The 492,886-nt window shown below is 39.5% G+C and overlaps 2 protein-coding genes and 1 long non-coding RNA gene across 8 annotated transcripts in view; 1 reads left to right on the top strand and 2 right to left on the bottom strand.

Moving 5' to 3' along the window:
- Positions 1–18,072: 18,072 nt before the first annotated feature.
- PTPRK (protein tyrosine phosphatase receptor type K) lies at positions 18,073–432,311 on the bottom strand. 6 transcript variants are annotated; one of them, XM_064447319.1, is made up of 31 exons: positions 431,945–432,294; positions 345,886–346,008; positions 294,438–294,709; positions 244,475–244,556; positions 242,516–242,631; positions 228,260–228,434; positions 191,226–191,519; positions 116,012–116,314; positions 105,380–105,489; positions 103,941–104,142; positions 101,094–101,199; positions 93,841–94,114; positions 90,864–90,900; positions 55,917–56,055; positions 48,747–48,907; positions 46,589–46,624; positions 42,214–42,398; positions 40,372–40,459; positions 39,310–39,386; positions 36,655–36,691; positions 34,817–34,914; positions 33,982–34,098; positions 33,094–33,248; positions 31,841–31,976; positions 29,805–29,954; positions 29,067–29,240; positions 25,944–26,075; positions 25,582–25,707; positions 23,504–23,667; positions 22,079–22,214; positions 18,073–19,540 (listed from the first exon to the last, which is right to left on the bottom strand). In XM_064447319.1, the coding sequence occupies exons 1-31, from the start codon at positions 432,054–432,056 to the stop codon at positions 19,487–19,489; spliced, it is 4,371 nt and encodes a 1,456-aa protein (XP_064303389.1). In that variant the 5' UTR covers positions 432,057–432,294; the 3' UTR covers positions 18,073–19,486. The 6 variants fall into 6 exon arrangements, with proteins under 6 accessions (XP_064303389.1, XP_064303390.1, XP_064303394.1 ...); XM_064447320.1 differs by having other exon boundaries at positions 55,917–56,052; XM_064447324.1 differs by lacking the exon at positions 431,945–432,294 and adding an exon at positions 400,794–400,854.
- Positions 400,949–403,920, top strand: LOC135312599 (uncharacterized). The gene is made up of 2 exons (XR_010372209.1): positions 400,949–401,046; positions 402,768–403,920. It is a non-coding gene; the product is annotated as an uncharacterized LOC135312599 (long non-coding RNA).
- Positions 432,312–483,697: 51,386 nt separating the features above from the next.
- The window catches only part of LOC104043634 (vesicular inhibitory amino acid transporter), a 23,661-nt gene continuing 14,472 nt past the window's right edge, over positions 483,698–492,886 (bottom strand). Inside the window, exon 2 of the mRNA XM_009503296.1 lies at positions 483,698–484,849. Within this exon, the coding sequence (XP_009501591.1) occupies positions 483,698–484,849 (1,152 nt within the window). The remainder of the gene's footprint in view (positions 484,850–492,886) is intronic.

Raw genomic sequence — 492,886 nt, 5'->3', positions numbered from 1 at the left:
GCCACATTGGTCCCAGCTCTGCTGTTCTGAGTCTGATCAAGCACTGTTATTGCAGCAGCACTATTCTGAAGAGTAAGACCACGTAGCAAATAAGCAGCAGACTCAGATCACCAGGAAAACTGAAGTGACTGTGATTTCGTGTTCTCCTATACTGTTCTCCTGTCTCCCTGAGGTGTCAGGGAAAGTAGAAAGCATGACATTGTGACAAAATGGTGAGAAAACCAGTTGTTTATTTTCAAAAAGCTCGGTAGCTGTATGTCATATATATATCATAATTTACTCACGTATTAAAAACCTCACATGTTAAAACACAAAATGCTTATAGTGGGTGCCCAGACCTTTGAGGTACCAGCCTAGCTATGGGTTTTGAAGATTTTGTTACCTTGCTCTTAACAAATATTGCTCCGGAGAGTGTGAAATAGGTTTTATAAGATGGGGAGCCTGCAGGTGCAGAGCTCGCTATTGCCAGTTGCTAACGCTGCAGGTGCTCAGGCAAGACGAATAACGACTTTGGGTCTAGAAGTCACAGGCATTAGTAAAAACCAAACTACAGAACATGCACAGCCAACCACTCACCAACTGTTTTAACACAAAAGATCCTTCATTTTCCTCTCCCAACAACACACGTTTGAAATTAAGCAAATATAATTGGTCTGGGAGAGAGCTGGGGAAATCACACATATTCAACAGTAATTAGAAAGGCCATATTGTAAAAAGCTGGTTCTTACAGGGTCCAGAGCACTGAAATATGTGAGCAGTTTCAGCAGGACATCTTTATGCATTTAAAAATCATGTGTGCAACTCTAGCAAATCAAAGCCAATTTTCTTGATGTACCAGGTCCCAAGGTTATCAGGTATCGTGTCAATGCCAGCAGATGGGCTTTACCTGTCCACATTGTTGTGGTCTATGGATAAAGAGTCCCTAAGGCCATTTCTACTGTTCCTGAATTCACTTATATTTGGCTCTTCACTTTGATAAGATTGCCAGGAACAACACCACAAAAAACATTTAACATGGACTGCAAACACACATGAAAATTAACAACTGGTTTCAAAATCACTTGAATCCAACGAAGCAAATGTACAAACAGGCATGAACTTCATACAAGAAAAATCAGAACAAAAGCTGGTTTATGTTGCTGAATCCAGCAGCCCAATAGCACGAAGGACGAAGCTGCAGCTCTGTGCTCCCAGGGCCAAACAGCAGCAAGTGCTCCCAATCGGCTCACACACACAGACACAGACACACACACAGACACACACACACAACACCTATACATACCAATCCACTGCCAGCCACACAGATCAACCTAGACAGAAACCACAGCACTCACGCAAGGACCAATGGCCTCATCCTGTTCACCTCTCTGACTGATCCAGACGAAGATCTGTTAGTGAGAAATACATATGTATATATGCAGTGCGTATCCCTCTGGTAGCTGGTCTTAGGCACAGTCTGCCCAATAACTGGCATCTGATCCTGGGGGCATATGGGCATGCGAGCAGCCCTCGAGGTGCAGAGCCCCATGCCAGTGGCTGGTACGGACACCTCTAACACACATAAGCATACAGACACGCATTCCTCCCTCAGGCTCCAAAGCCTCTTGACCTGCTGGCACCCACACAGTCCTGGCCTGCTCCAGCTGTTGGTGCTTAGACCCCAATATACACACACACAGAGGAGAATAATCAGCAATGGCGCTGAATGAGAAGCCAGGATGGGCTATGTAGATGCAACACAGGGCATGGCCAGACTAGTGTACTGACTAGCAACCTGCTTGTGTACAAGTAGCCCTTTTATCCCCTTAAGCCCTGTATTTTCACCCTTGTTCCTCCCAAAGCCACACTGATCCTACGCTTTTCCCACCTTTGGTGTCCCTCCCCAAACATCCCATAGTAAGTCTTGTACTTGGCTATTGCCCTGCATCCCGTAGTGAGTCCCATGCCTCTAAGTATAGCCCCCTCAGTCTGTAAGGTACTCCGGAGAGCCTCTCTCCTTCCACTCATGTGGTGGGTGTCATGCTCAGCTCACGGGGCTGATCAGTCTCCTGCGATGCCCTGGGGGGCTCTTGACAGGACCCCATTGCTCTGATGGGTTACTGGGGTGCCCTGCTGGTGCTGTGCCTCTGTGCTTCTTCAGTGGGGAGGTGAGCTGTTAATGGGCTGATGGCTCTCCTGTAATGTGCCTGGAAATACCCTGGGCAGGGTACCTCTGGGGTTCCTCTACCTGCTGTTGTTCTTCTGTGCTCCTATGTGTATGCAGAGACCAGCTTTTTATCACAAAACCAACCATCTTAGGTGTGATCAAGAAACTATGTTTACACTTCTCTGAAACTGCAGTCCAAATCAGGATTCCTATCAACTTCTCGCATGTTATCAGAGGAGTCCTCATCTCTGCTAGCACCTATACTGGTGAAAGAGAACAGCTGATCTGTTCTCCCAAATGCTCTGCAAGAGCTTTTTCCAGTTTGGTACAGAGAAAAATAATTTGCCATCTCCAAACCATCCTTGATCCCAGAGTGAAAGATTATCACACTATCACCATGGTCTGCTGTTAATAAGGGACCGTTTTGGGAGGTTATCCTATTGGAAATTAAATCCTGAGGGGGATCTTGACTTGGAAAAATTCCTTTTGTTTGGTCCAAGTTTCAGTATTGAAGATTAAGTCAAGCTACTGAAAAATGCATATATACTGTACTGAGAGGAGGCAAAATCTGAGCCTGTCCTTCCCATACTGAAAGAACAGAGGGCACACACCTCTCCTTACCACATGTCCATTTCTGGCTTATTATGTTATTCACGAAGAGTTTATTGGGACCTCCATGTTACCTATGTCCTGCAGGTAGCATTTGGTTTGGCCACTCCACCCCCTCCCACCAACAACTGGGTGAAGGTCAAGCCAGGCATGGGAATCTGTAAGTTCCAAAGCAGCCACAAGTCCTTGTGCAGCCACAGCGTCAGCAGCTCCGGCTGCTCTGAAAGGGACGCGCAGACAGGGATCCACCTCTCCCCATGTAGAAAAGCCCCTGCTCATTCCCCAAGAGGAGTAGCCAGGAATCAGCTGTAAGGGAATATACGTGAAAAGTAGTGGTTAGCTAATTCAGATGAATGGACAAATGGGCAAAACACAGAATTTTGAAAACTATTTTCAATAACATTTTTCTACTACACTGATGAACATTCATTTGTTTTCCTTATTGGTTTCCAGAAAGCCAATAAAGTGTTTCAAGTTTCAAAATAAAATCAGTTCCAAGCCTGTGAAGGTTTGTGATTTTTTTTTTTAAGCTCAGACTATTCTCCAGATAAAGGTGGCCATTAGTTGAGCTGGTTGAATGGAATCTTTAAAACAATCCTGTAAATATGAAACCAGGCATTACATCTATGGGAAGATATGCCCCATTTATTAAGCTTATAAACACAAGGGAAATGTATTTGATACTTGAGCTGACAGAACTATAATTCCAAAGCGGAGGATGCTTTAGGGAAACAGGGAACAGCTAAGATCTGTGAGGCAGGTGTGAGTGAGGTTTATATTGAACAGTTACGCTATCTTTTGAATCAAACTCAAGGTACAGCAGGAAGTTCAATACACTTATGTATTTTTTCCAGTGCAAGGTGAAAACTTCACCTCTCAATAAAAATAAAGTCAGACCAAACTGTAGGGAGTCCTCCCTGACATGGGTGCATTGGGCTGTGAAATAACCTCCCAAGGGAACAACCTGGGATGTGTAGGCCTCAGATAAATATAGGACTACAGGACAACATCAAGAACACTTCTGATAAAGGGAGATAGGTCATCTATTCCTATAGGTGAGCAGCTATAGTGCTGCCCTTCATTTATAGGAGTCTACTAGCTTGATCAAGTCAGGTGGACAGTGTAATACTGAGACTGCTCCAGAGGTGAACCCAGCATGAAAATAGGTCACAGAGACTTCAGGAGCTAGGATCTTCCTCTCCCAGTCAGCACTGGTTCTGGCAGGATCACTCAGGTTTTGTACTACCCATCCAAGAAGCACGTGACACTCAACTGAGAACTATGCCTTTTTAATGGGCCCTGAGACGTACACTGATGGTCTCAGCAGCTGGAACAAGCCATCCTCACCTTAAGCAAAGAATCCAACCCCTGCAATGGTACCCCTGGATTTGTCCCAGAGAGACATGGGCTCAACTGGCTAAAGACCTAATTTAAACAATAACATGAGTTGTTGTAACCTGAGTTACAACATGATGGATATATCTTTGTGTACAAGCTTTTTCTACTGCTTCTGTATGTATAGGTGCGTGGGATCAATTGCCCAGCAAAGCCAAAATGATCACCTCTTAAACACTGAAATAATAAATAAACTCCCAAAGTAACCTAGCTTTGTTAGCCTAACGTTTACGTAACTGTCCCTGCAACAATTGCTTCTAATTTCACCTTAAAATATAAAGCACTCATTGCACAGCATATTTCAGTGACCCCAAAAAGATATGGTTTTTTTAACATTCCTACTTCCACAGGCAGCCTCTGTTCATACCCTCCCTAGGATGAGTCAGTTTAGGTAGAGGACTTTTAAATCTTGCAGACAAAGGATTCAGCAAGATCCTGCTGAAATTTAAAATAAGAAGCCATGTCAAAAAGGAAGATGATTACCCACAGAAATTTATACTATTTCACTAGCAGCTGAAGCCCATAGATAAAGACAAAATCTACCCTTCTAAAGATATTATCTTGCTCTCCTCCAAGTTTTTGGACTTGGTACAAAAATGATTGGGTTGAAAAGCCTAACACCTTCACAAAGCAGGCGGTCACCCCAATGAATTGTGATGGCTCCTGGCTTTAAAATCTCTGAACATTTTAATGCCCTGTGATTGTATTGTGAACTTTCCTTTATGTTTTCAGGAACTACATTTTGGGTTCTTTGACATTTCCTTACAGCTCAGCAGAGAGATCTTAGACGTGATCTTCATATGAAATTTAAATGGCTTAGCAGGTGTGAACAAAAGGCTGTTAGTAAAAGCTCCCGAGCCCAGAGGGTTGTTTGCCAATATTTGACTCCAGTGAACGGTCTATTGAAGTACCAGGGTTCCCCAGTGCTTTTAAAGGAACTGAAGCACATGTACACACATTACATTTTGAAAAATAGTAAGGTTTTGGTTGACTGTTTTTATGGACTGAACAATAATAACCTGTGGGTATTTTCTACATTTTATTGAGTGATTCTGTACCTACTGGAGTCAGAAAGGTCTTTCCATTGATTTTAATAGGGGTTGGAGCTGATTCGTAATAAGGAAGAGTTATGGCTTTCAGTTGGTTGTGGCTTCCCAAAGAAACACCTTGCTGATAATGGCATTTTAAGTTCCAGTCTTGCAAAGAATAATGACATGCATTTTTCCAAAGTTTCTTCAACAAAGAGTAATTGCTTTGCATACATCACTAAACTATAGGAGATATATCTCCAGAACTCTCTCTCCAAATGTTGATAAGTGTGATTAGCATCATGGTCTTAAGAAACACATATAAGGTTTAGCACTGTATATGAATTGGACAGTCAAACCCCTGAAGGGTTCAAATGCTGTATGGGCAGGGCTGGCAGTTCCGCTAATGTTTTTTTCAACCACAGAGAGAAGGGCATGGTCTGACATTTCTAAGCTCTGCGCTAGGATGGACTCAAAATCTCAAGCTAAAAGTTCCCCCATCTATTGACAGGTATTAATTAATGCTACCTGTCTTTATAAATGTAATAAGATGATTGATTCTTAAGTGTTTATAAAGTATTTTGAAGATAAAGTAGAATCACATGTTTAATACATTTTTGGAGTTTTGGGCCTTTCCAATAAAAAAGGAATCTCTCAAAATAGGTGTTTTACAAAATGGGCCACACAGGTGACCCCAGCTTGTTACCACTTTTTATTTAACTGCATAGAATGTGAGCTCAGTATTCCCGTGAGACTATTAATATCTCTATATGTGGCATCACACCCTAAAAAATCTATCCGGGCACTTGACTGACACTCACTGTTCCAATAGCTAGGCATTTTTGGTCTCTATCTTCCATACTCAATTTGAGGCATTGTTTTGCGAAGTAGACTCAAAGCAGAGAACTTACAACTTATCCAGGGCTACATGGCAAGCCCAAAATCTATGGCAGAATCATGGCTTGTGTCCAGATGTCCAAAGACCAACCTGAGCGCTGTCACCACAGAAGTAGTTTTCTACTCTCTCTAAAAAAAAAAAAAAAAGAAACCCAAGTTAAATTTCAGAGCCAACCACCTCTGCAGATTTCATTAAATGTCTGGTTCTGTGGGTGGTTGCTTTCGGGGGGGAAAGAGAAAGGGAGGGAGGGACCTAAAAAAAAAGACATCTCACAGTTTTAGGGAGATGTACAGGCCCATTAAAGATTTACTTTGGGAGGAAAAATTACTTAAGACACCTTCAAATTACAAAAAGTGTTTTGAAATATGTTTGGCATATCTTCAATGCATTTTTGACAGCTGGAGACATGTTGGAGAAATTTTTTGAATTAATTTTAAATATCACTCTCTCCCTTTGTGATTTCTTGAGTGGGGTGTGCTGTAATTTATTTTTAAAGAGGCAACGTAGGTTTCCACATGCTGTTAAAGGAATCCAAAATAATTTTTTTGCACCCTGCCACTGTTCAAAGAAAAGGACACTGAATTCATTTAAATACATTTGTGAAAGATTAATTCCCCCAGCGGAATTTAGACATCTACTTTCGCTAATTATTCCTGAAGTTTCACCTATCAGCTGACAATTTTCTACAGAAGGGAAGCAAACCAGTTTGACTTTCCCTGACAGCAAAGAGTTTTAACAGAACTAGAATGAAAGCTGGCATCTTGCACTCCTTACCTCTCTAATGTCTATGTTACCAGAAGAAAGAGCACTAATTATCCCTTTTTATGTGAACATTAGAACCCAGAGTTTAATTTAAGCAGCTGGGAAACATAATCAACAAAACATTTATTTTAATAATGGATACCTTGATGTTTTGTCCTACTGTCCTGGTTTTGGCTGGGATAGAGTTAATTTTCTTCCTAGTAGCTGGTATAGTGCTCTGTTTTGCATATAGTATGAGAATAATGTCAATAACAAATTGATGTTTTAGTTGTTGCTGAGCAGGGCTTACACTAAGTCAAGGCCTTTTCTGCCTCTCAGCCCACCCCACCAGCGAGCAGGCTGGGGAGGCACAAGGAGCGGGGAGGGGGCACAGCCGGGACAGCTGACCCCAACTGACCAAAGGGACATCCCACACCATGTGACGTCATGCTCAGCATATACAGCTAGGGGAGGAAGGAGGAAGCAGAGGGACGTTTAGAGTGATGGCGTTTGTCTTCTCAAGTAACCATTACGTGTGATGGAGCCCAGCTTTCCTGGAGACGGCTGAACTCCTGCCTGCCCATGGGAAGGAGTGAATGAATTCCTTGTTTTGATTATGTGCATGGCTTTTGCTTTACCTATTAAACTGTCTTTATCTCAACTCACGTGTTTTCTCACTTTTTCCATTCCTATTCTCTCCGACATCCCACCAGGGGAGAGTGAGCGAGTGGCTGTGTGGCACTTGCTTGCCAGCTGGGATTAAACCACAACACATCCTTAATATTTATCTTAAATGACACAGTTGTCTGACTTTCAAATTAATGATAAAATAGTGGCACTGAATATGTTTGCCTGGTTTTTTATTGGAACTGAAATATCAGCTGTCATTTTATACGACATAAAAAATCAAGCATCTATCTTTTTCTTTTTTTTTTTTTTAACCATTAACGATTAAAAAAAAGGTACACAGAACGATATAGTCTGTCAAGCACAGAATTTTATTGGCCTGATTTTGGAAACAGCGTCAGAAAGTTGGAGAACAAACTTAATTGCAGTTACTTCCACTCTGTGCATGAAGTTGAATCTAAAAGCAAATTTTTTTTCTGCAGCAAAATTGGGTGTTCATCAAGAAATAAAGGCTCCATATAAAACCCAGTTAATACTTATCAACATATCAGTTAAATTGATTCTAATTTCCTACCTTTCTCGAGACATTGGTATTACCGTGCTGCAAGGCATTTTGGCTAGCGTTATTGTTTTACTGTATGAAAGCTTAGATGCATTTGCTGCTTATGTAATCTGCATCTATGGCCTTGTTCCAGGTATTCCTTGCTCTTTCTTAAGGAGAAGAAGTATAAAGATTTCAGTAATTGGTGGACCTCTTTCTTGGAGGATTTTTTTGTTTTTGGAAATACACAGGAGAATTCAACACAGATGAAGGGATTTGAAAAAGCCTAAGCAAGCTGTGGGAAAACTAAAATCTGAAATAAAGGAAGGTTAAAGGGTAATTTTATTGGAAGAGGCAGCCAGACTCTTGGGCTGGCACCTGCCAGAGTGTCAGCCCATGGGAGAAGAAGATGCCCAGGGAGGTCTCAGTCTGCCCTCACAACTCCCTAGGGATGGTGGGGTTGGAGGCCAGGACCCATCTGCATGTTGTCACAGACACAGAGACAGCTAGAGCTCTGATATGCTGTTTGTGTCATATGGGGTTTTTTACTTAGCAGCCACAAAGTTTTTAGTTTCAGGAAAGGGTCCCAGAGCAATTAAATAGAAAATGGTTTTTAAATTAATGCAGAATCAGGTACAATCGGCCATCAAAAAATTTGGGAGCAGCATAAGCTATGTAGATTTGCTTCATATCAAGCATAGATGAGCACCCCACTCTCTTCCTCTTGCAGCCCTATTTCTCCCTTTCTGTTGCCTTTCCTGCTGTGCTTGGCATCATTAACCTGATGAGGGCGGTCACCAAAACCCCTCTAATCTCCTCAATGGAGGCACACATCCTATCCTCTACCTCACACAAGAAAGAAACACAGTACTTGCAATGTCTGCTGGCCAACACCTTTCTCCACTCCTACACAGCCTTCACCATCTTTGTGATAGACTACAGCAAACAGGGAGATCACTAACAGGACACAGCACACTTCCCACTGTGAGAAGCCAAGCCTTTACAGACTCATTTGGGAAGAGTGCTGGAAAACAAATGTATTTCCTCATCGACTTGGTCAATAAGCCTGTCTTCCCAGCTGTGGAGGAGGAAAGAGAACAGGGGCTTTTCTCCAGAACAGCTTATAAAAAGAGTGCAACCCCCCCATTTTTTCTTGGAGAACACATAGATAGCATTTATCCTAACTTTTCTAGTGTGTATTTTAGCCTTTGCCTATTAAAATACTCAAGCCAGAAGCTTCACCGTGTGTTTTCTTAACTATTTTGTCTGCTTTTCCAAAGCTAAATAAATCTCATTACTTCTCATGTAGAGTGATAACTTACTGAGCGGCATACACTGCATCCATTTCCTCTCGTAGGCAGCCTTGCAATATGGAACATATGTTATGATCCAGCCAAGGCTCTTTCACCTTGCCCTTCTCCACAAACTTCATTTAAATTATCTAAGATTTCAGTCTGTAAGGAAACATCCTGGGGCTCTCACTTTGGAGTTTAAGTCTTTCTGCCAGCCTTTCATCTTGTTTTCAGTTTGTTGCATATACATTTATTTGACATCCAAGAGCATTTGTGACCCTTGGGCATCTCCTTCAATGTGTTCCTAGCACATGTTCTTCTGGGTGAAGCATACAGTGCAGCAGTTGGACCCTTCCCCTTCCTTTTGCTCACCATACTGCTAGAGACCCCAAGCCAGGGGTTGCTGAGAGCCTGTGGGGCACTACAGCATCCTGGACCTTCTGGTGCTGACCATGTTGTGAGACCTAACAAACAGACGGCATGAATAGATCCATACATTTTGAAAAATGAGAGCCTACAGTTCCCTTCACATCTCTCTGAGGAATGTATTTATAAGTGTTCTTGCAGAATTATGTCAACAAATTAATTCAAACAGACTTCCCATGGCTGGAGGATGAAATCTGAAATCTGCAAAGCCGTCAGTTACACCAAAGTCCATTTTACAAACAAGATATTTTGCTCATTTCTTTTACTGCATTCTGCTCTCTGCTCACCTACAAAACCCACCAACACAGTATGGCTGAAGACAAGCTTGCAAAGGAAGATTTAATACATCATATAAGAGGGGAAGAGCATCCAGTCCAAACACTCAAGCTCCTCATAGAAGAGAGAATAAAATTAAATCAAAAGCAAGCAGAGTTACAGCAAAAGCAGCCCAAAGGTTGAACAAAAATGCTGAAAAAAATTTGCCCATTCCTGTTTTGACATGCAGCTGAGGATGACGTATGATGTACAGCTTCCTAAAACTAGCAGGTAACCAGAGCCCCTTGCTCATCCAAGCCTGTCTTATGAGACACACTCATCATTATGCTACTTCCTGGAGTTGTCCTCTCTCCTTGGCCAGTAGTGAGACGAGGAATTGACTCAAGAGTCATTTGTAACGCGGGGTGCCTCACCTCATTTTGGGCAGTTATGGTCTTCCCAGAGCATTGTATCTCTGAATTCTGTCCCTGGGCCCTGCGTTTTAACCCAGCACCGGGGCAAAGAGACAAGAGCATGCCTCCCCACTCCCACGTGAACACCAGCTACCATAACATCATTGGAAGCCAGGTGTGGGAAAATTGATTTTTGGCACATTCCCTTTACTAGTTAATGTTTAAGTCTCATTTCAAAATCGCTTCATTGTCGCACATTTTGGGAGCTGCAGGGACAGAAAGTCAGTTAGACCATACACACCAGAGTACATACGCCCAGATATTCCTATTCCCCTTCCTTAACACCCAGGATATTCTACTGAGTTAACCAACCCGTCCCGTACATTGTTGGGTTAATCTTTTTTAAATCAAACACACCTAAACACATCACTAACCAAACCCCTTCCTGTGCTGTCTCACATTGCTTTTAAAGCCCACAGACCTTCAAAGAATTGGAAAGGAGACACTTTTAAAGAATTGGAAGGGAGTAGGCTTTGCCACCTCCTCCCCACCCCAGAGAAGCACGGGAAGGGAAAAAAGAGCAGTTGTTTCACTTTGTAATTAAGTCATTGTCATCCTGCTTAACACACTCACCAGACTTTGAATGACAAGCAGCAAGAAGCTTGCTTCCAGAGATGCCAGCTGATCCTGGCTCCAAAGCAGAGGGTGGGATGTGTTGGTCCAGCCATTTAGTCAAAATTTAAAACTACTTGAAAACTTTTCTGCTGAAAAGCTGAAATGTGTTATGGAGATAACACTATGTCCCATCCCTGCCTGCATAGCTTCAGCCAGTGCTAAGATGTAGAAGATAGAGTAGAGCAGGAAAAAAACATCAATAAAAACAAGAATTAAAAAAACCCCAACAAAACACAAACAACATAATCGAGAAACCTAAATTATATTTTGGAAAGGGCAGTATACAATGTCCATTTATTGGAACCCAGTCATGTACAAAGACCACTGGAAGAAGACAAACAATCAGGTAAGAAGAGTATAGAGTGTAGTCTGAAAAACACGGAGTCTTGAAAAGAGATGAGTATCTGTCCTCCTTAAATGTTTTTGTGGCCTTTGGTAAGTCCAGAATAGACACCTCACTGGCAAATTCAAAGTAATGAGCAAGATCAGGACAGCATGATACTGTGATGAGTCTTTGCATGACCAAGTAGGTGTGCTACTTAAAGTCTTAAAAGTGGTGATGTGGAAAATGCAGGCTTGTATGTGTGTATCATCAAAGTAATTGCCAGGTTTTATTCTCTTCTTTTCCCAGGACCACCTGCTTATGCAATTTCTACCTTGGCATGCTGGACTGTAAACACAGATAACAACTTGCAGGGCATGTTGCCCCTCCCCCACCCAAATGTTGCGATTTTCACCAAAGGCATAGGACTCCGAAGCTATTTCAATCTTCCTTTACAGTGGGCCCCCAGAGGCCACAGTCAAGCAGCTACCTCTGACTGCTCCCCCAAAACGCTTCCCCTCTCACCCTCCAGTCTCTAACTTTGCTTTTCTCAGTATAAATTTTCTTCTTCTAAGAAAGGAAAAACAAAACCAAACCATAATTCTGTTAAAAAACAAGCATTGGAAACAAGCCTGCAAAGTAGTGTTTGGCTCCTGACTAACGGTGGAGTAGGGGCTGAGGTCGTGCCTGTGAAATCATGCCTGAGCCATAACTTACTATCACATTTATTTTACTTCTCATTTGTTGCTTGTCCTCAAGACCTTAAGATAAGGACTATCCAAATGATCGTGTTCAGCACTGCACCAATGTTGTTGTTCTCCTTTTCTTGATCAGCGATGACAAATACGGTATCACAAAAATTGCACCTTGTGGCCTTCAAGGCAACTATCTGCCTGAGACTAAAAACCAAGTGGAGATCATAAGTCATAAAATTAAGTATGTGAACTGATCCTCACGCCTCTTGCCTGTGCTAAGCCTTGTTTTGGGGGATTACTTTTTTTATCTTTCATGATACCTACTCAGATCTCTCCTTTACTGAAGACAAACTGCTCATATAAACTGCCCATTTCTTTCCCTTGCTCAGCATCTTTCATCCTCAGTGCCCTAAACCATCTGTTCAACCTTGCGTGACCACCACGTACACTCAATATTTCAAACTTTTTCACTGGCTGGGGCGTTCAGGATTTCTTTTTTTTCTCCCATATATTTCATAACTGTGTGCTTTTTGGGAAGTCCCCATCAGGTCTAGATTTTTTTTATACTCTCTATCCTGCCTATGCTTACATCCAAAGCCAGCGCTTTCTATGTTGTTGCCCAAAAAAAACCCCTGAGAAGATGATTCCTACCTTCATGCTGGTCCCAAGCACTTCACTAGCTATTTTATTCTCTTTCTTTTGCACAAAGTTTACAAATCCCCCTGCGAAAAAAAGCAAAAAAGGCCTCTACCCGTTGCAGTTCCCCCCAGATTAATCCATCATACCTGTACCTGCTACCTTTATTCCACATGCCAACAGTTTACTTGTATTTGAGGACAGAGACTGCTACGGGCTGTGACTCTGAATACTTAAAGGACTATCATCTTAGAAAGGGTCTGTGTTAAGCAAGGCTATCATTTGAAGTAAACAAGTGCCTGAAAGGAAGGCACAGTGAAGCAGAAACAAAGCCTGCACTTCTTCCCTGTTTTTTTTAAAGACATCTTTAAAAGCCTTTGCCACAGACAAAACCACACAGCTATTTTCTCACAGCTGTAATTACAGCTTAGTCTCACACTAGCTGAACCAGCTCATCTTGCTGGAGGAGAAATATTAGAAGAATCTATACTATGCCTAGTGCTTTTAAGCTCCATTTTTATCCTTATCCCTGAAGTTGTCCAACCTGTGAGAACTACTGCTCAAACACTGCTGTATCTCTTAATGCAAGGTAAGCTGGAAACCATGATCACTTCGGAAGAGGAAACTAAGCAGCAACCTATTTATGCAGTTTAAACTGCATCAGCCAAAGCTTCAATGATATGATTTTGTGCAACAGAAAAGGTTGCAGCAGTGCCACAGCTTCCTAAGTCTATGATTTCTACCTAACCCAAAATGAATGCACACACCCCTTCTTCAGCAGGTGGTTTCAAGCATTTTCAGTAAATAGAGGCAATTTTGTGTTGCTAATCTGTATCATCAGCAAGTTTCATAACAACTTCATCCTGAAACTGGCAAAAAAGGCTACAGAACCAGGTTTGGTGCTGAAGATAGTTCAGACTGTGGGTCCAAATAGGCTAATTATCGCACCTGCTCCTGGATACGGCCAGTGGATCAGAAAGACGAGTAAAACATGAGTAAAGAGATTTAATGTCCTTGATCACAAACTGGGATTTCACCTGCTGGGACTTAAGTCGTCCTCCGCCCCTTCCGCCCCTCACCCCCCCCCGATTTGTAGCAGAACAAATGTCTTTCAAAACTTTTCTGAAACTTACCGTAGTTTTGCTTTATGGCCTCTACAAAAACCAACTCACTCTGGTTACCTCGAGAGAGAAACTCTAAAGATACTATAATCTCTGGTTTCACATTTGCTATCAGAGTGCAAAAAGACAGTAGCTTTCTTCAAAATTTCAGGACTCGGCAAAATACTGTGTTGTTTCAGTTACTGTTCTACAAAAGATTAGATACACAAAAGACAGACAAAAGTTTTCCACCATGAAACGGAAAGAGCTCACACTGGTTTGCACCTGGCTGGAAAATACACACATATTATCACAATCTGGAGGTACTGTGTTTTGCCAGATGCCACTTTGTGCTCATTACCAAAAAGCTCCAGGGTATTCCAAGGCTTGCAGAAAGATCATGTTTTGGTTCCAAGTCCAGAAGAGGCATTTTTGTTGCTGGTTTTTTTTTAACACAGTCTTCATTTGTTCTGCCTGCTTAGTGAGGATGTGAAAAATCTCTGAGCATATGGGGATTTCAACTTTATCTTGATATAATTTGTGAAGTCAGGACTATTTTTTGATCCAGATGGAAGCTAGATGGGTTACAAAAGACTATTGAAATAAAGCTTTTGTATCTCAACAAGGCACAAAAACATCTGTTCATTGTTGGCCAAGACGCAGTTAATAAACATTATTATTAGGTAAGCATCCTATTGTGCCTGTCATCACACATGTCAATCTCTGCATAAATTAGGAGTCTAAACCCAACAGCAGGGAAAGAATTAATTTCTGAGAAGTGTGGGCCAAAATAACACTTATGCCTGTCAACCACCAACACCATCTCACATCATTCTTTTACTCAAGCTTAAAGCAAAAGCATCCAGCAAGCTTAAAATAATTTAGAAACATTTCCTCCATATTGTCAGCATCTCAAATTTTGTTCAAACAGAGCTCCTAGTTAAAAAAATAACAAAGACAAGTTTTTGCTGCATAAAGGCGAAGGGAAATTTATAAGACTAAACCTCTGCATATTCTGAAAGTCTCATCCTTAGTATACACAACCTGTTACTAGCAGATTATTCAACCTCAGAATGTAAAGACGTAAGTGAATATTCACTGATAGCCTTGACTATCCTGGATCTGCAGAGGTTACAAGACCTTTGACTGTTTAACAAAGGAAAAGCACTAGCAACAAACCACCACAAAGGTTCTTTTGTGAGATTAGGATCACTTAACTCAATTCAAACTCTACACGACACAGGAAAGTACAGCAGAAAATGAGTTACTTTTCAGTACAGAGCAGGGCACTATAAAAGCAGCTTTTACATTTATTTCAAGATCTCAGGGTTTCTTCTGACACAGCAGCAGAATGAAGCTTAAAAGAGGCCCTTTATACAGTCATTTGTCAGACCAGGTGGCCTGGCCACGCAAGGATCCCGCAACATTTTTTCTCAGGCTGCCCCTTCCTTGCCCTTTAACATTTCAATTCACGTTGGAGGCTCAGTGACATAGCACCTACCAAACACTGCTTCCCCAGTTTGCTTTTTGAGACCTTCGATTTTGGAAATTGTTAACCCATTTGAAATAGCACACTCCTGCAGTAGCATTTGCTTTCATGTTTCCCTAAAGAATATTGCGTTTCTTAACGTAGTACCTTGGGCAAGGAAAGGACCTACCATGAACTGTGTAATTCAACTATGTGAGTGACTTCCTGAACGAAATAAATCCCAGTAACTGCTCGCACATACTGAGGATACTAAGCTTCAAGCTTCGATCTTATGCCTGTGACCATTTTCCAGGAAGGCAAAGCCTATTTCAAAGCTTTTTTTTCCTGATGGCGGCATTTACCCAGGAAGCAGGGAATGTAAATGCTAGGATCTCATCAACCAGCTGGGGTCTGATCTCTCAGGACCCGGACAAAAGTTCAAAAACTGGGTCTTTTCACACCCACTTGCTGGAGCCAAGTCACTATGAACAGGGAAAGCAGAGTCAGAGGGCTAAAAAAAACAACAAAAAAAGCAGCTTCTCTCCATACAGGTTCTGAAGTCTGAAGTTTAGTAGCTCTTGTTTTAGCAAACTTCGATCTCTATGACACTGCTTGAGACATTTCCAAGGATTTAAGGTGCTCAAGGTCTGATATGGTCCTTCAGTGTTGGATCCTAAGAACTGATTATTTAGGGAAAATTCAGATAGTTTGAACACATCCCTAAGTTAACTCTTTGGTTACTGTTCTACAGAAAATGAACCAAAGCCATCAAGGCGACACTCAGAACTCCTTCCACTGGCAACTACAGATGCTAGGACGCTGGAGTCATCACTTCTCAGTTTTAGAGCAAAGGATACCTTCTCACACAGAGCAATCGTGTTTTGGGGACCTTGTACGCTCCTTTGGTTCCTTTTGTTATGGGACATTGAATCAGTTTCAATTACATTCACTTCAAATTTGAATAATCTCACACTCCTCCACAGATGAAGCCTTTCACACCTCTTTGTACTGACTCGATGCCCATTCACCCTCTCTGTATTTACTGTGTGTTGGTCCTGCCTTTAGGAAAGCAAAGCCTGGGTTCCTTGCAGGCTGTAGCCACTTGACCAAGTCTGTACTAGTATTTCAGGAAGGGCAGCAGCCAGCAGAAAGATTTTGAGCAGGAGTCTCGAAACCTAAGGAGCTCCTCCAGGGCAGGAGCTGCCAACATACTGTGATACTGGTGCTGGTTCCTCTTTGCTGCCTCGGGGAGTAAAATATTTTCCTCTTCAAGTGCCCAAGGTCAGGAATACTTCTCTCCCTCCACAGCACACCCCCTTTATGAGCAATAGCTGTTCTGCTCTGGGAAGGTTTTCATAATCCCCCCCATCTTTCTTCTGTCTTGCACAGGTGTAGGGAAAGGATACTGGAGCAGCACCCATCCGGGGGAACAGAGCTGCCACAATGAAAGCAAACTGTCTCTCCCGATTTTATAATAAAAATCTGATTCTAATATTGTCTTTTGCCTAAGAGACCCCAAAAATATACGATTACTGGAGAATTACATTTCTGAGCTGCTTCTTGCACACCATATTCCCTCTGCATACTTTCCCCTGGCCTTGCAAGGAAGAACTTCCCACAAGTTTTTCAATCATGAGCTACTGCAAAAGCTTATTAGGTCACCGCAGTCAGCTACAGTTATAGAAATCATACGACTCTCAGAGTACCTGAACAACACAGGCAGAGCTCCCATTTGCGGAATAACCACTGGCAGCTGTAATACCTTCTGGTTGAGGGGGGCACTCTCACGGAGGACTGCTCCGCAGGCACAGTGTGCTGTGATGCCAGGATTCATACTGGCATTTGCACCAGCCACATTTAACGTACAGGGGAAACTGGACACAAAGATCTTACCAAGGATTATGAAGTACTGGTGGGGATGGACCCCACTGTCCCCAACAGAACAGCTCTTCCTGAAAATAACTATTCATGGTAATGCTATATTTTTGGTCAGGAAAGAAAAAATCCCCAAAATAACTCTGGTCAATACAGACCCCGGCTTTTGCATTCCACAACCTTAAGAGCTACTCATCTCATCTGTCAAAAAATTAATCTAGACTTCTAGACTAACCTAATCTTCCCAGCACCTCTTAAGGACAACAGAGGAAGGTTCTACCAGAGTCCAATTCATTTAATCCCAGACACATGCCTATCAGGCAGGATGAATCAGTCTGTGGAGACGCTGCATTGCCTCCACAAAACATGGTGGCCAGACAGCCAGCTTTAGGTAATACGTTCCACGCTTCGACTGCCAAAGTTAGCTGAACGCCACGGCCTCACAGAGAAAGCTGGGCATGCTGCAATTCTATCGCATGCAGTTTATAATCCCCTTTCCAATGTGGCAAAACTAAAAAAGACGAATTTTGAGTATTAAGAACCCAGACCCAGTGAACGTTTTCAAACCTGATTTGTTTACCTTGCTGTTCATAAGTAGGAACTAACAATGGGTGACAAAAGAAAAGGCTTTATTTTAGATCTGGAAGAGGTGGAGCTGCGCAATACAGATGGGGGCACTGAAAAAAATCTGAGAAGTAGAATTTCTCTAAACATTTCTCTGCCATTTATAGTGTTGGATGGGTAATTTCATGTGTCTGAAGTAAACGAAAAAACTTGGGGCATACAGACGACATGGAGTCTTCTCAAATACTCCCTGAAACACTGAGGTGAAAAATTTTCCTTATCCAGATATGTCGGTCTTCTGGACAAGAATGACTCCCTAACAAGGACGGTAAGTGTGAGGGTATCAAAATAGGAAATAATATAAAATAATCTTTAAATAAAAGTTTAATTCACTCTTACTTTACAGAATATTTGAAAGCACCATATCATTTTACTGTCAGTTCTAAAAAAGACCAACAAGAGACTGGAATGATTTTAGCCGGTAAAATACAGGAAACCTTGTGAACAAATGGATGCCAGCTAAGTGAAAGCACAGTAATATTTTGTACACCACAACTATAATCAGAATCTGGCATTGGTTTATTCAAATTTTGCTTTCTTGGAAGCAAAGCTTACATATTTGTAAACATCAAAATAAACATTGCTTAGTTTTACAGTTTGCTAAACAAATACTTTTTTACCCTCAAGGGCATACGCAGAGCCATCTATTTGTCTGGCAGTTCTCCTGTTGACCTGTGCTTCAGTAATTTTTTTAAACAATTGGTTCCCTTACAATTTTAATGGTGCTTAGAATTTCTTCCAATGTTGTGCAAGTCATAGGCAAGGCCGTTTTTATGTGTGCCCTTCCTTACATGGTTTTTTGATCAGTACATAACTACAGCAACTGTGAAAAACTATACATTTTCAGGAAAATGCTTTGATTTTGGTCCTGTAGTTAAAGACCTTCTATAACTGAGTTGTTTACATGGATTTGAATCACAAGCATGTACACAACAAAACCACTATACCAATGTTTCTTGGTCTATGCATAAAAAGTATGTCTTCTACTTACACTAAAACATACAAAAAATAAACTACAAAAATTGTTTACACTTGATTTCAGCAAAAAAAGCTTTCTTCAAGAAAAATGATTCTTCTTTTTTCAGCCATCAAAAAAGGAATGCAAGTAAACAATAAATACATGTGCTTTCTCCATATAGACATATTTACACTTGAGTCTTTGGCTTATGTTTAAGTTTCCTTATAAAGATCTTTATGTGATCCAGCCAACATTGCACATTAAACCAAAATAAGCCAGTTTTTTTTTTTTACTATATATAATATATATATGCAACACTTGAAACCTATAAAGAATGAACCTTACTATCAATCTGCACTGTTATTGTACTTTAACAATGTATCAAAAGAAAAAAAAAAGCAAAAATTAATACCATATAGGAAATATTGATACATGCAACAGATGGTCGCTCTACTGTAATTGAGAGACGGCTGCATATACAAACACTGAAAGTCCTAATTTGCGCAAATCTCTTCTGACTCTGGGTTTCATTAAATAGTATTTATGTGGCACTAAATGTTGATACTGTATACAAGCATAGAAACAGATTGAGTTCTTTTATTAAGATACACAACTTCATAAGAAAAATACTTTGCATTTAAAATTTAAAATCCCTCCCACCCCCCTCTTCCCCTAAAATCTTTCTTCACAGGATCAAGAACTGTTGTCAAAACAGCTTATTGAGATTCATGTATTTGGTGAACTTTGCCTCATCCATTCCGACTAAGAGGATTCCAAGTACTCCAGGGCAACATCGTAGCAGAAGCGATATTGCTCCTTTAATGGGAAAGAGGAAAAGAAAAAAAGAGAAGTTAGACTGAGATTCTGAAGTAATTAGCAGCAACATCTACGAACAAGAATAGTCTTTGCTAGCTACTATGCAATTCTAACTTCAAGCCTGACATGCTTGGGTTTTCTTCCCCCCGCCCCCCGCCCCCCCCCCCCGCCCCCGCAGTACACAAGTATATTACCAGCTCTGATTTAAAAACTCACCCTAACCAATGAACTGGAAAAAACCCTGTGACCATGAAATGCAATGATTTGCTTCTCTGGTTCTTTCAGCTTCTGAACTGGTTTATCAAACATGAAAAGTTCTCCTATCAGTCAGAGCGTTCTTGCAGTGAAAGCACCTTGACTCTGATACACCATTTATATTTACGTTAGCTGATACTGAGCAGTTAACCAGTGCCTGCTGCTTGGACAGCCAGGGAATGGCTAGGGAATGCTGGGCTGCGCCACAAAGCTGCTCTGGGCACCGAGCCCATTTGTACAGTCGTGTCGATGTAACATCCAAGAGATCAGATGCACATTTAAAAGAGAAGTTAGAGCTCAGAATTTCATTGTGGTTAGTACTTTTCCTTAACAAGGCTGCTCTGCTGTTCAGAGATGATACTGGGGGAGAGGGAGGAGGAAGGAGAGAGGAGAGGGCAAGAAGAAGAAAACCCAAGGAAATGAATCCAATCTCTATGTCCTTGCGACCTAAGAAAATGAATCTGCTTTTGTGATTTATTTTTGTTTGCAAAGGAAGCCAGCGTGATCCATTACCAGGAAGTGGTGGGGATATCTTAAAGGCTTTATTGTGCTGCTCATTTTTGTTATCTGATTATGTTGCTGAACGTAGGGCACATGACAGTGTTATATATTGTTTTTCCTGGTTTGTTTTCTAACAACTCAACAGCTGCTGCTGTTCAAGAGTTCTGAATAAAAACCCACACAACAGAAACACGTAACTACAGAAATTCAGAAACTGCAGATTAAAGCTAAAATGGAAGTCAGGACTATTTTGAAACAAAATGTAAGTTTACAGACTATTTATCAGAAACACGCACAATCTACCTCTGCCTCCCTTTACAGTGACACAAGTAATATTCCATGTGATCTGACCTGTTTTCTTCATACCAGTGAACTGAAATCCAGGGAGCAATTCAATATGTTGTGCCTCAGACGTCTATGGCACAGCAGACTGCAAAATATTTGCGGCAAAACCAGCAATCCCTAGCCCAATGTCACTGCTGCCACAGGATGCTCTACCTGTTAACATTTTAACCACCTTCTTAACTTATGTGTTGGCAAGGGATGGAAGGGATGCACAGTAGTTAAGCAAATCACGTCACAGAAGCTACTTGATACCAAGCAAACAGTGACACCTGGAAAAAAGGGCAATATGGGAAGAGGCAGCTACAGCCGTTTTGCTCAATATGCAAGTTCACAAGGTCAGAAGCAATTTTCACTATGCATAAACTGCAAAACATTTTTAATTTAAATTGGCATCCCTGATTTTTATGCTGTAGGCAGCCATCTGGCTGAAAAGTGACACTGGCTGCTGGCAGCGTGAGAGTCAAATGGCAGAAACTCCCAAACACTGCCTAACCTGGTTTCACATTCACCTACAGGAAGGAAAAAAATCTACTCGGGAGAATTTTTTTAAGGACTTTCCACAATGTTCAGTTTTCGCGATCACACGGATGGATTATGCACTCATCCTATATACATAAGGACTGACCAGAAGCGTGAAGGTTATTCTGAGTTCTGGCAATGTGAATACAAATATTTAGTCGTGCGGTTTTGCTAATTCAGGCTCATATTGTTTGTATTAGTTTATTGTTTATATTGTTTATTATTTAACTGTTGGACTCGATGTTAAGGATCTTTTCCAACCTAAATGATTCTATGAGTCTATACATTCATTTCAAATATACTACATCCAAGTCTTTGATTTTAAAGTTCTGAGATATCATTTTGACTACTACAAATCTGAGTAACAAACATTATCATTATTCAGTACAGCTTCCAAAGCAGCAGTTGTTATCAAGAAGCAAAATATTCACATCTCCAGCTACTAATCCGGACTTTACAGCTTATTCCTACCAAGAAGAAATGCCTTGCTCTGTAAAATTTCAAGACAGTTTGTGTGAACACAACCTGCTGCAACTTCTCTTCAAAAAGACCAGGTTATTTTGGGAGATTAAAGTGCAGAAACTCAATGTTTTCTGTTAAAGCACAGTACCACTATGAGAAAAGTAGCATAAAATGCTTAGCCTGGCCTCTCATGATGCCGACTTTTGTGTACACTCAAGAAATTTCCACCACAGGATGTAACATTTCCCAACCTTACACTCATGCCAAGAACCAAACCAGCCTCTGCTCGGGCTGTACAACAAGGGGAGCCCAAGACCCCAAAAACATGTTCCTTTCTTCTTGTGGCCCAACATAGATTTGTTCTATTTTGTGGGCACAGGACTGAGAATGCAGCTAAGACAAGAGAGACTCTGGCTCCCCGGCTGTTTGCAATAACCCCGATGGGCTGCTGCTTACCGGAGTTTCCACCATGTTGGGCTTACTGTTCCGCAAAGTCTTCACAGCGTGGAAAACGTCCACCACGTTCTGCCTTTTTACCATCTCAACCACAATGCCGATGGCGCAGAACATCCCACTCCGGCCACCGCCGTTTCTGTATGCAAGGAAAAGAGATGGTTAAATGTCACCTCAGCCTAAGAGAGCATCTAAAACGCATTTCTGTTCTTTCACTCTGCAAGCATGAGTGACTCGTGAGTCCCACAGGGGAACCAGACTCCAGCAATCTCTTTGCAGGTCCAGTGGGTTTGGTCTGAGACACTTGTTGTTTCTGACCTTCCTCTCAGCTACTTCTGTGAATTCTGCCCTTACAGCCCACCATGCCACCCACCTATGCTATAGCCTAATTTACATAAGCATTAGAAATAAAAAACTAAGTTCAGTGGGCAGTACAACATCAGAAATTAAAAACCAAATTCAATGGCAGGTACAACATTTTCCATTTAGTTCTGGAAAGAGACTCACTTAAATTATCCTATGGTATGAGGATTATCTAGCCAGAGTAATGCTAAGGCATCACTGATTTGATATCTTCTTGACCTTTGGGGACACTTCCGAACCATTTGAATCTTCATTTCAATGAAACTAGGGTAGATATTCCTTCTTATTAAGTTTAAATTAGCCAGAAGGTTCCACGGATAACGCGGAGTGGTGGGCAGAATGGAGCCACAAGTTAATTCTGAACACTTAAACAGAAGCCTGTTTTTAAAAGTAAGGAGAAAGGCATAATTCAATTTCTAAGTTTTAAACTTTATATTTAAATAAGGTAGGAGAGAATGGTCATTCTCTGCTTAGGGAGAGAAAGATGCTGCCTTTTCAAAACTCCCAAACCAGCTCCCATTTAAATATCAGGATCAGATAAGCAGCCCATGGTCATTTTCCAATGACAGTTTCAGGATCACATACTCTATCAAAGAACTTTTCTCTAATTTCATATATCCATAGGTTTCAATCTAAAACACATAAAATAGAGCAGGTCTTTGGGAAACAATGCACCACATGATAAGGCAGAGATATACAAAAAATAACCATTTAGCACACAGCATAAAAGACTTCCTTATTGAAACTGTATAGAAAAAATTGATCTGTACACATCTTGTACCTGAAAAACATGCTATTATGTACACGAGGAGACAATACACAGTATCACTGTAGTATCATGTCCAAAATACTCATTCCCACAGTACCTTGACCTGACACAGACAAATCCGAAAGGTGACCAAAAGCAAACCTACAGTACCAGGGTATTTTTTTTTTTTTTAATAAAAGTAGCAAGGGCATGTGCAAAAGATTGTAGCCATAAGAATACTGCTTGAACTTAAAACAAGAACTAATTATAAGCATTTATTTGAAGAGCAGCATTTTGACTTTCTCCCCATTACTCACAGGCAATGGATGATGGTTCGGCCCTCCCCTTCTTCACATTCCTCTTGCCATTTTTCAACCTGGAGAATTAACTTCAAGAAGGATCTCTTGGAAGCTGGTACATCTCTGTGAGAAGCCCATCCCAAATACTGAAATTGCTGCACCATCAGATAGCCCTCTTGTGGCTGAGGGAAACCAAAGAGCTTTAGGTCAATATGGCACCTTTACATCTTGGTCTAGAAAACCAAAGCCTAAATGTTTATATTATGGACAGATTCAAACCTGTATTTACATTGCATGGTGGGGTCTCCATTAATTCACATCACTTGAGCTCAAAGAAGATGTCAAAAAAGGAAAAAAAAGGGAACTACATTGAAGACAACGTCACAGTTCACCAATCACTAGTGTAGCCTATCCTGACTTCTAAATGGACAAATTCCCTAGATTCTACATGTCAAGGGATTTATCCTTAACATCAATAATCAATTAAAAACATCGCTGTTAAATTCTTAGACCTACAGAACTGAAGAGACATTCCTTTGGCTCCCATGCATGAACTGACCCCATTTATAAATAAATAACAAGTTATATTGTTGCACAAATATGACTGTTTTCCTTGAAGTCGTCTCTTTTTGCCAGACTACGATAATCATGAGAGCCTTGCTACCAGTGTCTGAGCCTTCCATGTGCTAGATGCTACACAGGGGGAGCTTTGAATAGGGTTAGACTGTCACGAGAAAGATCTCAATAACTGGAAAGATAAATAGTCTCTTCAGTTTCTTGGTGCTGAAGAAGAAAAAAAGGAGTAGGAATGTTGATTTTAGAAAAGGAAGAATGGAGCAGAGAGATATTTAGGAGCAAGACATAAAGGCAATAAGGGAGGGGAGACAAAGAGAAGCGGAGGAGTAGAAAATCAAAACATCGTAAAAAAGAAGAAATGGAAAAAGTGAAAAGAAAAGCGGAAGTCTCAAAATACAACAAAAAAAGCGTTATGGCGTAATATTTGCCAGTGTGCCTACACCTTAGCTTCCTGTAGTTTCCAAACAAGGTATGAAGAGCTGAAAATGTTTTTCTTAGCTCTGAATATAAGCAAAATAAAGATTTGAATAAAGTACTGGCCACAGGCAAACTGATCTCTGCACTTCAAAAAATGAAAATGTGACCCAAAAAATAAATAAATTGTACACACAGTAATCAGTTTTCCCCACAGCTATCCTTCAACATTAATGAAACTTAAACATACACTCCAAGTAGCAACTGGTGGCATGTAAGTTCGGTATTGGATAAAAGATACGAAGTAGTAATGGTAAATAAAATAGGGACTACTGGTTAACTGTACAGATAACAGTGGCACAAGCATCTGTAATTCTTTACCTGTAGGCAACAAGAATAAGTGATTTATAGCCTTGAACAAAAGGAGGAGACGCTGCATGGCAAACAGGGTTTGAGAAGATGCTGCGATAGTGTGAAACGCTATGGGACAGCAAAAAGACAAGATGGTTTAAGGTGTGAAAGAGCCAACAAGAACGCAAGACTGGCACTGCTACTGAAGTTGAGAAAAAGATGATAAACGTAGGTTGAGGCACAGAGGCGCAGAACCCCTTCAGTGGCAAAGGAGCTTTCAGTTTTTTCACACCCAGCTTTGCAGGGTGCCACAATCCTCCTTTTACGTTGTGGTTCTCACATCTTAGGCTGAGGAGGTGCTGGTTGCACAACCAGCCTCAGCGCTCCTGTTCCTGATTCACCACGGAAGATGTCTTACAGAAGCTGCGAATTAAACACCTGTCACTACATGTTCATTACAGGGATATTTCTTTCATTGCACACCGAACAAACAGAATACCCCTCATACGTCTTCTACTTATGAGGGAGAACACATCAGAACAGCAGTCATTCACCTTACTGCTCTCTCTTCTTCGTGTACAGCTACAGCAAAGTACTAGATATTAGTATTAGACATTGATGCTTGACTGACTCTTTTCTGGGTAATGTCTTAAGAACATTAGTATTTTACTATTTTCCAAATAGAAACCACAAGAGCCTAGAGAGTGTTAAAAATCACATATCTTAACGTTACATATTGTTACAATAATGCTTACTCTTGTTAGATTGCATATCCTGAAAATTCGGTTTATGACGTCGCAGTCCATTGAACACGACATGCATTCTACTTGGATGGGACCGTACCGCAGTATCCCCTCCTCGGGCCAGTATTGCGGGCAGCCCTGTGCCAGAGCAGAACGGGCATAATTAAATGGTAAGTTACAACTTGAGCATATTGCCTTATTCATACACTGCAGACATCTCACCTAACCTTTACTGAACAACTAGTGTTAATTAGTTGCTGTGAAGCAGAGAGTAACTGTAAAATCACTGCACTGCTCTACATTTTGATCATGTAGTGGATCCAGAGTTATTAAAGCATGCGATGGTACATGGAAAACTCAAGCCCCAGACTAACCTGTGCTAAGTCGACTTCATTTAACATCACAAGAGAAGTACAGCCATAGTCATACACTAATCTCCAGAAATCTTTCACAGTGTTTGGTAAAGGATGTTGTGTGACAATAAAAGCTGCTGGCTGCCTGTAGCTCTGTGAAGGCAAACAATTTTATTAGCACCGGTAGAGGAAGTACTTCATAACTCCCATTCAAACACTGCAACAGAAAAAACACATAAATAGAACAAAGCTGCAACATCAATTACACCAGATTTCGGCACAGCTGATGTTAAAAATACATTGTCGTCTCCACTGAGAACAAAGAGGTTCCTCTGCTCAGGTCTGCCTTCTGCTTTGTTACAGGCCAAGCTCTGTTTCAGTTCGGATATACACGGGGTGCTGAAGATGCTCTTCAGGGCTCTGCTGAGCTGAGGCTCGGGCAATTCCACCCCAGGCACTGTGTCCAGGAGATCAAGCAGGAAACCTTCTCCCCACGTTGCAGAGGTGTGCAGAGGTCTCAGCAGGTCACCCCATCCACAGCAGCTTACACATAAGCTCTGTGACTGAACCAGGGACTAAGCTCAATTCCAAATTCTGTTTTAGTGTCACAGCCACAGGGTTGCCCACAGAACTGACCTTTAGGATTAATGGGGCCCATTTCCAGCAGAAAGCAGACATTAAACAGCAAAATACTATTTCCTGTCATGACAGCAGATTCCATTTTCTGTATGCTGCGTTATACACACTGCAAATGGGAATTTCCAGCCTTGCCTAAGTTAGCTGAGATGCAAGTAATTGCAGAGGGGCTATGTCCCAGCAACACATGTATTAGGAGCAGCAAGCAGAAGAAGAGAGATCAGTTTTTTGCAGGCATTTTGCAACTATGCACGGATGAGTTCTGCAGTGAAGGAATACAGATATGAACTGGCAAGGAAGCACTGCCAGGTTAATCAGAGAGTAAGATGGTGAATAGTCCTGTAGGTGGCTGGGACTGAAAATCACCAGCTTGAAGATGAAGTGCTGGGACTGCTGTATGCAACACAGAGATGCCCATGTTTAGCAGCCATGCTGGTACCAAAAGCAGTCTGTCTGGTGTTTTACTGAATTAAGTAGAGTAAATTAATCTAGGAGAAAGACCTGGTGGGGTAGATAGTTTGACTGAAGATTGATATGAGGGATATATCCTTCTTCATGTGCAATATATTGACATGCCCTCAAAGAGCATAGCGTGAGGCCCAGAAGGAAAAAAATACAATTCTTTTCACCCTTCTGCTTGATGTAAATTGTGAAGATAACAAATTAATGTCTTCAGCATCAGTACTTATTTGACAACAGAATAAGGAGACTGACATGTTTTTATCTATTTTGGCCATTCTTTTCTAATGCAGAAAGCATATTCAGGTAGTAGCAGCTTGTGTCCTACTTCCTAGATCTGCCCAGGGACCAAAGAGGAACAACCAATAGCGACTCTTCCCTTGTGTTTTTAAGAAATAAAACATATACTAGCTGATGTTTTCCAAGCACTCTTCCCCATCATTTCTGGTCTTTGCCGAGATGAGAGCATGTACTGAGCCTGAGATGATCAGATTTTCAAAAAGAACAGGCAGGAGATCTGTTGTCACGCTGGGAAGCAGACATCATCTTGTGGGAACACAGGGACAAGTACATTGTGGAAAGGGGAAAGTTTCCATTTCTCTTTTGTTACCAAAAATCCCCTTTCCTTGCCCAGCAGTGGGGTCCCCCTCTCTGAATAAATTAGTCTTAAAAAAAGCAGAAGAGAGAGGGCTAGAAAAAACTTTTATTACCCAAAGTTTTAATCCCATACTTATAGCCTTGTTGTATGCCTTCATTGTAATATACTACTCTTTTTTTTTTCTGCTGCTCTTTTCCCTTCATTACCAACATTTCTCTCTTTCCTTACTTGACTCTGGTTGCTCATCCATTAATACATTGCTTGGTTCCCGTTCCTGCCTGCCACCCACTGTTACACACTCTGAGTCCTCCTGCCACCCAGCTGCTCAGCCTGCGTTGTCTTCCTTTCTCCCCAAAGCACACTCCTCTATGCAGCTGTGTTGGTTGGTCTATAGCACATCAATTTTATCCAGGTGCTTAATGTAATTTTAACTGTAATCTTAAACAATTTTGGTTGCTACCAAAAATCTGCTCACTGCTCTACTTCATCCATTCAGCCCCAGTGACTCCCTAATAGACTGGTCTCACACATGTTACTCCTCTATTTCTCTGGCACAACAGCTAATTGTGAGATTAGGGACTGCATTTTGCTAGCAGTTCAAACATTTCCAGCACTAGCTTAGGCAGAACTCCGGGATGAATACCATTCAGTCCTGATGATTTCTGCTGCTATTTGCCATTTTATTCCAGCATCTCTTCTTGACATCGCAGTTTCTGACAGCACTTCATTTTTGAGGAAAGGGACATGCTCCTGGAAATCAGGCCGCTTATTTAAGTATTTACTGTAAAGGCGACTTGAGAGGCCTAACTTCAGTAATGCTAATAGCAGGCACAGGCAGGTATCTGACAGCACACGTGATGAACTGCTTTATCGATCAGACACCTAAAGCAGGCTCACCTCCATTCTTCCAATAATTCACCTTTCCCCGACAATACTTCTGTCGCTCAAACTTCAATAGCCTTTAAAGAGCTGCAACTCAAAACATGAACAACAAAACCAATCCTACCCCCAGACATGCTAAAGAAACATTTTTCTTCTTCTCCCTCCATCTCTCCTGCCTCAATATACATAGCCTTTCTGCCAAAAATGAGCATAGTAACCTCATGCTCAGGTAGGTGATATTCACCTCCTGACAAACAGCAGATTTCTGAGACCCTGCTGAGATTTGGGATTTGGAGGGCTGGAGACTGGAGCTTTATATAATGCTGTTAAAAAGGGGAGATTTCCAGTGGTCCCACAAGGATGCATAAGACTAAAGGTAAAAACCTTATGAACAAGCAACACAAGCTGGTGGAGTTTCTTATCCATTCCCCACACCTTCCTTTGTTAGGACCATTTCACTGGGTACTAGAGTAAGAAAGAATTACCCCTTCTTAAGCCAGAAAGTGCTCTCTCTCATATTACACAGCTTTTCACAACACACTATGCAGACAAAGAAGATAGTCTCTTACGTCCATAAGAGCAGCATTGATGTAGTTGCTGCTCTCCCCATCAATAGTAATTAAGAAAGGCAGACATCTGTCAGGTGGCAGCATATCCATGAAGCGGTTCTTGTCGTGGTTCCTTGGCAAGCAGGCTATGCTGCAGTCCTCTGCTTGCAGGCGAGGGGTCACAGAATTCAGGGTCTAAGGGGGAGAAGTTGCTCCTTTAGCACGTTGAACTAACAGACAATGGACTTGAGATTCCCCGAGTTTTAATTTAAAATATGCAATATGGAAAACATGAAGCATTAGCAAGAAGACATTAGCAAATAAGAGCTCATATCTGTTTGACGGACGTGCTGGGGCTTTCCAAGGGAGGGTTAAACTGCAGGTGTAGAAGGTGCTCTGAGTACCACTGAACAGATTCCTCATGACACTATCCCATCCGAAAGGAATAAAACAAAAAGGATCCTTTAGAGCCCTAAAAAGCTATGCCTTAGCTGTGCAAATGGAAGCCAAAACTCTCTGAGGTTCCTAGTCAGTGCTCTTTATTCCAGACAGATATTCACTGCAATTTTGTTCAAAGGAGAGTATTCCATAATTAAAACAACTTTGCAAAGCACATAAACATGGGGGCTTTATTTTGTGGACTAAAAGTAAGAGACCAAATGCTATAAATGGGATATGAAAACCCCTTTGCTGAAAATAAATGTATCTAGAGGCAAAAAAATTGTTGTCACATGCAGAGTTAGTAGGAACTGTGAATACCTGAAACTCATCTTTGAGATGCGAAGAGTTTGTCTGAGAGTCTATTCTAATCATATCAAAATAAGCAGCTTTGAATTCGCAGACAGGAATGGCCGTTTCTCCACACAGGCAAGCTTCTAGAATGGCATCATGAATAAAGATGTACTGCTCCTACCAAATTAGGCAAAGAAACAAAAATTATAGCCATTTAAAAACAACAGGTCTTTCCTTTTAGGATAAACAGATCTCCTGCACACTGAAAAACTCATTCAAGCTAGCGTCCATCAATCCATTAAATAACGCTTTAGTACAAACACAATCTTGTCCTAATTGGGATGCAGTTAACAAGGATGTTTTCTTCAGACCTATTTAAATTCAGTAAAACTTAACAGAACAGGCATAGCAATTTATTTAATGGGAGGTTTTCAGTTTTCTTGTGATGCTTGTGGGTTTCTGCATATATGCCAGGGAAATGTTGGCTTTACTCCTTCTGTTTTTTTAAAAATAGCTTTCAGTCTTATAATACTAGCCGAAAGTGTAAATTGCTTCAGGCACTACTAGTGTGATTAGCAATTATTTGGCATGCTGCTTTCTCCTTATGCATGTGCAACCTAGTACACCAATTGTCTGATAGCGGGCTCTAGGCCAGTAATAAACTCAAGCGTGTCCCGACAGAAAAGGCATTTCTTGCCTTTTTTTTTTTCTGACTTGCCTTGAGATATCCTGAGTACTAGACAGCTGCATTACTATTTCAGTCAGGCCTCCTGTCAATTTTTACGCAACGCCCATCATATTTACTTACCCCGAGAGAAACAGATGTAAATCACGTCTATACAGTGAAGTGTGCGAGCTGTGCCAGTCTCATCTAAGTATTATGGATACCGATGAGGTTATTAACAGCACAAACTTTAACGTGGACCTGTAACAAGAGCTCATGACCAAGGACCATGGTCATATTCTGGCTCTACAGCCTGGCCTGGCTTATCCACATAGCTATGAAGCTATTGCCATCACTGCTGTCTAGAGGACCATCACAAGAACTTGCTGCAATTACAGCTTTATTTTGCTGCGTAAGTATGAACCTCTGAGAGAAGAAGAGAGGTAAGAGGCAAAAGGAGGAGAAAGGAACAGCAGTAGAGGTGTTAATTTACATGCAAGAGCAGATTAAACTGGGATGGTTGAAGAAGTCACACTGATATGGTCCACACACTTCCCAAAGGTTAATGGCCCTGTAGCAGGGGTAGTTGATCGGGAACATTTATTTGTTCAACTCCCACAGGTTGCAGCATGGAATAAAAACTGCACCAGATTACATTGATATGCCTGGCTGCCAACTGCAGAGATCTGCACATGGTCACATTCATACTGGTGAAATAACTTCTCAGGTAGGTCCACATGGAGGACAGGAGAGAGAGGTGGCAAACCACTCCACGTAGCCTGGCTTAATACAAAGCACTAACCTATGTTTCTGTGGAAGCTCAGTGATAATCAGGTGGCAGAATGGGAACTGTTACAGCTTCTTCACTAAGGCAATGGTTTTACTGTGGAATTGCTGAAGGTATGACAAAAGACAAAAAGGGTAGAAAAGGAAAAAAAAAGCTTGGCAATGAGGTTAATAAAGCAAATAAAAACAGAGTTGAAATGGGAGAGTGAAATGGACATAAAGTTCCACAGTAAGTGAAATCACGGGTAAAGTGATTGGAGATAACCTAAAACAGTGTCAACCTGCTGGAATTCCAGCTTTGGGTTCCTGGAATTGCTGATACCAGAGCTGGCGAGAGATGTGCCAGACAGGCCTACTGTAGGTTATTCCCTAAAAAATCCTTCTTGCGTTCCTTTTGTTACAAAGTTAGCCAGGCACTTGTTGTGCGAAGCCTGAAAGAGCTGGCAGGTTTGTTGCACCCTCCTGGTTCTGGACGCTGTTTGCATTGAGCAATGCTCCCCAAAGGAGAGAACCCCGTAACAGGGCCACTGGCTGCTCTTCTCAGAGTGACAGTGAAATTCTGCCCTAGCACGTTTCAGAAAGCACCAGGTGCTTTGAAGGCAAACCGCCGTACCTCTGTCTGTACCATGTTGATGCGACGGGACCGTAAGGCTTTGACACAGTTGTAGATATCCACGACACCTTCTCTTTCCGCCATATCTAACATGATATCGATCACAATATAACAACCTGTTCGTCCAGCACCAGCACTAGAAAGAATCAGTAAATACTGTTAGGAATAACCTCATCAAAACACCTACAAACTCTGTAAACCCATTACTGAGAGCATTTTACTATTTTTTTTAAAGCAAGTCATTCAGTTCTTTCATTACAACCACTATCTAATTTCTGTCTTCTCTCCTTCTCTTCATAATGTCCTTTAAATCTTTTGATGTGTCCAAAACAATGATTTTCCGTAACATTTGCTCCACTAAGTAACAGCAAGAAAAAAATTTGTTTTCCTCCTTTTATCACCCAGATCAATACTTAAAAGCAAAAAAAGAAAAGTTAGTTAAACTGAAATCTGGAGGATGATTAAGCTCTTACACTTCAAAATATGACAGATCTTGTTTTTATTTAATAAGACTAAGGATGATTTTTTAGTGATATATTACAGTAAGAATTTCAAGTGTATGTTTTTACACCCAGGCTCTAAGCTGGTTCAGGCAGCACATTTAACAATATCTAGAAGAGTCTCTCCTGATTTATTTTGGTTTTATATAAAGCTATGGACAGTTTTTGCACAGTGAAGTCTTAAAATCTGTAAAGGCTGAGTAACTCTACAGAATGTAATTAAACATTTTGACGGTGCTGAAAGAAAATTCTGTTTGTCATGACTGTGTCCTAATAACACAAACTTTGTAAAATTTGCACAGGAAAAACAACATTCTGCATTTGTTGCCATTAACCTCATTTCATCTTCCTTCATCTACTTGTTTTACTTTGATTTAAATTAATAATATGCTCAGACATTATATGCAACACCAAGCTATCGAAACAGCTGTATCTACACTTATTCTCGAATGCTGTCACAAAATTGTTGTAGGCTACCTAAAACGATAGCCTGAAGTATCACATAATTTAGCTGGTGCAGCTCTTGCAGGAAAAAGAAAACCTCTGGCTACTCTATTTAGGAAAAGCATTCTAGAATCCCGTTATTTCCAAATGTTGCTATAGACAGCCAAATCCTACTGCTGCGTGAATTAGGCAATTCAAAGAGGGAACGACAAAACCAAAACACTTCAAAATGAGGGATGCTTCACAAGACACTACTGTAAATGCTCACATACGTAGTTGTGGAAAAAATCGTTCTACTTCTGTACACACCTGCAATGGACAACAATAGGCCCTGCACTAGGAGGGTTAGATAATTTGACTCTCCGTATAAAGGAAAGCAGGCCTGTGGCATTGTAAGGAACTCCATGATCTGGCCAGCCGGTGAAATGAAACTGCTTAACTTCACGGATTTCACTGTAGCCCCTCTGTAAAAGGGGGGAAAAAAAAAAAAAAAGGTTATGAAATTCAAAGCATTCTCTGACTCAAATAATGATAACACACACTGATAGAATCTACATGCTGTTTTCATCATTTCACCAATTATTTAATGCAAACACCATAGGAAGCTTAAAGACGTTGATTTTTTTTTTCATTTTGAAGTCTGTAAGTTTTACTTTTGCCATTAAATACACTAGTTTTGCCTCAGTTTTTTTTTAAATAGACTTAGATGTAATTCAAATCGATTTTCAGAAGTTTTGCTAATTAAGACAATGGCCTGATACATTTACAGGCAAGTATAATGATTTACCCGAAGACCACAACTGTATCACACATCTTGCATTCACAGAGTTTGTTCTCCGATTAAGTGAGATTGATTCAGTGGCATTCAGGGCAGAGCGAATGGAGGTGAATGACATGCATGACTCATAACCCCGTAGTTGTGCTCAGCTCAGAAGTGTACTGTCAGACAGGTACTGTCAGAGAGGGGAGGGTAGCAGCCAACACTCTGGGGAAATTTGGAATCCCACAGTGAGAAGCGTGTTTGCACAGCCTGACGCAAGGCATTACTCGCACGGTGAGGTAAGGCTGCCTACACTGTGGACCTATTAACCGGAGAGAGGGATTTCATATTGTACAGCAAGATGCATAAGCATAGCCTCCTTCACTCCTTGCTACTAGGGAACGGTATTTTGCCAAGCCCCTACAGAAAGTGCTCACCCTTCCCAGAGTGAAGGTCCTGACGACGTACTCTGCAAGGGGCTCCATCTCTACACAAGTCACTTTGAAGTCACCATAAACTTCTGTGTCATCAGGCCAGTACTTGTAGCACTTTACCTAAATAGAAAGTGGGAATGCATTTTACACCAAAGGAAAATAAAAGCTTGAGGGTACGTCACTGCCTGCACTGCATTGCACCACATTTATTTCCAAAATGACCATGCACTCATGTGGCTTGTCACGGCTAATGGCTGTTTTGTCAAGTTAAGCACTAGCTACAAGGAGTTTCCACTGCTTCACACAGCTGTACTTAGATGCCAAATTCATTTCTAAATGAGCATTTATATTTTTTCTAGTGCTGAGCTATGGAATGCGTTTCCACTTACATTAAACTGGGATGCATTTCATATCAGTAATCAAACTATTGCAAGTAACCCCAGATATTTTATATTACTCCCTGAGGGATGTGTTACTGCTAAACTGTAAATAATTTTCTGATTTCTAGCCACTGATATAGAAGCACATTTGCTCACTAGTCCACCTACTCTGCTCATTTGAGTGTCAATATACAAATCTATTTTGCTGAAGTATCAATTTTGGATTCTGACAATTTTTCACTACTCATGAAAGCAACTCAGCATCAGCCTTCTGAACTTAGCCTTGATTTTACACAATGCCGTAACCACAACCGTGTCTGGACTGTCCCCCTTCCCCTCCTCTCAAGGTGCAGCGTTGTCCTTCACAAGACTCTTCTACGTTCCGCTGATAGTGTGTCCTATCAGCAGGTTTTGCTTTAGGCTTGTAGCATTGAAAGAAAAACAAAATAAAAACTTACTCTCCCAACTTCCACTAAATTTGTGACCATCACGACGCAAGCTGATTGCTCCTGCCATATCATTCTCCAGAAGTCATACACAGTCTCATGAACTGGACCTGTAAGAAAAATTTCCAGGTAATACTCTGGAAAAAAATAACAACGCTAAAAATAAAATCCAGTGCTTTTCAGAGCTGATACACATGGAGACACTTGCTCAGAGATGAAAGCTTTGTGAAACCATATCATCATACCATCGTGCCGGTTTCCAGACTATATTGTTATTTCTAACCAGTGCTGAATCTTCATAGTTTAACTGAATTACCACTTGAAAGAAATTAATAGCAGGTGTCTCATGTGGTGAAATGCCAGAAGTTGCTTGAAAACTACAAGGGCACAGCATTGTGTGACTACATCTACAGTTACATTTCTAGGTTTGTTTTACATTGGTTAAATATAATGTGTTGAGCGTGAGTTTCTTCAGATGTTCACCGAGGAGATGCCCGCACCGGAGTGAAGTATCGGTCAGGAGGGCTGGTGGTATAGATCCTGCGCACTTACCATCTAGCTCCTGGCAAAGCACGCGAGCACAAGTAGGCGCTGAGGCATAAACTTTCCACTGAAGGGTGTTTAAACTAATTTAACTACTTTCTGAGAAGCAAACGAGGAACACTTGTTTAAGCTTTGCCTCCTGCTCTGCTGCAGAGAGAAGACATGTTCAGCTGAGACAGAGTTTTTTACCCTGTGACAGTCATCTCAGAAACAGCTCCCTGGCCACAGTCCAGCAGTAGTATAAATATTACTGTATTTACTGTACACACCTGTACCCTGTACTGTATTACTGTACACATCTGAAGACTCAGCCATATTCCTTCATATGTGAGATTGAAGGCTGAATACCAAAGCAGCCATAAATATTTGTGTCCTTTACACACTATAATATGCAATGTTTTACACAGTAAAACAGAAATAAAATACAAATACAGACTTAAGTGCCAGAGATACCTGTTTAAACAGCACTTACACAAAAATAAAGAAATGTGGACAGTAATTTGAGCATCCTGCTTTAAAACAAGCCTTTAATTTGTCTTTTCTCTGTGCAGCCACAATCAACCAAGGGCACAAATAACAGCATATTTCCAGCCACCTATCTGATTATACTCACAGATCAAATAATTACACATCCAAATCTAATTATTTTTTACTTTAATTCATAGCCTCTGATATTTCAGTGCAGTCTTAGACTAATCTATTTGTTTTTCCTCATTGCGAGAAGTTTTATCAGAAATACAAAATTAATAATTTCCATAGAAATCCAGTTTTTCCTTCTAACTCCCCTTTTTATTAGCAGGGTGTTATATAATAAAGATTTTCTTCACTTCTTCCGACAAAGACGCTTTTTCCTTCTCTGGCCTTACCTCACCCAGATTTTCTGAGATAGCATTTAATTTATCATTACTATCTGCACCATCTCCATCCCGGACTAAATTCTAGACAGTAAAATAATACATTGTAATATGGAAAGAAAAATGCCTCAAGGCAGGTTGAAACTGTTCTCTTCCCTGTCCACATGACTCTCTTCTCTATTCATCTTCATAATTGGAAATCATGGTAGAAGCTTCTGACTTTATCAGCTGAATTTATCACTGAAAGAGTTGCTCCATATCTAATTAACATGATAAATTAGTGCAGTTTTTGCACATTCCACCTGAACATGCTATGTTACTTTACCATAACTGAAGACAACAACTCACGATATTGGATATCCTTTATTTTCATCTACTTCCATTTTACCAGCACACTGCTGGACACTACAGAGAACATCTGCTTGGTTTCGATTAATGATGGCAGATTCTTACCTTGGGTTGCAATGTAGTGACTTGGTCTCTGATATCCCTAAAACAGCAATATAAGTTGGTTTGAGTACCATATTACTAACAGAGAAGGGAAAATAAAAGCATAAGGGTACTACAGAATTCTTATCTCTAGACAACGTTTTCTGAACAAACCAATATTTAAAAGCAGCATGAAGCTCAAAACCTAAAAAAACAGTTAATACTGAAAAGGTTCGAATGACAACAGATAAAATGGAAATAAGAACATCTGACTTGAACAGACATTGTAGTATACAGGAAGGAGTATTCTAGACAGGTCCCTTGGGCCTAAAAATTAGTCCTCTGTTGACATTATCTCCACAGCTGAATACACTGGGGCACATATTTAAATTTTAGTAAAAACTGCCTTTGCCCCCAAATTATCCCAACTCATCCAGTATGAAAAAATACACACCTTTTGTCTTCCAAATAGACAATTATTTTAAGGCACAAAGAGGTATGCACCTGAGCCAGAAATAATGGGGACGGAGAAGGACACTGGTGTGTGCACAGAATCAAGGTCCTACTGCCATGGAACCTTCTGTAAATTATTTTGCGCTACTGCACGAAGTATGCATCGGTTATATTGGACTTGATACGCACAAGTATATACACACACATATACATATATAGATAGGTAACCCTATGTGACTAAGACTTTCCAGTTAGCTGGGTCTATGCCAATGGTAGTGGTACTGTACAGCATTAATCGTCTGCATAAAAACTACAAAACAAAGAGATTTTGCTCTTGAGGACATAATTCAGAATATATTTTGACCAGTGCCAGCAACATTAGCTACAAAGAGGAAGGAAACTTTAGTGTTGCTGGACAAGACAATACAGAATTCCACAATGTGTAAATGTTGAAGAAATAACTCCAATTATTTTCTAGGATACAGTTTTGTTAGGCCACTTGAATCAAGTCTTGCATGACAGGGGAGCACAAGTCCTTGGATTCCTGCTATTCACAAGATGCTACTAAAGCAAAGGATTTCAGTGTACCCAAGGAGTTTATACCCTTTTCCACAGACTGCTTCATTACCCTGTCTACAGTGAGGGCACGTTCTCTGGGGTTTATGAAAAAACTTCTGAGTTTTTCACAAAACTTATTCTTGGCTTTACAAGAGACCAAGATTGCATCAAATGACAAAAAAAATTCTCCTGGCGTCCTTAATATCAAGCCCCAGCTTCAAATTACGAAAGTGGAACCTACGCTACGCTGTTTTACAGTCAGTAATGCTTTCCAGAAGAAGGTAAAAGTGTCACTTTAAAATTTCAAAGTGTCAGTTTTAACTTGTAGCTTTCCTGTTTGGTTATAATGAGATTCAATTTACTCCTAAATAAGAGAAACAATGTCCTTGGGGAACTGGAATCATTACAAATCTGGGAGACTTTTCTTGTTTAAGGCCCCAGGCAAAATATCATAGGCTAACACTTCACAGAGACTGCTGTGTAAAAATACCAAAATAAAAAGACAGCGATATACCTGGAGGTAAACCTTTATATAGTGGGAAGTTGAGAGGGTCTTAAATAATTTATCAACTAACTGTGGACAGGTAAAATTAGTAAGGTGCAATAATAAAGGAAAGTAACCAAAGCCATGTATTTTAAAAACACTTGTCCTAGCTATTCCAGTATCTTTCAAATTACTTTGGAATTACTTTGAATACAGCAAAATTTTTATTCCTAAGCTGTTAATTGGATAAAAGCTGTATTTTGTTAATCAAAACACCTGGCAGAATTTGTTCCAATTTCCTGTTTGTATTTGGTTTCTTTTTAAATTTATAATTTAATTTGTATCTTAATCAAACCATGGATTTTCAAACGTTAGAAGTTTTCTGCAGAAGCAAGGAAATTTCTACTGTGCTAAAATAATTTTTTACATATAGATATATATATGTTTGTGTATATACTTTGTAATACCTAAATTAGCACCTTAAGGCAAATGTCAGCTAAATATTGTTTGTCTAAATTGCTGTTAAAAACCGTGCCCCTCCCCAGACCATTATCCCTCCCTTTCTGCCAAACATATTACAACTACTTCACAGGTACGTTTTCAGACGACTACAGTACAGAATACTATCCAGCTTCTCACATATAAATGGGAAAGGGAAAAAAAAAGCTAGTGGCCAAATTCATCACCATAAAAAAAAAAGTGAACAGCAAATTCTCTTTAACAGACAGGATCAGCTGAGTTATCTAATAATATCCAACTATATTCAGAGCTATGTTAAAAGGCTAAATTATCTTCTCAAAACAGGTACAAAAAAATATTCACACAAAAGGAAATTTTTTAAAGGAACAGATGACACAGATGAGGCATGCATAGTTATCAAGTGATAAAAATAGAATAGGAAAGTAATTAATAACAATATCTATATTAAATATTTACAATAGGATGCTGTTATTCACATATAGTGGTACTTACATCCCTGTACAGCCAAATCTACAGCCCAAACCAAAGTCAGATGTGAAAGAAAGCACAACAATGTCAGTGAGTACTAGGACGTAGAACAAGGAAAGTGTACATTTTGTTCTTAATAAAAGAAAGCTTTCAATATATTTGTAGGCATAACATGCAATAGTTTCACATAGAGAAGCTGGCAAATTGAGAGGGAGAAAGCTGCGCAATCCACTCACATCTATGTAGTTGGCATTAATGTAATCTGAAGATGGATCATCTTCAACAGGTTGCAAAATCACCCTGGAGTGGTCATCTGTAAAAACCAAGTGGTTATGGTGCCTTTGTGAAATGTGATTTTTAAGTAAGATATTATGGTAAGTCATCTAGAAAACCCAAATCAGGTGGCATAAGTGCCTCAGAATTTGCAGTCCTTAAGCCGTAAGTGTTTACACAGATTTACAAAGAACCATTTAGTCTGAGGTCTCCAATTACTTCAAATGCTTTCACTAAACTTCATTAAGTGTAGCTGAAAAGTATCACACCGTTACATGCGGTTAAAAAGACACAAAGAAACCAGGTTACTTTCTCAAAGTCCCTTTCAAAATCAGCTCCACTGATGGTAATCTAGAAAACCGAAAATCCTGATTACTGTTTCCTTACTTCTGACCCCAGCCTGCTTAGGTTCATATTGAGACTTTAAAAATGTAAGTTAGCGATGGTTAGCAATGCACTTCGGACTGATGAAGAGGTAACTCTACCCGTTCAGGGGCTTCTCCGATAGCTTCATTCCCGCATGTTCGATCGCATTTGTAAAGCAGTAACAAATTGCGTTATCCCAGGGGATGAATCTAAACTATTGAAACTTTATGCCTAAAGACAAGAGACAGAACCCTCCGATTTTAGTCACGTCTCAGTTTCACACAACTGCTATTCGGGTGTATCAGCTATAAATCACATAAAGCAGAAAAGTTTTGAAGCTGTCAGATTTACCTGAAAAAAATTATAACTGTAGAAATCTGCCACAAAATTAACATCCAAATGAGCGCTAGCTTGTCGCTGTTATACGCTTACCACTGCTTGCACAACAGAGACGCAAAGGCGAAATTCACCCTGAGTTATAAGAGGAAGAAAGTTGAACTGTGACGAACAAAAAAAAAGTGCTGGAAAAGGCACTGTCCTCCTTCTCCGCTTGGGGTGTCAAGCAGCTATGCCACCGGAGACTTGTAAAGAAAGAGAGAACATGGCACGAGTAACACACGACGATGGCTACTGCTCAAGTCAAGCACACTGATACTCACATGCTATAATGTTTCCATAGCGGTTCTTTGTTCTGTTTTGATCCTTCTTAGCGACATCCCAAGAAGCTGACTGCCCCTCAAAGAAACTCTATAAATAAAAATGTTCCGAAAGAAAACATTCTGACCATTAATTTATCTCCAAAAGTAACAGTTTAAAAGAACTGCCCTACTATTAAGTAAGCTCAGCTTTGCTTGTCCGCTCTGGTCACCCAGATGGCATCATGGTATAGAAATATATCTACAGACGAAGATAGGCTCTCTACAGGTCTGTGACTGCTATGGGTCAATGGGTGGCTCACTGAGGGACTCCAGAGGGATTTCAAATCCTCGAATTGTTGGAAGGCTAAACTTCCTCGTACATCCCTGCTATGGAGGAACAACAGTAAGCTGAGAAAACACAGGGAGGCCGATCACCCTTCTTACAAGACACCAAAATACGTAGCCTGTTTACTACAGCCTTACATTGCTTTCCTCATAGTGCTTAGTAAAATGGCTTTTTTTCCTACAGAGCCATTAGGAAGCCTCCTCTGCATATGTTTATTGTTCATGTTGTTTTTCCTCATATCCCTCCCTCTAGCCACTAGAAAAATTATTTGACATTTTGGAACTTTTCTTAAGGATCTGCTCTTTCAATAGTGATAGAAGCAGCTTTTTTTTTTTTTTCCTCCTTGGCTTTTTCTTCATTGCCCGAAGATATTTTACAGCTGTTGCAGGACTATGCTATTCTCTTACCCTGACCTGGGTAAGTTACCTCCAGAAAGTACACAGTAGCCGTGGAAACAAAAATTTAATGCACACTCAGAAGCCCAAGCCAGGGCAAAGATGTCATGTATGGTAATAGAAGTACCAACAAGTAGGAAAACACCTGATGTGGCATCAGGGACCACCCTCCTCCCCAGCAGTGGTTGAGACTTGGGTTTAGCCCTGAAGTTAGGCAGAGCATAACGAAACGTATTTAAGTAAAAGAGAGGAAGAGAGAATAATATTCTTTTAAAAACCACATATTTATTTATTCCAGTTCTTATGTTACAGTAGAGACAGCTGCAGAAAGGAGAGAAGGTTGAAAACTGAGTCAGAAGAGATTACTTACTTAGAGAAAACTCATTTGAAACCTAGCTGTATTGCACGCGACCTTGTCAGTACCATTCCCATCTTTACTGTGTGTCCTGCCTGATATTCTAATCCCAAAGAATCACAACAGATTCAGAGATCAGAGGCAAAATGAATCTGTACTCATCATCTACCTCCAGTGCTGAGAATTTTTTGCTTCCATTTTAACGTTAAAGTTGTAAGTAGACATGCTCAGGCAGGTCTAATTAGAACTTCAAGAAGTTACTACCCTCTGCACATCTTTACTGCTTCTCAGCTGGAGTTTAGTCCCAGTACTGCCCTACTGAAATGCTATAACAAATCATGAGAGTGCTTCCAGTTGGTGCTTCTCGCAAAACCAGCCAGGTTAAATCTTCACTTTAACCTAATCCAGGAGATCTGCACTGGCTCGGAAAACTCACATAACTAATTACAGCATTTCAACTAAGAAGCAGCGACAAAAGGGTGGCAACTTCTTACAACATGCCAAAAAGATTCTGCAGGGCATGTCTTCTTATGTCCTAGAGGATACAGATAGTGTTTTTTCCAGGCACTTCTAATGGCTCAAACCACTGGATTCCACTCACTATTTCACTTTTGCGTTACATATACAGGAATCTTATGCCTGCTTATCTTTATCTTTCACTGAAACCCATGACATTTAGCTGCATCCTTCTGCAATGCAATGCAAACAAAAGGCTGACCCTTTCAAATGGACTTTTCCTAGCAAAAACCCACCACTGAAGATCTCACCTCATACTCCTCTTTAAATCCATAGCTGTCAGAGGTCTTCATTAGGTTAATATGCTGCAGCAGATCAGCCACCCTGATAGCGGGGTGCAGCTGCCCAGTCTGGTATGGGGATTCTGTGCCTTCACAGAGGTAACGAGGGACATCCAGGAGCCGACTGGACTCTGCTGTCGCGCTGTGATTTTCATCTGTATTTACAAGAAATCAATGCATTAGGTACCTGTGGGGCAATAACACCTGCTGCTATACATATCAGCACCTACTTTCAACCTCTTCCTTCAAAAACATGTCTAATTTCTGAGAACGCAAAGCACACACTCTCCAGCACATAAATACTCTGAAGTACATAAGGGAATTTTGACTCCAAACACATACAAAAGTTTGCAATCTTTCACCCCGCAATAAAGATGTCTGAAGGGCATTTTATTTGAAGCTACAAAACTTTATGACATTAATGTACTTGGAAACTCCAGCCTCTATCAACCAAAGTAACTTTTTTAATGGGTAACATGTATCAGCAAAGCTACACCTTAAACAATAAATTAGAATAACTCTCTAGTGGCATCAGCACATCATTTGTCTAAAGCCAAACAACAGTAAATTGAGACCCCAGTAAAAAAAGAGAAGCAATTACGCTACCAGTTCACAACACTACCTCCATTTGGGAAGATGAATCAGCACTTCAGAGTGGACATTCTAACTCAGGTCTTTTAGTAGAGAAATGAAACTGTTGAGTGTGCTGATTTCACTGCAGGTTTTGTGCTGTACAAACAAAGAAATCTCCTCTAATGCCCTACGTTACACCAATTCTCTTATCAAAACCAAAAGTCAAAGCTGTGCAAAGTGATCACATTTAGTCAATCCCGTCTGTGAAATATCTTTTTTTTTAAATTAGCAATCAGCAGTTCAAATGAATTTAGAGAGGAAGAAGAATTCTAACCGAAACCTTTTGGAAAGTAGCTACCGAAATGAGAGGTGGGTAGCCAACCCCTCCTACAATTCTTTGAAATCAGTTTACCATTTTCCTTGCAAAGGATCTAGATTAGGAAGTGAAACACACTAGGGAAAAAATGAACTCACCAAGGGCTGGGTTTTCTACAATTCCACGAAAACGCAAACCCTGTTAATGCCTTCTGAAATGAGATCTCCTAGTAAGAAACATGATTCTTTGAACTGTCACACAAGTTGCTAATTTCAGTACATTTATGGCTCACTAAACTGCCTAATAATGTGAGTGACATGCAGCAGTCACTTTTCATTGTAGTGTTCCCCATGTTAAATCATACACATTTCAAACCACCTCAGGATTTGCAGTTCTCCCCATTCCTTGCAGTATACTTACCAGTAATAGGCACTTTAACCCATTGAAGCAGCAAAAAAACAATGAGTGAACAGAACATAAGAAATTTATTTCAGGATTATATTAGAAAATGACTAAAAGAAAATGACATTAAAAGTTGTTAAAGCTTCACAATAGGTAACAATGAAAGCTGTTTTAAAAATATAAGGGCCACATTATTATGCCATCAATGTAATGATAGGGACTTGAGAAAAGCAAAATTGTCATACTAACTTAGTGCTAATGTACACAGAATGGAGGGTAGCATTAATAACCTATCCATGAAGAAAAAGAAACCTAGTACTGCTACAAAGTAAGAAGAGTTTCATATAAAATAACATGTTCTATAATTTAGAGCCCATAAAATTTTGCTCATCTCTAAATGAAACAGAGGAAAACTGTTTTGTGATGCTGGGCCAAGCAAGGGCTACATGGAGATGGAGCAGGCCAAATGATCTCGTTCCAAAGGAGCAAGCTGACGGGTACCCAACCGCTTCTACATGGCGTGTGCAAAAGCTTGCCTACTTCTCTCCACTATTTCAGTCCATGCAAAGAAAAATATTACCTCTGCCAACTAGCATTGCTTTGCTTATACCAGGAGAGCATCATGCCCAAAATACCATTAACAGTAGATGAAAATGCAGGCAGGAACTATTAAACCGTTCTTCAATTAATCCCGTGTCCTCACTGTTCACAGCTGCCCGCGCTGGTGTCTGCCGCCACTATGTAGTGGCAACACATTGACCCTTGAAATATGCTTATAGCCCAAATGAGCTATTAGGAATAGCTTGACAAGCATTACCAGATAGTACCTATGTAGCTTGTAAGTGCCTGAAATAAAGCTAAAAGATACAAGATCTTAGAAGAATTTCAGGAAAAGACTTATTTTCCGTAAGTCCATTCATCTAATTTTGCGAAGTAGTTAGAACTACTGAGTCTGCCCCTTTGTTCCTTCACTACCCCTCATAAACTTCTTAAACCACCTGGTTAGGTTTCCTTGAGCCCAAAGTGTAGCATCTAACCGCTCTGATAGTTATAAACTTTCTAAGACACTACTGTAGTCAAGAGAATGGCATTTGCAACATTATCAGAAGGAAACAGGCAGAATATGACTTGATAAATCTCCCACATGGTGAGCATACACCAGCTTGACAAAGACCAAAGACTACTCACAAATAGTGATTTGCCGCCAGTCTCAGAAGACACTTTACATGAAGATCTGCAAAGGTTCCTCCTGGGTATACTCTCTATCAATATTTTTAGCCACAACTTGCATAATGGAATAGAAGATACCCTGACAGTATGAGCAGAGGGCACTGAGCAGTAAGGCACCAGCAAGCACTTCACAAGTACAGGATCAGATTTCAAAGTTAACTTGGATTATTTGGGAGACAATCAACGAAGTGAATTAAACAGTGAATGCGGCATACTGTGTGTAGGAAAGGGAAGTCAAATAGATAACTACGAAATGGATTAATGGACTGGGTAATAACAACTGGGATTTTAGCAGGTAACTCCATACAAGTCAGCAGCATGAATGCAATAAAAAGGACAAAATACAGTTCAGGTAGCAGGAACACTACAAGTAGGGCATAGGGGTACCTATTCCACTCAGCTTAGCATTGAGACTTTGAAGAACTGTACCTGATTTGGGGCACCACAATTTAAAAATCTGACCTATGAGTTGGGAAGTGTTCAGAGGAAAAGAATGATAACAAGTTTAGAAGACATCAGCTACAAGACAATGAGTGAAAGAATGGGGTTTAGCTCAACTAGAAGAGAGAGAATTGAGGACACATGAGCCTTTCAATGGGTAAAAGACTATTTTAAAAGAACAGGATTGTGTCAGTTCTCCATATTTTCTGAGTCTCTCATAAGGAAATGGCTCAATTCACAGCAAGGAGGATGTAGTCTAGATGAGTCTAGTTAGGAAAAACTAGGAATGAGCAGTAATAATACTCAGTAGAATCAACCAGCAGGTAGTAACTAATACTCAGTTAGAAAATTGAGCTTTGGGTTCCAAATAATACTATATGGAGCTGAACTTCATTTTCACTTGGGAGGAGCGAGGCACTGGAACATGCCACTACAAAAGTAAAATTCCCTTCACTACAGATTTTAAAAACACAATAGACAATCAATTGTCAGAAACAGTCTATACTGTAGGTATAATGTCCTATGTCAAAACACAGGAGGGATTAAACTGTCCCCAGGTCCCTTTAAGCTTTACCTCTAGAAATCTAATCTTCCACCTCAGTTTATGTTCATGTCTACTTCCTGATATTTGTATTTTATCCTAAAATAACCTCAGCAACTGACTGAAACTCAGTACTGCACACTGTGTTTATCAAACCAAGAACTTGGATACAAATTATACTTTTATCTCTGTATTTTTTTAAAAAAACACACTAAAACGTACATTCAGTGTTAGATACGACATAGAAGTAAGCAGCCTGGCCACTCCCAACATCTGTTCTTCTTTTTAAAGTAAATACAAAGTTGAAAAACTTACTAGTTAAGGTCAATTGAAAAATATAATTAATACAGGCATACAAGAATATTTGTACAGAACCTATAGACAAAGTTGTCCTTGGATATTTTGGAAGTTCTTCCCTCTTCTACTTTTCATTCTTATTACTTACTTAGAAAATCAAGCTTTGGGTACCAAATAATACTAATATGAATCTGAATTTTATTTTTATGTATCTCTTAAGAGATACATAGTTCTAGTTTCACATGTCAGTTCATTGGAACTCAGTTTGAATGCTCCGGGGAGAAGAGTTTTAGATTTTGCATGTACCTATTTCCTCATTTACTCTTCAGTTGGCACTGACTAGGAATAACTTCTTAATGAGAACATAAAGTAATTTTTTTTCTAAAAGCAGTGGCAGTTTAATTCTGAATTGATAAACCGAGTGTAGAGTTATTTTCTGACCACAGCATAGCTATCTTTTACATGAAACGAGCTGTTCCAATGTTCAGCCATGCAAGGAGACAAAACTCATGCAGGAATGGATAATGAAGGACTAGGGTCCTCACCTAGCACAGCTGTCGGCACAAGTGGATCATTGGGCACTGTAGAAAAACAAAGCTCATGAAGAAACACATTACCCTCAATTTATCTATTTTTAAGAATAAAAAAATATACTTCAGAGTATAACCGAGTGATAACTCAACCACATTAATTTTGTTACAACAGAAGAAAAGAATGAATAGAGAGTTCCAGAAAGCATCCTGAATAAAAGAGGAATGAAAGGCATAGATTTTGGACTTCAGAAATGTAATGATAAAGGCAAAGAGATTCTTACTGAAATGAAATAAAGATGACATTACATGCAATTTAGTTTTTGAAAAGGCTCCTCCTTGACTATTGTTCTTTTGCTTCACAATAAAGGCTCACTTTCACAGAACCAACTCCTTTCCTTTTAAACCCATCCTTTCATGTAATACTTGAATAACTCACCTCAAAATAAAATGTTATTTCTTTAAAGTCTTCCAGGTAATTTAAAAAATTATATACATATTCACAGTTAATAGCTATTTTTTAACGTGCAATGCCAGAGTTCTTGCTCCTAATGAGCACAGGAAAATCACAGCTACACAGATGCAGATGTATGAATAAAATTCATAGAATTTTATCATTCTATCGCAACTAGAACCATGCAAAAACAAATGCGCTGTTTTGGACAGAAATGGCGGATCCAGAATTTGGTTTTGTTCCAATCTGGAACAAAAATTTAAAATATCAACTGCTCTGTGACAGAATTGAACTCCAGTTCTCAAGCAATCTGCCTAAAAGTTTGTCACATAGCAAAAAAACCTGGAAGCTTTGAAGGTTCTTTGCCTCAGCACAGACAATGGTCAGGAGAACTGAATCCTCCAACACCCAAAAAATCGCATAGCTAGGACGCTAGAAAACAGCAATGCCAAACTTCTTTGCCAACCAGCCAGGACAGCTGTGGTGGCTGGGGTTCATGGGCTCTTGGCGTCATGTCAATGCACCTGGAAGTCTGCCCAAGTGCCTGGCAGCCCCGGCTCACTGTAGGTTCCTGATGGATACTTTGCCTCGGATCCACCATAAATTAGTCCAAATCAAACCTGCCTCCAGCAATTTCAATGCCAGTAAGATATCAAACTTTGGAGAATTTTCAAACAGTTCCAGCCAAAACTGTGTAGAAGAACTCACAGGCTGATACTGAACTCCCATTTATAATTGGTTATGAGACACTTAAAATGTTAGCACTCTCCACTTTGATAAAATTCAATAAACTGAGCAATAAACCCTCCTCCAAAATCCATTTCCCTTACAACAATCAGGAAAAAGCTTAAGAGCCTTAAGGGTTGTATGTTGCTCAAGCATGGTAAGCAGCATGGGAGGCATGAGAAGGGAGACGGAGCGCCATTCCCAAAAGATGGCAATTCAGAATTGGCTCACACTGCTCAGATATGCTTAAAGCCAAGCCACAGGTCCATGTGGCCTTGAGAAGGTCAGGCTCCTGCCAGCTCCATGGCAGAACGGTGTCCCTTTAGTAATTTACACACTAGTTTTGAGATATTCAGAGTCTGTGCAGTATTTTGCTTCTGTGCAAGGCATAGTGCAGATGCTGGGAGGCAGGCATGGACAGTGGTAGCTGTAACCCAGACACTTAACGATCAGAAACCCAGACGCCAAACTTTGTCAAAACCAGGCAGTTTGGCAAGTCTACAAAAAGGGAATACAAATATAGTGCAACTCTGCAGATATATTAACAAGCGTGTTCCTAAACTTCACAAACAGCAGTGAAAATTGTCGATGTTTCCTTCTGTTATAACGTCCTTACTGCCAAAAGAAATAAATTAACTTGGACTTCACGTTATTATTCATTACAGACATGGTGTTATGCAGTAATATTTAACATGTTGGTATTAAATATCCTCATGACAGAAAACTCAATTTCAGATTTTAAATGAGACATTCGAGAAGCGTAATATTTTCCCTAGAACAAATATCAACGCATACTGACAGTACATGTAAATATTTAAATAACTGGTCACATACCAGTGAGGATAACATACGAACATCCCTATTTAACCTTTGAGTTTAGCAGTGTTCCTAGAAAACCCTGGCACTTAAAAAAATTTTCCTTAAAAAGCAGAATTGTGTTCCATGTTCCTGTATTCACCTACACTCCAGAGTATCTGTCACTGTTGTACTTACATCTGGGGCTGAAGTTATGAGAGTCCATAAATGTGATTGAAAGGGGATCCTCTGCATGCAGGGTGCTCTGGTCAGCGTAACTCCTATCCATCGCGTTCACCATGTGTGTCATCTCCTGGCGGGTGGTCCCCATGGCATCCTTGCGCTTCTTTGCAAGTTTGCTGCCCAGCCAAAAAAAAAAACCCAAACCACCTTAATATTGGATGAACACTGATGTCTACAGCAATCATTATCTATGATCCTGAGTGACTGGAAAGTTTGGCTGATTTTCCTGTGTACAACTTTTGCAGCGTGAAATTGATAAAACTACGCACCCTGCCATGAAAGAGTCGTGACCGTGCACTTTTTGTACACACACAAATGCTGTAATAGAAGTGCTAACTTCTGTACCCTGGCAAGATATTTTTTTCCTGCAGAGTAATTACACTAATATAAACAAATTAGAGAATATAATTACATTTTAACTGAAATGATAAATAAGAAGCATCTGTGCATGCAGTTTTATCAACCATCTTCATTTAAATCTGTGTTTTGATTTTATAAATGGATAATTCATTTCCCTTGCTTGCCTTGTTAGGAAGAAATCATTTAACCTTCTAAATTACTTTGTTAGTCAAAAACCCTATGAAATAACAAAAGAAACATAATTATTCGATATGGATTCATATTACCTTTTCTATTAAAAGTTGTTCTTTGCATTCAGTACACAAGATACAACATGATACCACACTTCGCTCCTGACACTGAACTCTGGTTCTTTAAGAAACAAGCAAAACCCCCCTCACCACTCTACCTTTTCACGCAGTTTGAGAACATCTTAAATTTTGACATTAATAGTCTTACACTCTGAACGTATCAGAATTAAACAGCAACCTAATCTGTAAAACTAAACCCCACAAATTAACAGTCAATGCCCTTAAAGTGCACGCTTCGGAAGTATCTCTCAATTCTTTCCTTTTAATGAAGAACTGGAGGTGATTTTCACTGTCTCCAGAAGTCAGACGGAAGCAGACAATATATCTTAATTATCACTTAAAGCCTACTACTCTTAAAGCATATATCTCAAGTAGTAGGAAATAGGCAGAGCAGCGTGAAGTGCACCTTGGTTCTGCAGGAACCTGTGACATACATTAGACTGTTTGAAATCTCCCTGTTTTCATCTGAAGCTGTAACTGCAGTATAACAGATAGCCAACCTGCTTATTTGGATAAATCTGACACCACATGGGAGAGACACAATCATCACTGAAAATACTGGGTTCTTGAAAACGTATGTTTAAAACACAGCTTAGCTTTACAAACTTTTTCTGCATAAAATATCATCAAATATCCTGGTAACGGTTTAGACAGTGTTTATCTTATATTTCTCTGAATAAAACGACTGCTTGCTCTTCCTCTACTCTCCGATAACTTTTAATATTCTGTGCCTCACAGTTAACAGTAGACAAAAAGAATATGAACGTAAATTACCCATAAATTCACTTACGTCCTAAGAACATCCACTGGAAAGGACCTACACCACTCTCTAGGGCAGGGAGCATTTAATGTTTTTGCATATTTAAGAAAACGTTAGAGGATTGTTTCTTAAGGTAATAGTCTTTGTTCACAGTGAGAGGCCACCAAGTAGGGTGTAGGTGGACAAAGCACTGCTGAGAATAATAAAGATTCTTTTACTTATCAGACTCATCTCCGTATTTTTGTGTGTGTGTGCGTCCCTTCCTTTTCCCCATTCACAGATACGTTAGTTGCAAAATTGCTACTCAATAACCCCCTCACTAATAGAAATCCCAAAGGTGGTCTCTAAACCTATAATTTTTTCATCAAACCCTTGTGGTGTACATGAGGGTTCTGTGTTTATCAGTTGTTCAGTGAAAACTAAAAAAACAGTGACAGTTGGATGTCCTCCCTAAAATGCTTTATTTTACACATTTATAAATTCCAGAGAGGTGGTAGCCACCCCACCCCTGGAAACATCCAAGGTCAGGTAGGACGGGGCTCTGAGCAACCTGATCTTGTTAAAGATGTCCCTGTTCACTGCAGGGGGTTTGGACTAGATGATCTCTAAAGGTCGCTTCCAACCTAATCATTCTATGATTCTATATTCATATCGACTTAAGAAAAGTTGGTTTAAATGATACTCTGGTGGAACAAATGAAGACCACTATAACTTCCAGAAGTAAAACTGCCTGGGCTTTATAACTGGTTCCCGATACTATCAAAGCTTACACAAAAGTGTGTAAGCATTTCTAGTTCCGACTAGTTTTTTAAGTTTCAAAGCCTTTCAGATAGTCACTATACACTGAAGATTGCCTTTTTCAAACACCACCTCAGAAATGGAACAAAAAGACTATTATATCTCATCTCTAGACTATATTAAGTCCTTCTTTGAAGCATCACTTTGTAATAAAACTTGCTAGCTATGCTAAATAAATCAACAGCTATTAAGGCTTTCAAGTTATTAGCTTATTACAGTAGCTACTTTCTAATTCTTATGCTCTGCTTCAACTCCTAAAAAGGCCCATTGTGTTGTAGCACTGCAACCCAAAGCTGCTGGGAAATGGGAGGACAGCTTTATTGTTCAACGGCTCCTGGCTCCCGCAGGGTTTGACTTCTTTTTCCTTTCTTTTTTTTCCTTCCCTGACTAGGCTAAAGGCACATGCAATCTATGCTTCAGGAGAGCTAAGCAAATCATTAGGTTAAAGTACTCGAGGCTGACAGAAAGTGTAAATGATTCTCATTATCTGCTAAAGGATCCAGTTGGGTGAACCTGCACAGGTGGGTGTTTCAGTGGGAGCTGGAGGGGAAAAGTGCTCCATCATAGGATGAAACTGTGCAGTTAATTATCTCGAGCTGAAGCAATTGTTATTTAACAAGGAAATTATAATTTGTCACAATAAACCGGAGAATGGCAGTTAGCTAAGCCAGCTTAGCTTTTTATTTTTAAGTTTCTTTAAAGAAGTCAACTAATCTGCTTAAAAATGCGGAAGAGCATCATTATCAGACACCAACGGTTCATCAAAGCGCTTGAGTGCATTCTTAGATCCCCTCTGAAGTCAAGGGCTTTATGCACTTATTTAACATTAAGAATGTGCGTAACGGCTTTGCTCCATCACAGGCAAAGCTGCTGCAGCCCTCACAAAAACTCATTTGGTCAACACATATAAAAAAAAAAAGTCAATTTTGCTTCAATGAAGTAAAATTTTATGCAAACCAATGTCATAAAGTAAGATCCACACTTTGAAATGTGTACGCAAAGTACCTTCCAAGCAACAGATGCAGACCACTTCACAAAAAATATTTCTGTAAAAAAAAGAAGGTTGGTACCACAGAGGCAGACGTGTTGTTCTGCCATTGGTAGTGCGCAGGCCTGTTTTCGAAGGTCTGGCATCTGCCTACAATCTGCATAGGAAAAGCGGTGCAGAGGATCACTCCTGAACTGATACACTAAGAAGAACAATTTGTGGTTTACAAGCACAGTTGCCTAGTTAGGAAATGGGAAAAGAGTTTTTTTCCTTAGTGTGATGTGCTGCTGTGAATCATAATGCAAATTAAATTATGATTACAATAAACGTAAATGATAGTTATGGGAAAAACTGTAGCAAAAAGCAAAAGTCTCAATATACATTTAGAAATACAATATCCCTTTAAAAAAAAACAAGGTAAGAATAACACGAACAATGATACAAGTGACTTTTCAAGCCTGAGAATAAAGAAAGGTAATGATCAATAAAGCTTTAGGAAAATTATAGAGACTGTTTTTCTTTTTTAAAAAGGGATACTGCATCTTTGAAACATGTAAAATAGTAAGTCACCCGTATTCTACTTACAGATAGTAGGAGTAAGAATAGTAGCTCCTCCTGGCAAGCAAATCACAGACAGTGGAAAAAGAGAAGCAATGGTGAATGAAAAGCGTGACTCTGTCACATTCAATAAAGCAGAGAAATGTGCGTTTAAAAAAAAAAAAACTGAAAAATTCATGTTTCTTTGGTTAGCATTTCAACTTGCTCATGCACAAACTAGCCTTACTTTGCCATGCAATTAAAAAAAATACACTAGCATATAAAAATGATTTGTTTTTTCAAAAGATCACTTGAGAAAATTACATGCTGAGATTTCATTTCTTGCCAAAAAATTTGAAAATTAAATGGATTGTGTATTTTCAACATGCAGTTCAGCATAATATAATGATTACCACCTAGATGTCATGACAAATGAACAGCTGTGTACAAATCTTGTGCAGTAAATATGCTTTTTACTTTTCAGTTACAAAATCTAAAGATTGCATTAATAAATAACATTTAATCAGAAAACAAATTTCATGTCATTCATTTTAACATCTTTATCGGTACACAGGTGTATACATATATGTTTGTATGCGTACTCTATGTAGCTATATGAGTACACACGTTTTAGAGAATACACGTTTACAACAGATATGTGTGTACTGACATATACACCACACATTTCCTGAATGCAAACATATGTTTTCTATTTTAGAATCTTACAATTGGAAATGTTGATGTAGTCATGCTAAGCATTAGAAATATGGAAGGTAAACAAATGGAAGGAAATGAAGGACATTTGGAAATATTCCAACAACGACTTACAAAATAAAAATGGCATTGCTTGTTAAAGATGCAGTATCCCTTTTCTTAGTCGGTTTGATTACTCCAGTAAAACTCTCTACGAGCCGTTAAGAGCTTCATTCGGGAAAACTTCAAACTAATTTGCACAAAATGATCAGGCAAAGCCTAAAACATCTCAAGCTCATGAACAAAACTGCTTAGTACTCTGTCTTTCAATAAACTGCAATGCTGCGTTTAATCAGATTGAGATAGCGATGGCTGTGCGTACGACTTAATAAACCAATGAAAATGCAGAAACCATTTTTTTAATTGACTTTTCCCATGTAATAAGCTATGGTCGATTCAGGTACCAAAAGGGATACTACATAATGGATCACTGAATACGTACACTACAGAAGATGATTCAAATGGATTGGTTTTCACTCCCACCACAAGTAAGTGAAGTGTGTTTATGTACGTGTGAATGTGTCAGGGTTTTTACAGCTGTTCCTGGCTTCATTACATGAATTGCCCTGATTCACTAGATGGACTGAATTAACTCAGGTATACAGAGGTTTTCTATGCTTTTTGTAAGAGACCTTGACTAAAGCTGGTATTAAAAGAACCCTGCCCATTTTCCCTAAGGGGGCGGGGGGGAATGGCACACCTATAACATATGCGATAGACAACCAATTAAACTATCATGATGAAAAATTGCCAAACATTAAAGATTCATTAAACAGGTTTATTTCTCACCTATTTTGAATACAAAATAGTGCAGGAGTTTAGAAATGTTATGTGCTTTAGAATGATGATCAAGTATCATTCCTAAGAGGGTACTGCCTTCACAGGTTCAGAGGAAGGAAAGGGGGGAAAAAGGGGAAATTTTAAAATATCATTTCACGGACATAATTAACTTACTTCCATCAAACAATTCAACAGTGAAAATACGAGTCTAAAAGGACTCTGAATGCAAGGGGTAAAAAGAATAGGAAAAATGAACACATGGAATATTAAGCTTTTTTATTATTATTTTTATTACCTGCAAAACTAGTCAATCCCATCTGGAAGTGGCTGACGTTAGATAGTGGTAGACAGTCTCTCTCACACGCACACACGTGCACACACACAGAGTCTTCTATTAAATATAAGGGGACCACTGCCACACGCACTGAGAAGATGGTACTCCCCAGCACATACCTTGCAATAGAGCTATAAAAAGAGATTTCTTCCTGAAAGCTGATTTTTTTTTTCAAAAGTTGTGTAACTAAAGAAAATTGGCTGACTGTATGTCTTTTTTTGCATATGATGAGTAGGACCTTTTGCATATGTGTTAATTCTCAACCACAGAGGTAAACAACAGAGAAAAGTAAAAGCACTTTTGGGGAAAATCACATATGTAGCTAACTAACACAGAACACTATAAGCATACCTAATGTTTCTAATGCAGACGTTTCTTCTCCAAGTTATATATCTCCAGGGATAATAGTGAAGAGGCAATAAATTAAAAAAATCTAATGCAAACCAGTAATTACAACATATAGAATGATCTTAGGTACAATTTAAACTTTTTTCTTAATCTTTAAAAATAATAGCAAGCTGTATTTCAGAGGAACATTCGCAACATTTACAAATACACTTTTCATTAAGACTTCTGCAAAAGGCAAGGGAACGCAATGCACAAACCACCTGAAGACAAAAGTCTTGTTCTACCCAAGAGAAATCAGCTTGTGCCCTGTGAAGGGGACCCGCCAGGGAGGGGGTGCACAGAAAGAGAGGAATGAGTTTTGATGCTATAACTACAACTTTATAGAGCCATATTATGAACTTTTATGCCAGGTTACAAGAGCTGCATCTGCTGGGAAGTCGAGACTTTTATAAACTGACCGAGCAACAGGGGTGGCACGATTTACTACAGGTAGGAGCGTTTGGATGCGGAGTTAGCGTTGTACAACGCCAGAAGATGGCGATATTGCTTACTGTCTAAGAAAGCACTAACAAAATTAAAATTCATTCAAATTAATACACTTTTGAACAATTTCATGCACTAAGGACTCACTAGATAATTTTACAGTGATGTGGTGTGACTTTAAGAAAAAACTCCAGGTTTACAAGAGCATAAATAAAGGTATAAAATTACATTATTTTGCAAGTTGGATAATGTACAGATACAAATAACTCATTAGAGCTTCGTATAGGAAATCAAATTCATTAGGTGATTACAACCTGAAAAGTGCAGTAAGTTATTTCTTTTTTCTTAATAAATAAAAAAAAAGACACCATGAATTTCAATTCTATCCATTTTAATATTCTGTACCTTACTCTAACTGCAACTTAAAACTACTTGGAAATAAGTAAGTATAAGAAAATGTATAGCTATTGGATCCCGAATATAAAGTAATCGTCTCTTTAAATCCATCATAAGAATCACAGCAAAACCAACAGAAAACAGAAAACTCATCCAAAAGCTGATGTGAGCTACTGGTCCTTAAACTTTTTTTTTTAAATGACCTGTAAAAAATACCCCTTAAAAAAGTTATTGTTGTTTGAAACGTAGAGAAAAAAAAAAAAAAAAGAAGAGGGATCAGCACAGATCATTTTCTTACCTCTTTTTGACGATCAATACGACGACAAGGAGAAGCAGGATGAATACCAGAATTCCAGCACTTATTCCTGCTATCTTCACCACTCGGTCTGTTTGTTTAGCTGGATCTGGAATCACCTCAGGTTCTTCTGTTGCTGCTGCTAACGAATCAAAAAAGAAACTGCTTAAACGTGTAAGCACTAGAGACATGAAAATCATCACTGGAGATCATTTCCAAATGTGTGTGTGTGTTAATACAGTAGCCAAAAATATAGATACATGCCTTGTAAGTTTATACACCCCCACATATGTATATAGATACACTACTACACTACAAGTTTCAATCTATACGCCATAAAATTTGCAACACCGAGTATATGACTATATATGTGTATATACAGGTAATATGTAATTTCATGTGTACAGGAGAGTGCAGATTTATCTGGATTTTCAAACAAGTTACTGCATTACAAAGCAGAAGTATGTTTTTAAAGAGACAATCTATCAACTAAATCACCATTACTTCTTTTGCTGTTATTTTTTCAGGTACTAAATACGGAATATTTAACATGAACGAGGGAGATTACAGAATTCACACACAGTAAATTAAACTCTCTTTTCCAAGCTGCAGCCAGTACCCTAAAATCTAGTCCTCCTCTCCTTCACCCAATTTCAGTCCACCTTTGTATATTAATTCACCTTACAGCATCTGGCCTGGGATCTGCATTGTACCGGGAATTTTGATTCTCTAAGTAAGGCCATTCACATAGCCAAGCCTAAAGTCAGCAGTAGTTTTATTTCTGTTTATAGGCCCTGAAAAAAAAATCGCTGTTCTATACAGAGATGAAACGACTCTGTAACACAGCTGAGTGGGCTGAGGCCACGGGTTACAGCAGAGAGGAAAACAGAATATATATGAAGGCGCGCAGCCATTCGGTCTGCACCTCTTTGCATCACGGCCAGGCGAACAAAAGATCAGGAACATGGGGTTTTTCAGCCTGGCAAAAATATAAAAAAATATAAATAGGTTTCAGCCAAGGGTAAAATCCCATGAGGTATCTACCGACAAAAATAGGAAATGGCTCTTTAGCTCTCTAATTCTTACTTTCTAAGTATCTGGCTTTGCACTTTGCCTGTCCTCTGCTCACAGACATGGATGGGCACACGTGCTTGCTTTCTCTCTTTGACCCTTCTTCTGTCACTCTCCAGCCAGCATGCAGCATATGCCTCTTAACCTCTCCCCCCTCACCACAGCTGCGCATGGAGTAGTTACAAGCTGTTGGTATCATCACGCCTATATCATTACACAGAAAATGTATTTTCCTCTGGAACTAGGATGCTTCTCAACAGACCACCAAAACAAGCAGAACAAAAAATGAGGCAAAGCCACACCAGAGAAGACTAACATTCCCCTGAAAATCTGCTCCATAAGCCTTTCAGCAGGCCAGTGTAGTCAGTACCAGTGATCATTGGTATCTAATAGCTTCTGGCTTTAACCATGTTACTCGGAGCATTTCTATTCGGGTACCATGTCCAGGAACCCAAATTATCTTTTGAGGGAAGGATCATGCTGTTGTTTAAAATCACTCTTTATTACTTGTTTCTGTACCCTCCATCTCAGCAGTATCTGGATCACTTACTAACAACTTACTGTCAGAACAACCTTCTGAGTTAGCAACATGCTCTCTTCTGGACACCCATGTGAGAGCTAGGCAGACAGTGCGAGATCTGGCAGTGCTTTAATCATAAAACTTAATCATCATCATAAGACTTCATCATCATAATCATCTCTCTCCCCTACAGCTTGAATTCTATCTGCTGAGAAATACTAAATGCTTCCCCCTTTGTGTAAATACATGCCTGCATGCACACTTGCATAAATAACCTGCGTGGACTCAATACTGTATGTTCTGTTTGTACTATGTGTGCTGTTGAGGTGTCTAGGGGTAAAAGTCAGAATCAGGTAAGTGGCGTGTGTATGTGTAGCTGCGTACACACAACACATACACAAACTAGAATTAATGCCAGATACACATATGATGCTGCCTAAGAGAAGAAACAAGGGGGATGATGACTTTTGAGGTGGAACGGGACGAAAAAGGTGTTTGAGATTCTCATTGCTTAAAATGAATCAACTCCCAGTCTACTGTTAGCCGGGCTGGATATGACAAACACGAATGAACAGCTGATAAGCAGTAAAGCCAAAAGGCCAATCAGTAGAGCCAAAAGGCCAATCAAAGCTAAAAGATAAATGGCTTTATAGGCCAACGGGAAAAAAACCTCACATTTGCTGTGTGGGATACTGAGAAACAGCAAGGATGTGGAAAGGGTAGAGAGGGGAGCACGTAGGAGTGGGATAGTCACTGTGCCTGGAACCACCATGAGTACAATGTGGGCACAGCTGGGTAGCTCTGACCTAGCAAAGGTAAGAACTATTCAAGCTGCAAAAAAAAACTAAGGCTTGAGCAAGAGATTTAGTTGTTTGGCTAGAGATTTAAGGCCAGGTCTTTGAGAGATTTCAAAATATGAATCACAAGGATTGGATGTGACCTGAAGACGCACTTCAAAAGTTGAAGGCTCAAAAATACATCCAAAAGTACAGGCTTTGAGCCTTGATCAGGACGGTGGTATTTTCATAGGAGTATTAGTGAGAGATGTGAGAGTAAAGAAAAAGAGACCTGTCTCACACTTCCCTGGAGAAAGATAGGACCTTTATTGCTTCACAGAGCAAGCTGCAATACAGGTGCTTCTCAGAGTCATGTTTAAAATTATTGCTTGGCCACTCACAATGTTAATTCATTCAGAAAAGTTATGTTAGAGAAACAGCTATACACTTCTCAGAAAATCTGAAGGAAAGGTTACTGAGAGGATTTACATATTCACCTAATTTAGGTGCTGGTGTTTTATTATATATTCTGTAAGAAATGATTGAGTTTGGATCATCAGCAACTGTTCAAAATGCAGCTCTCTGTCCAAGTTTCTAGAACAGTGGAAAGCCAGGAGGATATCAACTGCTTGTCCATTTATTCTGGTTTCCTGACACTAAGGGGTTTGAAGTAAGAGACAGTAACTCATTCCATGAACTTTAATACTGCTTACAAGATAAAGCTGGTGCCCACTAAAAATGTACCCCAGAGTCCTAAATTAGTGGAGAAAAATTATTTTGAATAGTCATAGACTAATCAAGCATATAACCAGTGGTTGAGCCTCCTATATCCAAAATGCTAAAATCTATGGGCAAAACACTACCTCTCTCCCCAGTATCAAAACAGGGAAATTACTTCCAACTTAAATGAAGCCAGGATTATTATATGTACTTTTCCAGCAACAGATAATATATGCATTCTCTAGACTAAATGTTACATTTGGGGACTATGTGAAAGCAATTATATATATAAATCACACTGTAATCTATTATTTAAGTGTACGTACATTGCATGCAATAAAGTATATTATTTTGAGGAAGCCATTCAATGTAGCATAGAATCATTTAATGAAACTTATGAATTTGAAAGTATTTCATATTACTTATGTTTTAATTTTGATATTTCAAAGTGTATTGTAATAAGCACATGAGCTTACACATACATAATCAAAGGACAAAAACAGAAACCATGTGCCGTATGAGTATGTGTTAAGCTTGCGTGTGTACAAGTCAGTGTCTCCTGGTTGCTGATTGCACAAGGACTACAGCAACAAGAACATTCTGCTTACTCTGAGAATTGCCCTCTCTACCCTCTAGACTACAAGACTGTCAGAATTTTTCTTTCTCTGAAGTGGCTCTTCTATAGGCTGAACTGCTGGTTTTGCCAAACAAAACAACTCACCAAAGCTTCACCAAGGGCAAATCTTGCCTAACCAACCTAATGGCCTTCTATGATGGAGTGATTACGTCAATGGACACAGGAAGAGCTACTGAAGAACCTATCTGGACTTCTGTAAGCCTTTGACAATCATCCCCCCCCCAAATCCAATCTAATTTGGAGAGATACGCTAGTTAAAAATTGAATTATTTTGACAATTGGAGTTAACAACAAGGTAAAAATATTCTAAAATTATTTAAGTTACAACACCACCTGCTTTACTAATTCCTAACATTCCTTTCTAGTGATCTAGTCCTGCAATCCTTTCTTACATCTTGAATAGCAGGCTCTGTTAAAAGGTAATTTATCCATTTCTAAAAGAACCTTGTGTGGTAACAGCATGATGATCATACAAAAATGGACTCTCTATTGGTTATTAATTTCTTTGGCCAGCCTTACTCTAACAGACCTTCAATTGAGGGTTAATTTTTACAATATCCTTACATATTACTATATTTTTCACAATTTGACCTTGTAAGTCTAAGAAGAGATAATCCTACAGTTTTCAACCAGTGCAAACTCACCTTGCATAAAATTCGCAAGAAGAGTTTCTGATCTGAAACAGAGAGTTAGCTACAATTCTTCCCCCCTGTAAGAATAGCTGCCTATACAGAAGATTTATGAGCTAGACTGAGAGGATGACACTGGATTTAGCAACTTATCCACTCACCTTTCTTCTGAACTAACGAAGAGTAACGGCAATCATATTCCACAGTCCCATTCACAAAGTTCATAAAGTAACTCGATCCAGTGATTCTGGCTCTGCACATTGCCAGTGATAGTCACCATATAAGAAGTAGTTTTCCTTGTTTTCACAGACACTTAAGGACAATATTCAATTGGTTGACTTCCATGATCAATAGCATGAAGTTCAACCGTGAACAGCACTAAATTAGACTAGGATTACTAACACTTTCAGGAACAGTAAAATTCTAAACAGTTGGTGAGGTAGAGCCCACCTTATTCTCACAATTTCCTGATGTACTTAATTCCTCTATATTTTTTATCTTGTTTTTAATCAAATACACCTAAAAATCCAACACCCCCTTCTAAAATTGAATGTATGCATAATATTCATACTTAATTCTTGAACTATACCGTGGCATAAGGAATCCAGTCACGGCACATATTGCTTTCCTGTCTTCTCCTTCCTTCTGTGGCTCAAAATTTACACACAGCCTTGCAAAATTGTCAGAGAATTTATGAGACTCAGCACAAAATCTATTCACCTATACCTTCCTAAGGAGATGGTGTTGGAATCAAGATAATGATATTCTACTCGCTCATCCAAACAAAATTATTCAAGCAGAAAATTCTGGTAGGATTTTGCACGGCTGCTTGTATGGCACCACTCAGAGAACAGCCAGCCTTCTTAAAGACAGCTTTTAAATCAGAGGTTTCGAACAAGATTTTATACGTAACCTTCTCACCGTACTATTTGACTCTCTTAACATTCACAGCATTTTATGCTGGGTTTCCTTTGTGTGAGCAAGGGAAGAACTCTGTTTTATGCATGATTAAAGCCGCTATTTTATTACACTGCATTTTCTTTGAATGTTAATTTCTGTTTGTGGCAGATCTTTGGATTCTGACAAACTGGTGTTATGGCTGCAGAGCTTGATATTCAAAACAGCTCTGCTCGAGATAATCTGTTCTGTACCTTTGTTATGTGGCATTCAAAAACTTTTAATTAAAACCAGGAATGACGTCTGAATGAGTTCAACAAGGTAATATCAGGATAACATCAAATGAAACTGGAGTTCCAGCCAGCTCTGGCGGTATGTCAGTCTACCACCTGAGAAAAGGGCTCTCTGAGAAACTAAGTGAGATTCTCTGATGAGTATTTTGTTTCAGACTGCTCTGCCCTGCGTTTTAATCATCTACCCAGAAAGACCGTTCTGTCTCCATCAGTTTTGTTTTGTTACTGCTTTGCTAGAATCATAATCATTGTGCAATTAAGGAAATTTTCAGAAGTCTGAAAGTTAATTAATAAATTCAAGCTCAGAGAGAGAAGATCCGTAACCCCTTTTAGCTTAATTATGTTAAAAAAAAGTCTCAGATGATTCTGTTTGATGAAAACACTTGAATGTGCTTTTGCAGGGATGGGGGAAATGGGATGTGCAACTTGTTCCAGCAAACTATACACGATTCACGAGGTCCTACAGATTCCTTCATGGAAGTCAGATTGGTACACCGTTGGCATCTTGTTACAATTTTTCTTTTTCAGGCTGAAAGGTGGGGATACATTTACTGGGAAAGGAGCTTCTCTTTTGGAGTACAGCTTCCAGGAGATGAAGGCATGCCAGAAATTCATTAGAGTTTGGGTACATCTAAGCTGTTGCTTCCAGGACTCTAAATTACAGCTCTGTAGGGTAGCATTATTAAAAATAAAAATTGTATTTGATTATGAACCGAAAACGTGATTCCCCAAGCTGTACTTTGAAGTGTCAGGTTCATCCCTATCACCATGGTAACCACGGTCCACAGCTGCCCCAAGGAGAAGCACTTAACAGGCTCTGCCGGTGAAAATGGGGATGCCCAGCACCACCAGCCTCTTCTCCACACCCATCCTGAAAGATGAGGGTAGTGAAGCGACACTTAGATATAATCTGCTGCCTCACTTTGCGTTGCAACATACTGCGCCCATCTTTGTCCTTACATGTGTCCTTTGCCAGGGGAAAGGGGGAGGTGTTACAGAAGGTCCCAGCTATGCCTAACAGAGGGGGTCCTGAAGGCTCCAAAGCTTTGTGATATTATAAATTAAGCCCTTGTACAAAAAAATTTAGATACCACTGTTCTCCACATGAAAGGTCACTGCTGCAGAAACGGATAGAGACAGTTTCCAGGCCCCTACGGTTCCTTCTGAAAGAGCTTTTTGATCCCTCTCAAAGGATGGCTTACATGCAAAAATGAAATAAATACAGCTTTAGGCTAACCTCTAGTCAGATTTGGGATTGTATAAGATCACAGAATCATAGAATGTCCTGAGTTGGAAGGGACCCACAAGGATCATCAAGTCCATCTCCCGTCCCTGCACAGGACAACCCCAAATTCATACCATGTGTCTGAGGGCGTTGTCCAAGCACTTCCTGAATATCATCAGGCTCTATGCCGTGACTGCCTCCCCGGGGAGCCTGTTCCAGCGCTCCACCACCCTCTACGGGAAGAACCTTTTCCTAACACCCAACATAACCCTCCCCTGGCACATCTTCCTGCCATTCCCTTGGGTCCTGTCGTTGATCACCAGAGAGAAGAGATCAGCATCTGCCCCTCCTCCTCCCTTGTGAGGAAGCTGCAGACCACAATGAGGTCTGCCCTCAGTCTCTTCTTCTCTAGGCTGAACAAACCAAGTGATATAGCTGCTCCTCATACAGCTTCCCCTCTAAACCCTTCACCAATTTCGTGGCCCTCTGGACACTCGCTAGTAGCTTTATATCCTTAATGTACTGTGGTGCCCAAAACTGCACACAGCACTCGAGGTGAGGCCGCACCAGCGCAGAGCAGAGCAGGACAATACCCTCCCTCGACCGGCTGCAATGCAGGACTTGATGCACCCCAGGTAACGGTTGGTCCTCTTGGCTGCCAGGGCACACTGTCGGCTCATGTTCAACTTGCCATCGCCCAGAGCCCCCAGGTCCCTCCCTGCGGAGCTGCTCTCCAGCCCCTCATTCCCCAGTCTGTATGCGCATCCAGGGCTGCCGTGCCCCAGGTGCAAAATCCAGCACTTGGCCTTGTTAAGCTTCATACGGTTGGTGATTGCCCAGTTCTCTAATTTGTCTAGATCTCTCTGCAGGGCCTCTCTGCCCTCAAGAGTGTCAACAGCTCCTCCCAATTTTGTGTTACCAGCAAACTTAATCAGTATTCCTTCCAGCCCTGCATCCAAGTCATTTATGAAGACATTAAAGGGTAATGGCCCTACCATGGATCTCTGCGGAACCCCACTAGTGACTGGACACCAGCCTGATGTGACGCCATCTACTACGACCCTTTAAGCCTGACCCATCAGCCGATTGCTCACCCACGGCATTACGTGTTTATCCAGCTGCATGCTGGGCATTTTGTCCAGGAGGATGCTGCGAGAGACAGTATCAAAAGATTTACTGAAATCCAAAAAGATTACATTGACTGGCTTCCCTTGGTCAGCTAGCTGGGTAACCTTGCCACAGAAAGAAACTTTCACCTCATGAACCCGTGCTGGGTGGGACCGATGACTGCATTGTGTTTCAGGTGTTTTTCAATAACCGCCAGAATACTCTTTGCCATAATTTTGCCAGGCACAGAATTTTGACAGGCCTTTAGTTACTGGTGTCACCACTGTTGTCCTTCTTGAAGATTGGGACGTCTGCCATCTTTCAGTCGACTGGGACCTCTCCAGATTTCCAAGAGCATTGAAAAATCGAGAGAGGTCTTGCTAGGACAACAGCCAGCTCTTTAACTAGTCTCAGATGAATCTAATCAGGCCCCATGCACCTGGAGCAGCAAGTCCTGCACAAGTTCAGGGTTGACTGGGAGCCCATCATTCCCACAGTCATGGCTCTCTAGCCCAGGGCTCTGGGACCCCCAGAGCCCATCACCGGTGTTGAAGACTGAAGTGAAGAAAGCATTAAACATCTCTGCTTTGTCTATGTCCCTGTTTGTGAGGCAACCATGCCCATCAAGTAATGGGCCAGTGTTATTTCTGGCCTGCCTTTTGACATTAACATATTTTAAAACCCCCTTTTTATTGTCCCCCACATTGCTGGCCAGCTTCAACGCCAATTGAGCTTTGGCCGCACATATTTCCTCCCTAGAGTGGTGAACAGCATCTCTGTAGTCCTCCCAAGGTCACCTGACCTCACTTCCACTGGCCATATACTTAATTTTTTGCCTTATTTCTAGACCATCCCTGCACAGCCAAGCCGGCTCTCTGCCTCGCCTGCTTAACTTCCTCCATTTTGGAATTGCCTGCTCCTGTGCTTTTACGAGATAGTACTTAAAAAGTGACCAGCACTGATGAACCCCAGCGCCTCAAAAGCTTTTCTCCCAGGCGCTATAGAAGTTAAGCACAAAAATTCCCACAAACAGCTCTGCATACAAATATGGTGCCAGGTAAACAGGTGAAGACCTGCTTACACATCCTGCTTCCAGATAACACAGGAAAATATCCTGAGCTTACGTTACTGGATGTTCTTTAAATGACGAACATACAGCTTATAAATATTTATATGCACTTCAATTAAACAAACTAGCACAGCATATCTTGCCATACAATAATGAGACTGCTACCTAGAAATTCCAATATATTATATACATTTGTATACAAAAGGCCAGTTCCTGACTGTTATTGTTAAGCCCTCACAAGTGTAGATATATATTGTTTTGATAAGTCGTATATAATAAAAAAATCATTCCCATCTTTATTGCTCTCCAGAACTTTCAGATCAGTCCACTGAGTGCTACTACATTGGTAGGACACTGCAAGGAAAACAGAGTCAGGTGAACCAAGTGTCTGCTGCTACTAGGGACTGACACTAAAATGAATGAGGACTTACTCTCGCAATGTTCCACTGAGAAGCAATTTAAATTCACAATGACTACTCTGAAAATAGTAATGTCCATGAGTTTATAACCAATTATGAAAGAGTTGACCTTAAAAGATTCAGAAGTATCAAGTGAAGAAAGTGCTGAATCCGTTTGCCTCGCTAACTGAAGCCTTGGACACGTGCAGATGAACAGAGCTAAAGCGGGAACAATGCTGAGGAGACAATGTTCCAGCAACACTCTGCTCTGCTGTTCCACAGGTCACCTTGAAAGAGCAGACAGCACCTTCAATGCATTTCTACTACATCTGCCGCTAAGAGGTACTACTTGCATATGTACTTTGTAGGCACTTTACTATCTCTCAAAATACTGCAATGATAGGATTCGGTTACAGGGAAAGATGATGTTCAGTGATTCTTATAATCTACAGGTTGTACAGCTTTTGATTTGCAAGTTATTATCCTCATGCAGGAGACAGCTGTTTATGTAGAGATAACTAAGCCAGCTTTAAGCAAGCTGGCTCAGTGGCACCACCATGTCTCCAGGACACAAAAAGCTCTGAGTGAATGCAGATGGCAATTGTGACAAGGTATTTCACACAGGGGAGTAAGCTGAAGTTACATTGTCGGCTTCTAGTTCAGTCGTTTTAACCGCAACAGGACACAAGATAAAAATGCGGGCTAAGGTTTTTGAGATGGCACCTCTCAAAGCAAAGCGCTGACTCCAAGGGCAGAGGAACAGGGCCCTTCCCTGTGTCGCAGCAGCACTGCCCAAGAGAGGGGAGACTCCTCCTGGTTGTAGCACATCACTAAGTCCAGGCAGAGCTGTGCTTGCCTCTGGAACCATCAACTCCAAAACGTAGAGAACAAATGATGCTGTTGGGTTTACACAATGGAAATATATCCCATGGATAAATTAGAACCTATTCATTAGTCTGTTGGATACCTGAAAATCCGTAAGGCCACGTTTTTTTCTCCCCTCCCCTTCTGACCTGCTTTACCGTCAAACCAAATAAGAATAAATCTTTACAAAGCAGTCAGAATACCATATTTTGGGGTTTTGGTGCTGGTTTTTTCCCTGATCTTTGAAGTTCCCTCTCAGGTCATAATTTCAAAATTGCCATCAACCATGCAAGGGCTAGAGCCTTACTGTGAAAAAATCCTAATCTGTGCCAGAACTCGGGTTTTACAAAGCTACAGGATCTCCTAATTGTGGACAATACTACGTGCTTGTTTCAAAATACCAGGTCTCATCCCATAACAGCTGCATGTTTGAAATGTTAGGGAAATTAAGAGAAATACATAACACAATTTTATTTTATTTTGAAATCTGGTTAATTTTCTGTGTCTTGGAAAAAAAGTTTTTAGAATGAGACTTTCCTGAGCCACTTGATGCAGTTCCTTCAGTAGCCATTAGGGAAGCAGAGGTCTAAAGATTCTACACATTTTTTCATTGCATAAGTATTAGCAGACCTTGAAAAGGACACGTAAAAAAAAGTTGTAGAAATACATAACATGGATGCTGTAAAGTATCAGACTAACACAATGAAATCTAAACCACTATTTCTCCTTGATTTTCTGGAAAGGGGTATTGTTTGAGAGTGGCCCCCTAACACTCTGATCCACCTGACCACAACCATTGAGCAACGACTTGTTGGATGGACTGTTACCATTTCTTAAGGTCACTGTGATTACTTTCTCTCTACAATGGGTCTGTTGTTAGACTGTTGTAGCATTTTTTTTCCTGAGAACATAAAAAGGCAGCCTGCCTTTTGGTAATGAGGTCATTTATTAACTTTTTTGGGGGGGGGGGTGGGGGGGTGGGGTGGGGTGGGGTGGGGGGGAATTGTTAGTGTTGGGACACATTACAAATTAAAAAACTTTCAAGTTTTAGTCTGAACAACCAGCCTGCTTTCAAACCCATGTTTTTTTAAAAAATAAAATTTCACTTGATGTTATAGTTATAAAATTTAAACTAAGCAAAACACTGCATTAAGAAATTACCTGGTTTTGACAATGACTCCTATATGGCTTGTTAGCTCAGAATTAAACTGAAAAGAAAACTACTATAAAAGCAATGTTTGGTAACAAATATACAAAACACCTCATCTTTATGTGCCTTTCCACCAGGTAACATTTAAGAAGTTTAGCAGAGAAAGTACATTATAATGATCGTTACCATTTATATACGCACACAACATGGTTTATGGGGAAAAATATTACTCTCAAATGTCTGAAGTTCCATTTTCCTATATTTATTGAAAATAACATTCTGTGAATAACTTCTGCTAATTTAAGCAACTATAAAATTGTAAGTGAGAATTTATTGGCAGTGTAGGAGTTGCAGAGTTATTGCAGATCTGTGCAATTACGCTGAAGGAAGCAAGGACAGCTTAACTCTCCTCCACCACAAAACTGCAAACTCTCAAACCAAACTGTACTCACTGTAGCTCAAAATACGGAAATTCCCAAGATGAAAAATTATCTTAGAACAAATGCAGTGCTAATAACATAGAGGATGGAATCAAAAGAAAAAAGCAACGAGGAGGAACAGAAATAGTGTTTCCTTCAACCTTTCAAAATCCAAACCCACAGAGAATAAAGTTTATACAGTCCTAAAACTAGTCTTTAGTACACTCACTGGTTATTACTTGCCATTCAGAATGGTAAAAAGTGAGAAAATACACAAAACCCCCTCCAAGAAAACAAACGGCTAACTCTTCCTTTGGAGTTAGGTCACAGTTTTTCCAAACACACAGAGGTTAAAGTTTATACAGTGCTAAAACTAGCCTTTAATGGCACCCATTGATTACTGGCATCCCAGATTCTTACTGATGTGACTGCCAGCCTTCAGTATTTTGTTTCCGGTAAAAATTGGAACTTTTTCAAATAAAATGAAAGAGTAAATATAAGTACCCCAAAAGAATCAAAGACGCTTGCTTTCACGTGAATTCTGTTCTTCCATCTAGAGAAATTTTTTGCAACTTCTTCAGTTATACAACACTTTCCTGGCATTGTTCAGCGTCTATAGGAGTCCACTGGGCTAGCTGGGAGACAACACAGGATGCACTGGTGTGCAACACCCCCGGTAGAGAACTTTCCTTCTCTTTCAAGTCTTCCCATTTGAAGAGCATCCACTCTCAGAAAGCTACATGGATCAAAACTCTTGAGGTTCTCCTGAACTCCTTAGCACTAATAGGTCTCCAATCAGCTGGAGGTCTGGGAGCATGAGGGAAAGGCAAATATCCTCTTCCAAACCAACTGGGTATCACCCAGCTGCACATCGCAGCGGCCTGCAAGTACTGTCTCAGCCATTACCCTAATTATGCAGTTGCTTCCAAATCTGCTTATCCAAGTATATCTGAAAGGTCTTACGGCAGCACCTCAAGCTAGGACACCTGATTTTGCACTGAAACATCAAAGCGGTGGTGCTTACCCACGGTAGTCTGTCAGCTGCAACGCGAGGGCAACAGCCTTTAGCTGACTGAAAGCTTTGACATCTTCCTCTACAGCAACCATTTGGAAAACAAACACATTACCTAAGCCTTAAACCCTGTGTAAGAAGTCACAAGCCTGTTTAAATGCTTGTTTATCGCATTTGACATCTAGAAACGCAGCCGTAATGGCACTGCAACAACATGCAGCTAATGCAATGACAACTATATGAAAAAAAAGCACATTGACGTTCACAGCTCTGGGTTGATTGCCATTGACTAGCGAGTTCAGATCAGGACCTGTAATGACATTAAAAACCTTTTGTATTCTGTCATTGCCTCTCTTTCCACATATCCCTATATTACTAATATTACAAAGAAACTTTCAAGCAGAAGGAAGAGGCGGCAGTCCTGCAGACTACAGGACCAAACATGCCTGCAAGAAAGATGACTGCTAATGTGTTTTGCCACTTTCTGAACCTTTGGCTTTACTTTTTCACATTTTTTTCTTTTCATACAGAAGTCTTGATGCCTTCAGACCTTAAACACTAAACAATTTTTCTCTTCTGAAAGAAATAAAAGACCTTTTGTTATTTCTGTTTTTCAAGTAAATACTCACACGAAACTGCGATGGAGAAACCAGATGTAATAAAGAGCCTCCATGATTAAAGTTAGATGAACTTTTCATACCTGACATTACACTGGTTCATAAAAAGTAAAGATGAATCAGTTTTTACTTGCACAAAGCTTACTCTGACAGAAGGCAGCCAGGCTGTATGAAAAGTAGTACTGGGTTGTGTGGTGTGCAGAACTAAAAGCTATCAGTCTGAAGGTGGATTTGTGGCCCCCTCAGCTGCATGTTTTCTGGGTAGTGGAGCATTTAGTTGTGTTTATCCAGAGGATGAAATTAGCTGCTCTGTATTGGATATGCCTTGGGCTGTTGCTTTCCCAGCTAGATCCTCCGGGAAAATACAACTGTATCAAAGGAACAAAAGAATGTATCTAACAAAAGCTTCAAATCCGCATGGAAGTCAAAATAAATGAAGACAACTACAACATGCAAATATTGTATTATGATTTATGTAATGGATTGCTAACAAAGAAGATTACTGTACTGGTATTTATGTTTTAAATCTGGTTTTAGGGTTTTCACTCAGTTGTGATCTGATTAAAATGTGACTGATTTGGAGGAGAAAATCACCTTAAACTGAAGGAGTGCCAAGAACTCTTGCAGATGAGTGGCAAAAATATCTATACTGAGGCAATGAGCTTTGCCTAACAATGAGAAAAACCAAATTTACATTTTTAAAATAGGAGCAAAAAATTGAATTAAACAAGAACTGACATGAAAGCAATGTGCTCTAGTTTTCAGAGACACAGGCTAAGACACACCTCTGTGTACCTCGTTTAAATTGTCCCTTTGGCAAAATGTGACTTGTGATCTGAAACACGCAGGCCACTCCACCATGTGAGCTCCCATTACAAGTGGGTATTCCTGACCATCCACAGTGAAAATAGCCTTTCTCCTCTTCAAGGAAGTGAATGGCGGCTTTATTCAGTGACTGACTTGATAAGAGTGATGAATGACTCACTTCAGCTTCTTATTCCTTAAAAAATAGGGAATGTTTATCTATCTATCTATCTATCTATCTATCTATCTATCTATCTATCTATCTATCTATCTATCTATCTATCTATCTATCTATCTATCTATCTATCTGCCTTCTTAGAGACAGCTGAACAGAACTTTCAAACCTGGGTAGAAGTCACCCTGACATATTCAGATGGCACCAACACAGGCAATGACTTTCAGATGGCCTGAGCACCTCTCATAAATCAGATCTACTTTCATATTTTAAGTACCCATGTTTGAAAAGAAACGTCCGCCTGAGGATACATATTAGCCAACCAATGCAATGACAATATCTCTAGATAAGACCTCCTCTTGCCTGACTGGTGTAATAATAAGACTGTATTACATGAAAACATAGCGCAGTCCTATACAATCATGTCTGTTACTTCCAGAATATCCCAAAAATAAAATTAAATACAAAACTGTTTGCATACTTCAAGCATTCAAGAAATGGAAAGTGAAGAATAATAATGTATTCCATAATCAAATGTTAAACAACTTGGTACTACATTAAACTTCATAAGAAAAGTATAAAAGCATTTTTTGATTACTAGAACACTTCAGAAGGTAACTTTATCTAAGAGGTTTTCAGCAGGACAAAATGCTGAAAAGGAAAAGCAAGAAATAAAAATGTAATTTGATCTAAGATCACATATAGCACTAACTTATTTTCCCCATGCTATAAATACAAACCTTAGGAAAATCTATAGTATTAAAGGCCATTTGTCTTTGTTATCTCACTGATCATTTAGGTGTAAATACACCTACCATTACCCCACTAAGAAAGGAGAAGGGACTTAATAACCTTTCTGTTTTGTAGACCCAGGTAGATTTTACTCACTGTAACTGGTAAAAAATAAATGTTCAGTTCTGTGCTCCCAAACTTGCACCAGGGCCGACATATTTCCACTCAGCTACACGTGATATTCTCCATGGAAAATAATTCTACCTTCTTTCACTTACAAGGACAAGAGCAAAGCCCTGCACTTGGGATGGTAACACCACACCATGGTACAGCCTGAAGTTAGAAAGCAGCTTTGCAGAAAACAAAGGAGGAGAGAATTGATCTTGTTGCTGCCTTCAGCTGCCTACGGGTGGATGGATGTAGAGAAGACACAGCCAGACTCTGCTCTGAGAGACACACAGCAAAAGGACTAGGGGCAACAGACATGACTTGCAATGTGGGAAATCCCAAAGTAGATAGCACAGGAAAAAATAATAATAAAAAAATCACAATGAGGGTGGTAAAACACCGGGGAAAGTACCAAAAGAGGAATCTCCATCCTTGGAGACATTAAAAACTCAGCTTGACAAGCCCCTGAGCAACCTAATTTAACTTCTAATTTAGATCCAATTAAGCTGACCCTGCTCTGAGCAAGGGTTTGACCGGACGACCTCCAGAGGTCCCTTCCAACCTGAATTATTCCAAGATTCCTACTTTATACGTGAAGACACCAACTGACACTCTGTTCATCTCATTGCTCTAAGTGATCATTATTGCCTTGTTTTAATAAATAAATAAATGTGTGAAGCTGTATTCTCTGAAATGCAGGGAATGCAGTTTTAACTTTGTATTTCTTCCAGTTTCAGTATTTCACTTAGATTCATGTTTGAGGCTTTTTTTCTAAGGCTGTCACAATTTCAAAAACAATCCTCTAAGATTCAATCAGAGATGGCTCCTGGGCACTTTTAAAAGATGACTGTAGCTTTACGCATCTTGCCTTGAATATTTAAGAAAAAACCTCATGCTCTGGTTTGCTAAAAGATTCTCAGTGGACACTGATTCCCTATAAAGATGAAGACTGTTGTTCAGGTCCTGCCTCTCAACGCAAAGAAGTGCAGAAAGCCAGCTGAGAAGAGACATTAGATGAGTTAGTCCTTGCTTATCAGAAAGCATCTTGTTCAGCTGAAGTTTCATTAAGTGGGAAAGGGGATAGAAAGCACCCTTTCAAGCTGCTATTAATACAGCTACATACCGGGTAAAAGAACTTAGTGACTATAGCATGCGATTGCTTTCCTCCCTGAAATGCTCTCCTCATTTGCTCGTGGACCTCTCCCTGGTTGCTCCCCAGGACTGGAGAAACCCTGCTGTAAGGAGGAGTGGGGAGATAAAGGAGGGGCGATTCAGGATTTAGTGGCAGGAAGACAGCTTGTGGTTAAAGAGGCTGCTCTAGGTCTGACAGGAGAATGAAAATAGAGAGAGATGGCAAGGGTAATCAGAAATGGAAAAAAAAAAAAATTCTGGAAAACAGGTATGCAGAACAAGGAGAACACGATGAAGAAAGAATTGGACTATTAGGAAAACAAAAAAGAAAAAACAGCAAAAAGGAAAACAGTAAAAGAAAGCAAGCATAAAATAGGGTAGCAGGAAAATAGGTAAGCATAAAATAGGTAGGAAGAAAGGGTAACGATACAGAAAATGTTTAAAGTTCTTCAGTTATGAAAATAAATTATTTTTGAGGAAATAAATGATTTTTGGTTGTAAATGTCAATTTAAATTGGACTTGAACTTTATTCCCTTGCTACATGAATCTGAGCGATTCATGCCAATGAAAACAGGAGCAAACTCAAACATGAATCTCTGTGAGCAAAGGAAGTGGCTTCTTTCTTTCCTTCTTTCAGAAGGCACAGTCCCAGACCTGTAGCAAACATTACCTTGCACGCTCTAGAAAGGCCATACCCTGTGCTAGTTAGCAAGAGGAACTCCAGACGCTACTACATGTGCTGCCACAACACAAAACTAGCATGTAGCTCCCCATAAATTGTGTGCCTTTTTGCGAGACAGGCAGAACAAGAATGTAAATAGCATTACAAGTCATGTCTGAAATAAACTGCGATTTACAGATCTGTAAATCTGCAATTTACAGATCACCTCCCTGTGATAATATATTACCCTCAGGTCACTGATACTAAGTCTTCAACTTTAGTTGTACCAAGTACACTCCTTTCTCTTTCTTACCAGGCAGTTAAAAACAAACCAACCAACCAAAGTCACTGAAATGAGGGAAGTGGTGTTGCCTTCTACTTAACAGAAAAATATCAGTGCAGACCTTGTCATCTAACCTTCCTCCCCCCCCCAATCAAACAACTACTCCTGCCTCAAACTATTGCACTCAAAATGCTCCAGTTTGATTCAATTATTTTCTACGTTCAGCTACTCTCCTGAGACCTGGGAAATCAAACAACTCCATATGCATCTGAGAGCGGACCTTCAGCTGAAATCAGTGGGGCTATGCCAGTACGGACAAACAGGGGAGTGAGGGGTTCAACCACTCTTAAAACAAGCTAGTAAAGGAAAAGCCTTATTTCAGGTGTCTTCATCTTCTGCTTCATCAAATGTAGTGAATAAAGATGACAATTTAAGGACTTTCAGGACTTTACATAAAAGCAATACCTACTGCAGAATTTTTCAACAATTTGTTAAGACGCATTGGCTCTAAGCTCCCAGCAGAAACTTATTTTCATTCATTTACAGCAAAATGTATTTATGCCCACTAAAAAAAAAATGCTTTATTAAGCATTCATAGATATTGCAGGTATTTATTAAATCAGTTTCATCACCAGAAGATATTTTTGACATAATATCAATTTTCTATCTGTTTACTGAGTGCTTGTAAAGCCCTTTTCAAGAAACAGTAAAATACCTGAAATGTTTTACTGCACAGCAATACACCAACTAAACTTCATTCTCACTCAGCTCATTGACTTAACAATGTTTACATAGTGAACCTGAATTCAAAACATGTTTCATTGCGCTGAACCATCTTACGCTGATCTTGACATTTGGTAAGGGTAAAAAGTACCATTAATATTTAAGAAACTTTAATTCCAACTGCTGATTGAAAACTCAGTCACAACAGCCAAATTAAAACAATTTTTGTTTTGAAGAAGCCAAATACTCCTCATCCTGTAGTCCTAGAAGTATTAGATTTTTATACTGGCAAGTACTCCCTCATATATCTTTTTATTACATTCATAATATCCTTCTCCCATGGCATTGCCACCATGCCTGTACTACTGCAGGTGGGTAACAAATGCAAGAGACTCCTGCTTTGTGTTTTGCAAAGACCTTTCTCACATGTTTGGCCCATCAAATACTCCAGTAACACAAAATTTCAGCTTGGATTTCATTCTGGTCTTTAACCTTGGGTGAGGGAAGATTAGAGCTGAGATAAGGGTGAGTTAGGTTCAGAGCTGGGTTATCCCTTCTTTTTCAGACTGGGGTCCTTGTGCACAAGGGTCTGTTCCAGCCACAATGAAATACACAGGAAGACCACTTCTAATGTTAAAACACGTCTTTTCACCTTAGCTAATATTTTAAAAATTTCAAGAGGGGTGTGGGCAAAACAGTAAGAGTAGTAAACAGAGGCTTTCCAGGGGGGTTGAAATCAAGGAATTTGGAAGAAATGCAAGTGTTAAGTAGTAGCTCTGGAAATATTTTTTCTCCTTTTCCTTCAAAAGCTCTGTTCTTAAACTCCAGTTAGTTTCAGATACCTTACAGGGAAAAGTAAACAGCTCATCCCCCTGTGCCTGTTGGTATTTTTTTCCAAATTTAGAGCTAATGAAGGATTTCATTAATACGAAACTTTCAGAACACTGAATTTGAATCATCTCTGTAGGCAGACATAGGTGAAGGAATTTTGCCCAAACTTGCCCCAATCTTCTCCTCAGAAAAGACAGTATGCTGAAAAACATGACCATAACATGTAAGCATTCTTAGAGAATATACTAAGTCTGGCTGGGGTGGAGTTAACTTTCCTCATCACAGTCTGTGTGGGGCTGTGTTTTGGTTACAAATCCAAAACAGTGTTGATAACACAGGGATGTTTTAGCTATTGCTGAGCAGTGCTCGCACAGCATCAAGGCTTTCTCTTTTTCCTACTCTGCCTGCCCCCACCAACCTGGGAATAGTTTGGGAGGGGGCACAGCCAGGACCGCTGACCCCATCTGACCAAAGGGATATTCCCTACCATATGAAACCATGCTCAGCAATAAAATCTGGAAGTTTTGAATTTCCAAAGCAACCGTAGCTCGGACGCTGGCTGGGCATTGGGCTGTCTGTGGGAGGTGGTGAGGGACTGCTTTGCATCACTTTTTAAAAAATAAGTAAATCTTTCCTTCACTTATTAAACCATCTTTATCTCAGCCCACAGGTTTTCTTATTTTTGCTCTTCTGATTCTCTTCCCCATTCTGCTGGTGGGCAGAGCGAGTGAGCAGCTGGGTGGGTGCTGCTCCCCACCCCTCTCCCCTGAAAAGTATACAGAGAGAAGGAAAAAGAGCAACAATGAAAATTGTTTGATATCTTTGAGAACAAAACAGAAAAAAACACCAAACCCAAAAAACTTATACCATTGGCCATTTACGTTCAGGCTGGTCGTCTAAAACAAAAAGTTATTTCTTCCTCTCCATTTAACAAAACCTATTTATGCTGCTCTAGTCAGTTAATCACTACATTGTAATTCACATGCCACCTCTCCTTCTAGCTGAACCTTTAAAAGTCTTTTCATGTATTAACTTGAGACAGAGTACTCCTATTTAACAGCTGAAAAAGCTGAAACAGAAAATAAACAAGCCTGGGGGTAACAAGGATCTCACAACTGGGGCTGTAAGTGTTTGCAGATAAAGGCAATGTTTGGCATAACTCATATTTTCCTCAGTGTTTTTTTCCCCCCTCCTCACTCTGTTCTTTTTACACCAAGGTAAGAGAAGGTCATACCAGCTTTAGTAACCTAAAAAAGCCAACGTACTCTTACTGGCACTACTTCACACATTTCTTTTTGCTATACCTATCCTTCCTCCGTATGGGTTTTGTTTTTTCTCCTCAATATTTCAGGCAGCTTAAGATTAAATTATTTGAATGACTGCCTTGAAAGGTAAAGCACTCCAGTTTACCACTACTTTTTTTTTTCTCTATAGCAACAGAGGATGAATGAAAAGGGAATAAATGACACAGTAGTCCTTTCATACCCCCTTCTTTTTTTAAGAGCATTCTTTTTTATTCCCCGCGCTTTCAATTCAACCCATTCACAAAGGATTAGCATAACACATCTTTTTATACTTGTAAGGGTTACAGCTGTAATCGCTTCACCTCATCACTTTACTTAGAAATCCTGTCTCCAGAGGAATAATTCGATTACTCATGACAATCCAACTTTTGCCTAACCAAATAGAAATTCATTAAAATGCTGTGCTGGTGCATCAGTTTACTATGAGTGGAAGGGAAAATAAAATCCAGCAACATGAATAGTGGGTGTGAAAGGAAGAGAGCAATTGTTGCCTAACAAAAGGCTACCAACAAAAGACAGGATGACTAGCAGAAATTCTTAGTCCCATGGGCAGGGTAGCCTCCAAACTAATAATGATCCGTAGGTGTTAGAAGTCCTGGGTTTCAAATGGGCACGGAGAGTCTACAAATTGATGACAGCATCTGATTGCACCTATCTGACTAGTCTTCAGGTGGTACGGGGCAAGTGTACGTAAAAACCTGAGACAGAGCTTTTACACGGGCAGAGGAATCAATGCCATCTTCTGTTGGTGGAAAATACCTGTGTATGCACACATGCCAGTCCTTATAATGGCTTCTCTTGCTCTCTCCTTCTGAAATTCAGAAACGTACATGAAGCAATCTGACTGCATGCTGCTTCCGAGCAAAGCCAGAACCATCCTTAGCAACTGACAGTGGATAAGGATAAAAGGAAAAAAATGTGGACAACTGACATCTCCAAATGACTCCCACTTGCCCATATGCCCACAAGCATAAATCTAAGAAAAGCTCATGCTGATTGTGGCACAGAAGGAGAGCACTTGGGGCAGAAGCACAGATGCCAGGATCATGTCTTCTATTTAGAAGTAGAGCATTCTATGTTATTTTATATTATTTCTGTAGAGTGATTTAAGATGCCCAGATATAATGGGATAAGTTCTCAAAGGCAACATTTGTTATGCCAAAGGTTTAGGAGCATTAGGATCCAGCTGACAAATCTTTAGCTGTTAGATAGGCTTAGGTCTGTTTTCAGTTTTCAGAGCCTATAACTATCTTCTTGACTTTTATTTTTACAGATTCCTATGGATTTCAGCACAACATATGGGCGGCATTAAGGGCATTAAGGATTTATAAATTTGTATCATCATTATAAAAACACACAAAGTCTGAAATATATTTGGGGTTAAATGCAATACATATACTACTCATGGTCAAATTAAATATTGATGTGTTCATGTCTGCATTAAGAAAAAGAGAAAACATCCTGTTTACAGTAGCCATATGAAGAAAACATTCCAGACTGACTCAGAAAAAAAGTAGTTCACTGCGTTTATTTTAGTCTGATTTCTTTTTAATCTGGACTTCCTTTTTACTTAAAGTCGCTGCTCTTTTAGATTCTTCTAGGCACTTAACCTTTATTGTGATGTGTGTGTACTTTGCAGTGACTGAAAATCAATAATAATTCTGATACCAAGTCCTTTTTGTCTTGAAAAACTTAAAATATCCCTAAGACAGCATCTTTCTTCAATACTGCTCATGGGAATTTACTAATAATCACATTGTTAGATGTGAGTGGAGAAATTGAGTATGTGGAATAAAAGCCAGACTTTAAAATGAAAGAAAGTCCTCAGAGTGTAGAAAAAACAGTTGGTTATTGTTATTTTGCAAGTTACTGTTCAACATATACACAGCTGCAATAACTATGCTCACTCTACATAGGCAAAGTACCTGTATTTTTTCCCTTTACTCCTTAGTTAAAAACCAGTGGAGAGCAATTCTCCAGCCAAAATCTCATGCTCTGATCCTAATGAGATGTCCAGTTCCAAGACAGAAATCTACAGCTATGCAGAGAAATGGGGCAAGATCCAGTATCGAGCCTTGAATCTGTAATATAAATGCAGCAAATAGTTCATGGACAAGAACATACATACTCCTTTGCCTCCTCACACTTGTTGATTTGCCATTGCTTGTTTGCTGAGTTACAATATTAGTTTCAATGTGAGTGTGCTGTTAAAGAAACAAGCTGTTCTGTTTGCAGAAAAGCAGCTCTGATACACTGTGCAGCGAGCACAGGCACGGCTAGGAAAGGCAATGCTGTAGGTCACAATGGAAACAAGACCGTGCCACCTCTACAGGCTGGCTGGCGGCAGATGAGGCAGTACACACTTGTGGCAGGCTCAGGCAGCAACTGTACCCAGGTGGCTGTTCCCCTTCTCCTCCATGCCATAGCCTTTCATATAGTTCATACAAAAGCCTATCAGGTTCAGATCCAACAGCTGGGTCAGCAGTCAACCATTAAATCTAGAAGTCCCACATCCTCAGGCTATACTTGAACACAACGCAGCTATAGTCTCTCTGAAGAACAAGGGCTCTGCTGAGCTTTTTCTAATCACAAACACAAGACGACACAGGAGGCCTGCCATGAACAACTGGACAGGCCTTCCTGCAGCTGGGCTTCTGCAAGTCAACCCACTGTCCTCCAAACACTGCAGTGCTGTGTGCCTATGACCTATCAGGTTATATTATGATCTATCCAAGCACCAGAGACCACCTCCTCTAGCAAATCATTTTACCTAAGTAATTGTTCACATTCATCCAAAACAGTTCCTTGAATGGGTTACTAATAAAAAACGTATAAAAGATTTGTACTTCCCAAAACTATCTGGAAAAATACTTTCAGCTGATTCCATTCTATGGGTATAAAATGTCACTGTCTAAATTTCACCAATATTACTCAAAAAAGGACATCCAGGAAGTTATGATTTCTGCTGATCGATTCTCTGCATGCACAAATGGATTTTACTTTCTGAGTCTGAGAAAACTCTTCAGTTCAGTTTGAATTCAATCTATATTAGTAAAGCTATTTGATTTGGCTAAGTAACATCATGCTTCAGAGCTTGTGTCGAGTAAGCAGTATCTTTTTATACAAAGGCAACCAGATTACCAGCTTTCATATTTGGACAAGCATGTCATGAGATTCAGTTCACCACCTCTCAGTCCCTAAACTGCTAGCTACTCAGGTAGAATGAGGGTTTCTAAATTATGTTCAAAAGCAAAAATAAGAACTTGGTAGATGTACAAATAGGTAGTGACTGCTGCATTCCTGTGTCCCTGCTCAAGCAGGGGGGTTGGGCAAGATGATCTCCAGAGGGCCCTTCCAACCCCTATCACTCTGTGATTCTGTAAATAGCCACCATCCTTTCCCATCTTAGTGTGCTGCATGATCTAGGCTGAAACATGGAAGTGGTTGGCAACCGCAATGGCACACTCCACAGCTCAAGTTACTGATTAAAAATCCAATCTAACCCTGGTTAATGTCTGATGGCTATTCATGGGGACTTGTGATATACATTCCTCAATAGACAGAGTAATCTGAAAAATCAACTGTCTTGTCTGATACCTATAACATAATTTTCTGTAAATGTGTGAGTAGAAATGAGATGTATTATTACATATAGCAATTGTCATCTTTGGTCACATTTGAGATACAGAGGACAGAGGCTCCTTCTAGATGTTTCACAGATGCAGCACCCAGTGCCCAGGTTTCAGAGTCCCGTATCTTAAAAACCTTTACACCAAGGCAAGGAATGGTAACCCTTTCCATTAGGTGTACAAAAGGAAGTGCTATCAAAGATGAACACATGGATGTAAATACCTGTATAAACATTATGGCTCAGTGGTTTCAAGCAGAATGGGAACTAGCTGACAACCTTTCTAAATTTTGGAATAACATCAGATACTAAGCCCTTCAGGATTAAATCTTTATGAACTACCAGAAGTGAGAAATGCTAAAGAACTATGAGAAAATCTGTTTACATCTGCAGAAAATAATGACAGCATGTTGAATTACCAGTCCTTATAAAATTTGTTACAAATTTCTAGGGAATGCAACACCATCATTTCAAAACAGGAATGATAATCTCAATTCAGCAAAATCTAAGAAATTAGAAAGAGATCAAGGATTAATTTGAGAATTGTTCGACTACGTATTTTCTGTTGTAATGGGTCAAAAAACCAAGCAGACAATTCAGATAATCTGAATCGTAGTGTACATAAAAATTAAGGTTCACATTAAAAAAATGTCTGCACTTGTGCAAATCAACTGCCTTCCATATGTTGAGGCAATCTGAATGCCAGTTACAGTAACTGTAGAACCCTATCCTCTCCTCTCATCCTTTCACTATTGAAAAAAATCATCCTTTCACTATTGTTAAAAACATGTAAAAATGTTTACACTGCCAAACACTGCTACATGTTAATGTTCATGTTATGTTAACATGTTATCCATGTCAAAACATGGATAAAATCCACTCCAACAGTGTGAGCAAACAGTCAACAATTCAGTTTTCCTGTCACTATCTAACGGTCCCCAACAATAAGATGTACAATCAGAAAATGTTTTTAAAATGTATCTTCATATCACAGAATTATAGAATAGTCTGGGTTGGAAGGGACCTTTAGAGGTCATCTAGTCCAACCTCCCTGCAGTGAGCAGGGACATCTTCAGCTAGATCAGGTTGCTCAGAGCCCTGTCCTACCTGACCTTGGATGTTTCCAGGGTTAGGGCATCTACCACCTCTCTGGGCAACCTGTGCCAGGGTTTACAAAAAATATTATTTATATCTTCCATAAGTAGCCCTTTGAAATGGCAAACTCAGAAATACAGTAGCACCAGGGATGGAAAGAGAGTGATTATGATGCCTGTTTTCCATCAGTACATTGGGACTTGGTATTATTGTCCCAGAACGAGGGCCATTCTCATGATACTGTGAAGTCTACAGATATAATCTGTTTCACTGCAATATTCACTTAGACCATATAGCGCCATTCTGATTTTATTTGATTGTTATGACGGCATGAGTACCTATTCTTTGCCAGAGCAGAAAATTTCAGATATGATTTCCCACACTGTGAAACTGATGACACATAACTGAGGATTTGCCTTAAACTTGTCATTAATCACCTCATTACGCAACCTCTGAGCTTTTCTCTGCATCTCACCTGCCCATGCCCATGCTTTGGGCAATCTGTTGTCCAACATGAGAACTAGGTCTGGCATAACTGGATGTCCTGTAACCTTGCTGCAGTGCTGATAATGTGACAGCAATTTAGGAGTGCAACATACAAGGTAACATCCCACCGCTTTATGGCAGCAGGGCATGAAAGCAGTGCATTGGAAATGGTTTGGATGCTCAATGTGGAGACCATAAATGGTCCAAGCTTTGTAGCTATACAAAGAGTGGCAACAACTAATGCACAATAGATGTCTCCTTTTGTGGGAAGCCAGATGTCTCTCATTTCAGACATGCTGCTTTAATGTCCTAAATACTATATTGGCTTTTGCTATTCCCTGCATGACTTTGCTACTAACTGTGGTGTTTTGAAAGAAGTGTGCTGCTGAAGTAGCACTGCTGTTCTCACTTATTTTACTAGCATATTGTCAGCACAGACTACTGCCTCAGGATATTTTCCACCACAGCAAGGTTAGAGCAGGATCTCTTTTTCTTCTATGCTAATGGCCTGGCCAAACCACTTGGCAGAGGGGCTGAGACAATCAATAATATGTAGTCTGCTTACATATGTGTGAATAACCAATACTTAGTCATCAGCAAAGAGCAAGTAACACAAGTCAGCAGATATGGGACCTCTGATTTAATGTTCAGGTTAAATATTCTGGCATCTGTACGGTACTGAATGTGGTTACCTTTCCTGTTGACTCAACAAAGCAAATGTTAATCAGAAGTGGCAAAGGATGCAATCTGTTTCGTGACCTCTTTGACAGTAAAGGGTTCTGGAAGTCCGTCCTGATCAAGCACCTTTATCACCACATCACCGTGAAGCACAGAGAATAATCACGGTCCTTTCCAGGCTGCTGAATTTGCACAAAAGCCTCCACACGCTTCCAAAGTCGACAGCACTGAAAACCACAGAGTGTCGTAATTCTGTTCCCTATGCTTTGAATTTACCTGGATATAAAAATCGCTTTAACAGTGTGTGTAACTGTCTCCTGCTCCAACAGACAGATGTGCGATAACCACACGATTTCTAAAAAGATTGTCCCTCCTGCAAGGTCCATCTGTGCACCCTTCCGGTCAGGATCCTTCTAGAAGTAAAGTGGTTAGCGCACAACCTCCCGTCACAGCAGAAAGCAGTTTGCGCCCTGAACTTCAGAGCCATTGTCTCCTTACACAGCTGACAAAGCATCAATCTCTGTATTTGAGTAATTTGGCAGCAGTGCCAATCAACCATACTGACTTGCTCTGCAACACACTCGACAGTGTTTAGGAAGTGCTACTACACTTGGCAATGCTGCTTCTTGTTTCTAGATGACTAGCTGTAGAACTTCACTTAGCACTCTGTCAGAGATGACAAGCAAATAGTTTAATAAATCCTTGTAATGTTCATGACAACGAGGTGGAACTTCCTTTCATTTAGTTAGAAGTGTTCAATTAGAAACAGCGAAACACAGTGATGCTGTTTTTAGTGCCATAAACAGTTTTCATAAGAATCAATAACCACATTTCTGATTTAGATGTTGCTGAAGAACTTCTGCGTTCTTTGAGTGTCATTCTTTTCTGAGTCAAAGTTCTGCTTCCTCTTCCTGTCCAGGTGCACAGTAAGCAGCTTTATTGCTTAAAGGTATTTTGTCTTCTATTCAAAATAGCTCTATGCTAGGTAGCTGTTAAAAGAAGGATGGATAATTGCAGAGATTATCACCTCTGCGCTAAGATGTCACATATTAATATAACATTTTATGTTTGGTTTTTGTAGCTGGACCGAAGCAGTTTTGACCTTGAGGTTCCATTTTTTCCAGCAGTTTCCCTGAGACCTTCTGGCTGCACCTGAAGACGGTGAAGACTACCTCCCCTTGCCTTTCACCACTACTTCTCTGTAGCACATACTGTCATTTCTACCCTGCTTTCAGAACTGCTCATGCAGTTGTTCTAATCTAGGAAACATTTAAAATTATTTTGACTATGTTAACATTGTTACTGTTGGCTAATCTCAGTGCGATAGGTCATTTGTAACAGGGATAGCCATGAGCTGCTGGCAGGCACTTTTTCCACCAGATCTGTGACCACCAGCCATGCATACTCTCTTAAGAATTTGATTTTCTCTCTGTGTTGGCTTATGTGTGATCTACTGAAATCAACTCCTCATTATTATTAATCATATCATCAATCTGCCACATACATGGTTTTTACTTCACCAGTGCTAAGTTGTAGCACAGTAAGGAAGCTGCTGCTATTTCATCATTGAATGCAACTATGATGTCTTCTGTAATGAGAGCACATCAGAGCTATGGGGCAGTGATGATCAGCTAGGGCTCAGAGCATACTATCTCTGCTGGAGCGCCATTCAAGTTTTTGTTACCCCTTCCAAACAATCTAGGGATTTTCTATAAACTTCCAAATCCAATAAATGTGTGTATATGAAAAACTTCCAAACTAACGCACCATTTCCTGGAAACCGTTTTAAACACGACTGATTTTGACCTCATCCAGTTGGAACTGTAGTTTCTGTACTGGCACTAACAATGGTGTTAAGATACCTGTATGTAGGGGTATTTCTAGCATCAGCAATTGTTTGCTTTTTTGGGTACAGAATTCCAGAATTCGACTTATACGTCAATGATGTGTGTATAGCAAAACCTACTCTGGACTGTCAGTGTTGACACGCCCACCCTTTGGAGAAAGATTCCTTCTGGCTGAAGGCTACTACCTGGATGTAAACACAAGTAATAATTCCTAAAGAGCCCTTTCTCCTCCTTTTTTTGAAAAGATGAAACAGCGCTGTCTCTCAGTGGGGCTGCTCTAAAGCTCTGCTGCTGCACAGATAAACCAAACTCCTGTCGCTCCTGGGCCACACATGCACATGAGATGCCTGTGAGCCATGAGATGTATGTTAGAGGCATCAATCTTTGCCTGTTCCACCTCACACGCTCTTCAATCCCAGGCATTGCAAGGGGCTATTTTATCCAATGGTATAGTTAACCACAGCATGTGGGGACACGCTGTCTGGGTGAAATGGGGCTAAATATGACAGAGAGGAGGTAAAGACATAAGAAAAAGTAAGAAATGATAAAAGGTGAGAAAAAAAGAGGGGCTGAAATAAAAAAACTGCAGTATTAGCAAATGGCCATTTTAAATGGTAATGTTAATTGCATGTCTATTATCAAGGGAATCAAGGATCTTCTACTGCATTTAGAAGTCTAATGGGTTTTGTAAAAACAGTAAATTTCTACCTTTATGTCTCCATATTCTTTAACAATGGATGCAAAACTGTCAATGTCCACAATCTGATTAATGAAATAATAATAATTTTAATGGCTGAAGAGACCTAAGAAACCAGACACCTACTAGAAGAACATATATGCTAAGATGCTGATCCTTCACCTAGAGCAGGTAATGTACCAACATTAATTCTCCAATATTTAAATAGAAACTAGAATCCTCTACCTGAATTCAAAATTTTTATTCTTTAGGAAACCTTTATGGTTCCCAAGATTTCAATATGTGTATAGCATCTGCACAAAGTAATTCATTAAGTATCTAGGCCAAAAGAAATACTGAAACAATAATAATCAAGGAAAACTAATATTTATTATATCTTTGGACTAAAAATTTCTTAATTCTAATGGTTGGGTTTTCTAATACACTGAAATCTATCACTAGTTTTTCCTCTTAAAAAATTACTGATTTAAAAAAAGCTAACTTTCAGAACCAAACTAAATCTAATAAAAGAACGTTTGCATATAATACACTTATCCATTATGTAATGTATTTACAAATAAAGCTCTCCAGTAAAGCAATTAAATTTATTAACTGTATTTACTAGATTTACTCACCCATGACACTTTTCTGACCAAAAATAGTCAACTACTCTTTCAAAAATATAGTAATGAACCCGCATTCCTGAAGACTTAGGAAAGGGGACAGAAACTGGAAAATACTTCTGATCATAATTATTCTCAAATACAGTTAAAATAAATGGTTCAGCTCAGGCAATGTTATCTGCATAAAAACAATTAAGCAATCCAGAGTTTTTTGCTGTTACCTTCAGAATGAACCCTTATTTCTTAGAGATGTCAAGAAAGAAGCAGGAAAGGGTACTTTTCTTTGGTGCCATATAGTAAAGATTGGGAAACACATTCTCTGAAAATTGTCGTCCTATGCATATCAATCAGGTAGCTTCACCTAATAAATGCTGTTGTAACATTAAATTCCTTTTTACTCTAATCAGATTTTGGTAATTGGATTCCATGATTTTGTTACTCCCAGCACATACATGAAAATACCCACATTACAGGTTCTGTGTCTGGAAATCTGGAGGTATCTCACAGCTAACTGCTTTTTTACAACCAGCATCAAATACAACCAAAGGTATCACTTATCAGAACTGGCAGATGTGGTTGCTTGGTGAGCTACTGCAATTTCACATAAAAAGGAGTAAAATATGCCATGCTAATATTCTGTTTGCGTCTTCGGAAACCTCAGCCAAGTCACTTAAAGCCTCCTCTTCGTGAGATAAAAGACATTATATAAAAAAAGACCACTGAAGTTTAAACATATCAATAGCTTTTTCCTATGAATGAGTGAAAAGGAAGATGTGACTTAGGTAACATCTGCATTCTTCTCAAAATATATTGCCACTTAGGTCTCCAGTGCCTATTAGGACGGTACAGCTAAAGTCATTGTAGGAGCATTGATCCAAACCTAAAAACAACAGTGAGAGAAGCTGTGTTTCATATACATTTAGCATCTGACATCTTCCCTCATTTGTGCATTAATCAGTAACAGACATATCTGAGCATCCTGCTACAGGAGGTGACTTGACTTTTGCAAATTTCCCTAAGAGCAGAATCATCATCAGGAACAATTTCAAGGAAATAATTATGGTCTAGACAGATTTATGACTTCTAAAGACCTAATCCAAAGAACATTAATGTCAGTGGAAGGACTCCCATTGACATCAAAAGCCTTTGGATCAATCCCCAACTGCTGTGGGAATGAATTCAGACCAATAATGACAGTGGACTAAATGCACACTTGCAGTTGAAATGTTACCACCCAGACCTTTTTATTCCTTAAATCAGATTAAAAAGTCATTTTCTGCTATTTCACAATTACTTCCAGATGCGCATCATCTCAAACGGCATTTTCATCCATCTGTATGAACCAAACGTGCACAGAGATAGAGAAGTTCTACACTGCCTGAACTAATAATACAAATGAAAACCACAAGGGAAAATAATTTCCAAGGTGATGAAGTTCATGTCTTAAACACAGAGTGAGAAACCTTGGACTCGCATTTATTCCTTCTAATTACTTCACGATAGAGCTGCCAGGCCCACCACTTCTTTATTTATTGCCACAGTAGATTTCTTCTAATTAAATTTTCAGTATTTTTCTCTCGTCCCCTAAACAAAAGCATACACATAAATCAGTGTTAGCCTCAAACTTGGCAGCCTAGAAACTGTCAGAAATGTCAACTTCATATACTCTCTGCTTAATAACAGCTCTGCTGTCCCTTCTGTCCTCTTAAATGTCTATTTACATGCTAAATAATTTGAAGCATCACTCTTCTCTGACCATGTTAATCTAGTTCCATTCCCTGAGAAGTCGGTAACATTTTAGATTGTAAAATGAAATGCCAACGTCGTGTGCTACTGGAAACTCATTCAAGTTTTTACACAAACACAACTCCAAGATGTGACTGATCAGTCATCAACATCGTGTGTTCCTCTGAAGTGCATGCTATGGGAACTGTGCATCTTTTATTCACTCCTCTAGCAATATTTTGGTTAGGCAGGTTCAGTTGTCACAGATTCATTGTGGTATGAGCACTTGAGGGTCTTTTCCAACCTTAATGATTCTATGATTCTACGGAACGGCTGAACTCTGCCTTATGAAATTAGTTTTAGTAAGTTCGAGAACTTTCTACAGGAAATTACGCGCTACTTTTTTTGGTCAAATAATGCACTTTTCCTAGCATAACTCCATCCTTCAGTTCCTAATGAATATCTGACCTATTACCTAAGTGTCTGTACCCTCCTCTGCACTTCAGAAAACAAGGTATTTTTTTCTCCCTTCTTCAGTTACTGTATGTGTGGGAAACCAGATTATTAGTGACTGGGTAATGCCACTACCTAGATTTAAAAAATAATGAGGCAGAGAACAATTAACTGTTTTTTGTTGCTTGTTTTTTAAACAAATTGATGATTACTGGTTACTAAGAGCATCTGAATGGGAAGGGAATCCAGGTTTACAGACAAAGCTAGTATTGGCTAAAAGTATCCAAAGAATTAAAATGGTTCCGTTCCTCCATTTTCTGGGCTATACTTGTAGTGGAAATGGTGCTTTAGGTATGTCCTACCCACCACCTGTGTCACAGGGAGTTATTTTTAACCTGGTTTCCTCAAGAATCAAAGCTTATGTGAACGGACTGTGTACGTGCACAACTCATACCCTCTTGCCACATCTAATAACTTGGGACTCTCTTGACCAATTCAGTGCAATCTGCAGAAGGGCAAAAGTCACCAAGTCATTAAATTCTCACAAGCTTTGTGGAAATAGGTGTCCAGATAAAGGGGAATCTTGTTATTACCCTAAATCAGGGCCATCACAGAATCACTCTGGCATTCATCCTTCAGCTGTAAGTACACAGGAACTGCTCAGGCTGCTGTTCCAACATTTTCTTCCACGAAAAATTTAACTCCAGATCCTAGTAAGCCTCGCAGTTTACTCTAGAAACATTTTTTTCAAGACACACCAGGGGCAGCAACATATTTAGTCATGATTTGGCACCATCTTTTAGATGAGTTCACACTTCAGTGCATTTTGTTATCAGAAGCGCATGAGAACACCGCACGTGGAATATAGGGACTGAAAAAGTATGAGTGCTTCAATTTAAACGTGCTGACTTTCATTAGTTTGACACCAATAAACTATTCCATCAATTCTCAAAGGTAGAAGGAAACCCATGGGAATGATACATGAAAAACCCATTATGCATTAAAATACATGTAAATTATGTTAATAGGGAACTGCCCAAGCAAAAAAAAAAAAGAAAAGAAAAGAAAAGAAAAAAGAAAAGAAAAGAAATAATGCATTTAAGGAAGTCAAATTATCAAGATTATAATTTCAGGGGTATGAACTTCTCCAGCACCAAACTATGACATTATTACCATATTTTTTTCCACCTTTATATCTATCTATCTATCGTGTGACTATACACAGTAGATAACATCAGACCCTTGAACGAGGTGAAAATGAGAAAGTGCCTTTGCTGGCAATACTTAACTTCACTACCAAGGAAAATTTGTCTTGCCTTTACATGCACCTTTAATGCCCACCCTTTCCACCCCAGCTCTCTGTGATTTTTAATGCTGTTTCGACATGTTCAAGGCAAAATTCAGTTTGGCCAGCTGTAGGCTGCTTCAAGTCACAGGAGATGACACAGAACTACACACTACTTTTATAACTGAATACATAGATTAGACAATTTGCTGGACTTTAAAGGGGTACATTAGCTTTCAGGGGTGCATTAGGTAAGGTGAGACAGTCCTCTTTTCCCTAGGAATATATTACAAACGTAACCAGATGACTCCTAGGTCAATGATTCAAAGTAAACTTACACACTACGAAAAAATCAGCCTAACCAGATGAACACATACATAAATCAATATATTAAGTATGCTTTGCTTCAAGGACAACAAATCGTGGTATTATTTTTATGATGAAAACACGAGAAAAATTTCAGTGTCAGCTCTTTAAAAATTATTTAGAACACCAGTATAACTCGTTTGAGAGGTATGAATGTACTTGACTTTGAAGCCATGATTCCCTACTAAATACATTCCTTTAGAGCAAGAGAAAGCATGTGCTCCTATTGCTGCCCCCCCACATTTCACATCTATCAAATAAAATAACAGAAAAAGTCAGAGAAAACATTTTGGCTTTAGTTCCAAATCTGAGGAGTATAGTACTGACATACTGACAGGCAATGCAGTTAGTTCACGAAAACATGTCTTTAGCCAGAGCAGCGAAGCCAAGATTTATAGCACAACGGTAAGAAACGTGCTACTCATTTCCCCTTTCCTTCAGACTACAGCCATCGGGGTGCAGGTGACTGTTATGGCAGAGGAAGGCATACAAGCAACCGCCAGGACTATTGCTCCTGTCAACATTGCCTTGACATCAGTTGACTGAATACAGTTAAGTAAAAAGTTATTTCCTCATAAGCCAGGTGAACTCCTTCCCTATTTTGTTACTACTATCCAGAAAATCTATGATGACAAAGACCAGTGCTCTCCTCTTCCTCATTCCGTATTTCTGCAGTACTTTAGGATATTTCTGAGCCTTTCAAGATTCTCCCCTTCACTCAAATTCTAGCAATACATGCTTATGGTACATAAATATTTGTTTATGCAAATATATTTTAATTCAAACATTAAATCTTGCCAGGTAAACATAAGAAAGATAATGCTGATGTACTTTTCACAGAAGACTTAGCTCACGGTTTTAATTTCCTGTTTTTATTAGCTTACCTCAGTTGACAAAAATATTAGCACATCTTGAGAAGTACATTTTATTTTCTGGTTTCTCAGGAAAACACTTTGTTGGTACCACCTCATTTGAGGCATCAGCTTTTAATTGGAACAAGTTTTAAATTGAAAAAAGTGATTGAAAAAATGGTGCTGATGTGCCACCACAGTACTTTAAATGCCCCCTTGCTCATATCTAAAGTTATTTTTACGCTGAATATCAATAAGCAATTAGAAAGAGACAATGTAAGTAGTGCTGCGCCTCTGCAAGTACTCTTTCAGCATTTGTAAGCTCCTTTCTTGTTTATGCTGCCGAAGTCTATCAAACACTCTCATGTTGACACAATCAAGCAACCAAAATGAATAGCTATAAATACAGCCAAAGCAAAAGATAACAATAAGCAGAACAACTAAGCCCTCATTTGAAGATGAAACAGCATTTCTGAACGAGCAGTATGTGATTAACCCAGTGTATGTGGGGTCAATACGATTTATTCTCACAGCTAAGCAACCAGTCTTAGCCCTGGGCCTCACTTGCTGTCAAAGACACAAGCCTTCCTCAAATCAACCCTCCCCTATGTCTAGCTAACACTGAGCTCTTACTTAGGAAAATTAACTATCTTGTCCTTCATTTAAATTATTTCCACCCCTGCTTGGAAGTAACTGTTAGCATAACAGACAGTTTATCAAGTGTGCTTTCTGGTCTCCAGTTAATCTATCTGCTGCAATGCTCCAGCAGCTGAAGAGCAGATCTTGAAAACCACAGACAGGGAAAACAAAGGAGTACTTATTTTGTCTAAATTCTGAGTATTGCTACCACAGTACTTTCTTGGCCCAATACCAAAGAATAAAAAGCAGTAGCCCACTACATTTTCAGACAATCACGTGGCTCAAAATAGAGGGATAGTACTGGCTTTTGTTCAAACATTTAACAGAAATTCCACATTTCATTAAAAAGACCTACTTTGCTTGGAGGGACAAACCTCTTACCTTTTGTAGCTATTCGGACACACTGAGTTTTGGTTTCCTGTTGAAGAGGGAAAAGTAAAGAAAACAGTCAGATCAGTTTGTTTTTTCTTGCTGCCCCTCCCTGTTCCATAAATTCATCTGAGATGTGCTGATCAGCTGGGGCAACCCAACAAGGTGGCTCAGGGCTTGGGATTCAGCAGGAGAGAGGAGGCCGAGTGATTCTGCCTCTTTAAAAGCTGCATGAAATCTAGGCATTGATCTCTACTGTAGAGGATAACAATGGGAAGAAAAGGTGCGGGACAGCCCAGATGTAGCCAAATTTCAGATTATTCAAATCAAATGGAAATCATGCCATAAGAATAGAGAGGGTGCAGTGGAAGAAAAGGGGAGGACTCGTGCTCCTGTTTATTTCATGGCACAGAAATCCCAAGCCAGCATTGACCTCCAGCAGCACCATGCAGCAGAGAAGGTACATTTGTTCAGCACTGTGTCCAAACTAATTTGTTGCTGCATCCTGATGGTCTTGAACAGGGCCACCTGAAGCATGGCAGCACCATGCTCCCTCATGTTTCTAAGTGTGGAATTAGCATAGAAGCAGCCCAGGTATTCCTTCACATATGACACAGTTAATCTACAACCTATATATTCTGTCCAGGAAAGACAGCAATTTGACAGTGATGTGCTTCAGAAGTCGCACATGCAAAGACAATTTTTATGTTTTTAATCCATCCATCATCCCCCCCCCCCCCCCCCCAAGTTTGGTCAGCAATTGAAACAAATGAACAGAGAAATGACCTGGTTATGCACAGTGTGGACAACTTGAACAGACAAGGGTCAGTCATAAATGGGTTTTCTGGCCTTTTTGTACAATGTGCAGTCATTTTAAATGCAAACATATTGAAATAGCATAAGGTTACATGAGAGGATGCAGCTGCTGCTGTATTAGATCACTCCAAACAATATTAGCAATTAATTAGAAAATATAATAATGACAGTTTCATTCTATAAAATATGCTCCCTTTAGTCCTGCACCCCCCAGCACTCCGTCCCAAACACATCCTCTGGCATCTCTCTCCTCTTGAAGATTCCCAAGCAACAGGTAAAATATGTTGGTGCTGTTTTGTGAACACAGCTTGTAAAGAGTGAGTAAAACTGTGAGTTGAGGCTTCCCTTAAGTGTTCGATAATGAAAGTCCCGCAAAGTTTATTTATCTAATCTTACCTAATTAGCATTCTCCCCAGTTATTGGATTTACTTCTTCACTTTTGTTCAAAATGTCTGTGAGAATCACAGAGTAACCCTCATCCTGACCCTACAGTGTACTTCCGAGCATACTTTACTTCCCCTTGACTATTCTGGTGAGCCCACTGCTTTATAGTAAAGTACCTGTTTAAATATTCTGCAGCTCAGAGGTTACCTTACAACCACTAGATCTCTGTCCTGGCAGAATACAGTGCAGTCCACCCAACCCCCGCCAAATCCCTCTAGGAACAGAAATCTGATCCAAAGTTTTAAATCATACCAGAGAAAACCATTTTAGGATTAAACTCTCTCACAAGCTGAAATCAAGTCAAAGTGAAAAATAATGTATTCTTCCCTCATCTTCTACTCATCTGTCAAAATGTAAAAAACCAAAATAAAGATCTATTTTTGTGTTTAACATTTTTGTTTTACTTTTCCCTCCCATTTATTTCTTGGGGAATGAAACAAATTTCCTTACAATTTATTGAGCTGGAAGCCAACAAAAGCAAAGGGAATGTATGTAGCAGGTGAGGGAGATATGAATGAGTGACTAGCAGTTACCTTTTATTCGGCTTTGTTTGCTTCATGCAGGTTTATAGATAAGAACTAGAGAGAGGGAACAGTCTCTGCATTGAGAAGAAGCCTCCAGTTCTAAGCAGCTCCAATACAGTTTCATTAGGTCCTGCTTTTTCCCCATTAGGACTTGATGCATATGCAGTTTTCATAACCATAGGTAGAAGGTGAGATATTCTTCAAAAGGCTCCAAGGCCAGGCTACCTGTTAGCTAGGATTTGCTTAGTCACTGCAGAGACCCAAACATAAGGAAGGGTAAACATGGCTTCTGCTCCTTCCTGATGGCTCTGGTGAGTCTCAGTGGCTATCGATCTGGTTGTTCTCTCTAGCTCCTTTCTGACCTGCCTGGATACTTCCTGATTTCCTTCAGATTTCTAAACTATAAATAAAAAATTTAAATTTTTAAATATCTGAAAGTTCTGTGCCTACCGTCTTTTCCCTCCTTACCAACAATTTCCCTCTCCTCCATTCTTCATTTATGAGAGGAAAAACCATTCAAAAGCAACATCATGGGGCTTGCAGAGCCATGGTTGTTCTTCCTACCTGGAACCTTCCTCCCTGGCACTTTTCCTCCTTCCATATGCACAGACAGCCAGCAGCAGTACTCAGCGACAGAGTTAAAAATTAAACACCAAGGCGGTAAGGTAATGAAGGTGAGCAACAGCCACAATCTTACTACTGCACAGCAGTGGAGCAAGCCTCAAGTACACTTTTTCAGAAAGGCTCTAGAAAACGTGCCATGGGCCAGGGGCTACTTTTGCTCAAGCAAATTTTTACTTTTTATCTGACATTCAGTGTGGGAGTCTGAAAAAGTTTGTAGCGTTTTATTAGCTTGCTGAGCAGCCCACGTTCTGTTTATCCTGCAGTAATTTAATCTTCTGAAGTGCGCAAGTACTGAGAATTGGGGAAAGAGCTGTGGATGTTATTTACTGAGGAGGCAGTCACAGCACTGAAATTACTTCGCTGAGGCGATTACTACGAGATGTATTAAACTCTCATCTAGTAGCAGTTACTATGATACAAGGGTGGTGTGAAATGTGAATGGCACTCTGCCGTGCTGTCACAGCACGGAAGGGATTACAGCCACTGCCAACACCTAACTACGTCCAACTTCAACAGTCCTAACTGTCACCACGGGCATGTCTTTTGACTCCTTCCAGGAGAACGGCAGGGTTGGCGCTTACCTTCTCAACGCTGCTCATGGCCTGGAAATAGATGTTGTAGCCTTTCCGAGGAGCCAGCGGCGGGTTCCAGAAACCCTGGTAAGTCCTGTTGTCACCCACGGTAAAGGGGGCTGGCTCTGGCAGGTTTCCTGGGGGCAGCTCAGCAGCAAAGTAATACGGCGAACCTCCACTAAGAGCGGTCTGATAGGTGACGGGGATTTGGTAGCACTCCATGGCACCCGTTTCTCGCTTTGTTCGGTGCGGGTGCAGCTCCTCAACAACAATCTGGTAGGCACTAGTGAAACAGAGGAAGGCCAGCATACATTTAAGGTCACCTGCTACAGTCAACTCTCTAGTCTCATAAAAATATTAACCCAATTGCTTCATGTAAGTTTAAAAAGAAAAAAAAAAAAAAAGAAAAGAAAAAAGGTGAAGACTGTAGATGCATGGATGCAGAGAAGAAACAAAGGCTAGAAATATTGCAAAGCTATCTAATTCAGCCATTGGAAAAAAGCAGCATCCATTTTTTTCAGGAAAAACAATACAAATCTATACACAACTTCCTAACAACATTTAGATTTTTTTTTTCAGGCTTTTTTTTTTTTTTCTTTTGAAGAAACGCAGGAATGAATCTGACTACAATAGATTAAAATCTTGGCTAATTGGAACCATCTGAAATTAGCGTTTCCCTTTGAAATGATATTAGAGAAAGCTGAGCTTCAAGGCCTAACATAATGACTGCCTCCAGGCTGTGCTTGAAGCACCAATTTGCAGTTGTCATATCATTTGAGACAGAATGTGCTGACAGTCTTCTGCACCTCTTGACCTTGCTGTGGCTTCTATCTTGGCTCAGAGCTATGCAGATCTAAAGTACAAGTGACATGCTGTAGTACAAGCACAGATGGACAGAAATCTGTCCATTCCACCAAAATAGACTGCCTCATTCCTCTACAGTTGTCAATGATAAAACATTACAAATTGCTGAAGCGGATGGCATTTGGCCTATTAAAACACCATCCCAACCTCCCAATACCTCTCTTGAAATGATCCGTGGCTTGGTCACTTTTCAAAATCACCTGCCCAAAATAGAACAGGTAATTATAATTCTTCTTTCTCCTTTAGGGGAACTACCTAACTGCAGGATGTTACCAACTCATTAGCAGCTTCCTCTGCTCTGCAGAAGTACAGAACTTACGTACTGAGAGCAGGAGGCAATTCTTCAGTTTATAAGGGGAAAAAAAAAAGGAGAAAAAGGAGTTTTTTGGATGTTAAGAACTATATGTACGCATATGCACATACACACACATGTGCATAGGTGCAAACAATTTCTCATTTACATGCAGATACATTTGAGAACCTTAGGAGAGATTAGCAAGAAAATATGCCTAAGCATGTAGACAAGACCTGAAGCTATTCAATTAAACTGGCAGAATTGCCTGTCTTAGTTTTGTTTTACAGTTTTCTAAACAGAAAATGTAAAATTGAAGAGAGTTCTGGAAGTGTCACTGCCTTGCTGCAGGGACTCCAAAACGCAAAGGCAAAGTCCTCCTCACGTCAGAGCTTCTAGGGCAGCATTAAATTATTTTGTCGATTTTCTCTGCTGCTACTGCCCAGAAACCCCCCATAACTATAGTGGCAGAGATGAAGTATGATACTGGGGAATGGAAGAAAGGAGAGAACTAAAAATAAGAAATTAGTTTCATATCTCTCCAGAGCTGAAAAAGTTGTTCGCACCTTCTTTTCCTAGCACCTAAAAAATTGAGGAAAGCCTGTTCCTTTTCAAAGTGACCAAGAGGAACATAAAAAGTCACCTCATTTTTGAAACTCCAGGTAAAAAGAAGAATGTAAACAAAAACCGATGAGTTAGTTCCAGGGAACTCTTTCTCATAAACTGTCTGTGAACTGAGCTTGGCTATAAATCATCTTCTGTGGTAACCTCTATCTATGCATTAACCATGCCCAGTTAATGCAGCCTGCACCAACAAATCACTTCCACAGGACCTCCGCACACCCAGAATCTTACACTTCAAATTCAATGTACTGTCAATAAAACCTAAAAGCATTGATAAATTACAGACTTGACAGGATGTAAAAATATTAAAAATAATTTTTTATTATAATGTCCCAAGAGAAGAAATGACTACTGGTGTTCACCTCCTCCCTGGCCTGGCCCTGGACCCAGGCAGGGTTAAAACCACCGCTCCCCAACTGGGCAGCCAACCAACTGCAGAGTAGTGGGAACAGAGACACCATGCCTCTGCTCCCCCTCTTCGGCAGCCTTCTCAGCTGCCAGAGGACTGGACTGACACAAATTCTGCTCTCCGAAGTACCAGGAGAGCAGGAAACTTGTCATCTGTGACACCCTGCCAACTTAAGGAGGAGAAAGACAGCAGAGAGAGCGGAAGGGCAGCACGATGCCTGAACGTGACAGAGGCAACCATCCCCTGGAACAGCCTGGGTTGTCATGCAGCTCAGAAGATTAGATCTACCACAGTTCCCAAATTAAATCCTTTTCACCCCTCATTTTAAAGGCTAAGCAGTAAATGAGGCACCTTTTTTTAAGGCATATATCCTTATTAAGGGAAAAGTGTCTTCAGAGACTGAAGTAAACCAAAAATCAAAGGTGAAGGGCATGAGAGTTAGGTATTAGGTAAGTCCCTTTTAACAGCATTCTTTAAAAATATGCAGTAATTTTTGAATCTGATATAAAAGGTATGGCAAAATCTTAAGCATAAGATCACAATAAAATGTCAATGTTCTGAAAAAATTTTCAAATAATTTAGATAAAATATGCTCTCATTTAAATAAAATATGCTTCCAGAAATAACACCTTTTGGGCCCCTACATCTGAAAAGCTACAAAATGTAGAAAATAAGAGATATACGCATTGTAGCCATCTGCACTTACAGAGTTACTTTCAGTTAAAGGAAGAATAGCAAATGACAAAGTCTTTAAAGTCTCCAACGAAGCTTTTTTTTTTGATATAATTTTTAAAATGTATCTTTTAAATAAAAGATGTGCTTATCCTCTTTGGAAAGGGGATCTAGCAGTATTTTTCATGCAACATTATAGGTTAACAAGACACGGAGGAATACAGTCATTTACCTCTGGGCCCTTTGTGATACCATCTGTTTAAACCCATTTACTAACAGTACAGTGTCTCCAAAGCAGCACTGTTACTCTATGTACACGTAATAGTGTTCAGAAAGGACACCCTGCTGTAGGATGTGTTAAATTTGCAATTTGAAAAGCAGGGTGTTCACTGGCTGTAAATGTGGTCTGATATCAGGCTGTAAGTAGAAGTTTAAAGGCCATGTGCTCTGTTAATCCTTGCATTTTTACATATTTACCAATCCTAGCTTCAATTGTCTTATGTTTTCTGCACATTTTTTGTGTAACGGTGAGAATTCAATTATTGAGAGAGCTGTCTTGTGACTGGAGCTGAGGGAATTCCTACAATAACCATTTTTTTTCCAGTCTTCCCATACAGCAAACGAAGAATAAAAGAAAGAGGGAGGGGTGGAAAACCTAGATGACAATATTAGTTCTCCCTGATGAGTAAAATAAATTCTGAGCTATTCTGCATAGTACAAATTTCAGAAGCTTCTACATAAGCTGCTAAGATTATAAAGGCCAAACAGTTGTCTGAGATAGCCAGGTAAGTGGAGAAAGTGTTGAAGATCTAACAGGTGACGAGCTCCTCTGTTGAGATTTTGTATGAGGAAACTATTTTTTATGTCAAAAAACTTTTACTTAAGAAAACGTGCACACAACCTCCCTATTGACCAAGATGATACAAACAGCCTACGGAGGTCCCTCTGTAAAATTCAGGCTCTCAACAGGTACAGATTAACATGTTCTTCATACTTCAGCCCTATTCTGACCAGGCTTTAATACCATCTAGAGATTTCCTTTCACAGGTCTGGTGGAGACACAGCATCCTCTCCTTTGATAGATGCCAGAGTGACTGACAGCCCAAGTTACAACCTGAGCTCTTGGAATCCTGACCGACAACTAAGTTTAAGCTGCTCCCTACCACGGTCCACTTAATTAGCCTTTTTGTAAAATGAAAACAACCTGATTTTGCATATGGAGGTATGAGAAAAACACTTTACCAATCAAATAAAATAAATTTTATCATTAAAAAGTAATCTATGCTGATTCTGATATATGTGCTTTGTAATCCTCATCTGCAGTAGGATTTGAAAACAGAAGATTGTTTTGCTGGTGCTCAGTTAGGACCCTTTCGAAAAACTACAGTGACAAATCACATCTTCAAATGAATCACTGAAGCATCATTGATGCTACTGACTGGGATGTCATCCACGAGATTGACGGTGAAATGGTACGCACTTAAGTCAGCCCGAGCCATTCAGCCCTGTCTCCCTTTGCATTTCCAGTTTGTAATTTGGTTTAGAACTCCAGGAGGCCATAAAGAATGCTAGAGATTACACGATAACACTTGACAGGGAAGTTATGATTAGAGTCATGTTGAAACTGATGACTATGGCATGTAGTGTCTTAAAGAAATGATTGACAGCCGCACATAGATTACACTTGAGTTAAGGAACATCTGTTTCCTGGGGGGCTGTGCTGATGGAGAGGCTGAGGTACAACAAAGTCTCATCATAGTATAATTCTGTTTGTAAAAGCAAAGAGTATCAGACTAAGCTTTTTTCCTTCTGTTCTTTTTTTTTTTAAACATGGACCTACTGCTATTAAATAAAATTATATTTTGACCACCTACAGCTCCAGGGATTAAAGGACTAGGTGCAACCAAACCTTTTCAAAAAGCTACTGTACTTGTCAGCGTCAGGGTAAAAAGCAGCATTTGAGTTCCTTCTACGCAATCACAGCTGCAAGCACAGTGATGCATTTTTCCCCCCTTACCTTGTAACGCTCATTAAGGCAGCAAGCCAGCTTGTAGTGGAAACACTGCAGTGTGGATGGAGCGAAGCTTCACTAAAATGCATCATGAAGTTTAGCAAAATGCATTGAATTGATTCAGAATTTCAGTGTGTTACATTTATCACCTCTATTAAGAAGCTGCTCAAAATACCTGACTGCAATATGCATAACTTCAGGAAAGGGAATGGGACCATGTCTTCTGCATTCCCCTGGAGAATGCTCCACATTCGGGGTAAGGAAAAACCACCTCTTTTGTTTTAAAAATAAAGCCCAGCTCTCCAGTTATGGTGGAGGACTTATTTCCTTGGCCTCCTGATGTTAGAAATTTAATGCATTGTCTCTGATTTTTGAAACTAATTAAAGTGGAGCAGGAAGATGTGAGACAGGAAGTAAGACATACTTCTTTGAAAACATATTCAAACAACAGTTGTTAATAATCTATCAAACTATCACTATCAAACTATTCACGTTTAGTACATAAATCCTTTTTGCCACCTTCAAAGGCCACAGTGACAAGCTCATGCCATCGGATTGAGGATGCTGTAGGGAAAACTGAGAGACCTAAAAGTGAGGTGGTGTGCTGCAGTTTTACTCTGCAGTGAGTTACTTGCCTGCCAGTAGAGAGCAGAGAAACCAGAGCTCCCTGAGCCAGGTACGGGTCAGATCCCATCAAGCTACCAGTTTGCAAAAGAAAACCCCTGGGAGAGAAACCCAGCAAGCAAGACTGACCCGCCTTGAGGTTAGCGGCGGGACTGAAGGCGGGAGCCCGCTGCCTGCCCAAGTGACCACAGACCAGTTGGTGTAGAGAAGATGAGCACCACCTTCAGCAGATCCCAGTGGTGTCTGGCAGGCATGCTCTGGACGAGCCTACACACCAGCCCCCTTGGGGGACTACACACAAAACCGAAAGGATTTGGCATGGATTAGATGAGAGAGAGAGACCGCATTTCTTCAACAGGGACAGCTTTGGATATGGCCAGCAGCAGGACACCTGGGAGGCTTTTAAAAGGACCTACAAAGGCGTATAGTGAGTTTAAGCACCTGCGTAAGTTGGGAGCATTTTCAGATCACAGCTCTGGTTTCTTCTGTATCAATTCAACAAAACCCCTGTTTCAGGAATCCAAGTCCTGTACCGAATGTAGTCCTGTACATTTTATCATTCTTCACACCCAAAAATATCCTAGGTTTGCTCCAGGGCAATCTTTCAGAAACTAATGAAGTATGGGGTTACAATTTTATTTATGAATATAACACATCAATATCCCGTATAAAAGGGATGAATCTGGATTGTCTTCTATGACAGAATATAAATAACTTGATCACATCAATCATAAGGGTGACTTATGGCATATGAAAACGCTTATAGGTACGTGACTCATCCCCACAATATCCAGGTAAAACATACATTCCTCTTAATGGAAACAGATGTAAGAAACAGTTAATTTCCCTCTATTTTTAGGGCTCTGGCACATTAGTCAACATCAGCTGAGCCACGGTGATGTGCTTAATGTAACACAGAATGAAATGCATTAGCCTGTATTTTCTCTAAAATGTCACAAGGGTAAGAGTGTGAAAAGGTTCTGATGCTCAGTAGCTAATTAACCCCCAATTAGTCAACCCTGTCCCTGAATATTGCTGATGCAGCCACATCAGTAAAACACAAATGGAATCAAATAATATCACAAAATTTTTGCACTAACAAGTAGAAGTAAAGAGCAGGATGTGGACTAATCTTTGCAAACAGAATTAAATTATCTCTCAACAGAGAGCAGAAAGGGAAAGACGCCTCAAAGTTAACATAAATGAAACATTTTAATATGATTATGGGACACGCCAAATAAAATTTAATAGCTTGCTACATGATTTCTAGTAAGAAGCACTCTGAGAGGAAAAAGGTCAAATAGTTTGTATTCATCACTATTATTCTCCCATTTCCTCTGAGCTTCCAATTTTCCAATCATACATAGATACTATAGAATAGCTGATTTGAAGCACTGGAGAGGAAGTGTTATTTTCAAATCCGCTTTCTGACAAACACCTTTCAACCTCATATTTCAGAGAGACTGTGAGAAAATAAAATGAAATTATAATGGATAGAAGGTGGTCCTGGGGACCCTAAATCAAACAGGACAGACAGCTGGATGATTCAGGTCATGACTATCTTTAAAAGAAAAAAAAAAAAGAATTTTTTCTTATTAACTGGAGATCTATTGGTACGCTCAGTCTGGCTGAGAAAAACAATAGTAATGTCAAATGAATATCACTTGGAAATGAACAGTTTTATGAGCTGCAAGACAGCATATAATAAACTCAAACTTATATATTTTTTTAAAAATTTTAATTTTACTTTTAGATTTTTTTTTTACCTGATAGGTGCACCTTTGGCCTGTGCCGGTCTCAAGAGTACAGTTATTGTAGTAGCAGTTTCATTGAGAGATGCATCGACTCCTTCATAGTCCGGTAAAGTGGGAGCTGATTAATGTTGAGCGGGAAGGAAAAGAATGGGAAACAAATCAGTGAAAACATTTTGACTTTTCATGAGATTGTGGCTGCTCAGAATATAGTAAGACAGAAACAGAGGGAGGAGGTGACTACCAAGAAACACGAAGACTACAAAATTCCAATTTGGCCTCGCTCTTTCTACCTTAAAAACAACTATATTCATCATCTTGAAGACCCAACTCTACCACCTTTTTACTCCTCCAACAATTTCAGAGCCTTTCACATTTCCTCTTAAATGTCATGGCCAATAGCAACCAGGCTGCAGGAAAATTTGGCTTCGACAGACATGCATATGTGGACTAGAAGTGGGTGGAGGAATCCATTCCCGTGCCCATTTCTCCTTCCATTTCTAACAGTGGACGGCCAAGCTGTTCATGGGTCAGTTTCTGAATAACTGCAGTTTTCAGCCCAGGGTATTAAGAAAAAACAAAGTCAAAACTAGAAGCAGTTCAGGAACTAATTCACCAATGGACTGGCTGCTAGGCATTTGTGGCAGTAATACTTGTTGTGGGTTGGATGGTCGGTGTTGGTGATCACTTCAACCATCCACCTTTAATCTTCTGCACAACCCGTCGCAGCCCTCACTGGTAATACTGTTGCTGACTTCAGCTCTAGTGCAAGGAAAGAAACAGGATTTTCTGTGATTCAGAAAAGTAATAGATTTCTATTAATCACCAATTTTTAACAAACTTGAAAACTATTTGCATTTTTTAAAAATATGTGTCTGTACCTCTATAAAATGATGCCTGAATGATGAACTTTCACAAAAGAGATGTTTCCTAGCAGGATGTCAATCATTTAAGTCATAATAATTTCACGGTAAATATATCAATAGATAGAAGAGTACTGAAAGATTAAAAGCCTTGCTTCATTAGTCCCAGATTCTAGATGAACACAAAAATTTATTTCACGAAATATTATTTTCTAGAAATAATATTCATTTAGTGCTCATTTATAAATGACTATTTACATCATGTTCACTAGGATCCAGGCAACCACTGGTAAGCTTGGTTAAAAGGAATAATTTAACTCCTAATTAAAATAAAGCTAGCATTTCCTGAAACATATGTGCTGCTTCATAAAAAGTATCAGTTACGCAGAGTGAAACCAGGAAACAGTTCAGCAGAACACAAGATAAAAAAACGTGCTGAAATTCAGATACAAAGGGTGTCACAGCCTGCCTTTGAGCTTTTCTAATATTAACCATATTCTGCCAAATAACAGACCCATACTCTGTCTAGAAAGTATGGTAGACTGGATTCTGGACAAAATTCCCCAAATTTTTGTGTGGAAAAGAGTGCACATCTGAAAAAGCCTGAACATATTGTAGTCCTAAATAATCCAAACATGTTGAGGTGCTTAATTCTCAAAATACTGAAACATTTGGGGGACAGACATGCTAGCAAGATTACATAGTTACACCATTTTTTTTTCTCTCCTATGAAGAGAAGACAAGCATGCAAGTTCTGTACCACCATTATCCCTGAAAAATTAGGAACTAGAATTTGTTGTGAAGGAACACAAGGACCTTAAAAGAATCTGAGTAAAATATTAGACTTCAGAACAGCCTGATAGCTAGATAAACAGAACAGAACATGCCACTTAGGTTTTTTTGGTGGTTTGGTTGGTTGGGTTTTTTTTGAAGGGGCTGGGTTATGAGGAGTGCTGATACTTATGTGCTGGGATGCAATTGAGCAAATGTTGCAGTTAACCATGACTATAGCATTTCACTTGCTACATAATACACGCAGTTCTGCTTTGAATTTTCTCACATTTTGATTTATGTGCGTGTTTTTGAGAACTGGGTGAGGAGACTACATGAGTAGTTTCCCCACAGAAATGGCAGGTGCATTCCAATACATTACTAACCTCTCTTTACAGGGCAATATAAGTTTAATTATGGCAGGTAATAAGGAAAATATCCAGCTTTGTGCTGTTTACATTTCTAAATGACTGACTTCTTTGATCTCTGCTAAGCTCTGAAGTCGCCATGTCATAAAATCAACAGTCTCTCTAGATATAGCACTGACTTATCTTCTGCTGTCATCTGCATAAGCTACTACCTTATTCCTTGAGAATAATATTGAAATTTAAGAAAATAAAAATACGAAGCATTCCACTTGATGTTACTTTCTTCTAGAGTTTGCAGTGTGTTATTACGATGAATGGTGTCAATCTTGGTCATTGCAGTAAGTGAATAAAGGCACGAGGAAGCAGACCTATATGGACGTGGCAAAAGAAATTCATGCTTCCTCCCAATTGCCCCAACTCTGTAATAGCTGTGTGCTGCTAAGTGGTGTCACCTTGAGTAAGTCAGTTAATTTTCTGCGTCTGACTTTACTAATCTGCAAAACAAATATAGTACTTAGTGACCTATGGAGTGCTGAAAGGCTTAATTAGTTAAGGTTTATACAGCACTTCAAAATCTTTAGATGAATGTACAAGATTATACAAAATCAAACAGTTGACAACCACAGGTGTGCAATTTCCGCCTCATGCAATGATTTATCCCTGAACTTAGGCTACTCTTCGGTAAATACACTCAAAAACATTTTCAGTAATAGTGTTTCACAATACGATAGGATTTTTTGGGGGTTTTGTTTCACATTTCCTGATTTTTCAAGTCTTACAAAAAATGACCCCCAAACCCTTTGAAAACCAGTGAACATTCATACATGTACACCTTTTTTTTGTTTTATTTTCATTTTCACCTGATATGTTGGTTGTTACATTGATTGTAGTTGCTGGTCCAAACCCTTTGACGGTGCTTGCACGTATAAAGAACTGGTAAGTAGTACCAGGATGCAAGTGTGAGAAGATGTGGTGCGTGCTGTTCCACAGCTTTGACACGGTTTGTGGAGGTCCTGCCACTGGAACTGCAGGATCAAATGACCGTATGCTGCTATAGCTGACCTGTGAAAACAATTATTTTTGTAACAATTACTACAGTTTTTGGCACAAGGGGATTAGGTTAGCTTGGCTGAAAAGGAAATAAAAGACACATGCTCATTTATCTACCCAGCTATCTTGGGGATACCATGAGGACTTGATGTATGTTATTGTAGAGCCTGCTTCTCTTGAAAGGCCATGCAGGTGCCCTTCACCTCTCTCTGTGATTTTAGTTCATGTACGGAAAGTTGCACTGTTACATTTAAGCTAGGAACTGCCCACTATCCTCCCCATCTCCACCAGAAACCTTTATTTTTCACTTCCTGTAATATATTTCCCTCTTCTCTTCTAATAATCATGTTTAAATGCTATGCAAACCAAGCTGATATATTTAAGGCCAGGAATGATATCTTACTGTACTGTTTTTGGCTGGGATGGAGTTAATTTTCTTCATAGTAGTTTGTATGGTGCTGTGTTTTGGATTTGTGATTAAAACAGAAAAGCTCACACTTTTGCTCGTCCGATTCTCCCCCCATCCCACTGTGGGGGAGTGAGCAGCTGAGTGGGGCTGAGCTGCCCACCAGGCTTAACCCACACTATTTAATGAACTTTGCTAGTGTTAAATAGACAAACAAACAGATTTAAGGGGCTTTGTTCGGTTAGTTGGTTTGTCTTCCCCCTACAATTCACTAGTACACAAAATTACATCCTCTATCCCTTTAAAAAAAGGAGTGCTGGAGAGGATGGTGTTTGTTCCTCAAATCACCTTGTGTTTCCTTCCAAGCTCCTGCGGAGGTCCTCAGAAAGCTCATATACTAAATACGCTTTAGAATATATATGGAGGTTGCCTTGAAGGATGATATCTAAAGATCTGACAAAGCTAAAAAACAGTGCTCCAAATCTAATAACTTTCTTACTTTTCATGTAACCTTGCCTTCCAACAAAGAAGATTTCACAGATCATGGCTGTCAATGCTTTGGAAGGATGCACAGTAATGATTCAAGAGTTTTAAAACTAGCACCTCCCACGTAGATTTTAGTATTTTATACTTGCATGCCAAAGCCACTTGACAGGGCTGGCCAGCCAACAACATATGCACCACAATTATGATTTTTAAACATCTAATTACTACACAAAATCCAGTCTTCTGTAAATGAAAGCAGCATATAATTGAATAGCTGCCTACAGAGCACTAACACCCACCGTCAGCCACCCCTCTTGCCGTACTTTCCTAGCCCTATCCTAGCTGTTTAATGATTACCTCATACTGAGTAATGATGCCATTTGGATCCACAGGTTCCTTCCAGTTGAGGAAGATCTTATCTTCAAAAGGAGTTCCTTTCACCGACTTGGCAGGTATAGGGCCTGGCACTACAAAAAAATAATTAAAAAAAAAAAACAAAACAAAACAAAAAAAACAAACCAACTTTTAAAAATAGGAAATTCAAGAGACAGACAAATTCAAGAGATTACAGAACATCCTATTAAAAGCAAAAGTGAGCGCGGGTCTATTTTTATTAATATTCATTCGTATGCAAACAGCAGCGGTAGGGAGTATGAAAAAGCACTTCAAAGTGTATTTTGTCATTCACAGTGCAGAGAGAGCATGAAGTTGAAACGTTATCCCCACATATAGTTTTTCGAACTTCATGCAAAGTCAAATTGTCTCATAGTATAGCCAGGAGAAACAGTTCAAGCTAGATTACGACTTCAGGGAACATCACTGAACTCTGTAATAAGCATATCTTAGGACAAGGACTACATGCTTTTAAAATCCTTTTAAAAAGAAAGATCAAAGGCAAGGAAAAGCCTATGTTACACCCCATCTTCCAAACGAGAGAAATGCTTACAACATAGTTTTCTGTCCCCCCTTCTTATGATTTGTTGTTTTAAAAGAAATCCTCGTTTAAAGAGGGGGCTGGGCACAGGGCAAGCACACAGCTCAGCTGCCACTTCTTTCAGCCACTGAGGCGCTCGTGCTGCAGAAGGATCAAAGCTGCTTACTTCAAATCTTTCCAATAAGAGACATTTTCAAAGCTTTGAACTGAACCACACTAAGATGACCCTACTTTCTTATTTTAAACGGAACCAATATCCCTAGTGTAATAACAAGTCTCAAGTGTTACCTCAGGCCTCTTTGCCTGACTGATTCACAGTACCTGGTAATCCCATCAACACCAGGCAGAAGCGCTTAGTTATCTCCCATTTCAGCTTACAAGATATTTTTGCCTACATATACGGTTCCTTTTTAACTACAGCAGCTCACCTCGATTTGAACACATACATGCTGAAAGAAGGGGATGAGGATAAGAGAGCACCTGAAGAAACACTGAACCCAAAGAAACACCCTCCCTCTTCCAAAAGTCAAAGTTGCCCAAATCCACATTTGTTCAAGCTAGAATGTTACTTCTATTTAATATATTGACGTATGTATTTCTTGCACCTTCTTAATCAGCCTATTTTCTTCAATGCAACTTTCAGTGAGCCTCACGCATGACATTTCTCGGGTATTAATTATCAAAGCAGACTGAAGTTTTACGAAGAGTAAAAATAAATTAAAAACCACTGGATCAAAGGAAGCACCAAGCACTATGCTAGCAGCACCAAGGAGTGAGTGGCCTGTCTCAATAGCAGGATTAATTTCAGTCTACATGGAAGCTATAAAGGATGATCTGACCCTTAGTATAAGCAACATAATTTGGCACATTAATAATAAATTCATGGAGTCAAAAAAGCCCACAAATAAACAGATGAGAGGTTCACAGAAACTGTTTATCCATCTGTCAGGCAAAGACTTAGAAGTTCGCTAAAATCATGCATTCCTGCTTTGCTTCAGTGTCCTGATACAGACTGGGCAGCGGATGAAGGCTGACATGCCATGACAGCCCCTGTGTGCTTTTAATGGCTTTCAGAGACTTGCTGTAGGCACTGGCCTGCTTTTCATGGGAATGCTCTATTGCTTTTGTTCTCTACATCTCAAATGAGGTATGGATATACCTTGATGCACACGACATTATCCCTGGAAGATGTGTGCACGTGCATGTGTGTGTGTGTGTGTGTGCACATTCTTGTACATCTGTGTTTGGGAGAGAACATAGGAATGTACCAGGGCGTGCACACAGAATATGAAATTTCACATTAAGGCACGTTAAATCATGCGAGGTAAAAAGAAAATAGACACAATTGCTCAAAAACCTGCAGAATACTTTTTGCGTGATGCTTTTAAAAAGCATGTTTCATATTCAATTGAAACTGGGGGCAGGACTCTAAGTTTTAGGGTTGCATAAAGACTCCTACATTTTCTGTTTAAACACCAAAGTGGGAGAAGCCTCCAGGTTCATCACATTGCATGACTGTGTTTTCTTCTCCTGAAATATAAAATTTGTTGCTTGTGGCAGCAGCGGCAATGTCAAACTGACTGGAACTACATGATCCCAGTCAGTTTTGTGCTTCTCTTCCCACTGGCGTAAGCAGGGCAAAAGACCAGAAGCTAGCAGGGTGATGAGCAGCTTGCTGGGAATCCCAGTAAAGATAAGGTCAGAACGTAAAAGAGAGCAAAAGTGTCTAGAACAAGAGAACAGTAATTCCCACAAACCTCACCCAGCCCTGCAAATTCACCAAAAATGAAACTTGGGATCAGCTTAAATTATTTGAGAGCTCAACTGGAATTAAACACCAAAGAATCAAATAAAAGTTCAAAAGCCTAGAAAAAGGACTACAAACTAATTTTAGACTGAAGGACACATTTTGGTGGGTCTGAAGTTATTTCTTCCCTTCCATTTTTTTCAGCTCAACCACAATGAAGATATCTTTAATTTGCACAGTTTTACTAAAGGGACAAAGAGAAGTGTGGAAAGAAAAAAGCAAGAGCAGGAATCTGCTTAAAGAACAGAGTATCTGTGAGCAGGCCCACAGATTCATCAGGCAAGTTAGTCAAAATAATGCCTAGACTTCCACAGTTGTGTTTTTACGTCATTGTTCTCAGGTCAGTTATTAGTTACAAACAGAAATTTTAAAAAGACTGAAAAGAGTAAAAAAAGAAACACGAAAGAAAGAAACAAAAGAACACCAACAAAAGAACAACAGCAAGGTAACCTGTTGGTAACACTATTCTGAAGACTCAAAAGGCTCAAAAGACTCAAAACTTTCCATATAGGCAACCATTGCTGTCTACTCCCTACGACACCCAGCAGGACTCTCGGGACTTAAGAAATACCTTAAACTTCACCTTTCCAAAGCAGTGTTCCCTTCTATGCAATATTTAGCAAGGACTCTTGTGAGAAACAGCCAGGTAAACATCACCCTTGTGCTGGTAATAGCTTTTGGAAGCCTCCTCACAAACAGCTCAAAAGACTTTCTTCAGGCTTGCATGTGCATCTCCAGAAGCCCCATCACTCACCACAGCACCTCTTTGCTGCCTTCTCAACTCCCATTCTTCTTCCTGCGTGAGCTCTCGCCCTTCCCCTTGGACTTATGGATAGTCTATACTAAATCAAAACACTCAAGACTATTACAAGTGTATATTAAGGTGAAGTATGTTACTTAACATTCCCTTTCAATGGCCAGGTATCTGAATAATTCAAAAAGTATACATAGCTGCTAGAGGAGTTGGAGTCAGACCCTTTGGCCTCCGCACCCTCTCTTTAAAAAGATTCTGGTCTCATTGATTTTCTTTCCATCTGCTGACCTTGTTAAGTGTGACCCCACTATCTCCCAGTGACAACAACAGTAAACGCTCTTTCTTTCACACGCATTATTCTATGTTAAACTTCCAACAAGTCAAGATTTACGCTTATCTGAAGAAGTGAAATCATTAGGGGATTTTAACTGTATGGTTTTCAGAAGAGATTTTGAACTTAAAAAAAAATACCTTCTTTCCTATAAAAGAAGTATACAAACATAAACCGTGCATGTATACAAAAGTGACGTAAAACAAATTCAAAGGGAATTACAGCAAGGTTTTATAGTGGAAACATCACAAGCTCTTCTTTCACGATTTACAGGCATCTCCAGAGCCCGTCTAATGAAGCTATCTATTCTTATAGCGAATAGCTGATAATCTTTTCTTCTATTTACATGTGGGATGGTGGAATTTTATAAATACTATGCATAATAAAAGTACAAACCATCAATCTGACATCAGACCAATTCATTTTAGAGCACTATATTTGCATTAAATTATGTCACAGTCACAAGTAAATTGTTATTCACAAATAGCATCACTTAAAACTTGTTCTACACTAGCTTAACGGGAAATTTATATTACAATACATTACTTCTGGAAGAACAACACATTAACTGACACCAACCACTATAAAAAATGAATTTATATTCCTTCAGTTTGCCTGCTACAAAATGATGAAAGTGCATGTAAACAGAGTATTTTTATTATTATTATACTCCGTGAAAGCCGTGCAAAGTATTATTATGCTATATGGTAAAGGCTACGTGCAGATACATGCATGGTTATAGTGGGAAAAATTCTTTTGTGGTACTCAAAATGTAAGGTGTATGAGCAATGAACATACAGCCCTTCTCTGAAGGTAGATGCTCCGTTTCAGGAGATTGTGACAGTCAATCTATTCTACTGTTTCAATGTTGCAAGCGATTAAAATGGCCCACCTTTCCATTTGCTTTTTCTGAGGGATTTACCATTTTAACTTTATGCTTCGTTATAACTCGAGACTAAAGCTTAAATAGAAGCAAATTTCATATAATACAAAGGAAAAAAAAATCAGAATTGCTATCACTACTCTTTACCATAGGAGTATTTACACCAAAGGCGATGACAAAAATGACTTATCTGGAAATTGCTCAAGCTGCACCATTTGCAGTGAAAAAGGAAAACATTACTGAGTGCTATTGAGAAGAAAACTGATTGCATATTAATAGTCTCCTTTGGTGCACGTGCTCTTTGGTTAATGATTTCTCCTCCTGGGGGAGCAGGGCTGGTGCTCTGGGAGGTGGCAAGGGCGCTGCCATCCCCAGGCAGCGGGAGGCACTGGGGACGTGCTCCCCAGGGCTTGGCAAAAGCTCACAGCCCTGCACAGGCTGCGTCACCCTCCTGGGGCCACTTCTGGACTGCGTGGGTGCTGACACGCTCGCGCCAGCGACAACTCCCTGTACCTTCCAGCCTATATAAAATAACTAATACAACAGATATAAAGGCTTATAATCAAGCTACTGACCAAGCTTGCAGAGGTTAATCAGTCTCGGTGGCGGTGGCACTCGCCGTAGATACTGGTGCAAAGATCAAATGGAGTTAAATCCACAAGGTGTGGATTTGCTGAATGCAGGGGCTCAGGCACCTAACACAGTATTTTGTTTAAAGCCTTTTTACACAAAATGCTGACTTCAGTACTCCTCATGTCTGGGATTTGGAAACGTTTCTCCATGTCAGGGGGAAATAACCTCACGTACTCGCATACTTTACAACTTTCTTAAAATATGCAAATCAATATTCAGAGAGTGCTTTCCGCTAGCACATGGCTTGGGAATAATGGGAACCTGTGGGCCCAGGTGGAAGCTCTCATTCCACAGCAAACTGCTGAACTAGCCACTAATTCTGGCCTATTTGCAGGCATCATTATGTCAAACACACCATTTCAACAAAGAATCTCATATGCAATATCACTTTTTCTGCTATAAAGCTTCTAATATAGGTATCTAAAGGAAATGAAAGTAGGAAGTTGTTTCAGCCAGAGTAAATAATTCTGCATTTCAGGGCCAATTTTTCCTGAGCTATTAATATAAAACCTAGCTTGTATTTCTAGTCTGTGCAATACCTTAAAACAGCTTACTTCATTTGTCTTCTGTTCAGTGTAAGCTTAAAATAAATCTCTGCCAATAATTTCAATATATTTCTTACTTTCTCACAAATCAACTTTTCTGATGTCTTTAATAAAAAGTGCTCACACGTCTTTCTGCAGCCACTTTTTCTCTCTCTCGATGATATGCCAATAGCATCTTACCTACCCTCTGAAAAAAAATTGGGGTTATTTTCATGAACTGAAGGACAAATAGGTTATCCCAGGCTCCTTTTATCAATGGCAGTAAGTCGGTTATAATCAGTTTCAGTTCACTGATGCGAAAGACGTAAAACTTCCTCCCTTATTTGACTATATTGACACTAAATTTTGCTGCTGCTCATGACACATACGTCACTAGTCTCCCTTTTTGGTCAAGGACTGAGGTCAGTACCTTTACCAGTGACATTTATGGACAACTTCACATTTAAACTTTTCTCTCTTAGTCATAGGTTTCTTTTTATTAATGGCAATCATTTGCCAATTTTTTCCCAATAGGATTAGTATAGCGGGTTCACTTGACACTCATGCATTTGTCACTCAGCTAGACAAGTTACACGTTTTTTGAGACAGTTTGCCATTGCAAGCAATTTTTGCAGCCCTCCTTTGCAACATTGGACATACTGACTGCTTATTTTGCTGCATTAACTTTTCTCCCAGGTGGGCTATTTTTGTTACTTTTACAGTACTACTGGTAGAGTTTTATATCTATGTTTTTCCAAATCTCCTTGAAGCATTGTTTGTTTGTTTCCCTTGATCGAAGCATTTCCCCACCCCAGCTAAAACCATGACACCTGGGGTGCCACAACAACTTCAAGAAGCACAAAGGAAAAGTGCTTCTCATATCAAATAGTGAATGGAGAAAAAAATCTTTTTTTTTTTTTTTTTGTAAAGGCAACTTACAGCCCTACTATCAAACACAGAAAAATACTAAAGGTCAACTGTTTCCATAATATCCTCCCTCAGAGTTGGTGGAAGGTATTTCCTCTTCACACATTTGGAAAGTACACTAAATATTTAACTCTTTTAATTTTTCTGTCCTTTAATTACGACGTTCCTCCCTTTCTCTGCTGTTTCCCAGAGTGGCAAACATGCTGGAGTTTTCCCAGGAGCATGAGTAATGGTTGGACAGTTGGTGTCTTAACCCTGCATCACAGCTCTAGAGATCTCTGCATGGGGCTGAATGAGCCATGCTTGCTGAAAGATCAGGGAGCCTCATTTATGTCCAACGAGCGAGTCCTTTGGCTCAGACCAAAGCTTTGGTATACTTTAAGCCCCAAAATGGGTATTTATCCTATTCCAAGTGATCTTTTTCAATTAGTTGTTTTCCTGCCGTTAGCTGACATACTCCCTTACTAGTTATAAAATTACCATCGAACTCTCTGAGCTTCACAATTTGCTTTCCCCATAGCTGCTCTCCAAAAGCTAATGTCACTATTCCTGTTAATCCACTGCCTTTCGCATCTGTTTCCAATTAAAAATTAAGGAAGCATTTATCTGCTTTAATCCCATTCACCATCCGCTGCTCTTAAAAGGGTCCCCTCCGAGTTCCCGGTGCCCTTGTGAACAGGCAGCTCCGAGAACACGTGCATGCTGCTGACTCATGCTAAGTGATAAATTCACTGCTGATTCTTGTACTTTGTTCGAAATGTCAGACACCATCTCTGCCCAGCATGTATACATCCCCAGATTGTGCAAGCCTTCCTCTTTCTCCTTTATTAACTCCTTCAAACACTGTCCATCTCCTATACAAGCCAGGTGAAGCAGCAAGTCCCTGTCATGGCACAAATAACGCCGAGTGCAAGCGTGCTCATAAAAGCTTTCTCCCAAGTCTTAGGGTGGTGTGGTCTCTCTCCAGAGCGAAAGATGGTGTTTCACCCATAAAACACTGACAAATTTCCTTGTTTTCAGGGCTTAATTTTTACGTGGAATGCAGGTCTTTGCAAACTGGTGTAATATACTTTAAAGATCAATTCCATCTATCCAAGTTAAATAGAAATACTTAAAACCACCAAGTAGTCAGATCTAGGTCTGGTCAGAAAAAAGGCTCTTTTCAAACTAATATTCCTGGATTTGCTTTCTTGCAGATACTGAATTACAAGCTATTAAAACCTTCATTTGTCAGTCATTGCTCCAAAGGTCTGAAGCATATCTTCTGAATCATACTCTGTTCTTCTACTAATTGTTTCTTGAGTTAATTCTGCTGCTGGTGCCATACACCGCTCATTTATCACCCGCCACTCTGGGATATCTGGCCCAGCTACGCAGCCTTACATAGATGTGAACCTTCATGAATGACAACCAGAGAGACTCACTGTCTCACACCAGAGCCCTGCAAAAGTCTGAGATCCTCTGCATTTAGGGAATCACAGAAGTTCAAATATGTGTAAAGCTCCTGGCAGAAGGGAGAAGGTGAAATGATAGAAGAGAGAGAAACAAAAGGACTGAAACAAAACACCACCACCACCACAAAGAAAGATGAAAGGGACAGAGTGCTGGAAGCATGGGGAAAATGGACAAAGCAACGGAAAACGAGGGCAGAATGGTAAAGGCGAAGAGAGACAAGAAAATGTGGGGTAGACGCCTTTAACTCCAACAGTCTACAAAATTTTTCCTTGATTAGCAGATCCCTGTAAGAAAGAATGGCATCGGAAAGAATACTGCACTACAGAAAAGCTAACAAAAAGTTAGTTATCAGTTGTTGTCATCCGGAGCTCTCAAAGTTTCCATTTATGAGAAGTACACAATGGAAGTGCACAGGTTCAGATAACCATGTATGCAGTAGCTATTTCTAGTTAATGTTATTTGCAGAAATGTAGGAAAATACTGTGATCCCTCTATTTTCCTTCTCATAAATGAATCACTGATAACGCCCCCACTACATAATTAACATCATGCTCATTCTACAAAACCTGCAAAAATCATCGTGACAGCGAGGCTACTTCTGACCACACGTGACGTATGTGGGGCACAGACTCATGCATCTTCCTGTAGCTCTCATCATCTCAGTCTGAGTCGTGCTTTAGGTTGCAAACCGTTTTAAAACAGCTTCAGACAGATACTTGATCACTTGGATGTGGGACCTAACTAGCATCGTACACACAGGCAGTCAACGACAGAACTCAGTTCACTATTGCTACGAGAGCTCAAGGAGAGATGCAGGAGTGAATACACCTGTGATCCTCTGAGATGGCTGAAAGCCCTCCGTCTTGCACATTGCCTGCATGCTCTGTATTTTAAAGTGACAAAATAGACATAGACTCTCAAGTCCATCGGTAACGCACAATTAAAAATCTGCATTTCATTTCCAGTAACATCACTGAGCAAACCTCACAAGAGGCAATTTTCAGGTCACAAGCATTATTACTACCAGTGTGTCTAAATATAGGTGCCTTTTAAAATGTATTAATCCCTCCCTGAAAACAACATCTGCTCGAAATAGTTTACTGTAGCAACTTCTGTTCACTGTGTGAGGCTTCTTCTACATGATGGTACTCCGACACCAAAGCTGAGTCTAAACAAGTTCACCGATACCACACTGGCGTGCTAGCTTGAGACCAAAACCTGCCTTGTGTGCCTAATTTTCCAAGAATAATCCGTAACAAAACCAGAAGACAAAACACATCCACTTGACTCCGCTCTTAACAAGCACTGCTACAGCAGACCAGCCACCATCTCTGCACATCTAACTAGGTAAAGGCTATCAGAAACCATAACCTTTCTTGGAAAACTCAGGTTAAAAAAAAAAATCAATTTTCCATGGATGTAACAATATTACTACTACTATTTTTTTTTCACCTCAAGGAAAACAGCAACCACAAATATCTACAAAGAAAACACAGATATAGAAATAATTAATCAAGGATTATTTTATAATTAACTTTTTTAAAAAGTAATGCTAGAATTTGAATTGTGTGAAATATTCTAATTCTGTACTTGTCAATAAATCTTCATGTGATGCATCTATGTCTCTCCAGTTCTCTACAGCTTCTCGTATCCTACCTATTTAATATGCTGTTCTCTCTCCTTTATTGCAGCAGTAAACATATTCCTCTTCTATTTCTTGTAAAATTGAAAATATATGGCAAAAAAGTGCTACCAGATTCTAACCTTGATTGCTATATAAAGCTATACTCTCTCCTCCATTTTACAGGCAAGCACACTACCTTTTTCAGATTTATCTTCTTATGTATCTACACTCTTATATTAGTCCAAGTATTTTTTTTTGGTTACCGATGGCAGTATCTATTTTCATTTTGTTGTTGTCAATATTTTAATGAAATCTAAATATAAGAAAAGGAAACTGAAATTGCTCTTTATTACCATGTTTTAAAAATTATTAGGGAAAAATAACTGCTTTTATTTTAATATCTTTCCTTCCAAGATTCATAGCTTAACTACTGAATGTCACCATTAACATCTACATCTATTCTTTATTTCTTCCCAGCTAAGGTAAGTTCAACTGTCTTGTCAATGAAACTTCACCGAGAGCATTTTAAAGAGGAATTACAGAATATCTTGAGTCAGAAGGGACCCATAAGGATCATCGAATCCACCCCAAGTTGTCAAAATAATACTTCAATCTGATGGGAGGCTTTCAAACAGTTAACAGATACTATATACTGTAACCAGCACATAAATTACTGCTCAAATGTATTTGCTGAAGAGACTTTAAATCTTGAATAAATCTTGAATCTTTAAGCACTGAACTTAATATTTAAATATAAATTTACAGAATTAAATTAATATTCAAATACTACACCTAATACTGTGAAGAAGCCTTCACCTAACACCACAACGTGTTTCCTGTCACCTGTGTTAGTGCATTTTTGGAATGACTGGGAAGCTACCCTCCTTCTTCTTTTGAGAGAGAGACTGAGTTTGACTTGCGCTACATGGACAGTTTGGGCTATATATGCAGGGTGACAGCTATAATAATTTTAAAGCCAGTGTTTTAGGGCTAATTAATATACTAATAGAAGAGAACTTCCATCCTTTGAGACACATATGGTAACACACAAAGTAATTCCCTTCCACCTGTCTAGACTGGACTTAGATGTAATTTCCGTAAGAGCTTTTACGCATACCGTCTTCGTCTGTCTGGATAATGGTCTCCTCACTCTCCTTCCTCCCTTCAGGGTTGGTTAAGATCATTTTGAGGCTGACATTCGTGTAGGGAGGCAGGTGATCCACAACGTGCTGGGGTGCTTTGGGGTCCATATCCAAGCAGTCCGCCTTGCTTTCGTTGTGTCCGCAGAAGTAGTGGTAGCATATAGTGACATTGAAAGTGTGGCAACGAGTGATGTTGTAACCCAGAGATTCCCAATCCACAGCGATGTGTCTGGCCTGGATCTCAGCAATCTTTAACGTTTTCGGTGTTCTCATAGGTTCTAGAAAACAGAATGCAGTGAAGAAAAACATCATTAATGTTCTTCATCCTTGCACCAAACTGTAACTGGCAGATGATGCCTCCAGGAATGTGAAAGCAAAGGAGATACCAACACACACAGACTTATTACTGGAAGAAGTACCACCCTTCATACAAGTACCCCGAAGGGAAAAAACACCTGCCAGTCTCTAGTTTTTTACTTCACTCTTCTGCAGCCTCTCTTTGCAGGTTTCAATCAGTGATTAAGACTTAGCAACGCTGAAAAAAAGAATTGTTAATTAGCAGTGCAGCAGTTCAAAGCAATTGAGAATACTGGCAGCAGATGCAAGATGAGTGACCAAAAGGCCACCCACCTGTCACCGCTGGCTTCCCTTCTTGATTTCCCCTTACCTTTTTTTTTCTTTTTTTAACCTGCATAAATTAGGTAATACATCATAGTGGTAAAGAGTCAACATTCACTACACTATGATTTATCATGCCATCGAGCAATGCTGTATACTAATTACACTAATTGCCTTACTAAGCTAGCAGTTACAAAAATGATGCAGATATTAATTAATGTTTACTATTTTAGTAATGAAGCTATTCATTCAAGCAAAAACCCTCAGAAATATTACCAAAAATGCTTTTGGATCTTCCCATTGTATCCCACTTCTTTCAGATTCCCAAAACTTTGCCTGGACATTGGTCTGAGCCCGTAATCTCTGACCTGCTACCCAAGCTCAGCTGCTTTCCACAAATCCATTCCCACCAGCAGAGCACACAATACTCCCCAAGCCATCATCAATCTTTCATTGTCTCTCTAGTGCATTCATTCCTCATGCAAGACTAACTTTTATCACTGAACTTAATTAAAATGATTACACAATGAAAATCATGACCATGACTATATATACACTAGAGTTTCACTGGAAATATACCAAAGGGATCTTTATACCCTGGCAATACATCCTTCTTCACCAGAGAAAAATAAAACCTGCTGTAGGTACAGCTTCAGCCTTGTGTCCTTGCTGCTATAAGGTCAAAACAGTTGAGATTATTCAAGGAAGTGAAATATAGGATTTCTCTTTCTGGGCATAACAGTTCTTTGTAACTTGCATTTATGAAACGAGAGTCCCAACCAGGCTAACAACCAGCCAAAAGCACAGATGGTATACTGAAATAAGGAAATGTGAATCAGTGTAATCTATTCAGCATGCAGTTTGCCAGACAAACTGCAAACATTTAGTTTCAAACACCAAAACAACCCAGTTCTAAATATAACATAAAGGTATTCCTAGTATCATGATGAGTGTTAAGGATTAAGCATTGTGCCTGTTCATTTCCATGACCTATCCTTCCCTTTCTGAGTTTTGAACAAGCATGTTCCCTTTGCACTTAAGTACCGATTTATCATACATACGGCAAAAATTACAAATGAGTAGGTAGAATTCCTCGGTAGTGGCTTTCTGAACATATTGTATACCATGACAATAGAAATCTGAAGCTGAAAGATAGCATTGAAAAGGTCCTTGAGAGATAAGAGACTTGAAGAGAAGGAGGGAAAAAAGGGGTTTTATAGAGTAAACAACGGCTGGTGCTTCAGCAAGTACAGACAGGTGCAAGGCAGTCCTCAAAAAAAAAGTAGCAACACAGTAGATCTACTGAAGGAGCTGGTAAGAGTCTTCAAAGAATCGGTATTTGGTGGGCTACTGCAAGCAATTAGAAAAAACCTGAACAAACTCAGGTGTCACAGAGGAAGAAAACTGCTAGGAGAGAAAAACAAAAATTATCAGCCCTTTTTCTCATATGAATGACAGTAAAAAATCCCTAGTCATACATCCTCTGATTTAGAGTTTGAGGTTTAAAAGAGTAAATATACCCTTCATCAAGGAAGTTTTGTATCAGAGGCTTATTTTTCCTTGTAAAATGGATTGATTTTTCTCATTTAATAATTTCCTCTTAATTCTACTAATCCAGGTTGTGCCTTCAACCACCCACACCAGAGATGGAATTCAAGACCAAATTTAAAATTTGTCAGAACCTCTAAAACAAACACAACATAACACATGTTGTCTGGCCATGAACGTTGAAACTATTAATGTTTGAAGGCAACTAATCAGTAACAGAAAATGCACTCCATTTTCATCTTGCTCCTTTCATGACAAGACTTAAACTGCATTCACACTATGCTGTAGAGCAGTTTCAAGAGAGAAGAAAAAAAAAAATCAAAGCTTTGTTAATCTTAAAGAAAAATTACTTTACAATTCTATGCAAATTTTACAAATGTGTCACAGTTATCACAGGAGATACTGAAAAGCATCCTTTATTCACCTGTCAAAAGGGAAAGAATGAAAGACAGAGTGTGATCTCGCTTTCTCACAACTATTCCCTTCTTTGGCAAAAATTAAACAACTTCTGCAAAATTGAGATGGTAATTAAAGTCTGCATAGTCTCTCAACAGCTTTGGTAAACTCTGCCAACTGTCCCACTGCTCCTAAAAATGATGTTTTAAAAACACAATTTTACTCTCACTTCTGGGCAAGATTCATCTCAGTGATCCCTAGAGGTAAAGACCAATTGTTTTAAACTACCATACCACAAAGCCTCCATCTGTAACACCTCAGATAGAAAGCAATCTTTGAATAATTATTTTTCTCAGATAAAACACCATTGAATTTTAGAGTAGGCTTCCCAAAAATCTCAGCATCTCATTAAGAATAACTTTGTTCTTGGTGGGGGCAAAAATAAGTGCTCATCTGCCGTTTTTCCCTTTCGCCATCACACTTTAGGGTTTGCGTTTTACTGAAAATTTTTAATCCTACTGGGATTTAATTTCATTTTATGCATTCTCTTCCAATCTCTGGATACATTTTCAGTACTACTAATCCCAGCGAATCAATTTACATCTTGTCTTCCCAGTTGTTTTCTCACCTTTCCTCTTTCAGTCACATCCAGGACTTTTATCCAAAATATACGGACGTTCAAGAGCACATGACTTCTCACTTCTTGTTGAATTACTCATGTCAAATTGGCACCCTGTGCCAAAGAGGGAAGAAATAAGACACTCCCAAAATCTCTCTTAATTTCTTAGCCTATCAGCTGGAGTTTCAATAATAATAGCAGAAAGCACTTAATATTTTTCAAACATTAATCTACCAATTACCCCTGTGAGACAGGTAAGTGGTGTTAATCCTTTTCTGTGAGGAGAAAGAGACACAAAAAGGTTAATAGCTTGTTCAGAGCTACAAGGCGATTTATTGCCAGGGCCGTAAGAAAACTGAATGGTACCCAGCTCCCAGGTCACTGGTGCTCTGCCCATCAGACAGCACCAGCTAGCAGCAGCACTTTGAAGAGCTCATTTACACTTTATTTGCCAGTGCTTCCACAGAAATGCTAACACCACTTCCCAACTCTAGTGCTTCTTAAAAAAATTTTTTTGCAGATTTTCTGAGAACAAGTTTGAAAAAGCATAACAGTGCCAGGGACTAAGTGAATATCTGAGCATAAGGACAAGTTATTTGAAAAACAATAGTTTGGCTTATTCATTTTGAAAGATTTCTTGATTGAGAGCTTGGATTTGAGTGAAATAGCATACTTTTTGCATTAAATCTTGTATTTAAAATTAAAATTTTGGGGAGGGGGCATTCATAATTTATTTTTTCAAGCCTTTTTCTCCAGCAGAAAATATATTTAACACTGAAGTCAGTTCCTTGTGGTGATAGCTGAAAGTACTTAGGGCTTCATCTGTTGCAGAAAATTAAATATCCTGTGACTGCATCAAGCTCTTAAACGTAAACATCCTGACCGCAGAGTCACATCTTCCAACAGAAATATGGCAAAGAGACATATGGATGATTCGGTGGTGGTGGTGGCAGGGTTGTCCTTTACTTCCTCCCGAGTCCCTCTGCTGAGGGCAGGCTCGCTTCTGGCAGCCACTTCCTGCGCACGGGCTGCTGCCGCGGCCTCCACCCTGTTCCCACCTCTGCTTATGGCCCGCTTCTGTCTCTGCCCTTTACTCTCAACACCTGGCCATACCCAACTCTGTTATCTTCCACCTCTCGTCAGTCTCCCTTTAATTCTTGTACAAAGGAATACTACCAAGCTGACTCAGATCCATCATCTGATCTGACTGTTTTTACTCTCACTGAGCCAATTAAAACCAGAGGCATTGGGAGAATATCAAAAGAAAAGAAAAAAAAACAGAATAAGAGGCGTCTACACTTATACAGATCACTAAGTCCTCATTCCTTATCCAGAAACTGCCTTAAGTAAAAGAACTAGATGAACGTGGCACTCACTCACAACAATTTATGGATCAAGAAGATTTAACCCAACTTTATGCGATGAAATAAAGAACAGCTTTAGTAATTCTCCGAATGTTAATAATTCAGGGACAGGTGGCAAAAGAGACTGAACCTGTTGACCCCATACCATCTCTCAACTGCAGGATGATTTAATAAGACGCTCCAGATAACAGATAAAATGAAATTCAATTTCTTCAGTGTTTGATAAGCAACACGTGATATGACAGGTCAATATCAGAGCCTCTTTGTAGAGATTATCTTCACAGAGATGGCAATGGAAACAAAAGCCTGCACAGCTGCAGAAAATGCAAGGTGAGAGCATGCATTTCCTCAGAACCTATTTTTAATGATAGTATGTATTACCCTGCTGTCAATCAGAGAAAAACAGATGTCCCGAAGTTGTGACAAAAATCCAATAAAATGAGGCTAGTAAAGCATGACAAGTCCTTTGCTTTTCCAGCCTTTCCTCAGAAATCCTAAATGGTGATTGCCAGGCACAGTTTCATTTCCTTTTACCTGGGGGAATTAGATCGTCTGACCAGCAGACAGAACACACATTTGTTTGCGTGAAATGGAAAACAATCAGACAAATTTTAAAGCACAAATATTTCAGATAAAGATGGTGCTTCTTGAACACCACCACGTACTGTCTATATACTCTGCGTGTATTCAATTCTTTAATTGGGGTTGGCTTTCAGATTCCTCCCCCCACCACCCCTTGAACTCTTTCTGGCCTGGCATTATGCTGAGGAACTGAATTCAAATTTCTGCTTTAAGCACGCTGACTGAAATTCATATCAAGTTTAAGAGTGACCCAGGTCGCCTTCACTGGTGACACAGGAGGCAAAAACTAACTAGACTTGGAGGGTGAGACAATGCATAAATTTGCATAAGGTTTGAGGGAACTAAGGACACATGCGGGGTTTATATTAAATAAAAACTCTGACATAGAAAAGCAAATGTATGAGAATTATTAGAGGAGTAGAGTACATTTGACTTAAGATAGCAACCCTGCAATTTAAAACACCGTGTTTCTGACAGAGGCTCCTTTAATTATCTTACCCTCACATTTTAAAACAAAAATGACATAGGAAAAAAAAATTGTCCTCATTTTTGTTCTAATATTCTCCATCTGAATGGCTACTGGAATTCCCCAGACTTTTCTTTATGAAAACGTGAGCCTCTCTGTCCTGTGGCTTCTCCTGACCTTTCCAGGATAGGTCTCTCCTTGACATGTGGGAAATAAAAGAGGATTATTCTAAGATGTCACTCTGGCTCCTGCTGCTTCCTCGGTTCATGCAAGGTCCTACAAAAACAAAATGTTCCCAAAACTCAAACGAAATATGTTATAGTCCTGCTGGTGTAAAGCATTCTTCTTAAAAAAAAAAAACCCTGATAAGAGCGTGGAAGAACGGTATGAGTGAAAACCACTGGAGGAAGTATAATCTCAACCAGAATAGCTGTCAGATGTGTAGTAAGAAAACAATAAACAAAGGTCACTGACTTGCTCGTTTCAGTTGCATTACTCTCAATTATTACTTTTGTTATTAGTGAGTGACGAATCATGTAGAAAGGTTTCATACAGATACTACGTAACCTCACATCATAAACTTGGTTAAGATTACTGCATATAAAAGTTATCACTCTCTGAAAAGGACTGGACTAGAGTTACACATTTCAAGAGACAACCAAACTCTGAGCAGGAAAGCACATCAACTATGATCGCTTCTGCATTTCTGTGGGTGATCTGCTGCCTGTCAAAGGAGCGTCCTATAATTCAGTTATGAACAAAGCTAACAAAAGTCCCTAGGTAAGGCAAGCTGTCCTAGAATATCCATGATGATGTTTCAAATATTACTAATCTACAAGTCCGAAAGAATTTAGTTCAGACTAACTCCCAGTAACTCCATTATTTAACAATCTGATGGTAATACAGGAAGACACAGTTTATTCAGACATGCCAAGAATGCCATGCACTCAGCCTGATTTCCTTGAACCAGTATCTCTTTAATGACAGAAAAATTCTTGTAAATGCTGTTCAGGTAACACTGTAATTTGGACCATTTATAAGCAGAGTTAAAGGCCAACTTAGAGTTAAAGACAAAAATCAATGAACAGCGCTGGCCTCAATCCTTTAAGAACTATTTAATGATACCTTATGAACTACTTATCTTCAGCCAGAAACTCTTTCTCTACCTACTTATGTGTATTCAAAGCCAAACCCACACAACATCATATTACTGATTGGATCAATAAAGACCTCTCATAAGTTAATGAAATATATTACTTTTCCAGATATTCCAGTGTTGGAATATCATTTTTTGTATGTTAGAACATACAAAAAACAGGACACCTGCCATGTATGTAAATACAGGTTGGAAAGTCTAACTGCGGTACTGATTTTATTTTTTTTTTCCAACCTTGTTCCTTGTCAGCTGTTTCGAGGCCTTACTAGGCAATCAGATTTGAAAACTCAGGCCTCCAATCTTTTTAAACTTAAGCATTAAGAAATAGGGAACATCAAAGAAAGAGAATTCAAATGTAGTTGAAAAGTCATACAATTTGACGTAATTTCAGCTCAGACAGAAAACGACAGATAAACAGGTATTTATGCCCACAATAAATATCAAAAGGATTACTGGGTTACACATTTCTCAGGTGTAACATGTATGGGATACAAAACAAATAGGGACGCAAACACAAAAAGAAACCATTCTGTGTACATTAGTATGTCCACCTATTCAGCATGTGAAATACAAACCCAGAATAAACGAAACAATGGCATTTATACTGTACTAGGCACTTCGGATTTATTTTGTTGCAAACAAAGTTTATAATGTGATTGCATGAAAATCTATGAGCTTTTTCTCTTTTCACTTCATCTAGCGATTGATTTATTAAGCCAGCTTACAAATTTCTTATTGACCACATACCTCAGGGAACTGAAGAAAACATCTGAATTATTACATAGATAATCAGCTGTACTACACTAGTTTCAGTAGCAATGAGGGGATATTCAATATATTTTAGGATGTATCTTTTTGGATGCAAAATACAGCTGTCCCTGCATCAGAGGTATAGTAAAGTGATGAAATATAACTGCACTACTGGCAATTATTTGCCCATTCCCTCTTGATAGTATATTTATTCTGTGGCCTCCGTGCATGATTAACAGTTTGTGCATCGTTAGCATGTAATCAATAGCTGTGAAGTCTTGTATTAGCTTTAGAGATTAGACATCCCTTGATAATAAATTCCATTGATTCCTCCACTTTAGCTTAGCTACAGATGCCCAATTTTTTATTTTTTTTTTCCCCTGAATCCCTGAATTTAAATTGAAAGCAGATATATAGAGTAGGAGGAGAGAAGAAAAGCTGGCATGACCTCTTTAAGCTCATTCCTCCAGATGAACAAAACCTACCTGGTGGTGTAAAACATGAATCAGAATGTCAACAAGCATCAGACTGCAAGAGTAAATATAGGGAATGCCCAGCGTTACAAAATTCCTAGGAAACCTGTCCAGAACTGTGATGGTGAAGATTAATTGTGTAAAGTCAATTACAAAATTACGAGTGGTAGAGGAAAAAAAAAGAACCTTTGACTTATTAGTGGCATGGATATATTAAGTCAGAATGGAAGACTTATTATCTAAACCAATAACAATTATAATATAAAGAATATCAATATTTACACACACACACACTTTTTACCCACCTTAACAGTGAACCTAACCATTCAACACTATGAAGAAAGCTTTTACAAACGTTTATTCAAATATAAATCACCAGTTTCCTCAGATGATACATTTTTCATTTCTCTCCAAAGCACATTCATACAGATCTTTTTATGGTTTTGTTTACAAACAATATATTTGGGAGCTTAGGATGTTATGAATATTATGCAAAATGCCTAAGTTGGTGTAGTGTGAATAAGCAGAAACCAGTGTTTTCTATGGATATCATTAAAGCTTCAGTTCCTTTCTCTTGTATATAAAAATTTCAGTCCTCCAAGTCGGGAAGCATAAATATCACCTTATGAAATAAAGTGACCAAATGTGAACACAGTCTATAAAACATAAATAGTAAGCACAGAAGACAGGCTCAAAGTGTGAATAAAGTTAGGGCCACATTCACCTCTGATGACTAAGAACTAAAAACTGCAAGCCGTAATTACGATACCCACTTAAAACTTTTGTTTGTGTGTGTGTGTGCGCGTATGTACACACAGAGATGTTTGTGCATATATGTGCATTTCCCCACATGATGATGAAACGCCCATCAAAATGCACCCTCTCTGCGTGCACACCTACTGAAATGTCCTAAGCCAGGTTTGCCCCCATTCCCATTTTGCCCCATCTGGTTCCTGTAGCCCATGGGCCCTGGTAGAAAACACCCACCCTCCAACCCCGCTCCCTGCAACCAACAGAGCCTTGAATTTCAGTCTGGGTCACAAGCCCACAGACTTGCCCTTCCAAAGGTGTGTTTGTATGGAAAAATCAAATAACTGTATGTTGCACCTTGCTCTGGCTCTGCCCCTTTCACAAAATCAATATGTAACACACAATCTTGCATAGTGATATGTATCTGTCATGTAAATGTATGTGATAAACCTCAGCTGAAACAGAAAGTCATTAAACGGCTTAAAACCAGAAACTACCCTGATCATATAAGGAATCTGCCGTATGTCTCCTGTCCTACCAGTGGAACAATGTTGTGGGGTTTTTTTTGTTTTTTAACTCTAAATGACCAAACCTGTAGCTTCTACTGTACAGAAAAGTTTTCCTTAAGGACTTGGAAATTTATTTAGTAAATTGGCCTAATTTTATTCACTGGTTCATACAAATGTAAGAATGCACGTTGGAAATATAAGCAAGCTTGTTTTCTTCAGAAACGCAGACAAAAATAACGCAGGTGGTCAAAGAAGAATTCCTCTGACATTAAAATCTTGAAGAAAACAAGAAACCATTTTCAAAGGTACTTAGAACTCTACAAATGCTGGTAAGGTGCCAACAGGCAAATTCTTCTTTAAGTTAGATACCCGATTACCATGAATTTTTACCACCTTTGAATTGTGATGAAGTTTTGTTGCTTTAGTCACTCAGCCATCTGTGAAAACCTGACTAAATATGATTAAAAAACTTCTCAATCTATTGGTCAATGACCAATGCCAAGTAACTATCAAACTGTAATACTTGTCCCAGTAGAAAGAATCCTTTTCCCTTATGCTTCCAGCACACCCTAAAAGCTGGTATTTCTTACAGGTATTTTATTTAACAAAAAACTTTCTGTCCATTTTAAGCAACCCAATTTAAGTTCAGCTGTCCCTTGATGTACTATGAGAAAGAAATGTATTCTGGAGTAAACAGGCAAAGCACTGTTTAAAATTTGCTAATGGAACAGTCATGAAATTTGCATTAGAAAATACAGTCCAAAGTTGTTAATTTCCAGAAAGGAGTTTTTTGGGGTGTGGTGGGTTGTGGTTTGTTTTTTTTTTTTTTAAAGTTCTTTAAAATGTTTGTTTTCAGAAAGGAAAAGGGTGACAAGGAATATTTGGTTTTTATGTCAACTTGCTCTGTCTGTGCAGAATTCACGTAACATCAATTCTCTTTCCTACCACAATCGGCTACGGAGGTTTGCAAAGGCTATTTTGGGAACTGGGACCTAATCCTACCTACCTTTTGTTCCTGGAGCTGCCTTTGCTCAGAAGGAGCAGGGCTCTGTAGAAGCGAGCTCACGAGCATCTCTTGTTTACTGTGAAACAAGGTCTTTGCGACAAAGAACGCAAAAGCAACAAAAAAGCCTTGCTTGCAAACGGAGGCAATGGCAAGCTGGGAAAGTGCTTTCTAAAATATGCCATGAAATCTAAATAATATATTTCAATTTAACATTTAGCTGCATTAAAATACTCTAAAGAAGTTGCCCTGCTGCTTTATTTTCAGATAGCTAAGTGTTTCTCAAAGCTATTGTTTCCTGTCTAAGCAGAGACTTGGAAAAACAGAGAATAACTCACCCTACAGTAAACCAAGGTAATTTATTTTTAAAATAGTTTTCTCTTTGCAAACTTCCTCTGAAAAATTCTGGTTTATTCCATGATCCCAAGACACAAAAATGCTCCTGAAAAATGATCCCAGAATATTTTCAGTCAACAGTAAAGCCGGATGAGTGATAACAGAAGAAGGTGGCAATCCCTGCAGTTTACTGCAAGCAGCAAAAGAAAAATAATTCTTGATGCTGCTGATAGTAATCCACCCTCCTTTTAAAATTAGGTGTTTTTTCTAAAACATGATTAATTAATGAGCGATTGATCGTGCTTTATACAGAACAGATGGTGCAAAACCAGCAAACCTAGTTTTCATTCACATGGAAATGTAAAGGATTAGTTCTTTGCTTGCAGGGAGGAGACACCAAGTTTTACTATGTGTTTTCTTATTCTAGATACCCATCTAGAGATCTATCTAGTTCAAGCTGTCAATCACATGCAATAATTTTACCACATTTTGACTTTCAAAAAGATATTGTACTAGCACAGTTGTCTTGGCTTCGCTGTTACTGCAAGGCAACTGCCAACATGCTACTCTGACCAGTGCTGCTGTAACAGTCACCCAAGAGAGTGTCAATCATGCCTGCTGAGTAAGTGGAGCATTAAATTATTTTTTTATGCCTATGCAGTACATGCTGAATCACTGTCATCATACAATCACAACAGAATACAAAAAGGAAAGGCAGCCAATTAGTCAAGTCAAGGCCACACAGGCGAAAGCAGTGTTAATGTGGAAGCACAGGCTAATTGCTGGACACCAGCATTATGTCACTTAAATGAGATTTATTGCTGAGTGTAATAAATGCTTAAGAATAAAAAGAATAACAATTCCTTCCTCCCAACTTACTACTGAAAGGCTTCACAATTCTCCTGAGTGTCTGTAGGGAATTTCAGAGCTAGCTTCTCTCTTCTGTATTGTTTTTTTAAACATCTCATCTAACTATTAACCTTTTCGAGACCAGCATAATGAGCACATGTGCAATCTACTACCATCCCCTCTTGTCACCACAATCAAACACTAGCTCATAACCTTTATTGACAACCATGATAATTTGAAGGAATAAGAATCTGCTGTAGAATGTCTAGAAATATGAAATTCCTCAGAGTTGGGTTGAAGACTCTTACGACTGGTAATGAAATTATTTTTTTACTTACATTCCAAATATACCCGATTCTTGACATCTTTTGCTTTCCCTTTTGTGGTCATTCTATTCATATACATACCCGTTCATACCAGCTAGTGACACCAGCCTTAATCTCCCGCTGGCTATGCTCTCCATAACCATCTTCTCCCTCTCTCCTTGATTTGAACCTTAAAGTTATGGCAGCTCTTGCCTTCCCACATTCACCTGCTACTTTAATATTTAGGCAAAATTATAATATTATTATTAATTTGAGCTGTAACAGAGACATGTGCTAACAAGAAAAAAACATCAGCCAAAAAAAAAAACCAAGCACAGGTTTGCATTTCCCAGCTGCCCTTCGCTTGTTGCTTTTGACTTGGATATCTAGAAGACAGATTGCATCACGGCATCATACGACAATTCAGCTTGGAAGAGACCTCTGGACATCATATAACCCAACCTCCTGCTCAAAGCAAATATATCAGGTTGCTCAGGAACTTGTCCAGGCTATTTCTGAATATCTCCAAGGCGATCCTCTCAGGACTGCAGGCATGAAAGATACATAGGAGATATAAATGCGACTTCAGGGCTTGAGCATATTTCTAACTACGTGGTGTTTGAAAGATGGAAGAGCAAAGAATTCCACAATTCCCTATAAATGCTCAGATTTTTTCAAATCTTGATTCACAGCATCTGGCACTGACCTCTGCTAGATGGCAAGTGTGCAAGCACTTCACTTAAAATTCGCCTTGCTTGACCCTGTTTCACATACAACTTTGCAGTTCGCAGAATATCAGACACATTGATTCCTATACAAAAATATTATCATTAACTGCAGAATTTAAGGTAATGTGCAAAAAAAAGGTGAAAGAAGAATTCAGCTCTCCTTTTTCCAAACCACCTGATGGTACAGAACAGAACCAATCAATCTGCTGTACTCTGCATAATTTCTAGCATTATTTCGCGGCGTTTGGCAAGGGGCAGCTGTCTAAACAAAATGGGTGGGGTTTGTCCTGTTTAATGACCCCTTAGGTTACTCTATGTATCTACTAGAAATTTGCTGCTGGGTGTTTTGTTTTGTTCTGCTTAGAAGGATTGGGTTGGATTTTACTTCTGCTGGACATTATAATAGAACCCAAGAACAGAACTCAATCATCACAAGCACACAGTGATGCATCTAGGTACGCTGCCTCTGTTTCTTAAGGAAATTACAAGAAAGATGGAAAGGCCAACAGTTTGAATCTGAATGTACTGGGCACCGAAGCCTATGTTCTGACATCTAGACAAAATCATGCATATCCGAGTCTTGTAAGAAACTGGCTAATACCCTTACACTTTTCTGATCTGTACCGCCATTGTAATCTTCAGTGTGATTAATGAAATTCATGCTTTCCGCCTCTATTCTAACTACTATAGTACCATGGTAGCGCAGGGCTCTTTTCAGCATTACAACAAAATGAGTAATCTGTATTAACTGGTTCTGAGCGCAGGCTTTATACAGCAATTGAAGAGGCTGACAGAATATATGATTTTCACAGCTAAGCATTTAAATCAAGCCAGTTACTGAGGGGGTGAACTAGTTTATTTAATAGTAAGGTCTATCATTAGATATTTCTGCCAGGGTTGCAGGACTGGCTTATCTAAATGACACAGAGTCGGCAGGAAAGGGGGCACATACTCTGAAAAGAGAGAGCACAAGTTGTATTTCAAGCATAGCTCCTGAATGGTTTCAGAGAAAAAGTCACCACAGCTATAGAAATTTCTAAGCAAAGAATGTAATCCGTGCTCTACTTGCAGTTTGGCTCCAGAGGAATGTGTCCCTCAAGAAACACGTCCAGTAGGCATTCATCCCAAAGGGACAACAGGCTGCTTGTCTTCTTTTGGACACAAATGCCGCTGCCTAATTAAAGCAGTGTGTACAAAATGAAGTTTCCTTCATTTGCTGAGCAGTTTGATGGTTTTTTTTAAGCTACTCTCCATTTAAATTCAGATTTCTTTTTCTAGACACAAAAATCCTCAAGGAAATTTATTTGAAATGTCTGACTGGTTTCTTTGTTGTTGCTGGCTCTGAATTCTCATTCCCACTTAGCTATCTTGATCAGGCCATGACTGAGTAGCATGCGAGGAAAACTGCTATCTATCTTAGAAAAGATCCAAAACACTCTGAGTTGGTTTTAATTATTTTTATCATGATTAATAGATCCAATATAAACTCAAATTTACCTAAATATAAAACATCGATACAGGCAGTTATCCACAGACTTCTAAGAAATTAATTTAAATTAAATAGCCCACAAATGAAACAGCTTTGTCTTTAACAGAACTGGATGGAAACAGTTTTATACAGCCTGCTGTTTACACAGTGGTTTAAAAGCCCTATTTTAACAATCAACATTTGGCATTTGAGAAGGACATGTAATAAAGCCAAAAGATACTGAATCAACTGACAACAAAATGATAATGACTCCGTGCAAAGGTAAGTGAAGTTGTAAAATCTGTGTTACCCTCATCTCCAATTGAGTATGAAAACCCAACAGCTTTCACTTCCCTAACATTCCTTGAAAAAAGACAAGAGGATGAGAAATCATTTTGATGATACTGTTATGAAGTAAAAACAAATGACAGAGCTGTAGCTAGGATTACAATTATACTATGCTTTGGTACCGCACAGCTGATAATATCCTAGTGTTACGCAGCTTATGCTACTGCTTGAGTCCAATTTCCTTCAGATAATGTATTTGGATTCCATAATATGCCTCTTTGGTGAAACCAGTAACTGAATCCAGTGGTAATTCCTCAGGGAGTTATAATTTATGGCAATGCCTGTTCCCACCATTTTTCTCAGTAATTTGTTCCAATGATTAATAGCCTCACTGTTAAAGATAAATAAGTGTGCCTTGCTTCTAATTTGAATGAGCCTGACCTCAGCATGCAGCCATGAGAGGTTCTTATATTTTTCCTCCTCTAGAGGAAAGAGGCCTTTTGTACCTGGTATTATTTTTCCCCTATATACATACTGTACATTCACCTCCCACCTTCTACTCTGATAGACTTAAAGGATTGAGCTCTTTAAGTCACCTACTGTAAGACTGCATCTTTAGCTATGACTCTTTTTGTAGCACTTTTCTCCACTCCTCCCAAATCTCCATCAGTGTGTTGAAAGCACGGACACCAGATGTTCACAGAGTATATCAATATTGGTCATACCCACAAAATCACATCTTTCCTCCTAGCTATGACCCTGTTTTTTGTCACAGCACTACACAAAGACGTATTGCTGACTGCTGACTTACGTACCCCGCAATTCTTTTAATGTTTCTGTACTACTTCTTCCAAATACATGCATTTATTCACATTTGTGTGTAGACAGCAAGCCATATTATCTATACTGTCTCTACTTTAAACTACCAGAGGGAAAAAACCAAAAATCAACACCCAAATTTAAATTTCACAGAAAATACAAAATTCTAACAAGTGTAACATCATAAACTTATATAGTGAGTTATCTCACCTTTGCAGATTCTCACTTCACAGCTAAAAATGCAATTTTGATTGCATTTTGCAATCAAAAGACGCAAAAGATTAAAGGCAAACACAACAGGCTAAAGTGAAGGGCACTAGACCTTATCTGCAAACATCTTTACTAATTTACTTTGCTCATTGCCCAAAACGAAGACTATGTATACACACATTTGTCTGAATTAAAATATGACAATTATGTCATATTATCAACTGCAAGAAAAATAGAACAAAACCAGAAAAGAATGCCAAATGCAGCAGGAGAGGGGGTTACACCATCTCCCTATAAAAAAAAAAACCACAAAAAAAAGAAGTCATGCTTGACTGCAAAAAACAATCATACAATTTTTTCTCAAAGACTAGTGTCTCACTGAAAGTCACTGAAGCTGTCCAAGGACAACGCGAATTAGAGTCAGAGGCCAAACATAAAGACACCTCTCTGAAACCTAATCCTCTTGCCCATTTAAAATGTTCCTGCAGCTTCTGGTCAGGAAAACACACCACTGGGATTGCACTGGTAGTTTTGCTTGTTTTTCTTGAATGTTTTCAGAACCAAATAACTCAAATATCTGAACAAGTATCAACATAACTAAAATAAAAGCAGATGGGTTCAGCTAATCTCCTTTTGCCACTCTATATCAGATTTTTTCCCTTCCAAAATACTATCTTCTGGCATTATCAACCTAACAATGTTTAAAAGACAAAAATGTATTAGAAATTTAAGTGTTACTTTTGTGGGTTCATACGAAAGGGGATTCCTAGTTGCTTGCTTTTCTACCATCCTTCCGAGAAACTTCTGTTCAGGCATGTCTTTAGGTATAAGAATGAACCCTTTTTCAGCCTTAGGCTGAAAGCATAGCACATTTGTTGACACCAGTACTGCATAAGAACCAGCGAAATTTGTTCATAAATTAGCTCCACAGAAATATTTAAGCAGCAATTAATTACAGCAAGGCAAGCATTTATACATCATCTGGATAAAAACAAAGAAGTCTTCATTCAGAAAACCATTTTAGAATCGTAGAATGGTTTGGGTAGGAAAGGACTTTTAGAGGCCATCTAGTCCAACCCCCCTGCAGTGAGCAGGGGCATCTTCTACTAGAGCAGGTTTCTCAGAGCCCCGTCCAACCTGACCTTGAATGTTTCCAGGGATGGGGCAGCTACCACCTCTCTGGGCAACCTGTGCCAGGGTTTCACTACCCTCATTGCAAAAAATTCTTTCCTTATATCTAGTCTACATCTACTCTGCTTTAGTTCAAAACCACTACCCCCTGTTCTGTCACAACAGGCCCTGCTAAAAAATTTGTCCCCAACTTTCTTATAAGGCCCTTTTAAGTACTGAAAGGCTGCAATAACATCTCTGCAGAGCCTTCTCCAGGCTGAACAAACTCAGCTCTCTCAGCTTTTCTTCATAGGAGAGGTGCTCCATCCCTCTGATCATTTTTGTGACCTCCTCTGGACCCAGTCCAACAGGTCCAAGTCCTTCCTGTGCCGAGGGCTCCAGAGCTGGACGCAGCACTCCAGGTGGGGTCTCAGCAGAGCAGAGCAGAGGGGCAGAATCACCTCCCTTGACCTGCTGGCCATGCTTCTTTTGATGCAGCCCAGGATACAGTTGGCTCTCCAGGATGTGAGTGCACCTTGTTGGCTCACGTATAGCTTTTCATCCACCTGTAGCCACAAGTCCTCTCTGCAGGGCTGCTCTCAGTCCCTTCATCACCCAGTCTGTATTTATACTGAGGGTAGCCCTGACCACGGTGCAGGACCTTGCACTTGGCTTTGTTGAACCTCATGAGATTCATATGGGCCCACTTCTTGAGCTTCTCCAGGTCACTCTGGATGGGTATCCTGTCCCTCAGGCACGTCAACCACACCCCTCAGCTTAGTGTCATCCATAGACTTGCTGAGGGTGCACTCAATCCCACTGTCTGTGCCATTGATGAAGATATTAGACAGCACTGGTCCCAATATGGACCCCTGAGGGACATAACTTGTTACCAATCTCCATCTAGACATTGAGTGGTTGAACACTACCCTCTGGATGTGACCATCCAAGCAATTCCTCATCCTCCAAACCGTCCACCCATCAAATCCATATCTCTCTAATTTAGAGAGAAGGATGTTGTGGGGGACTATGTCAAAGGCCCCACAGAAGTTCAGATAGACAACACCCATAGTTCTTCCCTTATCCACTGACGTAGTCACTCCGTCATAGAAGGCCACTAGGTTGGTCAGGCAGGACTTGCCCTTGGTGAAGCCATGCTGGCTGTCCTGAATCACCTCCCTGTCCTCCATGTACCTTAGCATAGCCTCTAGGGGGATCTGTTCCGTGATCTTCCCAGGTACAGAGGTGAGGCTGACAGGTCGGTAGTTCCCAGGGTCTTCCTTTCTACCGTTTTAAAAAATGGGTGCAATGTTTTCCTTTTTCCAGTCCCCAGGGACTTCACCTGACTGCTGTGACTTTTCAAATACCATGGAGAGTGGCTTGGCAGCTACATCAGCCAGTTCCCTCAGGACTCCTGGATACATCTTGTCAGGTCCCATAGACTTACGTATTTTACCAGAGTCTTTGTCTATCACACAACAAGAACTGCTCAGGGTCTTTCTGGATGTGTCTGACAGCTTGCTGGGGTCTCCAGCAGACTCCATGCATCCACTGTCTCTTCGCTTTCTTCTTAAACTCCTCTTCCTCCTGCCTCACCTGGCTCCCTTAATTTCTATACTCCAGAAATGATCCATCTTTGTAGGGGAATAGACAGGGATCGGCGACCGGAAGATCACGGGATGTGATGGAAAGATAGACTCCTCCCCATAGGAGTGGCAGGAACAGGAACCGCAAGAGCTATATAAGCGTGTGACGCAGCCAAATAGACGGACATTTTGCATCCATCATACTGATGTCTGTGCATCACTGTCCCCAGGGTGGGTAGAGCCCTGTGTCCCGGAGATATGCGGCCCAAGATAAGTTCTCCCGTAGAAGCGTACAGCTACACATCTTAAAGGCTCAGGTGTGCTGGATTCTCCTATCACAGCTGAAGAAATACTTCCCTGCTCTTTATTTGAGCTAACAATGTTGTCAAGAACTCCAAATATAGATACAGCAATTCCACATACTTGTGTCTCACACCAAGCCAAAAATCTAAGGTATTTTGCATTTTATTACATGCAAACAAGATATAAAACTGAGACGCTCATTGTGAACATAAAAATGTCACAAAATGTGTTTCTAGTCTTCACCTCATTTTAAAAATCAGGATTAACATACGTCAGACTCTCTACCTTCTCTCTACCAGTGCCAGGACCTCTCCTACCTTCTCTGAGTTTCCTGGGCTTCAATCTGAATGGAGCATCTCTGAAGAGCTCATGTCTTGTATGGACAAAAACAGATGGGATGCATCATCACCCAAAATTACAACTGGGATGCCAGTCTCTCATTCCCCTCTGCCCACCTCCCTTCCACATCAAAATGAGACACCTTAGCAGACAGGAAACATCTCAGGTCCAGACAGTTTTAGGCCTATGCTGCATGAAGGAGTGGATTGCCTCCTCAGCCATTTTGCTGTAGTCTTGCAATTGAATACTATACATCAATAAACAAGCTGTTAAATTGATTTTTGGTGGAGTTTTTTTTTTGGTCAAGATATTAGATGCTGAATTAACATCAGACCCTGAATTAACTAAGCCTTAAAAAAACCCAGAATTCCAGCAGAGGAAATTTCACAGTCTGAATTGAATTAACAGTCAAAAATTTTCCCAAATTTTTCACCCTCTTCTACTCTATACAAAGAGCTGAAGTCTGGGTAAATCAAGAGAAGATCTCTAATAATGGCACACTACAAATTCTCCAAACACCTCAAGGAAAGTCCTGTGTGTTATGGCTATGGCTAATTCGTAACACAGTATACAAGTACTTTAAATTATTCTTTGTACTTTGTTTCTCCCCCGTCTTTGAACTTCATTTGTCGATATACAGATAAACAACTAACCGTTGAAAAGCAGCTTTTACAATTCCTCTGTAGATAATCAGTAAACAATCAGTATATTGAACACTTATTATCACATTTCAGAATCAACTTCTTGCTATGTGAAGGTGATGTATGTATTTCCATCTGTATCTTTCAGCTGTTTAAACAGACGTGTCTCACATCACTGTTATCAAATGTCCTGGACAGACTTCTCCGAGACACTTTTTCATTTGCCACTGGCAATATCAACCCCCAGATTTGTGCACAAATATTGCACAGTTAGCTTCCTTCTCAGGTGTGCTGCACACAGAGTAACACAGTAAATACAGAATACAGCAGAATTACTTCTCACCCCCCACCCCCCCCATAATACTTTGTCAAAAGAATGTTTTAAGTTCAAAACACTCAAAAAGAATGTTTAGAAAAAAATCTAGATTTTTTTCCACAAACACAAGTAGGTTAGAAGTTTCGTAATAGCAACAATGCGCAGCATAGACATAGCAATCCATATTAAATAGTCATTATAGAAAAGTCATTAATTCCCTGTAATAGTGCCAGAATTAATAAATCACTGTAAAAGCCCTGATACTGTATTACTAAAACTGTTTTTGGTTTGCTAACCAATTCTGTCTTTGAATACTAGCTCAGTAAAGCCAAATAACTAAAAGACTGAATGCTATTTTCTACAGCAAGGAATCTCTACCTAAACTATTTTTCTTTTTTTTTTTTTTTTTTTTTTTTTTTTTAATAATTAGTGGAATTACAAAAGAAGTAAAACTACAAACCATGTAAGACAAGTACTGCAGTTCAGGATACACAGTGCTCAAAATTACTGAAGTGCTTCTTAACCCTGAAAGTGGGTTCAGCAGACCGACTCAGTGCTAAAACAGTAGGAAACAATTCACTTAGGGCTGAATTACACAGCAATCCAAATCACTTAAACCAAGCTTTAATGGTTAGTTCTATGTACCCACTGCATAACAAACCAGCTGCACTCCGCAGTTTATTATCACTTATGATAATAAATTAATAAATTAAAAAAGCAATCCAAATATTTAATTTGATACTCTCTTAACAGAAAACAGAAAATAGAGGGAAAAGTTGTATATATTTTTCTTTTTTTTCTGGACTTTGGAATGCACCTAGCATATTTTGTCTTAATGTCTTCGTTTTTTTCCTTTATTTCATGTTACCCTATGCTTGCAGGCTTCATAGTACAATATACACAATTCTTTCCCTTCCCTCAACCATATGGGATCAAGTCCACAGCATTATTTTATTTTTGCATATATGACACTTCGGTAAGAAAATAGCAAACTATCAACAATCCTGTTTGCCTCTTGCCTCTTAAGTCAAGCAGCATTTGTCAAAACTGTTCCAAGAAGATCTAATTCTGTATGCTCAGGACAGCCTTTCAGTTTGGAAGTATGTCACGTTATAAAACCATGTCAGTATAGACTGGCTTTTTGCTGAAATGGTACACTTCTATGTTCTTTAGTCAGAATAAAAATTGAAAAAAGGGTTTTGTTTTTTTTTAAGGTTATAAAAGAAAGAAATTAAGATACAATCAGCTCACATGTTCAGAGATTTTGAAACTGTTAGAAATACATAATTGGAGATGGAAGAAATGAAACATCTGCTGTGGCGATAGAGGGACTCAAAATGATTGAGTGAGCAACAGCAACAAACCCACAAAATGAGAAAAATAAACCTCTTGCATTCCTTTCGCATAGCATTTGTTTTGCATTTGATATTTACTTCCCAGCTACTCCACGTGAACTATTATTAAATAAAAGCCTTCACATCTGATATGCCATGAAGCTGCTACAATTACTCTCTGATAATCTTGACAGCTACTGTTGACCTTTTGTCATTTGCTGCGATGTTGCATAACAAGAATAATGTATGTGACATTTTTACTACAGGAAAACTTATGGAAGAGATAAACATTTTAATGATTAGGAAGGTTTCTTTACGCTCCAGGTCTTGAGATTCGAGCACTCATCGAGATGGACGTGGTACGGCTGTCCAGCCATGCCCAGCGCAGACAGCAAGCCCACAGCGAGTGCTGCACACCACCCAGGCCCTCCCAGTTCTTACAAGCATCGTAGCAGGCTTTTATACTGCACAGATACCTGAAGCCTGTGCTACAGTAGTCAGCCGGTAGTGCCTACTAACACTAAGATTATCCAGACTATCAGTTTGTTCCCAGTTTATACCAGAGATACAAGTTCCCAGACTTGTTTCCTTCCCCCCTTCAACACCATTTCTGCTCGCTCTCCCTTAACAGGCGTCTTCTGGCACCTTGAAGAGAACCACTGCTGTGTCCCCTGACAAGCACAGCTGAAAACCATGATCAGCGTCAATACAAGAAGAAACACTGTGTATAAATATATTACTTTCAATGTGGACATATTAAGTGGGATCTTGTAAGCTAGTGTTTAAGCTGCCTAAATTGCTTAATAAATAGCAATCTTTGATGTCAAACAAAAATAAATTGGGCTACAAGCCTAATTGTCTGAATCAAAATTGTGCTATGCTCAAATCATAATACTGAAATAGATCTTAGTTTTTGACAGTTCTAGGTACCAAATATCAAGAAAGGTGAAAATTAAGGGTCAACCCTTGCTCTTGATTGTATACCTTACCTCCTCCATCTTGGGAATGGTAAAATTCTATTAACCTCCTATTTATGTATCAATGAAAAGTATTTCATTTCTCATGGATTCTTTCAGTTCTTTTTGTCTGATGCAAATGTTAAATGTAAGGCACAAAACAAAAAACCTTCAAAAAAAAATTTATTGCTTCTGCAAGTGCTCTGTAGATGCAACTTATCATGTCTGGCAACTTTTATTATGTAAAGCTCCCAGTGAATGAATACTTTTTAGTTCTATTAAAAAAATAAATCAGTTACAAAATGAGCATAAACTTACAGCCTACTTACTCATTTTTGCTCTTCTGGCCACAAGTCACCACAATCTGTACTAGAATCCAATCCAAATTACATGCAATTTACTCTTCTACATACGGGGGGGGAAAAGTAATTTTGAAAAAAATCAAAGGAGTTCTTCCTACCAGCTGTCTCTTCCTCCCTGAATGCCTGCCTATTTGGACTTTGCATCTCTGAAACGTCAAAGCGAATTTTAAACCCATTGTAACATTCAGTGGCTTTTTCCAGAAATCAGATTACATAACACCTGCTCATCTTTTTCACTCCACTTTCTTAGATTTGGTATCGGACTGAGGAGCTGAATTTAGCTTTCCAACATCACACGTAAAAGGAGAGCTGTTAACCTCCTTGTAAGTTTATAACCACAAGTCACTTTGCAGAGTACCTCTAGTGTTTAGAGACACCTCGTTTCACGATAAAGGGCAGTTAACACCTGTAAAGTAATTATATCTACCAAATGTTGTTGGCCTGAAATATGAATATATAATTGTTCCTGCCATCTGTTAATTATACTAGTTGAATCACTTATTTAATCATATACATTTACTTGACATCTACAAACTTTTTAATAGCTTTCACAAATGCTATCCTGGCGCTCAAGCAGAACTAAGTCACCATTTATGTGTCCCACAAGGAAACGACGTGGTATACAAGAGGCCAGATTTTGCAGCAGCTTGACAAGATGGGAAGGTAGTTAGTGCTAGGCATCTCCCCAGCCTGTCCGTGCCGGCTAACAGCCACAGGGACCAATGGGGAGTTACCAATAGAGGCAGGAGCATCAGCAGAACGGGCTTTGTCAGCAAGAAGACTGGCTGGAGCGAAGACCCAGGCAAAAAGGGAGGAAGCTGGCAGGGTTGGGTTGTGGAGGGAGTGAACAGGACAACCTGATTTACTACGAAAGCCACCCAAGTGTTCCTCAGGTCAATGATTGCTGATTCTAACATCTAAAGATAAGAAACCAATGCAAAACATGGAGCAGTATGTCCACAATTTACAAACCACATCACGGCTTTGGCACTGAGCTCTTTGTCCTCTCTATTCCATCTACAGCACCCACTAGCGTTGTCCAGCTGAGGCTGCTTTAAAACATTGCAGAACTGCAGGCAAAATTGAATTTTGGTGTTCTCCAAGGATAAGGTAAGATAAAACTTGCGCTGCCCTTGCTGTAGTGGTGGAGGGAGGCTTTGGAGGGGATCTCTGATGAGAACACACACCTCAGAGCTAGTTAGTTCCCTTAGCCCTCCCTCCTAGGGCTTACTGACTTGACACATGCATCCCAGCCCAAACAAGCTCCATTCTGCCTCGCTCTCACTCTCAGTGGTGCTAAAAGCATGAGCAAGGAAAGAGAAAGAAAGGAAAAGCAGACCATGTCTTGTCTCTCTCTGCTCTCAAGTCTAGAAGGAAGAAAGGACAAGACCTGGAGGTAAGTCAAGATTCCCTTCATTGACTCAACTCATGCACTCAGCCTTGGATTGCAGCTGCAGCAGAGGTGGGAATGAAGACCACAGACCTACAACTACACCAGGTTTTCAGACATTTTATGCAGCTTTCTACTCTGCCTGCATCCGCAGCCGCCTTGTTGCTAGCAAACTGTGTCCAGCTTCAGTGACTCTAGGAAAAGTGAAAGGAGGACAACTTACTGGAACACGTAGCATAATTTCCCTGGTACCACTTAATATCAGGGACAGGAGAAAATGGTACTGTGATGCATATTTTGGAGATCAGCAAACTAAAATACTCTGAAATTTTTGATGCAAATTTTAGTGTCTCTAAGATTACCTCTCTGAGTTCCTGTTGTAAATACACAGGCATTACAATGCGAACCAAAGCTGTGCTGCTAACACAGCACTGCAGGAAAAGGTGTCCCCAGGTTAAAATAAATAAATAAATAATTTAAGGCAGGTTCTTATCATTTGTACATTTAAATAATTATATTAACAGGAAGTATTTGCACACAAATAGACATATCCTCACTTCTTTCTAACCTGGAGAAAAAAAAAAACCCAGAGCTTTAATTAAGGGAAATTTAACTTTAAAACAAAACAAAACAAAACACCTTTTGTATTGGTATGTCATTAAAACTAGTAGGTAAGAAGCATGCATAAAAATTCACACAGGTGTGAGGATAGCAGTCATCTCCCAGAAATCAATTTATAACCCAGTAACATAAAGTGAGCCCCACCTTATCTCTCCATTTTCACAGCTGGTTATATTCCATACTGCTCAAAACTGCTGACCTTTCCTACAGCTGCCTAAAAATTTCCTCTGCTGCTTGAACGTTAATCCAGACCTCACAGTTGAACTCTGCTGGTGATCAAGTTCAGTTAGGTAGGACAATGTTTTCAGTCCAGTGTGGTGGTAGTGGGATGGCAGCTGCACAGGCACCAGGGCCCCAGAAGCCTGGAAAACACTGGGGCAAGTACAGCTTGTGGTCATCTCTACCCTACAAGACAGCAGCTCTGCCCAACAGGCAAATATTAACATTTTTGATTTGACAAATGCAAATACAGCTTGCAGAAAATCAGCAGCACCCTTATGCTGGACACAAGTTGAGATGTTCTTGTAATATGGAAGCAGTTTTTTCTAACAATTCAATTCAAAACTCAAAGAAACTAACTTAAAGAAATCTACTTTAATTTGCAGCTGCTTTGCATATCCCCTAGTTGATGAATAATATCTATTGAATCCTCTAGACAGAAACTGCAGTGAGTTATTTTATTGTCCATAATACCCAGAAATGGGCCACAAAAACCAGAGCCTTGCTTAGATCAGGACTAGAAGTGCATTTTTTCCTTGGAAAGGCAAAAGGCATGTGGCGTCTCCTTCATTTCTAGTGGAGATTCTGTATTTCTCAAGCTTCCCCACTTCTCCTGGGAAGCAGCTGCACTACACCATTGCACCTTCCAAGCAGAGAGGCAACACATGGGGCTAGAGCCAAGAGTCAGTTGAAAAACACATCCATCCTCTTTCTTCCAGGAGGAGGAAAGGGAGGAAAAAAGCAGGATGGGGGATGTTGCCTTTTCAAAAAGTCAGCTAAAAGCTACCAGTGGTCACATCACGGTGTTAAAGGGTCTGGGGGTTCCCTGGGGGTTGGGAGCAGTGTGGAACCCCCTGGGAGGGCTGGGTAGGGCCTTGCAGCTCGGGCCCCTAAGTATACCCATGCTGTCTTTCTCTGCACACCATAGTGACCTCAGATACCTTCAAAAACTTTAGATATGCAAATGATGACTCCATAGAAATTAGGGTAAAATTAAGTACACTTTATTTGAATCAATTATGATTAACTCAAATGTTGCAATTAATAAAAAGGTGAGCAAGTAACTTAAAATGTGTTAAAGGGATGCCTGGGTATACCAACAAAGCCCTAGACCATAATTGTCTTTCCCCATTGCTTGGAGGTTTCCTATGTAAAAATAACTTGCTAAAACATCAAACTTTCTCTAGAAGAAGGAGAAATAACTTGAAGTCACACACTGTGACTTTTTCAGCCAGGTTTTAAAAAATTAAGAGGATATCATTGGGTATCACAAGTGTATCACCACAAGCTACGGGCTCAAGATCTAACACTCTAGCTATGCCTATATTGATCTTATAGTTTCTTTTGATACTAGTTTTTACTTCTTCTCAAGCTGGTGTCACTTTAAAAGCATGCAAACAGTATTTGGTGAGGACAGCACTGCAAGGCACTCTGCCAAGGACTATGAATGCTCAGAGGCAGCTGAGAAAGAAAAAGGCAATGGTCTGAACACCGCTTCAAAAGGAGAAAAAAAAAAAAAGAAAACTAGCCTGAAACTAGAGATTCAGGGAAGACATTGATAAAAATCAGTTTGGCAGGGGTAAAGCCAAAGAACCCATTTAAATACACTCACACGACTAGCTCAAGTTTCCATTACGAATCACTGCAAGAATTTTTCGTATTGTTGAAGACAATATAAGTGTAAATGAATTCAGGAAAAGTTATCAAGCTTAGAATTGAACTACATTCTCTGCTTAGACATCTTGGTAATTAATAGCTGAATTTGATGCTGAACTGCTTATTTCCTATTATTTCCTTCCTTATGCCAAAGCAGATAACTATGCATTATTTTCTCATTTGCAAGTCACGCAGGTACATCAATTAACCACATCAAGAGTGTATTAAACATGCTAGAGTAAAATTATTCATTTTCTATGTTGAGAACTCCTTTTTCCCTGGCAGACACTTCCCTCACCCCTTGTGCAGGCTGAGCCATGCCTCTTGCCTGGCCTAGCGAACTGCACACAGTCCAAGGGCTGTTATGCAGACAGAGCCATCCATTCTCAGCACAGGTTTGTATGCCCTGAAGTTTGCTTGCTTTTTTTTCTCCAGGTCTAATAAATTATATCATTTTTCCCCCATAAAGCTACCTCCCTATATCATTGGCTGTCACAAACACAACAGTGCTACTATTCCTAAATACTTTGCAGGGTAAAGTTCCCATTGACTGCAGTGGTAGCTGAGAAAAATGAGCAGTTCTGTAGGTTGCTCCCCAGGACCCCAGCACAGGGCCCAGATTAAATTCCATAAATGGCCACTTGTGAAATATCTGGTTTAATAAGACCTACCTAGAATCACTCCAAAATTTCCAGAGAATCCAGGTTTTTGAGAGCAGAGATCAATTTCTTTCATCAAAAAGGGGATTCTTTCTCTTTCCAATGTCTTTTGGCTCGTTTGCCAATGAGTTTCAACTTTCTACAAATCCAGTAAGGGTCTTACTGCCAGGAGACCCCTTTATTAAATATCGGCTTCTTTATGAGACACCCCAGAGCACAATCATCCTCTTCACTGAACGAGCTAAAGATTACTGCTAATGAGACAATTGCACATTATCCTGGCGTGTACCCTGAAGAGCAGCAAATAAGAGATTGCACTGGCAATCAAAATCTGGCATTTCCTAACTAACGAAGGCTTGACTTTGACACCTGTGTACAACTTCTTTGCCTTCACAGAACAATTTGCGCTATTATGCAGACATCCACCAGAATCATCAATAGCTTTTGAGCTTTTCAAGTCCCCAGCAGAGACAACTGCAGCTTTGAGGTAATTGGGCAACAGGGAGGGATTGACAACCTGGTGCAGACACATGGAACATTACTTCAGAGGGATGACGCACTTTGTTGTCAGTTTTGTAGTTTCACGCTAGCATTTAAAAAATAGTGACACGCAGTGATCCTGGACTACATTTCAGGCTCACTTCTCGGCTTTCTCTAAATTTGATCCTTTCTTATCTATCCTCTAGGCTGTCGTTGACCCACATCAATTTTTCCCCTGACTTCACTTCCCTTGCCAGTATTACTTCTCCTACATAGACTCTTTTATTTTGACTCCAGGCTTCTCATCACATTGCTTGCTTTCCAGTCTGCCCTACTTGCAGAATCACACAATGGCTGAGGTCAGAAGGCACCTCTGGAGATTGTCTAGACCAACCCTTCTGGCTGAAGCGGGGTCAACTAGAACAGGCTGCGTAGGGCACTGTCCAGGCAGGTGTTGAATATCTCCATGGATGGAGACTCCTGAGCCCCTCTGGGCAACCTTATTCAGTGTTCAACCATCCTCACAGTAAAAAAAAAGTTTCTTCTTATGCGTTTCCTTTATTGCAGTTTGTGCGCACTGCCTCTTGCACTTTCAGTGCATACCACTGAAAAGAGCCTGGCTCCATCTTCTTTATTCCCCCTATCAGGTATTCGTACACATGGGTAAGATCCCCCTGAACCTTCTTTTCTCCAGTCCAGTGACAGCTCTCTCAGCCTCTTCTCTTATGGCAGAAACTGCAGTCTTCATGGCCCTAGTCATCCCACCAGCTTCCTCTTTCTAGTCCTGTATTTGCTGTCTGCCCCAGGTCTCTAACCTTTTTTCTCTCCTAGCAGACCCTGCTCCCCTTGGCTCTTACCCAGCTATTTCCAGCCCCTGCCCTTAGCTCCTCTGTCCAGATCCTATTCAACCTACGCTCTGTTGAACTGATCTTCAATCTCCATCCTCTCTCTCGTACAGACTTTCTGCCAAGTTTTTTTTTTCCCATTTTGCAGGTTCATCTCTTTTTCCTTTGTTCACTCCCTTCCCATGATGCCAGGAAACTACCAGAGTATGAAGAGCACAGGGGGACACATGTGTGTCCTACTCTGTTCCAGTGTCTAGATGGAAACTGCTTTTAACAGTCCAGAATGACAGCAATAAAGATCTGCTCAGCCTCTTACAGTACTGGTCAGCAACATACTAATGTAGACAGAACCTACAGGGAATTAGACTTAACTCAAGAGTTCTTAACAAGCCTCTGCTGAGATGTGATATTTCAAAGGCTTACAACTCCAATGGTATTCTCACAGGAGTGGAAAAAGCCACTCCCTTGCCACAAATTCCTTGTGAAGAGTCAAGTCCTTGCTTGAAAGCTTAGGGACATCATACTGTTTCAGTATTTCTCATGCAGACAAAACATGTATCCCTTAGTTGTCGCTTTCAAAAATCTCTAAAATCTTTTGGCTGTTTTTTTCCCCCATGCAAAAGACAATTAAAACTCTAAACAACTGACATGGAAAATTTCAATGCAATGTTATAAACTACTGAGAAGAGGGCGAGCAATAAACATTTCTGTAACTACTGGGAAGTCGCAGCCATCTTGGTAAACACAGCCAATCCCACAGAATAGTTCCTGCACACTTTTACTCTCAAGTCTTGTTAAAGAAACAGTTTCCATTTATAAAATTGAGTTTTATCAAGTTCAGTCAAGACCTAGGCTTCTCAAGAACAGACAAAACCAAATATAATCCTAAATTAAATTTCATGTTCTTTAGTAAAACCCAGGAGTGCTAGTAGAAGTCTCTATTTTTTTAGGATCTCTTACACCTCTTTTGCCCACACCTAACTTCCCTTTAGTCTTTACGTTTTCTGATGTAAGACAAGAGAGCCGAGTACATTACTCATGTTCACAATCTTGAGAGAAGATGAAAAATCCCACAATCCAAGGGAACCAATGAAGCACTTCTCTATATCTTTTTATGTGTAAAGGTTTACTGAGCGTCATCAGATAATGCCACATCCAGACACTTGTCTTGCCAATCCTGAATACACAGCTTGACACCAACTGCACTGAAAGAGATTGTAACAATTCAGTAATTCTTTTTCAACACAATGTGATTTTTAACTTAACTTTACGTAACAAGTTGCTGGAGTATATTTAGGAGGATAGGAGCTTTCTTCATCTGGTTTTCATCACCACTGAGGACCCATTTCTAACTAACTCACGTCACAGCCCAGAACACTACTTTTTGTGAGTATAATTTGATCAGTGGAAGGATACATTCCGATATCACCACTAAAAAGAGGTGCAGAATGGATTATCCCAGAAGTTATTTTCTTAATTTAGTGTCAGAATAAACTGAAAGAAGCAAGGGAAAGGAAGAAACTTAGAAGTGTGAGAATATACACATAAGAAATAACAAGATGTTTATTAATATTTCCCCTCATATAATCTTACAGATTCATGAATCGGTGTTATGCATGGGGCTGCAGGTGGAAGCAGTATTTAAGAACAGATGTTGCACTAACTTTCAGCTTTCAGCTTCCTTCAAAGTTGCATAAATAAATCCACTTATACTTTTCACTAAAATGGACCTCAGCAGAATCTTACTCACACAAGTTACATTTTGGATGATTCAGTCCTAAATTAATGAAACAGCAGGGGTAATGCATCATAAAATATACTGCTCTCAATGGACAAATATAGCATAGCTTTATATTCCTAACAAAGTTTGTAGCATATTTTGAAAGAGCCAGGAAATCTTGCAATAATGGGAACTTTCATTTCAGTCAACCACCTTTAAATCTTTGCTAAGAGGTAAGGACAGATTGCTACTCTGCATGGATAAATTAGGAAACACAGTGATAAGAAAGACCTCCTCCTCTTTGGAGAAAGTCCATGCTACTTTAAAGCTGAAACCTACAATGGATATATGCTATGCAAAAGATCAAGTAATCACAGCAGCCTTTGTAGAATTAAAAGCAGTTCTAATTCTGGCATTCTTTCAAGCACTAGAAGACAAGCGAGTGCCTGTAATTATGGCAGTTTTCCAAATCTGAGATGTGCCTGACAGGAATAGCTCCTTGCCTTCGAAGCTAAACATGAACTACTAATGGTGGGGGGTTGAAAGGAAACCTGACCTAATGGGGATCAATAGGAAGCTTTGGCAGGTTAGGTCTGCATTGTGCTCTGTCTGTGTACAGAATGGAGAGTCATTTAGACACACATAATCAATTAATTAGGCATCACTGTTGAAATTCACTGGTTTTCGCCTGAAACCTTCTCTCAACACTGACCTCTGTAATAGATAACAGCACTCCTAACTCATTGAAGCTATAGTTGAAGAGCTTCTAGTTACTGAGGGGTAACAAAATAGAAAAGAAAAAAAATGGAATTTGCCAGGAAGCACAATGTTATCCTTTAGGTGCCACAGCACAATTTTCTGATAAAAACTCCTATATAGTCTATACATAAGCAATATGCATGCAAGTAACTGAGTTTTGTAAGGAGACAATTTCCTTCCTCTTCTCTTACAAAGTATAGTTAACCATTTAAACACGAAGAATATATCTCTACCACTTCTTAGTTATGTCAAATTAGTTGTAACTAATGCTGCAATGCTTCACAACAGGATTCAAAAGTTGTAAGAGGTGTTATTAGCTTTTTCACTCTGATCTTTTCCCCAAAGTAGGCAATTACCCTGTGTAGTTCATACACAAATCATGTAAATAAATTAAACATCTATGCATATGCATCCTTTCTTTAAAGATTAAAAATAGGGCTTTTCTTCATTCAAAAATGACAAAGCACTTCAGTTGTTATAATTTAACACGGTAATTTAAGACAATGCAAAAAAACCCAGCAAAACCCCACAACAGAAATTGTGTGACGTTAAAGGACAATGTTACAGATGTTTAAAGTCCTACCATCTTAAGGTGTATTTCTCAAATTTATATTTCCCCACAGAACCTGGAAAACTAAGAAAAAATAAATCACGACTGCATGATTTTGGTTAGGGGTAAGGAAGGACAAAGGAGAATGCTGGCTAAAATTTAAGTTCATGACTAAACTCCATACATGTGTTTTTCCTGGAAGTTAATGTTTGACACTACACAGCTTTAAGTTTTAACATGGATTTATTTTCAGTGTCATTGCATGACTAATGAAGAAGAAACAGATGCAGAGTCAACACGACAAGAGTACACAGAGAAATAACTGAAAAACTCTTTGCTCATATTTACAGTGCAAGTATAATGAGTCTAGGGTGGATAGATATGTACAAATAATATTTGTAAATATTCTGACCAGAGCAGACTTTCCACTTCATTCCCTCAAACTTATTGAGAAAAAAAGGTAGGTTTTTTTTTAAAAGGGGCCATTTAATTTTTCACCTTGGAGTCCCACCAATCAGCCAACAAACTGCCTTATTGCTAAAATAACAAAGAGCTAGGAAACTGTGATATTAAACAAAGGTCCATAAGAAGATAATGATAAGATTTGACCCCCTCCCTTGCCCTGCTGTTTAAGAGGCAAGTGTAGCATGTGATATTTGAAGTGCCTGTGGAGCTTTCCCTGCTGACACAAAACATCAATAAACTACATAGCTCTACTACATTTTGAACAAGTGAAATGCTGCCTTCAAAGGTCTTGCTACAAAATGATACAAATACAGTTCTTTTTAATGAAAATGTGACCTACACAAAAAGAGAAGCAGTGTTTCTTTTATTAACTTTCTTCTCACTTTCTACTCACAAGGCAGGAAGAACTCTTTCAATATAAAACTGACTTATCACAAGGCCAACTACAAAATCTAGAAAAGTGCTAGGCTTCTAAAAAAGGAACTAATGCCATATAGTCCAGCAGATTTCCATAGTTGTTTATATCAGCACCTCCATCACAGCAGGCCCTGGTAGCTACCAAGAGAGACTGAGTGCCTTTTATTTTACTATTCTCCATGTAAGGACATTTGTGCTCCTCGTGAAAAATGTGTGTGGTCTCTTCAGGGGGTAAACAGGAGTGCATTGGTAGGAGCAGAAATCAGACTCATCCTTCACCTTCAAAGGATATGCACAGTGTTGTACACGTGCTTGTACAGCAGGCAGCAGGGTAGGCAACCTATGATCAGGACTCTCAAATGTTGTGGCTGTGCAAATGATACATATCTGTTCATAGCTGCTAGCTAGCATTGGCTAATTCAACTTAGTTTTACTGATTTAAAGTTCGCTCTCTCAAAAGCTTTCTGTTCCCAAAAAGGCTGCTCACGATTTCACTTGAAGGCCACCAGTATTTTAGATTCCTTTTCAGTATAGAAGAAAAACTCTGACACACTTTACTAGCAGCCTGTGTCATACCCAATTTGTTTTACCAACAGCTGTGTTCTTCAAGTTCTACAGATCTGCTATGAGAAGGTGCAAGTCACAGGGCTCAGAAACTAAGGGCTTAGAAAGGGGAGCAACATTGGAAATGATCAAGAACTGAATACATCTTCTTCCTAGTAATGAATGGCATGGAAAGCAACGGGTAGCCAGCAGCTAAAAGGAAAGTAGAAGGCAAAGAAGACTATGACTGTGGACAGCTGGAAAGGTCACAGTGTTGGCCACTTGATGTATTTACACTTTGGAGACTATCTCCTTTTAAAACCTTGTGTCAATGAGGAGTGCATAGCTATAAGCATGTTCCTATAACCTCTCTGCTTTTCTTTCAGGCACCCTATGGTTCTGTCTAATCAGGATAAACAATTCACTCTAATGAAACTTAAATGTATTAGTGACAGTTGAACATGTTTTGCATTATATAGCTAGGAAAATTACATATCTCTCCCATATAGGAATTAACTTCAGTAACCCCATGAACAATAATTACAATCAACTAACACAAAAACACAACATGACAAAACGCACCCTGCAATTTATCTCCTCAACCAAATTATGCTGTACAGAAGGGAAAGTATTCCATCACTTATCTCAGTACCGGTGCACCGACTGGCTAATAAAGTTCCTTCACTTACTGCAGATTCCTTCAAATCATTAGCCACTTAAGATGAAACAGATGCCATACATAGCCTCTTTTAGGGATTAACATTAATGTAATCCAACTGATCTCTATGATATTGCATCTGAGAAACTAAGAACAAGATAGCTATTACTTACAGCTCAAATAGAATGGTATGCAAGTATCTCTTTCAATACTGAAAGGGTGGTGAGACACTAGAACAGGTTGCCTAGAGTAGTTGTGGATGCCTGATCCCTTGAAGTGTTCAAGGTCAGGTTGGATGGGGCTTTGAGCAACCTGATGTAGTAAAAGATGTCCCTGCTCACTGCAGGGGGGGTTGGACTAAATGATCTTTAAAGGTCCCTTCCAACCTAAACCATTCTGTGACTCTATATTCACACAAGAAGGTGACCCAAGCAAGCGGCACTATTTGACTGACAATCACTCAAGGAGGATCAGTGTTACAGCAAACCATGCACTGAAGATACTGCATGGAGCTCGGTTATTAGATTGTATGTGTTGAAGAATAGCAAAAAATGTTTTCTAGTAGACTTCTCTCTCCCTTGCTTCGTACACATTGACTGGAGCAGGAAATCCCTTCACATGTACTCGGAAACCCATCACAGTAGAAAAGGAAGTACCAGTATTACAGTTCATCAAGGACACAAATCCCAGTTCTGGGCAACTATCTGCCCAGAAGAAGATAGAAGAAGGCAGACACCCTTGGAAAACAGACAAACAAAAAAAAGCCGCCCCAAAACCAAACCCCAAAAGACACTGTCAAGACCGCAAGAACAAGCACCTGCCTTATACTGCTGTCTTCGTAGCCTTAACTTATGGAGTGAAAGATCAGGATAAATAGTAGCATTTTCCTGGAAAATATATATATTAAAAACCCAACCCAACTCCTTATTAAGGACACTGTAACATAGATATTATTGTCAGGGCAAAGAAAAAATGTCTTATGAGTCCAATTAAGTCATACACTTTACATACAAATAGGTTAGGCAGACAAAATCATCATACTATGGAATTGTATGTAGTGAATTGATTAATTATTCCTTTCTTGAAACAGCTGATTTATCAGGAGAGGTACTTCCCTGGTATATGCTGTAGAATGCTAGAATATATACAATCCCTAAGATGTTTTAGTGGCAATTAGCTTGAATGGATTATGGTACATTGATAAGTTAAAAAAAAAAAAATTATTCAATAAACTGAATTCGACTTGATTTTAAATCTGGTATTATCAAGACTTTAGGTTTGCCTCATAAAGAAGATGCAGGAACAGGCTACCAATAAGAAACTCCAATGATGTTCAGCAACTTCTTAAACACGTACCTGACTTGGAAGCCAAGCATGAGTTAACATTTGTCTTACAGGACCATGAAGTGAATGATACACACTAACATTATTTGTACACTTGGGCCTGGACTTTGCTTCTGTTTAAAATTAGAAGTACCAATTTGCTCTTGTTCTTCCTGATGTCTTTATCCTAGCCAACAAATCTCAGACTTTCTCATAAGGGGAAGGAGGTGGGAGAGTGCAGAAAAAATAATAGTAGAAGTAGCTGCTGATCAGAATGAAATCATAAACCCTTCAGCCAAAATCAACAACCTGCAAGCTCGATATCCTCCAGTTATCACACCAATAGGAGGGTGCAAGAGCAGCTCTGTGCAGAAGTTCAAGAAGCGGCACAAATTCATTCATTTTCAGTTTTAAAATTCAAATTGAGCTGCCTGCAGAGAAGCTGATAAGCTCTCTAGTAGAGTATAAAGTGTACACAGACCTTAAGATCTAGCACAGGTGGATTATGTGTAATGAAGTAAAAGGAATAAATATCATCTAGGGTGAACGAATCCATCACAACTCTTACCCATGCAAGCAAAACAAAGCACAAAATGCAGCCAGAGTTATGAATATAAATATCTCAAAGAGTATATAAATATTACATTTACAAGAATGTGCCTTGGAGTTCTGAGTAAAATGGAGTTCTACGGTACACATTATATTTTTAGGAGAACATAAAGCAGAAAGTAAGGATTTGTCTTCTTCAACTGTTGGGTTAACAAAGAGTGACCAGAAGCAGGAAGGAAATTTTTAAAAGGAGGTAAGTTGAGGAGCATGAAGAGTTGCAATTCTCAATATTATTTTTTAAGGAGAAAAACCCGAAAACCCAAACATGAGAAAGAGGTGGTCATCCTGCCTTTTTCTATGAAAGGTCTGTTAGCCAATCAGCCATAACACTAAGCACTCATATAACTTCTGCACAACATTTATATTTAGACCCGTCACCAAGATAAATCACTCTTTTTCTTCAAAAGAGTGGATTTCTTCCAAATCAGTGTTTACATTCACACTCTATACATGACTTAGTTGAAAAATGAAATAAAATGTGTTTGGGTTTTTTTGTGGGTTGGGTTTCTTTGGGATTTCTTGTTTGTTTGTTTTGGGGTGTGTTTTGTTTTGTTTTGTTTTGTTTTTAATTACAGTTGATGGGCTAGCCCACAGCAGTCAACGAAGAAACATCAATATTCAGCCTACACAGTTGCCAGGTTGCACGTGTGGTAACTTGACAATGTCCTAAACTTCTTTGTGCCATGAAACTATGAATGTTGAACCAGAGCTAACATCTGAAAAAGACCCAGCATCCCAGGCACGTATCCTACTGCATATATATGAAAATCTTTTAATCTGGACAAAGAGCTGCTTCAGTATTTGCGTTTCCATGTATTTATTTTCATCAATAGATTACAGTTTGACAATAGGAAAATATGTAATGGCCATGGTAAAAACTGCAAAATTTCTGGGGGAATTACAATTCATCAAGTAAAGTCAAGAACATATTACAGGTTGTTACCAGCACTGTCAAAGCCAAACACAAATGTCTCGACATGACATTTTTCAAGATTAAAATAGTAGTTTTAATGATGGTTTCTCACTTTAAATCAACAAATATAATAATAAACACCATTTTTGTTCATTTGTTGTATTGAAACAATGCTGTATTTTGCAATATTTTTTGCTATTGTCTTTCACCCTATCAACACTGGAGTGCAATGTACTACAGCAAGCTGCTAACATACTGAAGTGTAATGGAATCAAGGAATGAACACTCATAGCCACATCCTCTTCCATAAAACTGGTAGGAATTCATAAAAAGACCTCCAAAATTACGCCATGTAGCAGTGCTGCTTTGTCTGCTGAGCACTGATTATACTGCAAGAGCTTTGGGAGCTGGCAATAAAACCAGAGTAACTGTAACTCTAAGAAGATGGTCCAGTCTAATTTGTCAGTGTGTCATGGCAGGTGTATTTCCCTTCGCATCTCTCTTCCTCATCTCATCCTGCCCCTCTCCCAGTGGCAGCTTGTCCTCTCCAATCCTTTCACCAGCACCAGCCTACCCTCACCGCACACACATCGACCACAGCTGCCCGCCTCTAACCCAGCACCACTGTGCTTACCAAGGCCCAGGGGGTATAAAACAGGAGAGGAAGAGGCAGCTGAGGCTTATCCCAAACAGCGAAGTTGCTGCTGCTGCTGCTAGAAGTGGAAGGGAACCAGGAAGGTTGCTGGGGCTAGAGGAGGCTGCCCTGACAGCCCCACTTTGGTTGCAGAAGCCCCATCCTGGTGCTTGTTGGTCTGTACCTCTTCTCCTAGGAAAACCCCTCCAGACTAACAAATGACTCCATCCCACTCTGGCCTCCTTCAGTAAATGCTTATTTACTGCAACTCATGTCCACATTCAAGGTTGTCCCACACTATCTTTCATGTAGCACCTCTGTCTCTGCCTGGACCACGGCTGTGAAGCAGGCAACTGTGTTATCCAAGTTCCTGGGTGCTTTCTCCCGGTGGCTTTCATCCAGTCCTCCTGAAGAAATATAAGGCTCCTTTATTCCTTATCTAAAACCCTTCCTGACCACAATGCCTCCTAAAAAATTGACAACTATTAAGCTAAGGTGGCTAAGCCAACAATTCCCCATGTTTCCTTGTACTTTGACCTCTATCTCTGTCAGTCCCATGTTTTAAACTTCGCTTCTAAATTGTTTACAGCAAGGACTGGCTTTTTTTCCCTCTCACACTTGGACTGGGTAGAGCAGAGAGGAGCCCTATGCTATTTTTAAAATCTCCTAACATTGGAAGCGAATGAGTTAAAAAGGAAGAAAAAAGTATATCTATTTAGTCGTGATAAGCATTACTGGGTGTCGTTCACCATGATAATTAACAGCATATTAGCAAATATTCAGAAGTATTTTGATACTTTTAAACCATTTCAAAAAATAGGAATACATTTCAGGAAAGAATTCTATGGTAAGTGAGCTGGAGTGTAAATTAGCATTGGCTGTAATTCTGTTCCATTAAATTTGTTATTTTGGGCTCACTACATATGGACAAATTCTCAGAAAACTAGTGCTGCTTTACTGCTGCATTTGCAAATGTGTATTGGGGCAATGACAAGTTGTAGAACTAATACGTCAATATTCTTTCTTGAGCAGTGAAACTAGTTTCATATCTTGTTTGCAAAATCTACATGCAATGTGCAATTGCTTCAAACATGAACATTTTTCAATACAAATGAACAGCCTAAAAAACATCGACCTGAGGGGCAAAACGAAAGCATTCTCTGTGTTTTGCTGTAATTAGCAAATCATTTACTTTAGCTCAGTACCATTGTTATCTTTTGAGATATAGCTTCTACATTCCTTCAATCAAAGGTGAATTTTAACGCTTGCATACAAATGAGCAAACACGGCAGAAGTTCACCAAAAGAGCAGATTTGGCTTTCAGATTCGGCTTTCAGATTCTCAGCTCTGAAGTAATTCTGTTTTAGCATATATTCACAATTTTCATTCCCCTCATCAATTGCCCTTTTCCCTCTCCGAATTAGACATAATTTAGTGGAAAGGTATTGGTGATATTTAAAAATACCTGTTCTAACATTAAAGTCACTACATTAAGAACAGCTAATTTTAAAATCCAGAATGGCCAAATAGTAAATAGATTTAAAAAAAAAAAAGAGAAAAAGATAAAAACCAAGGTAGTTCTTGTATTGGAAAGCAAAATGTTGGTAAGCGTGTAGAAAAGACACTTTCAGGATTTGAAGTTGTGGATGGAAGATTAAGCTTGTGAAATTTCTTTTAGGGCCTCAAGTTATCTTATTAGTTTCCATATCAAAGATTAATAACAGCTCATTTTTATTTGAAATTTCAGATGATATCCATGCTGCAGTAAAACATGTGGTGCTGCTTGGCTACATCCTATTCTGATGTTAGCAGCACAGGTACTTATGTAGGACCAGAGGTGAGGCAGCACCGAGCTCAGCGCAATCAGGGACCCTCTGAGCTTGCCCAGGGACCCCAGTAAGTTTTTCAGCTTTTGCAGAACTCTTTGCTCCTTTAGCAATACTCCTACCAGGTGGCTAGTTTAAAACCTGCCTAGGTTTACACAAGTTTCAACAAGATTATGCATGTCTGCCAGGCAGATACAACCTGAATAGGAAGTTGGAGAGAAATCCCTGAAGGGATGGCAATCATACTTAAGTACGTATATTACTGAATCATACTTAAGTAAAACATTCATTTTAGCATGCTATAGTTTCTTTTAATATGACGATTAAGAACAACTCTTTACTTAACACTCAATATTTCTAAGCATTCCCAAACATTCATGCTTTCTTAAGTTACCCTGAAATATGGTTTGGTTGATTGGCATATACCTTCTTTATGCCTTGGATCTAGTCTTAGCCTTTCTCCTCTCTCCCAGTGAGTTCCGTGCTCTAATACAGGGTGCTTTTTTGGCAGGATTTTGGCTTAACTAACCGTTCTAGTCATGGTGAATACAGCTCTGTAGCTCAATCGGCAAGTGCATCCATCCCCTTTGTCAAAGCAAATTACTTGCAGGTGCCTGTATTCAGAAGAGGGGCACAGGGGTCGTGGCGATAAGCTGGCACAATTTCTCCCTGATTTCCTGATTTTTGAGAACAGTCATGCCCTTTCCTTGCAGGACAGCCCTGGATTCCTACCCCCATGGGGCCTGGATATCCAAAATACTCCTCAAAGGCATAAGCTCCACTTGGCACCAGTTGCCTGTATATGCTCTATGGTATGAGAAAGCTCATTCTCCCTGGAATGGCCTCAGACTTTGCTTCTGCTGTCCCTTGAGAATCCAGGTCAGAAGATATTGCTAAGTTAACCTAAAATGTAAACTCGAGAACTAGGTGACACAAAACTAGGGTAGTCACCATCCATGGCTGTGGTGGTGAGGCAAGACATAGGTATTTCAGAGACTAACGAGATCAGAAATCTGTGTTGGCCAACAGCAACAGACCATGGGAGGTCTGGCCAAAGTTGGGCTGATCTGCCATGCATAATAACTAGCTGAGGTTAGTTATACACAGCCATACGGAAAACTGTTACTTACAATATATGAAGGAAAAAGAGAGAATGCTAGACATCATGAAGCAATTTAGTGGCTCCCAAAATGTTATAAACTTAACAAAATAGAAGGACAAAGGCTGTGGTGGGAAGGGTGTATTTTGCAAAGGAAAAAGGAGAGCCTGCCCTGTCTCAGATCCTTCTGTAAGTTTTACTTTAGTTTTACTACAAAAGTTTTAGAAGTTATCACGAAAGCCGTCAACATTTCTGAAAAAAGACTATGCCTGATTCCTCCCTGTCGTCCTGTTTGCAACAATACAGTCCAAAGCATGACCAGAATATTCCAAAATAACAAAAAGTGAAGGAGGAAAGATGGACTCAAACTACAAATCTCTGAGTAAGAGAATTTTCTCAGCAGTCAACCAACAAAATAGGTTAAGTAGCCTAAATATTCATTAAGTTCCATATTTCTTTCCCTATTTTAATTATTTCTGCTGTTTAAGCAGACAAATCGGGACACTCAATGTAAAACATGTTAAAATCCTTTGTATAATGTCTTTTTCTGTGCCCAGTGGTACTTGAATTTACCCAAATGCCATACTCAGTGACAACTGTATATATTTAAAAGGTTGTTTAGGTTTTATGTAACTCTCTCCTTTATAGATCATCCAACCTCCGTAACACAAAATTTCATTCTGTTTTCAAACACTACTGGACCAGAAACTACCAAGCCTGCTGAACCTTAAGCCTGATCTACAGGACTGTTAAACTAAAACATGTAATCCAAGGCAGGCATGACTCCAGTGCAGGAAGCTTAGCTTTCCCTTGGGTCTCATTTCCTCCTCTCTTGCCACAGCAGAAGCAGCTTGCTCATTCTCCTGACTCTCACATCACACACTCATTAGCCTATTAGCCAGCTGGATCTGATAAGCAGGCTCCGAAACCACAAAAAAGCCAAGGGCACTCTGAAGTGGTAAGGCATGTTTCACCATGTCCCTGGCAGTAACCCGGCAGCACAGCTTTTCCCAATATCCACTGCAAATCACGAGGGGTGCCGTGTAATGGATACTGGGCATGCAGGGCAGACCAGAGAAGAGTTTCCCTCCCAACCCCACACTCTGTACAGCTCCCGCAAAGTCTGACACTGACACTTCAAGTTTACCTGGGCTACTTCAACCAGTTTAGGAATAACAGTTCAAAAGACATTTTAAAGCAACTATGAGCTGTGGAAATTGGGGCGGAGGGGAAAGAAGTAGTAAGTATGCTCTAGGTGTTCATTTCTGATAAGCTAGACATAATGTCATTTTATTTCTCATCTTTTACACTTTTACATTTTACCCCTTTGAGGGTTGAAAGAAAAATATTGAAATACCATGAAAATAAAATGAAACAAATGCCATGAAAATATTGGCAAATCCAGAGAAGACCACCCATCTCCTCCTTTTCCCATGAAAACCTCAGTACAGATGTTCTGTCTGCTGGCAGTAGCAGCACAGGAGAAAAAGCAAGGGAAAAATCCCACGGGCTTCACCTGGTCCCCATGGGAAGGCTGAGCGTGATCTTTCCTGTCTCTCAAATACTGCCCACTGTCTTCAAATGACTGTTTGGATATTTTAAGAAAGTAGTGTTACAAAATATAGATCTCATGGAAGATGCTACCGATTAGTCATCATTTTAGGTAACTTCAGTCACCATTTCATGTGCAAAGTAAAAACTAACTGTGATAATAAAACTTGTCAGATTGGCATGTTATGATGGCCACAGACCAGAACAATGTCAGTGCTGCAGCATGAAAACCAGATTCAGAACTAACAGACAGTATTAGTATCTACCTTTTCTTCTTTTGTTTTAAGAGTGCTTTGTTTTGCTAACCATGTTTTCTTCTTTATCCATGTTACCATTTGGACAACGCTGCCAGGATCCTAAATGAAGGTTTACCCTTTCAGAATCCATTTCTCGGTCCGTAAAGTACTCCCTTCAACATGGCTATCATCATCTTCGGTCTCTTTAGTCTTAACCTTGCATACAAACACAGCACAGCTGAATTGCTGTAATTCTGCTGGGACTACTCAAATGAATAGTTACAGACATTTTTGTTTGCGAGGCTGGGATATAATGATAATGCCACCTGAATTTTTAGAATGATCAGAGCCAATGCTAGAGAAATTCTAACAAATGTGTGAAAAAATATTTCAAAAGCAGTTCAGACACTGGGGCTTTAGAGTCACTAAGGTGCTTTTTCAGCTACCCTGCAGCTTTTGAATTAAATTCTATACTTTTGTTTTATATGACAAAGACCACATCAAAGTTGCTTGTGCTATGAAAAACAGGATCAGTTAGTGAAGGCTGAGATATTCAATAACAAACAACACAAAAGAGATGTCACATCCCTGTAGTCTGCACCACATTCAAACTGCAGCTTTGGAATGACTTTTTTTGCAATATTCTTCTGAAGGTTGTGAAAACCAGAGCCCACTCAAGCTAACCATTCATAATTAAGAAACATGAAGGAAAATAGCCTGTGGAATGTATGGGGTAGCCAAGTTGTGTTTCTCTAATGTTAGTAAATACTCAAACCACACTGTTGGTAGCCTTAGAAGTAGCCTTCAAGAGCCAAATAAATGACTAAGCAGCTACTAAATCCTATTCAAAATCCTGCTAAGGGCATTATGAGTATTGACACTCAAGTAAAAGTGGTTTGGGTTTTTGTTTTGGTTTTTTTTTTTGGGGGGGGGGGGGGGGGATTTTTTGGGGGATTTTGTGTGGGTTGTTGGGGTTTTGTTTTTTATTTGTTGGGTTGGTTTTTTTCAACAGAAACTGTTTATGTATTCTGCCTTAATGTCATAGTTTTTCAAAGTGTCCTCAAAAGATTCAGCCAAGAAAGGGTTACACATTTTTGCACCTTAGAGTCTCACTGCTCAGCCAAAGGGGGAGCAAGAAACAAGGAATTATAGGGCAATCACCCTTAATAAAGTTACAGATGGAAAGATAACAGAAGCATGTTGGAAATGTACAGTCACAGAAAGATTTGTAATTAAATTTGTTCAGGGATTTTAAGAGTTTGAAATAGCTGACAACCTGACAGATCTACTATTAGAACTGGACTTAAAAAAAAAAAAAAACAAACCCCAAAAAAAACAGAAACCAATTTTAATTTTTACAAGGGCAAACTGAAGAGAGTGAAATCAGCCCACTCTCACATTCCAACAAAATCCAAAGATTTAACAAGGATGAAGAGCACATTATAATTTTGAAAGACCACTGCTTTCCTGGATCAGGTTGCATGTATTGTAAATCACCCAACAGGACATAATTAAGCAATAACACATGCCAGGCATTAGTTTCTAAGCAGTCAGAAAACACTACAGATTTCAGTAATAAAAAAACCCAAAACAAAACAAAAAACCCCATGGTTTACTTGTTACTTATCACAGTTTGTACAGCTTTCCTACCGCTACTCTTGGCATGAACAATATATATTCACTCTGTTGTAGAGTTATATAAAACTATGTCCAATCATATCCTATAAGATCTTTTGCATAAATCAAGGCCAGTTCTGAAGACAATCCAAAAGGCAGAATCTTCTCTGTTGAGATGCCTGTAATCCTTAGATGAGGTGTTATGGGTGATAAAAGTGAACCCTAGCATTCACGAAACATGTACTGACACATTTTTATGGTTGAGAAGCCCTTTGTCCCATCCTGTAATCATTTGGTGATTCTCCTAACAGCAGACGGCCAGCCGACCACACCACACACAGGAAAAAACACCACAATGTTTTCTCCATGGACCCAACAACGAATGAAAACAACAATAAGACATTTTCTTTTTAAATTATGCTTGGTGCTATGCCTTGGAGTTTCATTTGTTACAAGTGAGCAGCAATTGTTCATTATAACTCAACCAATTTATATTCTACTGCAAAGCTATTACTCTGTATATTGCAATTTAGATTTAAGCTTCCATGGCTCTAGCACGTTCCTGAAGAAAAGTAACTTCTAAGCAGATCAAGATCAAGCAGCAGCACTACTGCAATAACAACAGTTGGATATGTGTTCTTAAATTAGATCACATTCCTCTCTGAATAAGGGACCTCTGCACAAAACAACACAACCAAAAATACAGATTTGTATACTACAGAATACCATTTCACTAGCCACTTTGGTGAATAATCACTCTGCAGGGACCTACGAATCATTAACTTTTCAACTCAACTCTTCACTCAAATCTTCACTCACCTGAAAAAGGCACCAAGAGAGACCCAGCTTTGTAATAAGCACTGCTTCTGGAACACTATATAAGTAGGGTTTTTAAAAAATTACTTGTGCTACGTGGAACAACTTGTAAAATCTAGGTGTGAAAACTGCAAGTAAACACCTATAACCATTTTCCCAAACTCCTTCCTTCAGCTCCTCCCTGCCCACCAGCAAGGCTGTTTTACTTCCAGGAAGGGTTTTGTAGCAGTAGCTGAGATTCTGTAACTCAGGTTGTTCCTAAAACAGAAAACTAATTGGAAAGTTAAACACCTCCCACTTCTCTTTCCCATGGGAATTTGTAAAGGTGTGTTCTTGTTCCATCCCTCAACACTCGGGTTGAAAAGCTATGTGGGCCTCCAACCTAACAACAGTCTACAGAGATCTTGACTGCACACGTGGCCACCCACCACGGCCCCTGCATTTCAGAAATCATCCCCGCAGAGGTGCTGATACAACTGTGTTTATGTTGTGCTGCAAACACAGTCAAGGAACTCACCTGCCTTTCAAAAACCTGTAAGCAAAGACCTCCACTCCTATTCCTTTAATAGTATTGATACCAAACTCTCTGCTGTGAAACTCCACTACCAGGCTGCCTTCTGCATATTTGTCCTTCAATTAACTTTTGCTCAGATGTGTGTGATTACTGAACACAGGGATAATTTTTATGCTTTCCAATTTATGAGTTTCCAAGATACGATTTTTGAAGCCAGCACATGCACAGGACATTCAAATCCCTCAACAATCCAGCACAGTTATCTACACCACCTGGGAGATCTTCACTTTTATCTCTCTCTCCAAAAGCAGCAACGTGCAGAGGTTGGATTTCATCACAGTTCAGACAAGAGCATCAAAGTATTCTTTGCTCTATTGCTCCTGGAGTAGGCGATGGGCTCCTTAAAATACACCAGCCACCACAACCAGAACAACAAGCTGTAGCTGAAAAACCGATTCTTTATTTGCTCACTAGAAGGACCTATCTATTAACTTAGAGCTCCCCACCGACTTTACCAATTGTATCGTAGAAATACAGGGTGTCATTTTGGTCTCAGGGCAGAGAATACAGCTATGATAATAGAAAAAGGGCTTCAGTGCTCTCGGGCAGAAATGTGCACAAATACCACAAGGATCTGAAGGCAACGCTACTTTTACCTCCTGCCTGACTGGCCTAGTCCTACCGCTTCAGCCTTCACTCCCTCACCATCCCCCCAACAGAATTTACTTATATTTGTAGACTGGTTTCCAGGCTTCCAAAATGCTTCACAACCATCACCTAAGGAGAACAATGGCTTACAAATATAAAAGATTTCTCAAAAAAAATTCATACACGAATTACTGCGGCACTCAATTATGCCACAGCCAGCATAATGGATACTGCACAATATGGACTGAAAAGTCTTTAGAAATAAACAATACTTTTATAATGTTGCCAGCCAAGATGGTATTTAAATCACCGGCTGGCCCCTAAATTCTGATCCTGAGAAATGTTTCTTCCTGAAAACCACAATGCCATCAAAATGTTGCAGACTTATCAATAAAAGCTTGGATCACTGTGTCAGAGAATAATAATTTAAGTTGCAACTGCAATGTATGGTAAAGAAAGTAATTTTCTTCTGCTGATTTCTTCAGCATTTTACACCAGCATACAGTGTGTATTGATTGGTTTGACGTCCGACCTCCTTTGGCAGGGGCAGAATTCCGATAAAAGATAGTGACAAACGCCAAAAAATAGACTGTGTTGACAACTTTAAAATATTAATTCTTTAGCCATGCTATAATTGGTCCTGGTACAGGCTACGAAACACAATGCAGTTTCATAAAACTTCATCCGTATGCCAAGAAACCCACCGAATAAGTGGTCCCCCCACTCTCCCTCAGAGGAGGGACGAGCCCTGGCAGACCTCAAGAGTGAGGCAGTTCAACTTGGATGAGCGTGCGTGGCCCTGAGCAACTGACCTGCCTTTGGTTCCGGCTTATGCACAGGCCAAGTTGCTCCTTTCCTCCTCCCTGCTGAAAGTCAGAGATTCCTGGAGCAACTAGCGAGGGAGGGACACCCTAACAGACCATTCAGATAAAACCTCCATCTAAGGAATCTGTTGGAAACAGATAAGCTAAAAACTTCAGAAAGATCAGTTAAGGGAACAGCTTGTGCCTATTTAGAAATTACAAAGCTACTTAAATAAAAATCATGGCTGTGAACCAGGAACTCACCACAAGTTTTTCTTTACTCAGTTCAACATCAGCACCCTTCCAAATAAAAAGACACGCATCCAGTACACTGTGCTATTTATTATAAAAACTTCTCAGTTCCACAAGGGAACCTCAGAACCAAAACCATAAAGCTAGACAGAAGCCCCCCCCCCAAAGGTGTGTTACAGTAACTGCTGTTTTGCAAACAATATAGGGTGCCTGTTAGCTATAAAGCAGCTTTAGTAGTGGCATTCTGGTCTTGACTGATGTAAAAACGGCAGCTTCCTGCTGCTATATCAAATATATTGTTCATACGTATATAAAACATACAGCGTGCCTAATGTTCATGGCAGGACTAGGAGAAGAAAGTGGATTTTATGTCTGACAGATGCACATGTTTTGCAGCAAGTGAAACTAGTTTCCTTCCTTTCCCCCCCCCCCCCCCCCCCCCAAATGCAAGTAATGTAGTCACTAACCTTTGAGTGTCCTTTTTACCCCCAAAAAAGTAAAAGTTTTCACACACGTATCCTTTGGTCAGAAGCAATCAAACTGATAAAGACTTTCTTTAAAAAGAGGAAAGGCAGAGGAGAACTCCAAATACCCCTGGTCCAGCCAGGCGCAGCTGCAATCCCCAAAGTACACATTGTAGATTGTGATCTCTGGATGAAAGATAACATCCACTTGCCAAGTTCTATTATAAATCTATGTTTTTATGTTTGAAACTTGCTCTAAGCTCAATTTCTGCTACATTTAGCCTTTACGTATCTCCACAGAATAAGGAAAGAGGCAGGAAATATATACTTGAGATTATGAAACAAAAGCAGCAGATTTCTATGCTGTACTGTCCCTGACCTCGCCAGTTCGCCACTTATTTCTTACTCCTCTGGGTAGACATACAGGGTAGGGCTCTGAAACACAATACGTTCAATTTTAGAAAGAAGCAGCACCAGAATAATCAAAGCAGCACTTTTCCAGGGCTTAATAACAACAGTTTACAAAAGGGTTATGTTCCAGTCCTCCTCACTTTTAGAACTAAACAAGAAAAAAAAAAATCTGAGGGCGCCTCAGTATTCTATATGGCATCCCTGCCTTCCTACACAAGGAAAAAAGATTAGCGGCTGTCACAAAACTCTCTTTCAAATACTGGTTGTGCCTCCACCCGTGAGTCATTCACATGAACTTTTCAGGACAGAAGGTAGTTTTCCATTATCTCTCTTTATTTACACAGAGCATCTCTTGTGGGCAAAGCAAATTAGGTTCTCTTCTCTTATGACCCTTTATTCACAGCAATTCCCTGGCTGGATAGCAAGAGAGAGATACAATGACAAAAAGAACAGGGAGGGAAAGAGACCTCACAAACAGCACAAGACAGGCACTGCCTAGGAATGAAGCTGCTTACTGAACAAAGTCTGCATGGGAATCCTACAGATCTCTTCCACACACTAATATCCCAGTGAAGGCAGCTGTGCAGATTTTATATCTCTCTCTCAAAGTTAGTTCCACCATGCACCTTGTAAGGCCCTCACACCGTGGGCAGCTTCCCACAACCTATAGAGTACCCCAGAAATTCCTAACAGTGGACACGGCATGAGGGGATAATCAGCAACTATTTGAGGGAAATCGCAGTGGCCGCCTCCTTCCAGATTTATTCAGCTAGCTGTGCATCTTCGTGTTGTTTAGCTCCAGGCTTACGCAAAGCAAGCTTACCCATATAACCTATGTATATACGGTCTTGTTTCACTCTTCTATGATGCTGTTTATGTTTGGAGTGCTCTTGGCAGTATGCCACAGCCCACCAGTGCTCCAAAGATACATGGGACAGATGTTTCAGAATGGCTTTACAACCACAGTTCTAGTCTACTACTACATTTACAGGTAACACCTCGTGTGCACCTGTCCTTCCTATTTCTGGGGATTGGACTGAAGACCCTATTTGCCTCTCTTTCTCAACAATATAACCACTGTGAATTTCCTCTAGCGCTCACCATCAGAGCTTTATTCTCCACAAGTTTTGGTATGCTCACAGTATTGTATTTTATTCGACACATTTGCTGCTTTATCTGGGGTTAATTGCAAGTGTCCTAATAATTTACCTGTGTAAACTGGCCATGGTCTACAGTTTCTAATCAAAGCTGTTTTCTACCCTGTGACATCCCCCTCCACCCCAGTGTGGTATTGTCCCCCATTCCTCCCCCCCCCCAAAAAAAGTAAACAGCCAAGTACAGCCAAATTCTCTATGCTTTTATCTTCCTCCTGAGCTCTCTTCTGGAGATGCAGCATGTCTTATGTGACTGCTGTGTAGTTCATATCTGAAATGCATTTTTTCTTCTCCACAATTCCCAGCTTCTTTATGGCTCTTTTCTACTGTTTGCAACTCTTTACTGCAGTTAAAGAACAAAGTGCCTGAAAACTCTGTTAGCTGTCCCCATTTCTGTTAGCTTTCACCTGGGCTGGACTATTAAGATCTGAATTCTTCTATTCCCGACGCTGACTTAGTTCATTCGTGATTTCCCGTTCTGTTCGGAAATCGCTTGGAAACAAGGAATTTGGGTGAAATAGGCATAATTTAATGGTGAAGTTTAACTGAAGGCCCGCCTAACATAAGACATCATATAACATGACTAGTTCTAGCTAACTATCTTAAAAGCCAAACATCATTACAAATCATTAATATTTTTGCTGACTCAAATGCTGACTAGCACTCAAATGTACAAGCAAAGCATTTAATCGTGTATTAAAAGTCACAAATGAATGTACAATTAATGCTGATATTCCACCATCAACTCATGTTAAAAATATAATTTAAAATAATTAGAATCAGTATTATATATAGCACTAAAAGTCACATGTGGAATTTAAATGCAATGAAGTTTTTAAGAATGCAAAATAGTCACCCTAATACAACACTTCCAACAATCTCTTTTTCTCCTTTCTTCATCAAAGATTTTTTACATTTTTCACCTTTTCTCCCTTCTGAATCAGTCGACAAATGCAGAAAGCAAGAATTTCTGAAATACCCTTCATTTCCATGGCAATAGATTGAGAGATCAAATACAAGATATTCAATTCCTGGCTAAATTTATACAATATAAGAGACCAGGGCACTCAAAAAACCCCAAAGCCAACCCAACCCCACCCCCCAAATAATGATTAAAAAAATAAAAAAATCCACAAGCACCCGTATTCAGATCCGGCATTTTGGAATAACAGGATAAAAAACAAAGGCTATGATAATCTAATCAACTTGTGATTTTCCTTTTCTGTGTGCGTGAGCAGTAGGTCTTATGATAAAAGCCTTCTTTTGACAGCTGACAATTGGTATGATAGATCTTAGGAATTCCCAGTTTGTACACAAATGCAAGCAAAAAATAATTTTCCCAGTTCTCACTCTGCTTCTCCACGTATGCCTATTAGATAATTATGCGTTTTATGGTTATAGCAGGAAGCAATTTAAAACATTGGTATATTTTAATTTTTATTTAAAATTATACAGCGCCCTCACTGCTTACTGGGGTCTGTTATAATTATTTAGCTTAGTACCAGCCATTAAAAAAGTGGATCCATTACTTACCGAATGACATGAGACAAATGGTTTGTTTGTTAAATATTGTTTCCTCTTTTAACTTCTTCCTTTTTTGTGTGTGTGTTCACTGTCATCTTGTTCTTAGTATTTGGCTAAGCATGAAACAATACAGGCTCACGAGCCCGGCATTACAATTTGCATTAATGTCTGTCTTCCCATATAATAAGCAGACTTTCCCAAACTTTCGTAACATCACATAACAAATCATTTTAAAAGTAACACACTAGAAAGAACTTTAAAAAGGCCTTTAGAACCTCTCAAGAAATGGTCAATAAAGAGGTGCATACCGTTTAAAAATATTGCTTTCTTTTCAATATGATACAGTGACAATTCTTTAAGAAATCAATGACTAGGCAAAAGTAGATTTGAGATCTCTGACATAAATTTCCGTTCTGATGACTACTATTTTGAAAATGGGCTTTCACTGTTCTTGGTTCACATAACTTTTTTTTTTTAACCAGCTGTTAAAATACTTGCACTTAAAAATATGGCTCCTTTCTAGCAAGCAGCAGTCCTTCACAACAATTTCAGGTTCTAAGACTTCAAATAAAATGATTCAACAAAAAGGGCTATAAATCATAATCATTGCCCAGATCATCTTAAGATGTCTGCAGAGAAAGGCTGCAGATGTTAAGACCAAATTTCCTTCTGGTCAGAGTCCCTTATCTCACTTGCCAGGCTATCCATAGTGGAGTAATAAAACATCCTCAGAGGTATATTAGATGAAGCTACCAATTAATTACCAGTCAATAAAGCGATACTAGATCTACACGGAAGCACCAACTTTATATGACCAGTTAAACACTGGTTTGGTGGTCAGAGACTGATGGAGCGTCTCCACTGAGCTAGCCTGCATACAGTCACTGCAGCTGCAATAAGGTTTATAAACCCAGAGCTACGGAGGAAAGCGAGCTAGTTGGCTAACATAATAAGCGCCTAGGCTGAATGCTTCAGTCCATATGCACCTTTCCCCCGGGTACATGACCGCTGGTGCTGAAAAACCTTTTAAGCTCTAGAATCCCCCAAATTCCCCCTCCTGCTGCCCCAGGGTCTTCTTTTTCCCACCACAAGCCTCAAAATCTAGAATCATGAAGTTACAAGCAGTCCCCTGAAGCACATGGCAACAGTAGAAGCAAATACACTGTGATTCTGCAGGCAACCTCATGAGTTCAATGCCAAATCGCAACTTCCCAGCCACAAACCTGAGGTGTTGGAGAGGGACTGACTAGCTGGGAGAGCTATTCTGCACTGGCATGGTTCCCTGGGGAGAATAAACCTTGTAGGGCTCATGGCAAAATCACCCAGGCACAAGGGAAACGCTGAAATGGGGCGGGCAGGGGGGAGCCAGCAAACTTCTGAATGATGTCTTTGGTAATTTTGCAAAACATGGTACATGATTTCCCTTTTCCTTTCAGAAGGAAAGCATTTCTTCACATAAATAACCTCTTTGTATATATGTAGGGCTTTTGATATCAAGCAGCGGGTGAAATCTTCAGTCAGAAACATGGAGAGGCTTCATCCTAAATGGTTATTCTCCTCTGTGTTTTCTGGTCCCCTGAAAATTACCAGTGGCAGTGAACTACTCCCTGGCTGTGAAACACAGAGGAAGGAAACAAGGTACTGAGATGTAAAATGAAAGAGTTCTCTGTATGACCCCAAGGAACGCTCACATACGGAGCTGTGAGGTATTTTCAGTTCAAAAGCCAAAAAAACCAAACCAAAACAAAAGAATATATAATAAAAGAGAAAGAAAAAAGGGGGAAGGAAAAACAAAAAAAGGAATAATTGGTTTCAGTAAAACTGAAGTGAAACTTTTTCTCTGGATGTCTCATAATATAATTGTTGCCAGGTAGTTTTTATCCTTTTAAAAATTTAGCTTAGCTCAATTTCAAAACAAAACATTGTTTCAAAATCAAAGAAGCGGAGCCATTTCATTTTGAAACCACTGAAATGAAATATTTAGGCTCCCAATCTCTCTCCTCAGCTGAAACTACTGGATGAATTGCATCAAAACAAGAAAACAGCTTTGATCAATACAGCACTGTGTCTTTCAGTTAATACACTATTTGCATAAACAATTTCATCAAGCATTACTATGAGTGCAATGGAGACCACAGAAATAAGTCAATCTGCCTACTGGGTAATTTGCTGTGGAATGCAAACTACGCCGTTGCTTAAATTCAAGGACAAGAGATATAGCAGCCAAAGAGAAAATGACATTTCCACTGGTACCCCGCTTGCCTCCCCACTAGCCGGTGATGTGGCACTGTTACCGGTATCTGCTTTAACTGGCTGAAACAACAGAACAAAGAGCATTTATGTGGAAAATATTTGGGACGTATCTGCTTTTCCTTCCCAGAGAAGGATGGAGCCAGAGCCACTGCATATGATTGGAAGGTCCTGCTACTGAAGACTGACCAGACTAGCCTGAGGATCAAGGCTAGGAGGGGATCACCAGGATCTCTGGCTAGGAAGGGTTGAAAAGGCACAAAGTCACCAAGGGTGCAATCCCCAGGAATGGCAACCCAATCTAAAACTGCATTGCCACATTCCTGCCCCATGGGAAGTTTCGCATTCCTTCCCTCGGGTCAAGCATTAACCCCAAACGACCAGGTGGCTCCAGCTGAAACCCAGCGAGGCTGCACGGTGAGCCTTCAGCTGCACGGCCTGGGATGAGTTTCCACAGGCAGCCAGCCACACCTTAACGGAAACAAATGCCGGGAATGAACAACTTGACCGCCTGCCAGGAGGAGCCGTTGCCTGTTTTGGGTGGAGGGGAACTTCACTCGGAAGCAACAAAACGAGCTCTTGCTCCCTGCAGACAAATAAGCCGAGCCTGCGCACCCACACCAGCACCATGGAGCGAGCAGCATGGCGCTCGGGCACCCAAGTCCTGGAAACAAAACGAAGGCATTTTGAAGCAGTTGGTTTCTGGCATGAAATTTCCGCAGAATAACAAACGGCGGTTGGCTTCATAATTAACAGTTTCAGGGGCCTTCTAGAATATGAATCGGAAGGAAACAAAATTTGAATAATGCATTAGTGAGAGTTCATGTTCTAGTAGCCCTATGTGGATTGTCAGTGTGCATTCCAGTAGCTCGTTATGATTTATCTTCATCAGCCATGGGCTGAAATTACCAGACTCCAATTACTTTGCTTCCCGTGTTCAAGAGGAAAAAAAAAAAAAATGTCAGGCCTACCACAGGAGATGGTTTAAAATGCCTGAGGTAAAGAAAGTAATCTACTGTTCTCTGACATTCGCTGCCTGAAAGTCATTCACATTAACAACCATTCAAACTTGTTTAGTGCAAACCAATTGCTTCTATTTTCCTCTTGTCAGTAACATTAGCTTCAATTCAAATTTAACTCTTCGAAAATTTCAAAATGTAAAACAAAATTCCATGAGGCTTGACAGGGACACGTAAGGGTCTTGGCAGAACATACTGCTACTGAATTTATCTTCCTTAATCTCTTAATTTTGAAATTTCTATTTTCAAGGGAAAAAAACTTGATGATCTGCACTTCTTTCACTATCTCAGGGAAGGTAAGAGATTTATGCTGATGTTTACCAGACTTGCATTTTAATACTACTCCTAACACAAAAAAGACTACGGAGGCAGAAAAATAGATGCTTTCAAATTAAACTAACAAATTAAGCGATTATTTATGAGCACAACTTGAGGTTTAGTTACACAGCAAAATACATTTAATAACTTAATATGCCATTCACCAGGAACGCTTAGACTTGTATAACAGGCCATTAACTTCTAAATACTTCGGGCTTATAAGGTTAATGTCTACAGTGGGAAGGGGAAGCAGGTTGGATGGTTAAACAACAGTAGCTGTCAGAGTGCTCAAATAGAGACCAAGGAGACTGGCTTTCATCAATATGCCTTCTTCATATGACACCCACTAGTAAAATGCTTTTAGAGTTTCTCTTATAGTTAAACAAAATAAACAAAAAAAAACCCACAAGACACCCCCTTATCCTCGCTTTTTTGGTGTAACGTATTTAAGAATAAAATACACAGTAAGTTATATTACTAATGTGAATTCAGAACATGCTCTGAAATACAACTTTTCATATGGGTTAGGGAAGGGGGGAACTGCAAGAACAGAGCAGGGAAAAGTAGTTTTTATTTGCTTTATATTTGTGAAATCAGGCAGGAAAGAAAACACATACAAGCCTGTGCTGTCTGTGATAAATTTACCACATTTCAAGCAAATTAGTAATGTTATAGTGCTTTATGGCACGGCATAATTCAGCCCAAGAAAAAGCCAAATCATCTCCTAGATGCTACAGAAATGAAAGTAACAAAGCTCCATACTACACAGTTAATTGTTTCTAAGCACTGTACATTCATTGTTTTTAAACTGGCAGTAAAAAAATTACGGGCAACAATTAACTTTGAATGGTTTGGGGGGCAACAGTTGGTTTACAGGCTAAATCAGATGGGTTGCTATGAGCCTCATGCCTACAGCTTAGACATCAGATCCGGTTACACAAACATGACATTTCTTTACCCAGCCAAATAATTTCCTGGTTTTGGCAGCGCATGTCAAGACGCACGCTCCCTTGGGAAGACTCCACTGTTGCTTTAAGACAGAAGGCTTGGCATTACCATAACACATCAAAAACCCAACACAGTAGTTAATGGTTATGAAAGAATTTGACCTACTGCCTTATATTAACATTAATATCACTTTTTTCACTGGTGGATTCAGCATGAAGCTGGGAACTAGAAACTTGACTTGTAAGTCCAGTTTTAGTGTTTGTGCCAATTGGCCTGCACCACTCTCTCTAGGCAGTTTCACCGCAAGTAATTTTAAAATCTTCACATTTCATGATCTAGGCAGCATATACTCTTGCAGATATATGTCCAAGGAAAGAAGAGACAGATAATCAAAACCTGCGTACTGCCCCGAAAGCATTAGCACTCCAGCAGTTATTTAATTAATGCCTGTGAGCCAGCAATTCTCTCCCTCAAAATCTCTGCCAGTACAATGAGCAGATCTCATTTTCTTCAGTGAAAAAGTCAAGCAGCTCCGATTAAATTGCCAACAAGGGGGATTCAAGTTAATGTGCACGGCTGGCTTTCCATGGCAGTAGGCAAAGAGGCCTTGCGTGACCGCTTCCCCTCTCCCTGCTGAAGGGAAGGCAAGGGGGTACCATCCAAGAGAAATGCAATGGTAAGAAGATGAACAACAACAACGCCTCAAGGCATCTATATGTAAAGCAAAGTTTGCAGTCAAAATAGAGCAAGAAAATAAGGTTAAATTATTAGAAGCAAGTAAAGTAATGTAACACCTTGTTTGGTTTTACGGGAAGAACTCACAAGTTCTTGAAAAAATATTCTGAGGTAAAAACACGTACAGGAAGACAATGGGATTTTTCAGAAGCCTAAAGACACGTAATTCTAATTACGTCCATACAACTGATGTACCTCCACACTTTTGAAAAATCACACTCTGGAGGCCTCTGGACTGATTTTATTTACTTGCTCTTCTGAGTTAGGCTGTCTCAAGCACTCACGTGGCAAATCCCACATTACTTCTTGCATTACAGAACTCAGGGACCATTTTATGTGGCATAGATCACGCTGCTGTCATAAAGCTTTGCAAGCACTCTAGCTCTTTCGGGATTGGAAATGGAGAAAATGAAAATAAAATCTTTTTGATTAAAAAGCTCAAAATATTAGAGCATTTAAATTCTCAGACATCAGATACATTGGTACAATATTATCTTATTGCTGGTTTTCCACTCTTTCTAAGTATCAAATATTACTATTACTTGTTATTTGGTACCGGTAATAACTTGCAAGTTGATTATTCTGACTAATTAATTTTTATGATACTTGATAATTTTTACTTTTTTTTCATTTTTGGCAAAAGGGAATATGTCTCAAAGGTGTTATTTAATTTTTGCTATTTCACTTTTCAGTAGAATGAGCAAACTTTCTCTTTCAAAAGGTAGGCTTCTTACGCAGGAAATGACTGCACTCATTTATTACCTAAATCACATTTGCAGTAACTCAATCTGTTCTCTTTCGATCAGTCTGTGTTGTTAGGTTCTTAAGATAACTGAACTTTAATGTTATTCTATACCCTTGTTTCAGCTCTAATTTTCTGTGGAAATTACACTGCAGCAATAGGAACTTCAGCAAAAACAAACTAGTTATCTGTATGATTTTCTTTCAACTGCCTGAACTGAGTTATTTAGAAAGGCAACAAATGGCTTTTTGGAACTTATCAACTTGACACAAAGATTTTACAATTATAAGCAGCAGAGCCAATGGTTTTTCAGAAGCTTACCGAAGCAAAGGTCTCCACTGCGTATATATAGAAACAACACAGAAATAAAATCCACACTATTATATAGTATCTCCATTCTAACAGGAAACATAGAATAATACCTCTCAAGAATAATGCTGGACATTCAGTCTCTACATTTTGAGAAGGTATGCAATTTCCTAAGCATTTCCTGACCCAAGTTTGCGTGCTGAAGGCTGAACTGCCAAACATTTTTGAATATTAATAGTAAATCTTAAGCATCATCTGAACATTCTACCCAAGGAATGCAATATTCTCCGAATACTGAATTTTCTAGTAAGTCCAATTAGAATGATTATTACCAAATAAAATTTCAAAACAAAGGGGTCATACGTGATGGCACTGTTATGCACCGAGGCCATCCGATTTAGCTAAAGCTTTGGTTTCACCAAGAATTCTGTGGCCACTGCAGACCATAAAGTGTCTGACAGGTTTACGTCAGATTTTAAGCCAAGCATACAGTTTCATTCTATTCGTGCTTAAAGCAAAGTATAAAAATCATAAAAACCATGTTACTGAAAGCTCAGGAAGTTGTGCCTTGGGAAGCTCTTTATTTTCAAGAAGTGCTGAACACATCCTTTAAAAATCAGGCACAACTTAAGATTCTCCAACTGAATAATAAACTGAAACAGTCAATCACTGTCCATTATTTTATTTTGAAGATGGTCATGTCCTTGTTTCTTTTGCATCCAAAATACATTAATAAGAAAGGAAAGGATTGGCCTCCCATCTTCTTCCAATAATTTGTTTCTTCTGCCTTATCAACTGATAACAGAAAACATATAAAATCAAGAAAAACACAACCGTTAAATTATATGTATTGCTAAGGCATTTTGGGGCAAGTGTTACAGAGAAGAGTGAATACAAGGAGAATAAAAGCAGACGCTAATGCTGGTAGGACAGAACTACAGCCTTCCTTTAATTCACAGTACTCCACATCCATAGATTTATTTCAATTTCCAGGTTCAGTATCAGATACTTAACTGGAAATTGAAATCCTGATACAACAGAAAGGTGGAAAGTGAATACCCGGGGGTCAGACAATTGATGAGAAAAATATGTGAAGTGGTAAAGCACATCCAATTCATTGCTATCAGCACTAGGGAAAAATGGCCGAAAGGCAGAAAACTAAGTACAACAGCCTTGCAATCCCCTGCCTTGTTTTATATTTTCAAAAGAAAACCAAACAAACCCACAACCTTCCTAAAAAACCCACCAACCCACCCATCACAAAACACCTTAACTTTTATCTTCCAGATAAAAAGGGACAAAGAACTGGGAGTTTAGGATAAGACCTTCCCAAAGACATACTTCCATAACTCACTTCTAAAACCGGAAGCTAAATTTATGAAGTGAATAAATCTACTCTTAAAAGAAAAAGGAAAGTGCATGAAAGCAAGCAATGTTGCATAAGAGGAAAAGGCTGTGTGGTACCATAAATGACCGAGTAGAATATAGGATGAAACAAAGTGCAGATGGTTTTATCTTACATCCCTTCACTTTGGAGCAGATAACGTTGAGCAACGTTTCAAATGTGGGATATTTTCAATATTGTAATTAAGATTACAGCAACAAGGAAACAAAATCTATACAGAATTACTTCTACTTAATAATAAAATATATAAAGCTAAATTACTTTAATGCCAATTATATTTGCATACTTGGTAGCAAACATTTTTAAATTAAATGTGATTTTCAACTTAAACACTAACTGCAAGCATGCAAAAAATACAGCCTTATGGGCTGTCATAAGAAATAGCTCGAAGTTAGCACTTTACTTAATTATACAAAAATGTAATATGAAATCGATTTCTCATGTGTGTATTAGTGCCTTGCTTATTACAAAATACTTTTGTATTGCCTTTGTCAACATAAATTAGACTTGCACAATTTTTCCTAAGAACACTGTTAAATTAAATGTAAAGTAATGCAAAAATGGTATTCCATTTATGTGCTTTGCAAGTATAATACTAAGCTGATGAAGTAAGCTTCTAAATGCCATTAAACCATTGTATTTCCTTTTTATTTTATAATGAAACTTTAAAAATCAAAGTAGTTCTTAAAAGATGGCTTCAATAATCTGCACTAAGAGCAACTGAGCTATCAATATGAAATAAAAAAATTAAAAAGAGCAAATTTGCATCCTGCCTGTAAAAACTTTAAAACTCGCAGCAACTCTTTATTTATTAAAAATCAAACAGCAGCGAGTATGCTACCAGCAATTAATTTTTGGCACGGCTTGCATTATCATTTCAAGGTCAGGTTTCACCTGCCATGCCTCAGTGGGAGCTTGGTTTCGAGAAGATCACTAAACACCACTCGCAAGGGAAACATCATTAAACATGCTCTTGGAAAACTGAAAGGACTCGCAATAGCAACAACTGAAAGCATTCACAAGCTACCAGATATGCCACTGGCGGAATATTTGAGCCTACCCATAATGTAGGTTTGACCTTCTGACCACAGAACCAAACACTGGTTCAGTCCCCACGATGCCAGATGGGAGGGCAAAACCAGTGACCAATACCTCCGGGAAAGATTAAAAGCAGAACACCTGGAAGGCAAGTTATGCACCAAGGGGACTAGGGGGAGGAGAAAGGGCACACACTCCTGGCCCAGAAGAGACCAGCCGCAGTCCTGACACACGGGATTACTACAACACTTGTATAACACGAGTAAGTCTGACCTCTTCGATATCAGTAACTGGGATACCCAAACACTCATGCCACGTGCTTCATTTTCCATCTCTAGCAGCTCTTTTAGGGTTTCTCCAAAATCCTTTCCATAAACTTTCAAAAGTTCTTTTAAAAAAATAGTAGATTCCTTCCCTCCACATCTTTCCTTGGAAAAACAAATCTTAAATTCTACTTCTTGGATTATAATTTTTTTCTAACTTCCAAACTACATTTACTTATAATCTCTATGACATTTTTTTTTATTTTTACTCCTAACGTAATTCTCTGACACAATTGTTAACGAAGGAGTTCTTTTTCTCACCACAACCTATCCTTATGATGCAGGGGTTTCTAAACCGTAAGGTGAATTCAGGTTGCTACAGGCATTCAGGTAGCTGGTGTAATCCATGTACCCCACTCCCACGACTGACTAAGACCAACACACAACCATGATGCAGAGGCAACAATTTGGAAAAAATGCACGGAAAATAAGTGGGCACTTCTATGCAAACGATACCTGGCAGGAACATACAGTTTGGTCTATTTTTTCAAATTCATAAAATACTGCAGGTATGGATTTTTTTCCTTCATATCTATCGTAATACACTGGGGAGAGAAAATAGTTCTAAATGCCTGACTAGTTATTAAAGATATTATATCACTGTAAAGAAAAATGTTCCAGTAAGCTGAAACCAATTTTTTTTTTTTTTACAAAGCTATCAGAATATTTGTCTTGAAATTGAGATATATTTCAACACATCTATGTGTTTGTGTGCATATACACGGTTTTAAATCTCAAAACAAAGTTTTCTCTATTTCTTTCATATCTTTTTGTGGAAAACATTGCCAGCAACACCTATGAGTGGTGACGGACATTCACAAGCAATTGCTGGAAGCCATCAGGGGCTGCAAGATTTCAGTTCAATACTGAAGTCCAAACAAAGCTAGATCTTTTCCTGTCCTTGAACACAGCAGAGAATACTGGTCTCCCTTCTTGTATTTTATTTTATTTTTTTAAAGCAGCTAAGCAAGATTGACTGATTTTGAAACATGTATTTCACTATGACTCCTTCAGGAACTCTTCATGTTGGTTCTTCCCTCTATACCTTGGACAACTTCCATACAAAAGGCAGATGAAAAGACATCCTACCTCCCACTGCCCATGTGCCATTTCCTGACCCCAACCTTAAAGTATGAGCTGCCCCTTGTCTACTCCTGCTGCTCCATTACGGCATCGCATTCCAGACCTTCAATGGCACAAGAACAGCACAGATTTGCAAGGGACAGGTTGGTTCTCTTGTCCCGCAGTGCCTCAATCTCTTCCCCAGCTTTCCAATACAGTGGATCTTAGCTGCTAAATCTGTGTCTTGCCACCTTCATCTCCTCTAGTCCCTTAGCCCACATGAGTCTCTACCCCGCGCATCTTCCCCGAAGGACCTGGGAAGCCAGGAACTGCCTCCTCACATTAGTGGCCTCATGAAGGAAGAGCCAGAGTCCACCGCCTTAACAGACAACAGGAGCTGAACTACATGGCCTAGAAGCAGCTGGGAGAGGGGATCTTCAGGAACTACATGATGGTAAAGTCTATCAACTAGTTCATTCCTAAGATAGCAGTGAGCATGTCAAGACTTCTCTTGCTCTCCCCCTCCTTTTTATTTTTAAATAGGAAATGCTGTCCTCTTATATACAGACTTCATTTGATGCTGACACAGTAGAGGACGGGGAGGAAAGGTTTTGGTAAGCAAATGCTGGCCTCACCACTTCTGAGATTTCCTCTGTCAGTGTGTAACTGTCAAGGGAGCAGAAAGATCCTTCAGACAAAGCAAAAGGCCTGAGGGCCAGCAGCTACCGAGGATGCAGTCTGTTGACTCTTAGCCCGCACACAGCAGTACAACCAATACAAATCCAGATGTTACCGATGGCTATAAAGAAAGTGATTTAAAGATGCTCCAAGAACACCACAAAAACAGCAACAAAAGAATGTAGGGATTGAGGTGGACACTGATTATATGAGTCCAAAAGATAAAAAGTCACAGGGAAACAGACTTGGATCATGTCTGGTTTTATATCCAAGATCTAAATAGGAAGGGGAAAGATGTGTCGATGACAAAATATTTCTGTAGCCTTCTCAGAGTTGGAAGGCTGCTGCTTCTAATGTGATTTAGCTTACAAAACAAGTAAAGGTGAAGCTTGCTACACAGAAACCTGCTACACATGCCTTAACTTAGCTAATAAATGTCATTCAGAGAGTAATGCTCTAAAATGTGCAACCTCAAGCAGTATACGTTTTTGCATGTTTTATGCATTTTAAGGCAAATAATTCTCTTTTAAATGTCAAAATGCATTTTTTATTCATTTTCTTTTTCTCCAACTGCCAGCAGAAACTTTCAAGTGAAAGAATTTGAAGGATTTTCTTGTCTGTTGTTGTTTATAGCAAATTATATGCACAAACCTATATTACAGCAAGAGAGCAAACCCAAATATTCAGAAGTTAAGAAATGCCACCTTTGAGATATCAGTAACCAGTTTATTTCAATTTCCTTATGTATATGCATTATGACATTATGTTTAGATACATGATTTTCCTTAAGGCAGCATGGAAAAATCTATACATAAAAATACAATGTCAACTAATGTAGGTGGCACAAGCTGAAAAAAAGCAATAAATACAACTGTGTGTGTATTTTTCCTGTGCCCCTTGTATACAGCTTTTAAATAATCAAACTAGATCGCAAAAGGTGTATCAGAGAACAGACATAACTGACAGCTCTAGGAAAAGGTAAGTGCAGCAGCAGGTAGGACACACGGTGTGTGTCTTACGACACAAGTCCTCACATGTATTTTGTACGTAGAAGTACAGAGTCCACTAGGCATTCACCAGAGAACATCCTGAAAGGTTTGCCTGGCACGTAAGTTACTGATGTTTGTCATAGTGTTAACTTCACAACCTGCCATTTCGTTCAGCACTTGCTAGGGTAGTTTATCTATCAGCTTTCTGTAGTGATGCAGTCACACTACAGAAAAAGTGTCCTCGATTTGCTCTGTAAATGTAAGAGCAAGCCATTTATCCTTTAACAAATTTATCTTGTAATTGCGGCTAGGAAAAAGCTTACACTACTGCTTTAAAATGAAAAGAACTGAAACACAGGCATACTAAATAGATACTAGGTTATTAAAAATGTTATTCTGGTTATGCATAAGATAGCAATTTTTTTATTATTTTAAATTTTCTTGTATCTGATTCAGATCAAGTATTTTGAATATTCAAATCCTTCAAATATGGGAATAGTTGGTTTTTCCACCACACCACAGGTGTGCTTTTTTCATAAAAAACCAGTATGTTCCAGGATGGAACTGAATATTACTGAAGGGTTTTTTTTCTTTTATTTTGTTTTTTATAGTGCACAGAAGAGCAATTCCTCATTTTTATTGACGATAATTTAATTTCTCCTTACATACACAGAAATCTAACAGTTGGAACAGTAGTATCTATTACTTCAGAATTAAAGAAAAGTTTACTATAAAACCTATTTCATCAATATGCAGCATATCATAACGGCAATGAATACTGTCATTGAAAGGCAGGATTTGACGGATACAGAAGGTGTAGAGCCTCCCTATCAGCTATTGCAAAAATAGGTTCCCGTTGAGAAGTTTAAAAAAAAGCATGAAATGCTGCCATAAAACCCAGCGCACACACGCACTGCTGGGAAGGCAGCGGAAAGAGAATGATTGCTTCTCTCCAAGGTATTATGGGAATTAGTACACCGCTAATAGGCAACTCAGCTCAGACTGGAAAACTGAGTCCAAAAGAGGAGCCAGTTTGAAGAAGGGCTTGAGGTTTCAGTTTTCCTAACCGACAATAACTTATAGGCTACCAAAACCAAAGCCTCTCTCTTCTAGCATATTCTAGGCACCTCTGCGGCCAGCTTCAAAGGAAACTGGATAACTATTTCCCCATTTCAGTCAGTATACAAAGCCCATTCACTATATATTAGCTGAGCTCCAGGAGAGAAACAACTTGACAAGTCAGAAGCTGAAGCAATATGTGTCAAAGAGATTGAATTCCACTTTCATATTAGTACAGAAGACGACAGCGCATGATTATTGCTTGGAGCACACGGTTGTTTTGGGGATAATGCTAGCACCTTAACGCTGAGAAGTAATGGAAATTGTCTGTCTTGTTCTCATTCTTTCTGAGACAGTCACTTGTGATATGTCTTGTTACACTGCCAGGTCATTTCTCTCTTCAGGCTCCTTAAATATCACCTGTCCAAGTTGGCAATACATCTCTCAAATGATGACATTATGCTTTGTCCCTTGCTAAATAGCTAGACACTCACTTTACCAAGTAAAGTTACACTTTACTTGCAGAAATTAAAACATTACAAGCCAGCCACTATCTTAGAGCTCTGCTTCTGTCGTGGTTTAACCCCAGCCAGGAACTAAGCACCACGCAGACGCTCACTCATTCCCCCCTGGTGGGATGGGGGAATGTAATGGAAGAGTAAAACAGAAAACGCTGCCTATCTGCAAGGATGCTCAGCCCCCTGCCAGCATCAAAGAATCTTACTCTGCAGCAGCCCAGGCTCGTGTCCTCCTTTATGCTCTTCTTCCTCATAAAGGAGACTATTCCTGACATGGCTAAATTCAAAGAGGTGAATTCAGTTATTAAATTTTCAAACAAACAAACAACAAAAAAAAGGCATATATGATGACTTCCATGTTCTTTTAAATGCCATCACATCCACTGAGAGGAACTTCTATTACAGAGTTGCACTGCTTTGAGTACCCTATTTTCTCTCACCAGCAATTATTCTGTGCAGAAAACAACTCATCAAATCACTGCTCCAAAAAATAGACCTTCCGCACTGGAGACAAAAGAATTTCTTCATGAGCTCTCAGTGCTATGCGATGCTTAACCATCTCTACAAGCCCACACCAGCCAGAGTAAGGCATGGGATGAAACACAGAAGGATGGTGAGAGTAACAGTAGGATATTTGCAAATAGATTTTTGCCATCCTGCTACAGGATTTTTGTAGTTGTTGTTCTTTATTGTGATTGTTACATATTTGTTTCCAATCAGGAGTAACTGTTTACCCAGGTGGAAGGAAGGATGCCCACAACACCCGAGAGCCTTGCACAGAGCTACCAGTGCAGGATGGCTGCTCTTCAGAGGCTGAGAAAAAACCACACATGGGCCATATGTGACCACTGAGAGTAAAGCCTTTAACAGATTAATTTTAGGAGAATAAAGTGTATAATGGAAGCATCTGACATTTTCTTATTTAAGTCCATCCACAAGGCAGATTCTCAGAGTGTGTTGAAAGGAGAGCATGGCTTCCACAGAACCCGCTCCCCGTGGGGCGCAGCAGCCCAGCTGAAGTCTCACACCTTGGAACCCACAGCATATCCATTTCCAAGAGATCTTTACATCACCTGGAGTCACCACAGAAACCACTGTACAGACTCAGAGTTCCCACCTCAACCTTGCAAATCCTTTCTTAAACACAGAGACACTAAGCTGATTTGTGAAGGCAATATTGAAGAGTGGTAGTACTTTTGTCTCCAGTGTGGGAATCAGATCAAATTAACACAGGGGAAAAAACCTAAGTTTGTGAACTGACTTTATTTAGAGCACATAGCAACTAGTAAATTCAGGACTAAATAATTCACAGTAAGACATAAATATCATGGTTATATATGTTTATTGATTTCCATACAATATTACTGTTGTATATATTTTTTCCTCATTGTATAAACTATGGGTACATGCTCTGAATATGCCCATCAGTAAAGTGACAATGAAAAATGTGACAATGAAAAATGCCTACCATCTTAATTTGTCTTTCAGATATGCATTCAACACCTTTTCCAATTACTGCTAGGCAAGATAAGTCATATCCACGGAACGTTTTACTTGTTTCTTTCCGTATAGGTTCTAATACTATATTCATCACGGTTTGACCTGCAAACCTTCTACAAGCACATTACGCAATGTGAATAATTTCTAAAACATATTGTTCGTACCCTCATCCATTGTTTATACAGAAGCATCTGTATTTTTGCTTCTAACTTTTAAATTGTGTTTCATGGCTGAAAGGAATGAATAACTGGGGTGGAGGGGAGGTAGGGTTGTCTTCCCCCTCCAAAAAAAACAAAAAGCAAAAAAACCTAAAAAAAACCCTAGAAAAAACCCCAAAGAGCAACAGAAAAAACCTTGGTAGCCTAAGAGGTAAAGTGGCGCGCACGCGCGCACACACAAGGAACATGCGCGACTACCATGATCCTTAATTATGGCCATTCAGACAATAAGAGACAAGTGATAAGGCAGCAAAAAAAAAAAAAAAAGTTCAGGAATAAATTGACCGGCCCTGATTTCTATACAGTACGATTGCTGCATTCTTCCCACACTCCCCACCCCATCCCTTACTGTATCAAGTGAACAACAAGAGTAGACTCTGCATGGACAGAGACAAAGAAATGTTGGTCACACTAAGAACTGATTTCAGAGCAGTTTTATATTTCCAAGGGAGGTGCCTCCACATGACCATAAGAATTGCATGGGTAACAAATTTGTCACCGAATGAATAAAAATTTATTCTCTATTGTATGATCTTCAATGTGCTAAATTCTAATTACAAACTATGTATCTGCAGAAAGCGTTCAGACAGATAAAACCAAGATCTCATTGCAACCAGCACAATAAACGTAAAGAAGCGTTTGCTCTGAATAAATTACATGAGGTAAATGAAAATGAGAGAAATTGCTGGAGAAACATGCATATGAACCCAGCTTTCCAAACAGCATCGAGATGCAAAGTGAACCGATTTGTCAAAGGTGACAAAACAGCCACAAACAGAAAGCAAGTTTCTCGAACTGCCATTCAGCGCTATCTTGGAAGGTCGTTAGCTTAGGGAAATACGGTGCAACTGGACTAGTTTACTTATTTGTAATAATCTAAGCTGCTACCTCTTGTAAACTGTGAATGCTGCACATCGTATTCCCAGCGGGTGCCCATACTGTGACACCTCAGCCTAGTAGAGTTCATTTTGCAGAGAAAAGAAGGTACTTTGTTGAATATATTTTCACCAGTCCCTCACGCTGAGCATAATTCTATAAAATAAAGGTAATAAACTGCAAAATGTGTGCTTATGGAACTGTTAGTATCTGAAATGTTTAATTATCTGAATGATAGTTAAGTATGTTGCCATTTCCAAGAGTAATGAAATAGCTTTCAGCAATTAATAATGACCTGGAAAACAAACTGCATAAAATGAAATAGTTTTAAAAGGTAATATGAAATAAAAATACTACTATACAAATGAAATTGTATGCTGTTTATGCAGTGGGGTTAGAGATGTGAAGCAAGGGAAATAAATTTCAAGCACATGAGAAATCATTGCCTAAAATTACGTCTGCATCTTTAAAACCAGTATTAATTCTGGTCACGTCCCACCTCCTTAACAACAAGATTTTGTTTCCAGATTTTAAGATTCTGCCAGAATTTTGCTCTCTTCATCCTCCTGACAGTAACTTCTTGTGCAATGCCATACCTTTAATTCTGTAGAACAGGATGCTGTATAGATTTGGGGACAGGCTGGGGAGATGGGCATAAAGGGCTTGGGTCAGAAGGAAAGGAATTTGTCAAGCAATTTCAAATACGCACCTTCAAAAACTTTAAAACATTCTCCAATACTAAGGAAAGGGTGAGAAATTTTGCTCTGGATTATACAGGAGCTCTTTTAGTTACAGTGTCCCCGTGACAGCCCTAATGGCCCATGTTGTGCCAGGCCATGCCTGGTGCCTGAGCCCCCCCTTTCCCCACACTGTACATATGGACCACACTAGTTTTATTATACTGCAGCTGGCCTGCCTGAAACACAGATTAGCAGCTCTCAGCTCAAACCACTGTAAATTAGTAACCCAGTTCTTTTTTGGAGTGGTTTTTTTTTCCTACCACTTCAATAATCTTTTGGAAATTGCTATCTTTATCATACATTTTCTTTATATATAACATGGAACTGCTCCTGATAGGACCCAAATAGAAATGTTTATTCAATTAATCCATAAAAATGGGTTTAGATATATCAGCCAGTTCTTCTCCATTTGAGTTTATTTTATTCTGGTCTCTTAATCAAAATGTTTAATATCAAATTAAATGCATTAGAGAAGAACAATATCGCCTTTATTAACCAAATCTGTAATCATATTTTAAAAATCAAGTTATTCTGACAAGATCAGTATTCTATAAACCTGTTGACTGTCTCTAATTATATTCCTTTCTTAATTCTTCATTAATCAACTCTTGTATTGGCTGTTTCACAATTCTGTTTAGAATTAAAGTCAAGATGACAAGCTTTTAATTAATTGGGTAAGCCTGATCTTTCATGCCAGTATTTTTAATGTTTGCTATCAGGTCATCTGGAACTTTCCAGGACTGCTCCAGATTTTTATTTTCACTAAAACAGCAATCAAGACCAGGTAACATTAAGAGTCTTGACAAGCCATTTTTGCAACTACTGATCACCTGAGGTGTAACTTGACATCAGCAGCTGCTTAATATGCTCCTCAATTTATTGTTATAATGGAAGCTATTTCTTTATCGTACCATATAAAAGCATCACCCGGTCCATTCCCCCTCTCAGCACCAGCAGGAGGATTTACTGAGAAATAAAATTAAGAAAGTGAAATTCACTCTGTTCTGCCTTACAGTTTAGGTTCAAATTAGGAGGAAAGAATTATGCTGCCCACTTTTAAAATGAAACGAAGTTGAAAAAATAAAGGCAAGCAAGAATTAAATTAAAAACAAAGATTCATCTAGCAGAATAAAGCCCAAAGAATCAATGTCGATAATAACCGGGGCTTTTGGGAAGCCTGTCCTAACCTTGGGAGGATGTTAATCTGAACTTTATCCAGATCTCACACTAGCATGAATGATATGAAATTTCTCTGTAATGGCTTTGGAGGAGAAAGGCATATGGGGGAGAGAGAAAGAATAACGAATGCATCTGGGAAATCTCATCAACATCTCCTCCCTCCAGCACACGCTGCTGGCACTGCTTTCCTCTTTTACCCTTCCACATCACCACTCCTGCTACTCACGGCCCTCCCTCCCTGCTCCACACTACTCCACCAAGAGTTCCAAAATAACAGTGAAAAATCAGTGTGCTTCCAAAAGTGTGCATTTAAGAAACGCAATGACCAGAGCAACTTTAAAAACCTTTTTAAAATTTTCCCTGCTTAATTTTTACGAGAGATAAATGAAAGTACAATAAAAGCTAGTCCTAAAAAAAGTTAGGTTTATTTAGGTACTTACCAACTCTCTAACACTATAAAAGGACTATTGCACTCCTAAACACCTTAATTATGAAAGCAAACTAAATTAAAGTATCAAGCACACTAATGAGTCATACCAAAAATTATTAAGGAGTTGAAATTAAAATAGAAGTCGCAGTTCAAAAAAGAGCTCCAGTCTTCTGAAAGGGTAAGATTATCTCAACCTGCAGTCAACGTTCTTTGGAAGCGAACACAGACCAAAAATCTGTGAATATCAGTCCCCAGACTCTGGAGAAGCTATAATCAGGCTCTGAGTTATCTGGCCTGGGTGCACCCATAGCACTTTCAAGTGCTGTAATATGAATTATTGCCCACATCCATTCTTTTACAACTGGAATGGGTGCTGTGGATTAATGTACTGCAATACATTTTCTTGCCACAGACAGTGCTCCTCTCGGAAGTGTGATCTATTGACTAGTTACACACACTTTGGATAAATCACGATGGTCTCAGTGCTGTGGCATGCTCTGCTGAAAAAGCTGAGGAGAGACAGGAGATGGAGGAATCGCAAGGCAAGGGGGCTCTGCTACTTTTCCTCCCCCAGTCACTGTCACCCAGCTGAAGTGGTATCCCGACCTAGCGTCCTTCGCCAGAGAGCAAGCCACTAACTTCAGCTGAAGGACTTCCCTCAACTTCGTGGACTTTGCACTGAAGCCCAGACTGGCCAGCATGTTAAGTGCCAGTGACCATTATTATGTCTTGCCATAGGTAATTCGTCCTGCCCAACCCACTAGTAGGGACTTCAGAAAGAAGGCAAAGGAAGAGATCACTGCACACCACAGAGGCTTGGAAAAGTGGGTGGCCACGCTAGAGGAACCCACCTACGTAGGTCTGTTACCCGAACCCCAGGTGAAGACCATCAGTATGACTGAATAGCCACAGTATGACTTACTGCTGAGTATGACCCTATACAATAAAGAACTAGCTGTGAACAAAGCTTATCCCAAAAACGAAGCACAGGGGAATTCAGGAAACCCACGACTCACTGGATAATATGGCACTTGCAATGTCACAGGAAGAAAGTTTCCAGTTAGTGCAGAGGGAGCTTGCAGCTGCAAATACCAAAAAAAAATGATACTAAGCAAGGCTGAATATAGCGAACAAAAAAAGTTGAAAACTAATTTAGGGGAGGTCAGTGACTGAACTTGCAGTTTACTGCCAATTCAACTGAGTCATCAGCATTGCACTCCTTTGAAAAAGAGGATACCATGCTTAATTTACACAAACTGACAAGAACTTGGCTAGGCAGTCTGCCTGGTCTCCTGCTAGGTAACTCAGCTGCGCTACAGTCCTTTCTTATGGATATAAGCATCATTAGGATTCTATATGTGGTATGGGTATCTGAACAGTGGCAAGCAGCACAATAAGAATATGGTTGCTTGTGCCAGCTGCTGGTCCAAATCAGATAGCTCTTCTACAGGATGCTCTCTCAGTAACCATTCTGGTATTCAGTCCTGAAGGGAATATGAATAAGTTCCTTAGTCCAGACTTTCTCCATTGTTTAAATACCCTTTTTTTAATTTCTTCATACCATAGCGAAGTGATAAACCTATATGGAACAAGAGACTGGTGCATTTGGTATCTGCTAGTGGGATCTTAAATGTTTCCAATTACTACCTGGCTGAAATCCCAGAAACAGTCATGAGTGCCAAACACATTTGTAAAAACAACAGCAACTTATAAATATTGGTGTAATGTGGGCCTTTCTGCAATGACAAAATGTAAAATAATTTTTAAAAAGTATCACATTCATTTAGTTTCAAGTTGTTAATCTTTAGTTTATTCCAACAAATTGTTCAACGTGTAAACATCAAAAAAATGAGTAATAAAAAGATGTCATTTAAGAGCTCAAAATGTATTTATCCTCCTCTTTAAGGTATATTTTAAGTCTCTAATGATATCTGCTCTGAGGGGAAAAAAGTAAAGATTCCATTTGAAACATTAAGATAAATGCTTTGCTGTAAAGGTAAATATTTTCTTTCTGTCCACTTTTTTAAATATGTAGATGATTGAAAATTACACATTTATCTGTACTTTTATTAGCTTTCAAAGACTTTAATAATGACTTAAGATGCACTACTGCAAGAGACATAAACTAAGCAGCACAGCTTACCTCCATTCAGTGCCTTATTTTTCAGAACCCTCCTGTGATATTGACTATACCCAATCCTAAAAGCCCACTGCCTCACATACAAACATCCTAAATTCTCATGTACAGCACACAGCGAAATCTATAAATCAAGCTCCCCACCTTGAACCCTCTACCTCCACTCTGCAAACAACACTGGCCGAAGCAGCACTGTATGCACTGCACATTGGCGCAAGCAGATTCCATACTGCACCGTCCCTTTCACTCCACTCATTTTAAAAACAAGGTACAAATTTTATGTAACCAGAATAACATTTTGGTTCTCCATATGGCCATGCAAGGTCGTTTTCTCAATGGCAACATTGCTGCGGTCCCTCTTTTAAAAATCTTAAGAAAATTAATAAAAACTTCAAGCTTGCTATTATATATTTTTTTTAAAATCTTTCCCCATGTTTTGCCCTTTTTTTTTTTTTTACTAGAGGGGAATTCACCAGTATCCTGTATTCTGTGTACACTGTTTTCAAAATTCAAAAATGTGCAAATTGTAAACAAACATTCTGTGCTTGAAAAATACGAGCAGAAAGCAGCCCAGCTCCTAAGCCTTCAACTGCAGGCAATCATACACCAGAGCTGCACCACTGAACCAGCATCTCCGCTATTGTGCCTTGAGGCTGATTGTTACTGATAGCTAGGTCTCTGTGACGGATAACGATTTTGAACAAAATTAATAATAATATAATAATAATATCACCACATACTGTTCCGTTCTCAGTTCTGATAAAGCCATAAAGCTTCCCCCCACCTTTCTCATTTTATTATCAAAACCAAGTAATACAGGCAACAGTTTATTAATATCAAGCCATTTGGAAAAAACAAAACAAAACAAAACAAAAACAAAACCACCCAGGACTTTTTTGCCAACTGCTCTATAATTCTTCATGCTTTACTGAAAATCACACCCTTGCACTGAACTTCAGTAAAGTAGGAGCGAGCAATTCCACTGTGTACATATATTAAGCTCTGGACAGGCTGAACTGTTGACCTCCTTTGCCACTAAAATATCAGTTAATCATAAAACCGAACTGTGAGCTGCTACTCGGAAGCAGCAGCCAATGGAAGAGAGTAACTTCTAACTTACAGTTGATAAAGCAGGCTAAGTGGACAATTTTAGACTACCAAATATTTTCTACACCCCCAAATGGAAGGCGATCACAACTCAGAGGATACACTCAGAAAGACAACACACCCCAACGCTGCAGAAAATAGCCATAAGGATTACTTCTGGTTTAAGTGCTACCCTCTGCCTTTGGTTTTAAAATGCTTGAGAAGGGAATAACTTGAGCAATGACACTAGGCAAGAGGTGTAGTCATAATGAAATAAAGCCCAGGTGCCCCACAGGATCGATGGGGAGGAAGGAGTCTTCAGCATCAGCAGCTTGAAATTATTTGTGTCTCTAACCACACACAGCTGGGAACACAATACTGCACCTGGCACTGACTTCACCTGTGCTTACAAATGGAAATACGAAGCATACACCTGGCTATTAAGGAAGATAGTGTTGGAAAATAATGTTTTGCTTCACATGTTTTATAGGATCATAGAATCTTTTAGGTTAGAAAAGACCTTTAAGATCATCAGGTCCAACTGTTAACCTAACACCGCCATGTCTACCACTAAACCGTGTCCCTACGCACCACATCTATGTCTCTTAAATACCTCCAGGGATGGTGACTCCACCACTTCCTGGGGCAGCCTGTTCCAATGCCTGACCACTTCTTCAGTAAAGAATTTTTCCCTAACATCCAGTCTAAACCTCCCCTGATGCAGCCTGAAGCCATTTCCTCCTGTCCTACCACTTGTTACTTGGGAGAAGAGACTGACACTGACCTCCCTACAACCTCCTTTCAGGGAGCTGTAGAGAGCAATAAGGTCTCCCCTCTGCCTCCTTTTCTCCAGGCTGAACAACCCCAGTTCCCTCAGCTGCTCCTCCTAAGACTGGTGCTCTAGACCCTTCACCCGATTCCTTGCCCTTTTAGTCTTACTTCAGCCATTTAAAAACATCCAGTGGTTTCACGTATTTGACTGCTCAGCGCTATCTTTAATTGCAGACTGATAAAAACAACACGTAAGTTTTCTAGCAAAATACCATCACTCAGCTTCAGCGCAGGACAGATTACTTGGGAAATGCCGAGTGGACAAACAGGCTGGTGGAGGACTTTTAACTAGCAGAAGAATTATCACTTAATTAGAAAACGCTTTTGTTTAGCATTAGCAGAAACATTTACTAAACGAGTCACCAGACAATGGTTTTGCTATGAAGAGAACGGAAAATGATCTAAATACCTAATAATAAACGTGCATGTCTGATACCAAGGTAAGTATAACCATCGCTCAAATTGCTCAGAAGAAAGATATATCTCCAGCAAAGCACAGGCCAACTGATCAATAATATGTTATTAAGAACTGTCATGAAATTATAAATACTGCATGAATTATGGAAAAATCGTTTGCAATCTTCGTATTAAAACAATGGTAATATTCGCTTAGATATTACATAAATAGAAAGCAGAATACTAACCTATTCTTATTGATATGTCGGTGAGTTTGCTATTGCTGCTACTTGGAATGTAAACATTAAAACCTCATCAGATCAACGTTTGCTAATGTATGCTTTTCAATCCATATAAAGAGCAAACTGCATGCTGAAAATTCATTTATTTCCCGCCACTCCATTTGATGCTGAGCAGATAATCAATTATAACTTGTTTTAGAATTTGAACTAATACGTGCAAAACTTATGGAAAGACAAAATTGACAAAGAACATCAACAGAAAAGAGAGTATCTGTCTGAAAAATAAATGATCTTGTCAGAAACAAGAATTAGGAATAATTGAAGAATCTCCAGAAAGAAGATATTGCTGCAGAGATGTCATCTAATATAGCACAGTAAATCACCTGCCAGTCACTCATACAATACCAGCAGCAGCAGAGACTGCAGGGTGAGCTATTCCATTATTAGCTTTACCTTTCCTTATAAATCTTCTCTTCGGAAGAGACTAATTTTTCTGTTTATAGTTTGCCTTTTTATGAGCAGAATATTTAAAAAAAAAAAAAATATCACATTGACTTGGGCTTGCAGTTGTATTACAGAAGCCTTGGGAGAACACTGCGGAAAAGGAAAGTCTGTCTTCACTTTCCAGACAGGTGAGAAGGCAGGAAGGCAACCTGCCACGCAACTCCGTGCCGTCCCTGATGCTGGGCACAATCCTTCAGTCTCCAGAAACCATTGCTGGCTTACCTTTTTCTAACTGAAACTGGTTAATAGTTATATTTATTCACCTTCACTTTCATGGAATAAGAAGAATCAGTCTTACTGCCAGGTAAACAACTTGAAATTTTATTATTATTTAAATAATATTGTCACAGAAGTTCAGGGATGTTTTTTTTAAGTATTTTTTTGATCTGCTTCATTTCATAGTGGATTAAATTGAATTGAGAATTTGTCTCAAGCCAGACTAGATTTTGGTGCCTTATATGCGAGTGTTAAGTTAAAAACAAATTAAAAATAAAATTACACTCACAATAACATTGTTTCCCCTAACTGGCTTCTAAAAATATATCACATAAATTGTGACTTCCTTTCCCTTCCTTGCCCATTAAAAAGCTTTAGTCTGTCACACACTGTGTAAATGAAAGTATATTGTTTCAAGGGCTAGGAAAAAGAACCAAACATTTAGGATTTGTTAGTCTCAGCTTTTTAAAACAGCAGCTGTTTTCAAATTTCTACTTTTTCAGAACAAAGCCTAAACTGATTCAGTGTGATAAACGAATGCTTTAACCTTACTTAGATCTCAATGACTGTCATCTTAACCAAGACGCACACGCGTATATTTTTAGTTCACAGGAAAGACAGACTAAATTATAAATAAGATCACAAATTCCAAAAAATGCCTTCAGTTTAGGCTTGCTCCAGCTGTGTGCCCCAGCTTCCGACAGTACTGTACCTGATTTCAAAAAAGACTGTCTGATTTTCTGGGATTCATACCTATTGACCTAGTCTGTCTGAAGTTCTGGCTTGTGATCCAGACACTGACCCTCTTCCTTACGCAAACAAAATGAGTGGTCAACCATGCTTAGATGAGAACCCGAATAGCTATGCCACTGAGGTCTGTCACCAACTAGTGAAAAAACCATTTCATTTATACTTCCATTTTATATGCACATACGTATACATGAAACATGGAAATCTGCAACTGCAGGTCTCCTTTCTTACTATTTTAGTGCAGCTTTGAATAGACGGTTATCAGCAGTCTTTGCTAAATCTAATATAGCGCAAATTTAAAAATACTGTAAGTCAGGCCCTAAAAATCCTAAGATTAGGAAAAAACCCCACAATTTTATTTCCACTTATTAGCCTCCCAGTCTGACGTTCAAATCTGTAATTTTTCTCCTCTGCAACTATGAGACATAGGCATTGTCTTTCTTCTTATGGAAGCTGAGATTAAAATAGCTTTAAGTAGCTTTAGAAGGAACAGCATATAACACAAGTTGGCAGCACTTAATCTTCTTGGCGCCGGCCACGCAGGGGCGCTCAAAAAAAATGGAAGCAGACTGCAAGAATCTTGCACATGATTTTGGTGGTGGTAGGTCAAAAATGGAGAAAACACTATTAATATTTGCTATTGCATTTTAGGAGTTGTCAGAGACTCTGGCAGGCCATGCACGTCTGCTTGGAAAAAGAAAAAATACACTACATTTGTTTGTAAAAATCTATTTGTTAAACAGATTCTTTTTCCAAGCAAGTACCTTTATGTGCAGGTTTACTCGAAGTATAAGCAAAAACATGAAGGCAAAAAAACAGGTGGCTTTCCCTGTCTAGAAATGATAATGTCTCCTTCCTTACATGGGGAGAAGTAAAATGTTTTCTTAGCTTCCTAACATCCCGCCTCCTAACGTACCCACCAGGGTTAGCAAACAGCAACCTAGACAGTGACCAGGCAGAGCAGGGGACCCAGCAAATCCATATTGGCCTGGATGCCTGGAGAACCTGTGGGTGCCAAGAGAACCCTTAAGTTCTGCTACAAGTTAATTAGAACCAACAAGCCTGCCAACCAATTAGATCATTAAATAAATAGTTATGTTTGATTATTCATTCTTCCAAAGCAGCACTCACCTGCACATTTGGTCCTGGTGATGAGCGGTGGTCCTGGCTGTCCAGTCCCACCTTCGCCCGGTCTGGTGAGAAGGACCCGAATCTCATATTCAGTGTCGGGGTCCAAGTGCCAGAGCTTGTAAGTTGGTGCGTTGACGGCATGGGTTTCGGTCCAGGTCCCAGACGTCATTCGGTACTCCACTTCTTTCAGGATAATGGGTCCATCCCCAATGATTGAGTTGGCATTCAGCTGAATGAGCAAGTATGTGGGCCCCACGCCCAGCAGCTGCGGGGGTGCTATCGGCCGAGGCGGCTCTGTAGGGGGGTCAAAAAAAAAAAGGCGGCGATAAAACAAAAGCTGGAAAACCCAATAACAGAAGGACTAATTCCACAGAAAGTTGTCAGGTCTTGGTCAGCAAATATTTCAAAACTCAACAGCAAAACAAAACTGACATAAATGAAGAAGAGCTGAGGAGAATTTCAACTGATGGAAGCAGTGGCGCACCACTGTACATCTGGCTAGTACTATTTTTCTCCATTTAGAAATCTCAGCTAGGAACCATAAAATCCTATCTGATTTATATATGGTTGTTACTTAACATATTTTTTTTTTTCTGGAAAAAAACTGGGTTCATGCTCATTTATGTAATTTACTATGGCAATAACTTGAGGTTTTCAGAAACATAACTGATTTTCTTTTATTGACAGAAGCCACATACATACTTTCCTTAAAGAAATTGTTGCAATAGTTGATACACTAGCCCTGCACATAATATTCTTAAAAATGAGTATCACTGCAGTTCATTCGAAACCCACCACATGCAGTTAGGGTAAAAGACACAGAAGCCTCTTACAGGGATTCACTCTGAACTGAGCAAAACTGCCAGGAGAATAACAAAATAAAGACGTATAGCACAGACATAGAACATCACTTTATTCTTCAATGACTTGCTGCTAATTTAGAAACTGAAACAGTAAGATGTATGTTGCCTTTTGTCTTCCTCTGTTCTCATCAGCTTCCACCTAAATATTTCAACACAGCTGCAAAGTGAAAAGGTAATGACAGACCAAATGGGAAGGTGAGGTCCCCCTTACCCTGAGAAATGTTTACCTAGAGAAGTAGCACGTTGCCTCAGTGTGATTTGTGAAACAAATCACAAGCAACGTGTACTTTTGTAACAAAATGTATTCGCTGATAAACACGGAAGGTTCATTTTCATTCCAGATGGCTCATATTTCAACTAATTTGTTGCACTTAATTAGGCAACAATGCTAAATTCAATGCACACAGGGGTTTCACACAGTGGCGATGCAGAACTAACAACGCAGCAACTATGAGCAGGTAGAGGGATCTCGTGGCCAGTGCATTAAAAATAACATTTAACCCCAGACCATAAGATTTCCCTAGAGGGGACCCTTCTCATCCCCGCTCCCCCCCACCCCTCTCCAGAAAAGAAGTTAAGACGCAGAAGCATTGTACATATTCTGCTGCCCGACAACAACCCCGCCAGTGTCACTGACGGAGCCGTGGGGGGGACTGGTGATGGAGGGGCTCCCAGTGGGCCTCCAGACCTCTGACATCCTACCCATCCTGCATGGTGAAGTTCGGCCAAGAGCTCCCTGGTTCTCTATATCCAGCAGTTCAGCTTCCCCTCCAGATACCAGAGCTGGCTCCCAACAGTGTATTTACCAGCTCTGTAAGCAACTAAATTTCCCACGTTTTGGTGCAAAAGGATTTCCTGCAGACTTTTCTCTAAATTAGCTGTGTCTTGAGCCGCTCGGTTTGTAGGCCAGGGAATCTGTGAGCGTGCAGTAGTGGCTGCAAGCGGAGTTCGTTTTCTTCTCCTGGAGTGAAAAGGTGAATGCTCCAAGGTGTTCCCGTTTCTGCTTTGGGATATACAAAACTCCAGAAAGTATCTCAATTAATTATTAACATATGTTACCCTGTTTTGGCAAGAAATGTGCATATGAACTAATTTAGATCCCTACCTGCATCACCGCTCAGAAATGCAGTGGGACTTAATGAGGGCAGTTTATTTGCTGCGGAACTAACATATTAAATGTCAAACTAATGAATTCTAAGGTCAGTGTATATTACAGCAGAAAACATAAACGTTGATGAGCATGATACACTACCAAGTCCAAGTTATAAACCTCTAAAACGTAAAGCTATGTTTAGAAGTATACACTTTGATTAAGAGCACGATTATCACAACTAAAACCTCACATTAATGAGACTAATATACCATTGCATATTAAATTTTTATGTTAAGAGGTAAAGTGTATTCTTATATTAGCATATGCATTTTGTTTTTAAGCTCTTGAGGACAAGGAGACTTATTTATGAAGTCTCTCCCAGTTCCAATAAATTATGCATGAATTTTAATCAGTTAGCAAATGAACTAGTAATTGTTCTGTAGCATTATTAATATTCTTCATAATACAATATACTGTCAGAACCAGAGGTGAGGTGCAACCAGAAATCCCCAAAGTACACTAAGTATCAACTGAAGCATGCAATCCCAATATACCAGGATAAACTTTTCTGATGGTACCCAATTAACTTTCTATTAATTATTTTCATTTGTTATTCTATAACCAGATCCATCAAATACTCCCCAATTATAATTTCAAATCACGTAACTTCCTTTTATATATAGAGCAACCTAAAACTTTTACCATTTAAAAATTGCCATTGATAACTAAAATACAGAGCAAAACAATTAATAATGTTTTGATTGCCATTCCCACTGCAAATATTGCAATTATCAACAACACTGCTCTTCTGCTGTTTTTTTAAACACAATTCGCATTCCTTCAAGGTAGTGATGTTGCTGGCTTTTCACTCTAGCAATCTGGGTCTGCCTAGTAGTAAGGAACACTGTTTTGCAGTGTCCTGGGAAGTCAGTCTGTCAAAAATGAAAACCTCTTACATGGGGGCGGGGTGGGGGGAAAGAGACATGCATGAGAGGGTACCCCAAAGAAAACCACCCTCTCAGAAGTTTGGTATGGTTTACAAACAATAAAAAAACCTCAGCTTAAGCCAAGCGACAGCTTTAGAGTTCAGAACTTGGATCAGAGGCAGTGGTGCAGGAGGCTGAGCCTCACCAGGTACCCATCACAGCAGCCTCCATCCTGCCGAGGCACTCTGCAAATGGCCACTACGGCACATGCATATTGTGGCTTCCAGTCACCCACAGCCGCAGGCAGGTCAGGCAGCACAGTGACCTCCCTCTACCTCCCCGCTGCCCCGGTCACTACAACCAAACTGGGTAACTGTTTCTTTTATTTCTGTCAAAAAAACCCACAAACAAACAACACACCCCCCTCAATCATTCTGAGTAGATGTGGGTAAGGCACACAGTATTCCCAGCAAGCAATTTTTACTGAGCATGGTTCCCCTCTTCTTGGCCATGAAGCGCCTGTGAACAGCCATAAAGGTTCTAAACAATGTTTTATGAAAAAAATATTTCAACCCATGGATGGTTTATTAACTCATCGGTAGAATCATGGTTCCAATAGGTATTCAAAACACACGTGCTAAACAGTTTGAACGAAGACCCTGCGTGGTGAGTTTCACTTCTTCCTTTGCTAAGCACAAACTTTATAATTCCTTTTCCAGCATGACTAGTTTAATTACTGACTCATCTTCTGACTCTATTTTCTAGCCACTGCTTAAAGGTGTTAAATCTGATGAAAACCCTTCCAGTATGCATGGCCCCTAACATCTCTGAAAGACTATATAAAAAGAACACTTGCACATCTGCAAGACTTTAAAGAAACTAAAGTATCTTCATGCATAGGATTTTGCAGTATTTTGCCAGTTCTGGCTTTGACATAAAATGCCCACAGCTAAATTAATCAAAAATTAAGACTGACATCTCATCAGTACAAAGTTCCCATTCTGCTGAGCTACTAGCAGTACATTATGCTCACATCAGTATGTATATGACATTATGTATTAAACACACTGTGATATTTAGGCACCAAATGACTGGAGTAAGCATGCAGCATCAACCCCATCTAGAAGTCTTCCTACAGTTAAGCAGTTGTGTCATATTCTTAATATTAAATACTGTATGCAAATAATTAGGTATTCATAGACAGAAAAAAACAACTGGAGAAGGCTGTTATTACTACAGTAACTAGTATGCATGAAACTTCCTATATGCCCAAGTAACATATGCATATCCTATGTTGCTTAATACTATTTACCTAGCCTGGGTGACATTAGCCGTACTACATTGCCCTCCAAGACTAAACATCTCCTAAATTTAAAATAAGGGAATGGAGTTTCATCAGTATCTTAGTGGTAGTCTGGTAATGATAAGTTCAAAGCGCGAGAGGGGAATCAGACCAAACCAGAATCCTACATGTTCCACTATGGAGGAAAAGCTGAAACTGGATGCATGTTTGATAAAATCTTATTTATTTACATGAAGTCATGTTTTGCTGAGTGTAACAGGTATCAGTCACAGGAGATTGTTGCCTTGCTCACAGCAGAAGGGTCTGGGGACGTGGGGAGATGAGGGCTCGTCACCACACAGCCCATGGAGGATGGGTGCCTGCCTTCATTCTTGCCACTCTCCGTCTCATCCCTTCCTCATACAAAGCCTCCAGACATACAAGCTCCCTCTGCTCGCACATGCAGCGTGCCTTCCTTCTGGTGACGGCACATTCAGCCTTCTCTGTCAAATACCTTACAAGAAGCCATACAGCTGGTATGCTAACGAGTATCAACAGTTCAACCATGGAAAGCTCAACTTTTACAAGTATAACTAAGCATTCATTTATTAGAAGCCGCCCAACATCAGCCTCACCCTCCAGAAATTTAAACTGGTATGTCTTAACTATGTCATAAACTGTCAAGAAAGCAGGTAAATCAAAATACAGATTGCCTTTAAAAATTTTCCTAATTCAGAGAAACAAACAAACCAACCCACATAAATACAGCTAATACTGGATGTTCCAAGGACTACAGTGGAGATGCTTCCCCAAATGACTCAAGACTTACTCAGCTCCCACCTAGATCAAACTCATTTCCTCTTCTAGGGAAATTTCTTGCAAAGCTGTTTAAGAAATTTCTGCACGTTCCTTGCAAGCACTCTGGGTTTCTAGTTGAGGTTCAGTGCCTGACCTGTACTGGCTATGTATAGAGCACAATCTTTGCCTACAAAGCCCCCTGGGACAAGGGGCCCTAGGAAATGCAGCCTGAAACACCCAAGGTTTCTTGAAGGAGCCAGGGCACACATGCCTGCGTGCCAGGAGCTGGCCCTGTGCAGAAATGTTGGTGCCTCTGTGCTAGGCTCCAGATTGCACACGGAGATGTTGCGGCAAAGCTGCGTCAGAAGACCCACGGCACGGAGCCAGAAGAGTGTGGGGAAGCAGGCTGCCGATCCCATGCAACAGCTATGCTGTTTCAGTACTCTTCCTGTGCTGGAAGATTACATATGGCTTTAGGGATTCACAAGTTTTAAAAAATATTGAAACACCAAAGAACCAGGAACATTTGTTTAAAACTTGGAGAAAATATATGAGATTTAGCAGAAAGAATGATGGCAGTCAAGTACTTGCAGAGAAACAAAATTCTCAGTCTCAAAAGCTGGTTAATCCAATGGAAAAAAAGAATTAAGACGAAGCAGTGACTGAAAGCTTAAATTCAAATATGGTATTAAGCCACAAATTTAACAGTGAGAATAGTAACTGAAGAACAATAACTGGTAATACGGTAGGAAATTCTGCATTCTCTGAGTGTTTTCAGTCAAGGCGGGATGTCTTCTTATAAATTATACGTTAAGGGGAAAAAAAATAGAAGATTATAACAATACGTAAGGCTCCAAAGTACAACTGAAAGAAATTACGTGGTTGTGAAGGTGGTCACAAAATGAGCTATGAAAAGTTTGAGGATGAAAACAAACCATGGAGGCTTTCAGCACAAATACTGGGTTCCTTTTATTTGTAGAAAAATCATTCCACATGTGGCATATCTTTAATATGAACTAGAAATATTTTCATTCGGCTCTCCAAAATGGGTAGGAAATACTGCTCTGCTAGGAAAAAAAAATATACAGAATTTATGGCAAAACGGTTTATTTTGGACATGTGCCTACCTGAAAGGACACCTTGCTGTCTTCCACACTGACAGCAGCCTGACAAGACCTGTTGCCCTCAGAGCCAACAAAAGCTATATTAATACAAACAGGGGCTTTGCCAAGTAAGGGGAGAAGCATTACAGAATATCTACCTAATAAGAAATTCTTCTACTCAGTTAAAAAAGCAGGTTAATGCAGGGGATTGAGGGATCCCAAGCTGAAAGTACAGATCTGATTAACAGCGGAGGTATCCTGAACTTTAGTCACAGAAAGCCTCTGCAGTTTATGTTTAGATTTCCAACAATATCTCAAGTTTTCACTTTCTCTGCATGACAGACTACACTCACAGCTCAGTCTGTCACCCTGTACATGCCATCTCTAGAGAGTAGTTAGGTTCTTAATGGTTTTGTTGTTTAACACACGGAAGACAAATAAAAAACCCAACAGCCTATGAATCAAAGAGATTGCCCAGCACACTGAAGACAGTTCATTAATGGGAGCTGAGTATTCCACTGGGCTTCTGAAAAGAAAGAAGAAGAAGAAAAAAAAAGCTGTCACTCTTCTAACTTACATTTTATTTTTCTGCGTTATTAAGAACACAACTCTAGATACACATTGCTCTGAGACCTTCTAACCACTAGCTAAGACTTTATGTGGGAAGTCCAATATACAAAATTACATTAGGACAATCTTAACTAACCAATTCAAAGTTGCAGACAAACACGCATCCTTAAGTAGAGAAATGCTGTTGTTAACAGGCTTAGCTCGCTGGATTCTTGCTTCCACACTATATAGTGGAGTGAGAGGCAACAGCCACAACAGCCTTTCCTGTCCCGGCCAACTCCCAACCCCTTTTTTGCCCAAGGGTTACACTTTTGTCTACTACCTTCCCACACCCTCAGTTGTGTAGATTGTACCAGTTCCACACCACCAGCTGAGCATGAGCCACCACTGCCCAGCCCATGATGGTCCTCTGTCTCACCTTGAGAGATACCCAGGCACAGGGCAGTGAAAAACAGCCTTCAGCAGGATGAGCTTGACTGCAGGCAGTGCATATTGCCTAGGCTGCGGGAGGGCACACTTGCTTAAAACAGCTGCAACACTCAAAATAACACACAGAGACCTCAAGAGGAGTTTTAGAATCATGTCCTCTACTCCAGGACCAAAAAACGCTGGTTATAGATTCTTACAATAAAAATCCCATCAGCTGCAAGCCCTTTGGAGTTCTCACAAGCCTTGGCCATTCTTTAGGTTTAATTACTATTTCCCTAAGCCATTGCTTGGCTTCTCTACTTGTTCATAAACTCATTTACCATTTTGTAACAAATTTGTTTGTTTTCCCCAATGGTCAAAAACTTCTCTCTGCTCATCAAGTTTAACTAATTTTAGCAGCTGCTTTATTTTTCTACTTTTTCTTTTGTTCCTAATAGAAAAGTTTCTATTGCTCCCACCTTTGCCTTCTGCAGACAAACCGGAAGAAGCACTTATTGTGGGTTCTTGCTGCTCATGCAAGTTAACAACATCTCTCCCCAAAAGTATACTGAAGAGAAGGCAGCAAAAGCCTTGTCAGCAAATAACTGACTTCCACATATTACACCAGATAATGATTTAATGTAGAAAATCATGTAGAAATTGGTTGGTTTTTACAGTTAAGTGTTCCAAATAGTCACAAGCCTCCCACTACATTTTTTAAAAAAAACAATCAAAAACTAATTCAGACTTATCTCAGCTGCTGTCCTGCAACTGTAAGTGATAGCGGCTGCATGGAGAAACTTGAGCAGCTTGTGATCTAGTATACTGCCACAAAGCTTTTTCTCCAGACCTTTTTCTTTATCTTTAATGATGTTTATGCAGACTTAATTCCTGAGACTCCAGAAACATTCTCTCTGTGACTTTAAAATACAACTTCTGACAACTGTTCAGAATCTGGCACTAGCTTCTAGTCCTGAGGTTGAGACATAATACCTACAAAACGTTACATTTTAATTAAGATAGTTAGTTGTCTGGAACAAAAGAACTCATTCTAAGCAATAGCTTAGTGACCAGGTCATATCAAGTGATTTATCGAACTCACTTCAGAGAGTCTGCAACACCATTTTCATTGTCTTTTATTACTTGGAATGGAAAACCTGAAAGAATCTATGTTAAACAAATGTTCAAAATAAATACCTATAACAAGGTGAGATTCAGGTTATTACCTAGAGAATCAGTTACTGGAGAAAAAACAGCAACATACACAAATGGCAAATTGAACAGCGAGCTTATGGCACTGGCTTAGGAAGGATACTGACGTATTTCACCGTAATATCACCTCTAACTTTGGGTCTGCAAATGGTGATACTATGTCACAAGCTCAGCTCAAACTACCGATTTGTCTTTGAGCACCTGCCTAATAGATCAAGTTTGTGTGGTAACTACAAGTCTGCAAGCTCATGCAGCTAAAATGTATTTAATTTAAGTGGTGTGGCAGTTACTGACCACCTGAAGTGCTGAAATATGAATTATTTCAGTGGTGAAAACTGCTAACTTCTGCATAATGATTTTATATCCTATGCATCACTGTGGCATTTTATTCACCTTGATTTGAAACACCACTGCATTCATTTTATTATCTTTCTTTAAATAAAAGGAACAGTGTGCAGCTTTAGCTTTGTCAGCAGAAACCGTAAACAAGGTTAAGCTCATGCCCAGCTTACATTTAAAAAAAAAAGTTTTTCTAAAAATTGGAGCATGTCATCCCTCTACACAATTTATGAACAGAACTCATGCCTATTTATGGAATGACAGTAGGCCATGCTACTCTGGGAATCAATTAGAAGAGTATGACACATCGTCAAAAAAATTGCATTGTGTTAAAGATGTTTATGTAGTACACTCCTACAGGAAAAACGAATGCACGTAAGTAAAAGAGATGCCTGTAATAAGACAACATTAAAATCTTTTTAAAAAGAGTTTTTTTAAAAAATCGCTCAGTTTAAATGAGTCACCTATAGAAATGTCTTGGGCAAAGCCTGGACTCGGCGCTTGTCGGGCCACAGGTGGAACACTGTGTACATTTCTGGTCCCTGCTATACAAAAAGGATGTGGACAGGCTAGAAGGGGTCCAGAGAAGAGCCACCAAGATGACCAAAGGACTGGGAAGCTGCCATATGAGGATAGGCTGGGAGAGCTGGGTTTGTTCGGCCTTGAGGAAAGGAGGCTTGCAGGCTTACATCACCATGTACCAGTACTTAACGGGTAGTTACAAAGAAGATGGAGACCCCCTTTTACACAGAGTCACATGGAGAGGACAAGGGGGAATGGACACAAGTTGCTCTTGGGGAGATTCCAATGGGACATGAGAGGGAAATTTTTCACACTGAGGACAGTCACCCATTGGGATAATCTCCCCAGGGAAGTGGTTGTTGTGGTCGGCCACGTTGGACACTTTTAAGAGTCGTCTGGACAGGGTGCTGGGCCATCTTGTCTAGACTGTGCTCTTCCCAGAAAGGTTGGACTAGATGATCCCTGAGGTCCCTTACAACCTGTGATTCTGTGACTTCATTATCCATGTGTCAGTAATTAATACCCTTGAGATCTTAGCATTGAGATTATTGTTGGAAATAAATATTTTATCTACTTCATTGTCAGGAACCAGCAGGTTAAGAACAAAACTGAATGCCTTCTTCAAAAACTGGTACTTCCCAAGGAAGAATTACTCTCAACTCTACAAGGCTTTGCAATGGGATATTCGACAATACTGAACTCCTTATGCACATCCACATGCTGTCAATGATGAGAAGGAATAAAACTCGAGATTAGGGGAAGAGTGGCTGAAGAAGGACGAAAGGTTATTTCAGAGACTCCAGGATTTTCTTTTACATAGTTATATATTGAGAATACAATTTTCTTTTTCTTTCTGCTCCTCAGGTACTTGGATTTATTATTTTTTTTTAATACCAGGCTTAAACTGGCCTGATACACTGATGTTGCAAAGATTTTTTCACTGTTGCTGTATCTGTTGATGCTATAGTCACACTCACATCCAGTTTACTGCCTAAACAAACTAAGTGCACAAACTTTCTGTTGGATGAATATTACAGTGACATACTTGTAACCAAACTTAAATACTTCAAACGCCCCTCAACAAAACTAGAGCATTTCAGTAGAATTCAGTTACAAAAAACCAAAACAAACAAAACCCAAACACAACAACAACAAAACCACCAAAAACCCGTCACAGATTTACGCCTTACTAGCTCTACAACTCTATAAAACTTGAACATTAAAAAAACTCACCCAGCCAGCACTACAGTTCAGTGAAAGCCATGTACCCTACCTGCATGAGGCCATTGATAACAATGTGGAATTACCTACACACAGGCCAGCTGTATTTCTTAGGTAAGGTGAAGCTTTCTTTGAGTGATGGCATGACCGTGCTACCTGCGAGACCTGCACTTTCTTGTAGACCGACTGACCCTCCTGCCGGAGGTGTTTGCCTGTCCTAGAAGACTCTAGTATATCTCACTTTGGAAGACACATTATGTCCAGCCAGTGCTTATCCAAATTTCTATCATCAGCTTTCCTGCATGCCTTCTGAATGACAGATAAAAATGTTTCACATGCTGTTGGGACAGTATCACGGCCAGGCAGAATTCAAAACTGATGCTCTTTAAGTGCAATGGACTTCAGGCATCGCTGCACCAGAAAGGAACTGAAATATAAAGTACCTGCAGCTGAGAGGAATAGGTGGCACAGCTTTGATTATCAAGCATTTGCCTTTTTATTTAATAGTAATTACAGAAACTTCAAGCATGTAAGAGGGGTGTCATGGACATCTCACCTTCCCAGCCCTCCCCATACTCTGTAATATACCTGCTCACCTGGCATCTGAGATATCCATTAGCATTCCCAGCACTGTTCACTGCCATGTAGTACCTGCACTGGTTAAGTATGACAGCCAGCCTCCTGCAAGCTGTTTGCACGCCTACAGGGTTATGTGCCAATCACTTGCTTGAGGCTTCTCCTACCCACCCCACCCCCCACCTTGCACTGTTCCTCCTCAATTTCATCTGCCCGCCAGCACCCTGGGCCCGTCTAGGCAGCCCCAATTCATCCTCCTGTGTCTCTGTGTCTTTCTATTTCTGATTATTTGATCCATCAAATGAAGAAAGCTACATACTTTAAACACTGATTTTACCCAAACCATGGACCTTGACATGCAGAGGTAGGAGAAGGGAGGGACCTCACACACTGTATTATTGAGGGAAGACCCTTACAAATGTGCAGGAGACAGAGATGAACTTAAAACCTTCCCTTTCAGACAGGCAGGGCACCCAGGAATGCCTGCAGAACAGGATAAATAATATCTTCCTTCTCCGAAGTTCTTCCTCAGGTATCCCATTTTGCTGAAGTTAAAAGCTTTCTATCAGCACTTCAATACTACCATCAAAGGAAAAATTGATACAATTTACTATATGGGTTATACATTAATGATTATCTAGAGATTTTGTGTGTGCTCAGACTATTCAAGTCTATGGTGAAAAAAATGTCAGAATCCATCACTTTTGAGCAAGCCTATTTTTAAGGGACTGTTTCCTTGCTCAAATTCTTCAATTTCTATTCCTAACCTTTTCCAAGAAACATTTAGATGCTCCCACCAGCAACGTCTTTACATTTCTTATTACAGCATGCCCAAATATTTCTTGCCAAAAATGCCAGAAGGCAGCCCACTAGAATGACAGAGAAGGGGACTAATTTTAGGAGGCACTGAGACACTTCCCTCAATCTATGCAATGAACCAACACAAACCAAAATGGACTCCCACTTGGTTAATTTTTACACCACAGTTTTACATCACAGATGTGAATTACACATCATCTAATGCCCACCTGAAAGGGCAACCCTACTGCTCCACTTCCCACCACCAGTGTCCATTGCAATGCCACTCATCTACTCTACGTCCATGGCAGTTTAGGTTTAAAATTGACCTTGGGGGTGGGTGTACATGGAGGTTTCCTGCTTTCCTGGGCCACTGAAGCAGCTCCCAGTGGCTTTTGAAAAGAGCCAGTGTTGTCACAGAAAGAGGAGCACAAGTCCAGGTGCTTGAGAAAGAAGAAAGGGGAGGGAAAGACTGAGACTGCCTTTTCAGTAGGTGCTGGCCATTAGTCTGCTTGGCTTTACCATGAAAGCCAGCTTCAGAAAGGGGCAGGGGGAATAGGCATAGCCAAAAGGAACCAACATCCTTGCCACAGCACCTAGGCAGATGGTAAGAAATACCTATGAAATGAAGTGAATATGTAACAAAGCAGCTGCCCACTTTCTTGTCGCTAAATGGATTTTGACTGTGATGAAAAGCCTGGAAGAGCTTTCTAGAAAAACAAACCAGAATAAAAATCCTCACCATTTCCTCTGCATGCAAATAAAACACATTATATCTTTTTTTTTTTTTTTTTTAAAAAAAGGAATGAACAGAATATAATGATTTATTAAGAGTTTAGATAATGCAGTGTTGTGAAGTATGAATGGAAGAGTGAAGCTGGTCATGAAATTCTTATGTAGTTGATGGAGAGGGGTGACCATTTCATTTATATCATGAGAACAGCTTCACTCCTGAGAGGCCAAGTTGGTATAAGGGCTTTTTTTTGAGCAGGTGCAACAAAAATGGGGAATAAGAATATTTGCCTTTGAAAGAGAAGGCAGCACACTAGATTAGTGTGAACATAGAAATACAGAAAAGAGGGTAGCTTTTTGACCTAACAAGTATTTGGACAGTTTTTATTGGGATATTTTCATAATCTACTTTTCAGTTGGGGCTATTCTGTTAGACTTTGAAAATGTGTATATTGTCAACTACGACAGTGTTGCTATGAGGAGGGTGTTCTTGTAATTAAACTGACACCCAGTGTACTGAATCCCAAATTCACTACAGGATGTAAATGCATAGATAGCCTAAAAATTAGTATGTACGTTAGATGATTTGGGCTGTAAAAATAGGTTCTGAGGAATAGTTCATAGAAGCTTTTTATGAGTTGATAATATCCTACCATCTTTGTTTTGTTGTAACAAAGATTCAAAGTATAAATATGACAAAAAACTTGTTTTTCAGTAGTAATATTTATGTGATTAGTGTGACCGCTTACACTGGGAAAAATCTGGCTAGAAAGTCACTGATTGTCTTTCTGGTCTCAGGAGAAATAGACCCATTCAGTCGTTACTTAACTGGAGAATCAATTAAAGCCAGCTCAAGTGTCTGTAGATCTACAGCACAACTAATCCACAGTGCTCGATATTCACTCATTAGCAATTTGGTTAACCGTACTTTAAGATATGGACTGCATATCGTATCTATACTAGTCATTTGGGAGGCAGAAGCTCTTGCACTTGAGTTTGTAGAAATGTTCCCTCAGAACAAATGGACAACATGATGGTGGTGCGCTGGGGAAGCTTGACTTTGAAATCCAGTCTGCACTTCCACTGGGTGGAAGGATAGGGCAGCACTGTTAAATGCTGTGCTCATCACCTAAATAGTACCATCCCGAACAACCCTCCAGATCTGCCTGTTTATGTCGAGGCATCTGCCTATTTATGACTAGGTTTCAGTAAAGGGCAACATTGGTGCCTAAAATCACAGAAAACCCCCAATATGAGAAACAGCTGAGTAGGGTAGCATCTTCACATTGGAAAAGAGATGATCATGGGGTAATACTGTGACAAAGCTCTACAAAAACCACACACGAGAGATGTCAGGATTCAATTAATCTTAGCCTCTTATAACACATCAAATATAGGTCCATCAAGTGAAGCTACCAGAAAGCAGGCTCAAAAATTAAGAAGAAATGAAGGGGTCTTCAAGCCAAAAAAGGTGGTAGTCTGATTGCCAAATGGTGCTGAGCGCAAATGAAGGTTACTCCTTACTAATCAGACAACCACCAGGCTCAGCACCATTGTTGAAAGGAATCAGATGCTGAGAGGGTATCGGGAAAAGTCGTGAACGCTTATTAAGCTCTTTCAGTGAAGTCCTCCTCTGGCACTGAATTCTGATTTAGTTGGATCCTTGGTTGGAACAGCTGTGATTGTCCCTTGTTGCGCTCCTGTATTCTGGTAATCCCTCTCCACTTAAATTCAGGAATTTTGATATTGAATGGCTAAACCGAAGACAGGGTTATTAAATATGGTGCAAGGTAAATGACAATTTTTATACACTGCCCTAATTCAAGCAACTGAGCTGATTCCCACTTCTTCACAGCTTTAATAGCTGAAATAAAATACGCTTCTATAATAGCCAAAATAAAAGAAAAATTTCATTCTTTTTTGCTACCTTATTTTAACCAAGTTATCACATTAATTTTTGATGAGCAAACCTCAGAACATACAGCTTCTTATTCTACTACTGTATGTTTTAATTCTTGAACATGGTGCGAATCAACATTTCTTCAGGCTGAGCTAGCACATTGAAAGTTCAGTAACTAGCCTTGTGTATTCACGTAAGAAGGCAAACAAAATCAACAATGCTACAGAAATAATGAGGAAAGAAGAAATTACTAGGGCAGAAATTGGACAGTACAGCTTTCCTTTCCAAGTGTAAGATCCACTGCTAATAATATAGTTTATAATAATATACACCATTATGGAGATTGTTACCTTCAAAAATTACACAAGCAAATGATGTTATTTATTAACTTCAGACTGCATTTTGTCTAAGACTGTGTTTGCTGGTTCTGTGTGTTGAACCAAGCTGATAAGAGCACATAATAATATTTGGAGACAAAAACAAATCAGATGTCACCATATTACCAGCTAAAAAATTAGGAACAGTGCCTCAAAGAAGCCCTTCCATTTTACATAAGTATTGGTAACAAAAGCACGTAACCATGGGGAAAAATGTTGCATAACTTTGTCAGCAAGCTGTTGGCCCCAGTACACAAAGCTAGTAGTATTTTTTCAGGAATTTTAAATACTCTTTTTCATGGAGGCAAAGAAAGTCATGGCTCTTCCTGCCAGCTCCCAAAGTCCTGCCTCAAACTTTTGATGTGTGAGTGAGTGTTCTTTGAAGGATTTTTTTGTTTGTTTGTTTGCTTTTAAATAACTGCAAGCACCAGGAAACCTCTCTCATGGGACTTGCTACATTTCTGATAAATGTGGTTTCATGGAAAAAAAAAAGCAGTTCTGTTAACTCAGAGGACTGGTGAAGTTGCTCCACTGAACTCTATTTAGGCTTCTACCTCTGGATCCATATAATTATCTTGCCTGTTTTCAAGAGAGACTGCCTGTTATTCACCCTCCTCCCCACCCTGTAATGGGAAAGGCAAGCTGGGTTTGCAGAAACATTGAGAATAGGTGCACTTGACTGTTTTCCAAGCATAATGAGCCACAACACAGCATTTGGACATTTAAAAAAATCCCCTAAATCTTCCCCTTTTTATTTAAAATAGCTTTTCCTTCAAAAATTCACTTGAGTTTTACTTTAAGAAGTTAAATGGTTTGGCCACTGAACTGAGACGTCAGTGATCAGCTAGATGCGTATCTGTAAGCTCTTCCCACCGGCACTCTGTCACAGCCTCTTTTCCCAACTTCTGAGGCATGTTCGCAGGGTGCAAACCCTTCTGTTTAGTACCCACATCCTGCCAGTGAAAATTCAAGGGCTGGGTGATCCTGAGCACAAAGCCAATTCCAACTTTTTCTCCAGTCCTCAAATAATTCCTTTCTCAGGGCCACACAAGTGCAGGAAACCTATTTTATAGTTAAGTTTGGTTACAGCCAAGAATATAGTGGTCCCACAAACCAATCCCACACACACATATTTCATACCTTCCTAAAGTGCTGAGGCTTAGAAATTGAAAACAGAGTAACTCCACATACAAAAACCTTCCTCCTTCTTGGGAATGAAATGGGCTAGATAGGCTGAGGTTGGGGTTGAGTTTTTTGTGGGGGAAGAGGGGGACGGGTGTGTGGAGCAAAACACTCAATGAAAGTTGAGAGGGTTAAGATTAAAGTTTTAAAAATTCATCCAAATTCAGCAAATAGCTGCAATAAAAAACATCTACGTTAGCATTTCCAAAATGACATGTTTTGACTTTTCAGCCTGGTTGCATGTGGGGCCAATAACGTGGGGCATTCAGAGGGTAGTTCTGTGTCTATAGAGAAGTGGCTTATTCAATCTCTCAGCATAAGGACGTTCCACATCCATTCCTTTTGTCTGACTGAACTGGGCCAACGATTTGAGCAGAGACTTCCCATTTCCCAGGACAGTTCCTTAACCTACAAGCTCGGGGTTCTCAGAGGAGTCTCTACAGTCTCTACATCCACCGTTTTGAAGCTGAATCATCTTCTGCAACACATTCATTAAGTCATAGGTCTATTTACAAGGGTCAGGAAGAACATGGGTTTTTTTGTGGCTCCAATTAGCGCAGCAGTATTTCTGTCTGCGGTGGTAGTATAGAACAGATTCATCCAGCTTATCTCATTTTCCTTAAGAAACTAAAGAATTAAGAAATAAAGTGGCAAATGAAGTCAAAGCTGATAAATACAATGCAGTGTATGGGGCAGGAGGGGAATCCCTCATGGACTCTAAATCAGTATAACCAGACAGAAATATCTCTGTAGGGAATTTCATGACCATCACCTCACTCGGACAAAAAGCCAGATAAGGTATCAGTGATTATTACAAACAGACCACAAAAGAAAGCACAATATCTTGTGCTACTGTGTAAACTCATAATATTCTCACATCTAAAAGAAAAGATTTAGATCTGGTCTTCCTACCTCCTGCTGGATGGGCTAGAAGAGAAGACATAGGAAAGGTCAAAGAGACCTTATCAAAGACACAGGATAACTGCCGTACGTGGAAATGTTAAATAAGTCTGGATTATTCAACATGAAAGAATAGTGATTGAAGGAATACATGCTAGAGGTTTATGAAATGACAAGTGGCATGAAAAGGATTATTATGGAATGACTTCTGCTATTTCTTGCAGTGAAAAAATGACAGTGCATAACAGTTTTATAAAAAGAGAATCCTGCAGCTTCAGAAGGAAGTACTTTCTTCTCTAACTCAAGTTAACAGTGGGAACTCATTACTGCAGGATGATGGGCAAAACTACAAGTTCAAAAACAATTTGACAAATTCATAGAAGGTCCAAAGATGTTGCACACAGACATGTTGAGATAGTCTCTGGCTTGATAAATCTTAAGCTGCAGAGTGCTAGGTGCTACGACGACTCATGAAGGAAGCGTATCACTGTGTGCCTCTCCCATTCTTGCACCTTCCCCTAAGCTTATATACTAAACTAGGCAGATGTTTTGCCTAGTAGCAGTATTTTCTTAAGTTACTATCATGTTCTCCTAAGGAGAAAAAAATCAGCAGAGGTCAAGTTACTGATTGAATGCTGGACGAAGAGACATGAACATGGGTTTCCATTCATTCTAGGTGAGTGCCCTCTGCATAAAACTATAAATGCTCCAACTCACCACTTCTTTTAGGGTGTGAATGGTGCATGGCTGCATTTTCTTTCCATTTTATTATATATGATCAAGTTTCTTTTTTTTCTGATGCATGAATGGAAAGCTCTTTGTTTTAAAAGAAAAGCTACTTTGCAGAGCCAAAGTAGTATAAGCTAACCAAGTGAAAAAAAGATATTTTCTGTTGATTTACATCCCTGAATGGTTACTATAATACAGATGTAGTAAGAAGAGCATAATTATGTTGTACCTGCACTAAGTCATCCCACGTACATAATACCTTATTAAAAACTTTCTCCTATCCCATCATCCCTTTAATGTGTGAGGAAAAATAAACAGCAAATTAAACAAAGTCAGCAAGTAAAATAGCTTGTTTGAAGTCCTTCAACTCCTCCTCTCTGTGCAGACCAATCCATGAGTGTTACTGGGCTCACAATTGTTAAATACCTTAAAAGAAGATAAAATTACCACTTATCTACACGGCCTCTCCTGCCAAGGCAAAATGTTTTGCCCTGCTGTCTGCCTTTGTTTCACAGTCAGTATAAACAGTTCCCCCACTGGTAAGTATTCTAACCCTGTGGTGTTTATACTTTCCTTGGCCTGAATTATTTATCATTTCTTTCTCTACAATACATAAAAGACAAAATATGTAATGGAAGGGGGCAGTAACATTGCTGAATCTCAAAGTACCCTTTGAAAACACTAAAACAACCCAGATATTTTCCTCTTTGATATGTATGTTGTCTAATACTTCTCAAGTTATTTAATAAAGCGTTTCTGTTCATGCCCTATGCCGTTTACACCATGTATTAACTGGCTATTAAAAAGAAACACCTGTAATTCCACCTAAAGGTCTTTAGCCTGGCCCTTTCCTCATCCAGGTTCATGATCCTTTGCTCTTCAATAAAATATTTTTGCCTTTGTATTGCCTTCTCCCATCTTGCCTGAATTATGAACACCTTAAGAGTGCTCGCTCGTTGTCTCTCTCCTTTTAAATGTCTTTTGGAGTGACTAGAATTACTTCTAATATTGCAACCTGTCACTTTCTTCAGAAGAGGAATTTCTTTTTTAAAATTTAGACTCAAAACAATCATTTGAGAAGAATCCATTTCCCCCCTCTTTTTTTCTTTTTAAGGGTTTAGTGTGGATGCAAATTTCAAATATACCGTATAGCAGTGCAGTGATGTGTGCACAGCTGTCTATCTTGTCATTCATAGATTAATACAGGTATAAAAGCTACACATATATGTTTGCTTTCCCACACTTTAATTGTACCTATACAAATCACACTAGCTTAATTCATTGGTTATTATGGAAAAGTCACTCCCAAGTGTTACTGTATTTATATATTTAAATTCTCTGATTAGCATTCTGATCTTGAATGGAATCAAACATTCAGTTTAAGAGAGATATTTTACTTTCCTTTCTCAACCATTCTTCCATTCTTTTCATCTCTCCTCCTGCCCACTCCCCGCCCCGCCTCCCCCCAGCACAGTAGATTCCCTCCTGTTCTATACTGTTATTTTTCTTAACAATCCAAAGATGAGGTTTACTGGAGGTTTTTCTACTCAGGGCTATTACATTAAGGCCCATCATTCTGGTATCTGGTTATCTCCTCTACTATAACAAGATAACGTGGGCTTGAGGGAACATACTAGTATCTCCTGTCAGCCTCCTTCTGTTGTATCAACTCCTCTAAGGCATGTTCATACAAGGAAGCTACTACAGGAAAAAAAGAAAACAAGACAACGGTGTTTATCTCGGGAACTGTTCCACACTACATTTCCCTGTAGGCACAAAGATTTCTGCCATGTGGTGTAATCCACTTGCAAAGCAGATTGGGGATGCAGTTTCACATTATAGCTAGGCCAACCTAAAATTACCACATCGTCATGGGGAGTGAACTACCACCTCTTCCCTGGTCTTTCCATCTTTGACAGACCAGTGGTTCTACTGTTAGCAAACTATCCTGACATGAAAATACCCACTTCTTTCTACAGTGTCTAGTTTTTGTTAGTTTAGCTCCCCAGTCAGCTGACTGCACAAGGATATAAGTATGGCTCTGGTGGAAAAAAAGCAGGAATAGCATGTTGCTGGGAGTGGGAGTGGGAAGTAGGACCGTGCCTTTTGGTACATCTGCTGTAACACCAGACACTGATGCACATACCCGGCCCTTGCCATGCTTTTAAATATATATATTTCAGGGAAGGTCCAACAAATAAATAAATAATCTGTGTATGAACCTGCTCATGAGGCACAGAATCAGTCAAAACCAGAATGTGTAGAAAATTCCTTCACAGATTAGGAAGCTTCATTAATTATGGCAGTATGGAGACGCATCTTTCAGAAACCAGGTTGAAACCAGACCAAACAGTGACTGACAGGCTAAAGCTCTTTCCTGAGTACAAATCCCTCTTGAGGGCCTCCTCTCTACCCCAAAACTGTAAGTCAAAACAAGATTCTTGCCATTAGAAGATCGCTTCAATGATTCCCTCTTAATTGCTTCAAATTCCAGAATCCTGTGAAATTTTTAATTCCCCACAGGAATCCCATGAGCTCTGCTAAGCAGGTGATAAATCCCAGAAAATTTCAATAAGGAAACCTCAGGAGCCAAAGCCCTGAAAGTTTGCAAAGATGGAAGTGCAGGAAGCGCAAGGACACTGAACTGACACCCACAGGAAACAGACTGTAGGTACCTGGTCCATTAATTTCTGTTAATTGCCTGAGAGCTCAACTTAGTTTCATTTGCTTCCACTTGGCATCTGCTTAGTCAGTTGGCCAGAAGGCTGTCTTCTTGCTGAAATATAGTTCATCTTAATTATCAGAAGTCCTAATGGTGCAAATGTCTTAGGGGACAGAGTCTCCTTATAAAAGGGACAGCTTGCACATACCATGTACTGTTTGGCAGACACTTCCTACTCCCCCCCCCCCCCTTTTATTATAATATATAGCATATATATATATAAATATAAATAAATATATATATATATATATTTATTATAATAAATAGCAGCTGTACAAAATGTTCAGCTTCAAAGCAAAAAGATCTTCCTCCTTTCATTACATATTTTTAACAAAATCTTTGTTCCATCCCCAAAGCACTGACATACCGTTAAAGTCCTATTTTGGGGTTTGTTTTATTTTTACATAAAGGGCAACAAAATTTGGTCAAAAAAACCCATGAATTAAACCACTCTTATCTGTCTGCAACTCCAGAAAGTTGCTTGGTGAACTCCCTGAAACAGCCACTTGGTTTGGCCTGAATAAAAAGCCAACCTGTGCTCTCTCAATCAATTCTTTAACCTTTTGTATTATTCAAAGAATAGGCTAAAGTTGCTCCTGAAACAACTGGAAGTAAAGCAGGAGGATCACTTTGTTTCTAATTGTGAAAATGTCACTGATAACAAGAGTAATTTGGAGGGAGAAGAAGTGCCACTGGGGCACAATTCTTTCTGTAGCAAAGTCCACATACTTAGAGGCCAAGTATTGGAGGTGTTCCCAGGAAAAATAAAACTCATGAAATATTTCTTCAGGCAGCTGTGTTGAATGAAAAATGCAAGAGGAAGGTCAAACAGATTCCTGAAATGGCATTAAGAAATAGATGAAGTTAAAGAACTGAAGCAATAAAAAGAAAAATTTAAAAGGTGGAGCAGGTTCTTACAAAAACCAAAGACAAATCTCAGGAAAGAAGAGTCTGTAAGCCTACACTCAAAGTGTGTCTTAAACACGTCTGCAGCCAGCCAGTTGGCATAGTCCAATCTTCTTCCTAAAGTGTCCAACTGTATTGCCTTTACAAAACCTATTGGAAAAGGAGTTAGTCTTTCTAGTAAAATAGACTTTTTAACCACCTTTCAATTACTATTGTCATTTATTGGCACATTTAACCTGACAGCATTTTCTCTGCTCCACTCATAAAAGGAGCAACCAGCAGGCAGGGCACAAAAGATGGCCAAGTTAAATCATACTGCAGGAAGTCCAGAGGGTCTACTGGTGCAAAGCTGAAAAAATATAAGAGAGAAAGCGGTGGCAAAAGTGGGGACTGCAGCATGCCATGCTTGTGAGAACTAGCAGAGAAGGGTATTAATGGCAGCCTGTATGCATGCGTCACATCGCTTTGTTAACTTTCTGGACAGCCAACGTAAGGAGTCAAGAGGCATGAGACTGGTGAGACAAGTCCCTCCCTTGCAGAACCTGAGAGGAGACGCACATACTCGTTATGCTGCATTAATATGATGCCAACTAAAAATTAGTAGCAAAGCTGATTCAGTTGTGCTTTCTTGGGTGGGAGCATAGGCCAAATGGCCTGGTTTGAGAGGGTGACAGTGGGACTTTGCGGGCAGCAGCCAATGAGCTGACAGAGTCATCACAGGAGTAAGGTCCCTTGCTTCAAATAACAGGCTAGAGCTGCTCCTGGAACAACTGGAAGAGAAGTACCTTTGCAAAATACTGAGAGCAAGTTTGCAACAATGATTTTTCCCCACAGTTGTCTACTCTATCTGCTTCTTGGAACATATGCCATGTTTCACCTAAGTAAAAGCAAAAAGGAGAAAAACGTCACAGACAAGGACTCTAGCTTATCCACTATCAAAATGCTGAGCTCCACTGATTTCATCCAAGCTTCTTTAACTTTTTCAAGAGCTGAGCAGGAGCTGTTGCCTCAGTCATTATTATACTTAGAAAATTGTGCTTTTGTCTTCAAACATTGCAGAGATAAGAAGAAGTTGGTTTGAGGGCATGGGAGGGTGATCTGCAGAGACGCTGCTTTTCTTCTCCCTATATTCTGAACTCATCCCTTTCCCCTTGCCCTGGGGCAGGGGCGGACTAGACTAGAAAGGGGCAAAAAGACACAGAAATACTAGAGGATGCTTCTGGCTGGCTTTCAAAGGGAAAACTCTATTCTGTAAGCTGACCAAAGCCTTCAATTACAGGAACATGAGATCTCTCTTCTCCTCCCCACATATTAAAAACAAAAAAACCCAAAAACCCCCAAAACACCTTATAGCTGTACCCTGGAAGTATCTGGCTGCCAGCATGAAGCAGCGCTTCATACACTTGCCAGAAAGCTGCTCCTTTCTACCCCCAATAAAGGGAAGGGGAAAGTATTCCCATGGCTGGTGATGTAACCCACAGATCACAAGCTTGATCACACTGACTGTATCTTGTTTTCTCTAGAACATGCAAGTCATCCAGCCCAAGACAAGTGGAAAGACAAAGAATAAATTATTTGTCAAGACACTTCCAACTGCTGGCAACACATTTCAACGTCAGAGTGAAGTTCAAAGCAGACATTAAAAATTATGAGACTACAATCTCAATTTTCAAGCCAAAGAAAAGCGCTTGGTTTAGTCATATCTCCCTTCAAAAGCAGTAGCCTTTACATCTCCAGTTACTAAAAAACACAAGTTATGTTACTGTGATAATATCAATGTAAGAATAAAACTAAGCTTTTCACATAAACAGTGAACTGCAACTTCAGGTTTAAAAAAATTTTTAGAATTTTTTATTTAATCCTTATTAGATGTTAAATAGGTCAGATAATCAATATAATACACTGATCGTGATTTTCTCAGGAAATGAGTAAGCTGGTCTACAGACAGCTTTACAAAAAACATGTGTGGCATTAATACTTTTAGTATTCTTCTTTGTATCCACAAGCAGATACAGTTCCATATAGATCATGGGATTTACCACAAAACAGACACAAGGAACAAAAAGCCAATATAAATACTTAAAAATTTGAATAAACATTCCACTAGGTTACAGAAATTATCTTATAAGATGTTCTGCAATTCCAAATAAAGCTTAAATTCCATTATTATCCATTTATTTGGGGAAAAATCTAAACAAAAACTCTAAATTGAGCAAAGTATTTTTACTTTTATTTATTTATTCAAATTAAGTAATTCACACAAAGTCAGGACTATCATTCTTAGTAACACTAGAACTCCTCATTGGATGTTGACCCTACTTTTTAAGCTTTGAACCAACACTGCAATGTGTAAGCCTTTCAGATATGTTAAGAACATATTTTGTACTTAAATCCTCCTTTCTTGGAGGATAAAAGTAATGCATGTAAGTTGACTCTTGAGAGGTTTTTCTCTACCATCCCTCCTAATCGTTTTTGTTAGGCTCTAAGGTTTCCTAGTATAAGTAAATTCTAGGCAATTTTTGATTCCTAATAAGGTACTCTCCATTTTTTCTAACACTGTTCACTGAGGTTTTTCTCTGTTTAGTCCACAGCTCATTACTGGATATTTCGTCTTTCATTTACTAGTAAAGAATCCAGGAAGTGAAAAATTGCACTTATTACCACATACAGACATCAACTGGGATGGTAAACTCAAAATGTCTGGCAGTACAAGATACGCTGCAAGTTTTAAAAGTTAATTGGCTAGGAAAAAGGGACACAGAACAACTATATGAAGTGTAGTTATTCCAGGATGAAGTCCTGGAAACAAAGCAGTTTAGAAAATAAATAAATAGATAGATAGAAATCACACAAAGTTTAGGAAAGAGCTGAAAATTCAAACTTCAGTCCCAACGTAACAATATCTTCCTTCCTCTTTGAGGAGGTAGGTCACAAACTCTGCCATTAGCAACATGCACATACCTGGGGAACAGGAGAGAGGAACACAATCCTTACAACACCCCTTAAATCTTCTCCAAGACATGCCTGTTTGCAGTTCCATATCAGTCTCAATGACAAGCTTTCCAGCAAACCAGCACATACAAATTCAACACTGCATCTCAGCAGGAAGAAATCTTCCTTTCTGCACGTAGTTAAGCTTCTCACTTCTTTAGGAGAGACCAACATGTTTCTCACCATTTTCTATATAATTCTGCAAATATACTATCTTCCAGCAGTTAACACTGCAGGATAATCCCGCAATATGAATTATTAAACAAATATTTTAAAGTCTTTAGGAAAGAAAAAAACTTCTATCCAAACTATTCTGAGTAAACTTTTTTTAATCTCTTTAAAATTATCCTCAAATAACTCCCAACCAAGATGATTAAAGGTCACTAGTACATTGCAAAGCATATTTTTATGAGATAAGTTCCATTATAATTGCAACAACTATTCCAGCCACAATTTAGACATAGAATCCAATTATCCATTTCATTTTCATTTACACCTCATGGGCTAGATCATTTATCATGTTTCATGATAATGATCAGAAGGCACATGGAAAGTGATTTCTGGAGGTAACAAATTACCTACCATATTAGCATAGCTTACAAGATCCTGTCAACAAGTACTGTGCATAAATATGAGGTAATTAAATTTACAATGTGCAGGAGCATTTGATATGCTACTTGCTTTTCTAGCAGCTGCCAAAAAATCTGGGTTACTAAATTCAACATACCAGTTTAGTTGCTTAAGTACAGTAATTTAGCTCTTCATAACACATCAGGAATCATTATGCCACTAGAACACCAACAGGTAGACAGCATGCAGCGGGCTCAAGATCTGAAGATGAATCTCTCATCATCTGGTATTACTGCTTCTTGCCACCGAACCATCCATCATGTCTCCAAGACAGCTTGGAATGATAATGCCAGACCCTCACATTACTGCTCCTTGAACTTGGTCTCATTCGTCTTTTGCATCATTCCCCATTTGCAGCTAAGTACCATCTCCCTGCTGCAAAACTGAGCGTGAACCTGTAATGCCTTTAACCTGCAGTGCCACTCTAATAGTAATTGATTTCTTTTTATTGCAGAGACGGTGCTCAGTACGACTACGTATTGCTGCTGAAGCCAGGAGACGGTCAGAACAGTACTACAATGCAAGCGTCTTATGCCTTTAGGAATATGACCTGCTTCCAAGGAAATATTGCTATATTTCCATAGCTAGCTATTTTATAACACATGTATATTTATCAATACACACAATTGGTATAGGAATATCTACGCAGTTTGTGTTCCTGCAGTTCATCTACTATTTAATAGCAAGATTCACTCAAATGCAGCTGAAAATTAATGTCAGGGGTGGCTTTACTTTGTATTTTTAAGTGATTCAGTATTAGAACACCACTAGGTTTTTAAACACATACTAAATCACACAGGTGCACCTGCATTCAAAAAGGAACTTAGATTAACTCTACATTGATCATGGCAAGACTTCACTAGCATGATGACTTGTGTACCGTAAACCACCCAAGACTAAGCGTTTTAATTGAGCTTCATCTGAATGCTGTTACAAAACTTTAATAAATCAAAATGATCAAAATGCTTCCAGTGGCAGGCTGGGATTCAGTTTCCAATTCAAATTCCCTTTAATATATGGCTTCGCTGACATCCTGCATTTTCTGCCATCTATGTTGAATTCCAAATGCACTCCTTTCATCATTATCATACATCTACTCATCGGCACACTTTTTAACAACCCTGCACAATACACAGATGTCAAACCTAGAGGGATTTTCCCCTCCCCAAACTGGAAAATTATGCAGGTAAGGGAACTTTGTCTGCCTCTCCTGGTTTCAGCTGGGACAGAGTGAATTTTCTTCCTAGTAGCTGGCATAACACTGTGTTTTGGATTTAGAATGAGAATAATGTTGATAACACACTGATGTTTTAGCTGTTGCTAAGTAGTGCTTTACACTAAATCAAGGACTTTTGAGTTTCCCATGCTCTGCAAACCGAGCAGGCTGGAGATGCACAAGAAGCTGGCAGGGGTCACAGCCAGGACACCTGACCCAAACTGGCCAAAGGGGTGTTACATTCCACACCATACAATCTCATGCTCAGCATATAAACTAGGGGAAAACTGGCCAAGGACCCAGTGCTCAGGGACTGGCTGGGCATCAGTCAGTGGGTGGTGAGCAACTGCATCGTGCATCACTTGCTTTATATATTATATTATTATCATTATTATTATTAATACTATTTTATTTTATTTCAATTATAAAACTGTTCTTGTCTCAACCCATGAGTTTTTCTCACTTTTACTCTTCCAATTCTCTCCCTCATCCCACCATGGACGGGGAGTGAGCGAGTGGCTGTGTGGTGGCTCGGTTGCCAGCAGGGGTTAAACCACAACACTACTCTTAAGCAAACATTTTCTTAACCTCCCTGCTAACATCAGTGGCATTTAAACTGAGACAGACCATCCTGAGATGCAGTATTCAAATGAAACATTTGATTTAAATAAGTGTAGAGACAGACCAGATACTGGAAGAGAAATTATCCAAGTGAAATACAGCACTGATGTGGTGGGGCAGTCTGGAGACATTTCTAATCAATAAGAGAAAAATCATATTACTGCAAGTGATCTTCATGTCACTGTACTTGGATAAAATACAGATATAAGAAATAAAGGAATCCCCTTATTTTCTCCCTGAACTGACACCTGACAAGAGCTTTTTCCTCACCTCTTTCTTTCCTTTGCACTGCCTCCCATCAAGTCTAAAGGCAAACAGGGATCCCACTATTCAGAGTAATTACATTTTAATTTCCCAAATGCTTTACTTGCTGCTTGAATTCACTTATGTACTTACTCAATCAGGAGGCACGAGAGAAAATGACAGAAGTATAGGACAACACCTCAACAGCGAGACCACGCTAATTAAATCAATCATTAACGACACATCTGTGGTATCGCCAGCAACAGAATTTTGAACCAGGCTGAGTGACACCACATCATCTTGGCTTTGCTGGATTGGGCAGAGCAGGTGATACCCAGCTTACACTGCCTGTAAGGGGGCTGATAATACATGCCATAGAGGCAGAAGACCCCAGAGGAACATTACCTAAAGCTGGCACTAAGCCTGCTGGCATAGAGCTAAGTCCTCTGCAACTGTGAGCTGTCTGGCCAAGTTCATCCCAGGTCAACACTTCCCATTACAAGCTTCCACTGATTTTGACTGACCCTACAGCTGTATTTATTTTACTGCCAAAATCACAGCAAGGTTTCCACAAGCCCCAACAAGAACAAGTAGCAGTCCATTGCCTGGCAAGGAGATGGCCCTTTTCCTGCCCTCCTCCCCACTCCAAGCTCCTGGGCCTTAGGCTAGCTCTGGAGAGCTGACTGCACCCCCCAGTAAGGCAGAGGTATCCCAGACAGGCTGAGAGCGAGCAGCTCAATGCCCATTATGTTTGTTGAACCAGCCCACGGAAGTGACACAGACCTAGAGCCAAGAGAAGAGGGACTGTGCGTGCCTAGGGGCATGGAAGAAGAGCAAGGAGAGGAGCAAAACTTTTCTCCCTGCCAACAGCTGCCCTTTCACTGACACGTTACCTGAAGACTTAAACTCAATAATCTTTTAAAAGGCCCAGCCCTCCCTGTCCCTGCACTGCTCCCCCTTGGGCCAGCACAGGCATTTCTCTTCCATATGGTAAGAGGGATGAGGATTACAAACCTAGCTTCAAAAGTTCTTTTCCTGGGTTAATCTTGGTGGCGGGAAAGAAAAAATAAAATTATCTTTTATCGACCAATGGGATTTCCCTAACACCTTGCTAGCAAGTGGTGTGGGACAGCAGGAGCAGACCTGCAGAGTGAAGCTGTTGCTGCTGAGGACCCAACGACCCCACTATGTATTTCAGATAGTTTTGCTTGGCATGAGCTTTAGTCATAACTGAATGTCTACTGGCAACTGGGAAAACATTACGTGTCTACCTTTTGGTTTACTTCCCTCTGAAAGAAGGGTAATTCCCTTGTTCTAATGGGAACCAAGGGCCAGGAAGCAGGGATAATCTGGAGATTTGCTCTGAAAGCACATTCCTGTGTGAACATTTATGTACATGGTTGAAGGTGACCTTCACAAAACCAGTCAGGCCCACTACATGTTCATTCCCGGACATAAAATACTATTGCACCTAATGGCACACAAAACAGTGTCACACTTAATAATTAATAAAGATACAGGAAAAACTATTTGTAGTTCTAAAAGTGATCAGATGTCTAGAAATGTGTCAGTTTGAAATATAAAAAAGCAATGCTCAAAAAGAAGAAAAACCACCCACAGCCGGCAAACATCAATCTGGCTAATTACCAGCATCCCTGGCCTTCCTCCTCCTCTTTTCTTCCTTTGTCCTGCTGGTTTCCACTCAGAGCCTGTGCAAAGTGAGTTCCCATCACGGTTTCCACTGAGAAGTGCATGGAGAAGAGAGGACTTCCACAGGGTTTGCCATCTCATGTGCTCTCCATACAGGCTGGATGAAGACTTGCAGGAAACACAACACAACCACTGGCTGCTTGGACTCACAAACCAAAGCACCACACAGCATCAGCAGCCACCACAGATGGCGGGAAGAAGTATACACCAGGCAATGGAAACCATAAATAGACAGTGTCCCTTGCACAAAATTAGTTAACTGTGAATCTGTTTTGGTTCCTGCATGGTTAATTTTTCATAGGTGATTTTTAAGTTAACTATGATTCTTACATAACAATATTTAGCAGTTACGCAAAACTGTACAGAGGTTATAAATCTATGCCTTGGCACAAGAGGTTAGACACCATTCGTTCTTACCTGTGAGTGATAACAGGATTGAGGTTGATTGTGTAAGAGATGATCTAACAACAATAAAGATTAAAAAAACCCACCTCATATCAGGTCAATCACCTTCCATGGTCACTTGTCTTCTCTGATGTCACTGTTAATTTTGTGTTTTGTTAGTATTTGATAAACTCTTTCGACAGGCTCTGTGACTTCACATGTAGAGCAAACTTTCAAGAAGAAACAAGATGAGCAGATGAGCAGTACTCTCTCTCTGCCTCTGTACTTTGCCCCTCGGCTCTACACTCACACATCACCTCTGTGAATGAGACATGAAGTCATGACACTGATGTCCAAGCTGAGAGGGTACTGCCTCTTACTTAAAAGATGCCTGAACCACGGGCCCCTAGAAAGGTAAAATCCTATGGTAGCTATCCTTAAAGTTCAGGGAATGCAGTAGGACGATGCACAGAAGAGGCTAGCTTTTGCCTAATGCGAATATTAATCTAGACTATAACAAGCAGTACAAAACTCGTGTCTTTTGAGATAAAAGCAAAACGTGTGCTTTATCTTACATGTTTCAGATCGTCCTGAAGAACAAATCACAGAACTACAAAAAAGCAACAGCTCACATTAAAAAGAATTCAAGACGATTTTAAGTAGATAGAAACACTCTTCATCCAAACTAAGACCACACTGGGATGAAGCAATTGGATAGGCAGGATCAATCGTACCAAACAGCCAACTAATCTTTGTCAAGAATACAAGGGTTTTAAAGTGTGTGTGGAAGAAGTAAAATAATGCATACATGAAAAGACTTTGAAATAAGAGCACCTTGCTCCCTCCTTGAAAAAAAGTAAGTAAACCGCCAAAAGACATTGTGGCATTTCATGTTTAATGATTTGGATGATGCAGAGTATACCCTCAGCAAGTTTGCAGACAACACTGTACTGGGAGGAGTGGCTGATATGCCACGGGGTTGTGCTGCCACCCAGAGAGACCTCAGCAGGCTGGAGAAATAGGCTGACAGGAACTTCATGAAGTTCAACAAGGAGAAACGCAGAGTCCTGTGCCTGAGGAGGAAGAACCTCAGGCGTCAACATATGCTTGGAGCTACCCAGCTGGAGAGCAGTTTGGCAGAAAGGGAACTGAGGGTCCCGGTGGACACCATGTACAATATGAGATAGAAATGTGTCCTGGGAGGGGGGAAAGAAAAGGTAATGGTGTCCTGGGCAGCATTAGACAAAGCGTTGCCAGCAGGTCAAGAGAGGTGATCCTTCCCCTCTATTCCGCACTAGTGAGGCCACAGCTGGATTTCCTGCTGGGCTCCTCAGTGCAAGAGAGACATAGGCACACTGGACAGTCCAATGAAGGGCCACAAAGATGATGATGGGACTATGAGGAAAGGCTGAGAGAACTGGGACTGCTCAGTCTGGAGAAGAGAAGGCTGAAGAGGAATCTCATCGATGCGTATAAATACCTGAGGGGAGGGTGCAAAGAGGACAGAGCCAGGCTCTTTTCAGTGGTGCCCAGTGACAGGTCAAGAGGCAATGGGCACAAACTGAAACACTGGAGGGTCCATCTGAACCTCAGGAAACAGTTTTTTTACTGTGAGGGTGACCAAGCACTGGCACAGGTTGCCCAGAAGGTTCTGAGGTCTCCATCCTTGGAGATATTCAGAAGCCATCTGAACATGGTCCTGAGCAACTGGCTCTATGTGGTTCTGCTTGAGCAGGGGCATTAAGACCAGATGACCTCCAGAAGTCCACTCCAACATCAACCATTCTGTGATTCTGTGATTTCAAATGCAGCCCTGCACAGCCAAGATTGCTCAACACAGACCGACGGAATAGAGCACATTCCAAACCCTCTGCATTTCTGCTATCACCTGTGAATTCTCAAGTCTCTTTGGCTTCTTTTAAGAATGCAGTCAAAACTTTCTTCTGCTTCTCCCAGAAAACCAATTTTCTTGTGCTTTCTAACAGAAGTTGCCTGATGGGAAAATGAGGCTGCTACTCCTTCCAGTATAGTAGAGGCACAAAGAGCTTGGAACTCCTATCTATCTCAATTTATTAATTACAAATACATAGACTTATTGAGATATTTTCCTATATTCTTGTTTCATTCTTCTTATGTAAAGGGGGCAGGATTTGACTTCAGGGTGACAGCCCCTCTTTACCTGCTGCAGGAAACAGAGGATTGAAAACAGGAACATTTCTGTATTAAACCTGCTTAGAGAAGATAAGATCTTAATATGATAGAGAAATTAGAACCAGAGGATGTCCCAAAAAGATCAAGTTAATTGGATCCTGGACTCTTTGAAAAATGCTTACACCTAAATATATACCCAAAATATATCTTATGTTTTATTAGTGAGGTTTAGAAAAACTTCAAAGAATCATGCATTATTTTTCTGACTGCTGCAAAGTCATTAAAACATTTTCATCTCCTCTTCCTACAAGGATACAACGATGAGAGAATTATGCTTTGGCTATCAAGAAAACTTCGGCTATGAAGTGGTTCTGAGGGTGGGCTGAAGGCCCAAAAGAGTAACGGTATTAATATCTGTACTCTAGGAATGCACCTCGTGACCCTGGCATAGGAGCCACATGGCTCTTCCAACTCACAACAACTAACATGTTTGCATACTCCTACAGAGGTCTTGGCGATGGTTCAAAGGGGCTCTTAGCCAAGATCACAATGTAAAGCCCACAAATATCAACAACTTAGGCTGTGGAATCTCTCTCCCCAGTTTCCCCTCTGCTCTGAAATTCAGCGAGTTCAGAGAAAGACACACCTAAAGACCTTGCTCAAGACTCTTCAAAGACATAATCCAAAGCCCTATTACATATCACTGTCTCCTGGAGATTGAATTTCTGAATATATTACAAAGTATTACTAATAAGCTGATTTGTCTAGCATTATGGAACTGATGGTGGGTGATATGACTGGGGCAGGTGGAAGTGGGGTGGGTGAGAATCCACCATTCATCAGACAGACAACTTACTGGAGGACGGAGATAAGGGTCATTTGGCAAAATCGGTACATATACAGTTAGCTTGTTTGCAAGCAGGGAGTATATATTCAGACTACCTGACCCATTTTCTTCTATCTGCCATGTAGTACTCTCCATGTCATTAGACAGGCATATTTTTAAGTCCACTACTATACTGAACAAATAAACCGGGTAGAAAAATTGAGGACACACATCAGTAGCAAGCCCAGAGATTTCACTTTTTTCCAGTGATTAGTGAAACAAGTACAAGTGAAATTTGGAAACTGAATTTCAAAGTACAACTTTCTCAAAAGGAAAGACTTTGGTTTTCTTTTAAGAGAAAAAACGTAATGCTCCTAGAAGAAGCATTTGTCGGGGCAAACTCCATCATCACAGTGTTCTGGCATCACCAGGAACCAGTCAAATTGCTGGTTTTCATACATAAAATCCTTAAAGAGATTTCAGACAAGAAAGGCAGAAATATCAGTGCCAGACTTATTTCCATAATAGAAACTGCTCCAGATGGCAAACTAAGTTCAGTAAGGGAAACAAGGAATAATACCACCACACACCTGACCAAAACTTGAATCAAATGAGACTTAGAGAAGAGACTGTTTGCCAAGTCAAAGCAAATACATAAAACAATTTCTTTCATATTAGTAAACCCATACAAACAGGTCAGTTTACCAGAACTTGTGATTTCTGCGTCAGAAGACAGTAGAGGAAAACATGTGAAAGAAAACTGCCTTTCTTTCATTTCCTGTTGCTAACTTGGATTTACCAGTACATTTCTATATTGGAACTATAAACCAAGCTGTAGACCTCCCCTTGCTTTGACCCCACCATAGAAGAGCTGTTTGGGTTGGATAAAGAAATGTTAAAAACTATATTCACCTAGTGAAAACATCAAAATTTGTTACAATTTATGACTCTGATAAAATTTAGGAATTATCAGTAGAACCAGACATATGCTAGAGCTATTCACAGATTATTAACAAACGTTACAGTTGATTAATAGAGCCTTCTTCCTTATTTTTCTTCCGTCTTTAACACTAACCTACATCTTCTTCCAAATAATCTATGCAAGATCCACTACATAAAATAAAATAAAACACACCATATTTCCTGCTGATTTTGCAGTATTTTATAGCGTAATAGTAAGTTTTGTACAATTAGTCTGTTAACACCACATAGCTACTTTAAAGGAAATAAAACTTGGGAAAGTGTAGAAACATTTTATGTAAAGTGTAATTCCTTATCATATCATTTGAGAGAGCGATTTCCTCAGGAATTGTTTACAATCAGAGCAACAAACTGCTGTTTCATTAAAATAAAAGAAAGGCTTAGCAGTCAAGTAGATCTTCCAGATCCACTGCAGCCAAAGAAACTGGTGGTTTCATTCATTGTACCTGCAGGACTGCCCGAGTGCATGACATTCCAAACAGGAACAAACTAAATTAGGATTATTCTACAAAGTTCTGCTAACGAACCACATAAGAATGCAACATCAGTTTCATCTCCTCCTGACAGACACTTTCAACATGCCAAGTCAACCAAGAAGTTGATCACAATTGATGTGATGAAAACTAGCTTGTTCCTTGATGCACAAAGTCACTTTTTCTGATAAATATTGCCAACTTCAGACAAATATTCCAGTAGCTTTTAAGAGCTCTGAACAATGTACACAGTACAAGACTGGTTAAAGGGCGAAGATCTCTACTGACTGAAGAGAGCAACGCTATTTGGTACTATAATTTGGAAAACCTACACAATTGTATGTATCAAGTATATGCATGAGACAGAGCATGGATGATGTCTTGGAGCACTTAATTTCTGTATTTCTATGTTAAGTAGTAGAAGGAGGAGGAAGACTTTGAGAGAACAATATACTTGTTTTCAAAAGCAAGTAAGAAACAAGTAAAAAGAAACTGTCAGCATCTTCTTGTTTGCTCTCACTTACATAAGACAGCTACTGTTCTTCCCAGCATCTCCCTCAAGTTCTAGTGCAGACAACCCTGGAGACTTCAAGAAATTACCTTCCCAGAAATTGCCAATTTACCGGCCACCAAGGGAAAATATAAATAGACAATTAATCAGATGGACCTATTCAGGAGGATAAGTTAACTAATAGTAATGACAGCACCAAGCTTCCTGTAAAAGGAAGGAGAAAGGGAGAGTTCCTTCTACATGTATCCAAGAATGACAGCAATGCCATAGAAACCATGTAAGAAAATCAATACTATGCAGCCACTGAGCTGGGAGCTAAAGACCAGCTCTAAGGAAAGGTGAGACATTAAATCATTGACTGGAACTACTTTTGGTAAAATGTCATAATTGAATTACAAATCCTACCTTAGTCTGGTTTTTCTTCAAAAAATTAATCGGAGTAATTGGGTTATCCCTTTCAGTGTCTTTAAATGGATACCATCCCTCCCAAAGAACTACATCTGCAATAAAGTTTAGAACTCCACTGAAAGTCATTCTTCCGTTAAAGCTCAAAATGAAATAATGATGTTTCAACGTGATGCACATTATGTAACTGGAAATTTTCATTACCAAGACTAACTTATGGACAGCCCATCAGAAAAGTATCAGATGTCTCTACACCTATATTATGGTACCACACCTCTGTACAGATGTAGCATACATAAGGATCTTGGCCATGTACCTAAACACCCAGATTTTGAGTTACTGGGCAACAACTACTGATCCTCATCCCTCACTCTCTAATAACCAGTGTTGTCAATAAAGTTTGGCTTATACAAACCGAAGACCTTATCATTACTCAAAAAGATCTGGGAGCAATACTAAAGCCATGACAAAGTAAATTGTGTTTCATCCTTTTTTTCCCCTCCTCTGGCTGTGAGAACACACAGATCAATACTCTTCAGCATGAGAATTCTGCAGCGAAATTTTCATTTGTTACAAACAGCAACAAAAAGGCCCCAAGCATGCCCTGTCACTTCCAGTTTAGAAGGAAACGCACTAATAAACTCTTCCCCCTGGGTCATCTTTGACAATGGGCAATACTATGCCAGCTCTTATTAAAGGCAATTCGTATCAGTGGCCCAAAAATTTCCTTTAAAATTATCATCTTTTGTATCCATGTAGCAGGATGTCAGCTTTAAAGTGCCACTGAGATATAGGACCTGTCATTATGGTTAATTTTCAGTACAGTTTTAACACCAGGGTAGCTGATCCCTAAGGGTATGCTTTTTTGGCTAACAAGATTTATTTAGTGGTTATCCAGACAAACAAGAAAATATATTACTGTATACTGCTTTTCAAATACAACAGCAAGCAATAAATTCTACTATAAAAACAAATCTTTGTTCTCTACCATGATGTCAAATGGATTAAAATATTTTTAGAAGATTAATCTTATATTTCTCTTTTTTTCCTTTTTTTTTTTCCTTTATTTTTTATTAATTGTAGGTGTGTGTGTGTATATATAAAACATCCCTTAAAATTCTTTGGCTTCCAACGCAAGAAGCACACAAAAATTAAAATTAACCTGAAAATATGAAACCTATTCAGCTGTCATATATATAGCTAGATATCAAGTTTATGTTTCAAGCCATAAAGATGGTATTCTCTATCAAATGACCCAAGCTTCTCAGCAGAACAATATGCTGTATTGAAAAAGAGAGTACTATGAAGTTTGATATTGTCATCTTGTTATTTTTTTGAGACAGAAATAGTGGTTTAAACACCATTTTGTTGCTCTATTATAATAGAAAAAATAGAAAACTTAATTTATTGGATAAATACATCCATTTGCCCTGCTTTTCTAACAACAAAACAGAAAGTCTGTTTTCATGCTCTAACAGCAGGACTGAATTCATTGTATTAGCATGAAGACCAACTTGCACTTTACTAGACAAAAGGTATATCTAGAGAATAGAAAAGCTGTTAACTTATTGTTTAAATCCTCATATGGTCAGCAAAGCCCATTTTTATTAATGTTACATAGAAGGCATAAAACCTAGTTGACCTCAATCAACTGGTCTTGCAGGGAAAAGTCCTCTGCCAGTAAACACCAGATACCAAATACCTTAGAGCATTTCCTGTGCTACTTTTATTTCTACAAGCTAAGGATGAACTTGCTTTTCTCCGTTACCCCAGGTGTGAGTGACCAAACAGCCAATTGCTGGACCAACGAGTCAAACGAGAGCCCGTCATGTGCCCGATCCCCACACTTACCTGGCCAAAACAGACCCTGCACCAGGCAGCGGCATCACAGGCAAATTTTGTACACCACTTCTTTCTCCCACTTCAAAAACATTAAGCCTCATCACAACTAAGAGTAAAATGGGAAATTTTGCAGGTGACACAATTAGGCAATGATAGACTTCATAGCTTATCCCAGGCCAAACAGCAAGCAACTTCTGGAAGCAAAAACTGAACCCCTATATTCAACCATATCCTTTGCCAGTCAGATGACGTGCTTCCAGAACACAAAATGCATAAATAAATCGCCAACCTGACATCGCCAGACACAAGCTATGGTTGTACCCCAGCAGGCTTCTCAATGATTTGCAACAAAAAGGTATTTCAAGTAGAAAAAAGCAAGTTTTTCATTTTCTTCCTCTCACTTCATCACAGAAATCTTCATAACACTCCCAGCCCTTGGGTAGGTGAAAGTTTACATCTATTTTTATATACCTGTCTTCCAGGTAACAGAAGAATGTATTATTACTTGCTGTATTACCAGTTTGCTCAAGGCAACAGGTTTTAAAAAGGAATGTTAACTAACTACAGTGGATTCTCTCACCTGTAAAAATATTTATGAAAAGTTAAGCAGCTTTCACCTTAAGTTCAACAAACAGCATCCACAGAAAAGCATACAGGCATGTTACACACATTGCAAGATCAGGGTTTTTACACAGATTTATTCTATGGAAGCAATTGTAGGAAGTTTTGCAAACCAGTCTTTTGTTTTATAACAATTTCAGAAGCCTCATAGGGCTACTTTGTGTGATCATTTCAGATCAAGGCATCTGCAGGCTAAATAAAAGGTATAAGTAGAAAGCAGTGGTATTAAGAGCTATTGAATGGATAAAATGAAAGCAATTAAAACTTTACCTCGAACAATGAGTTGAGCAAAATTTGACACTCCCGAACCTCTCTCTGACTGAGTCACACAGCGGTATAAATCCTGGTCGGTTTTTGTCACCTCTTGCAACTTAAAGGTAGCAGCAAATCTTCTGTGATTGATATTTTTAGTCTGAGCAACTGGAATATCTTCCCCATTTCTTCTCTGAAAATAAGAGAAACCAAGGCATGTTATCTCATAATAATACAAAATACATTTATCATGATCATCACACAAAGAGTACATAGAAATACTAAATGCATTTGCCCTGTGCTGCATTTCCATGGTAGAAGAGCTCAGTGCTGAGGTCCCAACAAGAGACAAGCAGTACTTAAAAGCATTTCAGAATCACATTTGGGGGTGAAAAGCACCGTCAGGCTTTCGCACTGCCACAAAATGCGACCATGACTGCTGTTGCTCCATAGCTGGAACCTCAGGAGAGCCTCGCAGTAGCTATTGTACTCCTAAGAAAATTCATTCAACTTTAAATAAAATTATAACAGATACACTGGGTATATCGTAAGAAATATTTAAACAAACCTGGCATTGATGTATTTCAAAGGTTTTCAACAGCTCTTTTTCAGAAACCAGCCAATGTTTCCTTTTCAGTGTTCCCTTTTATCTGCCCAAATTCAATACCTTCTAACATTGTACCTTTATTATACTAAGCACCACCTATCCACCTGAGCTAGCTGAAATAAAAAGGGGAGGGAAGGAAACTGCTGAAAGAGGAATGATGTAGATCTCATTTAAAGGAAGGAACTTAGAGAGTTCTAAAAAAATCATAGCTACCACAAATCACTGAAAAATTTCATGTGTCCATAGCTGTGGGGCAGAGTGAGAGGTCAGTAAGGTAGAAAGAGTTTAAGCTCTTGTGTGACCCCTTTTCCTTACTCTCATTCATATTAAATGCTCAATTTTGATTTTAAGCAAAGAACAGACCCTCCACCACAAGTTAGCATTAAAAAAAAAAACAAACAAACAAACCACAAAACAAAGTAAAAAAGTCCACCAAAAAACTCCAAAACCGAAACACTCAACAAAACCAGAAACATGCATCAAGTGAACAAATGATGTTCCTGCTTTCTCCCATGGATCAACTGAATGTTATTCCCTGACCAGGATACAGCTTCTGAGCACTCAGCTTTACTCAGTCATCAGAAAGATATCATTTCCTTGTAACTGCATTGCCTGCTCTGCTCAATACATAGCGAAATGTGACCTCCATGGACATTTTTAGCTCTAATCAACCCCTGGAATGAGAAACTTCATTGAGGTCTTAAACTCCAAGCTTTCTGTCTAACACATGAAGTGGCACTGCTAAGCCACAAATTTAATAATCTGAAAACCTGTGGCAAAAAAGAAAAGGGGAGAAAAAGGAAATGAGTTAATGCTGCATGTGTATATTAGCCGGCCTCCTGTCACAGCCAGGAGTACTTCAGAATACTCAAACACTATTTCACTTCTACCCTTCATGGTCTTAGCATGGGTTAGTCACTCTCTAAACAGTTCTGTGGTAGATCAGCCAGGGGTTCAGCACTGGTTCAAACTCACCGAAACAAGTATTCATTTTAACTATAAATATGTTTAAACAACAGATTAATTTTAGCTTCTGCCATCTTTCTTCAGCAGTTAAAGCACCCATCCCATGTTTCACTGCAAGCCTTGAGTGAAAACCTTCATTTCTACCAACCTGGCAGATTTTGGTCACTGGTATCCCACTAGAAAGACCATACCATCACCTTTATCAAAGGCAGGTTTACTGGTGTGTGTCTTCCTCATTTCATGAAGATACCACCCAGTTTTTTCAACCCCAGCCACCACCACCATTACACCAAAAACAGCTGGGAGCTGCTACCCAGGGGTAAGCTCAGCCTGCAGGACCAAGCCAGAAAGTACAGTGAGATAGAGAGTGAAGCCAGATGTCCAAAAGAAGATGGCACATGAGACACTTCCAAAAGGTACTCTCACTGCTTCTCCCTAGAACAGTCACCATCCCATAGCATCCATGGGATAAGCAGGCTTTTGGCGGTTATCCGACAGGGTGTTCACAGGGCCAAAGCAATGGAGGTTGAGCGCATGGAAACCTGGATCTACCACTGTGCAGCCAAGTCACCCTGCAGCAGACACCTGCTCCCTCCTCAGCTCTGCAAATATCTGCCTCCTATTAAGAATAATTGAGGAAGTTCGCTGAGGCCTGCAAAGACTCCTACAAATGAAAGGCCATATTGAACATCAGGGATCAAGGAAATTATTAAATTCCAATATCACACAAATGAGGGGTGATGTTAAAGACTTTATTTCAGTATTGCTCAAGCTACAGTAAAATTATTTTGTGGGAGGTGCACCTCCCCCTCCAGTTAGCTGGCTTCTCCTGATAGCAAAAACTAAATCCGAAAGCAGAATTTTCAAGCTACTTTCCCCCTCCCTCAGTTTCAACTCTCTGGAATCATAACTTAATACAAAATTTTGATCTAGTGCCTTGAAGTAACCAAAATAAGTTCATGGTACTTTCTTCCTCTCATGCTTGCCTGTGCCCTCCCCCATGATCTCATCGCCACACCACAATCAGCCAGCAAAAGGAAGTCAAGCTCCCCCACTAAACACAAACTTGCCATATAATTGTTAAAATGACCAAGCAGCATATAATAAAGAGAAGGCAAATTTTTTAAAATTATATGAATGCAGACTTGACAAGTAACCCATGTAATGCAGTCTTTCTTGCTCTCCTATAAAGGGAAAAATAAGTATCAGAGTTTTCTATAATTAAGGACACATTTCAGTATGTCCAGTGCGTTAAATCTGAATGCCAAGCACTCAGTCTGCTGCAGAGACACACATCCAAACTTGCTGTGTAGAATAATTTACCCTCCAAAGCTCAGAACTTGCTTACTTAAGCTGGTCTGTAAGTTTCATGTTAGAGAAACAAAGTGAATTGGGCTCCTACTTAAAATGAAATATTAATGCACTTTCAGAGCAATTAATCAAAATGAAATTTAACAAGCTTTACAGTTCTACTCCAACAACAAAACCTAGGATTTTATTTTCTATTTACATCAGTAATTTCCTACTGCTTCATCTTACAAGGCTTAGAGTAGTTCCTCAAATTTCTCTGTATTAGGATTTGTTTCTTGGGAATCCAAATGCACAATTACATCTTCAAAGACTATCTTCATGTACAGCTTATCCATTAAAATATTTTTCCATCATTAAAATCATAAAAAGTTCAAACAGAAAAGAGTTCTCACTTAAAAATGAATGTTAAAGAAAATACCCTGCATTCATTTCAGTGCGTATCCCTTACACCGGTAAGCCATTAGCCAGTCAGAGTTCAGATGCACTGCCACAATCTCTTAATTAAATTCTTCTTTTTAATGTCAGGGCATTACTACTGATTTTAAAGCAGAGGAAAGAAAGGCAGCAGTGCTCTCTGCTTATTAGAGGGTTCCTGGTACATACTGTTTCAATTTATGTCCTGCTCACACTGAACAGAGCTTGAAAATGCTGCTCAATTAGGTTTTAAAAATTCAATTTAAAATTAATGTGGAGTTATACTAATAGGTAATGGCTGTACCCTGTGCGATCCTTGGTTCCTCCAGTCCCTTGCTGTCTGATTTGATAACCCTGAATTGCTCATTTAGGAGAGGTCACCACCAGGCAGTCCTCCTCCTTTTGTGAAAATAACTCGGGGCTTCACAAACAGCTATGCTCTATAAACACTTGATAAAAAGAAATATAAGCACATGGAAAAACCTCCTTTAATTCTGGCATTTCAGGCATTTAAACTTACAACCATAAGTAAGTCTGTATGACTCAACGTTATTTTTAATTTGACAGGAACCTGATTTTATTAATATTTTTTTCAGGCAATGAAATGAGATCATCTATATTTTAATCAAAGTCAACAGTAAAGTGTACACAGCTTAAAAAACAATCATAGGCAAATTAACAATTAGCCTTAAATTTATCTTTTCTGTTTCATGAAAGAAACCAATCATTTAATAAACATGAAGTGAAATTTTAGTGGATCTTCCAGAGCCTGAATGAAACCAGAAGCATCTAAACCCCAACAACTTATTTAATTGGTAGCATTTAGGTGCATTTTTAATTTTCTAATACAAATTTGTTTCTCTCTCAACTTCTCAGGTTGAAAAGTAGCAGGTTTTACTTTTTTGTTTAAATGATGTTCCTTCTAAATTTTCCTGAACTCTTTTTTTTTTTTTTAAATACCAGTGATTTTTATCAGCCTGGGCAGCTCAACCTTACACATCTCCATCCCTTCCTTAGTGTAAACACCTTAAAATAAGTCCGCTCCATCGCTAACAAATACAGTCAACTCTGGTTGCCTTCTCGAGCTCTCGGCTGGAGGCCGGGATGCCTACAGAGATCAGATGTCATCAACACTTCAGCTGCAGTGACACACGTTACTCACGCAGCAGCACCCACTTCAGCTGGCATTCAATTGCTCCCTCCCCACTTTCATTCCTGTGCTAATACAGAAAACTGACCTGGAATAAGGAAAATACCTTTCTGGAAAACGTATTCCCTCCCCATATATTATCATCACCAAAAGGATTAGCTCATGATCCGATTTACTGTACAGCCACAGGAAGCGGAGGAGAGGGCGGGAACTGTGCAGGGAGCAGGGCACAAGCTGAGAGTCTGTCTAAGCAACTTGGTCCCCGAAGGTGCAATCAGAACTTCACCAGACAGCAGAGAGGCTACAAGGATGCCCCCAGAAGCGCTGGGAATTACACCTCTGCTGCCCTGAGGAAAAGGGAATTTGTGAATTACGTGCTCCAAAACGGTCTTGGTTTTACTCATTGTGTAAAGGCAGAAATGTCATTTTTTGCAAGAGGGAAAACAGTTGAATGGGGATAGTTTAAATGCCAGCGATAACATACGATCTCTGCCAAAAGATGTTTTAAAAAATAAAACAACGTGAGGGGAATAAACAACACAACTACACGTTTTAAGTTTTACTAACATGTAGCTGACTGGCACTTTTCGGCACAAACCGTATATGCTTTTACAGCATTTAGGACACAATTTCCAAATGGAGAACAATCTATTTTTCTAAAATACTTATTATTGTTTTTATTTTATTCTTTTACACAAATGTCTCAATATATTCTTGGGACTTTAAAACTTATTAAACATACTAGAAGCATAATAAAGCATAACATCTATTTATTGCAAGAAATTATAAATAAAATTTTAATATTTTCCCCACCCACAAGAAAGCAAATGACTGAACAAGTAGGATTTTTTCCCAATTTAATTTACAAATACATGATTCAGGTCTAAGAAATAATTTTTTTCAAGCAGAACATGATCTGAAACTATAGCTTAAATAATATACCTACATAATCCTATCATCTTCTTAGAATACAAGAAGGTGGAGTAGCAATTTCTTTTGTTTGATTTTTAAGAGAAAGCATGCAGTTGGGAGTTAAACTTTTTTTAGTAGGAAGTTAATACAACTTGCTTTAACTTGCTGGTCTCTCTGCATGCATGGCAAACTAAACTAAGATTCTACTTTCCAATGAACTACACCTTCATTTATTAGCAGGAAAGGCCACACAGCTTTTCCCATGCAAACATATACTAAAGATCTTGAATAAATGTGACAAGCCAAGTTTTATCCCACATGCTGCACTGCAATACAGAATAATGCATGATTATTTTAAACGTCTTGGTTACATGCACTGCTGTTACTCAAAAACTTGTGCGCTTTGAAGTAGCTCAATTTCTCTCACGTTGAACTGAACCTCCTACCAAAAATAGCAAGGATTCTCATTAAATAATCTAATTGAGAGCCATCTGGCCCTTCAGAGGTGGCAATCCTGATTTATTTTATTATAGTAAAATCCACCGGAGGCACAATAGCAAAATTCATGCTACAGTGTCCCTGGACGTTCCACTAGACAAATTAAAAAGACACTCTCTTACTCTTATTTTGAACATAATCTAACACATGCCACAAAAAAAAACACACAAATTATATTAAAAAACAAAAAAAGAAGCTTTTCAGAAAGCTATAGTTCTTGAATGCAGTGTTGTTGACTTAAAAAAAAAAAAACAAACAAAACCAAAACCACCATAATTCACAGAAAAACAAATTCTCGACACAGTGATTAAAGTCCTATATCACCTTGAGCAGAGCATGCTGACCTAGAGTATTTATCCTGCAGCTTTAAACAAAAAAAATCTGATTAGTTATAAGACAACAAAGGAAAAAAATCTGCAAAAAAACCCACTACTGAAGACCATCATGACACAAGACTGTTCCTCAAACACTTCTCAGCAGACAATTTTACCCTTCTCTAAAAGCAGCCAAGTATACCAGCTGCTCTTATTCTTCCACAATTCATTAAATGCTGCAGCTATCTGAGGTACCTAGGGCCTGGGGTGTTAGGCTACCTACCGCACACCACACCGCTGAGGAAGAGATGAACCTGAATGCACGTGTTAACAGACAAGACTCACGGGACTCAACGGTCCAGGAATTTCTAACAACATATGTTTTTATAAACACTATCTTAATTTCAGGTGTCTGATTTATATGGGTTGAAGCCACTGGCTGGCTGAGGAAATACCACCAGGACTACACAAAAGTGACCAAACTTCCACCACAGCTGGTCTAGGTATAAACTACAGAACGGCAGGAGGAGAAGGTGGCGCCGGTGTTACAGGTGGTCACTGAGCTGCCCCCAGCACCACCGTGGGCATGGGGCATGGCAGCAGCACGGCCCCCCAAGCACCTGATGCTCCAGCCGCCGCGGGAGCAGCAGCATCCCTAGGGAAGACCTACAGGGATGACAATCCCAAAGGCTGCCCTGTAAAGTGAATGACTGGTAGCTACACGGGCTGGAGGACTTAGTTAACTGGGGCAGAATTAAATTAAAACCAGGAGGATTACAGTATCTCATGTTGCTGAAACCTAATGTGACTGGGCATCTAGGGAGAACTGCCGTATTTATCCAAGAAGCCAATAAATTGGGGAGGGAAAAAGCGATAATGGTTCATTCAGAATTAAATGACATAGCATCAAAGGCGAATACAGAGTGAAGAGGCAGGCGGGTGGAGAAAAAAACGTTTGTAAAACAAACAAATTAGAAGAATATCATATATGAAGTTATGAATACTGTATTTTTCATTGGTGAATATTCTTTATAACTGTGTCAGCAGTGTGTGATACAGAATAAACTACAATTCAAGTTATTTACAAGTAGCTTGATATATCACTTCATGGCAGCTTTTCACACATCTTTGAAAAAAAAAATGTTTGGAAAACCAGAACATCTATCACAGAACATAAATATGATGAGGTGAAAGTGCAGGTAAAATAGACAAGTGACTGCAAAAGATTATTCCTGTCCTCTATGCTTCCCTATTCTGTTGCTTGCTTTCAAGAACATCTTTTCTATAAGTACAAGCAACCGACGATGAGAAAAATGAGGGAAGTGAAGTTTCTATGCAAGCCTTAAGTGCAACAAAAAAGGACCTTATACGCTGCTTGGCCACTGTCAGTAATCACGATAGAGGTAAGATGATGTAAGACTTGAGTGGCATTTTACTGGCTGAGAAAAAAAAGCTTTAGTATCAACAGACAGTAATATTTACTGTTAACAAATCAGCGCTTGTTTTGGGCAGATGACAGTGATGATCCAAAACTCTGCTGTCTCCCCAGAGGCTCTTCAGAGGTTCACCCACCTCTCCTGCCACCTGAGGAGGGGAGCAAACCCAGAGGGATCAGTCCTCTCTCCTCCCACAGCCTCCACAACATCCTGGCTTTGACTCCTTCTCAGGGCGAGCGGGCCTGACTGACTTATTTCAGTTTAACAGCAGAAAGCACCAAATTTGACAGTTAACTAGTAGCAAAAAGGGCACCAAAAATCTCTATCACAGTAACACAGCTGAAGCCCTGCGGGTGCTGACAAGGCACCTCCTCTGAACTTCCTTTAGGCCCCAGAAAGAAAAAGCAAAGCAACAAGGCTCTCTAACAATCAGAGTGTACTCACTTCCCCTTAACTTTCAGGGGTCATAAAATCTGTGCAAACCAGCAAAAGACATTATTCAGATGTTATGAAAATAGCAAACAGGCAGGTGTACTGTAGCAGCAGATGTTTCATCATCAAACTAAAGAAACAGTACCTTAAGTTAATTAAGTGTATGAAAATACAATGGGATCTCAAAATGCAAAGTTACATTAGAAAAATTCAAAGAAGTAAATGCATGCAAACTACATGAAAAAAATTAAATTGGACATGACGCTCCTATCACAGGTGAGCAAGCCTCTGAACACTTGACTATGGCTAAACAGTTTACCCCAAAGGCCCACAGCCTGTTTTCAAACCCTCCTGTCAAATACTAATCTTTGCCTTCACCTTCTGGATAGAGTGGGTAGAGAGGAATTACACGGCACAACCACTTTTCTCTGAGAGAAAATACTGTCCTTTCAAAAAACAAAACAAAACAGTCAATGTTGTGTCCCTCAATCCCCTACTAGAGGCATGGGTTCTTGTACAAATTCTCCAGTCTAAGTTCCTGAAGTACTATATTGGTCCTGCACAATGATGTGCCCAAATGCATCATCACAGGATACCGTCTGTATATGCCCACTCCAAAGACTTGTTAAATAGCACGCATACACAGTATCTAGCAAGAAAAACAAATGCTAAATACCAAATCACATTCTGTGGCAACTAGCACCAAAACCCAAGGTGCTGGCGAACAGGGCGTTAAGGATTATGGCAGTTTCCTCAAGAAAGGGAGTGGGTTATGGCCAGTTGTTTGAGCCCAAACAGACAACCATGCAGACACTCATTCATCCTCAAGCAACGGTACCACTGCGAGGTCAGCCCAACTCCATTGTTTCTACAGCAATTTGCATTTTATTTTCCATAATGCTTTTTAATTTCACTTTTTCAATTATTACTCTGAGGCAATTGCTTTAATTATCTGTTATTCCACAAGGAATGGCATTTTCCTCTGGCGGAGAGAGGGGCTGCATCAGACCGCATTAACGCTGATGAGCCTCTCCACGGGCGAGAGCGGGGCTGCCGTGCCAGCCTTGGCAGCCCAAGTGGAGCGGCGGTTAGCCAGCACCCACAGCTTTTGCCGACAGATTGGCCCGCTCACCGCCGCTCTGATGGCAATCTGCACAGGATTACCAGGCACGTATTAAACTTTTAAACGCATGCAGTACCCCCTTTGAATTTCAGATTCACCAAAGCAAATGGTATCACCGCAGACCGTAGCAAAACACATCCGACTGCAAAGCAGCCAGAACAAGCCGCTTTCCCTAATCCAATGCTATGTTAATGCAAAGCTCAGCAATGATGGATGGACTCATTAGTGCCGCAGTTATCGCCATCTGAACCAGGTGCCAAGACATATGGTTTAACAGATGTTCTAGCAAAAAGCTCTATTCTCCGCACTGTGCGAGTGTCCAGTTAAACTGGACATCGATAAGACACTGAAAATCATATTGGGCTTCTGGGAACCACAATTGTTCCCAGCCGTTAAACACAGCCCGTTTATGCAAAAAACCCTATTGCTCTGATATCCCAATTAGATCCACAGAACAAATGCTGGACAACACGTACGCTGCTTTCCGGAGTCTTTGTGTACCCAAATGTTATTTATTCTATTCAGCCGATTCTATTTCTGCACTGTCTCAGTAAAGAAACAAAGCTTAAAACCCCAGAAGCTTTCTCCATGCAGAAATCTCCCAACCCAATGGGCAAACAGCCCCATATTACATCCCACCCCACCCCTGCATTTTCATGTTTAGAATGCCCTGTACACGCTATTTTTTCAAATATTTAATACTTAACACTTATCCACCCTGAGCATAGGATTAATGTGCAGAAGTGACTCTTGTTTGCAAGGTTATTTATTGACATAACTCCACTGGAATGCATGGCATTTCTCAGGGAGGGGGGAAATAGAATAAAAAGGTGGCCCTATAAATACTAATTCAGCAAATCAATGTGAACAAAGCAGCAAGATGCAAACTTTGATAAATGAAAGAACCCTTATTCTTTAAATGTCTTTTCAAAGAAAGAAAATTCATAGGCTTCAGGAAAAAAAAATCAGCAGCAGTAGGCAACTGGTAAGTTATGATGTCTATACATGCTATATTCAATCTTTTAAGATTACACACACACGCACACTTATGTTCACCTCCTACAGGAAAGAATTTTTCCACAAGAACTTCTGCTATCTCCTGACGCTTATAAGACAGAGCATACCAAAGCATAACAGGTGGAAAGGCTAGGTTACCCCTTGGGTTTGGAACTCCTATCACACGACCCAACTGCCTCAGCATGTACAGTGGCACCAAACTACAGCTATTGGTGGGTGACATGTTACAGTCGAAATTTTAGTCTTACAGATTCTAAACTCGGGAATACTGAATGTATTTCAGAAACAACATCAATGCTCACTTTAAACAAAAACTATGGCCTTTGAAACTCTTTCAGAATTTGCTACTAATTGGAGCTAATTCAGCTCACAACTGTAACAGATTTGATACTACAGTAGGTTGAAAAGTTGAAGAGCAAAAAAATATCTGAGAGCTGCATTTTGTCCCGCACCCACACCTACTATTCACACTGTCACTGAAGGTGAGTTTCAGATCTCGTTCAACCAGTTAAATCTCTTTATCTGTGCAAATATTTGTTTCATATTAATGTAGCTGTGACTTTTAAAGACATCTGTTATCTTTGCTGCTTATCTTTCAATCCCAGAGCTCTGACCGTCCCAGATCTTTGTCCAGTGGGGCTGCAATGTGCAGGGTGGGAGGGAAGGGGTACGAAAGGGGACAAGAGACCAGATACAATCTAAAAACAAAAAAACAAGACGCCATGAGTCAGGAGAAGTTCAGTTCAATGTTAATTCCTATTTGCCTGAAATGTTTACAAGATGCCCATTTATAGAAAATGGAGTTGATGAAAAGACTGTCACTACAGCAGTAACACACAGGAAACAGTGCCTTGAAATGCTGTGCCTATTTTTATCCATTTTTATTTTCAGACACACAAAGCTATGTGCACTTAATTATATATAAACTGAGAAAAACATAAGCACAGAAATGTGCATATTCACAGATTATCTAGTATATGATCCAGATACTTTTTCCCCAATAACTAAAAAAAAATTAAAAAAAACCCAAAATTTTACACAGGACACTAAAATGAGGTACACTACTGAGATCCACTTTTACTTCAGTTCATGTTGTTATAATGCTTCCTCCTTCCTTGCTTCTAACCAGCATCCCCATCTTTTTCCACCTGCTGGCACTATTTCGATAGGTAATTCAGACATGAATGATGCTAAAAAATTTTTAAAATAATTAAAAAAACAAAATAAATAGTCTTCCCCACCCCCAAGAACAACAAAAACCCAATTTGGCCCAAAATATTTTTCAGTCGAATCACTTCCCTGAACTGACTTACTGGCAAGCTCCAAAAGCTCCAGCATCAGTGCAGAGAGGCATGAGGAGGGCAAAGCCGAGACTGCGGCAGCTCGGACTGAGCCTGGCTGAAGCAGCTGTGGGACTGCACCCAGGGACAACAGAACTCTGAACACAGAGCAGAGCGGTTGCTATTTTTTCTTTCTCCTGCTGCCAAATTTACTATAGCCTCTCTCTGAAACAGGGGGCTGGGAGAGCCAGAGAGCACTGGTAGAGTCTGTAACAAGATCTGTGCTTGCACATCTCTATTCAATGCAAGCAAACTAGATCTTAGGTCATTTCAGATACAAAAAGCCTTAGCTTCCCAGATTGCACCTGGGATCTTTACTTATCAAAGAACGTGTTTTAATAGCAAGTCGTTTCCTGCATTTTCTTCCCCTCCCCCCCCCCCCCCCAAAGAAATACCTTTTGTTTTTCAATAAGGACATAACCAAAAGCTATTTTTCTCTAACACAGTGTACTTGGAAAGTGTCTTCTCCCCCACCACTCCCTCCCCTTCATTTTTCATTTTTGCACTTTTTTTTTTTCCAGTGGCCTTTCTTGTTATGAGAAAAACACATTCCTGGAATGTTTCAGCTTAGGGCTCTCAAAAACAATTACTTAGGCATTTGATTTGATCTGCCAGTTCTTCCTTGCTGGATATTCAGGCTTTATGAATCTCTGGTTTGGTCAAAGGTTAAAGTGAACCTTTTCCAAGTCACATTCCAGATCCCCACAAGGCCCATACATATCCACCCCAGGGTTTAAGGAAAAGGAGTGAATTCCCTATTAGCTGAAGGAAGAGAATTCAGAGAGGGAACATTGCTGATCCAACGCTTATGTTGGGCAAGTAGGATGGAGAGGTGTAATGATGAGGGAGGAAGAAAAATAATGGGTCACCTTTAAATTTGTGAAAAATTGGTACTGTTTAAGAGAAAACAAGAAGGGGAACAGAAGTTCAAGTATATCATTTTAGTAGCAAGGTATCAAAGCACTTCATAAGCACAGGCAAGCAGAGTTATAACTACAAAGGCACCTTATCTTTCGAACTGGGAGAAATTACCACATCTACGCAGACACACACACACACAGAGGCACACACCACCAAAACCAAAACAGCAGTCAAAAAAAACCCAACCCAAAACAACAAACCAAAACAAACCACCCTTTAAGTATATGGAGGGACAAAAGGGACAAAACATACGTTTTCTGCATTGCTTTGGCTGCTAACCAGGCTTCTCAGGGGAGTGAAAGTTAGAAAGGATAATCTGTCACAGTTATCTGACTCCAAAGACTGAGCGATAGGGAAGAGATTTCCAGCTGGCTGTCTCCATCAAGCCTTTCTGACCCCTGATCAACCGAAGGTGGTGCTTCCCAGGTTTGCTGGTATGCTCCTATTGCTATAGTCCTACCTTTTATATAGCAAAACCCAGCTCAAATTAATTTTGTGTCCTTTGTGTGCTCTGTTTGGCAAGTCTCTGAAATCAAACTCCTCTTCCTCAATGAGTGCATTATACGTTTGCTCAATTTAAACAAGTTACTAGTCAAAGACATAGAGTACAAATCATTCCTACTGCTATGATACCTTTTTACTGAATGCAATGCAGTTACTGCTAGACTTGTGTTCCTTTTTTAATGTTGTGTATTTGCCCAGTAATAGATTTTGCATATCTGATTTTTTCTAATCTCATTCTATTTAATAAAAACTAAAAAATTCTCTTTAGAATTTTATCACGTGCCTATACGTAACTGTTACTCAAGGTTTGTCAGCTCCGCTCTCTATTCAAAAGAAATCAAACAGATTGAAGTAACTGATTATAGTTCATTTCAAAGTACAATGTTTCCCCAAAGGTATATACAGTTCTGAACATATACAGAAATACACATTTTAAAGTTTTAAAGGGCGTATTTAGAAACCATTCTAAAGAAGCGTTGGTGCTTAAGCTTTAAACTAAAGCATAAGCATAAAGGTACACATACAACTAAATAAGGATTAAAAAAAAAATCACTTAAGTGGCAAAATTTAATTTTTTAACAAGCAGCTGTGAAACTTTGCCATACTTCTTCTAAACTGGTGGTCTTAACTGTAAGTAACCCCAGCCCCACGCCACAAAGCAAAGCAGTTTTGTTTTGGGGAGATGGTGTTTGTTTCTTCTTTTTCACGTTTTTTTAGAGAGAAGAGTTATCTTCTGGTTTTAGTCATCTCTCATATTTTAACATACATACTACTCACAGTTACACACAGGTAGAAGCTGAAGTCCCTCCTATTATGGAGACAGAAAAAAAGGGCATGCAACAGTCCTTTTATGTCGTCCCATTAAATACGCTGCTGAGTAAATCTGACATGCGCACAGAAGTACAGCCACATCCCTCCAGCCACCACTTGGACAAAAATTTATTGTAAATTATATCATAAAATAATCCTCAAAATTTATGACAGCTCTGTTACTCCTGTGTTTTACTAGATCCCAAATGCCAATTATCTGCATTTAATGATAATAAATTTTGATACAGAAGAATTGATTTACAACAAGAGAAGGTCCACAATGCCTTAAAGGCCAACTGTCCACAGACCTCCACTGTCCACACCAGTAGTTCTAATTTTTAATCCAAGCTTTTTAACATTACAAAACTGATTACAAGTTTCTCCATTTAACAGAGATAAAATTGTATTTAAACTAAATATTTTACAAGCAGAAGAAAAAAAGGCTTAGGAAGTTAAATATTTCACCTCCAGAAAGCAGCTTGTCCTCTAGCCAAATAGACTTGCATTAGATGGCCTTACCTGGAGCCATAACTTGTTATTCACTGCATCCCTCCCCGTAGCAATGCATTGAAATGTAGCATTCTGCCCTGCATTGACCTCTACGTCCCCCAGCCTCAAGAAATGTGGAGATTTATCTGCAGAGGGGAAAACAAAAGTTACAAATCACACTTAGTGTTAAAAAAGGTGCCAGCAACATTACTGTCTCCCTGAAGATGCATATTGTAACAACCTTTGGCTGAAAAACAGAAACAGAAGAGAGAAAATTATTTGTTTCATCTCTGTTCAAGAAGAAAGAGTGCTTCAGTCCTTTCTGCTCTCCCCTGGTGATTCTACTAACTTTACGTATACATGAGTTATATTAAAGTCTCTTAAAAATCAAAGCCAAGAGATGGAGATCAAATGCCAAACTGTCAGCAGCACTTTACAAAAATTATCCCAGACTTCCGATTGTATGAAACCCATCATACTGAGAAAACCCAATTAGCAGGATACTGCTTAGGCAAAGAGAGAGATACTATTCAGATTATTTGCAATGTAACTCAGAGCTCTGTTGTTCTACTAAATGAAATCATTTGTGCCACTGAATATAGTATTTCAGGAGCTGACAGATCTATTTCCCACCCTGACAAAGCCCCTAGGAAAGCTCACTGGCACAACCACCTGAAGGATTTATTAGATGTAAGAAAGCCGACAGACACATTTGAGGAATGGGTATGCTACACAGCTCTCACGCATCCCTTTCTCAAGGACTTGTAACAAAAACGGTAGCTGAACTGTTATTCCTTTGTGCTTACTTAAAAAAAAAACCCACAGGAAAAAACCAGCAAATTGGAACAAACAGGGCTTAAACATCAATAACAAAAAAGAGCTTATCTGAATACTGTATCATGCTGATAATCTGCCATCATGGCTGTAACCAAGCACCTTTTATTTTGGCACTTAAAAAAAAACACAAATGAAAAAAAGAGCCAGAAGAAAAAAATGAAAGCCGGGTTCTGAACCTGAGTAGAGCTTTGCTGACTACAAACATTAGATAGCTGGGCTGGCTGAAATATAAAGAGGTAACTCACTCAAATACCCTGCAAGCTTGGTAGGCCAAGAGCTATGGTCATAACAGGTTTGGAGTAGAAGAATGCAAAATGTGAGGGTGCCATTGCAATTTTCTTATTTGGCATCATTTTGCAAATTTGGGTGAGGGAGTTGTTGCATCTTGACCATTTCAGAAAGCAATTAAATTATTAGCCATGAGGTACATTACAATGCAATCACATTTTAGAAAGGGGATGTCTAGGGGAAGAGCAGAAGAGTTGAACAGAACCAAATTACCAAAAAATGTGATCACAAGTGACAGAAATGCACAGTAGTAATTTCTTCCTCACAACTTTTTATTTGTAGAATATTTCCCTTATTGCAGCTCGTGTTTGCACATGTGTAATCTTTCCCCAGGATTAAGCAGGGAAAGGCAAACAGAAGTGCCCAAAGTCTGTCCACAAAAACAAAACAACAAAACCCAATCCTTCAGTAGCTCAGCAGCCAGAAGGGTTGTTTGGCTGGTTTGGTGTGTTTTTTTTTTTAAATCTGTTGTAGGGGGGGGGAGGGGGGGAGGGGGGCGGCGATGACACAAATTCTGACTATAAACCTCCTACATGTATCTGCCAATTCAGTTTTCTTTAATCAGTGAGTATACACATTAAAATTAAAACCCATTTTGATTCTACACACCAACTATGGTATGGCTAAAAAGACACTGAAGAATTTCTGCTTTTGTATCCCGGCACACTTTACTTCTGGCAGACAAAGTTCTTGCCCAGGTAAATCACTATTGCAACACTACATTTTCACCTGGAAGCTGAACAAAAATACTATTGAAAGTATGAAGAACTTCAGTGATCAAATGATGAAAACTCAGCAGTCTACAGCAATATCAAATACGTCCTGAAAAGACAGAGAAAAATGCACCTTTTAATCATTACTTACCACAAGGGTAACTCAGAACCTGGATGTCATCAATGGCAATGTAGCCATTTCTCCCATCTGAGACTTCAGCTTCAAATATTACCTGTCAAAATGAAAGAAAAAATGTTTACAACAGCCATTTCTACAGAATTCCCACAGTGGCAAACGTGTAGATATAAGACACATTGCCTTTTTCATTTAGTTGAAGTTCCTACAAGGTTTGACGACTGAATGGAATATTTATTACTCAAGGTATTACAGTTCCATACCATTCATATACATGACTTGCTTTGGATTTGCTGCTTATGGCACACCAGAAAAGCAAGTTTATTCCCTCAATTAACGGCATACTGCTTTCACTCGCTAAATGTATAAACATGATTCAGTTCTGAAAAAAATGCCTTTACTTTCAGACAGGTTCGACATCACAGCACACAACTGATCGACCAATTTTAACAAAATTTATATTCTTGTCGGGGGTCACAGTATAGTCCACAGTCTCCTGTAACCTTCTGCAGCGTAATTGCACAGGAAAATATGCAGCAGCACAGAAATAGTGCAGCACTCCCCAGTGGCAATGAAAAGAACAGCTGTAGCATGAGATTTATGTAGTAGTCGTTAACTTCATTCTTCATTCTTGCAAGGCAATGGGGAAATTGCTGTGCATGAAGGAAAAGATGAGATTGTCTTCACATCTAACTACTTGTCCCACCGCAAACAGGCAGTAACAACAAAGAATTGCTCTTGGACTGCTCCAGAGCACAGAGCTGTCTTTTGCTACAAATGTAGCAGAACAAGACCAACTGACCAGAACGAATTTATTGTCAAGATTCATGCTTCCTTTTATGGACAAAAAAAAAAAGTAGAATATGGTGAAAGTCAAATAATTAGGAGGAAAAATATAAAGGATGAAGCACGAATGTCTAAACTAAAAGGAAGATATGAAAGAGGAAAGCACACCAATAAAGACTGATATGGTAGAAACTTGCTGTCATGATTCCCCAAAATAAGTATCTGTTGGGGTCTTCTGTGCAAGGCAGGCTTATAGCAAGTCAGCTGCTCTATATCAGCGGTTCATGACGTGGTTCACAGGGTCCCACAACTTTGGGACTTTTGCTTTGACTGCCCAAAAAGGAAGCCTGTGGGGCACATATACTTTGACAGCACCAGGCTATAATCCCTCTTCCAACTTCTCCGAAAGTTCTTGCTGAGGTTCTGGCTACACTTCTCTCCACTTACTTTTTTTTTTCTTTTGATTGTATTTGCACCCCAATGCAATGAAGTTGCATAAACCACTTAATTCTCTGCCCCTTCCTCCTGCCTTGGCCAACAGCAGCTTGACGGAAAGGAATTTAGTGACTGGATCCTACTCTCACTCCCTTGTCCAATGACCTCTCTGATCAGAGCACTATTTGATACTGTCCACAAGCTCCTCTGGCATCTTCAGAGAGCTGGCACTTGTTCCTTGTAAGGAACATCAACATGAATATCTTCAATACTTTAATAATTTGGATTAGTCTTTTTTTTTTTTAATGGTTATATAGTGTAGAAGACAACTCAGTAAGAAATACATATAATATTTAAAGCCCTTCTGACAGACCAATTTCTTTACAACACAATACAATTGTAATACAGCATACACAAACTCTGAAAGCACTTTGTCTCTCAAAGTCTAGTTAAGAATTTTGATCCTCAGTGTTAAAAATTGGACTAAATTTACTCCTTGCTCTAAACTGGCTTGTTATTAATTCATTTGGAAGTAATTTAGATCCAGTTTCTAGGGAAGCTTGGCCTCATGTAAGTGTGTCCTTCCCCTGTCTGTTGATGCCTTCCTACATTGTGGGCAGAGGAGAGAAAGTTACCTTTTCTGGGACCGAGCTGGGAACTATTTACTTGGCTTTTTCTACATCTTTGAGATTAATTTAATGAATCCCCACCCTCCAAGATTAGGAAGCTATCAAAAAAGAGAAGTTCACAGGAAAGAGTGAGATTAAGACATGGAGATACATGAGAAGGAAAAAAAAACCCGACACAACAAAACAAAAAGCAGAAACAGAAATACAAGCAGCCTACAAAACGTTATAGGGAGTAATGTTTATGAGGTAAGTAAGAGCTTACCTCTTAAACAGCTGAGTTAAAAAATTCTTATCAGGCTTTATTTTCATAATATCTGTTCACATTTAAAACAGGAAATGGAAAAAGGCACTTGCGTATATTGGTGAAAACAGCAATTTAAGATGCTGACAAGTCAGACCAGAACCTGAGGTAGTTCTTTTCCCGACATACACACACACTACTTGAGGAAAACCAGACTGTTGAGATATTCCTTTCACCTGAGAAGGTTTATCCTAATAAGGCACCAGTGCTTTAGGAGTGAATCCTGCAGTTAGTCTGCACTGCTGTTGAGTTTACGGTCCTAGAAAGAACGGCTTAAATAAACACTTCCATTTTAGCTGAAAAATAATTCAGATTATCACTCTAGCCAGAAAACGTTAGTTGCCTGTGCAACAATGAATGTCCTTCCATTTATTACAATTTAATTGCATGCTCACCTAGTGCACTTCTGAGAGATGCTCACTTTCTTTAATGGAGAGGAGACATTGTTTTGGGGGGATGAATCGGGCTTGCACAGAGCAGGGCTGTGGAGACAACTATCCTGTCTCCTTTGTACCAGCATCACCACAATGAATGAAAATGGGAAATGCTGAATAGCTCAGGTAATTCAAATGCTACTCAAGGGAATTAGATTTGATCCCTGAATTTTCTACACAGTTCCAAGGTGATACTCAAACAGTTACTTACTTCTCCAAATAAAATGGCATGTTCTTGTTTATAAAGTGCCTGCATTCAGATGCAAATGAAGATACAGTGTCAGAACTCCCTGAACGGAACATGCTCCTACATATTTAGCCATCCCTAATGCATCTCTTGTCCATATATTTGTCCATTTACCCCCCTAAAACCATGCAAGCTTTTAGTGAACACAGTATCATTTGGGAAAATCCATGGTTTTACTACTGACAATATTAGGAGCCATTTCCATGTGTCTGTTTTGTAACTGGCTTCCTTTAATGACCCAAATCAGTGACAAATTGCTCCTAATCATCCTGCTATATTATTCACAACTTTATAGATCTCTATTTTATGTCCCTAAGTAATTCTGTCTCAAATTTGAAGAGTCCCAGATTATTCTGTCAATCTCATATAGAAACCATTCCCTTCTCTTTGATTATCCTTCTCATCCGCTAAAGCTCTAACTGTTACATTCTTTGAAGATAACAAGGGCAGAGCTGGCACACAGTAATCAAGATGTGGGTGAGTCATAATTTATGCAACAGCATTATATCATTATCTAATTTCTACTGAACTTCTTTAACCATTCTTAACACTTCATTTGCTTTTTTTGCCTTTTTTTTTCTTTTTTTGACCATCACAACACTCTAAACTGACATTTTTATGAACTCCACGATCTTGCTGCAGAATGACAAGGGCAAGCTCTGAATCCATCGCTGTGTGTGTGAAATTAATATTTTATGCAGTATGCATTTTTTTTATATCTCTTTATCTACACTAAAACATGCCTGCCATCTTACTGCCCAGTCACTCACAGTTGGTGCTATGTGATGGTCCTTCTACAGGTCCGCACAATCACATATTGTCTTTTCTATTCCAAAGTAGCTTTTACCTATAACCTTCTGTCTTTGCACTGTTCTCTGGCCCTGTATGAACGTGCTGAAAGGCACAAATCTCTATATGATGCCTTGGTGACTACTTCTGGGCATACTGACAATTTATTCGTACCTTCTCCTTTTCGTCTTAAACAATTAGCTATCTGTGGAAGCATCTTTCTCATAGAATGGCAGCTTATGTTCACTACAAGCTTTTGTAGAGGGATACGCTCAAAAGCCTTTCGGAAACCTAACTAACCTGTATCGATCAGATCACCCTTACCTGTATGCTTGCTGACACCTCTAAAGGACTCAAAGGTTGAAAATTAAATGTATGATGTGCAACATACAGCGGAAAAAAAAAAAAAGGGGGGGGGGGGGGAATCTAGTTGTTTTGTCAGGCACTGCACAGTAGCATACACTTTGTTTTTGTATCCCAGCTCTAAAATGCAAACGATGCCGGTCACCCTTCACCTAATATTATTCCAGAAATAAATATTTGTGAACAACTTAAATAGTTCAACATTATTTGAATGCAATGGAAAAAGTAGTAATTATTATAGTAGAGACCCCTAAAGGGATTTAATTGCTGAAGTTTAATGCTTAAGAAATACTCAAACCTTCACATTCCTACACAGCCCTAACATTGGATCACCATGAAGACTAAGCCTGCACTTGCAGGGATATACAAAATATGTGTCTTAAGGACTGGCCTCACTGAGTTTTTAACTCTTTTCAATATCCAAAAATTTAGGTATGCTCATTATTAGCTCATTTGAGGCACTGATCAGAATAAGCATTCCCAAAGCATACCTAGTCAATTAAATACAAAATACCACCAGGAAAGAGGTAGGACAACCCTGTAGCCCAAAGCCTACCCTTGAACATAATTCTCCCTACGTTTTGTAAAAACTGTTTTCCTGTAAATTATACACCACGTTCACCAAGCAGGGTATTTGCAGTACACTTTGAGACCTTCCTTGCCCTTCCTCTGCTTGACTAGTTCTGGCTACTCGCAGTACTGAAGGCGGCGAGAATCTCCTACAGTTTTGACAGCAGTCCTTCTCAGACCATCATATACATGAGGCAAACATCCATACATCAGTTAAATAAAAGTGAGTATTAACAGGTTTAGTTACAACAGAAATGTAGTGTTTTACTGACTATTTTTTCCTGCTAGGCTCAAATACACGTCATTAGAGGGCTGAAAAGGAATTTGACATGGAAATAGGAAAAAAAAAAAAAAAAGATCTTGTAATTTCCACAGAGCATTCAACTTGCAGCACATTTCTGTTCAGCTACAGGAGGGCTTCCACTAGTTTAATTATCTGAAATCAAACTTATAAATAGATCAATTCCAGTGCTTGGTGGAAAGGTGTATTAGAGAGCTGTAAGCAAACAGAAGGTATCACGTGTGTGATAAATTGCAAAACGAAAACAACAACAACAACAAAACCAACACTACCACCACCAAAACCTGTTACAAACAAACAAAAAAACTTCAAGTAGAGCCCAGAATTACGGGAAACTTTCTGCTCTTTCCTCACTATTCCAATACGCATAATAATTTTATTTTATTTTTGGCACCTCCCACAATTTCTACTCAACTTGTGAATAAAACAAATTAATAATTACTTAGAACCAAAAGAAGCAGCACAGTTATAATTTTCACCAGATATAAACCCTTAAAGTCTTCCATAAGAATATAAAAAGAAAACATTTTATTTTTTCTACTTCATGCACATCTCCTTCACTGATTCAGTTTAATTTTTGTAAAAGCATACTCGGGTGAACCCAAATACACTGGAACGTAATATTTATACTAGAATTGGTTAAGATTAAACAGCACTTAGAAACAAGTGTGTTTTGTAGTAAAATAACTTTCTGCAGACAAAAAGCCATAAACAAGACCAGTTATACATAAGATAAAACACTGAAGAATCCTATTCACTGACAAGCTTCTAGTTCTATCCAATATTTTTGCAGTTTTAAAGGCATTTTAAAATATTAAAGCAACATTTTTCATTACCAAGAAACTAAAAATTAATATAAACATGAAAATAATATCCTGTTACAAAAGAAATACTTAATGGAAGCTAGCTGAAGGCAAGGGACAGCTACACAAATTTTTACCTAACATATAAAAATTTTGTTGACATAAAAAGCATTTCCCTTGTGAAAGTTATAGATAATTTTGCTGAACTAATTTAGAAATCATGAAAACATAATTACTTCCATTTGAATGCTTAAGTAATGCTGTGAGGCAGCCTTTGCTGCTGACAGGGCCCAGGAGAATTTCCAGCACAGCAAATCAAACACTTGAGTGAGAACTTTGGGATCTCAATTCTGCCAAGTCAGCTAACACCCTATTTATTACTTCTTTTTTCCTCAATAACACACCTCCTGAGATTGAAACCCTAAGGAGTTAAGGCTACCTTCTCGCTAGTATCCTTACCAGCAGAGCTGGTCAGGTCACAGATTCTTCAACCGTCCCAGAGTCACCCACAGACACATACACATACACACCTCTTCTCACCCCCAAATTCGTATTTAAGGTCCAGTCAACATGGCAAAGTCTATACTCCCAAGATTCATCTCAGTTCATACTCTCTGGTGAGAAACCAGACAGAAAACATGCCTATGAAGGGTCCCAAAGGGTAATCCTTCAGAGAATTTATTAGTTGTAAATGAGCTAGCTCCACTCCTCAAACAAAATAAAACCAAACCTAAAATTGTCTCTTTACTTGTAAGCAAGAACTGTAGATGAGCTTTCGGTGAGCTACAAAATTGGAACACGAGGAGAGTTAGTAACAATATTTTACCTCCACAAGCAACATACATGCTGCATGAAAACACATAATTAAGATGAAGCATAATAAACCCTAGAAAGGGCCTGTACAGTTATCTGATGCAGGGGAAGCTAGAGACCAGACTCAGAGATCCTGGAGACCCTTGTGTTAGGAACACCAGGAAAAAACTCACATCCTTCCACTTATCTGTGCTTACTTCTCTTAAGCTGCTTATGCCAAGTGTTTCTAGGCTCATGCCTAGAAAATGTTTGGATGAAGCACCACACACAGAAGAGTTACAGCTGCTCTGGCTTCGGAGCAGTAGTAGTTTATCATCTGGGAATATTTACAGTCTTGCAAAAACCCACCCTGCTCTTGACTGACTGAAGAAGTTGAAGAAAAAACATCCTTACATAGTCTGTAAACACAAGATCTTCAACAAACCAAAACATTTGTTTAAGGGTAAAAATTCTTAAATGATTGAGATTTAAAAATAATAACACTGCACGCAAAGGCATGACAATGGGAAACAAAAAACCTTGACAGCATTGTAAATCATGACATTTAAAGGCTAAAACTGGGACGGCAGCAGTAAGAGAACAAGCTAAGAATCAATAAGAAATACTTAATGCTTTGCTTATTTTTATGATAGACCAGAACTTTAAAAAAATACTTTCCAGTAGGACAGCAGTCCTTTTGAACATGGGTAGAAAATGCAGCAGTACAAGTTTGGCATGATGCCACTGTTCTTTTCTAAACCTAGAGCAAAGGTCAGTCCTTTCTGACTTCCAGTAAACCCTTGGGAATTCCCTACCATGTGGGGATTATTATTTTTTAAAATATGCTCCATCTCAAACCATACAAATTACTGATACATTTGAACACACTCAGTAATCATAACCATTATCCCTTGAAGTAATATCTGCATGAATACTACACAGATAAATACAATTCTTAGTTTCCCAACCACAGGATCTTTTCCATATTCAATTAAAATAAAAGGCGACTTCATGGAATTAGCCTATGAAGAACTGCAAAAAACCAAGCCAAACAGTCTGAAAGCAGCAGACAAAATTCAGAGATTCATGTTGCATCCTACATATTGATTTCTAGAACAACTCTTTCCAGTCCATATCAGAGAAAAATTATCTAAAATTGCTTATTTTCAGAACAGCAACCGAAAGAATTTGAAACACCTATGCATAAAGTCAAATACATATCCACACACTTTCTTGCGCCAAAGATGCTGTTCAAAACCACTTTTTAATCCCAGCAATCACCAGTCAAGGTGTTGACAGGTACTTGCTTCCTTTCCTCTCCCTTACCTTTTCCACTCCTCCATAATAAAACTCACATAACTGTAGCCATCACCCTCTGCCACTTCCTTCAGAAGTGTTCCTGCTAAGCCTGCTTGAAGAACAGCAGAATTCAGTGGCAAAAGACATCCAGTTGTCATAAATTACAGCAGTTGGTAGTGTCAGGAAGGAAGCAAACACCAAAAAGGCAAAATTGCACAGTATCTCCCACTCTGTGTCACCAGAGCGTGGAATAACACCAACACGTCTTAACTCAGGAAAGTATTAGAACATATTTTGCCCTAACAAGTGGAGGGCAGTTTAATAGTTTAACAGATATTTAATGAATACAGATCAAATACTGTCAAGGGAAAAAAAATTAATAAAAAAGAAAAAGCAACTCAAAGCAATGGACGGGTTATGTCAAACAGTACTGTGGAGATATTCGCTGCATCAGCACCTGCCTACATTAATACTGAGACTAGCACTGTTTGTGCAGGAAATTACTCTGACATGTTCTCTCTAAAATGTATTTCAAGATGCAATAGCAATAGTTCTATCTGCAAATTCTCTATATCATCTTACTGTATCCTCTGTATTTTTTCATTAATCACAACACATTGGTGCTAGACAAACACAGAAAATGACAGCCATCTGTACAAACATCTTATGTCTAAAGACACAGGAGGTATGACGTCTAAACATTTCCTTGCTCTCAGTCTTGTCTTGTACAACTTCCACTAAACTGAACTGAATCTGGCAAGGAATGCCAAGGGCAACAAGGAGGACTTCTGAAAGTATGTAAGGAGCAAAATGAACCTAGTGAAAACATAATAATAATGTATCAACCAAGAAAATTTTTGAGCTATGAAAGATTCTCCAGCAACCATTTTTAGCCAGGACAAGTGTTACCCATAACCACTCAAATTTAACAGCTGAAGTCCATGGAAAATGAGAGACTCTCTAATGGGACAATGCAACATACCTCAAACAATCTTACCCTACCCTCTGTGCTTGTAGGGTGAGCCAAATGGTGACATTATAAGGAAGGTTTTTTAAACCCAAAACCTCGTGTTAATTCCCATTTGTTTCCATGTGAGAATCCAGGCCTAAAGGTTCATGCTGCCCTGGATTATGGAGGAGCTACCTGATACGGTAGCTCCTAACCTATCTTGTATAGTCTTTTTGATACTTCCCTGGCTTGTTTTTTGCACCTCAAAGTTTTTCTTCATTTTTGTTTAATGAACCAGAAGTTTAAGAGAGCAGTTGTTACTGCCATTTTGTTTATCAGTAACGACTACAGAGCCAAGAAACCGATATTTATGTATGAGAAAGATAATCCTAGGACCATAATTTACAGGTGGAACAATTGCATGGAGAAGGCAGCACATGCAACTTCTCTAGAAGCACATTACAACAAAGAAATAAAGTATAAAATGGCTTCTTGTCTCAGTAAAGCAACAGAATGCAAGCTAAATTGTTAACCATGCCCACGTTAATCCATTGCTCCATAGCAGTTTTGCAAAGATCAGTTTAACAGGCAACACCTTTATTTTAGCGTAAGTAGCATAATACCCACATATGGCTAGGACAGAAGATCAACCCCCAAGAAATACCTAATAACTGTCTCAACTCTGTTCCTACCACAACTGAAAGGAATAAATTGCTCATGGTTGCCAAAGTGACAGTGAAGCCTATCAAATTCACATTTATGAATTGAAAAAACAAAAGAACAAGGTGGTTTCTCAAAAGTATGATGCATTGAAAACACGAGAACCTGAAGAAGAGATTAAACCAACTTGTGCTTCTGCCTGCATAAACTAATATCCCCTTTTAAAAAATCAGAATATATCTCCACAGATACACAACGGCATTCACAGCTTCCTCTTAACTTTACACGAACATCTTAAATTTAAAAATAAAAAAAAAAAAAAAACAAAACAAAAAAAAACCCACACCACCAAACAACAACAACAATTTAAAAAAAAAAACACCAAACAAATAGAAGGCAGAATCACTAACCAAATATTTCAAAGTACACTGACATCCTCGTACATGTCATGCCTACGGTGTACACTTGGGACCAAGTTTTGGCACTTTTGCCTCCCACAAGACTACAAAGAGAAACCTTGAAAAGGTTTCTAGATACGCCAGATATGCCAGACCTCCAGACACTCAGATCCTATTTCAGCAAGTCTCTCTGAGAATTATCTTCCTGCTTCTGAAAACATTTAGATCAGTAACGTCAAAGCCATTTAAACTGTCACTATTACTTGGTTATGTGTAACATCACATGCCTTGCTTAATGAAACCAGCCAAGTCAGGTTAATTTCCTGATTTCCCAGTTAAAGCAGCAACTTGTATTTGAGAAATTTTGAAAAATTCGAATTAGAAATATTTCTTTTTCGAAGTACTTCTACATCAGAAATGGGTAGTAAAGATGATGAAGCACCAAAAGTAATGGCTGTGGAATCTGAAATCAGTAAGACAAACACCAGTCAGGAATGATACAGATCTAGCGTACCCCACCACTGGCCAAGGCTAATATGTTCTATTAACTCAGAAGAGATTTTTCTGATATATTTTTCTGGGACATTTTTAGAGCTTCCAGGCATTATATCATTAACAATAAAATAATTAAATACAGAATCTTTGTAGTTTCTTCCATTTATTTGGAGTAGAAAGCTACAGCTATTCACCTTATATTCTCAGTTTGCAGGGAGAAGTATGAAAGAGCTAGGTGCTATTAAGAAGCTGAACAAATGAAACTGCATCAGAGTGGAGAAGACAAGTTACTGACAAGTCAAGTCAGGCACATCACAGGAAGACAAAAATCAACAAGACAGAGACTTGGAGGCAAAGAACCTCCTCTGTACCCCTTAAAAGCCTTACCTTGCATACACCTACTAAAATCTTATTAGTCCTTTTTCCTTCTACCTTCCCTTTATTGACCAATCTGCAAAGACGTCTGCTACATCGACTGCCTTTAAGCAAACGAATTAAAATGAGAAGTCAAACAAAGGAATAATGGATCCTAAGTTCAAGAGAGAAGAATCTCTCCATTCTGAAACAAATCCATTTTCATTTTTTAAGTGTTGAAGATGAATACTGAGCAGACATTGTTTCTTCTATAGGTGTACCTTGTAAGCTATTTCAGCAGTTTTGGCTACCAAAATGAGCAATGCTACGATCTCTGGTACTGCACATAAACTTATTTTTCTCCATAGAAAGAGGAAGGCAAAAAGACTCACTACCATAAAGAATATTGTCTCTTGAAAGACAGAAATAACCAAGAGCCATTCATACTGGAATCCTTTAAACCTCTATCAGGATGAAGCACCTACTTTTTTTTTAATTTTTCAGAAATATAGCTATGAAACACCAAGCAATTACTATTCTTGAAAGAGCTTAGGTTTTATAACTGGCAAAACAAACCTTCTACCATAGCTTCTTTTAATTTGAGACATATATTTTTAAACATTCCTATAAAATAATTTTCTAACAGATGGATTATTAAATGGCAGAAAAATATTGCATAGATGAATACTAACCTTTCACCTCATAAAATTACAATTTTTATCTACAATAAGCAGATAAGAGAGAAGGACGTCCTTACTAGTAACCTTCTGAAGATAAACTTCAATCCCAAAACAAACACATTTTACAATCTCTGCTCTCAAGGTTCATCATTCATTACTGTAAGCCATTGTAACATATTAAAGAATGTGCCACTGACAATTGCAGGAAAGTCGAAACCTGTATTTAAGCCGCCCTTCTTTCCAACAGGGGGGCGGGGGCACTGTCCCAGCAGTGGATCCAGTTATATCTGTATCACAGCATGCTGCATTATGCTCAGCATGGGGCTTTTCACTTATATGGTATTTTATAAAAGATGACAAAGGCAATTCTTAAGTGGGAGTAAATTAGGGATTGCAATTGAACTGGTGATTCCCTCCTCACCAGATCCAGGCTTCTGCAGTCACAGGCAATCATCATCACATTCAGTTCACAAAGGTTCGCAGATCATCTGTACATTCTCCACAGGCCACAAGAAATTCCCAACATTAAAACTCAACTTTAACAACCACAGACAAATCCCAAGCAAAAGCCAAGAGCACAATGCTTCACCACAATAGATACTGCAGGCAGCATCAGTGTCTGCAAGAAATTCTGTTTCCTACTGCAAAATCCATGTAAATTTGAATTAGCAAAGATCGCCACAGAATATACATTTATTTTATGCTCACACCTAAATACATAGGCAAAAACATTTATTTTCACAATTTTAAAGAGCAGCTAGAAAAATTACCCCACATTAATCTCTGTGTGAAAAACTAGAGGCCTTCCTCTGCTTAGTCTTATTCTTATGCTTATTCTTATGCTTATTCTTATTCTTCTGAATACCAAGTCTCACAAAACTTTTAAATAAAGTCACAAGACTGAACTGCAAAGCAAAGTACAATATATATATACACAGCATCTGTATACTAGAAGAGAACAAGGCAGCTGATTGTAGCCCAGTAAAACATTTTTGCATTTAGTAATTGTTATACAGACATATGCACGCATGTGCTTACATGAGCCTATATGTTCAATGAATTTGGCAAAGGTATTGATCATGCACAATGACCTGGGCACGGTGCCCTAGCAAACTTTATGTTTATCCAAAGAATGCTGATAAACTGTCAGAATGCCATTTTTAGGTAGAAACATTCTCAGGCATTCTCTTGTATATTCAGCCACATGGCATTTGGAGCAAGTAATCTGGATTGCATAAAAGTCTTTTGTGAAGAGGTATCAAAATCAAGCTTTCTTTAACTGCTCAGTTGATCCACGTGGAAGTGTCAGATTCTTCCCTCTTCTCCCTTGGTTGCAGCAGACCCAGATCTCTCCCACTTAACTCCAGGCTCTCCTCCCCATGCTTCCTGGCGGCTTTGGATTAATGGTTATTGATTTTATGTTTTTATACCTGCACCTGACCTATAGCACTGAGCAGGTGCTTTCACTCCACTAAAAGAAACACCCACTTAACGTAAAGGTACATTGCATGATATTCTACCAAAATAAACACTGGCATCCTAAAATAACTTTCAATGCATGCTTTATGTTAATACAACCTTTAATAGCTCCTCAATATTTTTTTTCATGTCAGACTTCCCGACAGCCTCCCTAGGAAATAAAATATAAGAGAATTACAGGGAAAAAATTAATGTGGAGCTTTCTTCTTATGCAAACTTCATTTCTCCTCATTTTTCCTTTCCTCATCAAAACATTCCCTTCTACCAGACACTTCTTAACAGCTTCTTTTAACATGCCTTCCATCTCCTACCTCTGATGGGCCATACTGATACGGCAATGAATCCCAGAAATAAGTGCAAGAAGTATTAGCTCTTTGTCAGTACACACTGACTGAAAAGCCATTTGCTACCTTCTCTGAAGAAAAAGTGGCAAACTAGTCAAAGTGCAGAGCTCCATCAGAGTGATGTGCTCCATCACTTGGACCACGCTGCTGAGAACAGCCAATGAAACAAGCACAGCAACTGTTAAGAGTACTGACACCCTCAGGCACTAAGATAGTTATAAACTGAAACATATTTCTACGACTTTTGAAATAGAAAGCTAAAATGGTGGGTAAACTTCTGGTGCAGTATGCAGGCTTTTTCCATCTCAGGCAGCTGAGTGAAAGGCCAGTGCATGAATAAAATAAATGGCACAATGAGACTAGAAACACAAGCATCGAGGTATCACAAGGCAACAAAGACACCAAAGTAAGATGCAGTTAGCACTAATCCCAAGCTCCAACTGATGAATCTTTCACATCAGCTGTGACGGGCGTCACCATCACATCCGGTAATGCCCATTACTGTCATGAAAATGGGCATCACCAAATCGGGAGGAAAAAAATACACACAGTGCTTCCAGATCACAGTACAGGTAGCCCTCACTTCTACTTTGCTTCCAAAACATCCATTAATATGACAGCCAGTACCTAAAGAATTTCGGGAAGAAAACAGCCACAGATTTCACCAGTTATTTGTATTGTTCACATCCTTCAGATCTTCTTCTAATAATCTGTCTCTAATCAGTTCGGAAATCAGAGTGCTGTACTTCTTTTTGCTGCTGCTGCTTCTCTGACATTTTCTCAACTGATACTACTTTTCTAAATTATTCTGCCCATTCCCATTTCACCTGCAGATGTAAATTGAACTTGCCCCACCCACATACACACTTTACACTTTAAGAAGGCAAATTCTGCTCTCACCTGATATGAGCAGACTGTGAGGATAAAACTTAACATAGCAAAGTAATCTTTTTAAAAAAAAAAAAAAGCAACACAAAAAACCACAACTTATGCACAGTATTTCCCTTTGCTTCCAAGTGCTTCAGCCACACATTTCAGACTGTCTCTCCTTGTAGCTGCAGACCAGATATGCCAACCCAAATCTCAGCCTGAGGTTTCAAGGCTTTCCCCCAACACTTCGGATTCCAGAGCTTCCAAACAGATGTTATCTCCCCAAGGTGTTTATACAGAACCAACAATCATATTCCCTTGGCAGAGCATGTCAGCCCTGTTCTTGCAATCACCATCCTGTTGCAAACCAGGGCTTGAGCTGTGCCAACTGCAGAAGGCTAATAAAACGTCTCCATTATTAGAAACCAGGTACCAAACCACACACACTTGCATGCAAAACATGCCGTCTCTTGCACTGCACTTTTTCCTCAACTGTCCTGACCTGAAATGACAACCATAGATTTTTTACTTAATTCCTCAGTCAGGTAAGTTATATTTTGGCTAAGAATACATAAAAAATAATATTCAGTAACCAAATACTTATAAAATATTAAATAAGAAGCACTTGGGAGATTTAAGACAACTGGTGTGATTAGGTCTTCTGTCTCATGGTGGTATAATGCTCCAGAGAGGTTTAGTCAGTCATGTGTCAGCTAAAGCAGCAAGACTTTATTACTTCTGAAAAGCAATCTGGAACTGTAAACCTGAACAGTAGATTTAGCTCGTTCCCCAGGTTTACTTTAGACCTCAACTCCTGACATTTCAGCACAGAAGCTCTACCCAGATTTAATTCTTTTAAAACAAACACCACACAAAACCTATCCTTTTTAATTTATTTCGTATTTGCTAAGATTACTTTCGCACACCTTGCTTAGAGAACCATAAATATGATTCAATAACTTTTATGGCCAGCTCCTTTACAGGCAGTAAAGGGAAAATGTTTCATTAAGAAGACTAACACCCCAAAATATTACGAAATATTCAAAGACCACCTCTAGATTATCAGCATTTGCTGATAGGTATAACCCAGTGATATTCCAGAGGATAGCTTCTCCTCTATAATTTGAATGGGAAATAACTGACGTACCTTGGCAAAAGCTGACTTTCATTTCAATCATGGCAAACAGTGATAGGACAGGGCTATTCAAAGCATTTCTGTTCCCCTCCCTTACAGCGATTACTGTTTAATAATGGCAAACACGACATATTGAATAATAGTCATTTTGTCCTTTGGCACATCCAGCTATCCTTGGCTTAAGTTTAGTCAATCCTGTGCACAAAAACAAAGTCAAACATCACAGTCCTGACAAAAGTAAGTGATGAATAAGGACAATACAAACTAAAAGCAGAAAAAACTGTGTGATCCATCTCTGTGCTGTAAACAGGTCTTTGGGTGTGAAAAAATTCAAGGTATTTGTAGACCAATAAATTCAGTGAATGTCAGAATATCTAGGCAACTCAGGTGCCATTCATCTTCTGCCTGAAAGGTATGTAGAACAAGCCCTTCCTAACAGTCATGACTTCTTTTCCTCCTTCCTCTTCATCTTTTACTACCTTACTGTAAGTTGTTGGACACCTCAATTTTTAAATCCGGGTGCGCTCTGATTAAAATGCTTTCATTGTAAGCTCAGCAATTTATTATTTATGTGGCTGCGTCTTAACACAAATATGCATGCATGTACACACAGATTCTGTCCCCCACTCCCCCCTTACCGTCTTATTGCCGCTATCTCTGCCAACATATAACATTTCAAAACACTGTAAGAGAGTTTCATGAAAGAATTCCATGTTTGTCCTAAAAACTTCATCCACACACTATACCAAGGTCTACAGGAGAAAAGAAAGTATACAGTTCTCACCACAATTTACTTCCTGAATATAAGGAAATATTAACAGGTGGTTTATAAAATTCAAGTAGAATTTATTCATAGTGGGACATTTTAAAATGTCTTGGCCGAATCCACAAAACACTTCCTGTCTTGTATCCAAACAAAACGTTTGATTAGCACCAGAAGGTAAGCCTGAGGTACACATTTAATAGCAAAAATTCATTAAGAAGTTCCAGGGCTTTAAAGCACACTTTTACAAACTGCAAAACCCAGAGATTTACCAGCACCTCTCACTATGCCTCAAATACTACCCTGCTGCTATTATGAGTTAAAGAAATGTAAAAATAGATAAGCTGGACATATGCTGAAAGGCTATTTTTAATCTTATGAAACAAACTAACTAAGCGTATACTTAGCAGGTACCAAAACCAAACAACTGGTGATGCAGCATAGCACTTAACTGTAATGGACATATATAAGACGTACAAAAACACCTGCTTTGTAATTACCAAACATTTTATTTTAAAAGGGGAAAACCCCAGAAGTATCATTAAAGGGAATGCTCCTGACGCAGACACAGGGTGCTTATTTCGATGAAGCTTTTCTTCAGCAGACCTTTGTGTCTCTGTGCGATTAAGTTATTACAGCATCTCATCCTTTCACCAGTTTACAGAGCTCTAACATAAACCATTCCATTAACTAGCATGCAAAAACCAGCTCGTTCATTCTGAAGATACTCTGAGTTGCTTCCTCTAGTATATCCTCAGACATATGCTCTTAAATATCCATTCATCAAAAACTATCAATATTTACTACGTAGTCTCATTTGTTCAATTTTTATTTAGTTCCAAACCCTTCTTCTCAGTGAACAGAGGAGCTAATCAAAAGAGAAACCAGAAAATAAGACAAGGTTTGGGGTTTTGGGAGGTTTGGGTGTTTTTTCCCATCTTCTAGCAGTATTTTTACTGGAAAAAGATAATGATTGGATTAGATAAAAATTGTTACTGCAGCAAGAGCTCTTAAAAGTGATGCAATGTGAAATCAAGCTCACAGCAGTTAGATGAAATTAAGTTTCTTAGTACACATGTCCTGAGGAAAGTGAAAATAAAGAAAAAATGGAGTATTACACCTATAGAGATTTTCATGTCATCTCTATTCCAATACTTACGTCAGTAAGACGACTACTCGTATGTCAGGAAAGAGTAGCTAGACAAGCACATGCTACGCTTCATACAACGTGTAAAAGTTGACAAAAACACAATTATAATAGCCCTGTTTATAACATGGGCTACCACCACAGATCGATACAAATAATTTTACCTCTAAACTACATGAAAGTAATGACTACAATACTAATGGACAGACTTATAATGTTCTTTTAAATTTAAACAGTATCTAACACACTGAAAAATGAATACTTCTTATATGAATTTGCACAGTCCTTGATTTTTTCTCGTGTTTTTTTTTTTACTTAGCTGCCTTTTACACCTGTAAGACAAAAGAAAAAAAAAAAAGAAAAACCACACACACAAAAAAAAACACCTCCTAGGCCATTAGTGAATACTTTTGGCAATAAAATGAGGTCAGGTCACTTAACAATTTCTAATCACTGACAAACCAAAGGGTAGCATCCTTTTTCATAGGTTAGTCGCCAAACCAGTTGTAGTAAGCCACTTCATCAGAAAGACGTTCCATAAAAAAACAGAAAAGCAACCATTACATGCAAGATGACATCTACATATATAAGTTTGCTCAGTTCAAATCAACTCGAAGTACAGATAAAGATGTAGAATCATAGAATTACAAAGGTTGGAAAAGACCTTTAAGATCATCAAGTCCAACCATTAATGTAGCACTGCCAAATGTACCACTAAACCATATCCCTAAGCACCACATCCACACGTCTTTTAAATACCTCCAGGGATGGAGACTCAACCACTTCTCTGGGCAGCCTGTTCCAATGTTTAACAACCTTTTTGGTAAAGAAACTTTTTCCCAATATCCAATCTAAACCTGCCCTGGTGCAGCTTGAAGCCATTTCCTCTTGATCTATCACTGCTGACGTGGGAGAAGAGACCAATGCCCACCTCACTACAACCTCCTTTCAGGTAGTTGTAGAGAGCGATAAGGTCTCCCCTCAGCCTCCCCTTCTCCAGGCTAAACAACCCCAGTTCCCTCAACCTCTCCTCATAAGACTTGTTCTCCAGACCCTTCACCAGCTTCCTTGCCCTTCTCTGGACACGCTCCAGCACCTCAATGTCCTTCTTGTACTGAGGGGCCCAAAACTGAACACAGTATTCAAGGTGCGGCCTCACCAGTGCCCCGTACAGGGACATGATCACTTCCCTACTCCTGCTGGCCACACTCTTCCTGATACAAGCCAGGATGCTGTTGGCTGCCTTGGCCACCTGGGCACACTGCTGGCTCATGTTCAGCCAGCTGTCAACCAGCACCCCCAGGTCCTCCTCCACCAACCAGGCAGCTCTCCAGCCACTCTTCCCCAAGCCTGTAGCACTGCATGGGGTTGTTGTGACCCAAGCGCAGGACTCCCCATCTAGCCTTGTTAAACCTCATACAGTTATCCTTGGCCCATTGATCCAGCCTGTCCAGGTCCCTCTGCAGAGCCTTCCTACCCTCGAGCAGATCGACGCTCCCACCCAACTCGGTGCCATCTGCAAACTTACTGAGGGTGCACTCAATGCCCTTGTCTAGATCATTGATACAGATATTAAACAAGACTGGCCCCAAAACTGAGCCCTGGGGGACACTGCTCATGACCTGCCATCAACTGGATTTCACTCCATTCACCACAACTCTCTGGGCTTGGCCATCCAGCCAGTTTTTTACCCATCGAAGAGTACACCTGTCCAAGCCATGAGCCACCAGCTTCTCTAGGAGGATGCTGTGGGAGACAGTATCAAAGGCTTTAGTAAAGTCTAGGTAGACAAATCTACAATTATTTTTTTTCCCTGAAGAAGATTACTTCACAAACCCATCTTTTTAATTTTTTCCCCCTCCAAAGTTTCACTGACCATCTCCTCTCTCTCTCTCTCTTTGCTCCCCTTTTTGCAAAGGATAAAGTACCTTTTGCTATCCTCTGAAAAGACCTTCAAGGACAGTAATTTGATTCCTTCCATATAAAGTGTTCCACTTCATTCATGAAAAGCCATGAGACTTCTGTCAAAGGCTACTGATACATGTTTTTAAACAGATACATGAAAACTTCTTACACAGACAATATCTTCATTTGTAGGACAGTACAGTAAAAATAAAAGCCAGTAGCTGAAAGTGTCCCATGGCTGGCACCAAAAGTCTGGAATAGAAACTTTAATTACTTAAAGCTAAGATAAATCAATATTCTTAAGTCACATGCTTATCTGAAAATGCCTGTATAATGTCCCTTTAATTCACTGTGGCTGAAGCCTGTGTAGAACAGTTAAGCATCTTTGCTGAAAAAGAGCATGAAATCCTACTTCTGAACTACTACACCATATTTTCTCCCAGGGAGGTGGGAAAGTCTTGTAATTCATCATTTGTGGTTGTCCTTGCCAGCAAAGCATATGCTTTGTCTGGTCTAACCAGTAAGACCAATTTACCTTAAAGTCACTTTTCAAAGACACATGTTGCTAAATACTCAACTGAAATAAAGAGTCTTCAGTGTTTACTCGGCAAATTTCTAAATGACTGAGCGACCAATTCACTAAATGACTTCAGCAAATCCAGCAATTACATAGATCTCCAAGAACAAAGCCCTTAATCCACTTCTAAAAGACAAAATAAAACATATGCAAAACAAAAATCCATGTGCACACAGTATGTCTGAACAGCAGGCAAGCATTTCTTGGCAATCTCGCTGTTAATAAAAGCATCTTGCTAAGCATAACTTGTACAACCACAGCAAACTCTCAAAGGATTTGAAGCAATTTTTTTCCTTCTCCTACACTCCCTGCTGTGTATCACCTGTTGACATGGCACAAGAATGACCACGTTCTCCACACCTTTCTCTGTGTTACACAGTAACTTATTCAAAACCTCCATTTACAGTCAAACCATATGACGCTTTGGCCCTTGTTCTGGATATATTTGCAGCCATCACTGGTTCGTTTTCTAGTCCTACCTTCCTGAACTACACATCTCTGCATATACAGGACCTTTCACTTATCTTTTCTACTTGTTTTTATTTTGCATTTATTTTCCATGCTCGCATTCTCCAAACATTATAATCCATCTTAATTCAGGTCTGAACTCTGACTTTGTCCGCTGGATAGGGAGCAGTTTCCCAGACCAAGGACTGGAAATGCAGCCTGGTACATTGCTGCCAACAGATGGGGCAGGACTTCCTAAAGGAGCAGGTTTGCGGCTTTGCCCACAGACATGGAGAACCTACATGATTTGTATTTGGAAGCATGAGATTTGTTGTCTGGACAATGAAGCCTTCTTTGCTCCTTTACTAATCCTAATTCACTCTAGATCTGAATTACAAGTTACATAAACACTGTCTTATCTCCTCCACTATGCCACCTGCAAGTCAGAAAAAAAAGTTATATTATTCAACACACTTATTAAAGAAACCTATTATCTCACATATAACTGTGAGGAATTGTTAGGAATGCACTTATGTCTTGTTATAACAAATGAGCAGTTAACAAAGGTTTCAGTATGTGTTTCAAAAATAAGCATTACACTACAGGCAAGGAAATACACTTTCTTAGCCTAAATCTAGCACATTTTGCCAGCTTAAGACAAAAAGACAAATGTACTGAACTTAGCTGTGACACTAACTTAATACTGACCTTTTTAAAAACTCTCTTGTACACAGGTTATAAAAAAAAGGAAAAACAGGGATGAAGAGGAAGTGGTCAGATGGTATCACTATAGCAGCAAAGACTTCAAGTAGTGCCAAATTTCTCCCATTTAAAAGGAAAAACAAACTGCCAGAGTTATTGGGTTAGGGACTACTATGAGCAAAATTGTACAGTCTGAAAAGATTTACAGAAATTCACAATAATCACTGCAAAGGTATTTTTAAAAAAACAGCTAGAAAAGATGAAAAATTGAAAGCAATCATGTTGATGTAAAGACTTTCAGAAGTAGAGCCCAAGTAAAAACCGTTAACAAAATTCATGCTTGATGCACCAAATCACCTATGTTACCAGAAGTACATAATTATTCTTGAAAATAAAGAGTATTTTTACTGTAAAAGAATTCACAAGGCCTGTATCTAAGAAAGCAATTATTTTATCTGGTAACTTTTACCTATAAGTGATATAGTTCTTACAGTGCTATAAATATATATATATGCATGCATATTAACAACCACATTATCAGTTAAATGACCAAAGTCTGTTCAGTTGTTGGTTTTGCACTTCTTAAATCTCAGAATCACATTCTTCAAAGAATAGTTCATAATCTGTCTGGAGTACCAGCTACTCAGAATTATTCCTCCTTATCTAAGAAGGTCCAGTGTGTACACTTCAGAACATACTGCAAGCAAACAGTGTTTATTTTACTGACATAATTTTGTTTGTTTCAGTCTTTACTTCGCAATATCAGGCTGCTCATATTTCTGTAATGCTTCTTTTGATTTACTGTCATTTACGTTATGTATATTCACTTTGTAAATAAGCTGCTTGCTGCTATAACAACATGCCAGCTACGAATCAATAAAATATAAATCTATTTTATACAAATCAAAGAGCCATCACATGTCAATGACTGCAAACAGCATTGCCTAGCATTTCCATTTTCAGCCCACCCACGAATATCACACGCAGCTTAGACTCTGCAACCTTATAGCAATATATTTGCTGTAAACTACTACTTTTTAGGAGGCAGCTAGTGCTTTACACCTCTTTCAATTTTTTACATTCTATCTAAAGAAAATTTTTGGCCTTCTTTATGCTCCTTATGCCTGTCTATTTTCAAATCCATCACTCATTTATTCCTTCTTCCTTGAAAGCTGCCTCAAAAGCTCTGAGTCCGTCCCCTGCAGGTAAGAGCACCTGGTTTTATCCAGGTGTTGTGAGTTGGCTCTTGCTTTTACAGGACTAGCTGTGCTTGTGAAATATGTCCCGGAGTGATGTATTGCATCTGTACAATCAGGATGGTGTGCAAGGTGCAGACTGGGAAACTAATAAAGTTAAACATACAAATGTTGGCATGAATGTAAGACAAGTCTAGAGCTGAATCATTCTGATGCTAACACAGTCCCATAGAGAAATGAACAGGATTATCTCTGTATGTAATCATTTCATAAAGATTTGCTCCACTGCTTCCAACTTAAAAACCCTGTATGAGCCTCCCCTTTCCAGTTCACCCAAAACTGAACAGCCAAAATCTTCTGCAGCAAATAGTTCTCCTTGGGTGACTCCAGTAGTGGTGCATAAGGCTCCATACATGAAATGCTGGGACAATATAAAGACTTATCATTCCACCTACAAACCCCATCCATGAAAAGGCACGAGTGAAAACATATCCTTCTAAAAGCTTCCAAATCCAAGTCATAGTTGCTTTGGAACATCCAATACCTTCCTTAATCAAGAATGTTCTACAAGAACACAGTACTTGCAAGGATTACCATTTCATGTGTTACTGCCTCCTCCCATTAAAAAAAACTTGGGTAGATAAAGGTGCTGTAAGTAGACTTGTTCCTATAGTTTCATATAATGATTTAGGTTGGAAGGGAACTCCGGAGACCCATCTAGTGCAACTACCTGCTCAGTGCAAGCCAACCTTAGGGCAATGAGCACCCTGAGTATGCAAACAAGTTTTGGGAGATACTCCATGGCTGCTCCAGGCTACTCACTCCGGTGCTTAACTACTCATTTTTCCTTACACCCCATTATAAACTCCTAACTTCTGCCTCTTATCCTTTTACTGTACATGTCTCCTTTAAGCAGTAGATTCAAGGTCAACACTAGGAACTTTAGATACTTCTATCTATTTGGCTTGCGGCTTACTTTTCCGCATATTTTTGGAAAGTATGCTATATAACTATATACTTATCCACATACACATATACTTCATGAAAGCCAGTCACAGAAAGATGAGGAGGTCAGAATCCAATTCTACCCACAAGAAAAAGGAAGCTGGTCATCCAGAGGTTTCTGATTATTAGGAGGAGAGATCCCAAGCTCTATTAATTTTCAAATAACATTTGCCCTTTTAAGCCGAAGTTCAGTAGTTTCCACCTTCTAGCTAATGAGATGTATGTCTCCTTAGCCAGAAAATGCTGTCAACAAGATGACAGTGAGAAAAGATGATATCTATACAATTTTTTCTCCTTCTCAGTACGATTACTTATGGGACACTAGATGATGGGACCCACCCTTCCCTTTCAGGGTCAAAGATGCTTAAAACAGAAGACCAAAAACTATTGTCCTCAAGAAGACATCTTCTCTAATGTACTAAAGAAAGACGTTAGGAAGAGAGGATTACACTTGGCAACATGGATAGCATTTGATATCTGAACACCCCTTCAGATTAGAACTTATTCTGAAGTATTTGAAAGTTGAATAGGTTGAGAGTAGACAACTTTGCCTTTCCAATACATGGCTTAAAACCACAAAGGTCCACTAAATTATTCTTATTTTTACCACTTGAATACCTATGGCATTGGTGTCTCTTGCCTCTGTAAGGATTTATAAAAGATAGTATCCTATTACATACTTTCCAAAGCAGAAGCTCCAAAATACTTGTATTTTGATCCAAAATAGCATTTTCATTGTCAAAACATGAGCTCCAAAATGAAATACAATTCTAACATTACTCTTCACACTTTGATGAACATTACATTTATTCATAAACCTATGAGTCAATCAACTGTTGTTAAAGTTATCAAATATAAAACAGGCAAAAAAAAAGTGAATAAAATTATCCTACATTTTATACTACTGCACCCAAAAGTATTTGTAGGAGAGTTTACCCGATGTACCATACACAGTAAGAAAATACTCTTTTCTCTAGTCATTATGATATGAACACTTCATGAAAACACATATTCACCATATTTCCTGCTCTTTAGGGATCTTTTCCTATCCTGAAGATTTGGGGAGTTCTTTTTCTTTGTTCATCGCCTTTTGTTTTTTTAAACCAGTCTACACAGACGTATGGCAGGCACCATTTCAGAATAGTCAAAAACTGAGGCTATTAGAACTATTCCCATAATGCTTTCTGCTTCATTCTTTATGTATTATTCCTCTCTCAGCAATTCCTAATGTTCTATTTTTCTTTATGATTACATTTTTAAGCAATGAGATTTCATGGAACTATCCACAATGACTCCAATATCTCTTTCCTCCTGGCAACACTTTCTTTGCCATCATCTGTGATCATCATGAGATACAAATTATTAGTTGGAATTTCCCCTCAAACCCATCATTTATTCTGTAGCATTGTTATTATTAAGTTTACCTAGCTCACTCTTGTCCTGGAAGAGATTCTTTTGCATATCTTTGTAGGCAATTTTAGTTTTGACTCTCCAAAATAATTTTGAATGATCTGAAAAAGATTACCACTTCCGTAACCATCCATTTTCTAGTTCATTTGTGAAGATACTGAACTGCATGGCTTCCAGAAGTAATCTTTCCAAAGCCTCAGTATCACCTTTTCTCTCACCTTCCCAACCTATGACCACAAATTTTACTCCTACCTATAATTTCCTATTTTATAGGTAACTGACCTGTAAGTTATCTTTTTGACATATTTCACAAGCAAATTTAAGCCTTGGCAAAGAACCTTTAGTGAAAACTTTTCATGTCACATCTCAAAAAATATCAACTGAATCATCCTTACACATTTCCTCACACGATTCTTTTCTAGGAACTCAAGGATCTTATGAGGAGTAACTTATTTCCATAAAGTTGATGAAGAGTTCGGTATACTCCATTTTTGTACACTTAATTCATGTCTTAATAATTGTACTGGCTTTGGGGAGGATGGAGTTCATTTTCTTCACAGCAGCTCATACAGCACTGCATTTTGGATTTGTAACCAAAACAGTATTGATAACAGAGAGATGTTTTAGCTATTTGCGGAGCAGTGCTTGCGCAGCATCAAGGCTTTCTGTTTCTCACACTTCCCCACCAGTGAGTTGCCGGGGAGTGGGGGGTGCAAGAGGTTTCGAGGAGGCATGACCAGGACAACCAACTGACCAAAGGGATATCCCATGTTGTATGACATCATGCTCACCAACAAAAGCAGGGGAAAGAAGGGGTGGGGGGGAAGGTGTTGGGTGGGAGAGAACAGTGGGTTTATTTTTCAGTTATTAATGTTTTGGGCCTGGGATGTTACCATTTTACATTCTCACCCCTTTTTTATTACTCTCATTAGGACGTGACTTGCACTGTTTAAAAGACCCTCCCTTCCTTTTAATAGTCACCTTTACTCTGGTCTTAAAATCACAACAGCTTTTGGGTTTAGTGGTGTTGGGATATTCTTGGTGCTCCTACATTTATTCTTCCTGACCCTCTTAGAAAGGAGGACTGTTCCATGTTACCTGCAATTGCTTTAACCTTTCAGCTGCTCCTTTCAATGTATTTTTTTGTTTTGCTGTAGAAAGGCCTCACTTCTGTGAGACCGCTCCTAAGGATTGCAACAGGGTCACTCCTATGGAATAGCTACAGAGATAATAATTATCTGAATTTTCCTCTGCTAGACAGAGGTTTCTCTTTGATAGGTTTCCCAACTAGTTACCTCAAGGAATAACCATTCCTAGAAATGAAACCTTACACTCCACACTACATCTCAATATTTACCCCACCAGCCAGTACTACTGGCTTAGATATTATATCCCATTATTGGTAAACATGCTGGCTAGGTCAGAGGTACAGTCCTAGGATAATATTCCTCCTAATGAGGTTCACAATGCCATTCAAATTTTGAGGGAGCTTCTTGGTGGGGGGGGTGGGAACACCACACACACACAAAAAAAAAAAAACCCACAACAACAACAAAACCAAACGCTACTCCAAGTTTTAATACTTTTATGGAGCTGACTCAATTTTTTAAGAGCCTGATGCTGCCCTCTGAACAGGAACCCCTGTACTCAGTTACATTCCTTCCATGAGTTATGGGACAGCAAGCTGACCCTGAGCCATCACTGTGCCCTTGTGGCCAAGAAGGCCAATGGTATCCTGGGCTGTATTAAAAGGAGTGTGTGGCCAGCAGATCGAGAGAGGTTATCCTCCCCCTCTACTCTGCCCTAGTGAAACCACATCCGGAGTACTGTGTCCAGTTTTGGGGCCCCCAGTTTAAGAAGGACAGGGAAGTGCTTGAGCAAGTCTAGCAGAGAGCTACCAAGATGATCAGGGGACTGGAGCATCTCCCTTATTAAGAAAGGCTGAGAGACCTGGGTTTGTTCAGCCTGGAGAAGAGAAGACTGAAGGGGGATTTCACCAATAGTTATAAATATCTGAAGGGCAGGTGTCAAGAGGATGGGACCGGACTCTTTTCAGTGGTGCCCAACGACAGGACAAGGGGCAATGGGCACAAGCTGGAACACAGGAAGTTCCACCCAAATATGAGGAAAAACCTCTTTCCTGTGAGGGTGCCAGAGCAGTGGCACAGGCTGCCCAGGGAGGCTGTGGAGTCTCCTTCCCTGGAGGCATTCAACACCCGCCTGGACGTGGTCCTGTGCCCCCTGCTCTAGGTGTGCCTGCTCAAGCAGGGGGGTTGGATGAGATGATCTCCAAAAGTTTATTCCAACCTCTACCATTCTGTGACTCTCTGATTTGCTTAGGAGCAAAAGATTCTTCCAATATCTCCAAAAGGACAGACAGACTATTACTGGAATATTTCTTACAAGGTTTAATATTTTTCTTCATCTGCATATCTTACCCTTTATTAAAACTTTGCTAAAGAAAATAAAAAGTAGACATGAACCTACAGATTCAGCAGAATAGAAGATTCTGAGCTTGTCTGAAGACTCGGGGAAAAAAAAACCACTCTCATGTAAAGTCACACTAATTTTAAAAAAAATCCCCAATTAAGTGTACTTTGCCTTCAGTTCAACAACAACAAAAAAACATACTCCCCAGTGTACTTTATCTTCATTTTAACAAAAACCTTAGCAACCAAACATCGTAAGATTTGGTTGCTATGACAAAGATTATTATAATTAATATGGTTGGAAGCAAAATAAAAACTGCTGTGCACTGGAGAAGGTATCATAACAGGCCACAATGATAAAAGGTCATTAGATACTGTAGCTAATAATAATTAACTTCTCTGAAAGGTCCCAAGAGAAGCTGCTTTTCAGTTGTTTTATTCTCTAACATTCCTTGAATCACAAGTGAATCTTACACTAAACTATGGACTTGACATCTTACCTACCTGAAGCAAGACAAAGCAGCTGTCTACTGCAAAACTCTGGTTTTCAATCCTTCAAGTATTCTTCAAAGAAAGAGAAATGCAATTTCCCCATATTTAACAAATTGGCTCCATCACTGGAGTTGTTTCTCTTTACATTCTAATATGAAAAACATAAAGCTGTCTTTTGAAAACTTACAAAAGCAGCTGTTAATTACAGCTTATTCCATAAGATCCTTCCCATCTTTTACTACATGATAAGTGCTACTGACAAATGCTTTTCGAGGTTTTCAGGTTTTAAAAATAATTTAAATATTTTTTTTAAATAACCATTCATAGGTAGTAGTACTATTAGGGTAGTTACTGGAGGGTAAGAGTAACTCTGAACAATAACAACTTGAGCATCAAAGTGGAAAGTGAAGACTATATTTAGAAACTATGATATCATATACAGCAAAAAATTATTTTTCCAGACCAATATATACAATTTGTTATCAATTTAATGGAGCAGATTTAAATGAATTTTTTTTTTGAGAGTAACCAGTCAAACTGCATTGGAAAGCCAATTAAATTAAAGAGTGAGCAAGGTTTTGAAAGTGAGTACTCTAATGTAAACAGTGACTGAAACTGATTAAAGGGATCTCTGTGACACAGTACACATAACAAGTGACTTTAAGTTAACACAGAATGCCTAGCTTTTAATATATAAACCCATGAAACAGCATTTCATTTTCTTTCTGAACCATAAGAACACATCCCTACTTGTTCCAAAAACACTGTAAAGAAGTACTACACAATACAGATGCTATTCATTGGGCTATTTTCAGATCCTTCATATATTTGGTGTTTAACAAGTGTCTGTATTGCAGCCATCTGTAATTTTCAGCTTTTGATCATGTTAGGAAACACTCAGGATTCCCAGATAACCCATTTCAAACATTACTTTTACCTAATAAGTTATAATGCACAAATTTCAAAGATGACAAAAAAAATTACTTTCCTGAAATTTGGATAGCTTTGGCAACATTTTAACAAGCAGCTGACCCTATTAGCACTTTGCTATCAGCAAGGGCAGGTTTCCCTCTTAATCTCAATGCTCCTGCCTGCACAGTCCACATCCCACTTTCTGCCAACATCAAATTTCATCAAATCCTTCCAGAAGCCAAAGCAACTCTGCTTTAATGGCTTTTATTGCAGCGTTAGGTTTTTTTGCCAGGCTAACAAGAGTCCCAAAGCATGCAGAGCACAAGCAGTGGTCTTAACCACAAAGGGGAGAAACCCTCCTGGGGCTCCGGGGCTGGCAAAAGCACCCTCACCTCTCCTCTAGCCCTGCCTTCTTCCAACGCTCATGCAATAGAGGTCTACAGAACAAGGAACCAACTACATTAAATAAATTACAACTGTAATAAGTTCACCTTTTCAGGGCAATAACAAAACTGAAATCTCAGACAAAGCAACTTCATACTTTCCTGTGATCCAGAAGTATTTCCCCTGCTAAACACTGGGAAGCTGTCTGGGGCCAAGGTGATGGTGGGGAGGGGAACACATTCATAAACTCACATGAAACTGCAGGCAGTCTTGACTGCCTCATTTTACAACTGTGCCCCAAGTATGTTCCTACTCCTTCAGTAAGTGAAGTTATTTTGTTGTCTCCAGTTCAAACTTCAGTTCCTGGAATTTCCAAACGTCAGTCTTCTGACAGTTTTAATCTGTGTGTACTACTCTCCTATAGATCCTACCCACAAGGTTTCCTGCTCTTTAGATGAGCAAAGTGGGTGAATTAAGTCTTCCAATGGAAAAAACAGAGCTACTTCTCTGAAGATGTACTGTAATTTGGGCAAGAAACTGAGCAAAGAAACCACTGAATGTTTCCTAACATTTTTATCCAGTATTGTATACTAAACCCACTGTTAATCCTAAATTCAAATGAAAAAAGAGTTATCATGGGGAGATAATAAAAAGGTAATATAAAACAGAAACACTTCTGAAAAAGAAAACGAATCCCCAGTGAAATAATAAAATAAAAAATAGATAGAAGCCACAGGGTTCCCAAACCTCATGTCTGACAGCTAACTCTATGCAAGTTGCTTAAGAGTAACTGCAGCTCACACTAATGTAACAAGATGACAATAAACATCTGAAGTATTTGTCCTTTCAAAATTACTGTCACACTCAACCACCCCCAAATATTTCTTATTGAAAAAGAAGCACTTATACTTCCAAATGACCAATGGCCCTAGATATACCTTGAAAACAAATTAAGTATTTCCCTAGTTCTTCAATGGGATGGATGTTTTAATAGGGAAACAAAAAAAAAAGCAAGGTTCCAAAATTGTATATGACCTCATTCACTTGCTGCAATGTACAGAAAAATGACCCTTTAGGCAGAGTAAATAAGGAGGAGATGTAGAGCTCAATATACTTCAAGGAAGGTTCTCCCTCATCCTCTAACAAAAATAATTAAGGGTTCAAATAATCAAGGGTTCACATACTCACCAACCATGTGCAGGACAAGCAGGGGATCAGGCCCAGCCAGCATGGCTACATGAAATGCAGGTCCTGCCTGACCAACCTGATCTCCTTCTATGACACGGTGACCCGCCTAGAGGATGAGGGAAAGGCTGTGGATGTTGTCTACCTAGCCTTTAGCAAAGCCTTTGATACTGTCTCCCACAGCATCCTCCTAGAGAAGCTGGTGGCTCATGGCTTGGACGGGTGTACTCTTCGATGGGTAAAAAACTGGCTGGATGGCCAAGCCCAGAGAGTTGTGGTGAATGGAGTGAAATCCAGTTGATGGCAGGTCATGAGCAGTGTCCCCCAGGGCTCAGTTTTGGGGCCAGTCTTGTTTAATATCTGTATCAATGATCTAGACAAGGGCATTGAGTGCACCCTCAGTAAGTTTGCAGATGGCACCGAGTTGGGTGGGAGCGTCGATCTGCTCGAGGGTAGGAAGGCTCTGCAGAGGGACCTGGACAGGCTGGATCAATGGGCCAAGGATAACTGTATGAGGTTTAACAAGGCTAGATGGGGAGTCCTGCGCTTGGGTCACAACAACCCCATGCAGTGCTACAGGCTTGGGGAAGAGTGGCTGGAGAGCTGCCTGGTTGGTGGAGGAGGACCTGGGGGTGCTGGTTGACAGCTGGCTGAACATGAGCCAGCAGTGTGCCCAGGTGGCCAAGGCAGCCAACAGCATCCTGGCTTGTATCAGGAAGAGTGTGGCCAGCAGGAGTAGGGAAGTGATCATGTCCCTGTACGGGGCACTGGTGAGGCCGCACCTTGAATACTGTGTTCAGTTTTGGGCCCCTCAGTACAAGAAGGACATTGAGGTGCTGGAGCGTGTCCAGAGAAGGGCAAGGAAGCTGGTGAAGGGTCTGGAGAACAAGTCTTATGAGGAGAGGTTGAGGGAACTGGGGTTGTTTAGCCTGGAGAAGGGGAGGCTGAGGGGAGACCTTATCGCTCTCTACAACTACCTGAAAGGAGGTTGTAGTGAGGTGGGCATTGGTCTCTTCTCCCACGTCAGCAGTGATAGATCAAGAGGAAATGGCTTCAAGCTGCACCAGGGCAGGTTTAGATTGGATATTGGGAAAAAGTTTCTTTACTGAAGGAGTGGTGAAATAGAAAAATAGTGAACTGGCATTGGAACAGGCTGCCCAGAGAGGTGTTAAGAGTTGCCATCCCTCAAGGTATTTAAAAGACATGTAGACTTGACACTTCTGGGCATGGTTTGTTTAGGAGACATGGTAGTGTTGGGCTGACAGTTGGACTTGATGATCCTGGAGATCTTTTCCAACCTTAATGGTTCTATGATTCTAACATTCCTTAACTCCCTCAAAATTGTTTAAAACTCACTGTTCTGCACAGTAAGTTAAGTGATTTAAGATCTTTATAACATCAGCAGACGGAGTACTTCTCTATTCAAATGGACAAAAAAAAAAACCCACACCACTTCAAATCCTGATTGACATTCTGTCTTGCAAATATCTGTGTTCTGCTCTAAATAGATGACAAGCAGTTGCTATGATGTTTTTCTCAGAACTGTTATTTAACATTTTCCAACTCTGCAAAGGCATGAGAACATTAAAACTCTTTTGTTGGAAGTGGAGTGTTTGAAAGCTCATTGGCAGAGCAGTTACATCCACTTTCAAGAACACATGATAATTCTCTCTCTGGTTTCCCCAAATAGAAGAGGAGGGAAGAATGCAGAAAGAGGGAGCAGTGCACACAATATGTTTTTACTTCCATCTGCCATCTGTTAACAGCTTCAGCTACTTGGATAAATATGTATTTATACTCATCAGGAAAGATTACAGTCTTGTCTACATGCAGTTACTCAGTACAGCTGTTCACGAACAAGTCCAAGGTGAGGGCACTCTTACAGAACCAGTAGTTAAGAGTGCACAGAAATATATTTTGAAATGAGAATACCCAAATAAAGAACTATTCAAAAGCAGGTGCTTATGAATAACTAAATATAAATCAATCCTCATCATTCATCATAACAGGGTCTACTTATGTGCTACCACTATCTATACAGTGTGGAATCTGTGACAGCATGGCCTTGTCCTTCAGAAACTGGAGGGAGAAGAAGAAATTACATGTCTAACAAGTGTATCTATGTGGACAGATACAGAACCTTTTTACTGTTATGCTTCATATTAATTTAGGAAGTTGGATTAAACGTATTGAAAAATCACATCTCTATCAAAAGGTTCTTTTTATCTTCAGAAACGTAATTGCTTTCTCACTATAGTTCAGCTGCCTCTTTGGCAGACACTGTACAACCTTCGCAGCTTTGATGAGCTCAGTTTAGCACCACTGTCATCTCAGATCCTTCCTGCCTTGGCCTTTTGAATAAGTGAAAATAATCTGAACTAAGATGACATGATAGTACACTACCTCTAACTACACCCTGGGAGTAATGATCTTTTCTTTCTGGTGGAAGCGATTTTAAGATGAAAGATGGCAATTGCAGCCTTGTGAGAATTTTTCAGTTTTCTCCTGAAATTGCCGTTCAGCAAGAACAACAACAAAACACACAGGGCACTGCTGAGGTACACTCGTCCCAGGTAGAAGCAAGTCAATATGGCCCTGACTCAAAGTCAGCTCCTCCTGAAACTGGCCCAGAAAAGCCCCATCGGAACCAGAAGGCTAACTATTTTTAACACAAGTATGTTCAAAAGGCATGTAGGAATACCAGACTACATAGCGGTTTAAAGCGTATACTTGCTAAGTGGGAATTAAGTCCATCTCCAATGTTCATAATTAGGGAAATTACAGTAGTAGATTAAGACAAACAAATATCATTGGGTTTTTTGGTTGTTTTGGGTTTGTTTGGGGTCTTTTTTTATTATATTTTTGTATTAGAAAAAACCACTGAAGACGCCAAAAAAAGTTAAGCCTCAGAGCTGCTTAACTGACATTACACATGCAGTATTGGCTTTGTTCCATGGACTCCAGTTCCATACGCAGTTGAATATACAAAATATACTCATCATGTTATTTTCAAGTAATATGTCTCATTAATACTCATTGTTTACTGTATGAAAATGCATGCTAAGTTAACAATATGTCTATCAAAAATCTTCAGCATGCAGGTTGCCTTAGTATTATGAATAAACCCTTTATTCTCCAGCTGTGCATTGCGCTCACTGCATTTGTATTTGAGTCCTTTGACGGACTAACATGTGCAGTATGGACCGTGTCTCCACCTCCACTGTGATGCTAAGTAAACTGGAACTGCTGATTACATTACAAATTTGAGCATGAGAGGCTGAACATGGTTAGCACAGCAGACTTTGGGGACTTCTTGAACTTCCAGTTCCACTGTAAGACTGTAGCTGTCCGTCGGCAGTCATGTTGTACACAATTCTGCAAGCAATTTACTCCTGACTTGGCTTTACATACACCCAAGTTGTCAGGTTTGATTTCACTGGGAAGGTACCTATAGACCACTTTTAACACGCCCTGCACTCCAAAGTTAAGGATGATTTGCATCCTGCTCACTTAACAGGCCTCATCCTCTTTTCTGACAACCTATAGCTGCTGCAGTGATGCACAAGATATCAAATCTATGTTACCAAACACTCTTAAAGGGCTGATTTCAGTGATGGATACATGCCTGCAAGACGTGACAAAGATTAATGGTGCACAAAATATCTAAATCAGCTACCAAGGACCAGTTCTTAAAAACAGATTACATTTCACTTCAGGAAATGCATGTCCTGGGATGCTGCAGCTAACCAGAAGAGACAGGCCAATTCATGTTCAGACTGAGCTGTGACTTGTTTTCAGGACCACTGTTTTCTGTGGTCTGCACCAGCGGTAGCATATTGGCTCAATATCAATCACTCTTTAAAAAGACAGCTTACAACTAGCACAATACCAACAGCTTGTTTACAGGAAAGGAAACAGGTCTGAAGGAACAAATTACTCCTTTGAGAAAAATAGCAAAGATTCATTTGTAAAATTAAAATACTGAATGCTGTAGTATGCGTGATGAATTTGCAAATTAGGTAGATGGTAACGAGGAACACAAGGTAGAAGAAAGTTGCCAGAAGTTTGAATCTCCAATTATCTGGCAGAAAAGGTGTCTCATATTGCCTACGAAGCTACCACTAAGCATGGTGGAAGAGAAGAGATAACACAGCAACTCACAATCGGGGGATGGAGGGGAGCAGATACTTTTTTATTTTAATTGGCTTGGGAAAGAAAAACCTCAAAGAGAAACTAAACCACCATCTTTAAAATTGCCTTTAATTACTGCTACCTGCCATGTGAATAAAAGTAAATAGGAAATATTCCCACTGCTATGTGGGAACTTGCATTTAATGGCAGCCACTTGATAAATCCTCCTAATACTAAGAAAATCAAAGCTTAAGTACATTAGCTAGCAAAAGAAACAACAATAAGTGAAAACATACTAAAGCCTGCTAATAACCACATCTGGATTTACTAATAAAACCTACAAATCCTAGCTTTCTTTCAAATAGGGTTTGCGAAAATTCTCCCTGAAGAATGTCAGAAGAATATCAATCCCTTCCTGAAAATTTTTAGACGAGAACAGCATCCTCCAGACTACAGGCTCATTCAGCACCCTTTCTTCATGATTTATTTGAAAATATTGTACACTAAACAATTATACAAAACTTTCCTTCCTGAATACTTACTATATTTCTGCAGGCAATCTGTATCAGTTTTGCAACCAAATTTTCTTCCTATTCTCTACACAGCCACCTTCGTTTTGTAACTATATTAGAGCAGAGATAAAACAGCTCCTACAGCTCTAAACTGTAAACTTTAATTATATCTTAAATATCATCACTGTGGAACTAAAGGAGGAAACAGCTGTAAAAACCTCAACACTGAATAACATAGGTAAAAATTACTTATCAACTAGAATCACAATATTTATGAGAAAACAAAGAATTCAGGAAAGCAATTAAGATCTGCTATAAGGCTCCTTTGTACACCATGAAAATTTACTACATTTAAAATTACAGTAATTGAACTAATAAAAATGAAGCAGTCAAATGAAGCCATATTTTAACTTAAACTGTGTCATTTTCTTTAATAAACTAATCTGATTTTAAACTATGTGAGTGATACCAATGGAAAATTAGGAGTCCAGCTTCAAGACTTGATAAGTTTTCTTGGATCATTTTTCACATGTTCAGCTTTAGTTTCATCTAGCACTTTCAGAGAAGTGCGGGACGGGGGGTAGGAGGGAAACATCATTTCAGCTTAGGGCTTTTACACAGTCAACTTCCATTTGCAGCTGCACACCTCTCCTACATGATTTTTGGAGGCATGAAGTATCTGGCCTTGTTCTCACTCTGCACTAAATGGACTCTACCAAATAATAATCAAATTATTAAACTTCCCAGTTTATATGGTTTGAAATTGACATGGGATTCCATTCTTATGAAAACTATACTTGATTTTCTGTTACAATTTTTAAAAAGTTAATCACAAATTCATATTTTAGGCAAATAAACACACAAAACACATTGACTACACTTAAGGAACCAGATCCTACTCTCATTTTCACAAACATCTTCTGAAAGCAAATATCTAATCGCTACTGATTTTTGCCAAAAAGAAATTCTCCCTATAAATACTAATGCATTCACTTCTTGTGGCCATCTGTGCTCCAGAGGCAATTTAACTGGCCATTAAATAATGCCTCCAGAAAGATTTTTTGCCTGTTACTCATGTCCCAGCTCCGGGAAGTTGCAGATGAGGTGACAACTTTCCATCGTCCTCCCTGCCTTTGCTGTCTGGCGGTGACTGCTCAAGCAGCTTGTGTTCTGCTGACACTCGCATTTGGAGCCAGCCTTCCTTTTGATTTACCCCTTCCATGTCCTCCTGCAGACTTCCGAGAAAAAGGCCCTACAGCAGTTTGCATTTGTTACAGGTTCAGAAAATTCCCTGCCCGAACACGAAGAGTGAGTCCTGCCTAAAGTAAAGCCTTGAAACACTGCTGGCCCAAGCTTTTCTACCAACTACCCCTGAGAAAACAACCTCCCAAATCTTAAATGCTTCCCCACAAATCAATAGTGCAGCGTCATGTTACAAGTCCCAGGTAGTTTTGCCGCAGCCCTGGTTAAGCAAGTGCAGGTCACAGCATCAAAGGCAGCACCACGCTGACCTATGGGCTAAAAAGTGCGGGAGCCTCCTGGTCCCCAAATCGCTGCTTCACTTCCCCCCATCGCCCCCAGCTATGTAACCCTACCTGCTCTCCCACAACCCCTGGGAAAGCATCAACACTCTGCAGGGACCCTAGGCAACTCACCAGCCTCCCATGCAAAGACCTCATAGTTGCTGTGTGGTTTCATTAAGCTTTGTTTCGTTTTTTCTTTGTTGGTTTGTTTTTGTTTGTTTGTTTGGTTGGTTGGGGGGGGGGGGGGGGGCGCTTGCAATTTTTTAGTTTTTTAATTTTTATTATTTTTTTTTTCCCCCCTCCACTGACATAACAAGAACAAGCTCGGGGAGGAAGTCAAAGAGCACCAAGGGAAAGAGGGAGCACTTGCAAAATGACACAAATTATTTTTCATGTGCTGTGCTTTGCCTCCATCCTGGCCCAAGCCAAAGCATTTTTTCCTCAAACTTACCTGAAAAGATTGTTGTGAAAGTTAAGTATTTGGAATGCATTAGCCAAATCTTGCCTGTTAAGTGACGCTACCAAGGTGGTTCTTGTCTTTTTGCATTACAGCAAAAATACAGCACTTACAGAACTGGTTTTTACACTACAGTAGACTTACTGTAGCAAAATTACTATGGATTTAGAAAAGGACAAGCCAGTTTTCCCAACTTAATTAACAGTTTAATTAAACTGGAGAAGAAAATTACTTACCTTCGTTATGATGTTACTTTTGAGTAAAATTATAACCCTCTATGTGGTTAAGAATATCTGTACCTGAACTACATTGACATTTTCAGATGCACAGAAAAATAAATTAAACTTATTGCCTGCACTACTGATCCTGCCACTCCTTTTTGAGAATGAGCATGGATACATATGCTCAAAATAAAATGTTCTCTAACTTTAGAGGTAGCAACATGAAGACAACTGTATTTCAGCAGACTTCCCCAGTACAGATCTGACCACAGCCAACAAGGTCCTGAAGTATGCACATTTCTCAGCACTATCTTACCACACATAATACCTTTGACAAGAGAGAAGAGAAAAAAAAAAGGAGGGGAAAAAAAAAGAAAAAAAACACACCCAAAAAAAAAAATCAACAACCATGAAACGGAAAAAAGGGGTAAATTTACAGAAAATGAAAGCTCTGTTACAATTTTTAAAAAGAAAAACAACCCCTTTCAAATTTGGGGGGCAGTTTTCTATCAAATATATTGAATCTAACCAATGGTTCTGTAAAGCTGCAGCCGAAGAAAGCACACGTGTCTAGTTTAACTGCTTTGTTGTGACAAAATACCCACTTAACACATTTTTCTGTTTCAACACGCTATGCAATATTTAGCTAACATATGTAAACAAATAATTATTAAAATGCATGCCATGTTCTATTTCACTAGGATTTCTGAATCAGGACAAACATAAAACTGAAACTACTCACATAGCTTTTTGAATATATAGCATGTAGTATAACCAATATTTTGGGCAAATTAGTAATAAATCAACACTTGAGCAATGTAATTCGGACTGAATTCACTGCTACCGAGATAAGTATAGCTGATGTTCCAGCTCTTTATGGAGGAACCAGACAGCTGCTGTTAAACTGTATTCCCTTTCATTGTTCAAATATATATGGTGTTAAGATCTCATACCTACATCCAGGGCCAAAGATGATGCTTTTTTAATTTTTATCCTTACAAAAACAAAAGCAAAACAACAACAAAAAAAACCCTAAGCACATGCTGATCACATGCACAGGCTGATATAAAGACAAACCCCATCACATGTACACCCATCATCACATTTCTTGTTTGTAATTTTTTCTTAAAAGAGAAACACGCCAACCAAGCAAACTCCAGCTTTGTTCCATGATTTCTATGTTAAGTAGCACAAAAAGCCAACTGGTCTCCTGTCAAGATCTATGACAGAAGATATTCTTTTGTATCCTGCAGATTTGACTAAAATGCATTGCAAGCTGCTTGATATTTTAACCTGTATCAAAAAACATGTCAGCTCATTGATACCTTATTACAGTTTTCAGTACGTTACAAATTAGTTTAATAATTCCGTTCATATAGGAGAGAAATTTGTTCAACATGGTAGGCTCACTCTTCTCTCATTAAGAGCAGTAGAAAACCAAACAACAGATTGTTACCCCACTTTTAAGATTTACATTAAATACCACTGGAAACACAGTAACAGGAACTGGTTGTCTCCTTGCCTTACCATTATGGAAAAGGGGAAATGGGTTTGTTGTGTTGGTGGCATTATTATTCATTATTATTAATTATTGTTTTATTTAAGTTTAAGAAACATGACGTTCTTTGGGTTTGTGTGTTTTTCACAAGTACAAGCATAATGTAAAGGGCAGCCCATACTCACCCTGCCAAAGGAGAAGCCCAAATATAACACTGGAAGCTTGCGATTACACAGCAGGGAAGGGACCCGTGCCAGTCAAGGGGGAAGACTGACACCGGCCTCCCCTAGACCCTGTCCAAGGGCAGCAGCTGGGAAGCCTTGGAAAGGGGCGGTGGCAGGGCGAGAACCTGTGTTGCAGTCCTTTTGCCTGCAACCATGGGCGCAGCAGGAGAGGGAAGCAAAGAGCACAGTGCTGCCATCCTTCCTTTCTGAGGACAAGTCTGAGATTAAGGGAGGACCTTGCTGGTCCTTGGCTTCCTCTCCAGACATGCAGCACAGTGGCTGCACTGTAATGAACCACAATTGGAGGAATGCCGAAGTTCAATTCACCAGGTCAAGCACGTGCCTAGCTGCAATTGATTTTTTTTTCTTCTTCTTCTACTACAAAAAATGCAGACACACAAGGGTGCACCTATATTTGATACAAAAGGTACCACAACTCAAAAGAAAAGGCGGGGGGTGGGGGGGGTGGGGGGTGGAAGACATACGCACGCAGGTGCAACTGTTTCTTAACTCATTTTCTGAAGGCTAGAAAGTTTACAGCAATCATCTAAGCACGGTAGAGAAGATGGGGGTGAGAAGTAGACGTTCACTCGCATGTGAGAAGGTGAGCATGTGAGTCTGCCCTTAAATTCACAAAACAGAGAAAGACAAAAAAAAAATCAGAGAAAAGAAAGATTATTTGTCTCCATTCCTGCCTTAAAGTCCACAAAGTCAGTGGACTTGAGTTTTTGTGAGGGGTTGGTTTTGGTTTTTTGGGGGGTTTGTGAGGTTTTCTTGGGTTTGGTTGGTTTTGTTTTGTTGGGATTTTTTTGGGTTTTTTGTTTGTTTGTTTGTTTATTTGTTTTTGGGGTTTGGGTTTTTGGGGTTTTGTGGGGTTTTTTTGCATTTTCAGATGAAATCCAATTCTGAAGTTAACCAGTCAACCACAAATTTTGAAATTAATCAGGTCCAACCAAGTCAACTAATGACCAGACCTACCAACATTATATGACATGAGCATAACACATGGCCAAAAGGCAGCAATCAGTTGCCACACACACACTAGATATCAAGTATTTTGCTGCTGAAGTTTGGCAGCTGGAAGATACGATATACTCACTCACTCCTTTCTCTTTCTCTTCTATTGCTTCTTTTCTTGTTCTGTCTTACAGCTCAAGCCCACCACCACTTGAGTGCCACCACGAAATGCCTAATATTTGATTCTTCTTCCAGAACTACCCAGTGCACTGGGAAGGCTGGCATGATAGGATTATTAGTTTTTAAAGGCTTATTATAAAATCATTCAAATTGAACAAATACGCTTTCCTTGCTTGTAAATGATTTTATTCCATAAATAGCAGCAAACCTCTACTACCTCCAGGTAACAGACAAATGTCTCTTGTAATTGAAGAACTAAACTGCAGCACTGAAATTTCAGTCACCACATGCAGTACAAAAATAAAATAAAAAATATTTGATATGTTAAAAACAAAAAAGAATTGACAAGTTATTTTATTCCAGCAGACAACACCTACTCAGGAATGCACAACCTATGAGATAAATTAATTGCCTGGCAAGCATCGCAAAGACTACATTTTGTTGTAATTGGTAATTGTCGATTTTGTTATCCAAGCCAAAAAGGTGATCTTTTTGGATCTACCAAGACTACCAAAAAAAAAAAAAAATCAATGTTACAAAATTTCTAAAGGTAACAACTCACATAGGTAACAAACAGGCAAACACCACTACCCCTGGTAAAGACAACAGTCGTCACAATACAGCGGAACAGTAAAGTGACACCGTCACAACCCCACAAATTCCTCTGCTCTGCATTAGCAGGGATGCCCACACAATCTGCCCCCTCTACCAGAGTGGAAAATGTTTCTTCACACAGCCTGGCAGTTGTCAAGCTCTAAAGCACTGTCCCAGCTCAACACAGAGAAAGAGCCAAGGGCTAGTTTCCATTTGCTGCCACTTGTTTGAGACACAGGCAGAGACATGGTAATCCTGGTGCGTGCATCAACAAAACCTCAGCAAGCAACCATAAACCCTAAAACCAAAAAGGTTTCTAGCTATACAACCTATTCTAGCAAGTGAATGGTACATGAGAAGGTCTCATGGACCACATGCAAAAGACTCCAGAAGATCATGAGGCCACAAAACAAACACACACAAACCAAAAACCCCACCACAACCAAAACCCAACAAAACAGCAGGAAAAAAACCCAGCCTGGCTCACAGGATTGCACTGGGTTTCTTCTAGGTAGCCACAGTACTTTACTGAAGTAATCCACTCCAACAATTTTTATACCAATTCTTTAAACCTTTTGGGAGTTGCACATAAAGACACTTAAAGAAAATAGTGAAGGAGCTCCACAACTGACTAAGAATAAAAGAGAGAGCTCTCAAAGAAAAAATAATGTATCTGGAAAGACAATGCAACAGTTCCTGACTTTGAGCCCAGAGCACTATTTGTGCCATTGCCCTTTATACACGGGGCAATTACTAGTTTGCAAACTTTCTATCACTACATTAGAGCCACAAAATCGTTCTACTTCAGATGGTGGTTCAGAATGCACAGAATAGGGGTATAATTTGCTTCACTTGGTAGGAGGAGGCAAGGAGGGTGGGGGTGTCTTTAAAATACTTTGTAACATCTTTTGGGCAAAGGGGACAACTCAACAATACTGGTTTGTTTGCCTGTTTAAATACATGGTCCTTGAATAATTGATCAGAACGTGATCCTAGTACAAAGTAATTGATACCCATCTTCCCTCACCTTGGAACTGGAGTATTTTTTCCTTCAGAGCAACAATCTCAGTTGGTTTTTCAATGTCACCTCAAGCTAAGTCTAAACTGAAAAAAAGAAGTACACACAGGATAGAGAGAATTATAATGATATGAGGCATTTATCTCCCTATGCAGAGGTCATATCACCAGTCAACATGGGATTCCTATTATATACTACTCTGGATGAAGAAAACCTTTTGACTTCACTCCAAGCCTCAACCTTGTTCACCATTAGCATTAGAAAAAGAGAAGCTATTCAAATACCCCACCAAAACAACCAACACATTGTAGCATAGTTTGCACAGACTCAAAAAAACAACAACAAAAAACATTTCTTCCAGAGCATTTCATCTTGCCCTAAATAGTAAAATGCAGGAAAGGGCAAAAAGAAAGATAAGTGGATGCATATTTCTCAGTAATTTTTTTCCCCAACACATGCATTGGTGTGGGAGGTGGGGGTGAAGAATCCAGACATCTAGAAGCATATAATGCTTCACAGGAAAAACTACCTAAGAATACATCCTATCAGTGATGAATTGATGAGTTCAGACTTTTAAGTCAAAATCCCTGACTCTTCAAAGCCCATAAATTTGGAGGCTGATTGGTTTCCAATTTTGGAATTGCAGACATTTTAGTGAACTTTTTGATAATGATTCAGTACTGCACCATTATACTTTTTCTTTTATTTACCTTCACTTAAGCGTAGTCTGGAAACCCCTAGCAGAGCACAATTCATTACTCAATCTTTTCAGAACCTGTATAATGAAAAAAAGTATTACCAATGTCTGCTTTCCTTTAACCATCTACTTCAAGCATATATCACTGATTTCTGCCATAACCCTCTTTCATTCATTTCACTTTCCCTGTGAACAAAAATGTATTTTAAGAAGAATATATCATTGCCAGCTCCCTGATAGCTTGATATTCACAATTTTTCTTAAAAAGGGATGAGACCTCATACTTAATCCAAAACACAGCACTATAACAGCTACTAGGAAGAAAATTAACTTTATCTGAGCCAAAACCAGGGCACAGAAGCTGATAAAAATATTGCTATATCTGAGCTTCTTACATAAGAAGTAATTATGGTTTCCAACTATAGACAAAAATCCTAAAAAAGAAAAATCTTGACAAAAGGAATCATCTAGACCTACTTTATTTACACACCACGATTTAAGTCAATCTTGTATTTCTGAAAAATTGATCAGGCCCTCCAAGGTGGCTGATTAGTAATACTATGTTTTCCACTTCACTGCCTGGCAGTGCCTGCTGTATGACGGGGAGGGCTTTTCATAATCTTGGTAATCAAGGTTAATATAAAATTTGCATATCACCTTGCTGATGAGTGGAATGTTTCCTGGAAGAGCGCTGAGGTTAAAGTCACATATATTTAATCAGAAATTAAGCACTGGCTAAAAATATTACATATTTATTCTCAAAGTTAGTCTTCATGTGTTTACAGCCAGTCAGTTTTCCACCTGAGACTTTTAGGTAATTAAAGAAAATCTGTAAATTGGACTCATACAGCACATTAACCTCAAAATCTTTCATTGCCTTTGGAAATGACAAGCATCTACTAAATTTCTGCCACCTTGCCCTGAAGATATCTACTGTTTTGCAGGGAACAGTGAAGAAAGTCAAAATGCTCATCAGCTTCATTGACACTACATTATTCAATAGAAAGAGAATTGAACATCTTGTATGTATAGCCATACAGTTCCTTACAATACTCCAGTGCTTCAAGTATGACATTTCTACCCTAGTTTTAAGTTCAGAAGATACATTCAGTAAAGGAAAACGTAGAACGCAGTAGAACAAAAGCAAGCTAATCCAAGACTGCAATATAATAGAACACAAAACAGTGGAAAGACAGCATTGAAAAAAATTAAAGGAAAAGGGAAGGAGTAAACTTAGAAAAGAGTGTTATTTTCCGAAGAGCAACATTATTGGTGAAATTTTCATTTTAGACACTTTAGCTTCAGAATTCTGCAAATTCATTTTTTCTTCAACACCAGACTAAGGACAGATCAACATCAGTGATTGCTCTGTCCCCAATTCATTAGCCTGTAAAAACCAAGGCATCCAAAGTAATTTCTTCTCCTCCCCTGCTGGAACAGAGTTCTTGGCATCTTGTGGAGGCAGAGCTGTCTCTGCTGGCAATGGAGAAACACGTCTTGGGTCACTGACTTAGACACGGTTGACATATTTTACCTGATTATTGTTATTGTAAAAATTCTTTTATACTAATTTATCATATTTGCTCTTTTTCAATGTAGCTGACCCCAAAACAAATTAGGTATCTCCAGAACAGGCTAACAAAAATGAGATCGACCAAGCTACGAAAGCTATCACATACATCTCATCAGACAATTTAAAAGTTCTTAAGACCTCAATTTCTTAGGTTCTTAAGATGCTCACTTTCACTCTGTGCACCATGATTTTCCAGTTTGAAGACAGGAATGAGACAGTATTTGCAAAAGTCCTTTGAGAGCTCTAAGTGCTTTGTGATCCACAAAACTAAATTATTAATATGTTGCTGGTAATCACTCTGCTGGCACTTAATCTTTCTTTGTCCGCACCAAATTGTTAAACATCTTGGAAGAACTGAGACAGAAATGTGACAGATATGCTTCCACACTTTCATGTTTATCCTAACAGTTAAAAAAAGGTGGTGTTTTGTTTGTACTAACAAGTCTTGGAGAAGCAATAAGAAAGTTCATTATAAAAAAGCATTTCTCTGAGTAACTGTTCAATAAACTGTATAAAGAAGGGAAGTCTTTTGATTAAGTGCTGTCTGGCAAGTAGCAGCCAGGAGAACACTTAGGGGTTTACAAAGCACTTCTGACAAAAAAGCAACATCATTCCTATTCAGAGATATTTCCAAAAAGGGTTCAATCATTAGTGATAGTGGTAAGCAGTCAGACAGTTAAAAGTGCTTTTAAGGGACGAAAATTATGGAGAAAAGAAGGAGGAGGAAAGAAGGAAACAGATGTATAAGCCATTTCGTTGTATATTAATGAACTAGGAACGAAAAAGTGTATGGACAGCCACATCAAATTCTTAAAAGCCACAAAGTATTCTCAAAGGAGTTATTCCAGAAAAGGAGTGCTAAAGAATGATACACCTATACAAGCAACATCTCAGTGACTTATACCACCTATCAAACACAAGCTGTTGCAAGTTTAAGAAAAAAAAGATATCTGCCTCAGTTTAATAAATATTACCCTAGTTGTACCAAACAATTTTTATACCTCTGCCAGAATGAAGTTTTAGCCGCTCACCAAAACAGAAGTTCTAGTTTGTACTTTATTTCTGAGAATCTAAATGCTCAATTAATAAAACCCAATATTAAAAAGTCTAAAAATACCTGTTACCCCAAATTAGGTTGAAAGGAGATCGCATGAGGTAAAGAACCCAGAGAAATGGGCATAGGGCTGGTAATGGCAGATGAAGTTACTTTTCATTTCAACAACCAGAAAAAAAACTTTCACAGAATATGACCAGACTGGTTTAGGTAACCACAGGATATAAAAATTACATTTAGTCTGCCTAGGAATACAGAAAACAATTAAGTGCACATCTACTGGAAAGGGAGAGGAAGGGAAAATAAAAATTTAAATAAAAAAAAAAAAACACCAAGAAAAGAGGCCTTTGCCCTTCATATAAAACTTAACAATGGCTTAGCAGTTCAGGCCAAAGGTCTGCTTACCCCAACTTATTTTCTTTAACAGTGGTCAAAGGGAAAGATAAGAACAGGGCAAAAATGCACATCACTTGTCTGTTCCCCCAGAACATTCTCTGCTCCTCCAGCTACTTTCAGTTCGTGAGGCTTACTGGACTTGTTTGCCTAATTACTGATTTTTTAATAGTTCTCTTCCACAAACTTGCCCAACTGTCTCCTTAAGCCTACATACTCCTCTGGAATCCAGAACAGCTACTTCCAACAGAGACTTTTATGGGTCCACACCCTGTTGCGTGACCCACCTGTTTGCTTCTTTTCAGCCTGGTTCCCTCACCGGGCCAAAAAGGCCCTCAACGTTGAACTGTAAGAGGATTCCCCCTTCATGGCAGAGATGGTTTTGCAGACCTTTATCGTAAATTGTGTCTTTTTCTAGGCCAGAAAAACAGCCTATTGAAGCACTGCCTCTCATGCACGTCTACAGACTGTTCCTCTGGCACTGAACTCTTGCTCCTGCTGAGATTTCCAAAACAAGACTTTCACTGTCTTGCAATTCAACATCCAAGCCTTACAGAAAGTTTTAACACTAACTGGCTGGGTGCTTATCAGTTTTTCTTTAAATTCTCAAGTATAACATTTTCTATATTCAATTCTTATCTATTTAGTCAACAAAACTACACTATTTCCAAGTACTATTCGTCCAGTATGTCTTTGATATTAAGTCATTTTCTGTATTCCAATATATTTTCAACAAGGGGCGATGGTACAAGTTGGAACACAGGAAGTTCCACCCAAATATGAGGAAAAACCTCTTTCCTGTGAGGGTGCCAGAGCAGGGGCACAGGCTGCCCAGGGAGGCTGTGGAGTCTCCTTCCCTGGAGGCATTCAACACCCGCCTGGACACGTTCCTGTGCCCCCTGCTCTAGGTGTGCCTGCTCAAGCAGGGGGGTTGGACGAGATGATCTCTAGAGGTCCCTTCCAACCCCTGCCATTCTGTGATTCTTAGCTCTACCAACAGACCAATACAAACCAAACTGCCTGCTTTCCAAAACTTCTTTGCATACAGCTGGTTTACAGTCTCACATGTCTGCAAGTTTAGAATAGTTATCTGATATCCAAAATGGCAACAAATTCTCATATTTCACAAGAAATCTGTTTCCTACCTTATCTGGCAAATGTCCCAACTGTACACACCATTAGACCATTAGTGATTCTTCAATCAATCTGCCATCCTCCTGTAATAATTCTATTACAGTTTCAAGACCTTTTAAGTTCATAGAGAAAAATAACATTCCAAGATCTTTGATGTATTTAAACTTTTATAAATCCTATAAATCATCAATATTAAAATAAAGAATGGATTCATTATGGATATCAGAATTCACAATTCAGCAAGAAAATGATTTGGTTTTCTAGATCTTTCCTGCACTATTTTAAATGGTCACGCATCATCAGTCTTCCTGAACGGACAAAAGAACTTCTGCTTGGTGCAGTTCAGTATTTTTTGTGTGCTAGCTATACTGCCAAGTGAAACCATCGCTCCCATCAAGCAGGTATCCTAGCCAGCCTCTCTGTTAAACTTACAGTGCCCTATTACTGTATGATGAAGTTTTAAAGAACCATAAAGAAAGCAAGTAAGTAATTTTTTACATGTTTGTGATTTCTGGTTCTAAGTCAGGAATTTCTTTATCAGTTTCTGATCAAAGGTCACAAAAACCAGAGAGATGTAATGTAAAACCAAAACCAAAACCAAAACCAGAAAGTCCATGGTTCACATCACAAAGTGGACGTCACATGTGATCAAGCAAGGATGTGACCCAGTGGGAGCAAAATTAATTTGCTGGGGGGACACAAAAAAAAAAAAGGAAACGAAGGACTTTTGGGGGATAGTGTGCAAAAAAAAAAAAAAAATAAAAACCCCAAATAAATCTACACACACAAAAAAAGTTCAAGGATGACGACAGTTCGCAAGGGAGGAGAAGTGGAAAAATGCCTGTGACAGAGCAGAAAGGAAGAAACAGCCCTCAGCAGCTGGATAATTCCTACTGTGCAAAGCACAGGAGAACTTGAGGAAATTAACAGAAGCATTAGACAAAACAATGCATCCAAACAGGAATAAACATCTTAACTAAAATAAATTAATGAGTTACAGGAGTAACCAACATAGACAATAGAAAGACAAGACTCCCAGACAGCTACAAAAGTTTGAACAACAAAAATCCTGTAATATTTTTCCTTTGAAGCAAACTTTAGGCAGGTCAAAGGTGACATATATGCAACGGAGTGATAAAAAAAAGATTCCAGAACTAACAAGGACCAAAATCAAATCATATCCTCGATCCCAAGGGATTCTCTAACCGAACCCTTTTTCTCGACAGTTCATCCACATGTTAAACAAACAAAATAGAAGATACAGATGCCTTGCTAGCAGGAGAGAGAGAAGACAGATTGTATCATTACAGGACTGCTGAAAACTTCTTGAATGCAAAATATGACAACCGAGGAATCACAGGCCCCATGCTTGGAGAAACCCACAGGAACTGTCCTAATGTGTAATTAACATTAGAATTTCATGTCATACACACTGTAAAGACTGGAGCCTTAAACCAGTGCAAAAAGCCCCCATGGAAATACAGAAAGGCACTACCTTGCTTCTTACACTCAAAGTTCCTGAGCCACAAATAGGCTCAAGGCTGGAAGTGTATTCTGGGGGAGGTATGACCATGAGTTTCTCCTGTTTGTGAACTCCTCTGCAAGCTTCCACTGCTATCTGCCATCAGAGACAGGATACGAAGCTAAACAAAAAATTCAGCTTGATCCAGTAAAGCTACTGTAATAAAGTCAGAAAATTGTCAGAAAAGAGTAAGTAAAAAAAAACCAAACCAATCAAACAAAAAAAAAACCCCACTCAACACAATACAGTTAAAGAAAGGCAGGTAAATGGATTTAGATACATATATATACACACAGACACACACACACATATATATACACATAAAATCTCTTGTAGGTAAAAAGAAATGCGAAGTCCATCCAAACATGCTTAAGCTGTATCTATAGTGTTGACCAGTGACACGCAAAGACACCATGCTAGTTTTGAACAGAAATGCTGTTTAGCAGCCAATTAGCCTAGGTGCAGCACTTCATTAGTACTATTAACACCGCCATCCTGCTAACTTGCAAGTTACTATATGAGACTTCCTTATAATGTAACCTGTGCTATTCAGCCCCTGCTAATCTCTGTTCTCTTCCCTTACTTAAAAGTGAAGGAAATGGCACTGAAGCTGACCTGATTAACGAAGTACATGCAAACAGCTGTTGTCCGCAATGATCGTTAGCAGTAACCTTGCTTGTACAGGCAAAGATCCAATTCCCAGTTTAGTAGAGAACCTCTTCCATCACATTTTAAAAACCGATGTGTATTTCCCTTCAGGGCTGGCTAAACTCATGGACCAACAGGTAGATAAAAGTGCCAAAATCACAAGCCAGAACTCTAGAGCAAAGAAGTCCCATGAGAAAAATTAAAAAAAGACTTTCCATGCAAAAACTCAACTCAAAACTAACACTACCAACAAAAAAAAAAACACAACCACACACAAAAATACCCACCCCACACACCACCAAAACAAACAAACAAAAAGAACAATGAAGACCAATGTTGTCTCTGAGACCTCAAAGAACCCCTTTAAACCACAAAAATACCAACCCTGTTTGTGCAAACATGCAGGCCTGCATGGACAGCATGCAGATTTCCCCTCCAGTTCATAAAAGCAATTGTGCAAGTCATACACAAATCACAGCAGGTTACATTAACAGTTCTCCAATCCTACTCCAGATTTATTTTTAATTTTAAAATAAACTGTGTTACACATTATTTCAATATTCTGCTGGATAACCGAGCAAGGGAAAGAATGAATTTAAGTGCAGTCTGTAGAGAGATAATATGAAGGCTATAACGTAAGTGAAAAATGGCCATGTTGCTAAGATAAGGCCCCAACCACCAATCTCATTGTCAAGCCTGGCCATCTGTCAGCAGAAACCTGATTTACTGCATATAATACTGCTATACTTGATTACTACTATACTGCTATAAAAGGGTCCTGGTTTTTTAAGCACACCAAAAGCTACTTTCTAGCAACATAAAAGGGTTAATAAAACACCTCCTTAGAAGCCAAGCTTTATGAAACCAGGTTTCAGAACTTTAAATCAAATTTCACCCAGCTTCAACGTCACTGAAAGATTCAATTCCTTTATAAATAAAAATATTAAAAACAGGGAAACAAAAACTGAAGAAAAACATGAAACGATAGTAAATTACACCAGTTTCAACCTATAAGTAAGGCTTCTTGCGTTGACACTTGTCTTTTTATGGAGATTATTTTGATGGTGAGCAGTTGCAAAGAATTTTAGAAAAGGCACTTTAAGAAACATGCCTGTAATACCACTGCTCAAGAAAATCATTAATAGAGGCCACCTTGCTTCATTTCATAACTAGTCCAGACATTCAAACTGTTTGCAAGAGCAATAATGGCTCAAAGCGTCCTTAGACAGGGGCCTGTAAGCACTATGTACAACAATGACGTAACACCTCATGGTGTAACAACTCAGATGAGTGCACCTAACCCAACTCTTCCCCGTCCTACATGCCAGGACAAAAATGCCTCTGCATGAGACTCATCCTTCACATCAAATACCCACTGAGCAAAACAGCTGCAGGTACTTTCTCAGGTTAATCAAACAAATCAAATAACAGCATCTAGTAATAACAAGACTATTTTTCTCTCTAAACAACAGCCCTTACTGCAGGTGGTTTTGTCCCATAGCGAGCAAACAGGAGAAAAACACGTCCTGAGCAGCTGCTCATTAAGTGAGCACCATTCTGCCTGCACAGCAAATGAAGCAAGTGTCATGTGGAAAAAAACACAGTTTACGGTCATGTAATTAGACACGGTAACACAGGGATATCCAAAAGAGGAGGGAAGACAGGTACAAATTACAGCTGCACAGGCAATTTATTTCTGGGAGTTTATAATTTTTTGTGTTCCCAGACTTTAACCTTACCATTTCTTTTAATGAGGCTTGTTTTCAGCTTATTTTTTTCCTATTATAGAATAACAGATAACTTTGAACGATCACCTCCTATTGAAAAATATCCATCTCCAAATAATTTTATTCAGAATGGAACACTTTAAGGACACTGGGAAAATACTGTATCAGAACAGACCAAAAGGAATGCAGACTGTAGAGGACCTCGCCGCAAATGCTATAAAGCAGTTAAGAATTTACTGCAAGCTTACCTGATACTCATTGGGCCAGAAAGTGCTGACAGCCAACTCTGCTCGAAGCCAGTCTTTGCCAGTGGAGCTGGTGACGTTCCAGATGGGATTAGCCAGCGGCCCTTTGTTCACCCTAACCAGGATGTTCAAAGTGCCCGGGTTTGCTCCGTTTTTGCTGTACAGAAGGTAGCTGAAATCGATGCAGTGAGTATCGTTTTCTTTCATCGTTGGAAGCTGGAGTCGAGTCTTTTCTCCAGGGTCATGGTCTGAGGAAATCACTATCATATATGATCCTAAATAAGGTGGGAGTGGGAAAGGAAACAAAACAAAACAAAAACAGTAGTAAGGAAAAAGATAAATGCCAAGAAACTGACAGTTCAACTGTGAAAAAGTATGGAATGCAAACGTTTTCATATCCCAAAACCTCAAATTTCAAGTAGCAAGAAATACAGCAAGGTATAAAATGCTAGAAACATCACTGAAGCAGTATCTACAGAAGATATCAGATATATCTGAAGGCCTATCTAGATGCTTCCACCTACAAACTTTTTTCTCTCCTGTTTTAAAATCAGATAATTAGAAATAGGATCACAGACAGACTGAATAAAAACAATGAGGGAAACAAAGGATCATCATTATTCTGAGGTCACTGAGGCCAAAATTCTCTCAGTTGCTCCACGGGTTTACTAAAAATAAAAAATATGGAATAACAACATCCTCAGCGCACCTTTATCACACCTTTCTCTACCCAGAAAAAAAGGCAAGGCTTGAATTTTAGATGCAGTAGCAATAGAAATAGTTGACTTAGGACACCAAGTCACATTTTTCCTGAAAAGCTGGGTTTGCTGCTCCGTTTGCCAGTGGAGGGGATGACAGAAGTTTCTACATCTGGAAGAGAGCCCATCTTGTAAGTTTATTTTACAAGTATACAGAAGACAGAACAAGCTCAGCCTGTCTAGCTACTAAGGCAGAAAGCAGAAATCAGATGTTTGAACAGGTTATACAGGACATTATACTGAAACAGTTTGCCCTGATGTTCTGCAGAATGGACAAAAAAGACAGGGCTACCATATCCTAGTCCTAGTGCACCGCCATTTCTTCAAGAGCAATGGCTCCATACCAGGTACTATATAGTGAATAAACCCCACAGAACAAAGCTTCTGAGACACAGCGTACCAGGCAAAACATTACAGCCAGGTGAGAAAATCCAACTCTGAATCCTTGCCGCAGGAAAGTTTCCTAACCTGAACTTACCTACCCTCCTGCTTAATGATTCCAGAAACTTCACATTGACAGACTTTGCTTCTACTTCTAGTCCTAAAGAGCACCATAACAAAGAGCTCTTCCTCCCAAAGAAAGCTTAGGTGAAATCCATCAGAAATACAGTTCTAAAATTAGCCTAAACTAAAAAATAAATAAATGAAAATCACAGCATTGTGAGCACCTGTCCAAATGAGTAGCCCCATAGAAATTCTGAAAGTATGTACATGACAGAGCATTTATTGATGGAAAATCTTCTCTGAAGTATGTATTTGTATAAACTATTACCATTCTGTACATGAAGTTTGTCCTTTGTTCTTTATGTAGCAAGGACTATTGTGTTCTAATGTCCTAAAAAATTGTATTAATTGTTCTGAAAATTGTTGACAAGCTGTTGCTCAGGAGAAGATGAAAACTTATGTAAATGGATTAAGTTATCTATGTGACATGCTGATTTACTGGCCTGTAAAGATATTCTGTGTTTAAAAAATTTATAACAAAAGAGAAAGCAATACTATACAATGGAAGAAACTCGAAGTTTCTTTCATTGTTGCCAGGATTTTGTTTTTTAATACTAGACTTAAAAAAAAAGTTTAAAGAAAATTCTACTATAATGGTACATAATTACCTAGTTAATATTTAGAATTGTATGCAGAATCCGTTATTGGATTCACTTTTTACTAGAGAATGTGGCAAAGTATCAGTTTCTGATCATCTCTTCACCATTAATGCCCATTTATAAAGACACACAGGAATCATAATACTTAGGTTTGCTGTTATTAGAAGTCTTTAACGATTTTGGTCTTGAATCAATTGACAATTCAACATGAGATGCTCAAAAATGTGTTTCTAAGGCCATGTTCACTGGTCTGTAGTTATCATGCCCCTTGACTCTAGAATAAACTTACTGCGTAATAAGTGTGTTTGTAATCTCTATCTTACTAATACATATGCTCTTACAAGTACCTGATTATTCATGATTGATGCACTACAGAATAATACTTTCAAAATTTTTGGCAATAAATACTATGCGTGTGGCAGGGGAAGGTTGCATGTCAGCAATTTGGGTGGGTTTCTTTTCCTACGTGAGTGTTAGAAAACTGAAAACAATCACTGAAAAACTACAAAGACCGCTCTCCACACCGTTAGCACAGATTCTCCATAGGCATTTACACTGCCTCTGAGCCATATCTGACAAATATTTCTAAGCAATAGACAAAAAGCAACTGATTTTTTCCCTGCACAAAATAAACATTAACATTTCTAAAGCTAAGATCAGGAAGCAGATAAACCCTCCAACTTTTTCTGTAGGGAACCTGTGGGGGGAAGGAAGGAGTAGAATAAAAGAGCTGAGCTTTGCAGAATTTTTGAAATGTCATTTCTCTCAACTAATTTTAAGGTAAAAACATTGGGGAGAAAAGAAAATCTAAATCATATTACAAGAAATAAACTAGATGTATTTTAAGATCTAGTTCCTATATATCCTTATATATCTTATAAAAGATAATCCATAATAATCTTTGGAAGCACCAACATACATTTTTCTGCATATCAACACATTTTATAGTACTCTATCTTTAAAACCCCGTTTTTCACCATTTAAAAATATTTAGCAGTAAACTTGCATGTATCTAGCAGAATGTGTTAGTCCTACAGCATTTCATGAAATGCTCCAGACAGCATTCATAAACCATTTGTCAAGAAGCCAAAGCATCTGTTCAACATCTCGCAAACTACTTCTCCTCACCCTGCTTTTTAAACTTCTTAAGAGGCTATATCCCATGAATGTAAACAGCCTCACTCCTTCCTCAGTCATCTACCTACTCCAAGAAAATCAGAAGCCAATGCCAAAGTAAACTATACATCAAATTTATATCTTTGAAAAACACAGAAAATATTTTCTTATGCCTTTTATAAGAAAGTCGTCTTTATCCGTAAAGAAAGACTATGTACTAAAATAGGACTGAAAGAGTTGGGGTTTTTTTCCCCCCATTTATACATGCTTGTAATTCTTACGTCAAAACTTCAAGCCCTTGTACAAAACTTCAGCCCTAGATACTCCATCTACAGCTTTTTTTTTTAAACACGCGTTCCCTTTAACACTAAAAATTGTATTTTGTAGTACTACGTATGTGGCACCAGTTGCTGTGCCATCCATTAAAACAAATGGGGCCACATAAACATGAATAATAGAAATTATAGAAAGAATAGTATTTGAAACAAAAGATTTATAATTAGATGTCCAAGTAAGTTTGAGGCAGCATAGCACTCATGAGAAGAAGTTATAAAGGTTTTAAACCTGGAAGGTATTCACTAATACCAGACACTACTTTTATAAAGCAATGCCCACTGGAAGAGGGATCACAGTGGGGACGCATCCCTCTGAAAATACTTGCTCTCAAAATTAGCACCAAATGCCCCTTCACATACCAAAACAAATGTATGTATTTCATAAATGTTATTAGATACGAAATAAAAGGATTAAATAAAACCACTGCCAAAAGATTTTTCCTTTAATTTTTAAATAATTCATTAGCTACAGTAAACGGGAACTGTCCTGATATGAAATAGTAATTTATAATGCTATTCAAATAAGTGTCAAAATATATGTGAGTATTAAAAACAAGACTTTCAATGGTAATGTACACTCTAGCGTACACTTAGATATTAGCGTACAGAGATCCCAGGTGGTCAGGCAAATATCTGACCTGCTTCCACATACAACTACTGCAACACTCAGCTGACTATGTAAAATGAGTGGACAGCATTTATTTTTATGTACAAACAATGAAACATAGGCATAACTGCATATGAAAAAGAAATCACAAAGATCACACACATATGAAACAAATCTGTGATACTGTATTACTACTAAGTCGAAGTTTTCAATTAATAGGTGTATTTAATAAAGAGGTGACAAAAAATTCCAATTTGTGGAACTAACCAACACTTTGAATTATTATTAGTGGCTATATGGGCACAGTACAAAAGCAAGAAGTGCTAAACAAACCTCAGCAAACCACTTCAAACAGGAAACAATTACCCAGATATTTAACACAGAACAAGAGGGCAACGGATCACAGGCTAGATGGTAAGATACTGTTGGACTTGGCAGAAATGTGAATCACAAGTGAGGGAAATGCCCAGAAACATATTGATCCCCAAGATTAACTATTTTATATTTTCAATGAGAATTTACAGTAACTTCACAACAGTGCTCCAGGCTGGAGCAGGGAACAGGGTGAGCAGGAAGGACGAGCAGAGACCAAGCGCTATGGACTGATCACAGCCCCCAGTCCCCATCCCCCTGTGCTGGTGGGGCGGGGGAGGGGGAATTAAGTTGATTTTTTCCCCAAGGCAAGGTTTGCTTGTGATGGTTGGCAGTTGTGATTTCTCCCTGCCTCTGTCTCAACTCCTGAGCTTTTTCATCTTATTTTCTCCCCTTGTGCTCTTGAGGAAGGGAGCAAAAGAGCAGGCTGGGTGGGGGTCTGGCCAAGGTCAGCCCGCCACAGTTGCCAAAAAGGTAAACGGTAGCAGTTAAATAGTTTTACCTAACTGCAGTTAGATACTGCATATACTAGCCGTTATTTTAAATCCCAGAGGAGAAAGGCTCTGTGTCTTTTGCCATCATTACTGGCCTAAAAGATCAAGCACAAGCTGATGTAAAACACGGCATATACCTACTTCTCTTGCAGACCAGAAAGAAAAAGATCTACTGACCTGTGCTCTATTTCCACTAAGATTTTATAAGGAAGCTGCAAGTAAGTTGCCTCATTAAAAAACAAAATTAATTAAAAAAAATTTAAAAACATATTTAGGGCACTGAAGGAAGAGAAACTTAACATGAAAAAGCAGAAGTTTATTTTTAATTTTTACATGACAGAAAGAATAAATTTCATCTTTGGATGATGCTGGAAGGAATTAGAGGTGAAAAGTATCCAAAGTCATAATTTACACCTGGACAAAGAGCCATGGCTCTTAACTATTCCTTTCACTTTCACTATTCTTTTCACTGCCTGTTTTTCACCATGCCCAAGCACAGTGTCTTTAGTTACTCTGGCAGTAGGGCTGTTACAAAATGCATCCCAACTTATCGGTAACATTTTTCTTGAAACATGTAGTTTGACACTTATGTTGCTTCACCCTCCTGTCAGTAATTCCCAGAGGAGTCTTTCCCATCTTTGCGAGTTTACAATCTTTAGAACTCATACGGAATGTTCTCTTTCTCCCAACAACACTCAAGTGTTTGATTTCTTCAAAGCAAGCTCCACCCTCCCATTTTGCTTCTCTCAAGTCCCTTCTATTTATTTGCCAGTTAATAGCTCCTAATACTATTCCCGATGTAAAACGCCAATCCAATTCTCTCCTGCACACAACAGAAACATCAGCGTATGAAATGACTAAATAACACTGCTTCCTAAGCCTTTACGCAGCTCATGCCGAGAATTCAACTTCAGGATCTGACTTCCATGAAGAATTTGATGTCTATTCAGCACTTATTCATGAAGAACCTGCTAAAAGGCATCTACATAGATAAGGAATAAGAGACATCAGGTTTTTCTTTAGCCATATTATTAAGTATGTCTGTATATTCCTCACAGCTTTCACTATGTACTGTTTATTTTGATAAGCATTGAACTTGATGTCCTAGCTCAGTGGCAAGGACAGATCATTTCAGAATAAATTAATTCCTTAACTAATTAGTTGTGAAAAGCCTTAGTTTTTATCCCTACTGAAAACCAAGTTTGCTTATCATCTAGCAGTTAATTGCAGGTAAGAAGTCATGTTAAGATTTAAAAAAAAAAAAAAAAAAACACCACACCACTTAACTAAAATATGCCTGCTGTAACGTACCAATGTGGCAGATCAGTTTCCTGATCAAATTATTTTCTCTCACTTCCTTGCTCCCTGAAAAACAGGCCTCTATTTGAAGTGTGAAACTTGTAATTTTCAGCACGCTGGTCTTTGACTCCTGCAATACTTTCTTCCTTCAAACAAGCAGAATCATAGAATCACAGAATCATTAAGGTTGGAAAAGACCTCTAGGATCATCAAGCCCAACCATCAGCCCAACGCTACCATGTCTCCTAAACCATGCCCTGAAGCGCCAACGTCTACACAGTTTTTTAACACCTCCAGGGATTGTGACTCCACCACCTCTCTGGGCAGCCTGTTCCAATGCCTGAAGTATTAACTATCAAACCATGTCCATTTTGAGGGCACACTGTGGTAACTTCTCTGCCTGCTACTGTGGTCCTTCAGTTACTAAGACATGATTATGTCATCTTCAAGTGAAAAAATATAATTCACTAAGTTCTGAATGTCATATGCGACTAGATTTCTGGATACAGAAAGCGATTCAACTTTGTGGTTTGCTGATGGTGTAAAACCATGATCTACACACCACTGCAGTAGGCAGTAACATGAAGATGCTTAAACAGTTTAACAGAGAAAGACCAGGTTAAAAGTCTTCCCCATAAAGTCAAAAGAAGGGGTTGTCTTCATTTCATGGCGATGTCAATGACATGAGGTAGAGAGCCAAGTACTTAAGTGCATTATCCTGAAGCTCAGGACTATGTGACCTTTTTATTTCATTTTTAATAACTACTATATAACATTACAGGCCCCAATTAGGTTTCAGGCAACCTTTATGAGAGGACAATGAACTCACACTGAAATAAAGAAATAGGCTTGCAACTGGAAGTAGACTGCAAACAGAGGAAGTTCAGTAATGTCTATACTAATTCACAGAAAACTTACATTTTCCACACGCTAGTATTTATGCTTATTTTGTTCCTCAGAGTAACATCCCTGTGATCATTTCACAGAAGGCCCTTTACATCTATTTCTGTAATTTGCAGGAGGGAAAAAATAAAGGTTAATGATAAAACCTCAAAAGCTACTGACTTTCTCTTCTTGCAAGAAGGATATTCTTTTCAAAAGAAAAAAACAAAGCCAATGAATAAATTAAATATACTCCAAGTAAACCTCCACCTTCTGGGGTTAAAAAAACTCAAACCACTATAGCCTCCTCCTCCTCCTCCTATTACTCAACACAGAGTGAATATCTGCTATCCTAGGAGAGAGAAAAAACAATATTAAATAAATTAAGAAGAAAAACTAGAGACAATAGTAAGCTTTCTAATTTGAATGCCCTGCCCCATCAGGTCAGTTTCACATCTTAAGGAGCGTAGTATCTAGAAATAAATGTAAAGACACTATAATCCCACCTAAAATACACTACTTGATACACACACAAAATACGTAATAAAATTATATCCTGATTTGCCTGTCATTCATCTGCTTTCATTAAAAAAAATTAAAAAATGTTATTGCTGTAAACAACACAAGAGTTCTCCAAAATTTCTTTAATTGGTTACAATTCAGAAGTATCTTTCCACACACCTCACTTGCTTCCAGTATTTAGCCCTACACAAGACTCAAAGTGTTGAAGGCTTGATTTAAACTCTTTATAGACTGTCAAAAATGGAAGGGAAAAAAATCAGGATCAGCAATTTCAACCTCATTGCATAGCTTACTGCCAATGCACCACAACTCACATGCAAGTCAAGACTCTAAATTTACTACAAAGATTAAAAACAATAACAAAAACACAAAACTCGAAGACAGGAAGTTTTTCTAGAGAATGCAAATCAAAATCCTTTTTCTTTTTCTTCTACTTCCCATAGAGAATGAGAAATATTCAAATAACCAATCCGAAACAGGTCATTGAGCTACATCATGTAAATAAAGGCAGAGTACTCACTCATTCAAACAGAAACTCAGCCTAATGGAAAGCAACAGCTCATCAATTTTGCACAGCCACTGCAATTTCATGTGACGACAAAAGGTGTCCTGCCCTCCAGCCTGTATTTGATCATGCCAAAAGCACTGTTCTACAGCAAGGTCATGTAACTGGGATTCCCCCATTTTCCCCACCCACAGAAAGAAAGCAACAGGGAGACAGCTTGTCAGGGCAGCACAGAATAAGACTGACCCAGGCAAGATACATCAAAGCAGCACCCGGTCAGCCACAGAATTAGTATCACAGACGCCACCACACTTTACCAGTATTAACACCTACAATACCACTGGCATGATACTGCTATCACTCATGACTCGTCTATTCCGTAATAACAGGGAAATGTTTGCCAAACAAAAAAAAACCACCACCACACACACACACACAAAAAAAGAGGAAAGAAAGCACACACACCCCCCGTGTTTCAAAGGTATGCCAGTATTTGGAACAAAGTTTATGAATTTTTGACTGAAAATCATTCTGCAGGCTATAAGCAGCTAGAGAAGTTCTGTTCCCCTTATCAACATTTTACATAGTAATAAACATGAAAAATATACACTATTGAAGTGTTTGAATTTCTAGTTTTCTTATACGTACCACTAACTTCCTGTGGATTTGTTTGTGCCAATGCAGAGAAAGAAAACATGATGAGATACCAGTTTCTGAGGTATGATAATTTAAGCTCTTTCACCCTGTTTTTTCTTGTGATGGATCTTTAGCAAATTCATAGGCTTTAAGCACTCCAAAAATCTGAGATGGAAAAATGTCAGCAACTGAGATTTGTAATGGAAGCTTGCAGCATCTGTACAGAACAGCATTTATCTTATGATGTGCTCCTTTGAACAGTCTCTTCCAACAAAGCATTCAGAAAATGACATTTGATAGGGCACATCAGGCAAGCTTATGAAAGGACAGTGTTACTGAACAGTAAGCTGCATTTAAGTAACAGAAAGGCACATGGAATAGTTTCATATTTATTTGGGAATTAAGTGAGGCACTTGGTCATGTATTTGTAACATCAGTGTCCATGAATGGATAGCTACGATGAAAGTAACAGCTTTGAGCTGGCTGAAATTCTATTGTAAAGCCATAAATATCCCACAGGTGGTGGCACAGTTGACATGGGGATGTTTCTCGGTGACCCGGCGGCTGATGTGGCTGCCCAAGAAGCAGCATACATCGGTGCAGCTATCTGACTTAAAGAAAATGTATTTTCTAAACATGACCATAGAGACACTTCCAACTCTAGAATAATATCAACTCAGGATGAAGCTATCCAATGGGGATATCAAATGACTGGGTAGCATTAGTGCCAGCATAGCCTAAATCCACTAAGATGTTCCAATGTGCCGCTGCCCCCGAGCAGCGGCTGGCACGGCCAAACCTCAAGGCATTTTGCACCTCCTGGGGAAAATTCAGTCCCATGAAAACAGAGACACCTACAAACAGCTGCAAGAACTTCACTGTAAGAAATACAGGTGCAGAAAAGAGTTGAAAGCCATTTTTCTTCACCATTGCTGTGAACTGCTCTGATATTACTTGGCTGGATAAGACGAGCAGTAATGCACAAGCAGACATCTCCCCGTGTGTTAGGTTTGTTCCACCCATTCTTGTGGCAGACCTTCCAGGATGAAAGAACAGTGTTGGCCATTCTGCGTCCACCTACAGGGCTACGATGACACCGTTATCATCACCACTACTGAACATAAACTGAACACCCAAACAGACCTGCAAGCCAAGGGTCATTTAGATTTTCCAAGTGCTTATTAGAGAGACACACTTTTCTTTACTGAGAAGTTTGTATGCAGACAGAGATTCCCTCTGCAGGGTATTGTTTACTTGGAAAGAAATTAAAGCAAAATTTAAAAATATTAAAAGCATTCTAAGGTAGACAGTCTTACAGAAAATATAAGTGCTGAGCATTTGCGTACGTTTTCAGCATACTGTGCATTGCTGTGGCACACAACAACAAGTTCATGCAGAATTCACAAATGTCAGCCGAGGTGACCTGAAAGCCTGCTGCTGCTGAAACACACAGGGCTTGTCTTCCCAGCACACAGATACACCCCATGTCCTCCTCCATCTCTGCTCATCAGACCCTTGCATGAGCCAAATCAACACCCAAACCCAGCAGAAAACAACCCAGGTCTCCTGTCCCCCTCTTCAGAGATGCAAGGGGACAAAAAAGTTTTATTTCTTCCCAGGTGAGGGAAATTAGTGAACTCCGGGAACAGTCCAACAAGCACCGGAGTCTGATCAAGATACGAGAGGAAGCTGAAGCTGCAATACCCACACAGACAAGGGGTTCTTTTTCCCCAGAAAGAAATAAGTTTAGTCAAGAGTAACTTATTTCAAGTAGCTGGAAAGTCTTCAGGGAAACACAGCTCAAAAAATAGCTTTAGGATTATTTTCTCTTTGTTGCCAACTAAAAAAAAAAAAAATCCTGCAACCTCTTTAGTACTTAGGAAGGGGAAAAAAAAACCCTAGGTGGCATTTAGATTTTAACTGAATGAGAAAATATTATTTTTGAAGCAGCAGTCATATTCAGAGTGTCTAACATATTAATCATTCTTCCAAAAGCAACAGTATTTAAAGTGTATTGAGAAGATACTTATTCCTATCAGCTTAAGATATTGAAGTTAAAAACAGAAAATAAACTGGTCATTCCCTGGATGAGTGTGTGACAGCAGAAAATAAGAATTAGCAATCTGCTGAGAATACCACTCCCAAGCATCACCAAAGTTAAAAAAGGCTCAGTTGCCATAATCATGACCATATGCAACAGCAGATTACAATTGGTATTACAGACCTTTCAGAAGAGGAAATTATAGGCCATGTATTTCTTGAAAGTAGTCTTAGAATTTATTTAAAGCATGGGAGGTTTCTTTTGGGCTTTTTGGTGGGTTGTGTTTTTTTTGGGGGGGGTCGTTTTTTGGTTTTGTTTTTTTTTTTGGTAACTGGAAGAATATGCATTCCTTTATTTTGGATCACTTTTTCTTGACACCAAATAATAATTTTTCCTGGTATGAAAACAGTTTTCCTCATAACACTGCTTTGTGCAACAGTGACCTGAAGAATCATCTCTTACTTTCAGATTTTACCGGTGTAGGACCTACACTTAAGGAGCTGTATATCCCTTTCATTAAATCAACATCAATTAAGAACCAACTACTAACAGGAGTTACCACTGATAAGAGTTTTGAAAAACAATACAGAATATTTAAATCATGGAAATACTACTTACCTATACATTCAGAAGATAGATCTAATAGCAAATCGTTACCTTTACTTCTAAATATCACCCATCCTCCTCTCTGAAGTACGTACCTTACTTTGTAGTGATTCACACTCAAGCTGAGAACAACCAGGAGTTATGTCTTTATCAATGCCATTGCAGCACTATTTAGAGAACTTAAGTACTTGCTCAAGGAAAAAAAAAATGCTGGAAACTTTGAAGTTTATTATTTTGGAGGAGGTCTTCAATCTGTCTTCAGACCATGGTTATGCATATTTGTAAAATAAAATGTTAAGCAATTTAACAAGTGTAGTACATTAACAATGAATGCCCCGTAAAGCTCTGAATTTTACACTGACAGAAAGGAAAAGGCTAAAGGAAAGGAACATGTACAGAGAGCTTCTGGAATTTCTTTTAATTTTCCAGTTACTGACTGTGATTTTGATCTTGCAAGCGCGAACACCCTATCATGCATCTCTATGATAATCATAATAAATAACTCAACACCACCTCTAAAGCAACAGTCAAAATCCATGGATCCTACATACCAAAAAAATGCGTTGAAAAATCCTATCCAAAAAGATGTGGATGCATAATCCGTCATATTAAATACCATGAAAAAAAGATTAAAAGCTCTAAATATCTGCTGTGCACCAGAAATAATTCATATAGGCAACAAAAACAACAAAAAGACAAAAACCCCACCCAAACCACAGTTAAAACATTTGTCTTGATACTCTAGGGAGGCTTAGAAAATACATTAAAAATTTAAGTTCAGAAAATAGAATTCCTCTGTCTCCTAGGTGCCATCCGTTAAAACGGACATACGGGTTTTATGGGGGTGACAACTCTCATCATGCTTCAGCTCTTGGTAACAGCCCTCCCTTCCACAGACATCAGCTACTCTCCCAAATACTTAAACTGATAGGCATTAATCCCTTACATCCAGAGTAATGGTTATAACCTGTACTTAGTCTGATGTTTGCTGCATCTCCATCAGACACGATGGAGGTTAGGATGCCTGAGAGGCCATCATATTTTCCATCTGAATCAGTTGTTTTAAAATAAATGAATAGGTAAATAAATAAATAAGCTCTCCCTATAAACCCTTGCCCCTCAAATTATATTTGCAGCTCAATTGGTTTTACACTCTAGTACACACCATCTTTCTTATACAGGGAAATACTTTTGAGATGGATGGAAACAACCCTATCTGTTATAAAAATCACTCATGCTAACATACTAGCATTTTTTGACACTGTTTGGAGAGAAATAATTGGGCTCAGTGTTCAGCAATGGGAAGACAGCAAGGAGAAAGACTGCATATAAACAAGGATTGCTTTTCTTTCAAGAGAAAACTTGGAAGTTCACAGCTATTAATGGGGTTTGGTAGATTTTATTGTTGTTTGGAGGATTTGGGGGTTTTTTTCCCCCTCACTAAACATCTCAGTTTATGAAGATCAGCATCCTTCCTTCTGACACCACACTTTCCAAATTAATTAAAATTTGAAAACTGTTTTTTCCTTCCAAATAGCTAGTCTGTACATGCTAATGCTATTTAAATCCTCCTTTATTTTGAATACTGAAATTCACAATGCCAACAAAATACACTAAGTGTATTCATCCAAGCCCACAAAATATTCCTCTACCTGCAAGAAGTTACCAGCTAATACTTGGCACCAACTACTGTGATTAACCTCAAGTTCTAAAAAATACAAAACTGAGAAACCTGCCAAAAGATGCACCATATGACAGATGAAAAGAACCTAGTCCCAGTTTCAGACAACTTGTGAGTTTTTAACACTAATATTCATTAGCCCAAGCATCGTACTTATTTTGTACTTAATTGTACAAATTGAATCCGTGTTCCAAATGTAATTTCATACAAATTTATTTTGTGATTGAGTTACTTCATATTTTGGTTTCTCCGATGACAGAGTACAGATACTAGAGTACTTAGTGATACAGGGAGCTATTTCATTTTCTTTGCTTTTTTAAATGGCAATTAAGCTTTTAAAGAAAGTTTTTGCACTTGTACTTCCTCAGGGAATGCATAATTTGTACTGAATTAAGAGGATGTAGCAATGAACGGAGTATAATTTCCATCTCTAAAACTTTTCCTTCAAAACTGGAATTTGCAGAAACCAAAGGAATTCTGAAGTTGTTAACACCTATGAATCCTAATATTGCCTCTAAATGTTAAAATTTCCAAATAAGATACTCAGAGTCAAGTGTCAAGAGGCATCTCAGAAAACTGAGATTAATCATACAGTATTGTATTCTAACATTAAACTTTTTCTTTAAAAAAAAAATCCTTTCTATGAAAGGAATATTTTAAAAAAAATTAGGAAACGAGCACAACTGTTAGCCATGACAAAGTGGTTTCTAAAAAAGTTTGTGAAGTATTTATTCCGTCTTATGCTTAAGCTATCAACCCTCTTAAGACTGATCAAGTGCTAACCTATAGAATCTTCCCTATACAGAATGCAAATCCACAGCAAATAGGGAAAGAAAAAGGAGTTTAGACTCTTTCCAACAAAATAGATAGAAATAGGCAATAGAGTCTGTGTATTGTTAGTTGACACTTTTTTTTTTCCTCACATATAGAAGACACGCAACTTTTTCTGGCCTTTATACACAGAGACATTTCAGGGGGGAAAACTGTGACAGTAGAGAGCAGAACACTTATGACTCTGTTAAGAGACAGCTATTAAGCACTCAATTCCAGAATTCAATTAATGTTTTTAGCTAATCACCAACCTGAACCTCTCTTATTGCAATTTAAGATTATTACTGCTTAACCTATCACCAGCTGACACGAAGACTAGGTTACCACCTTCTCTGCACCAAAGTTTCACCTTTTGAAAAATTCCACTTCCTTTTTTTCTCCTGTAGAAAAGATAATCCTAATTTCTTCAGTCTTTCCAGAAAGAATATGCTGCTTTCTAGCCCTCTGTCATTTCTGCTGCTTTCGTCTGAACTTTCCCAAAATAGGATTTCTCCATCCATGCTCCAAACTGAATACAAGTACCTGTTCTTCTAAGTGCACTTAAAAAAAGAAACAAGAGAAAATAAAAAGCCACCCATTTTATATACTTTTATACAGGATATCTTACACAAAGTGATCACAACAACTGCTTTTTTCACAACAGCTTAACAATGAGGACTCACGTTTAATTAGTAACTCACAATGACCACAAAAACTGTGTGGATCTACTACTTCATCCTGCACTCATGCTGCTGATCATTCCATCCAAGTGTAGTTGCAACCCTGCCCACTTTCACCAAATCATTTCTTTACATTGTTTTTCAATTCTTCTTCATAAGTAGTACCCCAATCCATAATTTTGATCCCCAGACTACCCTCAAATAGGCTTGCTGGCTCAGTAACCTGGATATACTCAGCAAGTTCAAAGAACATTTGTTGTTCCATCATCCATGGCACTAATGAAAATGTTAAGAACGACTGACTGCTATCAGTGTTTTCCAAGCAGCTTTTCACCTACTGTAAAGCAGTTTCAGTTTCTTCAAGATGTTTCTTCCCTAAGCTTAACAGCTTTCACTAAGCACCGTGGGTTAAGGTATGTGGTAGCTACTGCTACCACTTACTGCTACTGCTTAACTCTCTTCTCATATATTTAGAGGAAAAAAAATTGCCCTTCATTAAATACCATAGAACTTCCTTCTCCATATTTCCCAACACATGTACCTTTGCTCACTACCACATAAAACACACTGTCATGTTGCAAGGTGGTTAAGGAGCTGAAGATCATCAGCTCTGCTTGCTGGACAGAAGATACTTCATCTCAACAGGAACCCCTAGGCTGTCCCGGTCAGCAGCAGGAGCACCTGATCCCTGGCCCACAGGGACTGACAAGGACACCTGCCCCCAGGGCGCTCATGAGCAACTCCACCCAGGCCATCCAGCCCCACCAGGCAGCCTCCACACACCTGCCTCGCTTGCCCCGGAGCCCTGTGTGTCACCTCCACAGCTCCCCAGGGCAACGCTGCTCCCCACGCCCCTCCTCGTGTTTGCTCAGTTCAAAATGCTGGGGGTGGGAAAGTGGGGGTAGGGGGTTGCACTTCAGCAGCCTTTGTAGCACGATGCCGAGGCTATCGCTGCATGACTCAGGCTGGCCTTTTGGAAGGAGAAGCCATGCCGAAACACTGGCGACAACATAAGGCATGAACTGGAGGAGGGCAGCACCCACGCTGCCGGCGGAGCAGTGCCCAGAACTGCACCTTGAGGACTTGGCAGTCAAGGAACAGCAGACCAGCAGAGGAGCCATGAGAGAACACAGAGATCAGCTGATGGCGTGCACATACCAGGTTTTCTTTAGGTGCATCTTACTGAACTGCAGACTATGGTAAGCAAGTAGAGGAACCTGTAGCTCTGGAAAATGGTTGCCCCTATTAAAGCAAAGTTTACTGCAACACAGCTATTTCCATTCTGAGTGTTAATTCATCAAGCAAAAATTCATCAAGCAAAAATTAGAAACTAACAACAGAAATTTCTTACACACATTATCATGATTTACCTTATATAGGTATCAACTGTTCGGGGTTTTTTGCTTGGCTGGATTTTGGGAAAGCTGCTAGTAACTGAGTGCGTGACTGCAGATGGAGACAGGTTAGATGGAGAAGGAGTCCAGCGGCCATAAATGCAAAAAGCCATTCTGGCTCTATACATATGCAATCTCAATTTCCCCCATTCCCTACTCCAGTGTTCTCATTATTACATAAAACAGACAGACAAACACACACAGAGGAACAATTGGGCTGTAGAACTTGGGTTAGCATAACTGCTTTATCTGAACAAAAAGCAAAAAAAAACCCCAAAACTTAAATACCTTCAGAAGCTAAAAATAATTTTTAAAGTCTATACAGCTAATAGAAACTGTTCATTTCTTTCAATGGCAGGTACTAATTACCATTTTAATTGTAAATCTACTGAGAAACTTATCAGAATAAAAATAATACATTGAGAGATATAAGATATATTTTGAAAGCAAGCAGGGGTTTTTTTTAATATAATAAAACATTTTTGTAATGTGCAACATAGCAAGGGTGAGCCAAGGCTTGAAGAAACCTTATGGCTCAGTCATTTAGCAAAAGAGGAATTAAGGCAGTGCAGGTGGCTATGGAAGTATTCAATGATGTTTAATTTTAATGAACCAATTTGAACAATGTGTGATAAAATCAGCATATAAAATGATGCATATTGCTAGAATTATCAAGAGAAATGCCTCTCTCCTGCGAGGCTCAATAGTGCTACACAAAAGGCACCTTCAGAGATTGTGGGTGTACAGGGATATGAAGCCAACAGAAGCAAATTAAAGCATCTATCGAATGCATGTAATATCTACACCTATGTAATGCCAGACACCTGTAGTCTATCTGCAAACTCTGTCCTTAATTTTACGCTCCTGTTTTGCCAGAACTTATTCAGTTCTGCGTCTCATAGCAACTAATCAATTGTTATAATTTATTTTTGTAATTTATATTCAGAGAATATATTACTTTTTGACAAATTAGCATTTGCTCGAGAATGTTAACGCTTTCACATTACATGATACCCAATGAATCAATAGTTTCCATGAAAAAAGTAATGATAATGTTATCTAAACCATGCTACTCAAGTTCAAAACCACAAACAGGCATAACTTTTGGGAATGAAAACTAGCAACAGACCATAATTTTCAATATCTGCCACAATTTCTCCTTTAATTCAAAAGGTCAGCAAGCACATTTGCTACTCTGAGTGATCAGCGCCTTACTGTCTTTATAAGGTAGAATTACCTGGACAGCTATTTATCATCTCTAACAATTAAAAAAAATTGCTCCAGTCTTAAAAAGAAGCAAAGGTTATAAAGTTTCACCTCCAGTCAAAGCCTTAAAAATTTGATTACTTACTCCAGACTGATAGGGGCATCACATTAGTATGATAAGAGGATTCTATACTGTATATATAATCTATACTGTCTATACTATAAATCATAACACTATTGAAAGTGTCGTCTGCCAGAGAGACTCACTTTAAACAGCATACTGGAAAATTTCCATTCGATGTAATAGTGAGTCATATAACAAGGCTCTTACTCTTACCCTTTCATTACAAACTAAACACACACCAACCTGCAGTACCTAAAGTAATGAAAAGATCTGGAGTAATCCTACATCACCACCAAACACATAATTGTCCCATCAGATTCAAGATAAACCATCTTCACCTTTCATGAATCATTTTGGGTACTGTGTAATTAAGCTAAGGAAGGAACAAGACAATAACATCCATACCTACACACAATTACGTAGGCAGAAACCTCAATATTGCTCTGAATTCTATCCGAGCGATGAATAAGCAAAAAATTCTTCATATTTAAGCCCTATTCTGCCAGCTACTTCACATTCCTATGACAAGGACCTTATTGCCCAGAACAAAATAAATGCCGGGGTGGGGGGAATTAAAAAAAAAAAAATTTAAAAGTCAACAAAGAGCAAATTCAGTAGAATCTAACATATGGCTTTCATCACCCTGAAACTTTTAATAAAAATCACATCAAATACGCTGGTGGAAAAAAAGCATCACAAAAACAGATGGAACAGCAGAGATTAAAATTAATATAAAAGTGTGAAAGGAAAGCATAGCTAAACAAAAAAAAAAAAACACACCCTACACTTTGTTAAAAGGGCAACCATCAGGCTACGGAGAGGTTAACAACAGAGTTCTACGGGACCAGCCCTAGAATACATCATAGCACAGAAAAGCAGTAACATTCTGCAAGGCTGCTTGTGATACAACATTGGGAGACATCTCAACGTAATGGAGAACAAAAGCACTACAAACAAAGAAGGAGTATCAAAGGAAAGAGGATTAGCAGGTGAAACACAGTTGTAAAACATGAAATGTCAGGAATTAGAGACTTGAGATGTAAGATTCCAACAGCTGAAAAGAGAGAGAAGCAGGAAGGGTTCAAGAAAGAAGTAGCTATAGCTCAAATAGCACTAAGTGGTGTACAACTTCAAGTCCGGCTACAGGTTATGAGTGGCTGAAAGATGATGCTACATGATCCTAAAGTTCTCTTAAAACAGAGCTCTAACTGAATGATTTTTGCACATCAAACCTGGGGAGGATCTTTTTCCCAAAATAACATGCCCTTGGAACATTATTTCAACAGTTCCAGGATATGTTTTCCTTACATACAGATCTCCCACATGTTTAGAAAGCAAAACCTTCCACTTTTAGGCTACCAATTCAAGAACAGGATTGCTGTTGTAGCAAATATCCGGCACTATAGTCCTTCAGTAGAGCGCATCAATTTGGTGACTTCAGTACACTTATGGCCAATACCTGCTTTACAAAAAACTCTCTATAACTTTAATTTCAGCAGAGATGCCATTAGGTACATAAGCAATAAAAAAAAAAGCACCTAAGGGTTTTTGTTGCACGTAAGTAGGCACACTAGCAACACACAGAATGCTAGACTGGGAACAACTCTTCCAAGTCCTTGTCTGTAGATAGCTAGCTAATTAAGCTTCCAAACTGTGAAAAACTTCAAACATTTCATGAGCAGTGAAAATAACCTTAAAAAAAAAAAAAAAAAAACACCACCACAAACAAGCCCCATCCAGGGCTCTCCTCCACCTCCCCCAAGGAAAGACTGAATGGAGAAGAATGCACACATCGAGATGGATGCAGGCAGGTCTTCTGAAGCGCTCTATCGATCCCAGAGTCCTTGACGAAAGGCTGTGGAAATAACTAAAATGGGCTGCAAAGCTTGCTTTGCAGCATATCATTTGGAGATTAACATGATGTTTGGAGATTTGCCTTCTTATTATTTTCCTCTCATTTAAAGTTTTGAGTTCTCTTATGAAACTGATCTGCTTGTTCAGATACAGACAAGGAACACCCGTAATGTTCCGGTGGATTTAATTCAGAGGCACACACGCAAGTGAAAAGTTTTATTATTTATTCCACTTCTAGCTCAATTTTAAGACGAGAAAAAAAAACCCAAACATTTTCCTATCTTTCATATTAACTGATGTTGTTATGTATTTCTCTAAAGGGCTTAGCTGTAGTGAGTATGTGAATGGAGGGTATACGGATATCTTACAGAAGAGTAGGGGAGTGTTTGACATTGTCAAAATAAAATCACAAGAATGCCGTGTTTGCCTCTCCAGTGCCTTCTGTTTCTTATTAAAATTTGATAATCATACAAAATTAAATTTTGGATATTTTGGATTTATGGTTTTGAGGGGCAGAGGAAAGAAAACAGTGTCTAGTAATTATGAGAGGCTAGAACCAAGGGCAAAAAACAGGAATTAACTACCTGAATCATAGAGTGTCCTGAGTTGAAAGGGACTCACAAGGATCATCAAGTCCATCTCCCGTCCCTGCACAGGACAACCCCAAATTCACACCACGTGTCTGAGGGCGTTGTCCAAGTGCTTCTTGAATATCATCAGGCTTCGTGCCATGACTGCCTCCTTGGGGAGCCTGTTCCAGGGCTCCACCACCCTCTGCGGGAAGAACCTTTTCCTAACACTCAACCTAACCCTCCCCTGGCACGTCCTCCTGACGTTCTCTCGGGTCCTGTCGTTGGTCACCAGAGAGAAGAGATCAGTGCCTGCCCCTGCTCCTCCCCTTGTGAGGAAGCTGCAGACCACGATGAGGTCTGCCCTCAGTCTCCTCCAGGTTGAACAAACCAAGTGACTTTAGCTGCTCCTCATACAGCTTCCCCTCTAAACCCTTCACCAACCTGGTGGCCCTCCTCTGGACACTAGATGAAGAGAAACTGTCGCTTCATTCACTAATAATTCTGATTATTAGGGGTATTAATAACAATTCTGAGGTTTTAGAAAGACTGTTCACTCTTGTAAGTACGAAGGGAAAATAAGAACAAAAAAGTAGACCTTTTTCTCACACATTTGATACAGCTGTAATGTGTGGTATTAATTGAATGTTATGAAGCAAACTGGCATGCTACTTTATGATTATTATTTTCCTTAAAAATGTTCAATTTCAAATTCTTGATTTAAGATACTATAGTAAGTCAGCTTTTGAGGTACTGCCTCTGTCTTCTGGGATTAGGGAGGCAGGGGTGTGAGGGGAATGAGAACGGTTGATTGCTGTAAATTCTTCAAATAAAATGTGTTATATCCAACCCACATTCACAAAGAAATCCCCATATCCATCCCTGGATGGGGAATGGGGGTGATGAAAACTAATTTTTCATTCCTCCAACATCAACCAATCATACTGAAATACTACCAACCCTTTAGAATATGTTATCGTTCACCTTCGGGGGAGGGGGGAGGGCAGAATCATCTCAAAAACTGTGAGACCAGCACTAGTAGTTAAGTACCTGAGAACTGCAGTTGGAGAAATTGACAGCACAGCCCAAACACACCCCATATCTCCTTAATTCTGTTTGTCACCAGACCTTTGACTATTAATGCAACGTTTCCCACTTATCTTTAGATTCCCTTTTTGTGAGACGGAGATAAAATCTCTTCCACCACTGACGAAGTATCCATTCCATCATCCATCTTCTTCCTGTCCACCAGCACGTATATTGTGCTGCCATTTTTGCCAAGCAACATTTTGCAATGCTGATTAACTGATTCAGCCTGTTGTGGCACCTTTCTAATTCATACGAATTGCACCAGGTCTCTTATAAAAAGATTTTGTCCATGCATGCTGCTTCCCTAATACAGTCTGCTCAATACACAGTGCTTTTCTAGTGAAGGCAAATGCAACATGACACTGAGCTGGGCCCTATGTATTAACCTCAAATAAATAAAATTATTAATACCTCTGAAAAAAATACAATTCCCAGGAAACTAGACAAATATTAACCCGTATCCACTGTACCCATATAATGCATAAAAGACTACTTGCATGAAACTCCGCTGTTTTGCCAAACCTGGACTCACTTCTGAATTTCCACTCCTTCTGAAAATTATCTAAGAACATGCATTCTCAAGAATATCTAAGAATTTGCACCCCTCTGGAAAGTTGGGGCATAAAGACACCAACAAGGGCTGGCAACAATGCACTGAAAGCAACTTCGTGTTGTTCATGACACTCCTCAGTGATCGAGTCTATAAAAACTTTTAATCTAATAGACAAACTGATTACAGCTTAATTTTATTACCGGATGAGGTCTTCTTGCAAAAATAGCGCAACTAAGAACCTGTGAAATTGCTACTTTAAAAAAAAAAAAAGGAAGGAAAAAAAAAAGAAAAAAACAAGCCAAACAATTCTTGTGTAGCACAAACACCCTCCAGACTACTACAAATGACAAGGAAGGAAAACACTTGAGTTTTTCAAGTACTCACTGAATGCAGAAAGCTATTGAGAATGCAGAAAACAATGTATTTTTAAAATTTATTTTTCTTACAATTTAGTGCTTCCGACTGACTGATCAGTATGTTTCACTAATTCAAGAAATGAGACAAATCCTTCAAAACACACATGCACAGATCTAGCAGCAGTGAGTTGCTTGACAGCTCATGTTACTGAGCAGACTTACTAGAGAATCATCTCCAGTGAGCTAATGCTCACCTAGCTAGTTCTACACTTCCGATGTTTCCCCGGCATACTCTCCAGTCCATGCAACACTCAGCTTAAAAATATTTATTTAGAAAATTAATTCTATGAGAATCTAAGTGGATATGGCTATTTCTGTACATATAAATTTGTTCCTTAACCTGAAGAAACTACTGTGTAAATTTAGGGAGAAAGATAGGAATGGGAAAAACATGTACTGAAACAAAGAGATAAAAACATTCTTTAGGAAGACCATATAACTTACAAGGGAAAGACACTGCTATTTGTTTCTTTATTTTCTCAGTGCAGAAGAATAGGGAGTATACGCACAAAAGACTTCACTGTTTTTGAAAGCCTATACAGGGAGATGCCGAAGAGGTATGAATGAGCCAACTCTGCTGTGCATCACTGCCTAGAAGCTGGCAACCAGACTCCTCTCCCTTGCTAGCACTGTACTGCTAACCAGGTTGATTGAAGATGCATCTCTCCAGCATTCCTAACCGCAGGACCTGTCTGGTACTGCCTAAATTTTCAACAAGATGGAAGAGATACTCGTGGGCAGAAAGACAGCATCCATTTTCTTCTCATGAACTCTTTATGAGACTATTCAAACAAATATTCTGTGCAGTAGAGAAAGCTATGCAAAAACATGGTTGTCCCTTTACAGCTAAACAGCTTGTCAACATGTTTGTAATTTGTTTATAGAATATTTTTGCCTAAATCAAAATTCACACCTATATGAATGAAAAACAAAGGTAGTTGTTGCTCTCCTGCTTTACAGTGCAGAAAGAGGAAGAAAAGGCAAGAAAATTCTTTTAAATGCTCTTATTATGTTTTGTTTCAGTTACATCCTGTAACCATAAAAATATTAATCAGTTCTAGACAGAAAACAGTACTCTTGACTATATAAAGATGTTAATCAGTGATTCATACTTTTCTGATTACTCAAAAAGGTTTCTACTAATTTGAAGACACCACAGAACTATGTAACTTACCACTCAGAATTTGAGATTGTTTCATAAAATGAACATAACCTCAGTTCCCTTCTGAGCTGCTTCTACTTCAAGAATCCCTAATCCAAGATGCTGAAGGCGTTACGCAAATTAACGATCACTAAACCCAAAAAGGCCCCACATGTATCAGAATGCGCAGTCCTACAATAATCCAGGTTTCCCCTAAAGAGCAGACTATGAGTCAGTTCTCCTTGCTCAACTCTTCACAGTCAGCCTTTTCAGCAACATCCATGACTACAAGCTAGTCCCCAGCACACCTCTTTCAAGTTGCCACGACGCATGAAACTAAGAATATTCAGGTCCCGTTATTACCCACCACAAACAATCATAATTTCACAGTCGTTTATACCCCTATTGCCCGGAAAAGAGCAGAACTTTCAGGAAGCTACTTAGAGGGGCATCTTCACAAGCCACTCTAAAGTTATATTTACCATCATTTGGTCCATTTGTGGGCTGCTCCACACCAGGCCCATCCACCTGGTAAAAATCATACCAAGTCATACCTGGATAGAGCTAGAGAAAGTAGTGGAGGGGAGCTTCTGAAATCATCCCTTATGTTATTTAATGAAGCATTAAAATAACATAATAGTTGCGACACTGGCTGTTTGGGATGTTTAAGGAACAGCACAAGAAAAAGCCTAATCTTTTTCCCACGTTCATTCTTCCAGCAAGCAGATCAAGAACTTCACAAGCCACACTTTGTAACTGAACTCTTGTATCAAGAGTCTTATTGGTCATTAATTCCTCAAGCACTTGTTTTAATCCAGCTATACTTTTATCTGTCAAGACATTTCATCACATGCAAACCTACATATCCATCTTCATTATTATGTGCTGCTTGATTTCATTGTCTCACCCTACTTGTGGTATTCTAAGAATACCTATTCTGTATTCATATATACTGTTTCTTCCATGGTTTTATGTAATGTGCCACATATATGCCCTCTCGCTTCTCCTGTTCCAAGTCACTCCAGACTACTTGGTTTTCAAAATTCATCATCTTCAAGTAAATGTAGGAAAAACCTCATCACTTTCTATCCCCATTTCATTCTTTATTCTGCTTTTTTAATATTTTCAGATCTGTCATATCTTTTTAGATAACAATCCAGTTCTGACCATGTGAAGAGATGAAAGAGTCATTGATTTATACAGCCATCATCAACCCAAGCCCACCAGAACCACCTGACCATGCTTTCCATATACCTCCATATACCTCCTGTGTGCTCACAATAACAGCAAAATGGCAAAAACAAACGCTATGCAAGAAGGTTTACAAACTACTACAAAGCTAAGGCTCTTTCCAAGAGCAGGATTTTAACACATCTATAACAGCAATATACACATAACTATGTCTGCAGAGGTAATTCTAGTAAATGCCACCTGAGCAAGCACTGACCAACCTACAACTGGCCATTCCCTGCAGTCTGTGGCATGGACATACTGATATGCATCTAAACACTAGCTGAAATTGCCTAGGATGAGGAAGTACCAGCAACTGCAGGTTTTTCTCCCTGTTTAGCAAAAGTAGTACTAACAGAACAACCAGTCTTCCTTTACTACCTCTACACTCCACTGGGTAAGGTCCACATGCAGCACAAGGCTGCAATTTTCTTGTATCCTATATATGCTTTCCATTTTCCCACCCAATGCCTTTCTCAGTAACACAATATTTGACTGTTTGCTAGGCACTCTCTACAGTGAATGAAAACTTATTCCAGAGTTTGGACAACTAAATTAGTGCATTGTGTTCTACACACTTTACTACTTAGTTTAATATCATCCAGCCACTGAATGAGAGTATTCTGCAACTCTCTGCAATAAGCTACAAGTTTAATCATGCCAACTAAGTTTATTTTACATGGCAACTTTTTAGCCCCAGAATTCACCCCGTTTCACAAAACATTTCTGATGTGGCAGAGCAAAGGTCACAGGACATACTTTGGAAATCCTGCTGATAACTTTTCCCACTGTGAAGACTTGCTGGTTTTCCTACTTCCTACTCTAGCCCTTTTCAAAGACTAGCACCACACTTGTCACCTTGTAGTGTCAGCAATCGTTAGGATGCAGTCCGATACTGCCACAATTTCACACTGAAGTTTCTTTTGGATGTCTGGAACATTACTGCCACTGCCAGTGATTCCTTGCAAAGGACACTATCTGCTACAGGGACCTCCTATAAACACAGCCACAAGATGTTCTCATATGAAAAAGTTCCTCTATTTTGTATACACAGCTTAAGTAACATGTTCAGTTTCCCTGTAACAAGGTGACCTGAAATGTTTTTATTTTTTCAATATGTGTTCTCCCCAACAGCCCCCTCTAAGCTCTTAGCTTCTGACCTCTCACAAAAAGTTGGGTTTTCATTACATTCTAAGCTTTCAGCAAGTTGCTACTAAAAATCTGTCTTGGATGGCCATAATGCAACATTGCATTTCATGTTCCAGGATTTGTACTCTTTCCTGTTCTCCTCATTGGTATTTAATTTGCATTTGTAATACATTTGGTAAAAAAATAAGACCTTCAGCATTACCAGTAACCTCATTCTTCAAATATGGCTAACAAAGCTTGAATTCACAACTCAAGCCCTCTCTGTCAGGCTGTCAGCTTTCTTTCCAGCTTAATTCCCTACTCTTCAATTTATCTGAAAACCTGGTGTCACCATTTTATGCACACATACCTATGATATATCAAACACCACACTTAGCAATACCAATTCTCTTTATCTTATTGTAAATACACCCTTATTAGAAGGGCAGGAGGGTAAATAGTTTTCACTACATCACACTAAGTAACGCTCATTAATCTGGACTTAGGAATATTAAGCAATTGCTTGTCCTTGCCATGGCAGGAATATAAATCCAACAGTTCGGTGACATTAGTAATGACCCTCACAAATCATGGAAGACCATAATCTAGTCTTCTTCAACGCTACAAGAATTTTATGCAAGACTCGAACAATTTAGGGTCCACTGATTTTCCAAGCAAGTTATACAACTCAGTCCTTGCACACATGTGAAAAACTGAAGGGTTAAAGAACTGAAGACACCACCGTGGAGTAATCTGAGATGGAAGAAGAATTAAGTACATCCACATTGCTTCTTTCTTAGACAAGAGAACCTTGTCAGCCAGTGAGCAACGCAGTGAGTGCTCCAAATGTCACGAAAGCACTTAATTAAGTTGGGATGACAATTTCACAATTTTTGAGATGGGCAGAATGACACCTTTCCTTAAATATCCAGTGCCTTGCCACAGCTCCACAGCTGTACCTAAGCATGTCTTGGAGCAGTTTACTTTCCTTGGTGGTTTCCAACATCTTCACACTCTTCAAATAACTGAAGTACCATCTTGCTTCAGCCCACTTGATTTAATTAAAAAAAAAAAAAAGGGGGGGGGGGGGGAGTTCTGGATTACAGCAACTACCTTCCCTTATTTGCCTCATCCCTCTTGCACAGATGATGCATCATTGAGTCCAACTGGAAACCTAACACTGCGAAGCCCACCATTAAACCATGTCTCTAAGCATCACATCCACATGTCTTTTGAATACCTCCAGGGATGGTGACTCAACCACTTCCCTGGGCAGTCTCTTCCAGTGCTTGACAACATTTTTGGTAAAGAAATTTTCCCTAACATCCAATCTAAACCTCCCCTGGTGCAACCTGAGGCCATTTCCTCCTGTCCTACTGCTTGTTACTTGGGAGAAGAGACCAACACCCACCTCACTACAACCTCCTTTCAGGTAGTTGTAAGAGAGTGATAAGGTCTCCCCCTCAGCCTCCTTTTTCACCAGGCTGAATGATGGCAGTTCCCTCAGCCACTCGTCATATTCTTATTATTCATATTCTCTAGACCCTTCACCAACCTTGCTGCTCTTCTTTGAATGTGCAAATCCTGCTAAGAAAAAAGCTTGTACTTAAAATCTTTCTTCATTCTTGGAAGAACTGCAACTCTAAGTCTATTACATTTAATTTGTCGTATCATCTATTACATACACTTTCTGAAAAACTTGGCTTCAAGAGGTGGCAGGAACAAAACAGATTTGTTCTCCCTTTCGGGACATTTAGGGCAAGTAACCACACAGTGAATTCTCATTATTATTTCTGTAGGTTTTCGAAGGTTTTCCTACAAATTGCCCCAAGATAGGAAACAGCATTATTAGCTTGATTTTAAAAAGTTAGAAAAAAAAACATTATTTAACTTAAAGTTAACAAATAGTACCAGGATTTATAACTTTATACCAGTTTTGCAGGTTTAAGAAAAAATAAAAAAAGAGCTTTGGTATCAAAATCACACATTGTTTTCCTGTATTTTAGTTTTTAGATTTATTCCATTAAGTTTTATTTTGTTCACTGTAGTTCTACAGAAATGACAATATACGGACTTTACATAATCACTGACAGAGCATTTCAAATACTGAATATTTCAGAAAAGTATTTCAAGATTTTTTTAGAAAATATTGAAGAAAAACACACAACAAAAATGCAATCTATTTAGGATTGGCAGCGTTGTTATTATGTAATTATGGGTCTAAAATGTTAGTTGCCATAACAACTTGGAACAGTTTTACATCCATTATAAATCTTTTGCTCTCTCTTCATATGTATGCTTATTTTTAACCCCGACTTCCTCCTGATGCACTTTTTGCTAGGCAACCTCATTAACTAAACTCCTACTGTGTCAGACTGGCAGATACAATTGCAGGCATTCCCACAGCCAAACAAACATATTATCTTCACACAAGCTGCCAGATGTGCCATATATCTTATAAATGTGGGTTTGCACCTCCTTTAATTATGTTCTCTTCTCTTAGATAGCAAAAAATCTCCAATTTCTTCAACCCTTAAAAGTGCTTAAAGACTGGAAATTACTATATCGTGCCAGTTAACAGCACAATGCACTGCAATTTATGCATACACTTAATACAATATGGCAAGTCATAAACCTCCAACTTTAAAAACACTAAAATTATACCTACCTTCTGTAATTTTAAAACCTTGTACTACATCAGAGTAGATTAAATTTTTGAAAATTATTTTATTTCCAGCTATATTTAAAATTAAAAAGAAACTTAGACAAAGATTGAAGGAAATTTGAATAAATCTACTCCTCCTTCCTCTCTCATAAATCTCCAATATTGACAGGCATGCTACTTATTTATAGAATTTTCATTATAATGAAAAGCCATAACAGTGATAAAACCATCTGTGTTACTCCAGGAAACTGTATATAAATTAACACCACCAACATGAGAAATCCATCAGAAAAATCATCCAGTTTTGTGATTATTACAAAAAAGTGGCATAAGATGAAGACGTTTTGCTTGAGCCACATTTACTGTGAGCAACAGTGTCTGTATCAGGTAGGAAAAAATAACACAGGAATCATGATAGCTGTGTTTAACATTAAGAACAGAATCATTTTTTCCAGTGATTTTCTAAGTTTTGTTCCCAATAGAGGCCTAGACAAAACCAAATCTGCTTCCTTATATGCAAATCACAACAATAAAATAGCTGGACAATACTTTCAGATCTGTAAAGTTCCTATGTCTTGCTGTTCAGAAGCAGTGAATCTTATTTTAAGAGTATTTCACAGTTACAGAAAATAAGAAAACCAAATACAAAGATGTCACAGAATAGGAGATGGTTAAGGTTGGAAGTGATCTCTGGAGGTCATCTGATCCAAACCTCCTGCTCAAGCTGGGCCACCTACAGCCAGTTGCCCAGGACCATCTGTCCAGATGGCTTCTGAATATCTCCAAGGATGGAGACCTCACAATCTCCCTGGGCAACCTGTGCCAGTGCTCAGACACCTGCACCAGTAAAAAAGTGTTTTCTGACGTTCACTCGGAATCTCCTATGTTTCAGTTTGTGCCCATTGCCTCCTGTCCTGTCATTGGGCACCACTGAAAAGAGCCTGGCTCTGTCCTCTTTACACCCTCCCTGCAGGTATTTACATATATTGCTAAGATTCCCCAATTGCCTAGTTCACTGATGCACAAGACTATACATTTGGCCAGGTTCAGAGAAAACATACTGCTAGTGTTAGGCACGGTGCATACCAGGTGAAAGAAAGCCCGTGACTAAAAATGAAGCCTCATGTAAGAGTTGTCTATTTAAGCAGGCCATCAAGAGAAAACCCTTCAGTAGAGGAACTCTTTTAAAAGCAAAAATATCTGCTTTCAGTAAAAACATCGAAATATTTTCATTGGTGGTCTAGCCTTTTATTTCATTCAGAAACAGAGTATCTGCTGTGCTCTTATGAAGCTCAAAGCATCAGGAGGCTTGGCCTTCATCACACCAATTTCAAGAACAAAATCTGAGCCAGAAAGCCAAGCCAGGACAGTGTCTCTGCTCTCCCTCAGTATGATAGGACCACAAATTCCAAATCAAACACATTCAACTTGAACTTTCCCATATACCATGGCAACATCTCGTTGTGCTCTGGCTTGTAAAGCAATAGGAGCAATTCTTTATCATTATACATTAAGTCAGCGTTCCGTAAATAAAAAGCAAACAAATCATCCTGCAAAATCTGGGTTATTTTACACACTCCTTATTTACACTGTCTTCCAACATGCCGACCTACTCACGGAGAGTTTCATCTTCAGGACTTCTTTTCAGGAGAATTAATTTGGTGAGTAACTCCTTGATTTATATTTCAAAGGTCAATTAAGAATTCTGCAAATGGCTGGCATCTCATCAAATTGAGAGAAGATTAAAACTTGAGCCATTAATTTTTTTTTGATAAGCAGTGTAAATATGTATGAAAAATGCTTGCTTGTTCTTTTGCCTCAGGCTTCCTTAGTGCATCACTCGGTCTCATTTAGCACATAGGAAGGTACTTGTAGGAGGGAAAGACATGAAGGGAATAGTAGAATCCTTAAGATCTTATGCATATGTATTAATGTAAACAAACAAACTGATTGCAGCTTTGGATATCCTTTTATTTGTATGACCGTGTGCCTATATACATATGGGGAGGTTAACGCATTTCAGGAGGGTGGGAGAAGGAGGAGGAAGAGTCACAGCAAAAAGGGGAAGGGATGGCTAGGAAATCACAAAGTACAAAATCAATGCTTTTTATCATTTAGGTGTTGAACTAGAACTAGAGATAGTTACCATTTTAATTAACATGGAAGGTCAAAGACAAACACCATTATATGTCTTTTTCTTCCTATTATAAATTTCGATCAATTACAGAGGAGTTAGAGAAGCATGCAAATTACCATAGGTTTTTAAAAACATTAACATTGCCTTGCTTATGTAATGCAAAAAATATTCACTATCCTATCGACTCCAAACATGGGAAGAATTAGTATATGTATTTCAAGTTCAGATCTTTGATCAAAGTTTGTTTTTTAAAGATCAATAGCATTTTAGATATTACAGAAAACTAATATGCTGATGACATTACAGTACGAAGACTTTGCTGTGGTAAATGCTGAATTAAAAGCAACTTTAACCAGAAGTTTAGCATAAAACATACCCTAACATTCTTGGAAATTATCTGAGGGAAGACTGGTATAGGAGCTGAATTGAGTAGTGGAACATACAAAAGTGTAGTGGTCCACATTAAAAAATACTTCCATTTTAGATTAGATCATGCCTTTGTTTTGCTTCTCAAACTTTATTTCAAAATATAAACCTTTAAACAAAATTATAAAGTATTTATGAAACCTGCCAAATAATTTAAACATTCAGTCCATCAGCTTCAGATCTTATAATCCTGTCAATAAAATTCCTTGACACTACTTCCAGTTTTATATTAACTCTGGATTTTCTTTTTCTATGCAACTGTCCAATCTCACTTAGAATTGTAAAGATAAGTACATCACCAGACAAAGAGTTTTTAGTCCCATGTTTACAGTTTATATTTGGAGGAAGGGGTGGAAGCGCATAACAGATTTATTTTCAGCTGACACTTAGTCCTCTGTTCCTTTAAGTCAATTTTCTTCATTGTAACTCCCACGTACCCCAAAAGATTTCAAGTACATTTCTAACAAGTCTTGCTGAGTCTCGAAGTGAAAGAAGAGAGACAGATCATGGAGATGTAACATCCCCCACACCTCCAACAAAGCTTTTATACCACTAACTTAGGAATAGCTGTTTTCATATTTGTTCATCTTCAACAGAACCCAGCGACCAAAAGAAGAAAATTACATTCCAACGGCTGTATGATTTCTTCTGCAAACATGCTGCAGTATCCTGAGCAGTATCTACAGGATAGTGGGTAGGCAAATTATAAAAGCACTCATGCAAATCTCAGAAGAAATTATCATTTCCTATGCTATTTTGAAAGTATCATAGGTTTAATTCCACAAGATTTTGGTTTACATATTTTTTTTTTCCCTCCAAGAAACAATGGGTTTTCTTCAATATTTTTACAGATAATGCTTTTTTTTTTTCCTTCCTGTTTTACCTAACTTTCTAAGTAGAAACTCAATGGAGGACACCTGAATAAAATATAAAACAATGTAACCTATTCCACACTTGAAGAATATAAGATCTGTAATCACCAAACTTCATTCATCTCTTAAATTCAGTACCTATTCATTATGGCAACTTAAGCATCACATTACATCTCTCTCCAGTTCAGTAAAATACTGTTGAATAAAGGTGAGTAAATGTTGACTAAATGCTTTCCTATTCCCCATTTAAGAATGTAAACATTAAATTTGATTGCTTGTACAGATCAAATTTTTACTGAAGTAAAACTTCAACTTTACCTTTTCAAATGCTGCTGTAGTGATGTTAGATCCTGTATGAATTATATCACAATTTACTTGAAGAACAATAATAAATGCTATACTAATTAGGATTTCAGTTAAAGATCAAAGAGATGAAGCAGATGGGATGCAAGAGACAAACATTTAAATGCAAATATCTTTGTTAACAGGAAACTTGTTAAGAGGAGCTATCAAAGCACATGGAAGATAAGTGTTCATCTATTTAAGTCAGATATACTTGAAAGTTTCTCCCAGCAGGAAAGTCAGCTAAAGTCTCCAAGCAATCCAGTAATAGTCAGCACATGACTCAAAAAAGAGCAAAGATCCTTCCCAGTTGCCTTGTCAGAAGTCAATATGGAACACTCAGCAAAGATCTCTGTGAGTACCACTACACTACTCTTCTTAGCGCTATTGCTATTTGTTGCTCACATTAAGCAGAGAACACTGAACATTGTATTCCGACAACATGTTCATCACCCACAAAGCTACTATTTCTGATTTATTAATGGAAAAAAATGATAATCCTCACTAACCCCTAACTGCAATTTTCACTTTCTTTTTTTTTTTTAAACCCATTAGCTGATACTGGGAAGCCTACCTGAGGGATCCGGTCAAACCCCTAGCTTAACGAAGGTCTGCTCACCAAAACACACACCTGCCACAGATGTCACGATGGCAAATAAAATACTCTTTTTGCAACTCTGCCTTAAAAAGATTAAATTTGCAAAATATTACTACCTCTAAAACAGACTGTCGTACGTGAAGCTCCAGAACCAAGAAGCTAGCAGTACTGCTTGAGCAGCTTTGTCTAGATTAATAAGCAGTTTCATATGATGTTTCTTTATTAAAATCTTACCAATTAATACCTTAAATATATAGATATTATACAAATAATATATAACAACATACAAATATTGCAGGTCCTGCAAAGAGGCATGCAATCTCTCCAGCACTGCTGCAACCTCCCACACCCCTGGGGATCGCACCTGTAACAGCCAGCTACACCAGCCACAATGGACCAGGGAGAAAGAGAGGCTGAAACAATCTATTATTTCAAGCTATATATGCTTTCAAAAGTGACCAAAGCTGTAGCATTAGGTGCCGACTCCACTCATGGGACCTGCTTGATGGTGCACAGGACTGAGCAGATGGGGTCACCCCCTGAGATCTCAAACCTGAATGAGGCTTGGAGCAAAGGGAACCCTTCTCAGTGAAGTGGAGAAACAATACAGGAGGGGTGGTTGGTTTTAGGAGATGGGAGGGACAGGCTGGCAGAATGGAGGAGTATTGGGCTAGTGAGGGGCGATCCTGGTCTAGGGAGACAATGCTGAACTCTTGGCCACACCACAATTTCCCAACATGCAAAGCAAAGTTTTGGACATTCCTGATACAGATTTTAAAATGCTGCCACCCTCTGAATAAATAAAAATAAACAGATTTTTTTTTTTTTTTTTAAAAAATCTTTGGACCAAGCAACTCCTGGAAACTTAATAAACTATATTCTTCCCAAGACAGGCAAGGACAGGCCTAGCTACCTTCAGGGTTTTGCATTCCATCTCATTACTCATTTTGCACTTTCATAGCACACATCCATGCAGTCACTTCACTTCAGACTGAACAAATAGCTCTTGTTTTGGATTGCACATGTGGAAACTAATAAATACATAAAGAAGCTACAAAAATAAGATCTGCAGTAGGGCAATTTGTGTCACTGAAAACCAAGAAGTGGCAAAACAAACAACAAAAAATTTAAACTAACCAGAATTGTTTTAATGTTAGCTTCTTACTGGGGAAAGAAGTGTTTAAAATAGGGCTGAGGAGAATTTATATCACTTCTGCTTACAATCACTAGATAATATGACATCTTTGTTGGCTGGGTTAAATAGCTATCACCAATTAAACCTTTTCCTCATGCAGCCACTTCCTGGTCATCCTCACAAGAGCTTAAATTTCTTTCACATCAACTGAAAAGACCGTCACTCTTCAGCCTGCCCAAGAGACACTTTCTGAATCCTTAACCTTGCTCACTGCTCCATTCTCTGTTCTTTCCCATTTGTCAGCATCTGGTTTTGGAATTGGCGATATTGCAAGGGCAAACGCTCACTGCAGATGCAATTGCATCTGCCCACCAACAATTTATACCCCAACTTCACTTAGACACGTACATGGCTATAAGACTGCCTGTGACCTCCAAGATCTTTTGAGTCATTGCTTTTCAAGCTGCAGTCCCACAAATACATTTAGTCATAAACGGGTGACTGAACACAGGTACCGAAACAAAGAATACTCTCTGAATAAAACACTACCTTCATTTAGCAATTAAAAAAAAAAAATCTACTTATGCTACCACCTTTAAGCCTCTTCATCCCATGGTACTGCTCTGCTGACAGTATCACACCAACTGTCTCTGAAGGAGGCTATTTTAAATGGCCCCAAAAGTTTTGCTTCATTTCTAGTCTTCAAAAAAAAATTCTAACTCATACAATGACAACATTACAACAACAAGCTCACAATCAGATTTTTAAAAAAAAAAAAAGAATAGCACAAAAACTTGGAATAATGTATAGCCTTTTTTAAAAAATCTAGCTCATATTAAAAAAAAGTAGTATCAACAGCTTGGAAGATTCTTGAATCAAGGGTTTGTTTCAAAGGGTACTGCATGCAAGTTATATCATCCTACAGATTTAATATGTATATTTTTCAGTAATTGCTAACATCCCAATTATCAGTGGGAGAAGAAAGTATGTTATTACCTGAGTAAGGAGTGTTGCACCCTGCCTATACCTGAGCAGAACTTCCAGTTTGCTCATATTTGTACTACTGCTGCCTAATACTGATTTGCAGCAGGCAGAAACCCACATAATTTTCCCTCTATTTTGTTCAACTTGCTAGCCTATTTTTTCTGTTTAATTTTCATTTTCTTCATTTTCTAATCATTGATTTATATTGATTCTTAAATCAGCACCTCCATGTACTTGCTTTCGTGCAGAGTGGTTCAGGTCAGAAGGGACCTTTGGAGGTCAATCTAGTCCAACCCACTGCTCAAATCACACTAAACTACAGCAGGCCTATCAGGTCTAATACCTCCAAGGATGAAGATCCCACACCCTCTCTAGGCATCTGCTCCAGTATTTGCTCACTCTGATGGTAACAGTTATTTCCTAATATCTAACTAGAACTTCCCATATTCCAACTTGTGTACCCTGCCCCTTCTTATCACTGTGAGAAAAGAGTATGGCTTCACCTTTTCTGTATCTTCTCATCAGGCAATTCTAGACAACAAACAAGGTCTCCCCTGAGCCTTCTCCAGGCTGAACAGGCTCAGATCTCTCAGTCTCTCCTTGGATGTCCTGTGCTCCAGTCCCTGATCAACTTGTAGTCCTTTGCTGGATTCATTCCAATATATCCATGCCTCTCTTGTACTGAGGAGCCCAGAACCAGATGCAGCATTCCAGATGTGTCTCACAAGTGCCAAGCAGAGGGGAAGGATCACCTGCTGCCTACTGCAGCCCATGAGGCTGTTAGCCACCTTTGTTGCAAAGATGTGCATGTGCTGGTGCTTGAGGTTACTGATCCTCCCCAGGGCCAGGACTTCGCATCTCCCTTTGTAAAACTTCATGACGTTTCTGTCAGTCCATTTCTGCAACCTGTCCATGACCCTCAGAGTACAGTATGCTGGAGGGCAGAGCTGAAGACATTAAACTGACCGGCAGCAGGACTTTGCACCCCTGATCACAACTTTTAGTCTGTGAGTTCAGCCAATTTTCCACTCATCATCTACTTGCAGAGCCCATATCTCACCAGTTCAGTGATAAGTAAACTTTGAGAGACTATGTCAACGGCCTAGCTAAAGCCAAGGTATACAACACGCTCTGCCTCTCCCTTGTCCACAGCATCTCATATCACAGAAAGCAGTAAGGCTGACCAGATATGATTTGCTCTTTTCAAAGCCACATTGGCTGCTCCCACCAACCTCTTTCTTGTCCTTCACATGTTTAGAAACAGTTTTTATAATGATCTGCTCCATCACCTTCCCAGGGGAAGGCTGCAGACCAGCCTGCAGTAGTTCCCTGTATCCTTCTTCTCACCCATCTCAAGGATGGGTGTGATATTGCCTTTTTCCAGTCCTCCCCCAAGCGCCATGACCTTTTGAAGATAATGAGCAGCCTCGCAATGACATCCGCCAGCTTTTGAATGCATCCCAGCTGGTCCCACAGACTTGTGCATGTCCAAGTGGTTAACTGATCCCTAACTCTGTTCTCATCTACTGCAGGTGCAGCCTCACTCCCACAGACTCTGCCAGGTTTGGGGATAAGCCTTACCTGTCAAAACGGAGGCAAAGGCAGCATCAATTACATCCACTTTTCCCTTGTCAGTAGGTCCTCAGCAATAGGCCCACATTCTCCTCAGTCTCCCTCTTGCTGCCAATGTACTTATGAAGGAAACCTTTCCTGTTTGTCCTCCACCTGCCTTGCTAGCTTCAACTCCAGATGAGCTTTGGCTTTCCTGACTCTATCCCTGCCTAAGCAGACAATGTCTCCATGTCCTCTCAAGTAGCCTGCCCCTGCTTCTGTCTCAATGCACTTTCTTTCTGTGCTTGGACTCAATCAGAATCACCATGTTCATCCAAGATGGCTTTCTGCCATGGTTGCTCAACTCTCTGTACAAAACAACAGTCCATCCCTATGCTCTGAGAGGCTGCCTTTGATCATCCAGCTCTCCTGGGCCCCTCTGCCCTTCAGGGCACCTCCTGATGGGATCCTGCCAAGCAAGTCCCTGAACAGGTCAAAATCTGCTCTTCAAAGTCCAAGGCTGTAATTCTGCTCTTCATCTTGGTGATTCCTCTCAGGATCTTAAACTCAAATCTCATGGTCATTTCAGCTGAGGCTGCCCTCAACCATACCCCAAGAGTTCTTCCTTGTCTGTGAAGGTAGCACCTCTCCGAGTCTGTAATTGTGAGGCTTTCACCAGCTGCATAAAGAGGGCTTCATCTATATTCTGTTCTTGACAGGCTGTAGCAGACACTATATTACCTGTGCTGATTCATCCTCTGATCCTTACCCATAAACTATCTACTGTTTTGTAGCTTTGCTTCTTTCACTCTCCTTAATCAAAATCTTTATATAAATTCTACATGAATATTGCATGAATATAATTTTATATAAATACAAATTATATATGTAAATTAAATTGTGTATATTATGAGTAACATGAATTTTATACAAATGTAAGTAAATTTACATGGTAATTTTAAGGAGGTTTTTTTCTTTTCATACTAGATCAGGTGATCGGATTGCAAAATGTATTTATTCTAGACAGAAACACCTGATTTTCTGTTCAAAAAGTTTTTTGTATGCTTTTACCCATGATTGCTTTAAGCTATAGTACACCACTCATTAAGCAGGCTGCATTTGCTTGATACAGCAGTTGTCTTTGTGCAGTCACCTGCTCTTAGGTAGTCATCACTTTTTCATTGATGATAACCTCATCTTCCTTATACACTTAATTAAGTCCAGTGGAGAATGTTTTGCAACAATGGGCTACCAATACACTCAAGAGGTCTGGACTATACATCCGACTGAAACCTCCAAAGAAGCTACTTACATGGTTCTCCACATTTGGAGAGGGCACTTAAACACAAATGCATATATCCATTGTCTGATTAACATGATGAACGGGCTCATCTCTTGGTTTCACACAAGTTCCAATGCAAAGGCACTGGTAGGACCATGCAACAAAAATCTCAGGGCTGACAGGATAGAAATCAGATTGTTTTTATCACAAAACTCAAAACACAAGCTGCTGTTTACCGCTTACAAGTGGCATGACCTAACAACTCCCTGCCTGCCCCTCCTCTCATTTTTATCCCTCTCTTCCTTCCAGCTCCTTCATTCCCTTGTGCTGCTGGCTCTGATGCTTGTCAGACCTTTCCATGAGTCAACTCAACTTACTAAGCCAGACGAATCCTGAAAAAGAACAACATTTTCTCTCGGATAATGAGTTCTATCAGCTCTCAGTAAGCTCTGATGAGTAAAGCTAGCTAGGGAAGCTAGCTGAAGCATGAAGGCAGGGGAGGAGAGGGAGTAAAGAGCAGCAGAATAATCCCTTTTCTGCAACAGTAAGGTATTAGGCCGGCTCACTGTGACCTGTGAAGCTGCAGCCTAATTGGAAACTTATATTGGCTTAATATCTCCCTGCAACTGCAGTCTAATTAGAAAACAGAGCTGTTACTGCAAGTCAGGAGGTAAGTGATAAGAGCCCACCTATAAAACCTGGAGCCAAAGCAACCTGCTCCCAAGTCATTCAACAGGCACAGAGCATGGGAAGCCATCTCCACTGCCTGCACAAGGGACACTCACTACTGGCACTGCAGATGTCACTCGGCTACACGTTGCCTTTATTTCTTTTTTAAAAAGTCCACAAGTTCAGAGACCTCAAAGCAATCCATGAGCCTGTCACAAACACACAGAGCGGGAGAAGCCAACACAGGTAAAGGCAGAGACAGCAGACATCAGCTACACCAAAGAGGAAAAGTTAATGATAACAGTTTCTTCTGTTTGAATGCCCCACACTTGCCGATCCCTCATTCATGGGAATTAGTTAAGAGAAACCAAAAGCACAACAGAAATGCTTAGTTCATGCTGTTTGTTGACTTTCTCTAGAACAGTACAGTATGTCTGATTTGTGTTTATATGTGGCTAGGTTTTCCTCCTCAAGGGAGTTAAAAATGTTTTGATCCAAATTAGAGTAAATAGCTGTTATATCCTGACAGCTGCTCTTTAGAAAGACAAAGGAAGAGGAGGAAGTTTTTTTTTGTTTTGTTGTGTGTGGTTTTTTTTTAAAACTGCAAAACACTGAAGCATTGACTAAGTACTCAGAAATCCCTTGGTAATCACCATTTTGATGCATACATGGTTCCACAATGTATTAGATGCATAAACACGAGCATGTCTTCCCAGTGTCATGCAACACACACGTCCCTCAACCAGTGCAGCTGCCCCAGTGCAGCATACAGCCAAGCTAACTCAATAACAGATGGAGAACCAGACTACCTCTCCTACCTCAGGAGCATAAGGTTAGCTGGAGTATCTCTGGATAGTCCAGCTTTGTGCATTGTACGTGTATCGATAAGTTCTGCACTTCCACTCATTTTTTTTCTGAAGCTGTGATTTTATATTGTAGAATAGACTGAAAGCTTTAAAAGCCATTTCCACTGAAACAAAATAAGAGCAAAATGCATCTTCTTTCTTCATGAAATAAAGAGCAAAACCAAAAGTGCACAAAAAAAAAAAGAGAAAGAAAGTGGCAAAAAAGGAAAGGAATCCTGCCCTTCTGCTTTTATTAGTCCAGACTATTTCTGTTATACCTCCTGTCCTGTCACCAGGCTTTTTTTCTTTTTCTTTTTTTTTTTTTCTTTTTTTTTTGGGGTGGTTGGTTTGTTTAGGGTTGTTTCTCTTGGGGATTTTTTAGGTTGTTGGTTTTGGGGGTTTTTTTTGTGTTCTTTTGTTTGTTTGGAGGGTGGGGTTTTCTTTGGTGTTTTTTTTTTTGTTGGTGGTGTGTGGGGGGTTTTTTTGTTTTGTTTTGTTTTGGTTGGGGTTTTTAGTTTGTTTTTCCCCAAATCTGGCAGGACAGGTTTAAAGCATTCAGTGAAAAAGTAGACTGGCATTTTCATAGCTGTCTGGCAGGATACTTGTCTTCCTATACTTTTCCACTGAGACGTAGACTCTGCTACAAGCAATCTGTTTCAAGACCTATCAGGAACCTCCCTCCTTCTGCTTGCACTTTGAGAACTTGACCTGGGTAGTGCATCGCCATGCCTATCCTGCCATTGGGGATGGCATAGGGAGTGAACCTTAACCTCTGAGCTAGCTTTGCCCATGTAGGCCAGGTTCATCACACTCTGGAGAAGACAGGCTCATACCTGCCTGGCTCACACCTACACCACATCATACCTGGCCCAGCCCTTCCCTCTGGAGTCCTGCTGACAACCACTGTCCACATGACATCTATCAGAAATAATAAAAGGGATATTCTACATCCACCTGAGAGATGTATTTATAGCATAATGCCTCAGGCATAACACATGATATGTAAACAGCAGGATGTGAGGGGATGCTTTGGGACACAAGCGCAGATGCAATAGCATTAACAAGATTGCCCCTTTCGGGGAGCAGGAAACTCGAGGCAATATGGCCACTACGTAAACATCCAGAGAAAGCTCTCAGCACATAGATCCAGGTTTCTTCTTGGAAGAAACTCAATGGCTTGTTCAAGCAACAGACCCTGAAGAAACCAGCATGTGTGCCATGTCGATAACAAAAAGGACTCAAACTCTTGCACCGAAGTGGGAATAAACCAAAGTGACACCGCAAGTATATGAACTGAAAAGAGAGGATAGGAAGACATCATATCCCTTCCTGAAACACACTCTGGCTGCCCCGTAAAACACCCGCCATCTATCTTTGGGCAGATGCAAGTGCTGGCTCTCCCTACAACATGTACTCCAATTCGTACCCCTTAGGAAAGGAGGAGTTTGGGGTTTCAAACCCTTCAAAGAAAACTCAGCTTCTCACCAAGTATTACAAAACACAGGCATCACCCTCAACAGAAGGCCATGTAACTTTTGACAGCTAGGCCATCTGAGCCTGCGGAATGGCTGACAGCTCTGGTGAATGGCTTCTTGACGGAGACAAGAGTCTTAAGAGGGAGAGTACAGGGGAAAATCACATTACTTTTTTTTCCTCCAAAATAGACACTATGTATAATGCAAATCAAAGTTGAAAATGTATGATCTAATTCAAGTTTTCTTGCTTGCTAATTTTAACTACACTTTAAATCTGATTAAAATCCACCCACCTTTGGACTGAAGCAACACATTTTGGAATGAAAAAATGCACTGCATTTTTTAAGTAATATTTTTTCCTAGCAGGTCGTGTTCCTCATGGATTTAATTTCTGAATAATATCCTATAATCTACACTAAAGCATATTTAAAGGAGGTTACACTTTCAAGTCCAGAAGGAGATGGGAAGAAAGGAAGACAGCTTTGGATGTCACTGTATCTGTGGGAGCGACATTACCCACGCTAATGATTAAGGAAGATTCAGAAACAAACACAAACATCACGTATGAGGCAAAGCAACACAACTGAATCTGTTCCCCTACCAGACATAAGCCCGCTCTTTCCCTAACACATCCACCTAAGCAACTGCCTCTTCACAGCCTACATACTTGCAAATGAGGTTTGTGTGACCCCCAATGCGCAGGATTTGTCTTTTCAAAAGTATCTCCATATAGAAAGGTGGGAAATGGAACAATAATCCCAGCAAGAAAGGCTGGAGGGAAGATGAAACAAGCCTTACTTATCATAACTAACTTGATAACAGCAATTTGAACAAGTATCTGTACAAGTAAGGATAGAAATGCCCAAATTAAAAATGTCACTGTTTCCTAAGTTTTTTCATTAGTTCACCATGACCTAAGAAAAAAAAATTTAAATCTTCTCAGTTGATTCAAAAATCTGTTCTGTAAAATAATATAGTTTTATTATTACCACAGCTTTAGTCACTATTAACAAACACCAATGATGGCTGTATCAGCATGGACTTGCAGCAAAAGCACAACAGGGGAACACAAATTACATACTGAGCAGCAAAAGGGTTAGAGCTCATAAATCAATATTTAAGTAGACAGGAAAATTTCAGGCACTGTACATGAAAACATGTGGAGGAAAGCATCACTTCCCTTTGTTTTGTTGTTACTATGCAGCTTCCTGAATTTCACCTCATCTTACTTTAAGGTTTTTTGTTTGTTTTCATGGGCATTGCTTCTTCTGTTCTTGGGGTTGTCACTGGTAAGGTTATAGATACATCAGCAATTCAGATATCAGTTTCCAGTTAGCATCGTAGTTCCTGTATTACAAGTGGGACTTGGAATGCCCTCACTCTGCCATGAATGCAGAGTAGCTCACCATTTCACTTCCACTTCTAAGAGTTTTCATCTCTAATGCGACAAAAGTGAGATGTTACACAGGGAAAAGGAGATAGTCTCTCAGATAGTGAGGTACCCATGCACAGAGGGTTCCTAGAGTACCTTGGCTGCTGCCTGTACATGGCATTTCTGAAGCTTAGTGCTTCAGAAATAATAATCTGTATTAGCAACCCCTCTACACTACTCATTCTATTACAGGGCTTTTTCCCCCATCTTAACACCATTCTTTTTCATACACCATGGCGTCATTCCTTCACTCCCTCCCCCTAACAGTTCCCAGGCCCCATTTTTATTTTCCTCTTTTAAGCAGTAAAACAATTTTACTACTTTCCCCTGCTTCTAACCTGGCTTCTTCCAGATCTCCAACAGGACAGCCTGTAGTTAAACTGTTGCTTGAATCTGGCATTCATTGGACTGCTAAAAATTGCACACAGGTGAGTGGGAGTGGAAAGCAGAGCAATAAGGTTTCCAGTCAGGACAACCTACAGAAATGTCAAAGCTAAAGAATAGGACCAGCCAGAAACCTGCACAAGGCAGGGAGGGGAAGGGAAGGGAGGAGGCCACCTACACTCAGAGCAAATTGAAGCAGCCGTGCAAAGACAGAGTAAGTTCTTTTATCTTTTCTGCGAAAGGGTGCAGCCAAAGGGTGCCAAACAGAGGCTACAAAATCACCACATGTGCAGAGCCCATGACACGCTCTGTAGACAGGCGTGAGTGAGCTGTGCCCATGCTCTGAGACAAACGAAGCCACATGAGAAACAGCAGTATGATAGCTCAGGTCTGCCCCTCCACCACACTCCAAGATTGCCAGGAAATTTGAGGGCAAGGCAAATCACTGTTATATTGGGGGGGGGGGGGGGGGGAGATTAAAACCACCACAGAAATATATATACAAGCAGGCTGAGAGAAAATAAGGCTAGGACAATGGCACAACAGGCAGATACAGTACTCAAAAGCAGGGCTGGCTTGCTCCTCTCTATGCAGAGAAGTGGTGAGAAATCAAAAAGTACTACTCCTCAGCTGTGCTTTGGGCTCCCAGCCTTGCACACTCTGAACACTGAATACCTCAAATAACCTGGAACACCTTCCAAGCTACCAAAGTGCTATTCAAACCCCATTTTCCCTCAACTCTGAAAGGCTGGCACAGTACGTTTTTGCTTTTTGTTCACCCTTCACAATGCTACCAAAATAGCAGCCTCTTACTGGCATTCACAGTTCCCCAAGCAACAGCTGACTCCACATAGGCAGTGAGACACTTCCACTTACATCCTGGACTCCTGACTAACAGTGGTAAGAGTTGACCAGAACCGGTCATTTCTTCCCACCCTGACAGTGCTGCAGTAGTGGACAATGCCATCTGAACTTCTCGTGATACAGATACCAGAAGCTAGAAAACTGCATCATGCAGAACGCGGCTGCTTCGTGAGCAAGAATTCTATCATGAATGCTGTGATAGCACTAGCACATGGTAATTTTAGCAATTCTCGGTGCCAGCATGGCAAAGGTTGATTTGCCCAAGATTAACCTGCTACTTCTATCTGTAGCAAACAGATTTCTCCCCTTGATTCAATACATTCCTTGAAATCCAGAGAAGTAAATTAATATTCCTCAAATACCAAACTAGGAAAAAAAAAAGAGAAACTAAGAAAGAACAGTTTCTCAGAAGACAGCATTTTCACTCCAGCTTTCACTGGAGTTTGGTTACGCTATACTCAAAAATAACAATCTGACAGATTTTCTAGAACTTAGCTGATACCAGTAAAATACACTCATTTGACACATACAACAAGCGAGTAAAAAGATAAGCTATTCAAGAACAAATGAGCTTTTTGGAAATCCATATTGCATGGAAGAGCTATGGCTGAACAAAATAGTATTATAACTTTAAAGAAAAAAAAAGCACAACCAACAAAATATCACTCTACATACACAGATACAGCAGCTGGCCTTGAAGGTGAAATACATTTTGTGCAAATACAGCACGTGATTTTTTTTGGTGTTCTGTCTTTCACTACCCAAAGGAAACAGAACAAATCCATCTGTGTCAATGAGGGAACAACCAACACACAGATGTTACTCATATGTAGAAGTCACTGCTATTAGTACAAAAACCTTACTTTTCCTAATCCCATGCCTGAATTTCCTGATAAAAAATGGTTTATCTAAATGTACAAAAGCACTGCTACACTGTGCTTTATCTATAAAGCCTTCCGTGCACCCCCCCTCTCTTCACTTCATACCAAGTGAAGTGTGCTTGAGAACAACGGGGAACCCTTGGAATTAGTCAATAGTTTGATTAATGCACTGTACTGAGCAAGCCAAATAGGATCAGGATGTTTACAGGTGTTCTTTAGGTAGACATTAATTGCACTGCACTAACAAGGTAGGCTTCTTTCTTTTAAAGATGCTACTAACAAATAATACAGACAATAAACCAACCATAAGGCTTACTGTATAAGGAAAGCAGTAAAATACGTTTTTCTGATCAAGGAAGCACTTGAAATACATTGAGCTCTATAGTATATTGACAGGTTAAACAGGAAACAAGTTTCAGTCAATTGCTGGGGTGAAGGAGTCTATGAAGACTGAAGTATGTAAGGAAGAAAAAAAAATTCTCAGTCACCTTAAATAAAACATATCTACACCATCACATAAAGAAACATAAAAAGAGGGGAAACAACCAGAATTTCTTAACAGCCCCTAACACAGATCCAGGCTTTTACAATTTATTTCATAATGTAATGAACTAGATAAGCTTTCAATGATCAACCTTTAAAACCACTACCTTGCTGAATTGCATTTGCCAATCCACGGACTAGTCAATGAACTCCCTTGCGCACAGTTTCTCTGATCTATTACCTTTATACCGGCAATTTGAGCCATACAGCAGCAAAACCTTGAAAAGTCAGTTCTCAGCTGCTCAGTAGACTGGTAAACTTTGTTAGCCTGTCTGTTAAAATAAAGAGGTGCAGAAAGCATTCCATTTGTACTTCATCCTTCTGTAGTGCAAAACAGGAAATTGGTGCATCGTGTGTGGATGAGCGTCTCTGTGGAAGAGCACAGTAACCCAAGGTGTGGAGAGAGTTCTCCTGCTGCTCACAGAGCTCTCTTCTTTCCAATGCCTCAAGAAACACCCAGCCCTCACCAGCCGCTGCTTCCCAGTAACTTATGTCTGACTGTAGCCGTACACATGTACATAATTTAAATATATTAATGGCTTGGTGGTTTCTTTTCTATAGGAGAAAAAATTCAGGTTTAAGTGAAGTAAAGGGCCAAAAGTCTCATCTATAAGCCCTCTACATTACAGCTTTCCTTCCTGAGCCACGTTCACATGAAAGATGTATTAAAATACAAATTTCGTGACCTTCTGGCTCCCCTCTCTTATTGTGCTGGTTTTGGCTGGGATAGAGTTAATTTTCTTCATAGTGGATAGTGTGGGGCTGTGTTTTGAATTTTTGCTGAAAACACTTCATAAACACTTACATTGGTCCTGTGCTGAAATCCATTTTGGGTCATGCAGGTGACAAAAGCTATTTCCTTTCTGTACAAAGCAGAACTTAAATAGCACACAACTGACCTTCCAGATCACAACAAATACTCAACACTATTTGTACAGGAAAATTAAAGTTGCATGCAAATCTATGGGTGTAGTTTTCATGTGTCTTTCAGACACCCCAGAGTTTTATACAACCCCTGTACCCCATCCATGCCACCAGCTCCCATGGTCTTCATCAGCTGCACCACAGTAACAGCTATTTTACAGCTGCACAATGAACTGGGTTAACAAACTGACCCATGCTATATACTTTTTTTCTTCCCCTGTGTTATTTTCAGTCCAAACCAATTCACAAGCACACACACATCAGAGCAACTGGGAGAAGGCAGCAACATGAGAATGCCACTGGGAATGACGGGACACGGGAATGAGCAGCCAGAGGCATTCTGCCCAAAACCCATATAAAAGAAATTACCATGAAAGTGTGGCCTAAGATTACTTGTCAGCACACTTCCTCCCATCTCCATTGCCTTTCACCATGTACGTTCTCCATTCTGAAATAACTGCGCAGTCTTCCACCAGGGACCCTGAAACATCAGCCTGAACCAGAATATGTAATGTTTTACTTAACAACATGTAAGGTCATATGTAATTTCTGCAAAGTAAAAAAAAGATTTCTGCAATACTCTTCACTGTAAAAAGTGAAGTCTGCATTTGTATAACACCCTCTAATATTAAGGAACATCTTTAGAGATATAATCTGTTCTCCTTTAGTCATGCTAGATGACAAGTGCAACTAAGGACTACCCCCATTACTGTTAATTTATTTTCCCTGATTTCTAGAAAACCAATTTAAAAAAATTAGCACACATCCAATCCAGGCACATTACCCATCCGAGAGATCAGAAGCAAGATGTCTATCTCAGCACGTCACTATTGTCCACTATAATTTAGACATTCTTCAAATTGCATTTGTATCCAGGAGGGTAATAGCCCTTACATTTAAAAAGCCCTTCATTAAGTGGCTCCCTGTCGCGCAGCCCATTACAGGCTCTCATGCCCTGACCCTGCATAGCCGCAGAATAATGTTGCTTTTAACAGGCAAACCAAACAGGGTAAATAAACTATCTTCTCTATCTAAGGGTAAAATCATCAGTAAATGTATTATTAATATGGATAAAACCACCCTTTTGCACATCCCCAGTGATATAAGAAAGCACTATTATTTACTTTAACTCTTCTGGAAAATGAAGTTACCCACACACAGTGAATAGTCCTCTAAAATAACTGGAAAAAATCCATAGCCAAAATTGGATTTCATCTTAATAGCATTCTCTGATTTCTGTCTTCTATAGTATAATGTATAAAAATCATTCACCTGAAAACATAATGCATGCTCTAAAGGGTTTGCTTCAACACATAGGTGTCTTTCTCCAGAGGTACAAAGACCATCTGGGTAAATACTTTGACTTCGTTTTTGTCACCATGTCTACAAAAACATATCACACACAGTTACCAACCTTGCCTCACACAAAATGCAAATCCACACGCATGGAACCCTTCCTATATAACAAACAACTGAACAGTCTTGGACCATTCAACCTAGAATGATATCGGGAGAAGGGCATGTATTTTGTTTAAAAGGTATTTTAAAAAACTGAATGGGTTGGAGAAGGTGATTAAGAATTGGCTTTACTCACTTCCCATAGAAGAGGCCAGCATGTATCGAACAGGAGTCATGTGCAAGTTCAAAAAGTAAGGACAGCCACATCTTCCCATGGTTTGTAACAAAGCTGGCACTCTGTTATAGGACATAGCAGACACCAGAAGGCTTCAAGGAGCCCACAGACAGTAAGACAAAGCTGACTGGGCAGAAACATGAATTCATTGAGAACATCATGAATAAAGACCACTTCTAGTTGCAGAAATTCCTAAATGCCAAACAGCTGGAAACTGGAAGAGCATTCAGGGCACGATCACCACTCATGTGTCCTACCTCTGAATCTTCCCTAGGTATCTGCTAATGGCTACTCTCAAAACCAGCAGACCTTCCGCTCGACCCAGCGCAGCCATCTTTACATGTTCTTAGAAACCTAAAGTTGGACATCAGGTGTTTTTCAAGGTTTTAATAAGTAATCCAAAGGTTTTATCACGTAAGCTCCAGTCCAAACATTTTACAAATTGTTATTTGAAGCTGTCACAGCACTTCCTCTAAGTGTTCACTTTATTTCAAAATTCATCATTAGATACTGCATTTATTTTTCCCATAACAGAAGGTAAGTGGCTTTTGACTCTGCTCATAATTTGAGAAATACAATGTAGCTCAGTATAAAAAAAATTCTGAAGTTGCATTAATTACTCAGAGGTAATTACTCTTGCCTTACCAATAGTGTTTACTATTGCTATACCTGCAAAAATGCTTTCCATTAGGACAAGTTTTCACATTTTTGTAGCACTCCAGAGCATGTGCCATTCAGTCTGAAATTTCCCAAGACTTCTCCTCCTCCAAAGCACAACATTGAGTTAAACCCCTCCCCTTGAATTAAAAGTAAAACATAAACTCATCAAAATTTTCCTTTTTCCTGTTTTTAACAGCTCCTTTTCTCTCTCTCTCTCTCTCTTTTTATTCAAGATGACTTTCTGAAGCTACTGAAGACTAAAAATTGGCATTTGAAAATTGAATATAATCCTGTGTGACTACAATGGTTCTCAGTGAATCTGGTAAAGTTAGAGCCCTGAAAGTCACATACTCAGTGTAAGGGCATTATCTTTTCAACATGCTGGTAAAACAGTGCTCCTTCTGAGACACAGCTGTACTGGAATATATATTTCCCTTACTATGGCCAAGGCCAGGACATTTTATTGGATTCCAGAGAGATGTAAGAGACAAGGAATCCAAAGAAGATGTCAACGCATGCCTTAAGGACCTTTGCACCTAGCTGAGGGATTACAGAGCCTGAGAAGAAGAGATGGAGAGAAAACACTCCCTAGCACTGCTCAGCTTTTCTGGACACCTCTTCTCTCCTCTAATTCTCTGACTGAACAGGAAAAAGTGGGCTGGCTCTGGTCACTAGGGGATCCCTGGCTTCGACAGGTTAGAAAACCCAGCATTTTTTCAAAGTGAAAACACTAGTAGTTTATTTTTACCTATACCTTCATTACCACATCTTATTCTACTTGGATAACCTCTTCATGAGCAGTGGACTGCTTTCTAACCTACAGTTTCAACAGTAATCAGGCAGGGTCAGCAATGTTAAAAATCTGCACAGAAGATGATTCCACAGAGTTATTTCCCTTCTGCTTTTGCTTGAACTTCTTGCTGCTCCGCATCCTGCGGACCCACTGGAGGAATTCAGCAATTGTTTTAGAGCTGTTATGTTCTTAGATATAATTTGAAATCGTGCTATTTCAAACACAAAAGAGCTTAGTAATTTGGATACACCATACGTCTTAAGAATCTGAAGACTGTGAACTACTTTAGTTCATCAGATGCGACTGCTCACTTTTAGTCTGGATATCAGTTACCAAACATCCAACTTTTAAACAGCAGTCCAAGAAGCATAGAATTCTAACCAAAGGAAGAAAAAAATTAATAATTAGAGCTTCTGTATCTGTTTTGGACTATCTCTGAAACATGCCTTTGTTCTGCTAGATTTTACTAAACAGCCACAGTTTCACATATGCAAAAAGAAAAAACTTCCTTGAGAAGAGTCCAGGTGTTACACTTAGAGGAAAAGGCTCTGCAGCAGAACTGAACAGAAATCAGGTGCCAAAGACAGAGAGCACTGTGTCAATTAACTCTGAAAACTGCCTAAGGATGACAAGTATGTTATTTGGGAGAAGTAAGAAGCAGTTATCTCGTATTTTGAATGAATCTAAATGACAATTCCTCAAATTTTCTTCTTATGTAAGGTGTGTCTGAAGTCTGAGAATACAAAATTTTTTTACAAAATAGTACTTCCATCACAATTAAAATACCTCCAACATTTTAACAAACTGTGTAGACTCTGAAAAACAGAAACTGAGAAGTAACTAATTTCTCCTCTCCTAGAGGAGATATCATTTTGAATTTGTCAGTAAAACAATTATGCAGGACAGGCCAGGGATCAGGCCCAGCCAGCATGGCTACGTGAAAGGCAGGTCCTGCCTGACCAACCTGATCTCCTTCTATGACAGGGTGACCCGCCTAGTGGATGAGGGAAAGGCTGTGGATGTTGTCTGCCTGGACTTGAGCAAAGCCTTTGATACTGTCTCCCACAGCATCCTCCTAGAGAAGCTGGTGGCTCATGGCTTGGACAGGTGTACTCTTCGATGGGTAAAAAACTGGCTGGATGGCCAAGCCCAGAGAGTTGTGGTGAATGGAGTGAAATCCACTTGATGGCAGGTCATAAGCAGTGTCCCCCAGGGCTCAGTTTTGGGGCCAGTCTTGTTTAATATCTGTATCAATGATCTAGACAAGGGCATTGAGTGCACCCTCAGTAAATTTGCAGATGACACCAAGCTGGGCAAGAGTGTCAATCTGCTTGAGGGTAGGAAGGCTCTGCAGAGGGATATGGACAGGCTGGATCAATGGGCCAGGGCCAATTAATTGTATGAGGTTCATCAAGGCCAAGTGCCGGCTCCTGCGCTTGGGTCACAACAACCCCATGCAGTGCTACAGGCTTGGGGAAGAGTGGCTGAAGAGCTGCCCAGCAGAAATGGACATGGGGGTGCTGGTTGACAGCCGGCTGAACGTGATCCAGTGGTGTGTCCAGGTGGCCAAGGCAGCCAACAGCATCCTGGCTTGTATCAGGAAGAGTGTGGCCAGCAGGAGTAGGGAAGTGATCATGTCCCTGTACGGGGCACTGGTGAGGCCACACCTCGAATACTATGTTCAGTTTTGGGCCCCTCAGTACAAGGACATTGAGGTGCTGGAGCGTGTCCGGAGAGCTGGTGAATTTCTGAAGAACAAGTCTTATGAGGAGCAGCTGAGGTAGCTGGGGCTGTTTAGTTTGGAAAGAGGAGACTGAGGGGAGACCTTATCACTTTCTATAACTACCTGAAAGGAGGTTGTAGTGAGGCAGGTGTTGGTCTCTTTTCCCAGGTCAACAGTGATAGAACAAGAGGAAACAGCTTCAAGCTGCACCAGGAGAGGTTTAGATTGGATATTGGGAAAAGTTTCTTTACTTAAAGAGTCATCAGGCATTGGAACAGGCTGCCCAGAGAGGTGGCAGAGTCACCATTCATGGAGATGTTAAAAAAAAAAAAAACCTGTAGACGTGGCACTTCGGAACATGGTTTAGGAGGCATGGTAGTGCTGGGTTGAGGGTTGGACCTGATGATCTTATAGGTCTTTTCCAACCTTAGTGATTATCCTACAATTCTGTAATACAAGATCATCAGCATCATGAATGCTGATGCTTCAGGGCTTAAATTTACTCTTCCATATGCATAGTTGAAGCACCAAGCAGTCCATTAAATAAAGTGTTCCTTAATTTACCTATTTTGTAAGATATGGGGCATAGTAACAGTTGCTCCTATCAGTGACTCCAAAGCAGGGGGAATCCAGCTAGTTAGCACTTAAGTAAAATTACATACACTAAGAACCATAAATAATGCACAACAATAGAAAAAATGCAGGGAAGGGAATGGTGCAGAGGTTAGGTTACTTCTGTCTGGCAACATTTCCCACCACTTCTCCACACATACCTCACTTCACAAAACCTTTTAGATACAAATAAAATAGCCATGACCTTTTTTCCTCCTCTGCATGATTAATTACTTAATGTACTATTAATTGGAAAATGTAGCTGAATTTCAAATGCTTTCATTTTCTCAGCATATCATGCTGTCTGGGAAGCGCCGATTAAGCTGTTCATCAAAGGTGAGCAGGCAAGGTCATGTAGGCTGTACCTCTTCAGTTATTCATTACCTGTCCTAAATAGTAATTAACAACGGCAATATTTCCATAAATCAAAGATTTTCTGATTACCTTCAGATGATGAGTGGGTAGGGGTAGGGGAGGGGAAGGAATCAGTGTATGGGTTTTTACATGTATCCTTTTTTCCACCATTTGTTCTAATGCATACCTGAATAATTCAAATCAATACATTAGCTGTCATTTAAGACAGAGAATTTCACTGCAAGTCAACAAGAATTCCATGCAGGATAAAGTAGTTATGAATTCCTTTCTCCCTTCCCTATCCCCCCTCAACTTTAAAGGAGGTTGTGATCTAAGAAGGTTTCTCAATTATCAAGATTGTTATATTTTTGTTTCTTTCTTTTTATTACCTCCATCATCAGTTTTGAAGTGGAGATGACAGAGTGCAGCCTTGAGGCACATTCAGTAAGGCTCTGAGTTTCTTGCCCCTTTCAGTATCTGGGAGGGGTGGGAGGAGGTGGGGTGGGGTGTTCTCACCTTGAGGCATCTCAGGCGGCAAATAGTGAGGCTCTTGAGCACTGACATGTACCCAGTCAAAGTCATCATACAAGTCTTGGTGGTAGTCACAGGGTCCAGGACCATCGTCGAACGTACAGCCCCCTAGGGAAGAAACTTGTTATTAGTTTATTTAAAAGCAGACATTTTCCAAGAGTCAAGCAGCGGTGTTCCTCCTGGGCACACCACAACTACAGAGCCCTCACAGCCTGTGGCACTGTTCACAGGCTTGCCTGCGCAAAGCTAAAACCCACAAGCAGCTCATCCATCAGTGTTCCTCTCTCTTTTTTAAATGCCTCTGCTTCACACAACCAATTTCCCCCACGAGCACCTTCTGTCAGAGCAGATCACCACAGGCTGAGTCACTGAGCTGGAGTGAAACCTGGCCCAGTGTCAGCGTGACAAAAAGCAAGGGGAAAACAGAAAAAAATGGACTAGGCTCAAAAACTATAGGTGCAAATCAACAATTTCAATGCACTGAAAGCATAAGTAGTCCAAACACCGACAACAAGGATAGTGTGCCCAAAACAAAAACAGTCAGACGAAATAATTAAAATTACTTAGAAATTAAATAATTGCTGCAGAATGAATTGGATAATCTTGCTTTATTAAATCAATCTAGCGTAACACAACACAAATTAAAGGCACTTTTTCAGGGTCACACAAACAACAGCTATGAAAACCTTACAACAAAAGTTGTGAGAAGAAGGGACAGGGACAAAGAAGGGGAGAAATGTAAAAGATGGGTGGGGGAACCCAAAAATTCGTGTAACACAGTAATGTCGGCCCTTTCTCATTCAGTATGTTTTTTACTACATTCTTCAAAGTCATTGAGTAGGCTGGGAAAAAGAGAGAAGAAAACATAACGATCATGGGAAAAGAACAAGGTTTGAGACAGAAGTAGTAAAGGAATCAAAAGAGCTTGGTCAAAGAAAAAGTAGAGCGTAACCACAAGAAAATACAGATTTCACACCTACAACAGCATCACACGCATACAATAGCATCAGTTCTCTCCGTTCATGGTACACAGGACTTGAGTTTGCTCTTCCTGCTCAAAAACAAAAGGCATGACCAGGAGAGAGTGAAAAATAAAACACAGTGCATTCATCTTTATTTAGGCAGTATTTTTTAATCCAGAAAAGAAGTTATAGAAGAACTCAAGAATTAAATTATAAACAACAACTGGAAGTCAGGGGAGATATTTCTTGCACCCTCTCCTCCCTATCCTCAGTAGTTAGGGCATATCACTCCAATTAAAAAAAAAAAGTTACAACAAAAACCTCTCATGTTAAGAGGAAACCTCTAGAAAAACAGGAGCATTTGTGATTATTTCATTGTCTGACTTTTCGAACACAAAATATGGGACAAGTACTGCTGGTATCACGAACATACAAAAATCCTTATTATGGTAAAATCTAGTGTCACCATACAATGAGTCACCACTACTCCATCAACAGCAAACACCCTTCCGTGCCTGCCAGGCTCTCACCAGCCCACAGTACACCCTGAAGGAGAGCGGGATGGAGGTGGGAAAGGGGGAGAATGAGGACCATGAAGAAATACAGTCTGTGCTCATTTCTGTCCTCTGTACAAAACGTACATGGCCTAGAACTAGGATTGGCAAGAGAATAAGGAAAGGAGAAGCAGGTATGTGTGTCACCAGATCGAGGATAAAAATATTTTTTTACCTACCCAAAATGAGTATTCAAATATCACATAACAGGCAGAGAGTTTGAAAAAACAGTGTTCATATCTGGGGAAGTCCCTTTTACCAAACTTCATCAGAAAATCTAGACTGTGTCCCAAACAGAGCTTGTGTTTCATCTTCAGTAAGAGACAACTCAAATAATTCCCACAGTTCTGCATAAGTATTTGTCATTGTGCTTGTTTTGGCTGGGATAGGCTTAATTTTCTCCATAGCAGCTAGTAGGGGGCTATGTTTTGGATTTGTGCTGGAAATAGGGTTGATAACACAGGAACATTTTAGTTACTGCTGAGCAGTGCTTACACAGAGTCAGGGCCTTTTCTGCCTCTCAGCCCACCCCACCAGCGAGCAGGCTGGGGGTGCACAAGGAGCTGGGAGGGGGCACAGCCGGGACAGCTGACCCCAACTGGCCAAAGGGACATCCCACACCATGTGACAGCATGCTCAGCATATAAAGCTGGGGGAGGAAGAAGGAAGGGGAGGGGACTTTTGGAGTGACTATATTTGTCTTCCCAAGTACGCATGATGGAGCCCTGCTTTCCTGGAGACGGCTGAACACCTGCCTGCCCATGGGAAGCAGTGAATTAATTCCTTGTTTTGCTTTGCTTACGTGCATGGCTTTTGCTTTACCTATTAAACTGCCTTTATTTCAACCCACAAGTTTTCTCACTTACTCTTCTGATTCTCTCCCCTATCCCATCAGCAGGGAGCGAGCGAGCGGCTGCATGGTGCTTAGTTGCCGGCTGGGGTTAAGCCACAACAGTCATTTTGACTAAATAACAAAACAACCTAAGTTTTCACTAATTCTTCATTAAGAACCACTGCCAGATACTCATTCCAGGGCACTCCTAGGACCACTTGTTAACCAGTGTTTTGGCTGGCAAGAATAACACCAGGAGAGAAAGCAAGCCCTACACTGCTAAATCCTTGTACCATAAAACCTGAAAACTGAATATTCAGCTCCACGTTAGCAAAACCTTCTCAGATGTTACCCTGTGACAACATAAGCACAGCAACAACAACAAAAAAGCTCCAACATTTGATATTCTGTACTAAGTTGGTTACTACATCAGTGTTACTGTCAAAAGACTGCAAGGCACAAGAAGAAAAATACTAGTGCATCAAAGAAACATTTATGCCTTTAAAAGTCCCAACTCCAATGCCCTATTACCACCAAGAGACTTTTCTAGTTAACATCTACCATGACAAAGCCAGAAAGGCTTAGAAGATAAATCTTGGTCTTTGATTTAACTTACAATACACTGCTATGATCACTCTACAGCAAAAACGTACATTTCCTTCGACACTTAATTGATACATGAATAGCAGTTTCCCTTAGAGGGAAGTTATCACTGTCTGCTGTCCCAGCACCAAAATGACATACGGCTTTGAAGCACATGCCTGCAGGGCACCCATTACCCTTTTTAATGGTTTAAGTGCCCTCAGTATATAAATTTAAACTACCAATGAATCTTGTAGACTCATTTGGAAGATGAATGTTCTTAATTGCTCATCTCTGTGCCCACTATTAATTTTAGTTATCAGGGTTCTGATTAGCAATAACAACGTGCCTGTTAATACACAACAAGCAATCCAAACCTCCTTGTGCATAGCACATCACTGCTGCATCCACAGAACAAGCAAATGTCCATTTATCGCACACACATGAACGAAGTTTATCAGGACAAATTATCAACCCACTACAAAATCTGCCCTATAACAACCGCCTAAACGAATGGCTTTCTCTCATGGAGCACACCTCCTTCTCTTACCAACAGATCATGACATTTCAAGGCAAGTAAAGTAAAAGCCAATGCTGTAAGTGATTTATCCAGTACAACACAATGAGATAGACTAAGCATTTTAAACCCCCTGCAGACTACTCCTCATGACTTAAAGCATGACCAAATCTGGATCTCCCCTTCTCTGTTTTAAAAGTCAACTGCCTGCGTGCTATCTCAGTAACTCTGGGTACTAAGAGACAAAGCTAGTGTGGAAAACACAAGAAGAGACAAGGAGTGAGTGAAACCTGCAGTGATCTGTTTCCAGTCATTTGTTCAAAACTATATACATTTTAAATCAATCTTTATCCACTCAACCATAAAACCACATCTGACAGAAATACACCGTAGGTCAGAACTTGTTAATACCCTAACTCAGCTACTGGGCCACTCTCCACAATAATGTGACAGTGCTGTTCAGGGAAGAAGGTGGAAGGCCTTGATCAAGGTTTAGTACCTTCCAGTGAGATTCAGCAGCTGAACTCAAATACATATTTGTATTTGTTACCCAACATTTTGACAATAATTTGCTAATATCCTACAAATGACAAGTTCGAAATCTCCAGCTCAGGCAACTGAAACCTTGTCTCAAGTCAGTAAGAAGATGCTTCAGTACCAACCACTGTCCCCTTACGTATCATCACCATGTTCCTTTAGCTACAGCTGATGTATAACCCACAATTTATCTTCAATACTACCCTGCCACTGGAATTTGTGCATACCTACACCAACACACAAGCCATGCCACACAGAGTGATTTGTGCACCTCTGCTCAGTCTTCCAGCTGGAAGTGCACAGCGCTGACATTCAAATGCTCTTGGACCTTGCAGTTCCTAAATCCACATTTACCTTAGATTTCTAGTATCATGCTTCAGAAAAAGGCAGCAGGAGGGATCAAAGCAATACCCCAGACTGGTGTGACCTCAACGACCTGACGTGGGCTTGGGGACTGGCAACGCATGGCAGCCAGCACCTCCTCCCTTCAGACAATACTGCCATTGGGTTGTGGCCCAGAAGGGCTGGACGAGGACCAGCAGCATGCTTTGCTGGGAGGCAGCAGCAGCCAACAAGAAAGCATTGACAATCAATTTGACAAAAAGAAAAATCAGGCAGCCCATCTGAAACAAACACCCTATTGACAACGGGAACTGTAAGCTAGGAAGACAGAAGGGATCTTAATTCTGGGTAGTTATTTTGCCAAACTGCTGACTGTACTGTGGGTCAATCCAATTCATTCAGTTGCTGAGGAAGTATCTGGGAAACATTTACATTCCACAGAAACCAAACAGATCAACAATTCACTGTTTCCATTATCGTTTCCCATAAGCTTCACTAAGTTATTAACTTCAGCTTAAACACACCTAGAACTCTCACACAGTGCTCTTCAACATCCTTCTAAAAGACAAGTGATTAATCATGGTAACCTCATAAAAATGGCCTGTCTACATGTCCATTTGCATTTATAAAAGAAAATGAATCTTAAATGTTCATTATAAAAAGAAAAGTATGAATATCCCACACTGAACTCTCAGAAAAGAAATTAAAGCTCCACTAAGTAACAAAGTCATTAAGATTAACATAAATTTAATCTTAAAAATTAATCTTAAAATCCCAAAGATTAATCTAAATTTAATAAAGATCTTATAACAAGGTTTACACATCACCTGTAAAAAGTTATTTAAAGATGCTTGAATTTAAAGACAAATTACAGTTTTTTTTAAATTTTACCATATTTCCTTAGCAGAAACACTCAGTACTGACACTACTCTGTGCTTTTGATTTATCCTACATCCTATCATCCTACCCAGGGAAGAAAAGCTAAACAGATTTTTCCCCACCAGGTTCAAATATAAATAAGCTTTAGACTAAGAGAAGCATGTGTCAGTAATTCCCACTGTTAAATGGCTGTCCGCTACAGCCTTAACAGTGGCCTCCCAGCTCATCAGCTCAGGACAGAAAGGAAAACTGATTCAGATTTTGAACTAACGATATTTATTTAACAATTCCAGTGCTCTCACTACACTTCCTAGCGATCATGTCACTTTTACTATTTCAAATAGAAACAGTCAATTGCATACCAATATCACATGAAACTTCAGATACGCATAACATTTATTATGAATGGCATTATAGGGATGCTATACCGGACATCTACTGACTTCTAGACAAAAGAAACCATTCCCACATATCACCTAAAAATTCTGTATGTCAGTTTTCATGTTTAGTTAGACCTTTAACAGCTCCAGTACCCTTGAAAATACAATCAGAAAAGCAATAATAGAAGAACAATTCAAAACATTCAAAAAACTGCTAAACTATGATAAATTAAGTACCTATTGGTAAAACTAGATGATGAAGAAGAATACACATTTACTGGCTATGCTTTACACCACCTTTATTAAAAAAGACAACCTTTAGCATCAGGGGTAAGAGAACGGAACGGCTGTCATTCACTTTCCTAAATCTAACGAAGAATATATTTCTTTGTCTTATGTCACACTTTCTACAGAATTGAAAATAAAGAAAAAATAGTTTAACAAATTACATGTAACAACAAGAATGAGGCAATTACTTTCAAGTCGCCTACAATAAGAATATCTACCCACTAGGACTCCCAAGTACATTCTCGCCAAAATCTGGCACTAAGTTTCGGGAACTAACATGGGAACTAACATGGGAACTAACATGGGAACTAACATGGGAACTAACATGGGAACTAACATGGGAACTAACATGGGAACTAACATGGGAACTAACATGGGAACTAACATGGGAACTAACATGGGAACTAACATGGGAACTAACATGGGAACTAACATGGGAACTAACATGGGAACTAACATGGGAACTAACATGGGAACTAACATGGGAACTAACATGGGAACTAACATGGGAACTAACATGGGAACTAACATGGGAACTAACATGGGAACTAACATGGGAACTAACATGGGAACTAACGAAAGAAAACTGCATCTTCTGGATTTGGGGCAGAGGTAGAGAGAAGGGGAACGTGAGTATCTGATTTGGTTTCTGAAACAAATTGATTTTAGAAGTGTTCTTTGTTGCCTATTTCTATAACCTATCAGCATTGCAGAGGATTTTTTTTCAGCCATAGAATGGCATGTGTAGAAGGACAGTCGAAAGAACACAACTTCACGCTTTATTTCTGAGATCTGTTCTTGCATCCAACTACTTCTGGTGCTATGCAAAATACACTAGTAACGTCTTAAATTTCACACTCCTCAATTTTAAGGAGCTGGTTATAAGCCCAGAAATTCATCCACTAAGAACAAGCAGATCACCAGGACAGGAGAAAAAAAAAATCTAGCATGAGAGAAGAGTTGTACTACAGGCATACAACAAACTTTCACCATCACAACTCTTCCCTTACACTGGGCTCAGTTACCAATGGTTTCTTTGGGGCTCATATGCATGAAGGTGTCACACCAGTAAGGAAATACTCTTTTCTCATCCAGCTCAAATGATTAGTGGGAACAATCTGCTCCTTTTATTCAACAGCATGCTTTTATTTTTCTCCACCACCTGCTGTAAAAGCATAATGACTAGCTCTAAATCTATCAAAGTAGATAGCTCCATGGTAAGAACCCAGTACAAAACTATGTTTATCAGCGATGTCAGGTAAGAGTCCTGTGAAAATTTAATTTTTTCTCTTCACATTGACTGGTGAATTCAAAGCTTGAAGAGTATAAGGACCCTATAGCAGGTCTCTTGTCAGTCATAGATCCAGGAACAGGTTCTGCTTTTAAAATCACCCACCTACCACATTAATTTACCTGTTTCTATCACAGCATGCCTCAAAGCACAGGACGTTTTCATCTTCTAAAGGCGCTATGTTATTTCTGTTATGAGAATTTTAAAACACATTGATTGCAGAGTATTCAGGCACCTATTAAGAATATACTATGAGTTGCTGTTAATGTGGTTTGAGAATAAATTTTAATGACTTACGTTAAAATGCTTATGTTCAGTATTACCTTCTGGAATGTAACTCTGAAATAACCTTAACTAACCTACGGCATCTAAAATCAGGTGGTCAGAGGCCCTATTTAATTTAAAAAAAAAAAAATAACCACAAACACAGCCACACTTAAGGAAAATGACAGATTCTCCTTCACTACAGGGAGCAGTCGTACTAAATACTAAGAATATTTATCTTCTTTGCAGTGGTATCCTATTTTTGTAGTACTAGAATTCATTACAGAAAACATGACTGATTACAGTTAAGAGCAATAAGAGCCAAGTAAACTCAATTACCTACAAACACCTTTTAAAAATTTTCTAGCCTTGTTCCCACTATCAGTATGCTTTAATCATCATCTTAGCTTATTAACTTGAACATGGAACTCCAAGTCTCATCCAAAAGCACCAAAGGAATATAAACACCAACAGCTTAATAGGAAATATGGCCGATTATTCCTAAATTCGCAATATTTTATTTTCACTGTAGGACTTTTGTTGGTGCTGTTAGAAGAGTCAAATACTAAATATCCCTATAAATGTAAAATTTTCAGAAAAGAGGATAAAACCACTCCTAAATCACTACATGTGAAAAGTCACACTGACATTAAAAAAAAATAATATCCCATCCCCTGATAGCCATAAAGTAATACCATACCCAATATAAGAAAAAAAAAAAAGTTCAAACAGGTCATCATCAAGTCTAATGTAGGTATAATTTGTTTTCATTTTATATCTATCTTCCATATTCCTTATTAATAAAACATAGCAGTTTTTTAGAAAGGAAAGATGGGAACTTGAAAAATATCAGGTGCGAGTTACCAAGAACGCAGGGAGACTCACGTGGATATCCTTTCCTGTAATCTTCAGGGAAAGATCTTGCTATTATTCCCAGCATTTATTCTAACCCCAAATTTTGGAAGAGCATGAAGATTCACAATTAGGTGTGGTCTACCTGGCCAAGCAATTTATTAGATTTCTTCTACTAAATTAGGTTCCTTCCCTTTATACCAGGCCTGGAAAAGGCTGCTTCATCTCCGATTTCAAAAAGCTTTATATTGACAGGCAACAGGAAACTTTTCCATGCTTTACCAGCAGTGAACAAGGTGGAAAGAAGCAAGAGATGAAGAGGGGGAGAAGATCAGACTCTATCACACTATCTGTCCTTCCATTTCCAAACTAAGTAAAATCTAAACAAAAGTGTCTTCAAATTTCCTCCTGTTCTCCAGGGAAATGGGTGTTTTCTGTTCTTAACTGGAGAGGCAACAACAGGTAGCTGTGAATAGTCTCAGTCGCTTAATGTCTTTTTCAAGTTTTCTTCATCCTTCCTTGGCATGGGCAAGGAAACAGAGAGCAAATAGCCCCACATGTGCAGAACACTTTATATAACTGAAGCTGCCATGACAATTTCCATTTCAGTTCACATGATATTTCTGAAACCATGAAGAGATTCAACAGATTCATGAAATTATGAACAGATCTTCATTAATACGAAAGTGTCAACATCCACAGAACACAAAAGCTATCTCCTATTTCAAGTCACAGGCTGCAAGCTTCAGTATTCCTCTGGTGCACTGAGCAGACTTTTGACCAACTGTACTGGTGACAGAAGTTATACTATTTGAATACAAATAACTGGGGGGTGGGGGTGGGGTTTGTGAGGGATGTAATCATGTACTTGAGATTAATAAATGACCATACCAATAATAACTAAAACACCAGCAAGCAAATTCTATGACTTCAAGGACAAAATTGAGAGCTCCAAAATGAAATTAATCATTGATTATTTATGGATATGTGGTCTTACAACACTGCTCCTGAAAATAACACCTTTTTCCAAGACACTGTTAGTGCTTATTTATAGAAAATCTTATGTAGATATCACTGTCTCTGGCATTTCTCCTAAATGTTCTCACAATATGCTGTTAAAAGTTAATGGATAAAAATGCCATTAAACTCAGTAGGAGTGCTGAATGAAGGCAGCCCTACAACCATTACATTAAATCACAAAATTTTCTAAGATTCAGAGTACTAGGTTATTTTCTAACTTGCTTTCCATGGGGGGGGGGAAGCTGAAACAAGGACTTGGAAGAAAAAAGTCTATAGCTAAACTTTTATCTCTACTAATCACATCAGCAATTCAACCACAAAAGCAGGCCTAAGAACTACATCAGCCACCCTATTAGAACTTTGACAGTTTAACCCTAAAAAAAGGCAACAGGGTAAAACCAGGGTATTTGAGGTTTGTTCTAAAAACCATCTCTCTTGATATCAGGTATCAAAATTTTGTTCAGACAAAAGCGAGAGTTTCCACTTGGACAGTAGGTGCTCAAGGAACAGGGGGGCAAAGAGCTCAAAAGGAATACGGCCAACATGAAAGCCTAGGACCTCCTAGGGGGAGGTGAGCATGAGACTGTCCATGGAATTTTAAATGGTCATGCAAAAAGGAAGATCAAACTAAATGCAAGGAAATGGAAAAAGCTCTGATGTCAAAACTGACAGAAGCTGCTGCAAAAGGTCATTTCTGAAGCCACAGAAGAAAAGTCCAAGAAGGTGGAGAGATGACTAAAGAGTTTGGTCATGGTATAAATCCAGAGTCACAGAAGGATGATGACAAGAACTTCTCAGAAGAGATCTTTCAAGAAACAACATCAAGGTACGTGAAGAATTAAGCTAGTGGTGAATCACAGAACTCAGGCACATGAATGAGAGTGGTAACATGCAGTACTGAGACCAATAACGTATCTTTACACACACAGGCACTGCTAAACTAAAAGCCAAATCCTTTTGTATTAGAAATGCAGTTACTGTTCTAGTTTCCCATTTTATAGTAAGATAATAGTCATAATCATTTTAATATCTGGCATATCTTTCCATGCAATCCAACAATATTCTCACGAAAGGATGGCTAGAAAGAACAATGTAACCGTATTTTCAACACACAGTGACTGTTTCTATAGCCATAGGAAGCAGCCGTGCCACCCAATTTAGAGAAAGACCTGCTGAGATACAGACCAACAAATAACAGATTTCAGATATACTGACCCCCAATCTACAGAATCAGAGAACAGTTGAGTTTGGAAGGGACATCTGGAGGTCATCTGGTCCAACCCCTCTGCTCAAACAGGGCCACCTACAGATAGTTGCCCAGGACCATTTCCAGAGACTTGGGGTTTTTTGGTTGGTTGGGTGGGTTTTTTGTGTGTGTTTGGGTGGGATTTTTGTTGTTGTTTTGGTTTTGTGGTGGTTTTGGTGGTGGTGGTGGTGGGGTTTTTTTTAATATCTCCAAGGATGGAGACAGCACAACGTCCCTGGGCATCCCATGCCAGTGCTGAGTCACCCAGAGTGTAAAAAAATACAAGAAAAAAAAAAAGTGTTTCCTGATGTTCAGAGGGACCCTCCCTGTGTGAGAGTGTCAAAAAAGCCTTACTGATGTCTAGACAGATGATATTCGCTGCTGTCCTTCATGTGCCTGGAAATCGTTTCGAGGATGTGTTCCAGCTCCTTCCCCGGACAGAGGTTAGACTGACCAGCCCATCCTTCCCTGGTTTCTCCTTCTTGCCCAATCTCCTATTAAAATATTGTCTCATCTCAAACTTTTCTCAGTAACACTTTTTTTGGTATCAAAACAAAGCTCTCTGCACATCCTTACAAGTTTTAACAACTTTTCTTCGATCACACACACAAGTATAACATTGCCCTCTGCAACACTATGCTTAAACATTCAGAGAAAAGCTGAGATAAAACCAGAATTATATGAAAACTTCTCATATTAAACAAGCTGAGAGATGCAAACACACAGAAATAGAGATTTATCTTTCCTTCTGATATACCTTTTACCTTTCTTTTTTAGCCTTACAAATCATAAGTCTTTCACTACAGGTGCCCTAGGGAATCAAATGAACATCAAATGGATGATTCATTTCAAATGCTACTCCTTGTACTAGTTGTTACTTCATTCCTCAGCAAAGTAAGATTTATCAAAATATTTCATAGACTATCAGGAAAATATTTGAGGTAGAATTCATTAGGAAAATGTCAGCAAAGCTATTTAACACACTCAGAGCATCTTACAGAAAAAGAAAATGCTAACAACTCACTTTCTTCCTTTACATCTTGTGGGTAAGTCACTGATTACTGTTGAAATAATTTAACATATAAATTGTGCATGTAAGCTTATAGTTTGTCCTTCTCTCATCACAATTAGTCCTCAACAAGACCTCTGATGAACAGACAACACAAGTCATCACATCGTTTTGGACAAAGCTTACTGATACTCCACCGAACTTAGATTTGTTTGTGCAATAAAAAAAATACCCTCTACAGACAAACTGTAATAGGCACGTAAAGTTCTAGCAAGAAAACACTGTTTTCGGATAGAGATATTTAGTCAGAATTGTATTTCTACTACAATTTAACAAAGAAAATGTTGTTTTATGACTCCCCAGGGAATTGAACTCAAGGACTTGAAACTTGTGGTTTTATCTGCAAATCTGCACTTTAATTTCAATGGAAGTAACTATTACAAGAATAGAATACTTATCTGTATTATAGTATTTTTCAAGCAGATTCAAGTTGTATTTAATCCCTCCATTTCTTAAATGGAGAAATACTCTTACTGGGGTGGCTCTGTGAAATGGTGCAACAGATAAGCCTGAAGGTTAGATGAATCCTACTTTAGACTGAGCAATGAAGTCGTAGCATTTTGGAGCCAATCATCTGTCCATCTCCTGAAGGCATACTGCCCTAAGCACAGTAAGGAGAACAGAGAAACATGATTCCTACAATCTCACCATTTCAGCACACAAGTGAAAAATGTATCCCTTTATATTATACATTGCACAGAAGTCAAGTACAAGAAAAACTATGAAAACTGTCCTGGTAGGCACTGGTAGGGTACCAATAGCAGCCTCTGAGCAGGTATTTACCACTCAGTCTTAAGGTTTTATGGCTGAATTAGGTATTTTCATGAAAGCATCAGCTTGATGCTAAATAGTAGTTAAAAGGTAGTTCAAGTCATAAGGAAAGAAATTTAGAAAAGAATACTGAACATTTATTTGCAACATTATAAGCCACATCCAGACATTATGCATGGTTCTGGTTTTCTGTCTTCTAAGGGTTATAACAGAAATTAAAAAGACTTAGAGAACATCCAATAAAGATGATCACAGGATGCTTAAGGTATTAGACGTGACTTAAAAGACTAGGAATTTTCAGCCAGAGATGACACAGAAAATGGGACAGATGCATCCTTAGTGACATAAAGAATAGAGACCAATTATGTTTTTTGCGTGTGTGAAAACATTACAGGGCTTCAAATGAAGCTACGGGGTGTCAGGATCAAATTAAACACCACAGTGTTAAGCTGTGTGACTCTGTCTAGGATGCTACGGCTGCTCCAGATATTGGGGGCGGGGAGGCGGGGGGGATTGGACAGAATCACTGGTATCAGCTGAGAAACACTAACTGAGCAGGCTCAAGAAGACCACTGAAGATGACTGAAGATACTGAGCTCTATCAGTGTTTGGACAAACACATTGTATGGAATGAGAGGAAAACACGTAAGATGTACAACAATAAAGCCATACTAACTAGTTGTCGTAATGAGGCTAAACTATCTCAGAGGGCAAAAATGGGACTCTAAGGAGGAAGAGAAGGAAGGATATTATTTTGAATGGAAGAGAATGACATAGAAAGGGTGACAGAAGGACTACAACACAAGTCAGTAGTGAAGAAGTCTGAAGAAATCATGTCCTGAATACGCACTGTTATAAGTAGCCTAATATCTGAAGGTTTGTACTGGTAACTCCCCATCAGTCTACTTTCTCCTACCACATGCAATCACCGATGGGCTCCATTAGTCAGCGTGTTGCCCAGTGCAGGGAAGCATATATGGGTCTCTGTGAGTAAAGACCTACAGACAGCTCTGAGAATTAGTTAATGATGCAGATGTGCTCCTGATGTGATAAAATACAGTTGTAAGATATACATGCAGTAGTTTTCTCAGCCATTGTCAGCCACAGACGCGTAACATCCCCTAGTAACTTTTTTCCTTAACGCTTGAGAGCTTAGTATCTGAGGGCACAATCAAACTAGACTCTGGAAAAGATGCTGCATTTTATGATTCACTCTTCAGAGTACTGAAGTATGTTCTGTACTCCCCATTCCTAGGGGAAAAAGAAAAAAAAGAAGTCTTAGACTTTGCTCTTACACTAGCTTCTCTTTTTCAAGCTAGACAAGTCATTTACACATTCAGCTAGAACTTGTGCAAATATTACGTGCCCACGTTTTCACAACATCTTTTCAGTCATTGTTTGCTAGCATAGTCACAAAAATGTGACTACAACGCAGTGTTCACCTTTCAGTGTGCCATTACCTAAAAAGGGGCAGTGTGCTAATGAAAGGAAAGAGGGGCGGCAGCAGGATAAGCTTCTAAGAAGTATCAGTTAAGTTAAAATTCATACTGTATCTCATCTGACAATGAAAACCTCATGGAAGGAGGAAACATCTGAAGAGTTTCATGTTTGAGGTTTTGGTTTGTTTTTTAAAGCTGGGATAATAAATGTGAATTGTTTCAGTGGACGGTGCATGTCCTGATGCTTGCATCACTTGTCACTATATATTTGAAAACAAACAAACAAACCAACCAAAAAACCCCAACCAAACAAAAAAACCCAACCCAAAATCCAACCCCTCCACAAAAGCATTCTTCTCTGCTGTATTCTTCTGTATTTTTTTTACTATAACTTAAAGGAAGCCAAAAATTGGCTCTGCACTACAAATTTATCATTTTGAAGTTAAAATACTGAACATACTGTAGAGCAATACAGTCAAAAGAAAATAATTCATAAAGATCAAAAGCCAAGAAAATCATTAAAATGTTTAATACAATAAAAAATCAATATTTAATAACCAACATATAATCTGGATGCAATGAATAAAGCAACAAGCATAATAAAATTTTGCTGATTTTAAATTGAAACACTTTATTACCAGAGGAATATACATAATTTGTAATAAAATAACAGTGTCAAGGTGTGACCAAAAGCTCCCCCCCTCCCATTTTTCACCATATCACAAGTCCACCCCACAAAAGTATGACAGTGGAAAAACAGAAATGTTTTGTTCATACCACCCATACCAGTAGGATCAATCACAATTTCATAAGGAACAAGAAGTGACTATTGAGACTTGCGGGTTTAAGTCCAAGTACAAATGCATGTCATCCACTGGCACATTGAGGTTCTGTCTTGTCTTAATCCCTGTAATTGTGAATATTTGCATACACTTCAAAAGGAAAAAGACGGACTCCAGGTCTTCTCGTCTGCATCTAATTTCTGGGTATCCTCATTTATAAATACATTTGCAGACATTTTCTCTGCAGGGTTGGCTCCATCATACCACTGATCTAGTGTGGTCTCCTTCTGCCTTAACTGAACCTTCGCCTGCCTTTCTGACAACGTCTGGCTATTATAAGCAGCACAACATGGTTACAACCACCCTTTTACTCTTTCACTCCAATCTTGATCTCAGGTCAGCATCTCTTTCCTCAATTATTGCAGACACCATCATCCATCATTCACATCTGCATTAAAGCCTCCTCTTGCGTCCTTCGCTCCAGCTATGCCTGATTTTTGAAGGGTAACTAAAAAGCTTCTCCAAGACACACTTTCTCTATAACTCTCTTGCAGGTTTCATCTTAACCCTTAACCCTATCACTTCAGCATCTCCTCTCTGCCCTTGACAAATGCATCTTCTCCCACTCTTTATCTATTCGCAGTACCGCTGAAAAGACTCTTTACAGCCCATCACTTTGGCTGCCTTCCACTTTCACTTCCTCTCTCTCCATATTCACAGAACAAACTTATTTTTGTAACCATTCACTGTTTATGCCCACTTATGGAAAGCCAGCCAATTCAACTCAACAGAACTGGTGGCAGCAACTGGCAGAAACCTATTCCTCTTTTGTTGTTGTTGGATTTGTTTTTCTCTGGTTTACCTGGTTAAAATGACCCAGAGGGTTAAGGGGGGTGGGGATTGAGGGCTCAAACAAGTGCCAAAAAAAGGAGATGACACAAGTCCATTGCTAGAATAAGGAGTAAAGCAGATGTGCATCGAGGGAGGTGAGAAAGCATGGAGTGTTGAGCACGGGCAAGCAAACCATTTGGTTGGCTAGGTTTCCTGCTTTTGGCTGCCCACAGGTCTCCAATGCAAAAATCGCATACTATCCCACCCATCCAAGTTGCCAACGTCATCTACTTAAAGTCAGAACGACCCACCTGGCAAAGGCACAAGTGTCATAGGTAGCTAACAAACTGCAACTGTTCTCTAAAGAGATATTTTAACTATAGCTGCCCTGATACAGTCTCTGGGGTTGAACATGAAGAAGCACTAGCATATCTCAAAACCTCACAGAACCAAACCAAGAGGCCAATAGCATTATTCAGCAGTCTTGCATTGCTTGCATCTCCTACCAGCTACGGAGAAAGGGAACTGAAAAAGACCAGCTGTGCCAGACATGTTTTTCACTAGCCGAAGAAGACAGAGACATTGATAGTACCTTCTCATACAAGCCACCTTCTTGTAATGTTTACATGCATTTAATACTCACATATCAGATTTCAGGGAAGGTACAATTCAACAGTGATCAGTCTGTTCTCAGATGGCAAGCAAGGTCTTCTGCCTAGCAGTGACTGTGGCACCCATGCATCATTACACCTTTGTCTTGTCCTTTATATAGTCCAGTTACATGGAAAACACTCATCTTCCAGTCCAAGTTAGTTTCACCTAGGGTTAACTTGGCAGGCACAGCATTACATATGCAAGCCCTGAGAGACAGCCTTCATTTTACCATAGTTTTAGAACCTCATCACATAGCATAGTACTTATTTTAAATAAATCTACAAGTGTACTGCAATCCAGGAAGAGATGCATGCCATGGTATGGCGTTCACTGGAGGGCAGGGGAAAGTTGAGCCATATCAACATCATTTTGATCCCATTAGCTCAACTTCTTGCTTGTCCGCAGCCCCCTCACTAAGGTGAGCAATCACCTCCTGGTGACAGAACTAGTGAACGTCAAATGTGGACAGAGATCAGTTATATTTTGTAGAACTAAATCACTGCTCAGAATTTGCTGCAAGGTACTCTAATAATCCATAACATGGACTAACCAACATGACAGAGATAGTATTTAGCACTGGCTTTGTTCTGAAGGTCTCGATTTGACATCCCATTTTGCAAACTTATAGAAATCACTGATGACTGACGCCATGTTGTTCTGTTTAGAAGGTATACTAAGACAGTTTACTAACAAACCTATCCAGAATAATCCCTAAGCGATCTGCTTCTACTGTGCAATGCCCTTGTAACTAGCCACCGTAGTCTAGTTACTCCTACAGACCGTAGGAGTTGGTATAAGTACATATTTTCAAAGCCCTGATCAGTATTACCCTTCAGTCCATACAGTACAGTTATCTATGCTGATGACATCTGCCTAGGTACCTAATCTCAATCCTTCTCTAATCCTGAGGGAACCAGGAACTGCAAAGTGGCAGTTACAGCAGACTTTTAGTGCGGTTGGCATATTTTCCATCTCTAGTAATGCTTTTGCGACTCTGTAGCACAGCGTTTCCAAAAAAGAGCTCTACCAAAACAATCCACATCTGTTCTCTCTCAGCATCACTCTCAGTAGGTCTCTGACTTACCATGGCCATCTGATAAAATTGGATGCAACACCCTCCCTGCAAGCCCAAAAATCATGATAATTGTCTACATAGCAGCAATATTGGATCTACCCAGGGATCACTCATACTCTCTGGACATCTGCTCTTGAGTGCTGCTACTCTATAGCCTGAACATCACATACCACTCTGGGCCCACCTACCATACATGTAGTTAGCTGTCATGCAACTCTGCACTACTATGAGTGTTATTTCAGACTACAGATGGCATCTCTACCCCAGCTGCCACTGCTGAGTCATACTGCTCTGCCATTTGCTCACTTTGAATACGCATTTGCTAAAATAGTCTCAAAGATTGAAAGCTCATCTGACTTATTGTACCCAGATCTGTTTTGGTATCAAACCTCAATTTTTTCTGAACGAACTGCCAGCTTTGTCACGTTGCTCTTTGTCAGAAGCAGCTCACTGGAAAAGGATAACACTCAGCAAACAGGTTTTTCTCTGCCTTGCTACTTCAGGATGCTCCCAAACTGTCTGTGTGCCGGGCAGAGAGGCCCTTGTGGCAGGAAGGCAATGCTGGACCCAGCTGGGTTCCAGCTGAGCAGAGGGGCCAGCACATCTGCATGCAGATACAGTGAGTGGCAGCCTCCCAGAGGACAGGCTTCAACCCACAGTGGTTATGGGCTAGTGTAAGAAATTTCACTTCCAAAACTGCTGCAGCTTGGTTTCTGCATTACTACAACAGTAGTAATGAAAGTTGAAACTTGATTACCGGAAATATTTTCCTACCTCCTTCCTAAGCCATCTACTTCAACGCACTCTATACTACTACATTCAATCCATAAACTAGAGAACTAGAAAATCCCAAAGAGGAAAAATGCTAGAAATCAGAAGTATTAATTTGTTAGTTAACAGGGAACACAAAATGAAGGAGACTGCCAGAAAATATTTTAATTCTTTCTGCGCTCATTTAGAAAAAAGGCGTACACGCCCCAATCCATTACCATACTTTGTAAGGGAAACATCAGGCAAGATAAGCTCTCAAATATTACTCAAGACAAGTGACCACCTACCACGTTATAGTTATGCAATTAACACTAAAAACAACAAAAGAGAGAAAGAGTCTTCACTGACTCTGAATCAAAGCGCAAATAACAACCACTAGAAGTTACGATCCCACCTAATCCTCAAAACTCCTTTTCCACAGTAGGAATAGCACTACTAGGATACAGTGCGTTTTATGAAAAGCAACTTTCACCAGTTGCCCCCACCTCACCTTATCATCTTTATATTTGTACACAGCACAGAGGAAATGTAAAAGAATATGCTAACTCTACGCTACCAACACCAATCATACTTTTCAGAAATATTGAAAGACAATTAGAAACAGTTAAGAAGGCAGGACACAAGAGAAAGAACTAAGGACATTTTTCATTAGGCCAAATAGGTTTTAGTATCAATGCTACTCTGATGAGGGTTCAAAATTTTGTGTTTTCTTGCCCTCAGGAACAAATGGACATCTTCATCCTTTGATACAGTCATTTATTTCTCTGCTGCTTTTAGGTCTATCAAACCAGAAATTCACAACTCCAATTTCAGAAAGTAAGCAGAGGAGGATCCAATTTGAGCTGGTTTTAAATTATACAGCCATAAATGAATTAACATTATGTTTATTCAATCAACATGTTCAGGTCACCTTTAAACCTCCTGCTACCCATTCATATGCTAGACTAATTGCTTCAGTTTCATTTTTCTTTCCTGTGAAGAGGAAATTCATATTGTAGCTGTAGACCTTGAAGAGCAGAAGGACAAACTCACATTTTTGGTTCTTTTAAAGTCTCAAAGCAGTGTTCAATTTGTACTATTTCCAGAAAAAAAAAAGCTAGGACCTTAAGGTTCTAATTTTTCTATTGAACCAGCAAGTTGCATTTTAAAAACTAATGGTCAATTTATACTTTTAAATACTGTTAAACATTAGAACAGACAAGATAAATATCAAATCTAATGAGAAGACAAAAATTTATTAAAGAACCTTGTCATCTAGGAATTGCAAATTATATCATCATCATCAAAACCCACACCGTGAGCAGTGACAGATAAATTATTCCAGCTGGCCAGTGACTCTGTAAGCCCTCCCAAAACTGCCACCTCACTGACATCCAAAATTCATCAGTGAATTATCACACAGCAGTCATAGTCTGAGGTAACCACAGGAATACCTCTGGTTTAGACCTTTTACCAGCCGACATTTCATAATGTCATTTCATAATGAAAGTTACATGCTCTTACATTTCTGCAAGATGCAAACACTGGTGCGCTAATTTGTAAGCAACTAGCTGGCAGAAAGAAAGTAGTCAGAATTTTGGACAAACATACGATTTGGCCTATAGCAGGGAGTGCTGAACATTGCTGGTGATGTAAAGAATTCAAGAAGGAGAAAGTATCAGTTCAAAAAGAGTAAGAAGCCGAGGAGCAGCACTGGAGTGACACAGTTCTGCCCTAGGACAGGACTCTGCTGCAGAGTCCTCTCGTTAACTGTGCCTGAAATACATAAAAGCAACATGAAGTGAGCTTTAGCTGTTACTCAGGATTAAATAGAGCAGGGATACAGAAGTTCAGATTGATGCTAGATTTACAAGAACTTTTTAACATAGGGTTGTTTGGGGGGTTTTTGAGTTGAGAAGTTATGCATACAGGGGCTATTTACACACATTAATGCTTCTAATGCAGCAGCCTTCAACACAGGCTATATTCTGTTATAGGCAGAAGGAAAAGGGTAGGAGGAGAGGTGCTCCTCTTTATCAGCAGCAACTTACTTAAAATGGATAGGACGAAAGGAAAGAATTCTAAAATAGGGATATGCTGTTCTACATTTCCTCCAGATGCCAAGCCCCCCTGAGCTGGAAGACAGGGACAGGGAGCAGAATGAAGCCCCCGTAATCCAAGAGGAAATGGTTAGCCACGTGCTACACCACCTAGACACACACAGGTCTATGGGGCCAGATGGGATCCACCCAAGGGTACTGAGGGAGCTGGGGGAAGTGCTTAGGGCCATGGTTTAGTGGTGGACTTGGCAGTGGTAGGTTAACAGTTGGACTCTATGATCTTCAAGGTCTTTTCCAACCTAGATGATTCTATGATTCTATAAAAAAAAGAAAATCAAGAGTAAGTATTGAAATGTGAAAGAGAAGGATAGCAGTGAATAAGCATTAGATGTTACACTATTTTTTATTAAAGAAAAAAACCTTGATATTGAATTCTTTTTACATAAGCCATCAATACAAATCAAACAGAATGAATACTTGGGGGGGGGGGGGGGGGGGGGGGAAATCAATAAAAATTATTTCCAGTTAGAACCACTGTTGATAATTACTTCACGACAAATTATCACAAAAAAGTCAAACTTCCAATTTAGGGAGCAAGTGTTAAGTCATTCAGTGTCTAACGATACCCAATTAGAAAAGTGGAATAGCTTTAGTCAAGTTTGGACCAACTGATTTGTACAAAGAAGTCTTCAAGTACTGTTCTGCAGAAAACAATACTTTATATATCCTCTTAATATAAGAGGGGATCAAATAGCTGCAAAATTTCTGCATCTCCTTTGTTAATTAAACATATAATATTTTTGAATGTATTTATTCATTCTAATATTCTTTCAACTAATATACTCAATAAAATAGAATGCACCCTGGGGTACTGGCAACAAGACACTTTCTGTAGCCCTGACAAATGCCACTGCTCAGTGTTTCACTCCCCTTCCTCTGTTACATAGAGGGCTGGTGATCAGACAGCAGCAGCTACTGCTTTGGTGTGATATGGCATTACTGTCTTGTTTGGGCTTTACTATAAAAGGCTTGGAAATTTTCACCTACCCTATTTGAAGTACTCTGTTCCAATTCTTTCTACTCCATTTTGTCGTCATGAGAACCAAGTACAGTAAAAACTGGAACAGTTCCAGCTGTTATTAAGCACTACCTGTACCACAGTTGCCTTTCTTCAATAATATAGCATTGTGCTTAAAAACCAAAGTTATTCTTACAGATTTGTTTACTTTCAAAAATCTCGAGAGAGACTGGTAGACAGTATCTACTTTCTGAGGAAGCTACAAAATAGAGTGGATTAACAATTCCTAAACAATGGAGTTTTGTCTCACAGTTCATCTCTATCATGAGGTTTGCTGCCTTTAACTACTGTAACAGCTCCTTGCTGGGCCACTGCTGCTACTAATCAGTTTTTCTGCAGTATCAGAACATTAAATTTCCAGCGATGATGGTCACTGCCATGCTTTCAGCCATGCATCAGTCATTTACTGTAGCTTCACAATTTGCTAACTGAGAAAAGAGCATCTTTAATTTGATAGAAAAAACAGGACCAATTTTTTTTTTGTTTGTATTTTTATGGAACTATATAAAATTTATTTATATACTTTAGATGTTTAGGATGCTTGGGTATCGTGTCAAAGTACAAAACCTTCCTGGAAGAAAGTGCAAACATGAAGCTTCCACTACATACTTCCACTTTGTGAGGGTGCCAGAGCAGTGGCACAGGCTGCCCAGGGAGGCTGTGGAGTCTCCTTCCCTGGAGACCTTCAAAACCCGCCTGGATGCGTTCCTGTGCCCCCTGCTCTGGGTGTGCCTCCTCAAGCAGGGGGGTTGGACAAGATGATCTCCAGAGGTCCCTTCCAACCCCTAACATTCTGTGATTCTGTGATACAGGAGCATCAATATAATAATCTATTTCACCACCCACTCTTCTGATTAGTAAGTCAAAGCAACTGACTGGTCATTAAAGGACTCAAACCCAGCTTACTCTAAACTTGGCCCTTCCTGCTTGCTTATTAAGCAGAGAGAGGAAAGCACCAGGGAGTAACCATTACTTTCTGTCAAAGTTCCACAATCTCTCCTCCATAATACATAGGCTGACAGGGGACCAAAGAGCTTTGATAGCAATCACGTCCCTCTTACAGATTTCTCCAATTTGACTTTTTCTTCCAAGTGTAGCACTTGTGATCGTCTTTCATCTTATTTGTCTGTATGCTAAGAATCGTACATTTCCTTCTCTAATTTATTCTTTATACAGCAGTAAATGAAATGCAAAAACAAAACAGAGGATACCTGGGGTTGATTCTGCCTTACATGCAAAATGTGGGCACCTAGAACAGCAATTTCTTATACTGGAGGATATTAGCAGCTGGCATTAGCTTTTAATTAAAAAGGTTGATATAAATTCAGCCTAGAAGTGAAGATACATTGACCTACTGCTAAAAAAATAGCAATAAGCAAGAAAGTTCTCATGCATGACAAATGAGATCTTATCGACGAAATGTTTTTAAGACTTCTTGTGAACTATAAAAGTGTTTACTGATATTTATCTCTCTTCTCCAGGAGACATTTTTGTGCTTTGTCCTGTGATGAAAAGCAGATTCAATCTCTCAGCAACATCATGTTAGTACTTTTCCAATTTTAAAAGTAAAGTGGACTTTTTGTGTGTGTGTGCAGGGGGGAAGTGGTAGGGGTTCTAAAACTTTGCCTGAAAAAAAGTTAGAATTCTAAATTTAAAAACTAAAAGCAAGAAGAATTTAAAAAGTGTCCAGTACAAGAACTGTAGCTAGAACTATGTTACATTTTCTCTTTGACAGTCAGTGTTGAAGGAACTAGACAGTCTGAACAGCTTAGGCGGTTTGGTTTCTGAGGCTAGAACTTGGCTAATGGAGTAAAGAACACAGAGCCTAACTATGTCCTTTATTAATTAAAATGCATATGCAAATATGCATTTTGTCACCATACCTGAAAACATCTATTCTCATACTGATGTGCAAATCCCACTAATTACTGAAATCTACAGTCTTTTTTTGAGGAAACAAAGCCAAGTCCAGGAAGAACAGTAAAATCTTTCTCTAACGAGCACAAATATAAAAGATTCCCTTTTCTAATAAGAAAAAACTGTCTTCCCATCACCAAGTATAACAGTTACTGCATCACACAAAATTAACCCCTGCTTCTCCAGAAGTAGGTGGGCTCCTTATTAATTACTTATTCGAGGGACAAAACTGCCGCTGTCATTTCAGCCATGTGCACAGCCCTAATGCCTCGCTGCAGGCTCTCCTCCAGCTTCTGCCACTTGGTGCAACCACAAAACATCAGGCGACAGGAGAGCAGTGATTTGTGAGGCTCGCTAAACACAGTCAGCGCATCCACACTGCACAGACAAGGACTTGCTTTGCCCCAGCTCCACAGCAGATGCAAGTTTGCCCTGTCAGCACTTTGAGCCGCTGGAAAGCTCTGTAACTGTGTTAACACAGCGGCCAGCCTGAACTAAAAAGCCTTGCTTGGAAAGAAATTGTATTAGTCTGGTCTGAGCACTGTGCTGGGTCAGCACAGCTCCTGGATGAGAGTTAACGTGATGCTCCTCAGGCTGAGAGCACACTCCGCTGTGTCTGCTGCAAAATACTCTATGGGCATACCCAGCATTAGTCATCTGTGTAGGAAAAACTGCAGGGAGAGCTGTCGTCAATTCTGAAAGTGGCCAAAAATGGCTTATACTAGAACTTAAATAAATTCTGAAAAACAGCCATATATGGCTTAAACTAGAAATTAAAGCGGGGTGGGTGGAACTTTGATTGGGATGCAGTTTGTTAAGCACTCCTATCAAAATAAGACATCTGCCCAGGTCGGGCTCAAAGGGTCATAGTAAATGGGGTTACATCAGGCTGGCGGCCAGTCTCTAGTGGGGCTCTGCAGGGATCCATGGTAGGGCCAGTGCTCTTTAATGTCTTCATAAATGACTTGGATGCAGGACTGGAAGGAATACTGATTAAGTTTGCTGGTAACACAAAATTGGGAGGAGCTGTTGACACTCTTGAGGGCAGAGAGGCCCTGCAGAGAGATCTAGACAAATTAGAGAGCTGGGCAATCACCAACCGTATGAAGCTTAACAAGGCCAAGTGCTGGATTTTGCACCTGGGGCATGGCAGCCCTGGATGCGCATACAGACTGGGGAATGAGGGGCTGGAGAGCAGCTCCGCAGGGAGGGACCTGGGGGCTCTGGGCGATGGCAAGTAAAACATGAGCCGACAGTGTGCCCTGGCAGCCAAGAGGACCAACCGTGCCCTGGGGTGCATCGAGCCCTGCATTGCAGCCGGTCGAGGGAGGGGATTGTAGTGCTCTGCTCTGCGCTGGTGCGGCCTCACCTCGAGTGCTGTGTGCAGTTTTGGGCGCCACAGTACATTAAGGCTACAAAGCTACTAGAGAGTATCCAGGCGAGGGTCATGAAGTTGGTGAAGGGTTTAGAGGAGAAACCATATGAGGAGCAGCTAAATCACTTGGTTTGTTCAACCTGGAGAAGAGGAGACTGAGGGCAGACCTCATCGCAGTCTGCAGCTTCCTCACAAGCAAAGAGGAGGGGCAGGCACTGATCACTTCTCTCTGGTGACCAACGACAGGACCCGAGAGAACGTCAGGAGGACGTGCCAGGGGAGGGTTAGGTTGAGTGTTAGGAAAAGGTTCTTCCCGCAGAGGGTGGTGGAGCCCTGGAACAGGCTCCCCAAGGAGGCAGTCATGGCACGAAGCCTGATGATATTCAAGAAGCACTTGGACAACGCCCTCAGACACATGGTGTGAATTTGGGGTTGTCCTGTGCAGGGACGGGAGATGGACTTGATGATCCTTGTGAGTCCCTTCCAACTCAGGACACTATGATTCTATTAAGTGTCCAAGGTGATACTGTAAAGCCAGTAAACTACAATAGGTCTGTATCAGACCCCACACAAAACCACTTCCAGCCACAGTGACTTTTGGGGGCATTTTTGTTCGTGTTTTGGGGTTTTTTTAATTGTTTTGTTTGAGTGGGATTTTATTTTTGTTGATTGGTTTACTGTTGGTTTTTTGTTTTTCTTTTTTGATGTTGTTGTTTGGTTTGGTTTTTATTTCATAGAGAAGGAACCGAGAAAAAGCCTAAAACAAAAGTCATGATGCTTCCTCACCATGAGAACTTAATGGTAAGTATCCCTCCCTGTCAGCAGGAGACCCAAACTTAAAGTGTTCTGCTCAAAGTCATAAAACATTCTGAGGCAGTTTGCCACTTCAGAAAGAAATGAGTCTCACTGAAGTAAAAGGCCAACATAACACAGAAAAACAGCCAGATTTACACTAGCAATAATGACAGCGGAGGGAAGTGAACCCTGATCTCCCAATACAGAGTACTGTTCTATCAGTTAATACCAGATTTATGAATAAACCTTTTGTCAGAACAGTTTTGCAGGTCTGACCTAAATTTATATGCAATTCAAGGCAACTCAAACTAAATATAGTAACAGATAAATGCATTAAATATACGTTTTCCACATTTGTTTCCCAAATTACCACTCTCATATTTGTGCTCACACCTACAAATCATTTTGACCTTTAAGAAGGCGAGCTCGACAACAACATACTGCACTGAAACAAGAATAAATGCAAAGTGATTTTAAATCTAGAGATGTATATGAACTCTAAGTAGAGCAAGAAATTCCTAATGCATTTGAAGAGCAATAAGCAGTGTATTAACACTGCAGTCGGGGTATTTTACTGAGCTATTTCAACAGAAAACAGGACAGACAAACTAGTGCTATGAAGAAAAGAGAGCGTGATCTACACTACTGCTCCAACCAGTTTTAAAACTGGTTAGAAAATTCTCAATGTATACAGCCCCAAAGGCAAAATAATCCATCCTTAATGCCCTGGGAAGAAATTAAACAGTGATATTCAAGCTGCTGCTTCTACTGGCACCAGCCAGAGATTCCCAAATCCAGCCCTGCTGGTACATGTCATGAAAAATAAAGAGACAAAAGATTCTAACGACCAACAGAAAAAACTGATGAAACTGTAAAAGCCATCAGAAAAGTCACCATATAACAGATTAAGCATAGAGAAGAAACTGTACCTGAGCACCTTAAAAAGATATTTCAATTTTAAAAAGTAAACGTAACTTCTATGCCTCAAAATATGCATTTGGGTGTTAGGGGGAAGAAAGGCAGGGCAGGATATGACTGACAGCTCTTTACACGGAAGAATTCAATTAAAAGATTAATAATGCCCTGTTGGCAACAGAAAAGTTTGAAGCATATCATTTTTGGACTTCACCATGGTTTTAAAAAATTGCCTTTTCATACTTCTTCTAAACATGTTATTTAAGAACTATTAGAACTGCAGCATCTAAGAAATAGTTATTAAAGTGGAGTCTGCATAGCTGACAGTCTCTTGTCCTACGTACTGTCACTACATGTCTCAGCACAGACTGTTTCAAAGCAAAGACCACTTTTAAAGCAGCTAATTAAATTTTAGAAAGCTTTAGTATTTTGATAGCCACAGCATCCCTTGAAGAACACAGAAACAAAAACCACACAGAAAAAAAATCCATTTAAACTTCTGCTCTATGTCAAAACACTCTTAAAATATTTAATTAGTGTATTAGGCCCTAATCAGAGTCTACTACATCTTTGTCTTCATAGTTATGTGACTAAAACTTCCCAAATAAAATTAAATTTCCTTCCACTAGGTTGTTCTGAACTTCTTGGATGAAGAAGCCCTTCCTTGCCATTTCCATCTCTGAATAAACCAGACTTACTTCATGAAGGAAGGAATCGGATGAGAAAGATTCAGATTAAGCCACAAAAAAAGAATAGAAAAGGTAGCCTACAGAGGTTAAATAACATTCTGAAATTATAATCACCTTAGCGTGGCAAGTGTCTACATTATAGCGGTGCACACTTTGGGTTTTTAACATCTGGTACATTGCTGCTGGTATATGAGACTACCTTGTCTCACAGAAACTACTTCCAGAAGCAGCTGGAGAAGACAGAGTTAAATGAACACACAACAGCATTGCCTATAACACAAGTGTAAAATTTGAGGAGCATTCATTGCAGCAGAAGTCATCAGCCATGCAAAGAGGCTCACAAATGGAAATGCCCACCTGGAATCACAACAGATTTCTACTACAGCTTTGCCAAACTCTGCTTCATCCTGGCATCGTTCTCTGTATTCACATCAAAAGTTAATCTCCTTCCATGAAATTCTTCTTGAATAAACCTGCTTACTTTACATACACACTAATGTTTTTCAACTTTATAACCATGTTTCACATTATGTGAATGCTATTTTTCACTTATATGAAGTCCAAAAGTTTGACTTACTAGGTATTTTCTCCAACAGATTTTCAAATGACTAAGTAGCTTTTACAACAGTTTCAACTCCTTATTGCAGGTCTGTTTGTTCCATATACACAAACTCTTGATTTTGGAACTACAACAAGCTCGTGAACCAATAACTGATTACTTACTGCAATACTGACATTTTTCTTTCACATTTACTGGGGGTGTGTAGCTATATGCATCATCTTTTTAGTCTGTAACGTTACACGCAATTTTTTTTTCAACTAGCCTATTAAAGCCACTGAAAGTGGTTGTCACATTCATTTAGGGATACAGAGATGTAACTTCTTAGCAATATTAACAGAAATCAATTACTGTCTCCAGTGCTATTGGTAGATCCTCCTGTTCTAAAAGGAGAACGTTAGAATGCGCAAACACACTGAAACATCTACTTTAATGTCTTTAAAAAAAAAAAAAAGCTGGAGGTTGTTGATAGATGCATCTAGTCTACCTATGGCTAGGCTATGGTAGGCATAGTCATTTTAGAGTATAAACTCAAAGCATACAGAAGATCCAAACATTGGAAACACTTCAATTCTAAACCAACACAGCCTTTGAAACATGCTTGTGAAACACAAGCATGCTTACTTCTTCCAAATTCAAAGACTTGCCCAAGAAGTGAAACAAAACCAGAACTTTAGTTAATAAAAATGTAATAAATTATGAAGGTCATTTTATTCTTCCTAGTAGCAGGGGACAGCAGGGATTCAAGGAGGCAGGTTGCCCGGAGGGGTAAAAATGCACTCCTATCTACCATTAACATTTTTGCAAAGCCTGCACTCTTATCAGTATCTCTTGATATTGGCTGTCTCCAAGGGCTCAGAATAATTGACTGGAAGCTATGTTGAAAGAGTCATGTTGTGTCAGCTCTGTGATAAACTGGCCAAAGGGAGAAAGAGGGTTACACACACGGCACAGCCTGGGTTGCAACCTATGACTCATTAAGAAGCTATTCAGCACTTCTGGAGCAATGCACAAGAGAGGGGAAGAAAATGGATGTCTTTTGAAAGCTAGGATTATACTGCCTTACTGCACTATTGTTGATCCAGTCTTGCACTATAGCTAGCAATCTTTCCAAGTCTATTTGACCTGCAATTGTTGGGGGTTTGGGTTTTTTTTTTTTTTGTAACTCTTAGCAACAATTCGCAACATTCTTAGCAATGACAAAAAAGACAGAAAGCAAGTGTTCAGCAACTTAACACGCAATCCTCTACACAAAACCCATACCTCTTTAGCTACTTTTGTAGCCACTGGCTCACTACTGAGGACGCAGGTGAAAACAAGGCTTTACCAGCTCCCAGTATTTTCACCAGCAAGTCTATTACATTCACAGTGTTCTATCACTGAATTATTTCCACTTAAAATCTACATTTTCTTTCTTTGATCCAGTTCAGCACTCTGGGATTTTCCAGCCAGACACCGGACCCAGAAGACTAACGAGCTGGGTTCGGCTCACTGCAGGCAGTGCTACACGACAACCTCCCACCACACAGACTTTGGGACGCGGCAAGAGCGTTAGGCAAAGACAGCAGCGTTAGGAAAAGAAAACAGCTTTGGTGCACAAAGTTGAAAGTGGCACAGGTTGCTTAAGTAACACACCTTTTTCTGTTGTTGTTGTTGTTGTTGCTTACAAACAACACTACTAAGCCTCAAATTGAATTTCAGGTTCTTCAAAGAGCTTCCAGCTCCTGAAAGATGAGAGTTTACAGCCTGGTCTCTGCAATATATCCTAAGGATTTAGGAGAACAGCACTCAGAGCAATAGTCCTGATCGTGTCTTATTGCTACTGCTTCTAGCATGCATCTTTTGATTGGTTTCAATAAAAAATAGCTTAAACAACTACTCTGCAGCTTGAACCTTGATATGAATGCAATACATCATTGCCACGTTGCATATCTTATCTGAGTTTAGGGTAAGCATTTAACATGAGTGCAGCGTAAGAACAATTAATGCCAGAGCCTTAAACATATATAAACATATATGTGAGCGCCTTGATACGTACCTAATTGACAGAAAGACAGCGATACATGTTCACACATTTCCAACTCACGCTTTACCATTAATAACAGAATTTTAAGAGCTACGGGGCAGGACCAAACAAGGCTCTACTCATTCAACACAGTCACCATCTCCAATTAGCATTAAAAAAAAAAGAACAGTAAATGGCAATAACAATAACACTGAGTTCACTGACAGAATGTTTACAACTGGTATCCCTATGTATCACTGAGGTGTAACTAAAATTCAGAAAAGATTCCAAGGGTATGTCTGTTCTACACAGCTGAGCCAGTTCAGTGAAAAAGAAGAGAGTTCAAGATCCAACACACACATTCAATCATTGATTGACTACTGCATTTGCAAGGCACTCATTTTAGTAATTAGGGTGGGAAGTCCATTAATACACTATCCATTAAATAATGATCTGTAAGCCTAATGGCTAATTGGGAGAGAAAAAAAATATTTATTGTGGAAGGCATTCAAATTCAAGTGAGCATCAATAGGAAAAATACTGAACATGTTACATAGCTAAGGTAGATTTATCACATACAGTTTAATATATAATCATTTTGGCTTACTATTCTCTAACACATGCCTACTGAAAAACAGCATTTCAAACCCAAGAGTTGCACTAACACCAGATAAAGCTATTTCGTAAAGCCCAAAATTCTCTTTAAATATTTAGGACAAGTTTTATAAAACATTGTAAGATCACAAGATTCCTTTGTGGGTATTTTAAGTAGTCAGGCAGCATTTCAAACACTCTTACCAAAAATGTGCTCAGAAGCACTCTGTACAGATGTTCAGTATTCATTACGCATTTTTATGTCTTTATGCATGCTGTATTATAGATGAGAATTGGCACGAACAAACCCAGTAAAGACAAAGCCAATAAACATTAACACTGTTTCCCATGTTACGGGTGATTATACATCAATACCCCTGTACGAGCATGATTCAGGGCATAAAGGATAGAGAGGATTTGCCGCGCTGTGCAGCTGCATGCAGCACTGCTCCCTCAAAACCCAGCCCCTCTGGCCCTGGGGTACGATTGTGCCCTTTCACTTTCGGGCCCAAAAGAGGTCGCAGGCTAGGGGTAAGGGGTGCATGCTGTCCACCTGTGGAAAAAGCACTGAAGCAAAGCACAGCCACCATACCTGTGGTCACTGTGGTGATGTTTGCTGTGTGAGGGGCCTGAGGGTTACAGTGGGACATAAAATAGAGGAAATTTAAAAAAAAAAAAGGACAGGAAACAGAGGGCTTTTATGGCCCACCTGCGGAGCCCCCAGACTGCCTATGGTACATGTCTTCAATCCAGTTCCTGCTGTCTCCCCACCCAGCAGGGAGGGTAGCAGCTCAGCAGGGTATTTGGTATTGGCATTGCAGAATACCCTAACTCGAAAGACACCATTGTGACTGTGTACCGCCACTTCTCACACCCACGCAAGCCTGATAACAGCAACTCCACCTGGAAGCCAATTGACCGGGTTGTCTGTTTCTGTGATCAAATGATCAGCCTTCAACATTTAAAATTTAACATTTAAATTTTATTTTGAAGAGTAATGCAGAAAAAAAGAAAGGTGCATCTAAGCCAGCCTATAATCTCTAAGCAAATTAGCTGTTCCTACCCCGATGGCATAAGAGTTCATTCAAAGCCTACCTCACACCCCCTTTAAAGGACAGAAACCTTCCCAATAATCTCTGTCCATAACCAGGTTATGACAGACTAGACTGTTTCTTTGCAGCAGACTAGCAAAGAGGGCCCTGACAAAGAACACCAGCCAGTACAAATCTAACAAATTGTTAAAAAAAAAAAAAAAGGGGGGGGGGGGGGAAGAACAATTAAGGGGGAGAATGTATTATTGGGAAAAAAAGACTTGATAACAATCACTGCCTTGCTTACTGAAGAAGGCTCCATGATTTTCAACTAAATAGAACTTTTAACCAGGAAAGGAAAGAAAAGCGAGTCCCGTGACAGTCCCCTGCTGCTAAAAGCAAAGGGGAGCTAGAAGCACACCTAGAAAAGCATCATCCTTAATTCACTAGTAAAAGATACAAGACCAATTAATCTTCAACATGACAGACTACCTTTTCCAGTTAAACAGCTGAGTCCACATGACTGTGAAACAGAAAATCCTATCTTTAAGAATCAGGATGAAATTAAGATTGAAATTATTAACTCCAAATCAGACTTGGCCAGCTCCGCCTATCTGCTTTCCATATTGCTGTGAGTAGATCATGGAACTGCAAACAAAGCAAGCTAGTTGAAATCTGTTGTCCTCACATTAAGTGGAATAGCGAGTAACAAAATTTCTTAAAGGCCTATACAAACCTTTGGTAAGCTGAAATGTGAATTAAGGGCCCATATCATCGCGTACATTTTCTTGATCTGTATAGGACTAACATTCCTTAAACACCTATACATTCAAACCTGAGAAGAAAGTCTTAAGTCAGAAAGGCCAACTCATAAGCTGTATATGAGCACACACATGCAATAGCTGTGTCCCTCCCAATCCAAACAAGAGGAAGACTCCTTGGAGTGTGTTTTTATATATATATAAAATTCATATTAAATGACAAGCGTAACTAAATATTGAATATATAAATACACGTCTGTTTTGTTTTTAAGTGACAGAGAGAGAACTATTAGAAGTTGCTGCTCTGACAACAGTGTAGCAATAGACAAAAAAACAGGAAATTTTTTGTAGTAGTACAGGACAGAAAAAATTATGCAAGCCGAAGCAGGGGAGGAAATGCAGGGAAGGAGTACAAAGTACTAAAAAGACTACCTTTGTCACAGGGGACAGAGTAAAGCCATGAACTGCCAGTGTGGACAGAAGGAGGGAGAAAGGAGGAGACAACAGAACACAGAGGCCTTCAGTCTGCATAAAAATCAGGACTGTTATTTAGTCCAAGCCTGCTTTAAAATGCTTAGTTACAAAAAAAAAAAAAATCCAAATTAATATGGCTATAACAACTCACAAGCTAAGCTCAGATAAGGCATTCTTGTTTTTGTACGGGGATAAAAACAACACTGGTAACAGTATTAATTTATACTGATACCAGTTTAAATTCATACCAACTGGGCACACATGAACTTTGGCATTTTTAGAGAAGCTTACTCACCACTCAAAATTATTTTAAAAGCTCGTCATAGCTTCAAGTCTATTAGAAAATACTGCAAGCATACAGTATCTACCACAGAGGCAGCACAAATATTTTTCAATACTCTAGTAAACTCAAATAGTAAGCTAGCAGGCATCAGAATTATTTTCCATACTGATTTTTAATATATCTGAACATATATTTTTTTAATCCAAAAATCAACTGGAAGGAACAGGAACTGGCAAAGTGAAATAAGCAAATTTAAATTGTTGGGAAATGTGGTCTAAAAGACTTCTTTTAAAGAAGAAAAATCCTGAAGAATTAATTAGAGACATTTCTATTTCCATGTTGCCCACGGAGAAGGAGAGGGGGAGGAAGAATCACTAGTAGGGTAGTCTCACCTCTTATTTTAACAACCACTAATGTAAGTCAAGACTGCACTGATGTGCTTAAGACAATTTTAGACTCTATAAAAAGAAACAGAAAGAAGCTTTTGTTTAAGAGAATTTTGAATGAAGTAGCTACACACAGGTAATTAAATTTTTTCTTATTTGTTGAGCTGAATTAAATACCAGCTTGCACTGCTGTATCTCTTTCCACCTCCCTGTCTCTCTTCTCTGTTAATAGAGAAACCAACAGATGGAAAAGAAGTTTTAAAAATAGTTTTTCTACGTACTCTGAAAAAGAGCGAAAGCATTTGGTTTTGCAAGATATAAGATGATATAAAAAGAGTACGAAAAACGCAAACAACATTCCAAATGTGAACATGTGCAATGTTGTGCTTTTAAGCCACTCTTACAGAAATCTGCCTCCAGCCAAAAATAGCAAGAGCATCACTGTAAACTACAGCCATTCAAACTAAGATTACTATACTCTGCCCACCCATCAAGCTGCTCCAACCCAAGGTATTTGGAAAATTGAATGCTTAATTCCATACACAAATCTTAAATGAAATCTGTACAGGTGCTTCTATAGGTTTAAAGTGGCCCTAGTTCAAGCTTTAAATGCTTGTCTAAATTAAGTTCAAGAAAGCCTTTTAGTACCAAATGAGTACACGCAAGGTTAAAGCACTTCATTGTTTGTTCAGCCTGAAGCTAATGCACATAAATTAAATTACAAACTTCCCTTTTGTCAAGCTCTGAGAATGTTTAAGAATTTCCATAAATCTGTATATCTACTTTCAAGACACTATGAAATCACTATTAAAGCTCCCAAGGAAATTCTGACATCCTGCCAGTGACTAACGATGACTGGAAGCCCAGTGCACTATCTGCAAAGACAACAGGGGCATGGAGGGGAACAGGAGGAGGAGGTGGTGGGGGAGAAATGCTTGCTTGTCTCTGTTAGAAAGGTATGCAATGGTTTACCTGAGTGCTTGCAAGGCCAGATCATTCTTTTAGTGTTTCTGTTGGTAAAGCCAATGCTATGTACCTGGCCGTCATGTTATTTCTTCCCCCTCCCAGCCCAAACTTCCTTGTAATACCTTTCACATTCACTCTAAAGCTGTGATTTCTGTAAGCCTCATAGCTTTTCTTTTCCCTGCTGATTCATCCTTTCATTCTATATTCCAGACACCCTCCCCTATGAATCATCCTCTCTTTATTTGTCTCAAAAAATCTTGTTGGCCCGTTTGTCCACACTTCTGGGGTCTGCCCAAAATATAACATGTTATTCCCTTCCCTCAAGACACTCAAAAGTACACGCACTACCTCACACACTCTCCCTGCCACCCATAAGTTGTTTTTAAATTTATGAAATTCAGTGTATCAACACTTCAAACCTAATTAGAATGAGGGATTGGGATATACAGGTGTCCTGTGGTACAATCATTCACTCCAACCTACTCCCTCAGCAGGATTCCTCAACACGTCATCCAGAAATCAATGGGGGAAGAAGGAAGAGCTCAACAGTCTCATGAAGACCTCCTTCCCAACTGTTTTCAGTGCACGGAGAGATGAAAAACATTATCACCATCATTTTAATTGAAATGTTTATAAACTATGAATAATAATGAATTTCTTTACCCCACAGCTGGTCCACCACGCATTTTTTTAAGCAAGCCAGATGCTGCACTGAAAGGTTATGTTACATTTGTATACCAAAAATAAGCGCCAATGTCAAGGACGAAAGGTTGGCATTCACACTCCTGGTCTGGTCTTCTGTTTTTTCTGGGGACTGACTATAGGGGAGAGGGTGTTGAATGGGAGGAATATTTTATTTAGAAAACATGAATTGATTCTAAAACAAAGGACATTTTTAAATGTATTGCACGTTTTAAAGCCAGGGCAATTCAAATGGTTCAGGCCGTTTGGACCTTTGAGATTTTGTCAGACTTCTACCCAAGATCTCAGCCAGCTGGCGTTTTCCACTTTCTTGCAAGAATTCTTTTACCCTTTCCCAGTGTCTTGGGAAATGGTGACAGTGCACTGCTGTGGGTCCCCAGACATGAACAGCAATTAGCAGTGACAGCCCAGTCAAAATGAGAGCTAACGCATTGCTTTAGATAAAAGTTAAATGGAGTAGTCCTAGATTAACACACCACCATCCCTGTTATCCTCTTGAAATAAGATAACCCCAGAAGTTGACAAGTACAATATATTGAACAAATCAAAGCTGGCTACTCAAAACTAACTTGTCAGGGGAGGATGGAAAGCAAGTGTTCAGCCTATTTGATACATAACCATGGCAAAGCTCCATTGTTTTTCCTTTGAGATACACCTTTAAGAGTAAATGAGAACACAGGTTATATACCACAAAAGATCAGCATTTGCTTTAATTCTGAACTAAGGTTTAAAGATATGAGATTAAACCAATCTTAAAGTCCCTTAAAAGTGACTTAATCAATCTCCCCTACAGTTATTTCCCAGTCTATTGGGGAATTTCTGCCAAGGCAGGTAATTTCAGTGCACTTCTAAAGAGAGGACGTTTGTAAATTAAAACCTCCCAAACATTTTCTGCTGTTTGTAGGCTGATGTAAGAATGCTTTATAATACTGGTAAAGGCACATCCATACCTGTCAGCTGCAGCAGATGACCTCTAACTTTCTGGGGCTACCCTGCCCTCCAAACACAGATTCGCTAATTTGAGCAAAGCTGCACAGCAATACAGTAATTTTGTGTGAACTAAGCCAAGCATTATATGACCGATGTTTATCACCATTTAAATCACTTCCTCTACAGGCAAATGTATTTAACTACAAAGTTGCTACTGTGACTGTAATTTTGTTGTCATGTTAAGGGGGGGGTGGGAGGGAAGACTCAATAAGTAGAGAAACTAAGCAGAGGTAAATATATCAAAACAGTAAGTAAATTGAAACATTTGTTCCAAACTAGCTTGTACACATACTTAAGAGCAATAAAATAGCTACTAAAAAGGAAATACATTGTCTTCAACTATGGCCTAATACAGGGCTTCAGTGAGTGTTTCCAGTGCAGCACTATTGCAGCCAGTAGTCTCTCCTCCCCTCCCCCCCACTAATCTCTTTATTTAAAGATAAAAATCCATCAAATAAAAGTGACTCTGGAACTGCCCTTCAGTATCTCTAAACCCATGTTACGTTGTATTATTTGTGAAGTGACTTATTTGTCTTTTGAAAATGACATCCAGGGTATTTGCTCCCCCAAAAGCTGACAGTTGGTTTCAAATTTGTGCCACAGCAAAGAGCACGGCACGACAAGATGCAGAACAGATCAACCTCGGGACAGTGCTTCAACCTTGAAAGGTTGCCTGAATTTTTTCTCAGTCTGTCAAAGAAAACATCTGGCTCTTCTGCTGAATTAAAGAAAAAAAATACAACAGTTACACAATGTTAAAATCAAGTTATTTTATGAAGTTCAGCTACATTTGAGAGATGCATTTACATTTAACCAAGAAATGATTAGACAACAACTCTGATCTCTCCAGCCTATGCATTTCACCTCACAATGAGACCATTAACTCAACAGAAACAATAATTTCCATAACACTGTTCAGTCTTGTTCAAAAACTGTGGGTCAAGAAAGCATCACAATTCTTATTAAAAAAAACTAAGAATGCTCTACAGTTATTGCAGAGGGCCTACTCTGGTCCACAAAGTATTTGTTGTCTGCAGTGAGATAAGCGGTCAAGTCATATCCCAAGTTATGCCCCATGGACTGAAAGTTAAAGACACCTTTTTTTAAAAGAAAAAAAAAAGATAGATCTATCTGATATGGACCCAAGCAGAAACACAATCAAGTAAACATTTTAGTTACTCAAAAAAATAATAAACATTTAATTTACTGTCATACAACTTCAGTTTTCTAGGAAAAAAGTTTTCATGTTCCCTCATAAAACATGACTACCATTCACTTCCAGTAGCCCTTTCTGATAAGATAAAATACCACATGCTTCATCAGCCACAAATTCTTCAAAATAGTACTATTATATACCAAAAAGCAATTTTTTCCCCCTCCCTATTGCTTCCTGTCTCTCATACCCCTCCAAGATTCAGCTTCAGATTTTGTAACTTCTGCTAAGAATAGTTTCATGGAAGAAAAATAAAGCATTTCAAACTCGGGCCTGTGATCCCTCTGTTTCATGAGGAGTGGTGAAGGCTAATCTGGAAAGTGTTAAGATATAGGAACAGGTGTTTCTAGTGAACTGAAGAATTTGTTCAGTTCCAGAGAAATGTAAGAGAGACTACAGTTTTTGTTAGTGCTTTCTAAAGGCTTCCTCTTAGTAGAAAGATACCAATCTACAAACACTTCTCAGGCAAATAAATAGTGAATTTGGGAGACTACTTGGGACCAAAAATATAAACTAATCAGACAATTCTATTCTTTAGAGAGAATACAACTACACAAACAGGTTCCATTTTTATCTTGTATGCATTATCTGTCCATAAGACTCTAGTCCATATACCTTCAAGCAAGAAGAGGAGGTCTGGGTATTGGAGAATTTGAATTTGGTTTTCCAATTGCCTTTTTTTTTTTCTAGAAGGGATTCATAGTTTTTTTCATAAAAATCTTCATTTTAAATAATTACACACATTAAGGCAGTAGAAAATAAAATTCAGTAGCTCAAACAGGGAGCACAATATTTTTTTTAACCTTATATATATATCCAGTAAAAAAAAAAATAATTAACTCTGAATTTGTCCTGTAGTTTAAGAACTGCAGGTTCAGCAATAAAAACAGAGCATTTGCAGTACTGAGATCAAGCAGGGGCATGGATTCCCTCCCTGAAACCCACTGTAATGCACATTACGGTAATACCCGCTGGGGAAGCCCCTCCTAGAACATTCAGGACTAGCAGGAAGACATTTGAACAACACTGCTTTTCATCCTTCTCAATGCCAGAAAAAAAGATGCAATAAATATCTCTTTAAATCCTCCAATAAACTTTTTACAAATAAAACAGTCACAATTTCTCCAAGTTTCTATCCTCTCAAAAGAGAGCTAGAAAGAAGAAATGGACATCCTCCAACACTTGCTTTTTATTTATATATAATTGCTTTTATATATACACACTATAGATATATATATATCATGTACATCTAATTTTTTACATATATATATATTTTTATACACACACACTTTTTTAGACTGCAAGAGGAGCTGACTTGGAATGATATTTAACCTGAATCCAGCCTTCTCTCTCTTTTAATAAAACTAGATGCCGAAATGTCAGCTACCATGTCAAAGCCTTTTCCAAAAGTAGGAATTAAGTGAACTTCCAGAAATATCTGCAACATATTATTAAATTATATGTAATTCCTTGAAAACTAATGGTATTTCAGGGAAGAAAAACTGCATTCTTACTCTTTTCTCTCTCCTCATTCTATTTAATGCTTAGTCCTTCCTGAAGGAGTAACAAAGGCAATATAGAAGAGCAGTGAACATTTAAATTTTCTTTCATTACCCTCAAGTGCTCTAACCTGCCCCTCCTGCCCAGGAGCGAGGGAGCCAAGGAAAGCAGGCAGCTGGCACTGGCTATAGCGAGGGGCTGCCATTTGACCTTAAGGCCGCTGCTTGGATCCTTTGGTTCTTTTGCCTGTTTGGGAGCACTCAGAACTAGATGAAATTTGCTTAGCAAGTGGTGCCAAAAGGCTGCATCCACCTGCACCTGCCCACAGCTGCAAGAGGAAACGGAATTATGAAAGCTGGAAGCTCTGTAACGCTGGTAGTCGACCCGAAAGAAGCTATGACACATGCCTCACACACTGGACACCTGACTGGTGTTCATGATGTGGGAACAAAAACCTACCATGGCTTTTTGGAAATCACTTTTAGCACCATATTTCCTCAACCACTTTTAACAGAAAGGCTACCTAACCTTTTTAGAAAAAGATACCCCCAAAAAAAAAAAATCTGTATAAACTGTTGCCCTAATAGTGTTCATTTACAGCTAAATATTGATGAGGATAAAAGCAGTTTACGTTCCTTTGCTATTTTTATTCCCACTCCTTTTGATTGCTTCCATGCAAGGACACATTCAGGTACATTCTTTGGAGGAGGAAGTTTATAAACCATTTTGAGGACTATCCTCTGTTGTCATTTAGAGTACAAGCTGGGGGCAGGGGGGAATGTCCAGTGGACATTCCTGAAGCAATACAGCAGTATTTTAAGTTTTAATACAGACCACCACCTAAACACAACCCTCCTCACCCATCCTTATCTCCCAGGAAAGAGGATGCAAAAAGGAGTCTTATGAAATAAGCCTTAAATTTAGATTGGAGGGTTGTTTGGGTTTGGGGTTGGTTTTTTTTAGTGAAAAAGAAGAAACCCAACATATTGAGAGATCTCATATACTCTCAAGGGAAGAAAGGAGAACACAGATCCTGCGAGTAAACAGGAGAAACTAAATCCTCTGAAGAGAGGCAGGAGCCACCACTGCAAAACAGAAAGCAGTGTCTATCAGCAAAAGCAAATAAAACCACTGTACCAAGCTTAACAGCTTCCTGGGAAAAAAGAACAGAAAAATATTAGGGAAAAAAAAACGCAAAGCAATTGCTTTTGCCATCTTCTACTCACTGTTCCTAGCTCTTTTATAAAATATATCTGATAAGCCATTTTTAACCAAATCATCCAAAAATCAGAATCATTAACTTGCTCATAGACCAGATACTACTGATTTAGAGTGAAAACATGAACAGCTATCCTTGAAAAGCAAGCAACCTGTTTAGTATATTTTCACAAGGAAGCAAACGTGATTCAAAGGACTTGGGAACAACAAACAAAAACTGAACCTTGATCCAGTTGTATAAGTGTTTTCTCCCAATATAACCCTTTTTTCCTCTCCTCTTGTTGCCATCTTCAATTTTCCACCGTTTTCATTTAGGTTTTCTTTTTCAAGCAGTCCAAGCCAAATTGAATCGCATTTATTGCTTGCAACTTTTTTTTTTTTAATTGCTCCTGTCCTTTATAAAATATCTGAACCAAAGTAAGTTAAGGGGGAGCCAGAAACAGAGATGAAAAGTGAATGAGTTCAAAACCCAGAACATCTGTTCTTGACTGGCCACACTTCCTACCATCCTCCGACAGCCTCCCAGCATGTATGGTGGGAAAAACTAAAGGAACGGAGATTTCTTGCCCCATGGCTCCAAAGCAACATGATCACCATCAGCCAAGAAAAGGGAATGTCTACTTTTGATTCCTTCACTCTTCCAGGTGACCTTGGTAAAAGTGTTGAAAAATAATTCAGACTATTTTTCCCTTATGAGCTACTCAATAAACAAAAATATAAAGAAAAAATTACTGCAGTTGGAAAGGAACTATTATACCCATATACTTCATACATTTGTATAAACACATTGTAAGTCCTGCCAATTTAAGAGACTCTTCTTCCACCACCCACAACTACTTCCTTTTAACTTATCAGAAAAATAGCTCTTCACCGCTGTAGGCTAATTACACCATCTGTTTAGCCCCAGTACAGTAACACTAAGACATGGCACATTAATTCCTTAACTTTCCCACATGGAACTGCCTTGTGTTGCCCTCATATTCGCAAAGACACAGGCTAGGCAGAAGGAAGGGGCGGGGGTGGGGATGGTGTGGAGGGCAGAGGGAAATCAGCTTCATGTTATTTGTATTCCCTCTTCCTCCACTACAGCTCTGCTGCCAGGCTTCACAGGGATTTAAGCAATCTGACAATTTCTCTCTACCTCACCTCAGTACAATAGTGCCAGTTGTCAGGATCAGCAATGAAAAACATCAATCACGGGCATGCACACAGAGGAGGAGGCAAAGTCTATGCAAGTTTGCACTGCTCATCATACGAAGTGAGCTGTCCTCCACAGTGGGCAGAGATGGCTGAATCTCAAGTTAGGGCCTTCCTTGGTAAATGGAAGATACACAGCCTTGCATTAAAAAGCAGGATTTTGGAAAGTAGGCCACCTCCCGCACCTCTTCACCCTCTCCAAAGCCAACATGTTCTGGCCCTTTCCTGTGCACGAAGACCAGACACAGCACACAAACTGCTGGCTCTCCCCCAGGTGGGAGATGCTACCCAGTAGGCACAATTCATGCTGGCATGCTGGGAGACGTCTTCACAAGACACACACACACCCCTTTTCTTTTTCCTCCTTCCCTCAACCCTTCCTCAGCCCCCAGCTCCGCTAAATAAGCCAGAACATTTAAAAACATTGCCACTTTGAATTCCTTATTTAAGTTAGTCCTAACTTAAAATAAAACAGTAACTTTGGATTGCAAACCACTGCAGAGTCAGGCAGACAGTGCAGGAGTTTGCCCAAGCCCTGAATTATCTTGCTCAATGTCAACAGCCTGGGTTCAAGAGCTTGCATATTTCCGCTGGAGACCATGACTCCCTGCTCCCTCCCAGACCCATCAGGCAATAAGGTTATTTAACCTCTCTCTATCTCTCAGATAAAATTGTATAGGAAACGATTTCCTCAGCTGATTTGGACAAGCAGACTGAAGACTGAACACATGAAGAAGGGAGGCAGATGACATGAGAGGGCAGTCACCTCTGCACAGCAGCAGTTACAAGCAGCTACATGCAGCTGCCTCTTCAGCCAGCAAAGCTTCAGCAAGAAGGAAATACTTGTCTGAATCCTTGCCACTTGTAATAATTTTCTTCTGCAGCTCTAGAAGTTAAAACACTTGTACCTAACTTCGAACACATCCAGGATTCTTTCTATTACCCTCCTATTACCATCTTTCCCCTTAGAAGCATTCCTCCATTTGTAATGGAGTGATACAAAACCCCTATTGTAAAGACATGCCCCAGTTCAGGAATTGTTTTTATCAGAATAAAATACTTACTACTGATAACCATTAAGATTATACCAAAGGTGAAAGGAAAAATCCTTAGACATTTAACATCACTCTGCATTGCTCAGCCAGATAGCTTTATTAACAGTTATTTATAGATTCCTGTTTCTGCTGTCACAGGCTGGAGGGTTGTTTTATGTGTTTGGTTTTGTTTGGGTTTTATTGGGCGGGGGGGGGGGGGGGGGGCGGGCAGGCCGTTTGGGTGTGGTTTTTTGTTGTTGTTGTTGGGTGGGTGGTTTGTTGTTTTGTTTTTTAAATAAGGCATGGTGGAGGCTGAAAAGGGGAGAGTCAGAAATAAGACAATACTTCACCTTGCAGAGATTGCTCAAGAGGATATTTACATTCATCTATAGAACAGCAAGGGCACAGGTCACAGCGAACAAGCTGGGACACTGAGGCAGGGAAAAAAGCGAAAGGTGAATTGAGCTCAATTACGGACAATATCTCTGCCTTCAGGTCCCATCGAAAGCGAACATCCGGAGGTGTGGATGGGATAGTGACAAAAATAAAACTATTATATGCTTTCTTTGCTGAAATATTGCACTTGTATCTTTGCATATCATTTCAAATTTAGAAACAAAGCACACAGCTATTCTTAAGGTTGTATACAGAAATTAGGAACATTTTCATCGCTATATTTCTCCTGACCTTTTTAGTGACAAAACTACTCAGAAGGAAAAAAAAAAGTGGTAAGTCACTTCAATTAGGCATTTGCAAGTAGAGAAATGGTAAACACTTGGCCAAAACCATCCAGAATTCATCCCACTATTTAGCAGTGCCTTACACGAACCTTGCCTATACAGAACAAACCCTAATACAGCCACAGCTCAGTGAAACTACCCGACAAGTGGGCTGGCTCAGATTCAGGGACAGACAGGTCAGGGATACACTGTGCAAGACACACTTCATGTAGCACTGTACTTGTTTCTATTCTCTGAGGCACTTTCCTATCATGGAGATAAAAATGTAGAGCCAAGCATTCAGTGCTATGACAGCCATATCTGCCCTTCCAGCTAATGGAAAAGTACCAAACATAAAACTAGCCTGTAGAAAGGAGGATCTCGCAGTGACTGCTGTCATTTAACATGCTCCCTTCCCACTCACGGTCAACAGCAAGGCCAGGGTAAGTCACTAGGTAACTTTATTAACCAAGTAATCCATTAACTTAAATTGTAGGATAGAAAGTACATAATCTGTATTTATCAGTTCTGAAGAAGTATTCAGTAGATGCTTTTCCTTTTCAAAGTTGCTGTGGTAATGTTAGCCTGAAAACTGTGTCAGATGATCCCCAATGGAAAGGCAATAAATGTTGCGAAAACAAATGCATTCTATAACATAAAAGAAATTCTACTAACCAGCCTATCACCTTCTCTCACCTTGATTTAACACACATATCTTTATGCTTAACATGTGAACAAAATATTTATATTTTACTAGTAAAATAACAGTGGTGTTTGCTTAAGAGGCAGGTCCCTGCACAATGTGCCTTTCCCATATGAGCTGCCTATCTGCTGATGTGAACAGTCCACACAGAACTCCTGTACCCCAATATATACTTGGTACAAACCAGATATCCCAATACTGGTAATCAAAAAACCCCAAAACAAACAAAACAAAAAAAACCCCACAACCAACAACAAAACACCACAACACAAAACGCCACCACACACAATTCTTCCCCTATCCCCTCCGAGAACATTGTCATTCAGAGATAAGTGAACGAAGGCAGTTTTGTTGTTGCATAAACTGAAGCTCATTAAAGCACAAACAAAACTAGCTTTAGTTTTACATGAAGAAAGGGATTTATAGCTTGATGAGAAACAAACTGCCAAAAACCCCACTGCAAACTTGCAACCTAATTAAACGCCGTCTGTTACACATAGCATGAAAACTACCACCACTGCTTTTTATGCCTATAAAACCACTCTTCCTTCTAACTGTTATTTACCTCCTGTTGACCAAGTGTAGAAAAATGCTGCCGTGCATCCTCCAGGATTTCCATAAGCTCCTACAGACAGTATAGCTCTGCGTACTGCCACTCTTGTGCTAGCTTGCAAAGAAACATATCTGTATCCCCAAATACAGGCGTTTTGATTCTGGGTGGCGCACATCTTTGACATTAAAAAGCATTGTCAATAACTTAAATGCCTTGTTAAGTCAAGTGTAATACATACCATCAAAGGTTAATGACATAGACCATTTCCTTCACCCCAAAAGCTCACTAGAGAAGTCAAGCTTCAGAAAGATGACTCCCTTGAAACATTTGGCAGTCATACAGTCAGATTAAGTAAGTATACACAGAATGCTAAGGACCTCTTTAGTATTTCATTACCTCCCCAGCACATAGCGCCATTCTATCAGATACAACACTTAATCTTGCACTTTTTAATTTTGAAAGCAAGTATCCACTAACATTTGAGATTATTTAAAACAGAACTCCAAACTCTTGAAAACAGACTAAATATTTCAACTGTCCATGAATGCTGTAAAGTATGAAAGCCTCTCAACAAACCAGAAAATGGAAAATAAGAGAAATACACTCAGCAGACAAAACAGTAAAATTCTTGACGCTTTTCAAGATCTGGCACATATAGTAAAATTCTGACCATTTCAATGGCAAATTTTCACTCAATATCTGTCTGCTAGCACATCACCAAGTCTTTCAGGAAGGCTCCTTTCACAAAAGGTACAATAATTAACCGTAGAGTTCCAGGCAAAACACAGGACACCACTTCCCAAATTTCAGAAGTCCTTAGCAGAATTCAAACACCTATTATACAAATGCACATTCAATTATGTTTTCATATCTGGAAAACAACATTCAGCCTAGCTACTAGCCAGGAGTTTTGGTAAAGAGTCAACTAAGACAAGGCAGGAGACACTGACTTATCATAGGCATTATAAAATTGATTGGGAACCACTAGAGAAGGGGAGGATGACAGAACCAGAAAAAGTTGCCATTAACTACTCTGAAGTTTAAACTGTCAGTAGGGGAGGAAAAAAACAAACCAACTAAAAAAAAAACCCAAACAAACAAACAAACAAAAAAATCACCACAGCTAAGCACAGCATAGACTCTTCCAAGAAGCAAACAGTCAAAATCATCTTCCAGTAGACTGGTGGTAAAACAACACAAGCGTGACAAAAAATATGTGAATCTACACTCTGAAAGCAAATCTTCACATGAAATATTGTCCAGATATCAAGGCTGCTTTAAGTTACCTTTTGATAAATCTGAATTTACATTACAGATGTACCTACATCAGACTTTCTAATGCCAAATTTTTCATACACATTACAGGTTGCTCATGAGACTAATTTTTTTATAAGCTACACACCGTCCCCTTCTGCTATCACGGCTATATTTTCTTCACACCTCACATTTTCTTGCATATGACAAATTAGAGCTCCTGTGGAGTTACCAAGACCACTCATCAGATAAAGGAGAGATTACAGGCATCTAGTAACAGCCTGTGTTAATGATCAGATCTTTAAAATTTTCACTGTGTTTTACAAACAATCTTGTGTTCTAAAAAACACCCTGTGTCTGAATATTTTGGGTGCAAGAGGACAGCCATAAGTCTTTCTATGGACACCATTTTATAATCCTACACGTATAACTACCACAAACTCACACTATTCTTCTCCCCCCTATTTTCAAGGCAACCTGAAGAACTTTAAAGATGCCTTATCCAGGTTAGTTTCTCTCTTACAGACCTCTCTCGCAAACCATTTCCTTGGTAGACCACAAAGGCAATGCCATTTTATATTTGATTATGGAAGTGTCCAACTGTTTTTAAACCCATGTTTTCAAATAACCTCCATTTCACAACAGAAATAAATTGGGGGTACTGCTACTAACCCCTACGCAGAATCAGGCACAGCAAGTACAGTCCCAGGCCTCCCCCTCATCTCTTGCTGCTGTTGCTCAGTAGCTCCTCTTCAACTTCGTGCTACATTACAAGGAAGAAAACAGTTCCCAGTGCTTTTGTTCCTGATTCCTTGACTATCACTAAATCCTGTTTCAACATAACTTAGCTCCAGGTTCTTTCCACAAGTACCACAGCGTACAGCAAGTCCACAGCTGCTACAGTTATTGGCATGCTTGAAGTTCATGCCCTACCTTATCCTGTGACAACTTGTTCAAATACCTGTACCTTTAGCTACACAGGGAAGTTGGAAACAAAGTGCTGCTAAGAAGGAGGGACATTAAAAAACAACTTAATTTACTATTCATTTTCTTTTTAGCTGAGGAAAGCATAGCACAGTCCAAGTTGTTCTGATCCACAACATGAGTTACCAAAAATACGCAGAACACAGTGCTTGATAGATGCTACCCTCTCCTACTACAGCACCTCTCAGCCCTTCATACAGCAAAAGATGTGTAGAAAGGCTTGCTTTAATTGAAGCCTACCTACAGAAAGAAAACAAATGTTGACTTGCACTTCCCTGATATCTAAATACTGAAAGCAAACCCAGTCAGGGCAATCACACCTCTCCAAAACAGAAATCACCACATACCTTTAAAAAGATTAGACACAATCTAACCCACCTGCGTGCAGTAATTGCCAGAACAGTCAAACATCAAATGCAGCATCAAGGCACAATCACCTCATCCCACATTGAGGTTTGTTTTTTTTAAATAAGCATGTAAACATTCAGAATTTCTATCTGAATTGACCTTTTACTCCTCCAAAATGAAATCACAATGAAGAACACTGAATCTAGCACTACCTTCAGTTTACAAGGTCTAATCACCTGTAATAACTTTTTTTTTTTGCCAAAGTAATACTTCAGCTGTGAACAGCCAGAATACTTTAAAATTTGAAAAACTGTGATTCTAAGAGCCTAAATTTATCCGCAAAGTCTCAAACTAACATTTTGGCCCAGTAAGGTCTTCTATATATTAAATAATCTCAATTAAGAAAGAATAAAATTGATGCTCTTAGAAGTTGTTTTTAAATATTTAGAGCTAGACTCCGATCTCATTGATTTTGGTTCATTGGTGGTATCCCATGATACCACTGTAGCTCCTAAACATAAGATATTACTTTTTAATAGCTCAATTAAACATGTTTCAAGATACAAAACAATCTTGCGAGGCCTGAGGGAATGAAAAAAGAAAGGGAAATTATGCTACGTGTGAGTCAATTATGCTATCTGTGAGTCAACACTAGCTCGTCTTCACTCCTGAAATATCTACACAGAAGCCTGTTTCATAACTGCATTCTGCCTTGGACTTTTTGACAGCACATAATCATTAATTGTTTCCTCCTCCTAGACTCCAAAGGAAAAAACTACCAGTTCTTAATAGTTCGTGGTAGGTGGTGTATGAAAAATCTAATATGTATTCAAACAATACTGATTTAATCTATGACAGAAGTTTATTACAAGGCTGGTCATTGCATAATCCACTCGCAGCCAAATGGTTTTGTTTATGCAAGCAGCATTTTAATTGTAATTTAATATTCACAGTCCTGAGAGTGACAGTGAGATTCATTCATTTATTCCTTAAAAACTAAAACAACATGGGAACTCTGAGACAAGAGCTCCATGTGCAATCTCCCTAATACAGTTTCTGGGAAGAGACTACTTCTAAAACAAAGAGGATGATTCAGCCTCTCTTTGTGTATTTATTCTTTCATTCTTCTGCAGTTGCACAGAAGTTAGATTAACCAATCCAGGATTTTGCATTATCTTGTTTTCTATATCATGTGTAAATGACTTTTGGACTACTGAACCAGGACCACAAAAGCAGTTGTGATCTCAAAGTGAAAAGCCCAATATCCCATTAACTGTATCATAAAAATAAGTTTTCATGAAAAGCAAATTTCTCAGAAATTCACACTAGTTTTGTCTAGTTGCTTTTGTCTACCGAAAACAAGTCACAAGTTTATATCAAGTAACTTTCTATACCCAGGTCTTATATCCAGGATGACTGAAAAACTAGCTTCTGAAGAGTCTGACAACATCAAGCAACACAGCAAGGGTCTTATTTACCTGTATTTGTTCTGAAAATTGCATGTCCCAAACCTCTTGTAACAGTTATTACAAAGAAACCGTAAAGTACAGGCAAGAATAAGTAGCCTCATTAACAATTAGTCAATTTTACTTAGCAATCCCACAAGAGCAAATAATTGGCTGTCAAGCTAAACATCCCGTACTAATCCTCCTTTGAAACTACATGGCAAAACTGAAATAACTGCAGCCTCCACAGACAGCAGGTTCTGCCTCCAAAGGTGTTTTCCCCAGAATATTTGTCTTCCTTAAACAGTTCCCCTATTTCCCTGAAGTCACCATAGTGAAATGCAATCAGATAAATTTAGACAATATTTTGCATGCTTGCAGACCATGAACAAAGCCATTAAAATCCCTACATCCACCAGTTCCAATCCCCAGTTTGCACCACTCACCCTGAGCACAAAATGCCCTAATGGAAATAACACAGGTTAAACCTACCAATGACTACAGATCTGAATAACTAAATTGCCTGTTTTATCAGAAAAGTGCCAATATATTTTTTGTTTCTGTGTGAGATCACTGCTTAAATGCTTATTAATCTGAGATGTGATGAAAATGTATCATTATTTACAACTATTCTGTACGCCCTTACAACTTGGCGTTTAAACTGCTGATAATGGCATCTCTCCCTCTAGGAGGTCTGCAACCAATCTGTCAAGCATATCCTATTTCAGCAAAGTTTTCTAAGCAAGCAAATACAAAACTCTCAATTAGGTGATCTGCCAGCATGTCTTCTATTGCATTAGTTGCCAAATCTGAATAAAAGGAAAACACCACCAAGAAGCATTCAAGCCTGTAGCGATCTATACTAAAGCTGCATTTCTCTATACAAGATACACTTCAGTTCTGGCGAAGCCAACAAGCAAACAGGTACTGCGCCTGAAAAGGTGGCCCTGCCCTCAGACAAGCATCCTTCCACTGGCATCAGGGAAATTACACGTATGAGCAGGACAGAATTTAAAACCCTTCCTTTCTGGCAGCAACACACAGTACATGCTAACAAGTTTTTATTATACAGTAAGGACAGAAGACATGCTTTGGGCTCCTTCCCCACCAGTACCACCATGTCCCCAGTAAATTTCCTACTCCCGCAGAACTTCCTATATTGGGTTTGTTGTTATAAAGAGGAGAGATCTGCTTACAAACAACATAAATCTTTCCTTTTGTAGCCCTACAACTTCTTTCATGCTTTTCATTAAGGGAAAAACACAAGTCCCATACAGGCAAGTACAGAACAGTAAAATAATCCGGAACATAATCACTGGGAATAGACATCTCCAGGAAGAGATAGTGAGGAAGGTGGCCTGACTTCAGCACACCTGTCTCCACCCAGATTGTGGACTGCCCATCCTAACTGCTTGAGCAGAGAAAGGGAATTTGTTTCACTAACCAACACGCTAACAAAAGAATAAGAAATACAAAAAGAAAACTCAATATTCAAGAGGACATTTAAAACATTTCTCAGTTTATGCTTTCTCCACATGAACCATAGACACAGCATATCTATTTTTGACCTATAGCCAATATTTTGTAGTTAGAAGGGAAGAAATATATCTACACACTCAGGCAATCACCGTGAGTATTTCAATTCTGTTGGAAAGTATTCTGCTAATTTTAAAGGGTTGAGTTATACAATGTTGAAGGAAGAAATCTGGTTCTAAGCTTATTTAAAATGTTCTAAGCACTACCTCTAAAAATAGAGGAAAGTAAACATAGCTAGAAGCACATTGCATAAAACAAATATATCGCCACATCAGTGCTATGAGTAACTGGTAGGAAACGCTTTACTCTCTGTTAGCATCTTCAAACAGTCAGTGGGACTAGCTGTATACACTGCAAGAGAAGAAAGGGGGGGGGGGGGGGGGAAGACAGTTTGGCAATTAAAAAAAGAAAAAAATACATCAGAGAGCTAACTGCTATGTTAGCCCTTAGCCATTAATAGAATAGCCATTAGGATAGCTTAATAGTTAGCTATTCTTCAGCTATTCCTTGATTAACATAATTAAATAAAATTCGGAGAGAGTGATTAAAAACCTCAACCCAATTTGAAGCTGACTTGAATACAAAACTTGAACTTGAATCTGAAAGCATGTTTCTTTCCAGGTGCCTTCCCCAGGTGAAGAATATCCACTGCTTCATCACAGGCAGAATTCTCTCTACAGATCTGCATACAATAATTACTTTTACACATTAACATAATGGCTAGGAGCTCAATTTGGTGATGGGGTGACTGGGGGTGGGGGTGTAATCATGAGGGGGAAAAAATGGTCTTTTTTCTAAATGGAAGTACCAAGGAAACATTTTTTTCATAGCTTACCATCTGTATATCTGAGGATGGTAAAGATGAACAGTCTACAGTAATAAACATACCATTGAGGCATTTCAATTCGTATAGGGCTTAGGTTTGGGGTTTTTGTTTTGTTTTAAAGATAAAAATCTGTTCAGAGATGCAATTTAAATCAACAGTTTAAAGCTAAGCTTTATTCTTTAGGTAACATGTTGTTGCAGTCTGTTTCAATGCATTTACACGAATATATTTGATGCATTCAGGGTAGAAAAGGACATGACAAATTAAAGAACTAGTGTTCGAATACAGAAGACAAAGCTATTTCTCAAGACAAGATTTTTGAAGGTTGCATGAACTTCTTAGTGAGTCTCTCAATATCACTCTAAAAATCCATATCTAGAGGTATATCAGACTTCAGCTCTTCAATAAAAAAATTGTTCAGAGGAAGTGACTGAATAAGGTCACAGTAAGTTTGTTTTTTTTTTTATATACTAGAATCAAACTATGACACCAGTTATATAAAAATGATTTTTTTATATTTTACTGATGAGCCCTCTCCCCCCTTTTTGTTTTACCTTGAAAACATAACACGACATAACAATTATATTTGTGATTTAATGACCTGCTTCACCTCTCCAGTAACACAGGTAGCCTTTGTATACCATGTTGCAGTACACAAATAATAAACTGATCACGTAAGAGTCCATAGCATTAGTACACTGTAATAATAAAAAGTAGTATTTAGTAATTCGGTTTTTCTACCCGTTATTCCCGCTTCACTTATTGTTTTAAAAGATGGTTAAAAGCGATGATTGGAAGAGTATCCTACCATGCACAAAGTAACTGATAGCTGGACTATCTAACAAGAGCCTTTCAATTGCAGGGTACATACAGCTTATCGGAGCACGCCTCTGTATTTCCATGTACTCAAGACTGACAGAAGCAATCATCTCCTGTAATTCACAATCAAATGTTTGCTGCTCTATAGCATGTTTTTCTGTACGGTGCAGTATATGACATTCTGATTTCCCGCAAACAGAGAGTCACTCCTGTTTTCCATTATTTTGTAGACAGCTAAGTTTCTCCTAAGCATTAGATTGTCAACTACTCACAATTGTTGGTTCAAGTTCAAAAAAATTTTAGGCTCACCATGTTTCAAAAAATCAAGTAGATCACTTGCCCCTTTCAAAAGTAGTAATAACACTCATCATTTGATATTTCCATGGTCTGAGGCATAACTGATCACAGAAAATACACACCATTTTCAGCTATTACACCGCTTCCTCTATCAGGTGATAAAAACAAACATTGCTGACAATCCTTAAAGATTGTCTTTCGAACATATATAGTCTCTCTGGGATTAAGCCTTTAAAACACTTTACTTCGTTTCCTATTACAGTCAACTGATTTATATACTAGATCAAAGTACAAATAACAGGATGTCAACTTTACGTTGCTTGGCTACTAAGCACCATAAGTTTTCATATTTTCACAGTGACTAGCAGAGGAATTTCAAGAACTCACTCTTACATTGAGGCATGCTGTCAGCCACCGTTGAAACAGGCCTGGTAATCCAGTCTGTTTACATGTTCTGCTACATGCAACAAGCATTTTAAATAAGTTCTTCTAAATGGACTAAGGTAAACTTTATCTGAAGGCGACTACCATTTCCCTCCTAATTCCATTAATTTCTTCTCTTTTTAAGAGAACTAACTAGGCAGGACATTCAACCAACACACACACTGTCGCAACCACAGAAAAACAACACGACCAACCACAAAATAGAGTCGTTCATCTGACTGCACTGCAAACTTAAATGTATAGTATTTGCCCAATATATGCAAAACAAAACAGTAGGTAACCCAAAAATGAAAGCCAACTTTAGGTAGCCAAGGCTTAAACCTACAGAGTCACCCTAGTAGCAGTAATTTTCTAGATATGTTGAAAACATTTTCTCAAAAACAGTGAACTTGTTTTTTTCCACTGAAGGAGTAGTTGAAGTGACAGACGAGTGGACACTTTGACACCAAACGTACTAAGGGTAACTCTTTTAGAATTGAACCACGCCATCCTGCTCTGGGCCTTTCTCCTCAAAGGTGCCAAGTCATCACTCCTCTGATCGATACCACCAAACACCACCACAAATTGCTGCTTCTCATTGTTTTCACACAGCTGAACTCCTACAGTTAAAGACCTGTAATCACGTTTCACGTATACACATAACACTGAACTATGACTCCTTTGGGGCTGACAAGGCCTTCTCCCCGGCTGTAGGGACCACAGGAAAACAGTGCTCTACAACTATTGTAAACTTCATTTTCTAGGAGATAGGACACAGGTGTGCAGGGCCTCCACAACTGGTTCCAGGTATAACTTTGCCCCATTTAATTTATGGTCTCATTAAAATTTATGCAACATGATTTCAGCAGCCTTGAAGACAGCACTGATGATTACAAGCGGACTAGCACAAGCATGGCAAAAGCTGTGGTGAAATCTTCCCCCAGGAGTTAGACACTTTTCAGTGTTCCCCTCAAAATCACCCACTTTACTGCTAGGCTACGAAACATACAGATTTGTGAATCCACTAACTACATACTTTCTCCAGGTTTATGGGAAACAAAACTTTCTCATATGCAGTTGTAAGACTAAGACTAATCTCACTAATAATAAGAGACTACAGCAACTCAGTTTACAGGGAGCAAAAGGCATGCCCTTCCATAATAACCTTAAAAAAACCCACCACACCATACAAAACCACACAAAACCAAAAAATACACCAAAACCACCCAATCCCAAAAAACCCACCTCTCTGTTATTCATCTCATGCCAAAAAATGAAGTCACTGAATACACAAAGATAACCTGTGGGAGGAGTAAACTCCCAGCACACTATCAAAACACTTCTGAGGATATTTTAAATCAGAACAAAATCCTGCTGAACATTCTTCTCCTTGCACTTTATGGAGTATGCCTTCAGGGCAAAGCTACCTAGCTATCAGTCCTGGCCAATACACATCAAAGTCTCCAAACTCTATGGTGTGTGAATATGGTGAATATTGCTAAGCTAGGCCATCTTTGGTTTAACACTTTTTCTCTACTATCTGACCCCAGATGGACTGTTAATAACGTGTTAAAAAACCACCCTCCCCAGCCTAAAGGGTAGTGCAGCACTACCCTTCATCATGCAGTTCTACTTATTCATTTGTCTTTGAAAGCCTTCCGTATGAGCAGCTGCTCCTCATGGTAACTACCTCTTTTGATTAACTGCTCTGAAAGCCTCTATCAATAGGATATCTTTTTATCTCATATCTTCTGACAAACTTTGAAAATCCTTTTACAGTGGACTCTACCCTCAAGGTCTGAGTTTAAGCTGCACCCTCCTTGTTAACTATATGATGATTGCTCTCAGACAAAACCTGTTTTTCTCCAAGCACCAGAGCTCTGCTAGACAATGCTGATGAGGCATTTGTGGACTGAAACATCCTGGCAGGCTCTAACAGCGTAATGCTTTACAGGTATTATTGCACAGACCCGATTGGTTCAAAACACTGCACGAGTGTGCGTAGTGTCTCCCTATAGACGCATCAGAAGTCACAAAAATGGTCCTACAAAGTCCAAGCTTGCCCTTATTAGCATGCAGCTCTGTGTCTCAATAACACACATTTGTTCTATTTATATCCTAGGACCTCCTGCATATGCTGGATAAAATCCACTCTTGATGTAACACTTGAAAACACCAGTCACTACTAACATCAAGGGGGGGGGGGGGGGGGGGGGAAGATTCACAAATTGCTCATTTTGATTACAGCAGCCAGCGCTGAAACCAGCTAGTGTCTACGGTACACTTCCCCCACACATACTTCCAAAACAGTTTTCAGCAATTTTCCAGTCATGTCTCAAATACATATTCTTCCTTTTTGTTAAGCAGCCGCTGATGACAGCCCTCAGCATAAAACTTATTTTACTGGCAGAACTTTTCCACAGGCAGTTTTGCCTTCGTGGTCTTTGCTTCTACCCTCCAAGTTTCATCGGGCCTAGGAGCACTCAGAAGACCATCTCTGACCCACAGAATTCTTTCTACTGGCTTAAACACGTCTCCCGTTTTTAGCCAGTTCACTAAATTCTTTAAAGTAATTACAATCAGAGTCAGCGTTAGAATTCAGCTTTCCCCCCTTCTTTTTAAACTAATTTCCCCACTTGCAATTTTGCATACCTCCCTGTAAAGAAACCTTGTTTTCTTTTTTATCAACACGTTGTCAATGCCCCTTATCAACTGAGCAATTAAACTGCAATTTAAATTAAACTTACGTCTCTCACAATGTTCTTCAAAGCATTGCCACCAGGCATTTGTCCCTCCCAGTTTCCTTCTCCTGTTGTCTCCTAATTTTCAAAAGGACAGTAACTACTTCCAAGTAGTTGATGCTACTTGTGAAATCATCAGCAAGATTCATGTTTAGAAGCTGCTGAGAAAGACGTTTGGAAATTACAGTTAAAAAAAAAGCTGCTAGATGATTTTCGTACTTCAAAACAAGTTTAATAGGACTCTCCCCCACACCACAGACACCAACCAACCACCAACAAAACCACACCATAAACCAAAACGACCACCAAGAAACCCTTAGGTACCTAGCACAGTTAAACTTCTATCCCATCCTGCCTTAGGTTTCCCCTGTAACACAGGGGGCAGGTAGCAATACAAATGCAGTAGCACTTCTCCTATAAAATTGTACCAAAATGGTTGCAAGTCTACTAAGTGGAATATAAAATTACTTATCAACGTGCAAATAAGGAAGTTGTACAGGATCCTATAAAACATTTATGCACAGAACTATGGAAGTGTTACCCTTGAAATATTATTCTTTCAAAAAGTTTAAATACCAAAACCAACCGTAAATCCCTTCCTCTCATAAGGAATTTTCTCATTGTATTTAGCATATCAGAAAACACACAAATTCAACTGCAGCAGAGCATTCCACAGCTGCCAGTACAAAGGACACACAGCGAGTGTTAAGCATTAAACCAACACAAACAGCAAATCGATTTTCCAGAAGAGCCTTTTAGAGCCTTGCAGAACTTCAAAATGGAGGGGAAGAGGCAGGAAAGGGGAGCTATGAAAAATGAACTGCTTTGCTCTTCTGTAGGTAAGTGATAATGCTATGTACAGATGACAGAAAACGTATGATGTGACAATTATTAAATAATAATGTGTTATGCTAATTATGACTTTGACTAGGAACCTATTTCCAAAGTCCCAGAAGTCAAACAGACATACTGCCCAAAATACAACACTTCTATGCAAATTAGCGCTGACGTTACTGTTCATACATACTGCTTCTTGAAGCGATGGTAAACGACTGAATCATTTGATACGCAAAACATTTTAAAAATCAGTTTATGCAACCTCAATATCTAAGAATTAATAAGTGTCTGGACAACCGGAGGAGATCCCCTTGTAATTCATCCACCAAAGGCAGAGGAAGTCAGCTCCCCCATGCTTTGGAGGTGCAGGCGCACCTACGGCCCAGGCCCTTGCAAAGCCTGTGGGTGTCTTGCCACATGGACAACAGCAGTCCTACGGCACGAGCATCTCCTTCCTCATGCCCATCCCCAGAAGGGCAGCAGAATACAAAAATTAAAATTTAACAGCAGGACAGCGTGACGCTTTCTTCTACCAGGCACATTTCGGTAGGCAGCCCTTGCCACCGGCCAGACACACCTTTGATTTACCGACAGATGGACGTCAACCTTAGCTAGTAAAATTGTGCACAAGATGACCCTTGCCAAGCATGCCACGGGCTTGGGAAAAAGACAGGGAGCAAGAACTATTGCTCATACAGCACAAATGAGTTGCACAGGCTTGTAAACTGGTAGAATAAAATTTATGTTTTCGTGACAACATGAAGGTAGGAGTGGGAGGGGAGGAGGTATTCAAATTCCCAACTGTTTCAGCTACATCAGCTTTTCAATAAAGCCAATAAGCTTTCCCTAATTTTTAACATTTCTCCGGCTTCACACCTCAAACTCATTAATTTCTATAGACCTTTGGGAAAAGGGGATGACTGGTAAAATGAAGTCCAAGAGATTCCAATTTTTCAGGTGACGGATAAGGAATTTAGGAGAGAAGTTCACACAGCCTTAAATAAATCAGTCACTCCGTCTACACCATACTCTAGCTTGAAACGAATACTCTTATTTAAATTTAGACACAGGCATTGCTAATGTAGTACCTCTCTTCGCCCTAGTTTGGGCTAGTGAAGTCTCAGAACAAAACAAGAGCCACTTCCACACGTACACCGGTTTCGCAGCGGTTCCCAGGACGAGACGTAGGTGAACCAACGCCCGCTGTAAGGAAGTGACCCGTGAAAACTTGGGGTGGGGGTGGCTGGGGGGGGGGGGGGGGGGGGCAGGAGCGGAGGTCCCGGGCGGGAGGGGCGGCGAGCGCGCGGCAGCGCCCGGCCTCGCGGCCTGTTCTCTACCGCCACCTGCCGGCCGCGGCCGGCGCCGCTGCTCGCGGAAGGGCCCCGAGCGCGGCACGCGGAGAGGCGGGGGCGGCGCGGGGGCGGCGCGGGGGCGGCGCCGTGCAAGGAGCTCCGCGGCGGGCACAGCAAAAACAAAGCAAAAGAGGAAAAAAGCCAAACCAACCAACCAACAAAACACCACACAAGAAACACCACAACAATATCTGAGGCAGTTTTAACATTTTCTCTGAGCAACCTCATCTAGTTAAAGATGTCCCTGCCCGTGGCAGGGGGATTGGACTAGATGACCTCTACTGGTCCCTTCCAACCCAAACCATTTTGTGATTCTATGATTTTTATTTTTTTTTTTTTTGTTAAAAGCTTCTTTTGTTTCCCCCACAAAGGAGTAAGACGGGCTTGCTCAAGGCAGGAGGATAAACTCTTGCACTGAGGACACACAGAGATGAAGCGTCTAAAGTCCAACAAGCTCAGGCCGACCAATTCCTAACAGCAGCATGGTGAAGAGACAAAGTGTAAGGCCACAGAAGTCTCCCCCAGACTACGTTTGTTTTTATTGAAACGGGAAATAATACAGCAGCTTCATCTGTGTCAAAAAAGAAACCGTAAAGCACCTACAAAATTCCTGCTGCACAGCAAGCCTAAGAGCCTAAGCTCAGCAAGCTGGGAAGAGCTCGCCTGGACATTTACCCATCTGCTGACTCTTGTTGCCATCTGCGTTCTGAAGGCCCCAAAAGGGCCCCCAGAGTCTTCACGGGCTGAACTACCAGGAGGAGATAACGTACAGTGACCACCTCTGCAGCTTTCAGTTGACTTCATGGCTACATGAGCTCATCTGGCAGAAAGCTTAAACCTGGCTGTAGCAGGCAACGTCTCCCCCATCCACCATTCAGATAGCTGGGACCTAGGTGGAAAAAGACAACACAAACACCAGAAATCCCTTCAGGCCCACACTGAAGCAGCTAAAGAAGAAAAGGTGCTTTTGTGCAAGGTGGCGAGAACCAAAGCACTCACCTCAAGTCTTTTCTTAAGGCGGCTTCTCCAAGGCTTTTTAATCATTTTACTTCCTTGCACATGGTCACTGGTGATTGACAAAAGGGATGTGCTTCTGCAAATAGGCTAGATGCAGCTTTAAAGCAAATTACTCCATATATGAAGCTTGAAATTCAAACAGCATCAAAAGCTTGGAGTCAGAAAATAAATACATTAAATTGTACGCACTACATACAAAAAACAAGATAATTTTTCTGATACAACTAGGTACAACCACAAGAAATGTACTTAAGACTACCACCCAGGGTTTTATGTCAACAGAAAGGAGATAGAATTCACACATGCAACACCTGTGAAATCACACTATTTAAACACCTAGCAAAACACATTTATTTTGTGGTTACATTTCAAGCTAGTTGTATTTAAAATTAGTGCATGTACAATTACACAGAAGAGCTTTTTTCCTAAAAAAAAAAAAAAAACAAAACCTGCTACTCTTACAAAAAAACACCCACTTTTGGGATTTATAAACATGACTTAAAAGCATCTGAAATTATCTGATGTTTTCTACTACCTCAAACATAGGCTGCTTCTAGAAACAGATCTTATAACAACATCGCATGTAAAATAAAACGTGACCAACTTTGTTTGTTAGAACAATTTACATGCACTTGCGTGACACCACACTATGAGCAACTCGGCTCTACATTCCTGTCCAAACAAATCTAATCTCTTCCTTACAATGAGCAGTCCAGAGCCTTCAAGTTGATTTTAACCAAGAGTATTTCTGGGCTATCTACGGAATGCTTGCGGGGGCAGCGGGGGGGGAGTGAGGGACCAGAAGGGAGTGGAAGAAACACCAGCAAGTAATAAGCAAATATGGTTGGAAGCTAAACCTTACTTTGGGTGTTGACCAAAAAAAATTATACTGTTCCTTATAAATCACTGCTTGGCTAACACTGACCTTCACTAAAACGTTTACAAAGTTAATGCTGTCCTGCAGATTCAAGCTCTATGAAAAATGGCACTTTCACCTCCTCTACTAACTTATGTTACTCCATTTATATGTGCTGGCACATTGGATCATAAATTATGGGGTCATAACCTGCTCTATATCCAGCTTTCCTATGTCTCATACAAACTGTTACTTATAATAGGTGAGTAGAGGTTTTCTACTAAGCTTTGACTAAAGAAAAACAAAACCACCTTTTAAAATCTGAAAATAAAATAAGGAATTTCATCTTAACTCATATGCAGATTATACCTTTTTTTTCCAGCTCACACTCTTTTACCTCCTTGATTTGAGCTACTGCTCCACAGCTTGCCTTGTGTCTCAGATCATAAGATTTTTAGAGAAGGGAAATCAGACTCATTTTTTGTGCAGGAAAGAGCCATTCACAATTATAGAAACAACAAGCAGCATGCATACAAATTCCCTCACAAGTTGCTTTGTTAGAAACATTCAAAAGTTTAAACAAGTTACAAGTTTAAATCTGTGCCAAAACTCAGTAGTAACATAGTTTAGGTTTGCTCTTTGCTGTCACCACTGTTTATAGTAGAAATCCTCAGACTTTCTACTACTGCTCTGAAGTTAAACTTTGTAACTTGAAAACTTTACTACATTATCTGCAAGAACAGAAGTCAAATCGATGGGTCAAAAGATACAAAAATCAAGAGGAACATAAAAAGCATGTTGGGATCTCAAAGGGTTTCTTCCACAGATAAAAGTGTAGCAGCCAGTGAAGAGGGTGATTACTTCTTCACTGGTCTCAGAGGTTTTCCCACTGCAGACCCAAAAGGGAGAACTACTCTGCCTGCGATGAAACACAGTACTAGCCCATTAATCAGAATGAGGGATTTTAAAGTGACTATTTAAAAAAAAAATATATATATATATATATAAATTGCCATTCCTCTGAATTCCAAAGTTTGTAACCACAGCTTGTAGGCACCTGTGATTTCATGTTTTCTATTACCTCCAACACAGACACTTTGCATTTGTAATGTGTGAGATTACAAAACGCATTTGTGTAATGTAAAGTGTGATCAACTTTATTTCTTTTTGTCTAATGTGCATTCTGCTACTCATTTGCAGACATTCTCCAAGAGAAAGTATTAAATCCCACAAACCTTATTTAGAAACAGGGAGGTTAGAACATTAAATTTCTTCGCTTTCACAAAGCATTCAGCTATTATATTGATGGCCATGGGAACATTATAAATAATTTAAGTAAATCCTACTGGTCTTGTCCCCCTTACATGACTTGAACAAAGAGATCCACGTAGATTTAACTAGCAACAAAAATTAATTAAACACGAAGGGTGAGCAAATAAAGGCATCTATTCTGAGATCTCCCAGAAGCATTAAATACCTTAGTAGTAGTGGACAATACTGTAAAACTTGATTCTTATGAGGTCTAGAACCAACTTTGATCTTTCAACAAGTTTCAAGATAAGGACAGTCTAAACTTTTACCTCCAGAAGTAATTTTGTAGCAAAATATTAGTTAAGAATGTCATATTCAAAATGCTTGCTGCTCTATCTACGCAGACATTGACCTCATCTTCTTCATAGCCCCTGTGCACCCACTGCTGAAGGTTATCAAATCTCTTGACAGAGGTCCCATTTGCTTAGGAGTCTAACTGTTGTACCAGTCAACGTTCTGATTAACACTGAGTTAATTTAAGACTAATTCAGAGTTAGTCTTCAGTGCATATTCTAAGGACTAAACAGCAACCAATGTTGTGTCTTTAGACAATTATGGGCAAAACCATATTTAACATGACATGAATATACTATTGCCAGTGTGGAATAGACCGTCAGAAACTCAACTAACACCTCTCAGACACGTCAGAGTGCCCCCTGTTCCTCCTATCAGGGCAGCCAAAATCCAGGCTGTACCGACAAGCACACCAACCTCTCTAAGCTGCATTTATCTCTTCCCAGAGAACCCCTTTATTTTCCACAACTGCAGATTCAAGATGAATGACTCAACCATGAGAATAAGTCAACACCAGAGATTCTAGTTTGCCTGCACTATACAAAACGATAATACAAAACCCTTCTACTGTTTGTTCTAGATATAGCCAACACTACTTAAACAAGACCAGAAAAAGTGAAGAGTTTCAAATCTCTATCTTCAACTCTACTTCCCTTGTTTACAGTTAGGTCACTGGGAAGTTTCTGTACAAGGATTCTTTTCTAAATGCCCTTGAAGCACCAAATCTGATTCTGAGCTTAGGCATAAGAACACACAATGTGAAAATCTAGGTGATTAAGTCAGGGGAAAAAAAAACAGATTAAAAATAATGTTTTCTAGGAGCAGCCTGTCAAATTCAGATACTTGTGTATTTACATCCCCAAGGTCAGTACCAAATATAACGAGTTATTTTCTGACTAATTTTCTACAAAGTAAACTTTAAAGGCCATAGCGGCCACTGGCAAATGGCCTTTCATTTTAAATAAATAAATAAATAAACAAACAAACCGACCCCCACAGCTCTAGTAAATGCAAATGTGGTAGCTGGTAACACAAAGAGGCTGTATAGAGCATTCCCTAACCATGAATTCCTGTTAATAGGACTATCAAGATTACTTTAATTAGTATCACTTGTCCGCTTCAAATCCCTTCAAAAAACCCAGAATGTCACAATCCTACTGTTAGAGACAACCATACTTTTTGTATTGTGCAGTTACTAAGCTCTGGGGTTTTAATTGCGTAACACTCCTCGATCACTCCAGGAAAAAATACAGATCCGTTCAAAGTGTTACAGTTACAAACTGCTTTGCATGTACATCAAATGGTACACGGAACCCATAAAATTAAATTGTGATTAGAAGAGGCAGGCTAATACCTCCACACAACATTGTCAGGACCAACAATTCAGAAAACAGAGCCTTGTAACCACAATAAAAAGAATAAATCTGCAGACAATAAATGTTGATCATTTGCATCTTTAATGCCACCTAATAATACTACACATGTAATTAGAGTGCAAGGATATAATTAGGATGATTTATCTACAATAGGTAGCATTTTCAGTCTTTTATGAAAAAGAAGGTACTAACCTACAATGGCATGCTATTGATCTGCTTTTACAAAGATATTCTCCAGTTTCAAATTCCTGAACAGAAATCACTGTAGAAACCTTCAGATGGTACTGATGCCATCCAGAGGGATCTCAAAGTTACCTTGAGTAAAAAAAAAGGAAATTGTTTCACTTCAGCTATTTCATTAGCCTGCCCTTTTCAAGTCTTCCAGCATGAAATTAGTAACATCAGTACCAGACTGCCTCCCTATTAGCCTAACACTAAAGGAGGACTACTTACGGGGAAAAAAAATTGCAAGAGGAAAAACGCATCCAACATGCTGGCACAGCAACTATAGCGTTTTCATGTTTATAAGAAGGTTTCCACATGCTATCCAAGTGAAGTTACAAACAGCCTGTCTACTAAATAATTTATAACAGGGGAAGCATACATTTTAAGTTGAGTCCAGAAAGGGACACAGATTTGATTACCAATTCTGGCCTTTTACCACTTTACCATCACAACTACAAGCATGCAAAACCCTTTAAGGTAACATTAAAGCCTTTTTGAGCAGTTGAAAACAGATATTAATCAAGTGTCGAAGAGACCACAGGAGACATAACACAGGAGCTAGGGGATGTTTTCATAGCAGAGGCTTGCAGAGGGTACTGGCATGTGAGCTGGTCAAGCCAGCATGCAGCTGAATATGGGAGCACACAATCTATTGCAGTGCATCTAGGACTGGTGGCAACAAGCATTGCACAATGTCTCAGCATGAAATAAATGGCATCCTTTCCCAAGAAGCCAATGGAGGATGCTGGGGCATTTCCAAACTTTTACCTGCAACTGTGGGGAGCCCAGGGACACAGAGTGGGCTTCACCCTTGCTAACCAACTGCAGGTGGTCAACCCAAGCTGAAGCGATACACACAGCCTTAACTCTGAAGCTCTAAAAAGCTACCCAGCCATGTTTGACAGCAAAAAAAAGTAAAAGGGTTGTCAGTAAACAGAAGGGCAGATGAAGGGAAACCCCAGGAGCACGATTTAAATTGGCCACACTGACTCTGGCTTCTACCCTTTGTGCCAGTACTCGCTCACCTGAGCCACAAAGCCTGGGATCCGGAGCTCATCAAGATCAGAGCTGGACCCTGTGCACCCAGGAATATGGCTGGCCCCGCTGCCTTCCCACAGCACAGCACCCCTTCCACCTGCATGGCACCTCAGGGAATAGTTTCCTGCTGGATTATCAGGCTGAACTGGCAAACCAGGATCAGGCAGGTTCATGCCAAGGAAAGGAAAAGAGAGGCACCAGGGAAGTGTCAATTCAGGTCAGCTGGCAAGGAACTGACTTCTTACCTCACTGAAAACCAGGAAAAGAAAAACTGCTTGCCATCTTAACACAAATGTGTTATTAACATTTTTTTAAGTTATTTAGACAACAATCAAAATCTACTCAAGCATGAGGAGAAGTAAAAAATACCCTTACTTCCACATTCCATTCGTAGAAATGAAGTAGGCTTGGAGATGCAATTACCATAACCACCTACTTTCCAGAGCACTAAACCTATATGTAAAGTTCAGCTCAAACTCTATCCCATGACAGCCTAGAGCTACCATGAGTAATACTGCCTTCCACAGATGACAAGTCAGAAGCTTCACCCAGTCTCTCCCTACTTTTTTTCAGAGTCTTCGTGGGGAAGTCTGTTACCACCCTCAGAGCAGGTTGAGCAGGAAGGTCACAGAAATACTGAAGGAGACAGGCAAAAGCATGAGTCCCTGGTCCCAGGGCAGCCCCATACCTGCTGGAGTTACTATTTCAGAGGGACTCCAAGACCCTCAAGCACCTGCCTCCTGATGCTGGAAAACTTCAGCAGGGCTGGAAGTGACCCTCCAACCAGTCCCAAAAAAAGCACTATAAAGCCAGCTCTAAATTATACATTAGGCCAGAAAAATCTATAACCACACAATGGAGTCCAACTTGCAGTTGATTATCCCTGAAAAATGCAGGAACACAGCCCCCAAATAAAACAATTACAACTTGCCACCATGGAAAGTAACCCTTTCAGTTTACTCATGGTTTCTCTCCTGGTTTCCCTTCTGTTTGCATTAGCAAAAGCAATTGGAATAAGGGCTCAAGAATTAGAAAACAAGGCAGGCAATCATAATAATCAAATAGGCAGAAAATAAGTTTAAAAAATTATATAGGGATATATACACACACTTTACTGACGACTTTTCAAATGGTCCTTGTCTCATGTAAAAAGAGGAGAGTGAGTCATGTTTAATTCACAAATCTGATACAGAAAGGCAGGCATAGCTTCAGTGAAACAGGTGTAAAAATCTTGCAGCATCACTTTGGCAATGCTTGAAAGATTTCTTGTTTAATTAAGGTGTTCCTAGAAACACAAAGAGGGAAATAAAGTACAAATCTTCCTGAACATAAGCTGACTTTTCTGAGTTTTTAATCTAACAGTGCCAAATACTCTATAAAATTGCCTCTCTATGTTAGAGGTTTGCATCAACCTAGCCTGAAAACAAAAATATTCACACTTCTCATTTTTCCCCTCCTTGTTCAAGCTAGAAGTATGCAATATCCATAACACATATGGCTCCGCAGTGAACTGTGACTTCAACGTACTTACTTGACAACGAAGAAAGCCTCAAGGCCTGTATTTGTAAGAATAAAGCAGATCACACTAATCTGGCTGTAGGAATTTAAAGACTGGTATCATATTGCAACTGGCTACCCACTTGAACGTAATTTCTCCTCAGGTTTTTCTTTCTACTTGAACTGCCAGCAGTGTTAATCAACCCATTCAAGCAGCACACATTACCACTACAGAATCCAAGGAAAGCTCTAGATCTTACACCGCATTCTCCAATAGATGAAACCACATAGAATTTAAGTTTAATTGGTTTTGACATCCTTCTAAACAAACCAGTTTCCACTAGTGAGTTGGAAGACTACACACTATATTTGAAATTATTTTACAAATGCAGTCTTGAAGGCTTGAGAATATTTTTTTTTTAAATTTAAAATAGTAAGCCAAAAATGGGATAGATTTTATTGGGAATTAGAAGTTTTAACAGGAAACCACAAAGTTTATGCTAATTGCTTTGGGTAGTCCCAAAGTATTCCCTGAACAGGGTTGCTTAGCTTTTCTAAGCAAAGTCAGTTTAAGAAGCATAAGCAAGAAACACCCTTTACAGTTGAAACATTTTCCCAGAAATTCCAGGGGACTGTAAAAGTTTCAAGCATGTTAACAAGATGTAACAGTGCCAGTATTTAAAAAGGGGGCCAACAAATACTGTCTTAACTTTGGGGGTTTTTTAATTCCTCTCTGACAGGACTACATCATGTATCTAATCAGAAACTGACCCCTGCCTAACTTCAAACTTCTTTTAAATCATGGAGTAAGGGGGGAACCAGAATGAAGGGGGGTGGGGGGGACAGCAAATCAGCCGCCTTACTAAACACAACCTCCTTGCTTTGGTGCTTCCATTGTTTGTTGGCTTCTAATTCTTTATTTTCATTAATCTTGTGGGTTTCCTATTTAAAAAGCATTTCATTTATCATTATTCCTGGATTTTTGAATGGCAGGGAGTCATTAGGAGTGATGTATTGTACAAAAAAAAAGAAAAAAGCTAAAACATGTCTGGGTCAGCTGTACTATCACTTCAATGGGACATGTTATCATCAACCAGTGCGAGAAAGGTTTTTTGGTCCCGTCTGCCCCCCCATCTAAAAGAGATAAAGGTCCTGATCTTTCTCAGGACAGACCTTTAAAGCAAGCATTTTGTGATGATCTCCATATTTGCATTCAGAGTATATTTTTATGGAAACAGGTTGCTAGTGCTGTGCAGTTTTCTAGAGTGTGCATCAAATACCTCAGTCTGAAAATGCAGCATACAAATGAGGAACAGAGTGTGACAAAGCAAGAGGAACAGGGGATACCAAAGCAGGAGCAAAACCCTACAATCGCAGTGGTCTCAAAGATTAGCATTAGGTAATCCTGAACTGAATGCATTTTAAACGAGGGACTATTCCTTCAGATATGGCAAACACACTATTAGCTGCAGTTTTAACAACACTGAGAGCAATCCTTACACGTACTGAGTGTCCCACGACAGAAGGCATCTTGTCCACAGAAATTGCTGAAGAATTCTGTGCCAGACAAGCAAATGAGAACTCTTAATCTGCTCCTTTAATCTTCTAGTTAAGCACCAAGCAATAAAATAACCACTCAATATCACTTACTCTGATATTAAAACTTTACACTGAACTGCCTATACACTACAAAATTTTGTACTGATCTTGTACAAAACAAAGACTGAAGCTCTGGTTGCTCTAGGAACAGCTCACAGTTTTGGTACAAGGATAGGATTTTAGGATCGTAGAACAAAGTTGAATGCTTCTGCTAAAAAAAAAAAAGTAGCATGAAACACTTCGCAGTCTTAGCTATGATACCATTTAGAAAGGGGTAATGAACTTCCATCTGAACTAGTGAATTACATCATCACTCATGGGGCAAGATTGCACTACCTTAAGACATACTCAATGCATGGTTAAAATTAACACAATCAAAGAGGCTTCCTTGAAAAATAAAAAGTTTTTTTAAAATGATTTAAAAAAGAAAAAAGGACAAACCTACACTTCTGGAACAGAAACTGCTTGTTTCGAACTCTAACTTCACCAAAAAGAGTCATTCAATTTATCATAAATTAAAACCAATATAGACAGGTAAACTACTTATCCCAAATACCAAATATTCTGAATATATTAGACCAAAAAGTTTTGACAATATGAATGAAGTTTGTTTCCTGAATATTGGTATACATCACATCAAATGCATCACACACAAAGGTGCTGTTCTGTGGGTTGTTTCGTTTTGAGGGTTTGGGAGAGAAGGCATGTTTTCCTTGGTAAGCAGGAGCTTGTTTCTTGGTTTTTAACCATGAGACGGTTGCCTATAATAACTTCAGAGCACACAGGTTGAAGGAGACTTAAACTAATCCCTTTCAGAATCTGCCGACACAGCGCACTCGCCACGCCAGGTCCCCGTGGATTTGGTTAAAGCAGCTGAAGGAGTTAATTCCCACTCTTTGCTGAGCAAATGCCCACAGAAACTTCAAATGGGAGCTGGGGAGGTCACAGCCCAGCACATCATCTGCAACCATCACCCCCTGCCGCAGTCAACCGCGGCCATAATGGAGTGGCCACACTTCCCTCTCCGTGATCTGCCTTTTGGTTTCAAGCTCTTGATGGGAGTTACTGGAGCAGACAGTCGAGGATAACAACTCCTAAAACAGATCACCAGTTGCCTTGGGGACCTTAGCTATCTGAAATATTTCTGAGGCTAAAGCCAACCAAGTCCAAACAAAAGCACTGCACAAACACATAATGCACTCTTGCTGGTATACCTTAACGCCATACCTTTAGTTAAGTGACTGTTCTTTTGTTGGGAACACATCTACATACACATTTCCTTACTGATATCCTGAAAAGCAGCCTTGTCCTGAAAGCTACCCGGTCTACACAGCTCAACCTGAGTAAGCAAAATCTATCAAGTGAGTTCATTCCTCTTCTGATGTAATCGAGTTGGAGAACATTAAAAATGTTAACTCCCTGATAAGCCAAGGAAGGTGGCTCAACAGGACCTTCAGAGGCTCCCCAAGGAAAGAAGGATAAAATGGGGGCTCAACATTGGAAAAAAAAAAGTGATTCAAGACTTATCTCCAGCAGAGCAAGGAAGGGCTGGATCACAAACACTCTTTCGCCAAGATTAAAAGAAGGTATATGTGCCCTAGGATGACATATTGAATATTAGTCTGAATTAATTCTGAAGTAATTTATTTCACTTTGAAAAACTTGTGCAGTCTCTTTTTCCAGAATTAGTCTACTTTAATCCAATTTACCCTAATCCATTCCTAAAGTGAGTTATACTAAACTGAATTTTAATATGTAATTTTAATACTGAATGAAAGCAACCCACACAGAAGTTTAACATGATTTAACTAAACTATTTTAAATTCATTTTTAATTTGAATGTGACCTCATTGTCACATATGGACATGTCACCTTCACCCGTGCTTCAAAAAAAAGCCTATCTGAAATGGAGAGGTTGGGCCTGACAACATGGAACAATGTATCTACAGTCACTGCTGTGCCAGGCAGAAGACTTCACATAAGGTGTCCTTCCCTGTTGGAAAGGCAGCTTCTCACTTGGCCGCCAAGGGTTAAACAGGTGTGAGGGCTTTCACCTCAATAAGGGTTGCTGAATGCGACTGTAAGGCACCTTTTTTTGGAAAGGTGGAACACATATGGAAAAACTTGCAGACATCCTCTCCCTGGTAGAGCTATGCTTACTAAAGAACGAAGCAAGCAGTTCAATTCCAAACCCTAGCTGTCTTCATGCTTGACTTGTAAGGTAACTTACGTTTGTAAATGAGTCTGCATTAAGAACCATAAATCTTGCTCAATTCACAGTTTTAGAGAAGGGGGGGGGCGGGGGGGAGGAAAGACAGAAGCACAAACCCATTCCTCATCTGCAACTCATCTGCAAGAACTTTTTTAAGGTCTTTGATACTGGGCTAGTTGGGAATGCATCACTTTAAAAAAAAAAAAATCCCATCTGACCGTTCAGTAAAGGTGCAAAGGTTATGAAAGGTTATGAAGGTTATTAAAAGTCTCTCTGGAACAGAGACGAACCAGCCACTCTGCCAGGCGGGAGCATTTTAAACCTGCATCAACCTGTTCCCACACCCCATGAAACTGCAGGCTTCAGTTCTACTAGGATTAAAGAATTGTTGCTTGTAAGGCACCTCTAGAGGCCATGTAGGCCAAATACCTCCTTCAAAGCAGACTATCACCAACACTACAACACCAGCCGTGGTTCTGCCTATCTGACACTTGGAAGCCTCCATGGACAGGGATTCCCTGGACTCTTCTCTGTTCTCCTCCACCACCCTCCTCCACATGAGCGGTGTTTCACAGCACCCAATCTGAGCCTCCCAAGCCGCAATCCGTGGCAACTACCCCTTGCTGTATTGTTTGCTGCTACGAAAAAGGGATCGGCTCTGTCATCTTCGTAACTGTTCTTCAAGGTCTTGCAGGCTCGTTAAGATTATCCCCTTACTCTTCATCTTGAGACCAAACAAGTCCAGCTCTCTCCAGGTGCCCCTTGTAGGTCACACCTTCCAGGCCCTAACCATCTCTGCTTCTCAACGTCCTTGACCTAGGAAGAGGGCAAGAGTCCCAATACCCAACAAAAACACTCCAGACATACCTCACTAGCACTGAATAGAGGGGGACAACAGCTTCCCCCAATCTGCTGGCTACAATCCTCCCAGTGCAGCCCAGTATGCCATTTGCTTTGTTCACAAAAAAAAAAATAATTAAAAAACGAAAAAACCCAAACTGCCTCATACCCTCCTGCTGAGATTGGTCCCGGCACTGATGTTCTTGGTCCAGATGCCCTTCAGGATTCTATTCAAAATTAAATTATCAACCCCAAACTATTCTGTCTTCCAGCAATATACCACGTGTCATGACTACCAGAGTAGAATACAGAGACACCACAACTCACTTTGTACATCATGCCATTTCAACACCAGACATCCCCTATCAGAAATAGTTAGGAGCACTGGTCATCCTCCATTAAAAAATTGGCACTGAAAATGAAAAAGACAGCAGTAAGTGGTAGAGTGGGTATTGTAACTACAACGTGAATTACAATTATGCTCCTCTTCTGAGTGCCTAGTAAAATACACACCTTTGATCGTTGACATCTACATGACTTCTAGCAAAAGCAAAGCTATAAACCTGAAAGTTCTGCAGTTAAAAAAATTGGGGGGGAGGGTTTGGAAATTTTTCCCCCCATCAGCAGATTTCCCCAGCGTGCAACCAAATACATCTCATCTGGAATTGTACTCCGAGATCATTAGTCTGATATACTAATACTTCCCTGACTTTTTCAGTGAGAACGTGCACTAGGAGAACTTGAAGAAAAAGGGGCATCTCATCTTCAGCGTTTGGAATTCTAAAAAGTGTCTTGCAACTAATGTCTATTTCTAACCTGATTCATCCATAATATGAACCATAACAATAATATTTTGAGTAAGAGCTGTCTCAAAGTCAATTTCTGCAGGCATGTAAAGGAAAGTGTCAAAACACACACATTTGTTCTAATAAATTAGAATAAAGTTTAAGGAACCCTAAGCATAAGCACACACCTACCTTTTTACTTAAAAAAAAAAAAAAGGTTGTGTTTTAACATTGAAGCATTAAATACAAAAATGCATTACACAGTTTTCTAACAGATAAACACAGACTACGGAAAACTTGCACTTCCCTTCTCTCCAAGGGAGATCTGACTTCTGAAACTCTGTGCTTTCAGGAGGTGTTGAAATGACAAAGGTAGAAAGAACTGTTTGATACGTCAATAAAGACATTGATCCTTCACTGCTTAAGAAGAAACCTGATCTGCTTATTACTTACTGTGTAAGAAAGAGGATTAAATATGAGAAGAGTGAACTTGCCACAATTTGCTTCACAACATTAATAAAACTTTCAACAGTAATTTTGTTGCTAAGTCTGCTAACGCAAAATGTTCAAATAGCCCTGGAACAATTTATTTGACAACAGAGCATTAGTCTCTGAAAGAAAGTCAAGGCTACTTACTATGCAAGTGCTATAAGATCACCCCTTGGTATGGAGAATGCATGTGTATCTTCTTTCCAAATCAGATTTTTGTTATTCTGTGTGATATTAATCTCCATGGGGGTGGACACCTCTGTGAAGGTGCAATGGTTCATCTCCCAGTTCTGGTCAATTCTTGTTTTAATCTCATTTCAGATCAGAGTCTTCACACATAGTGAGATATTAATCTCTATGGGGGCAGACATCTCAGATGGCCTTAAAGCGCAGCTCCCCCTCTTCTGGTCAATTCTTATTTTAATTCTAATTTCTTGTGATTTATATTCCTCTTTCAGGTTTAATATATTCTATGTCGCTTTTCTCAGCAAGTCTCCTATCTCCCTCCTCTGCCTCTTTTCAGAGATTTTCACAGGAATATTACTGGTTTGGTCCCTTTCACCAACCATGTCCCTCAAAATCATCGTAGGTGTTATTGGAATTATGGACAGGTTGAGGTGTTACTGTCAATAGGTGTTACTGCCATCAACACTACTTGCAAACATACTGATAATGCTTGCCTTCTTAACGACTAGTTTTCTCAGTGGGGTTTTATTTTGTGCAGCCTTGCTTCATGTAAAATTTCACTTGCCTGTTTCAGGATGGGATAACCCCACAGCTAAGTTAACAAACTAGGATATCAGTTAGCATATAAGAAATTAAAGTCTAATGCTTTATCATAGACTTTCTGATTGACAATCAAGTCTCTGGGCTGCATGCAGTCCTCCTCCTGCAAACTGAGGGACGTAGCACAAACAGATCTCACAGGAACATTGTGAAGCTAAAGTATTTCAGGTCTCTCAAATGTCAGTCTCAGAAGGGGCAACAGAATATCAGATGAGGAAGACAGAACCAACGTATTTAGCCTGCTTAGTATCCGGCCTCAAACATTTTGAGACCATATCTTTGCTCTTCCCACTAAATATAGAGCTTTGTACGAATACAGTATTTAATTTCACTATCTAAACAAGCTTTTGATTTCCCCTGCAAGGTTTGCTTCTCAGCCTTGAAAACGTAATCACTTTCTCATCACCAAATTAACATATAATCATCATTTTCATCTCCCATTTACTCACCACTTGAAAAACCTACTACCCAAATGGTTAAATGCAAAACAGATAGATGCATGTTTGTAAAAAGGGCAAGAGACGTTATTTCAAAAATATCACTACTCTTTCAGAGCATGGTTCTTTTCAATTCTTTGTCCCACTGATTTTTATATACTCTCTTGCAGAGAGCCTTTCTTATGTCCTAATTTTCTTTTTTAAATAAGCTGTACCAGTGTTAGGAATTTAGTTCAAAACAGCAGGAAAAAAGTGAACGCCCTGATTGGCTCCATTTACCAAGCATCAGTCCGTTTCTCAGCACAGTTCTCACACGCACGAACTATACCACCACAGAGAAGAGTAAACCAGAAGCTCCGTGTCTGAAGTGCTCCAACACTTCTCAGGGAAGGTTGGTTCAGAGTTAGTAGACTATGTACCACGAAATCCCTAGGAATGCAACACAGCAGAGACATTCAGCCTACAGGAAAAAGCTGTCTAATCTGAGGTAACCCTGCCTGGCTACACCACGTGCAATGGGTCTGAGCCTCACTTTCCATAACGCTTCAGTTCAGGGACCAGCATCTATTGCACCAAATTGCTTGCCAACGTAGATACAGCCACAGACTTCCTAAGACACAGCAAAACAGAATTGTCCTGACAGTTACCTGTGTCACAGAAAACTGCCAAGATCCTTCCAACTTCTCACCATAGCAGCTCATAAAAGTTCAAGAGCAAAAAAAGGCAGTGCAACTAAATGTGCAGAAAACCCTTATTTTGCCTTTGGAAATATTTTTTGAAAATGTTTCTATTCGCAACCATTCAAGTTAAAAGCTTAAATTAAAAACGGAACCTTTCCTATTTATTCAGGTGAGTGGATTTTCCAAGTCTTCAATTCAAATCTTTTTGGAAAGCAAACTGAATTCCACTTCAGAGCATTTACCCAAGCTTTGACTTCATTTAATTTTTCCGTACATTTCCACTTTCATACACGACCCTAATGGCCATCTGCTAGGCTACTATCTTCTGCACTCCATTAGCAAGTTTTCAACTACTGATTACAGTCTCCCATTAAGAATATCTTCTTTTCCCATGCACTTCATCTGCTGCTATTACAACGTTTCATCATGCCAGAATCTGTAAACTGTGTCTGAGAACAAACTCCTCTGTGTTAGGTAAACTGATCAATCATATATGAAAGAAACCAAAAATACTCCAGGGAACCCAGAAGTATTTAGACATTTTACCATGTATAAACACATTCCTCAAACAGCCACTGGGTCCATTTACGAGCTATACATCAACTACTGAACATTTACATAGAAGGTAAATATCAATGATTGTATCTTATATACTGCTAAAGGTAAATCCTCTTAATTATAACTTATTTAGACAGAAATCTTCAGTCTGTGCAACTCTAACGTTCTTAATGTTGTTACACTTTCTCTATTTTTCCCCCTTCCCCACAGATGAGAAAAAATCCGAGGTCTGATTCCACCACCCCTCCCCCCCCCCCTTTTTTTTTTTTTAAATTGGGTTCTAAGCCTCAAAAGTGTAAGAAAAGAGCAACTTCTCTGGGCCTAAACATAGTCAAAATAATCTTTTACATAAGGAGGCCCTATTTTGCTAAAATACTCAGGCAACACACAGTCTTCTCTTTCTTAATTCTTACACAAAGAAATGTAAATTTAATCAGATGCTCGATTACTATAGTTGGGATATAGTAAACAAGCAGGTGAAAGAGAATGTAAAAGAAGGGCAGTAAGGATACTGTCACAAACAAGACAGTCATCTCAGACGCAGAATTTCTCAGAAGAGGATTCTGAAGTAAACAGAACCCAGTTTTACCTGAATTCCTCTGTGACAAGGCCTTTTTAATACAGTAGACTGGAAGATAAAGATACTGTGATCTGGGAATTTTAAAAACCCCACACCAATAAATAGAGGCTGAGCAGAAGCAAGGAAGAAACTGGAGAACTCTAAGGAAAGTTACCAAAACCCTCTGACCTGTGGGCTGGGAGCCTGGAAAGTGAGGTCTTAAGCAAGAAGGTACTCATCCCATAGGCGAGTACGCTGGTTTGGTTTTCTGTCCTGTTTAATCTGGTAATACAGTCAACATACAGCATGAGTGGTTTGGAATTTTACTTATTACTGGCCACACACCTACAATTGTCAGTGTAACAAGATGATGACAAAACATGAGTTTCTCCTGAAGTACCAAAAGCTGAAGAGCAGCAACAAGCACGGGTTTAACTTCTTTTGTTTCTCAGTCCACATTTAGCATCCTATAATAGAGTAAAGCCATCTCCCATTGATGGCACACTAAAGAAACTCATCAACTTCAAGACTTTTGCAATGGATTTGCAGACCTTTCTGCCACTTTTTAATACTACACTTTCTTCTTCAAACCTTTTGTTTCATTTGCATAGCTGCAAGACTGCCACCATCTCAGGACTCAATCCTCAACCACAAGACAAGAACTGATGTAATATGGAAGAACATGGAAAAGGATCTGGGATCTTCACGATTTAAGGGGTTTTTTTTATTATAAAATTGTGACCCCAGGACCTAATTTTTTCCTCCAAACACAAGAGCAGTTGCTTTTCCTTACTAAATAATCTGTTAGGTAATCAACATCAGTACTGTAGTGCACCTCAAAAGTAAATCAAATTGTAATGTTATTTGGGAGATGAATAAATATTTACCAACTTCATTCATTTGTTCCTGTGTCCTCTAGGGACTGCCTAAATCATCAGCTTATTAACTCTGAGCATTTTCTTTGGCATTTGCCTCCATTCCCGGTTGCCTAACTTTTTTTAGGTTTAGGCTCATGATGCAAATGCTGCACATCCAAGTGTCAGGGGTTTTTTGTTTAGTTGTTTTTTAATCATGCATTCACTTCCATTGAACAGATTTTTCTTCCAATTCTCTTAACTTCAACATCATAGAATAAGACTGATCTATAAATTACTTACGATAGCTTTCAGGTGACAAGTGAAGGATAGGTGTTTTAAGAGATGGATGGCCAAAATTCTGCCCTGAAATACACAACTATCTAATACTTGTTTTCATTCCCATTTCCATGCTTAGGCAAACAGAGAGAGAAGTTTATAGTGAGCATCTGGATACTATCACTATGCAAAGCCATCCAACAGATTATTTCAGTATTCCTAGGGTCTGCAAATGTCATTATTAATCACAAATGCTACTCTTTCAGGTTCACAGCCTCTTTATGCAGCCCACAAAGCTCAGACCAAAGATTTTCACATACACGGTTTCTGTCAAATTGAAAGTAACGTACAGTCTCCCGTCTTCTGAATGCTCATAAAGAACATCTGTGCAGTCTCTCTAAACAAGAGCATAATCTTGTCCTTCCCAAATGCTGGTCACTTAATGCAACTCCTTGTTCAACAGTGGACAGAAACACCAATAAATCACCAGAACTGCACATTTGGAGTATAAACTCAAAGAAATACAGATAAGTGAGCCAGAAGGAACAACCACCACCCCCAAAAAAAAGCTGTTTAGTATATCTATGTCAACGTGTTTAAAACAACCTATAAACTGAGCCTGGTAGTTAACTGCTGCTGTGCAGATGCAGGATACACAAACGGGCAAGGAACTTGCTCATCCCTGGAAAGGACTGCAGACCTGGAAGCACTTCATGCCTTCAACATGACTCAGAAGGAGCTGTTAACTTACCCTGTTAGTATTCAACCAAATCAGTATACGTGGATTTCAAAGGAAAGGAAAGGAAAAGGGAAGGGGGGGGGAGGGGGGGGAGTACTGAGAATAACACACCACCTAAGAATGCAACACGTTCTCACTTATGCAAGATGAATCACAGCATTAAACTAACTATCAAAGAAAAAGAGCTAAACAGCTTGGCTATTAACAGCATCCAAATGCAGTAACTACTAATAGAATTGTTTTTAAAATATTACAAGTTAATATTAAAAACAAAAAAAGGTAATTTGACTGACAACTTCTCCCTGCCAGGTTTCAGCCACCTCAGAAATCACCTTTACATTCTTTGACATTACACCCACCTCTTTACCCTGTGTTCACCACGGAAATTATACTCCCTTCCATTTCCAAGCTTTGTTTCAACCAATTCAGAAATCCAAATCATTACACACTGAAGGTTTTGTTTTCAGCTGGAAATAGCCTGTCCTGATTTTACACTTACATATGTACATACGTTACAGCTTTACGTATGTATGTAGCAAGGAGATGAAGGGTTTTCTGATGGGTGAGGGTTGTGAACAGTTTGTCATACATACTATCTGAAAGAAAAGGTAGCAAGGAAAAGGAAAGCCAACACCCCAGAGATTTACAAATGCAAGAAACTTAACATAAACAGACCTTTTGCACTAAACAAGGCCACACATACTAATTATTCATATGCTGAAGAGCTGGCAAGACTGTGGAACTAGTTTGCAATTTCTAGTATTTTCAAGCGTTGGGTCAGGATGGATTACTAGTAAAAGCTAACTGCAAAACGAATACCTTTGGCTTTTCTGAATTGACTAAGGAAGAGGAGACTGAAAAGACCATTTTGTTATGTCTCTGTTGTTGAAAAGATGTAAGCCTATTCACTGGAAATTTTCTAGCCTGAAAAATTGAACATTAAATGCACCAAACAATTCTGTCATGTAACAGAAGACAGATACAGCTAAATAATTAACCATATAAAAATTTCCTGAACACTCTAATGATATTTATACCCATTAACCATTTTTGAGTAAGCAATCTTATACACCTTGCCTCCCTTCAATTATGGCACTAAACCCCATAACATTGCCATAAAATTCTTCCAGCAAAAAACAAGGAGAGCCAAGGAAATTTAAGAAGAAAAAGAAAAAAGAAAAAAAAAAAAAAGAGAGAGAGAAGAATAGTGGGAATATGACAATCCACTTTTTTTCAGGGTCGGTGAAAGGGCTATGGAATGGTAGGGTAGTTCTGAGTTTGGTTTTGGGGTTTTTATTTATTTCATATTATTTTTAAACCAACGCCATCATCTCCTCTGTAAACATATGACGAAAAGCACTGAAAAGTTATACACCAATGTCCTGGTGTACTGTCTATGTGAAACTATACAATACTCAGATTTCAGCATACCAATTTGAGAGATATCTGAAGAAATGCCTTCAAGAAATATTTAAAAAAAAAATCATTTCTTCAAAGGAATCAGAAGTTGATCAACACACAAAACTGCCTTTGGTATATTTCAGATGAGTAGGTTTTAACAAATTGTCCCTTTAAAGCATTTTACAAAGGATGACTCAGTCAGCACTGAGAACTTCTCTACCGTATGGAGCCATGAATTGGGCCGCATCTCTTCAGCGCTCTTATGGCTGGTAAGTGCTTTCACGTTTACAAAGAACAGGCAAACAGGATAACACAGGATAACAGGAGGATCAAGACAACTGATACACCCCATTTTGATCTTATTCCAGCCTAATACCACATAAAGATGTCACAGATTGACTTGATATTTTATCAATTTGTCCTAAGCATTTTTCTAATTAATAGCTATGGGGGAAGTCTCCACCAGGTCTTATAATTTTTCACTGCAACAATCATTTAAAAGCAACAGGTATCCTAAAATCACACTATAGGATTCACAAATAAACACTACCTATATATAGAAATAACAAAACCCAAAAAACCCCAGTAGCTCAAGAAGTCAACTATCCAGTCAAAATTTTCATTCTGAGCTGCTTTGAATTCATTTGAACTACAGCCACAATTGTTCTTCATAACATTTTTCTCTTCTTGTTAATACTCATCAGTCATTTTTACTGTTACAGAACAAGTGTTTACACACAAAAGAAAGCACAGAACTCCACCTCAGAATAAATTGAGTAACCAGCCTGTAATAATTAGAATGAACATACCATAATTTAATTGCAGCAGAACTTGGTTTTAAAGTGTACAACAGTGTCTCATAAGTCAGGAGAATTAAGTTCATGACATGGTAGTTGGGAAATGGCTTCTTTTGCTATTCAATTAATAAATATAATCACATGTTTTCAGTAAACGGTAGCAGAAGTAAATGACTTTCTGGCAAACTGAAGGGTCCAATGTTTCATATGCTGGCTAACAAAAATACCCTCATATTACCCGTAGTACTGAGCAAAGAATTTAATCTTTTCACAGCTCCAATCCTCAAGAAATTAAGTCTCTCAGTCCTTTTACTAAGGCATATACTTGGTGCATTACCATAAATATCAGCCAATTCCATATACGTATGATCTTAAAAAGAAGAAGTGCCTGACAAGCCTATGCACAGCACCTTCTAGTTTAAAACAAGTTTTTACATGTTAAAGTTAATTTATGCTTATGGAAAATACTGATTTTTTTTTTTTCCCTCCAGACTACTAGACTATTAGACCAGATAATCTCTTTCAGACCTCATCCACACTCAAGGGGTTGGTTAGTTTGTTTGCACACTGGCCATTGAGTAATTTGGGGCGGGGGGGAATACGAACCTATTAGCAAAATATAGCTACGCCAGCAAAAAAATCCTAATGCAGCCCCAAGTTTTAAACCTGCAGGAAAATAAGTTTACAATGATGGCTTATTCTGCTTGAGAAAGTGACTCAAAGTTATCGGTACAAGGTTGCCCCATTGCTGTAACGTTCACTGTGATTTTTGGGAGACCCCCCCTTCCTTTTGGCAGTGGCCAGCACTTCTCCCTCCTCTATAAGGAGATTCACATGTTTTTAACCAGAGACTAGTGTATCATTTGTATGTCATGTTATTATTCTATAGAGGGTCTTGCTGCCATATGCTTATGCTGTGTTCTTACCCCAGAATACAGTTACACATTACAGATGTTCCAACAAATACATTGACTCAAATTCCTGACCATCCACTCAGTGCTTTAAGGATTTAAGGACACATTGTCCCTGTTGAGGCTCAATTCAGCACCCTCGGTTCTACAACCACTTTATCTATCAACAGCAGAAATTATCTTGAGTAACAACTTCACAGAACTTTTCATCTGCAGTCCTTCAAATAAAACAAAACGCAGCACTCTGCCATTAGCTCATTGTTTTCATACTAGGTAATATATCAGATCCTGCTGAATATTTTTAGACTGTTTAAAACAAAACAGTGCAAAGGCTGTCAAGGCAAAGATTCGGCCATGACAGCAATCACAAAATAGACTGTTAGATCAACAAATAAACGGTTCCTAACTGAAATACGCATAGAGATTTGTTCATAAAAACTCCAACTTTTATGGAAATTAAATTTCTGTAACAAAAAGCAAACCTGAAAACTTCTGTTGTTTCAAATTCACTAATCAATACTTAGCTTTCACCTTTCAAGGGACAAATGCAGCTTATTTACAGAAAAATGTATTAGATATTAAGTCAACTAAAATGAGCTCAAGTGTGTAAATATTCTTTATAATGTATAATTTTAAGCTTATTTCCACAATTTTAATGTTTATTGAGCAGCTCAACATTCAGAAGTAAAAAACAGATTTAAAATATTTTCACATGCCACCAGCATCAGCTTTTCAAGTCTGAGGGTACGTGTGCACGTACTTACAAAAAATCCTACAACAAGCAGCTATTCTTTTGTCATATTCAGTGTTTTGGGGGCTGGGGCGGCCTGTGGCTTTTTTGCTTGTTTGTTTCTTTCTTTAAACACAGCACTGAGCTGACACAAATACTAATTATGTCTTGTTCAGGAAAAGGTTTCAGTATGTTTCTGTTAGTGTCTAGTATTTATAAAACTTCTAGAAAATGTAAATGTTGCTTTTAACTATATAGCTTCCTGGTAAGATCAGAGCGTAAGCAACATAAAACCACACAGTAAGCATGCACTATAGGTGACTTCAAACTGGGTAGTTTCACAGTTTTAAACCACATCTTTTTAAGTCACCTGTAGTCAAGGCTTACCAGGAAGCAGCATGAGGCAACGGCCTTTCTGACCAACAAAATTAGCTGCAGCAGGACCTTATGCTCAACCAGATGCTACAAAATTCTCACTGATGCCATTTACCACTCCTCAACTGCTTCACCCTGGCCTTGAGAAACCACGGCCGTTTTTCCTCTTCCACCCACACGCACGTGTCTAACAGGCAATCCTATTTAAACATTCCACAGGATGGGGAAGGACAGATTACACGGGGAAGAAGGTGAAACCTCAGAAACTGGCTTTAGAATGGTCCTGCTGCACCCCAAACTGGGTGTCACAACATCCTCTAACTCTAGCCTGGTATCTAGGCATCACCTCCTCCAAGCCCTCTACTGCTTGCCATCCATCACACCTGCTCTCTACTAAGTGCCATTAATAGGCCACTTCTTGTTCATACATTTATATAATAGACTTAGCTATCTATTATAATGAAAAAAACATATTTAAGCCCAGTTTACTCAAAGATGCCTGTCAGGGGAAAGAGACACTAGCTCTGTGTCATGGGCTTGCATGCAGTCAGCCAGAATGCAGCCTCAACCACCTTCACCCAGTCTAACCCCTCCAGTTCCAGAGGGAATGCCAGGCCTCTCTTCCCACCCATCTCTGTGCCCTCCTGCCTCCTCTTTGCACTTCCTCAGGTGAATGAAGCACTGCACAGTGAGCAGAGTATAGAGCCAACGTGACTCAAGACAGCACAGGTTCACCTTCCATGACCTATGCTGTGATTACAGCTTGTTGTCAAACCAAGGCATCCCACCACAAGCCCTCATCCTCCCATACATCAGATTTATGTGGCCACATGTCTGCAGGTCAGCTGAACTCACCGATCAGAAGGAAACTACACCCCAAGCCCCACCTTTCCTCCAAGAAGATTCATATAAAAGTAAACTAACTCACCCACAAGCCACATGGTGGCCAGATCTAGCACAGGCAAAGACCTGAGAGCCATTCAAGTGATGGAAGTGCCCCCCCTCTGTGGCAGCACTACCATAGATTAGCTTAATGGCATCAGCAGATTGTAACTGAAGCTCCAAGCCTGAGTGCACACTCCTGGAAGCAGCACTACAAAGGCATGTTTCCATGACAGTAATGAACTATGGCATATGGGATCCCATCAGCACATGAAAACACAAGGCATGTCCTGACTGACTCAGTTATCAGGACTAAAGTAGTAGTTTTGGAAGCTTCCTATTACACATTCAACAGGGTCTGTGTTGCAAAAGGAAGAGCAGGGTTTTCACCAAAACAGATGCTAATGTAAAGCAAAGCTGACGCTTGGTGAGGCATCCAACTCCTGAGAGGTAAGATGACCTAAAGGTCTTCCAGCTAAAGAGATAATACAAAGACATCATAAAGACTCCAGAGCCAGAAGCAACTACACAGCAGTGTTGCAGATCTCTGCATGTTAATCCAGATACTGTCAATCTTTACATGTAAGAGGATATAAACTCTTTTTAACTCACTTGTACTAACAGCATTTCAGAAAGAGAAGACAAACCACAGTGGTAAGCATTAAACAGGTTAACTCTCCCACACATCCAGCACAAGGTCACAGGTGCTTCAAGAGCCCTGCTTAAAAGTTTCCCCTCCCCCCAAAAGGGCTGGTTAAAGACTCTCCCCGTTCCACCGGTCCTGCTGTCCACTGACACCGTCACCCCACAGACCATCATTTAACCTCAAGATCTCGGCTCTTCAGTAAGGAAATAGATGGTTCCATAAAAGTGCCAGGTCACAACCAGGAGTGGGACAAATGGTCAAAAAAGCAAAGCAAATGCTAGGGACAATCACACTATGGATAGGAACAGAACAGAAATCATTACTAAGCACTGTATAAATCCATCAGGCAGCTGCCTCTTGGTTACTCTCAGCAATGTAGAACTGGTAAAGAAAGAGAAGGCTGACAGAGGATGAAAAGAAGATACAGAATGGTACCTTCATAACAAGTGGCTGAGCTGGACTTTTCCAACTGGAAAAGGCATAGTTGAAAGAGGATGGAAAAACCCTGGGTGGCATGAAGCAAGTAAATTGAGAGAAATTATTAATCATCTCTTAATACAAGAGCTAGGAGATTTTAAATACAGCTAGCAATTTCAAAAAACAAAGGACTGTAGCTTTCTTCCCACACAACATACAGATTCCTTGTCACAAAGCGAGGCAAACGCTACGAGCAATACAGGCTGAAGATGTTATTAGACATAAGCACAGTTGCAAGAATCCACTTAAAACATTAAATACCACCACATTGTCTCTGCGGACAGACAGTACTCAGAGGAAGTCACTCACCTTTACCAAAATCCTGAGCGCCCACCATCAGAGACTGGATATTGGGCTAAGTGGACCTCTGCCTTGATCCTGTGCAGGTTTCTCACCTCCCTTTTTTCCTTTAATTTTATTTTTAACTATCTTAAGTAGATCTTAAGTAAGCGCAAGATGTCTACCTGGTTTAAGATGCACTGGTTAGGTTGCTACCAAACTGATTAAGCAGTACCATGATTTCTCAGATAAAAGGGATTACGCAAGACTTCTGGGGTCACTGTGTTCTGGGTGCTTTCAATCCCATCTGAACCAAATAAGTTCCAGTTTGAAAATTTATATACCTTTTATAACCATAATATTGCATCTGAAAATACAGATAGACAAGTGATCTGTGAACAACAGTGCCATGGAAGGAGCTGAATGTATAAAGGAAAGGAAAACATTTGGGAAGGAGGGGGTGAAAGTGAGAAAATAACTTCACTTTTAATTCCACTCATCTTCCATAATTTGTCAATACATTTTAACAGTTTGGTGGAAAAAAAAAAAGCTACTGAGAAGTCTCTTATACATAGACGCCTACTACCTGCACAAGTGTCTCTTGTATACCACATGCAAATTGTAGCACATTCAAGGATAAAATATGACTGAAGCAACTTTTGCTGTTCTGACAGCAAAGGGCTAATTTAAGTTTAATTATGTAAAAGTATTTTAAAACATTTTCAAAAAGCCCTTAATTTCTTCTACTACATGATTACAAATTTAAAGAGTAGATATGCTTATTACAATTTTCATATATTTCTCTGTAAGTATATTTAACTACAAAATCCTTATAAAACAAATAATATATTCTACTTTATAATATTAAATTTCTGAGTTAGATTCTCTACCAAAGCCCAGCTATAAGTATTGGGGGGGGGCGGGGGGAAGGGATATTAATCCAGAAATATTTACTCTTGCCTGTTCATTTGTGACACCATAACTACTTTTCATGAAGAAGTCTGAAGAATAACTATGCTAATAAACAACTTGAACTTGTAAAACATACAGTCCTCCCTTTTATGCTTTACTATCCCTATGGTCTGAAATACCATACTTTAACTTCAGGTAAGCTGATGCAGCTCTAGAATTTTTATCCTCATATCTTCCATTTAGCATTAAAATCCCCACACACTTGCACAGACGCCATCGGAGGCAGTGCAATGCATATTTCCATCAGCTGGTTGACAAGCCAGCAGCATTCTTTAAAAAAAAATCTTACAAATTTTTTCAAAATTTGAAAACATGCAAATTGCTAAAAATAATATTCAAAATGTAAGTTTGAAGTGATTGAATTGTGAAAACAAGCTGAACTTGTTCTTTATCGAACTGTAGGAGTCGCAGATGAAAGGAGGTGCTATATAAGGAATAGCTAGACTTCAACAGCGAAAGCGCTGCCAAAACATTTTGGCCTAGATTCTGACAGGCACGCACCCAAGTTGAAGGGTCATGGAAAGCAGCGGTGTAAAGAAACAATCTACAGAGACCAGAAAACATTACACTGAGGATTATAGATGGCTTGGGCAGGAGGAGGGGCAGAGGGAAGCTGCTTGGGTTTGGTTTTTTTTTTTTTTTTTTCATTTCAGATCTGTGGAGAAAGACGAAAGTGTTTCAACCATGTGCAAAGGGGGTGGAGATGATATACAAGCACAATTTTTAAGACAGCAACAAATTGCAAGATGCGTCTTGTTCCTTTTCCTAACTTGCTGCTTCTGCTCCTCCTCTTGCCTTCTCATTTGCTTTCATGGAATATGTTATGAGGAAGAACAGATAACAACCGTCACACACACACTCCCGAAGGCGTCCAACTTTCAAGAAATTCATACTCTGTAATTTGATTAGACCCTTAATAAACATGTCAAAATTTTATGAAGAATTCTGGACCTGGCCACCATTCATACTCAGGAATAGTGCAAAGCATCATAAAAAGGAAATAAAAATCAAATTACAATGAGAGAGAGTTGTGAAAGGTCCAGACTGAATTAATAGCTTCATTAATGGCAAAGAAAAATTAATAGTTTTAAATTCTTACAGTTCAGACAATAAGAATACTAATAAGAAGGAAGCTGAAAATTAGTTAGATTCAGTTTAACATGGAAAAGTATAGGCTGCTACATTGAAGTGAGGAGGGGAGAAGGCAGTCAAAGGAAGATCCTTGAAAAACAGTGCTCCTGCTAAACAGAGGAGGTGACTATGAAGAAATCAGATGCTTCTGTGTGCACCAAATACAGAAACATCTCATTGTAAGCTACAGAGAGGCCCTCACCAGAAGAGACGTTATGAACCCCAGCTCGTGTGTCCTGCATCCACTAACACCAGGATGAAGACATCTCAACAACAGACGTACAAAAACAACACACACACACTCTTCAGGGACTGGTTTAGAATAAGGAACAAAACTAAAGTTTGTAGTAGTTATTAAATCCAGAGCCTTCAGACCAAGATTAACTGTAAGTGTTCAGTAGGGCATAGCTCTACACATGGCTGTTGAGCATATCTAACAGAAGTCCAAGCACCATAGCTTAAACCAAGTACACTGAAAGCACCAGCAACCACCACATCTGCTTCTCCAAACCTTCAAGAAAGTCTGAGCAAGTCTGCAATTAACAACCCTCTGACCGGTGCAACACATCAGTGTTTCTTAAACTTGGCAACAGAAACTAAAGATTCCGGCTGCTGACACGCTCTACAGAAAAAAAAAAACCACCAACCAAAAAAATTAATCTCGTGTTTCCTAGATACAACTGTACAACTCTTTTAACAAGCTTCACCTGCTCTGGTCAGAAGGATGTTGAACATTCTTCTCTGCTTACCTAACACATACCCCACGGTACCAGCCCGACTTCTGTACTTGCAAAGAGGGCTGCATGCCACATCTTCAGCATAAAATACCACGGACCACCGTAAGTTATCAGAACTTCCTACTCTTCTTGTGCCAGTGAACGAGCTCATAAAAAGACCTTTACATGAAAGTTACCTTTGGCATTAACATTAGCCTGATGAGTTACAGTAAAGCAAAAATCACTGGTTGATTTCAGTATGGTTTTGGATTAGAAGAGGTTACACTTACACTTGGGCATATTTTAGTTTCGCTATTCCTGCAACATACCAGCTGCATATATGGTACGCTCCCCCTCCCCTGGTAAAAGGCTTGTAGGTGCTTACGTAATCTTACAATTCTGATACGCAGACATTAAATCACACACACCAAAGGCTGCCACATAGAAGAGATGTAATCTGTTCAGACCAGCACAATTTCTCATACTGCTTCAACACACTTCTTAACTGACTACCCATCTCGAATATCTCAATTAAAAACTAATTTATAGAAGGACCACGGAAGAAAACAAAAAAAAGCATTCTAACTACACATCAGTCCTTATGAAAACCGTGATTGCAAACCTCCCGAGTGTAGACACTTTTATTAATGGCAGTTTCCAAGTCAGCATCCTACGATAAAGGTTTCAAATGCTCGTCCAACTGACGCACCCGGTGCAATCGCGAGTACTATTGAAATAAATAAAGGAAGAGCCTGAAGTCTACTTCGGCTGGACCTTCGCGTAACACTCCACACGGCAAACAATAAGGAAAGCGCGTTCACGCTACAGTTTCACCGTAAGCAAACGACGGGAGCTTCGCAAACCACAGGGGAGGGGGGTTCAGGGTCCGGCGCACCGGCCCCCCGCGCCCCGCACCGCGGGAGGGGAGGGGAGGGGCTGCCCTCCCGCCCCCCTCCCCTCCCGGAGCGACCGCCCCGGCCCCGCCACGGGCTCTGCCCCGAGGCTCCCCGGGGCCAACAACTCACCGCCGCACCGGCCGCAGCTCCCACCGCCCGGCCCCGCGGGCTTTTATTCTGCAAAACCCCGTGGCGTGGGGCGGGGAGGGGGGAGAAGGAGAGGGCGAGAAATTCGAGGCTTTCTAACAGAACAGACGCCGTCCCCAGATGCTGCCTTCCCTCCCCTTTCTCGCCCACTTTATTTTTTTCTTTTTAAGGGGGGGTGGGTGGGTGGATTCCGGCAGCCGCCGGCAGCCCGGGCCGTGCACTCCCCGGCCCACGCCGCGGGGCGAGGGGAGCTCGGCGCCGCGCTCCGCTCGGGCGGGGAAGGGGCCGGGGAGCCCCGTGGGCTGCGCCCCCCGCGCCGGGCAGGGAAACGCCGGGAAAAGTTTGAGCGGGGGAAGGGGCGGCAGCAGCCCCGGCCCCGCCGCCGCCACCTGGGAGGCTGGCCGGGGCGGGAGGAGGAGGTGGAGGAGAGGAGGAAGGGGAGTTTGTGCAGCCCGAAGCCCGCTCCCTGCCCGCCCCGCGCCGGCAGCCTGCGGACACGCGTGGGTCGCCCTCCAAGTCCCACAGAGCGGCGGCAGAGGTGCTCGCTCGCGGACGGGGGGGGGGGGGGGGGGGGGGGGGGGGAGGCGTGGGCAGCCCCTCTGCAGCCCCACGGCCGCTCCCCGGGCGCGGGAGCCGGGTCCCGGAGCGATGCCACCCGCGACCCCCTCCCCTTCCCCGGCAGGCACCCCGGTCGCGGCGCGACCCCGCCGCGCCGCCCTCCCTCACCCCCTCACCTGGGCGCCGAGCGGCAACTCACCTGCGGAGAGCTGGGCCCGGGCCGCCCCGAGCAGGGCGGGCGAGCGGCCGGCCAGCAGGGCGAGCGCCGCCAGCAGCGGCAGCGAGGCGGCGGCGCCGGCCCCCCTGCCCATGCCGACTTGCGGAGAAGTTTCCGAAAGAGGCCGGGGCTGCCCCGGCCCGCGGCGGCGGGCGGAGCTCGCCTCGCCCGCCCCTCCCGCCCCGGCGCCTCGCCAGGAGACCCCCCGCGCCGAGGGGCGCCCGCTGGCCCCGGGGCCGCCCGCTGGGGCAGCCGTCTGCGGCGCGACGGGCGCGGCGGCGGCACCGGCTCCCCTCGTACTCCGGAGTTACTTTGCTGCTGGGCGAGCGGGGAGGGAGGGAGGAGCCGAGCGCGCACGTCCAACCCCCGCTCCCCGGCACTTGGCAGGGGGAATGTGGGACTCCGGCCCGCGGCGGAGCGGCGCCCGGCAGCGCCTCCTGCTGCAGGCGCGGGGGCCAGCACCGCCGCGCCTCGGCGCGACTAGGCTCGGCTCGCCTCGGCGCGGCTTTCCCAGGCACGCCTCGCCTCGGCTCGGCTCGGCTCGGCTCTCCTCCGCTCCCTCCGGCACGGCGCAGCCTGGCTCAGCGCTGCGCTGCCAGCCCCGGCTCGGCTCAGCGCGGCCCGGGAGCCGCTACCGGCGGCTCTGTGAGACCCCCGCCCCGGGGAGCCCACCGCCTCCGGGGGCGAAAGGGGGAGGCGCCGGCGGGGCGGGGAGGTCGGGGGCAGGGAGCGGGGCCGGGGGGCGGCGAGTCCCGGGCGCCGTTTGCAGGGGACGAGCCCGGGCGGCCCGGCTGCGGTTTGCCGGCTGTCCCTGGCTTTTAGAAACGCGTTATAGATCGGGCGGCGAGCGTTGCGGTATCGCCGGGCATCGAGCTGCCTGGCTGCACATCTTCGAGCCAGGATTTGTGGTTTTTCTTTGCTCCCCTCTCTTTGGCAACACTTGTCTGCCTCGTAACGCCAGCGAAGCCTCGTCGATCGGAACTGAAATTGTAATAAAAGGTATTGCCGTTAATGCTGTCGTTTCCACATGTAATAAATAACCGACCTTTCAGGCAGGTCTGTATGCAGCTATACAACTCCGACACCCGTGGGTTGGGAAGCAGGACCTTCTCGCTAAATCCGGACCCCAGGTATGCCGTATAATAAAGGCCCCTTTCTCTGTCTTTGAAAGCACTGGAGGTCCGTACCCTTTCCAGAGCTTAGGACCCTATAAAGCATTTGGAATAATGGATAAAGGCACCGGTGCTGGAATTTCTGTTTAAATAAATTTCCTGCACATTTTTTATCCTATTAGTTTTTCTTTTTTGCATGGCAGCTTGCAATTGGAGACGTTGTATCGTGATTGCAACAGAATCTGAAACCACTGGAAACTCACAGGTTTTATTGCAACCTCGAAATTCAATCCAGGTTCATCAAAGGTTTGCTGTGATTCAAAATCCTTTCCAGCCAATGTGTGGTAATTGATACGTTTACCTCTAAACCCTGCAAACCCTCGTGTTTTCACAGAAAAATAAAGTGAAACGCAACAGTTTGCTTTGTTATACAAACTAACATGACTTCACGCCCCTCCAAAAAAAAACCAAAACCCAGCACTGGAAAGGCTCTACACCTGGAAACCCCTGTTCTTCGTTTGGGTGGAGTGGCTGAAAATCAACTTCCATGCTTACTGTGAACTATAAAATGATGTGCTTCAGTGAACACTGGCTCTTTGTTTGAACTTCAAGGATGGGAGCTGGGTGAGGCGGATCTCATGACACCCGGTGTTTCAGGAAGGATGGGCCACATACTGGGTCCAAGTAAACACAGGAAATTCTTCTGAGCAAGGTGAAGGAAAGTAGTGTGCCAGCCCAGCTTCTGACGCATTAAGCTATGTCACAATTTCTGTTATGTGGAAATTTTTAATGAGAAAGATGTACCAATTCATCTTAGTATAGGGGTGGGGGAGCACACAGGTATCTGATGCTGTCCTTTCTCCTGTGAGCTCTAGAGCCAATGGTGTAAAAATTACCTCAAGCCAGATAACTTGTGAATGGTTTGGGAGGGCAAGGGGAGAGGAGGACTAACGCCCGCTTCCCCTTAACCGCTGTGGCAGTCTCGCAGGTACCTCTGGTGACCAGCACTGCGGATCACCATGTCCAGACTGTGAGAGAGGCCGTTAGGTGATGGCGGATGTGCAGCACCAGGATGCCGCTCCGTTTCACCGCTGTGAGGCGGTGGGTCCCACTGACAGTCATCTATGCTTTATCCAGATAGTTTCTGTATCTTCCAGGGGGAGCCTCCTGGGATTTTATCCTTTCCCGTTACTCACATTCCTATTAAAAAGCAACAAAGAGGATCTTCATTGCTATTCTTTCCTGGACTGGAGAGTTTGAGCTTGAGAGGTGTGGGCAAGATGCACACGTGACCCCACTTTTCCTCCAGGTATGTATCTGTCAAACTATTACATGTAGTTCACTCTTTGTGTCCTTCTACTGTACTTGGCATCCTGACAAAGACTTAAACTTACACATCAGGTTTGAGATCATTTTTATGTTGTATGACATGAATGGATTTATTTTTGTTCCAGCTTTTACATTTTTAGAGCTCTAGATGTTTTCCAGTCTTTTGCAATTTCAGTTAATAACAAAGCATATTTATATTACCTCTTGCACATCTTTTAAAACCTGAGCTAACAACTTGTGTGCTAAATGCAAGCCAAATGCAGCAGCAGAAGGATGGAGAGACCCCACAGTAATGTCTTTCCCTCCAGCCCAAGGGGTATTTGGAACTTAAGGAAGGTACAGTCTTTATCCCGGTAATTATAACCTCTAAATAAAGTGTCAAATAAACCTCTGTCAAATTCAAGAAAGTTTGGTTCTGAAACTCTACTAGATGCTTCTACCCCCTTTGCATTCCCTGTTAAAACTTTCCCATTACACTTTTGGGTGTTGCTAAGCCCATCATAACATAATTTTTAACACAGGCTATCATTTAATTTTGTTCATAATGACCGACAGATGTCTAGCATAATATATCATCTCACAGTAAAATATCTTAAATTAGCAATATTCCAATGCTATATGAGAGAATTAATATCTAACATGGTATTTTCCCATGGTATTTGAATAGTATGTACAATATGTTATGCTAAAATACATATACCTAACCAGCAAAAATATTTTCCTCTTCCCTCTTTTTTTTTTTCCAGGAACTTTTAACTATTCTCCTAGAGTGAGAGGGGATTTTGAGAGATTAAGTGCCATTTTTCCAGCCAAAAGATCTGATAGTCAAAGATTCTCGTTATCCTGCTGCTCCCACCCAACTTTCCACCCCTCTGCTCTTTTGCTTCCTTTGTGAAAATCTGCTTGCTTATTTTATGAGCCTTAGCAAGATCCAAAGCCTTGAAGATCTGACTCTTCAAGGCTGGAGATCCTAGAGAAAATTGTGAATTGTATTGACTCAGATTTTCTTGGTGTTATCCAATAATGCCCGTGGCAAGCCTTCATTGTATTTTGCTTCTGAAAAAAATACTTAACTGAAATTTGCAGTACATTTTACAGAAATGTATTGTTCTAGTGCCTAGTGCTCACAAAGGCTCTTTTAGAGCATACTAATTCCACAGACAATCAGCGGCCGTCATAACAAACCACGGGCACCTGGACTGGAGAGAAGGAGACAATGCTGAGAGTCCTACTGATGCCTTTGAAGGTCTTCCCTCTTACAGCTGCTTTTCAGATGCAAATGTGGGGCAGGTAGAGGGTCTAAAAAGGATGGGGGTTCACTGCTGCATATCATGTGTGCACAGGAGGACTGGGATGGTGCCTTCCAAATGGGAGCACCCCAGGTTAAGCAGCTACTTGTGGTACATGGTGGGAACGGGGCATGCAACAGGGGAACTGCCCTGTGACTGTCAGTCTCCAGGGGCACCTCTGTGGCTCTTGCTCACGTTCTCCAGCCCCACTGTCATCAGAGCTACTGACTATGTGTGATTATGGAGAGCTGTGTGGCATTTCCCACCCTGAGCCTCCTGTTCTCACTTGACCACCATTCTCAGTCATGTCTACCTTTCAGGCTAGAACTTTCCATTCTTTACCCAGAGACAGGATATTACTTTGGTCTGCTTGTCATTTCTGCAATTTTGATAAAATAGCCTGTGATTTTTTAAAAAGAGCACATTCCCTATTATTGACCAAATCCTGTCTTCTTTTTCCTTTGAGCAGACAAAATAGTTGACAACTGAAATATAACATGGGAATAGCCTTCAAGAAATAGTGAGGCATGGCCTTGTTCTAAAATAAATTCTTTTACTGAATTCCATCCCTTCAAAATTACGTTGTACTGTGCATTCCTTATGTCAGGGTCCCACCCAGAAAGAAACTTGTCTCTGAGTTTGTCTAAACATCAACGAAACTGTTCTGTAAAAGTATATACTTTAATAGAGTCTTGTTCTGTAAGACGCTATTTGGTTAAAGCATCAAAATCTGGTCTTTGGGAGGCAGCTAGTAGGTGAAGCCCAGTGTATCAGATCTATCAGTGATTATGAATGGATTAAACTCCTCAGAACTGTTCAGTTTTAAACAAGTTCTTGCAACACATTTTCTGTTCAAGCAAATACATCTTTCCACATTACCTAGAAGCCTTTTACTAGTCATCTTCTACCCCCATGCCATTCATCACAGCTTGATGCTCATATTCCTCATTAGAAACATAGGAGGAAATATAATTTTGTGCCATTGGGGAAGGTACCAACAAGAAAGACTTACGAAGTTTCTGAGGACTCGCAGAGATACATTGCATTCCTGTGCCGATTAGCCAATTCTTTTTAGATTGCTGTACCTGTACCTGCTGCTTGCAATGGTTTAAAAGCATGTAGAGCTTTAAAGTCCACAACGCTAAAGCTGAGCTTGAACTCAGTTGAAGGTGTTTATTCAGGTTTTGGAACAGCTCAGAAAGGGCACTCAATGTGCCCTTCAAAGATTCCTAAGAAATTGGGAGAAAAATGGACAGATGGCCTTAGGGCATGCGTTGCCACTGAAGTGCAGCAGACAAAGAGATCCAACAGTAGAGAACAGTTGAGTTGGGTGAGGTCTTGCAGGTGTTAAGCTGATACAGTGAAAACTAGAAGCTGGTAGAAAATCTAATGTAAAAGGATAATATATTTTATACACATAAATAGATATATAAATATATATCCCGTATAGGTGGACAACCTAGAGAGATCATTTTAGCGGTGGCTTTTGGGGATAAGTAGTTGGCTGTGAATAGCGGGATAAATCAGATAAATCACACAGTATTGCTTCTGATCCCATAGAAGGTAAACCTGCATCTATTTGTTGCTTAACTGGGTAAACATGCACATTTAAAATTCAGTGGTTAGAATGTTTGTGAAAAGTTCACAGATGAAAGAAACAAACTGAAAGTAAAATCAATGTGATCCAAAATCACATTGCACTTTTCATCCAGCTTTTACCCAGTTGTAGCATGTTGTGATTGGCACAAGCAACATGGTGATATTTTGTACATAAAAAGAAATGGAGAGCTGGGTAATTTCCTCTTGAAAACCTTTAAAGAGCATGTAGTTTGTGAATATTGTCAAGTGATAGGCCTGGAAACACTTAAACATCTCTTTCCTAGGGTTTGTTTTTATTTTTTTCACAAGGATTAAGTGATTTGGGGGTCGCCGTGGAGACATCTCATACAAAACAGACGTCAGAGATACATTTCTACCCTGGTCCCATTACCAACAAAAAAATTCTACAACCTCATTTGAACGGTGCGATTCGTCTAGGGAGAGTAATGACACTCAAGTCGTCCATAGCCTCAAGACCTTTCACAGTGCTGTTATGTCCACTTGTGCCACATCCAGTGATCAGTTTATTAAGGGGCCTTGGAGGCAAATTAATTATTTAGAAGTACAATAAATTGAGAATTCAGTTGTCCATCCCTTAATGGAATTAGCGTTCCTGAGATTACCATTAACTCCTCAATACCAGCCATTGCTGAAATCTTATTTGAGAAAACCTTGAAGTGAAATAAATAAAGCTTATAAATCAAAAATTACTTTTAAGTAACGCAGAGCTCTGTAGTGTTTAGCGGGTCTCCTGGGATTGGTAGTAACTTTGTTTGGCTTATCCGGGCATAAATGTCCAGTATAGATTACTGCAAAACCTGCTACTGAAATTAAAGAAAGCTAGGCTTGGCTTGGAGGGCAGCAATTACTCACCCTGTAATAAGTGTTGGTGTTACAGTGGTGTATTCAAAACTTAGATGAGATCCAAATTCTTGAATGTTTCCACTTCTTCTTGTTAATTGGAAATTGGTACGTATGAGGGTAGTTGAGGAGTCTGCCTGAATATAAAATGATCTAAAGAAAACAACCATGAGCATAAACAAGCACGAGTAAGTGACAATATAAAAAACATTACCCATTCCTCCAGCATATTTATCCATTAGAAAGGAATATATTCAGGTTCTTGCAGTTAACCAAGAGATGGCTATGATTTGAATAAGAAAGAGGCTCAAGAAGCCCAGTATATGATTCAACCTTACCTTCGCAAATTTTAATGATATCCAGGAATGAAAATTGGAATCTGCAGTCAATCAGTCCGTACTCAAGGGAAGAAGAATATGATTAAAGACATTTCCAGTCCAGCACTATACTCACATTTATTTTTGCAATCTCACTGGCTACCAACTGAAAGCAAAACTGGGGCCCAGGTATGTGCACTTCATACACGAGTCTACGCTGCTGATCAGTGACAGCCCACCTGAAAAGAAAAGGTCACATCTGGCACAGGCTTTCCAGCATTACCTGCAGCAGGGCAGGAAAAGATACTAAACAAAATATAGCCTGCTCTTCTTCAGCCTACCGTGTAAATTTGTCTGCTGGGGTAGGGATATATGACCTCTCAAAGAAGGAGGAATAGATATTGAATTATTTCTTCATCTCATATAAAACCGAGGAATTGTTAATGCTCTGAAGATACTTTTGCAGAAACAACTGCTAAAAATTCATGGGTGCCATCTTGTCTGTAGTTTCAGGCAGATTTCATCCCCGGGGGAAATTAATCAAGCCACATTAATACATACTCAGCAGACTCACAAGTCATAACTGACGTCTGGTATAGTGATTGCTCATGTCATTCCACAAAAGCTTTCTCTATTAGAACAGTCTTTCATAAGATGCTACTAAACTTCTCTTCCAAAGGAGAAAGTCTCATCAAATAAATCTTACAAACTCATAAAGACTTTGTCTCTGGGGTCTGACAGCTATTTTCTGGTTGCTCTTAGAATATTACTGCCTCAGTTCTGTGTACTTTAGCTCCAAGTTTTCAGTGTGACTTCCAGATATCTACCATAAAGCCCTAAGTTTCCACTTTTATGTTCCTTCATTTCAGAGCTGAAGTATTCTCTTCAAGTCCCAGTTTTTAAAATAAGCTACTAAAATGGAAAAGGCTACCTACTCCAAGAATACATTGGTATATATCTTATCCAAAGTAGGTTAACTTCTGCCCGAAGAGTTTATCGGCAGTTGAATTACCATACTTTGTCTTTGCTGGATGGCAAGTGACTCACTCTGAATTACTGTATGTCAGGATGTTGGAGCCATGTATAAAGTTATTCTATTCTCCTTTTTTCCCCTTTTTTAGTTCTAAATTTAAAACTTGCACTTCTTATATCCTGTTTAAGTCATGTAATACCTGGAATATTTCTTCTTTCTCTATAATAAGTTTATAGGAACAAATCAGAAAAGTTGGAGAAAACAGCATTGTGAAAGACAGCTGAGACAGGATACTGTAATACATTTAATAATAATTTTATAAGAGTCTGGAGAGTGTTGAAAAGTAAAAATTTTGTAGAGCAGAATTAATGGGGTTTACCTGGAAACTTGTTATAGTATTTGTTGTTTCCTGAAAAGAAGGTTCACACAGCCATTTATGTGAGAAAAATGTTTTACCTGGCCCGATTGTTCATTTTAGTTTTCAAAAATATATCTCAACTGGATCTGAAATTCTTTTCATTTTAATGCAGGTCCAAGAAAAATGTCTTTACATTTTATGTAGAATAATCTGGCAGCTTTTATTATGAACTTGGATGCTTTATTTTCTGTCTGTACTGGGGTGATCCTTTATTATCATGGCTATCACACGGCTGAGCTGTATTGCTGTCTGTTTTATCTCAACGATGACAGACTAGGCGACAGAAGAACAGTCCAAGAATACATACGGCAAATGCAATGCCAACCTTCATCAGCTGTGAAAAATATATTGTACTACCTTACCATCCTTTTTTCTGCTGCAAATAAGGCCTTCACACATCCTTTGTTTTGCCTAATGCCTTTCCGATGCCACTTCCCTCAAACAAATCACGGTCCTCAAGGTCTCAGCAATATTTGCTTGCAGATTGAAATGTGGTCATGGATCTTCCTTTGGCCTAGAAGAAGGTAGTTTCTCCAGGTTCAACAACTGGATCGATACATCTTATTGTTGCACTCTGCATTGTCCCATCCTGCTCTTCAACTGCCATTTCTTCCGGGTAGGGGCATTTTGGATACAAACAGGGACCCTACACCCTTATCATACTGGTAGCATAGTAGCATTGATACAGTTTGCAAAGAGGTGTTCCTGTCTAAAGGATTGGATGTTTTTCATCTCTAGCTTGGGTTTAGGTAGCTTATTATCTTCCTAAGCCAAAAATGCTCCAGGAGACCTGAAGCAATCTGTAGGATTTCAGCCTGGTTTTCTTCACGTTCCAGTCCATTCCTCTCCCCTCTTGGCTGCTCATCCTCTGGAGAAGAAGGGCAGGGTTCTACTGGAGGCTCAGACAGCTCAAGGAGGTGTTTAAGAATGAACCTGTCCCATAAAAAGTGTATCATAGTAACTTCTAGTGAATCTGATCTTGAAGCTGTGTAGATCGGCAAGATTTTGGTCTCCAGGAAATTCCAAAAGACTTTTTAGGTCCTATTCACAAGAATTTGGCACATTTGTCTGATTTTTGGTGTCCCAATGAGAAGCAATGGTTAGTCCTCTTATAGTGCCCACCTGAGTGCCAGCACTTAAAGACTGCTGACTATGTGGCACCACTATAATGATAGCACTAGTGATAGCACCACTAAAACAACAATATCATTAAATCATTTCCCAGAGGAGATTATAGACAATGATGAAGTGAAAGAAGAAATCTATAAATATAAATTACGTTAGCCACGGAGAAAATCACTAGTTTATTCAGCAGGAAGAAAAAGACAACAATTATCAGAAACCCTGCAGCTCCTGCTGATGAAGGGTTAAGATTCCCACAAACCTGGTCTAACTGCAGGTTGTATTTGGACAAAATATAGATTCAGAGAGAACCTGTCCTTGCACAGCTGAAATGCCCTTTCATCTGTTTCCTTTCCCACTGGAGTAATTAGCTATGGTAGCAGTTCAAACGTGGTTGCCTGGCATTTATAATTAGAATTGTTAATTCAAAATTGCTAAATATTTCATTTAATAAGGAGAATGGTCTGCTTAAAATCTCACTCTGCCTACATTTTTCCATTTGAGGTTACAAGTAACATCTATAAATTACTGTACCTGAGAGATTAGAGAGTATATGTTACCCCTATTTTTCAACGTGCACACATGATGCGTCTTATAGCACTTCAGGTCTAGTTATTTGGTCGTCTTTATATAATCAATGAGAGCCCTGTCCAGCACCACTGGCTCTCCGTGTGGTACTGTGAATAGTCCCACTGAAATCAGGGCCTCATTCATCATGCCTGATGATAATGGCTTGCTAGATTGGGCCAGATCTCACAACTTCCCCCCAACTCTTTCTGAGAGTGTTTTCAAACCATTTGGAAGAGAAAAATGTATATTAAAACACCCAAACTGGTGAACGTATGAAGTACACATAAAAATTGATGAGATTTCAAGATTTAGCTTTTAAGGACACTAGAAGGGATCATTTGTTGGCTTACTGTATAACATCATCAGTAACAGTGTCATCCAACAATACCCTCTGTTAAGTGACCACACTTACAGTCAACTAAATCAAAGGTCTGAAAAGGCATTCAGTCTTTATTTTTGAAGAGTCTAAGTCTTTGCTTCATAAAGGATTTCAATGACTAATCAACCTAATTTTGAAAATGTGTCAAGCTTTAAGTTCCAAAAATTGTTCTTGACAGTATCTCTCTAAATCAGTCTTTGCTTTTGCCTACACTAATTATTGTTTTATGCATATACTATAGACCTCAGAGGGGGTTGTCAGTAATAAAATTATTAAAAATATATTGTAAGCAAGCACTTAAGTTAAATTTATTTTTACTGTAATTTTTTAATCATCAACTGTCAGAGATTTGAGTCATGCCTGATTTGCAATGAAATCTGCATTTCTAACACCAGGAGAAGATGGGTTATTCTATTGGCTTATGCTAACAAAGAGTACTCCAACAAGTCTTTGGGATCGCAAAATGGAAGCCTACCTATCCAGTCATAAATTATAAGCAGTCTCATTAATTTATTTCAGGTTAACACATGAAGGGTTTTTTATAACCATGGTTGCTACAAGGCAGGTAGAGTGCCTAGCAGCACGCATGGATTCCAGAGAGGTTTGTGATCTTCTCATCCTGCTGTGTTCAAAGTTTTAAGGATTGTCTTGAAGCGAATGTTTGATGGATAGCATACAGTGCTCTTCCATCCGGCACTGTGAGTCATAGCATTGTGTATTGTACCAGTTTATTCAACTTCTGCAGACCAGCATATCCCACACAGAGACCTAAGTGGGTTTTTTTTCCTTTCTCTAAGGACAAACTTTCTGATTCTACTTTATATTCTTTATCCACAGCTTGTGATGTGGAATAGAGTTCCAAATGTGGGGATGGTGACTTGACTCTGCTTTTTTTTTTTCCCCCTGCCTAGAGAAATAAGCCTTGATTAATGATGAGTTTCTGTTCACAATGTTCTTTATTTTAAAAGGCAAAACCTGTTCTCTGTGTGTGTGGAAGATGACAGATTGACAGCCCTGGGAGACTGAAAGCCCTCTGTTTATCCCCGGTTACAGATACAACATAACTAGTAAAAATGCAACTTTCCATGAGCTACCCTGCCAATGTATTTCAGCCCCGGACCACATGGCCAGGGAAATATTCAGGACACTAGAGGTTATTTTAGTTATCCAGGCTACGCAGTCCTTTGTCTTTGCCGAAGCTACCCACCGCTGTGATGGCAGTTTCTGTGATCTGCGTGTCTGAGAGCATCAGCTTTCATTGAGCAGTCATCACATGGTAGTGACTTTCATTTAAGACTGATCTGGTCTGAATTTGAACTGTGTTTCATAGATAAATGCCTTAATGTCTGGTTTCCAGTCACCTGAGCTTTCCAGCTACTCTGTGTGTCCCTTGTTTCAAAGGAAAAGAGAGATTATATTTTGCGTTTGTTTGACTTAGGAAAGTGGTCTTAGCTGATGGTACATGGCCCTGATTGCATTCATTTCAGTGCCTTGATGCCTCCTTGAAACTGGTGGGGATATGCCTTGAGTTTTTTGTGACTCTTCTTGCATGGCTATAAAACTCAGTGAGTTCAGAGGGAATAGCTGCGGGAGCAGCCTGCGCATGTGACAGTGAATAACATAGTGAATAAGTGGTTATTTGCACACTGGTTGTTGCAAGAGATTTTCACAGATGCGGATTAAGAGGATTATAGATCATAAAATGCTTTAGTACCATTTTGGGAAGTGGTACACTGGAGATGTAAATGAGGAGATATTGTTAATGATCAGTTTCTTAGCACATTCCTGTTTCAAGGAAGCCAAAATTAAACAGGCGCTCTGCAGTGGGGATAGGAAAAGGAATGCGTTGGCTGGGCATACGGCTGTCTCAGGACAGCAGGCGTTGGTGAGGGAGAGGATGAGATCGAGGCAGGAATACTCTTGCGACCAAAGAGAAACATGAAAAACATGCAGAGGAAAGGTGACCAGAGAAACTCCTCAGGATCTTTTTTTCATGTCCTATGCCTGGTGTTCAGTCATATTGCAGTACTCTGAAAGTGAGTTTAAGATTATGTGACTGTGGTGAATTTTGGTCAGGGATCTGCTCAGGCAGCCCAAATGAAATTCAATCTTTTTTTTTTTTTTTTTTTTTTTTTTTTCCCCCTGAAAATAAGGTTCTGTAGAGTCATGGTGCAAGGAGTTCAGCAGTTCCAGAAATTACTGAGGGGACATTTGGCCTTTGTGAACGTGCAGCGTGAAGTGCTACCTTGCACTACTACGGTGGCAGTATATGATTAATATTGCAATTAATAGCTCATGTTTCTCCCCTGTGCACCCAGATACTGAGCTGTCTGAAACCTGATTCAAGAGATCTTGCTGCAGCTGCAGTGTTCTTGGTACAGCTCCCCTGTGCTTTTATAACACCGTAACTAATATTTCAATGCTTTTCTATTCCCAAAGTCCCCAAATCTTATTTCAATTTTTTTTTTTCTTTTTTCCCATTTTCTACAAATAACTTTTGCTGCAAGGATGTGAATATTCTCTCCATGTCGATGAAGGTCTACCTAACTCTGAGCTCTGTTATTTCTGTATTTCCACACTGAATTCTAGAGCATGACAGCAATTTCCTCTGTCCTCTGAGACAAGGAAGGAACTCAGAGCATGAAAGATTGAAAGAGTTTGGCCCCTTGAAGGTCCTTTACAAAATCTTTCCACCCAGCTCTAGAATCTGCACAAGCCCAAACATTTCACATATATGCCTGATGGAGAATTTTGACACTCCTTGCATGTGCCGTAGGATTTTGAGAACATTAAGGAGCTTTCTGGAAGCACATTTAGTTACTCACAAAAAGTGCAAATTCAGGATAGCTGGGGGTTTTTTGGTAAGTTTGCTGAGAGTTTAACTCATCGGATACAGCTTTTTTTAATAGCTCCTTGAGAAATATGCAAGACACAGGCTGTGAGTTTGCTCTCCTACCAAAAGGGTTTTTTTTTTCCTCCCTGAATGGCCAGTACAAATATCTTCATGCCTCATCTATGAACATCATGTCCTATCAGGAAAATCTCTTTTCTCAGTAACCGAGAAAAATATTTGCTCTGTTTGCAATTTCATGTGCTATCATGTGATAACAAGACTGTTATTTGGAAAAACTCTGTTGAATTTCATGTTTATAATTACAGTGCTTACCTAGTTGTCTGTTGAAATGTTCTTTGGTCCCCAAGGCCATTTTTATATAAAGCCAAATTGAGTAACAAGTATTTTTATATCTTACTTGAATTGCTATTAGCATATGAAGTTTTTTGCTATTTGTAAACTTTTCTATCAGTTCAGTTAAAACTTGAAACATAAATCTAGTTCAACTAGCATCATCTGAAGTCTATGTACTTCATTTTTACATTCATTTTGTCATCTATACATCCCCCATACCATATGGTATGATACTCTCAAAGAAAAGCTAAATCTTTTCTGCACAGTAATTGTTTTCATTTCTATTAAAAGAGAAAGGCACAAATAATAGGTACAGTCAAGGCGTGCAATCTTTGGCATGTCACTAAATCCTTGATGTCTATTAAAACCCCACCTAAACTTGCAATTCCCTTGACAGAGCACGTAGGAAGGCCTTTCTCCATCTGCTGTTTTTGCTGATGAGATGCCAAATGTCTTTACAGATACTCTCATAGAAAAGGAAGGAAATGCAATTACAGGAATCATGCTCTTAAAAGCACCATTTGAGAAAAAAAAAAGAAGGTGAAGTGATTTTATATATACTAGATCACCTCAGAGAACGATTACAAATGATGTTCATTTACAATAGAAAAGAGTGATAACTGATTTTTATATATCAGTGTATATAAAAGATGATGTTTGAAATGTCCATCATTCTCTCCTAATTCAGATGTCCTCTTGCCTTTAAACTTACAGTTTAGCACAGAGTAAGAAAATAGCTTTTACAAAGTTTAAACAAATCTAGTAGAACTAACTGAACCTGATGATTTTATTAAGAGGACCAGTGCTTTAAATGCTGTGAAATGTTAAATCTTAAAATCATCCCAAATATTTGCCTCAGCTGTATCTAGAACAGCTTTATGCAGTGGCACTGTATTGTTAGATGTATGCACGCAGATGTGCTTTCAAAACAACAGCAAATTGTTACAAAAAACACACTACTTGTTTTGCTCATTTGCAATGCACTGGTATGGAATTAAAGCATTCCCTTAGAGACCGAGACGATAATTATACCTTTTTTTTTTTTTTGTAACACATCTAAACCAAAATGTCTGGAGCCAATCAGCTGGCATCTTTTGACATTTTTGTTGACTTTTTTTTGACACTGAAGTAAATATGACAAAGAGGATTCAAGCAGTTTTAGACAGGGATTTCTTTTATATTCACAACCGTTTGCTTGAACCGAAGTACAATCTTAAGATCATCAAGTTGCTGAAAGAGTGTCTATGAAATAAAAGTGTCTTTGTGAACCACAGGTGATACATTTTCTGTGTTCTCAAATATAGGTGTAAATTGAAACAGAGTAAGACTAGCAAGAGCAAACAGGAAAAGAATTAAAACACTATGTCTTTGTTGTTTCATTTCCTTTACTACAGACTGCAATCAATACTTTACAACAGGGTTAATATGGTCTCTTCAAACATGCTATTATTCTTTCAAAATAGCACAATAACTTTATTAGTTATGCTGTCTGCAGTCTTTCCAATGTGACAGGATTGTGTGGGTGTTCAGATTGTAAGTAATTTTCTTGGTGCCCTCTGTTGGAGTATTTTCTGTGAGTGCTAACAATAGCAGCTAGCACCACACAGCTGCAGGAAATTTGAGTAGTGGAAGTTCTAATTCTAATTAGTATAATTAACACAAACAGAAAAATGTCCCACACTGGGAGACTTACTGTTTCTGCTTAGTAATTATTGAATATTCAGATTCCACATCTGCTGGTCCTTTACTATTCAAGTGAAGTTGTAGTGGTTGATTCCTCCCCCCACCCCTCTCTCCAGCTTCAGTGACATTCAGGTGCACCACTGAAAGGTATTTTAAAACATAGCCTAGAGGCTGATCTGGTAACTAGTTGTCTGCATTTCTTCTTGTACTTTACTTTTGCAAAGCATCTGTTTTGTAAATAAATAAATGTGAGTAAGCATCAGCCCCATGCGGTGTAGCAATGCCTCTTGCATTTGGTTTCAGATGAATGCTGTATCCATAATGCAAGAATAGAGATTGCTTCCTTTGCAAGAGGATGAAGACTGAGCAATTTTAGAAATATCCGTGTGATGAGCTACACCGCTGTATCAAATGCTTCTATCAAACGGTCAATGGCCAGCCTTTGGGAGGGGAGAAAGAATGTCATCAAACGTATCATCTGAGGAGATTTGAATATCCTAGTGACTGACGTCAGAATTGGCTTGGATCTCATGGACCCAGGGGGCTACCATTCTAGGTAACTTGATCAACATCCTAATCCTGCACAAAAATATATGGGGGATTTTTCAGGCTTGCTCAGGTCTTGGCATTCAAAGCACCTGAGCATCACTATTTCTGTTGCCGGTATCCTGGTAGGACAGTTTTTCATTTGTCTTTGGTGCTATGTATCATGCTAGCAAAAGGGCAGAAGTGTCATGCTCTTCCTTATAATGAGAAGTACCCTCCCTAGCTACAAGTAGCTGCATTTGTGTAGCAGAGTGCTACTCAGCACTACTTTGCTATGCAAAGTAACACTCGGTAGCATCCAGTACTATTGAATAGAAGTGTTACCTATATGGCTGGTCCCAGTGGACAAAATATGGTAGAAATCATAAACTGAGAGGGGATTGGTTAACATAGAAAGGACAGATATGTTGGCTGGTGCTTATGAAAATGGAAGAATTGGGGAAAATATTATCTGTTGCAATTAAGTCGGTGTTGGGCAATCCGGACTGCCTCACCTGCCAAAGTTAGAAGTGGTCATATCTGCAGAAAGTGATAATTTTTCTATCCCTTTTCTTGTCAAGATTGAGTCAATCATCATGTGACAGACCACCCATGTGTAAAAAGATATATGTCTGGTGGGAGCTGATATGGAACCTGCAGATGGGCTTAGTGGCTTTGAAAAGCAAGTAATTTTCCATTAATACTTTCTGTAGAGGATAAGGCCCTGATACCTTTCAGATGAGCTGTAATTAGGCCATTATTTGAGGTCTCAGATACTGCAGCTGATAACTGTGCAAGTTCTAGTCTTTTTCTAAATTGCCCTTTTATGTTTCAGTCTGGCTTTCTGTCTGGATATAGCACTGAATGAATCACTCATGTTAATTAATAGTCAACATATTAGCTGCATGAGTTGTTTATAATTTTTTCTCTCTACATCAGCCTCACCTCAGATATCCGTTATTAATGGTAAACTGTTTTATAGAAGCACCCACTTACAGTTAGGTACTGCGCAAATATGTATGAAAAGAGAAACCTACAAAGCATAGAAACTAAGGAAATATAGAATTAATGACCTTATTACTCCAGTCTGAATCTCTGTAACAGCAGTTAATTCTCAATGTGGGAATTTTGCTTCTGCAACTCACCTCTTCCTTAGAGGTTTCTCATTCTTTGTATGCAGTCCAAAGAACATGTATTTTCTCAACTCTTTTCAATGAAACAAGTAGCCTTTTTCGTGTTAAAAGATCCAACTTTGGCACTTACATAATTACTAGAATTTATGTCGCAAATGTACATTGCTCAATTATAATATTTTGAAATATTCATTTGGGGTCCAGTAGTTCACCTGTGCTTCTTTTCAAGTGTTTCTTACATGATCACTTACCCTTATGTAATTAGCAAGAATCAGCTGATCTGAACTAAAATAAATAGTCCTTGGTATGGATCTCAAAAAATGAGGTATTCCCCAAGGACTACAGAGAAAAAAAAGAGTGTTAGATATACAGAAAGAAGAATTAAACATACAGACGACTGAAAAGTGCACAAGCATCAATGAATTCGTAAGTATATGCTCTCATACACACATCTTGCTAGGAGCTGTAAGGAGCTTGGGTGTGAGAGATCGAGATGTTTGCAAGAGTCTTCTGAAGGATGTACATAGATGGGACACCATAAAAAGCTGAGAGCTGGAAGAAAATAAAAGAAAAAAGCTTACCAGGTTTTCGAGAGGGTGGAGGAAGAAGCAAACGGCAGAAGTTGAGAAGGCTGCAGGAAGATGGGGGCAGAACAGCCTGAGTTGCCATGGCTTTTGGCTTTTTTTCTGCTGTGGTGCTGAATGTCCAGTAAGGACTGAGGGACTGGGAGAAAAGAACAGAGGAATGAGATAAATCCCAAGAGAGGTCTGGAGAATTTCTTCTGAGATAAACAGGAAGGCAAAAGATTGAAAAGACCTGTCATGGCAGAGTACTTTAAGAGTGGAACAGGACGCAGGGACAGTGCGAGTGTCCTATAGCAGAGGCGCATAGTGCAGTGGTGGGGGAGCACTGGATGAAGAACTGCCCTTCTAAAGCACTATGAAAAGAGTTTGTTAAGATGGTATTTTGTTTATGGTTAATCAAAGGAATTGTAAGCCAAGTTCTGACTCATTAGTCCTGTCAAAAACCTGGTTCCGTGTGTCAAGTGTTTGCTGCCTTAACAGACAGAAACATCCCGACTGCATGGGCTTTTGTGTTTGTTTTTCCTCCAGCTGGTGATGTCCTTGGTCTAGAGGAGATAAAAGTATTAGATGAGAAGTGTTAAAATGCATCTAATTACACTGCATTTAGCCTGATAGACGTCATAAAAAAAAAAAAAAAATCCAACAGACAAACAAAACATTCTTGTGGATTTTTTGGGGGTTTATTCTCCTTAAGTGGCTGATTGCATGAACCTCTGTCAGGACATAGCTAACTGGAGCAGAAAGATATCACCACTTCACGCTACCTGCTACCGAATGCTAACAGAAGATAACTGCGCATTCTCTACTTCACTGTGGTACGAAGTCATTCAGGTAAGTGCAGATCACCTTATCTGATAGTCACCTGAAGCAGACCAAGTTTGCAGGGAAGCAGGGGAGGCACGTCGCCTTGATCCATGCCACCAGCTCTGTAGAGTGCCGGGAGGTGTCTTAAAATACTTCATCCATTTGAAAGTGAATGTATATCTGTGTCTTACACAGTGGTTGCGGTGGTGGAATACTTTCTGGTTTGTTCCTCTTTCAATCTTGGAATAGCCAGTAATAAATAACTTTAGTCAGTAGCAGTAAAGATAGAAAAATAAAACTGTAGCTAGTATACCATATGTTGATTTGCAGCTAGGATGCAAACCCTGCCTTCAATAACATCTGTGTGAAACAGCTCTGCTATCCAGCTGCCATCACAGTTTTCTCTTTGGAAAAAGGAAAATATGTTTCTACATCTGAGTTCATTTGAGGTACAAGCTCCAGAGGGGCCAGTTCTAGCATTATGTTTTCTGAAAACTTATGCCAAATGTCAGTGAGACTTCAGATGTACCAGTAAAGCTTGTTATATAGAATGTCACTGTTTGAAATATCTGGTGTGTGCTTTCTGTGAAACAAACCTGATTTTTGACCCCTTAGGTTTAGTTGAAATAGATATATGCCCCCAACATTGCTGTCTTCACTGAATATTTACTGTTATGTAAAACTGATCTGTGAGTTCTGTGTCTTCATGGAAGGAGAAAATAAGTAAATAAATGAACAGACAAAGATTGTGAAAAGTCATGAACTTTCCAGAACAGAGGTTTTTATGCTGAGATTTACTGTACTATAGGGAGTACTTTTAGAATTACCGTGGAAGTGGATGTTACGGTTCTGCAGTTGAGCTGGTCACAGCATTTCAATATCATATTTTCCCTTTTGAAATATGTTGTTTCACAAGTGTGCTATTTCAACACATTTTGAGCGAGGCTCTCCCACCATCAGATGGTCATTAGCGCAAGCACCTGCCATGGAGGAGTTCTAAGGTCAGTTCTCTTTTCTGATGACTCCGAGCAGAGGATTTCACATCCAAATTTCACATATTCAGAAATTCAGAGATTTCTGAAAAATCCGCACATTAAACTTGTAGGAGAGATGTTCCTTGTCCCATGTTAATATTGCAGCAGATGGACTCATACCTGCTTTCTGAGTCAAGGTGCTTAGTAAGTCCAAACACCATAACAGTAACACAAAATTGTTCAGAAAGTGTTACCATGTAGGATTGGAATAATATTTTTAAGACACAGTCATTACATTAAACTAATTTCATAAACTATAAGTATTAGGAAAGTCAGGGCTATATCTGGATTTCCTCTTTCCAAAACACAGGAGAAGGTGCAGTAATAGAGCTATTGCCTCCTTGTCCTTTTTCAGAAACAAATATATCCAGTTCTTCTTATTGCCTGTGATCCTTATGGCAAGCATTTACACCATGCGTGCTTCCGTGTCTTTCTTTGCATGCTGGTTTTTAGGATTATTCAAAAAACAAAACAAACAAGCAAAACCACCCAACCTCAAACCCAACGAGTTATTTGTTTTTAAGCTAAACTCACCTCATGCCACAGTTACCTTTCAGATATCCATTTATTTTAAACGGAGCTATGCAAGGGATATTATTTATTTAGTAACTGCAGGCAGAACAAAGCTGTATTAGTGTGGCTTATGGGATGCGTTGGTAGTATTACAGCATCTCAGAGCCTTGTTATGAATTAGAGCCGTTTGGTGTTTCATGCTTCATCCTCAATGCAGGAAAAGAGCCCCTCCTTCAAAGATGAGATGGTCTGGGACAAAGGACACCAAACGTGTACAAAGAGGTCTGGAAGTAAAAGGAAACAATGTCTTAGTGACTGAACACCAGTTACCCAGCTGGTTTTGAGGACACGTTCAAATAAAAGAAATACTGGAACTGTGTGTATACTTTGAATCGTGGTTTTCACATTCTCTGGAGAGGAAAAATAGCTTGGAAGCAGATTTATCTGTGCCTACAAGTTCTTGATTGCATCTAAAATCATTTGAAGACCAGAAGTATTTGAAAAATACTTCCTCCCTTCCTAATGTGAAGGGAACTCTTTGCTTATGCTGCTATTCCTTATTTTGCACTCCCAGATGCTTTAGCTCTCTATTTGCACAGAATTTCTGATTTTTTAAAAACTATTTTTCCATACAGAACTACCTTGAGCTTGCCAAGGGGCTGCAAATTGTAAAGAACAGCAGGATGGCATACCAGTTTATTGCTGCTCCTGCTGGTATTTGTGATGAGATGCCAGTGACAGTCTGAGTAAGGTCTGTGGTGCCCCTGCCCCCTCTTTCTGGCACTGTTGAAGCTGTAAGGGAACCCCCCAGAATGTCTGTGTGCTGCACAGGAACGTGCTGTCCCCACCCCTCCGCAGACTCAGCGCACCCCTGAATGTATACGCACAGATGGCCCTGAGCTCAGCTGGCGTAAATCAGTGCTGCCCATCCAGCCAACCGTACGTACTTGCTGTGAATAGATGCTGAGCGTTATATATCTGTGTCAGTGTAAAACCACATTGCTGCAATATTGGGGCTGAGAACTTAAATCTATAAAACTCAGGCAAGTAAAATTAAAGTTGCAGTCACTTGCTCCCCTTGACATACAAAATATGGTACTTCATTACATGTTTATTTTTAGTGCATGTACAGTGCAACATGAGGGACTTAATGTTGCCATGGGAACCATAACTTTGAATTCCTGACTTTTTATGCATTCATTTTTTTTTCCTACTATGTTTTATTAAAAAAAATGTACAGAAAGATCATGGACAAAAAAATATTGGACAGAACTCCAGTCAGTCGTAAACTGGTATGATTAGCATCGGCAGAGAATAACAAACCTAAAATAATGTCAGTCTTAAATAGCAAACAAAATTATAATTGGCAAATCACGATGAATTGGAATACAACTAAATGGATTTGGCAACAGGATGCCATACTGCTGCATATATGTGTCTCAGATTTTATATATCTGCCCCAAATTGTATTGAGCTAGCACCTGAGCACGATCATTTTTCTGCCAGTCTGTTGCAATGGAAAAACAAATAGCTGTCAAAAGCAACAGAAAAAATGGATCTATACTCCTGTGTGGAGATTCAGCCCTAGCTGCTGAACATGGTAAGAGGTTAATTTTTTAATATACGTTGATTTTTTTTAAATTCTTTTTTTTCTCTCTCAAAACGTTTTTATCCTGAAGCAGTTCTATTCTACCTGTCTTTATTGCACAGTCTACGCTGTAGCCTGTAAAGAAAGAGTGTTATGGCCACTCTACCATTTAGTAACTCTAGAAAGATAAAGACACAACAGTAGATGTGTTAATAGACACTTCTGAACTTATTGTCGCTCATTAAGGAGGAGACTCTTCTTTCAGCTCCACATTCAGACTGCCTGGAAAATGAAGATTTCACTACTATCCTGTGGGCTCCAGGGAAAATGTAGCCGAGACCTATAGCTTGTCTCTGGTCTCCCCAAAGGAAGGGGCTGATACTGATGAAGAAGGTTCATTGCTGTGCCTTTGATTTCCATCCAGCCATAATCCCTGCCTGACATAACTCCATCTGTGTGAACTTTATGCCTTATACAGTTAACAGCAATGTGAAAAAGTCTGACGTGGTATCTCAGAAGATGTTATTTACAAGCACTGGGCAAACACGCAGTGGCCTTGCTGTGCCTATAATGCTTTGGCTGGTTTCTAAGAGTTTCTGAAACACAGTGAATAACTATTTACAGTGAATAAACTATTTCACAAACTATTAGAAGCACACTAGTTGATCCCTATATAATGCATGGGTATAACTGACAGGTCACAGAAAACTAGTGCTTTATTACTGCTGTGCTTTATTGGATGGCAAGTCAGCAAAGAACATCCCAGGTGGAGATAGGCACAACCTTTAATACAAAATGATACAAGAAGTTAAATATGCATAAAAGTTACTGGCAGATAAGCATGTTCTGTTTACAAAGCTCAGAGATGCATTATAACATCTTTCTGGATAACAGTGTATTAATATTAAAATAGTATCTGGGAGAATATGCAGACATGCATGCCTTTACCAGACACTCCCCTGAAGAGTTTAGGTCATTTGCAGTAGCTACTGGGACCTGAGTTTTTTTAGTAGCATCACAGATCTATTTTGGCAAGTATAGTGCAGGTTGAGTACATAAATAATACAGAAATAATATCCAGAACTGTGGTTATCTGTTCACATGTTTTCTCTATGAACAGTTATCTATGTGAACAAAAAGGACAGTGCTGGTTTTATCTGTATAATGCTGAAGTATTCTACTGTAATCATTCAAGATATCCATGAACCATGATCACATCTGCTGTCTAAGACCCTTTGTTCCCCATGGAGCCTGTGCGGCAGTGTCTAACCACAGCTAGACATGTGGTCACGTTGTTTCTCTCTGAAGAACATCCATATTAAGACTGTACCTAAACAAGCCTGGACAAGATTTTAAATTCCCTCTTCTAAGCAACCACTTGTGATTGATCTGTTCTGTTACTGTTGCTTTTCTCTTGGACAGCATAACACTCAAGTTTTGTTGTAAGATACCTTTATCAAGAAACAGCAAGAATCATTTGCAGGTATTTTTTAATAAGTCTGTTGATAAATCTATCTTTGGGAAAACCGTAAGAGCTCCCATCTCCCAGTTCAGTGTATGCTTTTTATGGTTTTATTAACTTTACTGCAGTGATATCCACGGAATTGAGGATTACTAATTGTGATGGGTGTTCTCCAGGAGTGTGAAATCCTGGATAACAGGAATCCTGCTGGAGGGCATGTTCTTCTCAGACTGCTGCCCTGAATGCTGGTCTGCTACTCTTATTGGTGGTGCCATCTGTTTCCTTTATCCTTGCACACATTAAAATAATATGAAGAAATCACATGGCCCTTTTAAAAATCTGATTACAAGCACCTGACCATCCAGGCTACTTTCTGTTGATTAAAAAAAACCAACGATATATATTTGGGATCATTAAAGAGCTCAGAGTATTTTAAAGGGATAGAACTGTTTTTCTATGCACTGCGATCCTTTTCCCTTGCATTCGTAACCCGAGGTCCAGCCTCTGCTGTGCTGTCGAGCCTAAGAAAAAGTCAAACAAAATGCTTCTTTGTGCTCTCTCCCCTCAGCCCTGGCTCTGCCCTCTGTTCCAGGCTCATGTTTGTACACAAAAGCATACATATCATTCATAGTGGCAGGAGCAAATCTGCATGAGCCGGGTCCCTTGCGGACGTGGAGCCAGAGGGCATGATCAAGCATGCAGTTGTTGACTGATGGCTTGTTCGCACAATGTGAAGCTGAAGTAATTCTTTCTACTAGATAGTTTAGCTTATTGTTAAAAGAAAATTGCTTGGGTTTTATTTGGGTAATGTGCCTGCTGGAGGGGGTGTGCATAAAAGTTTTGCGTCTGAGAGCACTGAGATGCATAATATTAGTGTGATCATGATGTTGTCTTATTAGTAAGACGACTTGTCCTTTTTTGTCAGTGAATTGCAAAGATCTGTCAAGGCCCAGTTTAATCTACTCCCTGTAATAGGATTTGTCTGTAGCTTGAGGAAACAGAAGCTTGTAATGCATAGGGTTATTAAGAGTGGGATGTAAGCTATTTGAGACTCTTTAATAAAATATAATATCAGTATATTCAATGAATATGGAAAGAGGGATCTAAATATTTCTCGTTACAACCTTCAAATATCTTGGGAGAGGAGAATTATACCAATTAAAACAAGGGGAAAAAAATGCAATAGCTCCCTGAATTCTAGCCTTCCTCAAAGTTAAATATTGATGTAAGCTAGAGTTCAATTCAAGAATCTCATTGTCCCTGCTGTAACCATTAAGCTAAATCCCTGCCCCATTCCAAGACAAGGTTAATGTATTTAGGGAACCTTGCGAACAACAGCTTTAGTTGCTTTCATGTACACCCATGCGTAGCCCGTTTACAAACAAGGCAGTTTTAAACAAGGAAAGATACAGCTGCCAGGAGGTACAAAGTATTCTGCCCTGTGAATTGCCTCACTTCCTATGTAACAGGCTTTGAGACGGTTGAAAGTATTTGCAGTCCCAAACCTCACTCACCTCCTCCCTTGGTGCCTTGACAGGAAACACAAAAATCGAAAGCTTTAATTGCCTGGTTTTAGAGGGAGTTTTTGTGTCTGGAGCAAGCAATCAACACAAAGTGATTGAATTTTTTTTTTTTTTGATAGAGCCATTAGGAACAGGGCTCTGTTTCGTATGCTCCTGAGCATTGAGGTACACCGTGGTGGGAAACAGACTGCTTTAACATAACTTTCCTGATCCCTCTCCTCAAACACAGTTACACCCATCACATGTACAGTCATATCCCTGTTACTAGAGGTTCCTGGAACTGAAGTAACTTAAAATAAACTAAGGCTGACATCTTTTAGTCAATAAGCTCCTTGCAGGCCCTATAGTAGATCAAATTCATTGTTTACCTTGCTGATTAATATGACCTTGTCTGTGTTATATCTAGACAGGTTAAATACCTAGATTGTCAGTCACTGCCAAAATGTCACTACATTTATTGAACTGAAATCACAGATAAACAACTCTGGACACTTCTGCTCACTTGAGGTGCTCTACAAGATTGTGGTCCTCCAAAAGTACCGCAGGGCAAAATGTATATTTTGAAACAAAACATCCCGGTTCCCCTAATTGGTTGCCTCTGAATACAAAGTCTAGATTCAGATCGCTGAATGCCTGACTGACAGGCTGTGCCAACATGTCGGATACAAGTAGTCCTCAGTCTGTGGAAAGACAGAAGCGGGGGGTGTGTGTGAAAGGGTCAAATTTCACTTTCTCTTTGTTGGGGTTGGGGCTGTTTTGGGGGTGTTTTTGGTACCTGCAGAGTTTTGCAGGAATGGCAAAAGTACAGGAATAAGCATGGTAAGATGTTTTTTGGTTTAATCAAAAGAGAATTATTTGGTGTTTGTTACTATGAAATGAAAATTCTATTTGGACAATGACAAAAGAATGAGATGAAACAAAAAGGGGATTTTTCCCTAAGGAATTACCCTTAGTTAAATGACTATGCCTCTGTTATTAATTAACCTGAGTTAATCCGGAAAACAAGGAAATTGAGCTCCCTTTGTAAAGTTATTTGCAATAGGCCTGCAACAGGCAATTATCTCAGATAGGCAGAAGGGAGAAGGAGTATAGGTCATTTCCCCATTAATTATATTTGAGACAAAAATCATACAGTGAAAGCATCAGAGAGAAATTTAGGCCAGTCCTGACTCAAATACATTCCACTGAGGCTTTCCCCACGTCAGGAGGAGTGTAGTGTGCCTTCAAGGAGCCCAGGACTCCCAAAACAGTTCGTAAAGTGGCTTGTGGAGAGACAGCAGATGGTTATTCTTGTGGCCGCACCCATCGTCCATCAGGAAGTTTATTCACGTTGGGAACTGTTGTAGTGGTGAGACTGCTCTTGAGGCTTAAATCAGACCTTACCAAAGTGCTGCACGTCTCTACATGTACTCCTTCCCTGAAGTGTCTCAGGTTACTCCTCTGAATCCTTCCTTCCAAAGCAGATATTACCTCTTTTTTATTAGAGAACGCGGAACATAAAACATATTTTTTATTGCTACTCTGTTTTGGGTCCCAAAGGTTTTGCTTATGATGAGCAACATGACAGCCAAAACGTTTCATAACTTCCTGAAGAAATTTGAAGTCTGTAATTTTCAGTGACTTCTAACACAGCAGGGAATTGAACAGATTGAGAGCCCTGCTCACAGAGGGACTTGAGGAGCATAGTGCTGAGCTGTGCTCGGGGGCCACCAGCAGAGTAAAGGTTACATGCCTGTAACCTAGGGAAAGCAGCAGGTCTAAGACGCCTTGGCTCTCTGTACAGTCACAAAACTTAACTGGAAGGAAACCTCAAAGAAAGGAATAAGACTTATTCTTCCCTCCTTTCACAGAGATGAATGTTTTTCCCAGCCACAAATCCTTCTCAGTTGTAGGGACCTAGCAACCAAGCCCTTCCCTTTCTAAGTCAGAGAAAGCAGAGATGTACTGTTTCCCTCTTCAGTAATTCTGATAGCCACTGGTAGAGCGATGAAAATAATCTCTGCAGGCAGCATGCAGGGTACAGAGCAGTCCTTGGCCTGAGCTGAAGCAGGAATTTGAAAGTTGTTTCAGTTTCTCAGGTAAATGTGTTACCCACAGGCTATAGGGCAACCCAAGGAGCATCTGGAAGCCTCCCCAGACTAGGAGGTCTATAGGCACTCTATCAGGCAGGCTGCAGATCATGCTCTCTGACCCAACACATTTCCACATCTGTGCACAGGAGAAAATCTTCAAAGAAGAGATCAGGAGAGACCAACTTTAGAAACCACTATAGCCTAGAGAAAAATACACTTAGTGACAAATTAAGAGACCAACAGTAAAGCAAGAATGAAAGTTTGCTGTGTATCTTAAGTATGTTGACTTACTGGGCATAAGGGAAGGAGTTAGTACAGGGAAATAGCTTCTGCCATTACTGCCAGGGGTGTGGTATATATTCCAGTATTGTCAAGTGCATTCATAGCTGCCAGTTCCCCATGCAGATCACGATTGTACCCAGGCCTGTACCTACCTTCCAGAAAAATGCTCTAATGGCACTAATGAGTTAGAGGGATCGCTTCTGTCCCTTCTTTGCCTTTTGCTTGCATTAGAAAACCAACATGATCAGGCTTTGCAAAAGCCATGTTTAGGGGCAAGAAACATCCAACCTTCAAATTCTACTGAGTTTTGTGGAAAACAGAGTTTTTCCAAAGAGTTTAAGCGGATAGGACGAGAAAGCGTTTGTGATCTTAATGCTTAAAAGCTGAACTAAGTGGCACCCTCGGGCATCCTTAGTTGAACTAAGGTGGCACCCTCGGGTCTTAATCATTAGATTACAAGAGAGATGAAGGTCTAAAATGTGGACATAAAAACAGATAAAAAAGCAGTGCTTTTTCAAAAGCAAAATATCCCTTATTCATTAATTTCCCACTCCAAATCTGAAGTCTGTCTCACCTCATAAACACTCAAATTGTTGAAAACATGTAAGTAATGAGTTCCAGTGGTGTGAGGAAAAACAAGGACTGACAAGAGAAGGCATGAACAAGGTGGCAATGAAGTTCTGCAAGTGAGGCTATTTCTGGTTGTAAATTATTTTAATAAGGCACACAAGAGAGAACCTGCTTCCAATATAATGGTGAAAAGGCACTGCTAAGGGTACTGTGTCTGACTAGAGCGAGAGGCTGCTGAAAGATTTTGGGATTTTTGGGCTATATCTTGTGCTCACCAAACCCCCGTATAATCTCAATAGCAGGCTTGCAGAGTGGTTCAGAGTGCAATCCTGTATGTTTCAAACAAAGTTTATAAGCAATGAGCCTGTGAAATCAAGATTCCTAACTTCAGAAGGTTAAACCTTCTGTTGACTTCACCTTTATAAAGGTTTCAGGACTGAATAAGAGTCTGTGGTCCACACAGCTGTAAGGGAAGTAATGCAGATAGATAAGCTAGCCAGACTTCATGTACACATACACACCTGATAGGCACTCAGTGCGATATCACAGACTATACATCAGATGCAGTGGTAACAATTCTAATAATATTGAACAAAACTGAACAAAATTAACGCACAGGAAAAAAAAAAAGATCCCACGTTGCAATCTATTATTCTGTTGACTAATCTATCAAAGGAAGGAGCACTTGCACTGTTTGAAACTACACTGGCCATTTTTCTTCTCATATAGGATCAATACATATATAAATAGCTAGGTTACAGTTAGAAAATGGGTTTTAGATAACAGAGCTGAAGCCTGAAAGTTGGGTTGTTGATACAGCAAGTGCCAAGGACCCACAGATACACTAAAAATTGCACAGATCTCCAGAAAACAGCAAGAGGTAAGAAAATCTCTGTAAAAGTGAAATTTCTCTCTACTGTTGGATCCCTTTGGCAACAGAGCTTCACTTTGTGAGTGGTGCTTGGGGCTGGATAAGGAGCTATTTCCTGCAGGATTTCTTCTTGAAAGCCTGAACTTTCCCTGTGGGAAATTTTTGTACAGGCAGTAAATGCCTTGCAGGCCGTTGTACACGAGCTTGCCAAATTCTTCCTTCTTCCTAACTAACAGAGATAAAAAGGTATCTGTGGTATTTTGAGAAAAGCAGTTGTAGCCCTTTTTCTCCCTCTACAGTGAACGTTAGGAATTTTTCACCTTTATTTTGATCTTCCCCAGACTGCTGCAGTTAGGAGGTAGATTGTGTCCAGAGCAAGAAAACTGTGTATTGTCTAGTAGCCCACACTGTCCAATTGTTACTTTTCTAAGTTCCAGAAAAATATCTCTTAGAGTTTAAACCCAGCACAATAATCTGCACCATTGTTGGAAGACCAAGAATAATAGCAGATGCACAAAAGCAAGGCCCGCTTCCTCTCAGTGTTTACAATCTCTATTGCATCTCACACACATTGTGGTAAAGAAATGGAGACCGCATCAGTGGTATGTGGTGTCAGGGAGAGGTTGCCACAGCATGCGTGGTGTTGCTCAGACAGCCAGTGTTGAAGCTCTAGTGCTAGATCTCTGGTATAGCCTAGAAGAACTTACAAAACAAACAAAAAAACCATTTGTCTCGGAATCCAGGTGCACAGACTACCCGTTCTGAGGTGGACTGCAGGTGTGCAGGCAGCCTGCTTTACAGCCGTCCTCAGCTTCAACCTGAAGAATTCAAAGAATGACAGCAAAATTACATGATATGATGTAATGGTCCATTATATTTTCAGTGCAAGAGCATACACAACAGACACTCTCAGGTGACGCCTACTGTCTGAACCTTGAAATGAGGGGATGGTGGGGAGGGAAAAAGAACAAGGGATTACATGTTCTGCAGAGAAACCCCTATCTTTAATAGAAATAAAACAGAAATTATGAATGCATTGAGCAGACTGACAAAAACAGTTCTTTGGACTTGGCCATAGATAAACTTTACATGGCTGTAAATGTACTTTTTTTAGATATTTAATCTCTGTAATTCCAAACATTAGATATATATACCCAGTGGTGAAAACCACACATTCAGATAGGAAGCTCAGTCTCTTTAATTCCAACAGAACAGACTTGGAACCTCTCACACCTCCTCTGAAAACTGGACTGAGATGTGAGAATCAAGCTAAGAATCCCGTGACGCCTCTGGTAGCATCAGAGTCCGTAGCGCAGGATCCAGGCTCAGAATTGCGTACCAGGGCAGCAGCCTCCTCACTAGGCACTCTGCCTCTGAACTTGCCTTCCAGCCCTGTGCTTGTCAGCTTGTCAAGCAGCAGTCAGAGATCGTCAGCTGTGCATAGAAACGCAAATGTTTGTTGTGTGTGCAGATATTTCTAGACATAGTGCAGAAAATTCAGATTATTTTGCATTAATTAAGACTCTTGCTTAACAAGCACTTGTTTGCAATTCTGTAAACTTCTTTGCTTTTCATTCGTGCAAAATAATAAGAAATAAATGTGCGCTTTTGAAACATTTAATCTGAGGAAGTCAGAGCACTTCACAAATATTCATTAATCTAACACCCCATTTATTTATCAGAAGCGTTTATATGTGCTCAAGCCATGAAAGGTGTTGTACTGTCAGTGCAGTTTGTGTTGGTGATCTCAGCCAGTGTGCCTGGGATTAATCACTGTTTTGAACAGGCCACGGCATATAATTTGTTCTAATATATATGTTTGACAAAGGTGGCGTAAATTAATATTAATTAATTATTTTAAGTGGCTTTAGACCTCATAAGTGCAAGAAGTTTCCTTTTAGATTGTTGCTGAGTTTATTTTTTTAATAATGAAATTGCATTAAAGAAATGGAGGGTACAAATTATTTTTAATAATATAAGATACTTCGTATTTTAACATGTAAGGAAGGAGCTCTATGAGTTTCTAAGGAGTTACTGTAGAATTAAGCACATCAGACTTTTTCCCAGATTAGTCTCAAAGCAGTGAGGTTAACACCGTAATCCAATAGTCACTGCTTTTGATGATACCCTTTTATACTGGCTTCAGCCAGATCAGGATGGGATCTGTTGCAGTATAGCCTCTTTTCAGCAAACCAGTTGTTAACACATACTTAAACCATGTTGTTTAAGAGCCTCTCAAGAGAGATTGCTTTGAAAGTATGCTTAAGGTTCAATATGTACTCAAGTACTTTGGTGAACTTTAGTACTTCAAAGAATTTAAAACATTTTGACAGGAATCCAGAAATTAGAAGGATTCAGGCAAGTAATTAATTGCATTTGAGAAATGGCTGCCTCATGTAACAAGCACAGGTCAATAAAAATAAAATACTGAATCTTTTTTAGAAATGCGGTACCAAGAGTAGTAAAATTATGTGCGATGGGCAAAGAATAATCTTTAATCTAGATCATAAAACAAGCCTTTCAGTCTCCTGTTGCATGGAGGTGTCTGGATAAGGGATGGAGATACCTATGGACAGTGAATAAGACTCAAATGAGAAAGCTCAAGTTTCTTGAAACAATCTTGTTTCAGGAAAACTCTGCCTCCTAGTCTTGAAGGTACCCAATATAGTGAACCTTCCTGTCTTTCTGTTAGACCTGGAAATACTGTGGAGTCCTGTACTTCTGCATCTGCATGAAGCGTCCATGCTCTGCACCATGCAGAATGGCCCAGGCTTCAGGACAGAGGCTGCCTTGAGGTACCCCGTTATATAGGTATGCCCTGGCATGCTGGGAGTCCCTCACAAAGTGCAGAATCACGTGCAGAAAGTAGGAAATTCCCTCAGACCTTCTCCTGCAGTTGTGTGCCTTACCTCTCAACTGCAGAGCAACGTGCCCCCAGCCGCACAGGGACCGTGTGCCCCTTTGCCTAGTGACCCACTTCCATCAGCAGTGCAGGGGACATGCAGCCATCCCAGCTGCACCATCCAGGCTATCTAGCCAGGTCAGAGCACTTCCCTGAGTGGTGGGAGATATAGGTCTGAAACCTCTAACCAAAAAGGTGTTGAACCAAACGTGTCCATTTCCTGAGAGAATGAGTTATTTTAGAAACCTACAAGTGCTTCTTCTTGTGAAGGTTTTGAGACTGTGGGTCCTGGTTAGAGCCTGAACATTAAAGAGGTGGGTATTTCAGATAATCCGTAGGACTCGTTGGTTTTTGGTATATAGGCAATTCCATGTTCACCGTATGATGTTTCTTGATAATCATTTGGGATGTGTAATGATCCTGTATAGGCTATAGGGAGTACAATTCTAGGTACGTGCGTTACTTGCAGATGCCTAAATAATTTTTTAGATCTAAGTGCCTGAAGTAACGTTCTTAACACGGCAAGTCAAATTCAACTTCATATCGCAAAAATCGAAGAGAAAAAGGTCAACAAAGCTAACTGTTAGAGTAAGTGGAAGGAAAAGTAGGAAACTACCTATTGGAGAGTTGGAGGGAATAAAAATAATTCTTTGCTGAAGGTACTGAAACCATTTTATAAAAGTGCTCTGATACGTCTTTGAAACTCCATTTCACATAGAAACAGCAATCTTGATTCTCAGCTGGTATAAACTGTCAGGGATACATCGAAGCCAATTTCCTCCAGCTTCTGATCTGGCCCAGAGATATCATCTACTGCTATCTATACTAGTATCATCTAGTATCATCTATACTGGCATCAGGATGAAATGTGCACGTCTGCATATAGCTTTGTATCTGACAAAGACACAGAACTGTGCCAACATAGAAGAGAAAAATAACTAGTGTAGAATAAAATGAATAACGATCACTGAAAAATTCTGTATACGTGATAACGCACTGGTTACTCTTTAGTTTCTGTTTTTATTTTTTTGAGGTGTTTTCTTCAAATTGGCTGATAGTTACATTAGCTTCATTTATAGACTTTTTCCAGGGCAATACAAGAACATATTCCCTCTTACTGAAGGCAGATGTTGTAGTAACATACCTAATGTACTGCTACTGTTTCATGCAGAGAGGATAAAATAAATTATGCAGTCAGGGAAATGGTGGTTAAGTGTGATCGTTGCCCTGGGTTTTGGCAACAAAAAAAATGTTACGCTTTTCCTCCTTTAGAGATCCAAAAATTTGCAACAAGTCAGTTAGAATGCAAAGGCTAATGTGGGCAAGTGACCGAAGTTTATTTTGCAACATTTTCTCAACAGTCTTATAGAGCCTCACAGCTCTCAAAGAGGTTTTGTATGGTGTCTTACTCTTGTGGAAAGCATGCACATATGCATGTGTGCACGCATGCGTGCCTATTTTCCTAAGGAGGTTTTCCAAGAGTTCTACGTGTGGATGTAAGTTCAACGATGCCAGCCTGCAGGAAAGCAGGTCTGGAGATGTGGAGTGCGACGGTACCGGCCGCGTGACTACTGCCTGAGGTGAGAGATTCCAGTAATTTTCCCTGCTGTTATGGGAAATGTCGTCTGTAATTGCAGTTTTGACAGGGTTTTTTTTTGTAATTGGTATTTGGCTATTGGAAGCACCTTTTGCTGGAACAAGACACTGCCCCTCAGGCTGCGATCTGACAGTCTGCGGCAGTGCTGCTGCCTCTGCCTCTGTGCTAACGCCAGAGTCTGCGCAGCTCTGCTTGGGAACCGTGTGGGGAACTGACCTGGTTAAGATAAAAAAATCCCACCCCAGCATCTAAAGCCTATTTTTTTACTTGGATCCAGCACAGATTCCTGTGTTGGATCAATGAATGGCTGCAGACATACTTGTGCCAGCACGGAAGTAGGAGAGTCCCGGGGTTGGGAGCAAATGCCTGGGAAGGAAGGGGCGGCAGCTTCTTGAGGTGGCGCAGCTGATGCAGATTTGCCCACTGCCTGGCTCTAGTGTAGGTGCGTGTACTTGCACCACCGCTGCTCTGATTCAGGTTTGTGCTCAATCAAGCAGGTTTAAATGACTGTATAAGGCACAAGCCAAAGGAGAATGTAACCTTTTCTTGTGATGATAAGCTGCAAAATATACCATTGGTGCTGGAATGCTGGAGCTGCTGCAGTGCTGCCTCCAAGCCCAAGCAAGGTCTTGATGCACTAAATGCAAAGGTAAAGACTTGTCATTGGCACTGACTTACTGGTCAACTTGCCTACTGTCTACACAGCACCATATTTTTAACATCTCTGCCACCATTCAGCCTACGGAGTGTGTTCTGGCATGCATTTCAAACTGGCTGTATCACCACTGCATTAGCAGGCAGGCAGGTTGAAATAATATTTGAAAGACCTGTAAGCAGACAAACTCTAAAATTTTAAATCAATTCACCTTGAATAGATTTGGCCTGAAGATGGGTAGAAATCTGAGCTGTATCAGTCAACCGTAGTTCGGCTTTAGCTCGACTGGTACTTGCAGTCATGCTTATTCTGGCATTAAGCAACCACCATTCCTGCACCTGCGATACAAGGGCGAGATGTGTATAAGTATTTCTTTAGTGTGATCTGACTCTTTTTAAAAGGAAGATTATAACTAGGAAAGGATTTTCACTAGGTGTTGAAAGTTTGATTCTTAAAATCACCTCTTCTGAAAAATTCTGACATCAGAATATGATTAACTGTGCTATTCCTGTCATATCTTATTTCAGAAAGTCCACAATAGCGCCATGGAAGTGGGAGAGTATTATTTTACATAGCATGCAGATTTAATTTTGAGATGTATGCTGACAGCCTGTGTTACTCCTTCTGTCATAATAAAACAAAGTAATTAAGTTTGGAAAACCTCAGATACTCTTTTTACTTGATCTTTAGAGCTACTGAAAATACTTTTACAGTCAGAAACCCACCTTCTTTGCTTGTGCTGGTATAGTAGAGAGCTACTGGCTTTCCAGCTCTTTCCTAGTGTACCAGTGGCTACATGGTGGACATATTATCTGTTCATTAGTATAAGGTTAGGCCCTGAAGTCCATACATGCTTTTTGTTCCAGCACAGTTCTCCCTAAAGTCAAAAGGTTTTTTCTGAATAGGACTGATTGAACACGTCATGAATTAGATCTGTATTTGTTTAGTGCAACACTGTTCAGTATTGTCAAGTATGTAATTGTTTCTATCTCAGGTATTTAAAATGCTTTATATACTTTAGTGTCTACAGACTAATTAAAATACCTCCATATTTTTTGATGAAAGACTCTTACAGATTTTCTGTAGGGCCATAGCAATAACCATAATTCCAGGATGGGATTTCAAGACCTTTGTGAACAAGTGTTCTTTTTCTTTTTTCTCTTGTTCTACAATGAAACCCTGCGTGGGATTTCTTTTTTCTAATTGTGAAATTAAATTATTTCAGAGGCAAGGAAATACAAGCTGAAATTCAGGACCTACTGAATAGCAAAAAGCTTCCTATGGAAATGGAGTTCAGAACTTAAATTATAAACCTATTGGTTCATCTCATATGAAGTTCACTTATCAAAGGATATCCAATACTGTGCTATTAAGGATTTAAATAAATGCTAGAAAACAAAAGATCCCTGAAGCAGTGAAGAAGTAAGTGACCTCCTTACCACCTTTCAGATTGTGGGGAGGTTCTCTAGCACAGCTCTGGGGCAGAGTCAGGGCAGGTTTCCTTGGCTCCTGAGACGAAGGTTGTGGTCCCCAGGGCTGCAGAGGTTGACGGGCTCTGCCGTCCTGTCTGGTCCCTGTCCCCTTGCCATTAGTGATCCCTGTCTCAGTGCTTCACTCCCTCAAGCTCTGCCTTCAGGAGACAGAGCTGGGAGGCCAGAAGGGCAGAAGCAGTGAAGAGCTGAGTACCTCAGCCTCAGGATGCAGAAAAGACAGAGGCAGATCCACTTTGGACGTGACTTCTGAGTTGGCCCTGCTCTAAGCAGGAGGTTGGACAAGATGACCTCCACAAGGCCCCTTCCAACCTAAGTTGTTTATGACTGTATTTTTATGACAAAAAGTTATTTGCAGTGTGATTCATTTGAAAAGCATGAGTAATTTTTCATGTAGCATGTATTTATAGTTACTGGATATTCTCAACATTTAAAAGATATTTCAGAGCATTTCTGCTGCTCAGTTCTTCAACCTTGGATTAATGGCAAATAATCCTCTTTTGGCTTTACCTCTGAGAATCTTCATATTGTATTGAGACACGGAAATCAGCTCCTGATGTCTGAATAAAATGGAGTATGCATGTCCTTAATCAAGACCACAGTGCTCCTAATTCAGCTGTGTAATTTTACAGCCATTTTTTCTGTTATGCCATTAACTGAATATATATGACCAATAAAGATATATTGAAGTGCTGAAATTTATGCTTTAATTGATCCAAGCAACTACTAAGACTAACATTAAAGAGGTTTTTCATCTATACCAGAGATATAGCAAGTACCTGGTAACAAATACATAATGGGAAGAAGTGTGTGACAAACAACCAAAGAAAGTAAATTGTTTCCAAAGTAATAGTATAAGAAATGAGTCAAATCCAGTCCAGAAACAAAAAGAGTTGTTTCAGTTCGTCCGTTGAATTGTAGTTTAATAATAGAGACAAAAAAGGCTGAGCAGGGAAATCAACCTATCAGTCAAACTGTGATACCTTTACTTTCAAAAAGCATTTTATTCTACAAATAGTTCTATTAATTTGGTATAATAGATAGGAGAGTATCACAGTTAAGTCATACAGCCTTAAGGCTGTAAGTGAAGACCTGAGGCAAGGTTAGCTTTAGTATCACTTTTTTTTTCAGTTGATAAGCCGGAAATAAACAGTCTGCTCTCAACAGAAGCACTGAGGAGAGCAGGATGTTAAGTTTTATTTTGTATCTTGTTTTTTAGTCAGCTCAGTATTACCTTTAAAAACTTGCAGAGTCTTCTGCAGGCTTTGTGTGAACAGAAAATAGTCACAGACAGCTATTCTTTTGCTTGCTGAAAATTAGTATCAAGCACTTCTCCAATGTAGTCTAGACAGGAAATTGCCTTGTCCTTCAGCAGAAAATTGATTAGGTAATTCATTACATCAGTCATCTAAGACACTCCATCCTTTGAAAATTTGTTTTCTGGGGCTCTGATAAAGGTAAGATCTATAGGTCTTCTCTTCTAAGTAGATGAGTCATCTTAGGCTGGACATTTCACACATGTTTTCGTAGGACAGCAATTCTTCTCTGTGGCTGAGCCAATTGAAGAAAACCATTAAATTTACCTGATGTTTATCTGTAGGGTGCTCAGGAGGCAGGACAGAATAAGCCTCCTATAAAGAACTTTTGGTACTTCTGTTCCTCTTCAGCTTGCAATCAATGGCTTTTGTTCGTGTCTGAAATGTTTGCACTCCCCCAAGAGAATGCTCCAGTAGAACCTGAACCTCCCCAAGGTATTTTCTTTTTATTGCCGTCTATTGATTTTCATTTAAGTGTGTAGACCACAGCATATACGTTAACTCTGTAGATCAGCTTAGAAAAATTCTTGCTTACATGATTAGTTCTTCTTCTGATGCATTAGTGTTTGCATGTTAATCACAATCACAAAAAGACTTTCAGCATTTGCAGTCAGCATGTGACACAGATGAACCTAAAAATGTGCCCCATGGATACCAGCTAACAGAAAAAAATAGATCAGGGAGTAAAGAAATGCAGCAATTTATACCAAATTATGTCCAGGAAGAATTCAGAGGGCAGGAAAGTATGAATAGAACAATAAATGAGCTGAATGTGAGTATACGACATGGAAAAAAGGGAAGCAATTAATAAATCAGTCTTTAAAAAGTAGCAGAGAAAAGAAAGACAATAAAAGAAACATTTTAAAGAAAGGATTTTTAACAATGATTCACAAAAGGATTTTGCCCCTTTTTACCTCTAAATAGATAGTTTTACAAACTTGATTTGGGCAGAAAGCAATTCTAAAAAATGCTGGAAAATGTTCTGAAGAAACATCACGAATGATTAATGTATCCTTCCAACACCAGAAAATCTCTAAACTGGAAATTAAACCAGATAGATAAACATGTAAAAGGAAACAAACCACATTTCATTGCCAAAACCAATTCAGAATCTAGGACAAATTTACAGTATAAGTAATTAAAAGGAAGTTATGTTTTGTAACGAATTTTAAGGGAAAAACATGACTTAGACTAACTGTTAGCATTTTACCAGCAGTGAAATCTACCTTATTTCGATTAGTGGTTTACATTTTTGCTTACTATATTTTTCTCATTTGTCCACGCTTCAACTCAGTCTACAAATCAAAGTCTAGCTGCTTAAAATTAAAGTCAGGTGCTTCCTATGAAGTCACTGAATACAAGCTGGAAAAGAAACAGAAAAAAGAAAGCATCAGCTTGGGAAAGTGAAGGAATGAACAATGAAAATAAATAAACCTAGTCCTGGACAACTGGCTTTAGGTGGCCCTGCTTGAGCAGGGTGGTTAGACCAGATGACCTCCAGAGGTGCCTTCCAATCTCAGCTGTTCTGTGAAAACACTCCCTTTCTGCAAAGGTTTTGCCAGTAGTTTCTTGCAGTAGATTCTAATAGGATATTCCACAAACAACGCCCCTTCACTTTAGCCATTTCCTACTTGTTAAAAATTCTTTTGTACACGTATGTAAGTTCCTCAGTCCTGAGGTAAGGATACATTTATGTTTTGTGAAGGTGACAGTGAAAGCACTGGTGAAAAAGCTGTGGTAAGAAAGTAAATGCAAATGAAGCTCTCCCTTTAGCCATATTTTTATCTCCTCACAACAATCAAGGGTAAGAAGCACGTCTCCAGTTTGGGTTTTTGCAAAGGAAATAGCTCTTCTCCCTGTTCAGTGCCAGAAAGGAGCAGATACCTTCTCAACCTTCCAAGCACTTGGTTACCACTTTCTAACTAATCTGGAGACATGACTTGTGAGTAATAGTCATAATCTGGGGCTGAAGCACCATGCTAGCACAGAATTATACAGAGCAGTTTGAGAAAGAAATCTTTGATTGACTTGATTTTCTTGACACTAGGATAAGGAAAAAAGAAATTTTTTTCACTAGGGGTGGATTGAGAGGCCTTCCATCTGAGGAACACACTTCTCAATCACTCTCTCTGTTTCTTCATTTTAGCAGCAAACTGTGTACTGGAAAGAGGAGCACAGCTATGGCTCTTTCCTCTCTTGTCTCAGCTGAATTTCCAAGGGAGTACCACACTTGCAACACCTGCTTAGTGGAGTAAGCAGGTGAGAAAGTATCCTTCAAAAACTGAAGCCATGTCCAAGCAAGCAAACGAGAAGAGAATGTGAGAAGGGGCAAATTAAACATAATGACACAGATCACAGGCCGACACTAAATGTTTTAGGGGCTATTTGCTAAACGCATAAAGACTAACAGCAAACTCCTCCTCAAAGCCGTTAGGTGTGGGGACCCTCCCTTGGAGTCGTTAAGGCCAATTGACATATCAATGAGAGGATAAGTTACAGCAGAAAAAACAAAGGGATTCTTGCATGTTTCCTCATCCTGGAAGATCTGAGAGATTCACACTCCAGAAGTCGTCTTTACAAGGACATACCAGAAGATCTGTTTTAAACTGAAATGTCTGTGGAGGAGGTTATAGAACAATTTTACAAAATGAACAGTAGCAAATTGCCAGGACCATATGGTATTCACCCAGGAGATCTAAAGGAAATTAAGGATGAAATAGCTCAACTACTATCTTCCTAAAAAGTGCCTCTATACTAAAGGTATGGGAGGTGGTGACTATGACAATTACGTTTTACAGGCATCTCAGTTAGGGGTTCTGGGATTACAGACCAGTTATTTTAATTTCTGGGAAGTAACACACAATGTTGAAAAAATAATCCTAATTTACATGCAGGGCGATAAACTCCGTACTAGCTGCTACCACTCAGAAAAAAAAAAGGTCTTGGAAATGTAACACATAATTCTGTGAAAAAGTCAGTTTTATGTTCAGTAAAAGACAAAGAAGTAACTACAAAGTCAGACAGAATTTTAGGTATTACACTTGTTCTTCAGCATACGAGACCCTTTGCACAATGCATGCCAAATTTCTTCTTGGTTTTTTTTTTTTTTGGTTTTGTCTGATAAACCTATTACCTCTATTTCCAAGCCACTTGCTTTCATATGTCCTTGGGCCACCAGAGCAAGAACAATGCTACCAATAAAAGAGCAGGAAATTAATACTGTAGGAATAGAGAACAAAACAGTATGTCAAGCTATGTCCACTTTTAAATACTGTGTTATGTTTCTGGTCTTCTCTCCTATCTCTCATCCCCAGAAGGGACAGGCCAGAACTAGAAAAGGTTCAAGGAAGGACAATAACAATGATCAAAGAGATGAAATGGCTTCCATAAGGGAAACAACTACATTGTTTAGGACTGTTCAGCCAGGGAGAGATAACTTAATTTTGTACAGCTATCATGGCCTGGAGAAGGTGAACAGTCAATGACTTTACTTTTTTCCTACAAAAGCTAGTGAGAGCTCAAATGATATTTTTTGAGGGGTAGGTTGAAAATGAACAAAATTGTTTATACTGTGGAACTCTTTCCCACAGGATATTTTGATATTAGAAATGTACAGCTGTTCAGAAAGCTAATTAACAGAGGAAAAAATCCACCAGATACTATAGGCGTAAAGATAATACCTCTTACTCAGGAATTTGCTGAACCACTAATTGCTGAAGATGGAAAAAGTATTGTGGGGAAGTATTGGCATATTCTAGTTTGGTTTTTACAAGATACTATTACTCATATCATATACTTGTATTTACAAGATATCTGTTTCTGGCCACTGTCAAAGAGGTGTTACAGTTCTGGAGGGACTTTTGATCTTATACAGTAAGCTATGCTTATAGTCCCTTATTTGCATAAAGGGATACCCCATACAAAGTTATAAGGGGTACCAAGGTTAATTTCTGAAGTGCCTTATGCCCTGGTGTGTGGGTATAGTCACAGTCAAAGTCTACCTTCTGTTTCTCTTAGGCATAAGTGTGGCTAGGTGTCAGGTAAGAAGGGAATGGCATGGCTACTACTAATATTTGGCCTCAAGAATGCAAACTATATCAGATCTTGAATAAATGAGAAAAAATATTGGTCTGAAATAACAAATTATTGTTTTGTATTAATTGCACACAGCATCATGCCTCTGAGAAAGTGTGTAAAATTCCATGTAATCATCTTGAAGAGAAGGCAGAGCAAAAATAAAATATTCTAAAATGCCCATAAGGAAAATCTGTGCCCAGGAATCTTTCGAGTGAGGGTGAAAAATATAAAGAAGTAAAAAAATGTAAATCTTTCCTGTAGTTGGATTTTTTTTTTCAACATACAACAAAATCAGATGTCCTTTAAGGCTTAGATATTACAAAGTTATGAATTCCATCAGAAAATGGATTTATCAGTGCAATCCTGTTGCCAAATTAGAACTGACATTTCAAATTAGAAAGAGGTCCTCATGGGTCTTAGGTGTGGCCATTTTCCACACAGTTTCTGCTGAAGGTGGTGGGAATAAAATGGTCCTTCACTTTGCACTTTGCTAATAAGTATTTGACTTTCATGACAACCTTTTCTTTTTAAGGGTAGAAATGAATGCAAACTATTACTTTCTACTTGTTGCTTGAGACCTTACAGGAATTAATTGCATGCTTTTTGGTTTCTGGAATCAACATTCAAACAAACAAACAAAAACCCTAGCATGACTGGCAACTTTGCTAGCACCCCTCAATTGCTGTGAATCAAATGACTGGAGTCTGATCTCACTTTTACTCCTTGGAGACAATCCTTATTAAAAAAAAATTTGCATGGACCAGTAGGTAGTGACCTATACATGCAGTTTAAAAATATGCCATTATAGGAAGAATTAATAGAGTATTTGGGCAGGAAATAGAAAAACAAGATTTCTTTCTCCAACCTTGGGTAAATGATTTACTTAGCCGTTCCTCTCTTTTTCTCTTACTTTTTCTTTGCCAGATTTATATTTATGCCAGCAGATGTATATTGCCAGCAGTGTAACTCCTCTGCATTTCAAAAATTCTTGATAACTCTCAGGACGCATTGGCTCTAAATTAATACAGTAACCAATATTGGCCTGGCTGGGCCTCACTGCTCCAGAGAGTTTTTACCTAGCCATGAGTCACTAACCAGTTACAACTTTGTAGCCCATTGTAACATAAAAATTGGAAAGCTTTGAATCTTTCATTGTGGTTTGGGCACAACTGGTGGCATTAAGTGTGGTAATGGGGAGAAAATTTTGATTTGTTTGCTGGATTCCATGTTTTCTGAGTCTCAAAGGTGATACACAGGTAGCCTTTGCTTCTGGGACTGGGCTGTGTCCTTCCAGGTGGTTGAGAGATTTTCTGGATTCCATCAATTTTCTGAAGAGTCTCCTCAACTGAATTTATTTTTTCTCTCTAACCACAGTCCCCATTCAGCAGACTTACTAAAGAGAAGGCAGACAATAGCAACATCCGTTCCCTTTTGCTGGGAAAAAAGCACCTCTGTGAAGCAAGGGGTGAAGCTAGCAAAGAGAAATTCAGTTTACATTTTTTTAATGCCAACTAATGTCTGTGTAACCCAAGAGGGCTTAATTTCACAGTGGTGTTAGTTTGACTCATTTCATGACAACTGGTTTTTCAAGTTGCTTTTAAAAGACAAAAAATTCTATGAAAGGTGCACAGCTCTGGCAACAAGCTAATAGGGAACAGCCTGTTACAGCCCAATGTATATAAGCCCTCACTTGCCAGTCTAGCAGTCGTTCCCTGTTGGTATGATTGGATTATTTCATTGGATTATTTCCCAGATGGGCATTAATGTGTTTGTAGGGCACATTCAGTTAAAGGGTCAATGTTTATTAAAGCTGCAGATATTGCATTTGCTCCAAGCATGTAATTAAAACAGCAGATTGCTCTCTGTTTTGCCTTTCATACAGTAGGCTGTATTATCATAAAACAGATCTGGATGATTTTGCCACCTGTTTTTGTCAAGAGCTTTAAAGTAGAATATATTATAGGTTTCTTATATGAAATTAAATAGTATTTTTCCATAAAGCTAAGGTTTTCAAAGATTATGATTTACACTGTAGGCAGGGAAATTCCATATTCCCTCAAAGACCTCCGCCTTGTTCTATGGATTTGTTGTACCTTTCTCCTTCCAGAGCTCCCTGCTTCTGCTGTTTAATTTTGGGGGGAATCTTCCATGAAATAAACATGACTCAGCTCTATAATTTCTAAATAGATGATACTGTACAGACCTATTCCTGCATAAATACAAGATTCTGACCACATTGTGATTCAATCATACTTTTTAATGTGACCAATATTAGCAATACTCATTGTCTTACAATTGCCCCTCCCTAAAATATCAATGGTGTCTATTTTCAGGAAGACACAAAATTATTTTTTCTTACCTATCTTCTCTTATCCAGTTCCATTCTGCACTTTATGTTGTATATTCTAAGCTTGTTTCAGCTCAATGGTGAATGAAATTATGGTTATAATATATAATATATATTAGATAATATATAATATATTATGTATTACGTATTAGAAATTAACCATTGAGATCAAGCTATCTTTTACCAGTAGTTTTAATAATATTAAGCAGTAAAGTACAGTAGTCCCAGGCATTAAAATGCTATGTTCATTGCTCTAATACAGCATTTCTACCATACAAAGTCCATATTCAAAGGCTTTTTTTCCCTTATTCTATCTTAAGAAGAAAGTGTCAGAGCCACATCCCCAGGTTAAGCCAAGACGAAAACTGCAGACCTGAAAAATGAAGGCAGGAAGACTTCTTGGTTTTCAAAGTAACATTTTGGCCATATGTCATTAAGAGGCTAGATCTCTTCTAAGAGCCTCTTCCAATTGTACTGGCTTAGTGCTATTCCAGAAGCTTACCACGTCCAATCACCCTAAAAGAATCCTAATCAGGCCTTAGGCTAAGATGCTGCAATGACAGGAAAGATGGACAGTGAGTGAGATGTTGCATTTGCTTCAGCTGATGGCCTTGTCAGATAACCACATTTCCAACTTCTGGAGTTAAAATAGATAAAGTGTCATTGAAAATCAAGGTCACTCTTTTGTTCCCAGGTAGGCAGACCAGTTAGGCCTGCAAGTAAGTCTTAGATTGTAGCCTTGACCCATGTTAAAGGACTCAGATCTGCAAGACGAGCCTGGATGGACAACATTCAGGAATGATGCTTAGGCATTTATTTAAGAAGCAGCCTTCAGAACTGCTCATATTGTCCATTCATTGAGAATAGGACTTCTTCAGGACTTCTGATCCAGCCCTTCCCGATCTGAGATCTGGGGCCTTAACTACTCTCAAAACTCCTAAAATTTGTCTACTCTTGCCCTGTTTGGTGGTGTTCCAGGGCCCTGAAAATAGCTGGGCTGTACTACTAACTCAATTTATTCATCAGACACTGGCCTGGAACAATCCGTATGGTGTGTTATGGCAAAATTGGTAATAAGGCTTCCAAGATACCGGGTTGTTGGTTTTTTTTTCATTTGGGTGATAACAGAGTTTGAGAGCATAAGAAGGCATCATGCTTAACTGATTTCAATTGGTATTTTAGGCCCTGATCTTCTCACATTTCATGAACACAGCCACTGTGAAATGTAAACTATCAAGCTCAGTTTGGGTTTACCTGAAATAACTCAAGAAAATATATTTTATTTGGTAGCAACTTGACCCATTTTGCATTACTTTTGTTCCTAAAGGATGGTGGTTGAGCCCAAAATAGCAAAGTGTGTGACTGATATGATTAGAAGAATGATGGGAGCGTTCACTTCTGTTTTTTAATTCCAAAGACCACCTGTGGTAACCAGCCTATGAGTTTAGCTGGCTCTTTGCAGATTGTCATGTGAAGGCAGCACATTGAACCAGCACCACTGAACTAGGAGAGAAGGCTTCCCATTTATGTTTCCTTTGCTTTAGCTGCTGCACCAGATTAAGAGCAGCCTGTGGAGGTTTGGGGAAGTTGTTTCTTTTCTGAAAGCTGCTGAAAATACACAGGGGTGAGTTGCTTGTGAAGTGCAAGTGAGAGAGACAGGGACTCAACAGCACAAGCAGAGAATGAGGGGATATCCAAGAAGAGACACCTCACTGGGCCTTAACTGTGTCGGAAAGAAGCAAGGGGAAACAGTGGAATTTGTTGCAGCCCAGTAAGTCTCTGATTTGCAGGACTGAGGGTGTGACTGAAGGAAGGCGTCTGCCCAATAATGACATCTGGGGCAGAGGAGAAATTTGGTTATAAATCTTCTGTTTCCAAACTACTTCACTATGTTCATTTAAGTTCCTGTGCTCCAATAAGACAGCTTTTGGAACACAGTTCTCCAGGAGCTCTGGGAACACTCACAAAAAGCTTGACCCACCCTTGATTTGGGTTGATTTAGGTTGACTCAGCTTTAAAATTTGACCCAGTTTGGATTCCCATCACACCATTCTTAATAAAACTTTCTCCTGAAGTGTAATTAGCAAGCCTGTACGAATAAGATTAGTGTTGTCTAATAAAACTGATAACTTAATGCCTGCTCTGTGTTCCCATCTGATGCCTCAGCTGGCAAGACATTCCTCTCTGTAGCCATCACTCCTAGGATTAGTTACCAGCTGATTAAATCTCAGGAAAGCCCTTGTATCCTACAGATTGGGTGCTAGCCATGCTCCCTGCAAGCAGGTGTGGGAGCAGATATTTTCTGCTGATGGAGGGTTATGCCTTCACAACCGTGCAGATTGTCATGAGTAGTAGCACCAGAGATACAAGCCACAGATGGCAACAAGGGGATGCAGCTGTCTGCATGGGGCTTAGTATCCCTGAAGCAGCTGCACTGGGAATTTGGTAGATGTAGCATGGCTTATGTGTGCTGAGTGCTCCCCTTTAATCCTTCTGCCTTCACCTTATCTTTGCTCATTACATTATTATTACAAATTATGAGCATTGCTAAAGCACTATCAATATGGCAACCTGTTGACACAGCCCCTACATCCTGTGTTCTCTAGGTTTGTGGCCCAAGGTAGACTACACTCTGGAGTCATCACTAATTATTACTTTTCTTGTATTTTTTGTTTTGTTTTTGCTTTGCTTTCCACTTTGAGTAGGAACAATTTTATGTGTGTCAGGAGCCCTGTGCAGGAAGGGTAAATAGCATTTAAAATGGTAGCCCATGATACAAGAACACGATGCAAGGTTTAATTATTGAACTCAGTCCCTTTTGAATCTATCAGTGAACCCAGAAGACAAGGGTAAAAACCTTGATGGAATATTTAAATTCCAGCTATTATTTAAATTATGTTCAGTTTTGCACAGAGTGAAATTAAGATTATCCTTAAACCTTTCAATTTCATTTCCACTCAGTGTTTCTTTTTTCTTCCTTTGCTTTGTTTCTCCAGTCACTTCCAAATTTGTTCCTCAAGATCTTTCCCATTGCATTTATTTATTTGATTAGCTATTAATAAATCCTTTATCTCTTATCATTCTCTGTGTCATCATTAGTGCTTTAGCATTAGCACAGAAAGCATACAGTTGAACTTCTCTTGATGTTGAAGCAAATCTTTTTCTCTGAAGTATCCAGGCAGAATTTGGATTAATACACACATTGCATCCTGATCTCCCACTGATGTCTTACATACTCCCTGGAGGGAAATGGATCTTGCTCCAGCACATTCCTGATTTTGGGGAAACTGACAGGCTAATTAGGTCCCTATTGCTGTGTGAACGAGCTCACAAGGATAGTTTAATTTGTATCCTGACAGAAACTGCCATTTTACATGTTGTGTCACTTAAGGAGCAACAGAGGTACAGCACAGTGCCATCTCAGTGTTAGCTTTTCCCAACTCCTGCCTTACCAGAGTTTTCTAGCAGGACTTTTCCCATTTTAAGATCTTTTGCACTGGCTTTGGGGCTGCAAGGCAATAGAATCATAATCCTATGGGTTGGAAAAGACCTTTAAGGTCATAGAGTCCAACTGTAAACCTAGTACTGCCAAGACCACCACAAAACTATGTCCTTAAGCACCACATCTACATGTCTTTTAAATACCTCTAGGGATGGTGACTCAATCACTTCCCTGGGTGGCCTGTTCAAATGCTTGACAACCCTTTCAGTAAAGAAACAATCTAAACCTCCCCTGGCCTGACTTGAGGCCTTTTCCTCTTGTCCTGTGGCTTGTTACTTGGGAGATCAACCCCCAACTTGCTACAACCTCCTTTCAGGTAGTTGTAGACAGTGATAAGGTCTCCCCTCAGCCTCATCTTCTCCAGACTAAACACCCCCAGCTCCCTCAGCTGCTCCTCAGAAGGCTTGTGCTCTGGACCCTTCACTGGCTTCATTGCTCCTCTTTGGACATGCTCCAGCACCTCAATGTCTTTCTTGTACTGAGGGGCCCAAAACTGAACACAGTATTCGACGTGTGGCCTCACCAGTGCTGAGTAGAGGGACACAATCACTTCCCTACTCCTGCTGGCCACACTCTTCCTGATACAAGCCAGGATGCTGTTGGCCGGCCACCTTGGCCACCTGGGCACACTGCTGGCTCCTATCCAGCACCTGTCAACCAACTCCCCCATGTCCTTCACCACCGGGCAGCTCTCCAGCCACTCTTCCCCAAGCCCATAGCGTTGCATGGGGTTGTTGTGACCCAAGTGCAGGACCCAGCACTTGGCCTTGTTAAACCTCATACAGTTGGTCTCAGCCCATTGATCCAGCCTGTCCCAGGTCCCTCTGCAGAGCCTTCCTACCCTCGAGCAGATCGACACTCCTGCCTAGTTAGGTGTCATCTGCAAACTTACTGAGGGTGCACTCGATGCCCTCATCCAGATCATTGATAAAGATATTAAACAGAAGCAGTGCATATCTCTGAATCAATGCTGTAGGAGAGGTCAGGAAGAGCAATAGATAAGGACACACAGAGAAATAGAATTTGTTTATAATAGTATTTTTTAGCATTTTTTCAAATTCCATTGGGAAACAGAAACATTGAGCATAGAGATAATTCCAGAGAAATGAGAAGGATTTTACTTTAAAAGTTCTGAATTCATGAGGGGCTTGGGGAAGTGAAAGAAATGAAATATTGACTTGCATCAACTAGAGAAGCTTGAATTACTGCTTGTGCAAAACTGTAGAAAATGTTTACAGGCAATGTTATTCTTACATCAGATGATTTCCCCTGCTTTGCCTTCCCCTTCTCTGCTTCTGAGCTTTTTCCTTTCTATGATCTTTCTTCTCCTTTTTACTTGCTCTCAGCTTTTCATTTTTTCCTAGTTCCCAGTTTTCCTCTTCCAGTCCCTCACCACACTTTTTCTCCTCCTCTCCCCTTTTGCCTTTTTTGTTGCATTTGTTCCGTCTTTAATTTCTCTCCCATATGCCTTTTTCTTTCATATCACTTGCTGTTTCCCTCTATATATAATTATTTAGATACTTAATTTCCCTGAATCTCTTTATATTTTTATCTTAAAAGACAAAAAAATTTAAATGGGAAAGGCAGCTTTCAGTTAATATTTATGCTGTATAATGGGCTGCTTGCTGTGTTACATACCTTCACATTATCCTGGCACAAACTGGCAGAGGAGATAAAATGAAGGATGAAGGAGATAAAAAAAGCAGTGTTCACTGTATTAACCTAGAGCTTCCTTGGGATTCCCTTTTGGGTTAATCTACATTCTGAGTATTGGCTTTGTGACTGTAAAATGAAGATTTTGGAATTTCTCTCCCTCAGGAGGCAGTGTAAAGACAAATACATTTGAAGTTTGAGGGGTGAACATAGAGAAAAAGTAGTGACGCTACAGAATGAAAACCAGTTAACTTTGAAGTGTCAACAGCTTGACAAATAATTAAGCAGTAGACAAAAACACTTAAGTGGTTTTCAAACTGTGTATTTTTGAATTCATTGCCAGCTACTACAAAACAAATAATTTTCCCAACATTTTATTCCCCATATGAGCTCTTGGGCCAACCAAATCTCAGCATACTATCAACATATTTTTTGAGATACATTTCGTTTTCTACTCAATTTTGCAAGATAAATATTTTCTAAGACCAATATATCATCCAGATAATTAAAAATAATGCAGAAGAACTGGATAAATGATTTCTAGAAATCAGCTTTCCGTTTTTAAAATGTTGTCGTTCTGAAAAGAAACACTGATAATTGAAACTTGATTTAATGAAGCATTTACAGGACATTTTATTTGTTCCATTTTTGTACAACCACATTTTCAGAGTAACCAGTTAATGCAAAGTGAATTTTGTACATGTAGTTCAGAACTCACTTCACAAAATAAAAATGAAGCTAATAATCAAGGGTGAGGAGTTAACGAAATAGTCAAGAACTCAAGAACTTATTTCAATAGCTCTTCTGACATCTCTCTAACATTTCAGTAGCACCTACAGGGAAAACATTTATCTCACTGCTGGAAGAAGAGAAAAGATGTGATAATGTGGAAAAGAACCTCCAGTTATGAAGTAAAGTTACAACCATACTTTGGTGTAAAAGTAAATTAAGCATTATTAATGGACTATAGATGTCAGAACCCCGGTCCACTGAAGCCAATGATTATACTCCCACCAAGTCAGTGGGAATGAGGTTTCCACTCTACCTTCAGGTTTAAGCTTTTGAAAGCCTTAATTAATAAACACTTGAAGTTCCTCAGTTTACCTGCAAGAGATACCTTAGTTGAACATATGTTTTAATTTTCAAGTAATCTGATTGACTTAAATCTGTATAACTACTGTCAGAACTAGGAATTCAGGGTTTGGTGTTGACACTGCAATCCCTATAAAATGGGAGAATCATTTTGGGCAATACCTGTGACTTTCTTGCTGAAAGGAGAGAGGTTCCTTTACTGCTACTTTTGCTTGCACAACAAATAAAGCAAGACTGTTTGAAAATTATTTATTTCAGCACATAATTTGTTCCTTAGCATTTTCTTCATGTTTGCTACAGTTGGTTGTTTGCTTTCAGAATTAGTTTTGATAAAGCACCATCATATAACAATGAATAATCCAGGAGTGGCCAAAATAATAGTATTTTACTTTTCTAGCTTCAGTTATTCTAATGATTGGTAATATAAATTTAGGGACAAAAAGTCCTGATAGTCATTATACAGATAAATACAGTGCCTCCTGGTTTGTAACTGATAGTAATATCACCTTTCTAGATTCTCTGAACATATTCCATAAATGATATTTTAATGTCTAATATATACAATTGTAAATATTGTATGTACACTATTAATAGGATTTTTTCATTGGAAAGTATTCAGAAATAAGTCTATATCTAAAAATATGCAATTATGTGTTTCAGGAATTGAATCCAGTGAGTCAGCCTTATATCATGAATATTTATTTTGGTCTTTACCATGTGCTGAGCACCACATTCAGGCTTGAACCGTAGGGTGTGTATATGTATCTCTGCCTTTCTGAGTTGGAAGGTTCATTTAATCTTAACTCCAGAAGACAGTTTCTCATGAAGATGTCTGGCCATGGCTTTAAAGGGAAAGTCATACAGCTTTTGTGTCCCACAACAAAGGCACACTTCAAAACTATTGAGTGCTGGCCACAGAGAGGGAATCTAGGATTATATTTTCTTTCATATTTTAGTGGCCTCTCCTAAGTGACTTCTCAAGGCCTTGCACTTGGATGACTTTCCTTTCACTTTTGTGCATTTACAGTTGTATTTATCTGTCAATTATAGTCCTTGCTGTTCCCTGATGTTAACTGCGATCATGCAAATTATTAAGGACAATAAGAGCACATGTCTGATGACACATCTCCCCTTGTAGGAAAGAGCTTGCATAACTGAGAGCATGATTGTGTGTGGGAATGACCATCTTTGGCTTGACAGGAATAGGCGTAGGCTTCTTGAAAAGGCTGAGAGAAGAAGGTCCAACTAAAGCCAATTTTGCATCACACTAATGAGCCAGGGGATTCCTAAAACTGCCATACAAATAAACCCCTTATCCTGTTTCCAAGCTTCCCTCAAGAGCATATGCACTGAGGAAATTCCAAGAATTTCCGAGGAGTTAGAGACAAAACACATTAAATAAAAGTAGGAGGTGTGAAAAATGGTGAATTGTTTGTGGTGAGTTTTTAAGTAAAGTAGCTTAAAAAATTTTAACAAAACTCTTTGGACAACCTCCCTCTGTCCTCAGACATATATATAGGATAAATAGAACAAATACTGTTCCTACATGTTTGTTTATCTGTGAAACTTCTCCACACAAAAAGTAATTATACCTTTTCAGTGACATCATCCAAGTAATAGTATCCTTCTGACTATGTCATAGGGGTAATGTATTTTTGACATTCTACACAAGAATAAAGAGACTCTTTAAAAATACATACCTCCTGTTTGTTCCAGCACAAATCTCAATACAATAAATTAAACTGTTGTGGATTCAAGTGCAGAAGTTGACCCATTGTACCAAAGAAGTAATACAAGTTCTAAGAGACTAGATATTTCCTCAGTTTTCTTAAAAATTTTATAATTACACAATTAATTTGTTTTAATAATCTTTTAATCTCTATTCCACACAACAAGCATACATTATGAGACTAAGAAAGAAACAGGGTGACATACAAGGCTTATCAGAACTCCTCTCTTAAGTTTAATTGCATGCTGTTTATCATGCAGCAAATTAGCCTTGAGAGGTCACTGTTGCTTATGCAGGACAGAAGCATTAATGCTAAGATGATACATAGACAAATAGTTTAGCTAAGCACTTACTACCAGGCTTTTTACTCTATAATCCAGTCTTATGTTGACATGAAAAGACGTGTTCATATGACGCAGTAGAAGGATGTGTGAAATTATTCATAACAAAAATGTAAACTTTCTTCTTTCAAATCATTACTTTGATTACTTAATATAACATAGATTTAGTACAATAAGATGATATGTATTCGTTAGAGTACTCTGATTAGATTGCTTCTTGTCATAATGTTTCATCACTAACGTGAAATACTTTGCAATGTTGATCTTTTTATTAAGCCGATATCTTTTAAAGCTAAAGATCTAGCAAGTCGCACAGGAAGTTAACTGTGTGTCTGTTTATTGAACTTGATTTACTTCATTGAGCTTTTAATGTCATCAGATAAAATACAAAGATCAAAGACATTTCCTGCCTAAGAGGGAAAGTGAACTGCATTTTAACTTTTTCATGCTACCAGCGAGACTTCTTGTAACCCAACCAATAGAATAACTGCATTGCAGAGGTATGAATCTTAGGAATTAGACTTGCAGAAAAGCTGCAGTCATCGGCTATAGCTTCTTTCAGAACAAATTCCCTTTTCCATGACTGTGAGCTGTTAGAATGCCCATTTTACTCTGACTGTATTCCCATTTGAAGTCATGATAAAAACAGGCTTTCAAAGCTGTTGTAAACTGAGTTCTTTTTTTGCCTACTCATTTAAAAAACAAATGATAGAATTTGTCTTACATCAAAACCGAAAGTCACTGTTCTGTTCATGTGTTGAATTACATTCCGCCAATGATATGAAATCATATTTCATCCATTTGTAATGATAGCTCTCTCAAATTCTATCATAGCCTGTGAGACAGGTTTGATGCCTTTGAGGCTGAAGAGTCTCTAACCCTGTGAGAAATTCTGATTAAATTGGTGGAATCAGTTGCGGTAACCATTTTAGGATGTGCATGTCATGTACGAACAAAACCATATATGATTAGTTTAAAATTATTTTCATGCTAAACCACCTCCAATACCTTATTTCCTCTCAACATTTTAAATAAGGGTAATTTTGTACTTTTTGGCTATAAAGGCTATTTTCCAATTTGCTTAGAGCCACATATGTTTACAGTTAAAGCCCTGATCCTGCAAACGTTTAAGCATATGCTTAATTTTACCTAGTGGCAATATCTCTTATATACTGACTAACAGGGTAAAAACATTTATAAGATTTGAGCCTTATTTGACTTTCAGGAAATCTTTTTACACTCCTCCAAATACTGCAAGCAGCCCTTTTATTGAGCAAACTATGCCTGCAAGGCTACAAAGGAAACCCAAAATAAAAACAGAGATATCTGCACATTTCTCTAAGAAGGATAGTTTTTTCCATTTAAGTTTTAAATGGAAGAGAGAAGGAAGAAGAAAAGTCATAGCAGCACCTGTTACACTGCCTGTTAAACCCATCAACAGGGCAAAATGTGGTATGAACATGGCCATCAGCAGAGTTAAGAGGAGAAATGAGCCTCTGACACCCAGAGCAGATAGTGGAGATCTGTAATTGGAATGGTTGCCTCTAGAAATACAAGCATACACAATTTCTGTGGCTGAAAAAAAGGGCAAAGGGTAAGAAAGAAGAGCCTTGGTTAAGAGACAAAAATTCACTAGGGTTTGAAGAAATGATGGCAGGTTGTCAGTAATAACTTCCTTTGTCTCTTCACCCCAGGTCAAGAATGCAGTCAGTGCAAAGGTTGTTTTCAAGACACAAGCAAAGAAGTGAGTCCAATTCAGCATACATCTAAATTCCCCTGGGTTTTTCATGTTACCTTCAAGCGTGGGAAGAAATATTTGTGAAGTGTAACTGAAAATGATCACCCCTACAGAGACCAGGAAGTCCTCAAACTCAATGGAGAGTCTGAATTTTGCCCAGGACCACTGATGTGTTTGTGTGAGACAGTAGGTCATTACTACAAGGATGATAATGAAATGGACCAAGGAGCAAAGCTGGCTGAGTTTGGAAACAATTTTGAGAGTCTTGATAAATACACAAGGCAGCAGTGTAACAAATGCAATCACAGACCAAGTTTTCTCACTCATTGGTACATACGGAAAACTATGCGACAGCAAATTCCCACTAACAACCAGATACAAAATACACGTCATGATCAGTTCTGTTACTTGGGTTACATTGACAACTATGCCACCTAGTCTGGGAGATAGCCTTTTGCAGCAGGCATTTGCAATATCTTCATACGTGTCTCTCACTCTTATGAGCTGCCCATCTTCATTTTCTTCATACAAGCAAGCAATTAGAATTTTGCCTGTGTAACAGCATAATGCTGCAGCCAAGATAATAAGAAACAGGCCACTGTATCCACTATAGAGAAGAGCATACGGCAATCCTAGGACAAATATTCCCTGAAAAGGAAAAAGAGAAAGAGAAGATAGCACAAAATCCCTGAGGCGAAATGTTTACTAGAAGCCACCCTCCCAGACCTGCCCTCCATTGAACATTGCTTTCGCCTAACAGCACAGTGGAAGAACTGGTACATTTAGCTAAGTAAGTAACAATCATGAGAAATGTGTTTATTTATGATAAATAAAATTATCCGCAAAAATAACTGCTCCTATCAACACACATGTAATGATAAGCTAGGAAAAAGAGAATGTGACTGAAAGATAGAGTAAAATTCCTAGTTAATATTTAAGGCTGATGTGATTAGAAGCACATTTTAGAAGGTTCATAGGCAGTTATCCAGTCAACATGCATATTAATGAAACAGGTTCACTATCAGTAAAATTAAGCAACTGTAGCATCATCTCTACAAATTTCATTCAAATTAAAAATAGCACTCTAGATAGACCCAGTGATGACAAGTCTCTTCAGTCTGAAAATTGTTAACAGACCTCTGGAAAGAAAATGACATTAGACTGACAGCAGATTTTGCTTGTGTTTCATCCGCGGCTTCTATATGCCTCGTGCAGCTTTTGCTCTTGTTAAGTCCACTGTGATTCTTCTCACAGCTGAGATTCTAGACTGTGCAAACTTATTTAGGTGATTAAAAATACATGCAAAACACATAGATATACTTTAAACAGTTTCTGAAAGGAACAGAATTATACTTGTTTTATCCAGTAAAAAAACCATGGCATTTTAGTTTCACAGAAAACTGTGTGTATTTCTTTGTCTTTTTTCCCTCTTTCTTCTCTACATTTAAGGACAAATGACACTTTTAGGTGGTTTAATTTCCATCAGCACAAAACCCCAATGAAACTCTTGAACAATAGTTATTCATAAAAAGATCCAATTTAGGAAAGATGCTTCTGTGACATTCCCCTTTTTATGCTACAGAGCTGAAATTAAGCAATGCACATTAGTCAGACTGGTCAGGCATTTTTGTTCTTGATGGCTGAAGAAAGGTAGGGAGGAAGCAAATACAGTAAACTAGTCCTACAGAAATTTTTACTTCAATGTTTCTTAGAGCATCGATGACATGATGAAATATGAACATTTGTGCTCTTGTTTGCTATTCTGGCCTAACAGAAGGACTTGATTTGCATCAAACCTATCTAAACTCTATTTCTGACCACACTTGAGCAACCCCATCTGCTCTGCAAAACCCATGGATCCCTGACAGAAACAGGCCTCCTCACAGAAGGGGCGACCCACTCTTCTCTTACCTCCCGAGTGGGTAGTGCCACTGACTGCCTTCAGGAGCTAAAGCAGAAGAGGTGAGTTTCATGGTCTAAATCTTAATTTCAGACTTTTTAATCCACAATAGTGGACATGAGGCCATGCGGGGGACAAGTGTTTCAGGCATGCTTCCATCTTTGCTGTTTTCTATCAACTCCCTCAGGTTTTATACCCAGCAGACAACTTCTGTGAGGGCAGTCTAGGAGCCCAGCTCTGCCAGAGCTCATCAAGAAGGCAGGTGCTTGTCTCAGCTTTGTAGGGTTTATACCTAACACCCCACTTCTAAGTGATACAAGTACTCCCAGGCCTGATCCATAAGGTGGGCTCTAAAGAGAGGCAATTTTTCAAACATAAAGTAATCATCAATGTATAAAAAGTATTCTCTTTTTCTCTGAGCCACAAAATAGCAGTCCTTTTTGAGCAGATTGTGGGATGACCATCAACCAGGGAGGAAAGATTAGAAGTCCTTAAATTAGAGCAGTATTTTTTCTCTAAGTCAATGAGAAAAATGGAGTGCCCATCATATGAACAAGCAGCATTACCTCTTTCACCAGGCTTCAGTCTAGATGCAGGTATCTTCAGCTTTCAGCTGAATCAGAGCTGGAAGAATCATATTAAATACATGCTGACTGAGTACATTTTGATTAAAAAGGTCTATGCCTTTATGTAGTGAAACAGAAGTATCTCAGTTATTATTACTGATAAAATAATAAAGTTATTGACTAGATACCTTTTTTGGTTGTTTTCAGTGACTTCATTTACAGCAATGGTTTTGTATGTCACAGGTGCTGTTTCATTTAGGAGCTGGGATGTTTGACTACATAGCTTGTGGTACCTCAGTGACCCAAATCTCCCAACTCCAATGGCTTAGCTCCATTCTAACACAGGTCTCATGACCCAATTAACTTGCAGGGTAATTAGCATTTCTTTTGCACATGAGCTTCACAGAAGTGTTCAAAATTCTACTGTTTCTGCCACCTAATGGTCTACTTTCTTAAAAAGACTAGATATCTGGCTGAATCCAGGCTGCAGGTAGCACACATGTAACAGTAGCTTTTGGTATCATGCCATTTTTAATCATGGCTTTGACTGACTGGCAAGTTAGGTAGTTGCTTAAAGAACAAAATGTGTTTTCTTTCCTATGAAAACAATCCTCAGAGAACATTTACATAACAGATTGAGTTTAAAAGCATCACAAATAAACCAAGTCTATGAAAAAATCAGAAGGATAAAAGCCAGAGAGTCATCTTTCATATTAACGTAAGAACAATGATATTTTCTCAGTTCCTTGCAGTTTGTAGCAAGTTTATCTCATTTGTCCCATACTCACAGCATTATTATTTTGCCGCTTAACCTGCATTTGGGAGTTCAAACAGTATCTGCTGACCCAAAGGGTCACTGTATGATTAAACCACAGGTAAGTGTCAGCACAGGCCTTACACACAATGGCTTCTCCCCTGCTGAATTTAGTCTATTAACATTTATATGACTAGCCTCAACCTAAACCAAAGCATAAGTCTTTCAGAGAGGTTATCACATGAGACAGCCATTTAAAGTCCTCCCCCAGGTGGCTGCTTTTCCATGCTTAATTGTTAGTTTAATCAGAGCATAACATAATTCTAACCTCTAACATCTCCTTGCTGTTGTTTATATCAAATAATTTTATTTGGTACCTAACACAGACCACAGGATGATGGAGGTAGGTGTTTTTTCATCTTCTGATTTCAGACCTTATTAAACAAACCCATTTTTGCACTCTGTATATTCTTTCTTAAAATTATGTATCAGTAATTGCCAATTTCAAACCACGTACAGTGAGTTTAGAAATTGTAAATTGAAACTTTCTACAGAAACTGTAAGTTTTTCTTTCAGCTGATGTCTTTGACATCTTTTTCCCAGAGTTTGTAAATAATAGCTGGTGAGATTTGTGTAAGGGACTTACCATTTCTGTGTCCTTCAGGTTTCAGTTAATAATAGAAAGCAAACATTGTGGGCATAACTGGTTTTGCAGCTTTTTGGATACAGAACATGTTTAGTAGAGAGAAACGGGAGAACTCTGAACATGACAATACAGTAAGTATGTATGTGGTGAAATGACAGTGCTTCTCCTGCCTTGACAGAAATGGTTTTTCCATTTAAAAAAAAAAAAGGTGTCACGTATCAGCAGGTTGCCAAATTTCTACAAAATATCCAAAAATGTTAGTGATGGCCCTGAGTGTTTGAAGAACAAAAGACCCTTTCTCAGACTTCAAAACTCATTTTGGATTTGATCTTCTGTTTTTACCTTTCCAAAAGCAATACTTTCTGGTAGTACCATTTCCTGAATACCTGTTACACCATTTGTCAATGCACATTCGGTCCAGCCTGGCCTCAGCACTTGCTCTTATTGAGTCTTCTGATCCTGTGTTCTCACATCCAAATTATGGCACAGTCAGCCTTAGCTGTGAGGCGTCAATTAAAAATGAGCGGCAACCGTTTCTTAAATTGCCTCCCATCTCTTAGTTTTAGCGTTCTGTCTGGGAAGTGTTCCTGTCTGAGTGGTTTTATTTTCAACTGTTCTAGTGCTAAGTCAATGTTAGCTCTAAGTATGAAGTTTTAAGGGGATCTGTTTACAAAATAGAATAGCACAGGGAAAAAGCAGTCACACAGCTGGGTACAGGGAAGAGGGACGTTTTGAAACAGTTCTGTATCACAGCTCAGCATGAGCGGTTGTGCTATTTGCCATCACTCCATCCGCCCTGTATAGGGAGGGACTGAATCTTGCTCAGCAGGCTGCATCTTCCCTTGTCTCCCAAGACATTTGCAAGACATGGGTATTTTCACCCTAAACGGGGGATAGAAATGGACTGTTCTTTGTCAATGAGTGAATACATGTGCCTGGGTGGAGGTCCTTGTCAAACATTCAGAGCAGACTTAGCCATAGGCAGCTGAGCCTAGAAAGAAGGAAGGACTGAGGGCTGAACTGGTGATCAGCCTTCGAAGAAATGGTAAGGACAGGAGTGGAAAGGGCATTAAGGAAAAGTCAGACTCAGCTAGAAGCTATTTATTAGCCTTGTCGGAATACCCCCAAGCGGAAGCAACCAGGTATGACAGCTACCACCAGAAATTACTGATACGCCTCCGACACAAAACAAACAGATCTGGATTTCCAAATTACACCTGCACATTAAAACATTTTTGCATTTGTCGATGGCTGGACTGCAATATTTGAACTACGTGAGAGTGTTTCCCACACCAGCAAGGCTGGCTGCTTGTTTAAAAATACTAGATATCTGGATTATTGTAGAATGCAAGAAGTGTGCCTTCTGCTATCATACCACTGTTTGACTCTACTTTACTTCAGGGTAAGCACCTCCCCAAGGAATAAAATGCATTTAGAAAAATGCATAAATGAACACAGTCAAGCACTCTTGAGAAAATATAAAAATTCCTTAATGTTCGGTTTTAAGTCTTCATTAATTCTTCATTTCATATGCTGTTTTAACCTGAAATATGACACTTCGAAAAACAAAGCAGATTGAAAGGTAATTAAAAAGTAGAGAAGGTCAAATCATGGTCAAAGTTGAGACATGCCAAAAGACAAAGAAATAAAATGGGGTAAAAAGCAACGCTACAGAAAAGAGAGAGAAAAAGATTTCACCTTAAGACTTAATCAGATGGAAAAATAAATTAAGAAATTAAGAAGAATTAAACTGAAAATTATTCAGTTAGTACAGTTCTCCTATATGCAGAATACATGCTAATATGCCAGACTACTGAATTAGATCTGATTGCCTTTCTCACCATCTGCACCTACTCCACTGGAACAGTTCATTTAAGCCTAACTATTTTCCCAGCTATGTATTTGATGCATGAACATTGATTAGGCATAGAAACGATACAGGAAGCCTCTGTTGTGGATCTTCTAGGAAGAGTAGGGAGATAAATTCAAGAATCCTGCTTTTCAGTACACTTTCACAAAATAATTAATTATGTTGTAATTTAAAATAAATAATTTTCCAGAACCAATGCAAGCCTGTGTTGCCGTGGTATTTATGTGCAGATACAGTTTTATGAGACAAAATTTAAAAATATAGCAAACCTCTTAATCTCAAGCCATGACAACAGAGCTACTTGCTTGTTGACTTCCATGGTCTTTTTCCTTTCTCAGCCACAACTGTGATCACTGGTGATTTTGTATCTTCTTCCAGATCACTGTTGACTACATTGAATAATACTGGACCAAATGCCAATTATTCTACTAGATAACCTCCTAACCCTACTAGAAACTCATCCCTTTGACAACAGATCCACATTGACAGGTACTTTTTTGGGATCTGTCACTTAGGCAGTTTGTAATCCATTTAAGATGTATTCTATTGTTGCACTAATTTTTAAATCAGAATATTGTGTATTAATGTGTCAAAATTCCTTTTAAAAGGTCTAAATATATTCTTTATCTTTCACTGCCTATATTACAATCTCATCAAAGAATTATATCAAGTATGTTTAATAAGGACTGTAAGGACTTTTTCTCCAAAACCATAATGATTGGCACTAATTATATTCCTAGCTTTTTATTCAGTATCAATTAAAACCTGTATTAACAATTACACTTTTTTTTTTCCTTAGAATTGTTGGCAGGTTTCACTAGTCAGGATTTAACTGGCTTTTTAAATACTGGAATGATATCCACAGTCTCCTGAAAATCCCACATGTAATAGCAATTGAAGAAGAGTACTATAAGGTCAGACGTACATCTCCCAAGTGCAAAGCTGCAGGGCATTCTTCTTTCAAAATATTATTGAGATAGATACATTTTAATATCCATTTTAAATAGTGACTGTCATTATCTAATAGTAAATTGTCCAAGTCTAAGCTTGGAAAAAATAGGCACCTCAATTTATAACTCACACCTATCTTAAAATAGGTCATTAGCTGAGCTGAGACAAATTTCCTTTCACAGATGCCTGTTTCTCTTGCTGGCTAAGAGAATATGTACATAACAGAGTGTAGACACACAGCTTAGAAACTCTGAGAGTTAACTTTAAAATGTCTTATGCAGAAAAGTATGGTGCCTGTCCTGAAAATTTACAAAATGGCCCACTGTTCTCCTGTGCTATGAGCACATCCTCCTGATTCTCTACAGAGAACACTTACCAACAGTTGCATTTTCTTCAGAGGGAAGAACAATTTTAGAAATTCCCTGTACTGCTAATGTAGGAAATTAGTGTAGCAAAATTCAGTGAGAGATCTCCGAGAAGAGGAAAACCTCTAAGTTGACTTTACCTGCTCTTACAGCCACATACTCACCAGACTGGGCTGTGTGTCCTAGTGGCGTGGCCAGGATTACCTACATGCACCAAGGAGGACAAGGGTGCCAGCAGTCAAGTGCTCACTGTGTCTCTGGGGCTCATCTTGACTAGTGATGACAAACAGCTTTTGGATTTACCCTCTATACTCTTTCAGAGTGGATGCAGTTTTGGATTTTTGCCTCCTGATTTTGTCCCATCCCTCATAAATATTAGGTAAAATCCCCGAATTTCACAGTACTGTTGCTTTCCTTAGCTGCTCATTTTATAGATACTGTCCTCTACTTCATTCCCTTAACACTTATCTATAGGTCAGTTTTTCTACCTCTCCATTTGAATGAGATCACACAGATGGTGCTCTGTAGCAGTTAACGCATACCTTCCTTTTTAACTTTGTTCTGCTGTTTCTCCTGATGCTTTTAGACAAACATACACGGCGACATATAGAGACACACGCTCCCATTCATACTTCATTTATACCACTATTAGTATTTCTGCTTCAAATTTTTACTCTAAGCCTATCCTTTATTTTCCTAATTCCTAAAATTTGTTTTCTTAGAGTCCTAGTCCCTGAGAGATGCATTTTTTCCTAGTGTTTTTGGGTTCCTGTATCTCTTTGCTGCACTTCATAACTTATAATTTGCAATGATTACTCTCACCCTCCCTTTCTCCCTTTTGCTATTTTTTATTTTTTTAAATTTTAATTGATACATTCACTTCACACTTGAAGTAGGAGGGGTTTTAACACATAGGCGTACTATTTCTTAATTGTGAGATGTGGCTTCTGGACATCTCATAAATTCTTGTTAAACAACTTCAAATTGCTGTCAAATTTGCTGTCTGTATTTATTCTTCCTAACCAATTATCTCCCATAATTTTCTCCAGGTTTGTAAAATTCACTCTTTTGAAGTACCAAGTATATGTATTACTGTCCTCTGTTTTCCTGTAATGAATGTAATTAGATCCACTGATCTGTTCACCTTTATTCAATGTAATGAGGCTCAAAATAGAATTACCTTATGCTAGTTTCAATACCTTTTGTGTTAGATAATTATAATTTATCATTTTTAGAAACTTTAATGATGTTTTACTACAGACTGCAAACAACCTCCAGCATAGGTCTTTAAAACTGAAGGCACCAAGAACAATACAATTTTTCTTTCCAGACAATAGCTCTAACACAGATAATCATCTCTCTAACAGAGTGCCACCCTCACTTCTTTTACCTTCCCTTTTTTTGTAAACATGTTTTATCTAATTATTTTAAAATTCCAGTCACATAAATCATCCCACAAAGTATTTGCTGTATCAGTTATATCCTATTTCTTCTCAGCAGTAAGAATTTCCAGTTCTTTAGCTGACTACCCAGAGTCCTGGCACTGCTCTACAGACACCAGGAAAAGAATTCATCTGCTTTCCTACTCACTTCACAGTTTGTTCACAGCTCAGCTGAGTTTGAATTAAAAAAT

The sequence above is a fragment of the Phalacrocorax carbo genome, chromosome 3 (genome assembly GCF_963921805.1).
Source record: "Phalacrocorax carbo chromosome 3, bPhaCar2.1, whole genome shotgun sequence".
NCBI lineage: Eukaryota > Metazoa > Chordata > Aves > Suliformes > Phalacrocoracidae > Phalacrocorax > Phalacrocorax carbo.
This window is presented reverse-complemented; position numbering and strand designations above follow the sequence as displayed.

Coding starts and splice junctions, on each gene's coding strand:
- PTPRK (XM_064447319.1), bottom strand. CDS start 432,056: ATGGGCAGGGGGGCCGGCGCCGCCGCCTCGCTGCCGCTGCTGGCGGCG. Junction 56,056..90,863: donor TGTCCGAATAGCTACAAAAG/GTAAGAGGTTTG, acceptor TTGATTCGTTAG/CAGCAGCAACAGAAGAACCT. Junction 22,215..23,503: donor CGAACCATCATCCATTGCCT/GTGAGTAATGGG, acceptor CCTTGCATACAG/AAACGGCGGTGGCCGGAGTG.